The following is a 576716-nucleotide window of genomic DNA, read 5'->3' as shown; positions in this document are numbered from 1 at the left end:
GTGCGCGGGCAAGAGGCGCGAAATATAATGAAAGGTTCAAAAAGCGTAAAATGTTTCATGTTTGGGGAATGTTTAAGCCGTTATATATAATTATTAGGCGGGCAAGGGCAGACACAAAAACAACAGCAAATTGTAACAGGACTGATGTCCTTGTTTAGATCTGGATCAGCAATGAAGCTCGTGGAAGGCTAACATGGTTTCTGCCATTCATTTAATCCAAGCCCATTATTTCGAAAGCACAAACACCAGTGTTCATCAGGTGCTATAGCTAGCTGTTTAACCAGTCTAACATTATTTGTTTTAAAGTTGTTTCTGTTTTCGTATATTAACTGAAATTAAAATCTTATTTTAAATGAAAATTGAAAGAAAACTCTAGTTTAAATTACCTGAAAGGTGGCAACCTTTTTCTTGTAGTGTTGGGTCGTATCTTCCAACGGTAAGACGAAATATTCTACACCGAGAAAGTTAAACGTCTAGCAGCTGCTCTTTAGTCTTAATTTTGTGGATGTTAACAGTTTATGTTTTGTTTTAAATAATTATGAATTCAAATTGTCAGCTAAGGGTCTTAATTTTTTTTTTTTTTATTTTTTTTTTTTTTTTATTTTTTTAATGAATTTGCCAACCCTACTTACAACACTGAGGCTAAATACAGTTCATTACAACACACTACTTATAATACAAATGTTATACAACACAGCTACTTGCACTATGCACTACAATACAGTCACCTTACTTAAATTACAATACTAAAATCGCTACTTACATCATTTACAACACGACTACAATTACATCTACAATCACTTCCACTTCTATACGATTTCGTTTTGTGCTGCTGATAATAATACAATTAACACAGGATTACATAACTTACAATAACCATTACTTACAATTTATATGGCTTAATTTATATACTAAATTAAAGAATACTATTTGGCTACAAAGGAGTTACCCACTAAGAAATCTATAAACTCTCGGTATATTTTTTCCATTTAAGATTAACATTTTGGCTGTCTTCCTGATTTTGTGATTTCATTGCATATAATTCCAGTTGGTATGTATAGTTAACAATTTTAATGAATACTCGAAGAGATGGACGGTTGTTGTTCTTCCGGCATTCATAAATGTGATATTTAGCTAGAATTAAAAGATGATTAAGTAGTAAGAAATCTTCTTTTCTTTTCCAAACTCCAAAGAGCTTATCTATATCAGAAAGTTCCTCCAAAACAATGTTTGTATTTCTGCACCAGTCAATGAAGTCTAGCCAAAAATCACTGGTAAATGAACATGTGATAAGTAAATGCTCGAGGGACTCGCTCTCTAATCCACAAAAAGTACATAATGGTGAGGCAATCAAACCAATTTTGTGAAGAAATGAGTTGGTTGTTAAGTATCTGTTTAAGATTTTATACTGAAATTCTCTCGACTTTGTGTCTATGAGTACCTTAGAGGATAGACTGTAAATTTCTCGCCATTCTAAGCACGCACTAGAATACTGCTCCGAATATTTCATTTGCGCAGTTGGAGGGGTTTCATACTTGGATCGAACTTCACGATAAACGTTTTTTGAAACAGCCTTGTTAATCAACACTTCTTGATTATTCAAACGCAATTTAATGTGATCATTTAGAACAAATGCTTTATTGCACTTGTGCCCACAGGCGGTTAAGGAATTTCGCCATTGTATTGGCAGCGCATCAATGACTTGCATCAGAGAAAACACTTCTACCGGTGTAAAAATTGAGCTACGAGGATTCTTAATGATTAAATCATTGTTGTCATTTATAAGATTTTCAAGCGTAATTATTCCTTTCTCAAACAATGTGTGACGGAAAATTGATTTATCATCGACACAAATATGTTTATTGTTCCATATGATTATATCCGCCCTAGAAATGTTATTCAAGCATTGAACGTTTACTGCAGTCGCTACAGAATGCTCAGAAAAAATTTGAAAACATTCCTCATAAAATTTTGGCAATTTTATCGGAAGTTTCTTTATATCAAATCCACATCCTAAAACAAGTTTACCCCCAACTGGTTTTAAATAGTGTAAGAGCAATATTTTCCAACTACTTTGTTGCGAATCAACAAATTTCTTGCAACACATGATTCGCTGTGTCTTTATGGCTGATTCTAAGTGCGGTGCCCTCAGGCCTCCATTTTCGACGTCACTTACAAGAGAAGATCGTTTTACTTTATCCTTTCCTTTCCAAATAAAATTAAATAAAATCTTGTTTGTTTCTTTGATGATGTCCTTATGCATGCATACTAAGCCAGCTCTGTACATAAAGATTGGAACCACAAAAGTTTTGACAATTTGAATTCGCCCTAAAATCGTTAAGTTCCTCCAATTCCAAAAGTGAAGCTTCTCGCTAATAGATTTTAAAACCTCATCGAAGTTTAACTTTTTCCAAAGGATTTGATTATAGGTAAAGTGAATCCCTAAAATTTTAACCACCTTCTTGACTGTTATATTTCTATCAGAGCAGCTTGCTAGCGTAGGCGGGTTTGGGTTGTGATTCCCCAACCACATTGCTTCAGTCTTTTCGTAATTGACCTTCAGGCCAGAACATGACGAAAAACAGTCGATGGTTTCAAATAGAGCGTTAAGTGAAGTACGGTCTCTTAGGAAAGATGTTAAGTCGTCTGCAAAAATCTCTAGTTTTATCTCTTCTTTATCTACTATAATGCCTTTGATGTTTTCATTTAGGCGTACATTAATAGCTAAAATTTCCAAGCAAATGATAAATAAATATGGCGATAATGGATCACCTTGTCTTACCCCTCTAAGAACTTGAAAGGGAGTGGTTGTGTAACCATTGTTCATAACTGTACTTGAGATGTTTTTATAAAATGTTTGTACCCAATGAATAAGAGAAGGACCAAAATTAAAGGCAGAAAGTGCCTCAACCATGAAATTCCGATTTACCGAATCAAACGCCTTTTGGAAGTCTATTCCTACTAACAATCCATTAATCTTTTTCCTTTCTGTGTACTCTAAGATGTCATCTATGGTTCTCACGGCGTCTAGTATAGTTCTGCCTTTTACGTAGGCATTTTGGTTAAAATGAATTATCTCAGCTAGAACTTTTTGAAGTCTTAGAGCAATGGCTTTTGAACCGATTTTTGCGTCGACATTAATCAAGGAGATAGGTCTCCAGTTGCCTATATTTCGTTTGTCTTTACCTTTCTTTTCTATTAATGTGATAATAGCTTGCTTTTGAGTATTAGATAATTCACCACATTCGTAAGAAGAATTAAGACAATCGACTACTAAATTTCCAATAGAATTCCAAAATGTTTTGTAAAATTCCACCGTGAGGCCATCGTTTCCAGGTGACTTGTTATTTTGGAATGACTGAAGGCAATCGAAGCACTCCTTGAGCGACAACCTTCCTTCACAAATTCTTCTCATTTCATCGGACAGTTTTGGAATTTCTGCTCTTTGCAGGAATGGATGATTTCTATTCACTGATTCATCATTTGATGCATACAAATCAGAGTAAAACTTTTCAATTTCCTTCATAATTTTCGTAGGGTTTGTGGTAAGTCTGCCGTCGCTACTAAAGAGTCTTCTAATACAGCTCTTGGTTCCCCTATGGGATTCTAATCCTAAAAAATATTTATTGCTTTTCTCGCCTTTTTCATACCAAGTTGCTCTTGAGCGGATTATTGCACCTTTGGCTAAATAATCAAAAAGCGAGTCGTATTTCATTTTAAGGTCTGCCAACTTCTCATGATTTGTTTCTGATGGATCAGTTGCTAGCATCTCCTCCGCTTGTTTTAAGGATGCTTCAACCTGTAATAGTTCTTGCCTTCTTTTTCTTGCTTTTTCTTTTGTATATTTAATTGTAAATTGTCGCACGCGATACTTAATTAAGTCCCACAGTACTCTTTTGTCCAGCACTTCATTAAACTCCTCTAGCCATTCAGGTATTTTCTCATTAATCATTTGGACATAGTAGTTGTCGTCAACTAGACTTGAATTAAATTTCCAGTATGAAGGGCCTCGTGCCTGTTCATCTAAGCTATTGAAAGAAATAGTTATTGCCGAATGGTCTGTTCTAATTGCCGTCTTAATGTTAGTTTCCTCCACCTCATCTTGACAAATATCGCTTATCAACCAAAAGTCCAGTCTTCTTTGGACGAGTGGCTTTTTTTGCTTCCAGGTAAAGAGCTTGCAATCTGGGTTCCGTGTTCTCCAAATGTCAATTAAATCATAATTTGAACAAATACTATGAAGAATTTTAGTCGATTCTTTCTCTTTAGGCGTACCTCCGCAGCAGTCAAGGTCCAGATCATTGACAACATTAAAATCTCCCCCAATTATAATTTTGTAATTTTCATCATCAACAATTAAACTGTCTAATTTTTCCTGTAGTTTTTCGAAAAAAGAACACTGTTCACGTACCTTATTCGGCGCGTAAATATTACCCATAATATAATTACAGCCTTGCACCGTGGCATTCAGCAAAATATATCGTCCACTTTCATCAGCTATTTTCCTTTTTAAATCAAATTCCAAACTTTCTTTCACAAGTATTAACACCCCACAACTACGATTGGAGCCGTGTGCGAAAAAAATGGGTCCTTTCCATTGACATTTCCATGCGTTTTCTATGTCTTTCGTACTATACGTCTCTTGGAGAAAGATAATATCTGCATTTTGCTTTTGAAGCCAAATAAACAATGCTTTTCTTTTCTCTAGAGAGCGAATACCTCGGACATTTAAAGAGAGCATTTTGAAATTAACACTTACAACATCCTCGAATTTCTATAGCTTGGTTGAGTCTATTGTCTCCTGTAATAGCGCACATAATTAAATGCCATGAAAAATTTAAAGTAATGAAACTAAAAAATAGGAAATATTTTACAGATACCCTTAATAATAATCTACCACTGCTAACATAGCACTTTAGAACTAGCATACAAACACATAAACATAAAAGTTTTAAGAGGCCGCTAGAATATTTCCTAAATACGGCCATAGTCCCTCGGGGCCTAGGGACTACTGTTTTGAAAACAGAATACGATATGCAAACTATGGCAAGTAAATTATGCGTAAATTTTAACTTTTAGCGGAGTTGTTTTAAAGAAGCATGACGAAGCTAACCGGGAGACAAAAAAAAAAAAAAACCATATTTCTAATCATTACGCGAAATCCTAAAGAGTAAGAGATACCATTAATTAGTTCAAAGAGTAATAAGTTTTGAGATAAGTCTGCATGTTGGCTAATATTTTTTCTTAGGTAGGAGATACTCCGGTAGGTTGTCCGCTGAATAAACAGAACTATTGACTGTCAGATTTTTACCTTTTATAAATACTCTTCCGACGTTTAATTCCTTAGCTTTCTTGTAAGCGGCGCGGAGCTTTCCACGTTCTTTTGCTGATTCAGGGGAAAGATCTTTGTCAATAAATACCGAAGAGAAGGAAGAACTGTTCATTAGTTTCTTCCTGCTTTGCCAAATCCAATCGCAATCCATTCTTGAGACGAAGCGGACTAAAATTGGTCGTGGGCGCAGAGGACGTGAAGCGTCTTCCCTTGACTCCGTCGAATCTTCGTTGTTCGCAACTCTGTTCGAAGAAGCTGTGGTGTTTGGATTCCCTGTTCGATGTATTGCATGAAGCATTATGTTATCTGGTTCGGCACCGAGTTCTTTTAGAACGTCCATTACTTTACGCGAACACTCCGCATTGCTCTCTCCAGGATTTTCGGGAATGTTGTAGAAACGAAGATTCTCGCGCCTAGAGTAATCTTCCAGCTTAATTAGACGATTTTTAAGAGTGCTGATCTCCTGGTTTAATTTGCTGTTCTCTCTCTCGGCGCTGTCACACTGATCTTGTAAATTTTTGTTTCTCTTTTTAAGAGACTGCACCTCCTCCCACACGGCGGTTAACGATTTCGTTACCTCGCTCAGCTCTGATTTCACTGCCCCAATTTCACCTTTAAGTTCCTCCTTAAGTGCTTTTATGTCCTCGTGGATACTGGACAGTTTTTCTAGGATCATTGCGTCCGATACGTCTTCTTCCTCGCCAGTCGAACTGGTCGAACTTGACTCCCGTGCACGTTTCTTTTCTTTTGTTTTTGACATTCGGTGGTCTGAAACTTAAATCATTGTCTTTCGGGTTTAACAAGTCAACAAGATATAATTAACACTCCACATTCACGAAATTGCCATAGTTTGTCGGACCGTTAAATACACCAACCGGCCGCCATGACAGCTCGCCCCTGGCCGCTAAGGGTCTTAATGGGGGTACCTCGATAACACCTAACACTTACCTTTTTGGCTCCGTAACATGAAACAGTTACATTTTAGGTATTTTGACACTAACAATAAAAAATTCACTGTAACACTGGCAGTGAATTTTATCCAGAAATGAAACAAAAACGGCTCCAAAAAGGCCACTATTATTTTTTTAGTATATCAAGAAGTATTCGGTCATTTTCCGACGATTCCCGACCATTTTGTAAGATTTCGGAAGACTACCAAAGATTCCAGAAGACTACTGAATATTTCCGAAGACTACAAAAAATGTACGAAGACTACCGAATATTTCTGAGGAGAAATCCGAAAATTTTCGACCATATTTTCGCCGTTATATTTACATGCGAAAGATATATGTTTACAGTGTAAAGACTATGTATTTTTTACGAAATACCCTCTAAACACTTAACGACATTTTTTTCCAGAAACAGTGAGCATTAAAAAATTGGCCAATCTAACAGCAAACACTAAAAAATTATGTGCAAATAACACTAAACATTAAACAACATTCAGACCCTCGTTCATGTCTGGTCTATGGCGTTTTGTTGGCTAAAAGAACAATGAAAGATTAAATTCACCTCAGCCAGCAGATGCTTTCCTCAGAAAAAAAAAACGTTGATCTTTCCTAGTCAATTCTGAAATATTGCATGGCAAAGTTTAAAATGATTACTTTTGGACTGAATTGTCGTTCATAACATAGGGCGTGAAATTCATTCAGTAGATCGTTTTTGCGTACTAATAGTACTAATATACAAAACTAAAGAGTCCATAACGTGTTTATCCACATCAGACATAAGAGGTATTTAAATTATGTCTGTTTGAAACTTTTTAGCTCAATAGCGGCCTTCGTTCGAAAACCGGCGCATTTCAATTTCTGAATTACGGCGGTGCGCGACATAAGCTTACGATCATGTTTGTCATAAAATATATGTTTATCTTGTGGTTTTAAGACATTAGAGAAGTTGACCATGTTAATGTTTGTTTGTCTATTACAGATAATCAGTGGCCTAAAGAAGCCAATGTAAGTTCCAGATGTTTACGCTATTTTCGGATATGGCAGCTCCATACTGGGCTCTGTAAATTTGTTCAAAACATTTCGACGATTAACTGAAGTGTGCGATAACGCACGGACCTAATATTTGGAGAAATGTTTTCTTTATTAATCTCCTATAATATCCCGTTTTCTTGACTTCATTCACTGATTGGTTTTTCGATTTGTATTTGCGTGACAGTGAAACGATCTATACAATGCTCTTAAAAATTCAAAACTTTTTCTAAATTATTTCTTACGACGAAAAGCACGCTTGTTATAAAATATTGATTGGTGTGTACCTTACTGCGTTAACTATTCATAAAGGGTATATCATTAACGTTGATCTCTCTAGTTAAGTTTTGAGATATTGCACGAGAGAGTTTAAAATAATTACTTTTGGGCTGTTTTTGTTTGTTTGTTTGTTTTTTTTCTTGTCGTTATAACATATGGGGTAAAATTCATTCATTCCACAAAAATGCACGCCGCCGCGGTGCATGAAAGTCCCATTTGACCAACAGAAAAATGATTAAAAAGGTGGTATCGGCTATTGATGAGAGCTTGAAGGTTTATTTTTTCTGACCTTTTTATTTTGGGTTAAAAGTATCGAAGCTACAGTGGCTTGTACGCTTCGATTTAAGTTTTTTCTCATATATTTACAATGCATTTCAAAGGTAAACAAGCCACTATTTACGATACCTAGCCTCTTCTCGCACAAAACGGAAAATTCCCAGTGAATCTTAAAATTACTTTCTTTCTTACGTCCGAAATGATTTCCTCGCTTTTTTTAGCTTTCTGATCTAAATTGAAATGGAAGTATGGCCGATAGAACAACCGCCGTGTAAGAACACATGCAGTAATTCTAAAGTTACTGCTTGCTGATTGGGCAGAATTATAGAAAGGGAATACAAAGGACTTTTTCTGCCCAATTAGAAGGCAGCATTCAGAGAGCTGTTTGGAACTCACCTGTTTAGACTCTTTCCCCAGGGGCACTTTTCTATTGCTCCAACTTTTCTTCGCCGATTTGTTTTTCTCGCAGTTTCGCCTTTTCTTCGCCCACACTAACTGCCCCCCTGGGACTCCGAGGACGAGACATGCCCAGCAAAATTCTCTGAGACCATTAACATTTTCTTTTGGCTGTGCTGGCACATTTCCATAAGGGATTGACAAATCATACATTGATGAAGTTAGTTATTGCCGAGTTGTGTTCGGTTTCAGTTTAAAACAGTGATAGGGGCAATGTTTCTGTAACATTATACCAGGCTAAGAATATTGTTTGATTTTTATTTCACGAATATTAGAAAATAAATATCAAAGGTGGAAATGATTGAAAATAAAAACGTTACTCTGGTTTAAAAATGTTGAAAATGTTCTTAAAATGTCGTAAAGTGGCATGCATTAGCCGCACGAGTCAGTTTTCAAATTTAGCCTTAAGGGAAAAACATAATTAGCTCCGATTTTACATAGTATAAAAGCGTGCTTTTTACAAATTCCTTGTCACTTTCCCCCTGATGAAGACTAAAGTTTTAGCCGAAGCGTTGGGACTTTTACGAAATTTTATGAACATTTTCAACATTTTTAAACCAGAGTAACGTTTTCATTTTCAATCCTGAATCAGCCACCTGGTTACAGGACCATTTTTTTTTAAGAAAAGGTGGAGATGTTTTTCAGAGTGACATTATTCATGATCTAACTATTCAAATTTAAAGTTTTGACAAGCTCGCAGGTTTTAATTTTAATCTCCTAGATCTGTTTATAGTCTTCCCTTCACTTTATACTTTTATACACGGGAAATAAATAAAAAAAGGGAAATAAATTTCGCTCCATGAACTTTCATTTTCCAAAAGTACTAACTTCACAGTTATATAAAAGACTACTTTAAGAAAAACAGTTTAAACTTTAACAGTTACTAAGATAATCATGCTAAACGCTTTTAAAAGTCGACATTCATTGCAAAACTCACCGCTTGTCTAATGGTCTTAAGCAGTTTCTTCTGACTCACGATTTGCCACCTTCAATCTCATAGAAACAAAAGTTCAGTACTTCGGTAAAAAACGAGAGGACTGGTTCTTCCTTTGTGTTATATTGCGGTAAATCATTATCAGCAATTTCCTTTCGACTTTAAGACATTTGCGTGGAACTGGCGAAACATCTATTCTCCATTGAATGTTTATCTGCACTTTAAGTCAGAGTTTAACTTCTTTGAGTTTGGATAAAATTATTGCACTGGTACTGTGCGCGGGCAAGAGGCGCGAAATATAATGAAAGCTTTAAAAAGCGTAAAATGTTTCATGTTTGGGGAAAGTTTAAGCTTTCACAAAGCGGGCAAGGGCCAGTAACAAAAACAACAGCATATTGTTACCCAGATCACCCTTGTATAGAATAGGATGAGCGATAAAGCGCATGGAAAGCTGATATGTTTATTGCCATTTATTTTATTCTAGCCCATTATTTCGAAAGCACCGCAAACACCAGTGTTCATCAGGTGCTAGGTGTTTAACCAGTCTTGCATTTGTTTTAACGTTGTTTCTGTTTTCGTATATAAACTGAAATTACAATCTTGTTTTAAATGACAATTTAAAGAAAACTATAGTATAAATTACCTGAAAGGTGGCAACCTTTTTCTTGTAGTGTTGGGTCGTATCTTCCAGTGGAAAGACGAAATATTCTACACCGAGAAAGTGTAACGCCTAGCAGCTGCTCTTCAATCTAAATTTTGTGGATGTTAACAGTTTATGCTTTGTTTTACATAATTATGAATTCAAATTGTCAGCTAATGCCTTGAACGTTTATAAGGGGCTAAATGGGGTACCTCTATAACACTTAACACTTACCTTTTTGGCACCGTAGCGTGAAACAGTTATCTTATTAGACAGTTAGATTTATACTTGAAAAACAGTTTCAAATTCTATAGTTTAAATTACCTGCAAGGTGGCAACCGTTTTCTCGTAGTGTTGGGCCGTATCTTCCAGTGGAAAGACGAAATATTCTACACCGAGACAGTGTAACGTGTAGCAGCTGCTCTTCATTCTAAATTTTGTGGATGTTAACAGTTTATGTTTTGTTTCACATAATTATGAATTCAAATTGTCAGCTAATGCCTTGGACGTTTATAAGGGGCTAAATGGGGGTACCTCTATAACAGTTAACACTTACCTTTTTGGCACCGTAGCGTGAAACAGTTAGATTTATACTTGAAAAACAGTTTCAAATTCTATAGTTTAAATTACCTGAAAGGTGGCAAACTTTTTCTTTTATTGTTGGGTCGTATCTTCCAGCGGAAATACGAAGTATTCTACACCGAGAAAGTGCAACGTCTAGCAGCTGTTCTTCCTTTTACATTTTGTGGACGATAACAGTTTTTGTTTTGTTTATCATAGTAATGAATTCAAATTATCAGCTAATGCCTTCGACGTTCATGAGGGTCTGGATGGGTGTACCTCGATAACACTTAGCACTTACGTTTTTGGCTCTGTAACATGACATAGTTAAATTTTTGGTATTTTAAGACTGACAATAAAAAATTCACTGTAACAGTGAATTCTATCCAGAAATGAAACAAAAACGGCTCCAAAAAGGCCAATATTATTTTGTTTAGTATATCAAGAAGTTTTCGGCCATTTTCCGACAATTCCCGATCATTTCGGAACATTTCCGAAGACTTCCAACTACCTACTACCTACCTACTACCTACTTTCAGAGCTCCAGGGCTCTGAAAATTTGTGCAAAGCATTTCGACGATTAACTGAAGTGTGGGATAACGCACGGACCTAATATTTGGAGAAATGTCTTCTTTATTAATCTCCTATAATATCCCGTTTTCTTGACTTCATTCACTGATTGGTTTTTCGATTTGTATTTGCGTGACAGTGAAAACGATCAATATAATGCTTCTAAAAATTCATAACTTTTTCTAAATTATTTCTTACGACGAAAAGCACGCTCGTTATAAAATATTGATTGGTGTGTACCTTACTGCGTTAACAATTGATAAAGGGTATATCATTAACGTTGATCTCTCTAGTTAAGTTTTGAAATATTGCAGGAGAGTTTTTTAAATAATTACTTTTGCGCTGTTTTTTATTTGTTTGTTTTTTTCTTGTCGTTCATAACATATGGCGTAAAATTCATTCAATATAGTGCTCTTAAAAATTCATTACTGTTTCCTAAATTATATCTTACGACGAAACGCACGCTAGCGCTCGTTATTAATATTCAGTTTAATGCACCTTACTGGGTTAAAATTTCATAAATGTTACTTTGTTATTTGTATATATTTTTAACGCCATAATTTATGCCCAGAAAATGGGACTCTCCAAAAGTGTGTCAAACTTTACAGAATTTTAAAGAACGCGACTCAGTGAAAGTACTTGCTTCAACATAAAAAAACCACTTTCATGGTCCATTCAAGAGCATTGTTTGGTTAGAATCGACAAAGAAAACGCATCAGGAGTTGCTTCGAGGAAAAATATAAATATCTCTGGCTTCACCGTTTTATCTCGAGAATAAGAAGACAAACGAAAAATAACATCCTTGACCCATAGACAGTAAACGCACTGAAAAAAAGGACGAATTGAGAGCTTAGTATTTATTCCTACTTTTGTGCATTTCCCTCGGCTAGAAAACGCGAATTCCCACTTTAAGCAATATTAGGGTTTCAAAACAATAAAAACAACGTAAAATTAGGGTAAGAGAAACGTTAAGTTCGCCGAAAGGTCGCCAAAATATTTCACAGGTAAACAAGCCACTATTTACGATACCTGTTCTCGCTCAAAACGAAAATTAGAAAATATATATCAAATGTGAAAATGATTGAAAATAAAAACGTTACTCTGGTTTAGAAATATTGAAAATATTCTTAAAATGTCGTAAAAGTGGCATGCATCTGCCGCACGAGTTTTTAAATTAAGCCTTGAGGGACAGAACGAATTAGCTCCGATTTGCATAGTATAAAAGCGTGCTTTTTACAAATTGCTTATCACTTTCCCCCTGATGAAGGCTGAAGTTTTAGCCAAAACGTTGGTCAAACGTTGAACATTTTTAACATTTTTAAACTAGAGTAACGTTTTCATTTTCAATCCTGAATCAACCACCTGGTTACAGGACCAATTTTTCTAAAAGGTTGAAATGTTTCTACAGAGTAACGTTATACATGAACTAATTATTCAAATTTAAAGCTTGAAAAGAATGCACGTTTTAATTTTAATCTCCTAGACTTGTTTCTAGTCCTTACTTTTATTTCACTTTTATACACGAAAGGAAATAAATTTCGCTACTTAAACTTTTATTTTCTAAAAGTAAGAACTTCACAATTATATAACAGACTACTTTAAGAAGAACAGTTTGAACTTTAACAGTTACTTAGATAATGCTAAACGCTTTTAAGAATCGAAAGAATGCCGACATTCATTACAAAACGCACCGCTTGTATAACAGTCTTGAGCATTTTTTTTCTTTGCCACCTTCAATCTAACAGAAACAAAAGTTTAGTTCTTCGGTAAAAACGAGAATACTGGTTCTTCCTTTGTGTTATATTGTGGTAAGTCATGATCAGCAATTTCGTATTTACTTAAAGACATCTGCGTGGAGCTGACGAAACATCTATTCTCAATTGAATGTTTATCTGCACTTTTAGTCAGAGTTTAACTTCTTTGAGTGTGGATAAAATTATTGCACTGGTACTGTGCGCGGGCAAGAGGCGCGAAATGTAATGAAAGGTTCAAAAAGCGTAAAATGTTTCATGTTTGGGGAAAGTTCAAGCCGTTATATATAATTATTAGGCGGGAAAGGGCAGAGACAAAAACAACAGCGAATTGTAACAGGATCGATGTCCTTGTTTAGATCTGGATCAGCAATGAAGCTCATGGAAGGCTAACATGGTTTCTGACATTCATTTAATCCAAGCCCATTATTTCGAAAGCACAAACGCCAGTTCCCATCAGGTGCTATAGCTAGCTGTTTAACCAGTCTTACATTATTTGTTTTAAAGTTGTTTCTGTTTTCGTATATTAACTGAAATTAAAATCTTATTTTTAATGAAAATTGAAAGAAAACTCTAGTTTAAATTACCTGAAAGGTGGCAACCTTTTTCTTGTAGTGTTGGGTCGTATCTTCCAACGGTTAGACGAAATATTCTACACCGAGAAAGTTAAACGTCTAGCAGCTGCTCTTTATTCTTAATTTTGTGGATGTTAACTGTTTATGTTTTGTTTTACATAATTATGAATTCAAATTGTCAGCTAAGGGTCTGAATGGGGGTACCTCGATAACACCTAACACTTACCTTTTTGGCTCCGTAGCTTGAAACAGTTATAATTTAGGTATTTTGACACTAACAATAAAAAATTCACGGTAACACTGGCAGTGAATTTTATCCAGAAATAAAACAAAAACGGCTCCAAAAAGGCCACTATTATTTTTTTTGGTATATCAAGAAGTATTCGGTTATTTTCTGACGATTCCCGATCATTTCGGAAGATTTCCGAAGACTACCAAAGATTCCAGAAGAATACCGAATATTTCCGAAGACTACAAAAGATGTCCGAAGACTACCGAATATTTCTGAGGAGAAATCCGAAAATTTTCCCCCATATTTTCGTCGTTATATATTTACATGCGAAAGATATATGTTTACAGTGTAAAGACTATGGATTTTTTACGAAATATCCTCTAAACACTTAACGGCATTTTCTCCGGAAACAGTAAGCATTAAAAAATTGGCCAATTTAACATCAAACACTAAAAATTATGGGCAAATAACACTAAACACTAAATCCCATTCAGACTCTCGTTCATGTCTGGTTTATGGCGTTTTGTTGGCTAAAACAACAATGAAAGATTAGAGTCACATCAGCCAGCAGATGCTTTTCTCAGAAAAAAAAAACGTTTATCTATCTAGCCAATTCTGAAATATTGCATGGTAAAGTTAAAAATGATTACTTTTGGACTGAATTGTCGTTCATAACATAGGGCGTGAAATTGATTCAATAGATCGTTTTTCCGTACTAATAGTACTAATATACAAAACTAAAGAGTCCCTAACGTGTTTATCCACATCAGGCATAAGAGGTATTAAAATGATGTCTGTTTGAAACTTTTCAGCTCAATAGCGGCCTTCGTTCGAAAACCGGCGCATTTTCAATTTCAGAATTATGGCGGTGCGCGACATAAGATCACAATCATGTTTGTCATAAAATATATGTTTATCTTGTGGTGTTAAGACATTAGAGAAGATGACCATGTTAATGTTTGTTTGTCCATTACAGATAATCAGTGGCCTAAATAAGCCAATGTAAGTTCCAGATGTTCACGCTATTTTCGGATATGGCAGCTCCATACTGGGCTCTGTAAATTTGTGCAAAACATTTCGACGATTAACTGAAGTGTGGGATAACGCACGGACCTAATATTTGGAATAATGTTTTCTTTATTAATCCCCTATAATATCCCGTTTTCTTGACTTCATTCACTGATTGGTTTTTCGATTTGCATTTGCGTGACAGTGAAAACGATTTATATAATGCTCTTAAAAATTCAAAACTTTTTCTAAATTATGTCTTACGACGAAAAGCACGCTCGTTATAAAATATTGATTGGTGTGTACCTTACTGCGTTAACCATTCATAAAGGGTATATCATTAACGTTGATCTCTCTAGTTAAGTTTTGAAATATTGCACGAGAGAGTTTAAAATAATTACTTTTGGGCTGTTTTTTGTTTGTTTGTTTGTTTGTTTTTTCTTGTCGTTATAACATATGGCGTAAAATTCATTCAATTCATACAACAAGTTTCCTTCAGACAAGCGAACATACACACGCTTTGAACATAACATTTCGATCAGTTTCCCTTAGAAAGCTAGCACACGCTTTGAACTTGAAACGATAAACATTTTACTATCGGAATAATATGTTCCATGTTTTGCTTTCAAAACCTGTTTTGACATCAATACAAACTTGGACTCGAACCTCGATTTCAGAGCCCGCTTTGAGACTCCAAAGACTACTCCTGATTGGACGCGAGAGGTTCTGAATATTAAATACCCGACCTGACTCGGGTCCTCTGAATTACACATTTTCATCGCCGCGATCATTTTTAACGCCATAATTTATGCCTAGAAAATGGGACTCTCCAAAAGTGTGTCAAACTTTACAGAATTTTAAAGAACACGACTCAGCGAAAATACTTGCGTCAACTGTCATGGTCCATTCAAGAGCAGCAGGAGGGCATTTTGCGGGCGCATGCGTGCAACCGCTGTACAAAGACCGCGTGATCTTGGGGATAAAAATGGCGCGGAAGATTCAAACTTTGTTTTTTGTACTGTTTATCGTCACATAATTTAATATAGACGTAAATTTCGCTAAGAAAAAGTGTTTTGTGTCTGGCAAGGCTCTTATAAAGCAGATTTTCTGGCCTGCTTCGGGATCGTTGTTGCAAATAATGGGAAAATATGTGGGACAGGTAGGAAAGCCTACACCGACAAAAATCAAACAGGCCGTAAAAAGAGGAAAACATTTATTCGTATGCTGGAGTGTGATATATTAGGATCAAAACTTCACATCAAATCAATTGCTGTAATACAGGCAGAGTGCGAGCAACATTATAGCTTGTCGGAAGATTTTTTGCCTAAAGGGACGGCCACCAAAGAAAAGGGTTTTCCCTGAGGGGAAAGACATGTTTGGGTGTTCTGCACATGATAATGCAGCTCACTGATGACTCTAAAGCAAAGCCAACTTGCCCTCGACTGGCAAACAGGGTTTCCTGGAACAAGAACTACAGTTCTTTAAATCACATTTAGGCGACACAGAAGTAAAACAGTCGTTATAACAGAACGAACATCAATCTTAAAGAAATAAACGTTGAATGAAAATTTGAAAATAACATTGTTTATAGTTAAAAATTATTTCTTAAGACATTTTATGCAGCAGTTATTAGAACGTTTCTGAAAAATATATATATCGCTTGTTCGTTTTATGCTATTTTTTGACTGGTGATCAAGGCTAGATTTTGATAAAGGAGCCAAAAATGTACTAATTAACATAGTAAAATGTAAACAAATAGTCTACCAGCAAAGAATTACCATAACACTTTAAAATTAAGACCGATCTCAGTAATTCTTTTCTTGTTCAACGGAATAATTGTGGTACATCGAAATGTGAAGTTATTTTGACCAATGCTTAAGTTTAAGGAAATAATCACAAACGATAGTTTCTCTGTTAGAATAAACCAGCGAGAACGTACGTTAAAGAAAGCTAAAAATTACCACAATAGACCATTTTTTAACGCTACCTTCGCAGCATTAGACGATAGTTCAAGTACTTCAGGCTCCATATATCATCGGTAGACGCTGGAGATCAAGGTTAGATTTTGAGATTTTTGCATCGTGAGAACGATGAAATTGCAGTTTTATAAAAAGTCTGAACAAAATCATGACCATTCGCTCAGACCCGGGATACTTGATTATAACATCGTATAGTTAAAACTGCTGTTTTATATTTTAGTACTAAGTAGCCGTAGCGCTTTGTCCGTTTAGATCTCCCAGCTATTAAAAACATGGGCAAGGTATTTAGGTTCTCGACATTCGGTCGCCATTTTGTCCACGCGCAATGTTTAATGCACATAGCCAAAGTCGATCAGATAAACGGCACGCCGACACCAAAGTATGCTTGTTGTTGTCAGAAGATAAAGCAAGGACTCTTGGTATCGTATACAGCAAATAAAACTTAAAACACCTTTTATTTTGAGCGGAAAATTAGGCCATAAATTGCGAAAAATATGTAAACAATCGATAGCAGAACTTCTCTGTCGTGCGCACTAGCCCATATCGACGCATGCGCACGCAAAATGCCCTCCTGCTTTCAAGAGCATCGCTTCCGAAGAATAGGCGAAGAAGACGCACCAGGAGTTGCACCGAGGAAAAATATAAATATCTATGGCTTCACCGTTTTATCTCAAGAATAAAAAGATAAACGAAAAATGACATCCATGACCCATAGTCAGTAAACGTACTGAAAAAAGGACGAATTGAGAGCTTAGTATTTACTCCTACGTTTGCGCATTTCCCTCGACTAGAAAACGCTAGTTTCCATTTTAAGCAATATTAGGGTTTCAAAACACTAAAAATACCCTAAAATTAAGGTAAGAGAAACGTTAATCTAAAAATCCTAAAATTAAACCTAGGTTTCCTTTACACCTGCGATGCATTGGCAGCCGTTCGGCATATTTTTCTGCCCCGTGCACCACAAAAATGCACGCCGCCGCGGTGCATGAAAGTCCCATTTGACCAACAGAAAAATGATTAAAAAGGTGGTATCGGCTATTGATGAGAGCTTGAAGGTTTTAATTTTCTGACCTTTTTATTTTGGGTTAAAAGTATCGAAGCTACAGTGGCTTGTACGCTTCGATTTAAGTTTTTTCTCATATATTTACAATGCATTTCAAAGGTAAACAAGCCACTATTTACGATACCTAGCCTCTTCTCGCACAAAACGGAAAATTCCCAGTGAATCTTAAAATTACTTTCTTTCTGACGTCCGAAATGATTTCCTCGCTTTTTTTAGCTTTCTGATCTAAATTGAAATGAAAGTATGGCCGATAGAACAACCGCCGTGTAAGAACACATGCAGTAATTCTAAAGTTACTGCTTGCCGATTGGGCAGAATTATAGAAAGGGAATACAAAGGACTTTTTCTGCCCAATTAGAAGGCAGCATTGAGAGAGCTGTTTGGAACTCACCTGGTAAGACTCTTTCCCCAGGGGCACCTTTCTATCGCTTCAACTTTTCTTCGCCGATTTGTTTTTCTCGCAGTTTCGCCTTTTCTTCGCCCACACTAACTTCCCCCCTGGGTCTCCGAGGACGAGACATGCCCAGCAAAATTCTCTGAGACCATTAACATTTTCTTTTGGCTGTGCTGGCACATTTCCATAAGGGATTGACAAATCATACATTGCCGAAGTTAGTTATTGCCGAGTTGTGTTCGGTTTCAGTTTAAAACAGTGATAGGGGCAATGTTTCTGTAACATTATACCAGGCTAAGGATATTGTTATATTTTTATTTCACGAATATTAGAAAATAAATATCAAAGGTGGAAATGATTGAAAATAAAAACGTTACTCTGGTTTAAAAATGTTGAAAATGTTCTTAAAATGTCGTAAAGTGGCATGCATTAGCCGCACGAGTCAGTTTTCAAATTTAGCCTTGAGGGAAAAACATGATTAGCTCCGATTTTACATAGTATAAAAGCGTGCTTTTTACAAATTCCTTGTCACTTTCCCCCTGATGAAGACTAAAGTTTTAGCCGAAACGTTCGGACTTTTACGAAATTTTATGAACATTTTCAACATTTTTAAACCAGAGTAACGTTTTCATTTTCAATCCTGAATCAGCCACCTGGTTACAGGACCATTGTTTTTTTTTTAAGAAAAGGTGGAGATGTTTTTCTGAGTGACGTTATTCATGATCTAACTATTCAAATTTAAAGTATTGACTAGCTCGCAGGTTTTAATTTTAATCTCCTAGATCTGTTTATAGTCTTCCCTTCACTTTATACTTTTATACACGGGAAATAAATAAAAAAAGGGAGATAAATTTCGCTCCCTAAACTTTCATTTTCCAAAAGTACCAACTTCACAATTATATAATAGACTACTTTAAGAAGAACAGTTAAAACTTAAACAGTTACTAAGATAATCATGCTAAACGCTTTTAAAAGTCGACATTCATTGCAAAACTGACCGCTTGTCTAACGGTCTTAAGCAGTTTTTTTCTGACTCATGATTTGCTACCTTCAATCTCACAGAAACAAAAGTTCAGTACTTCGGTAAAAAACGAGTGGACTGGTTCTTCCGTTGTGTTAGATTGCGTTAAATCATTATCAGCAATTTCCTTTCGACTTTAAGACATTTGCTTGGAACTGGCGAAACATCTATTCTCCATTGAATGTTTATCTGCACTTTTAGTCAGAGTTTAACTTCTCTGAGTGTGGATAAAATTGCTGTACTGGTACTGTGCGCGGGCAAGAGGCGCGAAATATAATGAAAGGTTTAAAAAGCGTAACATGTTTCATGCTTGGGGAAAGTTTAAGCTTTCACAAAGCAGGCAAGGGCCAGTAACAAAAACAACAGCATATTGTTACCCAGTTCGCCCTTGTATAGAATAGGATGAGCGATAAAGCGCATGGAAAGCTGATATGTTTTTTGCCATTTAATTAATTCCAGCCCATTATTTCGAAAGCACCGCAAACACCAGTGTTCATCAGGTGCTAGGTGTTTAACCAGTCAAGTTGCATTTGTTTTAACGTTGTTTCTGTTTGCGTATATAAACTGAAATTACAATCTTGTTTTAAATGACAATTTAAAGAAAACTCTAGTTTAAATTACCTGAAAGGTGGCAACCTTTTTCTTGTAGTGTTGGGCGGTATCTTCCAGTGGAAAGACGAAATATTCTACACCGAGAAGGTGTAACGCCTAGCAGCTGCTCCTCATTCTAAATTTTGTGGATGTTAACAGTTTATGTTTTGTTTTACATAATTATGAATTCAAATTGTCAGCTAATGCCTTGGACGTTCATAAGGGGCTGAATGGGGGTACCTCTATAACACTTAACACTTACCTTTTTGGCACCGTAGCGTGAAACAGTTAGATTTATACTTGAAAAACAGGTTTAAATTCTATAGATTAAATTACCTGAAAGGTGGCAAACTTTTTCTTTTATTGTTGGGTCGTATCTTCCAGCGGAAATACGAAATATTCTACACCAAGAAAGTGCAACGTCTAGCAGCTGTTCTTCCTTTTACATTTTGTGGACGATAACAGTTTTTGTTTTGTTTATCATAGTAATGAATTCAAATTATCAGCTAATGCCTTCGACGTTCATGAGGGTCTGGATGGGTGTACCTCGATAACACTTAGCACTTACCTTTTTGGCTTTGTAACATGACATAGTTAAATTTTAGGTATTTTAAGACTGACAATAAAAAATTCACTGTAACAGTGAATTTTATCCAGAAATGAAACAAAAACGGCTCCAAAAAGGCCAATATTATTTTGTTTAGTATATCAAGAAGTTTTCGGCCATTTTCCGACAATTCCCGATCATTTCAGAAGATTTCCGAAGACTTCCAACTACCTACTACCTACCTACTACCTACTTTCAGAGCTCCAGGGCTCTGAAAATTAGTGCAAAAGATTTCGACGATTAACTGAAGTGTGGGATAACGCACGCACCTAATATTTGGAGAAATGTCTTCTTTATTAATTTCCTATAATATCCCGTTTTCTTGACTTCATTCACTGATTGGTTTTTCGATTTGTATTTGCGTGACAGTGAAAACGATCAATATAATGCTTCTAAAAATTCATAACTTTTTCTAAATTATGTCTTACGACGAAAAGCACGCTCGTTATAAAATATTGATTGGTGTGTACTTTACTGCGTTAACTATTCATAAAGGGTATATCATTAACGTTGATCTCTCTAGTTAAGTTTTGAAATATTGCACGAGAGAGTTTAAAATAATGACTTTTGGGCTTTTTTTTTGTTTGTTTGTTTTTTTCTTGTCGTTCACAACATATGGCGTAAAATTCATTCAATATAGTGCTCTTAAAAATTCAAAACTGTGTCCTGAGTTATATCTTACGACGAAACGCACGCTAGCGCTCGTTAATTATATTGAGTTTAATATACCTTACTGGGTTAAAATTTAATAAATGTTACTTCGTTATTTTTATACGTTTTTAACGCCGTAATTTATGTCCAGAAAATGGGACTCTCCAAAAGTGTGTCAAACTTTACAGAATTTGAAAGAACACGAGTCAGCAAAATTACTTGCGTCAACAAAAACCACTGTCATGGTCCATTCAAGAGCATTGTTTCCCTAGAATCGGCGAAGAAGACGCACCAGGGGTTGCTGCGAGGAAAAATATAAATATCTATGGCTTCACCGTTTTATCTCGATAATATCCTTGACCCATAGACAGTAAACGTACTGAAGAAAAGGGCAAATTGAGAGCTAAGTGTTTTTTTCTACGTTTGCGCATTTCCCTCGGCTAGAAAACTCCGAGTTTCCATTTTAAGCAATATTAGTGTTTCAAAACACTAAAAATACTCTAAAATTAGGTTAAGAGAAACGTTACTCTAAAAATCTTAAAATTAAACCTTGGTTTTCTTTACACCTGCGATGCATTTACAGCCGTTCGGCATATTTGTCTGCCCCGTGCACCATAAAAATGCACTCGGTGCATGAAAGTCCCAGTTGACCAAGGGGAAAATGATAAAAAGGTGATATCGGCGATTGATGAGAGCTTGAAGTTTTCAATTTTTTGACATTTTTTTTTGTACGCTTCGATTTAATTTTTTTCTAATATATTTGCACGGGACAAACAAGCCTGCCGAAAGGTCGCCAATGCATTTCACAGGTAAACAAGCTACTATTTACGATACCTCTTCTCGCTTAAAAACGAAAATTTCCGGGTGAATCTTAAAATTACTTTCTTTCTGATGTCCCAAATGATTTACTCGCTATTTTTAGCTTTCTGACCTAAATCAAAATGAAAGTATGGCCGATAGAACAACCGCTGTGAAAGAACATATGCAGTAATTCTAAAGTTACTGCTTGCCGATTGGGGAGAATTATACAAAGGGAATATAAAGGACTTTTTCTGCCCAATTAGAAAGCAGCATTCAGAGAGTTGTTTGGAACTCGCCTGGCAAGACTCTTTCCCCAGGGGCACCTTTCTATCGCTCCAGGTTTTTTCGCCGATCTGTTTTTCTTGCAGTTTCGCCTTTCTCTCACCCACACTAACTGTTCATGTCCACCGAAATTCTCCAAGCCCGAGCTCGAGGTCTCACACATTCCAATTATTGGGGACAACTGGTTTGAGAATTTTCTGGTTTTTACATTTTGTGCCGAAGAGAAAATTGAAAAAGTCCGTATTTTTGAGGAAACTATATATTTTTTAAAGACATCTGCACTCGTAGTCACTTTATCAATAAACAGAATGTTGATATTCATAGCAATTGGAATTCGAGGGCCACAGGTTTGTCAGTCGAAAGACTGTTATTTGCAACCCTCGTAAAACAAAGTTGATTTTATGTTTACTAAACCAATAATGTTTGGAAGCAACTAGAATAAATTCTGGCTGTCACTATAAACAAGAAATGTCTTCGAACCCCTGCATTTTTTTTTTTCCGGCTTGCGCCATTTCCTCCCCTAGAACGACTTCCTTTATTGTCGAGTCTTCTCTGAATATAAAGATTATAAATTTAGTACTATCAGCAGTCAAAGGCTGCTGTGAGTAAACTGGTTTATAAATCGTGAGAAAACAAGTAAAAATGACAGCAACACAGGAAACAACCTCGTTCCCAGGGCTTTTCCCTTGGGAACGAGGTTGCACAGGAAAGGCTTTTCCCTTTGCCTTGACAGTTGTACGGTTAACGTGCAAGACAAGCGCTTTATTAGCGACGAGGCTGATTAGTTAAAAAATATGTTCGAACAAGAAAGGTGTCCGAAGAAAAACGAAGTCCGAACACTGAACGTTTTGGAGTATGCATATTAAGGTAATTATATTACGGCAAAACATCCCGCTAGCGGACGCCCTGGAGAAAAAAGGTATATATCAACTGGTGCTCCATTAAAATAATAATAAAGATATAAAACTATGCGCATGTACTACAAACAGTTTCTTGAGTTTAGATCATGTTGGAACTTTTTAAAATGATATTTTAATTATAGTTAGATTTTGTGAAGGTGTAGGTGTTGTTGTTTCTATTGGTGTCAATTTCTCGAGTTTCATTTTAGCTCATTCTATTGTGCGACAGTAATGAACTTGGTGAGCTGGAGATCAATTTTTTTGTATATATATCTGGTGATTAGAATGTATTTTTTTAATGACCGAGGAATTTCGTGGGTGTCCTTTCGGGAACAAAAAAATTGAGATACTATAAACTACGTAACAATCAGCCATCTAATACGAGACGATTTTCTTCTTTTTACTCTTTTGCGAAGGCTCCGTTTCTTGTTTCACTGCAGGTTTCGCAAGCAAAAAGTATTGTTTGAATTTATATTTCGCACACACCTGAAAATACAAATAAGAGGTGGAAATGTTAAATTTGTAAGAATGACTTTATTCGTGATTTACTTATATAATTGACTAGCTCGCGGTTTAAAAATTTTCCACATCTGTTTCTTGTGCTCCCTTTTATTTCCACTTTACTCGAAGGTCTCCCTTTTGCTTAATGTTATTTTCCAAAAGTACCGTTTTAACTTTTTCTGTTCTATCAAAGCCTGTCTTGAGTAAACCATTTTAAATTTTAACAGTTACTTGGCTAATGCTAAACGCATTTTAGAATCGACAGAATGTTGATATTCATAGCAAAACCGGCAGACCGCTAATCTAACGGTCCTAAGCATTATTTTTAACTCATAATTTGCCACCTTCAATTTAACCGAGACAAATTTTTAATTCAATTTTAATTTTAAAGATTTTATTTTTTTCCTTTGTGTTGACTGGTGGATATAATTGCTGCGTCGGTTTTGTGCGAGGTAAATAAAACACTTAAAACGTGTTAAATATTGCATGTTTGGTTTAAGTGTTTAGACTTTTGCTAGGCAGGCAAGGGCTAACTGAACAAACAGCAGTAAATTGTAGCCAGATCATTGTGAAGTGCAGGGTCAACAAAGAAACTTTTTTCATGCAAGCCTTATACGTTTTTCGCGACCCTTAAATTCCATCCCGTTATTTCCAAAAGATAACTGAGTCCAATCTTCATTAGGGCTAGGTGTTTAACCAGCCTTAAAATTGTTTTTAAAGGTTTTGTCTGTTTAGTTTTCGTATATAAACTGAAATTAAAATCTTAGTTAAAATAAAAAAATAAATAAAAAATATATACAGTTTAAATTACCTGGAAGATGGCGCGCAACTTTTTCTTAAGCTTGCCTTGTAATATTGGGTAGTAACTACTATAAGAGGAAACACGAAATACTCCACACTGCTCTTCATTCTAATTTTTAGGAAGTTTACTGTTTATGTTTTGTTTAACATCATTATGAATTCAACTTGTCAACTAATGCCTTGCAGTTGACGTTCATGCATGTCTGGTTCCTGACGTTTTGTTGGCACAACGAAGAACAAGGAAATATTAAAGTCACCTCAGCGGAAAGCTTTTTTGGCCAAAAACTGACGTTGATCTACACATAAATTTTTGTTTGAAAATATCGAGGGAGTGTAAAATAAATTATTGTGGACCTGTCATTAATAACATATGGCATAAAATTCAGTCGATATAATGCTCTTAAAATCAATAACCGATTCCTAAATATATTTGTTACGTCGAAAAGCATGCTCGTTATATATGTCGAGATCAATATACCATACTGCGTTTACCTTTAATAAAAATTGTAACATTTTCGGCAAGTTCTAATTCCAAGCTAACCATAATATAATTTAATAATCAGCTGCCCTGACTGCTTGCTGTCAAAAATACCGTGCATATTACAAAAATATTCATAAAAATAAAATAGTGAAAAAGTTGTTCACATGATGAATCCTTGCAAGCCTTCCTTAACCTTCGCAAGTGTCCGACTATGTTTGGCATCCCTCGGGTGTTCTTCTTTTATCTTCAGACGGTAATGTTCGGCAGTTCGAGTGTTCTACGGGGATCTTCGGGTGACTTCTGCAATCGTCGGATAATCTTCGGACGATCTTCGGAGATAGCTTAGATATATTTTAATTTGACCTCCCCTTTCCAAATTTTGCGGGACCCATGCCTTAATTCACTTGAGTTTAAAATGATTACTTTTGAACTGGATTTTTTTTTGTCGTTCATAACATATGGCGTGAAATTTATTCTATATAATGCACTAAAATTTTCTTAATCGTTTCCTAAATTATTCCTTGCGACGGAAAGCACGCTCGTTATAAATATTGATTTTTGTGTAGGCTTACTGCGTTAAAATTTCATAAAGGGTATAGCATTATTGTTTTTAGTTCTAATTCCAAGCTACACAAATTAATCAGACTACGAGTGGTATCTTATATAAGACACGAACGGAAAGCGAAGCGACGGAAAAATTGAAAGGCAGAGGAGAAGCACGAGCCACAGAAACGTTTTCTTTACTCATTTCTATCGGCTATTTTGCTTGTTTACAAGTAAAATGGTAAAGATATTGGGGGAAGCTTGTCACTCTTGGACCAAATTCCGCACATTTTTGTTAAAGTCTCAAGGGACTGCTTTAATTTCTCAAGGGATTTGTCTGTGGGTGTTCTAAGCGTCACTCGGTAGTAGTGCGTCAACCGCGTGCGATGTCGAAGAAAAATCGTGACTTGTCAATTTTATAAACGTTATGTATTAACAATTTTGAAACGCGAGTAGCCCAATTGCTACATTACATAACCAATTGAGAATGAGAGTGGTTCAGCGCACGAAGGCAACGAAGTTTAAAATGGATTAAAAACGCAAATTTGTACTGGTACAGGTCTCTCACGCACTAATGCGACGAGGATATATAACCTAAAACGATTAAGAACGCAAATTTGTACTGGTGCAAGTCTTTTACACACTAAAACAGATTAAGAACGCAAATTTGTACTGGTACAAGATCGTACAAGTCTTCTACACACCAAAGCAGCGCTAATATTTAACCTAAGGCGTTTAATTTCGTTACAATTGGTTGCGTTACTGGCGCTAAACACGAGTAAATAATCATTTTTTCGCGTTTTTTTTTTTTTTTTTTTTTTTGGGGGGGGGGGGGGACAATTGCGCTTATTCGTGAATTTTCTGTCGTGTGTAATTCTCTTTACTTGTCGGGCAATGCATTGGATCATTTGTTACGGAGAGGGGCCTTGGAGTTTTAAAGAAGCTTATTAATCCATTATTACCAGAAACTCATTAGGAGTTTCTATTATTACGTTATTTGAACATACAAGGTCATTGAAAACACGCGAGGTCCTAGTGTATGTTGAATTTGCTGAATTTATGCGCGAGTGAAGAATAAAAAGAACTTCATATTCGGTTTTCTACTGTCTATTTTATGTGAAGGAGGCATAAACTCAGACCTGCTACATTTTGACAGAGTTCAATTAAGTAATACATTAATATTTCTCCTTATCGAAATAGTATGTGTCTTTCTCTCCAAATAAAGTTAAATTAAGGGAGCTTGCCTTCTTTTTTCCCCCCACTCTTGGCAAATAGGAAACTATTTCCACAGAATAAAACACAGCCAAGTTGCTTCTTTTGTCAGTGTAACAGCCTTGATAATTACGATTTGCATTTTTGGCGATGCTGTGGAGTTTCGATCAGATCGCCATGGCTTTGAGTAATGCAAAGAATATTTTTATTGTTAATTTCATCTCAGAAAACTCATCCAGCAGTCGCGGTAGTTAATCTTGAGCTTTACATCAAGGAGATAAATGTTGTTCGACATGACAGTTGCACAGCTTGCTATACGAAACTGTCCATAAGAAATTTGATGTTTTAACAGAACTTGACTGTCTTCTTTTTCGTTCCGAACTTTTCGTGCCGACTCGAATGTTTTCGCAATTCACGTGACACTGATCACGCAACTCCGGATACGTCCACGAGAGAACCCACGCAATTTTGCGTGTACTCGCGCGGCTTGTGACGTCGAAGATGCCGTCAATTTTCCTATACACATTTATACATTAATCTGTTACATGAGGTGAAAAAACTTTGTAACTCTACTGCATATATGCCCTTCTCTTCAATCAACTTGCCCGTTTTCGGGGCACGCTAGCCCTTCCGTGCGAGCAAACACGGCGGATATGCCATGTCATCACGCTTTTGTTTGCGTTGCAAACACTCTGATTGGTGGAAGTTTTCTTCCGTTTCAGAATATAGCTAGAATGTTTACTTTACAATTAAACGCTAAAAGAGCTTACTCTATTTTTTTTCCAATACATCGCTTTAATCAAACCTAAAACCATTGCAGTCGTCAGATATTTGTATTAGTAAGGAATCTCAATATTTTTTGGTCATGCTGATTATTACCTTTCCGATGTTTGAAGAACATGCTTTTACGAAATTAATTGCCTTCGGCCAAACTTATTTACTTTTTGGTTGCGAGCGTTCTCCTGATTGGATAGTAGCCTCCACTGTGTAAATAGTTCACCTCGAATCCAAAATAATACCGTATCGTTTCTGAGGAAACGAAACAAAAACGAGCCCTGTGAACCCCATTTTTTATTATTGAATAATGATCAGCATGTTCAGACAAAACTATTTGCAGTTAAAATAAAAAAAAAATTCCCTCCAAGTGGTTTCAGAGCCACCTTGGCTTCAATTTTCGACATTATTATATTAGCAGCAACTTATAATTATTCGAAGCAGCCAAGAACTATTTTTTTTATCCCCTACCACATTTTCCAGATCCGCAAGCGGTAAAAATTACAATTATTGTGCCATTATTTATTAACTTAGGCTTACGTCTTACCTTCTCCAGCACTTTTTTTTCGTTTCAGTTCCGTCTTTTTCTTTGCCTTTCTGTTTCTTTGTTATTTCCTAATCCTTTGTTTCATTAGTTGGTCCGTCTTTCGCTTTTTTCTCCTTGCTCTTCGCTTCTTCTCTGCCTCTTTTGCCGGCCCTTTTCTCTTTCTATTTCTCGCTATTGTTCGCTGTTTCTTTGCATGTTTAACCGAGTCGCCAGGCGCATAGGAGGGGGGGTTCGAGGGGTTCGAACGAACCCCCTTTGGAGGTCAATAATGGAGGACTGAAAAGACAAACTGATGATTTTCAGCTTTTAGCAAATAGTGGGGAAATGGAAAATAAACTTTGAGTGTTGCAGCTTTTAAATTACCGTGCAAGAAAACGCTAAAAGTAACGGGAAAGTATGAAATTGTTAGGAGAATAGGCTCTCCCCACTGGCTCTCAAGTATGATATGCCTGTCGATCTGGACGAAATTGTCAATCTATTTCAAGGCCTCCACCCGAGGATGATGCAGTTGTCGAGTTTGCTTTACGAATATTCCTGTAGTGAATTAGTAAGTAAGTGGCCTCAATACATCCTAGTGACCTAGTATTATATGTAGTCAAAATAATCTCATCGTTGAAAAATATTTCCTTAACAGGCGTTCGGGATTTGATAAATGGGGTATCAATAGACGAAAGGCAGGGAATACAATTTCGGGGGACCCAGGTGATACGTGTATTTAGTGCATATTGACGCTGCTTTTAGTACATTGTCGGTGGAGCCGGGGGGCGGGGGGCTTAAGCTTTTGCCCTGAGATGCCTTTGCAGCATACGTCAAGCTTTTGTAAAACGTTTAGTGTACTGAGCCAGTAGGTATGTATGAATGTATCAATGTATCAATTCAACAAAACGCCGGAAATATTGTTGTTATGACTAAAAATACCTGTTATTTAACACTCCGTCGAGTTTGAAATGTTGACGTGCACAATGCTCAAAATGGCATTTCAGGGCTTCTAGATTTCATAATATTCTGGGGGGACATGTCCCGAGACCCCCCTAGAGGCTCGCGCCTTCGGCGCTCGTATTTAATAACCCCATAATAAATATTCCTGTCAATACGAACACCCTTCCAAAAACCTCAGCTACGCGCCTGGGACAGTCCTCTCTCGTTTTATTCTCGTTGCTCTTCGTTGCTCTTCTGCCCGTTTTATTGGCCCCTTTCTTGCTCTTTTTGCAGTTTTTGTCGCTGCTCTTTGCTACTCTTTCGCATATTTTCTCTTGATCTTTCTCGCTCTCTATCCCTTCGTAGATCTCTTGAGCCTTGTATCCTCGAAGTTGAATTTGCTATACTCTCGTTTGTCGACATTGACATAACAACAGCCCTGAATAAATTTTTTCTCTTCGCCTTTTACAGTCGTTTTGAAATTTCTTTGTCGGCAATGCGATTTCCCGCCAAAAACGCGGGTTGCCACAGGCGTCCTCTTCGTCCCCAGGCCTTTTTGCCTTTTGTCGCTTCGGAAGCATTACATGGTCTTACATTTGAGGATCTGTAAATGATCAGTTATCGACAAAACTCGAGTTCCGTAGGAATTTCAAACCGCGGTATAGAAATCGCCAACGAAAGAATGAAATAAACTTCATTGGCTAAGCCGTGTGTGACCGTTGTAGAACTGGGAACGAATCTTTGCGCTTCGACCAGAATGCATTGCGACTTTAAAAATTAAGATGGCTGCCGAACTGGAACGTTGTGTATTGTACGTGTGAGTAAATGGTAAGTTTCTTTAAAATAACAAGGACTAAAACTAGATCACAAGCACGTCACTTCGCTCCTAAGATGGCGTAGAGAGAACCTGAGCCGCAAGAAGGTTTTCTCAAGCATGTAGGTAACATGTTAAGAGCAAAGATCCACTGATACCGCGCGAAAACAAAAATAAGTGGCACAAAAGTTGAACATCAGAATTCTTGATATGCCACCCAAAGAAAGCCTATGGTAGACCTAGAAGCGTGGTGGGATTTTTTTCTTCAAATATTTCTTCAACCGGTCAAAAACTTACAAAACCGTTATGAACCCCAGTGTCTTCTAAAACACACAAAATAAACATGACTAATACCGTGTCGTAAACTTCGCACTGGCTCATTCGCATTAGATGAAACCCCGTTTTTGAGCCTAGAAATGTACTATTAAAGTGTTTATAAGTCATTTGAGTCCAATCTTTCTTCTGTAAGTTAATTGCGAAGGTCACAGCAAGCCGCTGAAAGTCACTAAAATTCGGTTATTCGAAATTCTTAATTTGGCGCTCTTTTTCGAGAGAGAATTTCTCTACCCGGTAAAACTCTAAATAACTTGAATTTCAGATATTTTGAAAGGGGAAATGCCATTCTAAAACCTAGTGTAAAAATTTATTTCGGGCTCTCTATACGCGCTGAGTGCGAACGCTCTCAAAATACTTATAATTACAAAATTATCTGTGACTGAAACGTAAACAATACCCACATTCTTCCGGCCTGAGAGTCCAAAACGTCTTCTTCTGAGTCTTTCCTCCGTTTTCTACTAGTATTTAGATGTAATCTACAGCAGAAGCTACCTGTTAAGATCATCCTGGACACCATATCTTCCAAATATCGAGGGTAAAGCGAACCATCTTTAATATCGATCAGTCTTCAAGCGTGCTGTCGACAACTTCAGTACATCTCCGTGTTGACATTCAACATTCGACCACTTCCAGGTCTGCCATGATATATTCCCATCTCTTGTTAAACAGTCGTCGAATAAATATACCCTTCTTGTTTCAATCCTTTGATTTCTCGACCGAAATGCCGGTCCGTTCAGTTCTTCATGGTCGGAAACAAACCAGACAAACTGTTGTTCTCCGATGACATGTTGACTAATTTGAAACTTGCGTGTCACGCAATCGCTTTCGTACTAGTCACTCGGTAGTTTTTTGTTCACGATTTCCAGAAATGAAATAAAAAACTCGATGGTTTGAAAGATCAGGGGAAGTGGATGGAAAGGGTCGAAATGAATTTCAACTTGAAAAACTCTGCCGGAATTTTTCAAGTTCTCGCTAAAGTTCTCGCATTTTTGTTTCCGAAACCGATCATGATTGTTCTTTTAAAAAATAACCCAGCCGAGTTGTTGAAAAAGACAATCATGATCCTTTTCGGAAAAAAATGTGAGAACTTTAGTGAGAACTTGACAAAATCCGGCAGAGTTTTTCAAGTTGAAATTCTTTTCGACCCTTTCCATCTAGTAGGGGGATTATGGCACAGTTTCGACGAAAAACAATCAAAATACTTCCCTTTTAACGCTGTGCCAACACGAATTCACGCAAAAAGGAGACTTACGATCGTAAACTTATTTCAAGGCTACAGCGCTTAGCCTGCGAATACAGCCGCCTCGCATCCTAATCGCTCTCGTGATTACGTACGGACTACTCGTTTCGCACGTATCAGCGGGAGCGATGAGAGGCGGCTGTTTTCCCAGACTGTATACAGCGCTTGGTTTAATACCGTTATTGACTATCCATAGAAGCATCTACAGCAGTTGTTTTACAATATGCAAACAACCAAAGGTTAAATTAATGGCAAATCATTTCTGAGCCTCAACGTCTTGTCCAAAATAATATTGTTATCGTAAGTGCTGAACCCACTCCATCACCCCTCCCCCTCTCCGCTACACCTCACCGAAGGCACTCAACCCCCCAGGGGGGGGGGGTACTCGGGATTTAAAGTTACGGGGATGATCGAAGAAAATTTGGCAAGTATTTTATTGGGTGGCTTGATTTAACTAGGGATTTTTTGGGGTATTACAAACAATCTCAAAATTCGTGGTAATGCCTTGACCACATAGTTCTGCAAATAAAGTACAAACAATCAACGTGTTTCTAATGTTGTTTTTTTGTGTGTGTACCATTCCCCCTTTCTGATTTATTTCGCGGCTTAGAAATTTGACATGGGATTTTTTGGGGGTTGGTTTTTGGTCCAGGGACTTTTTTGGGTTTAGTTGGAAGCCCCAGGGATTTTTTTGGGTCTTGATTTTCGCTCCCATTCGATCATACCCGTCATTTGAAATCCCGAGTACCCCCCATGAGCTCAACCCAAGGTCCAGATCCTTACTATCCTTGCTCTTTTATATCCTTTTGAAGACAAAATAAAACTTCCTTTTCGCTACCTGACGAAATAAAAACTTGTATAAACCTTCAATAAAATCGAGGATGTTGCCCCTTTTACATAGCTTCAGAAGTGACACGCATTTCTACTTGAATTAAATTTTCACTTTCGACAGGGGTCCATTCGGCTTCAAATAAAAAAAAAAACAATTTCGAATATTTAGATAGATCGACTGTCCGGTGTTTGGTGGATTAAAAGAAAAGTAATATAAGGGATAATTCCTTACCCCTTTCGACATTTCATAAAGGGCAATTGGTAGAGTAAAACAGACTATTTCGTTTTTGCCTCTTGTTACTTTTTCTGTCAAAGTGTTATATAAGAGTAGAGATATGGACGGCGTCTCGGGCTCGAGGCCTCGGGTATAAGTACTTTTCCCCGTACGCAAGGTACGCGCTGGTCGTAAAAGATCTAAAAGTTACTTCCTTTCTTCATGGTTTTTTCAAAAGCTGTTGGAGCCTAACGGCCCGTCAGGCCGGAGCTTCTTCTGTAATCGTATTGACCTATTTTTTTTAGCAATGTCTTTGACCAATCACCACTTACCCAACCACAGGAGGCTCCGCCCCTAAGTGAAGATCCTTATTTTTTTCTGTATTTTGTTACAGAATAAGTAGCAAAGACCTTGTTAAAAATGAATAAATGTCGTTCTGGATATCTCAATACAATAGTTAACAGGGCAAGGTATTTGTTTGCTGTGATACCTGATTTCACAAAAGGACGTATGATCTGGACCTCAGGCGGAGTACCGCTCGTCGCCGTGTAGGCAGGGGTTAGTGGGTTAGTGGTGATGGTGTGGGCCCAGCCATCTGATGAAAATATCATTTGGCCAAGATTCTGTTTCTTGCAAATAATGGTTTACCATATATTGTTTCAACCTTTGGTTGATTGAGTATAGTGAAACAATGAGCGCTGTACTACCTTTAAAAATCCAACAAGCTGTATCACTCTCCTCTTTTGAAAATCTTGTCAAAGCCCACTTTATTCATAGCACCTAATTTACGAGTTTTATCTTTTTTATATACCAGTTCATGCTTGTAATTCGCTTTAGTTTTTAAACTCTTTTATATAACTATTTCAATTACTAAACATTAGCTTTTAACTCTATTTTTATAACTATTTAAACAATTAGATATTTTATATTTTTAGAAATTGTATTTAGCAGGGCCCCTCTGGAGACCAGCCACTGTGCTGAATGGGCCACCCTGCATAAATAAAGTTTTACCTACCTACCTACCTACCTACCTACCTACCTGTATTAAACCTTTAGGACTAGTTTTCGAATTTAATTTAGACGTCCTGATCTCCCGGCCTGATCTTCGAATTATCGGGTGTTTTTTTATTTATGGATATCGTGTAACAAAAAACCAACCGAGTGACTAAGGGAAGGGATTGCGTGACACGCAAGTTTAGTCAACATGTAATCGGAGAACAACAGTTTGCCTGGTTCCAGTGCGTTGTTCTTGACCATGAAGAAATGAACGGACCGGTATTTCGGTCGAGAAATCAAAAGGTTGATACAAGAAGGGTATATTTATTCGACGGCTGTTTAACAAGAGATGGGAATATATCATGGCAGACCTGAGAGTGGTCGAATGTTAAATGTCAACACAGAGATGTACTGAAGTTGTCGACAGCACGCTTGAAGACTGATCGATATTAAAGATGGCGATAGGATTCGAAATTCGCTTTACCCTCGATATTTGGAAGATATGGTGTTCAGGATGATCTTAACAGGTAGCTTCTGCTGTAGATTACATCTAAATACTTAGTAGAAAACGGAGGAAAGACTCAGAAGAAGACGTTTTGGACTCTCAGGCCGGAAGAATGTGGGTATTGTTTACGTTTCAGTGACAGATAATTTTGTAATTATAAGTGTTTTGAGAGCGTTCGCACTCAGCACGTATAGAGAGCCCGAAAAAAATTTTTACACTAGGTTTTAGAATGGCATTTCCCCTTTCAAAATATCTGAAATTCAAGTTATTTAGAGTTTTACCGGGTAGAGAAATTCTCTCTCGAAAAAGAGCGCCAAATTAAGAATTTCGAGCAACCGAATTTTAGTGATTTTCAGCGGCTCGCCGTGACCTTCGCAATTAACTTACAGAAAAAAAGATTGGACTCAAATGACTTATAAACACTTCAATAGTACATTTCTAGGCTCAAAAACAGGGTCTCCTCTAATGCGAATGAGCCAGTGCGAAGTTTACGACACGGTATTAGTCATGTTTATTTTGTGTGTTTTAGAAGACACTGGGGTTCATAACGGTTTTGTAAGTTTTTGACCGGTTGAAGAAATATTTGAAGAAAAAAATCCCACCACGTTTCTAGGCCTACCATAGGCTTTCTTTGGGCGGCATATCAAAAATTCTGATGTTCAACTTTTGTGCCACTACCCGCTCGGTCTGAGTCGAAATTTCCTCTTAATCATCATAGCTTAGTTCCGAAGTGTGACCTCGTGTTATAGTACGTACTTCAGGTACCTTTGAGAGTCCACAATTTGAGTATTTTTTTATGTACCGCTAATTTCTTATTTTTGCCGATCCAGAATACTGTATGTCTGTTGGGATACAGTAGTTATTAAGCGTTTTATAATGTTGTTGATTAGATTCACATGTACAATAACTTGCCTAATCTCTGCATATGCATACCAGTAAGCTATTTTTTTTAATTAAAAAACGCGAACAGCTCCTCTAGCGGCACTTAAAATTTACAAAACTCACGAAAATTTTACACAACCTTTCGCAAAAATCGGACTTTTACAATACTTAAACCTTTCACCATTCTATTTCTAGTACAAAAATTCCCCCAAACAGTGAATTTCTATGTCAAACTTTCAGTCTAAAAAAGCATGATTTGATTTTTTAATCAGGGTTTGTGCACTTCAAATAGGCTTTTGTATTCCAAAAAATACAACACAAGCAAGAAAATCCTAGACAAAAACATCGTGATGAATTAGAACATTTATTTCATTCAAAAAAGAGAGGAAAATTAATGGAAACTTTGCACAACTCTTACCGCGCTGTTCACCCGCACGGAAAACGTGACTGTAGAAAACAGTGGGACAGTTTGAGTCTATACGGCTTTGATCTTGGCATCAGAGGTTCGAAGAGTTCTTCAATAACTCGAGCCATTTACCATTGACAAATTGTGAAAATAATTCCTTCCATGATTCGATTTTCTAAACAGGGTTTGTGCACTTCAAATAGGCTTTTGTATTCCAAAAAATACAACACAAGCAAGAAAATCCTAGACAAAAACATCGTGATGAATTAGAACATTTATTTCATTCAAAGAAGAGAGGAAAATTAATGGAAACTTTGCACAACTCTTACCACTCTGTTCAACCGCACGGAAAACGTGACTGTAGAAAACGGTGGGACAGTTTGAGTCCATACGGCTTTGATCTTGGCATCAGAGGTTCGAAGAGTTCTTCAAATGGGCTATTGCATAAAATTTTTGTTCCCGGCCTGTTGAGGAACGGTGGAATTCTTCAGGGGCAAGGGCAAAAATCTGTGGATTTCCTCAGGGGTAAGATAAAAATATAAGGGAATTCTTCAGGGGGAATGGGTGAAAAGTTATGGAATTCTTAGGGGTAAGAATGCATTTCTAATGGAATTCTTGAGGGTTTAGTGCATTTTCAAAGAATTTCATTGGGGGTTAAGGCATTTTCAGTAGTTTTCTTTAGAGGTGTAGACGTTTTAACGGATTTCTTTAGGGGTAAGAATGAAATACCTGTCCTCAACAGGGGGGTGCGGATATTAAATGCAATAGCCCAATTAACTCGAGCCATTTACCATTGACAAGTTGTGAAAATAATTCCTTCCAAGTTTGAAAACTGGCCTCAAAATTCTAACTCTTAGAAAGAGCATCTTCTTAGTCAGTCAAAATATGGTGGAAAATATAGATTTGCGCGCCTTGTGAACACTTCATGTTTTTATGGAGTTCTGTTTCTTCACTTCACGATTCAAGGATGCCATTTTGAAGTCTGACCATGTGGTTTCAATTTAAAATATATTAGATCCCCCTCTAGGAGACTAGTTACTAGGTCTCTGATCTCAAATCTTAAGCGGTCAAATTCCCAGAAAAGCGGTTTAGTATGTTCCAGTGGGAAAACAGAATCCCGGTTTTCCGGTTTAGTGTGATGAAAGGGTTAAAAAGGTCAAACATTGATTTCATAAAAAGAATTTCTGACAACTTCAACAATTATAGCTCTTGAGTTGGCTTGAATAAGTTTTTACTTGGAGTCAAATGCGAGTCTTAAAAAGGCTTCCTCATGAATTGTCCGCAGCTAGTTGCCATTTGTGTGGGACCCACACACTGTCTTATACATTTTGCTCTTCATACATGATTCTTCAATCCACGCACGCTGTGATTGAAATAATTTAATTTATTAAAACAATGTCAAAGAAGCTGCATTGTGTGTATAAAGTGCAAATCAGCGTACATGTCCTGTACCAGTAGAGTCTTATATGGAAGTCTGTGGACTCTCGTAGAATTTTGATGTAAACGCTCATTTCAGTCAAGTCAATTCTATTTTGTATAATAATAAAGCTACAAAAATTTTTTTTCACAAATATTCACCTGCCTTTTAGTTTTGTAAAAGTCAATCTTTGAACAGAGGTTGTGTGACATTTCTGTGAGTTCTGTGAGATGGGTTGTTCACATAGCATGCAGAGACTAGGCAATTTTGTCTGTCAGTCAAATCAACAGTGCTCAAAAGAATCACAGGATGCATCTTAACAGACATATAATGACTACATAGGAAACCTACTAAAATGATGGACTCCTGTATGAATAGCAAATTGAAGTCAGCACTGTACAGGTGCCGTACAAATAGCCACTGTATCCAGAATAAGGTCAAAGCTGCCTTTTACTATGCTTTCAGGTAGCTGAAAGGTATACCATGATAATAAAAATGTTTTGAATAAGACCTTGTGGAAGATATCGGTCTATGTTATATTAAGGTTAAACAAGCTTGTTGAAAAGAATTTAATTTATGTTGCATCAGAACAGAGTATACACTTGAATAATTGGCTTTGCAATAAGGCTTGCATAAAACAAACATTAGGTCAGCTTGTTACAGCTTGTTGTATCCTTTATTTTCATCATTTTCTTAATAACAAGCAAAATTCTGTTCAAGATTACCGGTACTTTGAAGCGTCCTTACTTTTAGCAGGTTGCAACTTTCAGGAAATTATTGATATAATCATAACAGTGTTGAAATTTCATTACTTTTGGAGGATCATTGCTTTCAGAACCTTACGGTAGTTAGGCAATCAAGCCAGTTCAAGTAGTGCAGGGACATGAAGCATTGCTTGTAAAATGCCATTGCAAGGGGTGACCCTATTCAGTTGAATAGAATGGCCGATTGATGGAATGGCACTAACTTTCACTCTGGGTTACTTGCAGTTAGCTTCAGTTCACCCGGGTTTGCTTGCGGTTAGCTTTTATTTCTTGGTTAGGGCAACATATACTAGTATTGCCCTAATCAACAAATAAAAGCTACCTGCAAGTAAACCAGGGTGAAGCTAACCTCTAGCAAACTAATGCCATTCTGTCATATAACTATTCTGCCTTACAGGTTCACCCACAACAAACTGGGCCCTCTCCATATACATGTGTATAGTAAAATAAAACAAACCAAACCAAACGAAAAACAAAACAAAAATAAAAACAAGTCAAAGAACAACAATAAAACAAAAACATAACAAACATGCTAGTAATATCATGTTATGATTTAAATCTGACTTATTCTTTGATTTTGTTTTCAATTTCATGTTAGATTTATTTTTACCTTTAATAGGTTTTAGTTGTTTTATATATATGCAAACATTTTATTGTTTTTAATTAAATTCTTGTAAAGCGCTTTTGATCAGTACATGTAAAAAGCGCTATATAAATTATTAAATTATTATTATTATTATTAATTATTAGACTGACAAGGATTAGAAACAATCTTTGTTCCGTTTATTTGGAAATGGGCAACAAACAGAGTGGTAGAAGACGGGAAAGTCAAATGGTACGTCCACAGTTTGCATCATCAATCAATCCTTTACTTCCACCAGAAGCTGTTGCCAGACTCACTGACTGCTTAAACAGACTACCTATTGCCCTCGATAAAGGTGTTCGGGATGAAGTGATACGTCGTGTAGAACTGAAAGGTACAGAGGATACCCCAGAAATTCTACTTAGCAAAGGCCAAGAGGCATCTGGAATTCATGTGCTGGTGTCAGGGAATGTAACTGTTTTCAGTGAAAACCAAAAGTTTGTCTTGAGGGAAATTCAAGCAGGCGATTGCTTTGGGGAAGTTTCTGTGCTGTTTAATATGAAGTGCACTGCTGATGTGTGGTCATCTAACAGGTACATACATGTGCATGTCAGTTCCAATGTTTAGCAGGGTGTCGCAGCTATTGAACAAATTGAACGATTTATTAAGTGTGATATTGTAAAGGTCAAAGCATCGCGGGAAGCATATTGCATCGTGAACTGTTTCAGTCGTGTTTGGACTGCCAACATTAAAGTAGCTGCCCACAAGCTGAATCTTTAGCATTTGGAAGAGGGGGGCAAAGGGTTTATGCGTGACACGTGAAAAGGGCAAAAACTAGTCCGTGACGCGTGAAAATAGGGCAAAAATTAGACCGTGACGCGTGAAAAATAGTTAGAAAAGAAACGTGATCCGTGAATTTTGCTGTTTCAAGTATACGTGATACGTGAATTTGGTTAAAACTTGTGCGTGAAACGGGATCACGAACCCCCCTTTGGTACCCTCTTGGAATCGCTTTAATTTCCCTTCAACTGGTCGTTTTGTCCCGTCCCATGATAGAATAAAACATTGATTTATTTAAAATAGATTCATTGCACTAGTATAGTAATAATATTTTAATTTAATAAAACTGCAGTTGTAAAAAATGTCTTAAATTGACTTCAGCTTTAGTGACTTCTCAATGTCATGCTCGTGATACTGGCAATAGTGCCCATGTTATGACCTTACAACACATTTAATAATATAATTGTATTTTAACAAGGTGTGTGATATTACTTCTGAAGACCTCTGATGCTCGACAGCTGCTCACGTTTCCCAGTGAGATAACTCTACTGCAGTGGTTTCAACAGAGGTTGGTGGAAATACTACATCTGTTCAGTACATACTAAATTTCTCTGCAGCAATTACATGTAAGAGGTTTCATTCTGAGTTATAAAATTTTCTCCTTTAATGCTTGCTCTAAAAATGTATGTAGCCAAATTAGATTACCGGTAATTTGTTTATAATATACAGGTATATATTTTTTAAGTAAAGATAAAGATAAAGGACTAGCATTTTACTGACAGACATTCACATTAAATAAATTTCATTAAGCTCCATGGTCAACACTAAAGATTCTGCTTGCAGCATTTATGAAGACAGTTTCAATCTTTTTGATTATCAATTTCTTTATTAGATGGGCCCCCAGAGGGGGTACTTGGGACTTCAAATGACGGGGATGATCAAATGGGGGCAAAAATCAAGACCCAAAAAAAACCCAAGGGCTTCAAACTTAACCCAAAAAATACTTAGATACAAAATTGACCCCTCAAAAATCATCAACAAAATATGTTTCTTTGTACTTTCACAAAAGTACACAGCTAATGCACTATCATGAATCTTCAGATTATTTTTAATACCCAAAAACATCCCTACTTAAATGAAAAAAAAAAATAGCTGCCAAATTTTCCAACCCAAAAAAATCCTTCGATCATCCCCGTCACTTGAAATCCCGAGTATCCCCCCTGGGGATGGGCCCAGGCTGCTATCGGCCTACGCACGCCCGTCTCTTGCGTTCGGTAAGTTTCTTTTGTAGGAAGGGTATTGAAGGTCACACATTCTGATTGGCTTAGACTGGTCATCTTTCATCAGCCACTTAAAATAATTTGCCAGGGTGGAGGAAGAGGCATGGGACAGAGGGATTGTAATTACTTGTTTTCCTACGTCACTTATTCTGTTTGGCTAACTACATCTCATCTCTCATCGGCCACTTGAAATTGCTTATTGGGATGAGGGATTTTATAAATTACCATGCATAATATGCATTTTGTATAAAGTGTTTCACTCAATAAGAAATTCTGCTTAGACCACAAAGCAAAACAGAACTAGAGAGTTAGAAAGGACTCAGATACAAGATATATGAACAAAAGAGACAAGTTATATTTCATGAGTTTTAGTGTAAGAAAGAAAACAGACGTAAAAGCGGTGTAAACAATTCATGATCAAAGCAGTCGTTTGACCTTACCCACTCTGGCGGTGAAGTATCGTATTATTGTTATCGCTTGACGTGCTTCAATATAACGAAAAAAGAAAAAAAAAACGTTACTATGCCGGTCTATAAAGCCACAGGGCTTCTTGTTCCACTTAATTTACTGGATGAGATGCTAGTATACTATTTCTTTGGTAGTTGAAGTGACACTGACAATAAATTAAATAATTGCTCTGTAGTAGATTTTATACTATAATATTGTAGTTTGATATTTCCTCGCTTAATGTTAATTGTTAATAATAATATTAATTAATCGTTAATTCAACGTTAATTGTAGGAGATACCTTGACACCAGTAAACTGTTTGACAACCAACAGCTGTCAAAGGAGATTGCTATAGATGTGTTACAAAAGGTTGGTAGACACACATCATAACTACACTGTGTTTGCCTTAGTTACTATTGATTTCCCAGATGTCTGAGCTGAAATGGCACAATTATAATAACGATATAAATAATTTTACAGTCGAAGCTCTCTTAACGGACACTCTCGTAAGTGGACAGCTCTACTTACAGCCGCCTTGTTGTAAACCCTGTTTCAACTCTCATACAAACACTGTATTTTTACAATCTTGTAAGCGGACATTCCTGTAAGCGCCGCGGACACTTTCAGAGATTACGACTTAGACTTTTTCTTTGTTTTTAAGCTCCTGAAAGTGGACAACCCAAAGAAAATCATATTTACAACCTCTTCATCTTATTTTTATCAATCAACTTCACATCGCTGTTCATCACAATGATTTCACAGTAATTACAGTACCCTATTTCAGTGCTTGTTTCGTCGTCATCCACGTCCCTCCGGTTATTGTTAGCTGGGCAAGCTCCCTTAAGCGGCCCTTTATCCCCCACACCTCTAGTGGCCCCTTTTGAGAACCATTATCGTAAGCGGCCAGCTCCTGTTACGGACACTTTTTTGCGTCCCTAGTGTTCCGCTTACGAGAGCTTTGACTGTATTATTGTTTTCTTCTTCTTAGTCCCCAGTGGTACACAGCTGGAGAAAAGAGTCTTTGGCATCAGTGGTCACCACCATAAAGCCAGGTCAGTTAATTTAAAATTATGTTTTTAAAAAAATATAGATATAATGCAGTAGGTATTCTTAGCTTTCTCTGGTGAATGGATAAGCAAGTTTTTAATGTAATGTCATTATTTATTTCACACCTTTCTAGTCAAATACTACCGTATTCATTCAATTAAGCGCCCAACCTTGAATAAGCACCCTCTTTGACTAAGCACCCACCCTGAAGGTTGGAAAAGTTAATACATGTAAGTGCCCAGCCTGGAATAAGTTATCTACTCTGCTGGGATATCAATATCCTCTGATTCTTTACTAAATAATCATGGTAAAATTGGCCAACTACTTCGTAGTAAAGCTGCACGCCTACTGTTACTTCAAAACTTTCTGAACCCCAAACTACATGTAATAATTCAGGAAAAAAGAATTTACCAGACAGTTTCACTTAGAAATGCCATGAGGGAAAACTAATTCCTTTACTTTTATTTACTTTTTAATTTTTTGCAGCAATTATTGTACTGTATCCTACTGACAGCATAATTTTCAAAGAAGGATGGAAAGGACAAGAAATGTTTGTTCTAGTTCATGGACAGTAAGTTAAATTATACAATAAACAGTTGATAAATGTAAGTTTGAGAATGAACTCGTAAAAGTACACACAAATACATTATTTTGTGCTAAGCCTTATTACCAACATTGGTTGGAGGTGCGCAAAATTATCCACCATGGGATGTTCCCCGGGTCATATACAGGAAAAAATCCAGTGGTCATAATCAGTGTTGTACTTTCATTGGTAGGCTTAACTTCAAATCCCATATTTCTTCAATTAAACACCCAACGGGGCTAGAAAAGGGTCCATTAATATTGTCAACCTCCGCTCTCTAACCCACTCCTGCCATAAAATCATGTTCTTTTGTTTGTTTGTTTTCTTTTTTTTTTAATCCACCCCTCTCCTTAATTAGCAGTCAGTATTAATGTATGAATTGATCAATAATCAAGTTAATTGCTCTGTATGCAGGGTGAAGTTCTCAACTGGAAATCAGGAGCTTGCTACATTTGATGCTGGAGACAGAGGGTTCTCGTTTGGAGAGGAAGGTACCAGTGACAATTAATAGAATGTAGAAATTATTGATATAAAAATATAACATGCACCTTTTATTTGCTGTTTAAGCCTTTCAAAAAATGTCCAAGTTTGTGAAAAGGTGCCTTTAACTAGCTTAACACCCTCAGCAGGCTTTTTCTTTTTATAGTCAATGATATTATTAACAATGATTATAATTATTATTTATTACATTTGAAGCTGGAACATTAGATGCATAATTTATATATGTTTCAGACTGCCATTATAATCAGCCATTATGCCATGCCCACCTTCTTACGATATTATTTTTGCTCTGCAGGTTTCTTCACTGGAACTGAGAGGAGATCCACCGTCAGGTTAGGACAGATGCAAACATACAGCATGAAAGAGCATGTTTTTGATGGTGATACATGTATCTCTAATTATAAATGGTGATTGAAGGATTAACAATCTTTCCCAGTTTCAGCGATAAATTACTTGGTGATCTCGAGTGAATGTTACAGTTAGTATTGCACATGACAGTGTTCAATATACAGTACAGACTTTTACTCTTCTATTATATTTTGATGTTTTTTTTTTTACAGATTCTACCCTGAAAACCTTATCATACATCAACATGTATCTGTGTGTTGTTTGCACCCTACCATATCTTGTTCCATGATGGTACCTGCCCCTCCTAACCCATTCAGTTTCTCTCAAGGCTCCATAAACACTCTGACCTGTAAGCATTTTAGTGGGGAGGGGGGGGGGGGGGTCTGAATACTTAAACCAGATGTGATCATTGGATCCATATTATCGTTGTGACTGTAATTGGATTCTTCTTCAAGCTCTATTTTAGAATAGGTATCTAATGCACACTCGATTTAAATACCGAGGAGATTTACCTCCCCTCACATCACCCACCCAGCCCCCACCCTCCCTAAACATGTAAACAGTAAAGTTAAACCATTAATAAATGAGTACATGCCTATTAGAAAAGCCGCCTGCTTTGCTAATTAATAAACAATAAGGATCACCTGCCAATGTTTTCTATAGACTTTGAAAGCAGACTTTGGGTTTCACCACTTTCAACTTCTATCTGATAAAACCTAGAGCTTGAAGTACAATAATAGTTATGTATTATGTACATGTACTTCACAGGGCGGCTGGGCCATGCCAGGTTATTATGCTTCGAGAGGAAAACTTTCATGATGCTGCTAGTCAGGTTCTTATATAATTTTCATATATTAAACACTTTGCACTTCATGTAATTATACACATTTATCTTTAGGGATAGTAAGTTCTAGACACAGATCTACAATCATGTAAAAACAATTTTATACAATTTTGTAATCCTGCAGCGTTTTTGCTAAAGATTTTGATTTTATTTTTATGCATGGATCTTTTTGTATCACTGAAAACATTGTTATGCAAAAATAAGTTTAATTCTTTATAATTACAGTAACTTGGCATCGTTTAAATCAAGAAATATAGAAATTGGACCGAAAGGTATAATTCTGGGAAACAATGCACGAATTATGGGAAGAGCACGATCACTGAGTTGTATGATCAGTCAAATATGATAATGTTAAACTGGGTCACTAACATGATCATGTGCCAATTCCTTGACAAAAAATAGTTTTAATAGGTTTGCAGTAGAACCAAGCATAAACAAGAAATTTTTATTGCTATGATTAACACTTAAAGATTAAGTTGCTTGAGATCATCATCAACTACAACACAACAACACATGCTTTTTACAAATTTCATTGCACAGTTCACAACAGAGGCAACATTGCTTCAAGAGTTAAGTGTCAAGTGGAAACAACAGGTAAATCAGAGAGATGGCAGACTGTACTCAAAGTATGGAGGAGCCTTGGATTTGGAGGTTTGACCCTGTTTGTTATCTTGTGGATATTGAACTTTAAGTGCAAGCACATAAGTCCATGAAAACAGTCAGACCAGATCGATGATTAAAAATGTTGAACACATTCCTGCATTTTTACTTATCTAAGTTAAAGTGGACACTAGGCCAAGTGGGTCATGCTACCAGCAATTTGGAGGAGGACTATTTCTCCCCCCCCCCCCCTCCCCTCCCCTCCTCCCTGATGCTAGTCTGTCACAGAATTGCCAATTCTGGTACCTATATACAGCTGGGTGAAGAGAGGCACTGTGAAAGTAAAGTAATTTTGCCCCAGTCTAAAACGCAATGACCCTAGCCAGGGCTCAAACCCAGACTACACAATCTAAAGTCCAGGCCCCGGTTGTTTGAAAGCTGGATAAAGCTATCCACCGGATAAATCGCTATCCAGCAGGTAAGTGTTAGTGAAACATACTAACACTAGCGATCCACCCGATAGTGATTTGTTCGGTGGATAGCATTATCCAGCTTTCGAACAACCGTGCCAGCATGCTATGAACAAGCATTAGGTCACTGCAATCACCCTCAGAGATGGATGATCAAAAATAACAGAAAACGTTTAGCATACTCATGCATGCATTTTAACTCATTTCCCCATGCAGAATGCTTCTTTTCAATAAAGCAGTATATGTCATATTATAATGTTCCTTCTTTCATTATCTTTTTTCCTTTTCAGATCTTGAGGATGACTTTGAAGCAGGTGAGTAATAGCATAAGAAATGTCAAGTAGAAACTGTATGAAAGAAAGATCAGTGTTAATCAGCCTGTGGCACCCTCATCCCTAATCGTTCATCCCATATCCCACATCCTTCATCCCACAGATCCCTCATTCTGCATCCCTCATTCCTTATCCCACATCCCTCATCCTTTATACCACATCTCAGTATCCCTCATACCACATCCCTCATCTTTTATCCCTCATCCCACACCCCCCCCCCCCCCCCCCCCTCATTTCATATCCCTCATTCCACATATCCTTCATGCCACATCCTGTCTCCCTTCATCCCACATCCCTCATCCTTTATCCCTCATTCCACACCCAACATGCCTTACCTTCTAATCCTCTGTCGATCTAGACTGTCCACAGCCTCTCGATTTTTCAACGCAAAAAATGCAAACGAAGCGAGCGTGAAGCGCAAGCGCGCGGGGGGAGGGGGGAGGGGGCGCCAAGCCAGCGAAAGAAAAAATCTATTTTTTTCGCCCCCCGCCCCTGCCCCCTTGCTTCTTCCGTTTTGCGCTGGCGTCCAGTTCTCTCGCCGTTCTAACTGCTAGCTCATCGATCGAAAAAACAAGAAAAAGTAGAGGGCTGTGGACAGTCTACTGTCGATCATCTTCCATGCTTTATCCTTCTTCACTTCTTTCTTTTTCCTTTTAATTGAACCTTGCAATTGTATGACAGTCTTTGCTTACAACTGTAAAAAAAATGCTTGAGAACTTCGCTTGACTTTTCCTGTTGCGACGAACGTTAAAGGAGCAATGTCACGCGGATATTTTGTCATTTTTCTGATTACTTCCAAATTGAAGGAAACCTCTTAATAATAGTTTTCTAACAAAGAAAAACAACAAAGGAGTAATGAAAACGCGAAAATAACCAAGGATGGTTTCGACTGACGAAGATTATGACAGATACTGATCCCAGATTTTGAAGGACAAACTTGAAAAAACTTGCCAATTTTTTTCAAGATGTGATGTCCGTGGCGTAGCTCCTTTAACAATCATTTTTTTTTTTTCAATAAGTGCATGCAGTATCATAATCATCACTCAAGTCATGCGATTTTCTTGACAGACAGAAGAATTCAAAGCTTGTCCACCAGGACTCTTGTACATTCTCGCTCTGTCCATGGTTATCAAGGAAGTGCAAGCTGATGATGTCATGTTGTCAACCAGACAGTACCAAGAAGGTTGGTCTACTTTTTTCTTATTATTGTTGTTCTGTGAGTGGTTCACTTGTTTTGGAATGGCAGATGCAATGCGAGCAGCATTAAACAAAAGAATATCTCTCAACCTCGTTTCAAGGGTCTGTACACCCCGTCCCCTAAGAAGCAAAACCCTGTGAAATACAGCTCATGGACTGAAAATATTTGGTTGTGTTTTGTTTGCAAATTCAACAACACCTTTCACTTTCAGTCTTAATCCCCATCTGATTGACAGGAATTTATGCTGTATGTATGTATGCTGAATCGTGTCCGATATAATTAAATAAATGATAAGGTTGTAAGCGACGTCATAAAATCCTCATTATAAGCAACTCAACACAAGTAAACATCTTAGACATTGGCACAAGTTTTCAGGGGCAGATCGAGGCCTGGGAGGTTGCCCCTCCCCCCCTCCCCCCTGAGATGACCTGCGACTTTCAAATACAACTGGTATTCTGCAAAGAAATAATATGTGGTTTATTGGTTCACGCCCTACTAAGAAAAATCTTGGATACCCCTGTGCCCAGTTGCATAAAGCAACTTAATATAAAGTGGGATTTTCTGCAACTGCTCCTTGCGTTCCGTTGAATGTTTTTTGCATCGTCGTGGGTTTTCCTTTACTCTTTAGTCCGTCTTTGCCTGATTCATCTATAATAGCACGGGCCGCGAAAATCCTCTGGAACACAGGGAATGGTTGCAGAAAATCCCACTTAATCTTAAGTTGCTTTATGCAACCGGGCCCTGGTTCTTTACTGATACATGTATTTTGCTTTCGGTCTCAAGGCGGTACCCTGTTTGTAGTCCTACAAGGAAGTGCAGAAGTCATGGAAGATAATACGCCCACATCTCTCATAGTGGATCTTAAACAAGTATTTTGTAAGTAACTTACATTAAGAAACAAGCAATGATACATTTAATCAACCGGGGCAAAATGCCTGAAAAAAATTTCAGGGCTTTGAACACCGGGTTCAAATCCGTGACCTCCACGATACCGGTGCGATGCTCCACCAACTTTTACTATGAAGCAACTGGTAGCCAAGTTATTTTTGTGGGTTCTATTTTTCCCATGAAGGAATAGATGACAGAATAAATGAAATGATGCCGCCGTGCTAAACAATTTCATCAATTCTGTCTTACTTACATTCGCCATAAGAGAACGTTTCGCTAGAAATCTTCAAATGATTAACCGATAATACCATACTTCTTTTAAAATCCGAGGAAAATAATACTAGAATTCTTAAATCCAGTTATATAGATATGTAGCTCTGTAGGTAGGTTGAGGATGACTTTGAAGCAGGTGAGTAATAGCATAAGAAATGTCAAGTAGAAACTGTATGAAGAAAGATCAGTGTTAATCAGCCTGTGGCACCCTCATCCGGAATCGTTCATACCACATCCCTCATCCTTTATCCCTCATGAATCCCTCACCCCTCATTTCATATCCCTCATCCCACATATCCTTCATGCCACATCCTGTATCCCTTCATCCCACATCCCCCATCCTTTATCCCTCATTCACTTATTCAAAGTTCTTTTCACCCCCTGTAGGGAAGAATGATAGCATGCCTGACCGGGGCTGGGTGAAGGCAACAGAATTGTGCGTGGCGGCCTTTTTCCCTGAGGAGGCAGTGAGAGAAGCAGAGAACACATTCCCGGATGTTGTGTTGCTAAGACCCTAAGCGAATACGCCTTTGTTTCAACCGATATCGACAGCGTTCTTCATCGCCCGACTGCCCGGCTCCTGGTGGTGTGGAACATAGGCCCGGCTTTCCATCGCGCTCGAAGTCCACCAGTGTCGGTGACAGCCACCGAATCGAAATCCAAGAAGATCAGATTTAATAGTGAGTGGGTTTTCAACCCCCCTACTCACCCCAGTCCTGTAGGACCCGTTGAGCTGTCCTTACGAGTACCGTCTTCGTGTCCGTAGCCTTCCAGTTGTAAAGAACAGGAAGATGCGGTTCTACATGTATATCACTCGTATATCGGTTCAGTGCTGTTTCTATTGTGGTTCCACGTCTCCTTTACGTTATGCAATTCTGAGTGCCCGGCGGAAAAGTAAACCTTAGTGTTGTAGCTTAAACGATGCAAGCCAGAAACATAAGAACCTGTCTGCCGAGAAGCCTTGTCTCTTCTTCGTTGCTGTTTCCTTGAGGACCAAGAACATTAAAGTACAACTGAAGCTGCGCTTTGTGTTCCACTTTTCTAAAGAACTCGAACTGGAACATTTCATGCAGTTTACAAATTTCTTTTCTTATTGTATTACTGTTTTGGTAAAAACAAATGTTATTGTTGTTAAATAAAGTGTGTAATGGGTTGTCGTCGTTGTCATTCTTGTTGGAAAATAAGCCGAGAAGCAGAATAAGAGCAAAAAAAGACATAAGTTAAGAACAAATTTACGTTTGAGGCATGTAGCTGTGGTCGAAATCTCGGTGCAGTTACGGTGCCCAATGTTTACCTGTGAAAGCCTAAAAAGCCCTCTTGTTTTCCTCACTCGTCGTTCTTTGCGCGGCCCCAGCTAACCGTGGCTGGGCCACAGTGTCTTTTAGGCATTCAAATGCAAGATGGCGGACACACTATTGCGATTTTAGCGCCTGAAAGACCCTAAGGGCTGGGTCCGTGAAAGAAAAACAAATTTAAATGAATCGCGCACCAAGAACCCCTCATCCTCTCTTGGCGCACTTATGAACGCGACTGTGCGCGCTAGAATCAATTAGGCGTAACAGTTACCCATTTATACTCGTGAGTGGAGAGGCACTATGTGTTAGTCTTGGCCAATTCAAGACTAACACATGATCTTAAATGGTACCGGAAAACGCTTGTTGCCGCACCGCTTTGCTCGATTTGGAGTCCAACGTGATAAGCATTAAGCCGGCGAGCCACCTTTTCCCGTTTTTCCCCATTGGTGGCCATTGATTGACTCGATCAACAAATTGCCGCTCAATCTACCCAATGTGCTTTGGATCTTGGCGAGTCTTGTAATTGATTGACTATCCTTTTAAAAACGTTATTCATCGTTAACATAAACAAAGGTCTTCTAGAAAAATGTACTGCAGGAGGCAGTCAAATTGCCGGCAGAACTTGCTTTTCAATTTTAAGTTTTCCATATCTGAGTGGTCGCTTATCAGAGCGTCAACTGGAAATTAAAACATCTGGATAATTATTTCGGAGAACCCGCAGCGTAATTCAAGAAAATATTGCCATGTTTTTAGCATTTATAATAGCCGTTAAATTTGCCGTGTTTTTAGCATTTATAATAGCCATTAAAAAGCGCTGCGTCACTAACACAGTTCTAAACACAGTCACATTTCTCAAAGTCGATGTAATTCATGGCATAACTACAGAACATTATCATTCAGTTGATTATTTCCTTTATTCCCATTACGAGTCGCTTGGCAGTCTTTTGCTATCGTAAAGAGAAATTTAAAGTTGATCGGTAAACGTGACATTTACAGAAAACTTTTTACCCTCTTGTACTGCGTGATTAGAAATTCGATATCTTAAAAGAATGCGGTAAACTAGATGTTTCGTTTTTCAATTGTAGTGCTCATAAAAAAAACTACTTTTCCTGATTGTATTCACTAAATTTACACTAGTAATGATTTCGCTGTTCAATCGTTTATTCATTACGAAAATCTTCATCCGTTCTAAATGAGATTCATGCCGTGAGCTAAATTAAGTCATCTTAGTCAGCGATGTTGTCAATTATTAATGATGTGTTTAAACAGTTATCTTATCCATTTTTGTGCTTATATCATTCATTGATACAACTTTAACCTTGTGGAATCGTCTTCATTTACAAATTCATTTTGCCTTTTTTGCGGAATTTTCGAAAAAGCGTTTTTTGCAAGTCTATTTTGTCAGAACGTGAGTCGCACTAATTAACTTTCGTGTTTACATCAAGAAACTTTAACACCATGTTTATTGATAACAAACCAGATGCTTTGAACCTATGAATAGACTTTATTTTATTTCTGCTAGAAAGCCAGAAACCATACGGAGCTCGTAACAGCAAGACACATCGAAAAAGATTGTTGAAGGAAGCCATACATGAGCTATGTTTGAGATGATGAGATTGGCCGTTCGTTAGCTGATTGGCACGTGGTAGTTGACCAATAGCGATCCGCGACTAACAGGCTTTGCGCATTTCTCCGCTGTCTGATGTTTTGCTGGATACCGTGGAAACTCAGAGAAACTCGGCGTGTGTATATTTAAGCTCGGACTATCAATACGTACATAATTATATTTTTTTTCTGCAAAAACCTGTCAGAATCGAAGTCGGCTTCAAGTCTGGTCGCCGGTATTAAATCCCAACCAGCGAAGAAAGGTTCAAGTTCGGAAGAATCGCTTGAAATCGATAGTTCCTTGGATTAAAGGTATGGAATGTAATCGTGTTTAGGATATTTACGAGATAATGCATAATTTCGATGGAATATCTGCTTAGCTCGTAAATGAGTTTTTTCTCTGTTTTTCTTGTATAATTTAAGCAACTTTGTCGGAGCAACATTTTGCAGGCTTACTAAAAAATCTCGCCGATTTTATCTCGATAGATTGTGGATCATATCTTCCGATAGGTTTTGCGGTATTACATTCGGCAAACAAAGCTATTGGTTTACACCACAGTTGATTTAAAGCGGTTGATGCCGGCCAATGTGGTTTATATTCGGTCCTGAGAGCAATAACTGACTTATTGAATCCGTGTCTTTAGACGTAAAAATGCTTTTGGATATGTCGAGACCAAAAGCGTTAAACTATAAAGCATATTAATTTCCTTTTTTTAATGGTGATATTACTAAATCGTAAACGAAAAGCTACTATATAATGACTAGGAACTCATCTATAGTTGAAATATAAATTGGAATGTCGCTAGCTCCTGCAGTTTTTACCTCTATAATGTTCTTTATGATCAAGAAAACATGCGCTCTGTCCCTTGTTATACGAGTTACTTTTCTCACTTCATAAATCCTGTCTTCCTTTTTGCAAAGGCGATAAAAACGCAGAAAAAATAAGAAAAAACAGCTTTTAACGTTTTGCTCGACAACAAGATACGTACATTTTACTTTAAAATGAGAGAAATACTGCTTTTTGTAGTGTGTCTTCTAAACACCCAATTCTGCAATTCTGCTGTACGCTGGCTTTACCAAAGCCAAAAATTTGTTTGCCGGTGTTTGTAATTCTGTCAATACACACGCTTTTAGCTCGGAGAATATATATTAGCAAAATTTACGATTAAATTAGTAGCAAAAAGTACGGTTAAAAAGAAAGATTTCCAGCATGTTTCCGAGCCAAAAGTGTGTGCATGTTGACCGAATTACAAACACGCAAATTCGTTGAAAACTGACTACGGAAAAAGAAAAGAAATTCCACCAGTTTTTAGGTTTCAACGAATTGTTTTGATACAACTAAGCTACTGCATAACAAATCGACGGAAACAAGTTTGTTTGATATCATAGAACTTAGAAATAAAGTTGGCGCAGCAGGAAATTCTCAAAAGGTACGACAAAGGCTAATTCGATTTTCCCTGAGGGGATCATTTAATTTCTATTTCAAGCTCAAAAATATCGGTTATGCAGTTAAAAAATCGTCGACACTCGCTTGCACCTAAATGCGTACTTCTGTTATGTTTTGTGGAAAGCCACCATTTAACTAGCAATTCACTCATTCTGTGGTTTTCGATAGACCACATTTGTATAGTATAGTTATAAACAAACTTTTGCCGAACGCTACTCAGTACTAGTTTGGTTAAATTCAGGTTGAATTTCACCATTTGTACCTTCGTAGACTTTCAATAGCGAAGTAAATAGCACCTTTTCGTTATTCAACTTTACCTAGTTTATTTTCATAGGCCTTGCAACTGATATTTGTTTATTTTTATGATGAAAGTAATTTTTCCGGCAGGATTTTAATGTTTATATTTCGGACGCAATTGTGGGAAAATTAAGTCACATTTAAATAAAAGCGAAACTTAATTGACATTATGGTGAAAGTTCATCAAAGTGCAGTCAATTAAACAAAAGAGTATCGTACATTATTAAAGAAAACCAGCTTTCAGGAAATCAATGTTCTTAAAATGCTCCAAAACATACAACAGTACTTTTTCATATGCTAGTCTTCCCTACAGTAAAAATGTATTCCAATTTGGCACGCCTTGATTAACAAAATTTCCACGAGTGTTTTTAATTTCAATAAAATTTATTCCAAAAAAGGGTGATCTTCGTCGCATTGAGCGAGCAACGAATATCGAAAATTGCTTTTATTTAAAATAACCTACGGCAAAACCTGTGCATGTGTAATGATGTACCATACAACACAGAACAGAACGAGCATGTAACGAAAAACAAAACTACTGAAAAAAATCATTTTCTAGCTTTCTTAAATCGGATTTAATTTCCTTGCTTATAATATCCCTAGTACAGTAAAAACCCGCGTATATGAACAAGTGGATTAAGAACACCCAGGCCTGATTTTAGGAAATAAAGTACCATTTATATAAGAACACATTCAGCCTGAAAAATGAAAGTTGTTCTTATATGGAAAAAATATCAAAGATCAACACTACTTTTCATTGCACACATAATAGTTCCACCCCAATTACAGTACAGTATTGCCTTGATTTATCAATTTTATTAAAATTAAAATACAATTGTGTGCATATATATTGATTTCATCTATTGTTAGCCTAGTATGTTCCTTATTTTAAGAAACTTTTTTTAAGAACACTTAAGAACGGCTTACAGGCTGATTTTGCAGATTATAACCCTTTATATAAGTACCAAATCAGCCTGAACCACCAAAATAGGTGTTTTTATACGCGGGTTTTTACTGTATCTATTAGTATACATTGTGCGTTTATGGGACAAAAAACATTATCAACCCTAACCTAACAAATTACAGACAGAATGTTGCATAACCCTAGCAACGCAGAGAGTTGAAATTAGACATCTGCTATTTTTCCACCCTTCTCAGGAATTGTAGTATTTGGCTAGCGATTACTTTCTTGCTAAAGGTGAATAATCCTGCAAAAAAAAAAAAAATACCAGGAGCAAAGAAAAAGTGATCACTCAAAAAAAAATATTATATTTTCGAAAGCGTTATGTGGCACGCGCACATTTTCAGTTGATTATTTTCGTCAGAAATGTCTGTAACAATTAGTGTGATAAAGCGCGCGCACGTTTAGTTAACGTTCCTTAACTTCCCACGATTGCTACAACTGTCTCCTAATATAGGGTGCAAGTTTAGAGCTTGTTTTAGAAAAAATATATAATCTGTATGATTGTCCTCTATTCACCTATTTTACAGGACCGTGAATGCAGCCAATAGTAATCGAGTCTCGAGTGACAATAAGATGCCATAAAGAAGAAGTGTAGAAGATGAACAATAATTCAAAGGCGAGAATTCTCTTTCTAAAACAGACAGTAGAGTGAATAATGCTGACTCAAGCTCATCTTGCTCCTCTCACAGAAGAGAATCTTAAGAAGCATCAAAAGGAAACGACGGTCAAGCACATTCTTTTGAAAAAGACTACAGGACGAAGATCAAAAAGCGGAAAGAGCCTTCGTTCCGCGGGCGACGGAGAGAGTATTGAGTTTGTGAGTGACGAAACGTTAAAAGCATCACTCGATGAACAGAGAGGTGATGAAAAGGAAACATTTCCACCGGTGGAATTACTTAACGACTCAACGACGACTGTTGCGTTACAAAATATGAATGAACGTACAGAAACAAATCCCCTACCGGACTCTACCACCACGCGGGCAGAAACGAATTCGAGAGCCGGTAGCAAACCACTTTCTAATGAAAAGGGAGAATTATCAGAAGAAGAAAAAGCCACTGAACCTTCTAATCAGGAGCAGGGCGGGGGAGGCTACGAAAGTGAAAACAATAACGAATCGGAAAAAGAACGTAGTGGAATCGAGGAAGATTCGGATGGATCCTCCTCGAGCTCGCTTGAAAGCGACAGCGACGTTGTCGTTTCAACTAAAGCAAATAGGAGCGATAGAGAAGAGACTGTAGATCATTACGATACAGCTGCCCCGACTTTGCCGAAGAACCAGCCCAAGCGAGCCGCGAGAAGCGCGGCCGCGAAACGAAGGATTTTTTTTTTACTGTCTCGCCCAATTCCCTTTTCGTTTCTTACCCTCATCTGTATATTTCAGGAACAAAAACCGACTGCTCGCAGTCTACTAAGTTTTCGATGTTTGTATATTTTTCATAATTCGTCAAAAAAAATCCCGCAGATAAAAATACGTACCGGTTTCTTTTTTCGCAAAAATTTATTCCATAGTGGAAATATCAGTTCACATCACCATCATCTTCCCATGTGCATCAAAAATTATGTTGGCGCCTATGAAAACGTCTCTTTTCGACTTTATTTTAGAATATCGTTGGACTAAAAGCGAACATGCTTGCGATAACTCGGGGATAATGTATCAAACTGAACAGAAGTTTATCATAATATCCATTGACAGAGCAGTCAGCCACTCTAAAACAAGACGTCAGACGTTACTGTAACAGATCAACACTTACGGAGTTTGGCTTGAATTGTGACTGTTATTCAAATAAAAACGTAAATGTTGAAATTTTAATATTGAAATAGAGTTTCAATGCTGTTTGGGCGGTCAGTAGTCATAATAAAAATTAAAAATATGGTTGTATCTGACCTTTGAAATGTAAAAATTAAATTTTCCGCAACCTTTCTGTTGCCTTCCTCAGCAGAAAATGACTAAAAGAATAAATTTAAAAGTTTTAAAAATTGTGATGGTCCCTAAGGGATACAATTAGTGGCAAATACGCTTTAGGGAAAGGCTGGCATTCATTATTACCGCTTCGGTGTTCACATGCAGTGGAATCCAGGATTTCCAAAAAAGCGTTTGTTTCGGCCACCCACGCCACGTTCCAGTATTTCCACATAGTAAGGATGAATGTCATGTCCAGTGGTCTCCACGTGTTGTTTTATTGCAGACTCATTATTGCCTCGAGTGCCAGGTTTGTGCTCTGCCCCTCGAGAGTTCCAGGATCGTTAACTTCCACCAGTGTACACAAAAGGACACGATTTGCATTCCACTTTGTATACGATGCCAGTAACTTGGTTTTCGTGAGGCCGCTCCTTAGGTTTTCTGAACACTTCACCGAGTGTTTTGACCGGTACACGACAGTTCAGTAAACTCTGTTGGTTGGACCAAGGTGAGGTTACCCTCAAAAATTTCAAGTTCTCAAGATTTATATTGTACTGGGACCCCTTTGGCGGTTGATCAAAAGGATGTTTAAATTGTAACCCGTAGGATCAAAGATGAAAAGTCAAAAACCGGAGCGGCAAGAATTGTTTACTTCTAGTGTAACCGTTTATAGAACGAGCGAATGAGTCCCCAAGAAATTCTCGAAACAGTTAATGGGCAAGCTCTTGTGTCACCTTATTTAAACCCCCCTTGTGTAAATTCCGTTCGAATCCGCTTATTCTGCCGTCACGAAATGTACCGCGTTTAACACAAAACGTGTTTATTTGCACAGTGAGTAATGCGAGGATACAAGCGTGTTTATCGTTAGTTTATCACAAATGACAATAGCAGACAACGTGTTTTTAATTGTTTTGGAGCAAAGCGCTTTTAAATTAAAGAAATCGCGAGCCATATATCACAAGAGAACACTCAACGAAAAGCACGATAAATAGACAAAGCTTCAAATACTCCAGAGGAGTCTCTCATGTTCAATTTAGCTTAATAGCTAAGGTCTTAAAGCGGATAAACCATTGTAAAGACCTGTAAACGGCTAAAACAAGCAAAATGGGAACTTTGACTTCTGTCTAATGCTTCGGGAGAAAGCCGTCTGCTTAATAACTCTCCAGTCGATGTGTTCAAATATTATTCTTCCTCTTAGTTAAATATTAGAGATGGAATATTTTGCTGCCCTGTGAGCTTTACGAGAACGATAAATATACGAATACCGAGGGTCTTGGCGTGACTGCAAAGAAAAAAACATGTTCTCGCCTAAGGGTCATTTTTTCACAAAAAAAAATAGTTGGTATAAAAAACTCTAACCTTTATCCGTAGAAGGGTGTTACTATTTTTATAAAGAGATATATACATCTGCAGCCAAAAAAGAACATTTTGTCTAAATGTTGTGGAATTTGCAGAGCGGGAATTTCTCTCACAACATGTATCGGAGAATTGTTAAAATTCTTGAATGGGGCGAAGCTGAGAAAATTGTCCTTGAATGTGGGATAACAAAAATAGATGGAGGTTTCTCGACTTTTTTTCACCAATCACACACTGTTAACGAATACAAATGATCCAAATTGACGCAAATCCGGCAAATACTGCCTGCCCGTCTAAAAAAATATTTTTCTATAAAAGGTACACTTTTACTAATGTTAAAATAATTCTATTTTTCCCTAAAATAAAATGCATTTGAGTTCATGTTTGCACATGGTGGCAGAAAGATATACGCTTAGGTATATGCCTCAAATAGTTGCGGAAGTAGTACTTACTCAGCTAAGAATTTTTCTGATCCCAGCTGACATTATCTCGGATAACAATGTTTTCATCACGGTTTCTTTCAAAGCAAATGAATGAATAAAGTGTATACGTAATTTCTGTCGTTTGAACGGATTATCTCTTTTGGAGTGACCCATGTTCTGTTTGCTCAACTACATGGAGCGCAGTGAACTTTGAAGTTGTAGATATAATTAACAAAAGAATGAGATCAAATCGTGCGCAAGAGCAATAAATGGTTTTAATAATTGATTTCTTGAGCTATATCCGTATTGAATGCATTGTATACTGTTCTCTTAATATACCAGTATTTTTTACCCGTGTTATCATGTACGACTCTGATATTTGGCAGCCAGTTTTTTTTTTTACAGATTGGCACCTTGAAGTTTCCTTTTTTCCTCAATTGTGATTCTGACAAACTCCAAGAAATAGGGTTGCTGAGCTGAAGTTTGTTCCAGCGTCCATCTCGAGTCTTTTCTTAAAATTCCAGAGTGTTCAATTTTGAAGGACCCTTGTCGGAAAAACAGCTTCACATGAAACGCCCTTCTGATGACTAATGAACGATGAACTTGTAAGAAAAAAACGTTTACTTGAAAATAAACTCACACGATTCAAGAGAAAGATTTCTTCTCGAAAAATCTTGCATAAAATTCTCATAAAATTACCATATGAAACATCTCTGGTATTTTGTTCCGAGAATAGCGATGTCGCAGGCCAAACAAACCTATTTATGTGTTAATTGACGTCTATTTTTCCTAGTTTATAAACATAATAAAATATGACTGTAATAACAGCGAAGTTCACTTAAATAGCGATGATCAAACAAGTGGGCTTATCTCTGTGTTGTTAAATATTGTTCTTTCCCCTGATGACCTCCTAATTTCCTATCTACTTAAAATTCAACATATTCTACTCTAAGGAACTTTGGAATTAACAGAATCGATTTACGTAGATACACTAACGGACGGGACTTAGTTTTTTTCTTTTCAGGAAATTACCTGTTAATAAAAAGAAGGAGAAAAAAATTTCAACTACAGCAGTTTCTAGCTGCTTCAATCTTTACAAACCACAGGAAACCCACGCACAACTGTCAGCAATAATTTACGTATACGGTACCTCAAAATCCAACAGTTTTTATGAGTATTCACCCTGCGAGCGAAGCTTCTTTTAACTTCCCTACAGAAAGGTTCTGCTAGCAAATTGAACGTGTTATGAGTCCGAGACAAGAAGTTAAAACTGTGCAGGCAGACCAACAAGCAAAACTACGAACCCTGTTTATACAGTTACGTCATGTTTTAATTTATTTGCATTCCTCTCGTTGCGTCAACTTTCTACAATCTAACCGCAGGCATTAATCCCAATAACCACTTGCACGCGAGCGTGGCCCTCGCTTCCCGTGCAGTGCTCACTTATTTCCTGCCCTCGGCGTAGTTAAGTCATCCTGCACCGCAATTAGAACCCGGAAATACTTTGTGGCCGTCAAAATATACATAAAATTTCAGGCTGCTAATGTCATGTATTTGTGTACAAGCTTTTGACATATGTTATGTTACGGAGGGATTACTTCTTTCCGCTGGTCGCAAAAAGAAAAACAGCAAAGTGTTATTTTTAGCAGCCACGGTCTTCCGCAAATAAACCCGCCCTCTGCCGGTGGAAATATCGATCACGAACATACAAACTCTGAAAATTGACCAAATTGGCCACAAAACTCGTTAATAAAAGTATTTAATTTCTAAATGTCTAAATTGTACCAATTCGTTGGCGCTAAAACTACCATACAACTATAGCTATGAAGCACCTGGTGATTTCGGGAAAAACGACCCCACTTACATATCTGTTAAGGGTAAAGCCTAATTTAACATTCCTACTGGGATATGCCTTCCCGAAAATATAGCCCCCCAAATATAACAACACAGGTTTGCTCCTAAAGAAAGATAAACCTTCTTCCGATTATATGAGCCCCCTTTTTATAACTTTTTGCAATTTTTATTTTTTTGATCATCATTAAAGGACTCTAGGATTTGTTCAGTGCCTCAAATCGTTTAATTGTTTAGAGTTTGTTCGGCATTTTACTGTAATGTTCATAATAGTTAGTCCCCTATGGCCTCTACCAAGAGTGCATCTACTAACTATGTGCTCATTAAAGACTGTAGAACTTGTTTTGTTTTGAGTGTTATGCTTAGAGAGATTTACTATGCGGTATTCCTGAAAGCACCTAAAATGTTTCACAGGCATCTTCCCTTTTCAACAGTATCGTTAAACGGAAGCACTTTTTGAATCGCAAAATTCCTTCCAATAATCTCACCCCCCCCCCCCCCCCCCCCCTTCCGCGAATGGAAGCCCACGCTACTACAAAGTAAAGATCTGACAGTTTCGCCTACTCTAGCCTCGGCGTTGCACTGAGACGAACAAAACTCCGATATCTAGCTATTTTTAAAAACAAGTTCGGAAAATTGAATCTATCGGACTATTTTACTAATAAAAGTAATTGCTTTGAGCTCTGTAGCGAATAGATTATATCCTAAATATTAGGTAGGGGTATTTTTAAAAGCATTTTCAAAGTATTGTGGGCTTATCCTTTTTAAAGTATTTTTGGCTTTTAGTACTTAAATGTATTGTAGGTTTATTTGAACTCTTGTTTTGTGTCCACAGTATAGCTGGAAAACATGGAGGAAATGCATCAGAACACTAAGCAGCTAGGTGCGAACCAACAGCGAACATGTCTCGTCTGACTCGAGCCACATGGCCACTGCGTCAACTCGAGGCTTCAGTTGGTCATCAATTTTCAGTCATTTTTATCAAACGATTATCAGTCATTTTAGCAACCACAACGAACACTCGACTGATAATCTTACAGTTACGAAACTTCAAGTTTATTATACAGTAATACAGTGAACATGATGGTTAAGACTAAAATTGCCTTATTTCCACTAAGCAAAGAAAATTTAACGAGGTTTCTTGTGACGTGTTCTACAGTTTTAACCACACAAGAAAAGTTTGTCACCATGTGTCCGTTAAGTAAAGGAGGTCTGTCTGTTCACATACGCAGCCGGACGGACACAGCTAACGTATCAACTGCCGGAAAAAGAAGTTTTTGAAACGAGATTTGGGATAGTCCAAAGTTGTGGTTGACCACAAAAGGAACTTGATCGTTGTGTGTTGCGATAAAGGTCTTGCAATTGCATGGGTAGATTTAGCGGCCTTTTGGCAAAGTATTTCCAGACTCTTTTGTCCAATATTTGTCTAATGATTAAAATCTGTAACAACGGTTGTCTCCCGTTCTGACTTACATAGGTCAATACAGGTTTTAAGGGACTATGTCATGTCTCGTCTTGGTTCAACACACAGATCTTTCTTCCGCAATTGAAGGAAACGTTAAAATGACAGTTTTCTAAGGCAGGAAAAACAAAAAAAGAAATCGTAACAAATCAAAAAGTATCAACAATAGGAACTCAAACCTAGGTTGATTAAAAGGATTTTTAAGCCGTGGCGCGTTTAAAATCAATAAAAACCCTTAACGTTTTAAATAACTTGAACGTTTAACTCGACCGTTTAATTAACTTGAACACAAGCTGTTGCATGATAATCTGTTTATGCTCGTCCACTTATTTTTAGAGCTTCACAGATTTGGCATGCCAACTCAAAACCCTTCGTCCACTTTCTTCCTAATTTACAGCTAGTCAAATCAGTGTCGCTAACGAAGCTTTTAAAAAGTTTTAGCACGAACTATGGAACTTACGATTCAACATTTTCAAACATTTTCGTAGCCGTTTTACCAGAAGAGATCAAATCATCAAGTAATAATAAAACGTGACCGTGGTTACTCAAACGTTTCATGGCAAACAAAGCCAAATAACAAATATTTTCCTTCTTCAGTGTTAAATTGGATCACTGTGAATTATCAGGTTTTAGGTACCACAACCAGAGGTTCGTAACAACAAAGAACAAATAAAACTTCCTACTTTCTAGGGGGGGGGGGGGGGGGCCCCCCCCCCCCCCCGTTAGCCGATGTGTGCGAAATTGGATTAACTTTGAAGTTAAAGTAAGGCCATCCGCACGAGTGAATTTGCGCACGTTTTTTAGTTAGTGTTTTGTTCTCTTTTCTATTTAATCAATAAAGCGAACAATTTGCGAGCCCCAGAGTACGAGTTTACACTCACAATCAACATTTTTAGCATGGTATTATAGCGGGCAGTGAAGGTTAGAATAAAAGCTGAAGAGATGGGCCATCTTTTCGTGACCATGTGTCACTCTTCCTAATCTTTTCATTCAGGTAAAATTGGTTTTCCGTTAATTACGAGTTTGTAAGCCATTGCTGGGGTGTATGAAGGCTCGGGGTGTAGCATTGTGGCACGACAAGAGCTGTCATAAACAGACAACAAACATCAAAGCGTCGATAGCATCTTTAATATTTCCCGCCTAATGATAACTCTACCACTGGTAGACTATCAGTCTAATTAAACTAAACGATTCTAAAGGACTCCGTGGGTGGCTCCACTTATTTAGACCGCAATTTACCTTGCCTGGTTGAAAAAAAAATTAAAAAGCCTTTATCATGCAGGGTAAGGGTCAAGGAAAAGGAAAAAGGCCTTAAACCTAGAGGCCATCAATGCCTAATGTCGGATTATGCGGCGCTGCTAGGAAAGATTACTTACTACGGTCATTTTTACGTAGGCTTAGATCAAGATCCCTACGAGTAGAAGCACTTAAAAGCATACAGACGATGTTAGAATTCATGACACGGAACGGGATTAGGGCGTGACCTGTCTGGCTCTTTGGATAATCTTTCTTTCTTTGTAGAACGCTTATACCTGTAAAACTAAACAAGATTTCGCCAAGGTTGCAGAAATAGATACATTTTAGGGGTAATCTAAAATGTGAAGCCGTTCCTGTCTTCTCTCCAAGTGATCAAAGCGGAAAAGCGCCAAACAATCGCTACCTTCTTGCTTCAACCGCACGCAAATTTTGATCAACGAATTTACGCAAATAAAATGGAGGTCATTAACAGCTTTTTTAAGTTATGAAAAGTGCTTAAAATTCCTTCTAGTTGTATCTCAATAAATACTAGATAGCAAGCAGTTCACAGGATGGCAACGAGCGTTGTCAGTTTTTTTTTATTATTATAATTCGAACTTCACAGCCCGCAGGAAGTAATAACGAGATTGCCTTCACCCAGTACTGTATATTGAAAAATTCTAATACAACTTATAGAGATAAAAAGCATACACAAGTCACGTCCTACACTTGCCACAGGTCGACCTCTCGAGTTTATTTGAAATTAATAGTCACGTCCCAGTAAAAATGAAAAAAAAAAAAAAAATGAAAATACCCAAGTACAAGGAACGATAAAAATTCTTCGCAGGGAAGCCAGGATTGTCCAACTTGAAGTTATTTGGGAGGATGATGGCTTTCAGTCGTAATCCCCAAAATTTAACACGACTGCGCGCTGTTGCATGGGTTACGCGAAGTCAAAAGAAAGCTTTACTAAAACAGTTTGAAAAAGAGATCCACAAAGAAAGGGAAGACAGAGCGTTGCCATAAGAGAAAGAAAGAAGAAGATGAAATAGTTATATTGGTCTTTGTCTACGTGATATTTTCTATAATAAGCTACTTGGTCTTAAACGGGCCACAATAGTTGTATGCATTGTCATAAATGATTGAAATAAAGCTTAACTGATAATTTAGTAAAGCTATTCTGCTCAAGAGACGTTAATCTTCGTGCGAAATTTCATGTCGACAGGATTCCTGTAGGTCCTCACTTTTGTAATACCACAGTTGACGTTACATCCCCCCGTCCACCTTAAAGTCGGTATTGCACAAGCTTTGTAAAAAAAATTTCTCGTCTTAGCCAACAAGTCGATGAAAATAATAATACAAACACTATTGGGGATTATAGAGATCTATCTATTACGATATTTTAAGTTGCAATCTTTGGACTTGTACATTTACACATGCGCTTAACTCATGTTCATGATCAGGGACAATAAATGAACGGTATCTCTTCGGATTTTGTAAAGCTGCATTCCGCGTTACATGCATGGCCCGCTGAGCCAATCCAAGGCTTCAGTCAGTTTTCAGCCATTTTTAGTGAACGAACACTCGAGTTCAGCTTACATTTACGAAACTTAATTCGAGTTTATTGTGCAGTTATACGGTGAATATGCCGATTAAGCATGAAGATACACTGAACAAATTAAATTCAACAAAGTGTCCTAGGACGTATTTATAAATTTAACCACACAAGAAAAGTCTGGTAACCTAGTCCCTGCAGTGAAGGGAAGCTGTCTGTGCACGCACATAGCCGGACAGCTAACGTATTATCTATTGGAAAAAGAAGTTTAGGAAACGAGAGATTTGGGATAGTCCAAAGTTGTGGTTGACCGCAAAAGGATCTTGATCGTTGTGTATTGCGATAAACGTCCTGCAATTGCGTGCGTAGATTGAGCGGCCTTTTGGCAAAGTATTTCTAACCTCTTTTGCCCAATATTTGTCTAATTTTGGTTAAAATCTGCGACAACGGTTGTCTCTCGTTCTCCCCAGAAAAAAAAAAATAACCCAATTATTTTTAAGGTTAAATTCGGCACTAACTCGGAACCCTTCCAACTTTGTTCTTAATTTACAGCGATTCAAATCAGTGTCCCTGATGGACATAAGATCTGCAAAGCGCGAACTATGGAATTCACGAGAGATATTTTCAAACAAAACTACAATAACTGATCACAGCAGTTCATAAGAAGAGATCAAATAATCGAGCAGTAAAAATATCTTTTCCTTCTTGGATTGGATTCCTAATTGTGAATTATCAGTTTCTGTACTACGACCAGAACTTCGCAACAACAAAGGACAAATAAAACACTTTCTCTGTTAGCCGATAGATGTGTGCAAAACTGGATTAACTATGAAGTTAAAGTAAGGCCATCCGCGCTATTGAATTGGCGCATGTTTCTTAGTTTTTAGTCCTCTTTTACTACTTATCAACACAGCGAAAGATTTCTAAGCTCCAGTGTGTGAGTTAACAGAGGCGATCAACATTTCTGCAGGGTATTACAGCGGGCTGCTCAGGTCAGCATCAAAGCTGAAGAGTTTTCCATCTATACGTGACAGAATTATACCGGTCTTTTCCTTCAGGTAAAATTGGCTTTCCGTAATTTTTGTGGAGTGGGGTGAAGGATTGTGGTGGCGAGAACTGAGTTAAGACACCGGACAAAGAGGTGTCTCAAACCGACCACTTAAAAGACATCAAAGCCATCTCGTCAGCGTAATATTGCGCAATGATAACACTCTTACTAGAAGACAATTAGTCTACACTGAACGATTCGATCTAACCTGCGATCAGGCGTTTTTTCCCTTGCAAAGATGAGAGAGGGAAAAAGTAGGAAAAAGTAGGGAGGGAGGGCATGATCTCAGGTTAGATTCGATCTTAAGTTTTCTACAGAACTCGGTGGTTGGTCTCACGATAGACCGCAAGTTACTTTGCGTGAAGATTAAGAAAAAAAGAAAGAAAACACAACAAAGAGGACAAAAACTTTCAGGAAACCTTTTCCAGGGTTAAGAGTCAAGAGTACTGAAAAAGGCGCTAAAAATGCTTAATGGCGGATTATTCTGCTTTGCTAGGAAATATTATTTAGCGTGGTTACTTAAATACAGGCTGAGATCAAGAGGTCTACAAGACGGAACACTTGTGAGCGTACGGACGATGTTAGTTAGAATTCACGACACGGAATGGGATTAGGGCGTGACCTGTCTGGCTCTTTGGATAATCTGTTTTTCTTTGAAGCACGTTTAATATCTGTATAACTAGACACGATCCTGCCAAAGTTGCAGAAATAGATACATTTTAGGGGATAATCTAGAATGCAAAACGCGGTCCCTGCCTTCTCTCCAAGGGACAAAGCCGAGAAGCGCCAAACAATCCCTACCTTCTTCGCTTTTCTACAACCACGCAAATCTTGATCGACGAATTCTACGCATCTAAAACGACAGTTATAGATAGGCTATGAAAAACGCTAGAAAACTCCACTGGTTGTTTTTCAATAATTACTTCAGTACAAGCAATGCATAAGGTGTCACCAAGTGGTGTTGGCTATTTTTATTTTTCGTTCTTCACAGCTCTCAGGAAGTTATAACGAGATTGCCTTCAAGGCCCGGTATATTGTAAAGGAACTTCTAGTGCAGCTTAAGATAGAGGGGCATACTCAAGTCACGTCCCGAAAATATCCGAATAATCCTACAGGATACGATATAAATCCTTCGTTAAGAAGCCAAGATTGTGCAGCTTGAGTTCATTTGGCAGGATAATGGATAAAGTATACATCTGGGTACGAGATTAGGATTTACACTAATTCGTAAACTCCAAAATTAAACACTACCGCTGTTGCCTGGGTTACGCGATGTCGATCACCCACACAAAAGATTAAGTTAAAGCAACTGAACTTGAAAAAGATCTACGCGAATAGAGGGAAGAATCAGTGTCGTCAGGAAAATACGGAAGTAGAATAAGATATAGACATATCGGCCCTTTTTTGTCTTCTTAAAATTTTCTATAAAAAGCAACTCGGTCTATATATAAAAAGGCCATGTTAAAAATATACAATAATCGCTTGAAAAATAAACTTCTAAAAAAGTATCACAGTATCGGCAATGTCACAAATGACTTAAATAAAGCTAAACCGATTTTTACGTAAAGCTGTTCTTTTTAACACGTTCTTGATTCCGACAAGGTTAATCTTCGTGCGACGATTCACGTCTGCAGAATATTGCTCTTACTTCTTGTTTTAGCTGGTTCTCTTCTTTTTGTAACAAGTTCTCAATCCCAATTAAAGTCGGTATAATATTTGCATAAGTCAGGTAAAATTCTCTCTCGTCTCAGCTCGGTCTCAGCAAAAATGTCGCAAGAATAATACTGAACTAGATAATAAAAAAACCATTGAAGATTATAGACACATATACATGTTTGTTACGATATTTTAGGCTCCAACCTTTGGACTAAAGCTAGTAACTTTAGACATGAGCTTAGCACAGTGACAACTGAATGAGCCGTAAGCTCTCACGGCATGTCTGCAGGGTTTTTTATGTTGCAATCCACGTCCCTATTAGAGATACAGTACTTCCACTTCCCCCTCATTTTTTTAAAAAAGTCAAAATGGCATCAGAAGTCGGTTGCTACCGCCATAAAAAAAATTATATTTCTATGGCAACATTGAGACAGATAGAGGGCACGCATGATTGAACAGCTGAAGTTGAACTTCGGCTCAAGTGTTCTAACAAATTATGATGTGGATTGTAGCAGTTTAGCGTTGCTCGCGCGAGCGGAGCCCTAAACCTAAGAAATATTGGTAAAAACCCATCAAACTGAAAAATTTTGGTTCTGACGTAAGCGCACGCCCTCCCTGCCTCCCTTCCCCCGGCCGCATAGGCTCTTGGGGAAGGGGAGGGCAGTCCCAAGACAAAATTTGTTGCGTGGGGATAACGCGAGGAAAAGCCAGCGAGACAGAATTTTCTTCCGAAATATTCTTTGCATAATCTCCCGCCGAAGTGCTCTGTATTCCGTAGAATTTTGACAAGCGAAAAAGGTTTATGGGAAGATTCGAAATAATGGCGTTTTGAAAGCCCGCGGTCTCATCAATTATTAACTCATAGAATTTTGGAGCTCATATTCTAATTGTTAAATAGTACTAACTTTCATTATTTCCTCAATTGCGACTTCTAACCAACATTAGCTGATGCCCCATCTACACACTTGGGTTTTTACTTGGCCAAAATCGGTGAATGGACTGATGCCACGATTTTAATTTCGACAAACGTTGCTAAGTAACACTGAAGTCGGTCACAGGTGTTCGCATAATCTCGGTAAGAGTCGTAAGGTCTTCGGGTGCTGTTTACACGTACTCTTATATATCCCAAAGATTTTTGACATCAGTACAGATGGTGTCTCTTGTAGACATGTTGTAAGAAATACCTGTATGGTGGAATAATTTGTGAAAACGCTAAACTCACACTATACAAATCAGCAATTCTCCCTGATTTCTTGTAGACATGTTGTAAGAAATACCTGTATGGTGGAATAATTTGCGAAACGGCTAAGCTCACACTACACGAATAAGCAATTCTCCATGATCTCACGTATTACCATTTATACCATGCCATAGAAAATACAGCCAATCATAATACAGAAAAGCCGTTGTATATTCGACGGTATTCAACCCAACCTTCCCATCGTGCGCTGCGATCTTACTCTCGATGAAATTTAGTAAGGGAATTTTTTATGGCATGGTATAAAATAGTTACACAACACTTTCTCGTGGTATACTATGGAATATCCCACTTTTCACTTGTGTTTTCTTGGTATACACACTCGCCTAAAGGTTCGTGTGCATACCGAGAAAATACAAGTGACTCGTGGGATATTCCATATTATTATTCAACACATGCGCGCGCTGCCCATATATGGTCAAAATGTTAACATTATCTGTCATCCGTACATAACAAATATCCTGCGATATATGTAGGTTGCGAAGATTCGTCCGAAATCTTGTAAAGCGCTGTATAATTACAGTTTTTCTTCCTGCAAAATGTGTTTCGTTGACAATTTATTGAATAATAAAACAATTATCCTGCTCAATCTTGCGGAATATCGTCTGATTTTAGCCGACTCGGCCTACGGCCTCGTCGGCTAAGTATCAGGCGATATTCCGCGCGATTTCGCAGAATAATTGTTAAGTATACCACTCGAAAGCGTTGCATAACTAGTATTTACACTACGAATAGAAAGGGTACAAGAGGGGGCTCTCTGCGCGCAGTTTCCAATAAGGAGAAAGTAAAGCATAAAAAAAAAATGATTAAGATAAGATATTTTTATTTAAACACCGTTTAAAATCCCGTTCAGCATACAGTATAAAAATAAACAGCATGAAGATCTATCTACCTAACTAAACTAACTTATAATTACAGAATTACATCTAATTACACACTAAGCTGCTTTTCAAGGATGCCGTGTACAGAACTCATTCGAAGTTGCAGTGACGTAGTTTACGTTTAAAATCTTGTAAAGTCACCACAGATCGTAGATCATGGGATAGGCTGTTCTACAACTCAGCTCCTCTTTTTAAGAGAAGCTTTTCTTTAAATAATTGGTACGGGGCTGTGGAATAGCATGGCACGACATGACTACCAAGGTTAGCGAAAAGACGTTTACAAGACATACACAGACACACTTCATCTTCATTATTTATTACCGAGCTTAAAATTTACCATCTTTATTATTATTTATTACAAACTTGATGATTTACTGTTCCAGGATTATTCAAAGGGGGGGGGGGGGAGGCTGTTTACAAAAAGTTTGTTTACTATGGGGGAGTGGATGTTATCAAAAAGTTTAAGTTTGTCTGAGCTAACAATATCAACAATGTTTACACCCTGTTTATTTTAATTTTTCTTGTGGATCAAGTGGGTTGCCTAGGCACCCAACCCCCCCCCCCCCCCCCACCCCCACCCCTGGATCCGCCCTGTCATGTTTGTATTTGTGTACTCCTCGCCTTAGAAACAGAAGGCTGATACTCTCACAGAGAGACAGGGATAACTTATAATCCACCTATTGCAAATCCTCTCCGATCGTACACGTCACTATCCAAAACCTTTAGCAAGAACTCTGCAACATCCGGGCGTGTCATCATAAACTTGGTACCAGTGTTACATTGTCCTTCCTCGACTTTATAATTTCCTGTCCGTTCACCTACAAAGAAGGGTTGGTCCACTGGTGAGACCGAGTCCCAGTAATTTGACCCGACACTCAATAAGCAATGTTTGGCCACTTTTGGGCTTAATTATTAAGACATTTTGTTGCTAAACAAAATAAAACAATTGCAACAAGTTGTTGCAATTGAATAGTTTAAAAACTATTCCATGCGTTGTTTTAAATGTTGGAACATGTTGTACGAAAGTTCGACTTAGAAGCAAACTTTTGCTAAACATCTTTCAACAGCAGTCCAAAAGGGTAGGTAATGAAACGGTTCCAAAATGTTCCCTCCGCGATGTTGGATTGGAATGTTGGAACCATTTGAACCATAACTTCGCCTTACTCCATACAAATTTAACATCATGATGGAGCTTGTTTTGATTTTTATATTAATAGATTGATACATAATTGTGTTAAACCACTTTGAATGTTCATTGAACTCCTTCGCTGTTCCATGTCCTAAATATGTTTAGAGAGTTTGACCAAGTGGTATCCTTTTATGGGCCACCCATCACCATTGTCATTGTTGCTTCAAACATCACCACCACCAGAAAAAGGCTTCACAAAAAGCATTTTAAATACAAATTAAGCCAGAGGCTTGGTTTTGGAATTTTACCCATAAGTTGAAGCGCGATCGACTTACCATTGATTAATCCACAAGGTCTAACTATGGTGTAGCTCAACACTTGAGGATCAGTACTCTCGAGCATCTTCTCCATGATAGCCATATCTTTAATCATACCATTGAGAAACAGCGGGTTAATAATCCAATCCACCAGCCATGAATTGTTTGGGCCTGGCTGCGTGCACCATGCTGTCATAGTAACAAGTCTTTTCACACCACACCTGTAAATTTGTTAATTTATTTAAGACTAAATGTTCAGCACTTAAACAGTAAAGGCCAAAAAAGCGGTTTAAACTTCCAGGATTCCAGGCCCAAAATAGCAATGCTCCATGCATGCTGAGCTCTGCCCCCCCCCCCCCCCCACCTCCAAAAAAAAAAAAAAATGGTTCACCACTAAATTTTCCCGATTTTGGTTTTCATGTGCAGAGAGACCTTATCAGCCCATAGTTCCCATCTGAGAAACAAACCCGGATAAATAGTACTTGTCTGTAAAAATTTAAGAGTATAATTAGCCTGCGTTTGCGTAGATTCGCTATGGATGAGGGCCGATAGAGGTTCATTGTTCTTTCAGCCTCGTTCCTATTCCCTGGGACGCATTTTCTTCTCTCTCCCCAATACGAATCCAAGATTGTGCTCGCCGGATCAAAAAGCATTGGCTCAGCCTATCTCTGAACTATCTGTCTGATAGTTGCCCCTTGGAAATTTGATGTTCTTAAAACTTGCATAACGTATTAGCCCTGGAAGCTCTGCTATCAGGGGAAACACTCTATTGACTCTATTCACTCTTAGTAATATTCCTCGAAAGAAACACTCTTAGCACTATTGTTTAAACAGGTTCCAGACTCAAGCAAGCAGCAAAAAGCAGCAAAAAAGTTGGGGCTCTAGGCTCCAAGGGTTCCAACTTTAAGGGTTCTGAGGCTCTCTGAAAGGTGTCACTAGCCACTAGGCTAGTTAGCAAAAAAGTTAGTCTCGAGCCCTGGCCTGAAGTTGGGGCAGTCTCAGGGTTTATTCAGGGGTTTCAGTAAATTTACAGCTCTCCCGTGAAGGTCAAGCCATTTCGCTCGCATTGTCCTTCGAGCAAGTTTTGCCTTTTCGCCGTTTTTTTTTTCCCACCCACCCTTTCCATGGGTAAGTACCAGTAAGTATTTAGTTTTGCTTTCCAGTGTGATGGTGCCTGGTAGTTGCCGCTCCCAGGGTTGTCATGGTTACCATTCGCGGTTGCTGGCGGCTCTCACATAGTCTCAGGCACCATCCCCACAAGTCATCTATTGGCGATGAGTTTAATTGTACATTTAAGACATTTGGCCTTAAGCATAAAAGTCAATGATCAAATTTTTGGACTGTAGTTACATTACAACTTCATCCTGTGGCACACAAAGGTGTTAGTGAACTCTTGCTGATTTTAATGATGCAGGGGCAAAAGAAAAAAAAAAAGAAATGCTACTGACATTTTATTTTTCTGGACATCAAGTTTTTTCAAAACAAAGCCAACTGAAACAGCTTAAAGATAAATGAGGAAAAACACATCTTATTCTAGATTTCCCTTGTGGCCATGCAGTCATTACAAGCACATACTGAAAAAAAATGCTTGCTTGCTAATAAGTGCTCTATAGCCTTTAGCAATTTTCTTATTATTCTTAGTCTTGCGTCATATTATTAGAAATGCAAGGACAAACCTCTATTATCCGGATCACAAGGAACTCACAAAAACCGTTTGGATCATCAAGCGTGGATAATTGAAAATGAATTTAAATGTGAATGAGTTCTGCAATTCAGGCCCACAGAACAAAAATGTAGATAAAATTCAAATTGTATATGCTTATAAATTACCTTTTCATTCCTTCCAGTATAGCAAACATAGACTCAGAGTAGAAAGTTGTAGGATTAAAAATACTTGCGGCAACTCCTAAACAAGAAATTACGGCATCCTTTCCCTTTAAAGCAGCAATGAAACTCTCCACATCACAAGCATCACCTTTAACCAATTCTAAATTGGGATGCTTAAAAGAAAACAAATAAGTGCGATAGAATTTACTCGAACCACTGTTATCAAATTCTATTTTTTAGAGCACAGGTATCTGAAGCTTGCACAATGAGCAGTGTTTAGAGCAATTTTCAATTTTCAATGGATGGTCTGTGGAAATGAACCATGTGAAACACAATCTAACAAGTTTTCATTAAGCATACCAGTTCTGATCTTGTTATTGTTGTGTTTATCAAACCTAAGCCAAATAAAGTTGAAATACGGAGGTCACGGGTTCGAATCCCGTTGAAGCCCTGAATTTTTTTTCAGGCTTCTTTATTCCAATTGCTTAAATTGGAAATTCACTACGACAATCATTCATCACTCTCTTATCTTATACTACTTCGTAAGGGGTAAAACCAGATGAAAAAAAAAAAATGTGTCACATTGTATTATGAACTATGGTAGTAACGAAAACGAAGACCCCGAAAACGAAGACCTAAGACCTGAGACCCATACGAAAACTAAGACCCGTACGAAAACTAAGACCCATACGAAAACTAAGACCCATACGAAAACTAAGACCCATACGAAAACTAAGACCCGTACGAAAACTAAGACCCATACGAAAACTAAGACCCGTACGAAATCTAAGACACATACGAAAACGAAGACCCGTACGAAAACTAAGACCCGTACGAAAACGAAGACCCGTACGAAAACGAAGACCCGGCCAAAACCAACGTTACCCAGAGTTGCGTGACATTAATAATAATGACAGCCGATAATATTGAAGCAGACTGAGCGTACTGAGAACGTACTACTGAAATCGAAAATCAACGGTGATCAGAGAATCACATATTATGTGACTGTTTCACTATACAGAACGACAACAAATACGCCAAGTTTTCAATATGTAGAATATTTAACTTAATATAGAGCTATCTAATCGCCGATGTTCAGCGGCGAGGTAGTCCTGTCTGTATAATAAGGAAAAAACTCGCCGATGATCATCGGCGAGGTAGTCCTGTCTGTATAGTAAGGAAATTTAAGAGGCTGTATCTGTAATAGTGGTCTGCCTGATCTGGCTTGTTAAATAGATTTCGCTCTTTTCTAGTGTGTTGCAAGACTTTCATGTACTTATACTAAAAACACAATTCACTTGACCGGATCATTAATTTTTTTCGAGTTTTTAAGGATTTTCGGTTCACCCGAACGAGCACTTGTAACAACCACTGTCAAGGCTTAAATTTACCACAACTTTGAAAATTAATTAAAAAAGAACTAACAACTTCTGTACCAAACAAACACTACAGCCTGTTAAATTATGTCTTTTTAATTTATCACACCAACTTTCACGAACATTGAGCTCGAATCAAGCTAGCAGCAAAACATTAACGACACCCCTATCACACACCTTGATGAAACCCTTGAAAACGGCTCAGATTCAAACTTTATTTTTGAAAAAGTGAGGCGGTCTACTTCAATCAAACCAACGCAGCCGAAAAGTAGATGTAATAGAAAATGTTCCTATCGAAAAAAACCTTTTGGTATCGTCTTAATGAAATATTTACAGCTGTGTAAACTTGCCCAATTTCGAAGATCTTCATGTTTGCAGCCATTTTGAGGGACTCGTCAGGACGAGGAGTTTCATCAACTGGCCTCGCAGACATACCTCACACCTTCAGAAATAAACAAAGATTAGATATAAATGCAGTGCAGTTCAACTGAAAAAGAATAAATCGTGTTTAAAAATGGAAGCTCGACTTACATTTCAACGATTTCTACGGGCGTAAGGTCATTCTTGTTCGAATTTCGCTTGATGATTCCACAACAAATAACAATATTTGACACGCAGACTTTGACTGAATGTAGCGTTTGAATCAGTTAAAGGTAGTAACCTCGTGCTTTCCCTTCTTTACCGGCGTACAGCGAAGTTGTTTTCACGACAAAACAGCAAGCATCAGGTAAAGAAGACCAAACTGACATGTTTATCGATTGGTCGGTTATATACTTCATGTATGGAGTACCGTTGTGTACCGTATGTGTACCGTATAGTGCCTCATACATGAAGTAGTGACCGACAGGCCGTTTCTTCAGCTGTTTCTTCGACGTTCAAACGTTTTGCGATGGAAAATCTTTGCTGTACGCCAGTAAGGAAGGAAAAGCACAAAGTTACTGCCTTGAGCTGATTCATAGGTTACATTAAGTCGAAGTTTGTATGTCAAATATTGTTATTTCTAGTGGAATCATCGAGCGAAATTCCAATAGTAACAACCGTACGTCCGTAGACGTCCGTAACAGTCAAAATGTAAGTCGAGCTTCCATTTTTAAACACGATTTATTCTCTTTCAGTTGAACTGCACTGCATTTATATCTAATCTTTGTTTATTTCTGAAGGTGTGAGGTATGTCTGCGAGGCCAGTTGATGAAACTCCTCGTCCTGACGAGTCCCTCAAAATGGCTGCAAACATGAAGATCTTCGAAATTGGGCAAGTTTACACAGCTGTAAATATTTCATTAAGACGATACCAAAAGGTTTTTTTCGATAGGAACATTTTCTATTACATCTACTTTTCGGCTGCGTTGGTTTGATTGAAGTAGACCGCCTCACTTTTTCAAAAATAAAGTTTGAATCTGAGCCGTTTTCAAGTGTTTCATCAAGGTGTGTGATAGGGGTGTCATTAATGTTTTGCTGCTAGCTTAATTCGAGCTCAATGTTCGTGAAAGTTGGTGTGATAAACTAAAAAGACATAATTTAACAGGCTGTAGTGTTTGTTTGGTACAGAAGTTGTTAGTTCTTTTTTAATTAATTTTCAAAGTTGTGGTAAATTTAAGCCTTGACAGTGGTCGTTACAAGTGCTCGTTCGGGTGAACCGAAAATCCTTAAAAACTCGAAAAAAATTAATGATCCGGTCAAGTGAATTGTGTTTTTAGTATAAGTACATGAAAGTCTTGCAACACACTAGAAAAGAGCGAAATCTATTTAACAAGCCAGATCGGGCAGACCACTATTACAGATACAGCCTCTTAAAACTCGCCGATGATCATCGGCGAGGTAGTCCTGTCTGTATAATAAGGAAATTTAAAACTCGCCGATGATTATCGGCGAGGTAGTCCAGTCTATATACTAAAGAAATTCAAAACTCGCCGATGATCATCGGCGAGGCAGTCCTGTCTGTATATAAGTAAAAAATTCAAAACTCGCCGATGATCAGCGGCGAAGAAGTCCTGGCTATATATTAAAAAAAAATCCAAAACTCGCCGATGATCATCGGCGAGGTAGTCCTGTCTGTATAATAAGGAAATTTGAAACTCGCCGTTGATCATCGGCGAGGTAGTCCTGTCTGTATAATAAAGAAATTCAAAACTCGCCGATGATCAGCGGCGAAGAAGTCCTGGCTATATATTAAAAAAAAATCTAAAACTCGCCGATGATCATCGGCGAGGTAGCCTGTCTGTATAATAAAGAAATTCAAAACTCGCCGATGATCAGCGGCGAAGAAGTCCTGGCTATATATTAAAGAAAATCCAAAACTCGCCGATGATCATCGGCGAGGTTGTCCTGTATGTATAAGAAAGATATTGAAAACTCGCCAATGATCAGCGGCGAGGTAGTCTCAAGATATTTTTCACCGTGTATAAATTAAAGTAAGGAAAGTATCTTTATTTCAGTGTCAAATTCGTCTAGCGCCGTAAAGGCGCTAATTGGGGACACTCTAATAATGGAAAAAAGTGAATAGAAAAGATAAATAGATAAAAGTTACAGACAGAAGATAGATAAAAGTTACACTTGGAGTTGGTTTTCACTCACATATATGAAGTGGTGTCATTTACCTGGATGGACAAAATCCTTGTGATTGCAAGGGCATCTTCTTCATCGTGGTGTTGATACTTTCGAAGCCACGTATCAACCTCCCTGGCACAACCGCGGAGACAATCAGCATAGCTGGAGAACATCTTTCCAAGCTAATATAAAAATTTCCTAAAGCTATGTACCTCTACGTACGAACGATATCACGCGCTGAAGAATACGGCGGAAACCACGTGCGAGAATTGAATATTTGTTTTGTTAATGTAACAAACTACCCTTTAAAACACCTTCGTGATACGAGGGGTTGCCACTTCGTAGATGACAAAGCCAATGGATTTAAAGACGATGCTCGAAAGCCCGAAAATTTTCGGGCCGATTTCAGCACGATCATTGTCATAATTCATACAATATCTTATAAACGGAGATGTTCCATGAAACTTTGCTAGAAGTTTAATATTCAATATCTTACAGATATGTTAAAGCTCTTCGGATCGATTCTGGGCGAGATAATTGTCATAATTCACACAATATCTTGTATTATAAAATATCTCAGATACTACGCGCGCTCTTATTGGTCAAAAACCTATGTACTATTGTACCGGTAAAGTCCCGCTTCTGTCCCGACATGGCCGCACTACGCTCGATTACGCATAAGGACGAAGAATTGAACTTAGTTTAATGTATTCTTTTGGTCTATCTGATGGTTAAAACGGAGGATATATGATTCTCGTAAATGATCATGAAAATTAACTGAGGGCGGATAACAAAATTGAATTTTCCCGCCCACCACGAAGGAACTAGAGAAAAAACGAAAACGGAGAGACAAACATATGAGAAGGAACACAATAAACAGGTACGCTTTCACTGGACTGGAAAAATATTAAAAACATGGATATGGTTCCATTCAACATAAACTCGGAAACTTTATATGAAAGGAATTAAAACTGATCAAATTGGTCGCGATGAACATGAATTATTTTGATGGCAGAACCTCACGCTGAGTTCTTGTACGCGCTTGAATTATATTTTCAGTTTTACGTGCTTTCAGTGCTTTCTCCCAAGTCTGTTATTCGGCGTAAACGAAAGAATATGGAACAAATAAATTCATAACAAATTTCTAAAGCACTGTTTGTGGAACTAACCTTTATTCTCAATACCTTCGTCAGTCTGTGAAGTTTGTAAACTTCCAAAGTTTTCGTGTTTCTTTTACCCACTTTTACTTTCGCGATGAATGACTCCGGCCATAATTTGCTAGATTTCCACGTCAAAGAACTTTTAAATCGTTGAATACATTTTATACCGTGACAGTTTGTCTTTTTCCTTTCCTTTCTTATGACTTTCATAGCTTTAAGAGAACTTGTAAACGTTTTTGTCGCGTCGATTTGTGGATTTTGTGTGTGGAGCTAAACCTGTGTTTTATTCTTTCGGCCGCTGTGATTGGTTTGCCGCGTCATCCGATCAACTTGTTGAGAATAAGACATTTGATCACAGATTCCCATTTCTTTGAAGAACGTTTTCTATAGTTATTTCATAAAAGCAATAGACCACACTTTCTAGGGCTTTACTGGCGTAATAAAACCACGCGGGATGTTGGAAGAACACGAGAAAAGCTTGTAAATCCCTCGCCTCCGGCTCGAGATTTACAAGCTTTTCTCGTGTTCTCCCAACATCCCGCGTGGTTTTATTACGCCAGTAAAGCCCTAGAAAGTGTGGTCTATTGCTTAAAACAAAGACGTTCCATGAAACTTTGCCACCATGGGCCAGTTTGGGCGGAACAGATTTGGAGAACATCACCTCGTCACTGGTCATGGGCTAGTCTTAGAGTTCTTCTTACTGGAGACAGGACTCGCCTTGTTAATACGGACTGAAGACTATCTCGCCGCTGATCATCGGCGAGTTTTAAATTTCCTTATTATATAGACAGGACTACCTCGCCGCTGATCATCGGCGAGTTTTAAATTTCCTTATTATATACACAGGACTACCTCGCCGATAATCATCGGCGAGTTTTAAATTTCCTTATTATATAGACAGGACTACCTCGCCGCTGATCATCGGCGAGTTTTAAATTTCCTTATTATATAGACAGGACTACCTCGCCGCTGATCATCGGCGAGTTTTAAATTTCCTTATTATATAGACAGGACTACCTGGCCGCTGATCATCGGCGGGTTTTAAGTTTCCTTACTATACAGACAGGACTACCTCGCCGATGATCATCGGCGAGTGTTCCGTTCTGTATATCAGTGAAATGTAGTAATCACAGATTATTACATTCACATAAAATCAAATTTCTCTATAGATATAAACATTCACATAATATGTGAATGTATGTACACCCGAAAATCAATGAGTGCTTTCCATTTACATGAAATTTTCGGTGAGAATTTTTCGACAAATGGAACGTTACAGTTATTTCAACACGTAAACGGAATGAAAAGATGCTGTTCCTTTTGAAAATTCCATTCTGATAGCACTGCGAGAGCCTAGGTCACACATGACTTGCCAAGGTTTTTAATCTTTTGGTCGGGGAAATGAGACAAGTACAAATATCGCGTGACATTTGTACTCGTTTTGCGCGATGTTTGTACTATACGAATCAGTGTTGGATAAGAATAATATTGAAGCAGACGAGTAATGAGAACGTATCGATCAAGTTTCATTGAAATCCTACAAATATTTGTCTTTAATTTTGAAGTGAGTACACCTCGCTACGCGCTACATGAGTAAAATTAAAACAGTCTTGGCCAGTACGCCTGTTGCCCCGCTAAATGAATGAAAGGTCATTATTGATATGACTACACATAAGAAGCACCAACAAAACCTTTATTTACTAAATTTAGAAAAATCTATCATTCATTATCATTGAAACTGAAACAAACAACTCTAAGTAAAACTAGATAACCTCGCAAACTGACAAGGGACACAATGTAGCCCTGTTTGCGACACTACACTGTCGCAAACTGCGAAGAAAATGAAATGTACTCGTTCAATGTCAAATCATATACATAACAGTTCGAGACATTTCGAAACGAATAACGATGGCACACGTTCATGTAAACAACAATATCGACAATGTAAAGGACACTACAGATGACGCGCTTCTAGTTTCAAATAAAAGAAAACACCATCTGATAAATCGGTTACGCGTGGAAACGATTTAAAAGGTACTAGTCTTGAATACCTCTCATTTATACTTAGCAAAGAAACAAAAACAAAGCACCAGATTTGAGATTCGAGGATATCGAACATAAACGTTGGAACAACCACCAGAATTAACTGGATAAGGGAGATTCATTCCCAAAATTAATGGGATATAGGATACTCAGTCACCCCTAATGTCATGGCCTCTAAAGGCATCATTGGAGAGCATCCCAGCACAATCCCCCCCCCCCCCCCCCTTCTCCGCACCCTTCTACGCGGATGTAAAGCGAGAAATAATAATCGGGTAGCGAAGTTTATTGAAGCAAGTATTGTGCGCGAGAAGATTTCAATACGGTGCATTACTGCTGGGAGACTTTGGCTGTCTCTTCTGTGACGCAGAAGCAACTGTTTTCGATCAGGTTTTAGTTTTCGATCAAGTCTAGATTTTTGATCAGTAGTACGTTCTCAGTACGCTCAGTCTGCTTCAATATTATTCTGTCATTATTATTAATGTCACGCAACTCTGGGTAACGCTGGTTTTGGCCGGGTCTTCGTTTTCGTCCCGGTTTTCGTATATACGGGTCTTCGTTTTCGTACGGGTCTTTGTTTTCGTATATACGGGTCTTCGTTTTCGTATGGGTCTTAGTTTTCGTATGGGTCTTCGTTTTCGTACAAGTCTTAGTTTTCGTACGGGTCTTAGTTTTCGTACGGGTCTTCGTTTTCGTACGGGTCTTAGTTTTCGTATGGGTCTTAGTTTTCGTATGGGTCTTAGTTTTCGTACGGGTCTTAGTTTTCGTATGGGTCTTAGTTTTCGTATGGGTCTTAGGTCTTAGTTTTCGTACGGGTCTTAGTTTTCGTATGGGTCTTAGGTCTTAGGTCTTCGTTTTCGGGGTCTTCGTTTTCGTTACTACCTATGAACTATAGCAGCATGTTTGATCGAAATTATTTTTTATTAACTGGTTTTGAATTTAGCTTTAAAATCTCATCATTAATCAATTGCATTTCAAATATATTATGAATGATGCACTAGGAGAGGGGGGCTTATCTCTGGGGGGGGGGGGGGGGCATATCATTAAAGATATTTTTTAAGCGTATGATTGGTCTAAACAATTCATGTGATGTAGCCAAAACTGGGAAATATCAGTTGATATAAGACGTAAACTAAAATTCATATGCAGAGTCTGGGCTACCTATGAACTTATATTACCGGAAAACAATGTTAACCTTCTATTAAGCCTCTTTTTTTCCCGGCGTATCCAATCGAACAATATCGAAACAAAAATAAATCGAAAACAATTGAACACCAATCGTTTGATTGGGTTCGGTAATCGATTCCAATAATCGAACCAAATCGAACGATTGGTGTTCGATTGGGTTCAAGAACCGAACGTCCGATTGGACCGGATACGCCGGGTTTTTTGGATGGGGGTGGGGGTGAGGGGGGGGGGGGCGGTGGGGATTATAACATGTTATTATTCATGATAGGGGGGGAGTGTTGATCATTCAGAGAGGGCCTTATGAGAGGGGGGGGGGGGGGTACAGCAATCAGTTCAATATTTGCAGTCTGAACGACCAATGTAAAACTTGTACTTAAAAACGTACCGTTTTTCGACTCTCTCCGGTGTTCTCACCACGGCTGTTACAAGGTAGCCTTGCTCTAGTGCTTGTGTTACTACCTCCTTTCCCGTCCCCCCGGTGCCCCCAAATACAACCAGTTTTAACGCTCTCGAATCTGCACTTTCGGCCGCCATTTTGCTTTAAAATTATGCGAAAGGCCTGGGTTTGAATTATATAAAACCCTTACCCAGGCCCACTCCTTAGCAAATGGACCTATTGAGTTCTCTGTCTGCCTGTTTGTTTGTTTGTTTGTTTGTTTGTTTGATTGTTCTGTTGTTTGTTGTTTACTACTTACCATTATGCTCTGTGTTCGTCCATACGACGAACCAGGCGTAAAAATATGGATCCACCCCATGGTGGACCATCTCCTGGACCCTGACCATAGACCACCTCGTGGAAAAATTACCTTACAACTTTTCTTAATTCCAGGCATAACTAATCGATGACATCAATGACATCAATGAAATCAATGAGTAATCGATGGGTAATCAGTTGATAAGTCATTGATTATTGCCGATGATCAATGAGTAATCGATGACTAATCGATAGGCCACAAAATTTTTGGTCATCGATTGCATCGATTAGTCATCGATTGAATTGATTACTCATCGATATAGTCTCGTGGTTGTAAACCGGAACTTGTAAAAGTACGTATAACTTGTATAACACGCTATAACAATCTAACAATATCATGGTAACACGTGAAAAAAGTACAGAAAGTAAAAGTGCTTGCAGCTGTTCCGGTACGTAATGTAAGTGCTTATGAGGGCTGTCTCCCTAAGCCGAAGCAGTTTTACTTTGCTGACAAACATCCACCGACCAAAATCTCTAACCACGTAGTCGATTCTTGTCTTCGTACTTGTTAATTTCATTTGCAGACCCGGGGGGGGGGGGGGGGTACTCCCTATAATGGCCTATACGGGGAGGCTCCGCCCGAAAGGGTTACCTTTTTCAGGCTTCAGGTATATAAAAGGGTAGGGATTTCACGAGTTTAAGTATATGAAAGGGTATGGAAATCTGTCATTTGGCTATTTACAAGGGCCTTTAATTAAAATATTTCGAACAGAAGCAATTTATGGCTGTTTTATTATAATTTATTAATCGCTACCTAAAAATGACAAGAATACGTCCTATTTTAAGTCCACGCCATTCTCTTAGGTATATGAAAGGGGTACCTTTTTTCAGTTAAAGGTATACGAAATGGGTACAATTTCTGTCACAAATGGTATATAAAAGGGTAAGGGGTTAGAACTTGGGGCGGAGCCTCCCCGTATAAAATTTTTTTGAGTACACCCCTCCCCCGGGTTTCCAGACTGGTTGGTTTTCCTGTTCAATTGTTTTGTTATTAAATAAAGAGTTGGGTAAAGTGAAATATTGAAATATCATCTGTATTTGTGCTTAGCCCTTCACGTCTTGATATGCCGAATGGTTATTTGACCTTTTGTGAGGGTGTAATTTCGTCAACAAGAATGCCAGTTATAAAGCAAAATGTGACCAACATAGAGAAAAAAATCACAAAAAATGGTACAAGAAAGCAAGGAATACAAATGATGATGATGATGATTATTATTATTATTATTATTATTATTATTATTATTATTTTGTGTGCAGTATGATAGTTGATGAGTAATCGATGGGTCATCGATGAGTAATCAATAACATCAATAGGTAATCAATTACATCAATGAGTAATCGATGTCATCGATGAGTAATCGATAGGCCACAAAATTTTTGGGCTTCGATTACTCATCGATTACTTATTGATCATCGCCAATAATCAATGACTAATCAACTGATTACCCATCGATTACTCATTGATTACCAATTGATGTCATTGTTCATCGATTAGTTATGCCTGGTTAATTTCACTGTAGTGCTTAACAAAATCTGAAATTGTGGGACAACCTTAATAGCATATTCCGAGTATGCATGGCACATTTTCAGAAAATTGTATACGTACATCGGCAATTGCTCGCTTAATTACTCTCTCTTACACTTTTTTTTGGTATTTGTTCGAATATCAATCAATCAATCAATCAATCAATCAATCAATCAATCAAAACCTTTATTTAGAAACGATGGGGTAAAAAAAGCTACATAGATTGTGGGGTCGTGTGTAAATAAAACATTAATACTATTAGATAAAGACATTAAACTATATTAAGGTAAAAACGCTAAACTTATCGCTAAAAATGATTTAAATTACTAAATTGTTACAACGACAAAAAGATAAAAAACACTAAGAACTCTTACAATAGGGATTGTTAAAATGGGTATTTTAAATTATGTTCCGTGTTGATCATTTTCATAAAACTCCTAAGGGATATTGCTTCGTGGCACTCGCGGTAAAAAGTTCCAGAGCACTGCCCTTCTGTAAGAAGTTGAAAGTTTCATGGAATTGTCATTAAATGATGAAGGAATTAGTAGATGTTTTTTTTTTCAGAATCGAAAGTTTGTATGTATTTCTTAAAGTGACCCATTTAGCGCGGTCAAGGACTTTAGTAGATGGCATGTCTTTTGGTAGGTTAAAAATGATCCTTGCCGCTCTGCAGTGCAACCTTTCAAGTGCATCAAAGTCGTCTTGACGACTCATGTCCCACCAGACGGTTATACCATACGTGACTAACGGGATTACAATTATGTCGTATAACTTTTAAAAAAGAACTTGCTTAGATAAAAACCTACCATTCTTAATGAGGTTTGGCACATCTGCAAAGTTCTTCTTAAGGTTATTGACCTGTGGAGACCAACTCAAGTTTGTGATCTATCAACGCCCACGAGTCGGCTATGTTAAACCCAATTGAGGCAGTTTTCTATTAGCAGTATCGGAGGAAGGGGGCCAGTGATAGATCCTTTGCAGATAAGCATACAGTGCACCAGGCGTATAATTCTTTAAGTGATTGATTAAGGGCATCTGAGACTTCCTCTATACTGTTTCCAACACAGTAAAGGGTAGTGTACTAAGCGTACATATACACGGTGGCTGACTGTACAGACTCCACGAGGTCGCTTGTATACAGGACGAACAACGTGGAACCAAGACCACTGCATTGTGGAACGCCGGATGCCTCAAGGCTGTAGCTAGATCTCTGCCCGTTCAGGACCGTATACTGTGACCTGGACGTTAGGGGGCCGCGTATACCATATTTGCACTGGAGAACTAAACGAATCCAATCATTCGATTTCAGTTCAATTAAGCCGATTAGATTATCGCGTGAGAACGCTAACGTGACTTTCCTTTTAGAATTCTATAGAAACTGCCTCGTCCCCAGGCGTCCTTCTCCAGGCCAGGCAACCCAGGGAGACCTATTGTGTCGGTATGCAACTGCCCCACTGAACTCTTGGCAACTTACCTCGATCAAATCACTTCTCCCTTAGTTCGCAGTTTGCCCAGCTATGTCAAGGACACCAACCACATGCTCGACATCGCGCAGACTTTTAGCTATCCGACGACCAGCGCTAATCGTTTTGTGTTCACAATGGACATCAAGTCTTTGTACACAGTAATACCAAACAACGATGGCCTTTTAGCGTTAACACATTTCTTAGACAAACGGCCAGTGCTGGAACCACCTACGCATACTTTAGTACGCCTTGCAGAGTTGGTCCTCACACTTAACAGCTTCAGTTTCAATGGAGGTTTCTACCAACAAACGGGTGGCGTGGCAATGGGAAGTAGACTTGGGCCCAACTACGCCTGTCTGTTCGTCGGCCACGTCGAAGAACAGATTTTCCAACAGTATCCTGGGAGGAAGCCTGACCTCTACAAGCGTTATATTGATGACATTGTAGGGGCAGCTGCTTGTAGCAAGAGCGAACTTGACGACTTTGCCACGTTCGTTAACAACTTCCATCCAAGCCTTCAGTTCACCTGGGCCATCAGTGACAAACAGCTTCCTTTCCTAGACCTCTTCCTGAAGCCAACACCTCAAGGACTGGCGACAACCATTCACTACAAGGAAACCGACTCACACTCGTATCTCACGTACACTTCGGCACATCCTGTCCAGTGTAAGAACTCCGTCCCTTATAGCCAGTTTCTACGCCTCAAACGAATATGCAGTGACGAAAATGACTATAACACCAAAAGCAAAGAAATGTCATCTTTCTTTCTGCACCGTGAGTATCCTCCAGCAGTTGTAGAGCGAGCCCTCCAACGCGTCAACAGCATCTCCCGCGAAACTGCCTTGCGACCATCTAACGACGGGCAATCCAACGAGCAAGTTATCCCCTTGGTATTAACTTACAACCCAATCAACCGCCACGTGAAGAACATTCTTTCAAAGAACTTCTCTCTGCTCAAATCAGATCCTGAAACAAAGGAACTCTTTGACAACTCGCGCGTACTCGGTGCTTACCGCCGGGACACCAATTTAAGAGATTCCTTGGTTCGCAGCAGTCTTCAATCCGGCGCTAACACAGGGGATGAACCCCATGGAACCTTTCCGTGCCACCGCCCACGATGCAGGACCTGCGCCCATGCCAATCCAGCCTCCCAGATCAACACCCCTGGTGGACCGCTGACAATACGACAGAGGTTCTCGTGCACGACCAGTAACATCGTTTATATTATCACTTGTCGTGCATGCACCATGTCGTACATTGGCGAAACAGGACGTAGGCTCGGTGATAGGTTCTGCGAACATTTAAGATCTGTCGAGAGGAAAGCTGACCTGCCCGTAGCAAAACACTTCTCCTCGCCTGGTCACACAACAGATGACATGATGGTGTCTGTTGTGCGATCAGGCCTTACGAACATCAGAGAAAGACGCAGCGCGGAAGGCCGCCTGATCTTCAAATGCCGCACTCTACAGCCGCGCGGCATAAACATTGACTTTGCTTTTATTTAAATGGACTCAGTTAGCGCGCGCGCACGCAATGTTGCCACATTCAAAGAAAATGACGCGCGCTGACTTTAACGGCTATTTTCCACTGATGAAGGGACAGAAGTCCCGAAACGTCTGGATTTATTTACAAAAATTAGCGCATAAACGAAACTCTAACTTTATTATGTGATCAACAGACTGCGCTACACAGTTTTGAACAATATTTTGACAATATTGTGATCTTATTGTCCTTCTCCTTGGTCGTGCACGGGGGCAACCATTGACCCCCGCGCTTCCTGTTTTCCCGCCTTACCGCGTTAACCGACCGGCCGACCGGCACCTGGAGACGAAGCAGCTACAGAAAACTTTGACAAATCTTCGGTGTTTATATAGACAGTAGTTCGACAGCGAAATAATTAACTGATAAGGATAAAAAAGCCAGACAAAACGTGTGTTGCACGTGTTGTTTCGACCGTCTTCCATCATCCCGTTTCCCGCCCGAAAAAAAAAAAAAAAAAAAAAAAAACAACAACAACAACAACAACATTGAAAACAATTATTCCCGCGTCCCGTCATGAATAACCAACTTCCTGCTTCTCGCCGACCCCTTACAATCCCGCATTTCTCCTCAAAAGTTACTTTCATCCGGTATCCCGGCAGCGAAAATTAAGACCAATAAAGTTGATAGATATTAAAAAAGTCTCATCCCGCATCCCGCTAACCCTATGTTAGACCCTCGATAAAATTCTCAACCGCGGATATTGCATTTCTAGCTTTCTGATTGGTTTGCTGAATCCCGGTTATCAGCTCGTATACCTATGTTTGACCTTATATGGGAAATGAGTGCGGCAAGTGCCGCTTAGCGTAAATTTTTTTTTGCGGGAAGCGACAGCATCAAATAAAGGTTTTAAACAGCAAATTTGGCGAGCTTTATGAACAAGAAATAATTAGCGGCGCCTACAAAGACCACAGAAATGCCATAGTAAATTTAATTACGCAAAACAAAAAGAATAGATGCGAAAAGTTTATAATTAATAATACTTTTAAACGCACAACAACAGCGTTTGAATAAAGTAGAAAAGCAGCAAATAATTTACGAAACTAGAGAACGGCAAACTGACACAGTTTCATTCAGTGTACGTACGTCATAAAACTAGGCTCAGCACTTCAGTAAAGTTTGTTACCTTTCAATCTTGGTTTTGTCCTTTTTAACTTTAATAAACCTGTTCCTCTTTGAGCTAAGTTTCGCTTCCAATAATATAGCAGTCGTGATGACAGCCGTGGAGCCGTAAAGAAGTACAATGTAAACACTTGCTTCGTTTGACTTGCACAAGACTTGTAGTTTTCAGAAAAGCTTTTGCTTCGGATCTTCTCGTAAATCTTAACTGTTGTCACAGTTTCCAGGATATTTAGACGACTTTAGAGGGGATTGTTCGCTCGCTTTCCTCGTATGTTTCATTCAACACAAGAAGTGAATACCGCGCCAGAAATTTTCGCGCCTTCTCATACCATCACTTCGTTTACATCAAAATGAAATGTCCAGTCGATTTAAACTTGAGAATAATTTAATAAAACAATTATTCCATTCGCCCTTGTTGGATACGAGTCGATATAGCCAAATCGGCGGTTCGCGCCTCGTTGGCTATTTACCACCTCGTATCCAACGCGGGCTCATGGAATAATTGGAGGCTACTAGATCAAACCGGGACCTTTTCTTAGGTTAGGCATGGCGCTATTCAAGCTAACCGGAATACCAGTCAGCCAGACTGCAGTCTGTATTTGTTGCACACCGGTAGATACCTAGTGTCCGATAGCACAATTAATGAAACAGATTTTTTAAAGTGAAATTTATTTCATACATGCACCTGTTTTTATAATTATCCCCTTTCAGTGAATAAATTGAAAATATATATTTTTCTGCAAATGTTTAAAAATATCCCAAATTCACTTTAGTAATAAAAGTTTTATTAACTCAGCCTAATAGCTAAGCAGTCACAAAGTTTTGTCCTGCCGTCTTGTGATACTATGCTGTAACTAACTACGATTTGGAAATGTCCATATTGAAATAACAAAATATAACTAACTGAGCTTGTTGAAGCACCAAACAACAATAGAAAAGGAAACTGGACTTTGACTTTTTGTAAGATCTTAAGATAATCATTATTTTTACTCGTCATATAGCCTGCGTAGCAGGCGTCTGTTTACGTTTTTTAGCGCATTTAAAAGAGTGGGCGATCGTGAGAAGGCTGCGAAAGGGCATATGACACTGCCTTTATATTAAGTATATTTTATATTTGGTTTAAAATTTTTCAAACCAGTTTGATTTTTATTTTTCATTGTCTATGTTTATTTTCATAAAATCAAACTCGCTGGTTTGAAAAATTTTAAACCAAAGATAACTGAAATTAAACCACAACATATATTTTATCAGAAGCATATCACCTAGGTGATATGCTTCTGATTTTACATATATTATCTACTGGATAGTAAGTGTTTCATTTTAACCAGCTGGACTGTGTTTCAATGTTTTGTATAAAAATAATCATTGACTAGCATCAAAGGCACTGATGCTGAAGTTATACATGTAAAGAGCTGTGTACAGCTGTTATTTTTATGGATTGCACGCCTTTCATGCTAGCCAATAATATTTCCGTTATTGTCTTCCCATAGCAATCTACAAAATATATCAAATCTAAAATTAGTTATTAACCTAAATGGATCAGTAATCAAATACTCTAAATCCTATCTTGATATTTTTTTTTCTACAAACATAAAGTTCTGTAGTTTTTTTTCTTGGACATTTTCACAATCCAGCAATTGCAATTCCTTTTCTGTCATACTCATTACTTTCTAGAGTCTTCAGCATACATTCTGCCACATCTGCACATGTGATCTTGTTTGTTGTTCCAGTGTTACATTGCCCTTCTTCAACCTTATAGTTTCCGGTCTGTTCACCTGAAAAAGTTGCAAGTCATGTTAGTCTCTTAAGAAGCCCAATTTCTCTATACAGTCAAAGCTTTCTATTTGTTGTGGTTTACAGCAATATGTGACTCCTGAAGTTCAAAATTCAACTAATGATTGCGTTTTCCCTGCAGCCAACTGAATCATAATTATGACGACAGCAAACAAGCTATGAAAAACAGAAACAAACAAAATGGATCAAAATCTACCAATCACATTATTGAAGGACGTGACCTTTTGACCCAGTTGAAGTAAACTTCTGTTTCCCGGGAGGTCCGCTAAGATGATTGATGGCAGCAAAAAGTGTACACCATTTGTTGAGGGTTGAATTTTTAGAGTTTGCATACCACTGAAATGGCAATAAAATCAATTAAGTTGCAATAAAAAGGCTAATCACAGGTTCGCAGCTTTTTTGAAATAATTGCTGCTGTCCTTGTGCAGCACCTGTCAAAGAGCAATACAAGAAGCTGGAAACATCTCATTGCAGGTGCAGGGTCTAATTGAAAGCACTGACAGCAGCATTTTTGTCCCCAGAGCTGATTGTCCCTCTTAGCTGGCCATGGCTGAGCCTGGGGCACAAAAAAACAAGTGGCTCTTGGGACACATGACTTTGATTTGCTGGAATTGAACAAAGGGAATTTCAAGCCTAGCCTATCAAAACAACCCTTTTAATAGCCTACGTGGCCCACGTTCAAAGGGAAAGGAGAAGGGGAGTTCGGGCGCGAAGTGCGAGGAGAGAGCGCGAAGCGCGATTGGCGAAGGGGGGAAGGGGAACGCCTGCCCTGACGCTATTGTTTTTTTCATACTGCCCCTAAAGTGTTCCCCTTCCCCCCTTCCCCGATCGCACTTCGCGCTCTCTCCTCGCATCTCGCGCTTCGCGCTCGAACTCCCCTTCTCCTTCCCCTTTGAACGCCGGCTACGCAGGCTACTGTTTTAAACTATCGTATAACAAAGGGATTTTACATTGTTTTATTTGATTGGTTGTTCCTTGTATTTATTTCATTTCATTCACCCACCAGAGAGCAATAGAAGAAGCTGGTACTGGGTCTTATTGAAAGCACTGACAGCAGCATTTTTGTCCCCAGAGCCGCTTGTCCCTCTTAGCCAGCTGAGCCTGGGGCACAAAAAACCAAGTGGCTGTGGGGCCACATGATTTGATTTGTCATGTGTCCCCAAATCCTTGAGCCCGTTGTTTCTCGTGCTCCAGGCTCAGCCGGCTAAGAGAGACAAGAAGCTCTGGGGATTAGAATGTGACAGCAGGTCTACATACCCACTAGTAGCCGACATGGTCTAACAATAGTGTAATTCAATGCCTGTGAGTCACTGCTTTCCAGCATTTTTTCCATGGTTGCCATATCCTTGATCACTCCATTAAGAAACAGTGGCTTTATAACCCATTCTAGAAACCAGTAATTGTTTGGCCCTGGCTGAGTACACCATGATGTTACAGTCACTAGCCGAGTGATTTTGTGCCTAAATGAGGAAGTAATAAAATAATAAAATAATAATAATGAGTGAAGTATTCTTTTTTTAATTGCAGAACATAGAGTCACAGCACAAATAAGAAAACTGTGAACACTTTGATTTTACTTGGACATGAAACTTTTTTGTACAAAACCATCAAATGACCTGACAGCTCAATCTGCAGGGCACAGTTACAAAACAAATTGACTGCGATGGAGCCAAAATATCTTCCAATGGAAGTATAACAAATGTGTTTATGGTTTTCAGATTGGCACAGCAACCCTAAAATTTTCAACAGAGTTAAAAAATAACTCCAGTTTTAGCAGAGCAATGTCGCCAATGGTGGTCCAAGAAAAGAATGCTTGGACACTAGAGACAAATTCACGACTGATTTTAACATTTGTTTAACTTTAGCACATGCTTTTAGCCAGGATTTGTAAATGGTGGCACTCAAACTCTTACTGTCATGTGGGGATCAAGACCCCAGGGGGGGGGGGGGTACTCCCTATAATGGCCTATACGGGGAGGCTCCGCCCGAAAGGGGTACCTTTTTCAGGCTTCAGGTATATAAAAGGGTAGGGATTTCACAAGTTTAAGTATATGAAAGGGTATGGAAATCTGTCATTTGGCTATTTAAAAGGGCCTGTGTTCGTCCACACGACGAACCAGGCGTAAAAATATGGATCCATCCCATGGTGGACCATCTCCTGGACCCTGACCTCGTGGAAAAATTACCTTACAACTTTTCTTAATTCCAGGCATAACTAATCGATGACATCAATGAAATCAATGAGTAATCAATGAGTAATCGATGGGTAATCAGTTGATTAGTCATTGATTATTGCCGATGATCAATGAGTAATCCATGACTAATCGATAGGCCACAAAATGTTTGGTCATCGATTGCATCGATTAGTCATTGCATTGATTGAATTGATTACTCATCGATATAGTCTCGTGGTTGTAAACCGGAACTTGTAAAAGTACGTATAACTTGTATAACACGCTATAACAATCTAACAATATCATGGTAACACGTGAAAAAAGTACAGAAAGTAAAAGTGCTTGCAGCTGTTCCGGTACGTAATGTAAGTGCTTATGATGGCTGTCTCCCTAAGCCGAAGCAGTTTTACTTTGCTGACAAACATCCACCGACCAAAATCTATAACCACGTAGTCGATTCTTGTCTTCGTACTTGTTAGTTTCATTTCCAGACCCGGGGGGGGGGGGGGGTACTCCCTATAATGGCCTATACGGGGAGGCTCCGCCTGAAAGGGGTACCTTTTTCAGGCTTCAGGTATATAAAAGGGTAGGGATTTCACAAGTTTAAGTATATGAAAGGGTATGGAAATCTGTCATTTGGCTATTTAAAAGGGCCTTTAATTAAAATATTTCGAACAGACGCATTTTTTGGCTGTATTATTTTAATTTATTAAGCGCTACATAAAAATGACAGGAAAACGTCCTATTTTAAGTCCCCGCCATGTCTCTTAGGTATATGAAAGGGGTATCTTTTTTCAGTTGAAGGTATACGAAAGGGGTACAATTTCTGCCAAAAATGGTATATAAAAGGGTAAGGGGTTAGAACTTGGGGCGGAGCCTCCCCGTATAAAACTTTTTTGAGTACCCCCCGGGATCAAGACACCACCCTCCTTACATGGTCTGGGGCATGCTCCCTTAAAAAAAATGCAAAATTTAAGTATCTTTGTTGTATTTTCAGCAGTTTCCATTTGCATATTAATTTTTTTTTAAAAGTTTTCAATTCTACTTACCGTATTTACTCCAATAAGTGCCACGGCGCTTATTAAATCTTTCGCGCCTCAAGTGCGGTGCTTATTCGAAGGCGGCGCTTATTTGAGGGTGGCAATTATTTAAAATTTGGACGCTACAAAGAATCTTATCTTTTACAGTTATTGAAAAGAGCGTCTCTTGATCGTCAGTATTTGTCTCTTGCTGAGACAGAAGTGGCGCTAGCTGTCGTGGCAAAGTTTGTGGCCTTCACAACATCTACAGAACTACGTATTGTAAGAGTGTTGAATAGAAAAACTAATGGGATGGGCGAGCGATAAAACAATGACTCATAACTGCAAAACATCGCTTTTGATGCAAAGAGACGTTCAAGCTTGTTTTAGAGTTGCTTTGTAGTGTCGTTTTGAGTAAAACGAAATTCTTTAAATAAGCGCCGCATCAGGACTGCGGCGCTTATTCGGGGGCAGCGCTTATTAACTTTTTTGTCCCAAATGCGGCGCTTATTAGAGGGCGGCGGTTATTCGGGGGCAGCGCTTATTCGAGTAAATACGGTACTTAATAATAATTCGACAATCAAGATGTGAAGTAGTACTTGTAATAATGTTCTTCAAAAATTAGGCATCTGTAGACACAGGATACTCAATGAGCCATTGGGCTGAAAACCAGGTTTAACACATTGCTCACCTACTCATTGCCTCTGTGATGGCATTCATGGACTCCGAGTAGAAAGTGGTTGGGTTAAAAATGTTTGCATAAACTTCTAAACTGGACAACACAGCATCTTTTCCATCAAGGGCAGCAGCAACACTCTCCATGTCACAAGCATCTCCCTTCACTAACACTAAATTTTCACGTCTGTTGAAATGAGAATGTTGAAATAAGAATAAGAGTGAATGTCTGCCATTCACTGTTGTTCATTCACTGTTGTTCATATTCTTGTAACACAGAATGAAATAAAATACTGGTATCCAAGAAATGTTAAAGAGAACTTTATGAACACTAACATAAGTTCTACAAACAGTAACAGCAAAATATCCAGCTTTTTACAAGTGAGGTAAGGCCATCCCAATAAAATGCTTCGTTTCCCATCGCCTGACCGACCCATTTTTCCAAAAGTAAAAAAAAAAATTCCAGATTCACTAGTCAAAGAAGCAAGTACTTCAATTTACAAGCACACGATCGTTTTAATAACAACAATTGTATGATGTGAAGTAATAATGAACGAAAAGACCACGTTTTCGAGTTGACTTTGTAATCAGCCTTTCTTACTTAGCAGCCTGGCCTTTTCTGGGACCCAGAACCCTTCACTGAGTGTCCATTCTTTTTTGTATTGTTTTTGCCGACCGACAGACCCACCATCACAAGAGACGGGGTGATGGGAAACGAAACATTTTAATATTGGGATGGCCTAACTTCAATTTAAACTGAGCGAGGAATTAATTTTAAGCTTAGGCCATCCCAATAAAATGTTTCGTTTCCCATCACCCCGTCTTTTGTGATGATGGGTCGGTCGGTCGGGCAAAAAAAGAAAAAAAAGAAAAAACACTTGGGTTCCAGAGAAGGCCGGGCTGCTAAGTAAGAAAGCCTGATTACAAAGTCAACTCGAAAACGTGGTCTTTTTGTTCGTTATTCCTTGTTGTCAAATGTCTAAACAGTCTTTAAATAACGTAGTATCGATGTTTATTAAAGACAAAGACATCATATACCAATCGTTGTTGATAAAACAAGATCGTGTGTGCTTGTAAATTGAAGTACTTGCTTTTTTAACTAGTGAATCTGGAATTTTTTTTTTTTTTTACTTTTCGAAAAAAATGGTTCGGTCGGGCGATGGGAAACGAAACATTTTATTGGGATGGCCTTACAGAAAAAAAAATTAAAAAAATAAAAGCAATATATTTATTTTAAAAAAATAAAAATAGTTTTGGATAGGAGGGTCTATTTAATACAAAGACAGGGTAAATTTGTTTTTCCTAATTAAAATGGCGACCAACTTTTTGGAATTGGCTACTGCTTTAAAATATTTAGGAGTAAGTGGCTACTTGAAAAAAAGTTATTTTACACCCTTGATGAGACAAGCTTGACTGGTTACAGTCGCTTTCTTTTGGAGACATTGAACCGAACTTATTTATAATTTGACTTGAACACACTCAAGTTTAGCTGTACCCTAGCATGCAAAGGCATTTCCAGGTTTCAGGAGACGAAAAAAGCAAATGCTCTTGCAGGCCACTAGCTCTGTAGCTACGCGATGTCCCCAAAAAAAAAAACACCCCCCCGCGTTTATTTAATTTTATTAAGAAAAAAAAAATGTTGGTTTTTTTTTTTTTGGGGGGGGAAAAAAAAAAAAAAAAAAAAATTTTTTTTTTTTGGGGGAAAAAAAAAAAAATTTTTTTTGGGGGGGGGGGTATGTGGTCTTTTTTTTTTTTTTTTTTTTGGGGGTAAAATTTTTATTTACCCCGTAAAAGGGGGGTGTGGATATAAAATGGAATGGCCCTGTTTATTAAAATTAAATGATCACTCACTGAGTACTCAGTTTCTCAGGCGTTCTCACTACAGCCGTCACATGATGTCCTTTTTCCAGTGCTTGTTTTACCACCTCGTTTCCTGTACGACCTGTAGCTCCAAAAACAACAAGTTTGAGCTTTTTGAAAGGACTGCTGTCTCCCGGTGCCGCCGCCATGTTGGATATGAAATAGTCGAGGCGGGACTGGGTCAGAGAACTGTCACATGTCGGGAAAGGCTGGGCACCAAAGAGAAACTGCCCGTCAATCGTCAGTAATTTAGTGATTTTCTTTTTCACGCCATTTGGTTGATGAAACAAAACTGTTCCAAAACAGACGTTCGAAAGAAACGTTTGTCGCTTGACTTAATGGCTATTCGTGACCGTATTCATACCACCTGCCATTCCGATAATCTTTTTTACTGCGTTTTCTGCCGGCAATTCCCACTTCTTGGTTAAAGATGATTTCCAGTCCGTACTGCGCAATCTCCGCCTGCAATGTTTATGAGTCTCACAAACAGAAGAATGTTTTACTAGCAAAAATAAAAATTCCGGGACAAAACTTACCTTTTTCTTCATTATTAACGCCAGATATCCTTGCAAAACAATTATAACGAGTAAAAGAAGCTAGACGGTATTTCAAACGGACGTTCTAGCTCATCGTGAATTCTTGAACGAAACGATCCGTAATGGCGAACTAAAAACTTCATGTACGCTATCACCGAAGGGTAACGTTTCAACGAATTCAAAACAAAAACGAAAACAAACCCTGAGTCTGCGCAGTACGGACTGGAAATCATCTTTAAACAGAACGAAGACTTATTTAGGAGTCGTTTTAGCGAACATTCTGTTTGCGAGGTGTACGCAACAACACCCCTGGGTCTCCTGTGGTCCATTTCAAATCCACGGGTCGCAGTATTTCTGATGTCCAGGTACAAGATTTAGAACAAAAATCTAACGTAAGCAGCTCCCCGGGGGGGGGGGGGGGTACTTGAAATAGTTATCCGCTCTTTGAACAACCGGGCCCTGATGTCCAGGTACGAGATTTAGAACAAACATCTAACGAAAGTAGCTCCCGGGGGGGGGGGGGGTGAGTTACTAAAAACGTTTTATACGGGGAGGCTCTGCCCGGACGTCCAACCCTTTACCCTTTTATATATTAAAAAACCCCTTCCTAAAACCTTTTATTTAAAAAAGGTACCACTTTCACACATGACATATGCCTTAAACGGGAAGTTTCCTTGGCATTTTTATGCGTTATGCAGCGCTTTATAAATTAAGATGATACAACCAAAAGTTGTGTCTGCTTGAAATATTTAATGTAAAAGCCTTTTTAAAATTAATAAATATCATTATGGCAGATTTCCCTATCCTTTCATATACCTAAACTTGTGAACTTCCTACACTTTTTTAGACCTGAAGCCTGAAAAAGGTACCCCTTTCGGGCGGAGCCTCCCCGTATAGGACATTATATAGAGTACCCCCCCCCCCCATTATTTTCCAGGTAGGAACTGTTTAGCCAACATGACTGAATATCATCTTCAGCTTCATTTCAACTGTGAGTTGCATGTATGCGCGCGCTATTCTATACACACGCACGCGCTTCTATTTGTCGTCCTAAATATCAATTGCGTCAGTTTAACCGTTCACTCTCTAACACTGAAGAAGAGTTATTCACCCGAAACGTATGTTTTTACAACCATTTATGACACTTTTTTATATTGTTTTACAATTCCTGCTTTTCATGCTAAATTTTCGTTGTCATTAGGTGAAAGATAAACTAAAAATATACATTTTTGCAAATTTCCAGGCCCCAGTTGTTCGAAGGGTGGATAGCGCTATCCACTGGATAACGCATTATCCGGTGGATAGCGTAGTATCCACCGTTTGTTAAGTCACTTATCCACTGGATAGCGGTTTATCCGGTGGATAGTGTTATCCACCCTTTGAAAAACTGGGCCCAGATCGATAGTGTCATTCGTTTTTAAAACAGAGCATTTTGAATATTTGAGTTCTCCGTCGTATGTGACATCAAGCCGGAGTGCCGTGACAAAGCTGTTTTGTTTGAAAAAAGGCCTTTCCTTTCCATTTTGTGCAGATTGAACATTTCAGATATAATAAGTGGTGTTTATGTGAAAGTGTACTAGCTCTTAAGCCAAGGATGGCCGCTGTTGTAAACAGAATTAAGTCCCAGATGAGCCTCCCCGTATTAAAACAAAACATGTTTGAGTATCCCACTCCCCGGGGATCTTGAAACTTGTGGTAAACTACACTGATTGAAAACGTCATTGGTTGAAACGTACTATAGCGACTGACTTAATAATAAATAAACGTGGCAATCGCTAAGTTTTATCGCGTCTTTATAAAAATCACAATCTCAAAGAAAAGTACTTGGGACACCATTTAAAACGCGACAATTCGTCACGAATGCTAGGAAATAGAGATCCCCCTCCCACCCATCCCCTTTTACAATGGTACAACATCATTAGAAGTGGGGAAAGGGGGGATTACTAGATATTTTGTATTTCAGACGGCAAAAACAACAACAACAACAACAGCAAGTGTCCTTCTCCCATCGCCAATCTGAATTGCTTTTTGCTCCGTCTGGCGTCCCAAGCTTTCGTGCGTTTCTCATATTCTCGAAAAAAAAAAAACGAGTGCAACCCAGGTGATAGTGAAACCTCCTACGTAATACTACTTTTTGGGGGTTCGCCGCAAGATTTGTGTGTGAAAGGCCCCGTGTCAAGTACAAAATGGCGTGCTATTAACTTATCACGCACAGTACAAAGTAATGGAAATGGAGAATTTGGTCCTGAAAAAGAAATGAAACATACTTCGAGACAAAAATGAATGTGACCAATCTGTCAGTGGGAGTTATAAAGAGAGAAGCAGAGACACCAGTAAAGGTCAAAAGGAAGGCTTTATTAAAGGCTTATGTTTCCTTCTCCAGCAAAACATGACCCACTTTACGGCTAATCATGCTTCAACTTCTTGTTGTGTTTTCTAAACAACACGTAATGTTCTACCCCATAACATAAAACCTTGCTCATAATTAAAAGCCTTTCCGACGACAAACATGCTTGGTTAATCAGAAGTGCTGTGATATTAATAGTAAGGCGGCTCTCCGCTGTTCAAGAAAATTTATTATCCAACACCGTTCCATGGCGTACAAATCACGCGTGATGCAAATACGTATTTTGCACGTTATACTCAGCCAAGATTACCTTTTTGGTTGGCTGGATACCCAGTGGTTGCCAGCTCGTATTCCAAAAGCTCTCTTCGTATTCTGTCTTTCGAAGAATTTTCAATTAGAACCAGGAAGATCACACATTGCCTTTGCTAAGAGCAGTGTATTCCGATTGGTTTGTGTAATCGAACGAGTGTTTACGGGAGACGCCTTTTTAAACTTTGAGAACATCGGTTTTAGTCGGTATTGGAAACTATCAAATTCAAACCGGGCTTTTTTTCGTAGAATGGAAGCGCTCTTCCGTTGTTTTGACCAAATGCGCGGCGGTGCTTTATACTTTCTTAGTCGTGACCTGGAGATTCTTACAGAAGATGCCCCAAATCGTAAAGCATAAAGATCATGTTCCCTCCGTCAAACAATGTTTGCGTAATAACGCACAATTAACTTTGAAACAAATCATTTTATGAAAAATTCCTGCAAATGTTCCACAAAACTGAATGAACCTGCACTGAAAAAAAAAAACCAATTTCTGCAACAATTGTCTGAAGAATCTAAACCGACACAGGCGATTTTACTGAGAAAGTTTAAACAATTCTGATGCAAGAAAGCGGATGGATAATAAATTGGTTCAATGCAAAGCCAGCGTTGCCGTACATTTTTCTCTATTTTTGTTTTTTGACTCGCCAAACAGAATTGTAATGATTTGCCGCGTTAAGACTTGATTGAACTTCACAGCAGGGCAAGCATGTCTGTCGAGGAAATTGAATGAACGTCACTTATCCTACAAAAAAAAACTATCCAAGGACGCAAAATACAACAATGCGCCACAGTTAAAAAACATTACCAAATTCCTTATCACAAGTGACTTCATAAGACCTTTGTATTTTCTTGTTTAAAGACTAAAAACACTACCAAATTCTTGGTTATAAATGACATGAAAAACCTTAGTATATCTTGTTAAAGGCTAAAAACACTTCTAATTTCCTGATTACAAATGGCATCAAAAACCTTAGTTTTTCTTGTTTAAAGACTAAAAACACTTCTAAATTCCTGATTACAAATGGCATCAAAACCTTGGTTTACACTACCAAATTCTTGATTATAAGCGACCTCGTAGACCTGACTGTATTTTTTTGTTTAGTGACTTAAAACACAATAAAATTCATGATTATAAATTTATCACAAGACCTTAAATTATCATGTTTAGTGACCAAAAACTTTACAAAATTCGTGACTATAAAAGACTGTTTATAAATATTAGTATTGTCTTGTTTAGAGACCTAAAACGCTACCAAATTTCTGATTAAAAATGACACCATAAGCTTGTAGTAATTACTTGTTCAGTGACTAAAACACTACCAAACTCCTGATTATGTATGACACAATAGACCTCAGTTATTTTTGTTGAGTCTTACAAATATGCGAGGCAGCGAGGCGTGCGAGGCAAGGCAGCTAGCGAGGCCTGCGAGACAAGGCAGCGAGGCATGCGAGGCAGAAAACCCTACTCCAAGTACAAAGGCTAACCGTAAGGTACCAAAGCTAACTGTAGGCTAACCGGAGTGCTATTGAGGCTAACCGGAGTGTCATTATGCTAACTTTGTGACGACCCTTTTTGTGTTGTGACTGATGGCACCGATAGATACCCCGCAGTATTTTCTTGTTTAGAGAATAAAAACACCACCAAACTCGGTATTATAAATGATAAGACCTTTCTGGCAAGTTGAAATTACTAGTACAGTATATCATTTGTTTGATTTTCTCAGTCATTCGGCTTAAAACTATCCATCTTTGTTGATTGCTAGGATTTGATGTAAATCTTCAATTTCTGAGATTTTAACGTACAAATGTCAAGTGACATCATCAATATCAAGTGATTGTGAGATCCACCGTCCCGATTATCTTGTAACTGGCTGTGAGTGAACTTTAACAGTTTGCTAGCTTGTTTGAGGTCATTAAAAAAAACTAACCGTGGCATATGAAAATTATTCGCATTTAATTAAAAAAGTAGGCCTCAAAAAACCGCTCATTCTGTCAGGCTCTAATAAATTCTAACAAATTGATTAATATTTTCCTATTTAAACACGTGTTTTTTGAAAGGGACCTGTCAGACCGATCAAAACCCGCGGGCCACCTTAGGATAAAAATTCACGTGTAAGAGCTTTATGATTTCAAATTTTGAAGACTAAAAGCACAAGCCGAAAGGTCTTAAAAGTAACATCAAAGTATAGTCAGTAGCAAACCACAAAAAAACTATGCTATCTTCTGACAATAATTACACTACACTTAAAGCCAAGCCCTACTATTATTTTCTGACTACGCAAAAGTAATAGGAAGAGCTTTTGATTTCACTAACAGCTCTTTTTTTTATCATGGGGTCTTTCAAAACAACTGCCATCCATTTGACACCTACTTGTCAGAGTAAGGCCATCTCAATACAGCTCAAACAGCAGTCTCTTTTGGCGGTTTATGAATAGTGATGTCTGTGATGGATACGTCACTCACACTGTAAACGGCGCATGGTTTCAGCTTGGATCTTTTCTTCGCCTCACTGCTGGTATTGGCTTCTGTGCCACAAGTCTCTGTTTCCTTCACGTTAGCTTCGTCGATTTCCTCAAGGCTAAATTCCATAGCTCCGGTGTCTTTTAAAGTGCTTGAAATCGACGGCATGTTTATTTTTCCCGTTTGCAGTTGTTGCTTAAGAGCATTCCTGCCAACCAATCCACGTAATTCGCCCTGTAACTCATTCAGAGGCAGCAGCATGGCCAAACAACACGACAAGGACCATTGTGGATTTTTGCGCCACTCTTTTATGTGACGGTAAACTAGTAGAAGGTACTGGACTGCAAAGAAAAAGAAGCTCCGGATTAGTAATCAACTAATAATGAGGACACGATAATAATAATAATAATAATAATAATAATAATAATAATAATAATAATAATAATAATAATAATAATAATAATAATAATAATAATAATTAAAACATGTTTATACAGGATGACCATTTCATTTTTAAAAACTGCTATCCATATGGGTCCTGTGTAAACGATAAATTGTATTCGTAAACTGTCTGGATTGCTTTAGAGTGCTCCAGTATAGATAATTGGACCGCTTTCTGGGACTGGCTTGTTCATATAGCGAATCTTCCGTGGGCCGATGACCGTCATTGAAAATGACCGATGATTGATGCATTTTCAAACTTTTACCCACAAGGTATATTTGGCTACAAACCATCAGCAGTACATTGGCATAGAGTAAATACCCCCCCCCCCCCCCCCGCCCATCCACAAAAGAGGTATTTGCCTTTGTAGGTTAAAATTTTAAACATGTCAAAACCGCGACACTTACCCACCAAAAGTCCAATCACCAAAGAGTTAGCTCCGATGACTAATACCGTAAACACGGTGCTGTCCACGTATGAGTCTATTGAGGCGGGTATGTTTTCTTTGGGAATCTTGCTAACAGTTCCAATGCCGAGGTTGACGAAGGTAACCGCGAGGGATGTCAGCATTAACCTGTTCTCGAATTTATCCAATATGGGGTGGACATATGCAAAGAGCATTCCATAGAGACCTGACATGACACACGCAAGTCCAACATAGGCCCTGCTTTCTCCTCCCACAAGTATCAAACCGGATGTCAATACAACCTTCCGAACCATCTCGACAAACTCCCAATACCACGAATGAGAATTATAATTCTCGAATAGGAATCGCAATCCCCTGAAAACTTCGGTGCTTTGTTCCTGTGTGTGAGATGTTTCGTTGTCAGCTTCGCTTTCACCAATCACCTTTCGTTGTTTCCAAAGAACTGTCATCGATACGGCTGGCAGAAGGAGTATGTAGAAAACCGCACAGTATGCAACGATGACCAAACGATTGTACTCTGGACCATGGCATATTATGTTGTAATCGGCTTTGAGGAACTTTGGACATTCCTTTTCGTTTTCGTTGTCACAAAGTTCCCGACAAGCCAAGGGGAGCACGTTTGCTGCTTTAGAGCATGTACTCAGGTACGTCACGTAAAGAACAAAAAACAAGTTTCTGTAGATTAGTTCTTTCGCTTGTGAAGTTTTCACCACTAGATCCCTTTCATCTAAACTGCTCCGCATCAGAAAGAGCTTTCTCAGTCCGTAGATAACGAGAGACATCGTGATGGCGGTAGCATTTAAAGCGAGAATGGCAAACAAGCTTCCAAATGCATCGACTTTCAAACCTGGTAGTATGCAGTGAATAGGTGCCATCTGGAGTACGTTCAGCTGTAACAGTTCTGAATATTTCCCAATAAGCGCGAGTGATTCTGGCCACTTTATGTAGGCAAATGCTTCCAGGACACCAAACGTTACTTGGTAAAAGCCTATTACGATCTTCAGTCTTCCAAGAATCATATCCACTGTAGAGCGTCCAGTACTCTTGTTGCATTTCTTTTTGCTTGTCCACACCACGAGTGCAATGATTATCGCAATCACAGCTGCTGCAATTGAGAGCTGGCCAGCCATCCAGGTCTTTGTTGGACATGTTTTGCATGTTTGCATTTGCTTATAGTACCCAGCACTGCACACCTCACATAATGGACCTTCATAGCCATCATCACATTTAGAATCTAGATCTCCCCTGCACGATTCCTTTCTTGGGCATCTATGTGTCTTAGGCAGGACGTAAGGGTACTCTATGAGGGAACCGTTACGCGAAGAATTGCGTGAAGAATTTCCTACAACAGGAGTGATGTTCACGAGATTCATGGTGTACTTTTCATACAATAGTTTGTGTGTATTGTTCCCCCATTTCCACCAGTAGCCAGACTCAAGAGTAGCATAGTCATCCACACATTTTAGCCCAGCTTGATCACACTGTTTACAACCTTCAAAAAGATGTATTCGGAAAAATCCATCCAAGCATTTGCAGGCTCTGAATCCTGCAAAAATGCTTGTATTTGTTCCTGAAATAAAAGTGAAAACTACAAATTAATAATTATATAATTTATTATATACTATAAAAACACCAGTCGGACGCTTAACCAATGGCTAGAGTAGACTCGTGAGCGCTATCTCACCATCTATTTAACTTGGTTTAAATTAATGGGGCAAACATCCTGCATACCGCTAGGATTGATTAGATTTTTCCACACGTGGGATAATTGTTGAAAGAAATGATGGTAAATATCAAGCTTTGCACAACACAGTTAAAGAGATATTCGTTATTTAGCGCCACTCGCTACTCGAAAACGATTCTCGATCTTAATTTTCTAATGACTTTTTAGAATTGTTAAAACAATTCTAAACTGCAATTACGATTCTTTAGCTAGATCTATGATCGCAAATTTGTAATTAAAATTGGCGAGAGAATAAGAAAGCCATCAATACTCTCAAGACAGTCAGCAGGTAAACGAAATCAATATTTTTAAATTAAGGTACACTACTTAAAGAAACATGTGGGGCCAAGACTATAAGAACTTCCAAGCGTCATTATACATTCCTGTAAAACACAATCTATGATCCAAGGCACAATATTTATCCCCACTTTAATTGAGAGTGCAATTTCCAGGATCGCTATTTCATTTCATCCTCAAGGCTAATTTATACATCAATATAAATTCAAGGCAATGTCATAACCATAGACCTGCTTACCGTAATGATTCGATTTAGCGCCCTCCTTCCAATAAGCGCCCCCTTCCGAATAAGCGCCCCCCTTCGAATGTGTTTTTGTTAATAAGCGCCCCTATTCCAATAAGCGCCCCCATTCTAATAAGCGCTCCCATTCTTATACGCGCCCCTATTCTAAAAAGCGCTCCTATTGTGGTTAACTGCCCCTACTGAACTCGTCGACGTCGAAAAGATAAACTCATGAACATTTACCGTATCGTACATGTATATATTTACTGCTAAAATGAACAATTCTTGTTAGTTACATTTGGTTGTTTCGCAAAAAAATAAATAAGCGCCCTGTCCCGAATAAGCGCCCTGTCTCCAATAAGCGCCCGCCCTTAAGGTGGTAAAAGTAAATAAGCGCCCCGGGCGCTAAATCGAATCATTACGGTAAGTACTCCTTCTAGCGAGAGAATCTACCAGTTCACTTCCTGTCATGGATCACTTCCTGCACGTGATCCTCTAACGTCGAATGATCTCACTCTGACAGTCATGTGCTTGCTGTCATGTACAGTGCCGACCGATCTAGCTGAATTGCGTTGAAATGTTCCCAGAAAGCTGTTCCACAAAAAGATTTCTCCGATTATTGAATTTCAGCCTGGTTAAAAGGCTGTGGCTTTAAAATGGTATAAAAAGAAACATAACGATCTTTGAGAAATCGGAGAGACGCTTTCAAAGTGTTATGTGTTAACCTCTTACTAACCGAGCGCGAGGGCCGTACTGGGGAATATTGGCCCGAGGTCGTGGCAGTACGGACCGAGCGCAGCGAGGTCCGTACAAAAACGACCGAGGGCCATTATTCCCCAGTACGGCTCGAGCAAGCTAGGTTAGTAAGTAGTTTATTATATGGCACTCGAGCCGTGCTTGTTTATTTTTCTGTTAAAAAGCACTTCCGGTAACTTGCATTCAAAGGGCTTCCTCCGTAACGTGCTCATGATGACGCGAGCAACTCAGAAAGAACAAGCTACCACGAGTTTGAACACAACTTTATTGATCGTGACAAAGAAGACGAATATTCACCAAGCGGATTTTATTATTCTAAAGATCGGGACAGTTCTGATGTAGAAACTGGAATAAGCACCACGGAAAGCCAGGAGGCCGCTCAGCTAACCAAACTGAGGTTTCTTGGCCATCATTCTGCTGTTGAAGTTGGACTTCTCCGCAGCGTAACTTTCGGCATTCGTCTCCGGCTCGTCAACAGAAGTGTAAGGATAAATTTAAAAAAAAAAAAAAAAAAAAAAAAAACACCAGACAGTTCTATGAATTACCTATTGGATTGGAATCGCTTGATTTTCCCGCTTCATAAAGATCATTTTTGACTTCGTCGTCTTCATCAATCGCCCGGAGCGGCTTTTTACCTTCGCTGTAAGCCTTACTTGTGAACAAGTGACTGGCACTTCGCAGCTATAGTACTCTTCTCGATTTTTCAAACTCAGTGTCGTTGATGATGTTGAATGGATATTTCTTCTCAGACCTGTATCGCTGTATGCTTCGCTAAAAACGGGAAATTGCTGCTGGCTCGTACTCTTGTCCTCTTTTAGCTAGCTCCGTGTGTTTATAAAAAATTCGCTGCGCGTGTGAAAAATTTGGACTCATTTGGACGGAAAATTGCTCAAGCTCAGAAGCAGGTAGGCTATCAATTCTTACTAATTCACTCAGTTTGTCATACTATTAGCTTCACGTACCTTCAATTGAGCGGAGAAGAGCTTTCATTTCAGTAGCTGTCTTCTATTTGTGTTTATACTTTTCCGTTCGTTTATAAAATCGTCTAAGGCCTCCTGGCTTTCGGCAATGCCTTTTTCAGTTTCCACATCAGAAGTTTCCCGATCTTAAGATAATTCGGTTGAAATTCGCTTGGTGAATATTCGTTTTCTTCGTTCACGTTTTAAGCTCTGTAAAATATCAATCTGTTTGGTAGTTTCTTTGCGAAAAATGAGAGTATGTACACGTTTTCTTCTCGCAGGTTTAGTTGCAAATTTGAATTTGCCAGCTTTCGAAAAAAATACTCGGCTTAGACCGTTTTCATGGAAACGGTCCGTATGGCAAAATCCCGACCAAGAAAGAACCAATCAGAACGCTCGGATTTTCCTAAGACTGGCTTTGCCATATAATAAAACAAATTATTTTCAATGTTAAACGGGTTACGGTGGTGTAAAGGCATGTCAACAAACTTGATAAAGCGAAATGGTAAATATCCTAATAATTAGCTTAGGCTGGCAGAGCAACATTTCATTCGGTTTTCAATGGCATAACAAAAAGCTTCCCTCCCTCCTCTCCGTTGGTTTTAATAAGGTATATGTAGTGACCTAGTGCCCTTCGTTCCCTTACCCCTTCTTGCTTCTATAGTAAGGGTTACAGATTGGAAACATAGAGCCTACTAATATATCTTGTGTTAACGATCAAGAATCTGCTCTTTATTTATGTGCTCACCTTGTGGACAAGCAATGCAATCTTGTGCCCTTTTTCCAGGCGCTTTATTGTAGGGAACAAAAGTGCCATCGGGACATTTCAGGCAGCTGTCGTTAACATATGCTTTAGTGTCCGAGTAAAAACCACCTATAAAAATGTTTGAAAAGGAAAACAAACATTGCTCTTAACAGTGATGAACAACTTATTGTTATGGTTTACATTAGAGCATCCATGTTTCCTAATGGGATGATCATGAATGGCTTTTGTGTGTGATGCCCACAAATTGAAGCAAGGGTCCTCTTTACTGAAACGCTTTCTATTCAAAATGTGATCTAAAAACAGCAACTACTGCTACATTGTCGTCCCTATTATCGTCATCATTATCATCAACAGCAGAATAAGCAACAACAAAAGTTACAAGGAACAAGTATTCGCAAACAAATACTAATACATCTACAAATTATAGCAAATAAAAAAAAAGAAATTACGAAAATAGAGTGAAATTCAAAATGCACTAGGATTGAGAAGATTGCCGTACATACTGATTGACTCGGCCACATCTATTACGGTTTGAAAAGTAACGAGTTATTTTTACTAGTAAAAGGTAATTTATAGGTTTTCTCTCAAGTTGGATGAAATATTATTCTAGATTACTCGTCCAGTAACGGTAAAAAACAGTTTTCATTTTTTCCAAAATGATTAGTTATTTCCACTATTTGCAGACCTATTGTTGTAAACATGGACCTCATTTTAATTTCATATCATCAGTTGTGAATTAAACGTATCGGTTGATATCTCATCACCCTCAATTTTGGGCTCCTTTGAATACATATTAAGAACGTTCAAATAAGATGAACCAGTCACCATACTTACCCGCAGGACATTCCAAGCACTGAAACTCATCAGGATCGCTGACAGAGGCATTGACAAACGTTCCCGTGGGACATGGAGCAACTTCGTATTTACTATTGCTGCTACTTGCAAATCCAGCCCGGTGAAAGGCCTCTAGTAACGCGTCTGGCCAGCTGGGAATGGTTATGTACTCCGAGCTACCTAGACCACTAAAATGTAAATTAAAAAAAAAAAGCTTTAGTAAGTAAATCAAAAGTCCGGTAATAAAAAAAGAAAGTCTGTGCAATATGGACAATCGCTGACGCAGCCTAAAAGTATCCTCTTTGCATAGCATGAAGCGGCTAACAGACGCCACTTTTCCAACACCAAAATCTGACAAGTTGTGAAATGTCAGCTGGACATTTGGGGCAAAATTTCCCACACTTTTGACGGTTCAAGTATAAAAACCGCGATCTTACGAGCTGCGCACGCGCCCAGGTCTTCGAGCTGATTTTCCATCCAATTCACCAGTCAATTTTCAAGGTTATTGTATAAAAAATTGACCACATGTTTTCATGGGCTACGCTGTTGTAGACCATAGAAATGACGCCATAAAATGTCCAAAACTTTGCAGTGAAACCACTCCTGTTACGGCTCGTGGATTCCCTTGAGTTTTAAACATTTTACAACGTCATGTCTATCGTTCATTTACCTACTAGAAGATGGTTTTCCATGTTCTATAAGAAAATAATGCATGCTTGAGGTCTAGAAAAGCTGCTAGTGGATGCCCGAGCCGTAAGGCGAGGGCATTCAGCTGCTTTTCTAGACCTCAAAAGTGCATTATTTTCTTATAGGATATACGAAAACCATCTTCTAGTGGATTTAGAATATAGCATTAAAAAGAACACAGAACTTACAAGACTCGCGGCCGCTTACGGCATTTACAGCGCACGCAGCATCGGTAAAGTAAAAGTTTAGTTCATTCTTTTCTTTGGCGGCTTCTTTATAAATAAATCAAGATACCATTTCATTCGTATTTCCTATTTATACTCCTTTCTTCGACTACCAAAAGATTCTCACAAAGCCGACAAATCTAGTTGAAATATTTACGCATTCAAGTTTGGTTAAGCCTACTTCAATTTCATTCAAATGAAAAATTTTCATGCGTTCGTTTCGCAGCAAGTTTTTCAAATTCGCCTCTAATTTCGATTTAAAAAGAACAAACGTGGAGTGTTCTGTCTTCAGATTGTGGCTAAAAAAAGGTTTCTTACCTCAAAGCGTTTCTAGAGTCCGGCTTGTTTTGCTAAATAATTTCCAATCAATTTCGGGCAGTTCACGGCAAAATAGTGGCGTACACAACTCCAAAGAAAAACAACAAATTTCAACGATTCTTTCTTCATCTGTCGCTTCCTTTGGCAGTCTTACTTCCATTTAAGCAAGTAAACCGTTTCTGATAAAAACTTGCTGCTTTAAAACATCATTTAAACAACAAAACAAGAGAATAGAGGCGAAGCCGTTCAGCGAAATTCGACAAACAATTCGCACATCCGGGGGACCGGGCTTCTATAGTTTTCAGCTATGTTCTATAAAAAATAATGCCCGCTAGAATTCCATCGCGCGTATACAGCGGCTATATTCTAAAAGAGTGTAGACCATTGAAAATGTTGTCGATTTCTTATTTTACAATAACTGAGCGAATTCCCGCGGGCTGATTGGCTAATGTTTATTGTCAAGAAGTGAACAGACGAATGAAAGCGAAAACTTTTTCAAACTTTTCAGTACTGATTCAACGCTGCATTCTTGATAAGGCAAGAATCATACCAAGAAGAAACTAATGCAACCTTTGAGTGAAAACTGATGAGGGTGTTTATAGACGCTTCAGACCAGCTGAATATCGGCGGTGAGCGGGAAATTTGCGCTGTCGATGAAATGAAGAAGCTGAACAGCGTTTTAGCTAGTGGATAACTTTGTGAATTCGCTGATAATTTTGTGAACAGTTTTCACTGGATTTATGGTTAGTTGAGCAATTCGAATTTTACCTTGTATTCCTAGCCGTATTCTTACTAAACGTTACTAAACAGTGACCCATGCCAAGGCTAAAACTCGAAACCTCTCAATGATTGGTCCAGTTGACTAACCACTGCACCTCTCACCCCGTATAAAGAATAAAAGAAAGGAATACTTTGGAAATCAAATGTATCATAAATGTATGCAAATTGTTACGGCAAGTTACATACAGCTGTACAATACAACGTTCTTCCTGATTAGGGCCCATAATTTTCACGGTGCCGATTTGTCCATCTTCCATGCTTCTACAGGACACAAAAGATATTATGTCAAAGCTTGTTAAAACAACTGTAATGCTGTTTGCCCAGTAATTGTCAAGACTGGCAAGATTGGGATGGTTTCCCTTTGCTATAAGCCCAAGCTCTACTAGTTGGTTATCATGTCCGTCTATTTGCTGTCCATTCATAAAAAAAAAAAATATTATACAGAGAAACGTTTTGCTTGTAGACTATTAAATTCAACGCAAAAGAACGCGTAAGAAACAATACAAAATTACCTTGGTTTCAACTTTCTTGCTTCATTTTTCAATTTTTACTTTTTCTATTTCTAAGTGCAGTGGATAAACCGAATTGCGTCATACTTACATGTCTGCTGTCAGATTAGAAAAGTCCTCAGTGAAAGATCGAAGACTCACTGATTTTAGGTCCGTCCGTATCATATATCTAATGAAAGTAAAATCACTAAGTAAGCAACCGTACATTTCGAAAAGCTGTAACAACAGTAACACGCGTACGTCTGAGTATTCAGGAGTATTGTGGTCTATCAGTTGTACGTAAACATTTGTTTGCAAATCGCTGACCAGTGCATAAAGTGAAACATTTTAAACTTGACGGTGATGGAAATGAAATGTTAGTAGACTTCAAGCTTTACGAATATTTTCCCAATGAGCCTGGGTTTTCTTCTAACAACCCGTTACTTTTGAGACCTTGATGCTTCCAGTTTTGTACTGCAAGGAAACTCATGGGAGCACCGTTCGAGCCCTCTTGATCTCGCGCACTGAGTTTGATATGGAGGGCGAATATTTGTATTAAGCCGAATGCAAATGGAACTCTAAATCATTGCCAGTGGGCATGTATGGTTAGTTTCAATTAAGAACTGACTAATCAGGTTTTTTATTCGCCCCACGGATAAAAACAAGTTCACGGTCTTTCTAGGTCAGTCATAGAACCAAGCTAGCTGTTGCCCTGTAGGTTTTTCATCACTAATTTACTAATTTGTGGAAGCAGAGCTGAATTTCGAGCGATATTAAACAAAGTGAGGTTCAAAACTGCACACGCGAAATGGCACAATTGGTTTTTAATCTTCGAATTTAAACCAAATGAAGGTCACGCTGAACTACCCTAGAATAGTAACACTTAATGACTAGTTCCGAGGGAAACAGTCAATTTTGTTTCTCGGAGCCGAGGCGGAGCGGCGGGAAACATTGAGATTCGAGGTAAACAAAGTTAACCTGGTTTTCCCAGGGAACAGTAATTAAGTGATTTGTTGTATGGTCACAGCAAAGACTTAAGAAAAACGGCGGTGGTCAGTCAACATTCGCAAGCAACAGTGCACTGTTACCGCTGACGTCATAGATTTTGCAATGTGTCCTCTCAGATACTTATGGCGGGAAACAGTTTTATTGTTAGATTTCATGTGACCTGAAGTAGCCATGAGAGCGCGCGCTGTTGGGGAAAAGATTCCAGCTATATAACAATAATTTCATTCACCTGTTGAATTCAGGCGCAAGATGGCAGACAATTCACGCTTCGCTTGCTTGCTTGCAAGTGCAAATGCAAGAGCAATTCAAATACAAAAAAAATGACAAGTCTCCATTCCTTGGGCTTGCATTTCCGCTTGTGTTATGCTAGTTCACGCTTGTTTTTCCTTGCATTTGCGTTTGCATTTGCATCTCTCGTGTCAACCAGCCCTGAAGGTGGCTTGGTAATGGTTTATAGCACTTGAAATTTAATTGTGCAAGAACATATACATAAGCTTTAAACCGTTGCCAGTCATCTTTAAGATGTCTAAACATCTAGGAAAAAATACGGTCACAACTTATTGCAAGCAGGTGAACTTGTTGCAAACAGTTAAGAGCAATACTTACATAGAAAGCTTCCCGCTATTTGGAATCGTGAAGGCTCCAGACGATATTGACTTGATAGGATTGTCTGAAAGCATTCTACGAAAAATATAACATCTGAATAACAGCATATGAAAGAGAAGTACTTATTCAATCACACAAATGTTATCCTTACGACTTGCGCTTAAAATACAAATAATTTTGGAAATCTCTCTTTTTTTTGCTTTGTTTGCGCTATCTCTTAAGTACATCCTCGAAGGCAAAAGTATTCATACGAAAAAATGGTCAACAGTTCTTAAATTTTTCTAACCTAACCCATCTCTGTATTTTCCAATTAATTTAAAATATACTTTTTCCTTTATTGGTTTATTGTTACATCATTGCTGTTTTTTTTTTACCTAATTCAGAAATGTTAAAGTTAAGATTTCCTTCGATTAGAAAGTGACGACCGGACACAATGACCTGACATGTCTTGACATAGACAACCCAAGGATGTACAAGATAAGATACTTGCTCATCCTATTGTGATGAATAAACAGTGCAGTAGCTATAGCCACTGGCCTATTGCCAATAATTGTAGACAAAAGGGAGTCCCTCGTTTTTCTCAGGGTCAGTCAAGTGGACGAGCATGCGAGTTCGTGGAAAATCATTTCGTACGAGGAGGATGCGCTCGCGTGTCGTATCTTCTCAAGCGAAGAAATTTTCTGACAGGCTACCATGCTCGCCTCTCGCAAGCTTGCAGTATTCTTGTAAGATGGCTGGTAATTAGTTTTAAGCACTTCCATGCTCTTATACTTTGATGAATCAATATTACCACTGTTTACTACTTGGCGCTAGGCCCACCCCGATTATGCTAGCAAAACTGGTATTTTATGCTCCCAGTTTCACAGCGGTCAAACGAAAAAGTTGACGTCACATCCGGTCTTCGCCGCCTCGAACTTTCGACTCGAAAGTGGGTAAACTTTTGTAAGAAATCGTTAAAGAAATAGTACGGTGAAAGAACATTTCAAGCTGGAACACTCAGTGGAGATGAATTATCTAATTTTCAATCCATAAGCGGCGTATAAACCTTAACTTTCCAGAGATAGATGTTGTCGAACGAGTCTTTTTCTAAAACTTTTCCTGGATGTTCTCTACCAAGCGCTTTTTCGAAAAATACAATAAAAAGATAGGTCACCACGCTTGCAAAAAGAGATACGATGGGTCAATCTTACCCCATTTACGCTCCATTTATTTATCACGTGCGTTATGATCGGTCGACATTGTAATGTAATGTAATGTAATGTAATGCTTAAACAAACGTAATTGCTAGAAAGGCGCCACCATAACGAACAGTGTAACATATAATGAACTTACAGAAACTTATAGAAACCATTGGGAAACCGTTGTCAGCCATAAAAAATAACCTTCCAGCTGTATTTTGTATTGTATGTCCGCCTGGGTGCGGAGCCCTTTTAATCGGTCATCTCACACTATATCTCAAAAGGGTTGGATAAGGGAATTATATACAGTTAAAGTAATTTCTAAGATATAGATGTTTTCGAACGAGTCTTTTTCTGAAACTTTTCCTAAATCTTCTCTACCAAGCGCTTTTCCGAAAAATACAATAAAAAAGATAGAGTAGTTCACCATGCTCGCAAAAAGAGATATGGGTCAATCCTACCCCATTTACGCCCCATTTATTTATCACGTGCGTCATGATCGGTCCACATTACATTTTGCGGTGGCAAAACTTAATTGCTAGAAAGGCCCTAGCATAACGAACAATGTAACATATAATAAACTTATAGAAAAAAACCACACAAATCGAAACGACAACAACTCAAAACGTTCCTCCAGTCCTTGTCATTGTGTTCAAGGATATTCATTGCGTCGACGAGTAAAGGAACGTGAACGCTTTTAACTATATCGTGTTTCCTTCAGAAAAAAATCCTAACTTCAGTAACTCAAAGAGGACAATCTGTATGCCAACATTATGCAATAAAAATATAGGTAATCATATTCGTTTTCAAGAAAACGAAGATTTAATTCCCTGGCCGCCGTTTTGCTCATGTGCGCACGCAAATTACGCGTAAAATTATGCGCGGTAAGGATGTGCAAGGCGATACTGAGCAATCATTTCAACATAATAGGGACTTTAAGCAAAGAAAACGCGGTATGCACGGACGATGACCGAGAAGCCAGAGGCTAAGGAAAAGGCCACAAAATCAAATGCGCATGACAGGCGAAAAAAATTCACGTTCTGCGTTTGGCCCCGCATACTAGAAGCTACTAGACGAGCTGTAGAAGGTTGAACAAGAATGACGTAAATAATCAGTGAACCAAGCGTCTCCGTGTAGGATGCAAAACTTTCAATTTGAATTTAAAAAAGATTTCAACAGCTCGAGGTCGACTAATCACAGAAGCACGCGAGAGAATATATTCGCACAAGGAGACATGACGAGCGCGGGCGTCCCTTTTTGTACGAAGTGATTTTCTCGGCAGCTTGCGTAGTCGACTACTCGACTGCACCCTTAGGAAAATGAGAGACTTCCCGTTGTCTACTTTAAATAAACATGATAACATGACATAACACTTCTGAAAATATAAAAAAAATCACTGGCTTTACACGCTACGACTCTATCGTGCAGTGCCGACGCAATAGCTGTTATTACAGTTCTTAGCGGTTTGACATAGAAAAACGAGAAAATGGCTCTTTCTGCATTCTGTTTATCTATAGACCATTATGATTTCGCCTCATTCGCATATCGTCTTAACGACGATTATTTTTCACAGGGGCCCAAATGTAATTACGTACAGCGGTCGCATCATTCACTTGTCTTGTCATCATTGCTATTAGACTTAATAAACCTTATGATGGATCGTGCTTTGAAAGTTCTTTTTATTGACGAAACATATTCTGGCGGTATTGAAGATAATACCAACAGAATGGATAGGAAATTTCAGTAATATTTTAACTCGATCGGAGCTGCCAATATCATTGTTTAACAAAATTTGCACTTTCCCCTTTTCACTGTTGTATTTAAGTTACTTGTTCAGCTTTCCTAAAATATTGGTAACTCGAGCACTTAGCTCGTTATATATTAACCCTCGGATGTACAAGGAGGGCGGGGGGAGTGGATGCTACCCACACCCCCTCCCCCCCCCCGTAAGATTTTTTTTATAATGCTGAAACTCTCAATAGCTGTTAGTTCTTCCCTTACAAAAATTTTAAGATGTCAACCACGTGTCCATTATTTTTGACGTTGCCATGGTAACGCCATAATTACAAGCATACCTGGCCAACGATCGCCAATTTTGACATTTTTCTTTATTTTTTCCAGTTTTTTACAACAAAATTGTAAGATTTGCGTAGTTTTATATTCCACAAGCATTTTGACTTAATTTTGTATCAATTTCCATTACTTTGTGACTTTCTAAAAAATTGGTCAAATCCAAGTTGGCGAATCTAGTGACGTCATATGACGTCACAGCTAAGCTAAAGGCTTTCTACGCGGTGAAAAGTTATTTCGCTACGCCTTAATAGAAGAAATCCTTAGGGGGTTTCATATACCCTCTTCCCCTCCACCTTGTATCACGTTGGGGACTTGGGATATGAATTTATACGTCCAAATATACGTCCTTGGTAGGCAAGGGGTTAAAATCATCGTTATTTGTCGTAACAAGGTCAATGGTGTCGAACTTCCATACTTACAGATATTTAAGGTGTGTGTGGCTGCTAAACGCCTTACTTGGTAAATGGATTATCTTGTTATTTTGTAAAAATCTAAAAAAAAAAAAAATCACCAAAAGATATATCAATCCGAAAAAATGATCTAACGGATTGTATGGATCGTGCATGTAATGCCATTTATGGGTTGTATTAGATCAAGTGAGTAGAATGGACACCCCTCAAGGGCAGATACTAAAAATAACAAATACACATTTTTCTGACACTTATCATCGTAGTTCATTCTATGTAACATTCTTTGAAGTTTACTTGCAGTAAATTTATTATAAACATTTCCACGCAGGTGACTTAGTCCGATTAGTAGTAGTAGCAGCTGCAGCAGCAGCTTAACAATTCTATCCTCTAGTGAATAGGTACTTACAGATATCGAAGGTACTTCAGATTGGAAAAATGCCCATCTTCGATGCTCTTGATTTTATTGTCTGCCACATTTCTAAGGGATAAATATTTCAAGTTCCGTGCATCAAGAAAGCAAACTAGTCAACACCAGTCTTACAAACTATCATCAAGAAATTAGTTATAGCCGAAATGAACTGAAAGTCTCCCAAACTTTTAATTTTTTTTTTTATAAGAGGTAGCTTTAAAATCACGTGCCTCTCATTATTTAGGTAAGGCCTTCCACAATAGGCCTTATCACGGTTTTCTTGACGAGTAGGTAGAAACTGCAGTGTTTGTTTGGGAATCTGCCGGAAAATATATTTTGCAAAAATTTGGACAACTCATGAATCGTAAAGTTAGATATTAAGCAAAAGATTTTATTCGCCGAAATTGAAATATGAAGCTGGGATAGAAAGCGTTCAGTCACGTTTTTAATTTCCCTTACATTTGTCTATAATTTTTCCCGCGAACCGCGTCAATCATGCGGAAAAAAGTACAGACAAATGTATGGAAAAGTTAAAAACTTAACTGAACGCTTTCTAGCCCAGCAACATCCTTCAAACTCGGCAAATAAAAACTTTAGCCTAGTATCTTAACTTTACAATTCATAAGCTGTCCAAAATTCAATTTTTGTAAAAGATATTTGCCATCAGATTCCCATACAAACACTTAAATTTCTACCCGCTTTGCCTACTCGTCAAGATGACGTCGAAAATCGTGATAAGGTCTATTGAGGTCCCGAGTAAGTGATGTCGTGGACACGCTAATATTCGAGACCATTTATGTCCTTAGGAATATTAGCTGGTACGTAGCTGTTTAATAGGGGTGCACTGTAACCGCGAACATTTATGTATACCGTTAATACTTGTCAATTTGTTGCTATTGGTAGTTCATTAGCATCCCTAGTGACGTCATTGACGTTATATAAAGCTTATCGAATTATTTTGAATTGCCAGTTGTTGCGTACGTTGGCCATGAAAAGGCGAGGCGTGGTCCTTCAGCATACCGCCCCTGACCAGCGTTGACTTTCGACAGGAAGCCTGAATTATTGCCGTTTCACAGCTGTGTTCACTGACACAAGCTCCAGTTTCCAACCTTATTTCGGTTTCGGGCTCTTGAACGGTTCCGGTTTCTTCTTCCGCTTCCATGCTACCCACTACTGTTACGGCTCCGTCTTCAGCGTCGCAGCCGCCGACGCTTACAACCACTTCGAACTCAGCTTAAACGTCGTCAAAGAAACCCATGGGCCTCCAGGGAAAAAGAGTTTAGAGGTAACATTTCTTCGGCAAGTTTTTCTCTTTTAGCGCCGGTATAGGTTTTACTTGTTGGGCATTGGCACGCTCTATCGTTTGTATTTTTTCCCATCCATGTGGCTTTTTTTCAGTCAAGTATGATTCCCTAGTGCCACTCGTAAGGTTTTGTTTTAGAATTTTCAAGTGTATGAGCAATTTGAAGATTTTATTACCCAGTCCTTTCTACAGTGTTAATCTACCGGTACGGTACATGATGTGGATAAGCTGTTTCCTTCGGTTTGGCTTCTTTTTCCCTAACAGTTAAGCCTTACAAGACTATGTAATGCGTCAATGCAAGATTCTACAACCTCTGGATGAAAAATACACCATTTGTTCCTGGTGACTCTTGTTTTAGTCCCTTGTTTCGCCTACCAGAACTGCCATTTTTCTAAAATAGACGACAAATCAGGATATGATCATATTTTAATTCCTACTGATTCAAAACAGTTTTTTGGTATGGAATGGAAGGGCTAGTACTTGGTGTCAACCACCTTTCTTTTTGGCTGGAAAAACTCTCCTTTCGTCTATCGGACGGTGAGCTTGGGCTCCACTAACTATTTTAGGAATTAGGGGATTACGGGAACCATGTACATTGATGACAGGCCAGTAAATGAGATTTTCACCCGAGGGGGTATTTCGTCTCGACCTATGGAATTGAGGAGCCCTGGATTCACCCGCCAGTCAGCATTAGCAGCTCTGTTTGTAGTCTGCAAAGTATTAATCAACTTGGGTTACTTTCTGGGATTGAATAAATGTGTTTTGTCAGCCTCGATGCGGTTAACTTTCCTAGGAATGGTCATTGATGCGAGAAGTCTCGCGTTTGTGATGCTGGAAGAAAAGAGAGTCCAGTTTGCTGAGCTTCGCGAGTCCATTCTGTCCAGAGAGTCTACCATTCCTCTCACGTCGATCCAGAAATTAATAGGGAAGTGCGTATTTTTTTGTTTGGCATTCCCTGGCGCAAAATTTTATATCAGGGAAGCGAGTGTCAGCTGTGGGGTAGTGAAATAATCCTAACACCTTCCTTAAGAAATGAAATAGGGTTTTGGCGTTTTCTTGACGACTGGCAATACCGGCCATTCTTTGGATCCAGGAACGTCATTTTTCCGTATCTTTGTCAAGTGATGCCTCTGCTTTTCGTTGGACATCGGTACGTAGTCTTCCACCAACATCCAGCTGATCGCAGTCTGGACGACTACTGGGACGACAGTCTGGTGAACGAACACAGTAACGTAAAAGTTGGAGTCTTTTTCATCCAGTGTCAGGGACTGAACAATGGACACGCAAGTCGATAATCAAGCAACTCTGAATGCTTGGCATGGTCGCGGGCCCAGGTCCTTAAAACTCAATGAAGTAGCTCGCAGCATCTTTCATGATGTTACAGGCAAGAACCTGGCTTTCTCAATGTTTTACGTTGGTTTTAACCAAGCCGATGAATCTTCCCGCTGTTTGTCTGATGTTGCCACGTTAAAGGTCAAATGAACAGAAATTTCAAAATGCCATTTTAACCAATTGCAACCAAACACTAAAACTATCCATTATTAAGTGAATTAAAGAAAAAATGTTGCTTTCTGAGCCTCAAAGCACAAATTACAGCAAAAAATACGAAGATTTTCAAAGGCTTCACGAAAACGTTTTTGAATGACTGCGCACTGAAATGGAAGGAATGGAAAGAGTTTTTGACGTCATAATTAGTGTTTTTGAAGACGACCGCAGACCGATTCCGCAGACGGCACTGCTTGTCAAAGTTCAAGACAATAGAGAGCTCAAGCAACCACGACAGCAACGTCAACGACAACGTCTGGTGGAAAATGAATTTATATTTTTCCTGAGAATCTTGCAACTTTCCAGACATATTCTGCTTATTTATCCCTTTTAAGAACTAACTCCCGCTGAATATTTAAAGAGAGCGTTCAACCCCAAATAGAAAAACCAAAAAGTAGTCTTAGTGGCTGACGTTGTCAAAAATACGCAGAATTTCGTCATTTCACGTTGTTGTTCGACAGAGAACGGCTTTGACATGTACCGAGATTGAAAATGCACGTGCAGAGTTACGCACGTGCAGATAATTCTGCTCATTAACGTTAAATGCTAATGAGAAAGGACAATAGAGATTCCTGATTTGTTTTCATACCAGCGTGCATTCTACCTTTTGTCTCACATGATATGCAAAACGACAGCAAACAAAACTTTAAGCTATTTTTTGAGCTTCAGCTATTTTATTTAAAGAAATGCACGTCTCTGAACAACAACCAACAAACAATCAACTGAAAAACGGCCAAACAGAACAAAATAACTGCTTGAAATGTCACCAAACACATTTATTTAATATATAAGGTGCGGTCTGCGGAATCGGTCTGCGGTGGTCTTCAAAAACACCAATTATAACGTCACAAGTTTTTATTTCCGAAAATTTTCCGACAATTTTTCCGAGCAGTCTACGATTATGAAGACCTAAAAAAAAGCATTTTTCAACTTGCAATATCTCTGCAATGCAATGTCCGATTACTTTGAAGCTTCGATATATGTTTATTTGGCTCTTAATAAACACATGGGCAAAACATAAAAAAAAAATCGAAATTTCTGTTCATTTGACCTTTAATTCCACGTTGCTGGGACATTGTATGTGATCAATTTATTTTCGGTGGATTGACCGGGCATACTTAAGATCTTATGGCATTGAACTCGAATGCCCAGCACGACCTCGCAGGTGCTTGTTCAACCCACTTTTCACCTTTTCCCACCCCAAAATCGGCTGGTGTAAACGTTTTTAACCAGGATTGGTCGTCATGTGATGGTGTTATCATAAACGCCTACGTTTTCCCGCCATAAACATCAATTGGTCCTTTTTGTGTTTTACAGCTAATTCCAGAAACGTTGTCGGAAAAAAGCACAGAAGTGCACGCCACAAGACCGAAAGTTGGTCTGTGTATTCACTTGAATTTTTCTTATTGGCCTAGAAGAAATAGACAAGTTTGTATTTTTGCACGTGAAGATTTTGTTTTTTCTCTCAGGAGGCCTTTTTCTGTAGCTTTACTTTTACAGTCGCATGTCATTGAGTTTTGATAATTCTTCTAAAATTCAGTGCGACTTAAGTACTTTGTTTTCATATGTCTGAAGAGCTAGAAAACATGCAAATTCGCGTTTGGCCCGTCTGTCTTCTTATACCAAACAACTCCCTGGGACTTTAAGCAACCGGCGGATGACTCTGCATAGCATACGCAGTGGCTACGCTAATTCTCTTCTTCTCGCTGTTATACCATTAGAATCGATTATGGCCCATGTTGGCTGGGGGACCTCGGCAACGGTTAAACAGTACACGAGTTAGACAAAGTGATGACGCCGGGTGGTATCAGAGATATTTTAGCTTGCCTTGCTTTGCACCTAAGCGCAGTTTACCAAGAACAAAACTCTTCAATACACTTCACTCAGGCGTTCTCGCTTCAGTATTTGTGACGAGCCAAAATGTAATTTGGTAATCTTCATTTATGTCTTTCTGTGAAATGTAGAGGCTGTGGTTAGGCTAAGCAAAATAAAAGATGTTTCAGCATTGTGGCAGAGTGTTTTGGTTGGGGATGAGGTATGGGCAGAAACCCATAAGGGTTGAAACGTATAACTCCCTATGATTCGCATTTTACAAGCGTTTGCATATTCGTTTCCAGTAAGTACTATATTTAGAAAATCGCGAGAAAACATTAACCAATCAAAATTGCAATATTTGGATTAAATTCACAGCTCGCACTATCTCATGCTCAATGACGTAATCTTGTTTTTGAACAAGCTTCGTTGAGTAAAGTTAAATTTGGTTAAATTCTCCTGTTTCATCGTCGTTAAAAGTAGTCTGGAGAACTTTACTTTGCTACACTTAATGAATTTCTTTAGTTTCTAAAAGAAAGTTACGGCGCTAAGATCGGATTCTAGTAACTTAATATACGCAAAACCGAAAATTTTGTTGCGTGTGTCATTACGTGTATAAAGTATTCACGAACAAACTCTTCGTGTTTCCAAATATGGTACTTGGCAAAGCTGAATATTCAAACGCTGTGAACGCGCGTTACACGTTTCAATCTCTGGTATGGGTACGAGTATGAAATAAGGTATGGGAGATAGATATGTGGATAAAGGGATGATCCATTAAGGTAACGCCGTATCGAGGATCATTAAAACAACAAAAAATGAGAATGGAGGCGAAGTCGTTCAGCGATACTCAACAATCAATGCGCACATCTGGGGTACCGGGAATCTATAGTTTTTACCTACCGTAATGATTCGATTTAGCGCCCGGGGCCCTTATTTACTTTTGGCACATAAAGAGAGGGCGCTTATTCGAGATAGGGCACTTATTCCGGACAGGGCGCTTTTTTAACTTTTTGAGAAACAACCAAATGTTTAAAACAAAACTGTAACAGTAACAATTTGTTGAAAGTTCAGTTACTTTTAAAAGAATTGTTAATTTTAGCAGTAAATATATTCATGTGCGGTATGGTGAATGTTCATGAGTTAATCTATTCGTCGTCGATGAATTCAGAAGGGGCAGTTCTCCACTAGGGCTTTTCACAAGTTGCTCGGCAACTTTTTGGCAGTTTTTCATATTTCGAGCAACTTTTTCCTCTTCGAGCAACTTTTTTCCTCTCGAGCAACTTGTTGCATTTTGAGCAATTTCCAGACAGAAGATATCCAAAGATTATCCAAGTGTCGTTCAAAGACTATACGAACGTTTCCGAAGATTTATACGAGGTTTGCCGAAGATTTTCGAGGAACATCTGAAGACGTTACAACTTTTGGCTCATTCTGCATTAAAACATTACAAAACTCGTCATCAAACATGACGTCATCCATATCTCACGATTTTTCTCAGTTAAAGAAATCCTTGTTATTTGCTGTAATATTGCATAAAAATGCTAAGAAATGTTACGTTACCGTAACCCTCAAAAGAAAATTAGCATATATTTATAGAATTTTTTATTAGAAGCGGCGTTTTGGATTTTTTTGGGGCAACTTTTGATCAACTTATATCAATCAGAAGCAACTTTTTTGGATTTTTGGAGCAACTTTTGAGCAACTTTTTGAGAAATTTAGAGCAACTTTTTCGGAAATCTTGAGCAACTTGTGGAAAGCCCTATTCTCCACAATAGGGGGCGCTTATTAGAATATGGGCGCCTATAAGAATGGGGGCGCTTATTGGAATAGGGGCGCTTATTGACAAAAATACATTCGAAGGGGGCGCTTACTGGAAGGAGGGCGCTAAATCAAATCATTACGGTATGTTCTGTTTAAACAATAGAGTGTTTCTGTCGAGGAACTATCGGCTGATAGTTGCCCCGCGGAAAGTTAATAACCTTAAAACAAATATTAGCCCGAGAAGGGAAGATTTAAGGGCTAATATGCTAGTTTTTTGTAACAACCCCTCCAAAGTAGGACATAAAAACGCTGTTTAATCCAAAAGTTACTGTTGTGGCTTTTCGTGATTTGCTTTCATTTATTTGTTCGTATTTGTTATAATTTCGCCACTTTCGTAGTTGGCATCCTTCCGTTTACGAGAGACGATGGTGTAGCGTCCAGTTTGTTTTATCTGCACCTACGCGAGTGGCTAAGCAGGCCAATTCGCGAGTGACAGTCTCTGCTGCGCCACTTTACCAAATTGTAATATTTGCTTTATATAATTTGTATGTTTATTCTGCATGCCTATATTTTTCGCCGGCCGTATACTAATTTACTCTTTATATTCGTGCGGCCTTTTTCTCTCTCACTTCGTGTCAAGTTTCCAGTCAGTTCCCCCGACCTTGTTTCCTTCCAGCAATTGGTAAGCCATGTTTCGCTGTATTACTTGTTTTTCTTTATTTTTGTCGCCCCTCACTGTGTGTTGTTTTGTTTTAATTCATTTGTAATCATCGTTACAAATGTAATTACCGTTTTATTTATGTTGTGGACCAACATCACAACATTAGCAAGTGTCGTTACTTACGAAACAATACGGTAGTCTGCCGTAAAAATAACCTTTCTAGCCCTAATTCCGCAATATCTGTAATCTCTGGTTGCGACACCTTTTGATAGGTTACCCCGTGCACACTATGTAAAAGTTATCAAGTAAGGGCCGCCCAAGGTTGGTATAATGTTATAATCGGGAGCAGTAACTGTAAATTTTGGAGTAGTGCCCAAAAGAATAAAAACAGGAAAAGCGCTAAACTACGTACAAGATTGGAGAATCACTCTCCATTAAGAAATTTAAGATTAAGGGGAACATAAATAACCTGCCACTTGCAAGGGAAAGTATCCATCGATAACAAATTTACTGTGACAGTTTTTAGATGTAGTTCTGAAGACATTTTTCCTTGAATCTTCAACTTGAAATACTTGCCACATGTATGTACTTACAAATAATCTAGCCATTGGAAGCTTTGGAATATTCCTTCTGGCAGCACTTCTATTTTATTGTGGCTAACATCCCTGTAAAAACCAAAGTAAAGTAATTATTAAGAAAAAAAAACGAGTTTCATATCTATCACAACTAGGGCTTTCCACAAGTTGCTCGAGATTTCCCAAAAAGTTGCCCGTAATTTCTCAAAAAGTTGCTCAAAAGTTGCTTCAAAAATCCATAAAAGTTGCTTCTGAAAATAATAGTTGCTCGAAAGTTGCTCCAAAAAATCCAAAACGCTGCTTCTAATCAAGAGAGTTTCTCTAAATATATGCTAATTTCCCTTCGAGGGTAAGATTTCTAAGCAGTTAAATGCAATTTTACAGCAAAACAAGTATCTAGATAACATATTAAGGGGCAAATTTGTTAAATAACAAGGATTTCTTTAACTGAGAAAAATTGTGAAGATATCGATGACGTCATGTTTGCTGACGAGTTTTGTAACGCTTTAATGCAGAATGAACCGAAAGTTGAAACGCCTTCAGATGTTCCTCGAAAGTCTTCGGCAAACTTCGTAAATCTTCGGAAACGTTCGTATTACCTTTAAACAACACTCGGAACACCTTCGGAGATCTTCGGTCTGGAAATTGCTCAAAATGCAACAAGTTGCTCGAGAGGAAAAAAGTTGTTCTAAGGGGAAAAAGTTGCTCGAATCATGAAAAGTTGCCAAAAAGTTGCCGAGCAACTTGTGGAAAGCCCTAATCACAACCACCAGATTATTAAAGAAATGTAACATAATGTGTTCATGTTCTTCACCAAATGTAAACTTATTTTCCTTTTACTACAGCGATGGCGTCAGCGTGCAAAGAAGCCAAGAAAATAGTCGGATCCCCACGACATTCCCTTAAAGAATTAAAATGTAAAGAAAGAATGGTAACGAACTTACAAAACTTCTAGTTTCCTCAGATTGGAGAATAATCCGGAGGTTAGTGTTGCGGACAGTCACGTTTTTATTTTTGTTATGTAACACAAGTCACGTTTGCGGTTTTGTTTGTACAGACACAACTTGATTGATGCCTGTGGATTGACAACCTGATTTTCCGGTTTTAAAATTGTTTTGTATATTAAGTTTCTGAAGATTCAATTTCAGTTGGAATAAATGGTTTAATCGAGCAACAAGCGTGAATTCAGTGCGTCTTCAAAACATGGCGCCCAACGTGGGGCACTGATTCACGACATTGGGGAAAACATGACATCGACAGAAGGGGATCAAACTGAGCCGAATGAAGATCAACTTCCAAAGGAGGATCCACTTCCAAGACTGCGAGCGACGCGTGCGGGTAACAAGGGAGTTGTTACAAAGCTCATCGGAAAAGCCGACACTATATTACATGGTGAAAATCCACTCGATCAACAGGCAAGGAATCAATTGGCGCGAATCGAAAGGATTCTAAAGGAAAAATTAGAATTAATTCATCAATTCGACGAGAAAATCATTGCGGTATGCAAGGTAGAGGATATCGAAGAGGAAATCGAATACGCTGAAGATTTAAAAATGCGCGTAATGGATGCGATCGAAGCTATTTCACAAGGAACAACGCCCATTAACCCGCTTAGTTCAAGTGAACCCTCTAACCTCGCTCAAGGATCTCAAGGATCTCAAGGAACGGACGATGTTTACATTCCTCCTCCACCACCTGGATCGTATTCAGCAAGTCCACCACTACAGCAGCAAAACTCGGGAACTGGAACAGAAACTCCAAAAGTGGCTCGAACAAAATTGCCAAAACTGACACTTCGTAGGTTTAAAGGAGATGTTACACAATTCCGCACCTTCTGGGACACGTTCGAAAGTGCAGTTCATTCTAATCCTGGGTTGACAAACGTCGTCAAGTTTAGTTATCTTGTTTCGTTATTAGAAGGTAGTGCATCACGCGCGATTGAAGGTTTGCCAGTAACAGAGGAAAACTACGAGTCAGCAGTGGACATCTTGAAAAAGAGATTCGGCAAACCGCAACAGCTTATTTCCGCTCATATGGAAGAGCTTCTTAAACTGAACATCTGTACGGTGGATAAACCAGGCCAACTTCGTTTTCTGTACGACAAAATAAGCGTAAACATCAGGGGACTTGAAGCTCTGGGAGTCAAGTCGGATCAGTATGGCAGCTTACTTATTCCAATCATTATGGCGAAACTTCCTGCCGAAATTCGCGTACAAGTGGCGAGAAATACGTCTCAAGACGTTTGGGAAATCGAGTCCTTGCTTGATCTTATACAAAGTGAAATTGAAGCGAGAGAGATTAGCGAGAAGATAAAGTCCGCGACCGAGCAAGTTAAGCGTCCACCGCCCCCCAAACCTCCGTTGCCGATAGCTGGAGCCTTTTTTGGTGCCACTTCAAAGCCAGAATCGACTGTTCCCAAATGTGTTTACTGCACTGAAAGACATTTCTCAGCTTCTTGCAACAAGGTAACAGATATCAACGCCAGAAGAGACATTCTTAGACGCTACAAAAGGTGTTTTATGTGTTTGAAGAAGGGACATTTAGTTGATCAGTGCGACAAGAGTTGTAGAAATTGCAAGCGAAGGCATCATCAATCGATTTGTCAAGCACAATCACCCGGTGAACCACTGAATTCTCAGCCACCAACTCCCAAGGAAAATTCGCCTCAAAGCGAACCGGAGACACAAGTTCAAAATTATGGCAACGCCACACGAGTCAACACGGCTAATGCAGAAACCCCAACAACTCAGTTAACAACTTCGACGTCCAGTAACAAGGGAAGTGTTTTGTTGCAAACGGCCACTGCGATCGCCACAAACGACGAGGGAACAAAATCGACCACAATCCGTGTATTATTCGACAATGGCAGCCAGCGGTCGTACATTACAGATAATCTGCGATCAAGGTTACAACTGAAGCCTCTACAAAAGGAAAAGCTCAACCTTAACACATTTGGAGAAGCAAGGTACAAGAAGCAGAATTGCGATGTGGTGAATTTACAAATACGAAAGTCTTCAGGAAGCGATGATGCCATTAACATTTCTGCTCTGACATTCCCCGTTATTTGTTCGCCTCTACCTGGAAAGGTCTCAGTAAACTACCCGCATTTGGATGGATTGGAGCTAGCGGATGAGCCGTATGATGCCGAAGGTTCGATTGATATGCTGATCGGCTGCGATTATTACTGGGATTTTGTAACGGGGGAGACAAGACGAGGAGACGAAGGTCCTATTGCTGTAAAAAGCAAACTCGGTTGGCTGCTGTCCGGTCCAGTCAATGGAACACTCGATCGAAGTTATGTTTCGCATTCAAATTTAATAATCGAAGGCCATGACGCTCTATTTGCCCGAAACGAAGACGACGTTCTCACGAACACTCTAAAGGACTTTTGGGAGACTGAAGCAATTGGCATTAAGGATTTGGCTCAACCCGAAACCGAAACCGACGAATCATTCAAAATCGATGTTGCATGGAGCGGAGACCGATACGAAGTCAAATTACCGTGGAAAGAAGATTGTTTGCCGCTATCCTCCGACAACTATCTGTTGTGCGAATCTCGACTAAGATCTTTACATCACAAGCTGCGCAAAGACCCGGAGTTATTAGCAGAATATGACAAAATCATTCAAGACCAGTTGTCCAAGGGGATAATCGAGAAAGTGCCGAACGAAGATTCAAACGAGAAAAACGCTGCGCAAAGTCATTATTTGCCTCATCATGCAGTCGTAAGAAAGGATCGTGAAACTACGAAGGTTCGAATTGTGTACGATGGATCTGCGAAATCTGGTAAACAAGAGAAGTCACTCAACGATTGCCTTGAAACTGGGCCAAATCACATTCCACATGTTTTCAATATGCTAGCGAACTTTCGGAAAAACCCTGTCGGTATCACAGCTGACATTGAAAAGGCCTTCCTTATGGTGGGAATTCAAGAGGATCATCGAGACTTTCTTCGATTTTTATGGTTTGGAAACCCAACTTCCGATAAGTCGCAGATTGTACAATACAAGTTCACACGGCTGGTGTTTGGGTTACGCCCCTCGCCTGCTATTTTGGGTGCGACAATCTTGCATCACTTGCAGCTCAACAAACAAAGTGACCCCGAAATTGCTGAATTATTGGAACAATCTCTGTACGTGGACGACCTGTTAACGGGGGAGTCAGACGAGGAAAGAGGTCTCGCTGTTTACAAGAGATGCAAGAAAGTTATGTCAAGTGGAGGATTCAATCTCAGAAAGTGGCGATCCAATTCGAGAAAATTACAAATGGAAATTGCGAAATTTGAAAGTTCACCAGGATCAACAAACACACAACAGGAAGTCATGAATGTCAACAAAGAAGATTACGAATCATTCGCTAAATCGAGTGTTGGTTGTGACTCAGCGACTCCTGACAACGAGGATACAGTGATTAAAATTCTAGGAATGAACTGGAACACTCTCACTGACGAAATGTTCTTCAGTTTTTCCGACCTTTGCTCATTTGCGAGTTGACTTCCTCTCACCAAGCGATCTGTTCTCAAGGTTACGGCCAAGATCTTCGACCCCATGGGCTTTTTGACGCCTCTAACAATAGAGATGAAGATCTTGTTTCAAGAACTTTGTATCAACAAAACAAATTGGGACGACGAATTACAAGGAACTTTGCTTAACCGATGGAAATCGTTTCTCCAAGATCTGAAGTTCATTGACAGCTATCGTATTCCTCGATGCTATTTCTCGCGACAACCAGTAACCATTCAGATACATGGCTTCAGTGATGCTTCAGAACGCGCCTACGCCGCGGTGGTTTACATTCGAAACACGTACAGCGATGGTCGAGTCGAAGTTAAATTGGTCGCTTCAAAATCGAGAGTTTCTCCTATCAAAAGGCAGACAATTCCTCGATTGGAGTTACTAGGAGCATTAATTTTGGCCCGTCTTGTTAACAAGTTAAAGTCTGTTGGAGCTGAATACCCTACCGTTCTCTGGAGTGATTCTACAACCGCTCTTTGCTGGATCAAAAATGAAAGAGTATAGAAGCAGTACATCGCTCAAAGAGTAGAAGAAATTCGACGTTTAACTCCCAAAGATTTATGGAGGCACTTATTAGAATATGGGCGCCTATAAGAATGGAGGCGCTTATTAGAATGGGGGCGCTTATTGGAATAGGGGCGCTTATTGACAAAAATACATTCGAAGGGGGCGCTTACTGGAAGGAGGGCGCTAAATCAAATCATTACGGTATGTTCTGTTTAAACAATAGAGTGTTTCTGTCGAGGAACTATCGGCTGATAGTTGCCCCGCGGAAAGTTAATAACCTTAAAACAAATATTAGCCCGAGAAGGGAAGATTTAAGGGCTAATATGCTAGTTTTTTGTAACAACCCCTCCAAAGTAGGACATAAAAACGCTGTTTAATCCAAAAGTTACTGTTGTGGCTTTTCGTGATTTGCTTTCATTTATTTGTTCGTATTTGTTATAATTTCGTCACTTTCGTAGTTGGCATCCTTCCGTTTACGAGAGACGATGGTGTAGCGTCCAGTTTGTTTTATCTGCACCTACGCGAGTGGCTAAGCAGGCCAATTCGCGAGTGACAGTCTCTGCTGCGCCACTTTACCAAATTGTAATATTTGCTTTATATAATTTGTATGTTTATTCTGCATGCCTATATTTTTCGCCGGCCGTATACTAATTTGCTCTTTATATTCGTGCGGCCTTTTTCTCTCTCACTTCGTGTCAAGTTTCCAGTCAGTTCCCCCGACCTTGTTTCCTTCCAGCAATTGGTAAGCCATGTTTCGCTGTATTACTTGTTTTTCTTTATTTTTGTCGCCCCTCACTGTGTGTTGTTTTGTTTTAATTCATTTGTAATCATCGTTACAAATGTAATTACCGTTTTATTTATGTTGTGGACCAACATCACAACATTAGCAAGTGTCGTTACTTACGAAACAATACGGTAGTCTGCCGTAAAAATAACCTTTCTAGCCCTAATTCCGCAATATCTGTAATCTCTGGTTGCGACACCTTTTGATAGGTTACCCCGTGCACACTATGTAAAAGTTATCAAGTAAGGGCCGCCCAAGGTTGGTATAATGTTATAATCGGGAGCAGTAACTGTAAATTTTGGAGTAGTGCCCAAAAGAATAAAAACAGGAAAAGCGCTAAACTACGTACAAGATTGGAGAATCACTCTCCATTAAGAAATTTAAGATTAAGGGGAACATAAATAACCTGCCACTTGCAAGGGAAAGTATCCATCGATAACAAATTTACTGTGACAATTTTTAGATGTAGTTCTGAAGACATTTTTCCTTGAATCTTCAACTTGAAATACTTGCCACATGTATGTACTTACAAATATTCTAGCTGTTGCAAGCTTTGGAATATTCCTTCTGGCAGCACTTCTATTTTATTGTGGCTAACATCCCTGTAAAAACCAAAGTAAAGTAATTATTAAGAAAAAAAAACGAGTTTCATATCTATCACAACTAGGGCTTTCCACAAGTTGCTCGAGATTTCCCAAAAAGTTGCCCGTAATTTCTCAAAAAGTTGCTCAAAAGTTGCTTCAAAAATCCATAAAAGTTGCTTCTGAAAATAATAGTTGCTCGAAAGTTGCTCCAAAAAATCCAAAACGCTGCTTCTAATCAAGAGAGTTTCTCTAAATACATGCTAATTTCCCTTCGAGGGTAAGATTTCTAAGCAGTTTAATGCAATTTTACAGCAAAACAAGTATCTAGATAACATATTAAGTGTCATGGTCAGAAAAAATCAAAGAAATCAAAGAAATTTTGGCCACAGTGCAAAAACTCATACTTTGTCAATTTGTAGGCCTAGGTATGTAACTGAAAGATATGAAGTTAGTTTTTCGAAATATTCAAATTTACGGCAGAAAACCACGAATAACGGTAATCGTACCGGAAGCTCAAATTTCACTTCTCGACAATCCGAAATTTCACGCTCTTCAGCTTCTTGCTACCCAGACGTTTCAACCGCTGTAAATCTTTCCTTACCTTAGTTGCATAGATTGACTCTTCCTTTATTGAAATATAGTGAGTATTTTTATCTCTGATTATTTCTGAGCCAGCTGAGCCTCGATTAAGTAGACACATTTTTCTCATTTAGGAAAAAGGCTAACATAATCCAAATTCAGTGAGGAAAAAAGCTGACCGGTAGTGCTTCAAATCTTCTGATATCTTAGCCAAAGAGAGTCCAGTCGTTGAATTTTAGGTTTATGGTTTCAAAAGTGTAGGATCTAGTAGCAGTTTTTAACAAAGGTCGATCAAAGGTCGACAAAATTACAATTCCGCGGCTTTGAAAAGAACAACTGAAACACGTGACACGAAACATGCAATAGAGTAATTTGTATATTTTTTAGGCAAAGACAACACGGTAAAATTAGCTTTGAAGTTTTATACGTTTGAGACTTTAGAAAAATAGTATTTATCCTAAAGATTGCCTACAATAGAAGAAATACCAAAAATAACAGCACTTGAACTCTCCCTGATGTTCGTCACGCACGAGCGACTTGGAGCGGCGAATGACAAAAATATTTTTCATTGATTCAAAGTAAGCCATATTCTGTAAAAAGAAAAATCTATTTTCTTTAAACTTTGCCCACAAATCTGTCTTAACTAAAAAACGAAACAGCTTTCATATTTGCAAGTATCGTAAGATATATGTTTTAATATTTTATTCATTTAGACCACAACCGGCCTATTTTTGAGTTATTTTTTCAAAAATAGCTCTTAGTCGGCATGATGTTCCCGTGTAATCATTCAGTCAGTCAGTGGGTCAGTGAAGTATGTTTGTTTGTCACACCAATCAGATTTCAGGTACTATCAGAACCAATCAAATTGTAGTTTATAAGGGGGAAGCAATCTGACACAGTTGTAGTGAGCGATTTCGTTCGAAGATTTTAGATTTGTAGGAGGCGGAATTGGTGAGTTGTGAATTAACCCTGGATTAAAAACGTTTTTCGTAACGCTCCCCTACTTACAACGCACACGCCGTGAGCAAAAGGCCCAACACTAACTTTTTATTCTTCTTATTCGAGCGTACGTTTGGAGAGGCTAGCTTTCCTGACCGTAGTAAAAATTACATATAACATTTGCACAATGTAGATTTGAAGAATAATGTTGTCGTTACTTTTGTCGTCCGCTTTGCGAAGTTCGTTGGGAAATTAAGTTTGTTACGAAGTTGCCAAATAGGTTGCGAGTTCGCGAATCAAATTGTGAGCTTCGATACAAAGTTCCCAACTTCGGCCCGAATTTATTAAAACCTTCTGTAATTATGTTATCAAAAAGGGCTTTGCTACGCTAAACTGTTGGAAACAAATGTCATAAAAATCAAAAACGTTTATGTTCCGCGAGTGGTAAACATGTCTCGAACAAATTAGTCTTCCCTGTCGCGTCGCGTCGGCTTCGATTAAAATCAATTTTATATATGGGTAAACCATCCAGTTTCATCCGGTTTACAAAAGCAGAAGACTTGAAATTGAAGACAGTGAAGATTATGCCTTACAGAAATCGTTAAATATGTGTTTTCATACAGAAAAGTTAAAATTTGACCAAATTTCTACATGCATAAAATTTATTTATCGGCAAATCACTTGTGTGATCGCTGATGCGAAACGTTGTCTTGCACTTCAAGCTACTTGAACCTTCCTTGACCAGTTCTAAAATCATCTAGTTCAGAAATCGCTGACTTTCGAGCAACATGTCTTGTTTCTCCTCTACCAAACTTGAAAAGTTCAGTCGGGCCGAAGTTAGGAACTTTGTATCGAAGTTCGCAATTATATTCGCAAAACTCGCAACGTAATTGACAACTTCATAACAAAGTTTACAATTTCCCAACAAACTTCGCAAAGCGGGCGGCAAAAGTAAACTATAAAAATCAACTGTAAAACATCTCGTTCAAACATTTAATGAACCGGTACAAGTATTAACTTTGCTGTTAAAAGCAACTACGATCGATAGCAAAAACAGACTAAGAGCGTGCCATTCCGTGACAATTTGATAACTCAATTAGTTCTTGTTTGTTGAATAGAATTTACGTTGTGAATGAACGAAAATCTTTGTTGAACAGTTCTGACAGGAAACAATTACTCCAGGTGTAGTGCGCTTTAAAGAACTTTCCCGAAGAAAATGGTTTTTGATTTGATTCGTTTATTACTTCGTTTATTATAGTACTTTTCGTTCAATGTCTATATGGAGACGTGGCTTTTTTCTAGAAAAACAAGGGTATCGTGTTACGTTCGTTTTAAAAAAACAAAGGTGTCATGTTACAAAAGTGAGAAAAACAACAATATCATGTTACAGTGTTTGGCAAAAAGCCAAAAGTATTCCGTAACAAACAAAAGAAAGGAAATGGTTACTAGAAAGCTAGCAACAAAATAACCGCTTTAAACAGAATAAGAACGTGCCGTTTTGTGACATTTTGATAATTGAATTAGTTTTTGTTTTTTCAATTAAATGATGAAAATTTACGTATTGAATGAAACAGTTCTGATGTATCAAAATGCACGTGAAAATTATTTTGTTTGCAAGCAAATTTTGTGCAAAAAGTGACTCCGTGGGCTGCCATACACAAATAGCTCAACTCTTGGCATAAACCATCCCAACAGGACAATCACCCAGTTTCACCCCAAGCCACCCCATAAATTGAAAAAATAACTCCTGCACGCTTAGCGTGCCTATGTTTAGCAATGGCGACAAGTGAAAATCGAGTCACCGCTTCAAAAATTTATGCTCTAACTTTAGAAATTGTCTTAACTCTCCTGGAATAAATTGGACCTTTATCTGTATAAAGCACACAATTTTGATTCGTTTAAAAGAAACTATTAATACGAAATATTTTTGATTTGAAGTCTACTTGGCCATTGACGCGAACGGCTCAAAAAAATGGCACATTTTCAACGGATCATTGCGCAAAAGTCCAACTACTTCCGCATTACATTTGTTTCCATACCAACTAAGAAGAAGTCAAAGAGTATGGAAATGGAAAAATATGTTGTGGTTTAAGCGAGCTTTTAGTGCAACCAGGCGGCAACTTGGCTTATGTTGCGAACATGTTTTGTTTACATTGCAACAGTGGGCAGTTGCTCAAGCGAAAAGAATTTAGCATAAACAACACAATATTTCGTAAACATTGTAACCTTACAAAACTTTATATCAGCTCACACAATAAAACATCATTTAAAACTCGAAAACCTTAGCAGCTAGCGAGTCAGCAAAAAAAAAATACTGTCGCCTACCTGCAAGCCGGTGAGACAACAAAATTCATTGTCAGGTCCGCCATGGCCATGTTATTGGATTCCACATTTCTTTCTGGTTTTCGTCAACCATAGCATCCGCAGAAAGTTTCAAACGGTAAACATAACACACATAACATAACATTGAACATACCACATGATTGTGATAACTTAAACAAATGAAAGAAAGTTGCCGGCAACACATCCCAAGAAATCAAGCGATCACAACAGATCGGCTTGAACAGTTGATTGAAAGTTGCGTCACGCAATCTAACCTGAATCCAACTGCCTTATGGGCGAACTGAATAATTATTGTCCAAGAATCGGACTGTCCAAAATATGGGCTGTAAATATTTTTGACCGACGTATTTGTTTGATTTCTTGTTTTCGACCACTTCCTGTACATCTACATCTGGATGCTTCCAAATTTGAAATTTTAGGCTCGCTTTTCAAATACAAAAAAACGCGCTTTTTCAAAATAATAAATTGTTCTAGTAAACGATAAAGGTAAGTAAGAAAGAAATAAAAAGTGGAACAAAAATAAGTCTTTACAATCCACGCCGCCACGCACTTGTCATTCATACTTTGTTGTTGTTCTCGCGAAGCATTATCAACTTACAAAACAAATGGAGGAGTTGCGCTTTTTGTTTCACACTTCAAAGTATAGAGGAAGTTGCGGCAATCGAAGGGGATAACCGAGCTCGTTCGTCTTGGAGACTTCAATGATCTTATAGCAAACCATTTAATTTCGTGGCATTTCTGTTAGAGCACGAACTAGTTTTTGCAAGAGCAGGTGTATTTGGGTTGTCTTCATCAAAGAAAGGCGAAATTATATAAGTCCCAAGCATCGCCATTCTAGTTTTTCATAGGAAATATTCAAAACAGCACGGGCCTTTCTAATATCCCACTCACCGTGGTGATAAAAAAGCCATTAGAAGCAGAGATGTGCTAAATGTGCACATGGCCGACAAGATCAGGTTTGTAAACGTATCTCACATTACGGTAGTATAAGCTTATAGATTTCCTTTAATGGCTGAGTGGAAAATTTTTCTAGGCAAAAATGTCTTGTTCACTTTTTCGTTGGCTATATTTTTAGTGTGGCCAGAAAATGTGCAGGATTTTTCTATCCTTCTGATAATTTCCACCCTACTTCTGTCTCCGTAAGAAGGAATAGATGATGAGGTCAATTGAGCTCTATTACACCCCCCCCCCCCCCCTAACGAACCCGCCCAACCGGGGAATGAAAAAACCCGTCCGCGAATAGGACTGTTTGAGTTTTCTTTTAGCTAAATACGTTTTCAGCTTAATACGTAAGCTTCGTTTCTAATAAACATACCAAAATGGTGCACACGAGGACATATACATCTGTTAAAAATATTTAGAGCCGATGTTTTGGACAGTCCGATTCTTGGACAATAATTATTCAGTTCGCCCATAAGGCAGTTGGATTCAGGTTAGATTGCGTGACGCAACTTTCAATCAACTGTTCAAGCCGATCTGTTGTGATCGATTGATTTCTTGGGATGTGTTGCCCGCAACTTTCTTTCATTTGTTTCAGTTATCACAATCAAGTGGTATGTTCAATGTTATGTTATGTGTGTTATGTTTACCGTTTGAAACTTTCTGCGGATACTATGGTTGACGAAAACCAGAAAGAAATGTGGAATCCAATAACATGGCCATGGCGGACCTGACAATGAATTTTGTTGTCTCACCGGCTTGCAGGTAGGCGACAGTATTTTTTTTGCTGACTCGCTAGCTGCTAAGGTTTTCGAGTTTTAAATGATGTTTTATTGTGTGAGCGGATATAAAGTTTTGTAAGGTTACAATGTTTACGAAATATTGTGTTGTTTATGCTAAATTGGTTTCGCGTTAGCAACTGCCCGCTGTTGCAATGTAAACAAAACATGTTCGCAACATAAGCCAAGTTGCCGCCTGGTTGCACTAAAAGCTCGCTTAAACCACAACATATTTTTCCATTTCCATACTCTTTGACTTCTTTTTAGTTGGTATGGAAACAAATGTAATGCGGAAGTAGTTGGACTTTTGCGCAATGACCCGTTGAATATGTGCAATTTTTTTGAGCCGTTGGCGTCAGATGGCCAAGTACACTTTAAATCAAAAATATTCCGTATTGTTTGTTTCTTTTTAACGAACCAAAATTGCGTGCTTTATACAGATAAAGGTCCAATTTATTCCAGGAGAGTTAAGACAATTCCTAAAATTGGAGCATAAATTTTCGAAGCGGTGACTCGACGTTTTTTCCTATTTTCAGTTGTCGCCATTGCTAAAAATAGGCCGGTCGTGGTCCAATTGAATGTAATTCTTAAAAAAATATTTCTTGCGATATTTGCAAATATGAAAGCTGTTTCGTTTTTTAGTTAAGACAGATTGGTGGGCAAAGTTTAAAGAAAATAGATTTTTCTTATTTCAGAATATGACTTACTTTGAATCAATGAAAAATATTTTTGTCATTCGCCGCTCCAAGTCGCTCGTGCGTGACGAACATCAGGGAGAGTTCAAGTGCTGTTATTTTTGGTATTTCTTCTATTGTAGGCAATCTTTAGGATAAATACTATTTTTCTAAAGTCTCAAACGTATAAAACTTCAAAGCTAATTTTACCGTGTTGTCTTTGCCTAAAAAATATACAAATTACTCTATTGCATGTTTCGTGTCACGTGTTTCAGTTGTTCTTTTCAAAGCCGCGGAATTGTAATTTTGTCGACCTTTGATCGACCTTTGTTAAAAACTGCTACTAGATCCTACACTTTTGAAACCATAAACCTAAAATTCAACGACTGGACTCTCTTTGGCTAAGATATCAGAAGATTTGAAGCACTACCGGTCAGCTTTTTTTCCTCACTGAATTTGGATTATTTTAGCCTTTTTCCTAAATGAGAAAAATGTGTCTACTTAATCGAGGCTCAGCTGGCTCAGAAATAATCAGAGATAAAAATACTAACTATATTTCAATAAAGGAAGAGTCAATCTATGCAACTAAGGTAAGGAAAGATTTACAGCGGTTGAAACGTCTGGGTAGCAAGAAGCTGAAAAGCGTGAAATTTCGGATTGTCGAGAAGTGAAATTTGAGCTTCCGGTACGATTACCGTTATTCGTGGTTTTCTGCCGTAAATTTGAATATTTCGAAAAACTAACTTCATATCTTTCAGTTACATACCTAGGCCCTCAAACTGACAAAGTATGAGTTTTGGCTGTGGCCAAAATTTCTTTGATTTTTTCTGACCATGACACTTAAGGGGCAAATTTGTTAAATAACAAGGATTTCTTTAACTGAGAAAAATTGTGAAGATATCGATGACGTCATGTTTGCTGACGAGTTTTGTAACGCTTTAAGGCAGAATGAGCCGAAAGTTGAAACGCCTTCAGATGTTCCTCGAAAGTCTTCGGCAAACTTCGTAAATCTTCGGAAACGTTCGTATTACCTTTAAACAACACTCGGAACACCTTCGGAGATCTTCGGTCTGGAAATTGCTCAAAATGCAACAAGTTGCTCGAGAGGAAAAAAGTTGTTCTAAGGGGAAAAAGTTGCTCGAATCATGAAAAGTTGCCAAAAAGTTGCCGAGCAACTTGTGGAAAGCCCTAATCACAACCACCAGATTATTAAAGAAATGTAACATAATGTGTTCATGTTCTTCACCAAATGTAAACTTATTTTCCTTTTACTACAGCGATGGCGTCAGCGTGCAAAGAAGCCAAGAAAATAGTCGGATCCCCACGACATTCCCTTAAAGAATTAAAATGTAAAGAAAGAATGGTAACGAACTTACAAAACTTCTAGTTTCCTCAGATTGGAGAATAATCCGGAGGTTAGTGTTGCGGACAGTCACGTTTTTATTTTTGTTATGTAACACAAGTCACGTTTGCGGTTTTGTTTGTACAGACACAACTTGATTGATGCCTGTGGATTGACAACCTGATTTTCCGGTTTTAAAATTGTTTTGTATATTAAGTTTCTGAAGATTCAATTTCAGTTGGAATAAATGGTTTAATCGAGCAACAAGCGTGAATTCAGTGCGTCTTCAAAACAGTTAGATTGCTAAGTTGATTCCATTGCAGGTACCTGGAAAGAACAAATGCAAGACATTGTAATTTAGCGTAACTAAGAAATCTAAAACTCTTCCCTTCTTGAAGATAAGCAATACGTTTCTGACTTGCGCAAAAACTTAACAAACTTCATAGAAAAGTACCGAGACGTTGAAGACTTAGGCCTAAAATGGGATCTTGTCAAAATGGAAATTAGAGGTTTTACTGTCAAATTTTCAAAAATCAAAGCAAGAAGAAGACGAGATGAAGAAGTTTTCCTCCAAAAGAAAATCAACGAATTATTTACAAAAGCCGAAAAGAATAGAAACAACGGGCCAATAATTTGTGAACTTAATTCTACTCGAGCTCGTCTAGAAAAAATAATGGCACTTAAAACTCGCGGCACCATCATCAGGAGTCGCGCAAGATGGCATGAACAAGGAGAACGCAACAACAAATATTTTTTAAACCTTGAAAAAAGAAACCACTCCAGAAAGTTAGTCTCTAAACTGAAGCTACCGAACGATTCTGTCATAACTAACCAGTTTGACATTTTAGAAGAACAAAGTAAATTTTATAAATCGCTATATACCTCGCAACACGCGGAAAATGTTAAGAAACCGGAAGAGGGCGTTTTCTTTAATCCCAGCAACATCTCAGCTTTATCGGACCATGAACAGGCTCTATGTGAAGGTTTGATTACAGAAAATGAGGCTTTCAAAGCACTCAAAGAATTTGCAGCAGCCAAAACTCCGGGTACCGATGGTCTGTCGACTGAATTTTTAAAATTTTTCTGGCCTGAGCTTAAATCTCTAATTGTTGAAAGTTTTAATTATGCTTTTCTTAACGGTTCCTTGTCGATATCCCAACGACGAGGTATAATTTCGCTTATTCCCAAAAAAAATAAAGACAAAACCATCCTTGAGAACCTAAGACCAATATCTCTTTTAAACGTTGATTACAAAATTCTCACTAAAGTTTTGGCTAATCGTTTAGAAAAGGTATTACCTAAAATAATAAATCCCGACCAAACCGGTTATGTGAAAGGGCGATACATTGGAGAAAATATCAGATTGATCCAAGATTTGATGTTCCATTTGGATAAAGAAAATTCGCCTGGCATCGCCGTTTTTGTCGATTTCCGGAAAGCCTTCGACACAATTGAGTGGAACTACCTGGAGAAGGCTCTCACACTCTTTAACTTTGGGCCCGATTTCCTACAATGGTTCAAGACTGTATATTCAAATATTTCTAGCTGTATTCTCAACAATGGTCACGCTTCTCACTTCTTTTCTTTAACTCGTGGAGTGAGACAAGGCTGTCCAATATCAGGCCTTCTTTTTGTTATTGGTCTTGATCTTCTCGCAAGAGCCATCAAAAATCACGATCTTATTAAAGGAATTACAATAAGAAACCATGAAATAAAAACCACCATGTATGCAGATGACACCACAGTCTTTCTTAGCGATACAGAATCTGTTCCCCATTTACTCGAACTGCTAAACCAATTTAAGGTTGTCTCCGGCCTAGAAGTCAATTCCACCAAAACCGAAGCTATGTGGCTCGGCAAATGGAAAAATAGATGTGATACACCTTTCAATTTCAAATGGCCCGTCGACCCGATCTGCGCTTTAGGCGTCTTCTTTTCCTACGACACCACAAAAGCGGATAAGCTTAACTTCGACGTAAAGTTGCGAAGTATGGAAAAAGTTTTGAATATTTGGAAAAATAGGAAACTGACTTTAATTGGCAGAATAAATATCGTTAAAACTCTAGCCTTATCCAAATTAATTTTCAACAGCTCTAACCTCAGTTTACCAAAGGACTTGCCTGACACGATCAACAACATGATTTTTAATTTTATTTGGGAAGGTAAACCTCCCAAAATAAAGAAAACTACAGTCATAGGACAAAAAAACAAAGGCGGCCTAAAAATGATTGACTTTAAGGTAATGGAAACCGCTTTAAAAATCTCATGGATTAACAGGATACACCAAAACTCTTCCTCCTCCTGGAAAATTCTCATTGAACATTTCTTTAGGCAACATGGCGGCCTTTCTTTCCTATTAAACTGCAGATACAATTCAAGGCAACTTGATCTAAACAATGCACCACCCTTTTACCAAGTGATATTAAAGCATTGGCAGGAAAACAAACATATTATCTCAGAAGACAATATTAAACGGCAAAATGAAATTATATGGAATAATAAAAACATCTTAATAAACAAACACATGATCTATTTAAAACAATGGCACCAAAGCGGCATTACCTTTATTAGTGACTTGCTTGATGATGATTTTGGTTTCTTATCGCATACCACATTTCAACAAACTTTTCAGCTGAAAATCCCGTTCACAACTTATTATGGTCTAATAAACGCAATTCCACCAAGCTGGAGATGCGAAATCAAAGCAGCAAAAGACCAATTTGAAAACGAAAATGCGTCGCAAGAATCCCCTTTACGCAATATTATTAACACCCGTTCTGTTTATGCAGCTATTACGGATCATTACTTCCAACCTCCAACTGCTGAACAAAGACTTCTACGGTATGGTTTCTCCCAAGAAAGCCTAAAAAATGTTTACAACTTCCCTTTTGCAATTACGATCGAAACAAAGCTTCAAATCTTTCAATATAAAATCATCCATAATATACTTCCTACCAGGTATTCGCTTTTTCGTATGAATTTATGCGACTCTGAAACTTGTCATTTATGTAAAACGCAGCCGCAAACATTGCCTCATCTACTCTACCGATGTCCTAAAATTTCTAATTTCTGGACTGCATTTCAAAAGTGGTGGTCCGAAAAACAACAAAATACAATTACTCTTTCAGAACGCGATATCCTTTACGGCTGGCATGACAACGCCATACAAACAAAAGATATTTTAAATTACATATCACTTGTAGCTAAGTATTATATCTTTTGTACGACCCAAGACTGCGATGATGTACCTTTTGACGGCTTTCCTCCTTTTCTAAAAAACAGATTGGATACTCTACAACATATTGCAGTTAGAAATAAAACTATTAACAATTTCGAATTAAAGTGGAAAGACTTTATGTAAGCTTATTTCCTTGTTTATTTATTTTTTCTTTATTTATTTATATTTTTTTCATTTACTTTATTTTCCTATGTACCTGTACCTTTATTTTCATATGTAAATTGTAACAGTTTATAAACTACGTAACTTAATTGTAACTTACGTCTGTTCTTTTTTTTCTTACACTGTAACATTTGTACAATGTTAAAATGGCAATAAAGATATTAAAAAAAAAAAAAGAAATCTAAACAAGAAAATACGTTTCCTTGACGTAATACTGCTAATTAAATATCACTGTACGTGTATGTAAAGCCTGGTCAAATGGCGGCAAGTAGCCGCAAGCTTTTAACTTTAGTCCACTTGCGTCTCCGTTTGGCCAGGCCTTGGGTTCGTGAACTTGCGTTGACTTGCGATAAATTGCGTTCACTTTGGTCGAGACCAAATTTGCACGAAAGTCAACGCAAGTTTTCACCCGTTTTGCCACCCAACGCAAATTATTGCGAGTCTTGCTGTTAACTTTAAGTACGACTTGCGTTTACTGGCGAGTAAACTTGCGGGTGCGTTTGGCCCGCCAACACAAGTCTGTACGCAAGTTTAACTTGCGGCTACTTGCGATCACTTGCATTACCGTTTAACAAGGGCTTAAGTGAAGAAGAGGGATGAGTAGGTAGTGAGAGGACTTTGTTGCTAAAAGTAGTAGAAGTAGGAGTAGCAGTAGCAGTAGCAAACGCAGTAGCAGTAGCAGTAGGATATATTTAACAATTATTCTATGAGCCCGCGTTGGATACGATGTGGTAAATAGCCAACGAGGCGCGAAGCGCCGAGTTGGCTATAACGACTCGTATCCAACAAGGGGGAATGGAATAATTGTTTTATTAAATTCTTCTTTAACTTTAAATCGACTGGACATTTTATTTTGATGTAAACAAAGTGATAGTATGAGGATCGAGGCGGGAAAATTTGTGGCGCGGTGTTCACTTCTTGAGTTGAATGAAACACACGAGGAAAGCGAGCGACAGAGTTTCTTCCCAAGATTTTCTTCGAACAATCTCCTCTAAAGTCGTCTATATATCCTGGAAATTGTGACAACAGTTAAGATTTGTGGGATGATCCGAAGAAAAAGCTTTTCTGGAAACTACACGTCTTGTGCAAGTCGAACGAAGCAGGAGTTACATTGCACTTGTTTACGGCTCCACGGCTGCCGTCAAGACTGCCATATTATTTAAAGCGAAATTGAGCTGAAAGTGGAACAGGTTTATTGAAGTATGAAAGGACAAGACCAAGTTTGAAAGGTAACAAACTTTAAAGAAGTGCTGAGCCTAATTTTATGATGTCACTGAAAGAAACTGTGTCAGTTTGCCGTTCCGTTTTCGTAAATTATTTGCTTGCTGCTTTTCTACTTTATTTACTCGCTCTTGTTGTGCGTTTACAAGTATTTTTAATTAAACTTTTTGCATTAATCCTTTTGTTTTGCGTAGTTAATTTTACCATGGCATTTCTGTGGTTTTTGTAGCCACCGCTGATTATTTCTTGTTCATAAAGCTCGCCAAATTTGTTGTTTTCATCCATTTTTCTGATGGAACTGTCGATTCCTGCAGAAAAGTTTTACGCTGAGCGGCACTTGCCGCACTTATTTTCTATATAAGGTCAAACATAGGTATATGAGCTGATACCGGGATTCAGTAAACCAATCAGAAAGCTAGAAATGCAATATCCGAGGTTGAGAATTTAATAATGTTGGATATGAGATAGTTATAACCAACTTCGCGCTAGTCGCCTCGTTGGCTATCTACCGTCTCATATCAAACGCGCGCTCATGGAATAATTGTTTAATATTGTCGCTGTTTGAGGCGTCGCTGTGTATTTCTTTATTTTTTGGTTGCAAAACGTTCGGTAAGTCGATAAGATTATTGTGACTTTTAGTGTTCGGTTTGCATCAATTTATCGAATCCGTCTTATATTTTTCGTGCTTGTAAGCCTGAAATATGTAGGTTTCAGTAAAGTTGGTTTATTAAAGTGAAAAAAGATCTTTTATAAAAAAACAAGTACTTTTTCAAGCTTTCTGTTTTTTGGTAATTACAAATTAAAACTTAATTCACTGTTACTATTTTCTTTATTTATTTCGTGATTTGACTTTGGAACCTTTTTCAGTTAGATATGCTGCAACTTAACCCACTGTTATTTTGTTTATAGGCGTAGCTTTATTCCTAGGTCTTTGGGTTTTTAAGTCAGACCATCTATGCTTATCTGAGACATCCTTTGACTTTACGTCATACTGCAAAGTACCGAAGGTAACGATCTCCTAAAAGTTACGACCATCCATAGAGTATCGCTAAACTTTCACCATTAGTAGCGATCCCAAGTGTTATTAGACTTTCTGGGAAATGAAAGTTGTAATAACAGGTACCAAGAACGATATTATCATGTTCTCAAGTTAAGATGGTTTCCACCCAACATTCGAGCAATACAGGCCAAAATAAAGTTACCAAAGAGATCTCTAAGCGGCAACAGCTTAAGACAGCTAACAAAAACCTGCTAAAACTTTAGCATTCAAGCTGACCCCGCGAGAGAAAAATGGATTTGAAATTATCTATATTTCAGTTAAAAAAGACGTTTCATGTCAGTTCAAAATACATATTATCATCACGAGCTGCAGATAACCAATTTTTCGCCCACGACAGTATTTTATCCACGTGAATACCAAGACATTTCACGAATGCGAAATAAAACAAAACTGGTTTGAAAACTGATTATTTATTTACTTTCTGTGAGGCTGAACCAGAACCTTTGTATCATTTTTTTACCAGTGTTCCCACGTCAGACAATTTTGGAATTATTTTGAATCTTGCTGGTACCTCTTATGAAATCAAGTAGCTCGTCTTACTTTTCAAAATTTTGTATTTGGAATAATATCAAAGCAGTGCCCTTCTTTGGATTTAATAAACTACTTTATTATTATAGTAAAATGGTTTCTGTGGGACTGCAGAAGAAACCGGATATACATTCAAAGTTTTTAGAAAAAAATGATGATTAAATATGAAATTGAGAAGAAAATAAAAAAAAAGAAACGAGAATTTAAGCTCATGAAAAATGTTAAGGTGATGATCAAAAACAATAAGTTTCGTATTTATTAGAACCACCAAAATGTTAAGCAAAATACACATTATGTTTTCATGTTCGTAACGCTTTTTTATAAGTTTTTTTCTCTTTTAAAAGAGAAAGAGTCAGCTTGCAACGGGAGGGTTGTCCAATACTGTACGTGGACTAGATTCATCCGAAAAAGATTTAGTACGAATCGAGTTGGGATAGGCAAGACCGATAGATAGACAGACAGACAGAACTGACCTGAATTAAACTGAAACTTTATTCAAACTCCGAATTCCATAAATTGACACTAATTGGCTTTTATTAAAGTCGAGTGAAATTAATGCTAAGTAAATATATAATACAGAGTAATTATTTACTCTAATAAATATCTCGATAGTCAACTCAATTGGACAAACTATTATAAAGAATTACGTAAATAGCAAAAATCGAAATCCTAGAATCGTTCTTTTGAAGATAGGTCGAAGATTAGCTTTCCATAATTAATTAGGCAAGCATTTCATAATTTAGGTACCCACAAAAGTGATGGGGTTGAGAACAGGCCAATTATCGTGACTTTTATTCTCTTAGAGATATTAGCTGACAGGTAGCTGTTTAATATGCCGTCGGCCTACCCGCGAACGTTTATGTATACCGTTAACTTTAGTTGATATTGTCCTTGTTTGCTATCAAGTTAATTATGTCGTTGTTATTTTGTAGTACCATTCTGTAATTCAATAAATTTCAGACGGACAGACAGACAAACGGTGCGGGTTGACAAGAACAACTACCAGTAAATGTAGCGTTTCCATGAACGACGCAAAAACCTCTCAGTTAATCATTTTTAATAATAGTGCTTCAAACAAGATTGGTACATTTCAAGTCAGTTTTCAGTACATTTTAAGTCGTTTTATTGTATCGTACTTTTTTATAATGGCAAATGTGCCTGTAAAAAAATGAAATGAAAATTTGCGTTTATTGAATACACAGCAACTCATTGGGGGTCTCAAGGTCTTTATTCCAATGACCAATGCGGAAATTTCAAAAGCAAATACACTTGCTAACTACGCTCTTCTGTTGTTGTTCGCTCATTAGCTAACGAAATATGCCAGTTAATTGCGGTCACCTCGCTACATGTATCTGTTGGGCTTGTCTAGCATTTCTGCTTATTGTATTTAATTACGATAAACATGTCTTTTATACCCAAAATACACAACAACTCATTTGGGGTCTCCGGGTCTTTAATGCAATGACCAACGCGTGAATTCCCCAAATTTCCCCCTAGGAGTTGTTGGGATCATGAGTGAGTGATAGCCTCCCTCATCATATATGCTTAAAGCAGCTAATTTATATTGAAGAGAACGTTAACAGTCTAAATAGCGTTCATACCCGTTTGAGCGCCAATCGCCTGGGAGTTAAATGTAATGCCCAGAGACACCGCAACTTTGGGCATACCTCGCTAAACCCCGTCAAAAGGAGTGCCTAGAGCATTTAGTAATGTCAAAAACGCATAGTTGAATGAAAGTTAAGCTTATTAGTGAAAACCGAGTATGTTAGTGGTGTTAGGGCGCCATTCTTTTTATAAGTAAACGCAGGGCCCAAATCGTGTTTAAAGGGTTGAAGCACTCACTTTGGCAGCTTGAATGCGTGCACAAGTACGGACATTGGGCAGAGGTTAGAATGCTCAACTATGGGAACTGGGTCTGAGAATTGTACGGTTACGATATTGAATAGTTGTGGACCAGCAAACAAAAAGCACGCTGTCCCAACTGAAGAGGTGTATGCCACGTCGTCGTAGATGTTTTTGTGGATCGAATCCTGCTGCGGTCTGTACGAGAAGGTTTGATTTAAAAAAAAGGAGAAAAAGGCCACCAAACACGCAGCCCAGAAGGTTGTGTTCAGCGATATAGTAAGGTTAAGTTGTTCGAAAATTCTGGTGAGGATGGCTGGTTGGATAGGTAGCTTTTGAAAAACTACTTTGCTGTTTATGCGCATTATGCCACTTAAAAGTAAAGTTTTTTTTGTACTTGGATGATTGCGTTTAAAGCCGGGTTTGGAAACCCATGCTGCAGATGCAGTATCGTACTATTTTGAGGTAGCACGGAATGCTTAAAGTTGACAAAGTTCTTGCGAGGAAGACCACATAGCGCAAGAGGTGATGGCCCTGCAGTGCACTGGTTGGTAGCACAAATAAAGGCCGAAACGGAGTTATGCGTGCAGCTGCGACCGGTATGTCGCTACTGTGGACGGTTCAAACGCTTCTCTTCTGTAACACTGTAGTTCAGCGTCGAGACTTTGTTTCTGAGCATTTAAGAGTGTGCCCGTGAGAGAACAGGGCAGAACCAGGTAACAGGTGATACAGCTCATATCACCGATTTCGCCCAAACTTAGCATAAATGTTGGGTATGGTGAGCTATTTACTGTGACAAAACATCAGCTTAAAATATTTTATTCCCTTCAAGTTATGGCACCTTTTGCAAAAATGGCCATTTTTCACTAATTTATGCATATTTAATTAGATGACTTTGATTGACCAGTTCCACAAGAAAAAAAGACTTCTGAAAATAAAATTCACTGCATTATATTCTGTGGTTATTAGGCTTTAAGTACAATAATTCACTTCAACCGTCTGATTTGATTTCTTCTCCTCAAACGGTCTTTTGGAAGGTACACATTTCGTACTGTTGGAAATAGCCTTTAACTAGTGCCCAATATCTCCCATGAGCAACAACTTATATACATTATTCTTACATGGGTAATGAAATCCATCTCTAAACTTCACAAAAATGCCACAAAATGTCTGGGGACTTCAATATTTTATTAGTATTGAGGAACTAAACACACGTGACGTAACGATTTCTTGCTATTTCATCAAAATTCACCGAAACACAGAAGCCATTTATTTGCCTCAATTTGGCATAAAATCGGTACGAAATAGCTAATCAAGCATAAATCTATAGATAACAGTCAAAATATTGGCGAACAAAAGGCGGTTAGGACATTTTTCGGAGCGTTTTTAGAGCCGATATAATTCAGCAATGTTGTGATAGCAAATGTAAAAATAGCAGCGAAAGATTTTCTTCAAAAGCTCGCTCAATTCAACATTTAGGCACATCAAAGTTAAGAAACAAGAAAGTAATACTACATACATGCCACTTATCGACACACAGATGCTTTCTTTTGAAGAATTTGTTCTTCCTCGCTGCACTTCGATCCTTCGATCGATCTCAATTGACATGTACTGTTGCTTTGAGGCGCGATGAACTTAGCCAATACATCGTGGTTCATTCTGCGTGAAAGGTGTCAACAGGTTGTCAATAAAGTCATTCAAAGAGCAGTTCAAAGTTCACGGAAGGACACTTCTCTCAGCCAGTTTGAATGAAATAAATTTAACTGGAAAATAAACAGCCGCCATGTTGAATTTCTACCTTTGAGCCTGCGGTTTCAGTCAGCGGTACGGTCGTTAACTGGGCATCACGCGTCCATCACGCGTGACCACACGCGCGATCATTTGCTTTTCCCCTGCGAGTGTTCGTTGGATGCGTTTGTGATGAAAATGAGAATATTTTCAAATTGTCGTAGGGAAAACTATTTCCTCCGCTACAGCTTGACGTGTTTACCGCAATGTGATGCTGAACAAACTCTAGGGTGCTTACCATTTGTTGGAGAGAACCGGTTGGAATTGAACGGTTTCTTTCCAAAATTAGCAAACTAACCGAAATAGATGTCGCTTACCATTTGTAGCTCAGTTTCCTGTTATTTCTTTCCGAAGGATGGGAGACTAAAACTGGGAAACCTTACAAATGGTAAGAAAATTTCTGACGTTCCGTCAATTTCCGAAGAGATTTTCCAGAAAAAATTCTGTTCCATTTGGCTTTCACCGAAACAGAGTTCTTGATTTTTATGTTCAACGGTCGGCATGCACGGCAACCAAACCAAAATAATTGTTAATGTTCCAAAATGACGCTAAATGGCGGTATAAAACTGCTCCGACGTCTCGGCAATACTGCCTTTTTTGGGGTGGCACCCTGAAGAAGGCAGTATTGCCGAAACGTCGGAGCAGTTTTATACCGCCATTTAGCGTCATTTTGGAACATAAACAATTATTTTTAGCATAAAAGACGCTACACAGTTAAACAAATCAAAATGTCAACGTCTCCCAGTTACTTACCAGACATTTGTATTTTTTATTGCTTGCTCAAATTCTCCTCCCCTGGCGGAAATAGTGATTAGTACCGCGCATAACGATTACATTTTTTGACCAAATTCCCCTACCCCCGGGGCATAAATGGGAAAAAATGAATAACTCAGCAAAATTGGAGAATAACGTTTACGACGGGATAAATCACTATCCGGTGGATAGCGAGGTAGGTTTTGTAATCGTAGCAGGTGGTCTTTCTTGCGCAAGTGCTTTAGTTGGGGGAGCGTCTGTGCTGAACTGAACAAAGTATTCACGTACGAAATGCCTTTAGCAACGCAGTCTATATGGCGCAGCAAATATATACATATATCTATAAAGGTGTGAATGTAGAGAGAGAAAACAACAAAAAATAAAACGGGTTTCCCTCGCGTTGACCTCGAAGAAGACAGAAGACTACCTGTGCTGGTTGAAACATTAGCTAATAAGTTTTGCCGTCTTGCGTAGTCTTAGTCTTGCAATAAATTGGTTTAGTTTTAATGCGGGGTTTAAGCTCTTTACAAAAGTCTGCATTCGCGTCTTTGTAACTCACATAGCCACTTAAATTGAGTCGGTGATGAAGAAAATTATCATTTGAAGCCGCAATTCGTCACTTGCAATGTGGGCATTCAGGAGGAAAAATTTGTCCCCATAAATGCCCTTTTCTAAAACAAAACTGCAGTAATGACGTTTATCGGTAAATGGACAGATGGAGAACTTTGTGGGATCCCGAAAAAGAGAGTGGGGACAAATTCAGTCTCCTAGCTGCCAAAGTGTAATATAATATAGACGATTTGAACAGAAGGAATAGATGTACACAGGCCAGGCTGACAACCTGACCGCCATTTCTTCGAATGTCCATATTCACCCCCTCCCCCACCTCCCAAAAAGACAGAAACAACAAAAAAACAATAAACATACTAGTTTTAACCTGATATAAGATGGAAAAAACTTGCTCTGATCATTTAATGGTTTCCAACATTTCAGAGCTCAATTTCAGAGCATCAAAACCGATTGCATCGCATACATTACACTGCATCCAGTGTATTTCTCATCAACTATTTATCAAAAAAATTCAATGGAGAAGTTGAAAAAAATTCTCACTTTTACAAGAAACGCACACTACTTATAAGGCTAAGATCAAGCCCCGGTTGTTCAGAGGGTAGATAACGCCATCCGCTACTTATTCCAACGAAAACAAACATTTACGGAGGAAAAGCAAATGAACACGCGTGTGTATAGCTGTGTATAGCTGTGTTAAGCTATGTATAGGTGTGTATAGCTGTGTAGGGCTAGGCTATGTCTCCCCTCTATGAATATCCCTATATAGGATTTAGTCAAACAACTATATGATGACTACACTACGCCCGGGGTATCCAATCGAACTTTCGGTAATCGAACTCAATCGAACACCAATCGTTCGATTGGGTTCGGTAATCGAACATAATCGAACTCACAATAAAATTTGGTCAATCGAACTCAATCGAACGTTCGATTACCGAACAATGGACAATCGAACTCAATCGAACGTTCGATTACCGAACAACCAACAATCGAACTCAATCGAACGTTCGATTACCGAACTCCTGTTTGTTTATACTGCGTACATATTGTACGGTGCACCGTTTCCTCTAATCCTTTTTGGCGATTTACCATACCCCGGGATAGGACGATTGTCTGCACAATAGCCACGGGCACACCAGCGACGCGACGTTAATTCTGCATCGATTGATTTCAAGAGCTACGGCTGGGGCAGTCGAACAACGTACTCGTCCGAAACTAAAGTCAATTTTGCATGCAAGTTTTTTGCTTATTGTGATGGTTTTGATGTTAAGAAAAAAAATTGTTTTACTTGTTTACTTGTTATTTTTGTCATTCATTTTAATAGTAAGCATTTCCTCCAATGTAATTGTTGTCATGCTGGAAATTGCTTTTCTCCTGTCAACGTCGCTTTTGGCCGCCCTTGAGGGCTTGGACAGACTGATGGCGGCAGCGTTTTGGCTACTAATAATTAATGATTCTTCACATATTGAACACAACTGCCTGTGTTGCAGTAAATAAAATGATGCAACTTCTGTCTGAGTGTAACGGTGAAAAGCAGGGCAGAAACCATATCGTTCCTTTTAATATAGAAATGTAAACAATAGTGCATTCCAGTTATTTTACCGTCGTTTTGTTCTCTTCTACCAAATATATTTTACCAAACATTGACATTCAGTTCGATATTTGGACGTTTTTATATTTATTCCATTCAATAAAAGTTGATTTTGATTAGTCCTGCGTGATTTACTTATCAAGAGAAAGATTCCGAACAAAATCGAACCCGATTGAGTTCGATTATGTTCAATTGTGTTCGATTATGTTCGATTGGTTCGATTGGTTCGAAAATCGAACTCACAGCAAAATAGATGTTCGATTTTGTTCGATTACCGAACCCAATCGAACGATTGGTGTTCGATTGGGTTCGATTGATTTTTGGTTCGATTTTGTTCGATTGGATACCCCGGGACTACGTACTTGCCCCAGTGAACGGCCGTACCGCTGACTGAAACGGCAGGCTCAAAGGTAGAAATACAACATGGCGGCTGTTTATTTTCCAGTTAAATTTATTTCATTCAAACTGGCTGAGAGAAGTGTCCTTCCGTGAACTTTGAACAGCTCTTTGAATGACTTTATTGACAACCTGTTTACACTTTTCACGAAGAATGAACCACGATGTATTGGCTAAGTTCATCGCGCCTCAAAGCAACAGTACATGTCAATTGAGATCGATCGAAGGATCGAAGTGCAGCGAGGAAGAACAAATCCTTCAAAAGAAAGCATCTGTGTGTCGATAAGTGGCATGTATGTAGTATTACTTTCTTGTTTCTTAACTTTGATGTGCCTTAATGTTGAATTGAGCAAGCTTTTGAAGAAAATCTTTCGCTGCTATTTTTACATTTGCTATCACAACATTGCCGAATTATATCGGCTCTGAAAACGCTCCGAAAAATGTCCTAACTGCCTTTTGTTCGCCAATATTTTGATTGTTATCTATAGATTTATGCTTGATTAGCTATTTCGTACCGATTTTATGCCAAATTGAGGCAAATAAATGGCTTCTGTATTTCGGTGAATTTTGATGAAATAGCAAGAAATCGTTAAGTCACGTGTGTTTAGTTCCTCAATACTAATATAATATTGAAGTCCCCAGACATTTTGTGGCATTTTTGTGAAGTTTAGAGATGGATTTCATTACCCATGTAAGAATAATGTATATAAGTTGTTGCTCATGGGAGATATTGGGCACTAGTTAAAGGCTATTTCCAACAGTACGAAATGTGTACCTTCCAAAAGACCGTTTGAGGAGAAGAAATCAAATCAGACGGTTGAAGTGAATTATTGTACTTAAAGCCTAATAACCACAGAATATAATGCAGTGAATTTTATTTTCAGAAGTCTTTTTTTCTTGTGGAACTGGTCAATTAAAGTCAGCTAATTAAATATGCATAAATTAGTGTAAAATGGCCATTTTTGCAAAAGGTGCCATAACTTGAAGGGAATAAAATATTTTAAGCTGATGTTTTGTCACAGTAAATAGCTCACCATACCCAGCATTTATGCTTAGTTTGGGCGAAATCGGTGATATGAGCTGTATCACCTGTTGCCTGGTCCTCTTATGGACACACTCTTAATGTACCTGCCGAGGTAAAGAGGCAAAAAAAAAATCGAGGGAAAATAAAGTTGAAGTGATGTGAAGTCATGTCATGTCCTGTCATGTCATAAAATCATAACATAAAATCTTATCACATCACATCAACTTTATTTTCTCTGCCTCTTTTTTTTTTTTGCCTCTTTACCTCTTTGTACTACGGTAAAAACCAAAATATTTCGCGAAGCCAAACGCATTGTTTGCGTGTTGCGTTAAGTTTCTTTACTGATATTGCTGACAGTTGCAGTGTTATCGGTGCGTACAGTTAACCATTTGCCGCTAAGGTCCTGGTCCAGCCTCTAAGTGCGAGCAGGATAGTATATGTCTCTTGTAGATTAATATGCGCTAGAGAGGGAGCTAAAGAGGAACAGCAGTCAGCTGCCCAATTTAAGTAGAGCCGGTCGCCATGAAGAAATCCTCCTGAACCGAGCGGGCACGCGACTGTGAAGAATTCATCCGAATCAATCGGCTCAGATTCGACGAACAAAAACTGTTCCGTTAAAGACGATTAAAAATTCAGCCCACCATGTTAAAAAAGATTTGAGTGCCGCGGTGGGGAGGATATGGTGATGCAGACGTCGCAAGCTACGAACAGTGTCAATTACTCGCCGGAGAAAAGTTCGCCCGCTAAATACCACTCGTGCTGCAAAATTTAATTTTGCAGCACGATTCTCTCTTTGTGATTGATTGCTTCGCCATTGAGACGCTTGGTAATTCTTTATTCACTGTGTCAATTTCAAATCCCAGAAAGGTAAGTCGCTGAGTGGGAGGGATAGCTTTATCTGAAGCTCAAGTTGGCCTAAGAGTCTAATTACTGATTAACTCATTGTAAACTATTTCGCTCTCGCTTTCCCTGTCCCCTATGATGAGAAAGTCATCACGATATGCTTATATGGTTTGAAAACCTCGCCTTGTCCTGATTCAGGTGATCGTGGGCCTGTGAAATATTCAGGGTGATTTGTGAGATGCCAAAAGCCCGAGGTTGGGGGAGGACTCCCACATGAAAGCGGCGGGGATGCTCGTCGGAATTAAAAAAAATAAAAACCTAAAAGAGAACAATCTGGGTGTGGCTCAAGCTTTTAATGACCTCGAAAAGATATCACAATACTGAAAATAGAATTTATATTTGTCTATTTCTTTTTTCTTTGGCTGAAAAAGATGGCATTTTGTCCGGAACACCCTAAGCGAGACTAAAATCCTAAGCAAGACGACGAGTATTCTCTCCCCTTTAGTAAAGGATTCCCCCCGGGGGGGGGGGGGGGGAGGGGGGGAGGGGCAAAAGATAATTTCAAGTCATACATGTCGGTAGTGTGGTTCTCTCCGCTGAATTGCAAATCGAGTCCTGTAGCTTTGTAATTAGATGGGTGGATGGGTACGTGTCGTTAAGCACTTTTGAGATCAATTTTCACAAGAAACGTGTCAAGCTTGATAAGCGAGATCGCTTTGTCAAGTGTCACGTAAGAGAAATGTTGGGTGGTTGTATACGAGTTTATGTTGCTATGTTCTGGGCGGGTGCAGTCGTGTATGAGTCGAATATTGTCACTGTTTGGTTTAGGAATGGCCCAAAGAGCACCCACAATGGAAGGTTTTGTTCTGGTTATTACAGAATTTCACATTTGATTTTCATCGCGAATTTGTTTTTCACCTTGTCACACACGTCCGTCGAAGTCATAAATCTGTCATTCGTTTAGTACTTCCACCGGTGTTGAAACTGAATCAGGAGAAACGAGGCAAAGCCATTTGTGATGCCATCAGAAATGAAGACCGTATCGCTGTTATCACGTAAGTAAGCTCACCAGGCATCTAAGTTAAGCGGTGAGCAGTGCAGAGTGAAAGAAAGTCATATGCCAGTGTGCGGATTTGGATGTTCGTGTGGTGGGTGAGGCTGGCTACGATTTGAAATGATAAACATTGTCCTATGTCCATTGATATACGGTCGAGAAATTAAATTGCCTGCAAACAGGTGTGAGAGCCCTCCTTGGTTGGAGCATGTTGTTGACGATTTCGCACTACAGGTTTTTGCGGAGGCGCCAAAGCGGAACTGGGAGGGCGACTTTTGACGAGGAGCGAGTGTGCAAATGCTGGAAGTCACTTCAGCGCTTGAAGCCATATTTTCGATGCAACTTGCAATATTCGTTATCATAAAGAAGAGCGAATAAGAACGTGTTGGTTACCAAAAGTTCCGCCAGCGATGCTGGGTGTGTCTAACAGTTTCCCTGTGGTCAATAACTTGTGCATTATTCGCGCGTTTGCGGCCTATTGACATTGACAACATAATGTTTTCTGCTGTCCACATTAACAGCGTAACGCTTTCTAACTTCGGCTTTGTTTTGTGTGCTCTTATCACGATGCTTCCCCCACCTAATTAAGTTACTAATCTCTTGTCCTTAGTCGTTGCTTGCTAGATTATTAGATTGTGAGTGTAATTAGACGAAGAACAAGAGATTAGTTACGAAGGTGGGGCAAGCATCGTGATAAGAGCAAACAAAGCAAAAGTGAAGCATAGAAAGCGTTACGGCCCATGCTTGACGAGCATTTATCCATTTAAAAACCAAGGCACTTAACAGAGTAAGCTATTATTATATTACATGTATTGTAGCTGCTTAATCTCAAGTGCATAGTCAAAGTTGACAACTTTACAATCATAACCAATATAAATTTAGTTTTGTGGCGTTTAAAACTAATGTATTTGATGTGAGCCACTTTTAAATGTTATCTCAATCATAGTAAAAAATAAAGATGCTAGTAAATGGCCCAGCTCACAACAGTCTCTCGTAGCTCAGTTGGTTAGAGCGCCCAACCGGTATCTGAGAGGCCATGGGTACGATTCCCGTTGGGGACTCAGAATTTTTTCTTTGTCCCATGCTCATGTCATGTTAAACACTTCATCTTTATTATTTATTACAGAGCTTAAAATTTACCATCTCTATTATTAACTAAAAACTTGATGATTTCGACATTGCTGAACCTAGACGTATGCAGGACGCGTGTCATATATCAAACAGACAGACAGACAGACAGACAGACAGACAGACACACACACACACACACACACACACACACACAAGCAGGCAGATAAGGTGGACCTTTAGACAAATAAAGTTAATAAGTACGTCGATTTAAATAGTAGGCATTGGTCAGGAGAGCGTTCAAACTCAACAGTCAGTTTTTGTCTGCCCCTAAGATTTTTCCTTTTTTTTTTTCATCATGTTACTCTTACACTTTGAGTAGCCACCACAAGAAAATGAAAACAGGAAAAACGCTCAACTACAAAATCACTCTTAAAGAAATGTAATATAGTCAAGACTGACTTGAATTAAACTGAAACTCAAATAACATCAACTTATATTTGCTTTTATGGAAGTGGAATAAAATTAATACTAAGTAAATATCTAATACGGAGTAAATTTTTACTCTAATGTATATCTCGATAGTTACAGTTTAAAACTCATCGTGTCAAACTAACATAAAGAGTACACGAAGAGCGAAAATCGAAATCTTAAAATCGAAAACTTGTTTTCGTGTTTTTTTTTTTTTTGCCTGATGGCTTTATCCGGCAGATTGTATGCCCCAGGCGTGAAGCGTGGCTTTCACTCCTCCCTGACTGAGTGAATTCTGTCACGGGCGTGGTATTGTTCGAATTGTCTATTGAGAAATGCGCGGCGTTTAGGTATTAGCGTTTTTGAGCATGGAGGTCGGCACACGCAACGTGAGCTCGAAACATTGCCGTTTTAGTAGTATAACGTGTTGAAAAAAATAGAACTTTCTCGGTGCCTAGTAATGGAATGATTATTGATATATTACAGTTAAAAAGAAATGTAGTGAATGTGGCCTAATTCAAAAGCTACAACTAATTTACGGAGGCCTGCCTGAGTGAAGCAATGGGTGAGATTTTGCAACCTTTCGGCAAAAAAATTGTTCCAAAACTGTTCTTTCGAGGACCGAGTTCTCTGACGAAGGCGAAACGAGGAAGTATGTTTTCTCGATTACATTCTAGAGGCGGTACCCGATTCTTTGATGTCGAATTTGCCGCCTTGTGTATACAGTCAACTCTCTCTAAGAAGGACACCTTCGGGACCGGCCGCAGCTGTCCGTCTTAGAGAGGTGTCCGTTCTGTAGAGAGTCGAAGTAACACAACACCAGTAATTCTGAGATAATAAACTTAAGCTAAACCTTTGCATAATCAAACAAACCTTTGCTAACTGCAACAAGACTAAAATAATAAAAGACCGTATTTGCTTGTTGAAGCAAAAATTGAGAGCTTCTACGCAAACTGTAAAACTGTAAGTAGAAAACGACCTCTTTAGGTCCCATACACGTAAGCAGAAAAGTAATGTTTTTGGTTAGTAAGCTTGGTATACACGTATTCTTAGGGCGCTGACTAACTTTGCGTTAGGTCAATACGAAGTTTGGAAGTATTTTCACTAATAAAACGTGATAAAAAACACTTCTCAAGTGTCCGTTAATGATTTCAAAGTGTCCGTTGTCCGTCTTAGAGAGGTGACCGTCTTATAGGGAGTTTGGTTACAGTAAAATGACTGAAAAACGGCAGGGACCGTCACCAGGTGTCCGTCTTATAGAGGTGTCCGTCTTACAGAGGTGTTCGTTAAGAGAGAGTTGACTGTATACTAGGTTATGCAACGCTTACGAGCGAGTCACTTGTATTTTCTCGGTATACACACGAGCCTTTAAGCAAGTGTGTATACCAAAAAATACAAGTGGCAAGTGGGATATTCCATATTTATATATACTACTAGTAATACGTGACTCGCAGGGCCTCGCGAAGCTCTGGGTTATTGTTGCCTAGTAACGGACAAAATACAGCAGACAGAATAGAAACGGAAACTGAACAACAACGAACTGCACGATTACAGAGACCTCGACAAAATACAACAGACAGAATACAAACAGAAACTGAACAACAACGAATTACAGAGACCTCGAAAAAATACAGCAGACATAATACAAACAGAAACTGAACAACAACGAATTACAGAGACCTCGACAAAATACAGCAGACAGAATGCAAACAGAAACTGAACAACAACGAACTGCATGATTACAGAGACTTCGACAAAACACAGCAGACAGAATACAAACAGAAACTGAACAACAACGAACTGCACGATTACAGAGACTTCGACAAAATACAGCAGACAGAATACAAACAGAAACTGAACAACAACGAACTGCACGATTACAGACCCAGCAGTTTATAGCCTGAATAGGCGTTGAGGGAGTATTATGTGGACATCAGTGTTATTTTAATCCCAAAAAAAAACGATAAAAATGAAAGGCTCAGGATTCGAACCCACAAAAAAAAAATAATAGTAAAAAAAAAAAAAAAAAAAAAACCCTAGCCGGATTCGAACCCCCGCCCTCAGTCCCGAAGATCTGATTTCAAGTTCGACGCCTTACACAATTAGGCCACCAGCGCGCGGCCGTGTGACGTCATTTCCGTCAGACACCAAGCTCACAAATATATATATATGACCGTAAACTCCACACGAGATTTCATCCCACCTGAGCCCTTTGAGGGACAAAATTATACACCCCGCTACGCTCGGCCTTCGGCCTCGCTTCGCGAGGAAAAACAGTGGATAGCGTTTTTGGCGCGCGCTGATTGGCTACTCAAACTCTGAATATCCTTTACTAGTCACCTCCGAGCAACGCGCGCGTGAAAATTGTAATCTATGAAGGGAATAAACTAGTCAAAATCATTCTTTCGGGTTATATCATTTCACTGTTTTAGTATACACCTGATTAAAAAATGGTGGGCCCATGAAAAGCATAAACCATGAACGATGCGACGCAAATGTTTACTGGAAAATTGGAAAAAAATAATCGTCATACGTGACGAAGTAAATATGTTTATAGAGGGGCAGCATACATCATACTTTTATAGCTCTCAAAGAAAGAAAATACCTTGATCATCAACAAAGAAACATTACTAAGCTTACCAAGGCTGTCTACCCAGAATACCATTGGGTCATATCGTTCAAGGTTTATGCTTTTTACAGGGTCAACGTTTTTTCAATTAGGTGTATAATAAAACAACTATTCCCCTGAGTGTCGGTGGCTAGTGGTGGATATTCACCTCACCGCGACATCCACTACTACCATCCACCATTTTATTACAAAACGTACAAACGTAAAAACAGATTTTAGGAAGCTTAGATATTTACAATAGCAATCAGTGAAGACATTTACTTGAATATTCATATAAGAATGCTGTGACCTCACAGACAGTGGATGGTAAGCCTGTGGTCATACTCCGCCTCTGTACTAACAGATTATTGTAATTATGCCTATGTTCATATTTTAACCTGTTGATTTGCATGTTTTCACACGTGACATGATTATTGTAAGATAGATAGAGCTATCCAAATGAGTTATATGTCCTCAAAAGTAGCGAGCATCCGGAAATAACAAAACTAAACGCTGTTAAATCTGAAAGTAACAAGAGTAGTTACTTTCAAAATTTTACGGTAGTTTGTTCATGAAATAACCATTCTAGGCCTAATTCTGTAACCTCTGTTTTCGAAGCCTTTCGTGATAGTTTATTCAGTACTATGTCACAGTAATAACGTGTAAGCTCGATAAGTAAACTATATGCAGCTATTTAGACAGGCCCGGCCAGGGGTTTTGGGTATACAGTATCTTGGATGTTTTTAACCAAGGTATTCGGTATTTTTTTTCTGAAATATAGGTAAAAAGTATCTTGTTTTCCTGAAATTTGTGGCATTCTGTATATAAGCATAATGTTTTTTTTTTCTTTTAAAGTGTCTTAAAGACTCTTATCCTCAGTGCTTGTGTGACTTTTAAAAAAATCATGGAAGATCTGCAGTTCTTGTGTGACTACGTGGTCATGAGTGGTCGGGTTTTGACTTTTTTCAAAGCTGTTAATTAGGGAAGGACCATTATTTTTTGGGAGAGGAGGGATAAAAAATCCTGATAAAAGTTGTTTGCAAGAGCAAAAAGCCTCAGATAAATTGTTTGCAGACATGAAAAGGAGAAAATAAATAGATTGACGACAATAAATAGTCAGCCATTTATACATCATGATACATCATCAACAACACTCTTTTTGATGCCCAGAATGCTGGAAATTGCATTTCCGATCTTCTAGATTTCAAAATTCTCTAAGGGAGAATGCCCCTAGACCCCCCTTGGAAAGGGAGCCTCACAGACCCATTCTGTAGTCACATTCACCTATTCTTAACCCTTAATATGCTGCGCCAGTAAATAAAGCAGAGGTAGATCGATGACACGATTCGTTACACAACTGGAACCTTTAATAAGCCTGAGCGATCACAGAACAAGTTGACACGAACGACAACACGAGGGCAGAGGAAGAAGGACGCTTCTACGCATGCCTATTACCAACGTACCGCTGACCGGTACTGGCGCAACTTCCTTTTCTTCTTCCCTCAAACTTTACAAATGTGTAGCGAGCTAACCTTAGAGCTACATGCTAATTACAAACATGAACGGGTATTAAACTTGTAACAAAAACTATAAATTGTTCTATCAGCCTCTGTTTTTTTTTGTAGTTAGTTCGAGTCCAGAACAAAGTCATTGTAACGGGCTGGAGGACGTCGCACACGTGTGGATCTGAGGGGCGGGGGACTGGTTTCAGAGTCACTGGCGGGGGAGTCTGTTACTGGATTGGGGTGGTTGTCTTCGCAGGGCTCCTGTCCACCATCAGGAAGGCTGTCATGAGGAAAATCTTGAGTTGCAGGTGTTGAGATTGCACTCGGTATGACAGGCGGAGATGGCGGGGAACGCACTGGCTGTGCTGGTGGGGCTTCATCGGAGGACGAGTCTACATCATCGTTAAGAGCGGATGGTCGGTAGTCTGCTACTTCAGATGGGACCCGGTAGCAATCTGAGGTTTTCACCCGGTAAGATGTGCTTCGTAGCTGAGAGCCGACAAACTTTCTGATGTTGCAGAAAGATCCGGTTACTTCTACAACCAAATAGCGATCGCGCGCTCTTGTCTTGTTGCGGTCTGAGTACAGGTAGACCAAGTCACCGACGGTGATGTGCTCAGCTGGACGGTTCTTTGCGATGGGGGCCTTAGCCTTCTCGCTGTGATGGTGGTTGGCAATACGTTGTTCGTGTTGCTGAACGATGAGGTTTTGGTCGTGCAGTGGTATCTGCTGTTACGAAGTCTGTCACAGGGGACACAGGACCGCCTAGCGGGTCATGTCGGAGTAACTCATTTTCAACCTCTTGAACGGCCCTCTCGGCGACAGGGTTCTTGTTACGATTCTTGGCATTTCCAATCTCTATGGTGATTCTGTGGTGTTTCAGCAGTAGGTCTTCTGTTAGTGCCTTGAACCCTGATGCGGGGTCAGTGCGTATGACGGCTGACGGGCCGTCTAGCGGACGCATTTGGACACAAAGGCGGATTAGGGCATCACGTAGTGTGTTGTGTCGCTCATCCTATAGCAGAGTCGTGGCTGTGAAGGAGGTCACACACTCACGTAACACTAGTATGAGCTGTCTTGAGCGCTTGATAACATCTGCAGCGAACGATACGCCAACGGCGTCAGGCGGAGGGGAAGATGACTGCTCCTCTCGCATTTTCGGAGTTTGGCGCAAGGCAGCACATTGGTGGCAGGCTTGAGTCACACGGTCAATGGCCTTGTCTATGTCCGGGGCATACAGGTAGCGCTTTGTTACAGCTTTGAGTTGATGACTGGATGGGTGACCGAGTTGGATGTGTAAAGCGGTTAGGAGTCCCTCTAGTACTTGTCGGGGGACAATAATGCATTCGCGGGTTGGTGCGAGAGGCTCGTTGCGCTTAACAACAAGCAAGCCATCCTTCGCGATGGTTGCTACGTTGAGGTACCTCTTAACATCCCTCAAGTTCGTTAGCTTTTCCGAAGGACGTGTTCCCTGTTGTAGGTGTGCACGAGTGCGTCGTAAATCAGGGCATTCGGCCTGCGTAGTCAACCAGGCGGTGCGGCTGGTGAATGGGAGGTGCTTGGTGCCACGAAGTATGTCTTGAGTAGATGTGTGTCTGACAACTGATTCTTGGGTGAGTTTCGTAAATGCGCAGACCTGGCAGGCTTCATCTTCACACGGGGCAGCATTACGGCTGGAGAAATCTGACGGCAGTATTGCAGAGCCGGATACGTGTCTTACAGAGGCCTGATATCGGCTCACAGTAGACAGGAAGGTAGACACACGGGGGCTTGCTGAGAACTCTCCTCGGCAAAGTTTTTCATATGCCTGTACACATGGTTTGCTGTCGGTCAGTATGCAGGCCTTATGATGAGACTGTATCAGGTAAGGGCTGAAGTGTTTAGTGGCAACGGCGATAGCTAACGCTTCCACCTCACATGGTAGCCACGCTGTCTGGGAGCCGCGTAGTTTGGCGCTGAAAAATCCTGCCACGCGTAGCTTGCCATCACGGGAGACATATAGGGTGGCGCCTATTCCAGGTTTCCGAACGGCTCCGTCTGTCACTATCCAGAGTTGGTCTGCAGGTCTGGGGAGGGAGATGGTGCGGGTATTGGATAGGGCTGTCTGGGCGTTGTGGAATGATGTAGTGAGGTCATCTGTCCACTGGATCGTTTCGTTAGATTCACGGCCAGCAACAGTGTCGTCAAGTTTTGCAAGGAGTGTAGAGCATCCAGGAATGACACGGGAGAGCACCTTGAAAGCTCCAATGAAGGACCGCATTCGGGCTACGGTGTCGGGTGCAGGGCATGAAGCAAGGGCGGCGATGCGGTGTGGGCTGGCACTTAAGGTGCCACAGTTCCAAATCCAGCCTAGTATTGTTGTGGATTGTGGGTTGATGACGGTCTTTGATGCGGAAAGGCGGAGATCGCATTTCTCGAGGGCTTGTAAGACTTTTGTCCAGTTCTGCAGGAGTTCTTCTGGGGAGTTGCCGCCACAATACAGATCGTCAGCGATTTTAGCAACGATGCCTTCCTGCAACAGGTCATCGAGCACTCGGCTCATGAGCTCTTCGAGGGCGGTCCCTGAACCTGGCATGCCCATGGCAGACCGGGCATACACACTCACACCTCGGAATGGTGTGGCGACGCCGCAATATTTCATAGAGTCACGTGAGAGTGGAATCTGGTAGAATGCGCTGGTCAGGTCTGTCGCGACAATGTGTTTCCACTGGGCAATAAGGCGTAAGGTGGAGTCGACATCGGGCATAAGAGAGGGCTGAGGCTTTCTGTAGCGACCAACGTCAGCAAATGCAGTGACTAGGCGGTAACCACCATTGGCTTTCTTGATGAGGAAAGACGGGTTTAGGTACTCAACTGCAACGTTGATGTCTTCGGGGCGTCTAAAGACACCCAATGTTTCTAGTTCGTCAAACTTCTGTTGCAGCTCCAGTAGCTGGTGACGGGCATACTGTGGCAGACGGCCTTTCCGTTGGGGGGGTTCCACAGGGCCCATGTTTACCCTGGCTTCGAACGGACCTGCTGAGCCATTGTAACCTTTTATGTTTGGGTCAAAGACGTGGTCGTACTCGTCCAGGAGTGAGGTAAATTTGGCTCTGATATCGCGAGGAAGTAAGTTCTCTGGATCGAGACACACGTTTGAAGAGAGTTTCGTGCTGGTCTGAAGGATAGGTGGCCTGGGTTGCGGAGTTGCTTGCAGCTGTGCGTTGTCGTCGCGGGCTTCCGGTGCGTACACAGCGCGCACCTGGCAGAAGTGTTCATTTCTCTTGAGGAAATGTGGCTCGGGAGAAAGGTTGGGGATGCGTATCTTTCCGGCGACGCTGGAGATGATGGCCGGGCTTGGCCACAGTTGGGAAGCTGTTAGCTTTCTTGCGCTCGGCGCATCGGTCCGCGGTTCCAGTACATACACAGAGTCGCGAGGTGCATCACTCGGTAGATCAACTTCAATGAATTCTCCGGGCCAGATAGTTGTGGACGAGGAAGGGGAACGTAGCACTATGGCACGACGTGCGGCGGAGCTGACTACTGCAGGTTGGTGCGACCCATAGTGGTGGATGGACCCGTCCCCGAGGATTACTTGGCGCTTGGCTGGGCGTACTGCAATATCGTTAGTTTCCATGAAGGGGGTCCCTGCTAGTACATCTACATCGAGATCTTCAACGACAAGGCCTTCGAATGTAAACGTCCGATCTTCCCGGGTGAACGATAAGCGTGTTTCACCGACCACGTGTAGGGGAGATGAGCCATCTGCTTGGTGGACGGATTGAGAACTGGGCGTCACGCGGCAGCCAAGACGTTGGACGACGGTGTGACGAATCATGTTTCCCGTGGCGCCACTGTCAATGGTTATGCGCACTGGGTGGTGTGCATGAAACATATCAAGGTACGGTGACTGGCGAGTCTGTATGCGGAAGACATGAGTGTTGGGACTAGGACCAGGGTCGTCAGTGTCGCTGTCTGGTTCGTCTGCATAGGGTCTGGTATCAGGATCAGCGGGGTCATCGAAGATGTCAGCGATTTGTCTGGCCTTAGCTATGTACCTGCGATCCTGTTCCGGAAGGAAACTGCACTCGCTAAGGAAATGGCCACTCTCTGGACGGTTAGCTTGTTTACATAGTGGGCAAGACTTGGATGGACGGTTGGGTCGTGTGCTCACCTTGTACTGAGATCGGTTGCCACTGGGTTTGCGATAACTACTAACCGCGGTGCGCATGATCTTAGCGTCGTTGGCGGTGCGTATCTCATCGAGTAGGGAAGTGAGGGCCTGAGATATTTCTGGCTTTATGGATGCTAGAGTTCGTGATCGTAATTCGGTGCCATATCTTTGTTTCACTAACTTAGGCAACTCAGGGTGGATTAGTCTGAGCCAGGTCAGTACGATGAAATTTTCCAGTGTAGGAGTTAGTTCTTCATCCTCAGTGGTTACATCACCGTGGTGGGAAAGGCTGTTAGCGTGGAGTAAAGTGTCCTCCACGGAGGCCATTAGTCTCTGGAAGAGGTCTTCAGGCCGTTCGTCAGCTTTCAGATGAAGGTTTGCAAAATCGAGGAAGTGAGCTCCAGTGATTTGGAAGCCAAAATGCTCGCGAATCATGTTCCAAACAGACTGAATGGAGGTCGAATTCTTTAATAAGGTGCTCCTCGATATAACGGGGCAATAGTTGGCTATCTGCCCGAGCATTAGTTCCAAAAAATTAACTTTCTGGCGAGCTGTTTTACGTCTGGAAAGCGGTACTGTTTCTCCGTCATCGGTAAAACCGCGTAGGGGCTGGGCCCTAGTCTTCTTTGCCCAAGTGGCGCCGTCGGGGAGAAATGGAGCGAAGTTAGTGTCGAGTGACAGAGTATAAACCAGATTTTGCCTCCAATTCTCGAAGCTGTTGATCGTCTCGTTCTTCGAGAGGCTCCACTGTTTCGGAGCCCGTGTAGTGGTTCCCATGGTTGTGTACTGGCTGTACGATGGAATCGTGCTTGGACGACGAGAATGTTCGAAGTATCGACGTACCTGAGTGAAACGAGTAGCTTTGCCTTGAAATTATCGTTTAATGCGCCGATTTTTTTGGCGTAAGTTCGAGGACGCTACCACCACGCCAGTAAATAAAGCAGAGGTAGATCGATGACACGATTCGTTACACAACTGGAACCTTTAATAAGCCTGAGCGATCACAGAACAAGTTGACACGAACGACAACACGAGGGCAGAGGAAGAAGGACGCTTCTACGCATGCCTATTACTAACGTACCGCTGACCGGTACTGGCGCTGAAATTACTCCAAAAAACGCGTTTTTTAACCGTTAATCGATTTTCTTGGCTCTACCGTTTTAAATTTCTCTAAACTTTGCTAGAAATGCACTTTCTGACACTGCAGTAAGGTTTTGATGAAATTTCCATGTAAAAATGTACAACATTTTACTTTGGCGCATGCGCATAAGCCAAAATTTGGACTTTTTTGCTGAACCGTTCCGATTTTTTTCCTTGCTCCTTTCCTTTTCGTGTTTCTCTGCTTTCTTATTCTCTCTATTTTTTACTCTGTGCACGCCTTCTACTGGCCTGAAAAGTTTTGATCTAAATCAATGGAAAACCCTGGAAAGGAGACCATGAACAAGTGCCGGTTTATTGGCCTGTTTTAGCACCAATTTTACACCAAAAACTGATCACGTTTTTTTTATTAGCTCTGTCGGAATGCAGTCAATGTTCAAGATGGACACTCCTGTAGAAAGATCTATCCAAACTCTACAAGTTGCACACCACAAAAATCTTCTGACGTGTAAATTGGTGACGTCAGAAGTGGTTGAATTGAATTCCTCCAAATCCCGGAATAATCCGGACTTAGCATATTAAGGGTTAATCAGAAGCTGCTTATAAGAATGTCATTGAAAACCCTGAATTACTTGTTTGTATAACTGTAAAACTTCCTGATCAAAATGAGGTGTGCGCTTGTCACATAAAACACGTAGGAGAAAAATAAATAGTTTAACTAAAGTAGTTATCGCAGATGCTGCTCACTGCAAAAATTACAAAAAATCGCCCTCTTCAAAAATTCAATTAGTATAATTGTATGATAGTTTTTGTGAATATTGCCAAAGAAGAAAAGGACATGTTTTTTAAAGTTCTATTAATAAATAACCAAACAAGGCTACTATCTGGACACCAAAAAAAAATTGTCTGCAGGAAGTCACAGCCCGAAAACATTGTTTACATGCACGGACAACGACACATTGTTTGTCTTGAAGAAAATTTGATCCCTCCGGCTCCAAACAAACAATAGTCCGTCCCTTAGTTACACCAGCCTTTGTTATCAGACATGGTTTTTAGGTAATAATTCTAGGTATTTGGTATCAACGTTGTTGCATTTTTTAGGTATATTGGTATCTCGGGGGAAAAAATGGGGTATATTGGCCGGGTCTGATTAGAGAAAGGTTGCCAGAATAAGCACAAAAGTGCACTCGACAAGAAGACTGAAAGGTGGATTAAGTATTCACTTGAATTTTGCATACCGTAAAATTCCGGTTATAAGCCCCCCGCCCCCGGTTATAGACCTATCTACCTTTAAACAAAAGCTAACAAAAACAAATCCAATTATACCCCCCCCCCCCCGGATAAAAGCCCCCCTCAGCCGGATGACAGTACAAAACAGGGCTAACGAAATCTTGTTTTATTTATGCGGTTTTAACTTAAGAAAGCGTATTTTGATCAACACTCCCGTGGCTCGTTTCCAATTTTTTTTATTTCGCTTATAAGCCCTTCCTGATATAAGCCCTCCGCTAATAAGCCCAAAAAAAAAGACTTAAGAAGTTGTATAAGACCAGGGCTTTTAAATGAATTTTACGGTATAAGCCAAGAGTAAATGTACAAGTTTTTAGTTTTGCACGTGAAGATTTTCTCTCAGGAGGCCTTTTTATGTAGCTTTACTTTTACTGTCGCATGTATTTGAGTTTTGAAAATTCTTCTAGACTTCAGCGTGGCTAATAGTACCTTGTTTCTACATGTACGAAGAGAAGAGAAGAGAAAGAAAACGTGCAAATTCGCGTTTGTCATGTCATGTCGCTCTGTTCTGTTATTAGTATTCAACACGTGCTGTCGCTTTCTACTTCCACCCTACTTTCGGTCTTGCTGCGTGCACTTTTGTGCTTTATTCCGACAACCTTTCTTGAATTAGCTGTATATAGCGATGACCATGCGTTTATTGAACATATTGTCATATTTGCTTCAAACCACCAACCGCGGATGACTACTTTTTCTCCCAGGACAGTCTTTATCCAAGTGAATACCAAGCACATTTGATAGAGTATACTTTTTAGTATTTGCAACTGCTTAATCTCAAGAGAATACCCAAGACTGACAACGTTTAATCAAGACTTATAAACGTAAGTTTAGTTTTTATAGCGTTAAAAATTAATGTATTTGATATGAGCTACTTTTAAATGTTCTCTCAATCATAGCAAACACACACACACACACACACACAAATTAAACAGACAAACGGCAGACAGGCACACAGACAGACAGACAGACAGACAAACAGACATACAGACAGACAGATGGCCAGAAGGGCACTTAGACCGATCGACCGACAGATACAGGTCAGGTTGACAAGAACAACGTAAAGAATCAGTGAACGTAGCGTCTCAGTCAGGTATTGACTGTCCGGATCCGTAATGATTTCATTCTTCTTAGCATCATGTTACTGTAGCTCTTTCCCTTGGAGTAACGACCGCAAGAAGTGGAAACAGGACGCTAAACAACAAAAGCTAGATCGATCTTCTTAACGAAATGTAAGATTTAAGCAATTTAAGTAACCTGTAACTTCTAAGGGAAAATAAACATCAACAAACCATTTGCAGCGAAAGTTTATGATTTGCTCTTCAATCGATGTATTTCTGAAGACATTTTTCTTTAAAAAATTTAAATTTAAATATTTGCCAGATTCATGTACTTCCAAAGTGCACAGACTTGATAAATTTTGAAATATTATTTCAGGCAGCGCTTCTATTTTATTGTCACTTAGGTCCCTGTAACAAATGATACCAGAATTTAACAGATAATCAGACGGAGAGACCGACAGACCGACCGACAGACAAAGGACGGGTGGACAAGAACATCGTAAGTGAACGTAGCGTCTCAGTGAGGTATTGTCTGTCCTTAATAATTTGTTTTCTTCTTGACATCATGTTACTATAGCTCTTACACTTGGAGTAACGACCACGGGAAATGAAAACAGTAAAAACACTAAACTACAAATATCAAAATCAAAATGTAAAATGACGAAACGTAAACGAAATGTAAAATTTATGCAATTTAAATACCTTGCAGCTTCCAAGGGAAAGTAAACATCAATAAAAAAAAAACATCTGCTGCGAAAATTTATGATTTGCTCTTCGATGTAGTTCTAAGACATTTTTCCTGAAATCTTTAAATTTATATACTGAACAGGTGCATGTACTTACAAAAACCATGGCTTCGGTAAGTTTTGGAATATTCCTTCAGGCAGTGCTTCTATTTTATTGTGGCTAAGGCCCCTGTAAAAAAAATGAAACGAGAATTTAAGTTTATGAAATATGTTTAGGTGACGATCAAAACAATAAGTTTCATATTTATTAGAACCGTCAAAATGTTAAGCAAAATACACATTATGTTTTCATGTTCTTAACACTGTATATAAGTTTTTTTTCTCTTTTAAAAGCTACAGAGTCAGCTTGCAACGGGAGGGTTGATTAATACTGAGGACTAGATTCCATCCGAAAAAAGATATAGTGCGAATCGAGTAGGGATAGGCGAGACCGATAGATAGATAGATAGACAGAACTGACCTGAATTAAACTGAAACTTTATTTAAACTCCGAATTCCATATTTGACACTGATTGGCTTTTATTAAAGTCGAGTAAAATTAATGCTAAGTAAATATATAATACAGAGTAGTTATTTACTCTAATAAATATCTCGATAGTCAACTCAATTGGGCAAACTATTAAAAATAAATACGTAAAATAGCAAGAATCGAAATCCTAAAATCGTTATTTTTCTTTTAAAGATAGGTCGAAAATCAGCTATATATAATTGATTAGGCAAGCATTTCATAATTTACGTACCCACAAAATAGATGGGGTTGAGAACAGGCCAATTACCGTGACTTTTATTCTCTTGGGGATATTAGCTTACAGGTAGTGTTTAATATGTCGTCGGTCTACCCGCGAACGTTTATGTATACCGTTTACTTTAGTCGATATTGCCCTTGTTTGCTATCAAGTTAATTATGTCGTTGTTATTTTGTAGTACCATTCTGTAATTCCAAAAAATTTAGACGGACAGACAGACAAACGGTACGGGTTAACAAAAACAATTATAACCAGTAAATGTAGCGTTTCCATGAACGACGCAAAAACCCCTCAGTAAATCATTTTTAATAATAGTGCTTTAAACAAGATTGGTACATTTCAAGTCAGTACGTTTTATTGTAGCGTACTTTTTTATTGTGGCAAATGGGCCTGTAAAAAAAATGAAATGAAGATTTGCGTTTATTGAATACACATAGCGACTCATTGGGGTCTCAGGTTCTTTATTCTAATGACCAATGCGTGAATTCCAAAAGAAATACACTTGCTAACTACGCTCTTGCTGTTGTTGCTCGCTCATTAGCTATCACAATATGCCAGTTAATTGCGGTCACCTCGCTACATGTATCTGTACTGTTGGGCTTGACTAGCATTTTCGCCATTTGTATTTAATCACGATAAACATGTCTTTCATACCCCAAATACACAACAACTCATTTGTGTCTCCGGGTCTTTAAGACCTTTAATGCAATGACAAACGCGTGAATTCCCCAAATTTCCCCCAAGGAGTGGTTGGCATCATGAGTGAGTGATAGCCTCCCTCATCATTATATGCTTACAGCAGCTAATTTATATTGAAGAGAACGTTAACAGTCTAAATAGCGTTCATACCCGTTTGAGCACCAATCGCCTGGGAGTTAAATGTAATGCCCAGAGACACCGCAACTTTGGGCATACCTCGCTACTCCCCGTCAAAAGGAGTGCCCAGAGTATTTAGTACTGTCAATACCGGATCATTTGAGTGGAAGCTTAATCTTATTAGTGAACACCGAGTATGTTAGTGGTGTTAGGGCGCCATTCTTTTTATAAGTAAACGCAGGGCCCAAATCGCATTTAGTGGATTGAAGCACTCACTTTGGCAGCTTGAATGCGTGCACAAGTACGGACATTGGGCTGAGGTTAGAATGCTCAACTTTGGGAACTGGGTCTGAGAATTGTACGGTTACGATATTGAATAGTTATGGACCAGCAAACAAAAAGCACGATGCCCCAATTAAAGAGGTGTATGTCACGTCGTCGTAGATGTTTTTGTGGATCGAATACTGCTGCGGTCTGTAAAAGAAGGTTTGATTTACGAAAAAAAAGGAGGAAAAGGCCACCAAACACGCAGCCCAGAAGGTTGCATTCAGCGATAAAGTAAGGTCAAGTTGTTCGAAAATTCTGGTGAGGATGGCTGGTGCGATAGGTAGCTTTTGAAAAACTGCCACTTAAAAGTAAAGTTTTTTTGTACTTGAATGATGGCGCTTAAAGTCGGGTTTGGAAACCCATGCTGCAGATGAGGCATCGTACTATTTTGAGGTAGCACGGAATGCTTAAAGTTGACAAAGTTCTTGCGAGGAAGACCACATAGCGCAAGAGGTGATGGCCCTTGCAGTGCACTGGTTGGTAGCACAAATAGAGGCAGAAACGGAGTTATGCGCTCAACTGCGACCGGTATGTCGCTACTGTCGACGGTTCAAACGCTTCTCTTCTGTAACACTGTAGTTCAGCGTCGAGACTTTGTTTCTGAGCATGTAATGTACCTGCCGAGGTAAAGAGGCAAAAAAAATCGAGAGAAAATAAAGTTGATGCGATGTGATGTGATGTGATTTTATGCCATGTCATGTCATGTCATAAAATCATAACATAAAATCTTAACACATCACATCAACTTTATTTTCTCTGCCTCTTTTTTTCTGCCTCTTTTCCTCTTTGTACAACGGCAAAAACCAAAATAATCCGCGAAGCCAAACGCATTGTTTGCGTGTTGCGTTAGGTTCCTTTACTGACATTGCTGACAGTTGTAGTGTTATCGGTGCGTACCGTTGACCATTTGCCGCTAAGCTCCTGGTCCAGCCTCTAAGTGCGAGCAGGATAGTGTACGTCTCTTGTAGATTAATATGCGCTAGAGAGGGAGCTAGAGAGGGACAGGTGTCAGCTGCCCAATTTAAGTAGAGTGAGTCTGTGAAGAATTCATCCGAATCAATCGGCTCAGATTCGACGAACAAATACTGTTCCGTTTAAGACGATTAAAAATTCAGCCCACCATGTTGAAAAAGCTTTGAGTGCCGCGTTGGGGAGGATATGGTGATGCGGGCGTCGCAAGCTACGAACAGTGTCAATTACTCGCCGGAGAAACGTTCGCCCGCTAAATACCACTCGTGCTGCAAAATTTAATTTTGCAGCACGATTCTCTCTTTGTAATTGATTGCTTCGCCATTGAGACGCTTGGTAATTCTTTATTCACTGTGTCAATTACAACTCCCAGAAAGGTAAGTCGCTGAGTGGGAGGGATAGCTTTATCTGAAGCTCAAGTTGGCCTAAGAGTCTAATTACTGATTAACTCATTGTAAACTATTTCGCTCTCGCTTTCCCTGTCGCCTATGATGAGAAAGTCATCACGATACGCTTATATGGTTTGAAAACCTCGCCTTTTCCTGATTCAGGTGATCACTTGCGTGGGCCTGTGAAATATTCAGGGTGATTTGTGAGATGCCAAAACCCCGCGGTTGGGGGAGGACTCCCACATGAAAGCGGCGGGGATGCTCGTCGGAATTAAAAAAAATAAAAACCTAAAAGAGAACAATCTGGGTGTGGCTCAAGCTTTTTATGACCCCGAAAAGATATCACAATACTTAAAAATAGAATTTATATTTGTCTATTTCTTTTTTCTTTGGCTGCAAAAGATTATTTTAAGTCATGTTTAGTTTTTGTTGTAAAGATCAGATCTTTACAAGTGTATTGAAACCTTAATTTTGGGAATTGTTAAAAGTGTTGGAATGATAGTTATGTAATATTTTGTGAAACCAAAATATTGGTTAAAAATGGAAACTCGCGTTTTTTTTGCCTCGATTAATTCTCTCATTTCGAGATAAAACGGTAAAGCCATAGATGTTTGTATTTTTCTCGGAGCAATTCTTGGTGCTTCTGCTTCGCCGATTCTTCGTAAACAATGTTCTTGAATGGACCATAACAGTGTTTTTTCCGTTGACGTAAGCATCCTCGCCGAGTCATGTCCTTATAAAATTGAGACTATAAACAAAAGCCTATTTCAATCTTAGACAATAGTTTAGTGAGCTCACTAAGAAAATTATTCTCGGCACAAATTGATAAGAAAAATATGCTAGTCAGCACTCAGAAAGTCTGTCATTCTCGTCAGGGGCACAGTGACAGACCCGTTAGAGAGTTCAAAAGTTTAAACTACGAGCGCGTGCGAACGTTGGGTATAAGCGCGCGCGGGACGACGTTACATTGATCTTTTTATCCGCTGTGTAACAAACTGTTCAACGAAAAACCAACCCAGGGTGAATCTCTCTAACAACACGTTTCAAACTGCGGTACCACAGCTGGCCCTACGTGCCTGAGCCGACAATATTTAACTATCAATCTATGCAGACTAACTGTCTTTAAAATATTTGCAAGCAGCAAAAGTCCAGTGTCCGACGTGAAAAAGTAAAAGTTCGTTATTAGGGCTTAAAGTTTCGAGGATGAAATTTTACAAATTACATGAGCGAAAAGTGTCTCTGACCCGACAAGCGTTCACAATTAAGTTGTACGCACTTTTACAAGGCTTACTTTTCTACAACAAATCAATATACAGCAAAAATAACAAACTTACCAACGAAAGGATAAGAGCCAGGCGCGGAACAACCTCATTTGGTCGTTTTTATTTGAAGGCTCGCGACAGTTGCATGTACGCGCGTACCTAAATTAAACAGTTTCATGTGAGCGCGCGCACGCAGCCCGGAACGCGTTACGCAACAAACAAACTGTGATAATCATAAACTTTCAGAGTATTTCAATACACAGAAAAGGCTTTCGGGCCATGATTTCCTTCCCAGATCCACCCACGCTGGTTTATACAAGTGATAACAAAGTGCCATTAACCACAAAGTATCACCGTGGTACTGGTGCAATGCTTTTAGTGTTTAGTTTTTGTTGTAAAGATCAGATCTTTACAAGTGTATTGAAACCTTAATTTTCGGAATTGTTAAAAGTGTTGGAATGATAGCTATGTAATATTTTGTGAAACCAAAATATTGGTTAAAAATGGAAACTCGCGTTTTTTTTGCCTCGATAATTCTCTCATTTCGAGATAAAACGGTAAAGCCATAGATTTTTGTATTTTTCTCGGAGCAATTCTTGGTGCTTCTGCTTCGCCGATTCTTCGTAAACAATGTTCTTGAATGGACCATAACAGTGATTTTTCCGTTGATGCAAGCATCCTCGCCGAGTCATGTTCTTTTAAAATTGTGTCAAGTTTGACACACCCTCCGGAAAGTCCCATTTTCCGGGAACAAACCAAGCCGTTTAAAATGTATAAAAATAACAAAGTAACATATACAGTACTATGGATACAAATTTCACGTAAGGAGTTTATGAAGACTATAAACAAAAGCCTATTACAAATTTCACGTAAGGAGTTTACGAAGACTATAAACAAAAGCCTATTAAAATCTTAGACAATAGTTTAGTGAGCTCACTAAGAAAATTATTCTCGGCACAGATTGATAAGAAAAATATGCTAGTCAGCACTCAGAAAGTCTGTCATTCTCGTCAGGGGCACAGTGACAGACCCGTTAGAGTGTTCTAAAGTTTAAACTACGAGCGCGTGCGAACGTTGGGTATAAGCGCGCGCGGGACGACGTTACATTGATCTTTTTATCCGCTGTGTAACAAACTGTTCAACGAAAAACCAACCCAGGGTGAATCTCTCTAACAACACGTTTCAAACTGCGGTACCACAGCTGGCCCTACGTGCCTGAGCCGACAATATTTAACTATCAATCTATGCAGACTAACTGTCTTTAAAATATTTGCAAGCAGCAAAAGTCCAGTGTCCGACGTGAAAAAGTAAAAGTTCGTTATTAGGGCTTAAAGTTTCGAGGATGAAATAAGACAAATTACATGAGCGAAAAGTATACTATTCTGTACTGCAACAATTATCGCATCGCATTAAGTTTGGATTAAGATTGGGGATAAAATTCGGCAACGCGACAAGAGTCGCAGCGCAAGCTAAGTACATTACGGGTGGGTGGGTGGGTAATGTTGTACCAGCCATAACACCCTCAAGCGGAATGAACACCTTAACAGACTCCCAACAACATTCTACAAACAACTAGCTGGTTACTTATCGCACTTGGTATATTTCCTTCGCCGTTGCACTTGAGGAATGTCAATTTATTCATAATCTGTGCCACTTATATGCTATATCGATAATTTATGCAGTACGAATAGTATACTATTCTGTACTGCAACAATTATCGCATCGCATTAAGTTTGGATTAAGATTGGGGATAAAATTCGGCCCTCACCTAGAATCGCCTATGCTTCACTGATCAAGGAACCATCAATGGGCTCTTTATCCCCTAATACTCAAATCCACACAAAGAGACCATTGATGGTCTCCTTTTGAGGCCTAGTTATATAACACACAACAATGCGCCTGCATTGCCACAAATGCCATCATTGTCAACCCTTATCAATCCCAAACGTCAATGGGCTCTTTTACCCCAAAACTCATATCCAAACAAAGAGACCATTGATGGGCACCTACGGAGGCCAACTAATCCTGCAACACTCAGTCCCAAACCTTACTCCCAAACCTCAAACAGAGGCCTCACTTCGGAAGTCTACATTTTACAGTATAACGCCGTTATAAACCCTTGCGAACAATCAGTGGACATACAACCATCTCCCGTAAAACATGGCACAACATGACAGATTACAACCATTTATTCACTGGGAAATCGCTTAAGAATACATATTAACTCCATCCACATTGAGAGCAATTTAAGTAATTTAAAACTACGTTACAAGTTGGCTCTTAGAAGCCTTATGCCAGAAGACTCAAAAGTCTACGAACTATGTCCAGCTGATTGAATGCCACCAATCAGCATCTTCCATCACTCTATGCTCCGTGTTAAAAACTTTGAAAGCTTTTCCGCTCGAACGATCACCCATGAGTCGTTCTCATCGCCATGCGAAGTTGTAGTTCCTCAACGAAGTGATTGTCACCCCCCATACTGGCCTTTGAAGGGTTTCCCCTCCAGTAAATGGACACGTTGAAGTAGAAAAGGAGGAGACTTAGCATGGGTAAAGCTTCTTATTAAAATAGTAGCAGCAATTAAGTATCACGAGGGAAAACCCCAAGGCCAGCAGGAGGTGACAATTGTGACCCAGAATGACTAGGAGGGTTGGTTAAAGGTACCCCGTTTTCGCAATTGTCACTTACTGCAGTCCCCAGGGTGGAGAAAAGGTTGTAGAAAACAACAGTCAGAAATTAACCATTAGTATTGTAAGCATTTATTCTTTAACTAACACCGCTGAAAGAATATTTCAAGTACTATTTCAAAAACGAGTGCGAGTGTTTCATCACGATTTCCAAACACGAGAAAACAGATGAAAGCACGAGGCCGCTTCGGCCGAGTGCTTTCATCTGTTTTCGAGTGTTTGGAAATCGTGATGAAACACGATGCACGAGTTTTTGAAATGACTTCTCTAAAGAAACAATACAAAATTATGCAGTGTCGTATTTTTTCCCATTTTTCTTTAAAATGCCTTGTATGTGTGATTTGTTGTATTCAGTCGGCATTCATTGTATTTGTGAGCTTTTGTTTTTAATTATCCAATAGTTTCGCGTTGCACCAAATTTGTATTCTAAAAGCGTTGTGAACTTGAAGGGATTTACATATTGTTTTTGCCATGGCCGAAGGAAGGTTTCGCTCCCCGAAAACAATCGAGGAAGAAGAACTTTGCGTAGAGAGAGCAGTACCGAAGTCTACCAGATATAAAAATAAGTGGGCAATAGGGATTTTTGAGGATTGGCAACGAGTGCGAAGTGTCAATGTTCCAATACTCGAGGTTGGTGGAGTTTTTAAAGAGTATGAATTGCACAAAGTTCAGCCGCTTACACTAGGCTAGCTAGTAAGTGCGACAATTAGTGTCGATTCCAGCAGTGAGTCCGTGTCACGGAAGGTAGAAAAAGTTTCTCAGAATGTGGATATGGATACTATGCCAGTCTGTTTTGGCGAATTTAAGAAATGTACTGTAAACTTTAATTTCAAATGACTTAGGCTTGTCAGTTTGTAATTTGAAATGTTTTTCCTGGTCATTGTTTATTAAAAATTAATGATTCATGTAAAGCTGTGTTTGAGTAATATATGAATATGCAGATTAAGAACAATTTTTTCACTAGTGATGAAAACGTGATGAAACACTAGTGATGAAAACGTGATGAAACACTAGTGATTTTCAACTGGTGTTTCATTGAGTTTCCAACTCATCCACCTGACCCGAATGGGGCGCTCTGGTTGGCTTATAACGTCATGAATTATTAATGAGTTTGAGAAACATTTGACCAGTTCCTCAAATGTTTGCCTTACTAGTGCGGAAGCGTAACACCCAGATCTCCCTTCCATTTACAACAGGTTGACATAATAACAAAGAGATATATCGGCGACTGGAATCATATTGTGCAATGGTTGTTAAAAACTTCGTTCTTGACACGTCGAGGTCATGCTTCTCGGCCATTGTCACAATGCAATATCCAAGTTCTTAATTTGATCTTTGTCTCTTAACGGATCGAGCCAAGTGGTGCGGAACTGTGCGAAAGAAGAACCATAGAACTTTCCGCGCTCAGAACTATCATAACAGTAAACACTCATCAGCAATCATCTTACGATCGTTTGCGGAAGAATCATGTCACCAAGAAAACAACAAGCATAACGGTGAACACTCATCAGTGACAATAGAGAACAATCAAACTCTGAGCTCCAAACAATCATAACAGTAAACACTCATTAGTGATCATCTTACGGTCCCTTGCCGAAAGAATCATTTCACCATGAGAACAATCAAATTCTGAGCTCCAAACAATCATATCAATAAACACTCATTAGTGATCATCTTACGGTCCCTTGCCGAAAGAATCATTTCACCATGAGAACAATCAAATTCTGAGCTCCAAACAATCATATCAATAAACACTCATTAGTGATCATCTTACGGTCCCTTGCCGAAAGAATCATTTCACCATGACAACAATCAAATTCTGAGCTCCAAGCAATCATATCAATAAACACTCATCAGTGATCATCTTACGGTCCCTTGCCATAAGAATCATTTCACCATGAAAACAATCAAATTCTGAGCTCCAAACAATCATATCAATAAACACTCAACAGTGATCATCTTACGGTCCCTTGCCATAAGAATCATTTCACCATGAGAACAATCAAATTCTGGGCTCCAAACAAACATATCAATAAACACTCATTAGTGATCATCTTACGGTCCCTTGCCATAAGAATCATTTCACCATGAGAACAATCAAATTCTGAGCTCCAAACAATCGTATCAATAAACACTCATCAGTGATCATCTTACGGTCCCTTGCCATAAGAATCATTTCACCATGAGAACAATCAAATTCTGAGCTCCAAACAATCATATGAATAAACACTCATTAGTGATCATCTTACGGTCCCTTGCCATAAGAATCATTTCACCATGAGAACAATCAAATTCTGAGCTCCAAACAATCGTATCAATAAACACTCATCAGTGATCATCTTACGGTCCCTTGCCATAAGAATCATTTCACCATGAGAACAATCAAATTCTGAGCTCCAAACAATCATATGAATAAACACTCATTAGTGATCATCTTACGGTCCCTTGCCGAAAGAATCATTTCACCATGAGAACAATCAAATTCTGAGCTCCAAACAATCGTATCAATAAACACTCATCAGTGATCATCTTACGGTCCCTTGCCATAAGAATAATTTCACCATGAGAACAATCAAATTCTGAGCTCCAAACAATCATATGAATAAACACTCATTAGTGATCATCTTACGGTCCCTTGCCATAAGAATCATTTCACCATGAGAACAATCAAATTCTGAGCTCCAAACAATCGTATCAATAAACACTCATCAGTGATCATCTTATGGTCCCTTGCCGAAAGAATCATTTCACCAAGAGAACAATCAAATTCTGAGCTCCAAACAATCGTAAAAATAAACACTCATAGAATAACTTAACAGTGGAGCCCAACCACGTTGAAAAATTACAATAGTAAAGACACACCTTCTTTGGCACATGCAACACCTTCGGTCAGGCGCACTAGACGCCCCACAAACTAGTACTGATTCGCACGGCCATGTGAAAATAACAGAAAGATTCGACTCCTTTAAAATAATGCCCAAAAACTAACATGAATGTACCAATATAAACGAAAACGCCGTCTAGCCGACCTAGCACAGTCAATTCTTTTACAATCCCCTGAACAAAAATATTACCTTAAAGCATACAACGTTGAGCTGTTGACGTCCCATGTGCTTAAAGAAGACCTGCCGGGACTTGTGGCATCTGAAATGCCCCACTAAGGCATTGCTAAAACCTTCTTCCCTGAAAATACGTATCCAGCACCAAAAGCGTTCCACTTTTCCCTTGGAGCCGATGTAATCTACATTTGAGGTCCTCGCGCGAACGTTCTCGTCGAGCAATTCCGTCCATAAAATTCAACACTGGAGGACGAAAGCTCACACGTTTACAATTAAACCGGGAAAAGCAATGGTATACACATTTGTAGTTACAATTAATCTAAGGAGCTCAAGTCTGCAGTCAAGACTGAAGATAGTGTTGAAGTTCCCGATGAAAACTCGACGAAAGACACAGGCATGTTCCCGGAGCCGATGCACTTGAGCAATGTCAATTTATTCATAATCTGTGCCACTTATATGCTATATCGATAATTTATGCAGTACGAATAGTGTCTCTGACCCGACAAGCGTTCACAATTAAGTTGTACGCACTTTTACAAGGCTTACTTTTCTACAACAAATCAACATACAGCAAAAATAACAAACTTACCAACGAAAGGATTAGAGCCAGGCGCGGAACAACCTCATTTGGTCGTTTTTATTTGAAGGCTCGCGACAGTTGCATGTACGCGCGTACCTAATTTAAACAGTTTCATGTGAGCGCGCGCACGCAGCTTGGAACGCATTACGCAACAAACAAACTGTGATAATCATAAACTTTCAGAGTATTTCAATACACAGAAAAGGCTTTCGGGCCATGATTTCCTTCCCAGATCCACCCACGCTGGTTTATACAAGTGATAACAAAGTGCCATCAACCACAAAGTATCACCGGGGTACTGGTGCAATGATTTTCTACAGACTAGGGTAAAGGAATTAGACACACAACGACCCCAGGGATGGTAGTCTGACAAAGCTGACCCGCAGGTGGCAGGATCTTAGGTTGGACATGGTCCGCCATATGATGAGACGAAAAGTCTGGGCATATGGATTCATAGTAGTGTTTAGTTTTTGTTGTAAAGATCAGATCTTTACAAGTGTATTGAAACCTTAATTTTCGGAATTGTTAAAAGTGTTGGAATGATAGCTATGTAATATTTTGTGAAACCAAAATATTGGTTAAAAATGGAAACTCGCGTTTTTTTTGTCTCGATAATTCTCTCATTTCGAGATAAAACGGTAAAGCCATAGATTTTTGTATTTTTGTCGGAGCAATTCTTGGTGCTTCTGCTTCGCCGATTCTTCGTAAACAATGTTCTTGAATGGACCATAACAGTGATTTTTCCGTTGATGCAAGCATCCTCGCCGAGTCATGTTCTTTTAAAATTGTGTCAAGTTTGACACACCCTCCGGAAAGTCCCATTTTCCGGGAACAAACCAAGCCGTTTAAAATGTATAAAAATAAAAAAGTAACATATACAGTTCTATGGATACAAATTTCACGTAAGGAGTTTATGAAGACTATAAACAAAAGCCTATTACAAATTTCACGTAAGGAGTTACGAAGACTATAAACAAAAGCCTATTAAAATCTTAGACAATAGTTTAGTGAGCTCACTAAGAAAATTATTCTCGGCACAAATTGATAAGAAAAATATGCTAGTCAGCACTCAGAAAGTCTGTCATTCTCGTCAGGGGCACAGTGACAGACCCGTTAGAGAGTTCAAAAGTTTAAACAACGAGCGCGTGCGAACGTTGGGTATAAGCGCGAGACACTTTTCGCTCATGTAATTTGTAAAATTTCATCCTCGAAACTTTAAGCCCTAATAACGAACTTTTACTTTTTCACGTCGGACACTGGACTTTTGCTGCTTGCAAATATTTTAAAGACAGTTAGTCTGCATAGATTGATAGTTAAATATTGTCGGCTCAGGCACGTAGGGCCAGCTGTGGTACCGCAGTTTGAAACGTGTTGTTAGAGAGATTCACCCTGGGTTGGTTTTTCGTTGAACAGTATGTTACACAGCGTATAAAAAGATCAATGTAACGTCGTCCCGCGCGCGCTTATACCCAACGTTCGCACGCGCTCGTAGTTTAAACTTTTGAATTCTCTAACGGGTCTGTCACTGTGCCCCTGACGAGAATGACAGACTTTCTGAGTGCTGACTAGCATATTTTTCTTATCAATTTGTGCCGAGAATAATTTTCTTAGTGAGCTCACTAAACTATTGTCTAAGATTGTAATAGGCTTTTGTTTATAGTCTTCGTAAACTCTTTACGCGAAATTTGTAATAGGCTTTTGTTTATAGTCTTCATAAACTCCTTACGTGAAATTTGTATCCATAGAACTGTATATGTTATTTTGTTATTTTTATACATTTTAAACGGCTTGGTTTGTTCCCAGAAAATGGGACTTTCCGGAGGGTGTGTCAAACTTGACACAATTTTAAAAGGACATGACTCGGCGAGGATGCTTTTGTCAACGGAAAAATCACTGTTATGGTCCATTCAAGAACATTGTTTACGAAGAATCGGCGAAGCAGAAGCACCAAGAATTGCTCCGAGAAAAATACAAACATCTATGGCTTTACCGAGAAAAATACAAACATCTATGTCTTTACCGTTTTATCTCGAAATGAGAGAATTATCGAGGTAAAAAAAAAACGCGAGTTTCTATTTTTAACCAATATTTTGGTTTCACAAAATATTACATAACTATCATTCCAACACTTTTAACAATTCCCAAAATTAAGGTTTCAATACACTTGTAAAGATCTGATCTTTACAACAAAAACTAAACACTACTATGGCTTTACCGTTTTATCTCGAAATGAGAGAATTATCGAGGCAAAAAAACGCGAGTTTCCATTTTTAACCAATATTTTGGTTTCACAAAATATTACATAACTATCATTCCAACACTTTTAACAATTCCCAAAATTAAGGTTTCAATACACTTGTAAAGATCTGATCTTTACAACAAAAACTAAACACTAGAAACGTGTCAGGCTTCATAAGCGAGACCGCTTTGTCAAGTGTCACGTAAGAGAAATGTTGGGTGGTTGTATTCGAGTTTATATTGCTATGTTATGGGCGGCTGCAGTCGTGTATGAGTCGAATATTGTCACTGTTTGGTTTAGGAATGGCCCAAAGAGCACCCACAATGGAAGGTTTTGTTCTAGTTATTACATAATTTCACATTTGATTTTCATTGCGAATTTGTTTTACACCTTGTCACACACGTCCGTCGAAGTAATAAATCTGTCATTCGATTGGTGCTTCCACCGGTGTTGAAATTGAATCAGGAGAAACGAGGCAAAGCCATTTGTGATGCCATCAGAAATGAAGACCTTATCGCTGTTATCGCGTAAGTAAGCTCACCAGGGGCCGGTTTGTCGAAAGCCCCGAAAACTTTTCGGGCCCGTAAAGCCATTTTAAATTATCTGTATTTTAAAAACAGAGAAGTGTAGAGGCCTGAAACTTTGTACGAAAGAAACCACTGTTCAAATGAAAAATATCATGGAATTAAACAGCTCTGTAATTATAAGGTTTGAGGTTTTTCTATGGCTTTTCGGGTGCGAAAACGTTTCGGAACCTTCGAGAAACGGGCCCCAGACCTCGAACTTTATCCGTGTTACTTTATATGAAGTACACAAAGGCTATATATTTGTTTCTGAAAACCAAATGTTCTCCTTGTGGTATGCATTCTTCCAGGCGTAGACCCAAGCACACGGAATTTTGTGCTGAACGCATGCGCATATATGAAGTACACAAAGACGATATATTTTCACCAAATCTTACTGAGAACTGGTTAAAATTCAACACAATTTGGGGTTTGATTTATCGCCGAGTATTTCCGAAAAAAAATTAGATGGTACTAGAAAAGAGTTCAATTTGAATGAAATATTCATCTATAAGCCGAGCGGTCATCAACAAACGAAAATTAACAAGCATTTGTATTTATTCATTACCTTTTATTTTAGTGGCGGCTCCTTAAAAGCCATTTGGTTTAATAAAGCAACGTTAGGAATGAAGTTTTTATTCGTCTTTTCTTCGCTATTTAGGCTGGAACTCGTCCTCCATCAGCTCGCACTGGAATATTATTTGTTTTGTTTGCGTATGAGATCGTCTTTTGAACTGACGAGGGAATTCGAAATCCCGCATGTCGTAAACAATGTCCTCGCAATCTCTTCTACAATAATTATTTCTGCCTGAGACTGTTTCTGTTCCTTTCCTTCTGTTCCTTTCTTTAAGTTTAGTTAATTTGCAGAGTCACTGCTAACGTGACTTTTCAAGAGAAGAAGGGTCAAGAAGGAATCGACCTATTTGACTAGTTGTCGCGACATCAGAAACTGGCCAATCAGAAGCGGTCGTTCTCACGCGCTTGGTAAACATTGTAACACGATCTGACAGAAATTGGCTGCATGTGATATTTTTGTTCAAAAGCGAAAACTTAAAAATACCACGACTTCTCTGCTAAAAGTGACCACTTCAAAAGAGTTTGATTGAATTGAGGATACTCGACAAATACTGGTAACAGCACTTGTTTCGTTTTGGTGACATTTAAAGTTCACCTGCTTGACCTGCTTGATCTTTTCGCTGGCGAATTGCGACGAACTGAAGATTCACTGAATCATCAGGAATCATCCCGTATTCTCTGGCAATTTTGCAGTTGTTCTGAACTGTTTCTACCTCGGCAACAACTTTCAACTTGAACGTTTCGTTGTTATAAAACCAGTAGCTTTTGGCATGATGATCGATAACTGCTTAAGAGGGCGTCTTTCTTAGAAACACCCACACAATTTCGCGTAAAAATAATTTTGCCTGAAACTCTGTCAACTGAAAGACTTTACCGAGGTAAGAACTAAAACAGATTTGGTTTGATTTGAAATGATGTTCTGGCCGCGTTAGAAGCCATAAAATATTTTCCCTTGTCAGCCCCCGTCACAACGTCTCGAAAATTGAAAAATAGGCACTTTTCGTAACACTGTAAAATATTTCTTTCACATCATCTAGCCGCAAATTTTATATCAACTTGCTCATAAACCTTTCTAGTTTTCCAAGAAAGTCACAATTTGCCTCTCAATTCTCCTGAAAAGGCAAAATGGAGCGTAATATGACCACTACTAATCGCCTTCGAGCGAAGACTGTAAATTGGCTTCGATTTAGAGGCTATTTTTTAAATTTTGGGACCAACCTAATACTTCTAGCCTATACAGCCAACTAGAGTAGTCGTTAATCTGCAAATATGTGCAATATCCCATGTACGTTTTCAATATTTCAAAAGTTGTGACCGTTTTTATCAGCACATGTACCAGCATTTTCGATTTTTTCGCCTATATTGAAATCGAACTCTCTCGAGCAGATTTTGACACACATGCAGCCTACCTGCTTCTCATCTCGGTTTATGTCCAACGTTAGACGGTTAACAATCCCCAGATTGCTAAATCCCATAATAACTCCAGCAAATTGGTAGGTATTGCTTTCAAAACTTAAGCACCACGGCATCTATCGAGTCCTTTGTTGGCGAGCGAAAGCCTGAATCCAAGGCTACATTTCGCACTAAATAGCCCATTGAACACCGTTTCAGAGCCGTTTTTCTTCAAGAATCAGTCAAAAGTCACTCCGAGACTGGTATTCAGAGAACATAGCCGCGATTTGAGGTCTGAATTCCGCAGAAACATCACCATTTACAGCGTACATCTCGACAATATCGATACTGTGCGATGCTGCTTCCGCAGAGGTCCGCATAAATGGGGAGACCGCTGATCGCTTGTGCCAACAAGGCAATGTCACTATAATTTTTTTTAAATCAAATTTGGAAAGCATGCGCAATTTCGAGTTTTAAATAAATCAAACAGGATGGGCCCTAAGCAAACCGAGGAGCAAATTTAGAATTTCGCATAAGGTTAAAGAATACCTTACGGCACGGTTTACACTAGGAGAAAGAACTTGGCGAAAGGCGGACTCTTACCCATAGACGTACAGGCCGGGGGGGGGGGGGGGGGGGACAGGGGGGGGCTGCAGCCGCCTCAAATTTTGGGCAACTCAGATTTTTTAGGCAGCAAGAGAAATTTGGGCAAAGCCAGTTTTTAAAGAAGTTTTTTTTTTTTCGAAGAGATAGATATTTTCTATTTTAAGGGGATCATTTGTTGATATACATATTTGTAATTTTTTTACTGTTGGGCACTGTACTGCAAATATCTGTCACAGTTGAACACCTGATATAGAAAGCTTCTCTGCGTTACTAAATTTTATAAAATCGACGGAGACATTCTGGAAGCCGAGCAGAAAATGTGCGCGAGTTTTCGTCGTGTGCGCGGATTAGGCTACATGTCTGTTTCAGAAATGCAAGAGAATGATCTATTTGATAAGTTTTCAGAGTTTCCTTACGTTCTTCATATCCGTGAGTGATACCTGCTACATCGTGTTCTGCAGAACGATCATTCAGTGCGTTGCGCAGATTGAAAACTTACCTCCGCAGCATGTGATGGGGCGATAACGTATCAGTATGGCCAATTAAAAAACAAAAACAAAACAAGTGTTTCTCGTCCCCGCCCGCTTCATTTTTTGGGGCCGCCTCTCTTTTTTATTTTTTGGAAAAGTTAAAACGAAAAAAAACCAACAATGTTTACTTTCACCTTGTACGGAGTAAGACATGGCTTTTGTCTGCGTTTAATACAAACTAACGCCCAAAACTTTAAATCCTTGTTACACTAGGTCCGTACTGGATAGGTCAATTACTTTGCAGGATTTATTTTGGAAGTTTGCTTCTGGCCTGGAGAATTTGACGATGGAGGAAAAAACATTAGTGTCACCAATAGGTGTTTAAAGCGCTAGAGCGATTGACACTTAAATCAAGTTTACTACTTCTACATCAATATTCACATGTTCGAACAACACAGGTATGCAATGCAACAAAATAATAAATAATTAAAAAATAAAAAAAATGCGCCCAGCCGCTCTCTTTTTTTATAGAAATCGAGACGAGAAACATTTGTTTTGTTTTTTACTTGGCCTAAATTATTACTTGCCATCGCACTTATTAGCATTTAATGGGCATGTTCCAACTCTGTAGTCAACAATGACATGGATTGTATGGTTGATATCTTCGGCCGTCGAAATGGTAGAGACAGCTATTTCTTTTAACGTGTTGTATGAGCTCATATGATAGATTCTTATATAAGAATTTTTCACTTTATTTGAAAGCCTATGTTAGTGCTTCGTATGAACCTCGTTTCTTCTCGACTGTTTCGTAAAAATTTGGGCATGCAACTTGCGAGCATTTTTTTGGGCAAATGTCTCACCGCCCCCCCCCCCCCCCCCCCCCCCCCCCCCCCCTTGGCAAAAATTGCCCGTACGCCTATGCCCTTCCCAAGTTGCAGTAGACATGCGAAATGTCAAAAATGAAGACAATGAACGTATGTTTACAAGAACAGAGTGGCTGACGAAGAGCCAAATCCAGCGCTTTTTCTCCCGACTAGCAGCAAAACGTCGCAAGGATTAGGGTGTGGTCGGAATGTCACCCGATGACGAGGAAGATGTCCAATGCCTCCAGGAAAATTCCGACAGACAAGTTCTGGTAGACGAGGTTAATAGAGAAATCTACGTCTCGCATCCCATCTGCTACGACACGTATGACCTCTGTGAGCGTTACCACAGTAACACGCTTCAAAAATTCAATGTGGTCATGCTGAAAGCCATCTGTAGCCACTTTGAGATTCATGTAAAATCAAAAGAAAAAAAGCAACTTCTGATAGACAAGGGGACGGATATGATTCGTGAATGTACATGTGTTTCTGACTAAACCATGTTAAACATCCCGTAAGAGTAACAGACAGTCGTTGAGTAGTCTTGGCTCTATGCCTTGACATAGCTGTGCTTTTATTAGGTTAAGTCCTCTCATCCCTCTCATCAAAAGGCAGGCAGGCTAAGAATACTACATCCTATAAGTGGTTTTCACTGTCACGCCGCCAAAAATAAAACCAAAACTATTAAGTAAAAAAAAAATATTACAGGTTGTAGAAAACTGCTGTATAAACTACCGTTACTTGTCCAAGTCTCAGATCTATACATTATTCTGTACTCAAGTTATCCGTCAAATTGTTTCACGTAAATTTGAAGAGCACAGACATGTGATCTGGCATTAAATTCTGCTACAAATCCGATCACCCTCACGAAAAAGTAAACATTCAAATAAACACTTCCCGCAAAACCTCAACGCTCAAGTGTTCAGAGTATTAAAAATGGCAAGATGAGGATTTTTTTTAAGAAAACGTGACAGCCTTCTGGCGGCCATCTTAGGTCTTGTGTGGCGTGAACTCCGAAATTCAAAATGCTATATCTTACAGTCGGCCGGACTCCAGATCGAACTGTCCGCGGTTCGATCCCTGGCCAGGGTTGCTGTATTGTTTTCTTAAGCAAGTCAATTTTCTCTCATAGCGCCTCTACCCACCCGGGTGTATAAATGGTTACCGGCGAAATAATTCTGGGGGGGGGGGGGGGGGGGGGGGGAACTACGATGGACTAGCATTCCATCTAGGAGGGAGTAGAAAAATTCTTAGCCGCTTAATGCTATCGAAACCGGGATAAGCTGTGACAGTATGGGCCGTTTGGCTCGAGGCTTCGCTTTTAAAAATATATTTATTTATAGGATTGATTTCTTTAAAACTCGAAATTGCGCATGCTTTCCAAATTTCGATTTAAAAAAATTATAGTGACATTGCCTTGTTGGCACAAGCGATCAGCGGTCTCCCCATTTATGCGGACCTCTGCGGAAGCAGCATCACACGGTATCGATATTGTCGAGATGTACGCTGTAAATGGTGATGTTTCTTCGGAATTCAGACCTCAAATCGCGGCTATGTTCTCTGAATACCAGTCTCGGAGTGTCTTTTGACTGATTCTTGAAGAAAAACGGCTCTGAAACGGTGTTCAAGGGGCTATTTAGTGCGAAATGTAGCCTTGGATTCAGGCTTTCGCTCGCCAACAAGGGACTCGATAGATGCCGTGGTGCTTAAGTTTTGAAGGCAATACCTACCAATTTGCTGGAGTTATTATGGGATTTAGCAATCTGGGGATTGTTAACCGTCTAACGTTGGACATAAACCGAGATGAGAAGCAGGTAGGCTGCATGTGTGTCAAAATCTGCTCGAGAGAGTTCGATTTCAATATAGGCGAAAAAATCGAAAATGCTGGTACATGTGCTGATAAAAACGGTCACAACTTTTGAAATATTAAAAACGTACATGGGATATTGCACATATTTGCAGATTAACGACTACTCTAGTCGGCTGTATAGGCTAGAAGTATTAGGTTGGTCCCAAAATTTAAAAAAATAGCCTCTAAATCGAAGCCAATTTACAGTCTTCGCTCGAAGGCGATTAGTAGTGGTCATATTACGCTCCATTTTGTCTTTTCAGGAAAATTGAGAGGCAAATTGTGACTTTCTTGGAAAACTAGAAAGGTTTATGAGCAAGTTGATATAAAATTTGCGGCTAGATGATGCGAAAGAAATATTTTACAGTGTTACCAAAAGTGCCTATTTTTCAATTTTCGAGACGTTGTGACGGGGGCTGACAAGGGAAAATATTTTATGGCTTTTAACGCGGCCAGAATATCATTTCAAATCAAACCAAGTCTGTTTTAGTTCTTACCTCGGTAACGTCTTTCAGTTGACAGAGTTTCAGGCAAAATTATTTTTTACGCGAAATTGTGTGGGTGTTTCTAAGAAAGACGCCCTCTTAATTCTTCTGAAGAATGCGTGATTGTTTGAGATGGGATTCTGAACTCAGGTGAATGTTTTGTCACGCTTGTGTACGGTTCTATTCAGTAAATTCATTCTTTGTCAGTGATTTGTTGTTTTTCAATTACATAGTTGTAATTTAACGATATGTTGATTCGCTGCATGTGGACTGTTTTATAGCTTGAAGGAAAAATTGGGTTTATTTTTTGTCAGTTTAACTGGTTCCAAAAACTAAAAGTCTAGGGTTTCGGCTAATAGCCGAATAAATACGGTACATGCATGCTTAACTACCAGCCGAAATATTGTATTAATGTCAGTTTTCTTGAAATAGACCAAAATTTAATTTTTGTAATGATATTATTATTTTGCCTAACCTTCAAAAACAAAAAGGAAAAATAAAAAGAAAGAACACAATTTGCAACCGATGGGAACTCTATCACTTGCCCTTTCGGCCTGCTCTCGATAAGCAGCTAGATGACAATGAAACTAAGTGAAGTGAACTGAATTGTGGAAAGTTAAACATCATTTGTTTTAGCAAATCTCTATTTGTCAGTTTGTTGTTTTCGATTCTTGTTTCATAATAAATTTTCCGAGTTTAGTGGCTCGTAGCCACTTTGAATAGTTATTTATACACGGTTTGTGTTTAAAGCTAGAAGCTTGTGGGGCCGTGTATATGAAACAGATGCTGAACAAATATAATATATTAAATAAACATAACATGGTTAAAAATCCCAACTGGCAGGAGGCAGACCAGTTGGCTATTTACAAGCATGACCGAGGATATGAACTCGGGACTACCGAGAACAAATCCAGATAGTGGTCAGAACGGGACTTGAACCCGGGACCTCCAGATTTCAAGTCCGGCGCTCTACCCATTCGGCCACGCTGCCTCCATGGATGTTCGTGTGGTGGGTGAGGCTGGCTACAATTTGAAATGATAAACATTGTCCTATGTCCATTGATATACGGTCGAGAAATTAAATTGCCTGCAAACAGGTGTGAGAGCCCTCCTTGGTGGGAGCATGTTGTTGACGATTTCGCACTACAGGTTTTCGCGGAGGCGCCAGAGCGGAACTGGGAGGGCGGCTTTTGACGAGGAAGCGAGTGTGCAAATGCTGGAAGTAAATTCCCCGCTTGAAACCATATTTTTGCTGCAACTTGCAATATTTGTTATCATAAAGAAGAGCGAATAAGAACGTGTTGGTTACCAAAAGCTCCGCCAGCGATGCTGGGTGTGTCTGACAGTTTCCCTGTGGTCAATAACTTGTGCATTATTCGCGCGTTTGCGGCCTATTGACATTGGCAACAAAATGTTTGCTGTTGTCCACATTGACAGCGTAACGCTTTCTAACTTCGGCTTTTTTTTTGTGTTGTCTTATCACGATGCTTGCCTCACCTAAGTTACTAATCTCTTGTCCTTAGTCGTTGCTTGCTAGATTATTAGATTGTGAGTGTAATTAGACGAAGAACAAGAGATTAGTAACGAAGGTGGGGCAAGCATCGTGATAAGAGCAAACAAAGCAAAAGTGAAGCATAGAAAGCGTTACGGCCCATGACAGTCATTTATCCATTTAAAAACCAAGGCATTTAACAGAGTAAGCTATTATTATATAATTGTAGCTGCTTAATCTCAAGAGCATAGTCAAAGTTGACAACTTTACAATCGTAACCAATATAAATTTAGTTTTGTGGCGTTTAAAACTAATCTATTTGATGTGAGCCACTTTTAAATGTTATCTCAATCATAGTAAAAAATAAAGATGCTAGTAAATGGCCCAGCTCACAACAGTCTCTCGTAGCTCAGTTGGTTAGAGCGCCCAACCGGTATCTGAGAGGCCATGGGTGCGATTCCCGTTGGGGACTCAGAATTTTTTCTTTGTCCCATGCTCGTGTCATGTTGAACACTTCATCTTCATTATTTATTACAGAGCTTAAAATTTACCATCTCTATTATTAACTAAAAACTTGATGATTTCGACATTGCTGAACCTAGACGTATGCAGGACGCGTGTCATATATCAAACAGACAGACAGACAGACAGACAGACAGAAAGACAGACAGACAGACAGGCAGATAAGGTGGACCTTTAGACAAATAAAGTTAATAAGTACGTCGATTTAAATAGTAGGCATTGGTCAGGAGAGCGTTCAAACTCAACAGTCAGCTATTGTCTGCCCCTAAGATTTTTCCTTTTTTTTTCATCATGTTACTCTTATACTTTAAGTAGCCGCCACAAGAAAATGAAAACAGGAAAAACGCTCAACTACAAAATCACTCTTAAAGAAATGTAATATAGTCAAGACTGACTTGAATTAAACTGAAACTCAAATAACATCAACTTATATTTGCTTTTATGGAAGTGGAATAAAATTAATACTAAGTAAATATCTAATACGGAGTAAATTTTTACTCTAATGTATATCTCGATAGTTACAGTTTAAAACTCATCGTGTCAAACTAACATAAAGAGTACACGAAGAGCGAAAATCGAAATCTTAAAATCGAAAACTTGTTTTCGTGTTTTTTTTTTTTTGCCTGATGGCTTTATCCGGCAGATTGTATACCCCAGGCGTGAAGCGTGGCTTTCACTCCTCCCTGACTGAGTGAATTCTGTCACGGGCGTGGTATTGTTCGAATTGTCCATTGAGAAATGCGCGGCGTTTAGGTATTAGCGTTTTTGAGCATGGAGGTCGGCACACGCAACGTGAGCTCGAAACATTGCCGGTTTAGTAGTATTCTCGGTGCCTAGTAATGGGATGATTATTGATATATTACAGTTAAAAAGAAATGTAGTGAATGTGGCCTAATTCAAAAGCTACAACTAATTTACGGAGGCCTGCCTGAGTGAAGCAATGGGTGAGACTTTGCAACCTTTCGGCAAAAAAATTGTTCCAAAATTGTTCTTTCGAGGACCGAGTTCTCTGATGAAGGCGAAACGAGGAAGTATGTTTTCTCGATTACATTCTAGAGGCGGTACCCGATTCTTTGATGTCGAATTTGCCGCCTTGTGTATACAGTCAACTCTCTCTAAGAAGGACACCTTCGGGACCGGCCGCAGCTGTCCGTCTTAGAGAGGTGTCCGCTCTGTAGAGAGTCGAAGTAACACGACACCAGTAATTCTGAGATAATAAACTTAAGCTAAACCTTTGCACAATGCAACAAACCTTTGCTAACTGCAACAAGACTAAAATAATAAAAGACCGTATTTGCTTGTTGAAGCAAAAATTGAGAGCTTCTATGCAAACTGTAAAACTGTAAGTAGAAAACGACCTCTTTAGGTCCCATACACGTAAGCAGAAAAGTAATGTTTTTGGTTAGTAAGCTTGGTATACACGTATTCTTAGGGCGCTGACTAACTTTGCGTTAGGTCAATACGAAGTTTGGAAGTATTTTCACTAATAAAACGTGATAAAAAACACTTCTCAAGTGTCCGTTAATGATTTCAAAGTGTCCGTTGTCCGTCTTAGAGAGGTGACCGTCTTATAGGGAGTTTGGTTACAGTAAAATGACTGAAAAACGACAGGGACCGTCACCAGGTGTCCGTCTTATAGAGGTGTCCGTCTTACAGAGGAGTTGACTGTATACTAGGTTATGCAACGCTTTCGAGCGAGTTACTTGTATTTTCTCGGTATACACACGAGCCTTTAAGCAAGTGTGTATACCAAAAAATACAAGTGGCAAGTGGGATATTCCATATTTATATATACTAAAACAGTGGATAGCGTTTTTGGCGCGCGCTGATTGGCTACTCAAACTCCGAATATCCTTTGCTAGTCACCTCCGAGCAACGCGCGCGTGAAAATTGTAATCTATGAAGGGAATAAACTAGTCAAAATCATTCTTTCGGGTTATATCATTTCACTGTTTTAGTATACACCTGATTAAAAAATGGTTGGCCCATGAAAAGCATAAACCATGAACGATGCGACGCAAATGTTTACTGGAAAATCGGAAAAAAATAATCGTCGTACGTGACGAAGTAAATATGTTTATAGAGGGGCAGCATACATCATGCTTTTATAGCTCTCAAATAAAGAAAATACCTTGATCATCAACAAAGAAACATTACTAAGCTTACCAAGGCTGTCTACCCAGAATACCATTGGGTCATATCGTTCAAGGTTTATGCTTTTTACAGGGTCAACGTTTTTTCAATTAGGTGTATAATAAAACAACTATTCCCCTGAGTGTCGGTGGCTAGTGGTGGATATTCACCTCACCGCGACATCCACTACTACCATTCACCATTTTATTACAAAACGTACAAACGTAAAAACAGATTTTAGGAAGCTTAGATATTTACAATAGTAATCAGTGAAGACATTTACTTGAATATTCATATAAACATGCTGTGACCTCACAGACAGTGGATGGTAAGCCTGTGGTCATACTCCGTCTCTGTACTAACAAATTATTGTAATTATGCTTATGTTCATATTTTAACCTGTTGATTTGCATGTTTTCACACGTGACACGATTATCGTAAGATAGAGCTATCCAAATGAGTTATATGTCCTCAAAAGTAGCGAGCATCCGGAAATAACAAAACTAAACTCTGTTAAATCTGAAAGTAACAAGAGTAGTTACTTTCAAAATTTTACGGTAGTTTGTTCATGAAATAATCATTCTAGGCCTAATTCTGTAACCTCTGTTTTCGAAGCCTTTCGTGATAGTTTATTCAGTACCATGTCACAGTAATAACGTGTAAGCTCGATAAGTAAACTATATGCAGCTAATTAGACATGATTAGAGAAAGGTTGCCAGAATAAGCACAAAAGTGCACTCGACAAGAAGACTGAAAGGTGGATTGGGTATTCACTTGAATTTTGCATACCGTAAAATTCCGGTTATAAGCCCCCCGCCCCCGGTAATAGACCCATCTACCTTTAAACAAAAAAAAAATCCAATTATACCCCCCCCCCCCCCCCCGGATATAAACCCCCCTCAGCCGGATGACAGTACAAAACAGGGCTAACGAAATCTTGTTTTATTTATGCGGGTTTAACTTAAGAAAACGTATTTTGATCAACACTCCCGTGGCTCGTTTCCAATTTTTTTTTATTTCGCTTATAAGCCCTCCCTGATATAAGCCCTCCGCTAATAAGCCCACAAAAAAGGCCTTAAGAAGTTGTATAAGACCAGGGCTTTTAACTGAATTTCACGGTATAAGCCAAGAGTAAATGTACAAGTTTATAGTTTTGCACGTGAAGATTTTCTTTTGCTCTCAGGAGGCCTTTTTCTGTAGCTTTACTTTTACTGTCGCATGTATTTGAGTTTTGAAAATTCTTCTAGACTTCTGAGTGGCTAACAGTACCTTGTTTCTACATGTCCGAAGAGAAGAGAAGAGAAAGAAAACGTGCAAATTCGCGTTTGTCATGTCATGTCGCCCTGTTGTTAGTATTCAACACGTGCTGTCGCTTTCTACTTCCACCCATACTACCTTTCGGTCTTGCTGCGTGCACTTTTGTGCTTTATTCCGACAACCTTTCTTGAATTAGCTGTATATAGCAATGATCATGCATTTATTGAACATATTGTCATATTTGCCTCAAACCACCAACCGCGGATGACTACTTTTTCTCCCAAGACAGTATTTATCCAAGTGAATACCAAGCACATTTGATAGAGTATACTTTTTAGTATTTGCAACTGCTTAATCTCAAGAGAATACCCAAGACTGACAACGTTTTAATCAAGACTTATAAACGTAATTTTAGTTTTTATATCGTTTAAAATCAATGTATTTGATATGAGCTACTTTTAAATGTTCTCTCAATCATAGCAAACACACACACACACACACACAAATTAAACAGACAAACGACAGACAGGCAGACAGGCAGACAGACAGACAGACAGACAGACAGACAGACAGACAGACAGACAGACAGACAGACAGACAGATGGCCAGAAGGACACTTAGACCAACCGACCGACAGATACAGGTCGGGTTGACAAGAACAACGTAAAGAATCAGTGAACGTAGCGATATTATTCATGAGGGATCATTATATAAAGCCCGTTTCCAGCAGGACAAAAGCTGTCTAATTAGAGGTATTTCGGCTCCGACCGTAAACAACATAGTCTTCTTTTTGTTGTATTGTTGCCATTGTGCGGCTTTCTCAGAATGTCCTGATCGTGCAATTTTCACGGTTTCGCGACTCACTGTGACTTGTTAAGCTTATTTGAATAACACAAGACTGTTTTGATGTTTTGATGATTTGTTTTTCTGTGTGATGTTCGCAACAAGCGGGTTAGTGTGTTTTGTACAGCGTCCATAACGTACGAAGAAAAACCTCCAGAGAAACGGCAAGGACATTTTACCAAGAGTTTAACCAACGACAGGAACATGGTCACTGTGACCCAAGCTTCTCAGCGGAACCGAATTCCAGATAAGTTGTTAGAAACGTTTAGGAATGCCATGTTTTCAAGAATGAGACGCGCGTTGCTGTATTCAAACAGAATAATCAAGCAGAAGAAATTTTTACCGTTGGCACTATGCAGCGACAAATTCAACTGAGGTCATCAAATCGGTTATGTCGATTCTGTTTTTTCTTGAATTTGATATTTCCAAAATGAATTTAGAAACAGAAGAAGGCGTTTCAATTTCAAACCTAAGAAATGTTTGTGCTGCCTATATGGCTTAGATTGTTTGTATTTGGCTGCTTTAAAAACTGTATTGTTGGAAATGTAAATGGGCTTGATTTGGTCAGGAAAGGATAAGTCGTAGCCTAAAATATTTTATGAGAGGTTTAACAAATTATACAGAAACATCCCACGTTTGAGGTATTTATTTGTATAAATCCCTGAAAGGAGGGATTTATACAGATAAATCCCTGAAAGGAGGGATTTATACAGATAAATCCCTGAAAGGAGGGATTTATACAGATAAATCCCTCATTAATAATCATAAATTCAATTCATAAGCCCCGCTCTTCCCTGCTACATTATCAAGCCCTCCCCGGACTTTCAGTTAGTTAATATTCAACAGGGTTGTAAGTTAAATAAAGGTTGTTGAATAACAAAGGAAAATGTGTCAATCATGAAATAAGCAATATAAATAACCTGTAACTTCTAAGGGAAAATAAACATCAATAAACCATTTGCAGCGAAAGTTTATGATTTTCTCTTTAATCGATGTAGTTCTGAAGACATTTTTCTTTAAAAAATTTAAAGTTAAATATTTGCCAGATTCATGTACTTCCAAAGTGCACAGACTTGATAAATTTTGGCCGGAATATTCTTTCAGGCAGCGCTTCTATTTTATTGTCACTAAGGTCCCTGTAACAAATGAAACCAGAATTTAACAGATAATCAGACGGAGAGACCGACAGACCGAACGACAAACAAAGGACGGGTGGACAAGAACAGCGTAAATGAACGCAGCGTCTCAGTGAGGTATTGTCTGTCCTTAATTATTTGTTTTCTTCTTGACATCATGTTACTATAGCTCTTACACTTGGAGTAACGACCACGAGAAATGAAAACAGGAAAAACACTAAACTACAAAATATCAAAATCAATCTTCTTAACGAAATGTAAAATTTATGCAATAAAAATTAATGCTAAGTAAATATATAATACAGAGTAGTTATTTAATTACTCTAATAAATATCTCGATAGTCAACTCAATTGGACAAACTATTATAAAGAGTTACGTAAAAGAGAAAAATCGAAATCCTAGAATCGTTCTTTTGAAGATAGGTCGAAGATCAGCTATCTATAATTAATTAGGCAAGCATTTCATAATTTAGGTACCCACAAAAGTGATGGGTTGTGAACAGGCCAATTATCGTGACTTTTATTCTCTTAGGGATATTAGCTGACAGGTAGCTGTTTAATATGTTGTCGGTCTACCCGCGAACTTTTATGCATTTTACCGTTAACTTTAGTTGATATTGCCCTTGTTTGCAATCAAGTTAATTATGTCGTTGTTATTTTGTAGTACCATTCTGTAATTTATTAAAATTCAGACGGACAGACAGACAAACGGTACGGGATGACAAGAACAATAATAACCAGTATAATTATGTAGCGTTTCCATGAACGACGAAAAAACCCCTCAGTTAATCATTTTAAGTAATAGTGCTTCAAACAAGATTGGTACATTTCAAGTCAATACGTTTTATTGTATCGTACTTTTTTATAATGGCAAATGTGCCTGTAAAAAAAAAATGAAATGAAGATTTGCGTTTATTGAATACACATAGCAACTCATTGGGGGTCTCAGGTTCTTTATTCCAATGACCAATGCGTAAATTCCAAAAGAAATACACTTGCTAACTACGCTCTTGCTGTTGTTGCTCGGTCATTAGCTAACACAATATGCCAGTTAATTGCGGTCACCTCGCTACATATATCTGTATACTGTTGGGCTTGATTAGCATTTTCGCCATTTGTATTTAATCACGATAAACATGTCTTTCATACCCTAAATACACAACAACTCATTTGGTGTCTCCGGGTCTTTAATGCAATGACCAACGCGTGAATTCCCCAAGTTTCCCCCAAGGCGTTGTTGGCTTCATGAGTGAGTAATAGCCACCCTCATCATATATGCTTAAAGCAGCTAATTTATATTGAAGAGAACGGTCTAAATTGTGTTCATACCCGTTTAAGCACCAATCGCCTAGGAGTTAAATGTAATGCCCAGAGACGCCGCAACTTTGGGTATACCTCGCTACTTCCCGTCAAAAGGAGTGCCCAGAGTATTTAGAACTGTCAATACCGCATCATTTGAGTGAAAGCTTAATCTTATTAGTGAACACCGAGTATGTTAGTGATGTTAGGGCGCCATTCTTTCTATATGTAAACGCAGGGCCCAAATCGTGTTTAGTGGCTTGAAGCACTTTGGCAGCTTCAATGCGTGCACAAGTACGGACATTGGGCAGAGGTTAGAATGATCAACTTTGGGAACTGGGTCTGAGAATTGTACGGTTACGATATTGAATAGTTATGGACCAGCAAACAAAAAGCACGATGCCCCAATTAAAGAGGTGTATGTCACGTCGTCGTAGATGTTTTTGTGGACCAAAAACTGCTGCGGTCTGTAAAAGAAGGTTTGATTTACGAACTGAGAAAGGAGAAAAAGGCCACCAAACGCGCAGCCCAGAAGGTTGCGTTTAACAATATAGTAAGGTCAAGTTGTTCGAAAATTCTGGTGAGGATGATATGTCTGGTGCGATAGGTAGCTTTTGAAAAACTGCTTTGCTGATTATGCGTATTGTGGCAGGTATAAAGTAAGTCAAGTTTTTTTTACTTGAATGATGGCGCTTAAAGCCGGGTTTGGAAACCCATGCTGCAGATGCAGTATCGTACTATTTTGAGGTAGCACGGAATGCTTAAAGTTGACAAAGTTATTGCGAGGAAGACCACATAGCGCAAGAGGTGATGGCCCTTGCAGTGCACTGGTTGGTAGCACAAATAGAGGCAGAAACGGAGGTATGCGCACAACTGCGACCGGTATGTCGCTACTGTCGACGGTTCAAACGCTTGTCTTCTGTAACACTGTAGTTCAGCGTCGAGACTTGTTTCTGAGAATGTACTGTGCAGAGGCAAAGAGGCATATGAGTCCATGGAAATGTGGGAATCTCGAGAAACACACGTAGCAACGCTGTTGCTTTCATAAGTATGAGACAAAGCAAATTGCAGCGAGATGGTTCGTGGAGGCGCGATAAGGCGTCTGCTACTGTGTTGTCACGCGGGCTGATTTATCGTGCGGTTCGACGAAAATTGTACAACGCTGATAACAAAAATATTTCGCGAAGCCAAACGCATGGTTCGCGTGTTGCGTGAGGCTGCTTTATAAAGCTGACAGTTGTAGTGTTATCGGTGCGTACAGTTAACCATTTGCCGCTAAGCTCCTGTTCCAGCCTCTAAGTGCAACCAGGATAGAGTATGTCTCTTGTGAATTAATATGCGCCCCAGCTAAAGAGCGACAGCAGTCGGGTGCCCATTTTAAGTAGAACCAATCGCCATGAAGAAATCCCCCTGAACCGAGCGGGCACGCGACTGTGGAGAATCCATCCGAATCAATCGGTCCAGATTCGACAAAAAAACTTGTTGCGAAAAGGACGCTTTAATACTCAGCCCACCATGTTAAATCAGCCTTGAGTGCCGCGGTGGGATGAATGTGTTGATGCTGGCGTCGCAAGCTATTAACAGTGTCAATCATTCGCCAGAGGAACGTTCGCCCGCCAAATACCACTCGTGCTGCAAAATTCTATTTGCCAACGAGAGTTTATAATTCGTTATTTGTGATTGATCGCTTCGCCATTGAGACGCTTGGTTATTCTCGCAATTAGCTCAGTTTAGTATCGTAGCCAGGTAGCTTAACGCAAAATAAAGGCTTGATCGTGACAAGAGTGATAAAAGCGTGAAATTTGGCATACAACTTGCTTACACACTACGAAATAAATTAGAAGGGGTGCCCAAGTAAATCTTCCCACGATTTCGTTTTAAGGGGATATTTAGTCAAAACCGGCAAAATGACTGGCGCCCAGGCTTTGCTCGTCCATCAAAGATGGCGGCGCTCTTGCCATTCTGCTGTCTTTGTAAGTATCCGAAATTTACACATACAAAACAGGAACTACACTTAAACAACATCTTTGAAAGAGGTTGTTTAACTGCACCCTAAAGCCTTTACGTTCTTGAGAATTGTCTCCCCACTCGAGTTCGCTCCATAAGAAAAAATTAAAAAAAAAAATGAGCTTAAGTTTGGTTAAATAATTGCGGCAAGTTCTTGGCAAGGATCTTCTGCTTAAAGTTTAATTTCTTGGTAAACTCCTCCAAAATTCCTGCCAATTTAAAAATTTTTCGTGTGATATTGGGTTTGTTTCTGAGGTGGCGGAGCAAACCAACAAGCTAGCGGGTGTGAATCGGCTTCATTACTGATAATTAACTTTGTGCTGACATCAATGGACGGTATTTAACAATTATACTGCGAAATCGCGCGGAATATCGCCTGATACTCAGCCGAAGAGGCCGTAGGCCGAGTTGGCTAAAATCATACGATTTTCCGCAAGATTGATCAAAAAAAAATTTATGATTTGCTCTTCGATGTAGTTCAGAAGACATTTTTCCTGAAATCTTTAATTTAAACACTGAACAGGTGCATGTACTTACAAGTCCCATAGCAGTGGTGAGCTTTGGAATATTCCTTCAGGCAGTGCTTCTATTTTATTGTGGCTAAGGTCCCTGTAACAAATAAAACGAGAATTTATGTTCATGAAAAATGTTCAGGTGATGATTAAAAACAATAAGTTCATATTTATTAGAACCACCGAAATGTTAAGCAAAATACACATGTTTTCATGTTCTTAACGCTGTATATAATTTTTTTTTCTTTTAAAAGAGATTGAGTCAGCTTGCAACGGAAGGGTTGTACAATACTGTGGACTAGATTCCATCCAAAAAAGATATAGTACGAATCGAGTAGGGATAGGCAAGACCGATAGATAGACAGACGGACAGAACTGACATGAATTAAACTAAAACTTGATTTAAACTCCGAATTCCATAAATTGACACTAATTGGCTTTTATTAAAGTCGAGTAAAATTAATGCTAAGTAAATATATAATACAGAGTAATTATTTACTCTAATAAATATCACGATAGTCAACTCAATTGGACAAACTATTATAAAGAATTACGTAAAATAGCAAAAATTGAAATCCTAGAATCGTTCTTTTGAAGATAGGTCGAAGATCAGCTATCTATAATTAATTAGGCAAGCATTTCATAATTTAGGTACCCACAAAAGTGATGGGTTGTGAATAGGCCAATTATCGTGACTTTTATTCTCTTAGGGATATTAGCTGAAAGGTAGCTGTTTAATATGTTGTCGGTCTACCCGCGAACTTTTATGCATTATACCGTTAACTTTAGTTGATATTGCCCTTGTTTGCTATCAAGTTAATTATGTCGTTGTTATTTTGTAGTACCATTCTGTAATTTATTAAAATTCAGACGGACAGACAGACAAACGGTACGGGATGACAAGAACAATAATAACCAGTATATGTAGCGTTTCCATGAACGACGAAAAAACCCCTCAGTTAATCATTTTAAGTAATAGTGCTTCAAACAAGATTGGTACATTTCAAGTCAATACGTTTTATTGTATCGTACTTTTTTATAATGGCAAATGTGCCTGTAAAAAAAAAATGAAATGAAGATTTGCGTTTATTGAATACACATAGCAACTCATTGGGGGTCTCAGGTTCTTTATTCCAATGACCAATGCGTAAATTCCAAAAGAAATACACTTGCTAACTACGCTCTTGCTGTTGTTGCTCGGTCATTAGCTAACACAATATGCCAGTTAATTGCGGTCACCTCGCTACATATATCTGTATACTGTTGGGCTTGATTAGCATTTTCGCCATTTGTATTTAATCACGATAAACATGTCTTTCATACCCTAAATACACAACAACTCATTTGGTGTCTCCGGGTCTTTAATGCAATGACCAACGCGTGAATTCCCCAAGTTTCCCCCAAGGCGTTGTTGGCTTCATGAGTGAGTAATAGCCACCCTCATCATATATGCTTAAAGCAGCTAATTTATATTGAAGAGAACGGTCTAAATTGTGTTCATACCCGTTTAAGCACCAATCGCCTAGGAGTTAAATGTAATGCCCAGAGACGCCGCAACTTTGGGTATACCTCGCTACTTCCCGTCAAAAGGAGTGCCCAGAGTATTTAGAACTGTCAATACCGCATCATTTGAGTGAAAGCTTAATCTTATTAGTGAACACCGAGTATGTTAGTGATGTTAGGGCGCCATTCTTTCTATATGTAAACGCAGGGCCCAAATCGTGTTTAGTGGCTTGAAGCACTTTGGCAGCTTCAATGCGTGCACAAGTACGGACATTGGGCAGAGGTTAGAATGATCAACTTTGGGAACTGGGTCTGAGAATTGTACAGTTACGATATTGAATAGTTATGGACCAGCAAACAAAAAGCACGATGCCCCAATTAAAGAGGTGTATGTCACGTCGTCGTAGATGTTTTTGTGGACCAAAAACTGCTGCGGTCTGTAAAAGAAGGTTTGATTTACGAACTGAGAAAGGAGAAAAAGGCCACCAAACGCGCAGCCCAGAAGGTTGCGTTTAACAATATAGTAAGGTCAAGTTGTTCGAAAATTCTGGTGAGGATGATATGGCTGGTGCGATAGGTAGCTTTTGAAAAACTGCTTTGCTGATTATGCGTATTGTGGCAGGTATAAAGTAAGTCAAGTTTTTTTTACTTGAATGATGGCGCTTAAAGCCGGGTTTGGAAACCCATGCTGCAGATGCAGTATCGTACTATTTTGAGGTAGCACGGAATGCTTAAAGTTGACAAAGTTATTGCGAGGAAGACCACATAGCGCAAGAGGTGATGGCCCTTGCAGTGCACTGGTTGGTAGCACAAATAGAGGCAGAAACGGAGGTATGCGCACAACTGCGACCGGTATGTCGCTACTGTCGACGGTTCAAACGCTTGTCTTCTGTAACACTGTAGTTCAGCGTCGAGACTTGTTTCTGAGAATGTACTGTGCAGAGGCAAAGAGGCATATGAGTCCATGGAAATGTGGGAATCTCGAGAAACACACGTAGCAACGCTGTTGCTTTCATAAGTATGAGACAAAGCAAATTGCAGCGAGATGGTTCGTGGAGGCGCGATAAGGCGTCTGCTACTGTGTTGTCACGCGGGCTGATTTATCGTGCGGTTCGACGAAAATTGTACAACGCTGATAACAAAAATATTTCGCGAAGCCAAACGCATGGTTCGCGTGTTGCGTGAGGCTGCTTTATAAAGCTGACAGTTGTAGTGTTATCGGTGCGTACAGTTAACCATTTGCCGCTAAGCTCCTGTTCCAGCCTCTAAGTGCAACCAGGATAGAGCATGTCTCTTGTGAATTAATATGCGCCCCAGCTAAAGAGCGACAGCAGTCGGGTGCCCATTTTAAGTAGAACCAATCGCCATGAAGAAATCCCCCTGAACCGAGCGGGCACGCGACTGTGGAGAATCCATCCGAATCAATCGGTCCAGATTCGACAAAAAAACTTGTTGCGAAAAGGACGCTTTAATAATACTCAGCCCACCATGTTAAATCAGCCTTGAGTGCCGCGGTGGGATGAATGTGTTGATGCTGGCGTCGCAAGCTATTAACAGTGTCAATCATTCGCCAGAGGAACGTTCGCCCGCCAAATACCACTCGTGCTGCAAAATTCTATTTGCCAACGAGAGTTTATAATTCGTTATTTGTGATTGATCGCTTCGCCATTGAGACGCTTGGTTATTCTCGCAATTAGCTCAGTTTAGTATCGTAGCCAGGTAGCTTAACGCAAAATAAAGGCTTGATCGTGACAAGAGTGATAAAAGCGTGAAATTTGGCATACAACTTGCTTACACACTACGAAATAAATTAGAAGGGGTGCCCAAGTAAATCTACCCACGATTTCGTTTTAAGGGGATATTTAGTTTAATGTTCCCAACCCATGAAGTCAAAACAAGACAACAAGTTCAGTGGGAGAAAAGGGGTAAGGGATGAAGTGCTCGAGTTGCCAATCAGAATCATCAATAGGAATCATGCAGGGTACATGTATCACAGGATAGTTGGTTGGCAACGAGAGACTGGAATCCTCTCCTTCCTTTCAGGACTGGAAGCCCTAGTTCCCAAGAACCTGGGGTCCTAATCTCTAGGACCCTTGGGAACAAACACAACCACATGCCCTGGTTCCCAAGAACCTGGGGTCCTAATCTCTAGGACCCTTGGGAACGTTCCCAAGAACCTGGGGCCCTAATCTCTAGGACCCTTGGGAACAAACACAACCACATGCCCTGGTTCCCAAGAACCTGGGTTCCTAATCTCTAGGACCCTTGGGAACAATCACAACAACCAACAACAGCAACACTGGGGGGTCCCCACTATAAGGGGAAAGCTGACCCTGTGAGGCTATGGGGCAAAAGGGCGAATGGTACAGAGCACTTCATCCCCTCCCGTGGTTTATTAACAATAAGGAAAGACAATGCTTAATTAAGATGGTCTAAGGCTATTGAAGAAGTTCAGAAGAGACAGTAATCGAATAACAGAATGGTCGAGTTAGTGTATGCCAGCTCGACACTTAAGCTAACGGTTACATGTATATCAATATCTCAAAAGCAGACACATTGCTCAAGTCTAACAGCTCTAAGCCTGAGCTAGCATACAAAATGGTAACAATATAAAAAAAACAATTCTGTAAGCAGGCATTCTGCTTAAGTCCATCAGCTCTAAACGTAAGTTAGCATACAAAATGGAAATAATAATTATAACAATGTCTACAAATACGGGCTTGCTTCTTTAGTCCATTAGCTATGGCTTACGTTTGTAAATAATAATAATAGTAAAATAAACACCCTCAACATAGCCAGATATGTGCGTAGAACTAGAACATTGCCTACATTTTTACAAATACTAAGCTAAAAGAGAACCAAAGAGGGTTGGGTGGGTGGGATTATTGTGAAAACTCTTCTAGGGAGCTCAGAGAATTTGAAGTAAAACTACTCAAGTCTAGATAAAACCGCATGGCCTTGATTGACATAATACAAAAGGGGGCGATGTGATTGGCCAGCCCAAATAGCGCATCACACTCTAGAAGTGAATTTGACCTTTGAATGTAACGCAAGAGTGATAGTTTTGCAGCATATTACGTGACAGATCTGCATATTTGAATAGAGTGATCTTATGACTTCTCTGAACTCCTTTCATGGTTGTCACATTAACTTTAATTTATATTACATGTAAATTGGCATTTATATTACATATAAATTTGCTCAAAACCGGCAAAATGACTGGCGCCCAGGCTTTGCTCGTCCATCAAAGATGGCGGCGCTCTTGCCATTCTGCTGTCTTTGTAAGTATCCGAAATTTACACATACAAAACAGGAACTACACTTAAACAACATCTTTGAAAGAGGTTGTTTAACTGCACCCTAAAGCCTTTACGTTCTTGAGAATTGTCTCCCCACTCGAGTTCGCTACATAACAAAGAAAAAATTAAAAAAAAATGAGCTTAAGTTTGCTTAAATAATTGCGGCAAGTTCTTGGCAAGGATCTTCTGCTTAAAGTTTAATTTCTTGGTAAACTCCTCCAAAATTCCTGCCAATTTAAAAATTTTTCGTGTGATATTGGGTTTGTTTCTGAGGTGGTGGAGCAAACCAACAAGCCAGCGGGTGTGAATCGGCTTCATTACTGATAATTAACTTTGTGCTGACATCAATGGACGGTATTTAACAATTATACTGCGAAATCGCGCGGAATATCGCCTGATACTCAGCCGAAGAGGCCGTAGGCCGAGTTGGCTAAAATCATACGATTTTCCGCAAGATTGATCAATAAAACAAATTGCTGCGAAAATTTATGATTTGCTCTTCGATGTAGTTCAGAAGACATTTTTCCTGAAATCTTTAAATTTAAACACTGAACAGGTGCATGTACTTACAAGTCCCATAGCTGTGATGAGCTTTGGAATATTCCTTCAGGCAGTGCTTCTATTTTATTGTGGCTAAGGTCCCTGTAACAAATGAAACGAGAATTTATGTTCATGAAAAATGTTCAGGTGATGATTAAAAACAATAAGTTCATATTTATTAGAACCACCGAAATGTTAAGCAAAATACACATGTTTTCATGTTCTTAACGCTGTATATAATTTTTTTTTCTTTTAAAAGAGATTGAGTCAGCTTGCAACGGAAGGGTTGTACAATACTGTGGACTAGATTCCATCCAAAAAAGATATAGTACGAATCGAGTAGGGATAGGCAAGACCGATAGATAGACAGACGGACAGAACTGACATGAATTAAACTAAAACTTGATTTAAACTCCGAATTCCATAAATTGACACTAATTGGCTTTTATTAAAGTCGAGTAAAATTAATGCTAAGTAAATATATAATACAGAGTAATTATTTACTCTAATAAATATCACGATAGTCAACTCAATTGGACAAACTATTATAAAGAATTACGTAAAATAGCAAAAATTGAAATCCTAGAATCGTTCTTTTGAAGATAGGTCGAAGATCAGCTATCTATAATTAATTAGGCAAGCATTTCATAATTTAGGTACTGTACAGGCCCGAAAAAGTGATGAGGTTATGAACAGGCCAATTTTCGTGACTTTTATTCTCTTAGGGATATTAGCTGACAGGTAGCTGTTTAATATAATGTCGGTCTACCCGCGAACTTTTATGCATTTTACCGTTAACTTTAGTTGATATTGCCCTTGTTTGCAATCAAGTTAATTATGTCGTTGTTATTTTGTAGTACCATTCTGTAATTTATTAAAATTCAGACGGACAGACAGACAAACGGTACGGGATGACAAGAACAATAATAACCAGTATATGTAGCGTTTCCATGAAAGACGAAAAAACCCCTCAGTTAATCATTTTAAGTAATAGTGCTTCAAACAAGATTGGTACATTTCAAGACAATACGTTTTATTGTATCGTACTTTTTTATAATGGCAAATGTGCCTGTAAAAAAAAAAATGAAATGAAGATTTGCGTTTATTGAATACACATAGCAACTCATTGGGGGTCTCAGGTTCTTTATTCCAATGACCAATGCGTAAATTCCAAAAGAAATACACTTGCTAACTACGCTCTTGCTGTTGTTGCTCGGTCATTAGCTAACACAATATGCCAGTTAATTGCGGTCACCTCGCTACATATATCTGTATACTGTTGGGCTTGATTAGCATTTTCGCCATTTGTATTTAATCACGATAAACATGTCTTTCATACCCTAAATACACAACAACTCATTTGGTGTCTCCGGGTCTTTAATGCAATGACCAACGCGTGAATTCCCCAAGTTTCCTCCAAGGCGTTGTTGGCTTCATGAGTGAGTAATAGCCACCCTCATCATATATGCTTAAAGCAGCTAATTTATATTGAAGAGAACGGTCTAAATTGTGTTCATACCCGTTTAAGCACCAATCGCCTAGGAGTTAAATGTAATGCCCAGAGACGCCGCAACTTTGGGTATACCTCGCTACTTCCCGTCAAAAGGAGTGTCCAGAGTATTTAGAACTGTCAATACCGCATCATTTGAGTGAAAGCTTAATCTTATTAGTGAACACCGAGTATGTTAGTGATGTTAGGGCGCCATTCTTTCTATATGTAAACGCAGGGCCCAAATCGTGTTTAGTGGCTTGAAGTCCTTTGGCAGCTTCAATGCGTGCACAAGTACGGACATTGGGCAGAGGTTAGAATGATCAACTTTGGGAACTGGGTCTGAGAATTGTACGGTTACGATATTGAATAGTTATGGACCAGCAAACAAAAAGCACGATGCCCCAATTAAAGAGGTGTATGTCACGTCGTCGTAGATGTTTTTGTGGACCAAAAACTGCTGCGGTCTGTAAAAGAAGGTTTGATTTACGAAAAGAAAGGAGAAAAAGGCCACCAAACGCGCAGCCCAGAAGGTTGCGTTTAACAATATAGTAAGGTCAAGTTGTTCGAAAATTCTGGTGAGGATGGCTGGTGCGATAGGTAGCTTTTGAAAAACTGCTTTGCTGATTATGCGTATTGTGGCAGGTATAAAGTAAGTCAAGTTTTTTTTTACTTGAATGATGGCGCTTAAAGCCGGGTTTGGAAACCCATGCTGCAGATGCAGTATCGTACTATTTTGAGGTAGCACGGAATGCTTAAAGTTGACAAAGTTATTGCGAGGAAGACCACATAGCGCAAGAGGTGATGGCCCTTGCAGTGCACTGGTTGGTAGCACAAATAGAGGCAGAAACGGAGGTATGCGCACAACTGCGACCGGTATGTCGCTACTGTCGACGGTTCAAACGCTTGTCTTCTGTAACACTGTAGTTCAGCGTCGAGACTTGTTTCTGAGAATGTACTGTGCAGAGGCAAAGAGGCATATGCGTTCATGGAAATGTGGGAATCTCGAGAAACACACGTAGCAACGCTGTTGCTTTGATAAGTATGAGACAAAAACCAATTGCAGCGAGAGGGTTCGTGGAGGCGCGATAAGGCGTCTGCTACTGTGTTGTCACGCGGGCTGATTTATCGTGCGGTTCGACGAAAATTGTACAACGCTGATAACAAAAATATTTCGCGAAGCCAAACGCATGGTTCGCGTGTTGCGTGAGGCTGCTTTATAAAGCTGACAGTTGTAGTGTTATCGGTGCGTACAGTTAACCATTTGCCGCTAAGCTCCTGTTCCAGCCTCTAAGTGCAACCAGGATAGAGTATGTCTCTTGTGAATTAATATGCGCCCCAGCTAAAGAGCGACAGCAGTCGGGTGCCCATTTTAAGTAGAGCCAATCGCCATGAAGAAATCCCCCTGAACCGAGCGGGCACGCGACTGTGGAGAATCCATCCGAATCAATCGGTCCAGATTCGACAAAGAAACTTGTTCCGTAAAGGACGCTTTAATACTCAGCCCACCATGTTAAATCAGCCTTGAGTGCCGCGGTGGGATGAATGTGTTGATGCTTGCGTCGCAAGCTATTAACAGTGTCAATCATTCGCCAGAGAAACGTTCGCCCGCCAAATACCACTCGTGCTGCAAAATTCTATTTGCCAACGAGAGTTTGTAACTCGTTCTTTGTGATTGATCGCTTCGCCATTGAGACGCTTGGTTATTCTCGCAATTAGCTCAGTTTAGTATCGTAGCCAGGTAGCTTAACGCAAAATAAAGGCTTGATCGTGACAAGAGTGATAAAAGCGTGAAATTTGGCATACAGCTTGCTTACACACTACGAAATAAATTAGAAGGGGTGCCCAAGTAAATCTTCCCACGATTTCGTTTTAAGGGGATATTTAGTCAAAACTGGCAAAATGACTGGCGTCCAGGCTTTGCTGGTCCATCGAAGATGGCGGAGCCCTTGCCATTCTGCTGTCTTTGTAAGTATCCGAAATTTACACATACAAAACAGGAACTACACTTAACAACATCTTTGAAAAAGGTTGTTTAACTGCACCCTCAAGCCTTTACGTTCTCGAGAATTGTCTCTCCACTAGAGTTCGCTCCATAACAAAGAAAAAAATTAAAAAAATTGAGCTTAAGTTTGCTTAAATAATTGCGGCAAGATCTTGGCAAGGATCTTCTGCTTCCAGTTTAATTTCTTGGTAAACTCCTCCAAAATTCCTGCCAATTTAAAATTTTTTCGTGTGATATTGGGTTTGTTTCTGAGGTGGCGGAGCAAACCAACAAGCAGGCGGGTGTGAATCGGCTTCATTACTGATAATTAACTTTGTGCTGACATCAATGGACGGTATTTAAGAATTATCCTGCGAAATCGCGCGGAATATCGCTTGATACTTAGCCGACGAGGCCGTAGGCCGAGTGGGCTAAAACCTGACGATTTTCCGCAAGATTGATCAATAAAAAAAGAATGCTGCGAAAATTTATGATTTGCTCTTCGATGTAGTTCAGAAGACATTTTTCCTGAAATCTTTAAATTTAAACACTGAAAAGGTGCATGTACTTACAAACTCCCTAGCGTTGGTGAGCTTTGGAATATTCCTTCAGGCAGTGCTTCTATTTTATTGTGGCTAAGATACCTGTAACAAAGTTTATGAAAAATGTTAAGGTGATGATTAAAAACAATAAGCTTCATATTTATTAGAACCACCAAAATGTTAAGCAAAATACACATTGTGTTTGCATGTTTTTAACGCTGTATAATTTATAAGTTTCTTTTCTCTTTTAAAAGAGACAGAGTCACCTTGCAACGGGAGGGTTGTCCAATGCTGTGGACTAGATTCCATCCGAAAAAGATGTAGTGCGAATCGAGTAGGGATAGGGAAGAGTGATAGATAGACAGACGGACAGAACTGACATGAATTAAACTGAAACTTTATTTAAACTCCGAATTCCATAAATTGACACTAATTGGCGTTTATTAAAGTCGAGTAAATTTAATGCTAAGTAAATATATAATACAGAGTAATTATTTATTCTAATAAATATCTCGATAGTCAACTCAATTGGAGAAACTATTATAAAGAATTACGTAAAATAGCAAAAATCGAAATCCTAGAATCGTTCTTATTGAAAATAGGTCGAAGATCAGCTATCTATAATTAATTAGGCAAGCATTTCATAATTTAGGTACCCACAAAAGTGATGGGGTTGAGAACAGGCCAATTATCGTGACTTTTATTCTCTTAGGGATATTAGCTGACAGGTAGCTGTTTAATATGTTGTCGGTCTACCTGCGAACTTTTATGCATTATACCGTTAACTTTAGTTGATATTGTCCTTGTTTGCTATGAAGTTAATTATGTCGTTGTTATTTTGTAGTACCATTCTGTAATTTAATAAAATTTAGACGGACAGACAGACAAACGGTACGGGTTGAAAAGAACAATAATAACCAGTAAATGTAGCGTTTCCATGAACGACGAAAAACCCCTCAGTTAATCATTTTTTTTATAATAGTGCTTAAGCTTTAAACAGGATCGGTACATTTCAAGTCAGTACGTTTTATTGTATCGTACTTTTTTATTGTGGCAAATGGGCCTGTAAAAAAAATGAAATGATGATTTGCGTTTATTGAATACACATAGCGACTCATTGGGGTCTCAGGTTCTTTATTCCAATGACCAATGCGTGAATTCCAAAAGAAATACACTTGCTAACTACGCTCTTGCTGTTGTTGCTCGCTCATTAGCTATCACAATATGCCAGTTAATTGCGGTCACCTCGCTACATGTATCTGTACTGTTGGGCTTGACTAGCATTTTCGCCATTTGTATTTAATCACGATAAACGTGTCTTTCATACCTCAAATACACAACAACTCATTTGTGTCTCCGGGTCTTTAAGACCTTTAATGCAATGACAAACGCGTGAAATCCCCAAATTTCCCCCAAGGAGTTGTTGGCATCATGAGTGAGTGATAGCCTCCCTCATCATTATATGTTTACAGCAGCTAATTTATATTGAAGAGAACGTTAACAGTCTAAATATCGTTTATACCCGTTTGAGCACCAATCGCCTGGGAGTTAATTGTAATGCCCAGAGACACCGCAACTTTAGGCATACCTCGCTACTTCCCAACAAAAGGAGTACCCAGAGTATGTTAGTGGTGTTAGGGCGCCATTCTTTTTATAAGTAAACGCAGGGCCCAAATCGTATTTAGTGGATTGAAGCACTCACTTTGGAAGCTTGAATGCGTGCACAAGTACGGACATTGGGCTGAGGTTAGAATGCTCAACTTTGGGAACTGGGTCTGAGAATTGTACGGTTACGATATTGAATAGTTATGGACCAGCAAACAAAAAGCACGATGCTCCAATTAAAGAGGTGTATGCCACGTCGTCGTAGATTTTTTTGTGGATCGAATACTGCTGCGGTCTGTAAAAGAAGGTTTGATTTACGAAAAAAAAAGGAGAAAAAGGCCACCAAACACGCAGCCCAGAAGGTTGCGTTTAGTGATATAGTAAGGTCAAGTTGTTCGAAAATTCTGGTGAGGATGGCTGGTGCGATAGGTAGCTTTTGAAAAACTGCTTTGCTGTTTATGCACAATATGCCAAGTGTAAGTTAAGTTTTTTTGTACTTGAATGGTGGCGCTTAAAGTCGGGTTTGGAAACCCATGCTGCAGATGCAGTATCGTACTATTTTGAGGTAGCACGGAATGCTTAAAGTTGACAAAGTTATTGCGAGGAAGACCACATAGCGCAAGAGGCGATGGCCCTTGCAGTGCACTGGTTGGTAGCACAAATAGGGGCAGAAACGGAGGTATGCGCGCAACTGCGACCGGAACGTCGCTACTGTCGACGGTTCAAACGCTTGTCTTCTGTAACGCTGTAGTTCAGCGTCGAGACTTGTTTCTGAGCAGGTACTGTGCAGAGGCAAAGAGGCATATGCGTTCATGGAAATGTGGGACTCTCGAGGACCACACGTAGCAACGCTGTTGCTTTGATAAGTATGAGACAAAAACCAATTGCAGCGAGAGGGTTCGTGGAGGCGCGATAAGGCGTCTGCTACTGTGTTGTCACGCGGGCTGATTTATCGTGCGGTTCGACGAAAATTGTACAACGCTGATAACAAAAATATTTCGCGAAGCCAAACGCATGGTTCGCGTGTTGCGTGAGGCTGCTTTATAAAGCTGACAGTTGTAGTGTTATCGGTGCGTACAGTTAACCATTTGCCGCTTAGCTCCTGTTCCAGCCTCTAAGTGCAACTAGGATAGTGTATGTCTCTTGTGAATTAATATGCGCCCCAGCTAAAGAGCGACAGCAGTCGGGTGCCCATTTTAAGTAGAGCCAATCGCCATGAAGAAATACCCCTGAACCGAGCGGGCACGCGACTGTGGAGAATCCATCCGAATCAATCGGTCCAGATTCGACAAAAAAACTTGTTCCGTAAAGGACGCTTTAATACTCAGCCCACCATGTTAAATCAGCCTTGAGTGCCGCGGTAGGATGAATGTGTTGATGCTGGCGTCGCAAGCTATTAACAGTGTCAATCATTCGCCAGAGAAACGTTCGCCCGCCAAATACCACTCGTGCTGCAAAATTCTATTTGCCAACGAGAGTTTGTAATTCGTTCTTTGTGATTGATCGCTTCGCCATTGAGACGCTTGGTTATTCTCGCAATTAGCTCAGTTTAGTATCGTAGCCAGGTAGCTTAACGCAAAATAAAGGCTTGATCGTGACAAGAGTGATAAAAGCGTGAAATTTGGCATACAGCTTGCTTACACCCTACGAAATAAAATTAGAAGGGGTGCCCAAGTAAATCTGCTATTTTAAGGGGATATTTAGTCAAAACCGGCAAAATGACTGGCGTCCAGGCTTTGCTGGTCCATCGAAGATGGCGGAGCCCTTGCCATTCTGCTGTCTTTGTAAGTATCCGAAATTGACACATACAAAACAGGAACTACACTTAACAACATCTTTGAAAAAGGTTGTTTAACTGCACCCTCAAGCCTTTACGTTCTCGAGAATTGTCTCTCCACTAGAGTTCGCTCCATAACAAAGAAAAAAATTAAAAAAATTGAGCTTAAGTTTGCTTAAATAATTGCGGCAAGATCTTGGCAAGGATCTTCTGCTTCCAGTTTAATTTCTTGGTAAACTCCTCCAAAATTCCTGCCAATTTAAAATTTTTTCGTGTGATATTGGGTTTGTTTCTGAGGTGGCGGAGCAAACCAACAAGCAGGCGGGTGTGAATCGGCTTCATTACTGATAATTAACTTTGTGCTGACATCAATGGACGGTATTTAAGTGTTACTGCCAGTAAAAATCAAAGATGATAGTCAAAAACTCGGACACAGACCCCACATATGATTTCGCCCATACTTTGTATATTGGTAGACCCAAGTCCGATACATATGCTAAGGATATTTATTTACTCCAATATTCACTTGTTTAAGAGAAAAAAAATTAAAACAATTTGCAGTATTTTCTTTAAAGAATTTTTGCAAATTGACACAATTCGTGGCATTGTCGAGTCAGCCAGGCGACAGTTTGAAATGATTTTCACACACGTCCAGTTCGATTGATGCTTCTGTAATTGAATGACCGTAAAAGCGGCCCATTATCTCTGCTCACAAATTTAATATAATTTTTTTAACAAATGTACCTAAATCCTCTCTGAAGAGTGTTCGTTGGGATTTCAAACAAACACTCCAAAAATGCATGTGGTACGCAATGAAAAACCTCCTGAGGCAAGTTTAAGGATGGCTTTAACTTTTTACCGTTTAATTTTTTTGGGATCTTTTATAACAGTACAGTAGAGCATCCCCGAAGTTAGCGAAATTACACTATCCGCCATTATCCAATATGCAAATTAGGTCAACACTCCAAAGATTGCCGCCTTCGCATCCGCAAAGAATTTGGCAATACAAATACCCTTTCGCATTTACTGAGCGACGTAAAACAAGCAGAATGAAGCAAATAATGTCTGAGCGAAATTTAGAGATAAACTGAATAAAAACCAGTCGAGCATTCGTAAACATTTTGAAATTTGCTTTAATTTCACTCACCTCAAAAAGTCATGACCTCATTCAACAATCGTTCGTGATGTTTGGCTGCGTTTTGTTCGTTGCGTGGTAAGTTTTGCTATATCCTTAATACAAGTGAAGCTTGGTATTGCAATAAATCCACCTCATCCAGCAATGTTTCCTTTAAAGCACTGTTCGGTGCTGGCCATAAAACAAATACAGTTCGAAAATGTTGACATGTCGGCAGTTTTCACGGTCCAGTGGTGTCTGTCACGTAATACGAATACAAACTGTGACTGAACTATGTCAACTATTTCTTTTCTTTTTTCTTACCAGACTCCCTCTAGTAACAAACTGTTTCTAGTAACAAACTGTTTCGTTAAGTAGTTCTTTTGTTCCGGCGACAAAAAAAGTCCCCTTGACTCTAAATTTGACTTACAGAAAGGATATCCCTATTTCTTTTTTTTTTTTTTTTTTTTTTTGGGGGGGGGGGGGGGATGGGGGTACGATGCACCATCACATTAAAATACGAGCTGTTTGGAGCCTCTGCAGCTTTTCGGAAATACCGATGCCGCAGTTATCCCAATCAACGTTACAGTCAGGCGTTACAGTAATCAAAATGTGGTTGATTTTAGCTTTTATATAAATTCATTAATAGATTAAAAGGTATTTAGATTCCGTATTCTTTAAGTTGCACCCACAACAGAAGCAACTGGCTGCCTTGCGAATTATTTGAAGTTGAGAATGGCATGTGCCTTTTTTTTCGGTCGAAGATAAACCAGATTCAAAACGGAGGATCCTACCTTGTGAGGTAACCCAAGGACTTAGCGAGGGGTGGGGTCCTGGGGTGACCGTGACGCCCCCTTTATGAGGTATATATTTTTTAACAATATTCAAATCTCTAAAGTTCACTGTTGAAAATGCGCGAATCCAAATTTCCTTGTTTCGGGTGACAATCTTAGACCATACGTGAAAATTTTATAATAAATAAGAGTACTTTCGTCACTAGAAACACGCTTGTGAAAAATATTTCAGCGTGCACCCAAGTGCACGACAGTAAACGCGATGAAGGTTGCTGACCTAACGCCTTATTTTTATTTTATTTATTTTTTTTTTTTACAAAACGCAATATAAGCCTTAGTTGTAGTTTAGTCAATTAGGTCTAAAACCTATCTGAACGTAACCGCATTTGCCCCTAAAGCACTATTTTTGTCTGTTCATTTTGCGTGACTCCCAGAATCGCGTTTGGAATGCATTACAATTTAAGTAAACTGGTAAATGGAACAAGAAATCAGAAATGAATTTTTAAATAAAAGGCAATCAAAAATTATCGCAGGATAAACGAAAGTAAATTGAAAATTCAAAATGATCCTTATCTTTGGCCAATATTAGCGTATATCGATTTTTCTTCTTTTTGAAATTGCCACACTATTGAGCTGTCAATTTTCCTGATATGTTTCCAAAGGTATCGTACTTTTAACATTGCGTCATAAACAACAATAAACATATGGTTGCTTTGCGAATTCTTTGAAGTTTAGAATGGCATGTACCTTTTCTCTTTTGGTCAGTGGAGAATGCGGACCCGATTCGAGATCAAGGCTCGGATCTTGTCAGGTTGTGCCTCTTGTATCCTGCAAAAAGGACATAAGAAGCCATAAAAAGTTGTTGAAGTTTAGTGGGTGCGATACCGAAGTCCAGCTTATTCTAGCGAGGAGTGCCTGTTTTCGAACGCCAGAAAATATACAGGAAATGACTATCTGTCCTCTTCACCGCGAACGCTTGGGCATTGGCTGGCGAAGGTCGATCAGACTATGCAGAGTACCAGAGCAAGTGGCAGACGGTCACAGTGAAAAATCTACGAAGATGCAGAGCGGGGATGTAACTTGTCCCAGGCAAAACTTATTTTGGAAGCCACTGGGGAATTTGTACCGGTTGGTTCAGGTAATTACATAGTTTGTGTTAGTAAGAGTCATACAACGAAGGCATGCAGTTCTTAACATTTTAACCGATCAGGTAATAAAATGCTTGTGAAATAGTTTTGCGTCGTGATCGGTGAACTTGATCGGTAAAGTTCTCCCGAAAAAGTTGTTTTATCATCTAATTTAATTACGTTTGCGCTTTAGACAGAATTTAATTATAGTCCCCGAGGCCATGGCCTCGGTGGGTAATTTTCTTAAAAAATATTGACGGCAAAAATCCATGTTTTCATCTCGTGATTGTCATTTTCGTTAAGAAACGGAGGTATTGATGTTTTCGTGTAAAACCTTCAAGTTTGATCAAAAACAACCCGCGACTTTTTGTCGCGCCGACATGTGAAATCAACATCTTTTATATTTCTGTCTTTTCCAGAAGTTTTGCTTTCGAAAAAACTTAACTGAAGTTATTGGTGAACTAGCAAGCGAATTTTGTTTTCAATTCACCGAAAAAAATCCTCAATTTTTTTAAAAAAAATGGAGGTTATTTTCGTCCGAGAACCTTTTATTCGCAAAGCAGAAGTAATGTTTACTAATGCAATTGCAAGCGAGATGATTGTTAAGCCGAAGGTTTTCTTGCAGCATTGGCAAGCATTTATGAGTGCGGTCTGTTTCAGAAATGATAACAACGGGTTTTTGTACAGTCTGCTAAGCTATCATTATTTATTTTATTTTTAAGTTCTCTAAATTATTTTTATCGTCCCCAGCGCTACGCCGCATTGTAGACTTTTTCAAAGCCGTTCGTTTGTTGTTGCCGGCGCGTGACACGCAAAACGGTAGCATTTTAGAATCAACCAAGCAGCAAGTTACTTTAGTCCCAGGGACTTCATCGACCTTCCCAAACAAAACAAAAAGTATCACATGCATCAAAGCGTTTGCGCTTTTCAGATTCTCCGGGAATATGCCACACGCACATTCTCGCCAATTCAAACTACTCGGCATGACAATGTAAAGAAACAAGGAATAATAACAGCAATGACTTACCCCAATCCGCCGCCACCTTTTGAGATTGACGAAAGTCAGCACCAGTCTCTCATTTAGAGCTCAGTTTGGTAAGGTGTCCTATTATGCCTTTCAAGTTTTTCTTTCTTTCTTTCTTTCTTTCTTTCTTTCTTTCTTTCTTTCTTTCTTTCTTTCTTTCTTTCTTTCTTTCTTTCTTTCTTTCTTTCTATTGTTATCATTTGTTTATTTGTTTCTTCGTTCAATTGTTTAGCCATTTGTGTGAAGTGCCGAAAGACCCTTCAAAGTAGTGGCCCTGTAGAAAGCAGTGTGACTGACAAAGATTTTGAGGACATTACAGAACATCTCGGTGCGCTTAATTTGGTACGTGTATTTTCATAATAATAATAATTAAAAAAAATAATAGTAATAATAATGATAATGACGATGGCGACGACGACGATGATGATGATGATGATGAAGATGATGTTGATGATTGTAATAATGATTACAAAAGTAATAATTAAAATGACTTCCTACAGAGATTCCAATTGAGAGCAATAAGATTAAGTCCTATTTTTACTTTCCAGGAGAAAACCGAGGAACCTGAGAACTCTGACATTGAAGTAACACCAATTCTTCATTCTGATAAAAGAAGAGAAAGCATTTTCATTCCAGACGTGGAAGAATCACCAGCGACTCCCGAACAGAGTAATCAAATGACATCGCCGCAAAAACCTGACCAGTCGTTGGTGAAGTTGAACGACTTCTTAGTCAACCGTGACGTCAGTCCTGTTCGATATACATTATGTGTTCCTTGGGATAACGCCCACGAACGTACAAATCGTAGGTATACCCGTAAAGCAAGACAAAGCGTTCACGAAGTTCTCGAAGTCATTGCTCCAGGTCAGAGCGAAAAGTTATTGGCAGCAGTAGGGGGCAGCGTACCGCCTGGGCGCACCCAAGCAGAAGAGGAACTGTTGCAAGCTTTAGCTGAAAGTTACTTTAACGCAACCCATTGGAGCACAAGAAGACAAGTTTTGTCAATATGGCGGACAAGTTGCCACTGAAGGAACTTCAGCAATTGATTCCTGGTCTAACCGCCTACAGGTTTAACATTGCAAGGCAACATAAGCTTTTGCATGGAAGGGGAACAGTTGTCCCGGTTGACACCGCTAGACGTATGAAAGTTGACTATGCCCAGGTGGATCATTTCCTCAGCTTCATTACAAGTCCCCACGTTGTTCAAGACTTGCCATTTGGGGAAAAAATGTTGAAATTATCAACCGGGGAGGTAATTAAGACACCTAACGTTGTTCGAATGTTGATACCAGAGCGTATCACGCAGCAGTATATTCAGCTGTGCACCGAGACCGGGTTTACTCCAATGAGCAAGCGCACTCAACTCCGAGTGCTAGACGCATGTTCTGCATCGGTACGCAAATCTCTTCGGGATCTAGATAACTTTTCGGCTCAGGGTAGCAACGCCTTTGATTACCTCTGTGAAACAGTAGATAGAATTGCAGAACAAGTGAAGTCACAAGCATGGGCTAAAGAAACGAAACAATCACTTCGGGATGCTAAACAATATTTGAGAGCTGATTACAAGGTAAGCAAATATAAATGACTATCATTATTGTATAGACGAGAGTGTTTTACTGAAAACAAAACCACTGAAAAAATTTATACGAAATTACATCCCGGACCGTTGTGGCATATTTTCCATATCCTCTCTAGTGATGATATCCATGACATCATTTCGCGCCATTACACGGCTGCCAAACTTTACCAAAGGCCGTTTGAAAGATGGCGAGTGATAGAGAAGTTAATTGAGTCCAGAAGCCGACTTTATATCGTCCACTAAGACGTAGGGAAGTACGAACAGAAAGAACAAAACTTGTCAAGACTTGCACAATTTTCTGGAGTTTTTAGCAAGTAGACCAATAAAGAAGTTCTGTAGTTATTGTCTATATAATAAAAAGAACATTTCTTGGTGGCAAAAGATATTAATTTTATGCTCTCATGGCAAAAACATCATCTCACTCGTGAGATATTGCTTTTGTCACTCGAATATAAAATCATACTCTTTGCCAATGTGCAATATTCTTTATATCATAACAATTGAGCACGAGTAGGTGAAGGTTTTCTTTTTAAGCCACTGTTCGAGTGCACGGGTGAATGTCCGCGCAAACTTCGCCCTGGGTTCCAGCCCTCCACCCAACCACTATTTGGACTTGTTCGATGCCGTAGTTTCTAGATCAACTCCTCGATTACACTGAAGCCGGTCTGCATCCTACCAATTAAGGCTTTAACCATGTTATCATCATCATCATCATCATTATTTTTGTCATCATCGTTTTTTTAATGTACGCTAAGTTTTTTTTTAAATTCCACATTTTTTCTCGTTACAAGGTGCACGTGGCCATGGAATCAAACGTACCTGACCACTGTCAGTCGTTTGCTTTGAGTGATCCTGGTAATGGCCAATTCCAGAGGAAATGCAACCATGATCATGCTGAGATCTGCTGTGAATGCTATAAGTTAAACGAGGTTTTGGCTGACATAGAAATTGCCTGTACCGAAGTTGTATCTGAGGAAGAAAGAGAGGACACTATGTGTATGTTCCAGCAAGGAAAGGAAGATATTATGGCTTGGAAAGCTCATCAGCTGAGATCAGTTAACCAAGATCAAGCAAAATTTGACGTGCTTGATATCCTCAACCGCTCGACAGCATGACTGGTCATGGACTGGGGAATGAAGTACTTACCCCGCAAATTCCGGGAATCCCAATGCGACTGGTTCGCAAAACGAGGCATACCCTGGCACATCACTGTTGCTCTCATGCGGTCAAATGAAAGTGGTCCCCTGGGGAAGCAAACCTTGGTGCACGTCTTCCAAAACTGTCCTCAAGACAATGTGGCAGTAACAGCTATCCTGCAAGATGTTTTGGTTACACTTAAAGAGCAGTGTCCAGAACTAGAAAAAGTTTATTGTAAGCAAGACAACGCTGGATGTTATCATTGTGGTGCGACTATCGTTGGAGGCTCATCAACTTTCCAAGAATCGTGTGTGCAAGTAGAAAGGTTTGACTGTTCCGATCCTCAAGGCGGAAAAGGAGAAGCGGACCGCCAGGCAGCTACGATTAAAGGTCACATCAACATTTATTTAAATGAAGGCCATGATGTGAACAGCGCTGTGCAGATGAAAGAAGCAATTGAATCAAATGGTGGGATCCCTGGTGTAATCGTCAAGTATGTGAAAATGTCGGAATCGTCTCCCAACAAGGTAACGATCAAGTGGGATAGTATAAACACTCTCGACAATTTCCAGTTTGAGTCAAGTGGTATACGGGTCTGGAAGGCTTTCAAGATTGGGCCTGGAAAACTTGTTCCTTGGGAGAACATACAGAGTAATGTGGGTTCTAGTAAGTTAGACGTTTTGGAATCCCCAGTAAGGACCGAGGAGTCATGTTTTAGGGTCGTACAAACCCGACAAGATCATGCGTCTTCCAGATCTTAGTTCCTCTCCCCAAAACACAGAAGCCATCCAAGATGAAGAAGAGTTGGCAGAGGAGAACGAGTTATTCACATGCCCAGAAGAGGGTTGTATCAAGACATACCAGCGGTCTTCAGCTTTGCAGGCGCATTTAGATGCGGGAAGGCATAAATACGCATTGCAAAAAGAGACATTGTTTGAAAAGGCCAAAAGAGGGTATGCGGCGAAAATAGCTGGAGAAAGAGCGCAAGTTCCAACAGTAGGATTCCATGCTGTAGCTTCAGAAGGTGCAGTCGGGGACTTCAATTTCCCGCCACACATGGGATGGGCACTTAAAAAAGCTAAGAAGAAAACTAAGTTCTCAGCCGAACAAAACAAATATTTGACGGAACAATTTCTCATTGGAGAGGAAAGTGGTAAAAAGGCTGATCCAAAAGAGGTTTCGCTGGACATGCGAAAAGTTAGGAGTGAATCGGGAGCTCGACTCTTTCTTGGGAAAGATGTTCTTTTGCCGCAACAAATAGCTGGCTTCTTTTCTCGCCTAGCGGCAAAAATTCGCAAAGCTTCACCGACCCGGGATAAGGAATCTGACAGTGACGACCTAGACGAAGAACAAGAGAATGCAGCTATTGCTGAATCTTTGCACTCACAGCTTCACGCAGTCGTCGAAAACGAGGTTGCTTTGCAGCACCCTATCGTTTCCCTTTCTCGCAACATTTGTAATCTGATGCATGCGAACAAATTATCAACCTTAACTGTAGCAATGCTGAGGGAGATTTGCGAGGATCTCGGGTTAAACGTGGATGACATTACACAAAAGAAGAAAAAGCCACTGATAGAACGAATAACCAAGGTTGTCATGGAGTGTTCGTGTGCAAGAAAGTGACTACAGTCAAGATTAAATAACACAACGTTGTTGATTCGTTTGAAGACAGCTGGGCTGCATAGTGCGGATTTCTACCGTGGCTGGTAATGGTGTCCAGCAATTTCTAACACTTGTGATGGATGAATTGGAGCTACCGTAATGGAATCAAAGAAATGACTGGCAACTGAACAAGTCACAGTCATTTTCGTGATAAAACAGGTTACCATAGCAACAATATAAACCACCCTCAATTTTTGCTTTAAGACGACTTTTAGCTTTAAAACGACTTTGCCTATTTATTACTTTGTATCTGAATATTCCAGAATCAACTTTCCGAAAACTCGCGAGAGCTCTTTTAATTTTAACAAGTTACATTTTGCTTAGGCATTCTTTTGTGACTAGGAGAAGACCATCACTTTTTCACCAACGATAGCACAGTAAGGACTGAGTCGCCTAGGATTTATCCATCCAAGTTTATGGCCTGGCAAGTGCTTGAAACAATTATCAGCCACCAGCTCAAAAGAGTTTCAGGATTTTTATCTATGTTGCTTTTATAGTGGCGGGTTTTTGAGGTGATTGTCTTTATATCCGCTAAATGGTTAACTCAAACAAACATGTTTTTAATATTTTTTTAAACACTGTATCCCTGATCTAGTTTAGAGCAATCAAAGCTGCACATTTTGAGTTACTTAATTATTTCGGGATTGGAATTAGTTATCTAAAGAAGAGGTAAAGTATGTTAGAAATGGAATATTCAAATAACGGAGAAGATTCTCGCAAGCTAATTGTTCTAGAACTGTAACTAGGCGAGTGTAATCCAAGCCATAAGCCGGAGCGTTAGGAGCCAAGCTAAGGCAAAAAACTTGAGAAGTCGTCAAAAAAGGGACAAAATCGTGGAAGCAATTGAGACATTTAGGGCGAGATTTTGAACGATCCCCCCAAACAGAAAATCATCTTAAAGCTTTCATGCGCGCAACTTTTCACCTACTTTCCCTAGAAGATAATTGACCAGTAAATTGTCGTCTTTTTTGGTAAAAAAAATCGACAACAATAAAAGACGATTGGGAACTGTGATTGATTTGTAAAATAGCGTGATGTCTTTACTCTGGCGTTAAACCATGAGATTTAATGACCCTTTGTTTGTAAAGGGCAAGTATATATAAATTATACGTAAAGGGCGTTGTGGGCCAAACTTTAGCAGTTTATAAGAAAGAACAAACTTCACACTTTGTGTACGCTTTTATTTAATATGTTAATAAAATGTCCGGCCTATTTCAGCGTTAAATTCTCCTAACCTAGTCACGGCTATCGTATTGCGTGACATTTAGCAACTGGACCGTGAAAACTGCCAATATTGTCAGGATATTTACAGCGAGATGTTGTTCTGCCAGGCAACAGCGAACAGTGCTCTGATAGGAAACATTGTCGGATGAGGTGGATTTCTTGCAGTATTACTTGTGTTAAGGATATGGCAAAAATTACCGCGCAACGAACAAACGCAGCTAAACATCACGAAGGATTGTTGAATGTGGTCATGAGGTGAGTAAAAGCAAATTTTAAAATGTTTACAAATGCTCGACGAATTTTTTACCAGTTTAATTCTACATTTCGCTCAGACATATATTTGCTTCATTCTGCTTGTTTTACGTCGCTCAGTAAATGCGAAGGGGGATTTGTATCACCAAATTCTTTGCGGATGCGAAGGCGGCAATCTTTGGAGTGTTGACCTAATTTGCATATTGGATAATGGCGGATAGTGTAATTTCGCTAACTTCGGGAATGCTCTTCTGTACTGCTATAAAAGATCCCAAAAAAATTAAACGGTAAAAAGTTAAAGCCATCCTTAAACATGCCTCAGAAGGTTTTTCTTTTGAGATTCATTGCGTACCACATGCAGTTTTGGCGTGTTTGTTTGAAGTCCCAACAAACACTTTTCAGAGAGGATTTAGGTACACTTATTAAAAAAATTATATTAAATTTGTGAGCAGAGCTAATGGGCCGCTTTTACGGTCATTCAATTATAGAAGCATCAATCGAACTGGACGTGTGTGAAAATCATTTCAAACTGTCGCCTGGCTGACTCGACAATGTCACGAATTGTGTCAATTTGCGAAATTTTTTTGAAGAAAATATTGCAAATTGTTTTAATTTTTTTTCTCTCAAACAAGTCAATGTTTCGGTAAATAAATATCCTTGGCATATGTATGGGACTTGGGCCTATCAATATACAAAGTATGGGCGAAATCCAATTTGGGCCTGTGACCGCCATTTCTTTGACTCTTACTGTCAGTAACACTTAAGAATTATCCTGCGAAATCGCGCGGAATATCGCTTGATACTTAGCCGACGAGGCCGTAGGCCGAGTGGGCTAAAACCTGACGATTTTCCGCAAGATTGATCAATAAAAAAGAATGCTGCGAAAATTTATGATTTGCTCTTCGATGTAGTTCAGAAGACATTTTTCCTGAAATCTTTAAATTTAAACACTGAAAAGCTGCATGTACTTACAAACTCTCTAGCGTTGGTGAGCTTTGGAATATTCCTTCAGGCAGTGCTTCTATTTTATTGTGGCTAAGATACCTGTAACAAAGTTTATGAAAAATGTTAAGGTGATGATTAAAAACAATAAGCTTCATATTTATTAGAACCACCAAAATGTTAAGCAAAATACGCATTGTGTTTGCATGTTTTTAACGCTGTATAATTTATAAGTTTCTTTTCTCTTTTAAAAGAGTTAGAGTCACCTTGCAACGGGAGGGTTGTCCAATGCTGTGGACTAGATTCCATCCGAAAAAGATACAGTGCGAATCGAGTAGGGATAGGGAAGAGCGATAGATAGACAGACGGACAGAACTGACATGAATTAAACTGAAACTTTATTTAAACTCCGAATTCCATAAATTGACACTAATTGGCGTTTATTAAAGTCGAGTAAATTTAATGCTAAGTAAATATATAATACAGAGTAATTATTTATTCTAATAAATATCTCGATAGTCAACTCAATTGGAGAAACTATTATAAAGAATTACGTAAAATAGCAAAAATCGAAATCCTAGAATCGTCCCTATTGAAAATAGGTCGAAGATCAGCTATCTATAATTAATTAGGCAAGCATTTTATAATTTAGGTACCCACAAAAGTGATGGGGTTGAGAACAGGCCAATTATCGTGACTTTTATTCTCTTAGGGATATTACCTGACAGGTAGCTGTTTAATATGTTGTCGGTCTACCTGCGAACTTTTATGCATTATACCGTTAACTTTAGTTGATATTGTCCTTGTTTGCTATGAAGTTAATTATGTCGTTGTTATTTTGTAGTACCATTCTGTAATTTAATAAAATATAGACGGACAGACAGACAAACGGTACGGGTTGACAAGAACAATAATAACTAGTACATGTAGCGTTTCAATGAACGACGAAAAAACCCCTCAGTTAATCTTTTTTTTTTTTTCTAATGGTGCTTCAAACAAGATTGGTACATTTCAAGTCAGTACGTTTTATTGTATCGTACTTGTTTTATTGTGGCAAATGTGCCTGTAAAAAAAATGAAATGAAGATTTGCGTTTATTAAATACATAGCAACTCATTGGGGGTCTCAGGGTCTTTATTCCAATGACCAATGCGTGAATTCCAAAAGCAAATACACTTGCTAACTACGCTCTTGTTGCTCGCTCATTAGCTAACACAATATGCCAGTTAATTGCGGTCACCTCGCTACATGTATCTGTACTGTTGGGCTTGACTAGCATTTTCGCCTATTGTATTTAATCACGATAAACATGTCTTTCATATATACCCTAAATACACAACAACTCATTTGGTGTATCCGGGTCTTTAATGCAATGAACAACGCGTGAATTCCCCAAATTTCCCCCAAGGAGTTGTTGGAATCATAAGTGAGTGATAGCCTCCCTCATCATATATGCTTACAGCAGCTAATTTATATTGAAAAGAACGTTAACAGTCTAAATAGCGTTCATACCCGTTCGAGCGCCAATCGCCTGGGAGTTAAATGTAATGCCCAGAGAGGCCGCATCTTTGGGCATACCTCGCTACTTCCCGACAAAAGGAGTGCCCAGAGTATTTAGTAATGTCAAAAACGCATGAGTTGAGTGAAAGCTTAATCTTATTAGTGAACACCGAGTATGTTAGTGATGTTAGGGCGCCATTCTTTCTATATGTAAACCCAGGGCCCAAATCGTATTTAGTAGCTTGAAGCACTTTGGCAGCTTCAATGCGTGCACAAGTACGGACATTGGGCAGAGGTTAGAATGCTCAACTTTGGAAACTGGGTCTGAGAATTGTACGGTTAAGATATTGAATAGTTATGGACCAGTAAACAAAAAGCACGATTCCCCAATTAAAGAGTTGTATGCCACGTCGTCCTAGATGTTTTTGTGGATCAAATGCTGCTGCGGTCTGTAAAAGAAGGTTTGATTTACAAAAAAAAGGAGAAAAAGGCCACCAAACACGCAGCCCAGAAGGTTGCGTTAAGCGATATAGTAAGGTCAAGTTGTTCGAAAATTCTAGTGAGGATAGCTGGTGCGATAGGTAGCTTTTGAAAAACTGCTTTGCTGTTTATGCGCATTATGCCACGTATAAGTAAAGTTTTTTTTTGTACTTGGATGATGGCGCTTAAAGCCGGGTTTGGAAACCCATGCTGCAGATGCGGTATCGTACTATTTTGAGGTAGCACAGAATGCTTAAAGTTGTCAAAATCACGGTTTTTGCGAGGAAGACCACATAGCGCAAGAAATGATGACTCTGCACTGCACTGGTTGGTAGCACAAATAGAGGCAGAAACATAGTTATGCGCGAAACTGCGACCGGTATGTCGCTACTTTATTCACTCGCTCTTTTTGTGCGTTTACAATTATTATTAATTAAACGTTTCGCATTAATCCTTTTGTTTTGGGTAGTTAATTTTACTATGACATTTCTGTGGTTTTTGGTAGGCACCACTGATTATTTCTTGTTCATAAAGCTCGCCAAATTTTGCTGTTTCTGATGGAACTGTCGCTTCCCGCAGAAAAATTTTACGCTGAGCGGCACTTGCCGCACTTATTTCCCATATAAGGTCAAACATAAGTATATGAGCTGATAACCGGGATTCAGTGAACCAATCAGAAAGCTAGAAATGCAATATCCGAGGTTGAGAATTTAATAATGTTGGATATGAGATAGTTATAACCAACTCGGCGCTAGTCGCCTCATTGGCTATCTACCGTCTCATATCCAACGCGCGCTCATGGAATAATTGTTTAATATTGTCGCTGTTTGAGGCGTCGCTGTGCATTTCTTTATTTTTTGGTTGCAAAACGTTCGGTAAGTCGATAAGATTATTGTGACTATTAGTGTTCGGTTTGCATCTATTTATCGAATCCGTCTTATATTTTTCGTGCTTGTAAACCTGAAATATGTAGGTTTTAGTAAAGTTGGTTTATAAAAGCGAAAAAAAGATGTTTTATAAAAAACAAGTACTTTTTCAAGCTTTCTGTTTTTTGGTAATTACAAATTAAAACTTAATTCACTGTTACTAATTTTTATTGATTTCGTGCCTTGACTTTGGAACCTTTTTCAGTTAGATAGGCTGCAACTTAACCCGCTGTTATTTTGTTTATAGGTGTAGTTTTATTCCTAGGTCTTTGGGTTTTTAAGTCAGACCATCAATGCTTTACGTCATACTTAAATTAATAATTCATAAAGAAAATACAAAAGAAATTAATGTTTAATGAGTGTCTTTATATCTGATTAAGACACGGCTAACATTTACGTCCAATTTTCTAGGCCAAAATAACCCCAAATCTAAATATTAGTGCAACAATGAGTTGATCTACATCAGAAGATTTTTAAGCCGTTCAATAAATTCGCAGTTCGTGTTATATCAAGTCTAAAACACTCGGCTGCGCCTCGTGTTTTAAACTTGATAAAACACTGCTGCTCATTTTTTAAACATTACTGTAAAGTTCCGAAAGTAACGATCCCCTAAAAGTTACGACCATCTATAGAGTATCGCTAAACTTTCACCATTAGTAGCAATCTCAGGTGTTATTAGACTCTCTGTGAAATCAAAGTTTAAATAACAGGTACCAAGAACGATAGGCAATTATCCTTCTCTCATGTTAAGATGGTTTCCACCCAACATTCGAGCAATACTGGCCAAAATAAAGTTACCAAAGAGATCTCTTAGCATGGCAACAGCTTAAGTACAGCTAAAAAAAACCTATTAAAAGTGTAAAATAGCGTTCTCTGGTTTAAAAAGTTAAAAAATATGAGCTTTCGGCTATTTTACTATAGCCTTTGACGAATGTAAAAAAGATATAAAGCGCGTGGTTGGAAATATATACAAGGGAGGGTGTGAAAATAATTAAGAACTAAAATACAATAGAAGTGTAAAAAGCTAAAAAAAGGACAAAAACAGACAAATTAAGAGTTACAATAAGATAGAATATTGTCTTGGTAACGGTTTGGAGTTATTGTCTGCGCCGACAGTTTTGGCAGTGTGCCAAGATTCTAGAGTTCTTCGAATGCGGTAATTGCCTTTGTCTATCACGGTAGCGCCATCAAAGTCAATTGAGTGATTATTTTGCCAAGCATGGTTAGCAACGTTCGAGCCTCTCGTATAATTTTTAAGATTTCGTTGATGTTCCTTTCTTCGGGTTTTAAAACATCTGCCCGTTTCTCCTACGTAATTTAAAAAAACCTGCTAAAACTTTAGCACTCAAGCTAACCCCGCGAGAGAAAAATGGATTTGAAATTATCTATATTTCGGTTAAAACGGACGTTTCATGTCAGTTCAAAACATATTATCATCACGAGCTGTAGATAACAAATTTTTTGCCCACGACAGTATTTTATCCACGTGAATACCAAGACATTTCACGAATGCGAAGTAAAACAAAACTGGTTTCAAAAGTGATTTTTTTTTACTTTCTGTGAGGCTGAACCAGAAACTTTGTATCCTTTTTTACCAGTGTCCCCACGTCAGACAGTTTTGAAATTATTTTGAATCTTGCTGGCACCTCTTATGAAATCAAGTAGCTCGTCTTACTTTTCAAAATTTTGTATTTGGAATAACATCAAAGCAGTGCCCTTCTTTGGATTTACTAAACTACTTTATTATTATTGTAAAATTGTTTCTGTGGGACTGCAGAAGAAACCGGACATAAATTCAAAGCTTTTAGAACAAAATGATTATTAAATATGAAACTGAGGGAAAATAAATAGATTATTCAAACTTTTAAAGGGAAGTGGCATATAAAGTACGGATTTATGTAATTTAGTTTGATTTGCCTTTTTTCGTGTTTTTTTTTTTATTTCTGATGTTGTTTGTTGAAGAAATTTTTCCTGAAATCTTTAAATTTAAATATTTGCCAGATTCATGTACTTCCCAAGTCCACAGACTTGATGAATTTTGGAATATTCTTTCAGGCAGCGCTTCTAATTTATTGTCGCTAATGTCCCTGTAACAAATGAAACGAGAATTTAACAGATAATCAGACGGAGAGACCGACAGACCGACAGAGAGACAAAGGACGGATGGACAAGAACAGCGTAAGTGAACGTATCGTCTCAGTGAGGTATTGTCTGTCCTTAATGATTTCTTTCTTCTTAACATCATGTTACTATAACCCTTACACTTGGACTAACGACCACGAGAAATGAAAACAGGAAAAACACTAAACTACAAAGTATCAAACTCGAATTATTTAAACTCCGAATTCCATAAATTGACACTAATTGGCTTTTATTAAAGTCGAGTAAAATTAATGCTAAGTAAATATATAATACAGAGTAATTATTTACTCTAATAAATATCACGATAGTCAACTCTATTTGACAAACTATTATAAAGAATTACGTAAAATAGCAAATATCGAAATCCTAGAATCGTTCTTTTTAAGGATAGGTCGAAGATCAGCTATCTTTAATTAATTAGGCAAGCATTTCATAATTTAGGTACTGTACAGGCCCGCAAAAGTCACTGGAAAAACTGAACCCTTTACAGACTTGGCTAAATTTCTGTAAATTTTAATTCTACAGACTTTCTATAAAAAGAAATTTTAAGGTCTTCTTTCACCGTCATAATAGAATGTTTGTAAATTATGGTTTTACATACATTTTGCATACTTTTTGTATTTTGTAATAAGACAAAATATTTATAAAATGTCTGTCAATTCTTAGTGCTCAGAGTATGAAGCATTGACCATAATTTACAGACTTGACAAAATCCCTTTATTAAGTCTGTAAATCTACGTTTTACAGAGGATTTGAGTGTTTGCATAATAGCTTCAAATTTTATATAATGTCTGTAAAAGCGCATAAGCAGGGCTCTGTAAAATGTATGTAAAAGCGCATAAGCAGGGCTATGTAAAATGTATGTAAAAGCGCATAAGCAGGGCTATGTAAAATGTATGTAAAAGCGCATAAGCAGGGCTATGTAAAATGCATGTAAAAGCGCATAAGCAGGGCTATGTAAAATGTATGTAAAAGCGCATAAGCAGGGCTATGTAAAATGTATGTAAAAGCGCATAAGCAGGGCTATGTAAAATGTATGTAAAAGCGCATAAGCAGGGCTCTGCAAAATGCATGTTAGGCCCGGTTCATACGTCGCATATCTGCCGTGTCGAATTCAATTAAACGAATTAGATTCGGAAGAAGTTCAACGTCTGAATCGGCTGTCGAATTTCTGCCGCACGTTCGACTAGTCTTGTCGCATTATCCGACAGAAATGCGACACCGACTCAAACTTCGAACTTGGCAAAAGTGTAGAAGACCAATGCAAGTCAACACAATTTGCGTACTTACCTTGAAAGCATAGCTTCAACAGAGCGAGAAATATAACCGGATTTTGGCTGAATTTGGTTACGGTAAATACCTAATCGTACCGCTCGTTTGGTCCCGACATGGGCATTTTGGTCGAGTATGTCTCGCCAAAATACGAACCATGGCTCTGCCAAACTCGCCTGATATGCTACCGAAGATTACCAAAAAGGTACGAGTAGGTATAATAAGCAGGGCTCTGTATAATATCTGAAAAACTGCACGTCAGGACTCTGTACTCTGTGAAAGTACACAAGTCGAAATCTGTGTTATTTATTCATTTATTTATTTGTCTGCTTATTTATTTTTCAATTAATTATATGTTCGATAAGCTTTAGTGACACATCGCTTTTAGAGGTACCAATATATCGAGAGTTCGCTATATCGAAAACCTCGATGTAACGAATATCGGGGTACATTTTACGTTTGGATCTTCGGATTGTGTTCGTTAAAACGAGGATTTTGTAATATCGCGGATTGTTATATCGTGGTTCTGTTCCATATATTTTATTGTAACTTTGGCCGGCCAGAAGAATATCATTATAATATATATATATATCATAATATCTATTTATTTATTTATTGTATGCGGAAAGAACATCGCGTCCTATTGTCATGTATTATCTTTCTGTCTGCTTCGGCCGAGAAGAACTGGTTCCGAAGACCGAACCGATCATGCGCAAGGTGAATAAATCCCGGCGTCCTCCCTGGCTCTGACTTTTGGCGGTTGATTCGTAACGGGTCGAAGCGGTCGAAGCAGGGTCGAAGTGTGTGTACAAATCCATGTTTAAGAAGCTTTTTACTCGCTAGAATGATAATTTCGTTCGCCTAAAGACAGCTTATCTTCTCGTGTAGCTCCATGGAGTCTTCTTTAACTGGATCTCCGATCGTTGCGCCTGTTGTGGGCAAGGGTCTTTCCAAGGTAAGGTTTTGCACAATAGTTATACGAGTTTCCATCAGAGGGTTTCCATGAGGCTTTATTAAGCTTAATATTTTCTAGGTAAGCTTTACCCGGTTTATTTTATTTATTTTATTGTTTGTTTCTTTCTGCTCGTACACTTGTCGTACGAATTCGACGATTCATAAACATGTCAGACATGTGTACAGTGTATGTTTGGCATTTTGTTATTATTTTTTTTGCCAATATCTGTTTATCATTTATTGTGGAAATTAAAACACCGAACTCCTCAACATGTCTGTCTTATTGTATTATTTCCAGATACAGATGTTTAGGGTTGATTGCAACATATAGCATCTATGACCATGTAAGTACAAGACTTTACTTTACTGTACTAATTTCAACATGTAAAGTACATTGTGAGCATTGGTACATTTATTTCAATCTCTCTGAAACTCTACATGTATGTAACCAGAGAGAAAAGTCATCTTATTTTCGTTCTTGACTGTTCTTTGTGATTTTGTTCCGCCCATATAGATATTCCCCTGCCCCCACTTACTGCCCCTGGGTCTCTGAGGATGGTGATCCCCAAATAAAAACCACTGTATTAATGATCAATTCTAATGCCTTGAGACCTTCCTTTGAACTTTTTTCGGCCCAAATACCATGGTAGTCAATTAGCAAAAGATCCATAACTTGGAGGAGTTTTATTTAAATGAAGAAAACTTCATTGATCAAAAGGGGCCATGTTTACTTGCCTGGATGTCATCCCCACCTTTTTTCAGGGTCTGGATTATGGGGGGCCCTTTCTTATATAAACAGGGCTCAAAATAACAGCCGTTCAATGGACAATGTCCGGCAAAGATGACAATTTGTCCGGACAAAGTTTCAGTTTGCCGGTCATTTTCACCGGTCACATACATGGCTTTGAGAATGATAACTGATGACCAGAAGGGCAATAGAAAGCGATCTATTCATAAAAGCTGCAGCTAAAACAGTGAAGAAATAGCAAACAAACTATCTAACGAACAGCAGAAATGAGTGGTAGTTTAAAAAGTGCTATTTTCAATATTTTGACTGTTCAGAAATGACACATGACCGAGCTAGAATCTGTCTGGCTGGACAACATGATCGGCAACTGTCCGAAAATTATTTTGAGCCCTGTATGAAGGTCTGGGTCTGCCACTTTGTGGCAGACAAACTTATGCACTGTATTGTCTTGTATTGTCCACACTATGACTCACCATAATAGAGAAAAATATTAACAAGCCAAGTACACATCTGTAGCCCAGACATCCAGATCCTAGATGGCTATCCCCAGCATTATTCACTGGCCCTACCTAATGTACCAGTATGAGAGTGAAGCAACTTACCAAAGAACCCAACAGACTTATCCTTGTTAGTGCTGAAACAAGGACTGCATGGTACATGTGAGTGCACTAGCAGTCCAGTGCATTTACATGGACCATTAGGCCACCCCTTCTCCCAATAAATCATAATAATATCAGCATAAACATTAACACAAGAAGGAGCATGTTTTCCCCTAATTTGAGTACAGTAAAAGCCTGCGATTAAGAACCTATTATTTTTCCAGTTACAGGTTCTTACATAAAGGGGTCAAATTTTAGCCTAACTGGTTCTTAAATGTTTAAGGTTCTTACTCGCAGGTTTTTTCTGTACGCTTATAAATGCTAGAATCTCGTTGATTTTGTTGTGACTTTGGATATTTGCTTCTTCTTATTTTGCTTGTGTTTATTTTTATGCTATGATTCTTCTGTCACCATTATTGACTAAGCTGCACTGTACATGTGTGCCATTACTTATGCTTATTCTTGTCATACCGTATTTGCCATTGGAAACCAGCTGTAAAGGCCAATTTACATAGTATGATTTTATTGCATGTGACATGGTTGTGAAATGCTAACAACAGGTTTATGACACAAATAATTATTGTGTTGTGAAAATCCAACCTACAGCGTACAACTAGCTTATGAGTGTCATAGGTGTGCCGTAAGCTTGTCACATGTGACAAAATCGTACCGTGCAAAGTACAGTGTTCCTAAAAGATTTCAGTCATAATCAGTTTGGTGATGGTCCATCAAACCCTGTAACAGATTTAGATACATGTACAATTATTGTACACTGTATATGACTGACTGACTGACTGACTCAGGGACCGCGCAGGAAGAATTTGAGTGGGGGGGGGGGGGGGGGGCTGAAAGTCGAACCCTGAACTGAGTAAACTTTGGGGGGGTCCGTGGGAGTACAGGACATGCTCCCCCGTGAAATTTTGGATTTCAAATTCACTTAAATACCGGAAAATGCATTTGAAATGAGATGTTACCAGAAGAAATGAAAACAGAAAAGGCAATTTCACTTTATGTTACAAAATCAATTACATGTACCATTAGAGTGGGCTTGAAAACAAACCGTATCGTCTTATAAACTTAACCCATTTGGTGGGATTGAAATGACCAATGATGAAACAGGCCTTAGCTTTTAAGTCCCCTTAAAAACCAAGTTTTTGGTAAAGGGCATAATCCTGTAGTAGCCTAACCTCGACTACCCGTAACCATTTTCAAATAATAACCGAAAACCTTAAAGACAACTGTCCGCATTTCCTTTTTTTATGTATCTACGTTGAAGGCGAGTTTATTTTGGCTATAGTAACTGCTGTTACTTTCGTCCTTTACAAACTAAATCAATAATATGGCTTCCAGAATCGAAATATTTTAAGTAATTTGTCGTTTGTTTTTTCATTCATTATTTTCTTTCCCTTGTTACTGTAAAAAAGTGGGGGGGCTAAAGCCCCCCTAGCCCCTTCCTCTGAGCGGTCCCTGTAGACTGACAATAAGAGTATATCTTTATTGTGCCTTACACTCCAAAATGAAGGTATTGGTTGAGTTACAGTAAAGGTTGTATAGCAACTACCGGTATGGTAACAAATTACTGAACTATAACATGCAATGAAATTACAATGCAAACTACAGTCGAATCCCGATAACTCGAACCTTCAAGGGAAATCGAAAAAGGTTCAAGATATCGGGAGTTCGAGTTATCAAGGGTAAAATTAGTAAGAAAATGACCTGAAGGGGAATCGAAAAAGGTTCGAGTTAGCGGGAGTTCGAGTTACTGAGGGTTCGAGTTATCGAGATTCAACCGTATGCCTGACTGATTGACTCACATTTTGTTGTTATTGTAAAATGTTTTTGCTAGTCAATTTGTAACAAAATGCTCTCCCTTATTCAATTTCAGATCCCACATTCAATTGCTGAATTATCTTATGAACTGCAAGGGGAGTTGATGGCCTTTCAATCAATGTTAGTCTCCACCCAAGAGAAAAGAACCTTTTAAGGACATATGAGTCCTGTTCATGAAAATGAGCAGGGCTCATATGTCCTTATTAATAAAGCCTGGTTTACACTAGCAACGCAAGCGCAAGCACAAGCATGATCACGCAAAAAGGACAAATTTTGATCCTTGTGTTTGTGCTTGCTGTCAAAATGAAATACGCTTGTGCTTTTGCTTGAGTCGAAGCCATTTTCACGGAGAAATACAGTGTAAGAGCTGTTATCCTTGCACTTGTGAAAACCAGGCTTAACAGTTGGTCATTGGACATTGGCCGATCAAAATTTGTTCATGTCTGATGAAACGCCAAGTGTGGTCGGACATGATGTCCGGACAATTCATTGCAAATCATTGTCTGACCAAGATGGTGTCTTACTTGGACATATGTCCTTTCCAAATTAGAACAAATTATTTGCAGCCCTACATGAGGGAAGTTGAAAGAATTAGATTAGTTCAAGCTTAAAACAAAATGCATTGTATGATACTGCTAAAAGTAGTTTGTATAGTGTGATCGTCCGGGTGAGAGCAGTTCTGAGAAGAACTGTTGTTGGTTACTGACGTTTCGACAACCTGAGTAGAAGTCATCTTCAGAGTCAAGTGAAAAGTTGTTGTCAGTCGATGATGTTATAAGTCTGGTTCGTTGATGTTGATTGGTCAGTTAAGCCGTGATGTTATTGGCTGTAAGACTCGTGTTAAGTTTGTCAACAGTAATTGGTCAGTTTCGATCCGTCTATTGTCAGTCAAATTAAGTTGTTCTGTTCCGTTTTTTGTTAGTCAAATGAAGTAGTTCTGTCAGCGTTTCATTTGTCGGTAGTGTTTACGTTGTGAATAAGTCGTTTGTAAGGTGCCGGTAGTTGTTGACATCTGTTAATAGGCGTCTGTTCTAAGTTTGTGTACCAGCTTTCCAGAGTCAGTCATTGAAAATAGTTAGTACTGTAGGTTAGGCATTCAGCAGAGTCTCAGTCGATTTGGTGGTTAGTAAGCGACTATTCCCTACATCAAGGGCACTTCTGAAACTATTGCGCAGATCTTACAACCCTACAATATCCGTGTAGCTCACAAACCTATAACTACGCTACGACGTTTACTGACCAACATTAGAGACAGAGACCAACCCCTAACGACAGACAGGGAGCGATTTATAAGATCAAATGCTCTAACTGCCAGGCCTCCTACATCGGAGAGACCGGTAGAAACCTCAACACGAGACTGACTGAACACAAACGGGCGACAAGAAATGGTGATGTCAACAATCACATTTCTGAACACCATCGACCAACAGAACTACTTAATTTGACTAACAATAGACGGAACAGAACAACTTAGTTTGACTGACAATAGATGGATCAAAACTGTCCAATTACTGTTGACAAATTTAATACGAGTCTTACAGCCAAAACATCACGGCTAAACTGACCAATCAACATTAACGAAACTGACTTATAACATCATCGACTGACAACAACTTTTCACTTGACTTTGAAGATGACTTCCGCTCAGGTTGTTGAAATGTCAGTCACCAACAACAGTTCTTCTCAGAACTACTCTCGCCCGGACGATCACACTATACGAACTACTGATAGTCCTGGGTTCAAACCATTTACTGTACTGCTAAAAGTGTTTAGACTAAATCTATCAAGCAGCTTACGTTAAGGTATACATGTATATAAATACATCGATGCTCACATGGAAGTATGAATGTACCGGTACATGTAGCATCATACTCACATTCACATATTTTATCCGTTGAAGAAAGCTTATAGGTTTAAAACATGCTACATGTAATAGATATTTCAAATTGTTATAAAAGCATGTTTGCAACAAGTGGATTTTGATGATTATGTTTATGTATTATTAAGCAGATTAAACTACATGTATTGACAGTACATCTATATTAGAATGTAGGTTGAGACTGATTTACAATTAAATAACATGATAGATTATTTAAATTGTTAATTATTAGAGGGGATATTAATTTGTGTGTTTATGTAATGTCTCTAATAAGACTATAATTAACTATGTTGGAAAACGAGAGGGGTGAAATACATGTTTTGTGAAATCATACTTTATTTTTTTTAAATAATATATTGTAATGATACATGCAGAGCAGGTTGTTTTGAAATAAAGGTTTTATGGCTTGCAGTTTTCAGACTACCTTTTTTTATCACGGTCGACTTCCGAATGAAATGCAACGCATGTTGTCATTTCATGTAAGGGTAAATCACATTTACAGTGTGCTACAGCCATTTAAATATATGTTCATTAATTTTACTAATTTGTAGAGAGATTTTATAAAACTGCAAAATCTCTTTAAAAAAAGACATTTTGCAGCCCTTTGAATTGATCTATGGAGTACAGATATTTTACATAGATTTTATTGTTCTGCTTGAAATCTATGTAAAATAAGTACAGAGATTTAACAGAGATTTTATTACATTCTTCTTAAATTTGAAAATTATTTGCATAATTTACAAAGAAAATACCAACATTTTATAGACATTATATAGACATTTTACAGATATTATGCAGAGAATCCGTTAAATTCACAGAGATTTTACAGATGTAACAAAATCTCTGTAAGTGTGCACATTTACAGACTTTGGAATTTACAGTATAAATATATACATTTTATAAACATTTTACATAATTCAGAAAATCTCTGTAAAACTTTTACAGAGATTTTACAGACATGTAATAAAATCTCTGTAAAATAGTTAACAAATTTACAAGAAAAATACCAAGTTTTTACAGATATTATGTCTACAAAATTAGACAAAATTTACATACTTTCTATGAGATTTACAAAATGTCTGTAAGTGTGCACGTTTACAGACATTGAAATTTACAAGTAAAGTACAAAGATTTTATAAAATTTACAAAGATTTTAATAACATTTTGTAAGTCTGTAAATGGTTCAGTTTTTCCAGTGAGTGATGGGGTTGTGAACAGGCCAATTTTCGTGACTTTTATTCTCTTAGGGATATTAGCTGACAGGTAGCTGTTTAATATGTTGTCGGTCTACCCGCGAACTTTTATGCATTATACCGTTAACTTTAGTTGATATTGCCCCTGTTTGCTATCAAGTTAATTATATATGTCGTTGTTATTTTGTAGTATCATTCTGTAATTTAATAAAATTCAGACGGACAGACAGACAAACGGTACGGGATGACAAGAACAATAATAACCAGTAAATGTAGCGTTTCCGTGAACGACGAAAAAACCCCTCAGTTAATAATTTTTAATAATAGTGCTTCAAACAAGATTGGTACATTTCAATTCAATACGTTTTATTGTATCGTACTTTTTTATAATGGCAAATGTGCCTGTAAAAAAAAAAATGAAATGAAAATTTGCGTTTATTGAATACACAGCAACTCATTGGGGGTCTCAAGGTCTTTATTCCAATGACCAATGCGTGAATTCCAAAAGCAATTAATACACTTGCTAACTACGCTCTTCTGTTGTTGTTCGCTCATTAGCTAACAAAATATGCCAGTTAATTGCGGTCACCTAGCTACATGTATCTGTTGGGCTTGGCTAGCATTTCCGCTTATTGTATTTAATTACGATAAACATGTCTTTCACACCCAAAATACACAACAACTCATTTGGGGTCTCCGGGTCTTTAATGCAATGACCAACGCGTAAATTCCCCAAATTTCCCCCAAGGAGTTGTTGGCATCATGAGTGAGTGATAGCCTCTCTCATCATATATGCTTAAAGCAGCTTATTTATATTGAAGAGAACGTTAACAGTCTAAATAGCGTTTATACCCGTTTGAGCGCCAATCGCCTGGGAGTTAAATGTAATGCCCAGAGACGCCGCAACTTTGGGCATACCTCGCTACTCCCCGTCAAAAGGAGTGCCTAGAGCATTTAGTAATGTAAAAAACGCATCAGTTGAGTGAACGCTTAAGCTTAATAGTGAAAACCGAGTATGTTAGTGGTGTTAGGACGGCATTCTTTTTATAAGTAAACGCCGGGCCCAAATCGTATTTAGTGGGTTGAAGCACTCACTTTGGCAGCTTGAATTCGTGCACAAGAACGGACATTGGGCAGAGGTTAGAATGCTCAACTTTGGGAACTGGGTATGAGAAATGTACGGTTACGATATTGAATAGTTATGGACCAGCAAACAAAAAGCACGATGCCCCAATTAAAGAGGTGTATGTCACGTCGTCGTAGATGTTTTGTGGATCGAATGTTGCTGCGTTCTGTACGAGAAGGTTTGATTTATGAAAAAAAAGGAGAAAAAGGCCACCAAACACGCAGCCCAGAAGGTTGCGTTTAGCGATATAGTAAGGTCAAGTTGTTCGAAAATTCTGGTGAGGATGGCTGGTGCGATAGGTAGCTTTTGAAAAACTGCTTTGCTGTTTATGCGCATTATGCCACGTATAAGTAAAGTTTTTTTTTTACTTGAATGATGGCGCTTAAAGCCGGGTTTAGAAACCCATGCTGCAGATGCAGTATCGTACTATTTTGAGGTAGCACGGAATGCTTAAAGTTGAAAAAGTCACGGTTCTTGCGAGGAAGACCGCATAGCGCAAGAGGCGATGGCCCTTGCAGTGCACTGGTTGGTAGCACAAATAGAGGCAGAAACGGAGGTATGCGCGCAACTGCGACCGATATGTCGCTACTGTCGACGGTTCAAACGCTTGTCTTCTGTAACGCTGTAGTTCAGCGTCGAGACTTGTTTCTGAGCATGTACTGTAGCTGCCGAGGTAAAGAGGCAAAAAAATCGAGAGAAAATAAAGCTGATGTGATGTGATGTGATTTTATATTATGTCATGTCATGTCATGTTATGTCATGCCATGCCATGCCATGTCATATCATGTTATTTTATTTCATGTTACGTCATGTTATGTTATGTTATGTTATATTATGTTATGTTATGTTATGTTATGTTATGTTATGTTATGTTATGTTATGTTATGTTATGTTATGTTATGTTATGTTATGTTATGTTAAGTTGTTATGTTATGTTATATTATGTCATGTCATGTCATGTCATGTCATGTTATGTTATGTTATGTTATGTTTATTATGTTATGTTATGTTATGTTATGTTATGTTATGTTATGTTATGTTATGTTATGTTATGTTATGTTATGTTATGTCATGCTATGTTATGTCATGTTACGTCATGTCATGTTATGTTATGTTATGTTATGTTATGTCATGCTATGTTATGTCATGTTACGTCATGTCATGTCATGTCATGTTATGTTATGTTATGTTATGTTATGTTATGATATGTTATGTTATGTTATGTCATGTTATGTTATGTTATGTTACGTCATGTCATGTTATGTTATGTTATGTCATGTTATGTTATGCTATGTTATGTTATGCTATGCTATGCTATGTTATGTTATGTTATGTTATGTTATGTTATGTTATGCTATGCTATGCTATGTTATGTTATGTTATGTTATGCTGTGTTATGCTATATTATGTTATGTTATGCTATGTTATGTTATGTTATGCTGTGTTATGCTATGTTATGTTGTGTTATGTTATGTTATGTTATGATATGTTATGTGATGTGATGTGATGTGATGTGATGTGATGTGATGTGATGTGATGTTATGTTATGTTATGTTATGTTATGCTATGCTATGCTATGTTATGTTATGTTATGATATGTTATGTTATGTTATGTTATGCTATGCTATGCTATGCTATGCTATGTTATGTTATGTTATGCTATGCTATGCTATGCTATGCTATGCTATGCTATGTTATGTTATGTTATGTTATGTTATGTTATGTTATGTTATGCTGTGTTATACTATATGTTATGTTATGTTATGCTATGTTATGTTATGTTATGTTATGTTCTGCTGTGTTATGCTATGTTATGTTGTGTTATATATGTTATGTTATGTTATGTTATGATATGTTATGTTATGTTATGTTATGTTATGTTATGTTATGTTATGTCATGTCATGTCATGTTATGTCATGTCATGTCATGTCATGTCATGTCATGTCATGTCATGTCATGTCATGTCTTGTCATGTTATGGTTTCGTAAAGGGGCAATAAGGCGTCTGCTACTGTGTTGTCACGCGTGCTCATTTGGCGTGCGGTTTGACAAAAATTGTACAACGCTGATAGCCAAAATATTTCGCGAAGCCAAACGCATGGTTTGCGTGTTGCGCGAAGTTCCTTTACTGATGACACTGACAGCTTGAGTATTATCGGTGCGTAAAGTTATCCATTTGCCGCTACGTTTCTCGTCCAGCCTCTAGGTACGAGCATGATAGTGTATGTCTCTTGTTGATTATTATGCGCCCCAGCTAGAGAGGGACAGCAGTCGGCTGCCCACTGATTTAAGTAGAGCCAGTCGCCACGAAGAAATCCTCCTGAACCGAGCTGGCACAGTGCCCGCGCTGACTTTGAGCGCTTATAACTTTTTTAAGATTCAACCAAACGCTGCCAAACTTTGCGAGTTTATTTAAACTTTATCTGTGAATAATTTGGTAGGATAGGTTGTTGTGTCCGGAACTTGACGTCACCATGGCAACGGCATTTTGACAGGCATGTTTTCCCAAATTTGTAATTTTAGTGTTTCTATTTTCTATTAATGAAAAATAACTTTTATGCAATTATTTTCACCTTTTTACGCTTTTTAAGCACGTTTTTATTGATTTTAAGTACTTTGCAGTAATTTTGGGCTGTTTTCTGACGTTTTGGAAAAATTTCGAAATCCAAAATGGCGGTTCCAAGATGGCGGCTGTTTTGACATTATGATGTAATTGTCACGTGATGCGTCGTCATCATCCCACGTGACATATCCCAAAAGATAGATATTTGGACATACTATATATCCTCTAAGTTTCATTCTGATTGCTTTAATATTCTGGATGTTACGGAGATCCAAAAAAAGTCCGGTCTGAATAGGGTTAAGTACAGCTTAAAAAACCTGCTAAAACTTTAGCACTCAAGCTGACCCCGCGAGAGAAAAATGGATTTGAAATCATCTATATTTCAGTTAAAACGGACGTCTCATGTCAGTTTAAAACATATTGTCATCACGAGCTGCAGATAACCAATTTTTCGCCCACGACAGTATTTTATCCACGTGCATACCAAGACATCTCACGAATGTGAAATAAAACAAAACTGGTTTCAAAACTGATTATTTATTAACTTTCTGTGAGGCTGAACCAGAAACTTTGTATCATTTTTTTTTACCAGTGTCCCCACGTTAGACAATTCTGGAATGATTTTGAATCTTGCTGGTATCTCTTATGAAATCAAGTAGCTCGTCTTACTTTGCAAAATTTTGTATTTGGAATAAAATCAAAGCAGTGCCCTTCTTTGGATTTACTAAACTACTTTACTATTATTGTAAAATTGTTTCTGTTGGACTGCAGAAGAAACCGGACATAAATTCAAAGTTTTTAGAACAAAATGATTATTAAATATGAAACTGAGAAGAAAATAAATAGATTATTCAAAATTTTAAAGGGAAGTGGCATGTAAACTAAGGAGTTATGTAATTTAGTTTGATTTGCCTTTTTTATTTATTTTTTTTTTTTTATTTCTGATGTTGTTTCTTAAAGAAATTTTTCCTGAAATCTTTAAATTTAAATATTTGCCAGATTCATGTACTTCCAAAGTCCACAGACTTGATAAATTTTGCAATATTGCTCCAGGCAGCGCTTCTATTTTATTGTCGCTAAGGTCCCTGTAACAAATGAAACCAGAATTTAACAGATAATCGGACGGAGAGACAGACAGACCGACCGACTGGCAAAGGACGGATGGACAAGAACAGCGTAAATAAACGTAGCGTCTCAGTGAGGTATTGTCTGTCCTTAATGATTTCTTTCTTCTTAACATCACGTTGTTATAGCTCTTACACTTGGAGTAACGACCACAACAACAAAAAAAATAAATTATTTGCCATGCGAATAGGAATTTTATGTCTTTCTTCCCAGTGAATTTAAATTATTTTAATAGTGCAACACTGTAGGCACGTGTGTAAGCTTATTATGCAACAGATATTGTTATGTAACAGATTAGGACACGTGCAGGGCCTGGACTAGGGGGTATGGTTTTTCAATGTATTGAGCCCCCAGCTTGTATGTTTTGACTTGTGGCCTGGTTACAAAGCAGTCATTCATTCATTCACTCTTGCTTTTCCTTCGCTGGATGACACGTTCGTTTTTCAACGTCTAAAGTTCAACAGTCCCCATAAGGACTTTTACCGGTGGGATGGCGTTCACCTTAATTCAACGGGGCAGTATTTACTTTACCGGAGTTATCGTGGCGCCATTTTGACGGCTGTTGGTCTGCTTGGGGACGATTGATTCTTGCTTCGTGATGCAACAATACGCTTGTTTTCTGTTGTGTAAGCCATTTGTTTTCTTAGTTCTTTTAGTCGTTTTGTTATGTTGGGTTATTTTTGACTAGTGTAATACACTAATCCCAGCTGTCAGATATATATTTATGCTGATCATACGTGGTTTGGCTAGCCCTTAGTTTGGCCAGTTTACATAATTTTATTTTGCTAGTCATATGTAGTTATGACTAGTTAACTTGGCAGCTAAGCATATGTAGTTATGCTACCTTGTCAATTATTTGCTGGTGATATGTAGTTATCCTAGCGTTATTTTTCTGGGAGGTTGCACTCTCATCTTTGTTTATAATTGGTTGCTTGTCATATGTAGTTATGCTGGCACCGTTTTTCTGTTTTATTTCTGGCGTTTATAGGCCAGCCAACTCGTCGACTTTTTGTCTTGACATGGTTGCGCCTGCCAGGTTTTATTTATTTATAGGTCTCTCTTTGTTTTTTTTAATTTAGTTGCTTGTCATATGTAGTTATGCAGGCACCTTTTCCATTTCATTTACCGGCGTTGAAAGGCCAGCCCACCCTTCTCTGTTCATAATTTGGGTGCTAGTCATATGTAGTTATGCTCGTACCTTTTTTCATGTTATTTTATGGCATTGATGGGCAGCCAATTCAACAACTCTTTGCCTTGTCTTGGTTTGGCCTGCCAGGTTATCTTATTTTTTGGTACTTGATCATGTGTTAGCTTAAGTTGGATTTGGTGTTTCTGTTCCTGCCAAATTTTTCTTCTTTTGAGTTGCAGATTCTCATCATGCCTAAAGTCCAGTCTCGTGGTCGTGCTTCTAAGGCTTCGGCTGGTGGTTCGAAACGTGCAAGCCCTCGGGCGAGTGTGCGTGCCAGCAGTGTTGCGGCACAGAGTGTTCCTGCCTCATCTCGTAGGAGAAGCCAAGCTCGTTCATCCGTGCTGGCTCCAGATGGCGTAGTTGTTTCTCCTCAAGAGCCAACCAGCATGCCACAGCCACAACAACAGTCTCAACATGAGGCCCTGTTGTCCCCTGCATTTATTGAGACGCCGATTACCAAAGTGGCAGACGAGGTGTCACGTCGCCTTTCTCCAGCGGAGAATCCCCGAAGTCAGCCTCCCACAGCACCATCCCATCTTCAGGAGGTACGAGGGAATTCAACTGGCAGTGTGCCTCCCACAGCACCATCCAATCTTCACGAGGTTCCAGTGGATTTAACTGGCGGTCCAGCTTCCCAGGTGCCTACTGACCTCATTGCCTCCAGGGTGGTTCAAGGCAGTTTGGCTACTGTTTCGAATGCAGTGACAGGTCTGGTGCCCTCCACATCTGGCACCACCATTACCAGGTCAGTGCTTCCAATCTGTTGGCTTACCTGTGGATGCCCGAGTCTCAGAAAAAATGCGGGAGAAAATCTGGAAAGACGAATTTATTGACTTTGGCTCGCTTTTAGCGAATCCGGTTTTAGCAAACCGATTCCAGTTAACTGTTCAGAATGCAGAGAGTGGTCCACTTCCATCTCTCTGCATTGAGCCAATATCTAAGACTAAAAAGATAACATCTATTGAGAATTGGCTCAGTAGTTTTCATATATTTGTGGGAGTTTACACAAAGCGATTTCCTCATGAGGCCCCCGCCCTCATGAAGTATTGCGAGACAATTCAGAACTTGGCTGGTCGGGGTCATAACTGGAAATTTTATGATGAGAACTTCCGTTTTTTGAGGCAGGCCCATCGTACAGCCCTTCCCTGGGATCGGATTCACGATGAGCTGTGGCTTAAGTCACACCAGGTTACTCCACCCCGATCTTTACAACCAGCTTTTACGGGGCGGTTTACGGGTAAGGTTGATACCACCCCTAAAGGTTATTGCTTTCGGTTCCACAAGGGGCGTAAATGTCCCCCTGGCTGTGCGTACAAAACCCTGTGCTATAAGTGCGAGGGGTCTCATCCTGTTTCTAAATGTAATTTTCGTGGCCCAGCCAAAACATCCAGTTTTCAGCCCCAACCTGCCAAGTCCCAGTCCTCCCATCCTGCCAACTCCAGTAAGAGTTGAGAGATTGGGATTTTTGCTTGATGGGTATACCCATTCCACTGCTGCATTTCTAATATCGGGTTTTACTCATGGTTTTCCAATTCACTTTCAAGGTGAGCGCCAATCGCGCAAAGCTAATAATTTGTTGTCAGCCTTAGAAAACCCCTTGGCAGTTGACGCGAAACTCAAAAAAGAACTTGATGCTGAACGGCTGGCAGGGCCTTTTCAGTCTCCTCCACTGTCCCCATTCTGGGTTTCCCCTTTGGGGGTTGTACCAAAGAAAGTACCAGGTGAATTTCGCTTAATTAACCATTTGTCTTTTCCAAAGGGATCATCAGTGAATGATGGAATACCCCCTGAGCATACCAGTGTTCATTATGCTACAATTGATGGGGCCATCAAACTCATCAGGAGTGCTGGTCCTGGCTGTTTTTTGGCAAAGACAGATATTAAAAATGCTTTTCGCATTATTCCCATTCATCCAAATGATTACAATCTCCTTGGTATGCAGTGGAGGGGGCTTTATTACTATGATCGGTGCATGCCTATGGGCTGTTCTTCATCTTGTTTAACGTTTGAGACTTTTAGCACAGCAGTGGAGTGGGTTGCTCGTAATAAGTTAAAAATTGATTTTATTTTGCATCTTCTTGATGATTTTCTGTTAGTTGCTCCTTCTGCGCAACTCTGTAAACAGCAGTTAGATTTGTTTTTGTCGCTTTGTGCATACCTGGGTATTCCCATTGCACCAGAGAAGACTTGTGGTCCAGCTACCTCTTTGTCTTTTGCCGGTATCGAATTAGACTCGATTCTTTTGGAGGCTAGCTTGCCCCTTGATAAAATTGAGAAATGTGTGTCCCTCATCTCTGAGTTTTGTCGTCGCAAAAAAGTCACTCTCAAAGAAATTCAATCTCTCGTTGGCCTCTTAAATTTTGCATGTTCAGTTAGAATGCCGGGTCGAGCCTTTTTGCGTCGACTTATTGATTTTGACTTATTGATTTGACGGTCGGAGTTCGCATGCCCCATCATTGTATAAGACTAAACAAAGAGGTCAAGGAGGATTTGAATTTATGGTTATCTTTCTTGTCTAATTTCAATGGGAAGTCGTTCTTCCTTGATATACCTGGCTTAATTCCACCAAGTTAAATCTTTTCACTGATTCTTCGGGTGCCTTGGGTTTTGGGGCTATATTTGGGTCTCACTGGTGCTATGGGAAATGCCCTTCCAGTTGGCAATACCAAAATATTGCCATTCTCGAGTTATATCCCATTGTTTTAAGCTTGTACCTCTGGGGTGTAGATATGAGCAATCAGTGTATTTTGTTTTTTACTGACAATGAAGCTTTGGTTCATGTCATTAACAAACAAACTTGTAAGGATAAGGTTCTGATGGCTTTTGTTCGGAAGTTAGTGTCTATTTGTTTACATCACAACATTCTTTTCAAAGCCAAGCACATAGCGGGAGTTCGCAACCAGCTAGCTGATGCTCTATCTCGCTTGCAGGTCCAGACTTTCAGGCAACTTGCACCACCTCACATGGACTCCTCGCCCACAGAGATTCCCCAGTATCTGCAGCCTCAGAATTGGGTTCTATAGTAGCCATGCTTGCTAAGTCCAGCCTCCAGCCTTCATCTATCCCCACTTACCGGCGGGCTTGGAGTTTGTTTTACCAATTTCTCGATACGGTTTTCCATTCCGTTAGCAAGGCATTTCCCATTGTGCCCCATACATTGGCCCTTTTTATTGCTTATATGTATGGCAAACAATATGCTCCGTCTACCGTGCGTTCTTATGTTTCTGCATTGGGCTATTCTCACAAATTTTTAGGCCTTCCCGATCCTACTAAAGCCTTTTTTTATTATTCAGATTTTAAAGGGATACGGTAAGATTGGGTCCCGCTTAGATAGTCGTTTACCTATCACACTTCCAGTACTACATAGAATCATTGAGTCTTATACCCGGCTAGCTATTACTCAGTATCAGAGTTGTCAATTTAGGGATATGTGCTCAACAGCCTTTTTTGCCTTTCTTCGAATTGAGGAGATTACCTATACTTCGCCTAAAGGTGCAAATGTCCCCTTGCAGGTTCACCAGTTGGCAAAATTAGTCGATACCTCCAATCGTGTGGTGGCTCTGAAACTCACTTTTGGCAATTTTAAACATAGCTACAATCAGCATCCATTTTCTATAATTTTGCATCGTCATCATTCTTGTTGTCCAGTACAATTGCTATTGGATTATTTATCACTACGGGGAAATCGACCAGGCCCACTTTTTCTTAATTCAGATAACAGTCCAGTTTCAAGAACCATTTTTGCGGACCTACTTTCTCTTTCATTGAAGGCCTGCGGGCTTGACTCCACATATTACAAGGGCCATAGTTTTCGCATCATCGCTGCTTCTTTCGCTGCAGAACGGGGCATGTCTGATGCTCAGATCAGAGCTTTGGGTCGTTGGAAGTCCAATGCATTCCTTAAGTATATTAGAATACCTTCACTTATTTCTTAGCTTATAAGTACACACATGGCTTGCGGGGGAAGCCATGTGCGGGTCACTGGAGGGTGATGAGATTGATTAGCAAGGGCAGCAGTCTTGTCACCCTTTGGTTGCCGAACCTTTTAGGGAGCTAGGGGTTCTGATTAGCAGGGGCAGCAGATCCCCATGCTCCATGTTACAGTTTCTTCATTTCATACGGTTTGCTCATTGAGTTTGAAGTCAGGGTTGAGGGAACAGATTGGCAAGGGCAGCTGTTCTCTTTCTCTGTTCTGACGGGCATTCCTTATCGTGTTTTAGGCAATTTCAGTTTATTTCATATGTTAACTGTTGGGGAATCCCCCTCTGCCATTGAATTCTGAACTGTTTAGCACGGGCTACAGTCCAGGTGAATTTTCTCTTGTAGACAGGGTAGGGGGAACAGTTTGGCAAGGGCGGCTGTTCACCCTGCCCTTTGATAACTGGTCAGTATTTGTTTTAGTTTCTGACCTTTGTTACTTTGTATTCTGTGGAATAATGGAGGGAATCCCCCTTCCGTGATAAATTGTATACTCTGTGGGCTGCATTTCCCTTGGGTGGGGCGGCAGCATGATGTTATCATTCTGCTGTGGCGTTTTTGTGCCCTCACCTTTACTGGGCTCAACACAATTAATAGAACCAATTGTTTTTGTAATTTTTTCAAGAATGTTTTAATCATTAAATCGGCTTTGGGTCTTTGCCCTTAGCCATTTTACTCCATCTGAAATTGTCTGTCTTTATTTGAAGTGCCCAGTAAACGAGCGCGGGTATGCAGCCCACTTGTTTGTGGATCCCTAGCCTGGGGAGGGGAGAAAGGCATAAAACACTAAACCACAAAATATCAAAATGGAACTTCTTAACGAAATGTAAAATTTATGCAATTTAAATACCTTGCAACTTCCAAGGGAAAGTAGACATCAATGAAAAACATTTGCTGCGAAAATTTATGATGTGCTCTGCGATGTAGTTCTAAAGACATTTTTCCTGAAATCTTTAAATTTAAATACTGAACAGGTGCATGTACTTACAAAAACTCTAGCTCTTGAGAGCTTTGAAATATTCCTTCAGGCAGCGCTTCTATTTTATTGTGTTGAAGGTCCCTATAAAAAAAAAATGAAACGAGAATTTACGTTCATGCATTGAACAATGTTAAGGTGATGATCAATAAAAATGAGGTTTTAAAATTATTAGTACCACAAAAAATTAATGTTAACCAAAATACACATTATGTTTTCATGCTCTTAACGCTAGGCATACGTTTCTATTCCCTTTAAGAGAACAGGTCAAATTTCATGTAATTGCAATTTATGGAGCAAAAGCAACCTGAATCGAGCAAAATTTGACATGATTTAGGGTTTTAGGTATTTTAGTTCAAAAGCGACGGCGTCAGCTTGCAACGGAAGGGTTGTCCAATACTGTGGACTAGATTCCATCCGAAAAAGATATAGTGCGAATCGAGTAGGGATAGGCAAGACCGATAGATAGACAGACGGACAGAACTGACTTGAATTACACTGAAACTTATTTAAACTCCGAATTCCATAAATTGACACTAATTGGCTTTTATTAAAGTCGAGTAAAGTTAATGCTAAGTAAATATATAATACAGAGTAATTATTTACTCTAAAAAATATCTCGATAGTCAACTCAATTTGACAAACTATTATAAAGAAATACGTAAAATAGCAAAAATCGAAATCCTAAAATCGTTCTTTTTCTTTTGAAGATAGGTCGAAAATCAGCTATCTACCCACAAAATTGATGGGGTTGCGAACAGGCCAATTTTCGTGACTTTTATTCTCTTAGGGATATTAGCTGACAGGTAGCTGTTTAATATGTCGTCGGTCTACCCGGGAACGTTTATGTATACCGTTTCCTTTAGTCGATATTGCCCTTGTTTGCTATCAGGTTAATTATGTCGTTGTTATTTTGAAGTGCCATTCTGTAATTCAATAAAATTCAGACGGACAGACAAAAAAACGGTACGGGGTGAAAAGAACAATAATAACCAGTAAATGTAGTGTTCCCATGAACGACGCAAAAACCCATCAGTTAATCATTGTTAATAATAGTGCTTCAAACATTTCAAGTCAATACGTTTTATTGTATCGTACTTTTTTATTGTGGCAAATGTGCCTGTAAAAAAATGAAATGAAGATTTTCGTTTATTGAATATATAGCAAGTCACTGGGGGGTCTCAGGGTCTTTATTCCAATGGCCAAAGCGTGAATTCCAAAAGCAAATACACTTGCTAACTACGCTCTTGCTGTTGTTGTTCGCTCATTAGCTAACACAATATGCCAGTTAATTGCGGTCACCTCGCTACATGTATCTGTACTGTTGGGCTTGACTAGCATTTCCGCCTATTGTATTAATCACGATAAACATGTCTTTTATACCTTAAATACACAACAACTGATTTGGGGTCTCTGGATCTTTAATGCAATGACCAACGCGTGAATTCCCCAAATTTCCCCCAAGTAGTTGTTGGCATCATGAGTGAGTGATAGCCTCCCTCATCATATATGCTTACATCAGCTAATTTATATTGAAGAGAACGTTAACAGTCTAAATAGCGTTCATACCCGTTTGAGCGCCAAACGCCTGGGAATTAAATGTAATGCCCAGTGACACCGCAACTTTGAGCATACCTCGCTACTTCCCGTCAAAAGGAGTGCCCAGAGTATTAAGTACTGTCAATACCGCATCACTTGAGTAAAGCTTAAGCTTTTTAGTGAACACCGAGTATGTTAGTGGTGTTAAGACGCCATTCTTTCTATATGTAAACGCAAGGCCCAAATCGTGAATGGTGGGCTAAAGCACTTCGGCAGCTTGTATGCGTGCACAAGTACGGACTTCGGGCAGAGGTTAGAATGCTCAACTTTGGGAACTGGGTCTGAGAATTGTACGGTTACGATATTGAATAGTTATGGAGCAGCTAACGAAAAGCACGATGCCCCAATTAAAGAGTTGTATATCACGTCGTTGTAGATGTTTTTTTGATCGAATGCTGCTGCGGTCGGTACGAGAAGGTTTGATTTACAAAAAAACGGAGAAAAAGGCCACCAAACACGCAGCCCAGAAGGTTGCGTTTAGCGATATAGTAAGGTCAAGTTGTTCGAAAATTCTGGTGAGGATAGCTGGTGCGATAGGTAGCTTTTGAAAAACTGCTTTGCTGTTTATGCGCATTATGACACGTATAAGTAAAGTTTTTTTTTTACTTGAACGATGGCGCTTAAAGCCGGGTTTAGAAACCCATGCTGCAGATGCAGTATCGTACTATTTTGAGGTAGCACGGAATGCATAAAGTTGACAAAATTTTGCGAGGAAGAACACATAGCGCAAGAGGTGATGACCCTTGCAGTGTATTGGTTGGTAACACAAATAGAGGCCGATACGGAGTTATGCAGGCAACTGCGACCTGTATGTCGCTACTGTCGACGGTTCAAGCCCTTGTCTTCTGTAACGCTGTAGTTTAGCGTCGAGACTTTGTTTCTGAGCATGTACTGTACCTGCCGAGGTAAAGAGGCAAAACAAAAATGGAGAAAAAAAATTGATCTGATGTGATGTGATTTTATGTCATGTCATGTCATGTCATGGGTTCGTAAATTGGCGATAAGGCGTCTGTTACTGTGTTGTCACGGGTGCTAATTAATCGTGTGGTAAGACCAAAATTGTACAACGCTGATAACTAAAATATTTCGCGAAGCCAAAACATGGTTTGCGTGTTGCGTGCGGTTCCTTTACTGTTAACACTGACAGCTGTAGTGTTATCGGTGCGTACAGTTTGTCGCTAAGCTCATGGTCCAGCCTCTAAGTGAGAGCAGGATAGTGTATGTCTCTTGTAGATTAATATGCGCCCCAGCTAGGGAGGGACAGCAATCGGCTGCTTAATTTAAGTAGAGCCAGTCGCCATGAAGAAATCCTCCTGAACAGAGCAGACACGCGACTGTGAAGGATTCATCCGAATCAGTCGGCTTAGATTCGAAAAACAAAAAAACTGTTCCGTTAAAGACACTTAAAAATTCAGCCCACCATGTTAAGCTTTGAGTGCCGCGGTGGGGAGGATATGGTGATGCGGGCCTTGGAAGCTACAAACAGTGTCAATCACTCGCCGGCCAAAAGTTCGCCCGCCAAAAACCACACGTGCTGCAAAATTCAATTTGCCGCACGATTCTCTCTTTGTGATTGATTGCTTCGCCATTGAGACGCTTGGTAATTCTTTATTCATTGTGTCAATTTCAACTCCCGGAAAGGCAAGTCGCTGAGTGGGAGGGATAGCTTTTATCTGAAGCTCAAGTTGGCCTAAGAGTCTAATTACTGATTAACTCATTGTAAACTATTTCGCTCTCGCTTTCACTGTCACCTATGATGAGAAAGTCATCACGATACGCTTATATGGTTCGAAAACCTCGCCTTGTCCTGATTCAGGTGATCGCTTACGTGGGCCTGTGAAATATCAGAGATTATTGGTGATCATGAGTTGCCAAAAGGCCCGAGGTTGGGGGAGGACTCCTATATGAAAGCGACGGGATGCTCGCTGGAATTAAAAAAAAATAAAAATAAAAGTAAATAAAAGAGAACAATCTGGGCGTGGCTCAAGCTTTTTATGACCCCCAAAAGATATCGCAATACTGTATATTGTATATTTCTTTTTTTGGCTGAAAAAGATGGCATTTTGTCCGTAACACTCTAAACAAGACTAAAATCCTAAGCGAGACGACGAGTATCCTCTTCCCTTTAGTAAAGGATCCCCCCGGAGATCAAAAGTTAATTCAAAGTCATACATGTCGGTAGTGTGGTTCTCTCCGCTGAATTGCAAATCCAGTCCTGTAGCTTTGTAATTAGATGGGTGGATGGGTACGTGTCGTTAAGCACTTTTGAGATCAATTTTTACAAGCAAGATACGTGTCAAGCTTAATAAGCGAGAGCGCTTTATCAAGTGTTACGTAAGAGAAATGTTGGGTGGTTGTATACGAGTTTATATTGCTATGTTCTGGGCGGCTCGTGTATGAGTCGCATATTGTCACTGTTTGATTGATAGGAATGGCCCAAAGAGCACCCTCAATGGAAGGCTTTCTTCTAGTTATTACATAATTTCACATTTGATTTTAATCGCTAATTTGTTTTCCAGTTCCAGTTCAATCAGGAGAAACGAGGTAAAGCCATTTGTGATGCCATCAGAAATTAAGACCGTATCGCTGTTATCACGTAAGTAAGCTCACCAGGCCTCTAAGTTTAGCGGTGAGCAGTGCAGAGTGAAAGGAAGTCATATGCCAGTGTACGGATTTGGATGTTGGTATGGTGGGTGAGGCTGGCTACAATTTGAAATGATACACATTGTCCTATGTCCATTGATAACCGGTCGAAAACTTAGATTGCTTGCATTGTAAACAGGTATGAGAGCCCTTGGTGGGAGCATATTATTGACGATTTCGTACTACAGGTTTTTGCGGAGGCGCCAGAGCGGAACTGGGAGGGCGGCTTTTGACGAGGAAGCGAGTGTGCAAATGCTGGAAGTCACTCCCCCGCTTGAAGCCATATTTTTGCTGTGACTTGCATATTTGTTATTATAAAGAAGAGCGGATAAGAACGTGTTGCTTTCCAAAAGTTCCGCCAGCGATGCTGAGTGTTCCTGACAGTTTCCCTGTGGCCAATAACTCGTGCATTATTAGCGCGTTTGCGGCTACTGATATTGACAACATAATGTTTGCTGCTGTCCACATTGACAGCGTAACGCTTTCTAACTTCGGCTTTGTTTTGTGTGCTGTTATCGCGATGCTTTCCCCACCTAAGTTACTAATCTCCTGTTCTTAGTCGTTTCTTTCTAGATTATTAGGTTGTTAGTGTTAATAGACGAAGAACAAGAGATTAATAACTTAGGTGGGGCAAGCATCGTGATAAGAGCAAACAAAGCAAAACTGAAGTTAGAAATCGTTTCGGCCCAAGACAGCCATTTATCCATGTAAAAACCAAAGCATTTGACAGAGTAAGCTATTATTATATAATTGTAGCTGTTTAATCTCAAGAGCATAGTCAAGGTTGACAACTTTACAATCGTTACCGATATAAATTTAGTTTTGTGGCGTTTAAAACTAATGTATTTGATGTGAGCCACTTTTAAATGGCTCAATAATGGTTAGTACACCGCGTCCTTTAATTCAATAAAATTCAGACAGACAGACACCCAGAAAAACAAACAGACAGACAGACAGACAGACAGACAGACAAACAGACAGAGAGACAGTCAGAAAGACAGACAGATAGACAGAAAACGTAGACAACTAGGCAAACAGACAAAAATACAAATAGACAGACAGGCAGATAAGGCGGACCTTTAGACAAATAAAGTCAATAAGTACGTCGATTTAAATAGTAGGCATTGGTCAGGAGAGAGGTCAAACTTAACAGACAGCTACTGTCTGCCCCTAAGATTTTTCCTTTTTCTTTGCATCATGTTACTCTTACACTTTGAGTAGCCGCCACCAGAAATGAAAATAGGAAAAACGCTCAACTACAAAATCACTGTTCTTAAAGAAATGTATTATAGGCAAGACTGACTTGAATTTAACTGAAACTTTTATTATACTCAAATAACATCAATTGATATTTGTTTTTATGGAAGTGGAATAAAATTAATACTTAGGAAATATCTAATACAGAGTAAATTTTTACTCTAATGTATATCTCGATAGTTACAGTTGAAAACTCATCGGGTCAAACTAACATAAAGAGTACATGAAGAGCGAAAATCGAAATCTTAAAATCGAAAACTTATTTTCGTTTTTTTTTTTGCCTGATGGCTTTATCCGGCAGATTGTATGTCCCAGGCGTGAAGCGTGGCTTTCACTCCTCACTGACTGAGTAAATTTTGTTCGAATTGTCCAATGAGCTATGCGCGGTGTTTAGGTATAAGCGTTTTTGAGCATGGAGGTGGGCACACGCAACGTGATATTGGCAAGAAGCTCGAAACATTGCCGTTTTAGTAGTATAACGTGTTTAAAAAAAAGAATAGAACTTTCTCGGTGCCTAGTAATGGGATGATTATTGATATATTATAGTTTAAAAGAAATGGATGTGGAGATTATTTCAAAAGCTACAACTAATTTACGGAGGCCTGCCAGTGAAGCAATGGGTGGAAGCAACCTTTCGGCAAAAAAATAGTTTGAAAACTGTTCTTTCGAGGACCGAGTTCTCTGATGAGAGGGGGTACCCGATTCTTTGATGTCGATTTTGCATGCCTTGTACACATACCAGTTACGCAACGCTTTCGAGTAGTATGACTTAGACCCTTTCGCTCCCAGTGGAGCATAGGTCCACGGAAACCATTGCTCGCCATCGTGTTCTGTTTTGGGCTATCCTTTCAAGCTGCCACCAGGTGTAGCCTGCTTTGCTCGCCTCGTCATCTACCGTCCTCCTCCAGCTGTTTCTGGGACGGCCTCGGTTCCTCTTCCCCTGTGGGTTCCATCTCAGTGCCTGCTTGGTGACATTGCAGTTTGTTTTCCTGAGGGTGTGCCCAATCCAACCCCACTTTCGCCTTCTTATCTGGATGTTGATCTTTTCCTGCTCAGTTGTTGTCCAAAGCTCTTCATTTGTTATGACCTCTGGCCAGTGGATGCCCATGATGGATCTCAGGCATTTGTTGATAAAGGTCTGCAGTTTGGCGGAGTTTGCTTTTGTTACTATCCACGTTTCAGAGCCGTAAAGGAGGACTGACTTCGAGCGGTATACTTAACAATTATTCTATGAGCCCGCGTTGGATACGAGGTGACAAATAGCCAACGAGGCGCAAAGTGCCGAGTTGGCCATAACGACTCGTATCCAACAAGGGCGAATAGAATAATTGTTTAATTAAATTCTTCTTTAAATTTAAATCGACTGAACATTTCAGTTTGATGTAAACGAAGCCGTGATAGTATGAGGAGGCGGGAAAATTTGTGGCGTGGTGTTCACTTCTTGAGTTGAATGAAACACACGATGAAAGCGAGCGAGAAAGTTTTCTTCCCAAGATTTTCATCCAATAATCTCCTCTAAAGTCGCCTATATATCATGGAAATTGTGACAACAGTTAAGATTTACGGGATGATCCGAAGCAAAAGCTCTTCTGGAAACTACACGTCTTGTGCAAGTAGAACGAAGCAAGTGTTTACATTGTACTTGTAATTTACGGCTCCACGGCTGTCATCAAGACTGCTATATTATTTGAAGTGAAATTGAGCTCAAAGTGGAACAGGTTTATTGAAGTATAAAAGGACAAGACCAAGATTAAAAGGTAACAAACTTTACAGAAGTGCGGAGCCTAATTTTATGACGTACAATGAATGAAACTGTGTCAGTTTGCCGTTCTTTCGTAAATTTTTTGCTGCTTTTCTACTTTATTTACTCGCTCTTGTCATTGTGCGTTTACAAGTATTATTAATAAAAATTTTCGCATCAATCCTTTTGTTCTGCGTAGTTAATTTTACTATGGCATTTCTGTGGTTTTTGTAGGCACCGCTGATCGATTATTTCTTGTTCATAAAGCTCGCCAAATTTGCTGTTTTCAATCATTTTTCTGATGGAACTGACGCTTCCCGCAGAAAAATTTTACGCTGAGCGGCACTTGCCGCACTCATTTCTCATATAAGGTCAAACACAGGTATACGAGCTGATAACCGGGATTCAGTGAACCAATCAGAAAGCTAGAAATGCAATTTTCGAGGTTGAGAATTTAATAATATGGAATAATATACCACAAGTCACCTGTATTTTCTTGGTATACACACGAGCCTTTAAGCGAGTGTGTATACCAAGAAAATACAAGTGACAAGTAGGATATTCCATATTATTATATACTTAAACAGTGGATAGCGTTTTTGGCGCGCAAATTGGCCACTCAAACTCCAAATATCTTTTGCTAGTCACCTCCGAGCAACGCGCACAAGAAAGTTGTAATCTTTGAAGGGAATAAACTAGTCAAAATCATTCTTTCGGGTTATATTATCTCACTGTTTTAGTGTATACTAAAACAACTGTTCCCTTGAGTGTCGGTGGCTAGTTAACAATTATTCCACCAACGCGAGTTGGATATGAGATGGTAGATAGAGAACGAGGCGCATTGAGCCGAGGTGGCTATAACGATCTCATATCCAACAAGCGCGAGTGGAAATATATTTTTTTAAAAAAACGCCCAAATTAAACAATTGCAATATTTAAGCTCCCCAGGTAATTTTGTTGACGCGTATCGGCTACTATATTTGTGATGAATGGTGTATGAGCTTATATACCATTGCCAGTTAACCAATCAAAACGCAGGAATTGCAACATACTAGTTTTTAATAATAAGCAATTATTACATGAGGCTGAGTATGATATGAAGAATTATGCAGATCGAGGAGCGTACGTGTTATCCGCCTCAGCCGACCCTCCAGGATCTGCATAATTCTTCATATCATACGAAAGCCGAATTCAATAATTGTTTTATTATTCATTTAAAATATTTCCAGAGCTTCAAATGCAGAAAATGAATTTAATATGGTTTTGAAAGTACGCAAAGTACACAAATACACAACAACATTCGCTTTAAAATTTGATTTAAATTCAAAATTCGGTTACCTAGATTAAAATTTCCTGTCTTTTATAAGGTCGATATTCAGCAGTTGCTCGAAGTGTCTAGTGAAGCCAAATCTGATGACACAAAGCGACTTTTTCAAGTACAGGTTTCCATCGTTCTTGCTGACTTCGACGTAGAATTTTCGTAAAACTGTCCTCCGCTGTGGCTGGTTCAGAAATTGTTTTTCCTGAAGATACGCTTTTAAAATCGTTTGACTCGACTTCGATGCTTTTTACCCCTTGTCTTCTAATAAGTTGGCGATTTTCTGCTTGTCGAACTGCACAAATCTCGCCATTTTCCCAGTCATTCTGCATCAGAGCAGTTGTCGTGTGACGTGAGAACGAGGTTGTGGTCAGTAACAGTAACAGTAACAGTAAATCTTTATTGTGCCTTACACTCCAAAGGGAGGTATTGGTCTAGTTACAATAAAGGTGTTATAGCAACTATGCTAACAAATTACTTAATAACAAACAATGAAATTACAATGCAAACGTTTACGGTAATTATTGGACTATTAATTATACAACTATTTATTGATATAACTTTCAATTTAAAATTTCTTTTCTTTTTTGAAACATTAGGAAGATATATTTAGCTATGATTCTAGAGGTAGCATAATTATCTAGTTTAAGAAGGTACTTTTTATTTTTTCATGATCAGTTAAATCTACAAAGCGAGGATCAGTTTGTGACACGATGGAATGAAGCTCTTTTCTAATATCATTATACCCTTTGCAATACATTAAAAAATGCTGTTCGTCCTCTATGTGGTTTTCCTTACATACCAAGCACTTTCGTTCTTCAACTGGTATGGATGCTCCTGCATTTTCATATTTTCCAGTCTGTATGCGTAGGGAATGTACCCCTGATCGTAGTTTTGTTATTTTTATTCGATGCGCTGGATTTTTAACTGTAGTGAGATACTCTTCTAATTGGTAATCCTTTTTAACTACTTTGTGAGTGAATTTTTCTCTAGAGCTAACTGACGCGCAATTTCGGACCTTCGACCAATTTTGGAAATATTTTTTTCTTAACCTATGTTTAATTTTAGAGCAAGAATTCGCTGAAAGTTGTGGGGCTGATGTGTCATTATCGGAGAGAATTCCTAATGCTTCATCATCAGGTTGCGATCGGTTAGTTCTTGATATTGAACAATCGGTTAGTTCTTGATATTGAACAATTGACGTCATTTTACTGACGTCAGTCGTCGAATATTTGGAGCTTCTTCCAAATTTGGTCGGCGCAAGCCGGTTAGCTGGAATTAACCGGGGATTGAAAGCCAATCAGAAACGGAGAAATATTTTGACTGAATAATAATGGTGGATATTCACCTCGCCGCTTCGCGGCTCGGTAAATATCCACATCTACCATCCACCATTTTATTACAAGTGCACAAACGTCACAGTAATAAAGTGTAAGCTGGATAAGTAAACTATATGCAGCTAATTAGAGAAAGGTTTTCGGAATAAGCACAAAAGTGCACTCAACAAGAGCGAAAGGTGGATTGGGTATTCACTTGAATGTTGCATGCCGTAAATTCCTGTTATAAGCCCCAATTTAACCCCCTCCCCCCGGATATGAGCCCCCCTCAGCCGGATGGCAGTATAGTACCGGGGGGGGGGGGGGTTGGGCCGGAGCAATTCGAAAAGTGGTGGCTCAAAAATTTGTGACCCACCCCTTCCTCCTGGCTCAAAATTGACTGACCCACCCCTGATAGTGGGTTAGCAATTACATGACCCACTCCTTAACTAAAAAAACAACAACAAGGAACCAATCATTTCTTTATCATCTGTTAGGGGTTGCAGGTTTTTGATTTGACATCAGTTTTTTAAGTGAAATTCCCTACATATACCTCCCTAATTATTTCTGATGGACATTGCAGTTCCATGTACGTCTTTTCCTGTTTCTTCATAGCAAAGAAGAATGAATTTATCACTTCTAATACTAGTCTTTTTTAAGTTTCCACATATTTGTGTGTAAAGTCCATGAGATAATTTAGAGACAAACATATGCGAAAACTGAAACAGTACGTAATATTAATTCATAAACAACTATTGAAGAGTTCATATTTCTATAGAGAAATAGATAACATGAACTACAACCACTGTCCATCATTCATATTTGCAAAGTGTTTGAGTTTACTGGTATTAAAAGGCTAAAAGCCCAGTGTGAATCTATGCAGGTTGTAGAGAGACAGGCAAACCTGAAGTTATGACCAAGCCATTAGTCAAAAGGGGAGTCAGGGGGCATGCTCCCCCAGAAAAAAAAATATTTTGGCCTTCTGAAACTGCTAGACATTCATTAAAAAATGCTAACATGGAGAACTATTACAGTTTAAAGTACGTGAATAAATGAGATGACCCACCCCCTACGTGTAGATCAAAATAACATTACCGACCCCTTTTCGAGGGCTCAGAAACTGTGATCCACCCCCTTTCTGCTCCTCCCCCACTATACTTTTTGACCAGTCCTTTAGCTGTGTATAGCCATGACCATGCTTTTATTGAACATATTGTCATATTTGCCTCAAACCACCAACCGCGGATGACTATTTTTTCGCTCAAAATAGTCTTTATTCAAGTGAATACCAAGCACATTTGATAGAGTATACTTTTTAGTATTTGCAACTGCTTAATCTCAAGAGAATACCCAAGATTGACAATGTTTTAATCAAGAGCTGCAAAAGTAATTTTAGTTTTATGGCATTTAACATTAATTTATTTGATATGAGCCACTTTAAATGTTCTCTCAATCATAGTTAGTACCATTCTGTAATTCAATAAAAATCAGACAGACACACACACGCACACACAAATTAAACAGACAAACAGGCAAAACAGACAAACGACAGAAGACAGACAGACGGACGGACGGACAGACAGATGGCCAGAAGGACACTTAGACCGATCGACCGACAGATACAGGACGGGTTGACAAGAAAAACGTAAAGAATCAGTGAACGCAGCGTCTTAGTCAGGTATTGACTGTCCGTAATGATTTCATTCTTCTTAGCATCATGGTACTGTAGCTCTTTCCCTTGGAGTAACGTCCGCAAGAAGTAGAAACAGGACGCTAAACAACAAAAGCTAGATCGATCTTCTTAACGAAATGTAAGATTTAAGCAATATAAATAACCTGTAACTTCTGAGGGAAAATAAACATCAATAAACCATTTGCAGCGAAAGTTAATGATTTTCTCTTCAATCGATGTAGCTCTGAAGACATTTTTCTTTAAAAAAATTTAAATTTAAATATTTGCCAGATTCATGTACTTCCAAAGTGGACAGACTTGATAAATTTTGGAATATACTTTCAGGAAGCGCTTCTATTTTATTGTCACTAAGGTCCCTGTAACAAATGAAACCAGAATTTAACAGATAATCAGACGGAGAGACCGACAGACCGACGGACAAACAAAGGACGGGTGGACAAGAACAGCGTAAATGAACGTAGCGTCTCAGTGAGGTATTGTCTGTCCTTAATATTTGTCTTCTTCTTAACAGCATGTTACTATAGCTCTTACACTTGGAGTAACGACCACGGGAGATGAAAACAGCCAAAAAAAAAAAACACTAAACTACAAAATATCAAAACCGAACTTCTTAACGAAATGTAAAATTTATGCAATTGAAATACCTTGCATCTACCAAGGGAAAGTAAACATCATTAAAAACATTTGCTGCGAAAATTTATGATTTGCTCTTCGATGTAGTTCTGAAGACATTTTTCCTGAAATCTTTAAATTAATATACTGAACAAGTGTATGTACTTACAAATAATATAGCTTTGGTGAGCTTTGGAATATTCCTTCAGGCAGCGCTTCTATTTTATTGTGGCTAAGGTCCCTGTAACAAATGAAACGAGAATTTATGCTCATGAAAAATGTTAAGGTGATGATCAAAAATAACAAGTTTCATATTTATTAGAACCACCAAAATGTTAAGCAAAATACACATAATGTTTTCATGTTCGTAACGCAGTATATAAGGTTTTTTTCTCTTTTAAAAGAGACAGAGTCAGCTTGCAATGGGAGGGTTGTCCAATACTGTGGACTAGATTCCATCCGAAAAAGATATAGTGCGAACCGAGTATTTAGTTCGATAATTAGACAGACGGACAGAACTGACTTGTATTAAACTGAACTTTTATTAAAACTCCGAATTCCATAAATTGACACTAATTGGATTTTATTAAAGTCAAGTAAAATTAAGGCTAAGTAAATATATAATACAGAGTAATTATTTACTCTAATAAATATCTCGATAGTCAACTCAATTAGACAAACTATTTTAAAGAATTACGTAAAATAGCAAAAATCGAAATCTTAGAAACTTTCTTTTGAAGATAGGTCGAAGATCAGCTATCTATGATTAATTATGCAAGCATTTCATAATTTAGGTACCCACAAAAGTGATGGGGTTGTGAACGAGCCAATTATCGTGACTTTTATTCTCTTAGGGATATTAGCTGACAGGTAGCTGTTTAATATGCCGTCGGTTTACCCGCAAACGTTTATGTATACCGTTAACTTTAGTTGATATTGCCGTTGTTTGCTATCAAGTTAATTATGTCGTTGTTATTTTGTAATACCATTCTGTAATTTAATAAAATTCAGACGGACAGACAGACCAACGGTACGGGTTGACAAGCTAAGAACAATAATAACCAGTAAATGTACCGTTTCAATGAACGACGAAAAAAACCCTCAGTTAATCATTTTTAATAACAGTGCTTCAAACAAGATTGGTACATTTCAAGTCAGTACGTTTTATTGTATCGTACTTTTTAGGCGGTGACGCCTATATGTTGTCGCCCGTGGACGGGCAATGTTACGATTACTCCAACCGAGTAGCACTGGGAACTAGGCACTTTGCTGTTTACTCAGTTTCGGTACGCCATCTTTGATTGTCATGAGTACTGAATCAACTTTAAGAGCATCCATCGGCAAAACGCGTTTGATTTCTAACGTACAGTTAAACAGAGTTTTGGATTCAGGGGAGAATGATGTACTGGATAATTGTGAGCTCGCTTAAAGAACTTTTCTACCGTTGTACGTGTATTCGAAGTCGGCATACGTGATGGCAGACTAAGTTGACTGATGTTGAATTTGACGAGTGAAGGCCGGTTAGTGTCATAACTTTTGAAACCTTTCCATAAGGGAGACCGATGGCAGCAGTATCTTGATTAGATTGCAAAGGTGAGCTATCTGAAATCTTTGTTTGCTTTGACGTGCATTGTTGTCGATAACATTTAAGTTTAAGTTAATTTTCTTTTCTTTTCCCTTCGCGACTCGCCATCTTCATTTTACTGCTTTGATAATATTTATTCGGGTATTTATCTCAAGCCATTAAAAACAAAGCAGTGACGGTATCCGTATTCCTATTTGTACGAGCAGCCAGAATTCAGAAAGAACTTCTACCCTATTGCTGATTTAGCTGATCTAAAATGTTTTGTTTGATAAGTTGCATAAATGCATGGAAGTGATTCTAGAAAGCGGTGTTGACTTCATTACATTTCAGACCGGAAATGTCACACAATCTTCAGTATCGACTAGGTGTGGAAACCAATCCTGGGCCTTTCTGTTGCTAAATGACGAAGTTCATAATGATTTAATGTATTTATCTTATCATACTGTAGGTTTGACATGTATTGGAGGTTCGTTTTGTAGTCAAGGCAAATAAAAATTAAAATGAATAAGAAAAATGCAATTTCTGGGATCATTGTAAAGCGTCATCGCCTGTGCATGCATGTATGCGTGCCGGTTATTTATAATGGCAAATGTGCCTGTAAAAAAATGAAATGAAAATTTGCGTTTATTGAATACACAGCAACTCATTGGGGGTCTCAGGGTCTTTATTCCAATGACCAATGCGGAAATTCCAAAAGCAAATACACTTGCTAACTACGCTCTTCTGTTGTTCGCTCATTAGTTAACAAAATATGCCAGTTAATTGCGGTCACCTCGCTATCTATAGCTACATGTATCTGTTGGGCTTGGCTAGCATTTCCGCTAATTGTATTTAATTACGATATACATGTCTTTCATACCCTAAATACACAACAACTCATTTGGTGCCTCCGGTTCTTTAATGCAATGACCAACGCGTGAATTCCCCAAATTTCACCCTAGGAGTTGTTGGGATCATGAGTGAGTGATAGCCTCCCTCATCATATATGCTTACAGCAGCTAATTTATATTGAAAAGAACGTTAACAGTCTAAATAGCGTTCATACCCGTTTGAGCGCCAATCGCCTGGGAGTTAAATGTAATGCCCAGAGACGCCGCATCTTTGGGCATACCTCGCTACTTCCCGACAAAAGGAGTGCCCAGAGTATTTAGAACTGTCAATACCGCAACATTTGAGTGAAAGCTTAATCTTATTAGTGAACACCGAGTATGTTAGTGATGTTAGGGCGCCATTCTTTCTATATGTAAACGCAGGGCCCAAATCGTGTTTAGTGACTTGAAGCACTTTGGCAGCTTCAATGCGTGCACAAGTGCGGACATTGGGCAGAGGTTAGAATGATCAACTTTGGGAACTGGGTCTGAGAATTGTACGGTTACGATATTGAATAGTTATGGACCAGCAAATAAAAAGACCGATGCCCCAATTAAAGAGGTGTATGTCACGTCGTCGTAGATGTTTTTTTGGATCAAAAACTGCTGCGGTCTGTAAAAGAAGGTTTGATTTACGAAAAAAAAGGAGAAAAAGGCCACCAAACGCGGAGCCCAGAAGGTTGCGTTTAACGATATAGTAAGGTCAAGTTGTTCGAAAATTCTGGTGAGGATGGCGGGTGCGATAGGTAGCTTTTGAAAAACTGCTTTGCTGTTTATGCGCATTATGACACGTATAAGTAAAGTTTTTTTACTTGAATGATGGCGCTTAAAGCCGGGTTTGGAAACCCATGCTGCAGATGCAGTATTTCAGTGCACTGGTTGGTAGCACAAATAGAGGCAGAAAGGGAGGTATGCGCGCAACTGCGACCAGTATGTCGCTACTGTCGACGGTTCAAACGCTTGTCTTCTGTAACGCCGTAGTTCAGCGTCGAGACTTGTTTCTGAGCATGTACTGCACCTGCCGAGGTAAAGAGGCAAAAAAATCGAGAGAAAATAAAGCTGATGTGTTGTGATGTGATTTTATTTGATGTCATGTCATGTCATGTCATAAAATCCGAACATAAGACCTTATCACATCACATCAACTTTATTATCTGCCTCTTTTTTTGCCTCTTTACCTCTTTGTACAACGGTAAAAACCAAAATATTTCGCGAAGCCGAACGCATTGTTTGCGTGTTGCGTGAGGTTCCTTTACTGATACCGCTGACAGTTGTAGTGTTACGGGTGCGTACAGTTAACCATTTGCCGCTAAGCTCCTGGTCGAACCTCTAAGTGCGAGCAGGATAGTGTATGTCTCTTGTAAATTAATATGCGCCCCAGCTAGAGAGGGATATCAGTCGGCTGCCCAATTTAAGTAGAGCCAGTCGCCATGAAGAAATCCTTCTGAACCGAGCGGGCACGCGACTGTGAAGAATTCATCCGAATCAATCGGCTCAGATTCGGCGAACAAAAACTGATCCGTTAAAGACGATTAAAAATTCAGCCCACCATGTTAAATAAGTTTTGAGTGCCGCGGTGGGGAGGATATGGTGATGCAGGCGTCGAAAAGCTACGAACAGTGTCAATCACTCGCCGGAGAAAAGTTCGCCCGCCAAAAACCACACGTGCTGCAAAATTCAATTTGCCGCACGATTCTTTTTTTGTGATTGATTGCCTCGCCATTGAGACGCTTGGTAATTCTCTATTCACTGTGTCAATTTCAACTCCGAGAAAGGTAAGTCGCTGATTGGGATGAATAGCTTTATCTGAAGCTCAAGTTGGCCTAAGAGACTAATGACTGATTTTAATCTAGAATGAGTTAAAACTCATTCTAAACTATTTTGCTTTCGCATTCACTGTCGGCTATGATGAGAAAGTCATCACGATACGCTTATACAGTTAGAAAACCTCGCCTTGTCCTGATTCAGGTGATCGTTTGCGTGGGCCTGTGAAATATTCAGGGTGATTATGAGGTGCCAAAAAGCCCGCGGTTAGGGGAGGACTCCTATATGAAAGCGGCTGAGATGCTCGCCGGAATTTAAAAAAAAACCTAAAAGAGAGCAGTCTGGGCATGGCTCTAGCTTTTTATGGCCCGTAAAAGATATCACAATACTGAAAATAGAATTTATATTTGCATATTTCTTTTTTGTTGGTCTAAAAAGATGGAATTTTGCCCGGAACACCCTAAGCGAGACTAAAAATGCGAAAGTTTCTCCCCTAAGCGAGACGACGAGTATCCTCTTCCCTTTAGTATAGGATCCCCCCCCGGGGGGGGGGGGGGTGCCAAAAGGTTATTTAAAGTCATACATGACGGTAGTGTGGTTCTCTCCGCTAAATTGCAAATCCAGTCCTGTACCTTTGTAAGTACGATAAGCACCATAAGCACTTTTGAGATCAATTTTTACAAGATACGCGTCAGGCTTGATAAGCGAGACCGCTTCGTCAAGTGTCACGTAAGAGAAATGTTGCGTGGATGCATACGGGTTTATGTTGTTATGTTCTGGGAGGCTGCAGTCGTGTACGAGTCGAATATTGTCAGTGTTTGGTTTAGGAATGGCCCCAAGGGCACTGACAATAGAACGTTTTGTTCTAAATATTACATAATAATTCCAAATTTGAATTTCTTCGCAAATTCGATTTTCCATCTTGTCACATACGTCCAAACCTGGCACTGAATCTAACGAGAACCAACAAGCTACGAACTTCTGAGGGTGTCTGCGGTTGACTTGAAAAGTGCTTTTAACAGTGTTACAGTTCCCTGTGGCAAGAGTTCCTGCTGGATCCACTCGAAAGATTCCACGATCCGTGGCAGTGGAATATCCTAGCAAACAACGACCTGTTTTAACAACAACAAAATCTGCCACAATCTTTGTTTTACCAACAGAGTCTTCTGACTGAAACTAACCTTCGATATCAAGCGCACGACTCACATAAGCATACAACTTTCTTGTGCAGAGTTGCGCCTGAAGTTACTGATGTTTTAACTCCTTAACAGTGTCCATGCTTATACGATTGCTCCCAGGTCCAGAGTCAACCAACACATCCCTGTTTACTGCCCCAATGCTTACACAAAGCACTGGCTCAGCAGAAGCGGCCAAATTGCATGTCTGTTCTTCTACGGTAAAGGCAAATGAATCATTCTCACCTGGAGGGTTCCAAAGATCCCTCTACAAGATTGGCCTGCTTTTTCTCAACTCTGATGTCTTCCGGCCTCCCCGTCGTTAAGTGGTATTTGTTTTTCCAAACTTTTGGATCCTTTCCCCCCTTGCAACAGCTAGAATAGTGTCCTACACTTCCGTCCACGAGCTGGACAATTGCCGTCTTTAGCCAAGTAACCTTCTTTTCTACAGTTAAAACAAACCCTTTTACCTTTCGATCCACGCCCAGACCTTTGTTCGACAGCATTAGTCCCTGCTCCAACACTTGCTCCAGGTTCTTGTCGGTCTTGACTTGGCGTAACCGGCATTTGACTCACTTGCTCACGCGAAGCTTCCCACTTTCGGACCTTATCCATCGCAGCCCCTAGCGTAATATTATTCACCTCGAGTAATTTCTTCTTCAGTTCAACATCGGGGAGCTTTTCGATCAGATGATCTGACAAATTTTTCACCAAAGCTGCGCCAAAATTACAGTGACAAGCTTGTTTCCGTAAACGAACGATAAATTTATCAGCGGTCTCCCCCTTGGTCAACGCAAGTTGTCGAAAAACCACAGGTCGCCCAGACGTTGTATTCGATTTAGGTGATTATAAGACAATGTATGAGAATACTTTTAAAATTGCTCGAAATAAAACTTGTATTGAAGATTTGAATAAAAATGTATTACCTTATGTTTATCATGCGTTATTTTGACATTTCTGTGCTTCTGGAGTGGGTTTAAAGCCGTTTAGACAAGTTTTTCTTTCCGACGTTGCTTCCCCTAAAGAGAAACGAAAGGCAGGTGACCTATAGCTAGTTCGCCAACGGTTCGCACTCGAAGCCTCTTAAATACCACAAAAAGTGTCGAATCTCACCAAAATTGCTTCAATACAGCCGTCGATAATTCTTCTTTCGATTTCCTTCGCTTAAGGTTCCAAAGTTTATTTTAACCGCCCGAGAAACGCTCGTGTTCGAGCGCTGGGTTTCCACTTTTGCTTTGTCTGAATGCGTGAAAAGTTATCTTGGGCACAAGATTCAAAAATTTAGCTAAGCGACCGCGCCATGGCGACAACGTCGGAAAGAAAAACTCGTCTAAACGGCTTTAAACCCACTCCAGAGGCACAGAAATGTCAAAATAACGCATGATAAACATAAGGTAAGAAATTTTTATTCAAATCTTTCATACAAGTACTATTTCGAGCAATTTTCAAAGTATTCTCATACATTGTCTTATAATCACCTAAATCGAATACAACGTCTGGGCGGCTGTGGAAAAAACATGGACTTCGTCCACGGCGCGAAAGTGAGCATCAAGAAGGTCTGGATGGGGTTAACGGACAACTGACAAATGGCCAAAATTTTAACTGACAACTGACAAATCGCCTAAAATCTAACTGTCAACTGACATTTGTAGTGGCTTTTACTGACAACTGACAACTGACCAAACTGTCCTAAATAACCCACATGAGCATCGTTAATCCTAAAAAACCCGTTGTAAATAACACTCTTTGACTCTTTTCGTCAAACAAATGTACGTTTTATACGAATCTCAGCAGCGGGACGCTAGGGTTTCATATTTCGTTAATGATTCACTGTATGACCCATGTACATCAGGGTCATATTACCAGCTACGATCTCAAAGTTACGCTGAACACGCGCCAGTTTATGCAATGGCCGCCAATGCTGGCGTTGTAAAAGCTATTGCAAGCTTTTACAGAGTTGACTCGAACTCGGCTTTCGATCGATTTAGAAGCCGTATTCCGATAAATGATATAAATACAGTTCATGCGCTCAAAAAGCACCTTGTGGCATTCCTTGGCCTCAAAGATTTAACTAGAAAATGCGGCCTTGGTGACTTCGACATCAAGCTTTTCCGAATGGCACCGAATGAGAGTGGGAAAAGCGACAACTTCGCCATCACCACAGACGACCAGTGGAAGCTCGAACTACCAAGCTTACTGGATGGCACAGGAAGCGAAATGAACAGTATGTATTATAAGTGCATTTGTATCTTGTATTGATATAAATATGAATTATGCCTGTTAGTCCAGAAATCCTACCAGGTACGACTACGTGTTTCTTGTTCCCATTTTTGTTGCAATGTACGATGTGTTTGATACTTAATTATTTCTCTTGGCGTTATATATGTTATAATTACTGTGGCACTGTGTATATAAAACTAAATTTTGAAACGTTGCGGCAATGTGAACCACCGAGCGCGTTTGTTTCAGGTAGAAAACTGGTTATAATGCATGTACATGTCACATTTCAGTCGTATCAGTTGACCATTATGTAATTCAAGGGTTAAAACAGTGGCTAAAAATAGCGGTAATTCACAGCTAAAAACAAAATGTTACTGAAAACACTTCGCACTGCAAATGTAATACCAATCCATTAGAAATACCAATTCACTAATGATTATCATAACTCTCAGGGTCAATTCCTTGGATTTTCGACACTTTTTCATGCTGACTCAAATATCATCGTCCCTGCTGCATGTCCCCTCAGTGTGAACAACACATGATTTTGTCGCTGCTTCATATTGCTGCAACATGTCCCTGCGTCTTGACCCCACGTGTGCGGAGACCTTTATACATTATTTTTGAGTATAATGCACATTTTTTATTACAGACAAGTACAGGTTTTCATACTTCCACCGTGGAAACTCGGCTTTATTAGAAGCCAGCTTTTTCAATCGAGAAAATATGATACTCGCCGTTTTACTCAAATTCTCAAGATATTTTATTTTGCTCCGTAAACTCTTCTTGATATTTATTAAGGTCTATTAAGTATAAAGTGTTGAAGATAAATAGGTAGATTTAGACTGATATAGGTGATCATTGGTAGGCAAGTTAACGCTTAAATTTTTATCTCAGGTTGTAATGCAATTGCAATGGTTTTAACTCCAAATCTGAGAAAAAATAGTTCTCTAAGTAAGAATCTTGAATTAACGATACACTTTACGTTATATGTGCCAATCGAGCTAGCTTTTGGGTCAGAAATAAATAATTTAGTTACACGGTTAATTATTAACAGTCAAGTAACTGACAACTGACAATTCGCCTAAAATTTAACTGACAACTGACAAATCGCATAAAATTTAACTGACAACTGACATTTGTACCCCCCCCCCCCCCCCCCATCCAGCCCCTCCATCAAGCGTACGAAGACACACTACATACTCGTTACCCTCCTCTGCATTGATCGGTCCTGAATCCGGAAGGACTTCGAAAATATCTTGGACTTCCATGCCCGCAAAATGAAGTAATTGAGCTTTCTTTCGAGAGGCGTTCGTAATTCCTTTGCCATCGATGTAATATTGGTAAAATCGCTTCCACTGTCGCCACCGTTTGGCGACCTGAAAGGAAGAACCGGTTAAATCTTAGGGCGACAACGCTCGTTCCACTGAGTGCGACATCCTCTTCGCCAATTTGTAGTGTTCAAAGGCCACAAAGGCTTACAGCTGCTTTTAAAGCAGAACACACGCCCGTACATACAGTACATGCTTTCGCGCTCACTACACACTCTTCGCATCCCGGATGTACTCTTATGAGTAACCGTTGGGCTACATGTAATACACTACTACAGCCTCCCACTGCCACCCACTCCAAATGACCCCTTTTTCGCGAAATTTAGGGTATTCCTCGACAGTCTTTTATCATCCATGCAAATACCGAGAGATTGGGAAGCAGAGACATGTTCGTAACGCCTAACTTAAAGTCACGAGAATAGCCAAAGTTGGCAACGTTATAATCAGAAGCAGTACTTTCAAATTTAGTTTTTGAGGCGATTAAAACTAATTTATTTGATATGAGCTAGTTTTAAATATTCTCATTATAACAATTTTTACCATTTTGTAATTTAAAAAAAATTCGGCCAGCCAGAGAAACAGACAAGATGGGTTAACAAGAACAACGTAAAATACCAGTAAACGAAGCATAAACCTTCAGTTAATCAGTTTAGTTTATGGAACGAGAATTGGTACGTTCAAGTCAAAAAGTCAGTCGGTTTTATATTCGGCATAAACATTAGAGTTCAAGCTCAATAAGTAAGTAAGTAAGTAAGTAATTTGCCTTTATTTAAAAACACGATTTGGATAAAAGCTTACAGCTTGTGGGGTCGTGTAAATTAAAAGTATTAAAAGTTAAAAATATTTACAATTAATTAGGCTATTTACATTTGTATTTGATTTTAAAATTCATTTATAGTCTGCCCTTTTAGTTTTGCAAAAAGTTGTATTTTAATATTTTGATCATTATCCAGTTTGTAGCAGTTCTAAACAGGTTAAACTGTTGTTACCAATGATTGGGCATTTGTTTGGTACCATTATTGTAGGAGCAACTGTAAAAGGTTTACAGTACTGATCCATCAAAGTATAAGAGATGGAAAGTGCTGGAAACCGTTAATAGCCTCCTTAATTAAATACTTGTCAGATGCATGTACTTACAAATAACGTAGAATTGATAGGTTTTCAAATATTCCTTCAGGCAGCACTTCTATTTTATTGTGCCTAAGGTCCCTGCAAAAAACAAAATCACATATTGTAGGATTACAGTAAGACAGATCGACCCTTATATGCCACACCTTTAAGATGATTAAAAGTATCGACCCCTCGAACGAAGCTACCCACCAGAAGTAATGAAAGGAAAACACTGTTAAATGTGACAGTAACAATGGTTGTTACTTTCAAAACTTTACGGTCGTTTGCCCTTAAATTAATCCGTATTTTATCACAGTAATCGAGCGTAAGCTGGATAAGCAAATTATATACAGTGATATATTGTCCTATTTGCATCAAGCCAACAATGATAATAATTGTCACCAATTGTAATCATTATGTGGTCCACGACAGTTAAAACTTAAATTATTTGTTATGAGCCACTTTTAAGAAGTTTTCTGCAATTCAGCAACATTTTGACTGACAGACACACACACACACAGACAGTCGGACAAACAGGCAGACAGACAGACAGGCAGGCAAGCAGGCAGGCATGCATGCATCAGGCAGGGAGTTGGACAGAAAAACAGGCAGGCTGACATACAGAGTGATATACATGTACCTCCAGTCTGACAAAGGCATCCCCTTTTCCCCAAGAGTAAGTGTTGTTATTTTCGCTGGGATGCCTTTGTACCCAGTCTCTCTTGCGAAGGAAACACGAGTGAGGAAAGGACTCCTATCTTTGAACATTTTTGTATTGTTTAGGGTTAAAGTGAATCGTGCTGTTAAATCTGTTGTATATTAACTGCATGGAAGCTGAAATATGGTTCGAACTGTCAAAAATCTGATGTATATGAAAATTTCCTTGTATAGTTACTGATTGCGTGTTTTAGCAAAATACCGTCAAAATGAAGTTGGGATCATCACCGTACTCGACCTGTTTGCTGTACCTGAAAAGTTTCTACCGTTATAAGCGTTGGTCTTTTTGGATTTTGCTCCTTTGCGATGCAAAATGTGCGGATACTGAGAAACTGCTTATCCGTTAAATTTGGTTAAATTTGGTACCAGTTTGAGGTAAATGGCTCGGGGTAAAGATGCTGGTTTGCGCCCGACTCTTAAAGAATAATCCGTATACTGCCGTCGCAGTTACTGTGCCACTAGTATCACCGAAGGCATGAAAACAAAAAAAAAATGGACCGCCTTTGGCTGTAGCTAGACTGCAAGAAATTCTAACTTTATTTTACCTTTTTTTGAGAATAAAATGATTTTGGACACTCCAGTTCCGTTTTTTCACTTCCGCCCATTCATCAAAACTCGGTTGCTATGGCAACCTATTGTGACGTAATCCCTTATTATATATGCAACAAAAAGCGATGTTTTAGGCTAACGTGTACATCGTGTCAAGTTTTCTCAGAATCGCCGACCAAAATTCCTAGAAATGCAAACGATTTTTGTGATTCGTAGGGTCACGCCATGTCACGTGATCTGATGGGTCAGTCACTCGCTCCCAGTAATACCGAGAAAGGGGGTACCCCCATCCCCCTTCATCACATGGTTCTTTTTTTTAAATAGCTTTACGTTTTCTCAGAATCGCCGTCAAAAAGTCTAAGAAAAAAGCAATGTAGACTTATCTGCGCATACGTTTAGTGCAAAGTTTTCAGTTCCAGATACCACAAGGAAAGCATAGCGCTTCGTGTACAATAGATATAGAGGTAACGCTCGTCGCCAGGGCGCGTGACCACGAAGGTCCCGCTTGTAAACAGGTTTCGTAACGTCATGTGTCACGCTTGTACCCAGGGCGCGCGCGGCCACTCAGGCCTGCGCACACGTCTAGTACCCAGGGCGCGTGTCTAAGGGTCAGGCTCACGCTCACCCTCCCCGATAGTGACACGCATTCCATTCTGTGACGTCACAGAATATGCAAATTAGACACGTGACCACCTGCCTGACCCCTGATTGGTCCATTCAAATACTCCCTGCAATCTGATTGGCTACTGCCGATACCCTTTCCTCGCATTTTATGCAATTTGGCTACTTCCAGTTTTCTCACTTCCGGTCCATCTCGGTTGCTATGGCAACCTCATTTGATGAGTACTTCGTCTAATTATGATGACGTCATCCCTCATTATATATGCAACATGAAAGCGAGGTTTTAGGATCTAAGTTAACGCAAAAGACGGTTTTATATTCGGCATAAACATTAGAGTTCAAGCTCAATAAGTAAGTAAGTAAGTAAGTAATTTGCCTTTATTTAAAAACACGATTTGGATAAAAGCTTACAGCTTGTGGGGTCGTGTAAATTAAAAGTATTAAAAGTTAAAAATATTTACAATTAATTAGGCTATTTACATTTGTATTTGATTTTAAAATTCATTTATAGTCTGCCCTTTTAGTTTTGCAAAAAGTTGTATTTTAATATTTTGATCATTATCCAGTTTGTAGCAGTTCTAAACAGGTTAAACTGTTGTTACCAATGATTGGGCATTTGTTTGGTACCATTATTGTAGGAGCAACTGTAAAAGGTTTGCAGTACTGATCCATCAAAGTATAAGAGATGGAAAGTGCTGGAAACCGTTAATAGCCTCCTTAATTAAATACTTGTCAGATGCATGTACTTACAACCAATGTAGACTTGATAGGTTTTCAAATATTCCTTCAGGCAGCACTTCTATTTTATTGTGGCTAAGGTCCCTGCAAAAAACAAAATCACATATTGTACGATTACAGTAAGACAGATCGACCCTTATATGCCACACCTTTAAGATGATCAAAAGTATCGACCCCTCGAACGAAGCTACCCACCAGAAGTAATGAAAGGAAAACACTGTTAAATGTGACAGTAACAATGGTTGTTACTTTCAAAACTTTACGGTCGTTTGCCCTTAAATTAATCCGTATTTTATCACAGTAATCGAGCGTAAGCTGGATAAGCAAATTATATACAGTGATATATTGTCCTATTTGCATCAAGCCAACAATGATAATAATTGTCACCAATTGTAATCATTATGTGGCCCACGACAGTTAAAACTTAAATTATTTGACAGACACACACACACACAGACAGTCGGACAAACAGGCAGACAGACAGACAGGCAGGCAAGCAGGCAGGCATGCATGCATCAGGCAGGGAGTTGGACAGAAAAACAGGCAGGCTGACATACAGAGTGATATACATGTACCTCCAGTCTGACAAAGGCATCCCCTTTTCCCCAAGAGTAAGTGTTGTTATTTTCGCTGGGATGCCTTTGTACCCAGTCTCTCTTGCGAAGGAAACACGAGTGAGGAAAGGACTCCTATCTTTGAACATTTTTGTATTGTTTAGGGTTAAAGTGAATCGTGCTGTTAAATCTGTTGTATATTAACTGCATGGAAGCTGAAATATGGTTCGAACTGTCAAAAATCTGATGTATATGAAAATTTCCTTGTATAGTTACTGATTGCGTGTTTTAGCAAAATACCGTCAAAATGAAGTTGGGATCATCACCGTACTCGACCTGTTTGCTGTACCTGAAAAATTTCTACCGTTATAAGCGTTGGTCTTTTTGGATTTTGCTCCTTTGCGATGCAAAATGTGCGGATACTGAGAAACTGCTTATCCGTTAAATTTGGTTAAATTTGGTACCAGTTTGAGGTAAATGGTTCGGGGTAAAGATGCTGGTTTGCGCCCGACTCTTAAAGAATAATCCGTATACTGCCGTCGCAGTTACTGTGCCACTAGTATCACCGAAGGCATGAAAACAAAACAAAAATGGACCGCCTTTGGCTGTAGCTAGACTGCAGGAAATTCTAACTTAATTCCTCGCGAGACGAGGCCTAAGGCCGAGCGTAGCGGGGTGTATAATTTTGTCCCTCAAAGGGATCAGGCGGGATGAAATCTCGTGTGGAGTTTACGGTCATATATACTTCTATATATATATATATTTGTGAGCTTGGTGTGTGGCGGAAATGACGTCACACGGCCGCCGCGCGCTGGTGGCCTAATGGTAAGGCGTCGAACTTGAAATCAGATCTTCGGAACTGAGGTCGGGGGTTCAAATCCGGCTAGGGTTTTTTTTTTTTTTTTTTTTGGGTTCGAATCCTGAGCCTTTCATTTTTATCGTTTTTCTTTTCGGATTAAAATAACACTGATTTCCACATAATACTCCCTCAAGAGGGTACCAAAGGGGGGTTCGTGATCCCGTTTCACGCACAAGTTTTAACCAAATTCACGTGTCACGTATACTTGAAACAGCAGAATTCACGGATCACTTTTCTTTTCTAACTATTTTTCACGCGTCACGGTCTAATTTTTGCCCTATTTTCACACGTCACGGACTAATTTTTGCCCTTTTCACGTGTCACGCATAAACCCTTTGCCCCCTTCCCTCAACGCCTATTCAGGCTACCGTAGAATTCCGGTTATAAGCCCTGGGCTTATACAACTTCGTAAGGGGTTTAGGGTGGGCTTATAAGCGGAGGGGCTTATATCTGGGAGGGCTTATAAGCGGAATGAAAAAAACGTTTCAAAACAAGCCACGGGAGTGTTGATCGAAATACGTTTTTTAGTTAAAAACGCATAATAAAGCAACATTTAGCCCTACTCATAACAGTCATCTGGAAGAGGGGGGCTTATATCCGGGGGGGCTTATAATTGGATGTTTTTTTTTTGTTTCCAGGATGATGGGCTTATAACCGGAGGGGCTTATAAGCGGGGGGGCTTATAACCGGAAGTTTACTGTATATTAAAACCTTTCATCGCCATCAGGGGCGCGCGGGCGGAGGCTTCGAATCCTCCTGCAGTTCGTTCTTCTTTTTTTTAATGCCATCAAATAAATGTCCAAAATGCGACTATCCAATTATTTGTCGATGATTTTGAAAATAGCCTGCGCTTCCCAACGCTTTATACCTCTTTACGAACCAGAAAAAGCCACCATCTTCAAAGCCGAGTAGACCCTGGGAACGAAAGTGTCGCGGCCATTCCCGTTACTAGGCAACAATAACGTTGTCAAAAATAAAACTTTTTTTAAGGAGTATAAATCTCAACTGAAATTTCCAGGGGTGTGGGGGAGTTCAAACTGAACTGGGCAGTATGGATATTTTCTGGAACCACACAAATTATATCGATTCCAATTACGGATTCAGAGGTACACAAAGATAGGGGCAAAAGAGACTGTTAAGTTACAAATCGGCCTTCCCTTGTTGTAATGGGGAGGGATAACATAAAACTTACAGTTCCTCAAATAAGAAAGGGGGTACTTTTTGGCAAACAAGGGGGAAACCTGCCAAAGAGAAATATTGGTACTTTTCTCCAGCGATTTTAACTCATTGTATCAACCACCCCATCACTCCCCTATCAACTACCTATCCAATGCTACCCCTCCTAAAAATATTTTGAAATTTCTAACAAATATATCTTCCTGCCTACTGTGGAAAATTGAATATGTACAATTCAATTAAAGGTCAACTTCAAATAATCCACCCCTTATTTATAACACCCCCACCCCTCCCCCCCCCCCTCGCCAGCCCAGAGCTTCGCGAGGCCCTGCGAGTCACGTATTACTAGTAGATTAGGTATTCCTTGAACTTGCAACAATGTTTTACCAGTTTCTCTATTTCTAGCACTGAATCCCATGGTAGGTGTTGCTGCGAGTCGATTTGTAGTATAGATCGTCTTACCCAGGCTGTGGGACTTGCCATTTCTAAGAAGCAAAGGCCCCACTGCCCCCTTACTCAGACTGTGGGACTTGCCACTCCAAGAGGGTCAAATACTATTCCCTAACTAGTCAGAATTTCTCTCTTACTAGTTTCCACAGAACCTTTGGTAAAGATCACCACCATGGTATCTTTCTGCTTGCTCCAAGAAAGTCTCGAAAAATTTGCTTCTTTGGCTTTCATGCACAAATTTTCCTTGTCATATATTTTCCCTTCGTCTCTCAATTCAGCGTTAGCCACCACCACTTAATAGTGGCATGTATGTAGTTTAAGCTCCGCTTCTCAATATACTAAGACTGTAACCTTTTCAAATTATAAATTGTGCCCCTGGGCAGTGGTAATTCTTCCACTAACGATCCTCAAAATCTTCGTGATATTTGGCTTTCAAGTTTTCTAGCCGTTGCTTTAGAGTTCCACCAAGAAGAAACAGTGGCTGTGTTGAACCAAACAACCGACAAGTAAATATCAAAGCCTAAAACCTGTGTGTACCTGCAAGACTGACTGCTAAAAATCGCCACAAAGCGCAACAGCTAGCTTTGAAACGGTTTTGAACTAGCACAATCCAGAGTATGTTTTGGGGTGGAGGCCCAGTTTCCAATCTACAATCGTTTAAGGAGGAACTACTCTGATATTCCTTAGCTGATGCGTCGAAGGTGATTTGTATATTTGTGCTTTCTGCTTTTTCTCTTCTGCTGCTTCGTAGAGGGTCTTACATTGGCGGTCTTTGGCACGGTTCACGGGTAAAAAAATAAAAATAAATAGCGGATCACGGATATTAAAATTTCATTTTTCCGAATGACAAAAATAAGCAAGTAGCGTACTACTTTTTTATCTTGCTGTTATCCAAAGAAATTCGCATTTACGTTTCACGGAAAATCAAATCTGCTAATCAAGCATCACAAAAATATCCCTGTATAACCCTAAAGAAGGTCAAGACTCCCTTTCTCCCTGAGGCTAATCATTAACTTTCTCCACGATTCCTTCCTCCAGTTGGTCTTGGATTTCATTAATTAATAATTTGTCGCCAATGTTAAGCTCAGTGCTATTGGCTTACTTTGCCTATATCCATTCATCTTTTATTCTTTAGTTTTCTTTTTCTTGACATGACTTTTTGCCAATCTCTGAGGGAGCAACATATTACGACATTAACCAAGACTACGTTGAAATTCTAAAAAGAAACCTGAATGACTAGAACGCATTTTTCTAGACGTTTTGCATTCCATCCGACATTGAAACTCCCTAAACGAACATTTACAGAAAATTCTATTTTACATGATTCTATTTTGTGCCGCAGGTTTGCAGATGCTTGCTTTATTCTCTCGCTCCTAAACATTTACATTTACAAATGTTTAGTTACCTTTGTCTGCATCTTTGGAGACTAGCAGCAAATAAGACCCGATTATGCATGCAGTGACACTGTTTCAAACTACGTCTGACGAAAGCAAGAGAACGTTTGCCAAATATTTAGTTTCTTAAAAGTGTTTATAAGATCATTTTACATTTTTAGATCAGTTTTAAAAAGTTTTTAACCTAACATGATAAACACTGATCGCCCAAATAACAAAATCTGACATGTTTTCTGGAAAAAGACGCAATATAAATTTCTTAAGAGAAAAACAACAAGGATTAGCTCCAAATTTAATTCCTTGAAAAATCTTCCTGCCAGAAGATTTTGCGTTTTTTTAATGCCAAGAACCTACAAGAAGCGCGCGTAAAAAAGCGGCCTACAATCATTGACAAAAGTCGTTGGCCCACCAACCCCCTCCCCCTGTTTCAATGTTGGACAGTACAATGTGCCTAGACTCCCCGTGCAGTGTGTTTCATGAGCAAAAGTAAGCAGCAATTGCAGGCATTATTGTTTTGCATGCTACGCAACATTGCAAAGGGGGGAGGGGAAATTACTTAACTTTTATGATACAAGTAAGAAAAACAGCAACTGCGCCAACATTTACTTGAGTCGACGGCTTTTCTTAAGGGAACTGTGTCATGAACTTAAGCCAAATTTAAACATGAAAAGATGGCCATAGAATTAAGTGAAACGTAAAATAAACCATTTAACGGATGGCGGTATGGTTCTTTGCCAAAATTTTAAGTTTCATAGCGGGTATTTGGCAAAACTTAACCAAGCCGTGACACTGGTCCTTTTAATTTATATTACAATAAAATCGACAAAAAGAACGAAAATTGCTGACAAACGTACAACTCTGTCAAGCTCGTTTGCTTCGTGAATAACCCTGTGGGTAGATATGGAATTATATTGGATGACAAGTCCCTGAAATAAAAGGAGAAAAATTATCGTCAGTACAGGGCGATAAAAAAATTAAAAGAGACATGTTTTTACAAAGCAGCACTTCGTTTGCAACAATACGAAAGAAGATTAACTGTACATGTTAATGAGAGCGCTGCTGTTCTGCTTTCTAGCAATGGTACTTTTATAAAATCTGCTGTAATTGAACAACACTCTTTCAATAATAACCATCCCAAGTTTTGTGCGAAAAATGCATCTTGGTGTGTTGGACGTCAAATGAGTCAAAATTACCAAATACTATCATTAAGTAAAAAATCTGGGCAAATGAGGCTTGCGCTGGCAAAGACGAAAGTTCGCCGCTGATGTCAAATTTGCAAAATATTAATTCAGTTAAATGTTGAATATCTAAACGATCGAGTTACTTGATTAATCAAGTTAAAAAGAACAAGTAAAATACGGCCTAAATGTTTTCCAAGACAGACTTGCATGTATTTTGCAATGCGACACGCACGAGGGTGGTAAAAGTGGTTGGTAAAAGGGGTGATCTAAATCACGTTTCACCCAAAACATAAATATAAACATTATATTTCACGTTTTAGTATGCATAAAAACTAAAAAAATTGTTCTCACTGACTAAAACTGTAAAAAATATCTGGCTTTTCGGTTAAAAATGCTATAACTTTCTTCAGCACAAATTGAAAAGGTCGTCCAGATGTAAATATTTTTTTTTTTTATAAAAAGGCGATAACTCACTAGTGATTCAGAACAGGATTCTGTAGATGTCGGGAGTGTTCATGTGTTTGTTGTAGTCAAATTCGGTTTCGAATAGAATGCCACGCTTTTGGAAACAGTCTGATCACAAGAACAACGGCTATAATCTTAACGTCGTCGAAATCGAATTCTCGATTATTTTGCATGCAACAGAGAGTTCTTGCACCAATAGAGATCTCTAGCTTGTCAACAGTAAAAACATCTCTTTTGTGCTCTCTTGTTCTAGATCTTACAGCAAGGAGCCCAAAAGTGTGACCACTTTTAATTTATTCACATTCTTCCGTGCAGATTTAATCCAATCAGGAGTCAACAGGAACCTGTTCTTGGCTTCTGATTGGATGGTTGTTGCACGAAAGAATGTGAATTAATTAAATGTGGTCACACTTTTGTGCGCCTTGCTGTAACGCTCGTGATGTTTGTCTTATATAAACTCTCTCACAGTCTCTGCAGTTAGTTTTATAAACTGCTCCCGTCGATAGATCTTGAGCACACTTTTTAAAGAGCTACGTCACGAGAATTTTGCAGATTTTTGAACTAAACTGTTCCGAAATTAATTAGTGATAGCGACCTAACCCATGAAAAACATTTTTTGAACATCGATCTAATGGGAGATACAGCCTTAACTTGTAGATAATCATAATCAAACTTCGGCACAAATATCGATCTTTTACGACACCCGAAACTGAAAACTTTGAAAAGTTTAGCCTTACTGGATTTTTCAATTGCAATCCATTTCCATCCTAGCCATCCGCAGCCAAAAATGCTTGTTAAATTCGTTGCTTTAATATAGCAATTTTTAATGAAAACGGACCATTGTGGAACTTTTTGTGTGTGTGCGAGTTCGATTTTGTTCGATTGTCGAACTCAATCGAACTCAATCCAAGGTATAAGTTCGATAAAGTTCGATTAAAATTCATGCCAGGCGATCAGTCCCTAGTCACGTATTTTACCACACGTAGTCTTGTTTTCAAACGTTTACTGGAGAATCTTCTGGAAGGAAAAAAAAACACGATTTACAGTCACATTTAACGAGAAATAACAACGGTCATTTCGTAATTCTCATAGAAAGTCGTTTCACAGTTCACAACAGTGTAACCAAATCACGTTTAACGAGAAAAAAACATTACACAATTTACGTAAAAAAGGCCTTTCATCGGTCATAATAAAACCCTTTACCACTCTCATACATGTGTGAGTAATATTTTTGACAGACCTTTCCGCGAAAAATGAGGATTCCCAGTTATAACTGAGCAAACGAACTGTTCATGTTGACCCATGTTGAACATGAAGAAAGCTACTTCTAAATCAAAGTTGTCAAAAACATATTGACGTGATGCTGGTCACGTAACAGCGAGTATATAGTCCGCCCTGCCTCGTCCCCAGGCGCTGATCGGCCGGATGGTTAAGGTAAGGCGGGAAAGCAGGGAGCGCGAGGGTTGATGGCTAGGTTGTGTCCTTTTTCCCGTCCGCATTAGTCCCACAACGCCAAGCGAACCGTGCACAAAGGAGAGGGACGCCTGGGGACGAGGCAGTAGGCCGCCTGAGTTTGGGCTCGGTTTATACGTCGAATTTCGCGTTTGCCGAATCCAATTCAGGAATTAAATGTTTGCAAATTTCGACGTTTCAATCGATTAAATACGACTTCTGTTGCATCGTCGACTGGGCAAGTCGAATATTTCGAGGTTCGACAGTCGCTTTATACGACGAACTTGACATGTGCCGAATCGAATGCATAAATTAATCAAAATGATTTAAATTATGTTTAACTCACAATTCTTCATTTTTTCCTAAATGCTATGAGCGGATCGGCAGAAACAAAATGGCGGAATCGGGTGCGATGTGCAGCTCTTGTTTTTCTCCTACCAAATACACATGTTTAAAACGCGCTTTTCCATTCTGCATCTAGTGCTTGGGTTTTGGAAAAAAAAACGAGACTCCAGGATGGAGAAAGTAATAACAGGTAGAACGCTATTAGTTTGGGAGAATATTCTCCGAAATTCTTCATGTCTTCCATTTCGAAAACACGGCTGTTCAAGACTTGTTTTTAAACAGCCAATCAAAAATTTTGAAACTGTTTGAATTCCCTTGTCTTCAGAGCCCTTTTTCTCGTGCCAAGACCCACCGGCTAAGAGACGCGAAAAGGACTATGGTAACAAGAATGAAACTCGCTCATGAATTAACTGCGACTCTTCAAATTCGGGTATTAAATTCGGCAGATGTGAAATGCGACGTTTATACTGGGCCATTAACTTGTCACTGAGATTTAACGGTGCTTGCATATATTTCTTTTCCGTTTTATACATAATATTAAAAGCACAAAATCACAATTGACTAACAACATATTAAGGACGTTCGCGCTAATTGTATCTGTACATCCGACATACCAAGATACATTGTAAGCTCCTGAAGGTACTCAATTTTAGCATTTTCACTTAAAGCTTGGGATGGCAATTAAACGTTATCATCTCAGGCTTTTTAACAAATTACCGTGCAAATCATTACACCTTGATCCGTTTTAGTTTAATCAATGTGCAATAATTCGAGGAGGAAATTTACAGGAAACGAAAATCATTTATTTGAAATTGGCTGGCTTCTACGTTCAAAACGGTTTTTTGATGTACTTACAGCAGTCGCAAGGCCACGAGAAAAGAGAAAATGTCGGCTCCTAAATTCTGAATATGATTGTCTTTTACGTATCTAGGAGAAAAACAGACAAACAAACAAACAAAAAACATCCAGATGTTATTTCTGTTTACTTTCCACGTTTACTTACTGATCCCTGCCCAATCCTAGTCCTAATAAATAAGAAAGTGAAAGAAAACTGAGTTATCAAAATTGGCTGACTTCTTTGAAGTTGGCTTGCTTCTTTGTTAAAAGCGATTGTTAATTTTGACGTACTTACAGCGCTTGCAAGGCCAGGAGAGGTGAGAAAATATCTGCTGTTAAATTCTGAATACGGTTGCTTTGTAAGTTTCTATGAGAAAAAAAAAATACGAACAACAAAATCATCCAGATGTTTTTCTTTTTGTTAATTTTCCACGTTCACTTATATTAATAACACCTGCCTTATCCAGACCTAATAATAAGAAAGTGAAAGAAAACTGAGTTATTTAAAATTACTTAATACTCTTGGTCATTCCAGGAAAAGCAACCTTTGTTCCTGTTTTATCGTATTTGTTTTATTGTGATACTTTGGATTCCTTCACGAATCAGGGAGTAAGGATGTAGTTAAATAAGGCGTACAAATTTCTTGATTTTGTTGTATCTAAATGGCAAATGCAACCACGTACTTAGCATAATTTGCTTGGGGGACAAAACTTAAAGCGTTTATGGAGGCTAAACTTTAAGCGTTAATCTTGGTGAAAGGCGACATTAGGGACTTGCGATTGATGTAGTTACATTTATAAATTAACATACAGCGTATTAAGTCCCTTCACGTCAGCAAAGGCGTCTAAAGATATACTACTGATTTCATTCAGCTGTAGATCTCTGTTAAAAAATAGAGAAAAAAAACAATGAATAAATCGGAATGAGTAGCAGCAAAAACACATCTTCTAAAATAAACTTATTGTAGCGGATGCCTTAAATTCGGTTGTTTTTTTATGTCACTAAAGATTCGGATTCAGGACTAATTAAATCATGAACGTTATAGTTAATTAAGTTAAATTAATTTTTGCGCAGTATTTCCATTATTGCAAGTATTTCGAATAGCGTAAGTATGGCGTAAGTAGTAGTATTTAGAATAATGCAAGCCTAAAAGCGAAGCACCACACTTAATTATATTTTTATTATTGTAGAATTTACAATAGTGTTAACTTTCCATTCTGGTTTTTAAGCGACATAAAAATTATGGTATTGTCTTACAGCACAACAAAATTTGCTCACGGGACAATTATCTTAAAGCAGAACAAAATTGATTTACGGCAAAAGAAAACAACTCGCAAAAAAATTTAAATCGGTACAGATTTAATCAAGCCTAAAATCGGAGCTTCCCAGTTATTCATTATTTACAGGAATTTACAATAATATATTTACTGTGGTAACTAAGCGTACAAAATATTTAAAGTACGGTGGCCCATAGAATAAATTGAATATCGACTAACGGAAAAAAAGGTATTCAATTCATGGTAAAAGAATATTAACTCACCGCAAAAGAAAATCAATCACGGCAAAAGAAAATAAACTTATATATAAAAACTCACGCCAAAAAATCAGCTCATGAACCGAGCAAAAGACAATAAACCCGCTCCAAAAAGAAATAAAATTTCGGCAAAAGAAAATTTACTCAACGCAAAAGAGAATCAATTTACGGCAAATGAAGAAAATCAACTCATGACGAAAGAAAATCATCTCAGGGTAAAACCAACTCAGCTTAAAGTAAGAGAAAATCAACTCACGGCAAAAGAGAATTACTCACTGTAAGAAAAGCAAATCAACTCACGGCAAAAGAAAATCACCTCACAACATACGAAAACTAATGCACAGCAAAGGCAACTCAACGCACGGCAATATAAAATCACTGATTGACGACAAAGGAAAATCTCGTTATTGCAAAAGAGAATATCTGCGTTATGGCAAATTAACTCAAAGGCAAAAGAAAATCAACTTAAGGCAAAAAAAAAATCAACTAATCGGTTTGCCTCCTCTCCCCATGTCCGTTATTTCTAACGCGTTTCGTCTGATCATGATCGAAACTACCTCGTGTTGTTGTTTAATCATGCTCAGAATTAACATGTTTCGATCATGATTCGCGCAATGCGCAGTCTGATGCGAACACTTTTCATAGCGAAACATGTTTTCATCGCGATCACACTACTCTTTTTTCGGCCTAGTGTGAACACAGCATTAGTCAGTCTTCAAAATTAACCTAACCTCTGTTTCACTAGTTTGATAGGAAATCAAACATATATAATTTTTATTGGTCCAACCTTTGCCTGTGACGTCACTTAATACGTTTTTGAAATGGGGTAAGGTTATGCCGCAAAAATTTAAACAAATATTGTTTAACTGTCGAACTGCATAATAGCACTGTATGTCTGCCTTGTAAGCTGCCACTTGTTTTCTTTTTATTTTGCATTAGAAGGTATTAAATTATTTATTATGACACGCGACCTATTCGTTTACTTAAGCGATTCTCATTCAACGAGTACATGAATACAATTATATTTCTTGAAGAACTCTTAGAAACTAAGAGAACTACACACAGAAATGATCAATTGAACTTTACTTTCTGTACCCTATGTCCGAAGTCCCCAACCGGTAACATTCGTTTCTGAGTCACGTGACGTAAATAAAAAGTAAACGTAAAGTTCTTCATGTCAAGAATATTGATAAGATTGTATCGTCCAAAAATTCGATAAGATCAAACAACGACTTCGGTAATGTTTGCGTCTCAGTACATGGTTTCTTAAATGCAGACAACGGTACAAAAATGGTATATTCGTAGCGAAACAAAAAGAAAAAGAAAGAGAGAAGAGGACAAAAAAAAATGAAGGAGAAAAAAAGTTTCCCGATAACGATTCGAACCCACAACTTCCCTTTCTATTTTGAATTACAAGTCCAGAAGCTCATCCATCACACTACATCGCGACAACATAATTGTTTGGTGGTAATCAGTTATGAACAGCACCATAGCAGGCTCAAGTGAGTTATGCCAGTACCGGAGTCGTGGCAAACTTTTGCAGGAGTGTTAAAGTGATTTGATTTCGGGTTAAATTAAGTTAATGACAGTTTAAATATATTAGGCTGGTAGTCGAAGTTTACCTCGAATGCAAAAGTGTGGAAAATAAGCTGGAGCTCCCGATGGTTACAAAAGTTGATGTTATACGTATCAGTACAAAGATAGTTTTTAAGATACCGGGATTGAACTTATCGGTTCAAAACTTGACTTGTTCTAGGCAAACTTTATGTTTCAAAGTTCTCGGTTTTATATTCTCGTTTCATAGTCACTTTCAGAGTTCAGCGGCTCATAGCCACTTTGATTCGTTTATAATACAACTTTATCTTTTGGCTGAACTTTGAGGCATTGTCCTGCTGTAAAAGCAGTAGAACAATATCCCAGGGTATTGTTCTGGCAGCTTTTGCACGAAAGAGTTAAAATTGTAATAATTTAGTTTTACCCGCCCTCCCTCCATTGGTGAAGGGCAATGACATTTAGTTATACATCATTAACTTTGTAAGCTCCTTGTGGTTCGGTTAAGTCTGCGTAGCGGCTTTTGTGTCGGGCTTGCTGCCATCTCATGATATACTTTTGCCTTAATCTTGTCCGATCCAGCCAGTAAGGAAAAATCTGACAATATTCTTATTTTACTCCAACATTATTGGGGGGAATAAGTGAGGTATTTTTCGTGCATTACTTAAAATCTTGCTTAACCTGCCACATTGCTGCCCCCCCCCCCCCCCCTTATCAAGCCACATTGTTGTTCGCGTGCTTTGTTCTTGTCACAACTTCAACTCAGCTTTAACTTTATTTATTAGTTTAAAATACAACTACAAAATACATACAATCAAGATAACGTTGGGTTTGAGTACCTCCCACTTACCCTGTCACGATTTCAGTTGTGTTATATTCTCGTAAAGTGTTCACATTTTCTTTGTAAAATCAACATGTAAAAACAAAAATGTGCAGAAATCATAGCTCATAAATTCAAATAACCTCTACAAAAAGCGAAAAAAATAAGTGCTTAAAGTACATAACTATTGTGCATGCTTTTTAAAGCATAAAACATGCACAATAGTTATGTTACAAAGAAAATGTGAACACTTTACATATGGGTTATTGACCAAGCGTGAGGTCAAGATGGCAGGATATTGGCCAAGTTCTTTTTTTTGCGTGTTTATGGACCAAGACGAAGTCGAGGTCCATAAACACGCAAAAAAAGAACAAGGCCAATATCCTGCCATCTTGACCGACCAAGCTTGGTCAATAAAGGATTTATTATTTGACTTTTTTCGAGTACTGAAAAGGAAGCCAGTTGCATGCACAATGGCGCACGCCAAAATCATTTCATTGGTTTAAAAGTTTAACGAGTGACTGTCAAATTCTTGATTGAATCGAGTTGAAGTAAAACGACGCGACATAACGAAATTCAACTCTTTTTCACCGTCAAAATGATAAAATTGCGAATCAACGTTGAATTTGAAGCCTTAAAACAAGAATGTCCATTCCATCTGGCCGCCAGCTTTTGATTATTGGACGTTTTGCAGAGTATTTGCTCCCTTATGGCGCTTTTGTGGTGCAAACCTGCCCTGACACGAGCTGAATATTGAAATTGTGATTGTTGAAAGCGCAGAGATTCCAACCCTTTTTGAAGGAAAATAGGGAGTATTTTTAGCGCTGAAGGTGTGCGCCTCTAGGGGGGTCTGGAAGCATGTTCCACCGGGAAATTTTGCAAATTTAGGTTCTCTCAAGTGCCATTTCCGGCATTTTGACATCATTTCTGAGTTATTCTATAAGGTCTTTATTCTTTTCACAAACATTTTTGGTACTTTTCTTTACTTTTGCTACACTCAGATCGCAAAAAGTACTAAAAATTAGCAATTTTTCTCTTGTTTTCAGAATTTCATGATAAATCGGGAGAATCTGATATAAATCGGGAGAGCGGGAGGCAACGCATCAAATCGGGAGACTCCCGATCAAATCGGGAGGGTTGGAATCTCTGAAAGCGTTTGAGACTTACCACTTCACGGGAATAGCTTGAACTTTCCTACATCGTTGATATAAATGTTCGAGCCGACCTTATTCGATGTGATCGTTAGAGGCTTCGGTGAAAAGATGTTTTAAAAGCTTTCAGTGCCTGGTTCGCCGTGCCGTCCGCTTTCTTCCATTTTGAAGATTTTACACAAACGACTAGTTTGCCGAAGTCTTTATTCTTCAGGTATGTCACTGACTTCTCTCCCTTTTCCGCCGAAAAAAACCGATAACATGTCTTCAAGTCGCTTTGCGTTTTAATTTTTGTATTAGGTGGTTGTTGTGGCAAATAAAGTTCACGAAACTCGTTAGCATTTGTTGATTAATTTGTTTGTTCTCATTATTTCACTTCAATACCTATTTCTTTGTTATCGGACTCCATTTCGCTAGAAACAGACAGAAAATACTTGTGTTGTTTCGGAAAATACTTTCATTGCTCACATTTACGACTGAAAAGCTTTTTGAAGTAGCGACGACGGAACTGAAAAGTTTTTTCGCTTGCGGGAACACAGCGGGCGATCCCGAGCGGTCAAGATGGCTCCATCTTGACCGCTCGGGGACCCAATCAGAACACGGGATTCGTTTCATCTTGACCGCTCACGGAGCTAGTAAAATAATTAGATGATTTATTGCAATAAATTGTAGACATTTTGCAGGCATATTCAGATACTTGGTATTCTTTGTGACATTTTGGTTAGTTAATTTGTGTAGATTTCACTGATATTTTAAGTTCCCTCGTTCATTTTTAGTTCTTCGGAACTTACAACACATCTGCAGGCTTTCAAAGGATATTCGAGCACCATGGTAAGATAAATTGCATATTTTAATGTTTCTGAATTAGGTCGTAATGGCTCCTTGACCTTGTGCTATCATAGTTTTGTTCAAAAGTAGTCGCCAGCGTATTTATTTGATTTCCTTTGTTGCGAAGTTTCCTTGTTATGCATCAGTGTGTTTATTTAAATAAATCTTCTATTTTTTTCTGTTAAGTTTCGATTTTTAGCCGTTTTACAATGTTATGTAAAGAAAATCAATGTGCATTTTGCAGCTTTGTTTTGTTCGCGCTGCCTTGTATGACTGATTATAAATTGAAATATCGCTTAAGGTGGTAGAATGGAGTTTGGCTCGAAAATTAAACATATCAAAACATTCAATGTTACTACAGCTTCTTGATACAGCTCCACAGTAGTAAGGTCAGCGGAGGTCACCAATTCGCCTTGGTGACCGCCTATGTTGCTAAGTAGCCGCGCCTTTCTTGCTAGTCGCCATGTTTTCGTATCACAAGTGTGATTCGTGTAGTTGAAGTTAAATCCGTGTAATCCTCGAGCTATCCGCCTTGGTTAGGCGTACTAAGTTGTTATCTCGGGAATAAAGTGGTTCCTGCGAATAACAACGGTGTTTATTTTTGTTTGTCGAAACTCCTCTTGGACGAATCAAGTGCGACGTTCGAGGGGCAGCCACATTCAAAGATTTGAAAGATAACATAGATTTATTTACAATCCCAAGAGATAAGCGCTCCATTCTGGCTATGTGTGGAATAATTAAAGCTTAAAGTCGGTCGCTAGGCCGGTACTTTGCGCCGCCATATCGAATTTATTGTGTGACACATACCAAAAGTTGATTTGAGTCTGGTTGTGCCGTTGAAAAGCTTTGCTACAACTTGGAAGACGCAAGTTCAGGTCTGCTGTACCTTTCCTGTGAAAGAGTCTGCAATATATTCTACAAAAGAAGCTAAATGACGATGATTATATCGCACGAACGTGATTTACCAAGCGGCATTGTGTTACACTATCGATCGTTGTGAAATATCAACTATAAGCCGAAATCAGTCGTTCAAAGCAATTTACGCGTCTTGAATTAAAAGTTGATGGCAGAAATAAACTTAACTTATGTCCTTTGTGTGGTTCCTTGGTGTTTTGGCTCCATTTATAACTATATCGTGGTTTATTTCGTTTCTGGGACTCGTGACATAACATTTATACAACACCGCAAGAATTTGCCGCACAGCATGAGATTCCTATCTTCCGCTGTGCTTATTAGCCGAGGTCTCAATTTCACATCGTTGCTATGCATTACGTAGTTGTTTACGTCGCTATGTTAAACTTCGTCAAGGGACAAAGAAGATCGTAGATGTTCGGCATTCTTCGCGCTATAATCGGTCATGTGTTGCCACAAACACTTCGAACAGCGGTTTTCTAAGAAGATTTCAAAATGGCGCCCGATAAATACGATCTTGTGATGCGATATCGGCGAGAAACTACCACAATTTAAGGATCTACACCGACCGCACTAAAAGGTATTTTCAGAATAAAGATGTACATTTATCGTATCTGGATGAAATTTGCGTGGTTTGTTGTTGTGGTGTAAAATAAACTTTTCACGGGAGCCCGGGGCCGGCGAAAGGAGTTTTCTTCGAGATGTGAGCGCCACGTAAATCTTTAGCACGTGTTTTTTTTTTCTTTTTAACTCGATATCTGAAGAAAGAAGCAGCATTCCGCTCCGGGCTCCCGTACGTTTTTTTTCTTTTTCTATAGGGAAATAGACTCCTGCATTTCTTTTTGACTTTCTTATAATTGCGAAGCCGTAAAACGAATAAAAACTTTTTTATGAGCCCCAAATTCAGGTGAGGTGTCAAAATTGTCACCTCGGACATCAATTTTTCTGAAGCTTAACTTTTATTGACTTAGCCTGAAATATTTTTACTTTAGCCAGGTTTCTTGATTTGGAGAAATTTCCATCCAAAATGGACCTGTTAAACTCCAGTCTACCACCTTAAAGATTTACAATGGTTTATTTCTAGTTATGTATGATTAAAATAAGTTAATTTCATTCCCTCGCTGCAAAAATTCGTCACTCGTTCGCTGCGCGTTTTCCATACGTCGCTCTTTATATGACTTAATCTATATAAACTTACAGAACTTTTAGCGCAGCCATATGACGAAATGCGCCCGTGGGAAGGTTTCTGATCTTATTCCTTTGTAAGGACCTGTTTCCATTTGAAAATGAGCATAAGAGAGATATAATTTAGTATCCTACGTTAAGTTCACATTTACAATCCTACACCATTTTAACCGTATTGCCATTAATAATCGACCGTTCTTTAAAATTCATTTCCCCCTTTGAGTCATATAATGGCCCCCTTCTTTTCAGAAACCTTAGTGTAAGTTCGTATAAATTTCTAATAAAAGACGATGCCTAAATACCGAGCCAGAACTCGAGCTCAGGACTCGAGCTCAGGTCTCGAGCTCGGGACTCAAACTTACTCTCCGGTTTGCTTGCGGTTAGCTTTCACTCCGGTTTTCTTGCGGTTAGTTTTCACCAAATATGTGCTAACGCAATATTTGCCACATTTTATGTGACGAGTCGTCTACCCTGAGCAATTTTTCGTATGTGACTGCTTTTATTTGTCACATAAAAGCTAACACGCCAGCTTCTCAGCAAATATATTTGTCACATAAAAATTGGCCAACTTTCCTCGTCTACACGAGCAAATAATTTTGTCACATAAAAATTGCTCGTATAAACTGGCTTTAAAAGAAGTTTTTGTAGGCAGAAACAAACAGAGACAAACAGACAGACACCGAAACAGAGGAAAACATATTATAAAGAATAGCAAAATCTTACAACTTTGTCGCTGTTGTCGGAAGGCAATTGAATAGGTCAATCGTTGAGCCGATATTCGTGCAACTAAAGTCATTGTTAACTTGGTCTTTTTCATCAACGCTGCCATCGCCAGAGCAAGCATTCTCGCAACCTGAAAAACATCCATATATAACGGCGCTAGCATTCGGATTAAAGTGGATCCACTGCTTAAAAATAATGAGGGTTACTATCGCCTAAAAAAACAAGGCAATGTTAAAATGATATTGAGCCTGTGTAACAAAAATATATCAGTTTGTTTCAGTCGCGTGCATTACAACATTATAGCCATTGTGCACACTTGGCATATTTTTAAATTCCTTCATAGAAACTACCGCACACCACACCACACTGCGTTACAACACGCTAAACCACAAACGGCCGAGCCGAACCATATTGAACGACATCGCACCCAACCCCACACGCACACACTCACCACACTGCACCGTACCGCGGCAAACAATTCCACACCGCACCACACTCCACTACGCCTTTACCTGCCGCACCTCACCACGCCCGTTGCGCCGCACAGTACACCACACCACAACACACCTCACCACACCACACTGCGCCACAAGGTTCCGCAGCACACCAAACCACAACAACCATAGCACACCATTCCACATGCACGACACTCACCGTACCGCACCGCACCACAACTCATGACACACCGCACCGCAACGCACCGCACCATCCCGCAACACAAAAAACCATACCACATCACATCACACCACACCGAAGCACACCACACCACACCGAGCCACACTACCCCAAACTGCACCACACCACACCACACCGTACCGCATCTCACCGCACACGTGCAGCACTCTACAGCACACCGCATCACACCGATCAACACACTACACTGCATCACACTAACCGCACCCTACCGTACAGTGCACAATAGCACACTATTTATAAATTTGTATCATCAAAGGAAGGAGCTCACGTCTGTAAATTTTAGGTATGACTTCTAAGCAAAGGGAGAGACTCACCCACAAATGTTACTGGGAACTCTTTAGAGTCAGTGCCAGCCTCATTCCTAGCAAAACAGGTGTAGTTGTCTTCCTTGTCTGCTTTTTTCATTACCCTTCCAATCCCATTAGCCAAGGATGTAGAGTTCCGAAGCAACGTCATGTTAATGGGTGGAAACCCCTCAGCAGAACACCACACGAAATGACCTGGTACTGTCCTCACAACTGGCGATGGAACAATTATTTTTGGTATTTCTGCAAGTAAATCGTGACATATGAAAGAAACGAAGGACCATTAAACAGATATCAAAGGTATAGGAATGTAGCCCTCCTTCCCTCGCGGAGAAACATTTATAATCTTGTACCGAGAGCTCAGGCGGGATATTTATTTGTTAAATATGGCGATGGTTTTCTTTTTAACCTTAAGCTTTTTTAGATCGTACATAATCGTTTTTCAACAATCAGATCCAAAGACGGTAGCGCGGAGAGTTCACAAGCTTGGTAGATATTTATGCTTGTGCCTTGGGCTTGACTCGCATAGGTTAATTTTTCCCTCAGTTTTATTTTTTTCTTTTTACAAATCGAATGACTTTTTAGTGATCCATTTTTATAGTATTCGTGTAATTTTATGAGAAGTTTCAGATTTCATAGTTTTTATTTTTTATTGTAAATATTGTAAATAATAATCTTTTATATATTTTAATAACTCTTTGTAAATTTAGTTTATTTGGAAGACGAAGAGCCACTCTGTGGAAGCTCTTCCAATAAAGCCGTTATTATTATTATTATTATTATTATTATTATTATTATTATTATTATTATTATTAAAGCTCCTCCACAAAGGTCGCAATTTTGTGGAGGCTCCGTTCCTCAGCTTTACTAATCATCAGTCGCTTTTCCAGGTCGGTTCCCTCTCTACTGCAGTGTGTAATTTCCAAATAGGTGAAGCATTTAGTCATCGCAAGGTGCAACTGTCCAATCTTGATTGGCAATGGTGCTGTGATGTTCACAAGCAAACCTTCTGTCTTGCCAGGGCTGATTTTAAACCCTACCTGCAGAGCAAATCTATCAAGCCGGTCTGATTTTTTTAGTTCGACTCAATTCACCGCTCAATTCGATTCGGTCCGCTTTCCAGAACGCTGTTACATACGGGCGGTAATTAAGGTGGCTCGATCGGATATTTGAGTGACGATACCTTGCAACTTTGAGCAACTTGAACGCCACCGTAAACAATCCGACTAAAAATCGATCAGTACAGCTGTACTAAAGAAACATGAAAGTTTCGAATGAGATAAGTTTCATCGAAATCGGAGTAACCATAGCAACATAATGACGTCATCACCCATTTTACACGAGACCGATTTTCTTGTAATAAAGCGATAATTTTGAAAAATGGCTCCTAGATCTTGGACTTGTCAGAGTTTTCTCAAGGTCTGCGAAATTTGAAGAATTTCTATGAGAGCGTTTTCGATAAAATTTTGCATGAAGTTTTCAGGTGCTAAAATACAACAAAAACAAAGCAATCTTAAAACATTATTGAGAAAACGTTCACAAGGCCCGATCAAGTAACATTTTGGCGTTTAGTGAATCTTGTACTATCTAATTACCTTGGGAGAAAATCTCAGAGAAATCGTTTCATTTGATTTCTTGAAACATCGGCTTGAATATGAACTGGTGTGAAATGTTATTTCGCTCTTTTATCGAAAATGGGCCTTCGCTTACTAAAATGATCGCAAAATAAAAAGCGCTCGATAGAATTTTCTTAAACTTGGCACTCAAAAGAAGAATAAGTATGCAATGAAACGTCCAATTTTCAAAATGATTGAAACATTCTAAGGCAGTTATTTTAAAGCCTTAACTCAGGTAAACATCGCGCTGTTTTTCACCCTGCATTGGATCGCTGCCTCATTATAAGTCTCTATTGTGTCGAGCCCCGTGCATTTGTAAATTTCAGCACATCTTGAATATGTATAACAGCCGCTTTTTATCGAAAAATATACAGAAATAAGCTAATTTAACAAACCAAAATACAATAACAACGAGGAAAAGGCTAGTAAAGCACTTGTATTCTCTTCAGTGTCCTAACAGTTTCAAGGCCATGGCAGAATTGTCACAAAAATATCCAGTAATAAATAATTAGTGATTCATGATCTACTGGAATTTACAAATGCACGCGCCTTGAGACAATGGAGACAGATAATGAGGCAGCGATCCGATGTAGGGTGAAAAACAGCGCAATGTTTACCTGAATTAAGGCTTTAAATTACCTGCCTCAAAATGTTTCAATTATTTTGAAAATCGGACATTTCATTAAATACTTATTCTTCTTTTTGAGTGCCAAGTTAAAAAAAATTCTATCGAGCGCTTTTTATTTTGCGATCATTTTAGTAAGCAAAGGCCCATTTTCGATAAAAGAGCGAAATAACACTTCATACCAGTTCATATTCAAGCCCATGTTTCAAGAAATCAAATGAAACGATTTCTCTGAGATTTTCTCCCAAGGTAATTAGATAGTACAAGATTCACTTAACGCCAAAATGTTACTTGATCGGGCCTTGTGAACGTTTTCTCAATAATGTTTTAAGATTGCTTTGTTTTTGTTGTATTTTAGCACCTGAAAACTTCATGCAAAATTTTATCGAAAACGCTCTCATAGAAATTCTTCAAATTTCGCAGACCTTGAGAAAACTCTGACAAGTCCAAGATCTAGGAGCCATTTTTCAAAATTATCGCTTTATTACAAGAAAATCGGTCTCGTGTAAAATGCGTTGTGACGTCATTAAGTTGCTATGGTTACTCCGATTTCGATGAAACTTATCTCATTCGAAACTTTCATGTTTCTTTAGTACAGCTGTACTGATCGATTTTCAGTCGGATTGTTTACGGTGGCGTACAAGTTGCTCAAAGTTGCAAGGTATCGTCACTCAAAAATCCGATCGAGCCACCTTAAGTGTCAGTCCGGCTTAAAGCGGTCCTCTTGACTTCGCGCCAAAAAAAGGTGCCTTTTATTTTTTGCCTGTGAAAAGGCTTTGGTCCATACATACAAAAAGGCAATAAATTATTTTCTAGTTCTTTATCTTCGCTTTGCTACAGACCAAAATTGAATTTTGGCCGACCAGAGGCCGCCGACGGTAGTCGAAGGGCTAAATTTCGACCATTTTGTAAAGCGCGCTATGTCCACAAAACTGCACTTGACGGAATATCCTTTGGCAGCACAAATTCTAAGACATCTTTATTTAGTTCACTGACGGAATGAGGAAAAATTTCCGAAAATTCTAAGCATGCCAGCGCTTCTAAAAGATACCATACTCTGAGGTCTTTATTCACACGTTAAAATTTAGGTAAATACAAGAGAATAAAACTCAAAAGTTTCAACATAAATTGGAGTAAAAAAACACATCAATTAATGCAATCTTCTTACCTCAGTGAACCGTTTTCTACTTTCAAACCGGTGGGTATCTCCTTGGATTGCACGCGAGAACAAATTAAAATCTGCCATAATCAGTGTGTTTACATAATTGTCGCTCGTGCCGAAGCTGATTCGCATAACCTTGCACTCGATGAGAAAACTCTCTCAACCGTCCAAACTCGATTAAATACCTTTAGAATATAAGGAAATTGCTTCTTTTAATATTACTATACCATACAGATCCAGCGCTGAGAAAGAAATTGTGTTGAAGATGACCAGAAAACTCGCGGCGTGAGAGACTCCACAAAGGATATTTATTTTTTAAAAATAAATGGTTTTATGTAGCTTGTTTCGTAAGTATTTACCAGCTTCCGGTTAAATTCCCTCCTACTATCGCTTCCGGTTACATTTTCGCGGGGTTTTAGGTCATGAAGGCGCGGTTACATCGCCTTTACGCTTATGGCGTCCACGAGTGAAGAAAAGTTTCTTGGTCGCTTGGTCGAGCAATCAACTTTATTCGCTTGTATTCTACAATCAGAGATCCAACCATTGCAGCCTGTCGAAGTAACGACTAACAAGGATGCTCAATTTACAAGTTAAGTATCTGATTTTTGGTTGGATTGCTAGAAAGATGGCATATGATTTTACGACAGTTTCAGTGGCAACTGTCAGCTTTCATGCTTTACTTTCTACTAGTCATTTATAGCGAACAAGCGAAATAGCTCTCTTTCACGTCTACAGTGAATTGCTTGGTGTTTTTGTCGCCTAGGACACGTGTGCCTGCCAAACGGCATTCTTTTGGTGATGTACTTTAAATTTACACCTTTGTAATCCATCTTGCTTGCAGCATACGATATCGGCAAATCTTTAATAATTTCTTTTTGGCTTCGTTTGTTTGTTGTCCTGCAGCTATAATTTTCACTATTTTATTGAGGTTTGGTTTTTATTGTCTTTTTGCTTTGCCTTGCTCGATTCAATTTTTGCCCATTGTCTACATTTCTATATTTATAACTTTCATAATATTCCTACGGGAATTTATTTTTCTACGGGGATTCATTTATCTCTTCTTCGATGTTTAGTTGGGGATATTTGTGCCTCGTTGTATCATGCTGATACTCTTGGAGTTTATATGTTCCCCATGGTTTTTCCTTACTTACAATTTGGGAATGTCTTGTTCATACTTTACGTGTATCATATTGCGTGCCATTTTGCCTGGTTATTTTAATTCGTTTCTAGTGTAATACTTATGTTTGGGTGTTTTTCCGACTACACTACTTTTATGCTACCGACATGGTGCTTACATATTGGAGTAGACAAAACCTTGATTTTACCATGTTTACATGTCATAGTTGCATGTTATTATATAACAGGGTTATTAATAGCCCATTTTCTCATGCTTCTATGTTTGGGCTATTTATGCCCTGCCAGCATGTTGTTTTTATATTTAGGTTATTCATACCTCAGTCTGTCATGTTCCGTGTTTGGTTATTTATACCGTCACGACATGTACTTATTTATTGGGGCGATTATTTATATCTCCCATTTCATCATGCTTTGTGTTTGGGCTATTTATGCCCTGCCAGCATGTTGTTTATAAATTGGAGTTATTTATACTCCATTTTTTGTCAGGTTTTTCAAGTCTAGGTTAATTATACCTGGCTTGTGCCCGTTTATCTATTCACGGTGTAGCATGATCTTATCGGCCAGGCATTGTGTTTGCATTGTCATGTGCCATTCATGTGTTACGCACCGTTGTGTGAATAATTGTGATCACACACACTTAATTATTATTGTTAGAATTATTATTATATCATTATTATTATTACTGTGTGAATGATTGTGATCACACACACTTATTATTATTATTATTATTATTATTATTATTATTTTTATTATTATTAGTAGTATTAATTAAAACTCCTAAAGGACTGGGTCTTATCCATTATTCTAGAGAACTTTAATGCATAACTTTCTCCAGTTTTCGGGCCTTTTCTAATGTGGTTATTTTGATTGACATCACTCCCACTACCTGTACCACCACCACCTTCTTTATGGTCAGAGGCCTTGCTAGTCAGGTAGGGTATTGGAACAAATTCTTGATGCATTTGTCTTTTCAATAAATGGGGTTTTTGTTCCCAATTGGTGTCGTTAGGTTAATCTAAGTTTTTATGTATTACACAAGTTTCTTTTCATTACATTAACAAGGTTTTAAGAATACGGCTCTGTGCCCTCCATTTAGAGTTTATTAGAATTTCAATGTAAGAATTCCAATACACCTAACTTTATATTTCAATAATTGCAAAGGGAAATTCTTGCAATATCAACTTTATAATACATCTAATAATAGCCTCAAATGTTCATCAGCTTATTTGCTACATATTTAAGACATTGTATCTTCATCTGTTAATATTAGGCTATTCAAAAATGCAAAGCACGTCATTAGCATTTTCTTTCCCTGCTTGTCGGCTCATTAATTTGAAGAGTTAGTCAACTACCTAATAATTTCTGTAAGTGATGTACAACATGTATGTTGACCTTTCGGAAAGTGCAGGTACAATAACTTTTATACAATTATGCAGTTCTCAATGTTGAGAATATCAGTATAAAAGGATGCTTAAATCTTGTCTTAAACATCATTTGAGCAGCATATCAGGCACAATCTGATGGATTTAGTTATATTAAGTATACCTCAGCTTCTGTTTGTGATACCCTGTCCTTAAATCCCCCAAAGTTTTTTCCTTTCATTTGATATCTTTGTATGATAAATATGAGGGTAGGTTCTATATTGCCTTTTAAACCAATGTTATAAAGTCAAAAAAAAAAAAAACATCTGTGCAGTTGGTTGGATATTTCTTGCCTTATAACACCAAAATATTGTACTTATTTTGGTTCATCCAAGGTGTCAAAATTAAATTACCATTATGTTAACTGGTAAACTTAATTCTTGAGATATATGTACTGTTAGGCTAAAAAACTGTTCTCATGGCGTACATATATACTGACATTTTAGGACCTTTGATGACATTTAATGGTCTCATTTGGTTGTTTCCCTTGTGATATTTAGCTATTATTTTAGGCCAACTACCCATTTTGGAGGTTTCTATTATTAAAGGTTTACAGGTTTTCTTCAGCTCTGGTCAGTGTACCTCAAATTATTCATTTTCTAAATGGACAGTTCTTCCTGCTGAGCTGCATTTTTTTGCCTTGCACCTGGGTTATATATACCCTTTACTGCACGTACCTATTTATTGGAGTGATTACTTTTATACCCCATTTTCTCATGCTTTTATGTTTGGGCTATTTTTGCTCTGCCAACATGTTGCTTTTAAATTTGAGGTTATTTGTGCCTCAGTTTGTCACGTTCCGTATTCGGGCTTTCTATACCCTCACGGCGTGTACTTATTTGTTGGTGATTGTAACTGGTAAACTTCATTCATGAGATACTTTACTGTTAGGGTAAAACCTGTTTTCGTGGAGTACACATATGAAAGATATTTTAGAACCTGTGATGACATTTAATTGTCTCATTTGGTTGTTTCGCTTGTGATGTTTAGCTATTATTTTAGGCCTACTACCCACTTGGAGGTATTTATTTATTAGCTTTACAGGTTTCTTCAGCTCCAGACAGATGGACAGTCCCTCTTGCTGACCTGTATTTATTTGTCTTGTACCTGATGTTCCTCAAAAGTCACTCAAGAGCCTGTCGACACTGATGCACCGACCATCGCCTCTCCGAGACGAGGATGCCGATGATGATGATTGACGATGTTCCTCAGCCCTTCAGGAAGTTATGTACATTGATTTTCCTGCTACAGCCAGTGCAGCATTTAACGGTTTCTCCTAAGGAGTCCAGCCATAGATCATAAAGGTCCTCACTAGTTTATCAAACCATGTGCGCAGGGGCCACTTGGCGTTAAACTAGTGAACATTTTTTTTTTTCAGTTTTTGTAATATAGTAGGCCTGAACTGTCACACAATGGCCATCAGTCTGAGTTAGATTTGTTCTGTTTGGTTATATAATTTACTAGGTTGGAAGCACTTGCGCAGGGGCCAATTGTTTCCTATTCTTGAGAATAACTTTAAATATTAGCAAACTTTGACAGTTCATGTAGGTCATAATTAGTTTATCAAACCATGTGCGCAGGGGCCACCTGGTTAAACATGGAAACAATGTTTAGTTTTTGTGATATAGTAGGGTTGAACTGTCATGCAATGGCCAACATTCTGAGATATACTTGTTGTGTGGCTATATAGTTTACTACGTTGGAGCCCTTTATGCAGGGGTGAATTGTTTTCTATTCTTGAGAATTACTTTTAATATCAGGAGAATTTGTCAGATCATAAAGTTCATAATACCGTATTTACTCGAATAAGCGCCGCCCCCGAATAAGCGCCGCCCTCGAATAAGCGCCGCATTTGTGACAAAAAAGTTAATAAGCGCCGCCCCCGAATAAGCGCCGCAGTCCCGATGCGGCGCTTATTCCAGGAATTCCGTTTAACTAAAATCAGTCTAAAAACAGCTCTACAAAGCAAGTCTAAAACAAACTTGGGACATTTCTTTTTTATCAAAAGCGATGTTTTGCCGCTCAAAGTGATTGTTTTACCGCTCGCCCATTTGTTCTTCTATCGAACAGTCTTACAACACGTAGTTCTGTAAATGTTGCGAAGGCTGCAAACTTTGCCAGGACAGCTAGCGCCACTTCTTTCTTGACAATCAAAAGACGCTATTTTCAATTACTGTAAAAGGTTACATTCTTTGTGGCGCCCAAATTTTAATTAAGCGCCGCCCTCAAATAAGCGCCGCCCTCGAATAAGCGCCGCACTTGAGGGGCGAAAAATTTAATAAGCGCCGCGGCGCTTATTCGAGTAAATACGGTAATTTAGTTTATCAAACTACTGTCAGTAGGGGCCACTTGGTTACACCCATAACAATTTTCAGTGGTTGCAATATTGCAGTGGTGAACTGTCGTGTAAGGGCCAACAGTCTGAGCTACATATTTTGTGTTTGGTTACAGAAGTTACTGTAAGGTGGAAGCATTTGCGCAGGGGCCAATTGTTTCCTCTCCTTATGAATAACTTTTAATTTTAGCAAATTTTGACAAAATAATAATTCTGTGGATCTCACCATGTAAACAAGGGCCACTCAGTTAAACATGTCATCAGGTTTTAAGGGGTTGAGTGATAACTAGAGAGAAAGAATTAGTTATAGGAAGGACAAATGTTTCCTAACCTCGAGAGTAACTTTTCTTTGGAGCTGCTTGATTCTTGTCTAACCAATTAATTTGTGGATCAAATTGTGCGAGCAAAGGCCACAGAGATGTAGTTAGTCCCAAGTTGACGTGCATGGGCTGTAAGTCCTGGATTCATGGTTAACCATTTACTTGTAGTAAAGAGATTGGTAGAATTCGGGCAGGGGCTAATTGCTTTCTGACCTTAAGAATAACTCAAATATTTGAGGCTACATTCAATAACTTATCAAAATTTATGTTCAACCTGAATTTAAGTTAAGACCTGTCAAACATTACTTGATACTTATGATTAATCATTTGTTCATATAAGTGGGACAGCACAATTGAGCAGGGGCTAAATGGTGGTGGACCACTTATATTTTTATAACTTAAGCAAATTCCCTAGTTGGCATTACTCTATCCTTGACTCATATTGCGATAATTCCAGTCCTCCTTCCCCCTTTTTTGGGTGGGCGAGCACACTTGTACTGGTATAAAGTAATTAATATTTATTACAATTTAGAATAAGTTAATGCCCTGTAGGATGGGCTAGAGCTTGAGCCTTGGTCCCTACCCAGATTTCCTGACCAATTTTTCCCTACGGGGTTTTTTGTGGCAGGTTTTTTCTGGCCTCCGTTTACTTACTAGTTATCTAGTTTGTATTTGCTCAGCTCTACTGGGGTCAATCTTCAAAGTACAGGTGTAAAAAGGGCTTAGTTGACAACCAATTATATTATAATGGTATATCACACTTGCGCAGGGGCCAAGTGTCATGGACAGACTCTCTTGTTACAATTTACAAAACTACCTATCGGTGCAACTGGCCATGTGTACAGTGCACTTGGGCCGCTTCACAGTCATGGTTGTCTTAAGAGTGTGCTTTCAGGTTCATGTACCTTAGTTAGATACATGTTCGTTATTTAGCGTACTAGGTATGCTTTATATGTACAGCAAATGACAAGCCAAAACTAATTAGTGTTCAAACAGATGGTTTAAAAAAAAAATAGCACCTCTATACTTATAATTTACTTAGTATGGATTACAGTCCCACCTAAACTTCCCACCTGTTGTAACCTACCATTGCCATTCAGGTTGCTTATAGGTCTAAACTCTAAGTTGTGCTTGTTGTGGTATTGGGTTAATTTGTCCTAAATGCTACAGTGCTCATGAGAATTTCTAGTGGCCATATTCTTTACTGTTATATGCTAGTGAGAATTATGTTCTCTTCTTTACTTTCACATTGTCAGTGGGTTGTGTCTGTTGCTTTGGCTTCGGGTGGGGTGCCCGCTCACTCGTACCTCATGGCGGGCTGTGGCGGGTTCTCCCTCACCTTTGCTGGGATAATACTTTAAGGTTTCCATATTTTAAGCTTTCAATCATTGATATAAAAAATAAACGGCCACACCCGTGGCCAAAATCTGCCAAATGGTAGTCTTGTCTTTTATTATCCCAGCAAACAGAGCTTTGCCAAAGCAACACATACATACTTGTTTATATGCATGACATCTAATCTAGGAGGAACAGGATACATAAAGGATATTTATTTTGCAAAAATAAATGGTTTTATGTAGCTTGTTTCGTAAGTATTTACCAGCTTCCGGTTAAATTCCCTCCTACTATCGCTTCCGGTTACATTTTCGCGGGCTTTTAGGTCATGAAGGCGCGGTTACATCGCCTTTACGCTTATGGCGTCCACGAGTGAAGAAAAGTTCTCAAAAGCCCCCCCCCCCCCCCCCCCTCTTCCCATATTTCAGCGCCGAAGGTATCGCTAGCACATCATAAAATACACGATAGGCGGTGTATGACTTTAAAAGAAACTCCTTTTCCCGAAAACGCTACAAGGAGAGGTCTGCAATCTGCGAAAGTTGTATTTTACAGAGCCTGTGGCATCGACGACTTCAGAGCGTGCATCTCATGTCTCTTATGCCTTCCGACTTCTAAAGAATTCCCTCAAAAAGCACCATGAAGCAGAATCGTCTGAACTGCCTAGTTATGTATTGTCACAAGTAATTACAGACACACCGGACACTGTAAAAGAAATTTTGGGAAACTTGAGTAGGGGAATGCTGCCCCCCCCCCCCTCCCGACACACACACACACACGGACGGGGGAAGGAATGTCATTGTGCTTGGCTTGGAGTACGATGAGTCCCCCTCTCCCTCACGTTTCAAAGCTAAAACACCATGTTTGGCCACTAATGTATACCTGCTCGAGAGAAGAAGATAACAATCAACTAGTTCATCCCTCGCAAGTGTGTCTTGGTGCTCAGAAACACGGTGATGGTAGACTTTTTTTTGACGGGAGGGGGGTGGGGGGGGGGGAGGAGGGAGGGGTTACCCAGCCCTTTTCTCGTGTAGTAGAAATTCCCCATATTTTCTGAAGAATACATAAGTAAAGTAATAAAAAATACAATGATGGCATGGTTCCATTATATTATCCCTGCTGAGGCGCTACTAATAAAACCACCTCCAAGTACAAAAGAGTTGAACAACCATTATGGGTTTCTCGTAGAAATAAATCAGTTCCTTTTTCATTTGCCTCAGTCCTATCTAGTTGGAAAAAATATTTGACAGGTCATACAATTTTTCTCACAGTTGAGATAAAGTGCCCATATCAAACTGAATACTTACAAATGCAACTTCAGGTCGCATTTTTCAGTTCCTTTCAATATTGAAAACAGTTTATCGAAGATTAGCACACTCTGTCTCTTTTTCGGAACACTTTTCATTTGTTTTATTTTCTGTTCTGTCATTTGGCGATTTAATCCCAAATGCCCGACCACAAAGGTAAATTACTCTGTTCTTTTTTTCTTTTCTCAAAAAACAACTCACCTCACACCACACAGCTAATAAGAGTACGTTACAATTTGCGTGACATTGCAAATTACTGTGACGCAACCGCACTACAAAAGTTTCTGTTTAACGGATCTCGAAGCACATAACTTGCATTGTGGCTCCAAATGAACGTTTGTGGAATGAAACACATCAAGTATGAATTGAAATTAATGCCTTTTTGTCACATAAAACAGTTCTATTGAAGCTTGTTGGTTGTATCTGGCGACTACGCTTCTTCAGGAAGTAACCTGGTCCAACCTGTAAGTGATGTTTTTGGACGTAAAGTTATAAGTTGTCTTTGCATGATCGATTCGCGTTGTCAGGATTCAATTTGTCGTTTTAACACGTTTTATATTTATTAAATGGCTAATTTCGACTCTTCTTCTTCCCCTAGACATACTACGGTAGCGAATTGAATTTACAATAATGTTGGACAAGTGCGACCAGTGAAACCGTGAATATTTACTTTGTGGGGTCTCGCACACCGCGAGTATTCTGGTTATCTTTAACACAATTTCTTTCTCAGCGCTGGATCTGTATGGTATAGTAATATTAAAAGAAGCAATTTCCTTATATTCTAAAGGTATTTAATCGAGTTTGGACGGTTGAGAGAGTTTTCTCATCGAGTGCAAGGTTATGCGAATCAGCTTCGGCACGAGCGACAATTATGTAAACACACTGATTATGGCAGATTTTAATTTGTTCTCGCGTGCAATCCAAGGAGATACCCACCGGTTTGAAAGTAGAAAACGGTTCATTGCGGTAAGAAGATTGCATTGATGTGCTTTTTTACTCCAATTTATGTTGAAACTTTTGAGTTTTATTCTCTTGTATTTACCTAAATTTTAACGTGTGAATAAAGACCTCAGACTATGGTGTCTTTCAGAAGCGCTGGCATGCTTAAAAATTTCGGAAAATTTTCTTCATTTCGTCAGTGAACTGAATAAAGGTGTCTTAGAGTTTGTGTCAAAGGATATTCCGTCAAGTGCATTTTTGTGGACATAGCGCGCTTCACAAAATGGTCGAAATTTAGCCCTTCGACTACCGTCGGCGGCCCCTGGTCGGCCAAAATTCAATTTTGGTCTGTAGCAAAGCGAAGATAAAGAACTAGAATATAATTTATTGCCTTTTTGTTTTTATGGACCAAAGCCTTTTCACAGGCAAAAAATAAAAGGCAACTTTTTTTGGCGCGAAGTCAAGAGGACCGCTTTAAGCCGGACTGACACTTAATATCTGCCTCTGTGCGCATTTAGGAAAGTTTTGTGAGTTCAGATATAAACTGGCTTTTTTAACACCTCTCTTAAACCATCCGTACTCCAGTACATCGTCTTTTTGATTGTATCCTAGATAGACAGTTTCTGTTCTACTGGTTTCAATATTGTAGATATCTCGGAACCGGCCTTCTCCTTCTTCTACCCAGAAGGAAAGGTGTCGCTCGACTTCCTCTGCCGTTTAAAGCTAATAATGTTTAACGTTTAATATTACAAAATATTTGTATGGGATCGTAACAACAAACATGTTATCTCTGAGTATTTTTTCTTCGTCCTTCCTATACCAACAGCGTCTACGCGAATCGAGTCCTGAATGAGGCCGAAACATTCTCCGTTCGGGTAGTGCCAGACAGGACGAAAAACCCATATGGTTACTGCTCTCTCCATGATCGACAACGGATCGTCAAATGTTTCTGGGCTCGTTTCGTCATACAACAGAAAGGCATGTCCCACCTTCGAACGGGTTGCAGCGTTGGGGACAAAACGGATCCTTTTTCGTGCTTTTCTTAGTTCGTTTTCTTCCACTTCTCTAAACACTCTTGGTGCACCGGCTTCCAGAATCAGGATAACGGGAAGCAATGACGAGAACCAACAACAAACTCAACACACATATGACGCCGCGTCTCAGTGGGAATCGAACCCAGGAGATATCGGTGGGAGGCGAGCATTCTCGCCACTGCGCCACCACTGCTTCATGTCCCTTACCGCGTCGTCCCTTCTTTGTTACTGGTTTTGTTTGTTTGTTTGTTTTTTTTTTTAATTTCAATCTTCTGTTATTTTTCTTCTTCAGAGACGTTGACATTAGCACTTCTTCCACATCTTTTATTTTCAGTCCACATCTTTTATTTTCAGCAGACCTCATTTTTATGTTTTTCTCTTTTTTTTGGTCACCTTTTTTCTATTTTTTTTTTATTTGACCTATTTTCAAAAAGTTTGAACATTTGTGATTCGAACGCGCAAAGACGACAAAACATTATTTTTGGTTCAACATTTTATTCTTGTCTTTCTTGATTGACATTCTGGTTTTTCTCGACTTTTAGCATTTTATGTTTTCGATCAACATTTTTTAATTATTTTTCCACACAAGACAACTTTGTACAACACTTTGTTTTATCAACGGTTTTTTTCCTCCGCTTTGAGCGCGTTTCGAACCTCAAATTTATTATTGCTCCGCGAACTCTTCAAGCATCTCTGTTCTGTCTTGGTGGATTAACGAATCATTTACCCCCAAAAAGGATAAAAAAAATAAAAAGAATTATCCTGCAAAAGGAAAGATGGAGGAAGAAGATCAAGGAAGTGATGCAAGCGAAGAAAGAAAAATGAGAAAAATCTGACCAGAAGAAAACGACCTGAGAAAGATATAGACAGAAAAAAAATCACCTATTAAAAAGATTTACCTCTTTTTTGGTGAGTACTACACATGTTACTTTAAATTCAAAAATTCAGAATTCAGAATCCAATTCAAAGTTCAATTCTGAATTGAGAGAGTAACTTTTGCCCGCGCAGTTGTAATACAGAGAAACTGCAGTAAAGCGCATAAAATTGTGCTACAAAAAAAGGTAAACGCCACAGCGTGAACTATCAAGATTTGTTATACCCCCAACTGAAATGCAGTTTTCTACTGCATGGACGAGAGCATATCACGTGACGCGCGTCAAAACTGTATAACTCCCTAGGGCGAAGAAAACTCACTAACTCCCTAGGGCGACAACAGGTTGAACCTTTGGACTTGCATGTGATCAGGAAACCACGGTATCAAGTCCTGGAATCAACGCAAAGCCATTCAAAGTTGTGGATAAATGGTAAACTTTTAGTCATCGTGTTTTTTCGTACTCGGGAGTCAACAGTTAAGATATAAATGTTTTGTACATACAAAAATTTCATTTGGCTCAAAGAAGAAAACATCTCAATGCAAATTGGAAAGCTTGAAGTATCGCGCAGTGTTAACAATTTCAGTGAATAAATTTATGTAGTTTTCACCGAAGGAAAATTTAGTGATGAACAAATGAAGACAACAAAGCGTTTAATTTCAGTTAGGGGGTATAACAAAACATTTAATGACTGTCCCGCGGGAAACAGTGAGTTTCTTTCCCTTCGATGTTCCCCTTGATGGGAAACAAACTGGATGCACTTGGGAGGTTTGTCAAACACTTAACAATATAGAGTCGCCTCGAGCGACTCTTAGTTCTTTCTTGCCTAGCAACCTCCCGCGTTCATCCTTAACTCAATAATGCACGATGTGACGTTAACGATTTGTTAAATTGTATGTGGCACAGGATGTTTAACTTTCGTAAAGAAAATAAAAGATTTTCATTTTCCACTGAAAACTGACTGGTCCGATCTTACACAGCCAGCTTCTTAATTATAAAAGTCTGTTTCGTATATTATTTAACAATTAGATGAGCTCGAGATTTCTATGAGGTGATGTATAGTTGAGGCCGATGGCCGAATCAGCTATCGCCTCTTATAGTTCACCACTGAAATTTTCTCCGATTCAGATTGGTTTAAATTGATCACGTGACGCGATAGTGTTCGTTCACCGGAGGGCACTATCAGCCCTTATAATTCACCACTAAATTTTCTCCGATTTTGATTGGTTTTAACTGATCACGTGACGCGATAGTGTTCGTCCGCCGGAGGGCACTTTCAGCCCTTATAGTTCACCACTAAATTTTCTCCGATTCTGATTGGTTTAAATTGATCACGTGACGCGATAGTGCCCGTCCGCCGGAGGGCACTATCAGCCCATAGTGCCCCGCCGAAGAAAAATGCCCGGATCGATAGTGCCCGCCCGTGCCTTTTTTTTTGTAAACAAGCGTGCCTGCAGACAAAAAACCCAACCAAATTCACTGCATTTAGTGGGTTTCTTGTCTGGTTTTGTTTCGTTTGTTAAATTTCGGCTTTCAATTGAGTTTTTTATCCTGAAAAGTAAAAATAATTTACGATGCTCGTTTTTGTATGTGTGCGCGGAAGAAAATTTAGTGGTGAACAATAAAGACAATAGAGTGTTTCTGTCTCGGAACTATCGGTCCGATAGTTGCCCCTTGGAAATTTGATGTTCTTAAAACTAGCATATTTGCCCTCGTAGCTTCCCTTCTCGGGCTAATATTTGTTTTAAGAACATCAACAATAGTGTTAAGAACATCAACAATAGTGTTTCCTCGACAGAAACACTATTGTTAAAATGGTGCCCGCAGAAGAAAAATGCCCGGATCGATAGTGCCCGCTCGTGACTTTTTTTTGTAAACAAGCGAGCCTGCAGACAAAAAAACCTAACCAAATTCACTGCATTTAGTGGGTTTCTTGTCTGGTTTTGATTCGTGTGTTAAATTTCGGCTTTCAATTGAGATTTTTATCCTAAAAAGTAAAAACTCATTCACGATGCTCGTTTTTGTGTGGGCGCTCGGAAGAAAAGTTAGTGGTAAACAATAAAGACAATAGAGTGTTTCTGTCTCGGAACTATCGGTCTGATAGTTGCCCCTTGGAAATTTGATGTTCTTAAAACTAGCATATTAGCCCTCGAAGCTACGCTTCTCGGGCTAATATTTGTTTTAAGAACATCAATTTTCTGCGGGGCAACTATCAGCCGACAGTTCCTCGACAGATACACTCTATTGTTTAAATAGAATCAAGAGAAAATAATCTTATTGTTTCTAACTCATTTCCCTCTAGATAACAATTTCTAATGACACATGCAGTTATTTTTCACATTTGAAGTAACATTGAACTTCGCGCTTTATGAAATCGTTCGCGGACTGAATTGTGGTTTGAAACTAATCCGTTCCTTCGGTAAATTTTGACGTTTTGACTGTAAATTTCCTTCTTTTAGTCTTTTCCAATTATATTTCTAGGCGTTCTATCAAAACTTACGAGAAACAAGAAAATTTCGCCATTCTCTTGACGACTTTCAGCCACTGCAAACCAATGGCTGATAGTACAGGGGCGGATCCAGGATTTTTCGAAGGGGGTGGCTGTTTACAAATATTTTGTTGATTATTTTATTTTAGCCCCAGGCTTGTTATGGAAGGAGTGGATGTTAGCAAATATTTTAACCTTGTCTGAGCTAACAATATCAACAATTTTACACGTTACTAAGTGTCATTATCCTTACTTCCTTTTCATTGTATTTATTTTAGTTTTTGCTGGATCGAGAATGGCTAGCCACACAACACACTCCCCCCTGGATCCGCCCCTGTACTGTACAGTAGCCGAGCCAATCAGATTACAGCATTTGCATTAGTATACTAGCAGAATTTTACTAAGAAGCCGATGATTTCAATGAAGATAACAGGAAATAAATCAAGTTAAAAGTAACAAAAAATAATTTATTCTCCCTCCCTATCACATAAAACTATCCAAATTGTCTGCAACTTTACCTCAGTTATTCTTAGAAATTTCCGTCTCTTCTACCGATCCTTGTGCAAAGCGTTTTTTAAAGGATAAAAAAGCAACTGTGTAAAATATAAGGTTCGTCAACTAAAGCTTCTCTCAAAGATGTTCAAACGTCCGTCTGACGGTTAAATTGATAAGTGTAGGAATGTAACAGTTTCAACCTCTGAAATAAACCCTCTGTACGACGATAAACACTGCTTACCTTTTGTTGCGCTGTAATTGTAAGAGGCTTTGAAGATAGTGCGAGACCAGCCATCCCTTTTCAACTGGATCATCATAAAACGGCCACTTGACTGCACTGCGAATGATTGCTTTGTTCCGGTAAAATTCCCCAATAACGTATTTAGGTGTGATGAATTACCATCATATACGTAAAGCCAGTCTTGTGTCAAATAACCGTAAATGTCATAATAGTTCGCCAGATTGAAAATCACAAATTTTAACCGGATATGATGTTCCGGTAAGGCCGTGATAACACAGCTGCAATACGGTCTTCTTGCACAGAACCACCGATCCTTCCCCAATGAATCGAAGTGAATGGTCCTTCTGGCGTCATCTAAGTCAAAGTCGCATTGTGTGCAATACACAACTGTTAAATAGAATGCGATAATGTCAGATATGTCGTTATAATTAAAAAAAGAAATAGCAACACTTGTAAGATAAAAGAAATCAAACTGTTATGAGAAACGTGATATTGTTTAGGCTGTTGCAAAAGGCAAATAACTCGAAAACAAAAATAACGAACAGTTTGTTAAGAAGTAGAAGTTTAATTGTTCCAGATTACTCCTTGTACATGTGATGTTTTTTTTATGTTTTGTAAGCAAGGTCGTTGGTCCAATCAAAATTGCAATGTTTTTATGTTTTTTTTTTTTCGCAGCGGAAAAAAAATCCAAACTCGGCGCCAAGTAGACAATTTCTCTTACTGCTAGACATATGAAAGCCCTATCTAATTTATAAAACCGACTTTTAAATGTTTAATCCGTCAATGTCGGTTATACCCGTCCTATTCCGATTATTAGTCCCCCAGGATATAATCTCCCTTCCATTCAAAATGTCCATGTCAACCCAGTAACGTCCGCATAGAACATTGCAGTTCAATGGACAATAAACAAGTTTGCAAACAAAGTACACGTCAATTATATACATCTTTTCATCTGAGTGGCTTTTGCAATACATCGCTCATGAGATACTTTAAAACGCTGCATGTTAGCGAAACGGTTTTTATATGACGTTACTGATAAGCCCGCTCAGAAATAAACTCAACTGTAAACAGCCAAGCCAAAACCCCTGACAAAATTCTAAGCCCAGAAAGGTATAACCGGCATTTTACGACGTTCGTCCGATTTTTACCTACTGTATCTACCTTTTACTGTAAACAAAATATTTCCATGTTTATACATGTCATGACAATTATAAGTATTTCATGCCGCAGGAATGTTTTCGTCTCAAATGATTTTATCATCTAACATCTTACCTTTTAATTTCCACACTGATAAGAGAATCGCTAGCAGCGATAAATAGATCCACTTGCACATCGTTAACAAGTTCTTTTCAAACTTTGCTAAAAGAAAGAAACGACATTTTTTTTTAATTTATGTGCCAGGTAAAAATTCAACTTAAGGGTAGGGTGGGGTGCTGGATATTAGTTATCAGTTAAGATCTCAGCCATTTCTTAAGTATCGTATAACATCTTACCTATTTCTCAGCTTTCGGTTCAAATTTTGACAGAAAGTAGTTAGTTTTACCTCACCTTAATTTTACATTTTTTTTGTTAGTGTGGACTATCTTTCGATCTCGCGCGATTGTTTACGAAGAGCATTCGAGTGCTTCGGATCTCTTACAGGAAATCTGGAACATTCTAAAGAACATTATACAGCGACCATACGACTACCACTGCCAAATCTGGAAGAGGTCCGTAAAGGTCGAAAGCACGTCCAAGCGCATACGTATAAGATGTGCATAAAGAAAGTCAGTTATAAGCGATAGAGTCAATAGAGGAAGGGTTACAAGAGACCAGTTATATAAAATAACCTAAAGAAGTAGAACTTTACACCTAAGAAAATGCGCCACTATGTTGCCCAGTGAAAGAACGTCTGAGTGGTTTCTTGTTAACGGTACCTAAATAATGCAAGGCCCACTTGTACAAATTAAACAGAAGCAAAGTGAAGCCGGATATTGGCGTAGATCAGGGTCAGCAATATAGAGTAAAACGATAAACAACTGCAAGGCTGTTCGGACAATCAGCCTTTCATTTAGTTTATCGGTTTCTTGTTGGTTTCCATGTGTTTTAGAATTTTCAGGTGTGGTTTTTGGCCAGGGCTCGTCTGTTTTTCTCAAACATTTCATTTGGAATTGAAAAGGTTTTGTGGTCGAAAACGTATCAGAGTATTTCCGAGGACCTTACGACTCTTTTGACTTCCGATTCTTTTGATTACTTACGACTCTTTTGATTACTTGCTTGTAATCCGTTTCCGTTTTTTAATGCTCCCGTAATCAGGGTCACAAATGGCCCCGAAAGGCTTCTTTCTAAGATATCTCGATTTAAGTCAGTGCCGCAAATGGTTTTTATCGCGATTGTTTTAATTTGTTTTTTGTTTTGTTTTTTTCTTATCGAAAACGTCAATAAGCGGAATACACCCTATTCAGACCGGGGGGGAAAGCTTTTGATGGCCGCCCTGACTTCAAACGCTTATAACTTTTACACACATATACGGTGGGGGTTCTGTGACAACTGGTTTAAAATCGATTTTTCCCTCTAAACTTGTTTTAGAGCAAACATAACAAATATCGCGAGCGCGTGACTTATAAACCACAACAGAGTAAAGAAAATATAAAATGACATCATTAAGCTATTCTTAATGGCAACGAGTCATAATTGTTATCACGTGCATTAAATCAAAAGAACAATAGTTATGCACGTGTAAAACAATAGATTTTGCATTCCAGAGTGCTTAGAACTCAGATTTTAGCACACAGGAATGAAAACAACTTACAAACGTCTAAAAATATCATTCGGGTAATCCCCCGACTTTGTACACCCACGCACACACAAAAAAAATTTGCATGTCGCGTTCAGACACGTACTTGACAGTGGGAGTCACGTCACGCAATTTCACGCTTTATGCTACAACTTTATTTTATTTTTCTGAACACTCAGATTAAATCCAGTGTTTATTTTTTTAAATCTGATTTCGACTCTGCTGATAGTCTTATTTTTAACCTATCCAATTCTTCTTGTCGAATTTCCTGTCTCAGTTTCTCAATGTCCGGCTGTGGGGATGACTTTTTTTGGCTTAAATTTTTTGTAAGGTGCCTGCGAACGGTTTCTTTGAGAGCCATGTAACGAGAATATTCATCCAATATAATTTGGAACTCCTTATCATCAACTTTATTGTCAATGAGAGCGGCAGAAACAAGCCTATTGACAGTTTCACGTTTGGCAACAGCAAGCGAAGTAATTTCATTATTTTTCATAATTTTTGGTTCAAGTTTTTTGCTCGCTCCAGTGAAAGCGGCAGACAAAAAGGCCTGTAATTGCAGCACATGCTGCGAGAGGAACGCTTACCGGCAAACCAACGACTGTTACCGCGGTGCCAAGGCTGGAAGCAGAGAGAACACTGGACAAACCACCCATTGAAATTGCGGAATAATGGAAAAAAGACTTCACCTTGTTATACTTTTTCAAAACAGCTCGGTATTTTGCAACTTCTTTGTCAAATTCTGAACAAATTTGATTGATTTTTGTTAACCTAAAGTTTTCTGGTTGATTTGGCAAAGCGGGATACAGTGTTTGTTTTACGCTGTCTTCTTCGTGAACACCATAAGCAGGGGCACTCGGTAGCACATTAGCAGATGACATGGTCGTATACATAAAAGTTATTTTTGTATTTAATTTAATTCAATTCCAGCTCATATGTAAGATTTGAGCCGTTGAAATCGAATGGATTTCCATTCTCATCTCTAATCGAAAGAGTCGGAGATGATACATTTTCTTCAGCAGAAACGTCGCGCAAGACGTTAAGATGTGTATTTTGGTTATAAACTTTTTCATACGGTTTTCCACGTATGTCAAAAAACGCTAAAAGGCTTGATGGCTTACCATTTAGCAAGCTTTGTTGCTTGTCGATAAGGTCACAGTCGATAAAGTAATTTTTAGGATTTGAAACATTATTTATCTCAAATGTTTCAAAATATTCCTTTTCAATACTTGCGTAATTCTCAAACCCAGGCAAATTAAAGAACTTAATAAGACTTCCATTCAGTCCAATAGTTTTTTAAATTGGGCTCTTTTGCTTTTATTCTCAATGAACGACCTGTAATGCCTTTGTTACAGAAAACATGTTTTTCTCTGGAAATCCTTTTTCAAAAATACTCTCAATGTCATCGAGTGAGTAGTTTCCTTGCCGTATATAACGCGCCTTCTCTTCCTTGTTCACTTGTTTATAAAAAACTATTCCATCCTTTCCCAAGCTATTCCAGCTGTTGTAAAGAGAACAACTTAAAAGCCGGATATAGCTTGGTTTTGGAATAGGCTGGTCAAAATAAACAGTGTTCGGATTATCTTTTGTGGTGAAAGTCAGCACAACCATTTTTATATTAAATAAAAATAAAAACTGTTTAATATAAAAGAGGACCATGGATGCGAAAACAAGAGATTTTATGAAGTGGATGAAAACCCCAGAAGCAACTAAAATTTCTGAAGCAGAAAAAGACAAGGCATGGAAACCTTTTCTTGCAAAATATCCGAATGCAGACCGAACAAAATTTGAAGCACAGGTTGAATTTACTGACAACCATACTGCAACGGCAGACATTTATTACAAGGCAGGGCAAGGCCATTTGATAAATGTTTTAGGCTCTGACAGCAAATATTGAAGCCAGGATATGAAAAATGCACTAGGTGTTGCGCAAAGCGCTGGAGGTTTTCCACAACAGCTGTCACCAAGCGGCGCAAAAGGCTCATCTTTGCCAATTCCCGCGGTTGGATTTCACGAAGCCGCACCGAGTTTGAAAAAAATATTTGACAGCAAAATTAACATCTACGTCACACCAGACCAATATTTCACAACGAAATTAAGAGAGATTTTTCAAAAAACAAAACTGAAGCATTCATCAGGAAAAGAGTCAAAAAGGTGGCTTGCTAGCCCTAATATGGGCTACTGGCCTCAACAACTTAACTTTGGTGTCTGGTGCGCGACAACAGGCAGTGGGATAAGTCAAGAGATTTTCGATGAAGGTCATTCAGCTCTCAGCTTGCCGCCGGTTGTGCGTAATTTTTACCTTTTTCACGTTTATTTTACAATAAGGCGAATATTGTTTCAGATGGGTGGAATTCAGAGCGTAAGCGCCTTGCCTGGCGACCCAACGTTTAGCGAGTTTGACAACAAGTACGACGTGGCTTCGTATACAAAAGAATATGCGCTGAGTTCGGTGTCGACCCGTCAAACGATTTTCGTTTCACAAGAGGCGCGAACCACGGACTGGGTGATGCCTATATCTGGATCACAAATATTGGTCCAAAAAATTCTGGAGCAAAATACCCCGATTACGATAAATTTTCGGATGAAGGGGGAGCTGCAAGCAAAGGTAACTTGATTCAATACATCGAGCCGGATGACTCTGCATATGCACAGGCAGACTGGTTTTGTCCAAACGCCGCGGAAGGGCTGACTCAGGCAGGTTTGTCGAGAGTAAACCAGTCGATAGAGGCGTTTGTTTACTGTATTCTCGGTTCGCAGGTGAACGTTCGAAGTAGCATACTTGGCACAGGCGGCCGTGCAAAGGAAGCGCAAAGTGAGTTCCTCGTGTTGGTTGAAGACGCTATAAGGCAACCAGATCTGGCAAAGTCAGTTCAAAGATACCAACTCGCCATTGATGAGGCCAAGGTTTGGCTTAACCTCGCCGTCTGTCCAGGTGCCTGGCTTATGCCAGCCAGGATGGTAATAAATACAGAAAGCGTTGTTGGTTACAACAACCAGCTTAAGCAGGCGGTAGGAGGAATGAAAGTAGGAGTGAATGATGATGTTAATAAATCGACAAAAAAAGTGGGCGCAACAAGTATGAGCGGGGGGCCATCAAAAGTTAATAGACCAACAAGTCATCCGTCAAACCCGATTCACAAAGCCGCAAAAAAAGAGTCGGCGCCACAAACGTCTTCAACGACTGTTGGTACTGTGTCAAAAACAGACGAAACGCAGAAGCCAGACACTGAAAATACAGCGCACGAAAGAAACAGGGCCTACCTTATTGCTGGTGCCGTTATTTTTGCGTTTGCAGTCAGCCGCTTCGTTTTGTAACTCGTTCGATAAGAAAGATAGCAACACCGACAATCAAAAGCCAAGCATTCTTGCCGAGAAAGCTGATCACCTGGCCGGCCGTTCGAAACACAAAACTGACAATCGCGCCAAGGAGGCCCGGCAGAATACCTGCATTTTTTTTTTCCAAGTGTCTGAAGACCGTTACCAACACCTCTTGCTACATCTTTTAAACCGTTTGAAAGATAGTGAACAATAACACCAATAGTGGTCCCGACTGCAAGCAAAACAGTTGTGACTGTGAAGCCATATTTTTTGAAAATCTCTTTAACCTTTTCTCTTAATTTGTCTGTTAAAGACAATCTTTCGATCTCTTCTTCTCTTTCATTTTCTATTTCATTAATTTCTTGATTCAAGGCATCAGTTCTTTCGCGAGCTTGTTGTCTTTCTGCAGCTGGCCTATTTTCGTCTTTTGCAATAACTTCTTCTTGCTCTATTTGTAGTTGTATTTGTTGTTGTCTTTCTTGCCTTTCTGTTTCGTGTTGTTGGAATTCTTGTAAAGTAGGTGCTTCTGGTATTCTTGTTTCTTGTTCGAGTGTCTGGTTTTTAGCATCATTTATTTTATTATAAAGTTTCCGTATGTCTTCTTTTGCCTTTTTGATGTTTCGCTCCGCCAAAGCTCTTTCTGAACTGTCTTTAGAGGTATTTTCAGAAATTTTTTGTTGATCGGAAATATATTTTTCCCAATATTCTATTTCTTTGTTCAGTTGGTGAAAGAAGTTTTCTCTTGTCAAGCCAAGGTTTTTTCCAATTCTATTTATGAAATCAGAAAGAAGTGTTTTTCCGTCTGCTTTAAAAATTTCAATGTCTCCACCTTTAGGCCCTTTTGCAACGATTTTGCCACGACTGTTTATAGTCAAATCAAGGTTTTCTTTATATTCTGGGTAATAGTATTTGATCGTTTTATGAGCCTCTTGTATCTGAAATTCCCTTGTCAGATTACCACGGCCCTCGATAAAAGAGGTTTCTGCAGTGTGTGAGCCGCGCTCAGGCGGCCTATTCATCGTGGTAGTTCTCATTGGTATTTGTTCGCTTGGTCCGGGCGTTGATGCATCTCCAGGCTCGAATCTGCCTGTTGCATTGCCGTCATCGTCGTTACCGGCATTACGGTCGTCTGTATGTTCCAAAAGAAGAACTGTGTCACCAAAGCCATCGCTTGCTGCCATGTTATATTAAATAAATATATTTTTTAATTTAAATATACAATGGCTGCCGTGAGCGAAAGACACAGACCAACGTTCGAAGAGAAAACACCAAACGCGCTCAAGGCAGACAGAGTGCGACATCGCGTTACATTTAACCCGAATAAAGCGTCTCCAGAAGAAATTCTGAGAGTTGCTGTGACAAAGCTTGAAGAGGGCGTCGTTATCGTGCCAGGCTCCCTAGCTCTTGTGTTCAACTTGACGGTGAGCGGCCATGCCAACAACTTTCTCGTAAACAACGTCACCCGGGCGCTTGTCTCAAGGATGGTTGTCAGGTTTGCTGTAGAAACGCTGCAGGATACGAACGCTTACGACGTCTACAAACTTTTCGAGGACCTTTTTCTGCCAGAAGAAAAGCGCAGCAACATGTTTCTTGAAGGTATCCAGTCCGAGGATTTATGCAAAATCCGTTCAAACGCTGGTGACAAAAAAACCTCAGGAGTTGACGCGGAAAAGAAGCTGGCAGAAGTTTATGGAAACAAGTATCGTATCCCGCTGGATCACGAGATTTTGAGAGACCATGGCGTGTTCTATCCGCGCGCACTCGCAGACGAGCTTGTCTTCGAGATAAAACTGAACAGTCCAAATGTTGTTGTAAGGGGATCAGATCCATCAAAACTTGGGTATGAGCTAACTGGCATCCAACTCGAATACGAGGCTATTTATAACAAAGAACTTGCAAGAGAAGTAGAAAGCACTTACATTAACGGCAAAAGTTTCTTTTACGAGCATGTGCATAATTACAAAACGATCACAGTAAAAAAAAGCTACTGACACGATCATAAACGAAAGCATTAACGTCCCAAAGCGCTCCTTGAAGGGACTTCTACTTCTTTTTGCTGAACCCCACAATGCAGGCGCAAGAGACCCGGAATCTTTTTTTAACCCTGACATAACAAATGTAAAAATCATCGTGAACGGCGTTCCTAATAAAGTGTACAGTCAGGGCGTTGAAGGAAGAGACATGTGGGAGGAAGTTCTCAGGTTCTTTGGCAAACACGCAGACCAAAAAATCTTTAATAACGCCACAAAGTTTTACGCAGAAAAAAAATTCGGGCTTTTCATTGACCTTCGCTCCATGAGCGACAACAACATGCACGGCAGTGGGCTCCGCTTGGCAAACACAAAGGATGGCGTTAATTTAGAGATACAGAGAACAGCCTCAGGATCAGGCAATGACAAGGTCAATTGCTACATTTTCGCTATCGCTGATGCTCAATTTTCAATTGTAAATAAAGAATTACAAAGTGTTGAGTATTGATATAGCTTTCGCAAAGCGAAGCATGGATCCTGCTAACATTCCCTTCAACGCTCTCATTGTGGGACCAACGAACTCAGGAAAATCAAGGTACGTGGTCAATCAGCTTTGTGGCCCTTTCCGCGGCAAGTTTGACTATATCGTGCTCATTTGCCCGACTTTCGCGCACAACAAGACTTATTATCGCTTTGCTGAGGAAGATCCCCGCTTTTATGTTTTCATGTGCGAGCAGCACGAGGTTGAATCTTGGTTAAGGTTTTCAAGATTTCTTTTTGAGGGTACGAACACGCTTATCATCCTCGACGACTGTGCTGCTTCGAAAGATGTAAAGGGAAGAACAGGGGAGTTGGTGAATCTTGCTTTCTCTGCTCGCCACGCAGGCTTGAGCATATGGGTGCTGACTCAAAAAATGACAAGCATAACCGCCTCATTCCGCGAAAATGTAGCGCAAATCGTTTTCTTTTACACCCCCTCTGCCAAGACCACGAAGGCAATCTTTGAGGATTACGCTGGCGAACTTACCAATGAGGATTACAAAGAACTCATTTCAAGGTTGAAAAAAAATAAGTTTTCGCATCTTGTCATTTCTCATCGCCACCCTTACGGCACAGAATTTTTTTATTGAACATTATTTTTTAAAGTAATAAATGGCTGACCCGTTAGCAACTTCCCATTCCGAGAGCGTGAACCACGCTGCAAGTGAACAAGAATTTGCTTCCGTAATGGAACTGCTAGGAGCTGAACGAGAAAGTACAGAAAGCGCTATGAAAGCAACCATTCAAGGACCTGACATTCCTGCTTTGCGTGAACAGCTTGCTATCCTTGTTTCAACAGGAAAAGCCAAAGAAGCAATCGGTGTGCAGCTGACATACGAGCAGGTGAAGCGCTTGACAGATAAAGAAGTCGAAAAGTACTTAAAGAGATATGAGGCATACGTTGGATCCAAAACAACCGACAGCTTGATTGACAGCTTTATTTTTCTTGTTACCAAAGTCGTTGGTATGGCCGTAAATATCAAGGACGTCAATGATTATCAAAAGGAACTCAAAAACGACTACATCATCAGCAAAGAGCTGTCCACTTTGGCAGGCGGTCTGGCTTTGAAATGCGGCCGCTTTCTTGCCGTTGCAAATGCTGCGCTCATCACAACAAAGCACATTGATTTAAACGAAGCCGCGCCTGGCGCGGGGACCCAAGGGGTCCCGACAAAGTCGCACACCAAAGGTGCTTTCAAAGATGCGGAAACACACACTACTGAAGATTTTTCTGAGCAATGCTAAGAAAATGCTAAGTAATTACTGAGCAATGCTTAGAAATTGCTTAGCAAAAAATCTTGCTGAGCAAATTTCTATTTAAATATTAATTTTTTTCTCATTATATAATGGCCGAGCTCGAACAACGTGAATCGCAAGCTCCGGTTGCTCAAGAAGAAGTACAGAACAGCCAAAATGGCTTGAGCCCTTCGCGTTCACAAGATACTTCAACAACTCCTGCAACAAAGCCTGCCAAAAATCCAAATCGAGTACGTGCTGGCAAGATTTCAGCTGAAAAAACAAAACAGGCTCGTGAAGCACAGAAAAAAGCGAAGCTGCAAGAGATGAAAACACAGTAAGAGCGAGCTCCAAAAGCGCTTTCAGCGCGCCTGCGCCATCGAGAATCCCGCAACCAAAAAGAGGAATCTGGCCGATGGATTAAAAAATTTTCATTTAAAGATTTTTTTTCTTATTTTATACTGAACTGTCATGTCCGACAACAAGCTCGTGAAAACACTCATGGATGCCGCCACCATTACAGGTCTCGCCGCCGGAATCGGCTGGGCTGCCAAAAAAGTTGTGAAAGAAAACTTCACATCCGACCCAAGCAGCAGTTTTATGAACTATGTAAAGTTCACAGCCGTCATGACAGGCAGCGTTGCACTTAAACAGTATCTCGAGGACCAGAAAATCCTCCCCACCAATTAAAAAAAATTCGCATAATATAATAACAAAGTTCTACTATGGCAAGCATCGCGATTATGGCTGGCGGAGCTATCTTGAACGCTGCTGCTTTCATTGGCGGCAATTACCTTGCTCGAGCTTTGGGTGGCGGAGATGACGCCGCTTTGAAAGAAAAAGAAAGACACGACAAAGCTCTTGAGGCTTACCAGGCAGCTTACGCGAAATACTCTCGAGACCGCACGAAGCTTCTCGACTGGATCGAAACCAACAATGAGATCAAACAGCAAGCGAAACAAAACTTCACGAACACTGACTACGCTTTCAAACTCTACAACCAGGCACATCCTGACAAGCAAATGATTCTTCCGAAAGAACCAAAGTTCTCTGATTTTTATCAGCCAAGTGAGCAGCAGAAACAAGGTGAACTGATGTTTGTTGGCGCTGGCGCGCTTGCACTTGGGTACGCTGCCTTTCGGTTTCTTTAAACTTTTCTTTTTTTTCTTGTATACGCATGGACGCAAAGATCTCGAAAGTCTACTATAGCCCCCAGGGCTACTGGAAGGGAATTGCAGCGATAAAAAAATTAGCCGAGGCGGCCAAGGTTTCCGAAGATGCTGCTAAAAAGTGGCTCGTTAAGCAGGCCCTTTGGCAGATCTACCTTCCGGCACCCCGATACGTTCCTCGCCCAAAATTCGATGTTTCTACTCCAAACGCGGTCCACCAGGCGGACCTTCTTTTTCTGCCACACGACAAACTTTCGCGAGGGCGAAAAGTTTACAAATACGCTCTGACTGTTGTTGACGTTGCCAGCCGTTTCAAAGAAGCCGAGCCTTTGACCTCCAAAGATTCAACTGAGGTTGCAAAAGGTTTTCAGACAATTTACAGGCGAAGTGCACTAAAATGGCCACAGATGCTTCAAGTTGACCCCGGTCGCGAATTCATGGGAGCTGTTACCAAAGAAATGGAAAATCACAAAACCTATATTAGGCGCGGGCGTGTTAACCCCCGGACGTACAAGCAAACTCACACCCCCCACCATCGTACAAGGGGGAGGGGGGTGGATGGAACCCCTCCCCGGAGTTTTCGTTATATTAAGGCGAATCGAGATTATTTTACACTGATAAGAAAGCCCTTAGCTTACTCTACAAGATGACATAATTTTAATTGGCTGTGACGTCATATGACGTCACGTGACGTCATTTGAGCCGCCATCTTGGATCCGCCATCTTGGATTTCAACATTTTCTTAGAAAGTCACAAAATAACGGAAATTGATGCAAAATCAAGCCAGAATGCTTATGGAATGTAAAAATAAACAAATCTTGCACTTCTGTTTCAAAAAACTAGAAAACATTAAGAAAAATGTTAAAAATGACGATTTTTGGCAAGACCTGCCTGTATTTATGACGTTGCCATGGCAACGTCAAATATCATGGACACATGGTTAACATATCAAAATTTCCGTAAAGGATGAATGAACAGCTACTGAACGTTTCAGCATTGTAGATTAAATCCTCTTTTCAAAATTTGGAAAAAACCTTATGGGGGGGGGGGTGGCATCCACCCCCCCCCCCCCCCTTGTACATCCGAGGGTTAACATTCACAGAGATCAAGCCATTGTTGAACGTTTTAATCAAACACTGGCAGAGCGCCTGTTTGGTTATCAGTACGGTGTCGAGATGAACCTGCCGTCTGGCCAGCGGTCGACAGCGTGGGTAAAAAGGCTCCCAGAAGTTGTTGCCGCCCTTAACAACGAAGTTACCAGTCTTACTGGAAAAAAACCTGCTGCTGCAATCAAAGAAAAAGCTGTTTCGTCCAAGCCGTCCTCAAAATATACAAGACCTGTTGGCTCGAAAGAAAAAAAACTCCCCTCTCTCGTTAATGTGCGCTATCTCTACCAACCTGGTGAGCTGGAAGGCGGCGTAAAAAGGGCCACAGATCCGATTTGGTCATTAAAAGTCTACAGCATTGAAAGGACTGTTACTAAACCTGATCAGCCAGTTCTTTACTACTTGCACGATGGCCCCAAGCGCGGCTTCGTGCGTGAAGAATTGCTTGTTATTCCTCCAAATACACAGTTACCGCCCGAAAAGCTCTAAACGTTATGTTTATGTAGGCTTATACCCGTAAGCATTTGTATGTATCCCGTCGCCAGCAATCCATCGCTTTGAGTCAAAAGGCGAGATGAATTCCGTAAATCTCATGACCCTCACCTCTAAGCATGTTCATTCCATGCCATAACTGTTTTGTTTCAAAAAGCGTTTTTTTGTACTGTTCGTGGATTATTTGCTTTTTGACAACATTTTTTTTTACCCCTTTTGCTTTTTTTATTTTTTTTTTCGTCCACCTTTATTGATGGCTTTTTCTGTCCCGTACAAAAGCAATCTGATATTAAGGTTTCGGTAAATTTGTCGTTTATTTTGTCCAAAAACTTTTTTTCACTTTTTACATCAGTCATTATCGAGTATATTTTTTGTCCCGTACAATCACACTCTGATATGTATGTTTCGGGAAATTTGTCGTTTATTTTGTTCAAAACCTTTTCACTTTCTACATCAGTCATTATCGAGTACATTTTGGATCTCAAACAAACACACTCTGCTATTGGCGTTCCATTGCATTCATCTTTCATTTTGCCCAAAACCTTTTTGTTTTCTTCGCTGTGAAGGAAATGTTCTTTGGGATAGTCGCTTGTGTCGTATTTTTCTTTGTTCCAACACATGTCTTCGTAAACGTCTTCTGTTTCTATTTCCAGCAAAAGGCTGTCTGTATCTGTATACAAGAGCTCGCAACGCGGGCCGTACAACTTTTTCAGATGGTTGTAAAAGAAGTCGTACATCAGTGTCTTGCTGTTGTCAAGAATAGTCATCCCTGTATAGACAGGCTTATTAAGAAACAGTTTGCTTTTGCGCATGTCAATCCCGACCAGGTCGTTTGAAAACATTACATGCCTTGAGTACAATGGGCTGGCAACCATTTTTCTTATTTTGTTTGTTTCATTGCTTCGTACTATTTTTATGTCAACACGGTTACGCAGGTTTTCCATTTTTTTTCCGAAAACTGAGTTATTCATTAGCTTGTAAAAGTTCTTTTCAAAGTCGTTTTTCGCTTTTTTCCTAAATTCTGTGTTCATCCGGATGTACGGCTCCATCCAGCATTCTTGTTCAAACTCCAACACTTTGTGCACACGCTTCAGTTTCATTCCCTGTTTAAGATAAAACTGTAAGTTTCGATAATGCACAACATAATTTTTTTTGTCCTCAAGAGTCAAAACAAGCTTTTCAGTGTCCGGCGGATCAAATTTAAGCTCTGTTATTAATTTATTTTGGTAAGGCGAAAATAGGTCCTTATTTATTTTCTTTTTCTCTGGTGCCAACGGGTAGCTATTATGCTCTTCATGCAGTTCAGCAGGGTATTCAAGGTCTACCTCCAATATCCAGCCAGTTTTTGCTAACTCCTTTTTTCTCATTATTTCTTTTTCTGGCAGTGGCTTGCTCATTGCCTACCCATAAAGGTTGTTTGCATCGTAGTACATTATATATTTTTTTGGCAATCTTGGATGGAAGCCTTCAACATAAGGATTGTTTGCTATTGCGTATCTCTTGCTCACCATCGAAATTCCTCCACGTAGTCCTCTTTCGATAAAAAGGTGCATTTCAAATTCTGTCAGCAGCTCCAGCTCGACTCTTGTCTTTTTTAATAGTGCGTCCCAGGAAAGGCCAGGCGACGTGTAATAATTCGCAGGATCCAACCCGTACTGCTCAAGGCAGATTTTTCGGAAGTTTTCGAAAACGTCTGCCAACAGGGCCACGTCTGTTTGAACGTACAAATCGTGGTAGTCGCCAAGATTTTCGCATTTAAAAGTTTTCCAAACATTGTTCGCATGCTTGTATTGATAATGTGTTATGTTCTCGTCGTTGAGTTTGCTGTAAAACTTTTCTTTGACAGGCAAACTTGTTTCGCTAAATCTCTCCCATGAGTCCATGTACTCGTAAGGATAGATACCCTTTTTGTAAAAAAGTTCTGCATTTTTTTCTATTTCTTTTTCTTGCTCTTTTTTTGATTTTTTTACAAATTCTGTATTTTTTTCACAGTTTCTTTTTGATATGGTTTTTGTTATTTTTAATGACTCCTTTGGTGCCGCACTTACAAGTGAATCAAGGCTTCCTTGAAGAAAGTTTAAGCTGTCAATAAAACGCAGACCACCTAATGAAAATGTAATGTATTTCTCCATGTTGTTGGCAACACATTTCACCTCTTTTTGCGTTGCTTGCGACAGTTTTGACATCGCCTGCATTAAATGGTGTGCATCATAGCCCCTCAGGTTGTGAAATACAACTGGTATTTGGTCCGTGTTTTGTTTTATTCGCATTTTCAGGTTGCATGCGTTGTGCGCGGCTCCGCGGTACTTGCCTGTTATGTGGCAATGATCTTTGACAGAGTCTTTAAAGTTTTGCTTCATCAAAGGTTCTGCGCAAAACAAACATTTTTCCTGATTGTTTGCAATCCATTGGTCTATTTTGTCTTTTTCTTTTCTTTCTCTTTTTGGCCCAACAAAATTTATTTTTTTGAGTGCCGCGTAATAACAACATTTGTGGCTTTGGCCGCAATAACGGCCTGTGTCATGGTCCCAAACAGGTAATGATTCAAAAAAAGAGATCTTTTATCAAACTTTTGGTGCAAATGTGGCATTCAGTTGCGTTTTTGTGTTTTTCCCAATCTTTTGCCGTCATAACAAGTGGCTTGGGTGTTGCCAAACTCTTTCGTATCAAATTTTCTTCATTTAAAAGTTGCTTCAAAAACACTTCAACAGCGTTTTTGCCTCTGTAAACCACTGGCCGTTTATTCCTACCGTCACTCCTTACAACTGTGTAAGCATAACCACATGCCTCGTGCTGTTCTGTCTTCTCGGTGTAGCTTTTTTGCTTGCTCTCTGGCCCAAGCTCGCAGCCTGAAATCTTTCTGACCAAAGCCTCAAAGTCTGCATATATCACGTATGGTACCTTCATCTGTTTGTGATGATTTTGGAAAGAAATGGTGTTTTTCCCCTTTTCCGGCATCTCGATCCTTGTCGGCCTGCCGTTCATACCATTGCAATATTTTTCGTGGTTCTCGAGCAAGTCAGATCTTGTAAAACCGGTCAAGCACATCATGCAAAAGTGTTTTGCAGTACGATGTTTGCTCTGATCAAAAAGCAGAGCGCTTACTCTTTTTACAAAACAGTAGTGCTGAATTAATCCTGACACAATTAACATCAAGTTTATCCGAGGCACAACTGCTTCTTTTTTGCTTATTCTGTGCACAATCACACGATTGTCTTCCCAGCCGAACACATTTATTGCGAGGTTGCTGTTTTGAGCCTCGAGCTTGTCAATCTGTTTTACTGGCGTAGGAAAGTCAATTCCAGTTTATATCGTCATTGGCCGGATAGCTGCTCGGTCTATTTGGGTTCTTACCTTTCGTTACAGGAAATAAAGCAGCTCTTAGAGCCCACTTCAAGCATTCGTTGTCCCTGTTTCGTACGTTTATGATTGCTTTCTTGTTTGCCAAATTGGCTGGGAGAGGTAAGTAAGTTCCTCCACGTAGCGGCTGATAGCGTGCAACATTCAAGTACGCTTCGATTATTCTTTCAATAACCCAGCCTGAGCCGCGCTCTGACCAAGCCTCAATTTGGCCCTTTGCTCTTTCAATAAATCTATCAAACTCTTGTTTTATCTGTTGTTTATTATGTTCGTTAAAAACGTGGGGCTCTTTTTCTTTAAAATAATGCTCCATCTCTTGTATTACGCCAGTCTTTAAATGTTCTTTTGTAAACTTTATTTTCATCTCAAAACTCACTTTTATGTCTTTCAAATCTATTATTTCATTCTCTACCAAATCAACGAACTTTCCTTTTGTTTTCTTTTGAAAAACAAAAAGGTCTTTGCTGATTCGGCTTCCTTCTGGTATGGTCATTTTCCACACGCGTAGCCATTCATTGAAATCGGATTGGGCCAATAAAAAATTGTTGTTCCATTGTGGATTTTCTTTAAAGTCACGAATTTCCTTCAAGAGTGCTTGCAAAACTTCTTTCGAATAACTTGCAGCAGACATGTTGGCGTTATACCAATGAGAAAGATTTGTTCAATAGGAATTAATTCTGTGACAAAATCGCGAGAATCGCGTGTCTTCACTGTCTTATGTTACATTGAGCAATGTTAATTGCCTGAACGAGGCAAAATAAAAGGTTACAGCGCACTTAAAGTGACTTTCAGCCGAGTCAAAAGGATTAAATCTGAGTGTGCAAAAAATACAATTAAGTTGAAGCGAACAGCGAGAAATTGCGTGACCCACAGCGGCATGCAATTTTTTTTTTTGTGTGTGTGTGCGTGGGTGTACAAAGTCGGGGGATTACCCGAATGATATTTTTAGACGTTTGTAAGTTGTTTTCATTCCTGTGTGCTAAAATCTGAGTTCTAAGCACTCTGGAATGCAAAATCTATTGTTTTACACGTGCACAACTATTGTTCTTTTGATTTAATGCACGTGATAACAATTATGACTCGTTGCCATTAAGAATAGCTTAATGATGTCATTTTATATTTTCTTTACTCTGTTATGGTTTATAAGTCACGCGCTCGCGATATTTGTTATGTTTGCTCTAAAACGAGTTTAGAGGGAAAAATCGATTTTAAACCAGTTGTCACAGAACCCCCACCGTATATGTGTGTCTTTTTTACGATTCAACCATACCCTGCCAAACTTTGTAAGTTTATCTAAAATTTATCTGGAATTAATTTGGTAGCATAGAATGTTGTGTCAGGAACTTGACATCACCATGGCAACGGCATTGTGATAAGCATGTTTTCCCAACTTTGTTATTTTCGTGTTTCAGAGTCTCGTGCCAGTTTCTCGCGGCTCAGATAAATATCACGCTTGGTTGACTTACGCCTGTTAGGAGCAGGGCAAGACAGCTAAGTCCGGCTAAAGTTCACCTAAGTCATTGATCTCTTACCGCCAAAGTGCACCCAAAGACTAGTGATGACAGCTTTTCTTTAATTGTGAATAAAAACTTAACAACAGAGCGACATATAAAATGTTATGCATCCGGAACGTCGTGGCACGTCACCATTCCCGAATCTTCCAACCTTTCCCTTTTTAGTGAAGCTAATGGAAATAAAAACAAAATGTTCACACGAATCCTTAAAAGCCTTCCCTAATCTTTACAAGTGTCCGACCATCTTCGGCATCCATCGGATGTACTTCTTTCACCTTCAGGTTCGAGTGTTCTTCGAGGATCTTCGGGTTTGCTTTCTGCAATCGTCGAACAACCATGACTCGGAGTATATTCGAAGCTCGGACAATTTTCGAGAAATCTTCGGAATATCTTCGGAGTGCATTCGGAGTATCTTCAGAGGCTGATCAATCACTTCGAATAAAAAAAGCTTGAGTAGGCTCTTCGTTTAAAAGACGCATCATACTTTAGATTGGCTAAATTCTTTTGATTTACAAGAATTAAAAAACATGGTCGTGATCGACCTGCCGGTAATTTAGTGTTTTTGAGATCTTGTTCGGCTGCCGGTCATTATGCAACAGTGTAAGTTTACTGAGTTCAAGGAGGTTTACCGTATGCGTTCCAATTATAAATTAACTTGTCAGTCAATGCCTTGGACGTTCATGTCTGATTCCTGATGTTTTGTTGGCATGTTTGTTTTGTTTCTGCCGTTATACATGGCATACGTACAAGAATTGGACCACAAAGAGAAAGAATTATAAACACCTAGGACGGTGTCTTAAAACACCTTGATCTGCATGTCTTGTAGGATTTTGAAAATGTTTAAAGAGTTTAAAAAATGACTGCTTTTGTACTGGACGTTTTGTATAATTGTCCATAGCAGATGGCATGAATTTCAGTCATTGCAGTATAATTCGGTTGAAAGTTCATGACGGACTCCTTAACACGAAAAGCGCCCTCGCTATTTTGAAAGATTGTGTTACACTATAGCCCTTTTACTTCTAATTCTAAACTGGACATATTAATCAGAATACGAAAAGTATATTTCATGTGGCGCTTAGAAAGCGAAGTGGGGGAAAATTGAGAGAAAAGCGGCGAAACGTGATCCTCGAGAACTTCCTCTGTCTTCTTTATCCGTTCAGTTGCTCAGAGTCGTGCACAGGAGTCTGAAGTAAAAAGCTGACAACTTCATTTTGCGATTTTGAAGAGCGCTATTTCCCGACACCAGAAGTACATAATCTAGAAGTCTACATCTAGCATTGGGGCGCGTGCTATCAGATTCGCGTGGAGGCTATTTTTAGAACATCCTTGGCGCGAGAAAGTGCTGTGTGAACTTGCCACTCAGAAAACAATTAAAACTTAAAAACTAAGTCAAAAATACTCCGAAATAAAGGCAAATCAACGACCTAATTTTATGAGGTCTGTGATGGAAAAACATCCGACTATAAGTTGGAAAAAAGTTGCTTTCAGTTAACATTGATAAACTCCCTAAATTTAATATTACATAGGCAATTTATGCGTGCTCGAAGGGCGAACAAAAAAACATATATTGAAAAAGGAACCTTTGGTAGAATAAAATATTTATTTTTGGTTAAAGAAAGTATGTTTCGCTTTGCTGAACGTCTTTACATCAACAAAATTATAGTGTCCTGCTCCTGAGCTACAAAAATAACCACGACTTGAAGATTGTTTGAAGTTAACTCGTTTTCTGAATTTCGATAAATTGCTAACTGAAAATTGTTTGGGAATATTTTTGGAAAGTGAGCGATACAACAATTGAAAACACATCATTTTCATTGGCCATTCTTTTTAACTCTAACGTTTTGACAGTCGTAGAAGTCTTAAATAGTGATTTCAACCGTCGGTTGAAATTTAAAGTTTGTAGGCAAGTGAAAAGGCAACCCCTTCGCCGCTTTCCATAGACGAGCTCGCAAGACAAACATGAGGAACTTTCGTATTTTAACGAGAGAGTTTTGAACATAAGTACCTTAAAGGTTCATATGGAAAGTATGTCCTTATTAAGTTTCATCGTATTTGATTACAGAACAACAAATATAAAATTTATAATTTATTTATTTGCGGCGCCGGCAGCAAGACAAGAAATAAACTAGCTGCACACTTTGAAGTATATCCTAAAAGCATGAATGAAATCATGATTGTTCAGTGAATTTAACTCGTATTTTCATTTATATATAAACAAGTACATTACCTTAAAGTTCTGAGATTTGCTTCTCGAAAAAAAGTTCCAATTTCCAAATCCGAAAAGCAGGGCATTCGGTTGGCATTTCTAAAATGCGGTACTCGAACTTCCCTTGCAATTGTTTGAGTTCAGGTCTAGAAATTATGCTTTCACTACCCTGCACGCATAAGGTCTATAAAGACACCCTTTAGAACCACAGGAATAGTCACTAAAGTCTTTTTTTTCTTGTCTAGCCGTCCTGTCCTTATACTTCGAAAAAGGGCTTGATCGTGAAGCAGAAAGTTGTTGTCACATCAATCAATTAAACTGGTGTACCTTGTATATAGTCGTCGCGCTCGATTTAAACCGCTCTTGGGACAGTTGGAATTTGTCCACAATAGCAATAAACCTGTGGCAAGATGTAAAAAGACATCTTCAATATGTAATAGCTGTTTCTATCTCTTGAGTTCCAATCATCTAAAGTGTCTTTACTTTTTGAATTTGAGTCGAAGCAGTCAGGTTCTTTTTTGCTCGCTGCCATCTCTCATCTGAACTGACTCCAAAACACAACACTTTCTACTGGATGCTCCGATTTTTTTAGCGACTTCAATGCTGACATCATCGACAAAAGAGGAGCCCAGTGATTCCAATCCGGTAGGTTTAAATCCTCACTAAATGCACGTTTTGATTAACGACAACTTGAACAGCAAGAAATTTTGTGGTGCCGTTCGCTTGTTTTCAGCAATTCGGCTTTTCTTGCTCAACTTCAAAAATCTGTTTAACCAATCAAAGGCGCGCTGTAAAAAATACTTTTACGCTATTGGTTACTAGTTCGCGGCAAAAGCCGTCTACGTTATTTTTCTCGCGCGAGGCTTGTTCTAAAAATAGCCTACACGCGAATCTGATAGCACATAACCCGTTACTAGAGATGTAGACTTCTGGATTATATACTTCTGCCGACACATAATTTCACGCTTTTTGTCATTTTTCGACATATGTCGTGAATTTGAATATATATTTTTTAAATTTGTTCAATTAAATAAGCGACCTTTCGAATTATTCGCTACGTTTTTCGCTATTTTAAGAATTAAAAGGCGCGAAAATTTCATGTTGACCTGTAATCATTATATAAAATACATTGTTTTTCTTTTACAATTATTGGAAGCAACGGGTTTGAGAATTTTTTGGTTTTTACATTTTGTGCCGAAAAGAAAGTAGAAAAATCTTCGTATTTTTGAGGAAAATATATTTTTTAAGACATCCGTAGTCAAAGTCTCTTTGTCAATAAATACTAATATTTACTAAACCCACATTTCGCTAGACCAATAATGTTTGGGAACAACTAGCATAAATTCTGGCTGTCACTATAACTATTTTCCGGCTTGCGCCTATTTCCTCCCCTAGAAGGACTTTTTTTTTTTGAATAGTCAACACAGCTTTATTGACAGCAAAAGTCCTTTTACAACACAACAGAATGCCTAAAACTAACTAACTAACTTAAACTATCTTAATTTAACATAATACTTAACAGAAAAAAAAACTATATACATTTACAATCGTAGTTAACGACACTACTGTTATGAATTTTTTTTCTTTTTTTTTTTTTTTTCTAATCTTAAATTTTAATACTTAACTAAAATACGATAGGCCCAGATCTCACTAAGAGAGATTACAGCGTTTCATCATATTCAATTCGTTAGGTAAAACGCATTACTTGAGGAGAAAACAACAAGATTGTTTTTTTATAGTTTACAATACTACCTTTTAACAGACTTTTCAATTTCAAGCTTCCACTTAAGTTTTTTGATGAACTCGTTGAAAATACATGGCTTAGCGAATGTCTTTTGATAGTACAAGTAATACTTGGCAAATAAAAGACAATAATTCAATTCCAGATTGTTGTTGTCGTTACAGCCAACTGACTCTATGCCAAATTTTTTCTCTATGTGTGTTGGAGACAGCATACAATTATAAGTCTGGTTAAACCATTCCACAACTTTGTTCATAAAAGATAAAGAATAGCGGAATTCAAGGAAGGTGTGCAAAATCGAGTCCGATTCATCGCAGTAAAAGCATATGTTGTTATTTTCTATTCCGTACATGTGCAGCTCCTTTTTGGTTACAAGTGTTCTATGTATGAGTTTATAATTAAATTCCCTCAATTTGTTTTCTTGACTGACTTAGTCCTATAAGAGCAAATTTGGACTTCCAGTCTATATTTTCAGGGCCGAGTTCCCGCCCCCACTTTTTTGGACCGGAGGCTTCGGTTGTAGAGCTATTGATATACAACCAGTAGTAGTCCTTACATTTCATCTTAAGTAAATTAATTGCTAGTGTGGGGCTCAGCTGGAAATTGGTGTCATTTGCCATTGTGTCCTCCTCATTGAAGGTGATATATAGATCTTGCTTTTTGAAGCAGGCGTTTTGGGATGGCCGAAGTTACCTGCAAGTAGCTTAGAAAATTTGATTTGATATTGAATTTACTTTGGAAATCTTGAAAAGATAGCAATTTTCCATTGTCGTCTAAGATGTCTAAGACTGAAATGACTCCCTTGTCCCTCCATTCTTGTCGATAAAAGCAGTTGCCACCAATCCGAATGTCTTTGTTATTAAAAAGGATAAGTTCTAGGGCGTCTTCCTCTTGCTTATACAGAGACTTTATTTCAAGAAAGTTGGCTAGTATCTGCTTATAAAAAGTCGGAATTTCAGATTCTTCTAGAAACTTTAGATCATAGTTACACCGAAGGAGGAAGTTTAGTCCGCCATATTTCTTGAAGAAATATAATGGAATTGATTTCCAAGTTTCTGTCGGAGTTTGGTCCGAAGTTAAAAGTCTTGAAATCCAGGCTAGACGTAGGGATTTAAATAAGATTGTTGGATTTGGGACACGTAGTCCACCCCGTCCGTAGTCTTGGCATAAAACATCCCGTTTAATTTTGTCCCGCTTTTTGTTCCAGATAAAGCCAAAGACGGAGTTCTTGATTTTTGAAATATCGTCTGAATTTACATCAAGCACCGAAGCCGAGTAGACTAATTGTGAAAGGCCCATACTCTTTACAATAAGGCACTTACCGAAAAGGGAGAGTTTGCGGCCCCTCCAGATGTCAAGCTTTGTATTTAACTTGTCGATTTTCGCTGCAACGTTTTTTTGGTAGTTTTTCTTATCGTCATATGAAATAAAGATTCCGAGGGCTTTTTCCGGTTCACTTGTCCAATTTAGTTCCAGAGGTTTTTTTCTGTTAAACCTCCAAGGTCCGAGCCAGATTGCTTTAGTTTTCTTTATATTTAGCCGAAGACCAGATATATCACCGAATTGTCCGATTGTTTCGATTGTACTTTGCACTGATGCTATGTTTTTTAGAAACATTGACGTATCATCTGCGAATTGGCTTATTTTGTGTTCTGTTCCGAATATTTCGATTCCTTCAATTTTTTCGTCTTGCCTTATTCGGGCAGCTAAAATTTCTGCTCCAAGTATAAAGAGATAGGGAGACAGAGGACAGCCCTGCCTAACTCCTCTCCTGATTCTTCTCTGAATGCAGTTACCACCAGTTAATGGATGCAGTGAGTAACCTGGTTTTGAACTCGTAGACAAACAAGGAAAAATGACAGGGCAGGGGGGGGGGGGGGGGGGATAGAAACGACGTCTGGGACCGAGTATCGATGCTTTCACAACTTGCAACGCGATCAATTCACGATGTACTCAGCGGTTTTTGGACGATGATGCAACAGGCAATCTTTTCCCGCGAAATGGAAGCTATGGCAATCACGACTACCATGCCGTGAAATCACTTATTATAAAGGGATTCTATTCTTTTAACTAAAAATCTAAAAGCAGTGTGTTTATCCGAAAATTTCGTCATCGTCGTGTAGTTATAAGAACCCAGAATTTTGTGATGCCGTGCTACTTTTTAGTGCTGAAATGCAAATGATTGCACCACGATTTTCAACTGGCCCACATGGGGATTGTAAATGAGGTAAAACAAAGAACGACCAAGTCAGCAAACAACCTCGAAACAATACAGCAAGAACAATAGCTCCGACCATGAGCTATAGGATAAGTCGAGTTTTTTTCTTAATTAAAAGCCAATATCTTACCGCTAAAGTCTTTTCTTTACTACTCTGTTTACTACTTTGGTTGTTCGATCGCAACACATGGTTAACCAAGCTTTTATTCAACCGAGAAGACCTGGATGCTAAACTAATTGGCATTTGGTGTTACGGCGAATAATAAAAACACTGGGTAGGAAAAACTTTTGCTGTTGCTAGGAGATTTTGGTTTTTGGCCAATCACTAAACCGAACAAACAATGGGTATTGTTTTTCAATAGCCCAATTTCGATATTTTAAAATTCAGCCTAAAACAATAGACATCACAACGAGGTTCCGGGGAATAAACCCCACAAACTCTATAGTTTAGTCAACGGAGCCTCGTCCTGAGGTCTATTGTTTTAGGATGAATTTTAATATATCGAAATTGGGCTATTTCGTGTTGAGCTCGTAAGATCAACGAGCACTCTCAATCCCCTAGTGAGGAATGAAAAAGACGACAAACTTGAGGCTTTCCCCACATGGACGAAAAAAAGGTTTGGCAACCGGAAATGAATTTTGGTTTATTTTGGAGGTGTTCGCAACTCAACGGTGGAAAAAAAATGTAAATTTCGGATAGTTTTGTGGTCGTTGTCGTTATTTTTCAAGGCTTTCGCTATGGAGTAAGCTGGGGTTGTCTTAAATTGCCTAAAAAACCAACGAGTGACTTTTTACCGGTGCAGCATGAACGGGAAAACACAGGCGTTGAACTCCATGCGTGTGTTTGTGTGGTCACAACTTATAAATATGAATATTCAAATCTATTCACTTATTTTGTTGTGAATATTTAAGCTTCGAAAAATCGGCTTTTATGACTGAGTTTTTGAAATAAAATAAATAAGAAAAATTTCCGCATAGGGTATGTTAGTTTTTATGCAGGTTTTTTGACGAATTTAAGCTTGTAAGAGCGCTTCTTTGTTTAATGTTTTCGACTCGTATATATAATACAATTATTTACATGCGGCGTGCAATTTATTGTCGTCGGAGAATCCACTACTGTTTCTGGAATGTAGCCGATAAAACTTTATTTTCTCCACTCACTACTTCTCTCGACATTAGAACGTCAGATTATGACAGTAAAATAAAGAAAAGTAGTAAGAGCGGGCGAGCCTGTATTATTTCAATTTACTTCAAAGGTGATGTTAATAGTTCTTAACTCCAATTCATAGTCGCAAAATTCAACCATTTAATTAGGCAAGACTCCAACGACTTCGGGTAAACCCATGTTCACCTCATCCCACTCCCTGTGTGAATGAATGGTTTCCTTTTTATAACCCCCAGGTGGGCCACCTTTACATTCCTTATAAGGAAAATGGACACCTTTGGATCTTACGAGCTTCACACGAAAGAAGGGATTATCTTCCTACCCATGGTATTATACACATAGCCCCAAATGCAAATTAGCTTAGTGGGCCACATGTAGGAATACCTACCCCCAAAGGCATGAAATGGTGCTTTTTTTTCGGGGAGTGGCCAGGGGCACTCCAAATGCAAATTAGTTTAGCATCCAGGTCTTCTCGGTTGAATAAAAGCCTGGTTACCCATGTATTGTGATCGAACAACGAAAGAAGTAAACAGAGTGATAAAAAAAGACTTTAGTGGTAAAATATTAGCTTTTAACTTAGAAAAACTCGACTTATCCTATAGCTCATGCTCCGACCGGCGCGGGAATATTCGATCACCACGTTTTCATTACCATTTCCGTGATGGTTTTATTTCATAACAAACACCACACATTGACACCAAGAACCTTTCCGGAGAAATTTTCGCTGATTTAAAGACAAAACTTAGAAAACCTTTTTTTTTTACTACAATAAAAAAAAAATATCGAACTCTCCCACTGGTCCCATGTTGTTATTGTTTTGGCAAGTTCACAAAGAAAGGATCTGCTCATGCGCCTTAGAGACATCCGCTGATTACCGCCCCGATGATTGCTTTGCAAGTTGTGAGAGCATCGCTCAGATTTCATATAGGAGTAGTATGGGAAGTTGCCCCCACACCCCCACCCCCCCCCCCAACCCCCCCGTGACAGGGACAGCAGATAAAAAGACTTTCTCTTTATCTGTACCAGCTGTACGATTTACCGTAGAGTGCGTGCACGACATGCGTTTTATTAGTGATTTGAATGAATAAATGTTCGGACGGTTAAACTTTCGGGAAAAAAAATGTTCAGCGATGACATGTAATCCATCCTTTGTGTTCCTGCTTTTCTAATTCTCTGAGACCATTAACATTTCTGTTGGTTGGACTGTCACATTTCCATAAGGGATTGACAAATCATACATTGATGAAGTTAGTTATTGCCGAGTTGTGTTCGGTTTCAGTTTAAAACAGTGATAGGGACAATGTTTATGTAACATTATACCAGGCTAAGGATATTGTTTGAAATTTTATTTCGCAAACATAAGAATATATATATATCAAAGGTGGAAATGATTGAAAATAAAAACGTTACTCTGGTTTAATAATGTTGAAAATGTTCTTAAAATGTCGTTAAAGTGGCATGCACGAGTTTTTAAATTTAGCCTTGAGGGACAGAACATAATTAGCTCCGATTTGCATAGTATGAAAAACGTGCTTTTTACAAATTCCTTGTCACTTTCCCCCTGATGAAAGCTGAAGTTTTAGCCGAAACGTTGGGACTTTTACGAAATTTTATGAGCATTTTTAACATTTTTAAACAAGGGTAACGTTTTTGTTTCACAATCATTGAGGACCATTTTAAAAAAGGTGGAAATGTTTGTCAGAGTGACGTTATTCATGATCTATTTATTTAAATATAAAGCGTTGAAAAGAACGCACGTTTTAATTTTCATCTCCTAGACCTGTTTCTAGTCTTTCCTTTTATTCCACTTTTATACACGAAAGGAAGTAAATTTCGCCACCTAAACTTTTATTTTCCAAAAGTAAGAACTTCACAATTATATAATAGATTACTTTAAGAAGAACAGCTTGAACTTTAACGATTACAAAGATAATGCTAAAAATCGACATTCATTGCAAAACTCACCGCTTGTCTAAGGGTCTTAAGCATTTTTTTCTGACTCATGATTTGCCACCTTCAATCTCACAGAAACAAAAGTTTAGTACTTCGGTAAAAACGAGGGGACTGGTTCTTCCTTTGTGTTATATTGTGGTAAGTCATCGTCAGCAATTTATTTTTGACTTAAAGACATCTGCATGGAGCTGACGAAACATCTATTCTCAACTGACTGTTTATCTTCACTTTAAGTCAGAGTTTAAATTCTTTGAGTGTGGATAAAATTGCTGCACCGGTACTGTGCGCGGGCAAAAGGCGCGAAATATAATGAAATGTTCAAAAAGCGTAAAATGTTCCATGTTTGGGGAAATTTTAAGCCTTCAAAAGGCTGGCAAGGGCCAGTTACTAAAACAGCAGCATATTGTAACCAGATCGCCCTTGTATAGAACAGGATAAGCGATAAAGCGCATGGAAAGCTATGTTTTTTGCCATTTATTTAATTCCAGCCCATTATTTCGAAAGCACTGGAAACACCAGTGTCCATCAGGTGCTAGCTGTTTAACCAGTCTTGCATTTGTTTTAAAGTTGTTTCTGTTTTCGTATATCAACTGAAATTAAAATCTTATTTTAAATGAAAATTGAAAGAAAACTCTAGTTTAAATTACCTGAAAGCTAGTGGCAACCTTTTTCTTGTAGTGTTGGGTCGTATCTTCCAACGGTTAGACGAAATATTCTACAACGAGAAAGTTAAACGTCTAGCAGCTGCTCTTTATTCTTAATTTTGTGGATGTTAACAGTTTATGTTTTTTTTTTTAACATAATTATGAATTCAAATTGTCAGCTAAGGGTCTGAGTGGGGGTACCTCGATAACACCTAACACTTACCTTTTCGGCTCCGTAACATGAAACAGTTACATTTTAGGTATTTTGACACTAACAATAAAAAATTCACTGTAACACTGGCAGTGAATTTTGTCCAGAAATTAAACAAAAACGGCTCCAAAAAGGCCACTATTATTTTTTTAGTAAATCAAGAAGTATTCGGTCATTTTCCGACGATTCCCGATCATTTGGGAAGATTTCCGAAGACTACTAAAGATTCCAGAAGACTACCGAGTATTTCCGAAGACTACAAAAGACGTCCGAAGACTACCGAATATTTCCAAGGAGAAATACGAAAATTTTCCACCATATTTTCGTCGTTATATTCACATGCGAAAGATATATGTTTGCATGCTAGTGTAAAGACTATGGATTTTTTACGAAATACCCTCTAAACACTTAACAGGATTTTCTCCTGAAACAGTAAGCATTAAAAAATTGGCCAATTTAACAGCAAACACTAAAAATTATGGGCAAATAACACTAAACACTAAATCCCATTCAGACCCTCGTTCATGTCTGGTTTATGGCGTTTTGTTGGCTAAAAGAACAATGAAAGATTAAATTCACCTCAGCCAGCAGATGCTTTCCTCGGCAAAAAAAACGTTGATCTATCTAGTCAATTCTGAAATATTGCATGGCAGAGTTTAACATGATTACTTTTGGACCGAATTGTCGTTCATAAATAGGGCTTGAAATTCATTCAATAGATCGTTTTTACGTGACGTCGTCAAGTAGTAAAATCCAAAACTAAGGAGTCCCTAACGGGTTTATCAGCATCAGGCATAAGAGGTATTAAACTTATGTCTGATTGAAACATTTCAGCACAATTGCGGCCTTCGTTCAAACACCAGCACATTTTCAATTTCAGAATTATGGCGGTGCGCGACATAAGGTTACGATCATGTTTTTCAAACATTATATGTTTATCTTGTGATTTTTAGCCATTTGAGAGATTGATCATGTAAATGTTTGTTTTTCCAGTACAGATAATCAGTGGCCTAAATAAGCCAATGTAAGGTACAGATGTTTACGCTATTTTCGGATATGGCGGCTCCTTTCTGGGCTCTGTAAATTTGTGCAAAACATTTCGACGATTAACTGGAATGTGGGATATCGCACGGACCTAATATTTGGAGGAATGACTATTTAGTAATTTCCTATAATATCCCGTTTTCTAATGACTTCATTCAGTAATTGGTTTTTCGATTTGTAATTGCGTGACAGTGAAAATGAGCTCTTAAAAATTCATAACTTTTTCTTAATTATTTCTTACGACGAAAAGCACGCTCGTTATAAAAAAATTGATTTGTGTGTACCTTACTGCGTTAACTATTGATAAAGGGTATATCATTAACGTTGCTCTCTCTAGTTAAGTTTTGAAATATTGCACGAGAGAGTTTAAAATGATTACTTTTGCGCTGTTTTTCTTTTGTTTTTCATAACCTATGGCGTAAAATTCATTCAGTATAGTGCTCTTAAAAATTCATAACTCTTTCCTGAATTATATCTTACGACAAAACGCACGCTAGCGCTCGTTAATTATATTGAGTTTAATATACCTTACTGGGTTAAAACTTAATAAATGTTACTTCGTTATTTGTATACGTTTTTAACGCCATAATTTATGCCCAGAAAATGGGACTCTCCAAAAGTGTGTCAAACTTTACAGAATTTGAAAGAACACGAGCCAGCGAAAGTACTTGCTTCAACAAAAAAAAAAAAAACACTGTCATGGTCCATTCAAGAGCATTGTTTGGGTAGAATCGGCAAAGAAGACGCATTAGGAGTTGCTTTGAGGAAACATATAAATATCTATGACTTCACCGTTTTATCTCGAGAATAAGAAGACAAACGGAAAATAACATCCTTGACCCATAGACAGTAAACGTACTGAAAAAGGACGAATTGAGAGCTTAGTGTTTATTCCTACGTTTGCGCATTTCCCTCGGCTAGAAAACGCGAATTCCCATTTTAAGCAATATTAGGGTTTCAAAACAATAAAAACAGCGTAAAATTAGGGTAAGAGAAACGTTAAGTTCGCCGAAAGGTCGCCAAAATATTTCACAGGTAAACAAGCCACTATTTACGATACCTGTTCTCGCTCAAAACGAAAATTAGAAAATATATATCAAATGTGAAAACGATTGAAAATGAAAACGTTACTCTGGTTTAGAAATGTTGATAATATTGTTAAAATGTCGTAAAAGTGGCATGCATCTGCCGCACGAGTTTTAAAATTAAGCCTTGAGGGACAGAACGATTTAGCTCCGATTTGCATGGCATAAAAGCGTCCTTTTTACAAATTCCTTATCACTTTCCCACTGATGAAGGCTGAAGTTTTGGCCGAAACGTTGGGACAAACGTTGAACATTTTCAACATTTTTAAACCAGAGTAACGTTTTCATTTACAATCCTGAATCAACCACCTGGTTACCGGGCCATTTTTTAAAAAAGGTTGAAATGTTTTTACAGAGTAACGTTATTCATCTAATTATTCAAATTTAAAGCTTTGAAAAGCACGTACGTTTCAATATTAATCTCCTAGACCTGTTTCTAGTCCGTCCTTTTATTTCACTTTTATACACGAAAGGAAATAAATTTCGCTACCTAAATTTTTTATTTTCCAAAAGTAAGAACTTCACAATTATATAGTAGACTACTTTAAGAAGAACAGTTTGAACTTTAACAATTACCTAGATAATGCTAAATTAACGCTTTTAAGAATCGAAAGAATGCCGACATTCATTACAAAACGCACCGCTTGTATAACAGTCTTAAGCATTTTTTTCTTTGCCACCTTCAATCTTACAGCTAGAAACAAAAGTTTAGTTCTTCGGTAAAAACGAGAATACTGGTTCTTCCTTTGTGTTATATTGTGGTAAGTCATGATCAGCAATTTCGTTTTTACTTAAAGACATCTGCGTGGAGCTGACGAAACATCTATTCTCAATTGAATGTTTATCTGCACTTTTAGTCAGAGTTTAACTTCTTTGAGTGTGGATAAAATTATTGCACTGGTACTGTGCGCGGACAAGAGGCGCGAAATATAATGAAAGGTTCAAAAAGCGTAAAATGTTTCATGTTTGGGGAATGTTTAAGCCGTTATATATAATTATTAGCCGGGCAAGGGCAGACACAAAAACAACAGCAAATTGTAACAGGACTGATGTCCTTGTTTAGATCTGGATCAGCAATGAAGCTCGTGGAAGGCTAACATGGTTTCTGACATTCATTTAATCCAAGCCCATTATTTGGAAAGCACAAACACCATTTCCCATCAGGTGCTATAGCTAGCTGTTTAACCAGTCTTACATTATTTGTTTTAAAGTTGTTTCTGTTTTCGTATATTAACTGAAATTAAAATCTTATTTTAAATGAAAATTGAAAGAAAACTCTAGTTTAAATTACCTGAAAGGTGGCAACCTTTTTCTTGTAGTGTTGCGTCGTATCTTCCAACGGTTAGACGAAATATTCTACACCGAGAAAGTTAAACGTCTAGCAGCTGCTCTTTATTCTTAATTTTGTGGATGTTAACTGTTTATGTTTTGTTTTACATAATTATGAATTCAAATTGTTAGCTTAGGGTCTGAATGGGGGTACCTCGATAACACCTAACACTTACCTTTTTGGCTCCGTAACATGAAACAGGTACATTTTAGGTATTTTGACACTAACAATAAAAAATTCACTGTAACACTGGCAGTGAATTTTATCCAGAAATGAAACAAAAACGGCTCCAAAAAGGCCACTATTTTTTTTTGGTATATCAAGAAGTATTCGGTCCTTTTTCGACGATTCCCGATCATTTCGGAAGATTTCCGAAGACTACCGAATATTTCTGAGGAGAAATCCGAAAATTTTCGACCATATTTTCGTCGTTATATTTACATGCGAAAGATATATGTTTACAGTGTAAAGACTATGGATTTTTTACGAAATACCCTCTAAACACTTAACTGCATTTTCTCCAGAAACAGAAAGCATTAAAGAATTGGCCAATTTAACAGCAAACACTAAAAATTATGGGCAAATAACACTAAACACTAAATCTCATTCAGACCCTCGTTCATGTCTGGTTTATGGCGTTTTGTTGGCTAAAAGAACAATGAAAAATTAAATTCACCGCAGCCAGCAGATGCTTTCCTCAGAAAAAAAAAACGTTGATCTTTCCTAGTCAATTCTAAATATTGCATGGCAGAGTTTAAAATGATTACTTTTGGACTGAATTGTCGTTCATAACATAGGGCGTGAAATTCATTCGATAGATCGTTTTTGCGTACTAATAGTACTAATATACAAACCTAAAGAGTCCCTAACGTGTTTATCCACATCAGGCATAAGAGGTATTAAAATTATGTCTGTTTGAAACTTTTCAGCTCAATAGCGGCCTTCGTTCGAAAACCGGCGCATTTTCAATTTCAGAATTATGGCGGTGCGCGACATAAGATCACAATCATGTTTGTCAGAAATATATGTTTATCTTGTGGTGTTAAGACATTAGAGAAGATGACCATGTTAATGTTTGTTTGTCCATTACAGATAATCAGTGGCCTAAATAAGCCAATGTAAGTTCCAGATGTTCATTCTATTTTCGGATATGGCAGCTCAATACTGGGCTCTGTAAATTTGTGCAAAACATTTCGACGATTAACTGAAGTGTAAGATAACGCACGGACCTAATATTTGGAATAATGTTTTCTTTATTAATCTCCTATAATATCCCGTTTTCTTGACTTCATTCACTGATTGGTTTTTCGATTTGCATTTGCGTGACAGTGAAAACGATTTATATAATGCTCTTAAAAATTCAAAACTTTTTCTAAATTATACGGTGTACGATGAGTATCATGCGTTAAAATCTTGAAAAAATACATAAAATCTTGAAAAGTTACATGAAATCTTGAAAAAATACATAAAATCTTGAAAAGTGACATGAAATCTTGAAAAACACGAAAAAATCTTGAAAAAAAGTAAAGAATCTTGAAAAACGCGAAAAAATCTTGAAAAACGCGAAAAAATCTTGAAAACGCGAAAAAAATCTTGAAAAACGCGAAAAATCTTGAAAAACACGAAAAATCTTGAAAACGCGAAAAAATCTTGAAAAACGCGAAAAAATCTTGAAAACGCGAAAAAAATCTTGAAAAACGCGAAAAATCTTGAAAAACACGAAAAATCTTGAAAACGCGAAAAAATCTTGAAAAACGCGAAAAATCTTGAAAAACACGAAAAATCTTGAAAACGCGAAAAAATCTTGAAAACGCGAAAAAATCTTGAAAAACGCGAGAAAACTTGAAAAACGCCAAACAATCTTGAAAATCATTGAAAATCACGCGAAAATCTTGATATAAACGCTGAAAGCTTGAAAATTATCATGAAAAGGTCAACTGAGATCTTGATCTCACGTGACACGACGTGGTCTGTTAGGCCAAACGCGACTCCCGTTGGCCGCTTAAAGTTAACCTTCAGTCTGTTTAATTATGGATTTTACGTTCTCTAGATCCCTAGAGCTGTTTCAGTAAAAATATTAATGCCATTTTGTTTGCTTGTTCTGTGGCATGTTTAGTTAAAAGTCGTTTATCATTCCTTTAAAAGAATATTGTTGTCTCACTGTCTGGAACGTGTATCGGATCAGTAGACCTCTTGAACATAGCCTGCAGAACAGGCGGTTTATTTTGCGGGTCGAGGCGCGAAGTGCTAGGTTTTTATTTAGCGGGTCACGCGAGGGCGAGCGCGAAGCGCGAATGAAAAATATAAAAACCGCCTGTTCTGCAGGCTATCTCGAACAATGATTTTGTTTATCATAAGCGTGCGGTCAGCTCGCAGGATTATGTCTTTTCAACGGATGCGAAGATCTAAGATCCGAGTCCTTTCAAGGGTAATGCAGTCTCAAAGCATTGTGAGTTATTTCAGTTTTCAAGCTCCCCTTAGCTTGGGTGTTGAGATTTGCACAAAAACGGCAAATCGAATGATTTCAAATAATTGGACGAGACTTTAGGAGCAACTGATGAGTTCCACTGAAGAACCGAAACTCGAGTCTTGCTTAAGAATAAAAAAATTGCCAGAAGAGATCATCGTTACCGCATCCTGGAGACTTCAAATGCAGTAATCAAACTGTAATAGAATTTATTTGTTGGATGCAAGTAACGAGACAAAACGAATAAAAAAATGGAGGCAGTTAGTTGAGTTCCAAAACGCAAATCTCAACCAATACTTTCACCGAAACAGCTCAAAGGGAGTAGTGTTTGGCCTAACAGACATGTATTCAACATGCAAGCACGTCGTCTCACGTGAGATCAATATCTCATTTGACCTTTATTAATCTTCAAGCTTTTTCGCGTTTTCAAGATTTTTTTCGCGTTTTCAAGATTTTTTACCGTTTTTCAAGATTTTTCGTGTTTTTCAAGATTTTTTTCGCGTTTTCAAGATTTTTTTCGCGTTTTCAAGATTTTTTCGCGTTTTTCAAGATTTTTTACCGTTTTTCAAGATTTTTCGTGTTTTTCAAGATTTTTTTCGCGTTTTCAAGATTTTTTCGCGTTTTTCAAGATTTTTTCGCGTTTTTCAAGATTTTTTACCGTTTTTCAAGATTTTTCGTGTTTTTCAAGATTTTTTTCGCGTTTTTCAAGATTTTTTACCGTTTTTCAAGATTTTTCGTGTTTTTCAAGATTTTTTTCGCGTTTTCAAGATTTTTTCGCGTTTTTCAAGATTTTTCACTTTGTTTTCAAGATTTTTTCGAGTTTTTCAAGATTTCATGTCACTTTTCAAGATTTTATGTATTTTTTCAAGATTTCATGTAACTTTTCAAGATTTTCACGCATGATACTCATCGTACACCGTAAAATTATGTCTTACGACGAAAAGCACGCTCGTTATAAAATATTGATTGATGTGTACCTTACTGCGTTAACCATTCATAAAGGGTATATCATTGACGTTAAGTTTTGAAATATTGCACGAGAGAGTTTGAAATAATTACTTTTGGGCTGTTTTTTTGTTTGTTTGTTTTTTTTTCTTGTTGTTATAAAATATGGGATAAAATTCATTCAATATAGTGCTGTTAAAAATTCTTAACTGTTTTCTAAATTATATGTTACGACGAAACGCACGCTAGCGCTCGTTATTAATATTGAGTTTAATATACCTTACTGGATTAAAATTACTTCGTTATTTGTACATGAAAACTTCAACAAGTTTCCTTCAGACAAGCGAACATACACACGATTTGAACATAAACATTTCGATCAGTTTCCCTTAGAAAGCGAGCACACGCTTTGAACTTGAACCGATAAACATTTTACTATCGGACTAATATGTTCAATGTTTTGCTTTCAAAACCTGTTTTGACATCAATACAAACTTGGACTGGAACCTCGTTTTCAGAGCCCGCTTTGAGACTCCCAATACGACTCCTAATTGGACGCGAGAGGTTCTGAATATTAAATACCCGACCTAACTCGGGTCCTCTGAATTACACATTTTCATCGCCGCGATCATTTTTAACACCATAATTTATGCCCAGAAAATGGGACTCTCCAAAAGTGTGTCAAACTTTACAGAATTTTAAAGAACACGACTCAGCGAAATTACTTGCGTCAACTGTCTTGGTCCATTCAAGAGCATTGTTTCCGAAGAATCGGCGAAGAAGACGTACCAGGAGTTGCACCAAGGACAAATATAAATATCTATGGCTTCAAGAATAATAAGAAGACAAACGAAAAATGACATCCTTGACCACTGATGTGAATTAAGGAATGGTTCCTGTTTTCATGCGACATTTTGGTCATTTCTTTGTGATTTGTTCTTTTTCTCTTTTTCTCAAAAACTTTGCTTCTTTTTGTTTGTTTATATTGGAAATAAAACTTTCCAATGATTGGCTCAGTCCTAAGCGGTCACGTGACAGACCACTCCCTTAAATGTAAAAACTATGAGCATTTAAGTTTACGGGATGTAAACCTACAAGAAAACTCTCGTTTTTTCTCTCAAAACCTTTACCTCACTTGGCCAAACGTCCTGCTAAACGGGGATTCTGAAAAATGTTTATTATTTCTTCATTATTTCCTATTTTTGCCTAGTCCCAGTCCCTCTCCAAAAGAAAGAAGTTGCAATTGAAGCAAAAGAAATAAATTTGTAAATCCCCGATTAATTCTCTATACTTGGTAGTTACAGCCATTCGCAGAAATGACAATTAGCCAAACATTACATCTGCAAGTTCTCGTAAATGTGGATTGAAATATATATCAACAATTGGGCGTGGTTTGTCACGTGATCAAGCAGGAATGTCCTTTTAACCAAAAACTGAAACATTTCGTACAAATACTTCCACATATGCAAATTTATAAGGCAAAGCTTGAATACCTTTTAGATTGGACCACCCCCTCCAAAATTTAGCCTGACCCATTCCTTAATTCACTTGAGCAATGGACAGTTAGCGTACCAAAAAAGGACGAATTGAGAGCTTAGTATTTACTCCTACGTTTGCGCATTTCCCTCGACTAGAAAACGCTAGTTTCCATTTTAAGCAATATTAGGGTTTCAAAACACTAAAAATACCCTAAAATTAAGGTAAGAGAAACGTTAATCTAAAAATCCTCAAATTAAACCTAGGTTTACTTTACACCTGCGATGCATTGGCAGCCGTTCGGCATATTTTTCTGCCCCGTGCACCACAAAAATGCACGCCGCCGCGGTGCATGAAAGTCCCATTTGACCAACAGAAAAATGATTAAAAAGGTGGTATCGGCTATTGATGAGAGCTTGAAGGTTTTAATTTTCTGACCTTTTTATTTTGGGTTAAAAGTATCGAAGCTACAGTGGCTTGTACGCTTCGATTTAAGTTTTTTCTCATATATTTACAATGCATTTCACAGGTAAACAAGCCACTATTTACGATACCAAGCCTCTTCTCGCACAAAACGAAAATTTCCCAGTGAATCTTAAAATTACTTTCTTTCTGACGTCCGAAATGATTTTCTCGCTTTTTTTTAGCTTTTGATCTAAATTGAAATGAAAGTATGGCCGATAGAGCAACCGCCGTGTAAGAACACATATTTTGTGTAATTCTAAAGTTACTGCTTGCCGATTGGGCAGAATTATAGAAAGGGAATACAAAGGACTTTTTCTGCCCAATTAGAAGGCAGCATTCAGAGAGCTGTTTGGAACTCACCTGGTAAGACTCTTTCCCCAGGGGCACCTTTCTATCGCTCCAACTTTTCTTCGCCGATTTGTTTTTCTCGCAGTTTCGCCTTTCCCTCGCACACACTAACTGCCCCCCTGGGACTCCGAGGACGAGACATGTCCAGCGAAATTCTTCAAGCCCGAGCTCGAGGTCTCTCACATTCCACGAGGCTTAGCGTGCCAAACATACGTAACACCTAGTCACGCTTGCTAAATATAATGCTTACTCAATGCCACGCTTACTTATTGTCATTGTTAAAAATTTTTAACACAGCCATAAAATTCGATACCATTGTTTCTACTTTCTACTGTTATGCGAAGGTTTTGTTTCTTGTTTAACTGAGACGATTTCAGTGGTTGTCAAAATAAAATGCGAAGCGGGACAAACATATAGCACAAAACTGCTATATACTAAACACTGACTTATTTAATACGCGTGTAGGTATTTTTATCACAGTGATGAAGATCTGAAGAATCCGGGACTTTTGCCATGCCGCTGTCTTTATTTATATAAGCTAGGAATCGCGCGCAGTTACCAGAAGCGATGACATGTTAACCATCATTTTTGTTTCTGCTTTTCTAATTCTCTGAACCCATTAACATTTCTGTTGGCTGCGCTGGCACATTTCCATAAGTGACTGCCAACGCATACATTGATGAAGTTTTTTATTGCCGAGTTGTATTCGGTTTCAGTTTCAAACAGTGATAGGGGCAATGTTTCTGTAACATTATACCAGGCTAAGGATATTGTTTGATTTTTATTTCACGAATATTAGAAAATAAATATCAAAGGTGGAAATGATTGAAAATAAAAACGTTACTCTGGTTTAAAAATGTTGAAAATGTTCTTAAAATGTCGTAAAGTGGCATGCATTAGCCGCACGAGTTTTCAAATTTAGCCTTGAGGGAAAAACATAATTAGCTCCGATTTTACATAGTATAAAAGCGTGCTTTTTACAAACTCCTTGTCACTTTCCACCTGATGAAGATTAAAGTTTTAGCCGAAACGTTGGGACTTTTACGAAATTTTATGAACATTTTCAACATTTTTAAACCAGAGTAACGTTTTCATTTTCAATCCTGAATCAGCCACCTGGTTACAGGACCATTGTTTTTTTTTAAGAAAAGGTGGAGATGTTTTTCAGAGTGACATTATTCATGATCTAACTAGTCAAATTTTAAGTTTTGACAAGCTCGCAGGTTTTAATTTTAATCTCCTAGATCTGTTTATAGTCTTCCCTTCACTTTATACTTTTGTACACGGGAAATGAATAAAAAAAGGGAAATAAATTTCGCTCCCTGAACTTTCATTTTCCAAAAGTACCAACTTCACAATTATATAATAGACTTCTTTAAGAAGAACAGTTAAAACTTAAACAGTTACTTAGATAATCATGCTAAAGCTTTTAAAAGTCGACATTGATTGCAAAACTCACCGCTTGTCTAACGGTCTTAAGCAGTTTTTTCTGACTCATGATTTGCCACCTTCAATCTCACAGAAACAAAAGTTCAGTACTTCGGTAAAAAACGAGAGGACTGGTTCTTCCTTTGTGTTATATTGCGGTAAATCATTATCAGCAATTTCCTTTCGACTTTACGACATTTGCGTGGAACTGGCGACACATCTATTCTCCATTGAATGTTTATCTGCACTTTAAGTCAGAGTTTAACTTCTCTGAGTGTGGATAAAATTGCTGTACTGGTACTGTGCGCGGGCAAGAGGCGCGAAATATAATGAAAGGTTTAAAAAGCGTAAAATGTTTCATGCTTGGGGAAAGTTTAAGCTTTCACAAAGCGGGCATGGGCCAGTAACAAAAACAACAGCATATTGTTACCCAGATCACCCTTGTATAGAATAGGAGGAGCGATAAAGCGCATGGAAAGCTGATATGCTTTTTGCCATTTATTTAATTCCAGCCCATTATTTCGAAAGCACTGCAAACACCAGTGTTCATCAGGTGCTAGCTGTTTAACCAGTCTTGCATTTGTTTTAACGTTGTTTCTGTTTTCGTATATAAACTGAAATTACAATCTTGTTTTAAATGACAATTTAAAGAAAACTATATTTTAAATTACCTGAAAGGTGGCAACCTTTTTCTTGTAGTGTTGGGCGGTATCCTCCAGTGGAAAGACGAAATATTCTACACCGAGAAGGTGTAACGCCTAGCAGCTGCTCCTCATTCTAAATTTTGTGGATGTTCACAGTTTATGTTTTGTTTCACATAATTATGAATTCAAATTGTCAGCTAATGCCTTGGACGTTCATAAGGGGCTGAATGGGGGTACCTCTATAACACTTAACACTTACCTTTTTGGCACCGTAGCGTTAAACAGTTAGATTTATACTTGAAAAACAGTTTTAAATTCTACAGTTTAAATTACCTGAAAGGTGGCAAACTTTTTCTTTTATTGTTGGGTCGTATCTTCCAGTGGAAATACGAAATCTTCTACACCGAGAAAGTGCAACGTCTAGCAGCTGTTCTTTCTTTTAAATTTTGTGGACGATAACAGTTTTTGTTTTGTTTATCATAGAAATGAATTCAAATTATCAGCTAATGCCTTCGACGTTCATGAGGGTCTGGATGGGTGTACCTCGATAACACTTATAGCACTTACCTTTTTGGCTCTGTAACATGACATAGTTAAATTTTAGGTATTTTAAGACTGACAATAAAAAATTCACTGTAACAGTGAATTTTATCCAGAAATGAAACAAAAACGGCTCCAAAAAGGCCAATATTATTTTGTTTAGTATATCTAGAAGTTTTCGGCCATTTTCCGACAATTCCCGATCATTTCGGAATATTTCCGAAGACTTCCAACTCCCTACTACCTACCTACTACCTACTTTCAGAGCTCCAGGGCTCTGAAAATTTGTGCAAAACATTTCGACGATTAACTGAAGTGTGGGATAACGCACGGACCTAATATTTGGAGAAACGTCTTCTTTATTAATCTCCTATAATATCCCGTTTTCTTGACTTCATTCACTGATTGGTTTTTCGATTTGTATTTGCGTGACAGTGAAAACGATCAATATAATGCTTCTAAAAATTCATAACTTTTTCTAAATTATTTCTTACGACAAAAAGCACGCTCGTTATAAAATATTGATTGGTGTGTACCTTACTGCGTTAACTACAGTATTTACCCGCTTATAAGAACCTGCAATTTAAGAACCTGTTAGCCTAAAAATATCAATTTAGACCCCATTTACATAGGAACCTATTTAGCCCAAAATTTGAAACAGGTTCTTATAGAAAGGTTCTTATAGAAATTAACCTAAAAAAACAGGGTTCAATTTGTTTTCGGTCTCCCAAATTGTTTTCGGACTCCAAATTTTCTTGTTATTAAACAAGTAAGGCGTCTTTTTGGCTTAATAAACATGTTGACTAGTGAAAGTTGCTCATTAAACAAAAAAGACCCTGTTTTGGCATTAAATTAATATACATGCCACCTTTCTACCATTCACTGGTGTATAATATATTTCTCATTAAATAAGAACCTATTTAGGAACCTGCGTAGCCTAAAATTCCACTAAGCACCATTTACATAAGAACCCGTTTAGGCAAAATTTGAAAAAATAGGTTCTTATAAGCGGGTAAGTACTGTATTCATAAAGGGTATATCATTAACGTTGATCTCTCTAGTTAAGTTTTGCTCGATTAGCCTTAGCTATTTCTAAGTGACTGTGCTCTTTTTTTTTATTGTTAATTTTTCTCTTGCATGTTTTTACCTATTGTAAAACTCTTCTGGGCACGAAATGAAATATTGTTCTTGTTGTTGTTGTTTGTGAAATGTTGCACGGGAGAGTTTAAAATAATTACTTTTGGGCTGTTTTTTTGTTTGTTTGTTTTTTCTTGTCGTTCATAACATATGGCGTAAAATTTATTCAATATAGTGCTCTTAAAAATTCATAACTGTTTCCTGAATTATATCTTACGACGAAACGCACGCTAGCGCTCGTTAATTATATTGAGTTTAATATACCTTACTGGGTTGAAATTTAATAAATTTTACTTCGTTATTTGTATACGTTTTTAACGCCATAATTTATGCCCAGAAAATGGGACTCTCCAAAAGTGTGTAAAACTTTACAGAATTTTAAAGAACACGACTCAGGGAAAGTACTTGCCTTAACAAAAAAAAAAAACCTTGTCGTCCATTCAAGAGTATCGCTTCCGAAGAATAGGCGAAGAAAACGCACCAGGAGTTTCTTCGAGGAAAAATATAAATATCTATGGCTTCACCGTTTTATCTCAAGAATAAAAATCGGTCCGCGATGCGTACGTGTGGGGGCTTGATAATTTCAAATTTGATTCTTCTTTTTGTGAATTCATTTAGTACATTCAATTACCTTAAGGCTGCTATTTATTGCGGCAAATAATCTTTGCGATTTTTTGCAAATTCATTCCTTGAAAATTTATGAGCAGCAGGTGATTCAAACATTTCTTTGATGCGGCATGATAACAGATAAACAGCGGAATGTCTATTACATTGATATACGATATTTTCGCTTTGCGTTAATAAGTTGTCAGAGTAGCACAGTCGGGTAGGCATCTGACTGGGGAACGAGAGGTCGCGAGAGGTCCCGAGTTCGAATCCCAGAGAGGACAATTTTTTTCTTTTTTCCTTTTTTTTTTCTTTTTTAACCAGTAGCACTAAAATGGTTTGTTTATTATATCGGTCCGTAGGTATGCATTGCAGAATAATTTACATATATCAGAACATATAGCCATATAGACTGATTCAAGTACAAATGTATTAAATTGTGCTGTTTCTGCGGCTCTCAATATTGGCTTGCGTAAGCGTAAAAGCTCCTCTTGAATTGATGTGCAACCTGCACAGACTTCCAGCCAAACGAAATGTTGGCTAGTATGACTTCGTGAGCTGCTGTAATTACGAGCAACTACAGGAACAGCTGAAATCAAAGAAACCACACGAAACAACACGCCAAAATCCAATATGGCCTACTCGAAAAGGATGGGCCGATACTCGATACCAAATATTCGATACATCGATATTTTGACAATTTTGAAAAGTATCGATACTTTCGAAAAATATCGCACTTTCGATACGCTTTCGATACTGTACACTTGAACTGAGCCTGCTGTCTTCTGGTCAGCACCTGCGGTTGAAAAATACAATTTTGCTCAAAGAAATATTGATGTTCTTGTCAATAATTGAATTTTTCTTGCCTTGACTTTATGTCCACACATTGCTGATGCAACAGTGAAACAAAAAGACGAAAATCAGCATTCTTGGCTAACATTTATAATGCCAGGTCTGTTCTTTGTATGGTCACGTGACAAACCAATGACATCAGGACGGAAATGACGTCATAATATCGATATCGATATCGATATCGAGAAAAAAGGCAAATATCGTATCGATATCGTATCGTTTTGTTAAACCAGTATCGGCCCATCCTTACTACTCGACAAGACCGCTGACTCATCCCCAGGATCTCTCGCAGAAGACCACGTGACACAAGAAAACCCACACACAAATAAATAAATAAATAAATCCCTCAGTCGATAACAATGTGCGGGCTCTGTCCCCACAAAAAGATAAACGAAAAATGACATCCATGACCCATGGACAGTAAACGTACTGAAGAAAAGGGCGAATTGCGAGCTTAGTGTTTATTTCTACGTTTGCGCATTTCCTTCGGCAAGAAAACGCTAGTTTCCATTTTAAGCAATATTAGTGTTTCAAAACACTAAAAATACCCTAAGATTAGGTTAAGAGAAACGTTACTCTAAAAATCCTAAAATTAAACCTTGGTTTTCTTTACACCTGCGATGCATTTGCAGCCGTTCGGCATATTTGTCTGCCCCCGTGCACCATAAAAATGCACTCGGTGCATGAAAGTCCCAGTTGACCAAGGGGAAAATGATAACAAAAGTGATATCGGCGATTGATGAGAGCTTGAAGTTTTCAATTTTTTGACCTTTTTATTTTGTACGCTTCGATTTAATTTTTTTTCTAATATATTTGCACGGGACAAACAAGTCTGCCGAAAGGTCGCCAATGCATTTCACAGGTAAACAAGCTATTATTTACGATACCTCTTCTCGCTAAAAACGAAAATTTCCGGGTGAATCTCAAAATTACTTTCTTTCTGACGTCCCAAATGATTTACTCGCTATTTTTAGCTTTCTGATCTAAATCAAAATGAAAGTATGGCCGATAGAACAACCGCTGTGAAAGAACACATGCAGTAATTCTAAAGTTACTGCTTGCCGATTGGGGAGAATTATACAAAGGGAACATAAGGGACTTCATCTGCCCAATTAGAAGGCAGCATTCAGAGAGTTGTTTGGAACTCGCCTGGCAAGACTCTTTCCCCCTCTTTCCCCAGGGGCACCTTTCTATCTCTCCAGCTTTTTTCGCCGATCTGTTTTTCTTGCAGTTTCGCCTTTCCCTCACCCACACTAACTGTTCATATCCACCGAAATTCTTGAAGCCCGAGCTCGATGTCTTATACATTCCAATTATTTCGGACAACCTGTTTGCGAATTTTCTGGTTTTTACATTTTGTGCCAAAGAGAAAATTGAAAAAGTCCGTATTTTTGAGGAAACTATATATTTTTTAAAGACATCTGTACTCGTAGTCACTTTATGAATAAACACTGATGTTTATTAAACTCACCGTGACATTTTGCTAGACCAATAATGTTCGGAAGCAACTAGAATAAATTCTGGCTGTCACTATAAACAAGAAATGTCTTCGAACCCCTGAAATTTTTTTTCCGGCTTGCGCCTATTTCCTCCCCTAGAACGACTTCCTTTATTGTCGAGTCTTCTCTGAATATAAAGGTTATAAATTTAGTACTTTCAGCAGTCAAAGGCTGCTGTGAGTAAACTGGTTTATAAATCGTGAGAAAACAAGTAAAAATGACAGCAACACAGGAAAGGCTTTTCCCTTTGCCTGTGACAGTTGTACGGTTAACGTGCAATACAAGCGCTTTATTAGCGACGAGGCTGAGTAGTTAAAAAATATGTTCGAACAAAAAAGGTGTCCGAAGAAAAGCGAAGTCCGAACACTGAACGTTTTGGAGTATGCATATTAAGGTAATTATATTACGGCAAAACATCCCGCTAGCGGACGCCCTGGAGAAAAAAGGTATATATCAACTGGTGCTTCATTAAAAGAATAATAAAAATAATATATAGATTTAGACAAGCCTAAAAGCGGAGCTCCCCATTTATTTAATTTTCACTGGAGCTTACAATGTTTTCATTCTAGTGAATAAGCGGCCAAAGTACTAATGCTTATGGCGGTTTATAGGTGCGACACAAATTTAAATAGCTCACGGTTATACCGGGCGGTTATACTGAATGTCAGCAGTACGACAAAAATAATAATCTTAAAGCGGGGCAAAATCATTACTCATGGCACGAAAAATTACTTTAGAGTACAGTAAATTATCTGTTTTCTAGCAATAGAAAATAGTTTCGCGATCCTGTTATAGTTTCGCAGCAGTTTAGTAGACTCCACAATATCTATTACATTGATATAGGATATATTCAACGTGCATTACAGAGTCTGTCGGATTAGCTCAAGTCTGCGGATCCGGAGGTCGTGAGTTCAGATCCCAGAGGGTCAAGTTTTTTATTTCTTTTTTCCTTTTTTTTTTTTTTTTTTTTTTTTTTTACCCCGTAGCAATAAAATGGTTTGTTTATTCTATCAACCCGATTTAGCTTTCGAATGCTCCTTCATGTACGATGCTGGCTTTACAGATAGACACGAAAGTCATCGATCGATTATGGCTCTCAATGTCCACTTTTTTGGCGGTCGATTACTTTCTACACGTAATTTTCAGCCACATTTTGTTTCATTGCTTCTTGTTTTTCTTTTCAAACCTCTTTAAATTTTAAAGGCCGCCTTTATACGGCCGCCTTTATACGGCCTTCTTGCTTCACTATGGCCGCCATGTTGCGCGACTCCGTACGGACGCCGTACGTACGCGCCCGCGAACCATGCCGCTATCCATGTTGACCATGAAAACTCATTTCGATAGTGTTCCTTCTTTCATGCGTATGGGGCTCTGCTCTGCGGCCCTGCGGGCCGCTGTAGAGCTCCGCTATAAAACTATGCGCATGTACTACACACAGTTTCTTGAGTTTAGATCATGTTGGAACCTTTTAAAATTATACTTTAATTATAGTTAGATTTTGTGAAGGTGTAGGTGTTGTTGTTTCTATTGGTATCAATTTCTCGAGTTCCATTTTAGCTCATTTTATTGTTTCTATTGTTCGCTGTTTCTTTGCATGTTTACCGAGTCCTCTCTCGTTTTATTCTCGTTGCTCTTCGTTGCTCTTCTGTCCGTTTTATTGACCCCTTTCTTGCTCTTTTTGCAGTTTTTGTCGCTGCTCGTCGCTACTTTTTCGCATATTTTCTCTTGATCTTTCTCGCTCTCTATCCCTTCGTAGATCTCTTGAGGCTTGTATCCTCGAAGTTGAATTTACTATACTCTCGTTTGTCAGAATAAATTTTTTCCCTTCGCGTTTTACAGTCGTTTTGAAATTTCTTTGTCTCAACAGACCGTGGCAATGCGATTTCCCGCCAAAAACGCGGGTTTCTACAGGCGTCCTCCTCGTCCCCAGGCCTAATCCGTGCGCCTTTTGTCGCTTTGGAAGCATTTACATGGTCTTACATTTGAGGATCTGTAAATGACCAGTATCGACAAAACTCGAGTTCCGTAGGAATTTCAATCCGCGGTATAGAAATCGCCAACGAAAGAATGAAATAAACTTCATTGCCCTTATTCCACCCGATTCGCGCTTAATCAACCGCATATAAGCGACTCGAATTATCATCAAATTACCGCATGCAAACGGTTAAAGTAGGCCCTATTCACCTATCGAGAATTGAGATTTGAGAATTTGAAGAGGCCAGGTTTCTAAGTCGACTATTTCTCCACAAGAAATTTTTCCTTTCCGGACATTTATGCCTCCTCGACGTGATTTTCGAGCTAAAAAGAAGGTAACTGTTTCCATTGTAAAGGAGGTAAAGCAGGAAAAAGGACAATGGTAAGTGTTCCTTTTCGTTATGCTGCGCCTCTTCAACAGCAGGCTTCGCTGTCAACCTCTTCTGTGACATCTAGTTTAGATGATGTTGCCAGTATTGCAGATGAGAATTTTGTCGACGACGAAACGTGGTCTGATTTACAAGAAGATTCTACCAAGAGGAAACGGAAGTTTCGGAGAGTTCGTCTAAGATCAATTAAAGCTCAAGGCCTACCGCGACAGAAAGGCAAGACTTGCTGCTTCTTGGCTTTATGTCAGGCAAGAACTTGTTTCAGCCCTTTTTGGAAGGATGCTTCCAGGAGATGCCTGTGGCCCTGGGCAGTTTATGTGAAGAACACAGAAACTGTTCATGCTGGAGGATCCCTACACCATCCAGTAATTTGGAAGGTTTGTGCTTTGTACCCTTCCACTGCATAATTAAAATAGGCCTATAACATTTTTGCTTTAAGCCAGGTTCATTACTTGTTAAAAAAATAACAAGTGCCAAGCATAATACATGAAATAGCTTAGTTTCAGTCTTCACTATTTTGATAAAAAACCCTAAATTACATTTTCTCATTGGCAAATATAACGGAGAAGAACATCTAAACACTACATTTATGGTCAGTCTTGTCTAAATCACTACAAAAATTAAGAAAGTTTAGTTTTAAAAGTTTTCAGACTACTGCAGTTTCGATAGTCCTTTGGGAAGTCATTCCATTCCTTTGGCAGCAGCGTACATGAATGTGGACTGGCCCATAGAGTTTTAGTTCAGGGAGATGAAGTTCTCTGTTATCTCTCAATACCTTGCTTCGGAGGTCGGATCTTAATACAAAGTAGCCTTGCAGTTGCCTGGGACTACAAGGCTACTTGTACTGCTCTTGAACATAGTGTGATTTATTCATTTTTCCTGTTTTTGTTCAGGATGGCAGATACCGTCCTTACACATTTAATGATTGTGTCTGGTGGACATCCCACAATGCTGATCATGGATATATCTGTGAAATTACAGCAATAGGTGTTACTGGTAAGGAAAAAATAGTTAATACAGTAAACTACTTGGTAACCTGTTCTTACATTGTTACATCATAGCTAAAAACTGATCAGCTCTTGTGCTTTTATAACAAAAGGGCCTGCCATTAGAGACTTGCCCACATAGGAGTGGGCCCTTAAAACAATAGTAGCGCCACTACTGTATAGACTTTACTTTAAACTATTTTAATGGCCTTTTTTAGTCTTGATTTGATTTGGTTTTCAAAGGAGGGTCTATTATACTCTGGCAATCTGGCGGTTTTAGCCTATTTTGAGCGTCAGTCTGCAGGCGCATTCTTTATTTTCTGGCAGTCTACAGTCAAGAAATTTATGGCGTTTTCGTTCTGAGCAGAAAATAAAAGAAATTGGCAGTCTATGAAGAAAAAAACATTGCAGTCTGCGGACTGATGACCCCCTATAATATACCCTCTCAATGCCGGAGTATGATTTGATTTCCCATAATATACTTAGTGTGCGATATATTGCTTTCTATGGAAATGGTCTGAAGTGATTACATTTTATTATTATTATTATTATTATTATTATTATTATTATTATTATTATTATTATTATTATTGATTATTGAGGCACTATTTTCTGCATTAATGCCTATAACAACGTCTTAAACACTTCCCTTTTGCAGGACAGTGTGTTATTTGATAGTCAAGTGTTACAACCATGCATTAGCCAGAAGCTGTCACCCTGGTTAGAAATGGCTTCTGGCCATCCTCTCCCAAGCAGCCTCAAGTTGCCTTTGATCGAGGTTTGATGAGTGCTTCCTTTTTCTCTTTCTGGAGTGCAAGGTATCACAATATATTTATGACGCACTCTGGTGGCTGGCACCATCACTTTCTAAAGCTTATGTAAGTCAGTAATGCAATATTTTTAACATTTTTTATGTGTTTTCAAGTACCGGTATTATAATGATATAATGATGATATACCTTTAGAAAAAATCTTTATTTGTGCTGCAATGGTCAATTGTTTTTTGTTGTTGTATGTAAGATCCACTTCAATTGATGCTCTATTGTTTGCAGGTCAAAGATGTATATTTGTATGTATATAAAATATGTATATTTTCATTGATGCCTTGTTTGGATGTGTAAGGAAATGTAGTGCTGGCACCAGTCATCGTCATCATCATCATAACCTTTATTCAAACACAATAGGGGTTTAAAGCACAATGCATCTGGGGTTGTGTATGAAACTAAATATTACTAATGTATTACTAAGTATTACCAGTGCAAAGTACCCAATCATGGAGAAACAATGTTTATTTAGCAAGGCAAAATCGACTCATTTTTTATTTCTTATAACAAAAAGTCATCTTCTAAAGCACTGGTCAGTAGTTTTACTTTTATGTTTCAAAATCATACTGCAATATAGTCCATGGGGCTGTTGGAGTACAAATGGTAGTGATAAATTTTACATTATTTTATTGGTTACATTTACTTATACATTGTAATTTTTTGTTTGTAAGTTAATTATTCTTATGTCATCTCAAGTGGACTAATTTTACAGTTAACTCCGCCAAGAGTTTTGTTGTTTAGCGTGTGCATACTCTTGCCGGTCCCAAGCCCGGGTAATTAAAGGAGGAGGGGCTGTAATTCATTTAATTATTGTGTAAAGTACTATAGATTAATATGTATTTTTATGAAGTGCATGAATATCATTCAGACTATCTTGAAATAGTTTTTCTTTCTACAAGGTTGCACAACTATCACCATGCCTTAGTCTTTAATTGTCATCATTTATCAATGTTTATTTCTCATTATTTAGTGAATATTTATTTTTTTCAGAATGTGTTGTTCCAGAAAATGGCCATACATACAATAGGGATTGCAAATTATATAATATTAAAATGAATATTAATTTGTTTCTATGAGTTTCCTCTACAGGTGATTATTTTATGGAAAGGGACTTCTTTTATTATTTCTTCTTATTTTGTAGAGTACAATCAGTTCCAAGCTACGGTCAAAAATTAAGTCCAAAAAATTGGATGAGACTGCCCCTGTTGGTGCTGGCTGCAGACATGAAGTTCATCTTAAATTTTTACTTATTTTTATTTAATTTTTTATTTATTTTCCTTGTTCTTTTGTTACTTCTTTCTTTTTTGCTTTCTTCCTTGCTTTTGGTAGGTCAGCTATAGTGGTAAAAGGCTGGAGGCCTTTGGTGGTCTTAGTGATGGTGAAGTAATGGAACGGCTGTGGTCATATTTTAGGCCAATAGGAAAAATGACTAAGTAGATGACTGCAGCCAATCGAGTAGATACCTTAATAGACTTTCTCATGCATTATGCAAAGAAGTCTATTTCAAATATTGATATGCTTATTATTGCCATCTGTCTACCTTTTGTGACATGGACAGTTTATTAGTAGCAGTCGAATGTGTTTTAAGGTTCCTTTTAAAAACGGTTATTTATCAACCTTTTTTCAGGAGAACGTCTATGTGACCACTTGAAGGAAGCAAAGGAAACAAAAACAGAAACAGAGGCTCAACTGAACTTGCTTCTTCAAAAGCTAGCTGGAACAGGTTGTTACTAGTTTATTGAGATTAATGACAATAACCTTTTGATTGCCAGTGTTAACATTAGTTCAGTGTAATAATGTCAGTGCCTTATATTTAACCAACTTTATTCAAGCCATAAACAACAAGTTTCAGATATCAAAATTGTTATTTTTTTTAGGGTTATTTCTTTATACCAAATGAATCATCAATCATTTGATTCATTCATTTTATATCACGTTCTTTGCCTGTTTATTTTCTGAAGGGTTATTTTCTTGTTAATGATACAAGTGTCGTTTGCTTTTTTTCCTTTAGAAGACCATGTTCTGGCCAAAAGGCTTTCCAAACAAATTTCGCAATGCACAAAGGCTCTCAGAACTGCTGTGGACGAGTACAACAGGCTTGAGTGCAGCCCTCATTGACCATGGCCTCGCTTCATCTATGGTAGACGCCAACTGAAAAGTATTCCCACTAAGACGAGAGGGAGAAACGTTTTATTAAAATGAAGTTACTGTTTTTAGAGTCTCACCTAATAGAGTTGGGAAATTTGTTCCAGTCCCACATTCATGATGTTACTCTTCCAAACTTTTTATTTGATAGAGAAGATCTCCCATTAATCAGCGACTTGGAAACAGAAGAGGACAGTGCTGTCCTCCTTAGTCTTTCGGAAATAAGTGAACTCGTGAGAAAGCTCCTCGTGATATCTTTTGGGCTACATCTGGCGTAGCCGTTAATAAAGAAAGAAACTTGATTTTTTTTTTATTTTACAGTCTTGAATCTGTAACCTTTTACAATGCGTTACCCTCCACACGGTTATATCATGCCTCGCTCACTAGCGTCGCGAATACTTCGCCGGATATCCTAATAAGCAAAACAAAGTTTGAAAAAGTTAACATTCGAGTTATGGCCCCTACCGTGTTGCTGCCTCCGACTATGGTGGCGATTTGTCTAGTTCGCTTGTCGTGCCTTGTTAAGTATTGTGATTGGAAACATTCGTTTCCATTTCATCCAGATTAGGTGCCAAACCTTACTATGACCGAAACTTTCCAAGATAGAGACTTCAGTGACTTAACTAGCTCCCCACCACCTTATTTTTAGGCCAAACAAAGGCCCCAAGGTCCGAGAAAAAATATTTTAGAGATTTGCGGCCCCCCTTCTTATTCTAGGTTCTCGATGATCGGACCACCCACTTAACTGAAGGTCTAGATCCGCCACTGGACTTGAATCGATGATGCGAGTTAGGTGCCAAATTTCACCAACTTTGGACCAAACTGCAATGATGTTACGGAAAAGGGCCGAAACGGAAGACTATTTATTTTCCCATACAGTGAGAAATGAAGTTAAAGAGAAGATGCGGGTTAAGCACAATGGGTAGTGAGTGAGTGAGTGGACAAAGGGGAGTGAAAAATTAAATAAGATGCCGCTTAGGTCCCAAACTTCACTTCATTTCAATTCTACCAAACTAAAGTGATTTCAGGGTTAATCAAAACTATAACAAAATTCTCGAACGTGATTGGTTATCAACAGCCCGATTTGAGCACTAATAGGACAGCGTAGGCGTCATGCTTGTAATTGGAATGTGTAATAGGACAGTTTACGTGTCAGGAGGGAGGACGGGAGGCAAGCGTGGCCTAGTGGGTTGGGGCGCTGGTTTTGTAATCTGTAGGTCCCCGGTTCAAGACCTTCCCTGGCCACTAGCTGGATTTGTTTCTCGGTTGTCCCGAGTTCAAATCCTCGACCACGCTTTGTATATAGCCAACTGGTCTGCCTCTTGCCAGTTGGGATTTTTAACCTTGTTATTTTCATTTAAATATTTGTTTCCTCTGTTTCAGTGGCATGCCTGTAAACTAGCTATCTCGTATAGATTTGAAGCTAAGTGCATGACCACTATAAACACCATTTATATATTATATTATGCGTCATCAGTTGCGCGCGCTGTTGGTGTGAATTTTTGTTGAGAAAAGTGTTATGTTTTGGCAATATTCACAAAGATGTTTAGCCATTTTACCTTGTTTGTTTCTCAAATTTTGTCATAGTTTTGATTCGGGAGTCCGATTAGTTTAATCATTCGTATGATTACAGACCGAATTGTACGACACAAAGTCCTATTACCATTATAAATGAACAAAACTGCGGACTATTTCCCACACAGGGGATAAAGGTAATTCAACTTACCTTATTATAGGAAATTAACGATACATGTTATTAACGCGAATTCAAAAATTCGCTTTAATTTTATTGATGTTAATTAATATAAACACGTTTACTATAAGCATTTAACCAGAAATTTTCTTAAATTCGCGTTAATTTTATCACGCGTATATTTTGTTTGCGTTGTTAAAATGCTTCGTTATATTCCTATAATAAGGTAGGTCCCAAATTTCACTATTAAAGGGTCTACTAAACTAAAGTGATTTTACGGCAAATAAACGAAAAGGCGAACTAGCTTGTATTAGTTTACTTTAAAGATAGGTAAGAATTTAAGTCAGCATGTGTGCCTCGGTGACCCACTAGCCCAGAGATTTTCCCGGTTTCTGTAGCATAAAATGGCTGTAGTATTCCTACTTCCCCCTAGATGAGATGCTTATCTGATGCCGTCGTACCCCAACATATTGCGGGGTGAATGAAGGCACCAAGTTAAAACAAGTTCTCAATAAATAAGTAGTAAGTGCTTTTAAGAAGGTAGGGAATGATGCTGGACTTCGTTATATAAGAAAGTACGTGGAAAGTTGTTCAAGTTTTGTTGGGGAAGCGCGCACACTAACATCAAACATAGAATATGCACATGGCATTACTACTACTAAATATCACGCAGGTATGTATGATTTATTGGAGCTCTGGAGGCACAGGTGTACCTATAGTGGGTGTGATCATGATTCCGGGCCACGAGTCACCATCGTAAATTTTGACAAAGGTCCACCACTGTCGTGCCAAAGGGAATGATAGATAAAATTATATCAGCAAGTGTACATATACTGATGTGGGATGGATGCCTCGAATATTTTTCTAAACTTCGTATTTTGATGTTATACACGTTATAGAAGGCACGTTATAACTTGGGTTTAGATACGGTTGATAAGCCAAATACTGATCTCGGTCGTAGTTCTTTTGTACATTGTCATTTTGTTCCATCCTTATTGAGCTAAAGTGTTAACCTATAAGTATTTGAGAGTTGTGGCTTGACCATTACCCGTCTAAAAAAAATGGTCGATATACCCATGTTTCACACCTATTACTGTTAGATGGCAATGGATTTCACTGCGTATACTGTCTCTCGTGAACGCAGCCATATGAAATATATAATGCCCGTAACAAGCCTGTCTTGAAAGTGTTTTAGGCGATACATCTATTGCTGACATCCATAAATTAGTGAATATGCCCCACATAATTTCCCGTTCCTTTTATGCATGAAATCAGGTTAAAGGTATCAAAATATGTCCATCGTGAGGCCATAACGAAATTGACACACACGTAACGAAATTAGCACATGCCAAAATTACTGCAGAAAAGTTATAATTGTAATTATTTCAGACCTGATTTAACGGATTAAATTGGTGAAACTGTAAAAAAACAGTCATTGCTTCTATGAAAAAGTGTCCTGCTTATTGCGCTGAAGTTTAACGCGGTTATTGAATTGCTGACTCTCAATCTTCGCTATATTCGTTAGGTTTTGTTGTCGTACATGCATCACGTAGCAAATCAACCACAAGTCACACAGCGTCCATCGTCGCCATCCCCGCACGATGATACTTAACTATTTCTTAAAATATTATTGTTCTAGTTCATTCATGGTTTTTACCGACTAGTTTCTTCTTAAAATTGTGCAAAAAGGTCTTTTTTCTGTCCTTTTCCAGACGTCGGTCTAGTAGTCAGGTTTAGCACACGACTTCGTTATAGCAATAAATTACCATATTCCTCATCAGTGTTTACAATTGTGTGTAAGGGCATACAGTTTTAAAGGTTATTTTTGAAGGCGAATTGATGTTCCTGCTGCCAAAAGATATAATAATAGCTATTTACCGTGTGTTAGCTAACCATGTGAAGTCTTTCTAAACATTTATAACGAAATTAGCACAAAAAGTGCTGGTGTCCTCGAGTCATCACAAAGTGAAAGGTCTCCACTACATCGTGGACTAGCAATTTTTTTCAGTCGATTTAAGTACCAAATGTAGAAGAAACATTTTTCCCAGGTAGTGTTGGGGAAGGGGGACGAAAGGTCACAATGAGTGGGAGGGGGGAGTAGGAGGAGGCGAGGAAAAGCAGGGGCATTCCTAGGCAATTTTTAGTAGTACGCACAAAGTCAGTAAGAGATGAGGTTTCATCTCTAAGGGATCATACGAGTTCTGTATACACAAGCTTTTAGGGAGGTTTTGTTTTGTTCTTTTTTTGCATTCTGAACTGAAAAGGGTTTGACAAATCAAGATATAAACTCTAGATTTTACCTTCACTTGGCTCAACCAGAAAACCAAACTTGTCAATATATTATTTGATAGCATTATTACATTGGAGCATGTTAACGTGTTTTTAATTAGAAAATGTCCGTTTATTTCTTTACTTTCATAGGCATCGCATTCGGTAAATATTTTCCGTAAGCAATAACTATGTGTAGACCTCATGCGAAATTTCGATAAAAACAATTTAGAAGCTAACCTTGTGTTCTTTTTTTTAGCGCAAAACGCCCGTATTGCAATGTCAGAGTCCATCAGATTATCGCTTTAAGCACCAGAGCAAAGTGCCGCTCAGTTCTCAAAGTTGAGCGCATCTTGACTCTAGATCTTCTCATAAAGATAAATGGCCGCTCTAGTGGACACTGGCAAAGTAACAAGGCTTGTTCGCATTGGTTATATTGAAATTCGGCCAGTCAGAATTACTTCTTGACGCAGATAGATATGCCGTATCAGTGCTATTCAACTGATCATGTACAAACCAAAAAAGAATAGGAAAAAGAAAACGTTGACAGATAAAAGATTTTAGATAGACAAAATAACATTTTCGTGACAACTTGTTGTAAGTTTAATTCAAACTTATTTTGAGTTACTCGTTACCATATTTAAATTCTTCTGGAAGTTTACATACATTTGAGGTTGAATGAAATGAGTTTTGAAAATGAGTCGAACAAAACTTTGCTTTCTCGACAAACGTTCACGTTTTAGGTGCAGAAAAAGTTCAAGAGAAAAACATCAGTACGCGTAAAGACAGTACACGACTTTTCTTCTCTATTATAAGGTCTGTTAAATGCAAAAATAATCTGGGAAATTCTGGTACGCAATTGCGTACTTTGCGTAACGGCAGGTACGGCCCTGGAAAGAGACGTGACGGTGACGCACTGGGAACCCGCGATTCACTTTTCTTTTTTAGTTCATTGCAACTGAAATAAAAAAAAAACAGCACGTAGTGTGCGTAGCATATCTGCAAACTTCATTTCTTAATTGAAAGATTCGGATCAGGAGCTGGGGAATGCTAGCTCTCTTAGTGTTTTTGACAAGGAGCGGGTATCAGAAATTAAACGCTTTATCTCTGAACACGAATTTTCTGCCTCCTGGGGTCAACTCAATAAAACATTTGCAAGTGCAACAACAACAACAACAAAAATAACAACAAAAGTTATGATGACGCTGACGATTACGGTGACGATGACTATGATCATGATTGCTTTACACATATGATATCGTGCACGCATTCGTGCTCGTACTACCTCGCGACTAGGTCCCGGAACACGGGTAAAATTCTGGTTCGGCACGGGTGAGGCAAAGTCGTTTACACGACAAAATTTATCCGTGCCGAACCATTTTTTGGGGACGCGTACCATTTTTACCCTAGCCGTGCCAAAAATTTTCTGTCGTGTAAATGGGGTTTAAATGGGGCCTTAAGTTAGTTAGATTTGGGCTTGAACTCACATTTCAAGTCCAGCGATGAAAAAACAGTAGATTCGGTATGTTATAAATTCCTCCCTTTAAAAAAGCGCTGACCTCTACATTAACGGCCTTCGAGTAGTCTAGCATAGTTAACTTTTCACAACATGCCGCGTATTTAAATTAAAAAAAAAAAAAACAGAAAAACAAACGACCTAAATCTAGCTCGCCAATAAAATGAAAAAAGAAACGACAATAAACCCCAAATGACAGATCGTTTAATAAACTGTCAACTAAAATACAAACATCAATTGTACTTCCATATCATAATTCTTAGGCAGTGTACTCGACTTTCGGCTACATATTATTTCCATTCGGTGAAAGGTGTGTGTTCATAAGATATGTTTCATTTCAGGGTCAAAGACAATAACAGCAATACAATGTCACACTGTTTCGTTTTATTCAAAAACACTTGTTCAGCACTAAGAAAGACGCAACCTCGTTCCCAGGGTCCTCGCTAATATTATTTGAGCATTTTTTAAGTACCAGGCCACTTTATAAAATTATATATCTCTGGACGCTTTTCCGAACGAAGTATATATAGTTGGCTTGTGGAAGATGCGGATGAACCGTCACTGGACGTGGATGACTGGCTGAAGATGGACCGTGAGAGAGCAAACTTTCGCCGTTGCGCACTTCCATACAAGTGTGGCTTTCTTGGATCTATCCCAAATTCTTTTTCCAAAGTGTTGGGAAAATCTTTGAACACAATTCCCATCTGCCCTGCTCTTACATAGGGCATTTTCTGGCCTGCTTTTCCCACAAGGTCACCTACAATGAAACCAAAAAAGGTGATTTAGTTATAATTGCATCCATTGTTTTGACAAGTTTTCTTTCCATTTAGGTTACACTATACCTATTGTATGTCATACAGCAATACACCTGTTTATTAATAAATTTAAATTATGCATAAATTATTACTATAAATGTATTAACTATTATTATTACTATTAAAACTATACAATAACTCTATCACACAAAACATACTCAATGTAATAATTTTGTGTGTTCAAGAGTCTATTGACAATAGTTTTTATTCTGATTCTTTGGTTTCTTAGGCAATAAGGATGCATTTTGAAATGAAAATTATATTTCCTGTATTCACAAGGCAGTTTAGCAGTTATTCATTTTAAATATAACCTAAATAACTATTGTGCTATGATCTTAAAGCAAGTATAGAATAATACAAGGAAGGGCATAAAAATGATACAGAATTGTTTATAATTCAAAACTGAGTTCTTGAAAACCTTATCAGGGTGGGGGATTTCCTGAATTGTCGACAATTTCAAGTTAGGTTTATGATGACCTTAATATATACCATATATACCATGTTGTATTGTTTTCTGAATCAAAGAATAATACAAAGCTTTTCATACTGCATTTTCTGTTAAAAACTTCCTGCAATACTTTAACAGACACTTTTCCTTTTTCCCTTTGCTTTACTATCAAAAAAGAGAGAATCAAATAAAAAAAAAATATGTTAAAAAAGGACATTAATACAATATAAACAAAGTACCCCTAATGACTATCTGAAAGCAACAGATATTTAGCAAGAATGCACGGCACTGATATAAGAATAATAGTTAGTAATAAACACAATGATAATATTGTCTAGCCCAAAAAATGTCCACACCTGGATGATCACCAAAAACACAATGGTGTTTACCAATTAACTAGGCAGGATGATCGAAAACAAGCAAAGAATATGATAATTTCACCTCTCACATGACATCTCTTGGAAAAAATTGTACCCTCGGCTTATTGCTTTCTATGGAGCATCTTGATACTAGAAGTCTGTTGTTTTCTAGAACCGCTAATTCTTGAACTATTATTATTATTATTATTAACTATGATTTTTTATCCAAATTCTGCAAATTAATTATATTCTAAATTAATTTCAAAATGTGTAGTTCCAAAAATTATCCATATCTCCCCCACAAAAGGGATTTTTCCTAAGGCCCCCCCATCCTCTGGTAATTCCAATAAGGTTCATACATTTCCTTATAATTATAACCTTTTTGGCCTTTGAGACCCCTTCTATGCTCTGCGACCAGCTGCTTTTTGGGAAAATGGGCCTGTGACCAAGGAAGGCAGAAATCAGAACTTTACCCCTCCCACCCCCAGGAATTTTTTAATCCCTCCTGTGGGGGGGGGGGGGGAGTATGGAACCAAACAATGCAGCTTGAATAGAAATAATTATTAATTGTACTGCATTTTAATATTAAGCAAAGGAGAGTTTAGCATGCTAACCATCAAGCCACAGCTGTGCCTCACACTTTGTGACAGTAATAAATGCAATGTTGCTGCTGGTTCAATGATAATTTTAATTATTTATGTAAAAATATAAAGCATACATACAATGCTTGTGAGATATAAAGTAACTAGCTAGGATTTTATATCTACTAACGCAATACGGTAAGTCAAATTATTACGTGGGAAATAGAATGGAGAATTTAAATTTTAAATAAGGGGTTTAAATTAAAGGGACACTGTCACAGGGATTTTAATGCTTTTCGCTAAAAAGTACTTAAATTGGTGAATAGGTCTTCTCGTAGATGGAGTGTACCAAGTACATCAAGTTGACGATAGAAAATAAATTGTTGTTCAAGGAGAAAGGGAGCCATAATAATTTTTAGGTGTTTCTCCAGTCCACAAGGGCAAAACTTGAAAACATCAGCCTGGTTTTTTCAAGTGGAGATCTAATGTTCCTGATGACATCACAACAATTAATCACTTGATATTATGTTTATCGTCTCAGTACACTTGCATGGTGATTTTTAACAAAATTGGACCACTATTCGTAGTTCCCAACCCTCCAAATTTATTTTTTCCTTGGTGGCCATTTGGCCACCAACTGCTCAAGTTTGGTCACCAGCTCACACTTTCAATCCTTCTTTTCCATTTTAGTCGCCAGGCTGGCGAGTTCGGTTTCAATATAGTTGCCAGCTCCAAAATTTTAGTCGCCATGGTGACTAAAATGGTCTTAACTTGGAGGGTTGTTTCCATGTCTTTAGGCACTTGAGGTTTTGAATATAAACTGGTGACAGTGTCCCTTTAAACCCTTAAGTCTTAAGGTTTAAGAACCAGGTATTATTTCATTCATTCAGTAAAGTCAGTACATTTATTCATTCCGAAAAGTCAATACCCTAATTATAACCTGCCTTCATAGTATTGTTGGTTTGTTGTTGTTTAATGATCATAAGGGAAAATATAATACACCTGTATTAATAGGTCTACTTATGTCAAATAAATAACCTAGCTTGATATATTTCTCAAACCCTGTACAGCCGTAATATATTAAAGCAATAATTTAAAATGCAAAATGTAAATGTAAAATGCACCGATGAAAGAAAAATATTTCCATACATTTCGGGGCTACTGCCCCTTCTTCAGTGTAAATTGTAACGCCAGAAAACAGCACGTGCACGTGATCAGTTTGAAAAGTGACAAATTAAAACGTACAGTACGAGCGGGCACGCTTGTTAGAGTGAACACTAATTATATGCGCTACACAGTCACACGGAATTTCAGTTCGAGATTTCTGTGTTACTACAGCCATAATAAACTTATCAAATTCCAAGTGACTCATCATATTTTCGTATCTGCAGGTGAGTAGACTCAAGTTCACTGAGGATGACCACTATCAGGCCTAAAACATGTTTTAACATTCTAGTTATCAAGATATGAGCTGCTAAAGCATGTATAGCTTTAGTTCTGTATTTATTTACTCAGAGAAATTATTATTTTTATTACAAATCAGATTAGTAAACAAGAATTTGCTATATACATTTTTATTGAACACTAATAATATTTAAAAAATAATAAATTTATTGAGCTACCGTAATGATTTGATTTAGCGCCCTCTATATTTTATTTTTAATTTATCTTATGGTGGTTTTAATTGAATAGGGCATTGGGCTCTATGTTGTAAGTTTATAAAGGCTGCTTTCTATGGATAATTTCGCCAGTACAATTAAATTTGGCAAGATTTCCGCACAGCCCCCCATTAATTATGCATACAATATTCTGACTGATTCGTTCTTTTCATGATTGCTGTTTATGTATAGTGATAGTATGAAATAATTGCATACATAATTAATGTAGGGGGCTGTGCGGAAATCTTTCCTTAAATTTTAATACAGTTAGACATTTAGTTGAAATTCAGTTATTCGAAACTCCGTTATTTCGAGCTAAAATGCTTTCATCGAGTGCTGCCTCGATGATAACCTACAGAACTAGTTCAGGTTATCATCGAGGCAGCACTCGATGGCCGATATCAGCTAGCTTTTAACACTTTAATGCATGAGTTGTAGTGAAGGAAAGTAATTTATTTTTGCTTATAAGCGTACGACATAGGAACTGAATTATTCATAAATCATAAGCTTATATTCAATTGTTGGAAGCTTACCTTTACTTGCTCCTCAGGCAGCACATTCCCTAATTATGCTTCCCATTTCCCGTCTTGTAGAATTCATCCCCTTTTCATGGTACTTTTTTAAAACATTTTTTTGTTCCTCTGAAATCAAGCGTGTGGTTCTTTCTTTCCAAAGCTGGCAGCTATGAAAAAAACTCTAAACCAAGCAATCGGTAGCCCATTCTCGTCCCCATAGCCCTTTCGTTTCTCTTAGCCGGCTGAGCCTTGGCACGAGAAAACGAAGGGCTCTGGGGACAGAGAATTTCCAGTCCTAGATTCTAGGACTTCCGGTCTTCATGTATGCAGTCATGACGTTTCAAAAGAATGTATGAGAGAGTCGTTATGTTTTTGACTTCCGTTTAGGAATTTTTTGTTCCAAACAGCCAATCAAAAAAATTCGAATTAATTCAAAAATCCTATGTCCCCAGAGCCCTCCGTTTTCTCGTGCCAAGCCGGCTAAGAGAAACGAAAGGGCTATGGGGACGAGAATGTCGGTAGCCATGTTTCCCACGTTAGTCGCATGCGACAGCGACGGTGCCTTCCGACTCACATATTTTACCTGATACGTCACAATTCTCGATAGGTGAATAGGGCCTACTTTATCCGTTTGCATGCGGTAATTTGATGATAATTCGAGTCGCTTATATGCGGTCGATTTCGGGCGAATCGGGTGCTTATTCTGCCGGCTAAGCCGTGTGTGACCGTTGTATAACTGGGAACGAACCTTTGCGCTTCGACCAGAATGCATTGCGACTTTAACAAATTAAGATGGCTGCCGAACTGGAACCTTGTGAATTGTGTGGGTAAATTACTAAATTAAAATGGTAAGTTTCTTTAAAATAACAAGGACTAAAACTAGATCATAAGCACGTCATTTCGCTCATAAGATGGCGTAGAGAGAACCCGAGCCGCATAAAGGTTCTCTCAAGCATGTAGGTAACATGTTATAAATCATCATAGCTTACAGTCTCTTGCCCAGTTTCCGGCCACTTTAGTTTGTAATCGCTATAACTTCTCATTTATACACGGAAAGTTACTTATTTTTTGTTCAAAGACAGTTCATCTACTTACCTTTAAAATGTACAAAAATTGGCTGTGCACGACAAGTATTAAAGAAATTATGCAATTTTTCGCAGAACTAGTAAGTTGCCCAGTTTCCGGCCAGGTGGTCCAGTTTCCGGCCGTCGAACTCCGGTCGAACTAAAACACATTTTTCCCCACAACCGCTCGACTTAAACCGACTTGTAAGTCCCTTGGCAAACGAAAAGTAAGTTTCAATATCAGTTTATTCGAATTTGCTTTCTCGCCTGCCGTTTTATGGAATATTTCCTCGTCAATGACCCGTTACCTTTTCTTTCGCTTATTAGGATGCATTGGCATTATATACATATAAATGTTGTAGTTTATCACGCTATGCTTACTTTAGCCGCTATTGTACTCTTTGCTAGATTTTTATTTCATAAAATTAATTTCTTGAGCAGGAGATACTAGAATTTAGTTATTTCACTTAATAAAAATGCTTTTGAACAATGTGCTACTCGGTGGCCGGAAACTGGCACAGCGAGTCCAAATCTTAGTTAAAACTCTGACTTCTGAAATTCAGAAACAGCTGAATTCTGGCTTGTGATGACAGAACCCCTAGTCACTTTCATCTTAAATCTAAATTCTGGCAAAAAATTACGAAGCCTCTCGAAAAGTTTCCTACAAAACGAGCTCTTTGTTTATGTACGGTAGCTTTGATGTGCAGTGAAAAGCGCAAAAATTAGTCGCCTAACGTTTACTCGCGTAAACAAAGCTCGACCTTACTCGTCCGTTTCTTGACCAAAAAGCCTGCCAGAACCATCAATTTGTAGCGGAAATGTTCCTTTTTCTGTAGGAAAGCTTCGGTGGACGAAAATAAAAGATCACTACGAAAATAACCGACGAATGCATTTTTTGGCCAGAAACTGGTACCGGCCGGAAACTGGGCAACAGACTGTAGTTCCGAAGTGTGACCCTCGTTTTATAGTACGTACTTCAGGTACCTTCGGGAGTCCTGTAAAATGCCGAATAGAGCACCGTGCTGAGAAGAGTGCGACGCATAAATTATGAAATATTATGCAACTTGTTATGCAATTAGCAGACATAAATGTTATCATCTGTTATCATTTCATGCTGAGCATGATTGGATTACGGTTTCGCGTCACTGGTTTTGCGTGCAAATACAAAAAACGCACATTGCTTATTCATCATGCGCGTATATTATTTCTTGTGGTAACACGAGTGTGTTTTGAACAATCTCTGCCCTGGTAAAATTCGATTGCTTAAATATAAAATAACACGAACGCGCGCAGTTCAGTCACTGCTTGTCGAATATATAAATTGACAAAATAATGCAAACTTAAGCTTGATATTTATTAAAAAATTACCATTACCGCGTGCCGACTAGAGTACGAGTCAAAATAACTCAAAATAACTGCGTGCCGAACTAGAGCACGAGGTGACTTGTGATGATAAAACAAATCAACCTTAACCTTGATATTCATTACAAAATACAATTTTAAATACTGCGTGCCGAATAAAGCACGAGACTTGTATCGATAAAACAACTCAAACTTAACCTTGATATTCATTACAAAATACAATTTTAAAAAAAATACTGCGTGCCGAATAAAGCACGAGACTTGTATTGATAAAACAAATCAAACTTAACCTTGATATTCATTACAAAAAACATTTTTTACTGCGTGCCGAATAAAGCACGAGACTTTTATTGATAAAACAACTCAAACTTAACCTTGATATTCATTACAAAATACATTTTTTACCGCGTGCCGAATAAAGCACGAGACTTGTATTGATAAAACAAATCAAACTTAACCTTGATATTCATTACAAAAAACATTTTTTACTGCGTGCCGAATAAAGCACGAGACTTTTATTGATAAAACAACTCAAACTTAACCTTGATATTCATTACAAAAAACATTTTTTACTGCGTGCCGAATAAAGCACGAGACTTTAATTGATAAAACAACTCAAACTTAACCTTGATATTCATTACAAAATACATTTTTTACCGCGTGCCGAATAAAGCACGAGACTTGTATCGATAAAACAACTCAAACTTAACCTTGATATTCATAGTTTAAGGTCGCATGTAAAAGTGTAGTAACTATTTCTTTTTTAGTGAAGTTGAAATTTCATACAATTGAATGTCTGTTAACTAAACTGCACTCTTTTTACTTTCTTTTTGTAAACCCTATCTTGCACTATCCAAACACCTGGATATTTCCTTTGCGATGTCAAGAACACCCACGACAATCTTTTCCCTATCTTCTGTGCTAAATTTACCCGAATACTGGGTGAAAAACTTGTCCGGGTGCCAAAAGAGGGCAAGTTCCTTCAATCTCTTTCTTTTGGCAAGCTCATCTTTTTCTGTACCCGACAGCATGACTGCTACCATATCCTCTGCCAAGCCATCCGCACAGGGCCATGGTATATCGCTGAAGCTGATTATCTCAGGTGTGGCGTTTTTAAACTGTACCACCTTGGCATCATATGCTTTCCTCGCCTCTCCATCGAGTTCTGAGGGACGTTTCTCTTTAGGCATACGCAGGGGTTTCTCCCAGTGGTCATGGTACAGGGTGTTCAGCGGTGCAGGGTGGCCTATTGCTAGGCCTGTCGCCATCTGGTAATCACACCCTTCCAGCTCCATGATTACTGATGTTACGGCTTCCTCGGCAAGTACATTTTGGATATAGCTGTGAAAGAGAGGGTGATTAGGGCTTCTTTTGTGCTTGTCCGCTTCTTGTTTAAATTGTGTATCTGTGTGCTCCTTAGGTATGTGTACGAAAATCGCTTTCTGTTTTTGCTCGAATGTCAACATACCGCTACACTTAGACAATTATTTATTATTCGATACTTACTAAAATCCCTCCATCCCTGAAGGGTCTATATCTTGAGGCAAATTGATAAACTGTCTTGGAGGCAGGAACAAATTGCTGCATTTTAAAAAAAAGATATACATATGTAAATATATAATTGTCTTACTATTATTATTATTATTATTATTATTATTATTATTATTATTATTATTATTATTATTATTATTATTATTATTATTATTATTAGACATTTCTTTCAATATAAATTTTACAACATAAATTAAAATCGTGAAAATAAAAATGTGTTTGTATCTTAGAAAATTACCCCGGCTTATTCGGAGTGCGCTCTGTAAACATCCAGTAGAGGACTTGATTCACTTCCTTTATAAACTGGGAAATGAAAAGAATAAATGAATGAAAAGAAAAGAAACAACGAACCATCAGTTGTTTTTTTTTTTTTTTTATAAAAAATATGTTGTGAATAAAAAATATTTAAAATTTTATAACATGCCTGCGCAGAGAATGTCAAAGAAATGTTAACCTACAAAAAAGATGCTGCCAAAGAGAATCCAACCAAATATCTGTATCCTTTTTATTCACAAAGTGGAACGAAGTAGAACCACTGGCCCCTGACTGAACTTAAAGAAGTTAAATGTTGCTACAGCAACATTTCCGTTACCTCACAATAGTAGTCGACGCCGAAGTATTTCAACCCAAATTCAACCATTTGGTATTTTCTGAAGTTTTTCATGGCAATGTTGAGGTAAGCCTGATGCCTCTGGTATCTCTCTTCTGGCCTCTCTTTCGATCTGAAGATAAAACACATCATTTGAGAAGGGTTTTCAGCTACACACGCGAGAGCAACTTGCATCACGCGTCACCCGAATAGCCTCGTACCAGCTGTTTTATTTATCTAGATGTTGTCTGTACGATTCGTTTTACTAGTTTTCAATCTTTTATTATGTCCATCACGTTACTGAAAGAAGGAAACTCTTTCGAACCTAATTGGAATTAAAATAATTGGAGTAGGGAATTGACTGCAAAACGATTGGTCAGACTTTGATATTGGCCCTTTCAACAAGCTCCCTCATTTTACTCTTGTGTAACAAAAGAACGTAGTTCGTGTTGACAGAATTAATGGGGTTTAGGTCATGCACTTTTCAGCGAAATGTCTCTCTGTTCCCTTGCACATACCTTGGAGTTTTTGTAATTTCCAAAAGCAATGGTCGCATTGACTTTACCTGCATTGGAAATCATGCACAGGAGTTAGAAAGATTGGCAAGCAAAGGACAGAAAGGGAAATGATAGTGTTTAGCGCCATACTTTTTCTAGTAGTGACTCTATCGTTTCAGCAGGTTTCTTTGCGGCGTCTTCTTCGTCCATCTTTTTCGTCACTTTCTCCATCCATTCGTTAAATCGCTTTCTGTGAAAATAAAAAGTACAAGAGACAGAGATGCTGAAAAATGTTTTGATGCAACTCTCCTTTGATTTGCTTTTAGACTACTCACTTCAGTCTTTCCTTCTCAGTCATTTTCCGTTGCCTTTTTGGAGTCTTTTTGACTCTCTTCTTTCCTTTACCCTCGACTGTTTCGTCTCTTGATCTATCAACCTGCTGAAATAGTTAAGGCACCGTTGCGTTTATATAGTAAAGAAAGTCTTTAGAACGTATTAACCATTTATACGTGATTATTTACGTACCTCTGTAGCTTTACGTGCATCACTTTTACTAGGGCGTGCTTTCGAATTGTTAACTGATTCGCCATCTTTTTCTTTCTGGATATAATTTATATCCATCTGGATGATTTCCTGTTGTGACAGGGCCTCTCCCTGCACTGTTCGATGTGTTTCGATCACTTCCTCCTCCGAGTAACTTTCGTTCACAGACCTATAAACCGCATGGAATATAATTAAGTCTACAACGTATTGGCCAAACCTAAATAAAACGACCAGATTTTTATAGCTTTTTATAATCATTCACTCCAAATTATGAATACATGAAAACCCGAGCAGCAACATAAAACTCAGGCTTCTTTCCTACCTGTTGGACATGGAGTCGTCCTCGTTAAGAATACTCCCCGCAATCCATATCCGTATTTCAGGCATGTCATCCTAAACAAAAATGGCTACTGTGATTACACTTACATACTCTATTGCTAATGCAATTCTGAAAAAAATGGGAATACCAAAAACACTACACTCACCACTGTGAAGTCAAATTTCAAGTTCTGAACTTTGTAAATGGCATACTGCGACAAAAAAAAGACATCAGATCAAAACATTAGCAGCTCGTCGCTTGTTAGTATTAATCCTTTTTTGGCGACACTGTTTGGGAAAATTTGTCGTCGAAATCCACGTTTATAACTGACATTTTTTTCCTGACAGAAACAGACACTTGACTGATGTGCAGTAAGTAATGGGCGTAGCGCATAACGGCAAAACAAAAACAAAACTCCCAATAAGACGAACAACTCTCTTATAAGGAAAGTTGGAGTTGGTCCCGAAGGTGTCGGTCTTAGAAAGAGTTAACTGTGTACTGATACCCTAAGAGACAATAACAGTAATGCACGCTACCATGACGGCGAAGACTCCACAGTCATTTCCGTGTGTTTGCCTGGGAACGTCCTATAAAAAAAAAAATGTCCTTATGTTAGGCAACGAGTCTGCTGAGAGAGGCAGCGTGGCGAGTTGTAAGGCACCGATCTTGAAATTCGAAGGTCCCATAACAAGTCAGTGGAGTTGCTTTTAGTCGACTCCTCGTGTGTGCTTGAAACGGTTAACTCGCCTGCCTCTAACCCTTAGTTTTACAAACTGTTAATCGGACGCGATCTTGTCACGTTTTACAACTTGGCAGCTCACCTCATGGTTTTCATTTACACTTTCTACCTTCCATGTGCGTGGGTCAGTGCTGTTTTGCTTGGTTTCCTTTGCCAACATCCAAAAGATGTGTCTAGTGAACAAAATGAACAAGTTCAACAATATGGCATTGTGCAAATACCTTTTCTAGTTAGATATAAAATGGAGATTCTAACGTAAAGGATATTGTTCTTGCTTAGAGAAAGGACCTAAGAAGGCTAGCAAATGGCGGGCTAACAATGCAAGAACAATCTTACTTTATAGCTGCTATATCCTCGGTTTCCTGATCGCTATAAATGCTGGTCAGAGAGTCATACCAGTAAATGGTTCCTTCTGTTATGTGAACCACCTTTTCATGTAAAAGAAACAACACATAAATCGGGTGTTAGTTGTTATTCATTTTAAAGTCGGGTAATACGGAAATGTAGATACTGAACTCACCGCTACTCTCCAGTGTCCTGGGGCATAAACTGGGATAATTACCCATTCCTTTTCAAAGGGATTTACCTGCGAATGGCAAAGTTGTCGATCACGTTAATGGGATAACTTTAGTAGGCATATAAGGTGTAATTAATTTTTCATTTTATTACATTTTTATGACCAGTCTATGTTGTCACGGAGTTATGAATTGCTAACAATTAACTGAAGTTTGCTTTTAACTTCTTACTGAGCTCTGTTAAAACTTCTTACTTTAGTGAACCAGCGGCCCATGTTGCCTCCCTTGTATCCCCTCCGTCTGAACTTTGGCAGGAATTGCGTCGAATAACACACCACACTTCCGCCCTAAAAATTAACAATCACCCTGAACTGAGAAATTAATGTCACTTCTCGCAACCAATGGTTATTGCAAGAAAAAGTTAATTATATAATTAACTTACTGTTACATATTTTGTTTTTGTCGTAATGCATAACAACTTAAATTCTTAATACGTAGATCTTACGCTGTTTCTGTGTTGTTATCATTTTCTATCGTTTTGTCTTAATGTGTACATGAAACCACAAGCGTGATTTCCCATCGTGTGCAAATAAAGGTTTAATGTACGCGCGTACGTGCGTAGGTAGTAAGGTATTTAGGTTGGTAGGTACTAACCTCTTCTGCAATCTCCCGTTGAAAGTTTTCGAATACCCAATTTATAATCTAACATAACGAAAGAAAGTTTAGTGATTACACATATACACATATGGTTTTTGCGTGGTACGGGGAGATAACAAACTCACTAAAATCAGGTGACTATTTTTCTCACGCGGCAGTCACTTCTATCCTGTTACTTTCGTGCAATAACCCCCCCCCCCCCCCCCATGAAGATAATGGCTTTGACTCCTGTTGGGAGCTGAGTTATGTAATGTTCTGAATAGTTCCATTGTGAGAAAGCTTCCTTATTAATTTCGCATTTTGGTTAAAATACTGTTTTTCCTTGATTAATCGCAATTCTGTGGTTTCAATTATACAGCTGTTATAATAGTTTTTTTGGCAGAACGTTAGGAGTAAATGCCAGAGGTTTTGTCTGCATAAGCTTACAATACAAACCTTGTCATTCACGTCCTCTCCAGGTATAATTGACTTGATGTCGGAAGAAAAAAATCCTGCACAAAGATTTCCAGTGCTATTGCTTTCCTTTGCTGCTTCTTGGAACAACTCTTCAACCTAACATTATTAGCACAAATAGTCACCAGCTATGAAATCAAATAAAGACAGTTTCTTTATGCATTTTCTCCACAAATTTAGGTTCGTACCTTTTTTTCCACGCCTCTTCCGTATCTTCTCCACAGCGGCAACGTTTCCTCGCACCCTTAAAAAGAAAAAAGATTAAACAGGCTGGTATTTGCTTAGATTTTTCCTTAATTGTCTTTCGACTGCAGCTACATCAAAAATGTTGCGGTAGAAAATTTTTGTTACCCCTTGACAATTGCTAGCCGATAGCACCAAGTGAAATTCTTGACACATCAAAATTAATTGTCATGCTAAAATGGTTTGGAAGTCAATCATCGCCTGGGTTTAACTTTTTTTATACTTATTCTGCAAAAATGAATGGGTTTATGTAGCTTGTTACGTAAGTCTTTCCCAGTTTACGGATAGTTTGTCTCCCAACAAACAGAGCTTTGCCAAACCAATCTTAAAGATATGCGGCGTTGTATTTAATCGAGAAGAGACAGAATACATAAAAACTTCCCTGAGAAAGTTTTTATTCTTGTTGCATGTTTTAAAACAAACAACGTAATCATTTCTGAACTTGGGTATGTAGGGTTTAGTATCACCTTACATTTTGAAAAATAACGAAAAACGTACCACTCAATCCTTTCTGCAAATTTTTTTTTTTTTTATTAAGTGCCCCAAGGGGTGGAAAGGTTCAGGGAAAAGTGCATGTTACACATATTGCAGTTGTCATTGCGAGGAAATTTTGCATTACGATAAATTTGAGTTTTCCATTGGAAATACTTACACAAATTTGCGTCGTAACGATTATCGTATCAGTAAATTGATAGAAAACCAAAGACGGCCTCGCGAGCCGCCCTGACACATTACTGACAAACAAGCGTAAACTCAAGCTCCTCATTATTAGTATATTAAGTTTCATAATTCCCCTTTTAAGGTAAATTTACACAATGCCAGACATAAAAGCTTTCCTACCTGTACAAAAGGAACACTGGAAGTGCTCATTATTCTGCTCATTTAAACCAACACAGAGAGGGTGATACTTTACGCGGCATCCATCATACTGTGATTGACATTCAATTGTTGCCATGTCGGAGCTACCATGCACGGACGAAACGCGAAAGTCAGTAGTGTATGTAAAAAGCATAGGACGAGTACAAATGTCACAACAACAGGTTGAAAGAAATACATTGCACGCAGAACATTGCACGCAGTTTTTATCTGGAAAGAGAAACCTTGAGAGAAATTCACATCGTTCGAGTCCGGCAACCTTTCGCCAGTTTGTTGAATTGACTCGCCCTCAGGGCTCACTGAAAAAATACTTTACCCTTTTAAAACATTACAATATTCAATTTACAAGGAAAAATTTCTTGTAAGGCTTTAAGTCACAGAGTAGAAAATGTTCTCACCTGTTCGCTGATTCTTGGTCACATATGCATATCCTTTGATCGTCTTTCCTTTTGCCGTCTGATTCCTAAGACAAATTAATAGGTAGGTAGTAACGGGAACGTAATAAAGTCTTTCATCCCTTTAAAATAATAAGGCATAACTCAAGAATATTATCAGAAGATAACCAGAGAGTAAAACAGAACAAGTCTCAAAACAATAGCATACTCTTACAGTTACTTCACGAGCGCGCGTTGAATATGAGTTTTGCTGTTACGATCTCATATCCAACACGCACGAATGAAATAATGTTTTTTTAAAAACACCCAAAGAAGTGTAACATTTGACCTCCCCAACTGTTTTCGTTGACGTGTATCTGCTACCATATTTGTGGTCAATGGTACTGATGAGCTCATATACCATTGCCTATTAACCAATCAAAACTCAGGAATTGCAATATACCATTGCTAGTTTTAAATGATTTCACCGAAAGAGTTATGTGTCTCCCATAAATGAAAAGAAAAAAAAAAGAAAAAATTTTTACTCCTTCAAGTGATTACAAAAATAAGTGGATCACACTTACCTTTGTTAACACATCTTGCTTATCCCTTCTAGGTCTTTTTCTAGGCCTGTCGTCGAGAATGTAAACGCTTGGGCTGTATACTTTCTGCGCGATAAGAAAAGCCAACGTTTTCACATAGTTCAATATCTTAATATTTAAAGTCAATCGATCAATCCATTTATTTAAGTATCGATCCAATTAGCACTGCTGTACAAGTTAAGCACGCAGCAACGAAATAGAAAAAAAATATGATACATCTAACAGGACTTGACTTGATAAGAGGCTGCCCCGCTTACAGTTTAAGAGGCCAGCAGAGATAGAGTTAAGAAGCACCAAACACATATCCTTTGAAGTAGCAGGGGAAAAGATTTGCACCCCTGGATCTCCGGATTGCAAGTCCAGGACCCTAAAGCACTAGGGCACTCTGCCTGCCTTAACAAATGAATCCATTTCTACCTTGATTTGATAAAAGGTGGCTATCGGGCTGTTAAGGAATGTATGGGGTTTCATTTTTTTGTTTTTGTTTTTTTTTTGTTTGAGGATACGGAGAATTGTTCGGCTTTCTTCCAATGAAATGTCGCCCTGTCTAATGTAGTGAATGCAATCTTACTTTTTTTTCTCCCTCCCTGTCTCCCCCCCCCCCCCTCCGTCTCCCTCCCCCTAGAATTACTTGTGGTTAGTCTAGCCCAGTCTCTAACTCCAACCCCTCTCTTTCATTTTTTGAATTCTAGTTGCGCGCGCTAACTAGTTGAACAGTTGTGATCTATAGCTTTCCATTCTGCTGTCTAAAGGAAGTTTGCCGGAGGACATCATTAAGTCCCGTGAAGGTAAAAGTCTCACGATTTGCAAGTTGTGCGTCGGCTGTTATCGTACCTCAAACCGAGCTTTAGGCGGTTAAACACAGATAACCGGTCGGCTCGTTTTGCCAGGTACAGATAATGTTGAGCTTGCTTTAGACAGCAAAGGTCTTAAGCCACATCAATTAGGACTCGGAACTAGACTATACGGGCTGATTTGAAGGCGGTCATAACGATATTTGGCTTGAACTTTACCGTGGCTAAAGACTTAGTTTTTTACTGTTGAAGTTTGGGAAGCGGGCGTTACGCGCTCGACCACATTCAAATACATCCGGGACATTGTCGGTTATTTCTAAAAGAAACATGTCGGATTGGATAGCCAAGGAATCGCTTCAAGCGCTGATGTGAGTACATAGTTTTCTTTTTTCCCTCAATTTTAGGCGTTCTCCGCCTAGCTAACACTCATAGTTCATAGTTCTCTGTGATTCGCTAGTGGGAGGCGATACGATCGTGTGCATTTCCGGCCGCGACAATGGAGTTGACAATTGAGATAACACATGCCCGCTTCCTCAGATATTTCGCCTGATTTGCTTAAAGTTGAATCGAATCAGTCGATGTAAAATGCTTTAGTTCAGTTTATTTGAGACGTGCATGCTTTAAGAACGCTACAGTTCAGCTCTCCGCCGAGTGTTTTCTTATGTCTATCTTGGTATTAATTTTGACTCACATTTTAAGTTGTAAACACTCTTAATTAAATTGATAGAATTCTTGATTTAAACAAAATGCCGTATATGCAGTCTTTTTGGTTAAAAAACACATAAACTAGAGTACCTTACGTTAAACTTGAGCTAAAATTAGCCCTCATTCAGCGTTCGTTACAGAAATAGGGCTTCAGAACTACGGTGTCATGTCAAATTTCGGGAGACACCTTTTATCAAATCAAGTTAGATTTATAAGACTACATTGAATGTATTAAGAATACGAGGCAATTGAAGATAATACTGACCTTAAGACGAGACCTCCTACGCAAGTCGAATTTCCTTCCCTCTGCTTCAGCTGGTTTCTTGTTTCCACATTATGGCAGAGAAAGTATAAAACTTATTATGGAAGAATAATATTGTTATTTTTTGAAATTCAACAAGGTGCAACGAAAAGTTTAACGACCATGTCACTGAAAAGATATGAGGATCTAGTTAAACTTTGACATAAATTATCCCACAAGAGGGTTCCATCCCTTTTATGTCTCCTCTTTTTCATACTACTTACCCATGAGATTCAGGGAGTGAGTAATCAAATGATATATAGTTTTTCTGAGAAAAAATAAAAAATTCGTAGGTAAATGGCTGTTTTTGCCAAAGCATAAACTGGAGTTAATGTTTAGCTCAATTAAACCTTGCTCTCCCCGTGGATGTGTTTTTCCGGCAATCTGTACCCCGCTCTTTGAACCGTAAACATGTACTTGTATCTCCCTCTATTTATACTGGCCAATGAATGATAAGCTTGCACGCGTTCACAGATTGTCGGCCAATCAGATCCACACAGCCTTCCCCTGTTTACTCTTGCGATCACAGACAATCTTCACTTGCAATTCAGCTAAGCTGCTGGACTCTAGCGTTTATTTCTCTCGCGTTTATTTCGCCCTTTCAAGAGCTAATCGCTATTTACTTTCTGCCAAGTAATCATGACCGACTACACAAAACTCACGTCGGAAGTTCTTCGACTTTTGTGCCAACAAAGCAGTCTTTCAATCCAAGGCAATCGTCAAACTCTTATCGCGCGCCTCCAGGCGCAACAACAACCAGCCAAACGGACCGGTAGCCGTGCGCCCGCTGGACGTCCCAAACGTAAAAAAACCTCTTCAACGCGTGTTCGCACTACTGAAGTCACTCCTGACGCCGAGTCCATAGAGGAACCTGACGATCAGGCCGCAAATCCAACGCCAGATGGCAACACCACTGGCGGAGAACCACGCAACGAAGCACATGCACAGTCTCCGATCACCGTGGATCAGATAACATCAATCGTCTCGGCGATCGTCGAAAGCAAATTTGCCACCCTCACTAACGCGCCAGGACAAGCAAGTGCATCAACAGTGGACCCAGCCGTTAACTTGGGCGATCCAAACTCCGTACAACAGCTCCTATCCAGTACTCCAGCTTCAAACTCCGGTGACCTCGCGGCGCACGTCGACGAAAAAACTCGGAAAGCTATTGTAAAGGGTGAGTACGTTGATTTTGTGTCGCTGTTACCCGAGAATTCTACCGCTTTCTCGACCATTTCCGATCTTGTTACCCTTACTGTCAACGGTGAATCTTTACCTATTTCTTTTCCGAGCCAGCGGAGAGCTAAGAAAGTCCCCATCGATTCCTTCGATCGATGGCTGTCGGCTTTCTCCGTTTTTGCCACCGTTCTCTTGTCTGCATTTCCACACCGGGCCGTGGAGATGTTTGCTTACCTTAGTATTATCCAGTCTGCTCACAAAAAATTCTTAGGTCTCTCCTGGCTCGCTTATGATATCGACTTCAGAAGAAGGGCTGCCCAAGACCCGACCCTTACTTGGTCCAAAATCCACCCCCAGTTGTATCTGGAAAAATTTACCGGCATGTCGCGTTCAGCATGCTTCACTTGCGGTGGGGCCGACCATATGTCTCATTCCTGCCCTCTCTCTTCCCATAGGGACAACCCAACCTCAGGTGGTGACCCCTGCCGAAATTTCAACCGGGGAGCCGCCTGCATCAGGACACCTTCCCCCTACCCCCACCGCTGTTCAGTCTACAACTGCAACGAAGCTCACCCTGCCACCGCCCACCCCAGTAAACGCTCTTGTACAGCTTCAAAGTCAAGTGATCACAAGCGTCGATGATTTTCTTTCTACAATTAAACCGTGTACCCCAGTTAATGTTGATCTTCTCGAATCCTACCTCGAAGGCCATCCGGACCCTCATTTTGTTACTTCGCTTTGTTTGGGCTTACGGGAGGGCTTTCGTATTGGGTATTCTGGTCCCCGGACACACTCTTTTTACCCCAACCTACGCTCCGCCAACCTCCACCCAGATATCCTGGAACAAAACCTTTTGACTGAGGTCCTTAACGGCCACACTGCCGGCCCTTTCCCTGTCCCCCCTTTTGAAAATTTTCGTATCTCCCCTTTGGGTCTAGTTCCCAAAAAACACTCAGACAAATGGCGTACTATTTTTCACCTCTCATACCCTAAAACCTCCTCCACTAGTATCAACGCCAATATTCCCATTGAGGATTACACCCTCCAGTACATCACTGTGGACAATGCCATCCATCTCCTCCTCTCCCTCGGGAAGGGTGCATTTATGTCCAAGACAGACATTCAGTCTGCCTTCCGCATAATCCCTATCCACCCCCAAGACTGGGAACTGTTAGGCATGCAGTGGAAAGGGCTTTACTTCTTTGATACCGTACTCCCCTTTGGGCTCCGGAGCGCCCCCTTCCTATTTAATATGCTATCAGATGCTTTGGAATGGATAATTCGCCACAAACTCAACATTACTGGAGTCATGCACATCCTGGATGATTTCTTTATTGCCCTCCCCCGCCTCGGTCCCAATGCTCCACAGCACTGTGTAACCTCCTGACTGTATTTACTGACCTGGATATCCCCCTTGCCCCAGGCAAGACTTTCCCCCCCTCTACACAACTAGAATTCATGGGAATCCTACTGGACTCCTCCCGCATGGAAGCCAGACTCCCAGACGACAAACTGAACAGGCTTCGTTCACTTGTCTCTGCCTGGCAGTCTAAAACCAACTGTCGCCTACGCGACCTACAATCACTCATTGGGTCACTACATTTTGCATGCAAAGTCGTGGCCCCTGGTCGTCCCTTTCTTCGACGCATGATATCACTAACCCGGGGCTTGTCCAATCCCAGCTCTTTTATCCGGCTAAGCAAGGAATTCCAAAAAGACCTGGACATGTGGGCACTCTTCCTGGCCTCCTGGAATGGGGTTAATCTTTTCCTCCCTCCTTTTTCCCCCTGTTCTGATTTTGTCTCCCTAGTCACCGATGCCTCTGGGTCACTTGGCTATGGGGCCTTTTTCTCCCCTCACTGGTTCAATGGCAAATGGCATCCCCACCAGCAACTAGGGTCCTCCCCCGACATAAGCATTGCCTGGCAGGAACTTTTTCCCATCTACTTAGCTTGCGCCGTATGGGGGCCCTCCTGGCGTAATATGCATGTCCGTTTCTCTTGCGATAACCAAGCAGTGGTGTCCATTATCAACACAAAAAGCTCCAAAATCCCCCGCATCATGGATCTCCTTAGGCCCATTACCCTTTTCACCCTGCAGCACAACTTTACCCTAACAGCAGTTCATCTAGCAGGCCTCCAGAATGGCATTGCTGACTCCCTTTCTCGTTTCCAGATGGAACGTTTCAGGGAGCTGGCACCAGAAGCCTCGCCTACTGGCTACCCCATCCCGGAATATCTGACTCGTATTTAACCAGTAAAGTCTCCAGCTACCTATGGGGCTCCCTGGCACCTTCCACTAGAAGAACTTATGCATCTGGAGAAAAACAATTTATCCTGTTCTGTTTGAAGTTTGGTCTCGTAACACCTGCCACCCCTCTCCTCCCCGCTAAGGAGGTCACTTTAATTTATTTTGTTTCCCACTTAGCTGAATATGTTAGATTTCACACCATTAAAGTTTACCTAGCAGCGATACAAAATTTACATGTAGAGTTCAACTGCAACCTCAACTTTGCCGACATGCCTCGCCTCCAAAACACCCTCCGTGGGATCAAACGTACCCTAGGGCTATCCAGACGAAACCGTCTGCCCATTACCCTTTTTATCCTCGAAAGCATTTTCACACTCCTCTCCCCCAATCACTCCCTCGATATCGACACGGTTATGCTCTGGGCCGCTTTTTCTTTAGCATTCTTCGGCTTTTTGAGGTGCAGTGAACTCACATGTAACGATCAGTTTGACCGCAACGTGCACCTCACCCGTGAGGACATTGCATTCTTCCCGAATATCACCAGTCCGCAACACATGACAGTCTGCATCAAAAAGTCCAAGACAGACCCTTTCAGGCAATCTTCAACTATCACCATCGCCAGTTCACAATCTAACGTCTGCGCAGTGGCTGCCACAAGAGACTTCCTTCTACAAACACCTGGCTCCTCCCCGCAGAGCCCCATGTTCCAGTTTAAGGATGGCACTCCTCTCTCACGACGTATCTTGGCCTCTAACCTACACACTCTACTTGATTTGTGCGGCCTCCAATCCAATAACTACAACACCCACAGTTTCAGAATTGGGGCAGCCACGACCGCGGCTGCTGCCGGCCTTCCTTCATGGCTCATCAAGATGCTTGGCCGCTGGCGCTCCGACTCCTATGAAAGGTACATTCACCTCCCCCAAGCTACTATACTGCAAGTACCATCTACTATGGCTGCCTACCACCGGAACCACACTGGAAATGAGAACTTAACCACATTTGACCCATGGATATGATAACTTTACAAACACTGCAGTTTTTTGCACCTTTATTGAACAGAACTTGGACCATACTGGTCCGCCTATTTGCACGGACAGTAGTCTAAAACTGATACCTTAATTTTTGTTAATTATGATAGTTTTTCTTTGGTTAACATATCTACTAGTTTTGAGAGTGGCAACTACGCACTAGGAATCCTGTCTGAGGCTTCTAACAGTATGCTACTCCCGCACCATCCTGGGTGGGGCAACCGTTCGCTTCCCTAAATATACAGCTCTCTTAGCAGCCTCAGTGTGGGAGGATTCTGTTTCCAGAATTATGGGGATAAGTGTTGCTGGCGACAACCCTTCAGTCCCACACTGAAGCTATGCCTGGGTTGCCTTAGCTTGGGTGAGAAACGGTGGACACATCCACTTCCCCTCGCTACCATCCCTCCAGGAGCTTGGCATAGGTACACGCCACCCTGCCTCTGTGCCCCGTGACACCCATCTCACGGTCTTATATGCCACTCGCTGACACTAGCCCCGAGTACTGGCCTCGCCCATGGCAGGCAGCTCTCGGGTCCAGGACAACACTTATTCCCCCTACCTTTCTCCCACATAAACGGTGTCCTTTTGATTGTGCGTGACATTAATGGCTGTTTTTGCCAAAGCATAAACTGGAGTTAATGTTTAGCTCAATTAAACCTTGCTCTCCCCGTGGATGTGTTTTTCCGGCAATCTGTACCCCGCTCTTTGAACCGTAAACATGTACTTGTATCTCCCTCTATTTATACTGGCCAATGAATGATAAGCTTGCACGCGTTCACAGATTGTCGGCCAATCAGATCCACACAGCCTTCCCCTGTTTACTCTTGCGATCACAGACAATCTTCACTTGCAATTCAGCTAAGCTGCTGGACTCTAGCGTTTATTTCCCCACCCACCCTCCGCATTTATCTCATAGCCCTACTGTTGCCACTCAGACAAAGCATTTCTCGTAGTCTACTAGTTTACATCTGTTTCATTTGTGATGTTATATCCAGTTTATCTATAGTTTATATATATATAAAAAAAAAAGCGATTTTTGTAATACCATTTTATTTGTTGTTGTTCTTTAATAAACGGTTTGGGGGATAAGTGTTGCTGGCGACAACCCTTCAGTCCCACACTGAAGCTATGCCTGGGTTGCCTTAGCTTGGGTGAGAAACGGTGGACACATCCACTTCCCCTCGCTACCATCCCTCCAGGAGCTTGGCATAGGTACACGCCACCCTGCCTCTGTGCCCCGTGACACCCATCTCACGGTCTTATATGCCACTCGCTGACACTAGCCCCGAGTACTGGCCTCGCCCATGGCAGGCAGCTCTCGGGTCCAGGACAACACTTATTCCCCCTACCTTTCTCCCACATAAACGGTGTCCTTTTGATTGTGCGTGACATTAAACAATTTTAAAATTAAATGTCGTCATTTCCTATCAGCCTATGTAAAAAGAAATGATAAAACTTGGGATGTGGCATTTTAATAAACAGCTACCTGGCTTTTGGGGGACTTTTTCGTTGAATTGCCATCTTGGTTTCTCTTGATGTTGCTGGTGCTTTTGCAATCAATGTAGTTGTTGTCGCTCTCTTTGGCTAAAGGAGATAAGAAAGTACAATCGCTATGCGTGTATAACAAGTATAATTTGTTATTTGTAATTTTCGTAATGTCACGGGCAAACGGAAACTTGAAAGAAAGATCTTTCCGCTGCGCAGTAAGCGCAAACTTCAGATGGAAATTAGTATAACCTTAAAATGGCCGGATTATCTCACCTTGCATCGATATAAATTGATGATTTGGCTCCAAGCTCACGTAGTGGTTATCGCTTACGTAACCAAGTAACAGAGGATCAGCTCTTGGATTTCCTGACTCGATGACGATATGGTCTCCATTTCCTTGAGAGCTGGAGACTATCCAGATATTTCTTCTAAGTGCGTGGGCAAGAGCGATAATCGCCAAATGATCACCCCATGTCCCATCCATGCTCATTTTCCTTAAGTAGTTTGGAAGATCATTGTCATCAACATACATAGATAGATCGTGTTGGGATATCTGCAAGTCATCGAGAGTGACATCTTCTGATGTTAACATGTCATACCTTCATAATTGATGACTAAGGAAAGCAACTCACAGGCGAGACCCAAATTCTAGTCACTTATGACAAATACATATGTCTTTGGTTTATAATGTAGGCACATGACAGTTTCACTGCACACATCGTACCAGAACCAAAACTATTGCTTTTATGAAAGTAGCACTCTAACCCATCTTTACGCCAAAAATAGTCACGTGGACTAAATAACATTTCTAAAATAAGTGCTTATATCTTACCCCTAGTGATGCGGGGAATTCAAGTTTTTCTACAGCCAGAGCCCTAAGCTCATAGTGGGTACTTTGTTCTTGTTGTAGGCGTGATAGTTGATCACTAATGGCGTGGAAGAGGCAATTCCCGTCGGACGGAATGTTGACTGCTCGCACTTGTAGTCCTGAATCGGTAATATTTTGTAGCAACCTTTCTTCTTGCCGCAAGATGTCCCTCCGTTCAGAAATAGAAAGCCGTATGGCTGAGGCTATGTCAGTTTCCAAGTATTCTTGCGTAGAATTTGTTTCTGGTACTTAAGAGGAAAAAAACAAAGCACGTGAAATTTTTCTATAGTGTAAGAACGGTTAGTAAATTCCATTTAAATAATTGCGTGATAATGCGAAAGTTACCTTCTTTTGCGGGTGGGGTATTGTGTTCTGTTAAGCCGGGTTGGGAAAGGGACTGTGAAGGACTATCAGATGCGTCTCCTTCTTGCTTACAAGAAATGTTTGTCGGTGATGGCACTGGAAGAGATAATACAATTACTTAGGACTGACCGTGCTGAATCGTAAGCAAAAGTTACTTAGAAACTGGATGTTTTCTGTAAGAAAGACGTATAACAACTTTATTAAACATTTTTAAATCGTACTTACCAGGTTCTGCTGTTGCGTAATCATCTCCGTCGTCATTATTATCTCTGTCCCAGGCTGGAACTATATTGAAGATGTCAATAAATATAAGTTTTTTTTTTAATCTAAACACGCCGATACAGTAGCAAAGGGGTTTATACTCAACTCACCTTGCTTGGCAGGTGACATGTGTCCATGCAGAAGGGGATCAATTGTGTCCTCCATTTGCTCTGTTCTAGTGTAACTGAAGATGGACGGCTTGCTTGTATTTGAAGTCGACTGATTTGCTGATTCTTTGCCGTCAGTAGTGTCAGAAACACTGGCCGCGTCATCTTCATGAATCAATTTTAAACGTTGACCGACCGCAAAAAACCATTCATGACAGCAAGGGTGATTGCAAACTTCGGCAGCCAGACAAGTACCACATCTCCCTTCGTGCAGACGATTATTTGATGGCAGTTCTTCATCTTGAAGCGTCTCAAAAAGTTGTTCGGGACTCCGTGTTCGTTCCTTTTCCCACAAAACTGACCCAATCAAAAAGAAGTTAAAATGTTTTCTCGCCAGGCTATCAATTTTTTTTTCGTACTCATCCTGATGCCGTCTGGCCTCCTCACAATCCCCTCCTTCGCCTGATATAATGTTGGAAACCACTCCCTCATCCAGCGCTGACCACAGTTCCTCCAAGTCTTTCTCGACGTCTTCCAACAGAAATACTTTTTTTGGCTTCCTGGTGGTTTTATGATTCAGTCGAAACAGGTATGCGAAATTTGACACCTCGTCTGCAATGTCACGATGGGTAAGGGGAGTTTTAGAGGCTGATACCTCCTGAAAACTGTTGAGTTCTCTGCACTTGCTTAACATTCCAGCATAAAGCGTTGATACCTGGCTTTGTCCATTTTTCTCCCACTCCACCCGATAAAAATTTAGAGCCTTTCGTTCCTTCACAGTTCCCATCACATTTCGTGGCTTGAAAGGATCTTTAGCTTTCTTTTTCTCTTTAGCTGGTGCACTATCAGGATCCTTGAAAATAACCGTATCTCCAACAGTGAATCGCTGGACTCGCTCTTCCGATACGCGAAATTTGTGCCGGGTATTGTTGGCTATCATTCGTTCCGTAGCTTCAAGAACATTCAAGCGCGTCTCCTCTCGGATTCGGGCGAGGCTGCATCCCATATTCAGGCGGTCTGCGAATGATTGCTCCGGTTCTGGTGAAACGGTTGTGCCTTCTTCGTATTCATATGCATCTTCAACAAGTGTTTCAAGACCTGTCTGCGGCTCGGATGGGTTGTCCGACTCCGATAAAACTTCGTCATCCACTAACTTTTCAGCCTGATCCTCATGAAAGTCTTGATCATTTGGATATTGAAAATATACCGACGAGCGACCTTTAAGAACCTTAAAGGGGACATCTTGGATTGTGTGGTGCCATGTGGTGTTAATTTCTCTTGCAACCAGAGGAAGAACATACGGCCATAGTTTAGCCTGTTCATCAGCTGGTCTGTGGCAAACAAGTTTCTTAATCCGCTTCTTAACGCGCTTATTCAGATTTTCAACTTGCCCTTGACTTTCTGGGTGGTATGGTCTACCATGAATTATTTTAATGCCCAGCGACTCGCATAGGTTTTTGATGACTTCAGCGATAAATTCCGTGCCGTTGTCCGTCTGTAAATATTTTGGGGCGCCTTCGTCAAAGTAAAAAAAATTGTGCAGAATGGAATGAATTTCATTTGCAGATTTAGTTTTAGTTGGAAAAAGCCAGCAATACTTCGAAAAGCAGTCTTTGATAACCAAGATGTAGCGATAATGGCCCCTGTTATTGGTCATAAACGACCGCTTTTTCCCTGGAGCCATGTCAATTAAATCCGCTTGCAATCTCTCAAAAGGGCCATAACTGCGAATTGGACGAAGTGGGGGTGGAACAGTGGGAAATGGAGTGTCCAATTGGCATTCCGGACATGTCTTTAAGAAGTCTTTTGTCAGCTTCTTAATGCCATTGCATGAGAATTCAAGAGAAAACTGGCTAACCAGATTATTCAAACCGACTACTTTGCAACCCCCTTCAGATGAACCGCGATGAATTTCACGAAGGATCTCCAACGCCTTTTCCCTAGAAACCAACATCAAACCTCGAGTTGGAATAAGGTCACCATTGCTGGTATATTCCAAATGAAAAATAGTTTGCTCTTCATTTTCTTGGCTCACTCTGTATCTAGGTTTCTGGGAGTTGCCCTTCCAAAAAATACGGTCACGATGTTTGGAGAAAAACATTTTCCACACCTGCCATTTTGTTGCACTAACAGAGTCGGGTCTTACAGCCTTACGATCGCGCAACTTGGGCAAAAACTTGATGACATTGTAAAGAATATCCCAGCACACAGAGCACATTGGTCCAACAAATGGAGAAGGGCCACAGTTCTTGCAATATTCTTTAAAACAAGCAACGCGCATGTTACAGTCGTGCTAACGGAAAGAAGGTGTAAACAATAAAACACATGCTTCAGTGATGTGTTCGACGGATAACCCTTAAAGTATTGCTTAAACATGATAGCATGAAGTTATATCCGTGGGGTTTGGTGTGTAGGTTAGACTCGTACTAGCTCGCACTCTATTCGGCACGCAGTATAACACATACTTTCAACTCTGTTTTGTCTGATATCCGTGGGGTTTGGTGAGTAGGTTTGACTCGTACCAGCTCGCACTCTATTCGGCACGCAATATAACACATACTTTCAACTCTATTTTGTCTGATATCCGTGGGGTTTGGTGTGTAGGTTAGACTCGTACTAGCTCGCACTCTATTCGGCACGCAGTATAACACATACTTTAACTCTAATTTGTCTGATATCCGTGGGGTTTGGTGAGTAGGTTAGACTCGTACCAGCTCGCACTCTATTCGGCACGCAGTATAACACATACTTTAAACTCTATTTTGTCTGATATCCGTGGAGTTTGGTGTGTAGGTTAGACTCGTACTAGCTCGCACTCTATTCGGCACGCAGTATAACACATACTTTCAACTCTATTTTGTCTGATATCTGTGGGGTTTGGTGTGTAGGTTAGACTCGTACTAGCTCGCACTCTTTTCGGCACGCAGCATAACACATACTTTAAACTCTATTTTGTCTGATATCCGTGGGGTTTAGTGAGTAGGTTAGACTCGTACTAGCTCGCACTCTATTCGGCACGCAGTATAACACATACTTTCAACTCTATTTTGTCTGATATCCGTGGGGTTTGGTGTGTAGGTTAGACTCGTACTAGCTCGCACTCTATTCGGCACGCAGTATAACACATACTTTAAACTCTATTTTGTCTGATATCTGTGGGATTTGGTGTTTAGGTTAGACTCGTACTAGCTCGCACTCTATTCGGCACGCAGCATAACACATATTTCAACTCTATTTTGTCTGATATCTGTGGGGTTTGGTGAGTAGGTTAGACTCGTGCTAGCTCGCACTCTTTTCGGCACGCAGCATAACACATACTTTGAACTCTATTTTGTCTGATATCCGTGTGGTTTAGTGAGTAGGTTAGACTCGTACTAGCTCGCACTCTATTCGGCACGCAGCATAACACATACTTTCAACTCTATTTTGTCTGATATCCGTGGGGTTTGGTATGTAGGTTAGACTCGTACTAGCTCGCACTCTTTTCGGCACGCAGTATAACACATACTTTCAACTCTATTTTGTCTGATATCCGTGGGGTTTGGGGGGTAGGTTAGACTCGTACCAGCTCGCACTCTATTCGGCACGCAGTATAACACACACTTTCAACTCTATTTTGTCTGATATCCGTGGGGTTAGGTGTGTAGGTTAGACTCGTACTAGCTCGCACTCTATTCGGCACGCAGCATAACACATACTTTCAACTCTATTTTGTCTGATATCCCTGGGGTTTGGTGTGTAGGTTAGACTCGTACTAGCTCGCACTCTATTCGGCACGCAGCATAACACATACTTTTAACTCTATTTTGTCTGATATCCGTGGGGTTTGGTGTGTAGGTTAGACTCGTACTAGCTCGCACTCTATTCGGCACGCAGTATAACACATACTTTCAACTCTATTTTGTCTGATATCTGTGGGGTTTGGTGTGTAGGTTAGACTCGTACTAGCTCGCACTCTTTTCGGCACGCAGCATAACACATACTTTAAACTCTATTTTGTCTGATATCCGTGGGGTTTAGTGAGTAGGTTAGACTCGTACTAGCTCGCACTCTATTCGGCACGCAGTATAACACATACTTTCAACTCTATTTTGTCTGATATCCGTGGGGTTTGGTGTGTAGGTTAGACTCGTACTAGCTCGCACTCTATTCGGCACGCAGTATAACACATACTTTAAACTCTATTTTGTCTGATATCTGTGGGATTTGGTGTTTAGGTTAGACTCGTACTAGCTCGCACTCTATTCGGCACGCAGCATAACACATATTTCAACTCTATTTTGTCTGATATCTGTGGGGTTTGGTGAGTAGGTTAGACTCGTACTAGCTCGCACTCTTTTCGGGACGCAGTATAACACATACTTTCAACTCTATTTTGTCTGATATCCGTGGGGTTTGGTGTGTAGGTTAGACTCGTACCAGCTCGCACTCTATTCGGCACGCAGTATAACACATACTTTCAACTCTATTTTGTCTGATATCCGTGGGGTTAGGTGTGTAGGTTAGACTCGTACTAGCTCGCACTCTATTCGGCACGCAGCATAACACATACTTTCAACTCTATTTTGTCTGATATCCGTGGGGTTTGGTGTGTAGGTTAGACTCGTACTAGCTCGCACTCTATTCGGCACGCAGCATAACACATACTTTTAACTCTATTTTGTCTGATATCCGTTGGGGTTTGGTGTGTAGGTTAGACTCGTACTAGCTCGCACTCTATTCGGCACGCAGTATAACACATACTTTCAACTCTATTTTGTCTGATATCTGTGGGGTTTGGTGAGTAGGTTAGACTCGTACTAGCTCGCACTCTTTTCGGCACGCAGCATAACACATACTTTAAACTCTATTTTGTCTGATATCCGTGGGGTTTAGTGAGTAGGTTAGACTCGTACTAGCTCGCACTCTATTCGGCACGCAGTATAACACATACTTTTAACTCTATTTTGTCTGATATCTGTTGGATTTGGTGTGTAGGTTAGACTCGTACTAGCTCGCACTCTATTCGGCACGCAGCATAACACATACTTTCAACTCTATTTTGTCTAATATCTGTGGGGTTTGGTGAGTAGGTTAGACTCGTGCTAGCTCGCACTCTTTTCGGCACGCAGCATAACACATACTTTAAACTCTATTTAGTCTGATATCCGTGGGGTTTAGTGAGTAGGTTAGACTCGTACTAGCTCGCACTCTATTCGGCACGCAGTATAACACATACTTTCAACTCTATTTTGTCTGATATCCGTGGGGTTAGGTGTGTAGGTTAGACTCGTACTAGCTCGCACTCTTTTCGGGACGCAGTATAACACATACTTTCAACTCTATTTTGTCTGATATCCGTGGGGTTTGGTGTGTAGGTTAGACTCGTACCAGCTCGCACTCTATTCGGCACGCAGTATAACACATACTTTCAACTCTATTTTGTCTGATATCCGTGGGGTTAGGTGTGTAGGTTAGACTCGTACTAGCTCGCACTCTATTCGGCACGCAGCATAACACATACTTTCAACTCTATTTTGTCTGATATCCGTGGGGTTTGGTGTGTAGGTTAGACTCGTACTAGCTCGCACTCTATTCGGCACGCAGCATAACACATACTTTTAACTCTATTTTGTCTGATATCCGTTGGGGTTTGGTGTGTAGGTTAGACTCGTACTAGCTCGCACTCTATTCGGCACGCAGTATAACACATACTTTCAACTCTATTTTGTCTGATATCTGTGGGGTTTGGTGAGTAGGTTAGACTCGTACTAGCTCGCACTCTTTTCGGCACGCAGCATAACACATACTTTAAACTCTATTTTGTCTGATATCCGTGGGGTTTAGTGAGTAGGTTAGACTCGTACTAGCTCGCACTCTATTCGGCACGCAGTATAACACATACTTTTAACTCTATTTTGTCTGATATCTGTTGGATTTGGTGTGTAGGTTAGACTCGTACTAGCTCGCACTCTATTCGGCACGCAGCATAACACATACTTTCAACTCTATTTTGTCTAATATCTGTGGGGTTTGGTGAGTAGGTTAGACTCGTGCTAGCTCGCACTCTTTTCGGCACGCAGCATAACACATACTTTAAACTCTATTTAGTCTGATATCCGTGGGGTTTAGTGAGTAGGTTAGACTCGTACTAGCTCGCACTCTATTCGGCACGCAGCATAACACATACTTTCAACTCTATTTTGTCTGACATCCGTGGGGTTTGGTGTGTAGGTTAGACTCGTACTAGCTCGCACTTTTTTCGGCACGCAGTATAACACATACTTTCAACTCTATTTTGTCTGATATCCGTGGGGTTTGGTGTGTAGGTTAGACTCGTACCAGCTCGCACTCTATTCGGCACGCAGTATAACACATACTTTCACTCTATTTTGTCTGTTATGGGGTTTGGTGTGTGTTTGGTGTGCTTGTTTCTGTTTTCGTTACAGTACTTGTGTTCAGTCCCGGGGTATTAAGGTTATTTAAATGGTTAATAACTAACCTGGTGGTGCTGTTTCCGGTGCAGACGCAGTTGTTTTTGTGTCACCCATATTGTGAACTTGAAAGACGCTAATATACACTTGTAGTTTTGTTCCCAGGATTTCAAGCTTTTAAACGGTGTGTCGATTCGGGGATATTTGCACATTTTATATAGAGATTTAGGCTAGGGTTTTGCAACATCCGTGAACGTAAAAGGAAACTGTATTTCGAAACTACATACGCAATGATTTCACAAATTGGCTTATCCCAACTGCATTTGACGTGTTTTAGATAACATGCAGGTTTTATCAGTTGATTTTATTTCCTCGCGAGCAAATACAGTAACACTGGCTATCGCAACTCGTAATATGTATGCCTTTTATTACATTGTGCGGGTGCAGCGCTTTCATTGTTTTATCGTTATCTTTTTTCCTTTTAATGCGAAACAGGTCTAAAGATAGCTTGACATGAATAAGGTTGAAACCTAAGTCCTACTGTTCGTGACACTAGAATGAACTGATGACATGTAGGTGTCGACTGTTGCATAATATTTCATAATTTATGCGTCGCACTCTTCTCAGCACGGTGCTCTATTCGGCATTTTACAAGTCCACAATTTGAGTATTTTTTTTTTTATGTACCGCTAATTGTTTATTTTTTGCCGATCCAGAATACTGCGTGTCTGTTGGGATGCAGTAATTATTAAGCGTTAATGTTGTTGATTAGATTCACAATAATTTGCCTAATCTCTGCAAAAAACGCGAACAGCTCCTCTAGCGGCACTTAAAATTTACAAAACTCACGAAAATGTTACACAACCTCTCGTATAAAATCGGTCTTTTAATTACAAGACTTAAAAAGGACGAACATTCATAAAAAGAATTTCTGATTTTTACAACTTCAACAATTGTAGCTATTGAGTTGGCTTGAATATAAGTTTTTACTTGGAGTCAAATGCGAGTCTAGGCTTCCTCATGAATTGTCCACAGCTAGTCGCCACTTGTGTGGGACCCACACACTGTCTTATACATTTTGCTCTTCATACATGATTCTTCAATCCAAGCACGCTGTGATTGAAATAATTTAATTTATTAAAACAATGTCAAAGAAGCTGCATTATGTGTATAAAGTGCAAATCAGCGTACATGTCCTGTACCAGTAGCGTCTTATATGGAAGTCTGTGGACTTTCGTAGAATTTCGACGTAAACGCCCATTTCAGTCAAGTCAATTCAATTTTGTATCATAATAAAGCTACAAAAATTTTTTTTCACAAATATTCACCTGCCTTTTAGTTTTGTAAAAGTCAATCTTTGAACAGAGGTTGTGTGACATTTCTGTGAGTTCTGTGAGATGGGTTGTTCACATAGCATGCAGAGACTAGGCAATTTTGTCTGTCAGTCAAATCAACAGTGCTCAAAAGAATCACAGGATGCATCTTAACAGACATATAATGACTACATAGGAAACCTACTAAAATGATGGACTCCTGTATGAATAGCAAATTGAAGTCAGCACTGTACAGGTGCCGTACAAATAGCCACTGTATCCAGGATAAGGTCAAAGCTGCCTTTTACTATGCTTTCAGGTAGCTGAAAGGTATACCATGATCATAAAAATGTTTTGAATAAGACCTTGTGGAAGATATCAGTCTATGTTTTATGCTTATATAATTATAAAATATTTTTAGAGATGAAAAGGTTAAACAAGCTTGTTGAAAAGAATTTAATATATGTTGCATCAGAACAGAGTATATACTTGAATAATTGGCTTTGCAATAAGGCTTGCATAAAACAAACATTAGGTCAGCTTGTTACAGCTTGTTGTATCCTTTATTTTCATCATTTTCTTAATAACAAGCAAAATTCTGTTCAAGATTACCGGTACTTTGAAGCGTCCTTACTTTTAGCAGGTTGCAACTTTCAGGAAATTATTGATATAATCATAACAGTGTTGAAATTTCATTACTTTTGGAGGATCATTGCTTTCAGAACCTACGGTAGTTAGACAATCAAGCCAGTTCAAGTAGTGCAGGGACGTGAAGCATTGCTTGTAAAATGCCATTGCAAGGGGTGACCCTATTTAGTTGAATAGAATGGCCGATTGATGGAATGGCACTAATTTTCACTCTGGTTTACTTGCAGTTAGCTTCAGTTCACCCGGGTTTGCTTGCGGTTAGCTTTTATTTCTTGGTTAGGGCAGCATATACTAGTATTGCCCTAATCAACAAATAAAAGCTACCTGCAAGTAAACCAGGGTGAAGCTAACCTCTAGCAAACTAATGCCATTCTGTCATATAACTATTCTGCCTTACAGGTTCACCCACAACAAACTGGGCCCTCTCCATATACATGTGTATAGTAAAATAAAACAAACCAAACCAAACGAAAAACAAAACAAAAATAAAAACAAGTCAAAGAACAACAATAAAACAAAAACATAACAAACATGCTAGTAATATCATGTTATGATTTAAATCTGACTTATTCTTTGATTTTGTTTTCAATTTCATGTTAGATTTATTTTTACCTTTAATAGGTTTTAGTTGTTTTATATATATGTAAACTTTTTATTGTTTTTAATTAAATTCTTGTAAAGCGCTTTTGATCAGTACATGTAAAAAGCGCTATATAAATTATTAAATTATTATTATTATTATTAATTATTAGACTGACAAGGATTAGAAACAATCTTTGTTCCGTTTATTTGGAAATGGGCAACAAACAGAGTGGTAGAAGACGGGAAAGTCAAATGGTACGTCCACAGTTTGCATCATCAATCAATCCTTTACTTCCACCAGAAGCTGTTGCCAGACTCACTGACTGCTTAAACAGACTACCTATTGCCCTTGATAAAGGTGTTCGGGATGAAGTGATACGTCGTGTAGAACTGAAAGAGACAGAGGATACCCCAGAAATTCTACTTAGCAAAGGCCAAGAGGCATCTGGAATTCATGTGCTGGTGTCAGGGAATGTAACTGTTTTCAGTGAAAACCAAAAGTTTGTCTTGAGGGAAATTCAAGCAGGCGATTGCTTTGGGGAAGTTTCTGTGCTGTTTAATATGAAGTGCACTGCTGATGTGTGGTCATCTAACAGGTACATACATGTGCATGTCAGTTCCAATGTTTAGCAGGGTGTCGCAACTATTGAACAAATTGAACGATTTATTAAGTGTGATGTTGTAAAGGTCAAAGCATCGCGGGAAGCATATTGCATCGTGAACTGTTTCAGTCGTGTTTGGACTGCTAACATTAAAGTAGCTGCCCACAAGCTGAATCTTTAGCATTTGGAATCGCTTTAATTTCCCTTCAACTGGTCGTTTTGTCCCGTCCCATGATAGAATAAAACATTGATTTATTTAAAATAGATTCATTGCACTAGTATAGTAATAATATTTTAATTTAATAAAACTGCAGTTGTAAAAAATGTCTTAAATTGACTTCAGCTTTAGTGACTTCTCAATGTCATGCTCGTGATACTGGCAATAGTGCCCATGTTATGACCTTACAACACATTTAATAATATAATTGTATTTTAACAAGGTGTGTGATATTACTTCTGAAGACCTCTGATGCTCGACAGCTGCTCACGTTTCCCAGTGAGATAACTCTACTGCAGTGGTTTCAACAGAGGTTGGTGGAAATACTACATCTGTTCAGTACATACTAAATTTCTCTGCAGCAATTACATGTAAGAGGTTTCATTCTGAGTTATAAAATTTTCTCCTTTAATGCTTGCTCTAAAAATGTATGTAGCCAAATTAGATTACCGGTAATTTGTTTATAATATATATATATTTTTAAGTAAAGATAAAGATAAAGGATTAGCATTTTACTGACAGACATTCACATTAAATAAATTTCATTAAGCTCCATGGTCAACACTAAAGATTCTGCTTGCAGCATTTATGAAGACAGTTTCAATCTTTTTGATTATCAATTTCTTTATTAGATGGGCCCCCAGAGGGGGTACTTGGGACTTCAAATGACGGGGATGATCAAATGGGGGCAAAAATCAAGACCCAAAAAAAACCCAAGGGCTTCAAACTTAACCCAAAAAATACTTAGATACAAAATTGACCCCTCAAAAATCATCAACAAAATATGTTTCTTTGTACTTTCACAAAAGTACACAGCTAATGCACTATCATGAATCTTCAGATTATTTTTAATACCCAAAAACATCCCTACTTAAATGAAAAAAAAAAAATAGCTGCCAAATTTTCCAACCCAAAAAAATCCTTCGATCATCCCCGTCACTTGAAATCCCGAGTATCCCCCCCTGGGGATGGGCCCAGGCTGCTATCGGCCTACGCGCGCCCGTCTCTTGCGTTCGGTAAGTTTCTTTTGTAGGAAGGGTATTGAAGGTCACACATTCTGATTGGCTTAGACTGGTCATCTTTCATCAGCCACTTAAAATAATTTGCCAGGGTGGAGGAAGAGGCATGGGACAGAGGGATTGTACTTACTTGTTTTCCTACGTCACTTATTCTGTTTGGCTAACTACATCTCATCTCTCATCGGCCACTTGAAATTGCTTATTGGGATGAGGGATTTTATAAATTACCATGCATAATATGCATTTTGTATAAAGTGTTTCACTCAATAAGAAATTCTGCTTAGACCACAAAGCAAAACAGAACTAGACAGTTAGAAAGGACTCAGATACAAGATATATGAACAAAAGAGACAAGTTATATTTCATGAGTTTTAGTGTAAGAAAGAAAACAGACGTAAAAGCGGTGTAAACAATTCATGATCAAAGCAGTCGTTTGACCTTACCCACTCTGGCGGCGAAGTATTGTATTATTGTTATCGCTTGACGTGCTTCAATATAACGAAAAAAGAAAAAAAAAACGTTACTACGCCAGTCTATAAAGCCACAGGGCTTCTTGTTCCACTTAATTTACTGGATGAGATGCTAGTATACTATTTCTTTGGTAGTTGAAGTGACACTAACATTAAATAAAATAATTGCTCTGTAGCAGATTTTATACTATAATATTGTAGTTTGATATTTCCTCGCTTAATGTTAATTGTTAATAATAATAATTAATTGTTAATTCAACGTTAATTGTAGGAGATACCTTGACACCAGTAAACTGTTTGACAATCAACAGTTGTCAAAGGAGATTGCTATAGATGTGTTACAAAAGGTTGGTAGACACACATCGTAACTACACTGTGTTTGCCATAGTTACTATTGATTTCCCAGATGTCTGAGCTGAAATGGCACAATTATAATAACGATATAAATAATTTTACAGTCGAAGCTCTCTTAACGGACACTCTCGTAAGTGGACAGCTCTACTTACGGCCGCCTTGTTGTAAACCCTGTTTCAACTCTCATACAAACACTGTATTTTTACAATCTTGTAAGCGGACATTCCTGTAAGCACTGCGGACACTTTGAGAGATTAAGACTTAGACTTTTTCTTTGTTTTTAAGCTCCTGAAAGTGGACAACCCAAAGAAAATCATATTTACAACCTCTTCATCTTATTTTTATCAATCAACTTCACATCGCTGTTCATCACAATGATTTCACAGTAATTACAGTACCCTATTTCAGTGCTTGTTTCGTTGTCATCCACGTCCCTCCGGTTATTGTTAGCTGGGCAAGCTCCCTTAAGCGGCCCTTTATCCCCCACACCTCTAGTGGCCCCTTTTGAGAACCATTATTGTAAGCGGCCAGCTCCTGTTACGGACACTTTTTTGCGTCCCTAGGGGTCCGCTTACGAGAGCTTTGACTGTATTATTGTTTTCTTCTTCTTAGTCCCCAGTGGTACACAGCTGGAGAAAAGAGTCTTTGGCATCTGTGGTCACCACCATAAAGCCAGGTCAGTTAATTTAAAATTATGTTTTTAAAAAAATATAGATATAATGCAGTAGGTATTCTTAGCTTTCTCTGGTGAATGGAGAAGCAAGTTTTTAATTTAATGTCATTATTTATTTCACACCTTTTTAGTCAAATACTACCGTATTCATTCAATTAAGCTCCCAACCTTGAATAAGCACCCTCTTTGACTAAGCACCCACCCTGAAGGTTGGAAAAGTTAATACATGTAAGTGCCCAGCCTGGAATAAGCCATCTACTCTGCTGGGATATCAATATCCTCTGATTCTTTGCTAAATAATCATGGTAAAATTGGCCAACTACTTCGTAGTAAAGCTGCATGCCTACTGTTACTTCAAAACTTTCTGAACCCCAAACTACATGTAATAATTTAGGAAAAAAGAATTTACCAGACAGTTTCACTTAGAAATGCCATGAGGGAAAACTAATTCCTTTACTTTTATTTACTTTTTAATTTTTTGCAGCAATTATTGTACTGTATCCTACTGACAGCATAATTTTCAAAGAAGGATGGAAAGGACAAGAAATGTTTGTTCTAGTTCATGGACAGTAAGTTAAATTATACAATAAACAGTTGATAAATGTAAGTTTGAGAATGAACTCGTAAAAGTACAAACAAATACACTATTTTGTGCTAAGCCTTATTACCAACATTGGTTGGAGGTGCGCAAAATTATCCACCATGGGATGTTCCCCGGGTCATATACAGGAAAAAATCCAGTGGTCATAATCAGTGTTGTACTTTCATTGGTAGGCTTAACTTCAAATCCCATATTTCTTCAATTAAACACCCAACAGGGCTAGAAAAGGGTCCATTAATATTGTCAACCTCCGCTCTCTAACCCACTCCTGCCATAAAATCATGTTCTTTTGTTTGTTTGTTTTCTTTTTTTTTTTAATCCACCCCTCTCCTTAATTAGCAGTCAGTATTAATGTATGAATTGATCAATAATCAAGTTAATTGTTCTGTATGCAGGGTGAAGTTCTCAACTGGAAATCAGGAGCTTGCTACATTTGATGCTGGAGACAGAGGGTTCTCGTTTGGAGAGGAAGGTACCAGTGACAATTAATAGAATGTAGAAATTATTGATATAAAAATATAACATGCACCTTTTATTTGCTGTTTAAGCCTTTCAAAAAAGGTCCTAGTTTGTGAAAAGGTGCCTTTAACTAGCTTAACACCCTCAGCAGGCTTTTTCTTTTTATAGTCAATGATATTATTAACAATAATTATAATTATTATTTATTACATTTGAAGCTGGAACATTAGATGCATAATTTATATATGTTTCAGACTGCCATTATAATCAGCCATTATGCCATGCCCACCTTCTTATGATATTATTTTTGCTCTGCAGGTTTCTTCACTGGAACTGAGAGGAGATCCACCGTCAGGTTAGGACAGATGCACAGCATGAAAGAGCATTATTTTGATGGTGATATAATTTATGTATCTCTATGTTTATAATTGGTGCTTGAAAGATTAACAATCGTTCCCAGTTACAGCAATAATCTACTTGGTGATCTTAAGTGAATGTTACAGTTAGTCTTGTGACAGTGTGTCTGAATACTTAAACTAAATGTGATCATTGGATCCATATTATTGTTGTGACTGTAATTGGATTCTTCTTCAAGCTCTATTTTAGATCAGGTATCTTGCACACTCTATTTAAATACCGTGGAGATTCACCTCACCTCACGTCACCTACCCACCCCCCACCCTCCCAAAACATGTAAATGGTAAAGTAACCATTAATAAATGAGTACATGCCTATTAGAAAAGCCGCCTGCTAACACAATAAAGATCACCTGCCATTGTTTTCTGTAGACTTTGACAGCAGACTCTGGGTTTCACCACTTTCAACTACCATCTGATAAAAACCTAGAGCTTGTAGTACAATTATAGGTATATAATGTACATACATGTGTACTCCACAGGGCGGCTGGGCCATGCCAGGTTATTATGCTACGAGAAGAAAACTTCCATGATGCTGTTAGTCAGGTGTGTATAATTTATTATTTTCATATATTAAACACTTTGCACTTCATGCAATTATACACAGTGTTATCTTAAGGCCAGCACACACTAGGGGACTAGTCGCAGGGACTTGTCACAGGGACTTGCTTCGGGGACCAGTCCCATTGTGTGTACTTGTATTTTGTATCGAAAGTCTAGTCCCAGGGACCACATTTTTGGTCCCTGCGGCTAGTCCCATGAATTAAGCTGGTTTGATTTCTGGGACTAGTTGCAGGGACCAATAGTCCCACAAATCGGTCAATTTTCTAGTGTGTACACACCAAGGGATAAGTCCCTGCGACTAGTCCCCTAGTGTGTGCCTAGCTTTAAGGGAGAGTAAGTGCTAGACACAGATCTACAAGCACGTTCAAATTGTTTTATACAAAATTGTAATCTTGCAGCTTTTATGCTAAAGATTTTGATTTTATGAGCGGAAAAATACATGGATCTTTTTGTCTCACTGAAAACATTGTTATGCAATAATAAGTTTAATTTTTTTAAGTACAGTAACTTGGCATTGTTTAAATCAGTAATTATATAAATTGGATTGAGTGGAGTACAGTTCAGGGAAAAATTGCACAATTTATATGATGAGCACAAATCACTTGACTTCTGAGTTGTTTGATCAGCCAAATAATTTATGATGATGTTAAAATTGGGCATTCGCATGATCATTGTGTCAATTCCTTGACAAAAAAAATAATAGGTTTGCAGAGAACCAATTGATCATAAACAAGATTTTTTTTATTGCATTATTAACACTTACAGATTAAGTTGCTAGAGATCATCAACTACAACAACAACAATAGCAACAACACATTCTTATTACAAGTTTCATTGCACAGTTCACAACAGAGGCAACATTGCTCCAAGAGCTAAGTGTCAAGTGGAAACAACAGGTCAATCAGAGAGATGGCAGGCTGTACTCAAAGTATGGAGGAGCCTTGGATTTGGAGGTTTGACCCTGTTTTTTATCTGTGGATATTGAATAATAATCTGTAAAGCCTGCATTTTGCTAATGATGCAAGTTCACTGAACTTTAAGTGCAAGCACATGAGTCCATGAAAACAGTCAGACCAGGTCGATGATTAAAAATGTTGAACACATTCCTGCATTTTACTTATTTCCTCTAAGATAAAGTGGACACTAGGCCAAGTGGGTCATGCTTCCAGCAATTTGGAGGAGGAGTATGTCTACACCACCCCCCCCCCTCCCCTTCCCCTCCTCCCTGATGCTAGTCTGTCACAGAATTTGCTGGTACCTATATACAGCTGGGTGAAGAGAGGCACTGTGAAAGTTAAGTAATTTTACCCCAGTCTAAAACACAATGACTCTAGCCAGGGCTCAAACCCAGACTACACAATCTAAAGTCCAGGCCCCAGTTGTTCGAAAGCTGGATAAAGCTATCCACCGGATAAATTGCTATCCAGCAGATAAGTGTTAGTGAAACATACTACGCTATCCACCTGATAGTGATTTATTCGGTGGATAGTATTATCCAGCTTTCGAACAACCGGGGCCAGCATGCTATGAACAAGCATTAGGTCACTGCAATCAACCTCAGAGATGGATGATCAAAAATAACAGAAAACGTTTAGCATACTCATGCATGCATTTTAACTCATTTCCCCATGCAGAATGCTTCTTTTCAATAAAGCAGAAAATGTCATGTTCCTTCTTTCATTATCTTTTTTCCTTTTCAGATCTTGAGGATGACTTTGAAGCAGGTGAGTAATAGCATAAGAAATGTCAAGTAGAAACTGTATGAAGAAAGATCAGTGTTAATCAGCCTGTGGCACCCTCATCCCGAATCGTTCATGCCATATCCTTCATCCCACAGATCCCTCATTCCACATCCCTCATCCTACATCTTGGTATCCCACATCCCTCATCCCTCACCCAACATGCCTCACCTTATATCCCTTTTCCCTCATTTCTCATCCTTCACCCCTCATCCTCATCCTTTATCCCTCACTCCACACCCAACGTAGCTCCTTTAACAATCAATGTTTTTTTTTTCAATAAGTGCGTACAGTATCATAATCATCACTCAAGTCATGCGATTTTCTTGACAGACAGAAGAATTCAAAGCTTGTCCACCAGGATTCTTGTACATTCTTGCTCTGTCCATGGTTATCAAGGAAGTGCAAGCTGATGGTGTCATGTTGTCAACCAGACAGTACCAAGAAGGTTAGTCTACTTTATCTTATTATTGGTGTTCTGTGAGTGGTTCACTTGTTTTGGAATCGCAGATGCAATGCAAGCAGCATTAAACAAGAGAACAGCTCTCGACATCGCTCCCAGGATCTCTACACCCTGTCCCCTAAGAAGAGACCCTGGGAACTACAGCTCGCGGATTGAAAACATTTGGTTGTGTTTTTTTTTTCAGTTTGCAAATTCAACAACACCTTTCATTTCCAGTCTTAATCCCCATCTGATTGACAGGAATTTATGCTGTATGAATGTATGCTGAATCGTGTCCGATATAATTAAATAAATGATAAGGTTGTAAGCGACGTCATAAAATCCTCATTTTAAGCAACTCAACACAAGTAAACATCTTAGACATTGGCAAGTTCTCAGGGGCGGATCGAGGCCCGGGAGGTTGCCCCTCCCCCTTCCCCCTGAGATGACATGCGACTTTCAAATACAACTGGTATTCTGCAAAGAAATAATATGTGGTTTATTGGTTCACGCCCTACTAAGAAAAATCTTGGATACCCCTGTGCCCAGTTGCATAAAGCAACTTAATATAAAGTGGGATTTTCTGCAACTGCTCCTTGCATTCCGCTGAATGTTTTTTGCATCGTCATGGGTTTTCCTTTACTCTTTAGTCCGTCTTTGCCCGATTCATCCATAATAGCACGGGCCACGAAAATCCTCTGGAACACAGGGAATGGTTGCAGAAAATCTCACTTAATCTTAAGTTGCTTTATGCAACCGGGTCCTGGTTCTTTACTGGTACATGTATTTTGCTTTCGGTCTCAAGGCGGTACCCTGTTTGTAGTCCTACAAGGAAGTGCAGAAGTCATGGAAGAGAATACGCCCACATCCCTCATAGTGGATCTTAAACAAGTATTTTGTAAGTAACTTACATTAAGAAGCAAGCAATGATACATTTAATCAACCGTGGGGAAATGCCTGAAAAAAGTTTCGAGGGCTTTGAACACCGGGTTCAAATCCGTGACCTCCACGATACCGGTGCGATGCTCCACCAACTTTCACTATGAAGCAACTGGGAGCCAAGTGATTTTTGTGGGTTCTATTTTTCCCATGAAGGAATAGATGACAGAATAAATGAAATGATGCCGCCGTGCTAAACAGTTTCATCAATTCTGTCTTACTTACATTCGCCATAAGAGAACGTTTCGCTAGAAATCTTCAAATGATTAACCGATAATACCATACTTCTGTTAAAATCCGAGGAAAATAATACTAGAATTCCTAAATCCAGCTATATATTCCTCTGTAGGTAGGTTGAGGAATTTTTTCGACTCCTTAAATGATGGTCAGTTGTTCATAATCCTTTTCATCCCCTGTAGGGAAGAATGATAGCATGCCTGACCGGGGCTGGGTGAAGGCAACAGAATTGTGCGTGGCGGCCTTTTTCCCTGAGGAGGCAGTGAGAGAAGCAGAGAACACATTCCCGGATGTTGTGTTGCCAAGACCCTGAGCGAACACGCCTTTGTTTCAACCGATAGCGACAGCGTTCTCCATCGTCAGACCGCCCGGCTCCTGGCGGTGTGGAACATAGGACGAACTCCACCAGTGTCGGTGACTGCCACCGATTCGAAATCCAAGAAGATCGGATTTTATAGTGGGTGGGTTATCACCCCCCCTGCTCACCCCAGTCCTGTAGGACCCGTTGAGCTGTCCTTACGAGTACCGTCTTCGTGTCCGTAGCCTTCCAGTTGCAAAGAACAGGAAGATGCGGTTCTACATGTATATCACTGATAACTCGGTTCAGTGCTGTTTCTATCGTGGTTCCACGTCTCCTCTGCGTTATGCAATTCTGAGTCAGTGCCCGGCGGGAATCAAACCTTAGTGTTGTAGCTTGAACGATATATGATAAAAATGGATTTTGAGGAACAAGAACATTAAAGTACAACTGCAGCTGCGCTTTGTGTTCCACTTTTCTAAAGAACTCAAACTGAAACATTTTACGCAGTTTTAAATTTCTTTTCTTATTGCACGACTGTTTCGGTAAAAACAAATGTTATTGTTGTAAAATAAAGTGTGTAATGGGTTGTCGTCGTCGTTGTCGTTTTTGTTGAAAATAAGCCGAAAGCCGAGATATAGAATAAGGCTATATACATGTTATAATGACGGGTTCAACGGGAATTTCGTATCAAATGGCAAGTCTGTACGCAAGTTGAACTTGCGATTGTTTGCGTCCACTTGCGTTATCGTTTGGCCAGGGCTTAGCGCGAGCCTCCTTTTTCCCGTTTTTTCCCCAGTGGTGGTCATTGATTGACTCGATCAACAAATTGTCCGCCTTTATCTACCCAATGTGCTTTGGATCTTGGCGAGTCTTGTAATTGATTGACTATCCTTTTAAAAACGTTATTCATCGTTAACATAAACAAAAGTCTTCTAGAAAAAGGTACAGCAGGCGGTAGTCAAATTGCTGGCAGAACTTGCTTTTCCATATCTGAGTGGTCGCTTATCAGAGCGTCAACTGGAAATTAAAACATCTGGATAATTATCTCTGTGAAAACCTGCAGCGTAATTCAAGAAAAAATTGCCATGTTTTTAGCATTTATAATAGCCGTTAAATTTGCCATGTTTTTAGCATTTATAATAGCCATTAAAAAGCGCTGCGTCACTGACACAGTTCTAAACACAGTCACATTTCTCAAGGTCGATGTAATTCATGGCATAACTACAGAACATCATTCAGTTGATTATTTCCTTTATTCCCATCACGAGTCGCTTGGCAGTCTTTTGCTATCGTAAAGAGAAATTTAAAGTTGATCGGTAAACGTGACATTCACAGAAACCTTTTTACCCTCTTGTACTGCGTGATTAGAAATTCGATATCTTGAAAGAATGCGGTAAACTAGATGTTTCGTTTTTCAATTGTAATGCTCATAAAAAAAAAAAAACTACTTTTCCTGATTGTACTCACTAAATTTACACTAGTAATGATTTCGCTGTTCAATCGTTTATTCATTACGAAAATCTTCATCCGTTCTAAATGAGATTCATGCCGTGCGCTAAATTAAGTCATCTTAGTCAGCAATGTTGTCAATTATTAATAATGTGTTTAAACAGTTGTCTTATCCATTTTTGAGCTTATATCATTCATTGATACGACTTCAACCTTGTGGAATCGTCTTCATTTACAAATTCGTTTTGCCTTTTTTGCGGAATTTTCGAAAAAGCCTTTTTTGCCAGTCTATTTTGTCAGAACGTGAGTCGCACTAATTAACTTTCGTGTTTACATCAAGAAACTTTAACACCATGTTTATTGATAACGAACCAGATGCTTTGAACCTATGAATAGACTTTATTTTATTTCTGCTAGAAAGCCAGAAACCATACAGAGCTTGTAACAGCAAGACACATCGAAAAAGATTGTTGAAGGAAGCCATACATAAGCTATGTTTGAGATGATGAGATTGGCCGTTCGTTAGCTGATTGACACGTGGTAGTTGACCAATAGCGATCCGCGACTAACAGGCTTTGCGCATTTCTTCGCTGTCTGATGTTTTGTTGGATACCGTGGAAACTCAGAGAAACTCGGCGTGTGCATATTTAAGCTCGGACTATCAATACGTACATAATTATATTTTTTTTCTGCAAAAACCTCGAAGTCGGCTTCAAGTCTGGTCGCCGGTATTAAATCCCAAACAGCGAAGAAAGGTTCAAGTTCGGAAGAATCGCTTGAAATCGATAGTTCCTTGGATTAAAGGTATGGAATGTAATCGTGTTTAGGATATTTACGAGATAATGCATAATTTCGATGGAATATCTGCTTAGCTCGTAAATGAGTTTTTTCTCTGTTTTTCTTGTATAATTTAAGCAACTTTGTCGGAGCAACATTTTGCAGGCTTACTAAAAAATCTCGCCGATTTTATCTCGATAGATTGTGGATCATATCTTCCGATAGGTTTTGCGGTATTACATTCGGCAAACAAAGCTATTGGTTTACACCACAGTTGATTTAAAGCGGTTGATGCCGGCCAATGTGGTTTATATTCGGTCCTGAGAGCAATAACTGACTTATTGAATCCGTGTCTTTAGACGTAAAAATGCTTTTGGATATGTCGAGACCAAAAGCGTTAAACTATAAAGCATATTAATTTCCTTTTTCTAATGGTGATATTACTAAATCGTAAACGAAAAGATACTACATAATGACTAGGAACTCATCTATAGTTGAAATATAAATTGGAATGTCGCTAGCTCCTGCAGTTTTTACTCTTATAATGTTCTTTATTATCAAGAAAACATGCGCTCTGTCCCTTGTTATACGAGTTATTTTTCTCACTTCATAAATTCTATGTCTGCCTTTTTGCAAAGGCGATAATAACGCAGAAAAAAAAAAAAATAAGAAAAAACAGCTTTTAACATTTTGCTCGACAACAAGATAGATACGAGCGAAATACTGCTTTTTGAAGACATAGTGTTTCTTCTAAACACCCAATTCTGCAATTCTGCAGTACGCTGGTTTTGGCTTTGCTAAAGCCAAAACTTTGTTTGCCGGTGTTTGCAATTCGGTCAATACACACGCTTTTAGCGGAGAATATATATTAGCAAAAGTTACGGTTAAATAGTAGCAAAAAGTACGGTTAAAAAGAACGATTTCCAGCATGTTTCCGAGCCAAAAGTGTGTGCATGTTGACCGAATTACAAACGCGCAAATTCGTTGAAAACTGACTACGGAAAAAGAAAAGAAATTCCACCAGTTTTTAGGTTTCAACGAATTGTTTTGATACAACTAAGCTACTGCATAACAAATCGACGGAAACAAGTTTGTTTGATATCATAGAACTTAGAAATAAAGTTGGCGCAGCAGGAAATTCTCAAAAGGTACGACAAAGGCTAATTCGATTTTCCCTGAGGGGATCATTTAATTTCTATTTCAAGCTCAAAAATATCGGTTATGCAGTTAAAAAATCGTCGACACTCGCTTGCACCTAAATGCGTACTTCTGTTATGTTTTGTGGAAAGCCACCATTTAACTAGCAATTCACTCATTCTGTGGTTTTCGATAGACCACATTTGTATAGTATAGTTATAAACAAACTTTTGCCGAACGCTACTCAGTACTAGTTTGGTTAAATTCAGGTTGAATTTCACCATTTGTACCTTCGTAGACTTTCAATAGCGAAGTTTATAACACCTTTTCGTTATTCAACTTTACCTAGTTTATTTTCATAGGCCTTGCGACTGATATTTGTTTATTTTTATGATGAAAGAAATTTTTCCGGCAGGATTTAAATGTTTATATTTCGGATGCAATTGTGGGAAATAAAAGCGAAACTTAATTGACATTATGGTGAAAGTTCATCAAAGTGCAGTCAAACAAAAGAGTATCGTACATTATTAAAGAAAAACAGCTTTCAGGAAATCGATGTTCTTTAAATGTTCCAAGACATACTTCAGTACTTTTTCGTATGCTAGTCTTCCCTACAGTAAAAATCTATCCCAATTTGGCATGCCTTGATTAGCAAAATTTCCACGAGTGTTTTTAATTTCAATAAAATTTGTTCCAAAAAAGGTGATCTTCGTCGCACTGAGCGAGCAAAGAATATCAAAATTACTTTTATTTAAAATAACCAACGGCAAAACTTGTGCATGTGTAATCATGCACCATACAACACAGAACAGAACGAGCATGTAACGAAAAACAAACTATTGAAAAACTTCATTTTCTAGCTTACTTAAATTGAATTTAATTGAATTAATTTCCTTGCTTATAACATCCCTAGTATCTATTAGTATACACTGTGCGTTTATGGGACAAAAAAGATTATCAACCCTAACCTAACAAATTATCTACAGAATATTGCATAACCCTAGCAACGTAGTGAGTTGAAATTAGTCATCTGCTATTTTTCCACGCTTCTCGGGAATAGCAGTATTTGCCTAGCGATTACTTTCTTGCTAAAAGTCAATAACCCTGCAAAATAAATAACAGAAGCAAAGAAAAAGTGCATCACTAAAAAAATATATTTTCGAAAGCGTTATGTGGCACGTGCACATTTTCAGTTGATTATTTTTGTCAGCAACGTCTGTAACAATTAGTGTGATAAAGCGCGCGCACGTTTAGTTAACGTTCTTTAACTTCTCACGATTGCTACAACTGTCTCCTAATGTGGGGTGCAAGTTTAGAGCTTGTTTTAGAAAAAATATATAATCTGTATGATTGTCCTCTATTTACCTATTTTACAGGACCGTGAATGCAGCCAATAGTAATCGAGTCTCTTATGGAAGTGACAATAAGATGCCATAAAGAAGAAGTGTAGAAGATGAACAACAATTCAAAGGCGAGAATTATCTTTCTAAAACAGACAGTAGGGTGAATAATGCTGACTGAAGCTCATCTTGCTCCTCTTACAGAAGAGAATCTTAAGAACCATCAAAAGGAAACGATTGTCAAGCACATTCTTTTGAAAAAGACTACAGGACGAAGATCAAAAAGCGGAAAGAGCCTTCGTTCCGCGGGCGACGGAGAGAGTATTGAGTTTGTGAGTGACGAAACGTTAAAAGCATCCCTCGATGAACAGAGAGGTGATGAAAAGAAAACATTTCCACCGGTGGAATTACCAAACGACTCAACGACGACTGTTGCGTTACAAAATATGAATGAACGTACAGAAACAAATCCCCTACCGGACTCTACCACCACGCGGGCAGAAACGAATTCGAGAGCCGGTAGCAAACCACTTTCTAATGAAAAGGGAGAATTATCAGAAGAAGAGAAAGCCACTGAACCTTTTAAACAGGAGAAGGGCGAGGGAGGCTACGAAAGTGAAAACAATAACGAATCCGAAAAAGAACGTAGTGGAATCGAGGAAGATTCGGATGGATCCTCCTCGAGCTCGCTTGAAAGCGACAGCGACGTTGTCGTTTCAACTAAAGCAAATAGGAGCGATAGAGAAGAGACTGTAGATCATTACGATACAGCTGCCCCGACTTTGCCGAAGAACCAGCCCAAGCGAGCCGCGAGAAGCGCGGCCGCGAAACGAAGGATTTTTTTTTTTTTTACTGTCTCGCCCAATTCCCTCTTCGTTTCTTACCCTCATCTGTATATTTCAGGAACAAAAACCAACTGCTCGCAGTCTACTAAGTTTTCGATGTTTGCATATTTTTCATAATTCGCCCAAAAAAAAATCCCGCCAATAGAAATAACCGGTTTCTTTTTCGAAAACATTTATTCCATAGTGGAAATATCAGTTCACATCACCATCATCTTCCCATGTGTATCAAAAATTATGTTGGCGCCTATAAAAACGTCTCTTTTCGACTTTATTTTAGAATATCGTTGGGCTAAAAGCGAACATGCTTGCGATAACTCGGGGGATAATGTATAAAACTGAACAGAAGTTTATCATAATATCCATTGACAGAGCAGTCAGCCACTCTAAAACAAGACGTCAGACATTACTGTAACAGATCAACACTTACGGAGTTTGGATTGAATTGTGACTGTTATTCCAATAAAAACGAAAATGTTGAAACTTTAATATTGAAATGGACTTTCAATGCTGTTTGGGCGGTCAGTAGTCATAATAAAAATAAAAAATGTGGTTGTATCTGACCTTTGAAATGTAAAAATTAAATTTTTGGCAACCTTTCTGTTGCCTTGCTCAGCAGAACATGACTAAAAGAATAAATGTAAAAGTTTTAAAAATTGTGATGGTCCCTAAGCGATACAATTAGTGGCAAATACGCTTTAGGGAAAGGCTGGCGTTAATTAACCGCTTTGGTGTTCACAGTGGAATGCAGAGATTCCAAAAATAAGCGTTTGTTTCGGCTACCCACGCCACGTTCCAGTATTTCCACATAGTAAGGATGAATGTCATGTCCAGTGGTCTCCGCGTGTTGTTTTATTGCAGACTCATTATTGCCTCGAGTCCCAGGTTAGTGCTCTGCCCCTCAAGAGATAAAAAGTCAGAAACCGCAGCGGCAAGAATTGTTTACGTCTAGTGTAACCGTACCCTGGGTTCCAGAGGGTTTTTTTTCTTTTTTGCAGGAAAGACACTCTACGATCGCGGCTTCGCCGCTCTTTGTCGCCGCAAAAAAAAAAAAACCCTCTGGCACCCAGGGTAGTGTAACCGTTTATAGCACGAGCGAATGAGTCCCTGAGAAATTCTCGAAACAGTTAATGGGCAAGCTCTTGTGCCACTTAAAGCAGTTTATTTAACCCCCCCCCCCCCCTTGGGTAAATTCCGTTCGAATCCGCTTATTCTGCCGTGTTTATTTGCACAGCGAGTAATGCGAGGATACAAGCGTGTTTATCATTAGTTTATCACAAATGACAATAGCAGACAACGTGTTTTTAATTGTTTTAAAGCCAAGCGCTTTTAAATTAAAGAAATCGCGAGCCATATATCACAAGAGAGCACTCGACGAAAAGCACGATAAATAGACAAAGCTTCAAATACTCCAGAGGAGTCTCTCATGTTCAATTTAGCTAAATAGCTAAGGTCTTAAAGCGGATAAACCTTTGTAAACGGCTAAAACAAAGAAAAACTAAACTAAAACTTCTGTCTAATGCTTCGGGAGAAAGCCGTCTGCTTAATAACTCTCTAGTCGATGTGTTCAAATATTATTCTTCCTTTTAGTTAAATATAAAAGAAGCAATATTTTGCTGCCCTGTAAGCTTTACGAGAACGATTAATACACGAATACCGAGGGTCTTGGCGTGACTGCAAAGAAAAACATGTTCTCGCCTAAGGGTTTTTTCTTTCACCCCAAAATAGTTGGTATAAAAACTCTAACCTTTATCCGTAGAAGGGTGTTACTATTTTTATTAAGAGATATATACATCTGCAGCCGAAAAAAAACATTTTGTCAAAATGTTGTAGAATTTGCAGAGCGGGAAGGAATTTCTCTCACAACATGCATCGGAGAATTGTTAAAATTCTTGAATGGGGCGAAGCTGAGAAAATTGTCCTTGAATGTGGGGTAACAAAAATAGATGGAGGTTTCTCGACTTTTTTTCACCAATCACACACTGTTAACGAATACAAATGATCCATAAATTGACGCAAATCCGGCAAATACTGCCTGTCCATCTTAGAAAAAAAAATTTTCTATAAAAGGTACACTTTTACTAATGTTAAAATAATTCTATTTTTTCCTAAAATAAAATGCATTTGAGTTCATGTTTGCACATTGTGGCAGAGAGATATACGCTTAGGTATATGCCTCAAATAGTTGTGGAAGTAGTACTTACTCAGCTAAGAATTTTTCTGATCCCAGCTGACATTATCTCGGATAACAATGTTTTCATCGCGGTCTCTTTCAAAGCAAATGAATGAATAAAGTGTATAGGTAATTTTTGTTTTTGAACGGATGATCTCTTTTGGGGTGACCCAAGTGCTGATTGATCGACTACATGGAGCGCAGTGAACTTTGATGTTGTAGTTGGGCCATCCCAATAAAATGTTTCATTTCCCATCGCCCCGTCTCTTGTGATGGTGGGTGGGTCGGTCGGTTGAGGGGCCTGGGTTCATTTAAGAAGCCAGGAGTTGCAGAACCGAAAGATTTTGTTTCAGCCGATCTCGTTGAGAATGTTGGAACAATCGTTAATGTCCTTAGCACGAAACAGCCTTTGAAAAACTTAGTATCCATGTTAATTAAAGACAAGGACATCACATCATACCAATTGTTGTTAATAAAACAAGATCGTGTGCTTGTAAATTAAAGTACTTGCCTCTTTGACTAGTGAATCTGGATTTTTTTTTACATTTCGAAAAAAAAATGGGTCGGTCGGGCGATGGGAAACGAAACATTTTATTGCGATGGCCTTAACAAAAAAAATGAGATCAAATCGTGCGCAAGAGCAATGAATGGTTTTAATAATTGATTTCTTGAGCTATATCCGTAGTGAATGCATTGTATACTGTTCTTTTAATATCTCTTAATATATTTTTTACCCGTGTTATCATGTACGACTCTGATATTTGACAGCCAGTTTTTTATAGATTGGCACCTTGAAGTTTCCGGCCTTTGTTCCTCAATTGTGATTCTGACAAACTCCAAGAATAGGGTTGCTGAACTCTGAGTTTGTTCCAGCGTCTATCTCGAGTCGTTTCTGAAAATTCCAGAGTGTTCAATTTTGAAGGACCCTTGTCGAAAAAACAGCCTCACATGAAACGCCCTTCTGATGACTAATGAACGATGAAATGGTAAGAAAAAAAGTTTACTTGAAAATAAACTCACACGATTCAAGAAAAAGATTTCTTCTCGAAAAATCTTGCATAAAATTCTCATAAAATTACCATATGAAACATCTCTGGTATTTTGTTCCGAGAATAGCGATGTCGCAGGCCAAACAAACCTATTTATGTGTTAATTGACGTCTATTTTTCCTAGTTTATAAAGATAATAAAATATGACTGTAATAACAGCAAAGTTCACTTAAATAGCGATGATCAAACAAGCGGGCTTATCTGCGTCTTGTTAAATATTGTTCTTTCCCCTGACCTCCTCCTCATTTCCTACCTACTTAAAATTCAAGATATTCTACTCTAAGGAACTTTGAAATTAACTGAATCGATTCACGTAGATACAATAACGGACAGGACTTAGTTTTTTTCTTGTCAGGAAATTACCTGTTAATAAAAAGAAGGAGAAAAAAATTTCAACTACAGCAGCTTCTAGCTGCTTCAATCTTTACAAACCACAGGAAGCCCACGCACAACTGTCAGCAATTTATAATTTACGTATACGGTACCTCAAAATCCAACAGTTTTTATGAGTATTCACCCTGCGAGCGAAGCTTCTTTTAACTTCCCTACAGAAAGGTTATGCTAGCAAATTGAACGTGTTATGAGTCAGAGACAAGAAGATAAAACTGTGCAGGCAGACCAACAAGCAAAACTACGAGCCCTGTTTTATAATATACAGCTACGTCATGTTTTAATTTATTTGCATTCCTCTCGTTGCGTCTACTTTCTACAATCTAACCACAGGCATTAATCCCTTATTTCCTGCCCTCGGCGTAGTAAAGTCATCCTGCACCGCAATTAGAACCCGGAAAATACTTTGTGGCCGTCAAAATATACATAAAATTTCAGGCTGCCAATGTCATGTATTTGTGTACAAGCTTTTGACATATGTTATGTTACGGAGGGATTACTTCTTTCCGCTGGTCGCAAAAAGAAAAACAGCAAAGTGTTATTTTTAGCAGCCACGGTCTTCCGCAAATAAACCCGCCCTCTGCCGGTGGAAATATCGATCACGAACATACAAACGCTGTAAATTGACCAAATTGGCCACAAAACTCGTTAATAAAAGTATTTAATTTCTAAATTGTCTAAATTGTACCAATTTGTTGACGCTAAAACTACCGTACAACTATAGTTATGAAGCACCCGGTGTTTTCGGGAAAAACGACCCCACTTACATGTCTGTTAAGGGTAAAGCCTAATTTAACATTTTTACTGGGATAAGCCTTCCCGAAAATATAGCCCCCAAAAATAACCGCAACACAGGTTTGCTCCTAAAGAAAGATATACCTTCTTCCGATTATATGGGTCCCCTTTTTTACAACTTTTTGCAATTTTTATTTTTTTGATCATCATTAAAGGACTCTAGGGTTTGTTCAGTGCCTCAAATCGTTTAATTGTTTAGAGATTTTGCTGTAATGTTCATAATAGTTAGTCCCCTATGGCCTCTACCAAGAGTGCATCTACTAACTAAGTATGTGCTCATTAAGACTGTAGAACTTGTTTTGTTTTGTAGTGTTATGCTTAGAGAGTTTTAGTTACCATGCTGTATTCCTGAAAGCACCTAAAATGTTTCACAGGCATCGTCCCTTTCAACAGTAACGTTAAACGGAAACATTTTTTGAATCGCAAAATTCCTTCCAATAATCCCCCCCCCCCCCCCCTTCCGCGATAGTAAGCCCACGCTACTACAAAGTTAAGATCTGACAATTTCATCTACTCTAGCCTACGTTGCAGACAAACAGAACCCCGGTATCTAGCTATTTTTAGAAACAAATTCGGAAAATTGAATCTATCGGACTATTTTACTAATAAAAGTAATTGCTTTGAGCTCTGTAGCGAATAGATTATATCGTAAACATTAGTTAAGGTTCTTTTTAAAAGTATTTTCAAAGTATTGTGGGCTTATCCTTTTTAAAGTATTTTTGGCTTTTAGTTCTTTAACGTATTGTAGGTTTATTTCCAGTGAGCCCAAATAAAATTTAACGAGGTTTCTTGTGACGTGTTCACTGATTTAACCACACAAGAAAAGTTTGTCCCCCTTGTCCCTTAAGTAAAGGAGGTCTGTCTGTTCACATATGCAGCCGGACAGACATAGCTAACGTATCATCTGCCGGAAAAATAAGTTTTTGAAATGAGATTTGGGATAGTCCAAAGTTGTGGTTGACCACAAAAGGATCTTGATCGTTGTGTGTTGCGATAAAGGTCTTGCAATTGCATGGGTAGATTTAGCGGCCATTTGGCAAAGTATTTCCAAACCCTTTTGTCCAATATTTGTCTAATGATTAAAATCTGTAACAACGGTTGTCTCCCGTTCTGACTTACATAGGTCAATACAGGTTTTAAGGGACTATGTCATGCTCGTCTTGATTCGACGCACAGAAGTTTCTTTCAATAGAAGGAAACGTCAAAAAGACAGTTTTCTAAGGCAGGAAAAACGGCAAAGAGATCGTAGCAAATCAAAAAGTATCAACAGTAGGAACTCAAGCCTAGGTTGATTAAGAGGATTTTTAAGCCGTGGCGAGTTTAAAATCAATAAAAACCCTAAACGTTTTAAATAACTTGAAAATTTAACTCGACCATTTAATTAACTTGAACACAAGCTGTTGCAGAATAATCTGTTTATGCTCGTCCACTTTTTTTAGAGCTTCACAGATTTAGCCGTTTTACCAGAAGAGATCAAATCATCACGTGATAATAAAACGTGACCGTGGTTACTCTAACGTTTCATGGCAAACGAAGCCAAATGACAAATCTTTTCCATCTTGTTAAATTGGATAACCGTGAGTTATCAGTTTCTAGGTACGTTACTACGACCAGAACTTCGTAACAACAAAGAACAAATAAAACTTCCTACTTTCTCGGTTAGCCAATGTGTGTGAAATTGGATTAACTATGAAGTTAAAGTAAGGCCGTCCGCACAAGTGAATTAGCGCACGTTTTTCAGTTAGTGTTTTGTTCTCTTTTCTATTTTATCAATAAAGCGAACAATTTGCGAGCCTCAGAGTACGAGTTTACACTCACAACCAACATTTTTAGCATGGTATTGTAGCGGGCAGTGAAGGTTAGAATAAAAGCTGAAGAGATGGGCCATCTTTTCGTGACCGAAATGTGTCACTCTTTCTACTCTTTTTCTTCAGGTAAAATTGGTTTTCCGTTAATTACGAGTTTGTACGCCATTGCTGGGGTGTATGAAGGCTCGGGGTGTAGCATTGTGACACGACAAGAGCTGTCATAAACAGACAACAAACATCAAAGCGTCGATAGCATCTTTAATATTTCCCGCCTAATGATAACTCTAGCACTGGTAGACTATCAGTCTAATTAAACTAAACGATTCTAAAGGACTCCGTAGGTGGCTTCACTTATATTAAGACCGCAATTTACTTTGCCTGGCTAAAAAAATAAATAAAAAGCCTTTACCATGCCAAGTAAGGGTCAAGGGAAAGGAAAAAGGCCTTAAACCGAGTAGCCATCAATGCTTAATGACGGATTATGCGGCGCTGCTAGGAAAGATTACTTACAACGGTCATTTTTACGTAGGCTTAGATCAAGATCCCTACGAGTAGAAGCACTTAAAAGCATACGATGTTAGAATTCATGACACGGAACGGGATTAGGGCGTGACCTGTCTGGCTCTTTGGATAATCTTTCTTTCTTTGTAGAATGCTTATACCTGTAAAACTAAACAAGATTTTGCCAAGGTTGCAGAAATAGATACATTGTAGGGGTAATCTAAAATGTGAAGCCGTTCCTGTCTTCTCTCCAAGTGATCAAAGCGGAAAAGCGCCAAACAATCGCTACCTTCTTGCTTCAACCGCACGCAAATTTTGATCAACGAATTTACGCAAATAAAATGGAGGTCATTAACAGCTTTTTTAAGTTATGAAAAGTGCTTAAAATCCCTTCTAGTTGTATCTCAATAAATACTAGCTAGCAAGCAGTTCACAGGATGGCAACGAGCGTTGTCAGCTTTTTTTATTATTATAATTCGAACTTCACAGCCCTTTAGGAAGTAATAACGAGATTGCCTTCACTCAGTACTGTATATTGAAAAATTCTAATACAGCTTATAGAGATAAAAAGCATACACAAGTCACGTCCTAGACTTGCCACAGGTCGACCTCTCGACTTTATTTGAAATTACTAGTCACGTCCCAGTAAAAATGAAAAAAAAAAAAAAAATGAAAATACCCAAGTACAAGGAACGATAAAAATTCTTCGCAGGGAAGCCAGGATTGTCCAACTTGAAGTTATTTGGGAGGATGATGGCTTTCAGTCGTAATCCCCAAAATTTAACACGACTGCGCGCTGTTGCATGGGTTACGCGAAGTCAAAAGAAAGCTTTACTAAAACAGTTTGAAAAAGGGATCCACAAAGAAAGGGAAGACAGAGCGTTGCCATAAGAGAAAGAAAGAAGAAGATGAAATAGTTATATTGGTCTTTGTCTACGTGAAATTTTCTATAATAAGCTACTTGGTCTTAAACGGGCCACAATAGTTGTATGCATTGTCATAAATGATTGAAATAAAGCTTAACTGATAATTTAGTAAAGCTATTCTGCTCAAGAGACGTTAATCTTCGTGCGAAATTTCATGTCGACAGGATTCCTGTAGGTCCTCACTTTTGTAATACCACAGTTGACGTTACATCCCCCCGTCCACCCTTAAAGTCGGTATTGCACAAGCTTTGTAAAAAAAATTTCTCGTCTTAGCCAACAAGTCGATGAAAATAATAATACAAACACTATTGGGGATTATAGAGATCTATCTATTACGATATTTTAAGTTGCAATCTTTGGACTTGTACATTTACACATGCGCTTAACTCATGTTCATGATCAGGGACAATTAAATGAACGGTATCTCTTCGGATTTTGTAAAGCTGCATTCCGCGTTACATGCATGGCCCGCTGAGCCAATCCAAGGCTTCAGTCAGTTTTCAGCCATTTTTAGTGAACGAACACTCGAGTTCAGCTTACATTTACGAAACTTAATTCGAGTTTATTGTGCAGTTATACGGTGAATATGCCGATTAAGCATGAAGATACACTGAACAAATTAAATTCAACAAAGTGTCCAAGGACGTATTTATAAATTTAACCACACAAGAAAAGTCTGGTAACCTAGTCCCTGCAGTGAAGGGAAGCTGTCTGTGCACGCACATAGCCGGACAGCTAACGTATTATCTATTGGAAAAAGAAGTTTAGGAAACGAGAGATTTGGGATAGTCCAAAGTTGTGGTTGACCGCAAAAGGATCTTGATCGTTGTGTATTGCGATAAACGTCCTGCAATTGCGTGCGTAGATTGAGCGGCCTTTTGGCAAAGTATTTCTAACCTCTTTTGCCCAATATTTGTCTAATTTTGGTTAAAATCTGCGACAACGGTTGTCTCTCGTTCTTAATTTACAGCGATTCAAATCAGTGTCCCTGATGGACATAAGATCTGCAAAGCGCGAACTATGGAATTCACGAGAGATATTTTCAAACAAAACTACAATAACTGATCACAGCAGTTCATAAGAAGAGATTAAATAATCGAGCAGTAAAAATATCTTTTCCTTCTTGGATTGGATTCCTAATTGTGAATTATCAGTTTCTGTACTACGACCAGAACTTCGCAACAACAAAGGACAAATAAAACACTTTCTCGGTTAGCCGATAGATGTGTGCAAAACTGGATTAACTATGAAGTTAAAGTAAGGCCATCCGCGCTATTGAATTGGCGCATGTTTCTTAGTTTTTAGTCCTCTTTTACTACTTATCAACACAGCGAAAGATTTCTAAGCTCCAGTGTGTGAGTTAACAGAGGCGATCAACATTTCTGCAGGGTATTACAGCGGGCTGCTCAGGTCAGCATCAAAGCTGAAGAGTTTTCCATCTATACGTGACAGAATTATACCGGTCTTTTCCTTCAGGTAAAATTGGCTTTCCGTAATTTTTGTGGAGTGGGGTGAAGGATTGTGGTGGCGAGAACTGAGTTAAGACACCGGACAAAGAGGTGTCTCAAACCGACCACTTAAAAGACATCAAAGCCATCTCGTCAGCGTCATATTGCGCAATGATAACACTCTTACTAGAAGACAATTAGTCTACACTGAACGATTCGATCTAACCTGCGATCAGGCGTTTTTTCCCTTGCAAAGATGAGAGAGGGAAAAAGTAGGAAAAAGTAGGGAGGGAGGGCATGATCTCAGGTTAGATTCGATCTTAAGTTTTCTACAGAACTCGGTGGGTGGTCTCACGATAGACCGCAAGTTACTTTGCGTGAAGATTAAGAAAAAAAGAAAGAAAACACAACAAAGAGGACAAAAACTTTCAGGAAACCTTTTCCAGGGTTAAGAGTCAAGAGTACTGAAAAAGGCGCTAAAAATGCTTAATGGCGGATTATTCTGCTTTGCTAGGAAATATTATTTAGTGTGGTTACTTAAATACAGGCTGAGATCAAGAGGTCTACAAGACGGAACACTTGTGAGCGTACGGACGATGTTAGTTAGAATTCACGACACGGAATGGGATTAGGGCGTGACCTGTCTGGCTCTTTGGATAATCTGTTTTTCTTTGAAGCACGTTTAATATCTGTATAACTAGACACGATCCTGCCAAAGTTGCAGAAATAGATACATTTTAGGGGATAATCTAGAATGCAAAACGCGGTCCCTGCCTTCTCTCCAAGGGACAAAGCCGAGAAGCGCCAAACAATCCCTACCTTCTTCGCTTTTCTACAACCACGCAAATCTTGATCGACGAATTCTACGCATCTAAAACGACAGTTATAGATAGGCTATGAAAAACGCTAGAAAACTCCACTGGTTGTTTTTCAATAATTACTTCAGTACAAGCAATGCATAAGGTGTCACCAAGTGGTGTTGGCTATTTTTGTTTTTCGTTCTTCACAGCTCTCAGGAAGTTATAACGAGATTGCCTTCAAGGCCCGGTATATTGTAAAGGAACTTCTAGTGCAGCTTAAGATAGAGGGGCATACTCAAGTCACGTCCCGAAAATATCCGAATAATCCTACAGGATACGATATAAATCCTTCGTTAAGAAGCCAAGATTGTGCAGCTTGAGTTCATTTGGCAGGATAATGGATAAAGTATACATCTGGGTACGAGATTAGGATTTACACTAATTCGTAAACTCCAAAATTAAACACGACCGCTGTTGCCTGGGTTACGCGATGTCGATCACCCACACAAAAGATTAAGTTAAAGCAACTGAACTTGAAAAAGATCTACGCGAATAGAAGGAAGAATCAGTGTCGTCAGGAAAATACGGAAGTAGAATAAGATATAGTCATATCGGCCCTTTTTTGTCTTCTTAAAATTTTCTATAAAAAGCAACTCGGTCTATATATAAAAAGGCCATGTTAAAAATATACAATAATCGCTTGAAAAATAAACTTCTAAAAAAGTATCACAGTATCGGCAATGTCACAAATGACTTAAATAAAGCTAAACCGATTTTTACGTAAAGCTGTTCTTTTTAACACGTTCTTGATTCCGACAAGGTTAATCTTCGTGCGACGATTCACGTCTGCAGAATATTGCTCTTACTTCTTGTTTTAGCTGGTTCTCTTCTTTTTGTAACAAGTTCTCAATCCCAATTAAAGTCGGTATAATATTTGCATAAGTCAGGTAAAATTCTCTCTCGTCTCAGCTCGGTCTCAGCAAAAATGTCGCAAGAATAATACTGAACTAGATAATAAAAAAACCATTGAAGATTATAGACACATATACATGTTTGTTACGATATTTTAGGCTCCAACCTTTGGACTAAAGCTAGTAACTTTAGACATGAGCTTAGCACAGTGACAACTGAATGAGCCGTAAGCTCTCACGGCATGTCTGCAGGGTTTTTTATGTTGCAATCCACGTCCCTATTAGAGATACAGTACTTCCACTTCCCCCTCATTTTTTTAAAAAGTCAAAATGGCATCAGAAGTCGGTTGCTACCGCCATAAAAAAAATTATATTTCTATGGCAACATTGAGACAGATAGAGGGCACGCATGATTGAACTGCTGAAGTTGAACTTCGGCTCAAGTGTTCTAACAAATTATGATGTGGATTGTAGCAGTTTAGCGTTGCTCGCGCGAGCGGAGCCCTAAACCTAAGAAATATTGGTAAAAACCCATCAAACTGAAAAATTTTGGTTCTGACGTAAGCGCACGCCCTCCCTGCCTCCCTTCCCCCGGCCGCATAGGCTCTTGGGGAAGGGGGGGGGGGGGGGGGGAGTCCCAAGACAAAATTTGTTGCGTGGGGATAACGCGAGGAAAAGCCAGCGAGACAGAATTTTCTTCCGAAGTATTCTTTGCATAATCTCCCGCCGAAGTGCTCTGTATTCCGTAGAATTTTGACAAGCGAAAAAGGTTTATGGGAAGATTCGAAATAATGGCGTTTTGAAAGCCCGCGGTCTCATCAATTATTAACTCATAGAATTTTCGAGCTCATATTCTAATTGTTAAATAGTACTAACTTTCATTATTTCCTCAATTGCGACTTCTAACCAACATTAGCTGATGCCCCATCTACACACTTGGGTTTTTACTTGGCCAAAATCGGTGAATGGACTGATGCCACGATTTTAATTTCGACAAACGTTGCTAAGTAACACTGAAGTCGGTCACAGGTGTTCGCATAATCTCGGTAAGAGTCGTAAGGTCTTCGGGTGCTGTTTACACGTACTCTTTTATATCCCAAAGATTTTTGACATCAGTACAGATGGTGTCTCTTGTAGACATGTTGTAAGAAATACCTGTATGGTGGAATAATTTGTGAAAACGCTAAACTCACACTATACAAATCAGCAATTCTCCCTGATTTCTTGTAGACATGTTGTAAGAAATACCTGTATGGTGGAATAATTTGCGAAACGGCTAAGCTCACACTAAACGAATAAGCAATTCTCCATGATCTCACGTATTACCATTTATACCATGCCATAGAAAATACAGCCAATCATAATACAGAAAAGCCGTTGTATATTCGACGGTATTCAACCCAACCTTCCCATCGTGCGCTGCGATCTTACTCTCGATGAAATTTAGTAAGGGAATTTTTTATGGCATGGTATAAAATAGTTACACAACACTTTCTCGTGGTATACTATGGAATATCCCACTTTTCACTTGTGTTTTCTTGGTATACACACTCGCCTAAAGGTTCGTGTGCATACCGAGAAAATACAAGTGACTCGTGGGATAATTGTTAATTATTATTCAACACATGCGCGCGCTGCCCATATATGGTCAAAATGTTAACATTATCTGTCATCCGTACATAACAAATATCCTGCGATATATGTAGGTTGCGAAGATTCGTCCGAAATCTTGTAAAGCGCTGTATAATTACAGTTTTTCTTCCTGCAAAATGTGTTTCGTTGACAATTTATTGAATAATAAAACAATTATCCTGCTCAATCTTGCGGAATATCGTCTGATTTTAGCCGACTCGGCCTACGGCCTCGTCGGCTAAGTATCAGGCGATATTCCGCGCGATTTCGCAGAATAATTGTTAAGTATACCACTCGAAAGCGTTGCATAACTAGTATTTACACTACGAATAGAAAGGGTACAAGAGGGGACTCTCTGCGCGCAGTTTCCAATAAGGAGAAAGTAAAGCATAAAAAAAATGATTAAGATAAGATATTTTTATTTAAACACCGTTTAAAATCCCGTTCAGCATACAGTATAAAAATAAACAACATGAAGATCTATCTACCTAACTAAACTAACTTATAATTACAGAATTACATCTAATTACACACTAAGCTGCTTTTCAAGGATGCCGTGTACAGAACTCATTCGAAGTTGCAGTGACGTAGTTTACGTTTAAAATCTTGTAAAGTCACCACAGATCGTAGATCATGGGATAGGCTGTTCTACAACTCAGCTCCTCTTTTTAAGAGAAGCTTTTCTTTAAATAATTGGTACGGGGCTGTGGAATAGCATGGCACGACATGACTACCAAGGTTAGCGAAAAGACGTTTACAAGACATACACAGACACACTTCATCTTCATTATTTATTACCGAGCTTAAAATTTACCATCTTTATTATTATTTATTACAAACTTGATGATTTACTGTTCCAGGATTATTCAAAGGGGGGGGGGGGGGGCTGTTTACAAAAAGTTTGTTTACTATGGGGGAGTGGATGTTATCAAAAAGTTTAACTTTGTCTGAGCTAACAATATCAACAATGTTTACACCCTGTTTATTTTAATTTTTCTTGTGGATCAAGTGGGTTGCCTAGGCACCCAACCCCCCCCCCCCCCCCCCCACCCCCACCCCTGGATCCGCCCTGTCATGTTTGTATTTGTGTACTCCTCGCCTTAGAAACAGAAGGCTGATACTCTCACAGAGAGACAGGGATAACTTATAATCCACCTATTGCAAATCCTCTCCGATCGTACACGTCACTATCCAAAACCTTTAGCAAGAACTCTGCAACATCCGGGCGTGTCATCATAAACTTGGTACCAGTGTTACATTGTCCTTCCTCGACTTTATAGTTTCCTGTCCGTTCACCTACAAAGAAGGGTTGGTCCACTGGTGAGACCGAGTCCCAGTAATTTGACCCGACACTCAATAAGCAATGTTTGGCCACTTTTGGGCTTAATTATTAAGACATTTTGTTGCTAAACAAAATAAAACAATTGCAACAAGTTGTTGCAATTGAATAGTTTAAAAACTATTCCATGCGTTGTTTTAAATGTTGGAACATGTTGTACGAAAGTTCGACTTAGAAGCAAACTTTTGCTAAACATCTTTCAACAGCAGTCCAAAAGGGTAGGTAATGAAACGGTTCCAAAATGTTCCCTCCGCGATGTTGGATTGGAATGTTGGAACCATTTGAACCATAACTTCGCCTTACTCCATACAAATTTAACATCATGATGGAGCTTGTTTTGATTTTTATATTAATAGACTGATACATAATTGTGTTAAACCACTTTGAATGTTCATTGAACTCCTTCGCTGTTCCATGTCCTAAATATGTTTAGAGAGTTTGACCAAGTGGTATCCTTTTATGGGCCACCCATCACCATTGTCATTGTTGCTTCAAACATCACCACCACCAGAAAAAGGCTTCACAAAAAGCATTTTAAATACAAATTAAGCCAGAGGCTTGGTTTTGGAATTTTACCCATAAGTTGAAGCGCGATCGACTTACCATTGATTAATCCACAAGGTCTAACTATGGTGTAGCTCAACACTTGAGGATCAGTACTCTCGAGCATCTTCTCCATGATAGCCATATCTTTAATCATACCATTGAGAAACAGCGGGTTAATAATCCAATCCACCAGCCATGAATTGTTTGGGCCTGGCTGCGTGCACCATGCTGTCATAGTAACAAGTCTTTTCACACCACACCTGTAAATTTGTTAATTTATTTAAGACTAAATGTTCAGCACTTAAACAGTAAAGGCCAAAAAAGCGGTTTAAACTTCCAGGATTCCAGGCCCAAAATAGCAATGCTCCATGCATGCTGAGCTCTGCCCCCCCCCCCCCCCCCCCCCACCTCCAAAAAAGAAAAAAATGGTTCACCACTAAATTTTCCCGATTTTGGTTTTCATGTGCAGAGAGACCTTATCAGCCCATAGTTCCCATCTGAGAAACAAACCCGGATAAATAGGAATGAAAAGGTAATTTATAAGCATATACAATTTGAATTTTATCTACATTTTTGTTCTGTGGGCCTGAATTGCAGAACTCATTCACATTTAAATTCATTTTCAATTATCCACGCTTGATGATCCAAACGGTTTTTGTGAGTTCCTTGTGATCCGGATAATAGAGGTTTGTCCTTGCATTTCTAATAATATGACGCAAGACTAAGAATAATAAGAAAATTGCTAAAGGCTATAGAGCACTTATTAGCAAGCAAGCATTTTTTTTCAGTATGTGCTTGTAATGACTGCATGGCCACAAGGGAAATCTAGAATAAGATGTGTTTTTCCTCATTTATCTTTAAGCTGTTTCAGTTGGCTTTGTTTTGAAAAAACTTGATGTCCAGAAAAATAAAATGTCAGTAGCATTTTTTTTTTTTTTTTTCTTTTGCCCCTGCATCATTAAAATCAGCAAGAGTTCACTAACACCTTTGTGTGCCACAGGATGAAGTTGTAATGTAACTACAGTCCAAAAATTTGATCATTGACTTTTATGCTTAAGGCCAAATGTCTTAAATGTACAATTAAACTCATCGCCAATAGATGACTTGTGGGGATGGTGCCTGAGACTATGTGAGAGCCGCCAGCAACCGCGAATGGTAACCATGACAACCCTGGGAGCGGCAACTACCAGGCACCATCACACTGGAAAGCAAAACTAAATACTTACTGGTACTTACCCATGGAAAGGGTGGGTGGGAAAAAAAAAACGGCGAAAAGGCAAAACTTGCTCGAAGGACAATGCGAGCGAAATGGCTTGACCTTCACGGGAGAGCTGTAAATTTACTGAAACCCCTGAATAAACCCTGAGACTGCCCCAACTTCAGGCCAGGGCTCGAGACTAACTTTTTTGCTAACTAGTCTAGTGGCTAGTGACACCTTTCAGAGAGCCTCGGAACCCTTAAAGTTGGAACCCTTGGAGCCTAGAGCCCCAACTTTTTTGCTGCTTTTTGCTGCTTGCTTGAGTCTGGAACCTGTTTAAACAATAGTGCTAAGAGTGTTTCTTTCGAGGAATATTACTAAGAGTGAATAGAGTCAATAGAGTGTTTCCCCTGATAGCACGAAAACGAAGACCCATACGAAAACTAAGACCCGTACGAAAACGAAGACCCATACGAAAACGATGACCCGTACGAAAACTAAGACCCGTACGAAAACGAAGACCCGTACGAAAACGAAGAACCGTATATACGAAAACGAAGACCCGGCCAAAACCAACGTTACCCAGAGTTGCGTGACATTAATAATAATGACAGCCGATAATATTGAAGCAGACTGAGCGTACTGAGAACGTACTACTGAAATCGAAAATCAACGGTGATCAGAGAATCACATATTATGTGACTGTTTCACTATACAGAACGACAACAAATACGCCAAGTTTTCAATATGTAGAATATTTAACTTAATATAGAGCTATCTAATCGCCGATGTTCAGCGGCGAGGTAGTCCTGTCTGTATAATAAGGAAAAAACTCGCCGATGATCATCGGCGAGGTAGTCCTGTCTGTATAGTAAGGAAATTTAAAACTCGCCGATGATCATCGGCGAGGTAGTCCTGTCTGTATAATAAGGAAATTTAAAACTCGCCGATGATTATCGGCGAGGTAGTCCAGTCTATATACTAAAGAAATTCAAAACTCGCCGATGATCATCGGCGAGGTAGTCCTGTCTGTATATAAGTAAAAAATTCAAAACTCGCCGATGATCAGCGGCGAAGAAGTCCTGGCTATATATTAAAAAAAAATCCAAAACTCGCCGATGATCATCGGCGAGGTAGTCCTGTCTGTATAATAAGGAAATTTGAAACTCGCCGTTGATCATCGGCGAGGTAGTCCTGTCTGTATAATAAAGAAATTCAAAACTCGCCGATGATCAGCGGCGAAGAAGTCCTGGCTATATATTAAAAAAAATCTAAAACTCGCCGATGATCATCGGCGAGGTAGTCCTGTCTGTATAATAAAGAAATTCAAAACTCGCCGATGATCAGCGGCGAAGAAGTCCTGGCTATATATTAAAGAAAATCCAAAACTCGCCGATGATCATCGGCGAGGTTGTCCTGTATGTATAAGAAAGATATTGAAAACTCGCCAATGATCAGCGGCGAGGTAGTCTCAAGATATTTTTCACCGTGTATAAATTAAAGTAAGGAAAGTATCTTTATTTCAGTGTCAAATTCGTCTAGCGCCGTAAAGGCGCTAATTGGGGACACTCTAATAATGGAAAAAAGTGAATAGAAAAGATAAATAGATAAAAGTTACAGACAGAAGATAGATAAAAGTTACACTTGGAGTTGGTTTTCACTCACATATATGAAGTGGTGTCATTTACCTGGATGGACAAAATCCTTGTGATTGCAAGGGCATCTTCTTCATCGTGGTGTTGATACTTTCGAAGCCACGTATCAACCTCCCTGGCACAACCGCGGAGACAATCAGCATAGCTGGAGAACATCTTTCCAAGCTAATATAAAAATTTCCTAAAGCTATGTACCTCTACGTACGAACGATATCACGCGCTGAAGAATACGGCGGAAACCACGTGCGAGAATTGAATATTTGTTTTGTTAATGTAACAAACTACCCTTTAAAACACCTTCGTGATACGAGGGGTTGCCACTTCGTAGACAAAGCCAATGGATTTAAAGACGATGCTCGAAAGCCCGAAAATTTTCGGGCCGATTTCAGCACGATCATTGTCATAATTCATACAATATCTTATAAACGGAGATGTTCCATGAAACTTTGCTAGAAGTTTAATATTCAATATCTTACAGATATGTTAAAGCTCTTCGGATCGATTCTGGGCGAGATAATTGTCATAATTCACACAATATCTTGTATTATAAAATATCTCAGATACTACGCGCGCTCTTATTGGTCAAAAACCTATGTACTATTGTACCGGTAAAGTCCCGCTTCTGTCCCGACATGGCCGCACTACGCTCGATTACGCATAAGGACGAAGAATTAAACTTAGTTTAATGTATTCTTTTGGTCTATCTGATGGTTAAAACGGAGGATATATGATTCTCGTAAATGATCATGAAAATTAACTGAGGGCGGATAACAAAATTGAATTTTCCCGCCCACCACGAAGGAACTAGAGAAAAAACGAAAACGGAGAGACAAACATATGAGAAGGAACACAATAAACAGGTACGCTTTCACTGGACTGGAAAAATATTAAAAACATGGATATGGTTCCATTCAACATAAACTCGGAAACTTTATATGAAAGGAATTAAAACTGATCAAATTGGTCGCGATGAACATGAATTATTTTGATGGCAGAACCTCACGCTGAGTTCTTGTACGCGCTTGAATTATATTTTCAGTTTTACGTGCTTTCAGTGCTTTCTCCCAAGTCTGTTATTCGGCGTAAACGAAAGAATATGGAACAAATAAATTCATAACAAATTTCTAAAGCACTGTTTGTGGAACTAACCTTTATTCTCAATACCTTCGTCAGTCTGTGAAGTTTGTAAACTTCCAAAGTTTTCGTGTTTCTTTTACCCACTTTTACTTTCGCGATGAATGACTCCGGCCATAATTTGCTAGATTTCCACGTCAAAGAACTTTTAAATCGTTGAATACATTTTATACCGTGACAGTTTGTCTTTTTCCTTTCCTTTCTTATGACTTTCATAGCTTTAAGAGAACTTGTAAACGTTTTTGTCGCGTCGATTTGTGGATTTTGTGTGAGGAGCTAAACCTGTGTTTTATTCTTTCGGCCGCTGTGATTGGTTTGCCGCGTCATCCGATCAACTTGTTGAGAATAAGACATTTGATCACAGATTCCCATTTCTTTGAAGAACGTTTTCTATAGTTATTTCATAAAAGCAATAGACCACACTTTCTAGGGCTTTACTGGCGTAATAAAACCACGCGGGATGTTGGAAGAACACGAGAAAAGCTTGTAAATCCCTCGCCTCCGGCTCGAGATTTACAAGCTTTTCTCGTGTTCTCCCAACATCCCGCGTGGTTTTATTACGCCAGTAAAGCCCTAGAAAGTGTGGTCTATTGCTTAAAACAAAGACGTTCCATGAAACTTTGCCACCATGGGCCAGTTTGGGCGGAACAGATTTGGAGAACATCACCTCGTCACTGGTCATGGGCTAGTCTTAGAGTTCTTCTTACTGGAGACAGGACTCGCCTTGTTAATACGGACTGAAGACTATCTCGCCGCTGATCATCGGCGAGTTTTAAATTTCCTTATTATATAGACAGGACTACCTCGCCGCTGATCATCGGCGAGTTTTAAATTTCCTTATTATATACACAGGACTACCTCGCCGATAATCATCGGCGAGTTTTAAATTTCCTTATTATATAGACAGGACTACCTCGCCGCTGATCATCGGCGAGTTTTAAATTTCCTTATTATATAGACAGGACTACCTCGCCGCTGATCATCGGCGAGTTTTAAATTTCCTTATTATATAGACAGGACTACCTGGCCGCTGATCATCGGCGGGTTTTAAGTTTCCTTACTATACAGACAGGACTACCTCGCCGATGATCATCGGCGAGTGTTCCGTTCTGTATATCAGTGAAATGTAGTAATCACAGATTATTACATTCACATAAAATCAAATTTCTCTATAGATATAAACATTCACATAATATGTGAATGTATGTACACCCGAAAATCAATGAGTGCTTTCCATTTACATGAAATTTTCGGTGAGAATTTTTCGACAAATGGAACGTTACAGTTATTTCAACACGTAAACGGAATGAAAAGATGCTGTTCCTTTTGAAAATTCCATTCTGATAGCACTGCGAGAGCCTAGGTCACACATGACTTGCCAAGGTTTTTAATCTTTTGGTCGGGGAAATGAGACAAGTACAAATATCGCGTGACATTTGTACTCGTTTTGCGCGATGTTTGTACTATACGAATCAGTGTTGGATAAGAATAATATTGAAGCAGACGAGTAATGAGAACGTATCGATCAAGTTTCATTGAAATCCTACAAATATTTGTCTTTAATTTTGAAGTGAGTACGCCTCGCTACGCGCTACATGAGTAAAATTAAAACAGTCTTGGCCAGTACGCCTGTTGCCCCGCTAAATGAATGAAAGGTCATTATTGATATGACTACACATAAGAAGCACCAACAAAACCTTTATTTACTAAATTTAGAAAAATCTATCATTCATTATCATTGAAACTGAAACAAACAACTCTAAGTAAAACTAGATAACCTCGCAAACTGACAAGGGACACAATGTAGCCCTGTTTGCGACACTACACTGTCGCAAACTGCGAAGAAAATGAAATGTACTCGTTCAATGTCAAATCATATACATAACAGTTCGAGACATTTCGAAACGAATAACGATGGCACACGTTCATGTAAACAACAATATCGACAATGTAAAGGACACTACAGATGACGCGCTTCTAGTTTCAAATAAAAGAAAACACCATCTGATAAATCGGTTACGCGTGGAAACGATTTAAAAGGTACTAGTCTTGAATACCTCTCATTTATACTTAGCAAAGAAACAAAAACAAAGCACCAGATTTGAGATTCGAGGATATCGAACATAAACGTTGGAACAACCACCAGAATTAACTGGATAAGGGAGATTCATTCCCAAAATTAATGGGATATAGGATACTCAGTCCCCCCTAATGTCATGGCCTCTAAAGGCATCATTGGAGAGCATCCCAGCACAATCCCCCCCCCCCCCCCCCTTCTCCGCACCCTTCTACGCGGATGTAAAGCGAGAAATAATAATCGGGTAGCGAAGTTTATTGAAGCAAGTATTGTGCGCGAGAAGATTTCAATACGGTGCATTACTGCTGGGAGACTTTGGCTGTCTCTTCTGTGACGCAGAAGCAACTGTTTTCGATCAGGTTTTAGTTTTCGATCAAGTCTAGATTTTTGATCAGTAGTACGTTCTCAGTACGCTCAGTCTGCTTCAATATTATTCTGTCATTATTATTAATGTCACGCAACTCTGGGTAACGCTGGTTTTGGCCGGGTCTTCGTTTTCGTCCCGGTTTTCGTATATACGGGTCTTCGTTTTCGTACGGGTCTTTGTTTTCGTATATACGGGTCTTCGTTTTCGTATGGGTCTTAGTTTTCGTATGGGTCTTCGTTTTCGTACAAGTCTTAGTTTTCGTACGGGTCTTAGTTTTCGTACGGGTCTTCGTTTTCGTACGGGTCTTAGTTTTCGTATGGGTCTTAGTTTTCGTATGGGTCTTAGTTTTCGTACGGGTCTTAGTTTTCGTATGGGTCTTAGTTTTCGTATGGGTCTTAGGTCTTAGTTTTCGTACGGGTCTTAGTTTTCGTATGGGTCTTCGTTTTCGTACGGGTCTTAGTTTTCGTATGGGTCTTAGTTTTCGTATGGGTCTTAGTTTTCGTACGGGTCTTAGTTTTCGTATGGGTCTTAGTTTTCGTATGGGTCTTAGGTCTTAGTTTTCGTACGGGTCTTAGTTTTCGTATGGGTCTTAGGTCTTAGGTCTTCGTTTTCGGGGTCTTCGTTTTCGTTACTACCTATGAACTATAGCAGCATGTTTGATCGAAATTATTTTTTATTAACTGGTTTTGAATTTAGCTTTAAAATCTCATCATTAATCAATTGCATTTCAAATATATTATGAATGATGCACTAGGAGAGGGGGGCTTATCTCTGGGGGGGGGGGGGGCATATCATTAAAGATATTTTTTAAGCGTATGATTGGTCTAAACAATTCATGTGATGTAGCCAAAACTGGGAAATATCAGTTGATATAAGACGTAAACTAAAATTCATATGCAGAGTCTGGGCTACCTATGAACTTATATTACCGGAAAACAATGTTAACCTTCTATTAAGCCTCTTTTTATCCCGGCGTATCCAATCGAACAATATCGAACCCATTCTCGAACCAAAAAAAAATCGAAAACAATTGAACACCAATCGTTTGATTGGGTTCGGTAATCGATTCCAATAATCGAACCAAATCGAACGATTGGTGTTCGATTGGGTTCAAGAACCGAACGTCCGATTGGACCGGATACGCCGGGTTTTTTGGATGGGGGTGGGGTGAGGGGGGGGGGGGGCGGTGGGGATTATAACATGTTATTATTCATGATAGGGGGGGAGTGTTGATCATTCAGAGAGGGCCTTATGAGAGGGGGGGGGGGGTACAGCAATCAGTTCAATATTTGCAGTCTGAACGACCAATGTAAAACTTGTACTTAAAAACGTACCGTTTTTCGACTCTCTCCGGTGTTCTCACCACGGCTGTTACAAGGTAGCCTTGCTCTAGTGCTTGTGTTACTACCTCCTTTCCCGTCCCCCCGGTGCCCCCAAATACAACCAGTTTTAACGCTCTCGAATCTGCACTTTCGGCCGCCATTTTGCTTTAAAATTATGCGAAAGGCCTGGGTTTGAATTATATAAAACCCTTACCCAGGCCCACTCCTTAGCAAATGGACCTATTGAGTTCTCTGTCTGCCTGTTTGTTTGTTTGTTTGTTTGTTTGTTTGATTGTTCTGTTGTTTGTTGTTTACTACTTACCATTATGCTCTGTGTTCGTCCATACGACGAACCAGGCGTAAAAATATGGATCCATCCCATGGTGGACCATCTCCTGGACCCTGACCATAGACCACCTCGTGGAAAAATTACCTTACAACTTTTCTTAATTCCAGGCATAACTAATCGATGACATCAATGACATCAATGAAATCAATGAGTAATCGATGGGTAATCAGTTGATTAGTCATTGATTATTGCCGATGATCAATGAGTAATCGATGACTAATCGATAGGCCACAAAATTTTTGGTCATCGATTGCATCGATTAGTCATCGATTGAATTGATTACTCATCGATATAGTCTCGTGGTTGTAAACCGGAACTTGTAAAAATACGTATAACTTGTATAACACGCTATAACAATCTAACAATATCATGGTAACACGTGAAAAAAGTACAGAAAGTAAAAGTGCTTGCAGCTGTTCCGGTACGTAATGTAAGTGCTTATGAGGGCTGTCTCCCTAAGCCGAAGCAGTTTTACTTTGCTGACAAACATCCACCGACCAAAATCTCTAACCACGTAGTCGATTCTTGTCTTCGTACTTGTTAATTTCATTTCCAGACCCGGGGGGGGGGGGGGGGGTACTCCCTATAATGGCCTATACGGGGAGGCTCCGCCCGAAAGGGTTACCTTTTTCAGGCTTCAGGTATATAAAAGGGTAGGGATTTCACGAGTTTAAGTATATGAAAGGGTATGGAAATCTGTCATTTGGCTATTTACAAGGGCCTTTAATTAAAATATTTCGAACAGAAGCAATTTATGGCTGTTTTATTATAATTTATTAATCGCTACCTAAAAATGACAAGAATACGTCCTATTTTAAGTCCACGCCATACTCTTAGGTATATGAAAGGGGTACCTTTTTTCAGTTAAAGGTATACGAAATGGGTACAATTTCTGTCACAAATGGTATATAAAAGGGTAAGGGGTTAGAACTTGGGGTGGAGCCTCCCCGTATAAAATTTTTTTGAGTACACCCCTCCCCCGGGTTTCCAGACTGGTTGGTTTTCCTGTTCAATTGTTTTGTTATTAAATAAAGAGTTGGGTAAAGTGAAATATTGAAATATCATCTGTATTTGTGCTTAGCCCTTCACGTCTTGATATGCCGAATGGTTATTTGACCTTTTGTGAGGGTGTAATTTCGTCAACAAGAATGCCAGTTATAAAGCAAAATGTGACCAACATAGAGAAAAAAATCACAAAAAATGGTACAAGAAAGCAAGGAATACAAATGATGATGATGATGATTATTATTATTATTATTATTATTATTATTATTATTATTATTTTGTGTGCAGTATGATAGTTGATGAGTAATCGATGGGTCATCGATGAGTAATCAATAACATCAATAGGTAATCAATTACATCAATGAGTAATCGATGTCATCGATGAGTAATCGATAGGCCACAAAATTTTTGGGCTTCGATTACTCATCGATTACTTATTGATCATCGCCAATAATCAATGACTAATCAACTGATTACCCATCGATTACTCATTGATTACCAATTGATGTCATTGTTCATCGATTAGTTATGCCTGGTTAATTTCACTGTAGTGCTTAACAAAATCTGAAATTGTGGGACAACCTTAATAGCATATTCCGAGTATGCATGGCACATTTTCAGAAAATTGTATACGTACATCGGCAATTGCTCGCTTAATTACTCTCTCTTACACTTTTTTTTGGTCTTTGTTCGAATATCAATCAATCAATCAATCAATCAATCAATCAATCAAAACCTTTATTTAGAAACGATGGGGTAAAAAAAGCTACATAGATTGTGGGGTCGTGTGTAAATAAAACATTAATACTATTAGATAAAGACATTAAACTATATTAAGGTAAAAACGCTAAACTTATCGCTAAAAATGATTTAAATTACTAAATTGTTACAACGACAAAAAGATAAAAAACGCTAAGAACTCTTACAATAGGGATTGTTAAAATGGGTATTTTAAATTATGTTCCGTGTTGATCATTTTCATAAAACTCCTAAGGGATATTGCTTCGTGGCACTCGCGGTAAAAAGTTCCAGAGCACTGCCCTTCTGTAAGAAGTTGAAAGTTTCATGGAATTGTCATTAAATGATGAAGGAATTAGTAGATGTTTTTTTTTTCAGAATCGAAAGTTTGTATGTATTTCTTAAAGTGACCCATTTAGCGCGGTCAAGGACTTTAGTAGATGGCATGTCTTTTGGTAGGTTAAAAATGATCCTTGCCGCTCTGCAGTGCAACCTTTCAAGTGCATCAAAGTCGTCTTGACGACTCATGTCCCACCAGACGGTTATACCATACGTGACTAACGGGAATACAATTATGTCGTATAACTTTTAAAAAAGAACTTGCTTAGGTAAAAACCTACCATTCTTAATGAGGTTTGGCACATCTGCAAAGTTCTTCTTAAGGTTATTGACCTGTGGAGACCAACTCAAGTTTGTGATCTATCAACGCCCACGAGTCGGCTATGTTAAACCCAATTAAGGCAGTTTTCTATTAGCAGTATCGGAGGAAGGGGGCCAGTGATAGATCCTTTGCAGATAAGCATACAGTGCACCAGGCGTATAATTCTTTAAGTGATTGATTAAGGGCATCTGAGACTTCCTCTATACTGTTTCCAACACAGTAAAGAGTAGTGTACTAAGCGTACATATACACGGTGGCTGACTGTACAGACTCCACGAGGTCGCTTGTATACAGGACGAACAACGTGGACCCCAGAACACTGCCTTGTGGAACGCCGGATGCCTCAAGGCTGTAGCTAGATCTCTGCCCGTTCAGGACCGTATACTGTGACCTGGACGTTAGGGGGCCGCGTATACCATATTTGCACTGGAGAACTAAACGAATCCAATCATTCGATTTCAGTTCAATTAAGCCGATTAGATTATCGCGTGAGAACGCTAACGTGACTTTCCTTTTAGAATTCTATAGAAACTGCCTCGTCCCCAGGCGTCCTTCTCCAGGCCAGGCAACCCAGGGAGACCTATTGTGTCGGCATGCAACTGCCCCACTGAACTCTTGGCAACTTACCTCGATCAAATCACTTCTCCCTTAGTTCGCAGTTTGCCCAGCTATGTCAAGGACACCAACCACATGCTCGACATCGCGCAGACTTTTAGCTATCCGACGACCAGCGCTAATCGTTTTGTGTTCACAATGGACATCAAGTCTTTGTACACAGTAATACCAAACAACGATGGCCTTTTAGCGTTAACACATTTCTTAGACAAACGGCCAGTGCTGGAACCACCTACGCATACTTTAGTACGCCTTGCAGAGTTGGTCCTCACACTTAACAGCTTCAGTTTCAATGGAGGTTTCTACCAACAAACGGGTGGCGTGGCAATGGGAAGTAGACTTGGGCCCAACTACGCCTGTCTGTTCGTCGGCCACGTCGAAGAACAGATTTTCCAACAGTATCCTGGGAGGAAGCCTGACCTCTACAAGCGTTATATTGATGACATTGTAGGGGCAGCTGCTTGTAGCAAGAGCGAACTTGACGACTTTGCCACGTTCGTTAACAACTTCCATCCAAGCCTTCAGTTCACCTGGGCCATCAGTGACAAACAGCTTCCTTTCCTAGACCTCTTCCTGAAGCCAACACCTCAAGGACTGGCGACAACCATTCACTACAAGGAAACCGACTCACACTCGTATCTCACGTACACTTCGGCACATCCTGTCCAGTGTAAGAACTCCGTCCCTTATAGCCAGTTTCTACGCCTCAAACGAATATGCAGTGACGAAAATGACTATAACACCAAAAGCAAAGAAATGTCATCTTTCTTTCTGCACCGTGAGTATCCTCCAGCAGTTGTAGAGCGAGCCCTCCAACGCGTCAACAGCATCTCCCGCGAAACTGCCTTGCGACCATCTAACGACGGGCAATCCAACGAGCAAGTTATCCCCTTGGTATTAACTTACAACCCAATCAACCGCCACGTGAAGAACATTCTTTCAAAGAACTTCTCTCTGCTCAAATCAGATCCTGAAACAAAGGAACTCTTTGACAACTCGCGCGTACTCGGTGCTTACCGCCGGGACACCAATTTAAGAGATTCCTTGGTTCGCAGCAGTCTTCAATCCGGCGCTAACACAGGGGATGAACCCCATGGAACCTTTCCGTGCCACCGCCCACGATGCAGGACCTGCGCCCATGCCAATCCAGCCTCCCAGATCAACACCCCTGGTGGACCGCTGACAATACGACAGAGGTTCTCGTGCACGACCAGTAACATCGTTTATATTATCACTTGTCGTGCATGCACCATGTCGTACATTGGCGAAACAGGACGTAGGCTCGGTGATAGGTTCTGCGAACATTTAAGATCTGTCGAGAGGAAAGCTGACCTGCCCGTAGCAAAACACTTCTCCTCGCCTGGTCACACAACAGATGACATGATGGTGTCTGTTGTGCGATCAGGCCTTACGAACATCAGAGAAAGACGCAGCGCGGAAGGCCGCCTGATCTTCAAATGCCGCACTCTACAGCCGCGCGGCATAAACATTGACTTTGCTTTTATTTAAATGGACTCAGTTAGCGCGCGCGCACGCAATGTTGCCACATTCAAAGAAAATGACGCGCGCTGACTTTAACGGCTATTTTCCACTGATGAAGGGACAGAAGTCCCAAAACGTCTGGATTTATTTACAAAAATTAGCGCATAAACGAAACTCTAACTTTATTATGTGATCAACAGACTGCGCTACACAGTTTTTAACAATATTTTGACAATATTGTGATCTTATTGTCCTTCTCCTTGGTCGTGCACGGGGGCAACCATTGACCCCCGCGCTTCCTGTTTTCCCGCCTTACCGCGTTAACCGACCGGCCGACCGGCACCTGGAGACGAAGCAGCTACAGAAAACTTTGACAAATCTTCGGTGTTTATATAGACAGTAGTTCGACAGCGAAATAATTAACTGATAAGGATAAAAAAGCCAGACAAAACGTGTGTTGCACGTGTTGTTTCGACCGTCTTCCATCATCCCGTTTCCCGCCCGAAAAAAAAAAAAAAAAAAAAAAAAAAAAACAACAACAACAACAACATTGAAAACAATTATTCCCGCGTCCCGTCATGAATAACCAACTTCCTGCTTCTCGCCGACCCCTTACAATCCCGCATTTCGCCTCAAAAGTTACTTTCATCCGGTATCCCGGCAGCGAAAATTAAGACCAATAAAGTTGATAGATATTAAAAAAGTCTCATCCCGCATCCCGCTAACCCTATGTTAGACCCTCGATAAAATTCTCAACCGCGGATATTGCATTTCTAGCTTTCTGATTGGTTTGCTGAATCCCGGTTATCAGCTCGTATACCTATGTTTGACCTTATATGGGAAATGAGTGCGGCAAGTGCCGCTTAGCGTAAATTTTTTTTTGCGGGAAGCGACAGCATCAAATAAAGGTTTTAAACAGCAAATTTGGCGAGCTTTATGAACAAGAAATAATTAGCGGCGCCTACAAAAACCACAGAAATGCCATAGTAAATTTAATTACGCAAAACAAAAAGAATAGATGCGAAAAGTTTATAATTAATAATACTTTTAAACGCACAACAACAGCGTTTGAATAAAGTAGAAAAGCAGCAAATAATTTACGAAACTAGAGAACGGCAAACTGACACAGTTTCATTCAGTGTACGTCATAAAACTAGGCTCAGCACTTCAGTAAAGTTTGTTACCTTTCAATCTTGGTTTTGTCCTTTTTAACTTTAATAATCCTGTTCCTCTTTGAGCTAAGTTTCGCTTCCAATAATATAGCAGTCGTGATGACAGCCGTGGAGCCGTAAAGAAGTACAATGTAAACACTTGCTTCGTTTGACTTGCACAAGACTTGTAGTTTTCAGAAAAGCTTTTGCTTCGGATCTTCTCGTAAATCTTAACTGTTGTCACAGTTTCCAGGATATTTAGACGACTTTAGAGGGGATTGTTCGCTCGCTTTCCTCGTATGTTTCATTCAACACAAGAAGTGAATACCGCGCCAGAAATTTTCGCGCCTTCTCATACCATCACTTCGTTTACATCAAAATGAAATGTCCAGTCGATTTAAACTTGAGAATAATTTAATAAAACAATTATTCCATTCGCCCTTGTTGGATACGAGTCGATATAGCCAAATCGGCGGTTCGCGCCTCGTTGGCTATTTACCACCTCGTATCCAACGCGGGCTCATGGAATAATTGGAGGCTACTAGATCAAACCGGGACCTTTTCTTAGGTTAGGCGTGGCGCTATTCAAGCTAACCGGAATACCAGTCAGCCAGACTGCAGTCTGTATTTGTTGCACACCGGTAGATACCTAGTGTCCGATAGCACAATTAATGAAACAGATTTTTTAAAGTGAAATTTATTTCATACATGCACCTGTTTTTATAATTATCCCCTTTCAGTGAATAAATTGAAAATATATATTTTTCTGCAAATGTTTAAAAATATCCCAAATTCACTTTAGTAATAAAAGTTTTATTAACTCAGCCTAATAGCTAAGCAGTCACAAAGTTTTGTCCTGCCGTCTTGTGATACTATGCTGTAACTAACTACGATTTGGAAATGTCCATATTGAAATAACAAAATATAACTAACTGAGCTTGTTGAAGCACCAAACAACAATAGAAAAGGAAACTGGACTTTGACTTTTTGTAAGATCTTAAGATAATCATTATTTTTACTCGTCATATAGCCTGCGTAGCAGGCGTCTGTTTACGTTTTTTAGCGCATTTAAAAGAGTGGGCGATCGTGAGAAGGCTGCGAAAGGGCATATGACACTGCCTTTATATTAAGTATATTTTATATTTGGTTTAAAATTTTTCAAACCAGTTTGATTTTTATTTTTCATTGTCTATGTTTATTTTCATAAAATCAAACTCGCTGGTTTGAAAAATTTTAAACCAAAGATAACTGAAATTAAACCACAACATATATTTTATCAGAAGCATATCACCTAGGTGATATGCTTCTGATTTTACATATATTATCTACTGGATAGTAAGTGTTTCATTTTAACCAGCTGGACTGTGTTTCAATGTTTTGTATAAAAATAATCATTGACTAGCATCAAAGGCACTGATGCTGAAGTTATACATGTAAAGAGCTGTGTACAGCTGTTATTTTTATGGATTGCACGCCTTTCATGCTAGCCAATAATATTTCCGTTATTGTCTTCCCATAGCAATCTACAAAATATATCAAATCTAAAATTAGTTATTAACCTAAATGGATCAGTAATCAAATACTCTAAATCCTATCTTGATATTTTTTTTTTCTACAAACATAAAGTTCTGTAGTTTTTTTTCTTGGACATTTTCACAATCCAGCAATTGCAATTCCTTTTCTGTCATACTCATTACTTTCTAGAGTCTTCAGCATACATTCTGCCACATCTGCACATGTGATCTTGTTTGTTGTTCCAGTGTTACATTGCCCTTCTTCAACCTTATAGTTTCCGGTCTGTTCACCTGAAAAAGTTGCAAGTCATGTCAGTCTCTTAAGAAGCCCAATTTCTCTATACAGTCAAAGCTTTCTATTTGTTGTGGTTTACAGCAATATGTGACTCCTGAAGTTCAAAATTCAACTAATGATTGCGTTTTCCCTGCAGCCAACTGAATCATAATTATGACGACAGCAAACAAGCTATGAAAAACAGAAACAAACAAAATGGATCAAAATCTACCAATCACATTATTGAAGGACGTGACCTTTTGACCCAGTTGAAGTAAACTTCTGTTTCCCGGGAGGTCCGCTAAGATGATTGATGGCAGCAAAAAGTGTACACCATTTGTTGAGGGTTGAATTTTTAGAGTTTGCATACCACTGAAATGGCAATAAAATCAATTAAGTTGCAATAAAAAGGCTAATCACAGGTTCGCAGCTTTTTTGAAATAATTGCTGCTGTCCTTGTGCAGCACCTGTCAAAGAGCAATACAAGAAGCTGGAAACATCTCATTGCAGGTGCAGGGTCTAATTGAAAGCACTGACAGCAGCATTTTTGTCCCCAGAGCTGATTGTCCCTCTTAGCTGGCCATGGCTGAGGCTGGGGCACAAGGAACAAGTGGCTCTTGGGACACATGACTTTGATTTGCTGGAATTGAACAAAGGGAATTTCAAGCCTAGCCTATCAAAACAACCCTTTTAATAGCCTACGTGGCCCGCGTTCAAAGGGAAAGGAGAAGGGGAGTTCGGGCGCGAAGTGCGAGGAGAGAGCGCGAAGCGCGATTGGCGAAGGGGGGAAGGGGAACGCCTGCCCTGACGCTATTGTTTTTTTCATACTGCCCCTAAAGTGTTCCCCTTCCCCCCTTCCCCGATCGCACTTCGCGCTCTCTCCTCGCATCTCGCGCTTCGCGCTCGAACTCCCTTTCTCCTTCCCCTTTGAACGCCGGCTACGCAGGCTACTGTTTTAAACTATCGTATAACAAAGGGATTTTACATTGTTTTATTTGATTGGTTGTTCCTTGTATTTATTTCATTTCATTCACCCACCAGAGAGCAATAGAAGAAGCTGGTACTGGGTCTTATTGAAAGCACTGACAGCAGCATTTTTGTCCCCAGAGCCGCTTGTCCCTCTTAGCCAGCTGAGCCTGGGGCACAAAAAACCAAGTGGCTGTGGGGCCACATGATTTGATTTGTCATGTGTCCAAAGATCCTAGAGCCACTTGTTTCTCGTGCTCCAGGCTCAGCCGGCTAAGAGAGACACGAAGCTCTGGGGATTAGAATGTGACAGCGGGTCTACATACCCACTAGTAGCCGACATGGTCTAACAATTGTGTAATTCAATGCCTGTGGGTCACTGCTTTCCAGCATTTTTTCCATGGTTGCCATATCCTTGATCACTCCATTAAGAAACAGTGGCTTTATAACCCATTCTAGAAACCAGTAATTGTTTGGTCCTGGCTGAGTACACCATGATGTTACAGTCACTAGCCGAGTGATTTTGTGCCTAAGTAAGGAAATAATAAAATAATAAAATACTGAGTGAGGTATTTTTTTTTTTACTTTCAGAACATAGAGTTACAGACAGCACAAATAAGAAAACTGTGAACACTTTGATTTAACTTGGACATGAAACGTTTTTTGTACAAAACCATCAAATGACCTGACAGCTCAATCTGCGGGAAACAGTTATAAAGAAATTGACTGTGATGGAGCCAAAATATCTTCCAATGAAAGTATAACAAAAGTGTTTATGGTTTTCAGATTGGCACAGCAACCCTAAAATTTTCAACAGAGTTAAAAAATAACTCCAGTTTTAGCAGAGCAATGTCGCCAATGGTGGTCCAAGAAAAGAATGCTTGGACACTAGAGACAAATTCACAACTGATTTTAACATTTGCTTAACTTTAGCACATGCTTTTAGCCAGGATTTGTAGATGGTGGCACTCAAACTCTTACTGTCATGTGGGGATCAAGACCCCGGGGGGGGGGGGGGGTACTCCCTATAATGGCCTATACGGGGAGGCTCCGCCCGAAAGGGGTACCTTTTTCAGGCTTCAGGTATATAAAAGAGTAGGGATTTCACAAGTTTAAGTATATGAAAGGGTATGGAAATCTGTCATTTGGCTATTTAAAAGGGCCTTTGATTAAAATATTTCGAACAGACGCATTTTTTGGCTGTATTATTTTAATTTATTAAGCGCTACATAAAAATGACAGGAAAACGTCCTATTTTAAGTCCCCGCCATGTCTCTTAGGTATATGAAAAAGGTATCTTTTTTCAGTTAAAGGTATACGAAAGGGGTACAATTTCTGCCAAAAATGGTATATAAAAGGGTAAGGGGTTAGAACTTGGGGCGGAGCCTCCCCGTATAAAACTTTTTTGAGTACCCCCCCGGGATCAAGACACCACCCTCCTTACATGGTCTGGGGCATGCTCCCTTAAAAAAAAAATGCAAAATTTAAGTATCTTTGTTGTATTTTCAGCAGTTTCCATTTGCATATTAATTTTTTTTTAAAAGTTTTCAATTCTACTTACCGTATTTACTCCAATAAGTGCCACGGCGCTTATTAAATTTTTCGCGCCTCAAGTGTGGTGCTTATTCGAAGGCGGCGCTTATTTGAGGGTGGCAATTATTTACAATTTGGACGCTACAAAGAATCTTATCTTTTACACTTATTGAAAAGAGCGTCTCTTGATCGTCAGTATTTGTCTCTTGCTGAGACAGAAGTGGTGCTAGCTGTCGTGGCAAAGTTTGTGGCCTTCACAACATCTACAGAACTACGTATTGTAAGAGTGTTGAATAGAAAAACTAATGGGATGGGCGAGCGATAAAACAATCACTCATAACTGCAAAACATCGCTTTTGATGCAAAGAGACGTTCAAGCTTGTTTTAGAGTTGCTTTGTAGTGTCGTTTTAAGTTAAACGAAATTCTTTAAATAAGCGCCGCATCGGGACTGCGGCGCTTATTCGGGGGCAGCGCTTATTAACTTTTTTGTCCCAAATGCGGCGTTTATTAGAGGGCGGCGGTTATTCGGGAGCGGCGCTTATTCGAGTAAATACGGTACTTAATAATAATTCAACAATCAAGATGTGAAGTAGTACTTGTAATAATGTTCTTCAAAAATTAGGCATCTACACCACAGGGGGCCCATACAAGCGGCGTGACTGTTTGTATGTTCGAAATATTCATAAAGAAATGTATGGGGATTTTGAACGGGTCTTATGATCGAAAAATAAATTCTAGTAATGTCTATGTTTAAGGTCAAAATAAACGTTAACTTACCTCAGCTGTTGTCTGTTGTCGTTATTGAGCCTCAGAATGCCGAATTTGGACGATTTGAAGGGTTTTGCGTTGACTGTTGCTTCACGTAATAAGAAGCAACAATCAACGCAAAACCCTTCAAATCGCCCAAATTCGGCATTCTGAGGCTCAATAACGACAACAGACAACAGCCGAGGTAAGTTAACGTTTATTTTGACCTTAAACATAGACATTACTAGAATTTATTTTTCGATCATAAGACCCTTTCAAAATCCCCATACATTTCTTTATATTTCGAACATACAAACAGTCACGCCGCTTGTATGGGCCACCTGTGTCTACACAGGATACTCAATGAGCCATTGGGCTGAAAACCAGGTTTAACACATTGCTCACCTACTCATTGCCTCTGTGATGGCATTCATGGACTCCGAGTAGAAAGTGGTTGGGTTAAAAATGTTTGCATAAACTCCTAAACTGGACAGCACAGCATCTTTTCCATCAAGAGCAGCAGCAAAACTCTCCACATCACAAGCATCTCCCTTCACTAACACTAAATTTTCATGTCTGTTGAAATGAGAATGTTGAAATAAGAACAAGAGTGAATGTCTGCCATTCACTGTTGTTCATATTCTTGTAACACAGAATGAAATAAAATACTGGTATCCAAGAAATGTTAAAGAGAACTTTATGAACACTAACATAAGTTCTACAAACAGTAACAGCAAAATATCCAGCTTTTTACAAGTGAGGTAAGGCCATCCCAATAAAATGTTTCGTTTCCCATCGCCTGACCGACCCATTTTTCCAAAAGTAAAAAAAAAATAATTCCAGATTCACTTAGCCTGCGAATACAGCCGCCTCTCATTCGCGTCCTGCAACGAAGAGCGAAACACTTCGCTCTTCGTTGCGGGACGCGAATGAGAGGCGGCTGTATTCGCAGGCTAAGATTCACTAGTCAAAGAAGCAAGTACTTCAATTTACAAGCACACGATCGTTTTAATAACAACAATTGTATGATGTGAAGTAATAATGAACGAAAATACCACGTTTTCGAGTTGACTTTGTAATCAGCCTTTCTTACTTAGCAGCCTGGCCTTTACTGAAACCCAGAACCCTTCAAGTGTCCATTCTTTTTTGTTTTGTTTTTGCCGACCGAACGATCCACCATCACAAGAGACGGGGTGATGGGAAACGAAACATTTTATTGGGATGGCCTAACTTCAATTTAAACTGAGTGAGGAATTAATTTTAAGCTTAGGCCATCCCAATAAAATGTTTCGTTTCCCATCGCCCCGTCTTTTCGTCTTTTTGTTCCAGAGAAGGCCGGGCTGCTAAGTAAGAAAGCCTGATTACAAAGTCAACTCGAAAACGTGGTCTTTTCGTTCGTTATTCCTTATCAAATGTCTAAACAGTCTTTAAATAACGTAGTATCGATGTTTATTAAAGACAAAGACATCATATACCAATCGTTGTTGATAAAACAAGATCATTTGCTTGTAAATTGAAGTACTTGCTTCTTTAACTAGTGAATCTGGAATTTTTTTTTTTTTTTTTTTACTTTTCGAAAAAAATGGGTCGGTCGGGCGATGGGAAACGAAACATTTTATTGGGATGGCCTTACAGAAAAAAAAAATATTTATTTAAAAAAAAATAAAAATAGTTTTGGATAGGAGGGTCTATTGAATACAAAAACAGGGTAAATTTGTTTTTCCTAATTAAAATGACGACCAACTTTTTGGAATTGCTCCGTAAAAACTAAAATCTTAAACTAAGATGATTAGCGTCTTACATAAGATAACCACCATCTAAAAAGAAGACTGAAGTGATCTTAGTTTAAGATAATACATCTTAACTTAAGACAAGTAAAGACTTATGTATTTGTAAGATTCAAATCCATCTTAATATAAGTTTTTGAATGCGTCTTAAAATAAGACTGGTCCGTTTTATAATAAGATTGTGTCCTCTCATCTAAGATTGCTACTTCTTACTTTAAGATTGCAGACTCTTAACTTTCTCATTTCAAGAGAAAGAACATCTTAAATTAAGAAGGTCTTTCGACTTAAATAAATTTTAAGATGATTTCAAGATCGGTAAGATGGTGTCATCTTAACTAAGTCACGTTACGTCTTAAATTAAGAAAGTGGGCATCTGCAATATTTTGAAGTCAATGTGGAGGATATAACCGTCTGTACAATGCAGTCATGTGTGCAAAGGATTTTATGGCATGTAAGGTCGAAATGTAAAAATTTTGGTGCCGTAAATTTATCACGGCCAAGAACCAGAATTCAAGTGATATCATACCGACAAAGCCGAAACTTCCAAAAGAAACGGTATGAACATTTGCGACTTTCCGTTTCAACCTTTTTAGGAGGACAACTTCAGCATTTTTCGAAATTATCTAATTTCCGGAAAGTTGATGCTTCTTATCAAAATAATTAAGCGGGATTTTCCGTCGCATGAAGGAGAACGTTTTACTGACCGCCATTGCTCTTTTACGTAAGGAGGACCTCTCGGGAAACAGTACAATTTTCTGATTGGTTACTTTCGATCCAAAATGGCGTCAGTTGTAATTGAGCAATGTTTTGATTGGCTAATTTCGATCCGAAATGGCGTCAGATTGCACCAAAGTTCTTCGTTTCAGTTCGTGAGTTTCAGGCACTATTTGCTGTGAATAACAAGGGCGCTAAAAACTGTTAGAGAAAACAGTATTCTGTTTCCACTTGGCAAAGATATAATCTTTAAAGCTGAGGGAACTCTCGGAGCTGGAAGAAGATTTAAAATTTGGTCTAAATGTTTGAAGGTAAACTGAAGCAGATGTGAACACAGTTTCAACACAGGTGACCAAAGCGTACTGTAAGAGTTTATATGGATTTAAAATTGAGCGTAGCATGAGCATTTGTATGGATTTGAAAATAAGTAAAATATATCCTTTTTTGAAAAGCTACAATAAAGCTTGAAACCTTACCTGGTGTCCTTATTTTGTCTTTCTAGTGCTTCGGAAAGCCATACGCGCGATACTCGTTTCAACGGTCTTCCACACCGCGTTGAAACGAAAATCGCGCGTACGGCTTTGCGAAGCACTAGAAAGACAAAATAAGGACACCAGGTAAGGTTTCAAGCTTTATTGTAGCTTTTCAAAGGAAAATAAAATATTTTTCAACTCAATTTCAAATCCATACAAACGCTCATAGTACGCTCAATTTTAAATCCATATAAACTCTTACAGTACGCTTTGGTCCCTTGTGATTTCAACACTCTTAACACCCGATTTCTGTTTTACCGTCGATTTAAAACAGCTATAAGGCCTGTATGTTCGTTTTATCTTTTTCTTTGTGTATATTTTTGTCTGGATTTATAAGCATAATAAAGTCATTCTATTGATGTTTGTAGTGTTTTCATTTATTTATGTAGAACAAGCCAATTATGAACGCAAATTTTCCATATATATGCCATTTTTAGTACTAACAATTGACCGTTATTTTTGAAATCACCCCTTGGACCTTAAATCTTAAATTAAGACAAGAAACATCTTACGAGCAATTGAGATATATTTGAATCTTAAAATAAGACGAAAAAGCAGCTTACCTGGGCACCACGTATATAAGATGTTAGGCATCTTAATTGAATGTCAACACAATCTTATTTTGAGAGGATTTCAAATCTTAAGTTAAGATGATACTTCTTAGATTAAGAAAAAGTTTCCGTCTTACCTCGGCACCAATCTTAAGATGAAAAAACGTCTTACTTTAAGATTTTAGTTTTTACGGAGTGGCTTCTGCTTTAAAATATTTAGGAGTAAGTGGCTTCTTGAAAAAAAGTTATTTTACACCCTTGATAAGACAAGCTTGACTGGTTACAGTCGCTTTCTTTTGGAGACATTGAACCGAACTTATTTATAATTTGACTTGAACACACTCAAGTTTAGCTGTACGCTAGCATGCAAAGGCATTTTCAGGTTTCAGGAGACGAAAAAAGGCTCCTTCTTCGTGTAGAAGCACAGAACACGTCACAATAGAATACTGCATCGCAAACCTTTTGTTTTTATTATATTCCTCGTTCTTTTGTCCTTTTGTTCTCTATTGTTATGGGTGAACTGTGTCTTCTACACGAAGTAAGAGCCGAAAAAAAGCAAATGCTCTTGCAGGCCACTAGCTCGGTAGCTGCGCGATGTTTATTAAAATTAAATGATCACTCACTGAGTAGTCAGTTTCTCAGGCGTTCTCACTACAGCCGTCACATGATGTCCTTTTTCCAGTGCTTGTTTTACCACCTCGTTTCCTGTACGACCTGTAGCTCCAAAAACAACAAGAGCTCTTAGAGCTTACAACTGCGCTGGTCTCGTGAGCACTTAAGGGAAGCCATGTGGGGGGAACAAAAAATTCCCCCCCCCCCTCCCCTTTACCTGCGTCGAACAATGTTGCGAGTGACAAACAAGATGGTAAGAAAACACCTTGCGTGACATTTCATGGTTGAGTGGTTCCATCCGAAATTAAACATTTTTCTTATATGCTAATGGTGGCCAAATTTAATTCCCACGATCCTGATCTGTGAAACAAAAAAGTCTTTTAAATCAGCATACAGTGTTGTCTTGAATTACCGTTCAAAGATTGAATAAACAGCTCCGAAAATGTAATATTGGAGCAAATAATTAAATCAAATTTGAGAAGAACACTAGACCTGTGTTTTGCTGAATGGGTATTCCCCGGGGAATTAATTTAGCAATGACGTAACCCATGCAAGTCAGGGTTAGTCTCAGTGGTTTTCCATCAGATTTCAGAAATCCTCTAGATGACACAGCTCCAAAAAAAAAATAACGCTAAGGATTTGTTTAGTTTCCGTTTGTGGCAGATTGAAACCTTTCAGAGCATTGCGTGATTCTTGCCGATCAGTGCCTTGTGAAAGTAAAAATTTGCTAACGCCAGCACATTTCAGGACACAAACGTAATGTAAATAAATGTAAATTCTTGCCCGCTAAAGCGTATTTGTTTAAAGCGTGAAATTTTAGTATTTTCTTCGATTCAAACTTTTCAAAATACTTCACACTGAATTTTGTAAGGAAAGATTAATGGCTTCGCAAAGATTTGAAAGGAAGCTGATAATAGCTTTGAAAAATTACGTGACTCGAGGTCTAGCCGATCGAAAGTGAAACTTGTCATGTCAGCACATTCTTTTACACCAACGTAATGGTATTTATTCACAGATTCTGGCCCTCTGAAATATATTTTTCTTTTGACGCATGAAAATTTAGAAATTTCTTTGAGTAAAACGCTTCAAAATCGGACATTTCATTTTAAACATGCTTATTAAGACCAAAGCATTTGAAAATTTCCCATTGGTAAGTTTTTTCTAGCTTTTAAACCTTGCGTGACCCGAGCCCGGCCGAGCGGGGCATCAGTCTGGTCACTGAGAAAAAAAAAAACCGCTTGCAGAGCAAGAACTGCACAGCGCAGTTAACAAGTTTGAGCTTTTTGAAAGGACTGCTGTCTCCCGGTGCCGCCGCCATGTTGGATATGAAATAGTCGAGGCGGGACTGGGTCAGAGAACTGTCACATGTCGGGAAAGGCTGGGCACCAAAGAGAAACTGGGGATACCTACAGCATGAATAAATTCATGAGGCGAAATTTTGCTTGATCTGCATCTTTTAAAACGCTTATTTCTCGGCTGATATGGGTGTGATTAAGCTCAAATTTTACAGAGACATGAAGAAATGATGAACAATTGTGAAAGTCATATTTTATTTGGTAGATTGTACTTAACGGCGATGTAATAGCCACGTTAGTGCCAACTTGGTAAAAACATGATTTTGTGGCAGAGTTTGCGGAACGAGTAGGAGACAGCACACTGTGATCTTGTCAAAAACTAATCAGTCAATATCTCTAGAGTGTCATAACAGAAGCGGATTTTTTTATTTAAAATTTGCCAGCAAGTTAGGGCTGTTTACCGTATTTTCTCAATTAAACGCCCCCGGCGTTTATTTCAAACTTGGCTCCGTGGATCCGGCGTTTATTTGAATGGTGCAGTTTATTGGTGCAAAATGTTTATTAAACAAGGGTTTTAAATCATTATTTGTGACATAAACGTAATTTGCCATCATACCTAAACCATATTATACCTCAAATAAATGCCTGGAAGGCTTACTTACAACTCTGGCTCGGGGACCCGGCGTTTATTCGGGGCCCGGCGTTTAATTGAGAAAATACGGTAAATGCGCAAATTTTAATTTACTGCCTTCTACCTTTTTCTAAAAGCGCTCTTTTAAAATTCCGCCTCTGTTATGACACACTACAATATCCATAGTTTACCTATCTGCAGTGGCAAGTCATGAAGGTCTGTATCCGCGCTGTATTCTCTGCCACAAAATTGTCGGAAAAGTCCAAACTTTGAAATTCCCGAAGGTGTCCCGACCAAAACACGATCAGTTTCCAAAGGAGAGATGTAATTATGGTAATTATATTCCACGCTTTTATGGTGAGAACAATGCTTTTTTATGAAGGACACGATTGTTTATGCCGAACATGAGTGCAGAATGGCAAAAACAAATTGAATAAAAATTAGCTCAAAGACTTTCTACGTACAATCTATATAAACGTATAACGCCAAGTGTTGTTTTAAATTGGTTAAATTATCAAAGAAACAGGAATTTGATTTTTTTTTTAATCACGCGCACGCAACCTGTTTACCATATTTTTGTCCAGTCATAAATAAATGAGCCTAAGGTGTCCCCCGCGACCTTAAGGTCGCGGGGAACACCTTAGGCTCATCATCATGCATTTATTTAAAGCGTATGCACGAAGTACAACGACTGACATCGTCAACTTTACGACGAAATATTTGCACAAAAATATGAGCACGCGCGTGTGATTTGATGTGTTTGCGTGTGGAATTGTTAATGTATTTTTTGAAAACGCATTGTTCTCACCATAAAAGCGTGGGATATAATTACCATTTGGAAACCGTGCTTTGATCGGGACACCTTCGGAAATGTACGTAAGGGGTGCATCGGATCGAGTGGGCCGTGTACTCAAGAAATTCCGCGTTCGGACGGCATTCAAGCCTGTAAGAACATTAGGCCACGTATTCAGAAAGCCGAAGGATAGGCCAGCGATTAACCGAATGGCAGGAATTGTTTACAAAGTGAAGTGCCACGACTGCTCTTTTACGTTCATCGGGGAAAGCAAGCGCTCGTGGTCCTCGCGCGGAGCCGAACATGATCCAGGCCGCGCGAGCAATAGCGAATCAGCAATTAAACAGCATGCTGAGTCAACGGAACATAACATCCATCCTAAGGACGCCCAGATCCTCGAGCGTGGTGTAGTCAGTTACAGCAAGAGGCTTTTCTTGGAGTCGTGGCACTCCACTTTGGACAGCGACGCTATCAACGAACGCAAAGCTTTTCCTCGCGCTTATGTGCCGTTAATTCGAAATTAAAATGTCGCACTAACGCACGGATTCAGTAGCGCGAGCTCCAACAAACTTTCACTAACTCTGATGAAGGTGAACAGATGTCACCGAAAATTTAGAAAAGAAAAACAGATCGGCTTAAAAAATCTTCTTTAAATGTCTTCTACCGATCGCACAACTGGTTCCAGTATTTTCAGTAATATCATTCTGCAAGTTACTTTATGTTTATGCGCGCAGGCATGGTGATACGTGTTTGCGTCAGCTGTCGCACGCTCAGTTCGTCAACGAAAAATGCAACAAAATGATTTGGAGAAAGACTTGTTGCGATCTGTCGAAAAATTCGCGCTATATGTTATTTGTTATAAGAACATTGCAATACAGCTGCTAACAAAGATGGCCGTGCGTTAAAATCTCTTTCAATCGCCCCAAGAAAACATTGACGTCAACTCTCCTTTTTAACGTTCATCTTTTTGTTTCGTAAGAGAGCGCACAGTCATTCTTGCAGGGTTTCCTTAGTCGAGAACAGTGCTTCAGGAAGGAGAATGTAATTAGGGAAATAACTCACAGGAAAATGAGAACTTCAGTATTTCTCGTCTTATGCGTTTTGAGTTGCTTTTGTTTAAAGTTTGTTATCTATGATGTCGTTGGACAAAAAAGGTGAGATTCGTAAAAAATGGCGTAACTTCGTGCGCTTAAAGAATAAACCGTTATTGAGCTTTACTACCATGGATAGTATCCATGTTTCTACTGTGGCAGTGCTGTGTAGAATCAACATAGCATAGTCTTTACTTTATTTTAGATTACTTTTTTCTGCAACTAGAGTTACATTCTTTTTGAGAACCCGGTCGGGGACGGGGCTCTTCTTCAGTTGGACTATACTGGGGGGCTCCGGGGAAGTACCTTTTCGCTGGAATTTTATAAAAGGGGTGACAAAACTGTAAGCGAAACTGTAGCTATAGGCGAAAGTGGAAAATTACGAAAAGAAATACAGTATCGATCCTCTCTTTAGGTATCTAAAAGGGGTGCCATTTTCTATCGAAGGTATACGGAAGGCTTACCTTTTCTGTCAAAAATGGTATATGAAAGAGTAAGGGGTTTCGATGTCGGAACTGAGCCTCCCCGTATTAAAACAAAACATGTTTGAGTATCCCCCTCACCGAGGATCTTGAAACTTGTAGTAAACTACACTGATTGAAAACGTCGTTGGTTGAAACGTACTATAGCGACTGACTAAATAATAAATACACGTGGCAATCGCTAATTTTTATCGCGTCTTTATGAAAATCACAATCTCAAAGAAAAGTACTTGGGACACCAATTAGAACGCGACAATTCGTCACGAATGCTAGGAAATAGAGATCCCCCTCCCACCCACCCCCTTTACAATGTTACAACATTGGAAGTGGAAAGAGGGGGAATTACTAGATATTTTATGTTTCAGACGGCAGAAACAACAACAACAACAACAACAACAACAACAACAACAACAACAGCAAGTGTCCTTCTCCCATCGCCAATCTGAATTACTTTTTGCTCCGTCTGGCGTACCAAGCTTTCGTGCGCTTTTCATCTTCTCGAAAAAAAAACGAGTGCAACCCAGGTGATAGTGAAATCTCCTACGTAATACTACTTTTTAAGGGTTCGCCGCAAGATTTGTGTGTGAAAGGCCCCGTGTCAAGTACAAAATGACTTGCTATTAACTTATCACGCACAGTAAAAAGTAATGAAAATGGAGAATTTGGTCCTGAAAAAGAAATGAAACATACTTCGAGACAAAAATGAATGTGACCAATCTGTCAGTGGGGGTTATAAAGAGAGAAGCAGAGACACCAGTAAAGGTCAAAAGGAAGGCTTTATTAAAGGCTTATGTTTCCTTCTCCAGCAAAACATGACCCACTTTACAGTGTTTTCTAAACAACACGTAATGTTCTACCCTATTACATAAAACCTTGCTCATAATTAAAAGCCTTTCCGACGACAAACATGCTTGGTTAATCAGAACTGCTATGATTTTAATAGTAAGGTGGCTCTCCGCTGTTCAAGAAAATTTATTATCCAACACCGTTCCATGAAGTACAAATCACGCGCGATGCAAATACGTATTTTGCACGTTATACTCAGCCAAGATTACCTTTTTGGTTAGCTGGACACCCAGTGGTCACCAGCTCGTATTCCAAAAGCTCTCTTCGTATTCTGTCTTTCGAGGAATTTTCAATTAGAACCAGGAAACGAAGATCACACATTGCCTTTGCCAAGAGCAGTGTATTCCGATTGGTTTGTGTAATCGAACGAGTGTTTACGGGAGACGCCTTTTTAAACTTTGAGAGCATCGGTTTTATTCGGCATTGGAAACTATCAAATTTAAACCGGACTTTTTTTTGTAGAATGGAAACACTCTTCCGTTGTTTTGATCAGATGCACGGCGGTGCTTTATACTTTCTTAGTCGTGAACTGGAGATTCTTACAGAAGATGCCCCAAATCGTAAAGCATAAAGATCATGTTCCCTCCGTCAGACAATGTTTGCGTAATAACGCACAATTAACTTTGAAACAAATCATTTTATGAAAAATTCCTGCAAATGTTCCACAAAACTGAATGAACCTGCACTGAAAAAAAAAACAATTTCTGCAACAATTGTCTGAAGAATCTTAATCGACACAGGCGATTTTACTGAGAAAGTTTAAACAATTCTGATGCAAGAAAGCGGATGGATAATAAATTGGTTCAATGCGAAGCCAGCGTTGCGTACATTTTTCTCTATTTTTGTTTTTTGACTCGCCAAAAAGAATTGTAATGATTTGCCGTTAAGACTTGATTGAACTTCACAGCAGGGCAAGCATGTCTGTCGATAAAATTGAATGAACGTCACTTATCCTACAATAAAACTATCTGAGGACACAAAATACAACAATGCGCCACAGTCAAAAACACTACCAAATTCCTAATCACAAGTGACTTCATAAGACCTTGTATTTTCTTGTTTTGGACTAAAAACACTAACATATTCTTGATTATAAATAACATAATAAACTTTAGTATTTCTTGTTTAAAGACTGAAAACACTACCAAATTCTTGTATATCTTGTTTAGAGACTAAACACTACCAAATTCCTGATTATACATGAAATAAAAAACCTCACAAACTTCTTGTTTAGAGAGCAAGGGTAAGCATGTCTGTCGAGAAAATTGAATGAACGTCACTTATCCTACAATAAAACTATCTGAGGACGCAAAATACAACAATGCGCCACAGTCAAAAACACTACCAAATTCCTAATCACAAGTGACTTCATAAGACCTTGTATTTTCTTGTTTTGGACTAAAAACACTAACATATTCTTGATTATAAATAACATAATAAACTTTAGTATTTCTTGTTTAAAGACTGAAAACACTACCAAATTCTTGTATATCTTGTTTAGAGACTAAACACTACCAAATTCCTGATTATACATGAAATAAAAAACCTCACAAACTTCTTGTTTAGAGAGCAAGGGTAAGCATGTCTGTCGAGAAAATTGAATGAACGTCACTTATCCTACAATAAAACTATCTGAGGACGCAAAATACAACAATGCGCCACAGTCAAAAACACTACCAAATTCCTAATCACAAGTGACTTCATAAGACCTTTGCATTTTCTTGTTCAGAGACTAAAACACTACCAAATCCTTGATTATAAATGGAATAAGAAAACCTTAGTATACCTTGTTTAGAGACTAAAAACGCTACCAAATTCTTGATTATAAATGAAATAAAAAACCTCACAATCTTCTTGTTTAGAGACTAAAACATTACTTAATTCTTGATCATAAATAAAATCACGACCTTAGTATTTTTTGTTTGGTGGCTATAACCACTACAAAAAACCTTATTATAACTGTTGTTATGAAGTGAAATATTATTTTTAGTGCTCCGTAATTTTAGTTCATGATTTATTGTTTATAACTTTGTAAAACATGAGAATCTTGTGATTTAAGACCTTAGACCTTGGCATTTTCTTGATAGGAGACTAAAAAACGTTACCAAATTCCTAATTATAAATTTCATTATTATACCTTAGTATTTTGTTGCCAAGACACTAAAAACACTACCAAATTGCTACTTATAAATGGCAGTACCAAATTTCTTACTATTAATAACTTTATTAATCCTGAGTACGTATTTTTTGTTAGTGTCTGAGAACGCTACCAAATTCCTAATTACAAATTACATCAGCTAACATCATTCGACTAGTATCTTCTTTTTAAGTGAAGAATAACAATATATAACAATAGAGTTGATGTTCGCGGGCGTAAATATGTTTTTGGCCCGACTCAGGCTCATTTTAAAAAATGAGCTCTGAGAAGGGCCAAAAACATATTTACGCCCAAGAACATCAACTCTATTACTATTATGATCATTTCAGAGGGCATTAAGTTAAGGAACCAAAAAAAGTAAGCGATATCTTAAAAACTGCCGACTTGCGAGTCGGCGTTTATTTCAGATTGAAAACTAGGTTTAAAAGTTTAAAAAACTTGGCAGACAACCGCAAAATTACTCAAAACAATCTTTGCTTGAAAAGGAAATTACAGAATTCTATCGGCAGCAAAGAAATAGTCGTCATTTAGAAGTGTTAAAATTAATTGTACTGTTTGGAATATGCCTGAAATTCAACTGAGCGAGTTTTGCTCGACGATGACAAACTTACATTCTTTTCGCCGCCTGGATTCTTCTTTGAGTTTCTGTAATTCCTCTTCATCTAGCTGAGAAGACTGAAAATTTGCTTTCCCGTTCAGTCCTTCAAAAATTTTGTCGTTATAAAGCTCAAAAACAGTTTTGAAGCTTCTCGACTCAAATTAAACGAAGCTTGAAAATATGCCAGCTTGTGCCAGCCAGCAAGAAAACGGCGCGAACAGAATGGTTTTCAGTTCTGATCGTTAATAACGTTAACTTTTTTCAGTCTAATTGGTCCACCGCAGCGGGCTAAAATATATTTTAGCCCGCTGAATTCTCCATTTTAGCCCGCAAAATACGCCACAATGCCCGATGAAATGATTATAATAAAGGTTTACGCCCCCCCCTCTTACAAACAGATTTATGGCGTCTTTAAAAGCAATGATATCCATGTGATACCTTGCAACATTTTAACACTGCTCAAAAGGAGGTCTCGTATGTTTCGTTTGGTGGCTCATGAATGTCCGCAATGACTACGTCACTTTCAGGATAAATCGTGCTAGGTTTGGGTTTTTTTATTTTAGTCACCTCACTTCTGGTATCGGCTTTCTTGTCACCATTCTGAGTTTCCTTCACGTTAGTTTCGTCGATTTCCTTAAGGGTAAATTCCATAGCTCCGGTGTCTTTTAAAGTGCTTGAAATCGACGGCATGTTTATCTTTCCCGTTTGGAGTTGTTGCTTAAGAGCATTCCTGCCAACCAATCCACGTAATTCGCCCTGTAACTCATTCAGAGGCAGCAGCATGGCCAAACAACACGAAAAGGACCATTGTGGATTTTTGCGCCACTCTTTTATGTGGCGGTAAACTAGTAGAAGGTACTGGCCTGCAAAGAAAAAGAAGCTACGGATTAGTAATTAATCAATTAATAATGAGGACTCGATAATAATAATAATAATAATAATAATAATAATAATAATAATAATTAAAACATATTTATACAGGATGACCATTTTATTTATAAAAACTGCTATCCTTATGGGTCCTGTGTAAACGATAAATTGTATTCGTAAACTGTCTGAATTGCTTTAGAGTGCTCCAGTATAGATAATTGGACCGCTTTCTGGGACTGGCTTGTTCATATAGCGAATCTTCCGTGGGCCGATGACCGTCATTGAAAATGACCGATGATTGATGCATTTTCAAACTTTTACCCACAAGGTATATTTGGCTACAAACCATCCGCAGTACATTGGCATAGAGTAAATAACCCCCCCCCCCCCCCTCCACAAAAGAGGTATTTGCCTTTGCAGGTTAAAATTTTAAACATGTCAAAACCGCGATACTTACCCACCAAAAGTCCAATCACCAAAGAGTTAGCTCCGATGACTAATACTGTAAACACAGTGCTGTCCACGTATGAGTCTATTGAGGCGGGTATGTTTTCTTTGGGAATCTTGCTAACAGTTCCAATGCCGAGGTTGACGAAGGTAACCGCAAGGGATGTCAGCATTAACCTGTTCTCGAATTTATCCAATATGGGGTGGACATATGCAAAGAGCATTCCATAGAGACCTGACATGACACACGCAAGTCCAACATAGGCCCTGCTTTCTCCTCCCACAAGTATCAAACCGGATGTCAATACAACCTTCCGAACCATCTCGACAAACTCCCAATACCACGAATGAGAATTATAATTCTCGAATAGGAATCGCAATCCCCTGGAAACTTCTGTGCTTGGTTCCTGTGTGTGAGATGTTTCGTTGTCAGCTTCGCTTTCACCAATCACCTTTCGTTGTTTCCAAAGAACTGTCATCGATACGGCTGGCAGAAGGAGTATGTAGAAAACCGCACAGTATGCAACGATGACCAAACGATTGTACTCTGGACCATGGCATATTATGTTGTAATCGGCTTTGAGGAACTTTGGACATTCCTTTTCGTTTTCGTCGTCACAAAGTTCCCGACAAGCCAAGGGGAGCACGTTTGCTGCTTTAGAGCATGTACTCAGGTACGTCACGTAAAGAACAAAAAACAAGTTTCTGTAGATTAGTTCTTTCGCTTGTGAAGTTTTCACTACTAGATCCCTTTCATCTAAACTGCTCCGCATCAGAAAGAGCTTTCTCAGTCCGTAGATAACGAGAGACATCGTGATGGCGGTAGCATTTAAAGCGAGAATGGCAAACAAGCTTCCAAATGCATCGACTTTCAAACCTGGTAGTATGCAGTGAATAGGTGCCATCTGGAGTACGTTCAGCTGTAACAGTTCTGAATATTTCCCAATAAGCGCGAGTGATTCTGGCCACTTTATGTAGGCAAACGCTTCCAGGACACCAAACGTTACTTGGTAAAATCCTATTACGATCTTCAGTCTTCCAAGAATCATATCCACTGTAGAGCGTCCAGTACTCTTCTTGCATTTCTTTTTGCTTGTCCACACCACGAGTGCAACAATAATCGCAATCACAGCTGCTGCAATTGACAGCTGGCCAGCCATCCAGGTCTTTGTTGGACATGTTTTGCATGTTTGCATTTGCTTATAGTACCCAGCACTGCACACCTCACATAATGGACCTTCATAACCATCGTCACATTTAGAATCTAGATCTCCCCTGCACGATTCCTTTCTTGGACATCTATGTGTCTTAGGCAGAACGTAAGGGTACTCTAAGAGGGAACCGTTACGCGAAGAATTGCGTGAAGAATTTCCTACAACAGGAGTGATGTTCACGAGATTCATGGTGTACTTTTCATACAATAGTTTGTGTGTATTGTTTCCCCATTTCCACCAGTAGCCAGACTCAAGAGTAGCATAGTCATTCACGCATTTCAGTCCAGGCTGATCACACTGTTTACAACCTTCAAAAAGATGACCCCGGAAAAATCCATCCAAGCATTTGCAGGCTCTGAATCCTGCAAAAATGCTTGTATTTGTTCCTGCAATAAAAGTGGAAACTATATATTAGAAATTATATAATTAATTACATGAGCTACAGTAGACTCGTGAGCGCCATCTCACTGTCTATTTAACTTGGTTTAAATGGGGCAAGCATCCTGCATACCGCTAGGATTTATTAGATTTGTCGAAACGTGGGATCATTTCCCCAAAGTGCAGTCTGCGAAGTTGTGATCTTCGAATTATATCAATTAACAACTTTTTACAAAAGAGAGCATGCTCTTTTGTTTTTGATTGTTTTAATGGAACTGTGTGTTCTCCGTTTAAAAATTACTTTGAACGATTACATCATAACGCCAACACTAGAAACAACGGGAAAACAGCAAAACTGCCCAAAGTCAAACTTGATTTTGCGCGCCGTAGTTTTTATTTTATAGGTGCCTCGATTTTTAATTCTTTACCTTTGAATTTAAGAAACATTAATTCTAGACTTTTATTTAGGAAAGCGTTTTTAACTTAGTGCATGATCCGCTTTTTACACAATTTTCATTATATATTATATATAACTAGTAATTTTTAATTAGCAGGACCCCGTTGATAACAGTACGCATGTACTGAAGGGCTATCCTGGATAAACATTCGATTATTATTATTATTATTATTTATTATAAGTGTTGAAAGAAATGATGGTAAATATCAAGCTTTGCACAACACAGTTAAAGAGATATTCGTTATTCAGTGCCACTCGCTACTCGCTCACTTCACTTCACTTCACTTCACTTCACTTCACTCGAAAACGATTCTCGATGTTAATTTTTCGATGACTTTATGGTAGGTAAAACTTTATTTATACACGGAATCCATTCATGTTTCATGCTCTTCCATCCAGCCGTGTCTAAATAAATCAATTAACTAATTAAAATATCCAACTACATTACTTAAGTCTACATTACCTAGTCTACAATTCTAAACTGCAATTACGATTCTTTAGCTGGATCTTTGATTTTCTACGATTTTCTGCCTGACGTCAATATTGCTCGCGCGGGCTAAAATTGCGCTAGGAACTCTAAACAAAACGGAAAAGAAAAAGAGTTCCATTTCTTTTACCGCGCTTGAACAAATTTTTATACAAGAGAAAACTTCAAAATACTTTCACATAGGTCTTAAAATCTGGGAGGAGAAACAATACGACAATAAGAAGTAGATAAACAACCGACAGAGGAGTTTTAATTCTTTCTTTCATTATCGCTCGCGACGCATGACGTCATATTAGTGCGCTCTCGCACACGCAATTCAATTCTCTTCGGAGGTCGTAAAAGCCAGATTTTGATACAGATTTTCTCGAAAACCTACCGTACAACCCATTATGAAACTTTCACAATTAATTTTAAGGGGTGAACCACGTCCACAGCCAAAAAAAAAAATCTGTAAGACAGATTTTGAGCTATTTTTAAAATCGGCAAAATATCACATATTTTGTTTTTGCGAAAAATCTGTCTAATGTCTAATCTCTGAAATTTTGAGGTAGGGTCATACGGGTAGATTTTGAGAAAAACGCCGTTTTAGCTACTAGTGCCTTCCCCTCTTAAGCACTCGGCCGTTCATTTTAGCTTTTAATTGGCATTTTTATTTTCCAAATGTCACATATGATGGTTTTAGGATGTAACAAACAGTTAAAAGAGAAAGATAAAATTTTTCTGGAGATTCTTCAAGAGAGTTAAAAGTTGGACTGATTTTCCCTCTCAAAACTGTATCAGGCCACCTTAAAGAAACATGTGGGGAAACAACTATAAGAGTATACATTCCTGTAAATCACAATCTAAGATCCAAGGTACAATCTTTATTCCCACATTAATCGAGAGTAATAATAATAACAAGTTATGAATTTATATTGCGCTTTTTAACATGTAAATGAGCAAAAGCGCATTACAATATTAAAACTTAAAAATATTAAAATATACTAACTATGTACATTACAATATTAAAACATAAAATTATTAAAATAAACTAACTATATACACATTATTGACCAGATCTAAAAGTTAAAAAAAAGCTAATTTAAAAAGATATGTTTTAAGACGAGATTTAAAACTAAAAATAGAACTAATATTACGAAGGCTAGCTGGAAGCGCATTCCAAAGTGTAGGCGCACTGACACTGAAAGATCTGTCACCAAAAGACTTTTTCATTTTCCCTTCTGGGTGCACTAAAAGCGTACCTGAATTTATAGAGCGCAGTGAATAGCGTGCGTGCTTCCTTACCTTAATTAAGTTACTAATATAAGTTGGAGCCATGCCATTAAGAGCCTTAAAAGTTAAAAGTAAAATTTTTAAAAGAATTCTATATCTAACAGGTAACCAGTGTAGTTCTTGTAAAACAGGTGTGATGTGGTCATATTTACAACTCGAAGTAAGCAGCCTAGCCGCGGCGTTCTGCACTCTCTGCAATTTAGCAATCTCGCAGTCCGGTAGCCCATAAAGAAGTCCATTGCAATAATCAATTCTACTAGTAACAAACGCGTGCAAAACCATTTCTAATTTATCCCTTGCTAGAAATTTACTTATTCGCTTAATATTGTGTAGCCAAAAAAATGACGCACTGCAAGACTTTGAAATATGAGTCGACATAGAGAAATTAGAGTCGAACCAGGAGCCAAGATTGCGAATTTTTGACACAGGCTTAATATCTGTTGTGCCAACACGGATTGTACAATCATTAATTTTCAACAGTTGCTGTCTAGATCCGATAATAAGAAATTCAGTCTTATCATCATTTATCTTTAATTTATCTTGGTACATCCATTTCCTTAAGTCATTGATACATCTCTCCATGGTACACACGGCCTCCGCTTGGTCTGTTGGACTATTGGGATTGAATGACAGGTAGAGCTGAGTGTCATCAGCGAAACAGTGGGCGTCGGGCAGGTGGGCTTGTACTATTGTACTAGAGTGCAATTTCCAGGATCGCTATTTATTTTATCCTCAAGGCTAATTTATACATCAATATAAATTCAAGGCAATGTCATAACCATAGACCTGCTTAAGTACTCCTTCTAGCGAGAGAATCTACCAGTTCACTTCCTGTCATGGATCACTCCCTGCACGTGATCCTCTAACGTCGAATGATCTCACTCTGACAATCATGTGCTGGCTGTCATGCACAGTGTCGACCGATCTAGCTGAATTGTGTTAAAATGATCCCAGATAGCTGTTCCACAAAAGAATTTCTCCGAATTTCAGCCTGGTTAGAAGCTGTGGCTTTAAAATGGTATAAAAAGGAACAAAACGATTTCGAGAAATCGGAGAAACACTTTCAAAGTGCTATATGTAACGAATTATTTGCGATGTTAAACGCGCTACGGCGATGTCAGAGGCGTGTTAACAAACTTGATAAAGCGAAATGGTTAATATTCTAATAATTAGCTAAGCCTGGCAGAGCAACATTTCATTCGGTTTTCAATCGCATAACAAAAAGCCTCCCTTCCTCATCTCCGTTGGATTTGCTAAGGTATACCTTAGTGACCTAGTGTCCTTCGTTCCCTTACCCCCTCTCCCAGAAATAATTCTGTTTTTATTGCTTGCCTCTATAGTAAGCGTTACAGTTTGGCAGGTTAGGTGTCCACAATTAGTAGAGGGGACTTTTCCCCTCAGCTACTACAGTTTGACACGATAATAAAGTTATTATTATTATTATTATTATTATTATTATTATTATTATTATCATTATTTTTATTATTATTATTATTATTATTATTACAGATTGGAAACATGAAACAAACTAATATATCTTGTTTTATCGATTAAGATCTGCTCTTTATTTATGTGCTTACCTTGTGGACAAGCAATGCAATCTTGTGCCCTTTTTCCAGGCGCTTTGTTGTGGGGGACAAAAGTTCCATCGGGACATTTCAGGCAGCTGTCGTTAACATACGCTTTAGTGTCCGAGTAAAAACCACCTATGTAAAAAAATGTAAATGTAATTTATTCGAAAAGGAAAACAAACACAGTGATGGACAATTTATTGTTATGGTTTACAATAGAACATCCATGTTTCTTAATGCGATGATCATGAATGGTTTTTGTGTGTGATGCCCACAAATTGAAGCAAGGGTCCTCTTTACTAAACGCTTTCTTTTCAAAATGTGATCTAAAAACAGCAAATACTGCTACATTGTCGTCCCCATTATAATCATCATTATCATCAACAGCAGAATAACCAACAACGAAAGCTACAAGGAACAAGCATTCGCAAACAAATACTAATAAATCTACAAATTATAGCAAATAAAAAAAAGAAATTACGAAAATAGAGTGAAATTCAAAATGCACTAGGAGTGAGAAGATTGCCGTACATACTGATTGACTCGGCCATATCTATTACGGTTTGAAAAGTAACGAGTTATTTTTACTAGTAAAAGGTAATTTATAGGTTTTCTCTCAAGTTGGATGAAATATTATTCTAGATTACTCGTCCAGTAACGGTAAAAAAACAGTTTTTATTTTTTCCAAAATGATTAGTTATTTCCACGAACTGCAGACCTATTGTAGTAAACATGGACCTTATTTTAATTCCATATCATCAGTTGTGAATTTAAACATATCGGTTGATATCTCATCACTCTCAATTTTCGGCTCCTTTGAATACATATTAAGAACGTTCATATACGGATGAACCAGTCACCAGACTTACCCGCAGGACATTCCAAGCACTGAAACCCATCAGGATCGCTGACAGAGGCATTGACAAACGTTCCCGTGGGACATGGAGCAACTTTGTATTTACTGTTGCTGCTACTTGCAAATCCAGCCCGGTGAAAGGCCTCTAGTAACGCGACTGGCAACCTGGGAATGGTTATGTACTCCGAGCTACCTAGACCACTAAAATGTAAATTAAAAAAAAAAGCTTTAGTAAGGAAATCAAAAGTCCGGTAATAAAAAAAGAAAGTCTGTGCAATATGGACAATCGCTGACGCAGCCTAAGAGTATCCGCTTTGCATAGCATGAAGCGGCTAACAGACGCAACTTTTCCAACACCAAAATCTGACAAGTTGTGAAATGTCAGCTGGACGTTTGGGGCAATATCTCCCACACTTTTGACGGTTTCAAGTGTAAAAACCGCGATATTACGAGCTGCGCACGCGCCCAGGTCTTCGAGCTGATTTTCCATCTAATTCACCTGTAAATTTTCAAGGTTATTGTATGAAAAGCTGACCACATGTTTTCATGGTCTACGCTGTTGTAGACTATAGAAAAAATGTCCAAAACTTTGCAGTGAAACCACTCCCCTTCCGGCTCGTGGATTCCCTTTAGTTTTAAACATTTTACGACGTCATGCCTATCGTTCATAAGAGTGTAGACCATGGAAAAATGTTGTCGATTTCTTATTTTACAATAACTGAGCGAATTCCTGCGGGCTGATTGGCTAATTTTTATTGTCAAGAAGTGAACAGACGAATGAAAGCGAAAGTTTTGTCAAACTTTTCAGTACTGATTCAGCGCTGCATTCTTGATAAGGCAAGAATCATACCACAAATCTAGTAGTCTTCAATGAGGAAATCATCTAAAATTTATGGTTTAAAACTTATGAAACCAATGCAACCTTTGAGTGAAAACTGACGAGGGTGTTTATTGACGCTTCAGACCAGCTGAACATCGGCGGTGAGCGGGAAATTTGCGCTGTCGATGAAATTAAGAAGCTGAACGGCGTTTTAGTGGATAATTTTGTGAATTAGCTGATAATTTTGTGAACAGTTTTCACTGGATTTATGGTTAGTTGAGCAATTCGAATTTTACCTTGTATTCCTGGTCGTATTCTTACTACACGTTACTAAACAGTGACCCATGCCAAGGCTAAAACTCGAAACCTCTCAATCATTAGTCCAGTTGACTAACCACTGCACCTCTTACCCCGTATAAAGAATAAAAGAAAGGAATACTCTGGAAATCAAATGTATCATAAATGTATACAAATTGTTACGGCAAGTTACATACAGCTGTACAATACAACGTTCCTTCTGATTAGGGCCCACAATTTTCACGGTGCCGATTTGTCCATCTTCCATGCTTCTACAGGACACAAAGTATATTATGTCAAAGCTTGTTAATAACTGTAATGCTGTTTGCCCAGTAATTGTCACGATTGGCTCGCAATGGTTTCCCTTTGCTATTAGCCCTGGCTCTACTAGTTGGTTATTATGTCCGTCTATTTGCTGTCCATTCATAAAATATATTATACAGAGAAACGTTTTGTTTGTAGACTATTAAATTCAGCGCAAAAGAACGCGTGAGAAACAATACAAAATAACCTTGGTTTCAACTTTCTTGCTTCATTTTTCAATTTTTACTTTTTCTATTTCTAAGTGCAGTGGATAAACCGAATTGCGTCATACTTACATGTCTGCTGTCAGATTAGAAAAGTCCTCAGTGAAAGATCGAAGACTCACTGATTTTAGGTCCGTCCGTATCATATATCTAATGAAAGTAAAATCACTAAGTAAGCAACCGTACATTTCGAAAAGCTGTAACAACAGTAACACGTCTGAGTATTCAGGAGTATTGTGGTCTATCAGTTGCACGTAAACATTTGTTTGCAAATCGCTGACCAGTGCATAAAGTGAAACATTTTAAACTTGACAGTGATGGAAATGAAATGTTAGTAGACTTCAAGCTTTACGAATATTTTCCCAATGAGTCTGGGTTTTCTTCTAACAACCCGTTACTTTTGAGACCTTGATGCTTCCAGTTTTGTACTGCAAGGAAACTCATGGGAGCACCGTTCGAGCCCTCTTGATCTCGCGCACTGAGTTTGATATGGAGGGCGAATATTTGTATTAAGCCGAATGCAAATGGAACTCTAAATCATTGCCAGTGGGCATGTATGGTTAGTTTCAATTAAGAACTGACTAATCAGGTTTTTTTATTCGCCCCACGGATAAAAACAAGTTCACGGTCTTTCTAGGTCAGTCATAGAACCAAGCTAGCTGTTGCCCTGTAGGTTTTTCATCACTAATTTACTAATTTGTGGAAGCAGAGCTGAATTTCGAGCGATATTAAACAAAGTGAGGTTCAAAACTGCGCACGCGAAATGGCACAATTGGTTTTTAATCTTCGAATTTAAACCAAATGAAGGTCACGCTGAACTACCCTCGAATAGTAACACTTAATGACTAGTTCCGAGGGAAACAGTCAATTTTGTTTCTCGGAGCCGAGGCGGAGCGGCGGGAAACATTGAGATTCGAGGTAAACAAAGTTAACCTGGTTTTCCCAGGGAACAGTAATTAAGTGATTTGTTGTATGGTCACAGCAAAGACTTAAGAAAAACGGCGGTGGTCAGTCAACATTCGCAAGCAACAGTGCACTGTTACCGCTGACGTCATAGATTTTGCAATGTGTCCTCTCAGATACTTATGGCGGGAAACAGTTTTATTGTTAGATTTCATGTGACCTGAAGTAGCCATGAGAGCGCGCGCTGTTGGGGAAAAGATTCCAGCTATATAACAATAATTTCATTCACCTGTTGAATTCAGGCGCAAGATGGCAGACAATTCACGCTTCGCTTGCTTGCTTGCAAGTGCAAATGCAAGAGCAATTCAAATACAAAAAAATGACAAGTCTCCCTTCCTTGAGCTTGGATTTCCGCTTGTGTTATGCTAGTTCACACTTGTTTTTCCTTGCATTTGCGTTTGCATTTGCATCTCTCGTGTTAACCAGCCCTGAAGGTGGCTTGGCAATGGTTTATAACACTAGCATTTTTAATGTGCAAAAACATATACATGAGCTTTAAACCGTTGCCAGTCATCTTTAAGATGTCTAAACATCTAGGAAAAAATACGGCCACAACTTATTGCAAGCAGGTGAACTTGTTGCAAACAGTTAAGAGCAATACTTACATAGAAAGCTTCCCGCTATTTGGAATCGTGAAGGCTTCATACGAAATTGACTTGATAGGATTGTCTGAAAGCATTCTACGAAAAATATAACAGCATATGAAAGAGAAGTACTTATTCAATCACACAAATGTTATCCTTACGACTTGCACTTTAAATTCAAATAATTTTGGAAATCTCTCTTTTTTTGTTTTGTTTGCGCTATCGCTTAAGTACATCCTCGAAGGCAAAAGTATTCATACAAAAAAATGGCAAACAGTTCTTAAATTTTTCTAACCTAACCCATCTCTGTATTTTCCAATTAATTTAAAATATACTTTTTCCTTTATTGGTTTATTATTACATCATTGCTGTTTTTTTACCTAATTCAGAAATGTTAAAGTTAAGATTTCCTTCGATTAGAAAGTGACGACCGGACACAATGACCTGACATGTCTTGACATAGACAACCCAAGGATGTACAAGATAAGATACTTGCTCATCCTATTGTGATGAATAAATAGTGCAGTAGCTATAGCCACTGGCCTATTGCCAATAATTGTAGACAAAAGGGAGTCCCTCGTTTTTCTCAGGGTCAGTCAAGTGGACGAGCATGCGAGTTCGTGGAAAATCATTTCGTACGAGGAGGATGCGCTCGCGTGTCGTATCTTCTCAAGCGAAGAAATTTTCTGACAGGCTACCATGCTCGCCTCTCGCAAGCTTGCGGTCTTCTCGTAAGGTGGCTGGTAATTAGTTTTAAGCACTTTCAAGCTCTAATACTTTGATGAATCAATATTACCACTGTTTACTACTTGGAGCTAGGCCCTACCCGATTATGCTAGCAAAACTGGTATTTTATGCTCCCAGTTTCACAGCGGTCAAACGCAACAGTTGCCGTTACATCCAGTCTTCGCCGCCTCGAACTTTCGACTTGAAAGTGGGTAAAATTTTGTAAGAAATCGTTAAAGAAATAGTACGGTGAAAGCACATTTCAAGCTGGAACACTTAGTGGAGATGAATTATCAAATTTTCAATCCATAAGCGGCGTATAAACCTTAACTTTCCTGAGATAGATGTTGTCGAACGAGTCTTTTTTTAAAACCTTTCCTGAATGTTCTCTACCAAGCGCTTTTTCGAAAAATAAAATAAAAAGATAGGTCACCATGCTCGCAAAAAGAGATACGATGGGTCAATCTCACCCCATTTACGCTCCATTTATCTATTTATCACGTGCGTTATGATCGGTCCACATTACATTTTGCGGTGGCTGGAAGCACAGTTTATTAATGTAATGCTTAAACAAACTTAATTGCTAGAAAGACGCCACCATAACGAACAGTGTAACATATAATGAACTTACAGAAACTTATAGAAACCATTGGGAAACCGTTGTCAGCCATAAAAAATAACCTTCCAGCTCTATTTTGTATTCTATGTCCGCTGGGTGCGGAGCCCTTTTAATCGGTTATCTCACACTATATCTCAACAGGGTTGGATAAGGGAATTGTATACAGTTAAAGTACTTTCTCAGATATAGATGTTGTCGAACGAGTCTTTTTCTGAAACTTTTCCTGAATGTTCTCTACCAAGCGCTTTTCCGAAAAATACAATAAAAAAGATACAGTAGGTCACCATGCTCGCTAAAAGAGATATGATGGGTCAATCTTACCCCATGTACGCCCCATTTATTTATCACGTGCGTTATGATCGGTCCACATTACATTTTGCGGTGGCAAAACTTAATTGCTAGAAAGTCCCTAGCATAACGAACACTGTAACATATAATAAACTTATAGGAAAACTCACACAAATCGAAACGACAACAACTCAAAATATTCCTCCAGTCCTTGTCATTGTGTTCAAGGATTTTCATTGCGTCGACGAGTAAAGGAACGTGAACGCTTTTAACTATACCGTTTTTCCTTCCGAAAAAAATCCTAACTTTCTAACTCAGGGAGGACAATCTGTATGCCAAAATTATGCAATAAAAATATAGGTAACTATATTCGTTTACAAGAAAACGAAGATTTATTTCCCTGGCCGCCGTTTTGCTTATGTGCGCGCGCAAATTACGCGTAAAATTATGCGCGGTAAGGATGTGCAAGGCGGTACTGAGGAATCACTTCAACATAATAGGGACTTCAAGCAAAGAAAACGCGGTATGCACGGACGATGACCGAGAAGCCAGAGGCTAAGGAAAAGGTCACAAAATCAACTGCGCATGACAGGCGAAAAAAATTCACGTTCTTGTTTGGCCCCGATTTGAGACGAGTCGTTTTTGCGTTGTCTGAAAGCGAACGTGTTATTCGCTTTCTCTGCTCTTTTAACTCTAATAACCCAGCGATAGAATTCAAAATAACTTTAATCGCTTGTTTTCTTTTATCGTGCAAGATTGTTTATTGTTGTGATGCTATTTTTTTTTTCTCAGAAACGCCGTTCCGCTGTTACGTTAGGTAAAATTGAAAATAAACTCAGCATACATTGATTGCAATCGAAAGTTTGAGTTCAGAATCGCTTAAACTGTTTAGTAAGACGAAATGTTTAACTAAGTAAGGCGGGCAGAGAGCTTGGTAATTTTTGTTTCAAATTAAAGAAGTCCAGGATAACGATTCTCTTTGATCTTTGTCAGCCGGCACATTTGCCGCGCTAAATGATAACATCTACCGAGAGCATACTAGAAGCTACTAGACGGGCTGTAGAAGGTTGAACAAGAACGACGTAAATAATCAGTGAACCAAGCGTCTCTGTGTAGGATGCAAAACTTTCAACTAATCATTTAGTATTTTAAACAAAATTTCAACAGCTCGAGGTCGACTAATCACGGAAGCACGCGAGAGAATATATTCGCACAAGGAGACGTGACGAGCGCGGGCGTCCCTTTTTGTACGAAGTGATTTTCTCGGCAGCTTGCGTAGTCGACTACTCGACTGCATCCTGAGAAAAATTAGAGAATTCCCGTTGTCTACTTTAAATAAACATGATAACATGACACAACACTTCTGAAGATATAAAAAAATCACTGGCTTTACATGCTACGACTCTATCGTGCAGTGCCGACGCAATAGCTGTTATTACAATTATTAGAGGTTTGACATAGGAAAACGAGAAAATGGCTCTTTCTGCATTTTGTTTACCTATATATAGACCATTATGATTTCGCCTCATTCGCATATCGTCTTAACGACGATTATTTTTCACAGGGGCCCAAATGTAATTACAGCGGTCGCATCATTCACTTGTCTTGCCATGATTGCTATTAGACTTAGTAAACCTTATGATGGATCGTGCGTTGAAAGTTCTTTTTATTGACGAAACATATTCTGGTGGTATTGAAGCTAATACCAACAGAATGGATAGGAAATTTCGTAATATTTCAACTCGATCGGAGCTGCCGATATCATTGTTTAACAAAATTTGCACTTTCCCCTTTTCACTGTTGTATTTAAGTTACTTGTTCAGCATTTTTAAAATATTGGTAACTCGAGCACTTAGCTCGTTATATATTAACCCTCGGATGTACAAAGAGGGCGGGGGGAGTGGATGCTACCACCCACCCCCCCCCCCCCCCCGTAAGATTTTTTTATAATGCTGAAACTCTCAATAGCTGTTAGTTCTTCCCTTACAAAAATTTTAAGACGTCAACCACCTGTCCATTATTTTTGACGTTGCCATGGCAACGTCATAATTACAAGCATGTCTGGCCAACGATCGCCAATTTTGACATTTTTCTTTATTTTTTCCAGCTTTTTTACAACAAAATTGTAAGATTTGCGTAGTTTTATATTCCACAAGCATTTTGATTTAATTTTGTATCAATTTCCGTTATTTTGTGACTTTCTAAAAAATTGGTCAAATCCAAGTTGGCGAATCTATTTTCTACGCGGTGAAAAGTTATTTCGCTTCGCCTTAATAGAACGAAATCTTTAGGGGGTTTCATAAACCTTCTTTCCCTCCACCTTGTATCACGCTGGTGACTTGGTGTATGAATTTGGTACGTCCGATGGTTAAAATCATCGTTATTTGTCGTAACAAGGTCAATGGTGTCGCTTCCATACTTACACATATTCAAGGTTTGTGTGGCTGCTAAACGCCTTACTTGGTATATGGCTTATCTTGTTATTTTGTAAAAATCTAGTAAAAAAAAATAAATTAATCACCAAAAGATATATCAATACAAAAAAAATGAGCTAACGGATTGTATGGATCGTGCATGTAATGCCATTCATGGGTTGTATTAGCTCAAGTGAGTAGAATGGACACCCCTCAAGGGCAGATACTAAAAATAACAAATACACATTTTTCTGACACTTATCATTGTAGTTCATTCTATGTAACATTCTTTGAAGTTTACTTGCAGTAAATTTATTATAAACATTTCCACGCAGGTGACTTAGTCCGATAAGAAGTAGTAGCAGCTGCAGCAGCAGCTTAACAATTCTATCTTCTAGCGAATAGGTACTTACAGATATACAAGGTCCTTCAGATTGGAAAAATGCCCATCTTCGATGCTCTTGATTTTATTGTCTGCCACATTTCTAAGGGATAAATATTTCAAGTTCAGTGCATCAAAGAAGCAAACTAGTCAACTCCAGTCTTACAAACTATCATCAAGAAATTAGTTATAGCCGAAATGAAAGTCTCCCAAACTTTTTACTTTTTTCTAAAAGGAAGCTTTAAAATCAATTTTTCTCTCATTATTTAGGTAAAGCCTTCCAAAATAGGCCTTATCACGGTTTTCGATGCCATCTTGACGAGTAGGTAGAAACTGCAGTGTTTGTTTGGGAATCTGCCGGAAAATATCTTTTGCAAAAATTTGGACAACTCATGAATCGTAAAGTTAGATACTAAGCAAAAGATTTTATTCGCCGAAATTGAAATATGTAGCTGGGATAGAAAGCGTTCAGTCACGTTTTTAATTTCCCTTACATTTGTCTATAATTTTTCCTGCAAACCGCGTCAATCATGCGTAAAAAATACAGACAAATGTATGGAAAATTTAAAACTTAACTGAACGCTTTCTAGCCCAGCTACATCCTTCAAACTCCACAAATAAAAACTTTAGCCAAGTATCTTAACTTTACAATTCAGAAGCTATCCAGAATTCAATTTCCATGTCCTTAGGGATATTAGCTGGTACGTAGCTGTTTAATATGGGTGCACTTTAACCGCGAAAATTTATGTATACCTTTAATATTTGTCAATTTGTTGCTATTGGTAGTTCATTAGCATCCCTAGTGACGTCATTGACGTTATATAAAGCTTATCGAATTATTTAGAATTGTCAGTTGTTGCGTACGTTGGCCATGAAAAGGCGAGGCGTGGTCCTTCAACATACCGCCCCTGACCAGCGTTGACTCTCGACAGGCAGCCTGAATTGTTACAGTTTTACAGCTGTGTTCACCGACACAAGCTCCAGTTTCCAACCTTATTTCGGTTTCGGGCACTTGAACGGTTCCGGTTTCTTCCTCCGCTTCCATGCTGCCCACTACTGTTACGGCTAAGTCTTCAGCGTCGCAGCCGACCACGCTTACTACCACTTCGAACTCAGGTTAAACGTCGTCAAAGAAACCCATGGGCCTCCAGGGAAAAAGAGTTTAGAGGTAACATTTATTCTTCTAGTTTTTCTCTTTTAGCGCCGGTGTAGGTTTTACTTGTTGGGCATTGGCACGCTCTATCGTTTGTATTTTTTCCCAGCCATGTGGCTTTTTTCAGTCAAGTATGATTCCCTAGTGCAACTCGTAAGGTTTTGTTTTAGAATTTTCAAGTGTATGAGCAATTTGAAGATTTTATTACCCAGTCCTTGCTACAGTGTTAATCTACCGGTACGGTACATGATGTGGATAAGCTGTTTCCTTCGGTTTGGCTTCTTTTTCCCTAACAGTTAAGCCTTACAAGCCTATGTAATGCGTCAATGCAAGATTCTACAACCTCTGGATGAAAAATACACCATTTGTTCCTGGTGACTCTTGTTTTAGTCCCTTGTTTCGCCTACCAGAACTGCCAATAGACGATAAATCAGGATATGATCATATTTTAATTCCTACTGATTCAAAACAGTTTTTTGGTGTGGAATGGAAGGGCTAGTACTTGGTGTCAACCACCTTTCCTTTTGGCTGGAAAAACTCTCCTTTCGTCTATCGGACGGTGAGCTTGGGCTCCACTAAATATTTTAGGAATTAGGGGACTACGGGAACCCTGTTCATTGACGACAGGCCAGTAAATGAGATTTTCGTCTGAGGGGGTATTTGGTCTCGACCTATGGAATGGAGGAGCCCTGGATTCACCCGCCAGTCAGCCTTAGAAGCTCTGTTTGTAGTCTACAAAGTATTAATCAACTTGGGTTACTTTCTGGTTTTGAATAAATGTGTTTTGTCAGCCTCGATGCGGTTAACTTTCCTAGGAATGGTCATTGATTCGAGAAGTCTCGCGTTTGGGATTCTGGAAGAAAATATAGAGTCAAGTTTGCTGAGCTACGCAAGTCCATTCTATCCAGAGAGTCCACCATTCCCCTCAAGTCGATCCAGAAATTAATAGATAAGTGCGTATCTTTTTCTTTGGCATTCCCTGGCGCAAAATTTTATATCAGGGAAGCGAGTGTCAGCTGTGGGGTAGTGAAATAATCCTAACACCTTCCTTAAGAAATGAAATAGGGTTTTGGCGTTTTCTTGACGACTGGCAATACCGGCCATTCTTTGGATCCAGGAACGTCGTTTTTCCGTATCTTTGTCAACTGATGCTTCTGCTTTTCGTTGGACAGCAGTACGAAGCTTTCCACCAACATCCAGATGATCGCAGTGCGGACGACTTCTGGGACGACATTCCTTTGAACGAACACATTTACGTAAAAGTTTGAGTCTTTTTCATCCAGTGTCAGGGACTGAAGAATGGACACGCAATTCGATAATCAAGAAACTCTGAATGCTTGGCATGGTCGCGGGCCCAGGTCCTTGAAACTCAATGAAGTAGCTCACAGCATCTTTCATGACGTTACCAGGAAGAACCTGGCTTTCTCAATGTTTTACGTTCCTCCTGGTTTTAACCAAGCCGATGAATCTTTCCGCTGTTTGTCTTTATTTTCGGTGGATTGACCGGGCATACTAAAGATCTTATGGCATTGAACTCCAATGCCCAGCACGACCTCGCAGGTGCTTTTCACCTTTTCCCACCCCAAAATCGGCTGGTGTAAACGTTTTTAACCAGGATTTGTCCCCATGTGATGGTGTTATCATAAACGCCTACGTTTTCCCGCCATAAGCACAAATTTATTGTGGCTTAAAGTACTTTGTTTTCATATGTCTGAAGAGAAAGAAAACATGAAAATTCGCGTTTGTCATGTCACTGCCTTATTAGTATTCAGCACCTGTAGTAGCCCTCTTTTTCTATCCATACTACCTTTCGGTCTTGTCGCGTGCACTTTTGTGCTTTTTTCCGACAACTTTTCTCGAATTAGCTGTATATGCTCTCAGCATGCGACGGTCACTCTGGTTGTTCCAGAACCTTCTTTTTTACCTCCCTTGTGCTCGGTGATAAATGCTATGGCCAAACGGCGCAAACTCATTGCTTCCAAAGATTGTTCGGATGCGGTCCTTTTTCCGACCAAGTCTGGTTTGAGGCCAAAAGCAAGTAGCTCTCTTCGCTGGGCTTTCCAGGTGTGAGAGCAATGACTACTAGATTCTGACTGTTTTTTCGTTACCACTTTTTGCGGTCCCTTCCGTTAGTGCTAACGATCTTCATGACTTCTGTATCATGTCCGTCCTGTTCTTATACAAATGACAATGACTTTCGATTTTTCCAACGTTGCGGTTATAAACGTCAGCATCAAATACTCCTTAGAGAATCTAGGGAGTTCTCTGACCCTCCAGTTAATATCAACGCATTAAAAGAAGGCGTCAAGCTTTGTTGGAGAAAGCAGAAATGACTCCCTATTCGAAACAAAGATCGCCTTTAGAAAAAGAACTATCGTGTTTTGTTGCACAAACTACCCGCCCTTCTTAACGGCTATGCGAGATGAGCAATTGCAGACCGGAATAGTTCCCTCACAAACTGAGCCTTTGTTTAATTAACAGATTTGGCAGAGATCTTCTAGTTTGTCGAATGATCCCAATACGTCTGCAATTCAGCCTTACGTACTCTGCGCTCGAAACCAGCTTTCTTCAAGACCCAGGTTTTTTTTTTTGCGGGAGACAGGGAGGGAGGCTTAAGTTGGAAAAAAAAGAGTACACTATTTTCCTGGGAAAGAAGGTATCCTGTTCAATCACACGCTAACAAAGTCTTTACAGGATGGCACGTGTAATATGTTCGCCCTAAAAAGAAAATTACTAATAAAACTGTGTGATTTAGTCTGTGTTCCTATTAGAAAAGGTTTTCTCTTTAAAGCGGCGAATAAAGCGGGCGACGTTACTGATAAGTTTTTTGACTCCGTGGCGGATCAGGTCCGTCTATTTTCTTATACCAAACAACTCCCTGGGACTTTAAGCAACCGGCGGTTGACTCTGCATGGCATTCGCAGGGGCTACGCTATTTCTCTTCTTCTCGCTGTTATACCATTGGAATCTGTTATGCCAATGTTGGCTGGGGGACCTCGGCAACGGCTAAACATTACACAAGTTAGACCAATTGATGACGTTGGATGGTAACAGAGATATTTTAGCTTGCCTTGCTTTGGACCGAAGAGCAAGTTACCAAGGACAAAACTCTTCAATACAATTCACTCAGGCGTTCTCGCTTCAGTATTTGTGACGAGCCAAAATATAACTTGGTAATCTTCATTTTTCTCTTTCTGTGAGATTTAGAGGCTGTAGTTAGGTTTAGGGGAGTATGGGAAGAAACCCATAAGGGTTGAAATGAGTAACTCCCTATGATTCGCATTTTACAAAGCGTTCGCATATTCGTTTCTAGTATGTACTTTATTTAGAAAATCGCGAGAAAACATTAACCAATCAAAATTGCAATATTTGGATTAAATTCACAGCGAGCACTATCTCACGTTCAATGGCGCAATCTTGTTTTTGAACAAGCTTCGTTGAGTAAAGTTGAATTTGGTTAAATTCTCCTGTTTCATCGTCATTAAAACTTTGATACACTTAATGAATTTCTTAAGTTTCTAAAAGAAAGTTACGGCGCTTAGATTGGAATTCAAGTAACTTTATAAACCGCAAAACCGAAAATGTTGTTGCGTGTGTCATTACGTGTATAAAGTATTCACGTACAAACTCTTCGTGTTCCCAAATATGGTACCTGGGAAAGCTGAATATTCAAACACTGTGAACGCGCGTTACACGTTTAAATCTCTGGTATAGGTACGAGTATGAAATAAGGTATGGGAGATAGATATGTGGATAAAGGGATGACCCATTAAGGTAACGCCGTATCGAGGATCATTAAAACAACTGAAACAACAAAACATGAGAATGGAGGCGAAGTCGTTCAGCGATACTCAACAATCAATGCACACATCTGGGGTTCCGGGCATCTATAGTTTTTACCTATGTTCTGTTTAAACAATGGAGTGTTTCTGTCGAGGAACTATCGGCTGATAGTTGCCCCGCGGAAGGTTAACGTCCTTAAAACAAATATTAGCCAGAGAAGAGAAGATTTAAGGTTTAATATGCTAGTTTTAAGTAACGACCCCTCCAAAGTAGGACATAAAAACGCTGTTTAATCCAAGATTACTGTTGCGGCTTTTCGTGATTTGCTTTCATTTATTTATTCGTATTTGTTATAATTTCGTCACTTTCGTAGTTGGCATCCTTCCGTCTACGAGAGACGATGGTGTAGCGTCCAGTTTGTTTTATCTGCACCTACGCGAGTGGCTAAGCAGGCCAATTCGCGAGTGACAGTCTCTGCTGCGTCACTTTACCAAATTGTAATTTTTGCTTTGTGTGTTTATTCTGCCTGCCTATATTTTTCGCCGGCCGTATGCTAATTTACTTTTTATATTCGTTCGGCCTTTTCCTCTCTCACTTCGTGTCAAGTTTCCAGTCGGTTCCCCGGACCTTGTTTCCTTCCAGCAATTGGTAAGCCATGTTTCGCTGTATTACTTGTTTTTTTTTTTTATTTTTGTCGCGCCTCATTGTGTGTTGTTTTGTTTTAATTCATTTGTAATCATCGTTAGGAATTAACAAAAAAAATTCGCCGTTTAATACAGTTGTTGGACCGTCTGTGCGGGCGTATTTATGTCGTGGACCAACATCTCAACATTAGCAAGCGTCGTTACGTTACGGTAGTCTGCCGTAAAAATAACCTTTCTAGCCCTAATTCCGCAACATCTGTAATCTCTGGTTGCGACACCTTTTGATAGGTTACCCCATGCACACTATGTAAAAGTTATCAAGTACGGGCCGCCCAAGGTTGGCAACGTTATAATCGGGAGCAGTAACTGTAAATTTTGGAGTAGTGCACAAAAGAATGAAAACAGGAAAAGCGCCAAACTACGTACAAGATTAAAGAATCACTCTCCTTTAAGAAATTTAAGATTTAGGGGAACGTAAACAACCTGCGACTTGCAAGGGAAAGTATCCATCGATTAAAAATTTACTGTGACGATTTTTAGACAGTGTAGTTCTGAAGACATTTTTTTTGAATCTTCAACTTGGAATACTCGCCACATGTATGTACTTACAAATAGACTAGCCATTGTAAGTTTTGGAATATTCCTTCTGGCAGCACTTCTATTTTATTGTGGCTAACATCCCTGTAAAAACCAAAGTAAAGTAGTTATTAAGAAAAAACGAGTTTCATTTCTATCACAACCACTAGAATTAATGTTAAAGAAATGTAACATAATGTGTTCATGTTCTTCACCCTATGTAAACTTATTTTCCTTTTACTACAACGATGGCGTCAGCGTGCAAAGAAGCCAAGAAAATAGTCGGATCCCCACGACATTCCCTTAAAGAATTAAAATGTAAAGAGAGAATGGTAACGAACTTACAAAGTCGACAGTTCGCTCAGATTGGAGAATAATCCGGAGGTTAGATTGCTAAGTTGATTCCATTGCAGGTACCTGGAAAGAACAAATGCAAGACATTGTCATTTAGCGTAACTATATAAGAAATCTAAACAAGATAAATAGTTAAAATATGTTTCCTTGAAGTACATGTAATACTGCTAATGAAATATCACTGTACGTGTATGTAAAGCCTGGCCAAACAGAGATGCAAGTAGCCGGAAGCTTTGAACTTAAGTCCACTTGCGTCTCGGTTTGGCCAGGACTTGGGTTCGTGAACTTGCGTTTACTTGCGATAAATTGCGTTTACTTTGGTCGAGACCAAATTTGCACGCAGGTCAACGCAAGTTTTCACCCGTTTTGCCACCCAACGCAAATCATTGCGAGTCTTGCTGTTTACTTCAAGTACAACTTGCGTTCACTGGCGAGTAACTTGCGGGTGCGTTTGGCCCGCCAACACAAGTCTGTACGCAAGTCTGTACGCAAGTTCAACTCAGTAGCAGTAGTTTAACAAGGGCTTAAGTGAAGAACAGGGATGAGTAGGTAGTGAGAGGACTTAGTTACTAAAAGTAGTAGCAGTAGCAGTAGCAGTAGCAGTAGCAATAGCAGTAGCAGTAGCAGTAGCAGTAGCAGTAGCAGTAGCAGTAGCAGTAGCAGTAGCAGTAGCAGTAGCAGTAGCAGTAGCAATAGCAGTAGCAGTAGCAGTAGCAGTAGCAGTAGCAGTAGCAGTAGCAGTAGCAGTAGAAGTAGCAGTAGCAGTAGCAGTAGCAGTAGCAGTAGCAGTAGCAGTAGCAGTAGCAGTAGCAGTAGCAGTAGCAGTAGCAGTAGCAATAGCAATAGCAGTATCAGTATCAGTAGCAGTAGCAGTAGCAGTAGCAGTAGCAGTAGCAGTATCAGTATCGGTAGCAGTAGTAGTAGCAGTAGAAGTAGCAGTATCAGTATCAGTAGCAGTATCGGTATCGGTGGCGGTGGCAGTGGCAGTGGTAGTAGCAGTGGCAGTGGCAGTGGCAGTGGCAGTGGTAGTGGCGGTGGCAGTGGCAATGGCAGTATCAGTGGCAGTGGCAGTGGCAGTGGCAGTGGCGGTGGCAGTGGCAGTGGCGGTGGCGGTGGTAGTGGCGGTGGCAGTGGCAATGGCAGTGTCGGTGGCGGTGGCAGTGGCAGTGGCAGTGGTGGCGGTGGCAGTGGCGGTGGCGGTGGCAATAGCAGTATCGGTATCGGTGGCAGTGGCGGTGGCGGTGGCAGTGGCGGTGGCGGTGGCAGTGGCGGTGGCAGTGGCGGTGGCGGTGGCAGTGGCAGTGGCAGTGGCGGTGGCAGTGGCGGTGGCAGTGGCGGTGGCAGTGGCAATGGCAGTGTCGGTATCGGTGGCAGTGGCAGTGGCGGTAGTAGTAGTGGTAGCGGTGGCAGTGGCAGTGGCAGTGGCAATAGCAGTATCGGTAGCAGTGGCAGTGGCAGTGGCAGTAGCAGTGGCAATAGCAATGGCAGTATCAGTAGCAGTGGCAGTAGCAGTATCGGTAGTAGTAGCAGTAGTAGTAGCAGTATCAGTAGTAGTAGCAGTAGTAGTAGCAGTAGCAGTAGCAGTAGCAGTAGCAGTATCAGTAGCAGTAGCAGTAGCAATAGCAGTATCAGTGGCAGTAGCAGTGGCAGTAGCAGTGGCAGTAGCAGTAGCAGTAGTAGTAGCAGTAGCAGTAGCAATAGCAGTATCAGTAGCAGTAGCAGTAGCAGTAGCAGTAGTAGCAGTAGCAGTAGCAGTGGCAGTAGCAGTAGCAGTAGCAATAGCAGTATCAGTATCGGTATCAGTATCAGTAGCAGTAGCAGTAGCAGTAGAAGTAGCAGTAGCAGTAGCAGTAGAAGTAGCAGTAGCAGTAGCAGTAGCAGTAGCAGTAGCAGTAGCAGTAGCAGTAGCAGTAGCAGTAGCAGTAGCAGTAGCAGTAGCAGTAGCAGTAGCAGTAGCAGTAGCAATAGCAGTATCAGTATCAGTAGCAGTAGCAGTAGCAGTAGTAGTAGTAGTAGCAGTAGCAGTAGCAGTAGCAATAGCAGTATCAGTAGCAGTAGCAGTAGCAGTTGCCGTAGCAGTAGGATATATTCAACAATTATTCTATGAGCCCGCGTTGGATACGAGGTGGTAAATAGCCAAGGAGGCGCGAAGCGCCCAGTTGGCTATAACGACTCGTATCCAACAAGGGCGAATGGAATCATTGTTTTATTAAATTCTTCTTTAAGTTTAAATCGACTGGACATTTTATTTTGATGTAAACAAAGTGATAGTATGAGGATCGAGGCGGGAAAATTTGTGGCGCGGTGTTCACTTCTTGAGTTGAATGAAACACACGAGGAAAGTGAGCGACAGAGTTTTCTTCCCAAGATTTTCTTCGAACAATCTCCTCTAAAGTCATCTATATATCCTGGAAATTGTGACAACAGTTAAGATTTACGGGATGATCCGAAGCAAAAGCTTTTCTGGAAACTAAACGCCTTGTGCAAGTCGAACGAAGCAGGAGTTACATTGTACTTGTTTTCGGCTCCACGGCTGTCATCAAGACTGCTATATTATTTGAAGCGAAATTAAGCTCAAAGTGGAACAGGTTTATTGAAGTATGAAAGGACAAGTCCAAGTTTGAACAGTTCAGTTGAATGTCCACTTTTGGAAATGTTTTGATCCGGAGATCAAAACAAACAGTTATCCAATCACTGCTTGAATTTGGAGTCACATGACGCGAGGTCTGTTGACTTCATGCTGAATTTGTCGATCGAAATCTAGAACAGCGAAGTGTACAGAACTCGAATTTGAATGAAACAAGCGTCGTTCTATTAACTAAAAGGAAATTCGCAGCTTTAAGAAAGAAAAAAATATGCCATTGACCTCTCTTGGCCAGGAATAAGTAAAGCGAAGACCAGCGCTTGTATTTTAAATCCTTTTCTCTCGCGCTCTATGCAAATAAACACCTTTTTTTTTTACTTTATTAATAATACACAACAAAACCTACAGAACAGTATTTACGTAGATTTACGGGATAATGCTTACAGTATATTATTTACATTACTTTCAATACACTACAATATGTTATTACATCACTTACAAAATACGCTACATTTAATTACAGCAGTTTGACAGAACATTGTCTTTTCCCTATATGTACTTACTAAATCATAGTCGCCACATACACAACGTTATTATTACTCACAAAATACTTCGCTACTTACTTACAAGTATAACTTAAACGCGTTTTAAAGTACATGCATTTATTTCCAGAAGGCCAAAATTTCCTTACAGTCATAACTATTCGGTTATTGTGTTTGTTTTGTTGTTGGTTTTGATATATATACAATTCTAAATGCTATAACAGATGTTTAAACGGTTATTTATGTTTACACTATATTTATAATTTCAAGATTTACAAAATAAAGGCCCATGTCAGATGAAAATTTTCTAATGATTTTTTTTGCAATTGCGATCTCTCTAAGTATTTGCAATTTGTCTTTTACCCGTAGTAGAAAACTCTGGAAACAAAGTTCATCTTGTTGACCATTTGTGCAGAAAATGTAATATTTCGCTAGTAGAATTAGGTAAATAAACACTAAGCACTTGGTTTTAAGTAAATTAAAAAAACTGAGCTATGAACTCCGCTTTTAAAATAAGATACTCTCGCAGTTTACGCCACATCAATCAAAGAGTTAAGCATCCTGGGCCTTACTTTATTCACAGTTTGCAGAAAGAAAAAAAAATGTGCCGTTGGTCTCTCTTGGCCGAGGGTAAGTAAAGCGGATACGAGCGTTTTCTGTCGTGCGCTATGTACATACCAGCGAAATACATGTAACACTAAGCACTTGGTTTAGGTAAATTAAAAGAAGCTATGAACTCCGTTTTTAAAATAAGATACTCTCATAATTTACGCCACATCGATCAAGGAACTTAGCATCCCGGGCATTACCTTAGCGACGTCTAGAATTCAAAAATTAAATGCGATCTCGCAAACTGACATGAAAACATTTACATTTGGTATCGTGCCAGAACTGACCGGTCTAGTCGAAGGTTAGCTTAGGCGTTTGCGTTAAACTTATAACTTGTTTTCTATTAATTTAAAGGAGAAGTTCACTCCAGGATGGCCATTTATTTTCTCAAAGAGCTCAGCCTGAAGTTTGGCGGAAAAATTTTAATAGTCTGAACTCCTTGTTTTTTGTAGTTCTTGGAGCTCTGTTTGAGCAGAATGGAGCTGCACAAACAGGCATGTTGACAAACAAAAGCCACTACGAAGAAACAAGGAGTTTCGAGTATTTTAATTTTCCCGCCAAACTTCAGGCTGAGCTCTTTGACGTCACGCATACATTACCAGCTCCAAGATGGCGGCGTTCAGTTGTCGAGTTTTGGAAAAGATTTCGTAGGGTTATAGCGCACGTTGGAGGCTGAAATTTTGGTGAATAACATATCTTTGTATTAACTTTTTATTGGCGTGAAGAATATAAATGGCTATTCTGGAGTGAACTTCTCCTTTAACGAAAAAATAAAAAGCTTCGTAGAAGCCACATAAATATTTGGCGCAATTGAGTCAAGAAATTAGAACACGCGTCGAAGGAAGCGACACATTTACAGTGACATTACATTGCTGTAAATCAGCCTGGCTTGGTAACACAATAAAAAATATAAGAAACGGCAGCTCATAATCTGCTGGTCTTGCAGTGAAAAAATAAAGTGGGCTGTACTGAGTTTTATCTTGCAATAAAAAATGAGTCACAACAAACATTTCTAACATATATTTCATCAACAAATTGGCGTACAAAGGTGTCAAACTCTGCATCACAAAATAGCTGGCCAGGAAAACAAACAGACCGATGACCTCAAGTCGAAGGCTAGCTCAATCAATTGAAAACATCATGGCATTTGGAGCTCCTTATAACATATCAAAAAGACCGTCAGAACTTCTAGCTAGTTAGAATTAAGTTGATTACACTGAAATGCACAAATATCATATTTGAAGTCTCCTTCGCCTTCCCTGGCATGGCGCAATCACAATGTAACAGCTCGCCAGGATTCTCATTCCTTCCATGTTGTTTCTGTTTCTCTAACTTCAGGTTATCAAGAAATTGAAGCAAATCGAGAAAATAATTTCCTTAAATTCGCTTCAGGCGAGTCCATGCTTGGTTGCTTTCGCCAGATAGCCTTCCTTTTAATACATTCCAATGTGCCTTTGCGCGTCAATGTGCTTTTGCGCGTTTCAGCGCGTCGACCTCCGGTCCACTGAAACCAGAAAGAAAACAAGTCTCGCATCCTGTAGTCCTTGTTATATCTTAAAACACGTCCAGTAGATAATCTTTGGCGATCCTGGATGTATTTAAGATGTTCTTTGAGGTCAGTTATCCATCAAGTCATCGACTGGAGCGAACAAAAAGAAGCCCAAACAGATGAGTTATAAGCAGTCTCATTTTGCGTAGACGATGGCTTCCAGCAAAAATCGCGGCCCATCCACCCAAATTGCGGCCCATCGCTCAGATTTCTCACAAAGCAACTAGAATAACTGTAGAACGTCTCTGAATTTTTTCAAGGCTCAAAAAAATTTTTCACAAGAGATACACTGTATTAAAGCTGAAGAAACGACCCAAAAGACAACCAAAACAAACATACGCATCGAAAGTAAATCCTCACCTCCGCGCACAATCCGCCGTGATTTTACACAATTGTCACGCATAACACTTCTTCCATGCTTTCTTTGTGTTGTGTTACCAACTGGCAGGAAATGCACCCCAGGAATACTTGAAAAAAGGTATATATAGAATTCAAGTGGAGTCCACTCGGGAAGACTTGAAAACCGCCATGTTGTTACGTCACGCTATTGTTTTCCGCGTTTCCAAAAGTGGACATTCAACTGAACTGTTGAAAGGTAACAAACTTTGAAGAAGTGCTGAGCCTAATTTTATGATGTACACTGAATGAAACTGTGTCAGTTTGCCGTTCCGCTTTCGTAAACTATTTGTTGGTTTTCTACTTTATTCACTCGCTCTTGTTGTGCGTTTACAAGTATTATTTATTAAACTTTTCGCATCAATCCTTTTGTTTTGCGTAGTTAATTTTACTATGACATTTCTGTGGTTTTTGTAGGCACCGCTGTTTATTTCTTGTTCATAAAGCTCGCCAAATTTGCTGTTTTCAACCATTTTTCTGATGGAACTGTCGCTTCCCGCAGAAAAACGTTACGCAGAGCGGCACTTGCCGCACTTATTTCCCATATAAGGTCAAACATAGGTATATGAGCTGATAACCGGGATTCAGTAAACCAATCAGAAAGCTAGAAATGCAATATCCGAGGTTGCGAATTTAATAATGTTGGATATGAGATAGTTATAACCAACACGGCGCTATAGTCGCCTCGTTGGCTATCAACCGTCCCATATCCAACGCGCGCTCATGGAATAATTGTTTAATATTGTCGCTGTTTGAGGCGTCGCTGTGTATTTCTTTTTGGTTGCAAAACATTCGGTAAGTCGATAAGATTATTGTGACTTTTAGTGTTCGGGTTGCATCTATTTTTCGAATCTGTATTATATTTTTCGTGCTTGTAAACCTGAAATATGTAGGTTTTAGTAAAGTTGGTTTATAAAAGGGAAAAAGATGTTTTATAAAAAACAAGTACTTTTTCAAGCTTTCTGTTTTTTGGTAATTACAAATTAAAACTTAATTCACTGTTACTATGTTTTTATCGATTTCGTGCCTCGACTTTGAAACCTTTTTCAGTTAGATAGGCTGCAACTTAAACCGCGGTTATTTTGTTTATAGGTGTAGCTTTATTCCTAGGTCTTTGGGTTTTTAAGTCAGACCATCTATATGCTTTCTGAGACATCCTTTGACTTTACGTCATACTTTACGTCAGTGTAAAGTTCCAAAGATAACGATCCTTAAAAAGTTACGACCATCCATAGAGTATCGCTAAACTTTCACCATTAGTAGCGATCCCAAGTGTTATTAGACTTTCTGGGAAATAAAAGTTGAAATATCAGGCACCAAGAACGATAGGCAATTATCCTGTCCTCAAGTTAAGATGGTTTCCACTCAACATTCGAGCAATACAGGCCAAAATAAAGGTACCAAAGAAATCTCTTACCATGGCAACAGCTTAAGTACAGCTAACCAAAACCTGCTGAAACTTTAGCACTCAAGCTGACCCCGCGAGAGAAAAATGAATTTGAAATTATCTATATTTCAGTTAAAACGGACGTTTCATGTCAGTTCAAAACATATTATCATCACGAGCTGTAGATAACCAATTTTTCGCTCGCGACAGTATTTTATCCACGTGAATACCAAGACATTTCACGAATGCGAAATAAAACAAAACTGGTTTCAAAACTGATTATTTATTTACTTTCTGTGAGGCTGAACCAGAAACTTTGTGTCATTTTTTACCAGTGTCCCCACGTCAGACAGTTTTGAAATTATTTTGAATCTTGCTGGTACCTCTTATGAAATCAAGTAGCTCGTCTTACTTTGCAAAATGTTTTATTTCGAATAACATCAAAGCAGTGCCCTTCTTTGGATTTACTAAACTTCTTTATTATTATTGTAAAATTGTTTCTGTGGGACTGCAGAAGAAACCGGACATAAATACAAAGTTTTTAGAACAAAATGATTATTAAATATGAAACTGTGAAGAAAATAAATAGATTATTCAAAATTTTAAAGGGAAGTGGCATATAAAGTAAGAAATTATGTAATTTAGTTTGATTTGCCTTTTTTCGTGTTTTTTTATTTTATTTTATTTCTGATGTTGTTCGTTGAAGAAATATTTCCTGAAATCTTTAAATTTAAATATTTGCCAGATTCATGTACTTCCAAAGTCTACAGACTTGATAAATTTTGGAATATTACTCCAGACGGTGCTTCTATTTTATTGACGCTAAGGTCCCTGTAACAAATGAAACCAGAATTTAACAGATAATCAGACGGAGAGACAGACAGACCGACCGACAGTCAAAGGACGGATGGACAAGAACAGCGTAAGTGAACGTAGCGTCTCAGTGAGGTATTATTGTCTGCCCTTAATGATTTCTTTCTTCTTAACATCGCGTTACTATAGCTCTTACACTTGGAGTAACGACTACGATAAAATGAAAACAGCAAAAAAAACAACACTAAACTCAAAAATATCAAAATCGATCTTCTTAACGAAATGTAATTAAATTTATGCAATTTAAATACCTTGCAACTTCCAAGGAAAAGTAAACATCAATAAAAAACATTTGCTGCGAAAATTTATGATTTGCTCTTCGATGTAGTTCTGAAGACATTTTTCCTGAAATCTTTAAATTAAAATACTGAACAGGTGCATGTACTTACAAACTCCATAGCTCTGGTAAGTTTTGGAATATTCCTTCAGGCAGTGCTTCTATTTTATTGTGGCTAAGGTACCTGTAACAAATGAAACAAGAATTTAAGCTTATGAAAAATGTTAAGGTGATGATTAAAAACAATAAGTTCACATTTATTAGAACCACCAACATGTTAGGCAAAATACATATTATGTTTTCATGTTCTTCACCCTGTATATAAGTTTTTTTCTCTTTTACAAGAGACAGAGTAAGCTTGCAACGGGAGGGTTGTTCAATACTGTGGACTAGATTTCATCCAAAAAAGATATAGTGCGAATCGAGTAGGGATAGGCAAGACCGATAGATCATGTAGACAGAGGGACAGAACTGACATGAATTAAACTGAAACTTTATTTAACCTCCGAATACCATAAATTGTCACTGATTGGCTTGTATTAAAGTCGAGAAAAATTAATGCTAAGTAAATATATAATACAGAGTAGTTTTTTACTCTAATAAATATCTCGATAGTCAACTCAATTGGACAAACTATTATAAAGAATTGCGTAAAAGAGTAAGAATCAAAATCATCTATCTATAATTAATTAGGCAAGCATTTTATAATTAAGGTACCCACAAAAGTGATGGGGTTGTGAACAGGCCAATTATCGTGACTTTTATTCTCTTAGGGATATTAGCTGACAAGTACCTGTTTAATATGTCGTCGGCCTACCCGCGAACGTTTATGCATACCGTTAACTTTAGTTGATATTGTCCTTGTTTGCTATGAAGTTAATTATGTCGTTGTTATTTTGTAGTACCATTCTGTAATTTAATAAAATTCAGACGGACAGACAGACAAACGGTACGGGTTGACAAGAACAATAATAATCAGTAAATGTAGCGTTTCAATGAACGAGAAAAAAACACTCAGTTAATCATTTTTAATAATAGTGATTCAAACAAGATTGGTACATTTCAAGACAGTACGTTTTATTGTGTCGTACTTGTTTACATGTGTAATTATGACAGCGAGAATGTTATGGCCCGAGAAGCGTAGAATTCGTTTTTGAGCGGTTTCTAATTTTCAAATTTCTCAAAACTATAGTCGCAACTACAGTGATAATGACGATAATTCCCCGTCTCATTACTTTTCTAATAACGCCTTATACCAGGTTTAGATTTGAAAGGTTTTTCCTTGGTTCAGGGGTTGCTTGGAGTAGCAGTTGTGAAAGAGTATCTAAACATGCATCGGTAGGGCTACAAATACTCTTGTCCGATCCAGCACGTGCTGTTTTGCAGTCAGCTTGTAGTGCTGGGGAGATAATTGAGGTTCTTCTGTCACACAATCTCCGGAAGTCGCACAGTCTCACTGAACACAAGGCAGTGCTCCCTCATTAACGTCAACTTGGGTCATTGTTTGTTTTAATTAGTAGTTTGTGGGATAAGCAAACAACAAGTCACGGTTATATTATTCTGAAAGGAACAGTTACATTAAGGACCCATTAGATCCACAGCTACTTCTTCCCACGGTTGGCTCGGTAGCGATGTTGGTTTCACTGGTGGGTGCGGGACGTTCTTAGTAACCAGCTGGCATCCGTAACACTCTGAAAATCTTCTTTTTGCATCACGATCCATTCCAGGCCACCAGGCTTTCGTTCTAAGTCTCTCCTATGTCTTCACGACTTCTTGGTGCCCCTTGTCAGCCAAACTGACAACTCTCTTGCGAAGAGCTTGGGGTACAACAATTCTCGTTCCCAGTAGAATTACCTGACCGATAAAGGTCAAATCATTACGCACTGGCAAGTATGACTTAGGAGCAATGTCTCATTTTTCTTCGATGAGGCAATTTATGATTTATTGCAACACTGGATCTTGTGCTGAAATACGTTCAATCTCTTTGATTATCAACGCAGCGGAGACAGCATACAGAGCTACCATACGTATGTATCCATCGTTCTCCGGGGACTGATCTGAGGCAGGTATATTTGTCCGTCGGGAAAGGGCATCTGCAATACCGTATAATTCTGGTTATAAGCCTGGGGTTATACAAGTTCGTAAGGGGTTTTGGGTGGGCTTATAAACGGAGGAGCTTATAAGCGGGAGGGCTTATTACCGGAATTTTACGGCATTCTATCTCGATGACACCTAACAGACAGATAGTTTTACGGTTGTATACGCAGACCTCAGCGCTCTTTCCGGGCTGAAGGTTTGGACTTCCTTGAATAGATTACTTTGAGTGCTTCATAGTCTGTTACGAGGTCAAACTGTGGCAGCCCATACAAGTAGAAGTGGAAGCGTTCACATGCCCAAACTAGGGCTAGTGCTTCTTTCTCGGTTTGACCATAACGGCCCTTCACTTGGCTCAAACTACGACTGGCGTAACAGACAGCACGACTGTCTCCATTCTTCTATTGGACCAGCACTGCTCCAAGCCCCACCGGACTGGCATCTTCAAAAACACGAGTAGGTAAAAGTTAAAGCCTGCTGTCGAGCCAAGTGGTTCATCAGGCCGGCGCTTATCCCGGTTTCTGTAGCATTAAGCGGCTAGGAGTATTTCTACTCCCCCCTGGATGGGATGCTAGTCCATCGCAGGGTTACCCCCCAGCAGTAAATTCGCCGGTACCCATTTATACACCTGGGTGGAGAGAGGCACTATGAGAGTAAAGTGTCTTGCCTAAGAACACAACGCAGTGCTCCGGCCAGGTCTCGAACCCGAACTGCTCGATCCGGAGACCGGCGCACTAACCATTAGGCCACCGCGCCTCCCTAAAAACACGAGTAGGTGCGTCCTTATCAAAGTACGCTAAGACTGGTGCACTTGCAACTTGACTCTTCAATTTCTGAAATGAGTTCTCTTGCTCCTCGCCCCACATAAACAGTGTTCCTTTTCTTGCAAGTCTTCTCAGGGGATCAGCAGTTGTTGTAAAATCGGGTATAAACCTGACACTGAATCCAACGAGACCCAACAAGCTACGAACCTCTGAAGGTGTCTGCGGTTGACTTGAAAAGTGCTTTTAACAGTGTTACTGTTCCTTGTGGCAAGAGTTCCTGCTGGATTTCAAGATCTGTGGCAGTCGAATATCCTAAAAAACAACGACCTGTTTTGACAACAACGAAATCTGCCACAATCTTCGTTTTACCAACACAGTCTTCTGACTGAAACTGACCTTCGATCTCAAGCGCACGACTCACATAAGCATACAACTTTCTTGTGAGTTACGCCTGAATGTTAAGTAACTGATGTTTTAACTCCTTAACAGTGTCCATGCTTATACGATTGCTCCCAGGTCCAGAGTCAACCAACACATCCCTGTTTACTGCCCCAATGCTGACACAAATCACTGGCTCAGTAGAAGCGGCCAAATTGCATGTCTGCTCTTCTACGGTAAAGACAAATGAATCATTCTCACCTTAGCGTTCCAACGATCCCTCTACAAGATTGGCCTGACCTGCTTTTCCTGGACTCTGATGTCTTCCTCCCCGTCGTTAAGTGGTATTTGCTTTTTCCAAACTTTGGGATCCTTCCCTCCTTGCAACAGCTAGCATAGTGTCCGCACTTTCCAGAATTACTACACTTCCGTCCACGAGCTGGACAACTGCCGTCTTTAGCCACTTTCTTTTCCACAGTTGAAACAAACCCTTTTACCTCTCGATCCACGCCCAGACCTTTCTTCGACAGCATCAGTCCTTGCTCCAACACTTGCTCCAGGTTCTTGTCGGTCTTGACTTGGCGTAACGATTTGACTCACTTGCTCACGCGAAGCTTGCCACTTTCGGACCTTATACATCGCAGCCTCTAGCGTAATATTATTCACCTCGAGTTATTTCTTCTTCAGTTCAACATCGGGGAGCTTTTCGATCTGATGATCTCACACATTTTCCACCAAAGCTGCGCCAAAATTGCAGTGACGAGCTTGTTTCCGTAAACGAACCATAAATTTAACAGCGGTCTTCCCCTTAGTCAACGCAAGTTGTCGAAAAACCACAGGTCGCCCAGACGTTGTATTCGATTTAGGTGATTATAAGACAATGCATGAGAATACTTTGAAAATTGCTCTAAATAAAACTTGAATTGAAGATTTGAATAAAAATGTATTACATTATGTTTATCATGCGTTATTTTGACATTTCTGTGCTTCTGGGGTGGGTTTAAAGCCGTTTAGACAAGTTTTTCTTTCCGACGTTGCTTCCCTTAAAGAGAAACGAAAGGCAGGTGACCTAAATCGCCAACGGTTCGCACTCGAAGCTCCTTAAATACCACAAAAAGTGTCGAATCTCACCAAAATTGCTTCAATACAGCCGTCGATAATTCTTCTTTCGATTTCCTTCGCTTAAGGTTCCAAAGTTTATTTTAACCGCCCGAGAAACGCTCGTGTTCGAGCGCTGGGTTTCCACTTTTGCTTTGTCTGAATGCGTGAAAAGCTATCTTGGGCACAAGATTCAAAATTTTAGCTAAGCGACCGCGCCATGGCGACAACGTCGGAAATAAAAACTCGTCTAAACGGCTTTAAACCCACTCCAGAGGCACAGAAAGGTTAAAATAACGCATGATAAACATAAGGTAAGAAATTTTTATTCAAATCTTTCATACAAGTACAATTTCGAGCAATTTTCAAAGTATTCTCATACATTGTCTTATAATCACCTAAAACGAATACAACGTCTGGGCGGCTGTGGAAAAAACATGGACTTTGTCCACGGCGCGAAAATGAGCATCAAGCTTACGAAGACACACTACATACTCGTTACCCTCCTCGGCATTGATCGGTCCTGAATCCGGAAGGACTTCGAAAATATCTTGGACTTCCATGCCCGCTAAATGAAGTAGATGAGCTTTCTTTCGAGAGGCGTTCGTAATTCCTTTGCCATCGATGTAATATTGGTAAAATCGCTTCCACTGTCGCCACCGTTTGGCGACCTGAAAGGAAGAACCGGTTAAATCTTAGGGCGGCAACACTCGTTCCGCTGAGTGCGACATCCTCGTCGCCAATTTGTAGTGTTCAAAGGCCACAAAGGCAAGTCACAAGGGCTAACACCTGTTTTTAAAGCAGAATGCACGACCGTACACACAGTACTCACTACACACTCTTCGCATCCCGGATGTACTCTTATGAGTAACCGCTGGGCTACTGACATGTAATACACTACAGCCTCCCACTGCCATCCACTGCAAATGACCCCTTTTTCGCCAAATTTAGGGTATCCTTTTGACAGTCTTTTATCATCCATGCAAATATGGAGAGATTATGCAGCGTAGACTTGTTCGTAACTCCTAACTTAAAGTCACGAGAATAGCCAAAGTTGCCAACGTTATAATCAGAAGCAGTACTTTTAAATTTAGTTTTTCAGGCGATTAAACCTAATTTATTTGATATGAGCTAGTTTTAAATATTCTCATTATAACAATTTTTACCATTTTGTAATTCAAAAAAATTCAGCCAGCCAGAGAAACAGACAAGACGGGTTAACAAGAACAACATAAAATACCAGTAAACAAAGCATAAACCTTCAGTTAATCAGTTTAGTTTATGGAACGAGGTTTGGTACGTTCAAGTCAAAAAGTCAGTCGGTTTTATATTCGGCATAAACGTTAGAGTTCAAGCTTAATATTCAGTTATAGTCTGCCCTTTTAGTTTTGCAAAAAGTTGTATTTTAATATTTTGATCATTATCCAGTTTGTAGCAGTTCTTAACCAGGACCGGCGGACTAGTGACTTGAAGTGTGTGTGTGTGTGTGTGTGTGTGGTGGGGGGGGGGGGGGGGGGGGGGGCTTAAGGCATTTGTTTGGTACCATTATTGTAGGAGCAACTGTAAAAGGTTTGCAGTCCTGATCCATCAAAGTATATAAGAGATGGATAGTGCTGGAAACCGTTGATAGCCTCCTAAATTAAATACTTGTCAGATGCATGTACTTACAACCAAACTAGACTTGATAGGTTCTCAAATATTCCTTCAGGCAGCACTTCTATTTTATTGTGCCTAAGGTCCCTGCAAAAAAACAAAATCACATATTGTACGATTACAGTAAGACAGATCGACGCTTATATGCCACACCTTTAAGATGATTAAAAGTATCGACCCCTCGAACGAAGCTACCCACCAGAAGTAATGAAAGGAAAACACTGCTAAATGTGACAGTAACAATGGTTGTTACTTTCACAATTTTACGGTCGTTTGTCCTTAAATTAATCCGTATTTTATCACAGTAATCGAGCGTAAGCTGGATAAGCAAATTATATACAGTGATATATTGTCCTATTTGCATCAAGCCACCAATTGCAATAATAATGTGGCCCACGACAGTTAAAACTTAAATTATTTGATATGAGCCACTTAAGGAGTTTTCTGAAATTCAGCATCATTTTGACTGACAGACAGACAGACAGACAGACAGACAGACAGACAGATAGACAGACAGAAAAGCTAGACAGACAGACAGACAGACAGACAGACAGGCAGGCAGACAGGCAGGCAGGCAAACAGGCATGCAGCAGGCAGGGAGTTGGACAGAAAAACAGGCAAGAAGACATACAGAGTGATATACCTCCAGTCTGACAAAGGCATCCCCTTTTCGTAATAACCTCCTGTATAGTAATCCCCACCCACATCCCCAAGAGTAAGTGCTGTTATTTTCGCTGGGAGGCCTGTGTACCCAGTCCCTCTTGCGTCAGAAACAAGAGTGATGAAAGGACTCCTTAGGCTATCTTTGAACTTCTTTGTATTGTTTAGGGTTAAAGTGAATCGTGCTGTTAAGTCTGTTGTATATTAACTGCATCGAAGCTCAAATATGGTTCGAACTGTCAAAAATCTGATGTTCATGAAAATTTCCTTGTATAGTTACTGATTGCGTGTTTTGGCAAAATACCGTCAAAGTGAAGTTGGGATCATCACATTACTCGACCTGTTTGCTGTACCTGTAAAATTTCTACCGTTATAAGCGTTGATCATATTAGACTGTGCACTGACCTTTGCGATGCAAAGTTTGCGGATACTGATGAACTGCTGATCCGTTAAATTTGGTACCAGTTCGAGGTGAATTGCTCGGGTTAAAGATCCTGGTTTGCGCACGACTCTTAAAGAATACTGAATCCTTATACTGTAGTCGCAGATATTGTGCCAATAGTATCACCGAAGGCATGTGAACAAAAAAAGGAATGGTTCTTTGGCTGTAGCTAGACTGCAGGAAATTCTTACTTTATTAATTAGGTATTCCTTGAACTTGCAACACTGTTTTACCAGTTTCCCTATTTCTAGCACTGAATCCCATGGTAGGTATTGCTCGCAAACCTCTCTGCAAGTCGATTTGTGTCGATTTCGATTTGTGGTATAGATCGTCTTACCCAGCTGTGGAACTTGCCATTTCTAAGACGCAAAGGCCCCACAGCCCCCTTACTCAGGCTGTAAGGCTTGCCACTCCAAGAGGGTCAATTACTTATGCCTAACTAGTCAGAATTTCTCTCTAACTAGTTTCCACAGAACCTTTAGTAAAGATCACGACCATGGTATCTTTCTGCTTGCTCCAAGAAAGTCTCGGTAACTTTGCTTCTTTGGCTTTCATGCACAAATTTTTCTTGTCATATATTTTCCCTTCGTCTCTCAATTCAGCGTTAGCCACCACCACATAATAGTGGCATGTATGTAGTTTAAACTCCGCTTCTCAATATACTAAGACTGTAACCTTTTCAAATTATAAATTGTGCCCCTGGGCAGTGGTAATTCGTCCACTAACGATCCTCAAAATCTTCGTGATATTTGGCTTTCAAGTTTTCTAGCTGTTGCTTTAGAGTTCCACCAAGAAGAAACAGTGGCTGTGTTGAAGGAATAACAAAGCCTAAACCTGTGCGTACCTGCAAGACTGACTGCTAAAAATCGCCAGAAAGTGCAACAGCCAACTTTAAAACGGTTGAACCAGCACAATCCAGTGTATGATTTTAGAGTGCAGTTCCAGTCTCCAATCTACAATCGTTTAAGGACGAACTAGTCTAATATTCCTTAGCTGATATGTCGAAGATGGTTCGTATATTTGTGCTTTCTACTTGTTTTTCTTCTGCTGCTTCGTAGGGGGTCTTACAGGGGCGGTCTCTGGCACGGTTCACGGGCAGAAAAAATAAAAATAAATAACGGATCACGGATATTAAAATTTCATTTTTCCGAATGACGAAAATAAGCAAGTAACGTACTACTTTTCTATCTCGCTGTTACCCAAAGAAATTCACATTTACGTTTCACGGCAAATCAAATCTGCTAATCACGCATCCCAAAAGTATCCCCGAACCACCCTCGTGTAAAGAAGGTCAAAACTTCCTTTCTTTCTAAGGCTAATCATTAACTCTCTCCACGGTTCCTTCCTCCAGTCGGTCTTGGATTTCATTAATTAGTAATTTGTCGGCAATGTGCTGTTCTGCTATTGGCTTGCTATGCCTATATCCATTCATCTTTTTCTTCAGTTTTCTTTCTCATGACATCATTTTTGGCCAATCTCTGAGGAAGCAACAGATTACGATATTCACCTAGACTACATTGAAATTCTAGAAAGAAACCTGAATAGACTAGAACGCCTTTTTCTGGTCGTTTTGCATTCCATGCCATGCATCCACGACCGAAACTCCGTAAACGAACATTTGCAGAATGGAAGCATGTTTATTAGTTAAATGGACTCACTCACATGATTGTATTTTGTGCCTCAGGGTTGCAGGTGCTTACCGTATTCTTTCGCTCCTGAACATTTACATTTCCCACAAGTTTAGTTACCTTTGTCTGCATCTTTTGAGACTAGCAGAAAATAAGACCAGATTATGCATGGAGTGCCACTGTTTCAAACTATACGTCTACGAAGGCGACAGAACGTTTGCGAATATTTAGTTTCTTAAAAGTGTTTATAAGATTATTTTACATTTTTAAATCAGTTTTAATAAAGTTTTTAGGTAACCATGATAAACACTGATCGCTTAAATAACAAAATGTAACATGTTTTTTGGGAAAGACGCCTTATATGAATATCATATATAAGACAAATATAAAAGTAAAAAAAATGTCGACGATCGTATAATAGGATTAGCTCCAAATTTAATTCCTTGGAAAATTTTCCTCCCTGAAGATTTTGTGTGTTTTTTTTTTAATGCCAAGAACCTACAGGAAGTTCGAAAACGCAGCGCTCGAAAACGAGCGTTTCTCTAGCGGTTAAAATAAACTTTGTAACCTTAGGCGAAGTAAATCCAAAGAAGAATTATCGACGGCTGTATTGAAGAAATTTTGGCGAGATTCGACAATTTTTGTGGTATTTATGGAGCTTCGAGTGCGGACCGTTGGCGAACTACAGGTCGCCTGCCTTTCGTTTCTCTTTAGGGGAAGCACAACGTCGGAAAGAAAAACTCGTCTAAACGGCTTTAAAACTACTCCAGAGGCACAGAAATGTCAAAATAATGCAAGACAAACATAAGGTAAGACATTTTTATTCAAATCTTTCATACAAGTACTATTTCGAGCAATTTCCAAAGTATTCTCATACATTGTCTTATAATCACCTAAATCGAATACAACGTCTGGGCGGCTGTAGAGAAACATGGCTTTCGTATGGCACATTGTCCACGGCGCGAAAATGAGCATCAAGCTTACGAAGACACACTACATACTCGTTACCCTCCTCGGCATTGTTCGGTCCTGAATCCGGAAGGACTTCGAAAATATCTTGGACTTCCATTCCCGCAAAATGAAGTAATTAAGCTTTCTTTCGAGAGGCGTTCGTAATTCCTTTGCCATTGATGTAATATTGGTAAGATCGCTTCCATTGTCGCCACCGTTTGGCGACCTGAAAGGAAGAACCGGTTAAATCTTAGGGCGGCAACGCTCGTTCCACTGAGTGCGACATCCTCTTCGTCAATTTGTAGTGTTCAAAGGCCACAAAGGCAAGTCACAAGGGCTAACAGCTGTTTTTAAAGCAGAAAACACGACCGTACACACAGTACATGCTTTCCTGTTCACTACACACTCTTCGCATCCCGGATGTACTCTTATGAATAACCACTGGGCTACATGTAATGCACTACAGCCTCCCACTGCCACCCACTGCAAATGACCCCTTTTACGCCAAATTTAGGGTATCCCTCGACAGTCTTTTATCATCCATGCAAATACCGAGAGATTGGGCAGCGTAGACTTGTTCGTAACTCCTAACTTAAAGTCACGAGAATAGCCAAAGTTGGCAACGTTATAATCAGAAGCAGTACTTTTAAATTTAGTTTTTGAAGTGATTAAAACTAATTTATTTAATATTAGCTAGTTTTAAATATTCTCATTATAACAATTTTTACCATTTTGTAATTCAAAAAAAAAATCAGCCAGCCAGAAATAAAATGAGTCTGAAATTGGCCTAGCTGCACATTCACAGCGAAATTACTAACTTATTGCTAACCCGAGGTGGCCTCCCCCATAAGCCTTGTGGTTTCTTGGAGGTCTCCTCGCCTTATCTTTTTAAGTTATTTTAATTTGTATGTTTAATTCTGAAGTGGCAAATAAATGATGATGATGATGATGATGATGATGATGATGATGAGAAACAGACAAGACGGGTTAACAAGAACAACGTAAAATACCAGTAAACGAAGCATAAACCTTCAGTTAATCACTTTAGTTTATGGAACGAGATTTGGTACGTTCAAGTCAAAACGTCAGTCGGTTTTATATTCGGCATTAAGTTTAGAGTTCAAGCTCAATATTCATTTATAGCCTGCCCTTTTTGTTTTGCAAAAAGTTGCATTTTAATATTTTGATCATTATCCAGTTTGTAGCAGTTCTTAACAGGTTAAACTATTGTTACCAATGATTGGGCATTTGTTTGGTACCATTATTGTAGGAGCAACTGCAATCCGTATTTTATCACAGTAATCGAGTGTAAGCTGGATAAGCAAATTATATACAGTGATATATTGTCCCATTTGCATCAAGCCACCAATAATAATTATTGTCACCAATTGTAATTATTATGTGGCCCACGACAGTTAAAACTTAAATTATTTGTTATGAGCCACTTTTAAGAAGTTTTCTGTAATTCAGCAATATTTTGACTGACAGACACACACAGAGACAGTCGGACAAACAGGCAGACAGACAGTCAGACAGACTAGACAGACAGACAGACAGGCAGGCATGCAGCAGGCAAGGAGTTGGACAGAAAAAAAAGGCAAGCAGACATACAGGGTGATAAACCTCCAGTCTGACAAAGGCATCCCCTTTTCGTATTAACCTCCTGTATAGTAATCCCCACCCGCATCACCAAGAGTAAGTTTTGTTATTTTCTCCTGTGTACCCAGTCCCTCTTGCGTCAGAAACACGAGTGATGAAAGGACTCCTATCTTTGAACTTTTTTGTATTCATTTTAGGGTTAAAGTGAATCGTGCTGTTAAGTCTGCATCGAACCTGAAATATGGTTCGAACTGTCAAAAATCTGATGTATATGAACATTTCCTTGTATAGTTACTGATTACGTGTTTTGGTAAAATACTGTCAAAGTGAAGTTGGGATCATCACCTTACTCGACCTGTTTGCTGTACCTGTTATAAGCGTTGTACCGTTATAAGCGTTGATCATTTTAGACTTTGCTCCTTTGTGATGCAAAATGTGCGGATACTGATGAACTGCTTATCCGTTAAATTTGGTACCAGTTCGAGGTGAATTACTCGGGTTAAAGATCCTGGTTTGCGCACGACTCTTAAAGAATAATCCTAATACTGTAGTCGCAGATATTGTGCCAATAGTATCACCGAAGGCATGTGAACAAAAAAAGGAATGGTTCTTTGGCTGTAGCTAGACTGCAGGAAATTCTTACTTTATTAATTAGGTATTCCTTGAACTTGCAACACTGTTTTACCAGTTTCCCTATTTCTAGCACTGAATCCCATGGTAGGTATTGCTCGCAAACCTCTCTGCAAGTCGATTTGTGTCGATTTCGATTTGTGGTATAGATCGTCTTACCCAGCTGTGGAACTTGCCATTTCTAAGACGCAAAGGCCCCACAGCCCCCTTACTCAGGCTGTAAGGCTTGCCACTCCAAGAGGGTCAATTACTTATGCCTAACTAGTCAGAATTTCTCTCTAACTAGTTTCCACAGAACCTTTAGTAAAGATCACGACCATGGTATCTTTCTGCTTGCTCCAAGAAAGTCTCGGTAACTTTGCTTCTTTGGCTTTCATGCACAAATTTTTCTTGTCATATATTTTCCCTTCGTCTCTCAATTCAGCGTTAGCCACCACCACATAATAGTGGCATGTATGTAGTTTAAACTCCGCTTCTCAATATACTAAGACTGTAACCTTTTCAAATTATAAATTGTGCCCCTGGGCAGTGGTAATTCGTCCACTAACGATCCTCAAAATCTTCGTGATATTTGGCTTTCAAGTTTTCTAGCTGTTGCTTTAGAGTTCCACCAAGAAGAAACAGTGGCTGTGTTGAAGGAATAACAAAGCCTAAACCTGTGCGTACCTGCAAGACTGACTGCTAAAAATCGCCAGAAAGCGCAACAGCCAACTTTGAAACGGTTTTGAACCAGCACAATCCAGTGTATGGTTTTAGAGTGGAGTTCCAGTCTCCAATCGAAAATCGTTTAAGGACGAACCAGTCTAATATTCCTTAGCTGATGTGTCGAAGATGGTTCGTATATTTGTGCTTTCTACTTTTTTTTTCTTCTGCTGCTTCGTAGGGGGTCTTACAGGGGCGGTCTCTGGCACGGTTCACGGGCAGAAAAAATAAAAATAAATAACGGATCACGGATATTAAAATTTCATTTTTCCGAATGACGAAAATAAGCAAGTAACGTACTACTTTTCTATCTCGCTGTTACCCAAAGAAATTCACATTTACGTTTCACGGCAAATCAAATCTGCTAATCACGCATCCCAAAAGTATCCCCACTTTGTAAAGAAGGTCAAAACTTCCTTTCTTTCTAAGGCTAATCATTAACTCTCTACACGGTCCCCTTCTCCAGTTGGTCTTGGATTTCATTAATTAATAATTTGTCGCCAATTTTTAGCTCTGTGCTATTGGCTTGCTATGTCTATATCCATTCATCTTTTTCTTCAGTTTTCTTTCTCTTGAAATCATTTTTGGCCAATCTCCGAGGGAGCAACAGATTACGACATTCACCTGAACTACGTTGAAATTCTAGAAAGAAACCTGAATAGACTAGAACGCTTTTTTCTGGACGTTTTGCATTCCATCCAGGACCGAAACTCCGTAAACGAACATTTACAGAATAGAATCATGTTTATAAGTTAAATGGACTCACTCACATGATTCTATTTTGTGCCTCAGGGTTGCAAGTGCTTACTTTATTCTCTCGCTCCTGAACATTTACATTTCCCACAAGTTTAGTTACCTTTGTTTGCATCTTTGGAGACTAGCAGCAAATAAGACCCGATTATGCATGCAGTGACACTGTTTCAAACTATATTTCTGACGAAGGCGACAGAACGTTTGCGAATATTTAGTTTCTTAAAAGTATTTATAAGATCATTTTACACTTTTAGATCAGTTTCAAAAATGTTTTTAAGTTGACATAATAAACACTGATCGCCCAAATAACAAACTGTGACATAGTAAATAATAAATATGGTATTTTCTTTTTCAAACTGTGACATGTTTTCTGGAAAAGACGCTTAATATGAATATCATAAGACAACAACAAAAAGGGGCCTACCTTCTGTATAAGTCAACTGATTTTCTTAAAGGAACTGTGTCATGAATTTAAGCCAAATGTAAACAAGAAAAATGGCCGCAGGATTAAGTGAAACATAAAATTAACCACTTACAATGACGAAGAAACATATCAATAACGCAGCAAATTCAAAAGAAAATGTGGATGGACAAATATTGAGAAGAGTAAACGGATTGCGGTATGGTTCTTTGCAAAATCTTAAATGCGATGCGATGATAAATTATCAACATCGCATATAAATACTACAAATCATGAATAAATTGACATTGTTTTAGTGCGACAGCTGAGGGAACATACCAAGTGCGATTAGTAACCAGCTGGTAGTTTTGGTGAATATTGTTGGGAGTCCGTTTTGGGTGTTCATATCGTTTGAGGGTATTGATGTACACTTATGAGTAACCGCTGGCCAACATGTAATACATTACATCCATCTCGTCCTTCGCTTAAATACTTTACGTCAAATAACAGAAAAGTTCCTTTAAACACGCGTTTTGAGTTCATTTCTTGTTTTTACACTCGAACCAAACTCACTACTCATAAACATGGTCCCTGCGGTTAAAGGGACTATGTCACTGCCAAGTTAATCTTATGTTATTAAATTTTGCCAAATATTCGCAATGAAACTAAATGTTTGCAAAGAAATTAATTCTTTGATACTAAATGACAAAATCATAACTTCCTTGCAGCTAAATGTGTCTCCAGGGCGTCATAAATTAAAGTAACAAGCAGACAAGATTAACTTTGAAAACTGTTCCGCCGGACCATATTTCAAAAGCCCACATCGCAATCCGTTTCAATCTTCGACACTTTTGGCCATCCGTACCTTCTTTTGCATTTGGTGTGTTCTTTAAATATTCCTTCACTGTTGTAAGAGGTAATTTTATACATTTAAACGAATTTGATGGTCATTTCCCATGCCTAAGTTTGGCTTAAATCCGTGACACGGTCCCTTTAAATTCATATATAAATGTTCAAATGTTACTTTTGAAACACAGCAATGAATATGACAGTAAAAAAATCCCTAAGTTTAGTGCAGAACATTATCGTTCAGTGCTTTCGGATGAGTACTAATTCTGTCAGATCTTCTAACTGGCTGCTCAGCTGTAGGTATAGCAGCAGGTAGGTCAGGTGGTGAATCTGTCGTTGGTACTGGATTCTCTTTCATGGGTGATATCTCGGCCGTCTTCGGTTCCGTCGGTGGTTCAGCATCCTGTAGTGGAGCTCCCTGTTCTTTCTGATCTGGCATGTTAAAGGGCTTGGTTCTAATTGCACATTTAGTTAGGCTTGTAAACGTTTCCATTGTTACATTTTGTCATCTAACCACCTTATTGTGTTGATATGCAGAAGGTCTCGCTTGTACTGAACTCCCTGTGATGATCTCAGTAGCACCTGGTCTCCACAACGAGACATCACCTGATATGGTTCATTCTCATAGCAAGACGACAGCTTGTTTTCATTCTTCTTCTCTAGCGAAACAGTGTCTCTTTCTCTCACATTTCGGTCTCTAGCATGAAACCTCTTGTCGGCGTAGTCCTTACGCGACTGCTTTCTCTGTGTGTCCTGATCACGGATTCCTTGGTCACTGACTTCTTTTTTCTCCTCTTCCAAATCGACCAGCTCAGGCATTTTGGTTTTAAGCTTACTTCTAAACAACAATTCAGCAGGACTCTTCCCTGTAGTCGAATGTGGCGTTGACCTGTATGCCAACAGGAACCTGTTTAGCTCCTCCCTCCAATTCTTTCCTTTTGCGTGAGCTGCTCTAACAGATTTCAGAAGCGTCTTATTCTGCCTTTCCACTTGGCCATTTGCCCGTGGCCACAGAGGTGCCGTGTCATGGTGCTCAATCTCCGATTCTTTCAAATACCCTTCTACTTCCTTGGACACCAGGTTTGAACCATTGTCGCTGCGCAGGCCTCTGGGCAATCCATGTCTTGCGAATTGGGCATCTAGGCAATGAATGATGGTTTTACTGGAAGTTGATCGGCTGACATCGACTTCCATCTCCCCTAACCGTATTTCGGTAGTACAGCACCCGAAAGAAGTTTCTTTCAATCTGCAAAAGGAAGTAGCTCTTGGAAGGGTAGCGGATCCCTACCACTCCCCGCCCCTGCACAAGTTTCCGTGTCGTCCGGTGGCCGTGGTTCCCAAAAAACATTCAACTGCCTGGCGCACTATCTACAACCTCTGCTACCCCCAGGGCGATAACATTAATGAGCACATTCCAAAGGACCCCTTATTCTCTTAGATTTTGTGCGGGTAGACGATGCCATCCGTATTCTCCAGCCCCTAGGAAGGGGAACCTTTATGGCCAATACTGATCTTAAATCAGCCTTCCGCCTGATACCAAGTCATCTGGACGACTGGAGCTTGCTGGCTAGTCACTGTAGCTGGCTATCCCAATACTATGTAGACATGTACTTACCCTTTGGGCTTCGAAGTGCCCCGTTCCTTTTCAATCAGCTGTCGAACGGGCTTGAATGGATCCTTAAAAGTAACTATGGCCTCCAGCTTGTTATTCACATCGTGGACGGACGACTTTGTCATTGCCGAACCGTCTAAATTGGCATTTTTAACTAGCTTTAGCACTCTGCTACGGGTATTTATGTCCCTTGAGGTCCCTGTCGTAGCGTCCAAGACAATAAGCCCCTCCCAGGAGATTGAGTTCATGGGCATTGCTTTAGACAGCGTCCGCATGGAGGCCCGCTTACCACAGGATAAACTCTCCAGGATCAATGAACTGTTGAACGCTTTCAAAATACGTCGCTCAGTACGCCTGGTAGAGTTACAATCACTCATTGGGACTCTTCAGTTTGCATGCAAGGTGGTGGTGCCCAGGAGAACCTTCCTTCAGCGGGCGATTAATTTGACCAGGAGGGGATCCCAAGCCGTTTCCACCGCATGCGGCTTAATAAGGAATTCTTTAAGGATCTTGAAATGTGGAAAGTTTTTCTCTTGAACTGGAACGGGCGTTTCCAGCTCAGAATCTAGAACTCTACACCGATGCCGCGGGCTCTTTAGGCTTCGGGGGCTATTTCCAGTGAAGGTGGTTCCAGGGTGGCTGGCCTCCCCACATGCTTTTGAACCAAAAACGGGAAATAGGTATCGAATTGCAAGAACTCTTTCCCATCGTTGTTGCTTGCGTCATGTGGCACCCCTTTCTTGCCGGGAGACGCCTCCAATTCTGGTGTGACAATATATTGGTCGTGTCTAATATAAATTCTAGGCGTTACAAAGTACCACGCATAATGGAGTTGGTCAGGCGGCTCGTCCTCCTTTCTATGCAGCACAACTTTGTAGTCCGGGCTTGCCATGTCCCCGGGGTTTCAAATGAGATCGCCGATGCAATCTCCCGCTTTCAGATGCACGCGGTGCTTCCTGGTCCTCGCTCCCGACGCCGACCAGCACTATTCATGGCTAAGATTATACACGTGTAATGCCAAGCTGTGCTGAAGTACAGTTCTTTCTACTGGCATTCCCAGCAGACAACCCTTTAGCTATAAAAGCCCAAACAAACTGTTCACAGTTCACTTTGGTGTTCTGTTGTACAGCTAGCGCAGTTAGCACTTGTTATACTATTGTTTGTCTTCACGACTCCTTGATGCCCCTCGTGAGCCAAACTGACAACTCTTTTGCAAAGAGCTTGCGGTACAACAATTCTCATTCCCAGTAGAATTGCATGACCGATAAAGGTCAATTCATTGCGCACTGGCAAGTATGACTTGAGAACAATGTCCCATTTTTCTTCGATGAGGCAAATTATGACTGATTGCAACTCTGGATTTTGTGCTACAATCCGTTCAATCTCTTTGATTATCAACGCAGCGGAGACAGCATACAGAGCTACCATGCGTATGTATCCATCGTCCTCCGGGGACTGATCTGAGGCAGGTATATTTGTCAGTCGGGAAAGGGCATCTGCAATATTCTTTCTCGATGACACCTAACAGACTTGATAGTTGTACGGTTGTATATGCAGAACTCAGCGCTCTTTCCGGGCTGAAGGTTTGGACTTCCTTGGAATAGATTATTTTGAGTGCTTCATGGTCTGTTACGAGGTCAAACTGTGGCAGCCCATACAATTAGAAGTGGAAACGTTGACATGCCCAAACTAGGGCTAGTGCTTCTTTCTCGGTTTGACTATAACGGCCCTCCACTTGGCTCAAACTACGACTTGTGTAACAGACAGCACGACTATCTCCATTCTTCTATTGGACCAGCACTGTTCCAAGCTCCACTGGACTGGCATCTGCAATAACACGAGTAGGTGCGTTCTTATCAAAGACTGGTGCACTTGCAACTTGACTTTTCAATTTCTGAAAAGTCAAGTCGCCCCACATAAACAGTTTTCCTTTTCTGGCAAGTCTTCTTAAGGGATCAGCAGTTGTTGTAAAATCGGGTATAAACCTGGCACTGAATCCAACGAGACCCAACAAGCTACGAACTTCTGAGGGTGTCTGCGGTTGACTTGAAAAGCCCTGTGGCAAGAGTTCCTGCTGGATCCACTCGAAAGATTCCAAGATGCAGGGCAGTCGAATATCCTAGCAAACAACGACCTGTTTTGACAACAACGAAATCTGCCACAATCTTCGTTTTACCAACAGAGTCTTCTGACTGAAACTGACCTTCGATTTCAAGCGCACGACCCACATAAGCATACAACTTTCTTGTGCAGAGTTGCGCCTGAAGCTACTGATGTTTTAACTCCTTAACAGTGTCCATGCTTAAAAGATTGCTCCCAGGTCCAGAGTCAACCAACACATCCCTGTTTACTGTCCCAATGCTTACACAAAGCACTGGCTCAGCAGAAGCGGCCAAATTGCATGTCTGCTCTTCTACGGTAAAGGCAAATGAATCATTCTCACCTGGAGGGTTCCAACGATCCCTCTACAAGATTGGCCTGCTTTTTCTCAACTCTGATGTCTTCCGGCCTCCCCGTCGTTAAGTAATATTTGTTTTTCCAAACTTTTGGATCCTTCCCCCCTTGCAACAGCTAGCATAGTGTCCTGCACTTCCGTCCACGAGCTGGACAATTGCCGTCTTTAGCCAAGTAACCTTCTTTTCTACAGTTAAAACAAACCCTTTTACCTTTCGATCCACGCCCAGACCTTTGTTCGACAGCATTAGTCCCTGCTCCAACACTTGCTCCAGGTTCTTGTCGGTCTTGACTTGGCGTAACCGGCATTTGACTCACTTGCTTACGCGAAGCTTCCCACTTTCGGACCTTATCCATCGCAGCCTCTAGCGTAATATTATTCACCTCGAGTAATTTCTTCTTCAGTTCAACATCGGGGAGCTTTTCGATCAGATGATCTGACAAATTTTTCACCAAAGCTGCGCCAAAATTACAGTGACAAGCTTGTTTCCGTAAACGAACGATAAATTTATCAGCGGTCTCCCCCTTGGTCAACGCAAGTTGTCGAAAAACCACAGGTCGCCCAGACGTTGTATTCGATTTAGGTGATTATAAGACAATGTATGAGAATACTTTGAAAATTGCTCGAAATAGAACTTGTATTGAAGATTTGAATAAAAATGTATTACCTTATGTTTATCATGCGTTATTTTCACATTTCTGTGCTTCTGGAGTGGGTTTAAAGCCGTTTAGACAAGTTTTTCTTTCCGACGTTGCTTCCCCTAAAGAGAAACGAAAGGCAGGTGACCTATAGCTAGTTCGCCAACGGTTCGCACTCGAAGCTCCTTAAATACCACAAAAAGTGTCGAATCTCACCAAAATTGCTTCAATACAGCCGTCGATAATTCTTCTTTCGATTTCCTTCGCTTAAGGTTCCAAAGTTTATTTTAACCGCCCGAGAAACGCTCGTGTTCGAGCGCTGGGTTTCCACTTTTGCTTTGTCTGAATGCGTGAAAAGTTATCTCGGGCACAAGATTCAAAAATTTAGCTAAGCGACCGCGCCATGGCGACAACGTCGGAAAGAAAAACTCGTCTAAACGGCTTTAAACCCACTCCAGAGGCACAGAAATGTCAAAATAACGCATGATAAACATAAGGTAAGAAATTTTTATTCAAATCTTTCATACAAGTACAATTTCGAGCAATTTTCAAAGTATTCTCATACATTGTCTTATAATCATCTAAATCGAATACAACGTCTGGGCGGCTGTGGAAAAAACATGGACTTCGTCCACGGCGCGAAAATGAGCATCAAGAGGGTCTGGATGGGGTTAACTGACAACTGACAAATGGCCAAAATTTTAACTGACAACTGACAAATCGCCTAAAATCTAACTGACAACTGACATTTGTAGTGGCTTTTACTGACAACTGACAACTGACCAAACTGTCCTAAATAACCCACATGAGCATCGTTAATCCTAAAAAACCCGTTGTAAATAACACTCTTTGACTCTTTTCGTCAAACAAATGTACGTTTTATACGAATCTCAGCAGCGGGACGCTAGGGTTTCATATTTCGTTAATGATTCACTGTATGACCCTTGTACATCAGGGTCATATTACCAGCTACGATCTCAAAGTTACGCTGAACACGCGCCAGTTTATGCAATGGCCGCCAATGCTGGCGTTGTAAAAGCTATTGTAAGCTTTTACAGAGTTGACTCGAACTCGGCTTTCGATCGATTTAGAAGCCGTATTCCGATAAATGATATAAATACAGTTCATGCGCTCAAAAAGCACCTTGTGGCATTCCTTGGCCTCAAAGATTTAACTAGAAAATGCGGCCTTGGTGACTTTGACATCAAGCTTTTCCGAATGGCACCGAATGAGAGTGGGAAAAGCGACAACTTCGCCATCACCACAGACGACCAGTGGAAGCTCGAACTACCAAGCTTACTGGATGGCACAGGAAGCGAAATGAACAGTATGTATTATAAGTGCATTTGTATTTTGTATTGATATAAATATGAATTATGCCAGTTAGTCCAGAAATCCTACCAGGTACGACTACGTGTTTCTTGTTCCCATTTTTGTTGCAATGTACGATGTGTTTGATACTTAATTATTTCTCTTGGCGTTATATATGTTATAATTACTGTGGCACTGTGTATATAAAACTAAATTTTGAAACGTTGCGGCAATGTGAACCACCGAGCGCGTTTGTTTCAGGTAGAAATCTGGTTATAATGCATGTACATGTCACATTTCAGTCGTATCAGTTGACCATTATGTAATTCAAGGGTTAAAACAGTGGCTAAAAATAGCGGTAATTCACAGCTAAAAACAAAATGTTACTGAAAACACTTCGCACTGCAAATGTAATACCAATCCATTAGAAATACCAATTCACTAATGATTATCATAACTCTCAGGGTCAATTCCTTGGATTTTCGACACTTTTTCATGCTGACTCAAATATCATCGTCCCTGCTGCATGTCCCCTCAGTGTGAACAACACATGATTTTGTCGCTGCTTCATATTGCTGCAACATGTCCCTGCGTCTTGACCCCACGTGTGCGGAGACCTTTATACATTACTTTTGAGTATAATGCAAATTTTTTATTACAGACCAGTACAGGTTTTCATACTTCCACCGTGGAAACTCGGCTTTATTAGAAGCCAGCTTTTTCAATCGAGAAAATACGATACTCGCGGTTTTACTCAAATTCTCAAGATATTTTATTTTGCTCCGTAAACTCTTCTTGATATTTATTAAGGTCTATTAAGTATAAAGTGTTGAAGATAAATAGGTAGATTTAGACTGATATAGGTGATCATTGGTAGGCAAGTTAACGCTTAAATTTTTATCTCAGGTTGTAATGCAATTGCAATGGTTTTAACTCCAAATCTGAGAAACAATAGTTCTTTAAGTAAGAATCTTGAATTAACGATATACTTTACGTTATATGTGCCAATCGAGCTAGCTTTTGGGTCAGAAGTAAATAATTTAGTTACACGGTTAATTATTAACAGTCAAGTAACAGACAACTGACAAATGGCCTAAAATTTAACTGACAACTGACATTTGTACCCCCCCATCCAGTCCCTCCATCAAGCGTACGAAGACACACTACATACTCGTTACCCTCCTCGGCATTGATCGGTCCTGAATCCGGAACGACTTCGAAAATATCTTGGACTTCCATGCCCGCTAAATGAAGTAATTGAGCTTTCTTTCGAGAGGCGTTCGTAATTCCTTTGCCATCGATGTAATATTGGTAAAATCGCTTCCACTGTCGCCACCGTTTGGCGACCTGAAAGGAAGAACCGGTTAAATCTTAGGGCGACAACGCTCGTTCCACTGAGTGCGACATCCTCGTCGCCAATTTTTAGTGTTCAAAGGCCACAAAGGCTTACAGCTGCTTTTAAAGCAGAACACACGCCCGTACACACAGTACATGCTTTCCCGCTCACTACACACTCTTCGCATCCCGGATGTACTCTTATGAGTAACCGCTGGGCTACATGTAATACACTACTACAGCCTCCCACTGCCACCCACTCCAAATGACCCTTTTTCGCCAAATTTAGGGTATTCCTTGACAGTCTTTTATCATCCATGCAAATACCGAGAGATTGGGAAGCAGAGACATGTTCGTAACGCCTAACTTAAAGTCACGAGAATAGCCAAAGTTGGCAACGTTATAATCAGAAGCAGTACTTTCAAATTTAGTTTTTGAGGCGATTAAAACTAATTTATTTGATATGAGCTAGTTTTAAATATTCTCATTATAACAATTTTTACCATTTTGTAATTTAAAAAAAATTCGGCCAGCCAGAGAAACAGACAAGACGGGTTAACAAGAACAACGTAAAATACCAGTAAACGAAGCATTAACCTTCAGTTAATCAGTTTAGTTTATGGAACGAGAATTGGTACGTTCAAAGTCAAAAAGTCAGTCGGTTTTATATTCGGCATAAACATTAGAGTTCAAGCTCAATAAGTAAGTAAGTAAGTAATTTGCCTTTATTTAAAAACACGATTTGGATAAAAGCTTACAGCTTGTGGGGTCTTGTAAATTAAAAGTATTAAAAGTTAAAAATATTTACAATTAATTAGGCTATTTACATTTGTATTTGATTTTAAAATTCATTTATAGTCTGCCCTTTTAGTTTTGCAAAAAGTTGTATTTTAATATTTTGATCATTATCCAGTTTGTAGCAGTTCTAAACAGGTTAAACTGTTGTTACCAATGATTGGGCATTTGTTTGGTACCATTATTGTAGGAGCAACTGTAAAAGGTTTGCAGTACTGATCCATCAAAGTATAAGAGATGGAAAGTGCTGGAAACCGTTAATAGCCTCCTTAATTAAATACTTGTCAGATGCATGTACTTACAAAACAACTAGACTTGATAGGTTCTCAAATATTCCTTCAGGCAGCACTTCTATTTTATTGTGGCTAAGGTACCTGCGAAAAACAAAATCACATATTGTACGATTACAGTAAGACAGATCGACCCTTATATGCCACACCTTTAAGATGATTAAAAGTATCGACCCCTCGAACGAAGCTACCCACCAGAAGTAATGAAAGGAAAACACTGTTAAATGTGACAGTAACAATGGTTGTTACTTTCAAAACTTTACGGCCGTTTGCCCTTAAATTAATCCGTAATCAGTAATCGAGCGAAAGCTGGATAAGCAAATTATATACAGTGATATATTGTCCTATTTGCATCAAGCCACCAATAATAATTATTGTCACCAATTGTAATTATTATGTGGCCCACGACAGTTAAAACTTAAATTATTTGTTATGAGCCACTTTTAAGAAGTTTTCTGTAATTCAGCAACATTTTGACTGACGGACACACACACACAGACAGTCGGACAAACAGGCAGACAGACAGTCAGACAGACTAGACAGACAGACAGACAGGCAGGCAGGCATGCAGCAGCCAGGGAGTTGGACAGAAAAAAAGACAGGCAAGCAGACATACAGGGTGATATACCTCCAGTCTGACAAAGGCATCCCCTTTTCGTAATAGCCTCCTGTATAGTAATCCCCACCCACATCACCAAGAGTAAGTGTAGTTATTTTCGCTGAGATGCCTGTGTACCCAGTCCCTCTTGCGTCAGGAACACGAGTGATGAAAGGACTCCTTAGGCTATCTTTGAACTTCTTTGTATTGTTTAGGGTTAAAGTGAATCGTGCTGTTAAGTCTGTTGTATATTAACTGCATCGAAGCTGAAATATGGTTAGAACTGTCAAAAATCTGATATATATGAACATTTCCTTGTATAGTAACTGATTGCGTGTTTTGTCAAAAAACTGTCAAAGTGAAGTTGGGATCACCACCTTACTCGACCTGTTTGCTGTACCTGTAAAATTGCTACCGTTATAAGCGTTGATCATATTGGACTTTGCTCCTTTGCGATGCAAAATGTGCGGATACTGATGAACTGCTTATCCGTTAAATTTGGTACCAGTTCGAGGTGAATGGCTCGGGTTAAAGATCTTGGTTTGCGCCCGACTCTTAAAGAATAATCCGTACACTGCCGTCGCAGTTACTGTGCCAACAGTATCACCGAAGACATGTAAACAAAAAATGGACTGCCTTTGGCTGTAGCTAGCCTGCAGGAAATTCTTACTTTATAAATTAGGTATTCCTTGAACTTGCAACACTGTTTTACCAGTTTCTCTATTTCTCTGCGAGTCGATTTGTAGTATAGATCGTCTTACCCAAGCTGTTGGACTTGCCACTTCAAAGAAGCAAAAGCCCTACAGCCTCATTACTCAGGCTGTGGGCTAGAAAGCTTGCCACTCCAAGAGGGTCAATTACTTATGCCTAACTACTCAGAGTTTCTCTCTAACTAGTTTCCACAGAGCCTTTAGTAAAGATCACGACCATGGTATCTTTCTGCTTGCTCCAAAAATAGTCTCGGTAACTTTGCTTTTTTGGCTTTCACGCACAAATTTTCCTTGTCATATATTTTCCCTTCGTCTCTCAATTGAGCGTTAGCCACCACCACATAAGAGTGGCATGTATGTAGTTTAAACTCCGCTTCTCAATATTCTAAGACTGTAACCTTTTCAAATTATAAATTGCGCCCTGGGCAGTGGTAATTCTTCCACTAACGATCCTCAAAATCTTCGTGATATTTGGCTTTCAAGTTTTCTAGCCGTTGCTTTAGAGTTCCACCAAGAAGAAACAGTGGCTGTGTTAAACCTAACAACGGACAAGTAAATATCAAAGCCTAAAACATGTGTGTACCTGCAAGACTAACTGCTAAAAATCGCCACAAAGCGCAACAGCTAGCTTTGAAACGGTTTTGAACCAGCACAATCCAGAGTATGTTTTAGAGTGGAGGCTCAGTCTCCAATCTACAATCGTTTAAGGAGGAACTAGTTTGATATTCCTTAGCTGATGCGTCGAAGATGATTCGTATATTTGTGCTTTCTGCTTTTTTCTCTTGTGCTGCTTCGTAGCGAGTCTTACAAGGGCGGTCTCTGGCACGGTTCACGGGTAAAAAAATAAAAATAAATAACGGAACATGGATATTAAAAATTCATTTTTCAGAATGACGAAAATAAGCAAGTAACGTACAATGTCGCCAATGTTAAGCTCTGTGCTATTGGCGTGCTATGTCTATAAATTTTCATTTTTTTATTCTTTAGTTTTCTTTTTCTTGACATCACTTTTGGCCAATCTCTGAGGGAGCAACAGATTTCGACATTGACCAAGACTACGTTGACATTCTAGAAAGAAACCTGAACAGACTAGAACGCCTTTTTCTGGACGTTTTGCATAAACGAACATTTACAGAATGATTCTATTTTGCATAATTCTATTTTGTGCCGCAGGTTTGCAAGTGCTTACTTTATTCTTTCGCTCCTAAACATTTACATTTCCCACAAGTTTAGTTACCTTTGTCTGCATCTTTGGAGACTAATAAGACCCGATTGTACATGCAGTGAAACTGTTTCAAACTACGTCTGACGAAGGCAACAGAACGTTTGCCAAATATTTAGTTTCTGAAAAGTGTTTATAAGATCATTTTTACATTTTTAGATCAGTTTTAAAAAGTTTTTTAGCTAACTTGATAAACACTGATCGCCCAAATAACAAACTCTGACATGTTTTCTGGAAAAGACGCCTAATATTAATTTCATAAGACAAAAACAACAAGGATTAGCTCCAAATTTAATTCCTTGAAAAATCTTCCTGCCGGAAGATTTTTTTAATGCCAAGAACCAAGAGAGTATAAGACAGCGCGCGTACAAAAGCGGCCTACCTTCTGTATGAGTTGACGGCTTTTCTTAAACTTAAGGAACTTGTCATGAATTTAAGCCAAATTTAAAAATGAAAAAAATGGCCACAGAATTAAGTGAAACATAAAATAAACCACTTAACGGATTGCGGTATGGTTCTTTGTCGACATTTTCATAGCGAGTAATTGGCAAAACTTAACCAAGCCGTGACACTAGTCCTTTTAACTTATATTATAATAAGATTGACGAAAAGAACGAAAAATGCTGACAAACGTACAACTCTGCCAAGCTCGTTTGCTTCGTCAATAACCCTGTGGGTAGATATGGAATTTTATTGGATGACAAGTCCCTGAAATAAAAGGAGACAAATTATCGTCAGCACAGGGCAATAAAAATTTTTTTAAAAGAGACATGTTGTTACAAAGCAGCGCTTCGTTTGCAACAATATGAAAGAAGATTAACTGTACATGTTAATGAGAGCGCTGCTGTTCTGCTTTCTAGCAATGGTACTTTTAAAAATCTGGTGTAATTGAACAACACTCTTTCAATAATTACCATCCCAAGTTTTGTGCGAAAATGCAAAACTTTGGTAAATTCAGAGGCTAAAAATGCATCTTGGTGTGTTGGACGTCAAGTCAAAATGACCAGATACTATCAAAATATTAAGTAAAAAAATTTGGCAAATGAGGCTTGCGCTGGCAAAGACGAAAGTTCGTCGCTGTTGTCAAATTGGCAAAATATTAATTTTAAATGGTGAATATCCAAACGATCGATTTACTTGATTGAACAAGGTAAAAAGAACAAGTAAAATACGGCCTAAATGTTTTCCAAAAAAAATTGGCTATTTCACGTTTTATGCATAAAAACTAAAAAAATTGTTCTCACTGACTAAAACTGTAAAGAATATCTGGCTTTTCAGTTAAAAATGCTATAACCTTCTTAACACAAATTGAAAAGGGCGTCCAGATGTAAATATTTTTTCTTTTTTTAAAGAAGGCGATAACCCACTAGTGATTCAGAACAGGATTTTGTACATGTCGGGAGTGTACATGTGTTTGTTAGTCGAATTCGGTTTCGAATAGAATGTAACGCTTTTGAAAACAGTCTGATCACAAGAACAACGGCTATAATCTTTACGTCGTCGAAATCGAATTCTCGATTGTTTTGCATGCAACAGAGAGTTCTTGCACCAATAGAAAGTTCTAGCTTGTCAACCGTAAAAACAGCTCTTTTTTGCTCTCTTGTTCTAGATCTTAACGCTCGTGATGTTTGTCTTATATAAACTCTCTCACAGTCTCTGCAGTTAGTTTTATAAACTGCTCCCGTCGATAGATCTTGAGCACACTTTTTAAAGGAGCTACGTCACGAGAATTTTGCAGATTTTTGAACTAAACTGTTCCGAAATTAGTGGTAGCGACTTAACCCATGAAAAGCATTTTTTGAACATCGATCTAATGGGAGATACAGCCTTAATTTGTAGATAATCATAATCAAACTTCGGCACAAATATCGATCTTTTACGACACGCGAAACTGAAAACTTTGAAAAGTTTAGCCTTACTGAATTTTTCAATTGCAATCCATTTCCATCCTAGCCATCCGCAGCCAAAAAATGCTTGTTAAATTCGTTGCTTTAATATAGCAATTTTTAATGAAAATGGACCATTGTGCAACTTTTTGTGTGTGTGCGTGTTCGATTTTGTTCGATTGTCGAACTCAATCGAACTCAATCCAAGGTATAAGTTCGATAAAGTTCGATTAAAATTCATGCCGGGCGATCAGTCCTAGTCACGCATTTTACCACACGTAGTTTTGTTTTTAAACGTTTACTGGAGAGTCTTCTGGAAGAAAAAAAACGATTTTAAGTTTTTTTAGTCTTGTTTTCAAACGTTTACTGGATAATCTTCTGGAAGAAAAAAAAAACGATTTACAGTCACATTTAACGAAAAATAACAACAGTCATTTCGCAATTCTCATAGAAAAGTCGTTTCACAGTTCACAACAGTGTAACCAAATCTCATTTAACGAGAAAAAAAAACATTACACAATTTATTTTACGGAAAAAGGGTCTTTCATCGATCATAATAAAACCCTTAACCACTCTCATACATGTGTGAGTAATATTTTTGACAGACCTGTCCGCGATAAATGAGGATTCTCAGTTACAACTGAGCAAACGAACTGTTCATGTTGACCCATGTTGAATATGAAGAAAGCTAATTCTAAATCAAAGTTGTCAAAAACATATTGACGCGATGCTGGTCACGTAACAGCGAGTATATAGACCGCCCTACCTCGTCCCCAGGCGCTGATCAGCCGGATGGTTAAGGTCAGGCGGGAAAGCAGGGAGCGCCAGGGTTAATGGCTAGGTTGTGTCCTTTTTCCCGTCTGCATTAGTCCCACAACGCCAAGCGAACCGTGCACATCAGTCCCACAACGCCCAGTGAACCGTGCACGAGCAAGGAGAAGGACGCCTGGGGACGAGGCAGTAGTCCGCCTGAGTTTAGGCTCGGTTTATACGTCGAATTTCGCGTTTGCCGAATCTTATTCAGGAATTAAATGTTTGCAAATTTCGACGTTTCAATCGATTAAATGCAACTTCTGTCGCATCGTCGACTGGGCAAGTCGAATATTTGACAGAGGTTCGACAGTCGCTTTATACGACGAACTTGACATGTGCCGAATCGAATGCATAAATTAACCAAAATGATTTAAATTATGTTTAACTCACAATTCTTCATTTTTTCCTAAATGCTATGAGCGGATCGGCAGAAACAAAATGGCGGAATCGGGTGCGATGTGCAGCTCTTGTTTTTCTCAAATACACATGTTTAAAACGCGCTTTTCCATTCTGCATCAAGGGCTTGGGTTTTGAAAAAAAAAACGAGACTCCAGGATGGAGAAAGTAATAACAGGTTGAACGCTATTAGTTTGGGAGAATATTCTCCGAAATTCTTCATGTCTTCCATTTCGAAAATACGGCTGTTTATGATTTCGCGTACGCAATGGGCGCGAACATTTTGACTTCTGTTCAAGACTTGTTTTTAAACAGCCAATCAAAAACTTTGAAACTATTTGAATTCCCTTTGTCTTCAGAGCCCTTCGTTTCTCGTGCCAAGAGACGCGAAAAGGACTATGGTAACGAGAATGAAACTCGCTCATAAATTAACTGCGACTCTTCAAATTCGGGTATTAAATTCGGCAGATGTGAAATGCGACATTTATACTGGGTCATTAACTTGTCACTGATATTTAACGGTGCGTGCATCTTTTTCCTTTCCGTTTTATACATAACATTAAAAGCACAAAATCACAATTGACTAACAACATATTAAGGATGTTCGCGCTTATTGTATCTGTGCATCCGACATACCAAGATACATTGTAAGCTTCTGAAGATACTCAATTTTAGCATTTTCACGTAAAGCTTTGGATGGCAATTAAACGTTATCATCTCAGGCTTTTTCACAAATTACCGTTCATTACACCTTGATCAGATTTATTTTAATCAATGTGCAATAATTCGAGGAGGAACCATTAAACTTTTTATTTACAGGAAAAGAAAATCATTAATTTGAAATTGGCTGGCTTCTACGTTCAAAACGATTTTTGATGTACTTACAGCACTCGCAAAGCCATGAGAGAAGAGAAAATTTCGGCTGTTAAATTCTGAATTTGATTGTCTTTTACGTTTCTAGGAGAAAACAAACATTCAAACAATCAGAAACCATCCAGATGTTATTTCTGTTTACTTTCCACGTTTACTTACTGATCCCTGCCTAATCCTAGTCCTAATAAATAAGAAAGTGAAAGAAAACTGAGTTATCAAAATTGGCTGACTTCTTTGAAGTTGGCTGGCTTCTTCGTTAAAAGCGATTGTTAATTTTGACGTACTTACAGCGTTTGCAAGGCCAGGAGAGGTGAGAAAATATCTGCTGTTAAATTCTGAATACGGTTGTTTTGTAAGTTTCTAGGAGAAAAAACAAAATACGAACAATAAAATCATCCAGATGTTATTCTTTTTGTTAATTTTCCACGTTCAATAACCCCTGCCTTATCCAGACCTAATAACTGAAGAAAGTGAAAGAAAACTGAGTTATTTAAAATTACTTAATACTCTTGGTCATTCCAGGAAAAGCAACCTTTGTTCCTGTTTTACCGTATTTGTTTTATTGTGATACTTTGGATTCCTTCACGAATCAGGGAGTAAGGATGTAGTTAAATAAGGCGTACAAATTTCTTGATTTTGTTGTATCTAAATGGCAAATGCAACCGCGTACTTTGCATAATTTGCCTGGGGGACAAAACTTAAAGCGTTTATGGAGGCTAAACTTTAAGCGTTAATCTTGGTGAAAGGCGACATTAGGGACTTGCGATTGATGTTGTTACATTTATAAATTAACATACAGCGTATGAAGTCCCTTCAAGTCAGCAAAGGCGTCTAAAGATATACTACTGATTTCATTCAGCTGTAGATCTCTGTTAAAAAATAGAGAAAAAAACAATGAATAAATCGGAATGAGTCGCAGCAAAAACAAATCTTCTAAAATAAACTCATTGTAGCGGATGCCTTAAATTTGGTTGTTTTTTATGTTACTAAAGTACATAAGATTCGGATTCAGGACTAATTAAATCATGAACGTTATAGTTAATTAAGTTAAATTTATTTTTGCGCAGTATTTCCATTATTGGTAGTATATCGAATAGCGTAAGTATGGCGTAAGAAGTAGTATTTAGAATAATGCAAGCCTAAAAGCGAATTGAAGCACCCCACTTAATTATAGTTTTATTATTGTAGAATTTACAATAGTGTTAACTTTCCCTTCTGGTTTTAAAGGGACAAAAAAATTATGGTACTATCTTACGGCACAGCAAAATTTGCTCACGGGACAGTTATCTTAAAGCAGAACAAAATTGATTTACGGAAAAAGAAAAAAAACTCGCAAAAAAATCACGGCAAGAGTAATTCGACTCTGATCAGTACAGATTTAATCAAGCCTAAAACCGGAGCTCCCCAGTTATTCATTATTTACAGGACTTTACAATAATATAAATAATGTACGTGTGGTAACTAAGCGTACAAAATATTTAAAGTACGGTGGCCCATAGAATAAATTGAATACCGACTAACGGAAAACAGGTATTCAACTCTTGGTAAAAGAAAATTAACTCACCGCAAAAGAAAATCAATCACGGCAAAAGAAAATAAACTTATATATAAAACTCACGCCAAAAAATCAGCTCATGAAGCGAGCAAAAGACAATAAACCCGCTTCAAAAAGAAATAAAATTTCGGCAAAAGAAAATTTACCCCATGCAAAAGAGAATCAATTTACGGCAAATAAAGAAGATCAAGTTATGACGAAAGAAAATCATCTCAGGGTAAAACAAACTCAGCTTACAGTAAGAGAAAATCAACTCACGGCAAAAGAGAATTACTCTCTGTGAGACAAGCAAATCAACTCACGGCAAAAGAAAATCGCCTCACAACAAACGAAAAGTAATTCACAGCAAAGGAAACTCAACGCACGGTAATATATAATCACTGATTGACGACAAAGGAAAATCTGCGTTATGGCAAATTAACTCAAAGGCAAAAGAAAATCAACTTAAGGCAAAAAAAATTAACTAATCGGTTTGCCTCCTCTCCGCATGTCCGTCATTTCTAACGTGTTTCGTCTGATCATGATTGAAACTACCTCGTGAGGTTGTTTCAATCATGCTCAGAATTAACATGTTTCGATAATGATTTGCGCAATGCGCAGTCTGATGTGAACACTTTTCATAGCGAAACATGTTTTCATCGCGATCAGACTACTCTTTCTTCGGCCTAGTGTGAACACAGCATTAGTCAGTCTTAAAAATTAACCTGACCTCTGTTTCACTAGTTTAATAGGATACAAACATATGTAATTTTTTATTGGTCCAACCTTTGTCTGTGACGTCACTTAATACGTTTTTGAAATAGGGTAAGGTTATGCAGCAAAAATTTAAACAAATATTGTTTAACTGTCGAACTGCATAATAGCACTGTATGTCTGCTTTGTAAGCTGCCACTTGTTTTTTTTTTTGCATTAGAAGGAAATAAATTATTTATTATGAGATTGACACGTATGTACTGTCGTGAATTGTAATAAACGTCGTGAATTGTAATACCTGTCGTAAATTGTAATAACAGTTGTCGTGAATTGTAATAGCTTTCGTAAATTGTAATAAAAGTTGTCGTGATTTGTAATAACGCACCTATCGCAAATTGTAATAACACATTGCGGTATTTTGTAATACTCCGAGCTGTCGTAAATTGTAATAACACATTGTCGTGTTTTGTTATAATCCTTTAAAATGAGAATTAGCAATTATGCAGAAATCTGGTTTTCGTTTTCTATAAAGAAGAACAGTTAAAGATGCCGTGGTGTAAATTTATTTTCCTGCTTGGTATCGTCATAAGAGTTATTCAACAATATTAACCAATTACTCACCGGAACGCCGACAAATTTGCAGCAAAGCACGTTGTAAGTAAACATGAAGTTGCATTATTTTGTTATTCCTCTAGTCGGTTTGTAACAAGTCATTGGTCTTTATTTTTGTGAGGGAAAAACGGTATAAACATGTTTGCATGATATTTAGCTTGTCTTTGAAGTGTTGAGCCACTCCACCTTTTATCTCCGTTTGGTGTCAACGAGTGTAAGTAAACGAGAACAATGCGCCGAATAGAAGAAATATGTTGTATTTGATTCGAGAACTACACACAGAAATGATCAATTGAACTTTACTTTCTGTACCCTATGTCCGACGTCCCCAACCGGTAACATTCGTTTCTGAGTCACGTGACGTAAATAAAAAGTAAACGTAAAGTTCTTCATGTCAAGAATATTGATAAGATTGTATCGTCCAAAATTCGAAAAGATCAAACAACGACTTCGGTAATGCTTGCGTCTCAGAAAATGGTTTCTAAAATGCAGACAAAGGTACAATAAATGGTATATTCGTAGCGAAACAAAAAGAAAAGAAAGAGAGAAGAGGACAAAAAAAGAGGTCTATGACCTACTCGTGAATGCGTTAGATATATTTGAATCGTTTCTTTGAACAGTATAGTATCGATGGAAAATATTCATTATAGGGATTAATAATAATAATCAACTTTATTTAAAGAGGGTGAACATATAACAGGTCGCCTAGGTATAAGAATTACTTTTTTCCTCTCTTTAATTGCTTTGCAAACCGATGCCTCAGTGGTACAGCTCTGCGTTCTTTAGCGTGTTACCCGGGATCGACTCTCATACCCCGTGGCCGGCTAAGATTCTGTTTTCTTCTTATTTTTTTTTCCACGGATATTACATACATATCTGTCTTGTATAGAGTTTCATTACTCTTTTACTGATTATCCTTTAATAAATCGTGCCGTGATTTAACCTTCCCAGTCTTTTCATAACACATACATAAAGTCACTGCTCATCGTTAGGAGAAAAAAAGTTTCCCGATAACGATTCGAACCCACAACTTCCCTCTCTATTTTGAATTACAAGTCCAGAAGCTCATCCATCACACTGCATCGCGACAACATAATTGTTTGGTGGTAATCAGTTATGAACAGCACCATAGCAGGCTCAAGTGAGTTCTGCCAGTACCGAAGTCGTGTCAAACTTTCGCAGGAGTGTTAAAGTGATTTGATTTCGGGTTGAATTAAGTTAATGACAGTTTAAACATATTAGGCTGGTAGTCGAAGTTTACCTCGAATTCAAAAGTGTGGAGAATATGATGGAGCTTCCGATGGTTACAAAAGTTGATGTTATACGTATCAGTACAAAGATAGTTTTTAAGATACCGGGATTGAACTTACCGGTTCAAAACTTGACTTGTTCTAGGCAAACTTTATGTTTCAAAGTTCTCGGTTTTATAATCTCGTTTCATAGTCACTTTCAGAGTAACCTGAGTATCAGGCCTTCCTAAGGGGAGGGGGGAGGGTAGGGAAGGAAAGAGGAGAGGAAGGCCTGACACAAACGCTTTGATTGGGTCATGTCGAACATCCAGATTCTGGATGTGGCGCTGATTGGGTAATTCACAATGGGCCCTGACCACCGGAAATAAAAATTTCATAACGGCGTCTTCTATGAACTGATATCCACGCGAACAAACAGTGAACGAAAACTTCGCTCGACGTTATTCAGCATTATTTCAGTGTATTTATGGAAGGCGACGACTTCAAAACGGCTCGTGAAGGCGCTCTACAGTTTTTCCTGGAATTAGACGTAATAGAGGACAGAAGTTATGCCTCGAAAGCTGCTTGTGAAACGGAAAGACGTCCTCGGAGTTTTAGCAAAATAAAGGTGACGGGCCTACGTTTGTGACATTTGTACCCTTGCCGTTCTGTGTTTAATTCGGTTTTTCGACATAATTTGCTTCTCACTTCTTTCTGAGGGGCACTGTTTTATTTAGAGGCATTATGTATTAAATAGAGCCGTAAGATTGGGGCCAAGGAAATGTCAAGAGGTCAAGCATTAGTCTGCGCTGCATGGTTTCCTGTTTGTTTCACACTTCTTTGCCACATGTTTTGCTAGTTTGTTTTTGCTCAATTCTATTTGTAAGATATGCTTTTAACTCTCGAAATTTTCGCCGTGTAAGGACAAGATATATGTTCTGTGAAAACGTTGATTACTTGCATTTTATTGATGCCGGGATCGGCATTTATAAATATTGTTGCAAGATGTATTTTGTCTTATCAGTTATATCTTGGTCCGGCTTCGCAAGTGACAACCGGAAATGAATTTGATTGGTTGACGCTTATCACGCCGTGAGGGGTGGAAAACTGGAATGAAAGCGTCTGTGTCAGGCTTTTCTTTCCGTTCGCGCTTCTACCCTTTCTCCCTTCCCCTTTAGAAAAGCCTGATACTCAGGCTACTTTCAGAGTTCAGCGGCTCATAGCCACTTTGATTCGTTTATAATACAACTGTATCTTTTGGTTGAACTTTGAGGCATTGTCCTGCTGTAAAAGCAGCAGAACAATATCTCAGGGTATTTTTCTGGCAGCTTTTGCACGAAAGAGGTAAAATTGTAATAATTTAGTTTTACCCACCCTACCTCCATTGGTGAAGGGCAATGACATTTAGTTATACATCATTAACTTTGTAAGCTCCCTTGCCTAAATCTTGTCCGATCCAGCCAGTAAGTAAAACTCTGACAATATTCTTATTTTACTCCAACACTATTGGGAGGAATAAGTGAGGTATTTCAGTGCGTGCATTACTTAAAATCTTGCTACACCTACCACATTGCTGCCTCCTCCCCCTCCCCTTATCAAGCCACATTGTTGTTAGCGTGCTTTGTTCTTGTCACAACTTCAACTCAGCTTTAACTTTATGTATTAGTTTAAGGTGGCTCGACCCAGTTTTTTTCTAGCGATACCTATCAACTTTGAAACCCTCATACTTAAAGGGATTAATGTCAATGACATATCCCCTATATCACATGGAAATAGACTCCTGCATTTCTTTTTGACTTTCTTATAATTCCGAAGCCGTAAAACGAAAAAAAAAAGCCTGATCACCAATTCAGGTGAGGTGTGAAAATTGTCACCTCGAACATCAATTTTTCTGAAGCTTAACTTTTATTGACTTAGCCTGAAATATTTTTACTTTAGCCAGGTTTCTGGATTTGGAGAGGTTTCCATCCAAAATGGACCTACCACCTTAAAGATTTACAATGGTTTATTTATTGTTTTGTATAATTAAAATAAGTTAATTTCATTCCTTTGCTGCAAAAATTCGTCACTCGTTCGCTGCTCGTTTTCCATACGTCGCTCTTTCTATGACTTAATCTATATAAACTTACAGAACTTTCAGCGCAGCCATATGACGAAATGCACCCGTGGGAAGGTTGCTGATCTTATTCCTTTGTAAAGACCTGTTTCCATTTGAAAATGAGCACGAGAAAGATATAATTTAGTATCCTACGTTTAATTCACATTTACAATCCTACACCATTTTAACCATATTTCCAATAATAATTCACCGTTCTTTAAAATTCATTTCGCCTTTGAGTCATATAATGGCCCCCTTATTTCAGAAACCTTAGTGTAAGTTCGTATAAATTTCTAATAAAAGAGGATGCCTAAATACCAAGCCAGGACTCGAGCTCAGGACTCGAGCTCAGGTCTCAAACTCGGGACCCAAACTTACTCTCCGGTTTGCTTGCGGTTAGCTTTCACTCCGGTTTGCTAGCGATTAGCTCTCATTTCGGTTTGCTGGCGGTTAGCTTTCACTCCGGTTTGCTAGCGATTAGTTCTCATTCCGGTTAGTTTGCGGTTAGCTTTCACTCCGGTTTGCTTGCGGTTAGTTTTCACCAAATATGTGCTAACGCAATATTTGCCACATTTTATGTGACGAGTCGTCTACCCCGAGCAATTTTTCGTATGTGACTGCTTTTATTTGTCACATAAAAGCAAACACGCCAGCTTCTCAGCAAATATATTTGTCACATAAAAATTGGCCAACTTTCCTCGTCTACATGAGCAAATAATTTTGTCACATAAAAATTGCTCGTATAAACTGGCATTAGACAGAAACAAAGAGAGACAAACAGACAGACACCGAAACAAAGGAAAACATATTATAAAGAATAGCAAAATCTTACAACTTTGTCGCTGTTGTCGGAAGGCAATTGAATAGGTCAATCGTTGAGCCGATATTCGTGCAACTAAACTCATTGTTAACCTTGTCTTTTTTATCAACGCTGCCATCGCCAGAGCAAGCATTCTCGCAACCTGAAAAAATCCATATATAACAGCGCTAGCATTCGGATTAAAGTGGATTCTCTACTTAAAAATGATGATGGTTACTATCACCTAAAAAACAAGGCAATGCTAAAACAGATGATATCGAGCCTGTGTAACAAAAATATATCAGTTTGTTTCAGTTGCGTGCATTACAACATTATAAGCCATTGTGCACACTTGGCATATTTTTAAATTCCTTCATAGAAATTACCGCACACCACACCACACCCCACCACACTCAACTACGCCTTTACCTGCCGCACCTCACCACACCCGTTGCGACGCACAGTACACCACACCACACCACAATACACCTCACCACACCACACTGCGCCACAAAGTTCCGCAGCACACCAAACCATAGCACACACCATAGCACACCATTCCACATGCACGACACTCACCGTACCGCACCGCACCACAACTCATGGCACACCGCACCGCAACGCACCGCACCACCCCGCAACACAAAAACCATACCACATCACATCACACCACACCGAATCACACCACACCACACCAAGCCACACCACACCAAGCCACACTACCCCAAACTGCACCACACCACACCACACCGTACTGCACCGCACCGCACACGTGCAGCACTCTACAGCACACCACACCGATCAACACACTACACTGCATCACACTAACCGCACCCTACCGTACAGTGCACAATAGCACCCTATTTATAAATTTGTATCATCAAGGAAGGAGCTCACTTCTGTAAATTTTAGGTATGACTTCTAAAAAAAGGGAGAGACTCACCCACAAATGTTACTGGGAACTCTTTAGAGTCAGTGCCAGCCTCATTCCTAGCAAAACAGGTGTAGTTGTCTTCCTTGTCTGCTTTTTTCATTACCCTTCCAATCCCATTAGCTAAGGATGTAGAGTTCCGAAGCAACGTCATGTTAATGGGTGGAAACCCCTCAGCAGAACACCACAGGAAATGACCTGGTACTGTCCTCACAACTGGCGATGGAACAATTATTTTTGGTCTTTCTGCAAGTAAATCGTAACATATGAAATAAACGAGGGACCATTAAACAGATATCAAAGGTATAGGAATGTAGCCCTCCTTCCCTCGCGGAGAAACATTTATAATCTTGTCCCGAGAGCTCAGGCGGGCTAAAGCTTCGTTTACAATTTACGTTCATATTTATTTGTTTAATATGTCGATGGTTTTCTTTTTAACCTTTAGCTTTTTTAGATCGTACATAATCGTTTTTCAACAATCAGATCCAAAGACGGTAGCGCGGAGAGTTCACAAGCTTGGTAGATCTTTATGCTTGTGCCTTGGGCTTGACTTAAAGCTCCTCCACAAAGGTCGCAATTTTGTGGAGGCTCCTCAGCTTTACTAATCATCAGTCGGTTTTCCAGGTCGGTTCCCTCTCTACTGCAGTGTGTAATTTCCAAATAGGTGAAGTATTTAGTCATCGCAAGGTGCAACTGTCCAATCTTGATTGGCAATGGTGCTGTGATGTTCACAAGCAAACCTTCTGTCTTGCTAGGGCTGATTTTAAACCCTACCTGCAGAGCAAATCTATCAAGCCGGTCTGATTTTTTTAGTTCGACTCAGTTCACCGCTCAATTCGATTCGGTCCGCTTTCCAGAACGCTGTTACATACGGGCGGTAATTAATATCTGCCTCTGTGCGCATTTAGGAAAGTTTTGTGAGTTCAGATATAAATGGCTTTTTTAACACCTCTCTTAAACCATCCGTACTCCAGTACATCGTCTTTTTGATAGTATCCTAGATAGACAGTTTCTGTTCCACTGGTTTTAATATTGTAGATATCTCGGAACCGGTATTCTCCTTCTTCTACCCAGAAGGAAAGGTGTCGCTCGACTTCCTTTGCCGTTTAAAGCATAATAATGTTTAACGTTTAATATTGCAAAATATTTGTATGGGATCGTTACAACAAACATGTTATCTCTGAGTATTTTTTCTTCGTCCTTCCTATACCAACGGCGTCTACGCGATCCGCGTCCTAAATGAGGCTGAAACATTCTCCGTTCGGGTATTGCCAGACAGGACGAGAAACCCATATGGTTACTGCTCTCTCCATGATCTACAACGGATCGTCAAATGTTTCTGGGCTCGTTTCGTCATACAACAGAAAGGCATGTTCTGTTCTACTGGTTTCAATATTGTAGATATCTCGGAACCGGCCTTCTTCTTCTTCTACCCAGAAGGAAAGGTGTCGCTCGACTTCCTCTGCCGTTTAAAGCTAATAATGTTTAACGTTTAATATTACAAAATATTTGTATGGGATCGTAACAACAAACATGTTATCTCTGAGTATTTTTTCTTCGTCCTTCCTATACCAACAGCGTCTACGCGAATCGAGTCCTGGATGAGGCCAAAACATTCTCCGTTCGGGTAGTGCCAGACAGGACGAAAAACCCATATGGTTACTGCTCTCTCCATGATCGACAACGGATCGTCAAATGTTTCTGGGCTCGTTTCGTCATACAACAGAAAGGCATGTCCCACCTTCGAACGGGTTGCAGCGTTGGGGACAAAACGGATCCTTTTTCGTGCTTTTCTTAGTTCGTTTTCTTCCACTTCTCTAAACACTCTTGGTGCACCGGCTTCCAGAATCAGGATAACGGGAAGCAATGACGAGAACCAACAACAAACTCAACACACATATGACGCCGCGTCTGGGAATCGAACCCAGGAGATATCGGTGGGAGGCGAGCATTCTCGCCACTGCGCCACCACTGCTTCATGTCCCTTACCGCGTCGTCCCTTCTTTGTTACTGGTTTTGTTTGTTTGTTTGTTTTTTTTCATTTCAATCTTCTGTTATTTTTCTTCTTCAGAGACGTTGACATTAGCACTTCTTCCACATCTTTTATTTTCAGTCCACATCTTTTATTTTCAGCAGACCTCATTTTTATGTTTTACTTTTTTTTTGGTCACCTTTTTTCTATTTTTTTTTTATTTGACCTATTTTCAAAAAGTTTGAAGATTTGTGATTCGAACGCGCAAAGACGACAAAACATTATTTTTGGTTCAACATTTTATTCTTGTCTTTCTTGATTGACATTCTGGTTTTTCTCGACTTTTAGCATTTTATGTTTTCGATCAACATTTTTTAATTATTTTTCCACACAAGACAACTTTGTACAACACTTTGTTTTATCAACGGTTTTTTACCTCCGCTTTGAGCGCGTTTCGAACCTCAAATTTATTATTGCTCCGCGAACTCTTCAAGCATCTCTGTTCTGTCTTGGTGGATTAACGAATCATTTACCCCCAAAAAGGATACAAAAAATAAAAAGAATTATCCTGCAAAAGGAAAGATCGAGGAAGAAGATCAAGGAAGTGATGCAAGCGAAGAAAGAAAATGAGAAAAATCTGACCAGAAGAAAACGACCTTAGAAAGATATAGACAGAAAAAAAAAATCACCTATTAAAAAGATTTACCTCTTTTTTGGTGAGACTACACATGTTACTTTAAATTCAAAAAGTCAGAATTCAGAATCCAATTCAAAGTTCAATTCTGAATTGAGAGAGTAACTTTTGCCCGCGCAGTTTTAATACAGAGAAACTGCAGTAAAGCGCATAAAATTGTGCTACAAAAAAAGGTAAACGCCACAGCGTGAACTATCAAGATTTGTTATACCCCCAACTGAAATGCAGTTTTCTACTGCATGGACGAGAGCATATCACGTGACGCGCGTCAAAACTGTATAACTCCCTAGGGCGAAGAAAACTCACTAACTCCCTAGGGCGACAACAGGTTGAACCTTTGGACTTGCATTTGATCAGGAAACCACGGTATCAAGTCCTGGAATCAACGCAAAGCCATTCAAAGTTGTGGATAAATGGTAAACTTTTAGTCATCGTGTTTTTTCGTACTCGGGAGTCAACAGTTAAGGTCATTGCCCTGTATTGCATTGCGCATCCTTACTGCGCAGAATTTTACGCGTAATTAGCGCGCGCACATAAACAAAATGGCGGCTTTTTTTCTATGCGGCTTAGTCCGCGAGAGAAGTAAATTGTCGCTTTCTCGTAAACGAGTCTGGTGACCTATCAATTTTTTCTCATATTTTGGGTGAAGCGATCAAATTCTTTCTGTAAAATGAAAACAGATCAATTCTTGTGTTTGAAAAATAAATTATGGCTTAAAACGTGTACTTTGCTAGTACTCGCAGAGGAATTTTAAAGGAATTATATGGAATATACAAGGTCTTCCCGCTCCTAAACGAATCTGGTGACCCCCCTTTTTTATTTCAAAATTTAAGTTCCCTTAAAGTAATAAACCAGTAAGCGAAGTTTGGTTAAAAATCTATGTTCAGTTCTATTTCAGGGTAATGACCTTAAGATATAAATGTTTTGTACATACAAAAATTTCATTTGGCTCAAAGAAGAAAACATCTCAATGCAAATTGGAAAGCTTGAAGTATCGCGCAGTGTTAACAATTTCAGTGAATAAATTTATGTAGTTTTCACCGAAGGAAAATTTAGTGATGAATAAATGAAGACAACAAAGCGTTTAATTTCAGTTAGGGGGTATAACAAAACATTTAATGACTGTCCCGCGGGAAACAGTGAGTTTGTTTCCCTTCGATGTTCCCCTTGATGGGAAACAAACTGGATGCACTTGGGAGGTTTGTCAAACACTTAACAATATAGAGTCGCCTCGAGCGACTCTTAGTTCTTTCTTGCCTAGCAACCTCCCGCGTTCATCCTTAACTCAATAATGCACGATGTGACGTTAACGATTTGTTAAATTGTGTGTGGCACGGGATGTTTAACTTTCGTAAAGAAAATAAAAGATTTTCATTTTCCGCTAAAAATTGACTGGTCCGATCTTACACAGCCAGCTTCTTAATTATAAAAGTCTGTTTCGTATATTATTTAACAATTAGATGAGCTCGAGATTTCTATGAGGTGATGTATAGTTGAGGCCGATGGCCGAATCAGCTATCACCTCTTATAGTTCACCACTGAAATTTTCTCCGATTCAGATTGGTTTAAATTGATCACGTGACGCGATAGTGTTCGTCCACCGGAGGGCACTATCAGCCCTTATAATTCACCACTAAATTTTCTCCGATTTTGATTGGTTTTAATTGATCACGTGACGCGATAGTGTTCGTCCGCCGGAGGGCACTTTCAGCCCTTATAGTTCACCACTAAATTTTCTCCGATTCTGATTGGTTTAAATTGATCACGTGACGCGATAGTGCCCGTCCGCCGGAGGGCACTATCAGCCCATAGTGCCCCGCCGAAGAAAAATGCCCGGATCGATAGTGCCCGCCCGTGCCTTTTTTTTTTGTAAACAAGCGTGCCTGCAGACAAAAAACCCAACCAAATTCACTGCATTTAGTGGGTTTCTTGTCTGGTTTTGTTTCGTTTGTTAAATTTCGGCTTTCAATTGAGTTTTTTATCGGTCCTGAAAAGTAAAAATAATTTACGATGCTCGTTTTTGTATGTGTGCGCGGAAGAAAATTTAGTGGTGAACAATAAAGACAATAGAGTGTTTCTGTCTCGGAACTATCGGTCTGATAGTTGCCCCTTGGAAATTTGATGTTCTTAAAACTAGCATATTTGCCCTCGTAGCTTCCCTTCTCGGGCTAATATTTGTTTTAAGAACATCAACAATAGTGTTAAGAACATCAACAATAGTGTTTCCTCGACAGAAACACTATTGTTAAAATGGTGCCCGCAGAAGAAAAATGCCCGGATCGATAGTGCCCGCTCGTGACTTTTTTTTGTAAACAAGCGAGCCTGCAGACAAAAAAACCCAACCAAATTCACTACATTTAGTGGGTTTCTTGTCTGGTTTTGTTTCGTGTGTTAAATTTCGGCTTTCAATTGAGATTTTTATCCTAAAAAGTAAAAACTAATTCACGATGCTCGTTTTTGTATGGGCGCTCGGAAGAAAAGTTAGTGGTAAACAATAAAGACAATAGAGTGTTTCTGTCTCGGAACTATCGGTCTGATAGTTGCCCCTTGGAAATTTGATGTTCTTAAAACTAGCATATTAGCCCTCGAAGCTACGCTTCTCGGGCTAATATTTGTTTAAAGAACATCAATTTTCTGCGGGGCAACTGTCAGCCGACAGTTCCTCGACAGATACACTCTATTGTTTAAATAGAATCAAGAGAAAATAATCTTATTGTTTCTAACTCATTTCCCTCTAGATAACAATTTCTAATGACACATGCAGTTATTTTTCACATTTGAAGTAACATTGAACTTCGCGCTTTATGAAATCGTTCGCGGACTGAATTGTGGTTTGAAACTAATCCGTTCCTTCGGTAAATTTTGACGTTTTGACTGTAAATTTCCTTCTTTTAGTCTTTTCCAATTATATTTCTAGGCGTTCTATCAAAACTTACGAGAAACAAGAAAATTTCGCCATTCTCTTGACGACTTTCAGCCACTGCAAACCAATGGCTGATAGTACAGGGGCGGATCCAGGATTTTTCGAAGGGGGTGGCTGTTTACAAATATTTTGTTGATTATTTTATTTTAGCCCCAGGCTTGTTATGGAAGGAGTGGATGTTAGCAAATATTTTAACCTTGTCTGAGCTAACAATATCAACAATTTTACACGTTACTAAGTGTCATTATCCTTACTTCCTTTTCATTGTATTTATTTTAGTTTTTGCTGGATCGAGAATGGCTAGCCACACAATACACTCCCCCTGGATCCGCCCCTGTACTGTACAGTAGCCGAGCCAATCAGATTACAGCATTTGCATTAGTATACTAGCAGAATTTTACTAAGAAGCCGATGACTTCAATGAAGATAACAGGAAATAAATCAAGTTAAAAGTAACAAAAAATAATTTATTCTCCCTCCCTATCACATAAAACTATCCAAATTGTCTGCAACTTTACCTCACTTATTCTTAGAAATTTCCGTCTCTTCTACCGATCCTTGTGCAAAGCGTTTTTTAAAGGATAAAAAAGCAACTGTGTAAAATATAAGGTTCGTCAACTAAAGCTTCTCTCAAAGATGTTCAAACGTCCGTCTGACGGTTAAATTGATAAGTGTAGGAATGTAACAGTTTCAACCTCTGAAATAAACCCTCTGTACGACGATAAACACTGCTTACCTTTTGTTGTGCTGTAATTGTAAGAGGCTTTGAAGATAGTGCGAGACCAGCCATCCCTTTTCAACTGGATCATCATAAAACGGCCACTTGACTGCACTGCGAATGATTGCTTTGTTCCGGTAAAACTCCCCAATAACGTATTCAGGTGTGATGAATTACCATCATATACGTAAAGCCAGTCTTGTGTCAAATCACTGTAAATGTAATAATAGTTCGCCAGATTGAAAATCACAAATTTTAACCGGATATGATGTTCCGGTAAGGCCGTGATAACACAGCTGCAATACGGTCTTCTTGCACAGAACCACCGATCCTTCCCCAATGAATCGAAGTTAATGGTCCTTCTGGCGTCATCTAAGTCAAAGTCGCATTGTGTGCAATACACAACTGTTAAATAGAATGCGATAATGTCAGATATGTCGTTATAATTAAAAAAAGAAATAGCAACACTTGTAAGATAAAAGAAATCAAACTGTTATGAGAAACGTGATATTGTTTAGGCTGTTGCAAAAGGCAAATAACTCGAAAACAAAAATAACGAACAGTTTGTTAAGAAGTAGAAGTTTAATTGTTCCAGATTACTCCTTGTACATGTGATGTTTTTTATGTTTTGTAAGCAAGGTCGTTGGTCCAATCAAAATTGCAATGTTTTTATGTTTTTTTTTTTTTTCGCAGCGGAAAAAAAATCCAAACTCGGCGCCAAGTAGACAATTTCTCTTACTGCTAGACATATGAAAGCCCTATCTAATTTATAAAACCGACTTTTAAATGTTTAATCCGTCAATGTCGGTTATACCCGTCCTATTCCGATTATTAGTCCCCCTGGATATAATCTCCCTTCCATTCAAAATGTCCATGTCAACCCAGTAACGTCCTCATAGAACATTGCAGTTCAATGTAAAATGGACAATAAACAAGTTTGCAAACAAAGTGCACATCAATTACATCTTTTCATCCTAGTGGCTTTTGCAATACATCGCTCTTGAGATACTTTAAAACGCTGCATGTTAGCGAAACGGTTTTTATATGACGTTACTGAAAACCCCTTTTTGAAATAAACTCAACTGTAAACAGCCAAGCCAAAACCCCTGACGAAATTCTAAGCCCAGAGAGGTATAACCAGCGTTTTACGATGTTTGTCCGATTTCTACTTACTGTATCTACCTTTTACTGTAAACAAAATATTCCCATGTTTATACATGTCATGACAATTATATGTTTTTCATGCCACAGAAATGTTTTCGTCTCAAATGATTTTATCATCCAACATTTTACCTTTAAGATTCCACACGACAATCACGAGCAGAGATAAATGTATCCACTTGCACATCGTTAACAAGTTCTTTTCAAACTTTGCTAAAAGAAAGAAACGACATTTTATTAATTTATGTGCCAGGTAAAAATTCAACTTAAGGGTAGGATGGGGTGCTGGATATTGGCTATCAGTTAAGATTTGAGCCATTTCTTATCATCGATTAACATCTTACCTATTTCTCAGCTGTCGGTTCTAATTTTGGCAGAAAGCAGTTAGTTTTACCTCACCTTAATTTTACAGATTTTTTTTGTTAGTGTGGACTATCTTTCGGTCTCGCGCGATTATTTACGAAGAGCATTCGAGTGCTTCGGATCTCTTACAGGAAATCTGGAACATTCTAAAGAACATTATACAGCGACCATACGACTACCACTGCCAAATCTTGAAGAGGTCCGAAAAGGTCGAAAGCACGTCCAAGCGCATACGTATAAGACGTGCATAAAGAAAGTCAGTTATAAGCAATAAATTCAATAAAGGAAGGGTTACAAGAGACCAGTTATATAAAATAACCTAAAGAAGTAGAACTTTACACCTAAGAAAATGCGCCACTATGTTTCCCAGTGAAAGAACGTCTGAGTGGTTTCTTGTTAACGGTACCAAAATAATGCAAGGCCCACTTGTATAAATTAAACAGAAGCAAAGTGAAGCCGGATCTTGGCGTAGATCAGGATCAGCAATATAGAGTAAAACGATAAACAACTGCAAGGCTGTTCGGACAATCAGCCTTTCATTTGGTTTATCGGTTTCTTGTTGGTTTCCATGTGTTTTAGAATCTTTAGGTGCGGTTTTGGCCAGGGGTCGTCTGTTTTTCTCAAACATTTCATTTGCGATTGAAAACGTTTTGTGGTCGAAAACGTATCAGAGTATTTCCGAGGACTTTGCGACTCTTTTGACATCTACATCTACATATACATTCAATTAGGTCGGTAAAATCTAGAGATATCACACCAAACCGGAAACACATGACTTCCGACTCTTTTGATTACTTACGACTCTTTTGATTACTTGCTTGTAATCCGTTTCAGTTTTTAAACTCTCTTTTATATAACTATTTCAAGTATTAGACAAGTTTTAACTCTATTTTAATAACTATTTTTAAATTTTAGATATATTATATTTTTAGAAATTGTATTTAGCAGGGCCCCTCTGGATACCAGCCACTGTGCTGAATGGGCCACCCTGCATAAATAAAGTTTACCTTTACCTTTACATATGATCTTACTAAAGATCAAAAACGCTTCATTATCAGCAAATGCGCAACATGTGAATTAGGAGGGACTTTTATTGGCATTGACCAGACAGCGGGTAATGCTCGCGTAATCAGGGTCACAAATGGCCCCGAAAGGCTTTTTTATAAGGTATCTCGATTTAAGTCAGTGCCGCAAATGGTTTTTATCGCAATTGTTTTAATTTGTTTTCTTTATCTAAAATGTCAATAAGCGGAATACACCCTATTCAGACCGGGGGGGGGGGGGGGGGGCTTTTGAGGCCCGCCCTGACTTTAAACGCTTATAACTTTTTCACGATTCAACCAAACCCTGCCAAACTTTGTGAGTTTATCTAAAATTTATCTGGAATTAATTTGGTAGCATAGAATGTTGTGTCAGGAACTTGACATTACCATGGCAAGGGAGAAGCGCGAGCCACAGTCACTTCTACCTTTACTAGTAAAGGTAGAAGTGACTGTGGCTCGCGCTTGGATATTTGCAGCCCAAAACGTGAAATATGTTAAAAAAGCAATTTTATACAAATTTAAAACAGGGACAATGAAGGGAAGAGAATTTTGGATTACTGTCCATGACAAAGATAATAGTTGCTCTGCATTTGTCCTTAATTTGTCCTGACAAATATTATCTTTAACGCATTTGTCTGTGTTTTGAGCAGGACAAATCATGATATTTAACTTAGATTTACACCACATTTGTCCACATTTACACCCAGAAGCAAATGCACAATTATCCTATTTATCTTTGGGACAAATGTCATATTTGTCTTCAAATCAAATACCGACAAATGTGACAAATATCATATTTGAACCACATTTGGACTGCATTTGTCTGATGTCAAATCTGTTTTTTCATCCAGTGACTGCTTTTTAAGTAATGAAATACGTCATGACGGCATCGCTAAATGTCATCAGGCGAGTGGACTGGGCCTTTTAGGAAATTTCGCGCATCTTTGTTACAGCCTTACTTGCAACCCCACGGCACGAGGTCACAATTTCAAAAACAGTACAGTGGAACCCCGTTAATACGGACACCAAGGGGACAAGCCAAATTGTCCGTATTATCGGGGTGTCCGTATTAAGCGGGGTTTCAGAAAAAAGTCACAAATACATGTTTTATCGACACAAAGACGAAGGCAAAAGTTTCTGCGGCAACAAAACGTTGTTTAATTGTACTTTAACTGTGACACATGCAAACTGTGAACGAAAATCTTACGATCTAGTCAGACACTCGAACTAAACTTTAATAAACTCCGCAACAGTGGAATTATTTAAAAATGTCGCAACTTTACTATATACGTACAAGAAATAAAACGCATTTCAACAGCAACAGAAAGTTTTCTATAAAGTTTCCTTTGTATTGAAACTTTGACCATAAACGTTCTTAAACTCTACAACTGAACTCATTTGAAAAAGTCGATAACTTTACTTTGCACGGAAGCTTTTAGATTGCGGCCCAAGCAGGCAGACGGAAGACTCGACAAAACCTTTGCAAGCCACTGACGCTATTAAGCTACTCTTTGTTATAAATTAAAATCGTTTTAACGAATTCTTTCATTATTTTACCAGGGTGAAGTTAGCAAATGATTGTGACAATGAACATTGACCGTGCACAGATAAACAGTGTCCGTAAAGTGGGGTTGACAATGTATAAGAGTTTGTCACTGGGGACACGGAAAAGTGTCCGTTGTCCGTATACACGAGTGTCCGTATAAAGTGGGTTTATTTTAGAGAAAATGTATGAGGTTTTCGTCGGGACCAACGAAACTGTCCGTAATACCGGGGTGTCCGTAAAGCGGGGTTCCACTGTAGTGCTTATCTAAATGGCCCCATACGCAAACATTTTATACTTGTTTCTTCCAGTCAATATTATTTTAGACCGCAAAATGCCCCAAATCTTTTCGATTTTCAAACGTTTTCCTTAAGCGACAGAATCAAAGTCAAAACAAACGCTCGCAAAGCGTGCCGTTCGACCATATAACACCAGATCTTAAGGAGTTAGGCTGGCTCCCCGTGAGTAGTTAATTATCTGACGTTTACGGTAGGTATTCTTGGGTTTAAATGTGTCAAGGGACTAGCGCCCAATTATTTGTGTGATCGCTTTGTAACACGTTCTGTTGTGCATGACTGTAACACGAGAAAGAAGAACAGTTTCAATATCCCAGGTTATAAATCGGCCTCTGAACAACGCACGATATAGCGCTATTACCCTTTGGAATTCCTTACCACGTGCGGTTAGACTACGAGCAGTCCAGAAAATGGGACGATGCGGGGCGAGGCGAGAACATTCTCGTCCCCATAGCCCTTTCGTTTCTCTTAGCCGGTTTGGCACGAGAAAACGAAGGGCTCTGGGGACATAGTATTCTTGAATTAATTCGCATTTTTTTGATTGGCTGTTTTGGAACAAAGAATTCCTTAACGAAAGTCGAAAACGTAACTACTCTCTCATACATTCTTTTGAAACGTCATGACTGCATACATGAAGACCGGAAGTCCTAGAATCTAGGACTGGAAATCCTGTGTCCCCCAGAGCCCTTCGTTTTCTCTTGCCAAGGCCCAGCCGGCTAAGAGAAACGAAAGGGCTATGGGGACGAGAATGAGGCGAGAAGCGAAAAAAAAAATGGGACTACCGGCAAAGCCACAGCGTTTGAATTAAGCGTTGCTCTCAAAACGCAAAAATATGATTGGCCTACGCTTGGAGCGTTGACAGCAAGATGTCAACACGTTGTCAACACTTGCGTGTCAAATTGCGAAGCGATGGGAGCGGAAGCTTTTGAGTTCTTGGGCTCCCGAAATCCGTTCTCGAGGCTTCTTTTGTCGCTATAATATTGCATCTCTGAAGAAAATTTTTGAAAACAAAGGGCGGCGAAGGCCTTATATAAAAAGGACAACAGTAAAGGATGTGAGAGAGAAAGACGTCTGGCAGAATTCGGCTGTTTAATTGACAAATTTCAAAACAAACTCCGACGCTCCGGGAAGAACTTTCACTTCGCGAAGAGAACACAGCGCGGTTTAAAAAAGTACTCGATGGTCGACTTTTTCCGCCTGAAATTGTTTACAGAAGCTTTCAAAATTAATTCAGTGTATGTGCAGCAAGTTTGCCAAAATACTGAGCGAAAATGTTAGAGACGAATTCAACCAAATTAATTTTATTCTTTATTTGCCCAAATCAACCGAAGATTCCCAAGGAAGAATCAAAGACTACTGAGGACTACTGAGGACTGCCGATGATGACCCGAAAAAAATAGAACTAAGGCATTGTGAAGATTTTGTTTGTTAAGTGATCACGAGTGATCGACGGGCTAATGCTTGCAATGTTCACCTCCCTGACTGCTCCATACAGTGAGCACTGTTCCTCTTACCTTTCCGAGACTCGTGCCAGTTTCTCGCGGCTCAGATAAATATCACGCTTGGTTGACTTACGCCTGTTAGGAGCAGGGCGAGACAGCTAAGTCCAGCTAAACTTCACCTAAGACAATCGGATCTCTTACTGCCAAAGTGCACCCAAAGACTAGTGATGACTGCTTTTCTTTAATTGTGAATAAAAACTTAACAACGGAGTGACATAAAAAAATGTTATGCATCCGAAACTTCGAATTCATGGCACGTCACCATTCCCGAATCCTCCAACCCTTCCTTTTTAGTGAAGCTAAAGGGAATAATGTTCCCACGAACAAAAGGTTCAGACAAATCCTTGAAAGCCTTCCCTAATCTTCTCAAATGTCCAGCCTTCTTCGGCATCCCTCGGGTGTTCTTCTTTCACCTTCAGGTTCGAGAGTTCTTCGGGGATCTTCGTATTGTCTTTCTGCAATCGTCGGAGAACCATCACTCAGAGTATATTCGGAGTTCGGACAATTTTCGAAAAATCTCCGGAATATCTTCGGAGTGCATTCGGAGTATCTTCGGAGGATGATCAATCACTTCGAATAAAAAAAAGCTAGAGTAGGCTCTTCGTTTGAATCGACGTATCATACTTTAGATTGGCAAAATTCGTTTGATTTACAAGAATTAAAAAACATCGTCGTGATCGTACTGCCGGTAATTTAGTGTTTTTGAGATCTTGTTCGGCTGCCGGTCATTATGCAACAGTGTACGTTTACTGAGTTCAAGGAAGTTTACCGTATGCGTTCCATTTAACATATAAATTAACTTGTCAGTCAATGCCTTGGACGTTCATGTCTGATTTATGATGTTTTGTTGGCATGTTTGTTTTGTTCGTGAAGTTATACATGGCATACGTACAAGAATTGGGCCACAGAGAGAAAGAATTATAAGCACCTCGGACGATGTCTTTAAAAAGAACCTTGATCTGCATGTCTTGTAGGATTTTGAAAATGTTTGGAGAGTTTAAAAAATGATTGCTTTTGTACCGGACGTTTTGTAAAATTGTCCATTAGAGATGGATTGAATTTCAGCCATTGCAATATAATGACGTTGAAAATTCACGACAAACTACTTCACGGGAAAAGCGCCCACGCTATTGTTTAAGATTGCATTAGATTATAGCCTTTTAAACTTCTAATTCCAAGCTACGAACAGTATATTTCATGTGGTGCAAGAAAGCAAAGCGGCGACAAATTGATAGCAAGGCGGTGAAACGCAAACCTCAAGAACTTCCTCTTTCTTTCTCAACCGTTGATTTGCTCGTGCGAAGGATCTGAGGAAAAAGCTGACAACTTAATTTTGCGATTTTCACAACACGTAATTTCCGCACTTTTTTGTCATCTTGTACGTTAAATGTCGTGGATTTGGAGATTTTTTTTAACATATGTTTAAATAAATAAGCGACCTACTCGAGTTAATCGCGACATTTTTTCGCGCCTGAATTCTTTATACAAAATGCATTGCTTTTCTTTTACAATAATTCGATAATTCTATATTTCATTTGGAGCCAAAAATAAAATTGAAAAAGTCCGAATTCTTGAGAAAACTTATTGGTTTTTATTGTTTGTTTTTTTTGTTTGTTTTTTTCGGCCGGTGCCATCATTGTAAATTAGCATCCATAAAGTTTTAGACATCTGTTGTCGCAGTCTCTTTGTCAGTAAACACTTAAGTTTTTTTAACCCACATTTTGCTAGACCAATAATGTTAGGGAACATGCAACTAGCATAAATTCTGGCTGTCACTATAATCAACACATGCCTTCGAACCGCAAATTATACTCCGCCTTGCGTCTATTTCCTTTCCGGCCTAGAACGACTTCCTTAATTGTCGAGTCTTTTCTGAATGCAATGTTTCAGTATAAATTCAGAACTATCCGCAGTTAATAGCTGCTGTAAGTAGCCTGGTTTGGAAATCGTTACAAGAAAACAAGAAAGAAAACACTTTCCCTTTGCCTGTACCAGCTGTACAGCTATGGGAGAGTGCGATGAGGCTGAATACTTAAAAAAATATGTTCGGACAAAAAAAGGTGTAGTCTGTGCTACAAACAGTTTCTCGAGTTAAGATTATGCTGTTGGAATGAACCTTAGAAAATTATAAGTAGATTTCGTGAAAGAGCAGGTACCGGTTTTGTTGTTTCTATCGGTGTTAATTTCTTGAGTTTCATTTTAGCTCATTTTATTTCGTGGCAGTCATGAGCCTGGCAAGCTGGTGATTATTTTTTTTGTTTTCGCATATCTAAGGAATGGTTTTTAAAAATTACCGAGGACTTTCGTTGGTGTCCTTTTCGGAGCAAAAATTTGAACGTGCGCCTTTAAGATACTGTTAACTATGGAGCAATCAGCCATCTAATTCGAGACGATTTTCTTCTTTTTACTCTTTGGCGAAGGTCAGTGTTTCTTGTTTTACTGCAGGCTTCGCAAGCATAAAGCATTGTTTGAATTTATATTTCGCAAATACCGGAAGGTGCATTTTATAGGTGAAAATACTTAATTTGTCAGAATGACCTTATTCGCGATCTTATTATTCAAATTTAAAGTGTTGACTAGCTCGCTCTAGGTTTTAAAATTTCAACATCTGTTTCTTGTGTTCCCTTTAATTAGCCCTTTACTCGAAAGTCTTCCTTTTGTTTAATTTTATTTTCCAAAAGTACCATTTTCACATTTTGTTCCGTTATATCACAGGTTGTTTTGAGCAAAACCATGTTGAATTTTAACAGGTACTAAACTAATGCTAAACGCTGTTATGAATCGACAGAATGCCCACATTCATTGTATAACTAGCTCACCGCTTGTCTAACAGTGAAGCATTTTTACAGACTCATAACTTGCCACCTTCAATCTCGCAAAAACAAAATTTGAATGCTTTAAAGGGCGAAAGGAGTGGTTCTTCCTTTGTGTATTGAGGTATGTCATGATCAGCCATTTCGACTTAAAAGGGGCGAATGTGTTGAACTGGCAAACCTCAGTTCTTTCTCCTTTTGAATTTTTATTTGCTCGTTTTCAAAGTTTCTCTTGATTGAGTGTGGAAAAAATTCGGTTGCGACGGTATTGTGCGCGGTAGATAAATTAAAAATGTTGAAAATGCGTTATCTATTGAATGTTTGGATAAAGTTTACACTCCTGCTATGCAACGAAGGGCTAATTGAACAAACAGCATCACTGAAATTGTTGCCGGAATCCTTGCAAAGATTAGGATTAAAAATGAAACTTCAAAAGAAATTATGTAAGGCTGATACCTTATTCGCAACCCCTTTATTCCATCTGATTATTTCGATAAGACAACTGACTCCAATCTAGCTTCATCAGGGCTAGCTGTTTGACCAGCCTTGCATTTGTTTTAAACGGTTTTGTCGGTCTAGTTTTCCTATATAAATTGAAATTAAACTCTTATTCAAAAAAAGAGAACTATAGTTGAATTTACCTGAAGATGGCAACTTTTCCTTGTCTTGTAATGTTGGAACGTAACCACTTAACTGGGAGGAAATACGAAATATTCCACACAGAGAAGTCCAGTTGCAATGCCTTACAGCTGCTCTTCATTCTAATTTTTAGGGAAAATTCTTGTTTGTTTTGTTTTACATCATTACGAATTCCATTTGTCAAGTAATGTCTTGAAGTTGACGTTAATGTCTGGTTCCTGACGTTTTGTTTGCAAAACGAAAAACAAGGATATATTAAAGGCGCCACAGCGAATACTTTTTTGGGCAAAAAAGATAAAAAAAGTTGATCTATCTAGTCAAGATTAGTTAACTTACTGCGTTTAAATTTCATAAAGAGTTCAACATTTTTGTTCTAACTACAACGTGAACATAATGATTTTAAAATCAGCTGCCCAGCCAATTGAAACAACCCGCGATTAGCGGTTATTCCACGGTGGCGATTAAATTTCTTATTCCTGTACCCTCGATTAACTATCCTTCGATTACACCTTCGTCAGATCTTACTGATGTGCCATTTCACTGACAGCAGTTAGTGAGCTACGGTTTCTACTTTTCTAGCTTTTTCTCCACTGCCGGTTTTTTTTTTTTTTTTTTTTTTTTTTTTTTGGGGGGGGGGGGGGGGGTGAAACATAATTCCTCCGTTTCGCGCTTGCGAACAGCGGCTAGGCATGAATAGATTGTGCTAATAAATTCAGGAAAAGTTGCTTCACAATATACCCAAAAGTTGCTCTAAGTTGCTCAAATATCAAAAAAGTTGCCACCAAAATTTAGAAAAGTTGCTTGCTCTCTAGAGTGAATTTTGCGATTTTTAGAAAATTGAAGCACTTGCAGGTTTACTAAGAGTTGCCACAGCGTCTATGGCAACCTCAATGTGGTCAATGTCTACTGAAATTATGTCCATTTTCCTCGTCTGAAATTTCATCTGATTGCGATGCCATAAGTGACTCGCACTTCAGTTAATACCAAAATGGTCCAAGATGGCCGGCGGCAGGCATAGGCGTACGAGGCGGGGGGGCGAGGGGGGCTGCAGCCCCCCCAGTGCCGAAATTTTTCGGGCAAAATGCTCAGAATTCGGGCAATAAGCCAGAGAAAAAATTGAAAATAAGCCGACAAATCTCAAAGTTATGTTCAAAACTAATTACATCATCAGAAAAGTATTGGAAATATACCAAACTTTGTGGTTCAGAAGTCTAAATTTCTCATACCGCATACCATATCTTGTCTGCTTTCGTTTCCTCTCGCAAATTGCGATAATGATGTTCGAATTTTCTCGAAAATTCTGCCTGACCCCTCAGTTTGATTCAGTTGTAATCATTTTGAAGTGGGTGGGAAATTGGCGAGGGCGACCAGAAAATAAGGATTTTCCATAGCTTGAGAGTTTGCGCATGGTGGATCCAGTGTAAGACTTTGAAACAAAGCTGTTACAGATGTGATGAAGCTAATGCTCTGATAATGCTTTTGACCCAAACGTTTAGTTAGTTCTAATGGCTAGCCTAAAATTTTCAACGAAATGTTTTAACCCATTTACGCCTGAATGTTTCAACCACTTTTCTATAACTTTCAAGTGGGCGAAAACAATGTAAATTGGCTCCCCAAAAATACTTTAATTTTTTTCTGAACTAAAGTGAATAAAATATTTCCGAAGAAAAAGGATTCAGTGCATTGGGGGTGGGAAGATGAGAGACGCTGGGAACGAGGTTGTGCATTGACATCTACGGACAACGCCAGGAAATTAATTAGAGAACTTTAAGAAGGCAAGGTGCACAACTATTTCAATGCACGTTTTGTTGTCCAGACAATCGATCGAATAACAGAATGGTCGAGTTGATACATGCCAGCTCGACACTAAAGCTAACGGTTACATGTATATCAATATCTCAAAAGCAGACACATTGCTCAAGTCCAACAGCTCTAAGCCTGAGCTAGCATACAAAATGATAACAATATAAAAAACAATGTTTCTGTAAGCAGGCATGCTGCTTAAGTCCATCAGCTCTAACCGTAAGTAAGCATACAAAATGGAAATAATAATTATTAGAATAATGTCTATAAATGCGGGCTTGCTTCTTTAGTCCATCAGCTATGGCTAACGTTTAAAAATAATAATAGTAATATAATAAACACCCTTAACATAGCCGGATATGTGCGTAGAACTAAAACATTGCCTACATTTTTACAAATACTAAGCTAAAAGAGAACCAAAGAGGGTTGGGTGGGTGGGAATTATTGTGAAAACTCTTTTAGGGAGCTCAGAGAATTTGAAGTAAAACTACTCAAGTCTAGATAAAACCGCATGGCCTTGATTGACATAATAGAAAAGGGGCGATGTGATTGGCCAGCAATAGCGCATCACACTCAGAAGTGAGTTTGACCTTTGAATGTAACGCAAGAATGATAGTCTTGCAGCATATTGCGTGACAGATCTGTGTATTTGAATAGAGTGATCTTATGACTTCTCTGAACTCCTTTCATGGTTGTCACATTAACTTTAATTTATATTACATGTAAATTGGCATTTATATTACATATAAATTTGCTATAAAATGCATAGTTTTTCTTTTACAATTATTGGGAACAACTGGTTTGGGAATTTTTTTGGTTTTTTGTGGACGATCATGTCTGGTTTCAAAAGTTCCAATAAAAAAGGCACCTCAGCCGATGCTTTCCTAGCAAAAAAACCTTGATCTATCTAGTCAATTTTCGAAATATGGCACGAGAGAGTTTAAAATGATTACTTTTAGACTGGATTTTTTTTGTCGTTCATAACATATGGCCTGAAATTCATTCAATATAATGCTCTTAAAAATTCGGTTTCCAGTATTATATCTGATCTTTCGACCAAACGCAGGCTAGCGCTCGTTATTTTAAAATATTGAGTTTAATGCACCTTTCTGCGTTTAGTTTAAATCTTATAAGAGTAAACCATTATTGTTTTTCGTTCTTATTCCAAGCTGAACATGTTTATCAGAGTACGATCGAAGTGACGGAAAAATCGAAAGGCAAGGGAGAAGCGCGAGCAACAGTAACTTCTATCTTTACTGCTTTTTAAGTTATGAAGTACGTCATGACGGCATCGCTAAATGTCATCAGGCGAGTGGACTGGGCCTTTTTAGGAAATTTCGCGCATCTTTGTTACAGCCTTACTTGCAACCCCACGGCACGAGGTCACAATTTCAAAAACAGTAGTGCTTATCTAAATGGCCCCATACGCAAACATTTTATACTTGTTTCTTCCAGTCAATATTATTTTAGACCGCAAAATGCCCCAAATCTTTTCGATTTTCAAACGTTTTCCTTTAGCGACAGAATGAAAGTCAAAACAAACGCTCGCAAAGCATGCCGTTCGACCATATAATACCAGATCTCAAGGAGTTAAGCTGGCTCCCCGTGAGTAGTTAATTATCTGACGTTTACGGTAGGTATTCTTGGGTTTAAATGTGTCAAGGGACTAGCGCCCAATTATTTGTGTGATCGCTTTGTAACACGTCCTGTTGTGCATGTCCGTAACACGAGAAAGAAGAACAGTTTCAAAATCCCAGGTTATAAATCGGCCTCTGGACAACGCACGATATAGCGCTATTACCCTTTGGAATTCCTTACCACGTGCGGTTAGACTACGAGCAGTGCAGAAAATGAATGACCGCTCGAAAAAGGGGACGATGCGGAGCGAGGCGATAACATTCTTGTCCCCATAGCCATTTCGTTTCTCTTAGCCGGCTTAGCACGAGAAAACGAAGAGCTCTGGGGACATAGGATTTTCGAATTAATTCGCGTTTTTTTGATTGGCTGTTTGGAACAAAGAATTCCTAAACGGAGGTCGAAAACGTAACGACTCTCTGATACATTTTTCTGAAACGTCATGGCTGCATACACGAAAACCGGAAGTCTTAGAATCAAGGACTGGAAATCCTGTGTCCCCAGAGCCCTTCCTTTTCTCGTGCCAAGGCCCAGCCGGCTAAGAGACACAAAAGGGCTATGGGGACGAGAATGAGGCGAGTAGCGAAAAAAATTGGGACTACCGGCAAAGCCACAGCGTTTGAATTAAGCGTTGCTCTCAAAACGCAAAAATATGATCGGCTTACGCTTGAAGCGTTGACAGCAAGATGTCAACACGTTGTCAACACTTGCGTGTCAAATTGCGAAGCGATGGGAGCGGGAGCTTTTGAGTTCTTGGGCTCCCGAAATCCATTCTCGAGGCTTCTTTTGTCGCTATAATATTGCATCTCTGAAGAACATTTTTGAAAACAAAGGGCGGCGAAGGCCTTATATAAAAAGGACAACAGTAAAGGATGTGAGAGAGAAAGACGTCTGGCAGAATTCGGCTGTTTAATTGACAAATTTCAAAACAAACTCCGACGCTCCGGAAAGAACTTTCACTTCGCGAAGAGAATTAAGCGCGGTTTAAAAAGGTACTTGATGGTCTACTTTTTCCGCCTGAAATTGTTTACAGAAGCTTCCAAAATTAATTCGGTGTATGTGCAGCAAGTTTGCCAAAATACTGAGCGAAAATATTAGAGACGAATTCAACCAAATTAATTTTATTCTTTATTTGCCCAAATCAACCGAAGATTCCCAAGGAAGAATCAAAGACTATTGAGAACTACTGAGGACTGCCGATGATGACCCGAAAAAAATAGAACTAAGGCATTGTGAAGATTTTGTTTTTTAAGTGATCACGAGTGATCGACGGGCTAATGCTTGCAATGTTCACCTCCCTGACTTCTCCAAACAGTCAGCACTGTTCCTCTTACCTTTCCTAGACTCGTAACAGTTTCTCGCGGCTCAGATAAATACCACGCTTGGTTGACTTACGCATGTTAGGAGCAGGGCGAGACAGCTAAGTCCGGCTAAAGTTCACCTAAGTCAATCGGATCTCTTACTGCCAAAGAGCACCCAAAGACTAGTGATGACTGCTTTTCTTTCATTGTGAATAAAAACTTAACAACGGAACGCCATAAAAAAAATGTTATGCATCCGAAACTTCGAATTCATGGCACGTCACCATTCCCGAATCCTCCAACCCTTCCTTTTTAGTGAAGCTAAAGGAAATAATGTTCCCACGAACAAAATGTTCAGACGAATCCTTGAAAGCCTTCGCTAATCTTCTCAAGTGCCCGACTTTCTTCGGCATCCCTCGGGTGTTCTTCTTTCACCTTCAGGTTCGAGTGTTCTTCGGGGATCTTTGGATTTTCTTTCTGCAATCGTCGGAGAACCATCACTCAGAGTATATTCGGAGTTCGGACAATTTTCGAAAAATCTTCGGAATATCTTCGGAGTGCATTCGGAGTATCTTCGGAGGATGATAAATCACTTCGAATAAAAAGAAGCTAGAGTAGGCTCTTCGTTTGAATCGACATACTTTAGATTGGCTAAATTCTTTTGATTTACAAGAATTAAAAAACATCGTCGTGATCGTACTGCCGGTAATTTAGTGTTTTTGAGATCTTGTTCGGCTGCCGGTCATTATGCAATAGTGTAAGTTTAGTAAGTTTAGGGAAGTTTACCATATGCGTTCCATTTTACATATAAATTAACTTGTCAGTCAATGCCTTGGACGTTCATGTCTGATTTATGATGTTTTGTTGGCATGTTTGTTTTGTTTGTGACGTTATACATGGCATACGTACAAGAATTGGGCCACAGAGAGAAAGAATTATAAGCACCTCGGACGATGTCTTTTAAAAAAAACCTTGATCTGCATGTCTTGTAGGATTTTGAAAATGTTTGGAGAGTTTAAAAAATGATTGCTTTTGTACCGGACGTTTTGTAAAATTGTCCATTAGAGATGGATTGAATTTCAGCCATTGCAATATAATGACGTTGAAAATTCACGACAAACTACTTCACGGGAAAAGCGCCCACGCTTTTGTTGAAGATTGCATTAGATTACAGCCTTTTAACTTCTAATTCCAAGCTACGAACAGTATATTTCATGTGGTGCAAGAAAGCAAAGCGGCGACAAATTGATAGCAAGGCGGTGAAACGCAAACCTCAAGAACTTCCTCTTTCTTTCTCAACCGTTGATTTGCTCGTGCGTAGGATCTGAGGAAAAAGCTGACAACTTAATTTTGCGATTTTCACAACACGTAATTTCCACACTTTTTTTGTCATCTTTTACGACAAATGTTGTGAATTTGGAGAATTTGTTTAACATCTGTTTAAATAAACAAGCGACCTACTCGAGTTAATCGCGAGATTTTTTCGCGCCTGCAGTCTTTATACAAAATGCATTGTTTTTCTTTTACAATAATTCGATAATTCAATATTTCATTTGGAGCCAAAAATAAAATTGAAAAAAGTCCGAATTCTTGAGAAAACTTATTGGTTTTTTATTGTTTTTTTTTTTTTTTTTTGTTTTGTTTTTTCGGCCACCCCCCGCCGGTGCGATCATTGTTTTGTGGGGTAAATTAGCATCCATTAAGTGTTAGACATCTGTTGTCGCAGTCTCTTTGTCAATAAACACTTATGTTTTAAACCCACATTTTGCTAGACCAATAATGTTAGGGAACATGCAACTAGCATAAATTCTGGCTGTCACTATAAACAACACATGCCTTCCAACCGCAAATTATACTCCGTTTTGCGTCTATTTCCTTTCCGGCCTAGAACGACTTTCTTAATTGTCGAGTCTTTTCTGAATGCAATGATTATAAATTCAGAACTATCCGCAGTTAATAGCTGCTGTAAGTAGCCTGGTTTGCAAATCGTTAAAAGAAAGCAAGAAAGAAACACTTTCCCTTTGCCTGTACCAGCTGTACGGCTTTGAGAGAGTGCGATGAGGCTGAATACTTAAAAAAATATGTTCGGACAAAGAAAAGATGTAGTCTGTGCTACAAACAGTTTCTCGAGTTAAGATTAAGCTGTTGGAATGAACCTTAGAAAATATATTTAGTTTTTGTGAAAGAGCAGGTACCGGTGTTGTTGTTTCTATCGGTGTTAATTTCTTGAGTTTCATTTTAGCTCATTTTATTGTGTCGCAGTCATGAGCCTGGCCAGCTAGTGATTAATTTTTTGTTTTCGCATATCTAAGGAATGGTTTTAAAAAATTACCGAGGACTTTCGTTGGTGTCCTTTTCGGAACAAAAATTTAAATGTGCGCCTTTTCGATTTTCTTCTTCCTACTCTTTGGCGAAGGTCAGTGTTTCTTGTTTTACTGCAGGCTTTGCAAGCATAAAGCATTGTTTGAATTTATATTTCGCAAATACCGGAAGGTGCATATGAGAGGTGAAAATGCTTAATTTGTCAGAATGACCTTATTCGCGATCTTATTATTCAAATTTAAAGTATTGACTAGCTCGCTCTAGGTTTTAAAATTTCAACATCTGTTTCTTGTGTTCCCTTTAATTAGCCCTTTACTCGAAAGTCTTCCTTTTGTTTAATTTTATTTTCCAAAAGTACCATTTTCACATTTTGTTCCGTTATATCACAGCTTGTTTTGAGCAAAACCATGTTGAATTTTAACAGGTACTAAACTAATGCTAAACGCTGTTATGAATCGACAGAATGCCCACATTCATTGTATAACTAGCTCACCGCTTGTCTAACAGTGAAGCATTTTTACAGACTCATAACTTGCCACCTTCAATCTCGCAAAAACAAAATTTGAATGCTTTAAAGGGCGAAAGGAGTGGTTCTTCCTTTGTGTATTGAGGTATGTCATGATCAGCCATTTCGACTTAAAAGGGGCGAATGTGTTGAACTGGCAAACCTCAGTTCTTTCTCCTTTTGAATTTTTATTTGCTCGTTTTCAAAGTTTCTCTTGATTGAGTGTGGAAAAAATTCGGTTGCGACGGTATTGTGCGCGGTAGATAAATTAAAAATGTTGAAAATGCGTTATATATTGAATGTTTGGATAAAGTTTACACTTCTGCTATGCAACGAAGGGCTAATTGAACAAACAGCATCAAATAGTTGCCGGAATCCTTGCAAAGATTAGGATTAAAATGAAACTTCAAAAGAAATTATGTAAGGCTGATACCTTATTCGCAACCCCTTTATTCCATCTGATTATTTCGATAAGACAACTGACTCCAATCTAGCTTCATCAGGGCTAGCTGTTTGACCAGCCTTGCATTTGTTTTAAACGGTTTTGTCGGTCTAGTTTTCCTATATAAATTGAAATTAAACTCTTATTCAAAAAAAGAGAACTGTAGTTGAAATTACCTGAAGATGGCAACTTTTACTTGTCTTGTAATGTTGGAACGTAACCACTTAACTGGGAGGAAATACGAAATATTCCACACAGAGAAGTCCAGTTGCAATGCCTTACAGCTGCTCTTCATTCTAATTTTTAGGGAAAATTACTGTTTGTTTTGTTTTACATCATTACGAATTCCATTTGTCAAGTAATGTCTTGAAGTTGACGTTAATGTCTGGTTCCTGACGTTCTGTTTGCAAAACGAAAAACAAGGATATATTAAAGGCACCACAGCGAATACTTTTTTGGGAAAAAAAGATAAAAAAAGTTGATCTATCTAGTCAAGATTAGTTAACTTACTGCGTTTAAATTTCATAAAGAGTTCAACATTTTTGTTCTAACTACAACGTGAACATAATGATTTTAAAATCAGCTGCCCAGCCAATTGAAACAACCAGCGATTAGCGGTTATTCCACGGTGGCGATTAAATTTCTTATTCCTGTACCCTAGATTAACTATCCTTCGATTACACCTTCGTCAGATCTTACTGATGTGTCCTTTCACTGACAGCAGTTAGTGAGCTACGGTTTCTACTTTTCTAGCTTTTTCTCCACTGCCGGTTTTTTTTTTTTGTTTTTTTTGGGAGGGGGGGGGGGGGGGGGTGAAACATAACTCCTCCGTTTCGCGCTTGCGAACAGCGGCTAATAAATTCAGGAAAAGTTGCTTCACAATATACCCAAAAGTTGCTCTTAAGTTGCTCAAATATCAAAAAAGTTGCCACCAAAATTTAGAAAAGGTGCTTGCTCTCTAGAGTGAATTTTGCGATTTTTAGAAAATTGAAGCACTTGCAGGTTTACTAAGAGTTGCCACAGCGTCTATGGCAACCTCAATGTGGTCAATGTCTAAATTATGTCCATTTTCCTCGTCTGAAATTTCATCTGATTGCGATGCCATAAGTGACTCGCACTTCAGTTAATACCAAAATGGTCCAAGATGGCCGGCGGCAGGCTCTATGTTGCAGCGAATAACCGCTGGGTTTAAGCGCCCGTTAGATAGATAGCCGCTGTCTAGATTTCGTGGTCGTAAAGCAAGTGTTATTTCATTGTCATTTTATTGTATTTCCTATTGGATCGGTTTTATATCCGAATTTGTTGCTGAAAGTATGCCAAGGAAGGCAAAAGTTGCCCTAGGTTGCTGGTACTACAAAAAGTTGCTCAAAACGCCAAATGTTGCTCAAAAGTTGCCTAGCACAATCTATTTATGCCTAACTGCGGCCCATCAAGCAAGCAAGCATACTTATCACTCCGGGGAAGGAGGGCACGATACATTTACTTGTCGGATCGTATGTAAAAAAACCGGATTCTGGTTTTTCTTCTGATTGGTCCAGAAACAATACTTAATGAAGCGGTGTGGACTGATTGGCTGTCGTATTTCAACGAGACTTCCGGTCAGAAGCTGGTGGTAACGGCTTAGAAGCGGCGTGTTTACTGCGAGGACGAGTTCTCTTCTACGTTAGCTGAAGCCCTGACAAATTTCAAGTGTAATTCTCTGAAGGCAGAACAGATAGACTGTGCGACAATGCGTAATTTGGTTTCGAGAAGATGTTTTGGCAGTTCTTCCAATGCGTTTCGGGAAAAGTTTAATTTACCAAACAGTACAGTATGGGGCCCAGTTCTCGGCCGGGTCCAGTTCTCGGCCACTTTGTGTTCAACGCGTTTTTTCACGCCACAGTTGAATTAAAAGAAAAAGTTATTTCTTCAAACGATAGACTGATTTTTGTGCTCTAAGTATCTTGAGTTTGATCTTTCAATTCGCTATAGAACGCTCACACGTCGAGTTTATGCGAAGGTAGGTTAATTTGTTTTTTTCGAAAACTTGTTTGTTTACGGCTCCTTAAAATTCACGGATGTAGTTAAATTCGTATTTTGTCCGTGAGCCCCTACCAAAGGAGCTAATTTTTGGCATGTGGAACGTAGATTAATTCAGCTTTCTGCTTAAGTTAACTTTTTGTTGAACCGTTGTATATTTTGGTCTTAATTCACTTCGGGTCCGGGTGGCTTAGAACTGGGCCCACAAACGGAGCTTTTATTTTTATTATTGCTAGGGCAAATTAATTATTGACCGGTCGATAGCTTTACACAAAAATGCTGAATGATGAAGCTAGCTCTGGAAGAAATTTTAAGTTTCGTTGGTTATTCTGAGGAAAGAAATACAAGTTTGTATCTCAAGTGGCCGAGAACTGGGCCCCATACTGTACTCCAGAGGTGTTGGAATCGGTTTACAAACGCGACACGATCCTACTGTATCTGTCGTGAAACAGCTCTTGTCGGTCAATTCCTTGGGTTTTTTTTGTGAGCTGAAATAAAGGGACGGCATCTACAGCTGATAAATATATGTTCGCTGCTACTTAAAGCATTTTTATTTCAGCACAGCGAAGTTTTAAGGGCCTGATTACATGAGCCAGGCTGGCCCGGTTAGCCGGGCTGGCTCGGTTTGCCGAATTGACTTTCAGCCCGGTATTTCATGAGCCCGGTTAGCCGGGCTGGCCCGGTTTGCCGATATGACTTTCAGCCCGGTTATAGCATGAATGATCAGAGCACGAATGATCTTAGGGCCTCTTCATATGATCCCGGTTGACCGGGCTGGCCCAGTTACCGAGATCTCGGCTCACTCCTATTTTCTTGTAAAATTTTGGATGTGTTCATATGAGAAGGTGGGCCAGCCCGGTTACCGATATCTCGGTTTCTGCAACCGAGATCTCGACAACCGGGAAGAATATTTTCCCATATGAACGCTCCAGCCCGGTCGCCGGGACGCAACTTTTTTTGAGAAAATAGCTTCCCTTTCGTAATTGGGTGGTCCAAATGGTTTAATTTTGCCTTGTATCTATTTTCACTTCAGAAATATGCGAATTAGCTTTATTAATAAAGTTACAAGGGTCAATAAAGCTGCGATAGTCGCGAAAGATGCAACTTTATGTGTCACCATTTTGCCTTCGTTTCTTGAATTTTATCCCCGTCAACCGGGCTAAAATTTTCCATATGAACAGAGGTCAAAATCCGTCCTGGTAACTGAGACAGCTCGTAAATCGGGCTCATGTGAAGAGGCCCTTAATCACCTTTTTCCGGCAATTTGGTGGTTAATTTTTTGCACTTATGCAGCTGGATGGGTTACGTTACCTCTAGGAGTAGCATTGATTTTTTCGTCGGATATTGTGCTCGGAAGAGAAAATTAATGCTGGCCCGCTTAGCCGGGCTGGCCCGGTTAACGCGATTACATGGAAAATTTTCAGCCCGGCTAGCCGAGATCCCGGCATCGCGATACCGAGATCTCGGCTAACCGGGCTGGCCCGGTTGTCATGTAATCGCGAAGTTAATTTTTGTTGCGTTTAACAGACGTGCCGAGATCTCGGCAAACCGAGCCAGCCCGGCTAGCCGGGCCAGCTCGGCTCATGTAATCAGGCCCTAAATGTACAATTATTTAGCCTGCGAGCAGGCTCTCTATTTGGGGGCAACGTGAATATTGAACTGCTGGAACGCCGAAGGCGCGAGTTGGCGAGCGAAGCGAGCCGCTGGGCGAGCGAAGCGAGCCAGCGGTTTTATTCTGCAGACAATTTTCACGCCTGGTACATGGTAGTGGTAGAAATCGCAGGTTATTTATACGGCGCAACAGGGGACTGGGTGCAATCCTTAAACTGACCAGAATGCAACGCGCCTTAAAAAGAGATGGCTGCTGAACTCAGTAGAGTGGGTACGTGAACGGTTACAAGTCACGGTCTCCTTCGCATCCGTAGTTTGGTCTCGTCACGAAGTAGACTGGGTTAGGTTCCAAAAACCAAGAAACTGAGAGCTCTACTCAAGTACCTTAAGTTAGCTCTTATTGCGGAGCTGAACATCTCTATGTGTTTACTTGCCTGCGGAGATGTTTCAGCAAACCCAGGCCCGCCAACTACGATTACGGAAAATGTGGACACGTTTAAACTTCCCGCTAAAGGCCTTCGTTTTGGACAATGGAATGTCAACTACCTAACAAAGACCAAGTTCGAAGAGATCAAAATGCGCCTGCTAAGCCCGGAAAATCGGAAAAACCTTGACATTTTGGTGATTACCGAAACGTTTTTTTCAAGTAATACACCAGAGCAACTATATAATATTCCTGGCTTCGATTTACATCGAAAGGACCGACAAACTGGCAAGGGCGGTGGTATCGCAATTTATACAAACACCGATCTTAACATCAAGCATCGTACCGACCTGGAGGAGCCTGATCTAGAAGTCCTTTGGCTGGAAGTCTTTCCGTTTAAATCCAAAAAACCTCTTCTCATGGCCGGGGTTTATCGTCCCCCGAGCGTCAAGGCTGACTATGACCGTAAACTCGCCGATAACATCGAGCGTGCTTATCTGTTGAATATGGAAACAATCTTGACAGGAGACTTTAATTTGGATCATTCCAAAAAAGATTTTAATAGACATCGCCTGGCCAAGGATTTGAAAGATTCTAAATTTGTCCAAGTTGTGTCTTTTGTTACACGCCCCATCAGTAATTCTTGTCTGGATCACATATGGAGCAATAAACCTGAACGGATTGTAAACATCAAATGTTCTGAAATTTGCATTTCAGATCACCTTCCAGTTCTGGCTGTTCGCTTGTACAAACATTGTTCTCCAGACAATACAAAGGAACACAAGTATATCACCTATCGAAATCTCAAATCACTGGACCATGCAAAGTTTATTAAAACACTCGAGGAGACCCCATGGGATATTGCCTTTCTCTTTGATGAAATTGATGACATTGTAAACGCTTGGTATTGTCTCTTCAACGAAGCAGTAAATGCAAACGTGCCGCTGAAACAAAAACGTGTCAGGTACGATACAAAGCCAAAATGGTTATCACCCGGAATTCTAAAATTGATGAAAGAACGCGACCGTCTACTCAAAAAAGCCAAACGCTCTAACTCCCACGATGATTGGTTAGCTTTGAAGCGCACAAAAAACAAAGTCACGGAGGCTATTAGAACAGGCAAGAAAAACTTCTTCTATGAATCTTTCAGAGAAAACCGTGGAGACTCAAAAAAGATCTGGTCCGTGCTCAAGGATCTATCTGGCCAGAAAAACCCTGGGGGTGTGCCTTATTTAGAGGAGAACGGGTCCATTCAAATACGTGATGAAACTGAAATAGCCGAGGTATTAAATAAGCACTTCAAGAGTTTAGCGGAGAAACTCGCTGACAAAACTGTGGGGCAGTTTGCTCCAACAATGCTGCGAGCTTTTGTCAATGATCGCAAAGTTCCTGTTTCTAAGTTAGCATTTCCTCCTACAACCCCAAGTCAGACCCTCCGGTTGATAGAGGCTATTCCGTCAGGTAAAGCAACTGGCGTGGACGGTGTGAGTGCTCGGTTACTGAAGATTGCAGCGCCTGCAATAGCACCATCACTTGCCAAACTTATAAACACTTGCATTGCTAGTGGAACATTTCCAACTGCTTGGAAAGAGGCCAAGGTGATGCCCTTACATAAAGGAAATAGTAAGACTGACAAGAATAACTACAGACCGATTTCGGTTCTTCCCGTCCTCTCAAAAATCTTTGAAAGGCACTTGCACAACTCTCTGTATGCCTTTCTCAGGGAAAACAACCTTCTATATCAACTGCAATCCGCCTTCAGGAAACACCACTCAACGGAGACAGCTCTAATCAACATCATCGACCGTATGCTGTTCAATCTCGATGACAACCGCATTAACGGCTTGGTTCTGGCTGACTTTCAAAAGGCTTTCGATCTTGTTAACCACGACATCCTGTTTGAAAAGCTGCGTATCTATGGTCTGGATGAATGCAGCCTTGCCCTTATGCGCTCGTTCCTTCAAAATCGCAGGCAGCGCACGGTCATCCGCGGTAGTGCACAGTAATCAGTCTTCGTCCCAGGCTCTCACACATGGTGTACCACAGGGATCCGTACTCTCTCCACTACTCTTCCTGGTATTCATAAACGATCTTTCCGAGGGAGTGTCACAACCAACCACAGTCGACATCTTTGCGGATGATACAACTATGAGCTCATCCTCGCCATACACTGATACTTCTGGTCTATGCTCCAGGCTCTGTGAGAGCACCCGTGAGCTTGAGGACTGGACTAGAAATAACCGTTTCAAACTAAATATCGAGAAGACGAAGTCTATGTTTGTAACTGGGAGTAGGCTACGCACTAAGATCGGTAGTACCGGTGTCGACGAGATGAAAGTCTGTACCAGCAGCGGGGAAGCCTTAGACAATACCACAAGCCACAAGCTTCTTGGAGTCCATGTTGATCAAGACCTAAGTTTCAATGAACATGTCGATCACTTATGTAAGAAACTAGCAAAGCGTTTAGGTGTTCTTAGGTCAATCAGACATTATCTTCCTCTAAACGAGCGCATACTCTTCTACAATGCAACTATTAAGCCTATATTTCTGTACGGCGGAGCAGTCTGGAGTTCAACATCTAAAAGTAACATAAGAAGAATTTTTCGTCTCCAGAAAAGGGCTGCCCGTGTTATCCTAGGCGTTAAAACAAGAGATGAACGTACTGTAAGTTTATTTAAGAGACTAGACTGGTTGCCCTTTTATGATGAAATCACTGTTAATAAGCTATGCTTAATTTACAAATGCCTAAATGGACAATGCCCAGAGTATTTAAGGAACAGACTTGTAAGTGTCAATGACATGTCCACCAGAACCTCGCGCTATGGTGATATTACTTTACGCTGTCCTCGGTATAACCGTGAAACGGAAGGTGGAAGAACTTTTCTTGTTTCAGCCACTAAATGTTGGAACTCTTTGCCTATATATATTAGAACTAGCACTAGCATTAAGGCTTTTAAACATAATTATAGTAATTTTATTAAGGAAGGTTATGCCGACTTAGATAGCTTTCCCATGTCATAATTTTTAATTTTTATACTGTCACACCCAAATTACTGTTTGTATTTTTATCTAGTTTTTATCTATTTTATCTGTTTTCATTTTTTATTGATATTATATTTGTAGTAGTATTAACTTTTATTCTAGGGGAGGGCCACAGGTTTTTCAGTTTTTAACTGTAATGTGTAACCCTCATTAAATAAAGTTGTTATTATTATTATTATTATTATAGGCGTACATCTTTATAATGTTGGAGTGAGGTAAGCTTATTACTCCGTTTCTATGATTTACACTCGTCAGTCTGATCACAGGGAGGGTTCTGTCAGCCATCAAACAAGTAAGCTTATTAAGGACGTTCTAATTCGCGCCAAAATTTTCTACTCGATTGATTTTTTTTTATTTTTACTGCAGCCAGATAAAGAGTTACTTGTGTCAGAAATGCAAAAAAAAAAAGTTGGAATCACCACCTTCGTTTCAGATCTTTCAGAGATATAGCGTGTGAGAAACTACCCTGATTTTTGAATTGGCGCACGTAATTCAGCAGTGTTTACAAGGCTTGTAGTTAAACATATCATAGTTCTACTAACTATGAAAATAGACCCTTCCACGGTTTCTGCCGCCATCTTGGTTGGGGGGCAAACACGGCAGAATTTACAGTAAATGTATGGGAAAAGCGAGGAGTTCGATGACCAATAACATAAAGAAAATTAACATTCTGCAATTCCTATGAATTTCCAGGTAAAGATACCTAGCAAAAGATTTTATTGATGAGATTTGAAGGACACAGCTACGCTGGGAAGCGAGATATTGCATTTTTAGTTTTTTCATACAAATGCTTATATTTTTCCGCACAAATGGCGACTCAGATTTCAGACAAATGTATGTAAAAATGAAAAAAAATATTTGCGGCTTTCCTTGCGAGACTACATTCCCCAAATTTGATCAATAGACAAATTTTCCTGTGTTTGCCTCCCAACCAAGATGGCAGCAGAAACCGTGGAAGGGTCTATATCGAAAATGAATAAACGGAGGCAAACGATCTTAGTCGCATTTTGTAGAAGGGCATCTGTTACGTTAATCATACCTTGTGTTGATATCGTTTTTGTGAGACTTTACTCTGAAAAAAAGGCATTTAAAACTGTCGTACGGCAAAATGAAAATCTCAAAACGCGAAATTCAAACGTCAGTGCGACAATAAAAACAAACTCCCACTCCAAAGTTTTTTTTTTTCATTTTTTTCGCAAAACGTAGATCTATATTAATTAACAAAAGTAATCTGTTAAGAAAAAAGTAGGGCTCACCCACCATTTAAGAAAGCAAACTGCAAGCGAAGTTAGCGGAACAGCCACCCACTCTATGTGCTTAGAAAGTTTTTTCAGCACGTGGGCTCAATGTATGGCATGACATGATGTTGCAACATGAATTACTTGCACATGTAGTGAGGATGTGCATGCATAAACAATTAGAGCGAACGTCCTTAAGATAACATACATATTGGTAGCCTAGTTTTAAGTTCCGAAAGTACTGGAAAGTAGCAACCCTCACTCAGGGACCCTCGTCAGAATCAGGTCTCTTTACACGACCCTAAGCTGGCAACTAGCCCGGGTCTGCTTGGCAAGTTAAGTGTAAAAAAAAATGTTTACATGAACTCGAGTTGCCTGGTTGTATCAAAGTTCTGTTCTGTACCACAATGCTGACCCAAGTCAGCTTGTTGTCACCAAAAACTGGAAATGGTAGCTATAAAGAAAAAAAAAATACCACTTTTTTAACAAATCTTTGTCTCACTGAACGGTAGTGGTTTATAAAGAAAGGAGAAAGCAAACAAATGTGGCTATTTTGTCAAAATGTCACCCTGGGCTGGCTTTTCGTGGACTATTTACATGGTTGACTAGACTGGTCAACACACATCGCAAAAAGGGTTACTTGGCAATGCAATTACTTTTTTAATTACTTCAAATAATAATATAGTCAAATTAATTAATTAATTGTATATAATTATTAATTGAAATAAGGCTTGTATAAAGCAAACATTAGGGCAGCTTGTATGTTAAAGTTTGTTGTACTGGTTAATCGATTATTTCCAATTGTTTCTGTAAGTAAAGTTCTGTTTAAGATCGTTTTGGAACGTTAAAGTACACATGATCTTCAGGAGCTTCACAGTGGTGAAATTTCATACAGTAGTTAGGCAATCAAGCCAGTTCAAGTAGGCAGCGACATGAAGCATTGCTTGTAAAATGTCATTGCAAAGGAATCAGTGACCATAATCAGTGGAATGGCGGATTGATGGAATGGCACTAATTTTCACACTGGTTTTCTTGCGGTTAGCTTCACCTCACTTTGCTTGTACGTGGTTAGCTTTTATTTCTTGGTTAGGGCAACATTTACATGTAGTATTGTCCTAATCAACAAAAAAAAAAGAAAGCAAGCCATGGGGGTGAAGCTAACTGCAAGCAAACCAGGGTGAAGCTAAACACAAGCAACAGGGGTGAAGCTAGCCACTGGCAAACTAATGCCATTCTGTCATAACTACCATTCCGCAGAACAGGTTCACCTATTACAAGGGCCTTATCCATATACATCTCTATTGTAAAAAAAAAAAAAAGAATCAAAGGCAAACTAAAAACAAAAATAGAACAAAAACAAACTACAGTCAACTCTCTCTTAACGGACACCTCTATAAGACGGACACCTCTTTAAGATGGACACCTGGTGTTGGCCCCGTCCCTGTCGTTTTTCAGTCATTTTACTGCAACTAAACTCCCTATAAGACGGACACCTCTCTAACACGGACAGTTGGAGCCGTTCCCGACGGTGTCCGTTTTAGAGAGAGTTGCCTGTAAACATCTTTATTATTATGTCTTGATTTATCCTATTCTTTGATTTTGTTTCCAATTTCATGTTAGACTGAACAGGATTAGAAACACTCCTGACTCCATTTACTCAGAAATGGGTAACAAACAGAGTGGTAGAAGACGGGAAAGTCAATTGGTACGTCCACAATTTGCATCATCCATCAATCCTTTACTTCCACCAGAAGCTATTGTCAGACTCACTGACTGCTTGAACAGACTACCTATTGCTCTTGACAAAAGTGTTCGGGATGAAGTGATACGTCGTGTAGAACTGAAAGAGACAGAGGATGCCCCAGAAATTCTACTTAGGAAAGGCCAAGAGGCATCTGGAATTCATGTGCTGGTGTCAGGGAATGTAACTGTTTTCAGTGAAAACCAGAAGTTTGTCTTGAGGGAAATTCAAGTGGGTGATTGCTTTGGGGAGGTTTCTGTGCTGTATAATATGAAGTGCACAGCTGATGTGTGGTCATCTAACAGGTACATAATTATGTGCATGTCGGTTCTAGTCGTAGGCTCATTGGTCTCTAGGTTTAATCCTTCTGGCAGCATTTCATCAGGTTTCCCTAACTGAGGTGAAGTTACTTATTTGTTGAAGGTTGTGAAAATTGTTATCCGTCCTACCCAATTTTCCAGGATAAATGAGCAAAGTTTGAAAAGTCTGCCTGACATTTTATATTAAGAACAAAACCTTGTGCATGTGTATAACCCTGAAAACTTTCCTCTTCAACAGATTAATTGCACTAAGTCTGTGTCCGAGCCAAGTGGCCCATACAGCCAGAGCTTTTCCCGGTTTCTCTAGCATTAAGCGACTAGGAGTATTGCTACCCCCCCCCCCCCCCCCCCCCCCCGATGGGTTGCTAGTCCATCGCAGCCCTGGTTACCCCCCAGCAGTAAATTCGCCGGTACCCATTCATACTCCTGGGTAGAAAAAGGCACTATTAAAAGAGTAAAGTTTCTTGCCCAAGAACATAGCGCAGCGCCCCAGCCAGGCCTCATACCTCGACTCAGAGTCGAGCGCGCTATCCATTAGACCACCATGCCTCCCATGGATACATTGCGCTAGTACAGTAATTTTAATAAAACTACAATTGTATAAAATAAATATGCCTTAATTTGGCAAGTCACTTTTCAATGTCATGCATGACAATGGCAATAGTAACAAATTTTAAAATATTTTTAAAATGTGTTGTACAATTACCGGTATTATATTTTAACAAGGTGTGTGATATTACTTCTGAAGACCTCTGATGCTCGCCAGCTGCTCACGTTTCCCAGTGAGATAACTCTACTGCAGTGGTTTCAACAAAGGTTGGTGAAAATACTGTGTTAACTTCATACAGAATTGTTCTGCAGCAATTTCAAGTTACCTTATTTATTGTTACTTATTTTTGTGGGAACTTAATTTCGTGAAAATGGAACAGGCATATTTCGTAGGACTTTAATTAAGTGATTTGGCCAAAAAATACATTAAATATAAAACTAAATTTCGCGAAAAATTGTCAAAATTTACTTGTCTGCATTAACAAACAGTAAGTCTTCTTTTCCACAGCAATAGTTTCCAATGACACTGAACAAAACCATAAAACATTTAATGAAACTTAAAAAATTTGGACGCTGTTCCTTTGTAACAAAGTAGAGCGAGTTTGAAGACTGAACCAAGATAATCATGTACTAGGAAACTCACTATAACGTTTAATCAATAATAATATAGAACGGTATTAAACTTTGCGTCGTTATTTTCGCGATCGAACGTTTTTGTCACGGGTCTTTAATTTTGCTTTTTTTTTTCGAGAATCACTAAAATTAAGTTCCGCGAAAATAAGTAACAATAAGGAATTGTCATTTCTTCTTTCTTTTTTAACATGTTTTGTATTACCCCATCTAAGTTGTGTGGAGACTGAAGCCACAGTGACCTTATGGTTAGTGTCCTGGACCCTGGATTGAGCAGTCGGTTCAAGTCCTGCCTGGGGTCACTGCATTGTGTTCTTGGGAAAGACACTTCACTATAATTATAGTGCCTCTCACCACCCAGGTCAGGGTTAGTACGGGTCATGGAAAACCAGGAAAGTCATGGAATTTTAAAATTTCATTTTCCAGGCCTGGAAAGTCATGGAATTTAAGTGTGGATCATGGAAAGTCATGGAAAATTGTATTGATTGTACAAAAAAACACTTATTAATAATTAAATTTGTGAAGAAAAGGGTAAGAAGGTTCCAGAAATCAAGATAATTTTTGAAAATCCAGGAAAAATGGTAAAATTTAGGTCATAAAAAACTTTGAAAGTCATGGAAAAGGTCATGGGAAGTCATGGAATTTCAAAAGCTCAAAAGAGTATGAACCCCGCAGGTGTACATGTATATGTTGTGGTTTAATTTTTTCTTTGGTTTAAAATTTTTCAAACCAGTTTGATTTTTATTTTTCATTGTCTTATGTTCATTAACATAATCTGAAACAAAGGGAAATAAAAATCAAACTGGTTTGAAAAATTTTAAACCAAAGAAAAAATTAAACCACAACATATACATGTAAATGGGTACCAGCAAACTGTCTAAGTAATGCTTGGCATAACTCGTATCTGTGATGGACTAGCATCCCATCTAAGGGGAAGAAGAAATACTCACTCAGTGCTACAGAAACCAAAATAAGCTCTGGCCTGATGTGCCTCCACTGGCTCAAAATCAGACTTAAACTTACCTATCTGAATTCAGGGTTAGTATGTGAAATATTTTATTTCTTGTTAACACTGCCAGAAATTTGATGTGGCCAAATTCAAAATATTATTTTTCATAGCTTCTGTTCCCAGGCTAATAAGTACTGATAAAGCACTTGAATTATGTTGACAGACATTCAATCAAAGTTTATGCTCCATGGTCTGAAACATTTAAGATTCTGTAATTTGCAGCATTAATTCAGGGCACTTTCTTCTTCTTCTTGATTATCATTTTCTTTAGTCTGCTCAATTAATCACGCACTTGTCATTTGCTGGATGGGATGCTTAAGTTTGTTTACTGTATGGTTAACTATAGCTTCAGTGTCAGTGACTGCAATAAAGAAAAGTTGTTCTGTCAGTAGCAGATGTTATAAATGATATTTCCTCCAATGTTTTCAATGTCAATTGAAGGAGATACCTTGACACCAGTAAACTGTTTGACAATCAACAGTTGTCAAAGGAGATTGCTATAGATGTGTTTCAAAAGGTTGGTAGACACACATCGTAACTACACTGTGTTTGCCATAGTTACTCAGGGACGGCGGGGCTGGGGGGGGGGGGGGGGGGGGCTTTAGCCCCCCAGAATTTCCGAAAAAATAAAGACTTACTAAGAGAAGAGTCTTTTTAGCCCCCCCCCCCCCACTTCAAGTCACTAGTCAGCCCCCCCACTTGGAAAAATGCTCCGCCGTCCCTGTTACTATTGATCCCAGATGTCTGAGTTGAAATGACACGATTATAATAATTATAAAATTTACTGTTTTCGTTTTCTTAGTCCCCAGTGGTACACAGCTGGAGAAAAGAGTCTTTGGCATTTGTGGTCACCACCATAAAGCCAGGTCAGTTAATTAAAAATTATGTTTTTTAAAAATATAGAATGATATAATGCAGTCGGTATTCTTAGCTTTCTCTGGTGAATGGAGAAGCAAATTTTAATATAATGTTATTATTTATTTCACACCTTTTTAGTCATAAACTACCGTATTCATTCAATTAAGCGCCCAACCTCGAATAAGCGCCCACTAGCTTTGACTAAGCGCCCACCCTGAAGGTAGGAAAAGTTAATACATGTAAGTGCCCAGCCTCGAATAAGCCATCTACTCTGCTGGGATATCCTCTGATTCTTTACTAAATGATGGTAAAATTGGCCAACTACTTTGATAATAAAGCTGTATGCCTACTGTTACAATTGTACTTCAAAACTTTCTGAACACCAAACTACATGTAATAATTCAGTTTTTCCATAGAAATGCCATGTCAGGGAAAACTATTATCTTTACTTTTAATTAATTGTAATTTTTTGCAGCAATTATTGTACTGTATCCTACTGACAGCATTATTTTCAAAGAAGGATGGAAGGGACAAGAAATGAATTGTTTGTTCTAGTTCATGGACAGTAAGTTATATTTAAATTATACAATAAACAATTGATAAATGTAAGTTTGAGAACTAACTTGTATGTACACACAAATAGCTAGCCTTACCAACATTGGTTAGAGGTGCACAAAATTATCTACCAGGGGATGTTCCCCCGGGTCATATGCAGGAAAAATCCAGGTCATATATAATCAGTGTTTTACTTTGGTAGGATTAACTTCAAATCCCATATTTCTTCAAATAAGCACTCAACAGGGTAAGAGAAGGGCCCATTGTCAAATGCACACCACCCCCCCCCCTCCCCAACCCACTCCTCCCTTTTTTAAATCCACCCCTCTCCTTTAATTAGCAGTCAGTATGAATGTATGAATTGCTCAATGATCAAGTTATTTGCTCTGTATGTAGGGTGAAGTTCTCAACTGGAAATCAGGAGCTTGCTACATTTGATGCTGGAGACAGAGGGTTCTCTTTTGGAGAGGAAGGTACCAGTGGAAATTATTGATATAACTAGTGGTAACCACAGGTTAGAAAGTGCGGGCCTCAACAAACTTTTGTTTTCGGATTCTAATCGTTCTTTGTGGAGGGAAAATTTTTTTAACTTCCCAGTGTTTGAACGATGCATTTTCGGATCCTTTTGCATTAACCGTTCATGGTGGAAGATTACGGATTGATAATTGACAAATCACTGGACAAAAGTTATGCGTCACGCGAGGAATGCATGATTTAATCGAGCACGCGGTGCAATTAAGATGTGATTTTCCTCTGTCGGTGAACTCGCTATGTTGTCAGTGTTGTAAGGAATTTTTCGAGATTAAATAACTGTTGTTGGAATCATTCGTTTTGCTCTGGTTTTACTTTATCTGTGATACAATCACAGCAAATCTTCTCAAAACTAACGCCTGAACAACGTCTGCAAAACGTAATGTTTCTTCCATGTGACAAAAGCCTCGATCTTATGTGACAAACTGTTGACATTGACACATTTTTCGCATTCTTATCGTCTTGATGAACAGATTTTCAACTTCCGGTGTTTCGACAAACTGTTGTGATTGACACATTTTTCGCATTGTGATCGTTCTTGGTGGAAGAACAAAATTTTCAACTTCCGCTTTGCAGCTAGTCTTCTATTAACGTGGCGCGCACGCACGCGGTCACTGTCAAGATTTTAGGGTTGCGGGCCTCTCTTGGGCCCGCAAATATATAACATGCACCTTTTATTTGCTGTGTAGCTTTTTAAGAAAGGTCCAATGTTGTGAAAAGGTGCCTTTAACTAGCTAAACACCCATCAGCAGGCTTTTTCTTTTCATAGTCAATGATATTATTAACATTATTATTTAATACATTAATTTTTGAAGCTGAAGCATTAGATGCATAATTTATATGTGTTTCAGACCACCATTGGATAATCAGCCATAATACCATGCCCACCTTATGATATTATTTTTGTTGTGCAGGTTTCTTTACTGGAACTGAGAGGAGATCCACCGTCAGGTTAGGACAGATGCAATGAAAGAGCATTATTTTAATGGTGATACATGTATCTCTAATAATTTATAATTGGTGCTTGAAGGATTAACAATCTTTCCCAGTTTCAGCGATAAACTACTTGGTGATCTCGAGTGAATGTTACAGTTAGTCTACAGTATTACTCTGCTATTGTATTTTGATATTTTTTTACATATTCTACTCTGAAAACCTTATCATACATCAACATATACCAGCGTATTTTTTGCACCCTGGCAATACTTGTTCCATGATGGTACCTGCCCCTCCTAACAAATTCAGGTTCTCTCAGGGTTAGATAAACTGACCTGTAAGCATTTTAGTGGAGGGAGAGGGGGGTCTGAATACTTAAACCAGATGTGATTATTGGATCCATATTATTATTGTGACTGTAATTGGATTCAAGCTCAAGCTCTATTTTAGATCAGGTATCTTGCACACTCTATTTAAATACCGTGGAGGTTCACCTCACCTCACGTCACCCACCCACCCCCCCCCCCCCACCCTCCCTAAACATGTAAATGGTAAAGTGACCATTAATAAATGAGTGCATGCCTATTAGTAAAGCCACCTGCGTTGCTAACACAATAAAGATCACCTGCCATTGTTTTCTGTAGACTTTGTTAGCAGACTCTGGGTTTCACCACTTTCAACTACCATCTGATAAAAACCTAGAGCTTGTAGTACAATTATAGGTATATAATGTACATACATGTACTCCACAGGGCAGCTGGGCCATGCCAGGTTATTATGCTACGAGAGGAAAACTTCCATGATGCTGTTAGTCAGGTTTGTATATTATTTTCATTTATTGAACACTTTGCACTTCATGTAATTATACACAGTGTTATCTTTAGGGAAAGTAAGTGCTAGACACAGATCTACAAACACGTACAAATTGTTTTATACAACTTTGTAATCTTGCAGCTTTTTTGCTAAAGATTTTGATTTTATGAGCAGAAAATACATGGATCTTTTTGTATCAAAACATTGTTATGTAATTCTTTTTAATTACAGTAACTTGACATTGTTTAAATCAGTAATTATATAAATTGGATTGAGTGGAGTACAGTTCAGGGAAAAATTGCACAATTTATAGTGATGAGCAAAATCACTTGACCTTTGAGTTGCATGATCATGATCATTGTGTCAATTCCTTGACAAAAAAAAAATAATAGGTTTGCAGAGAACCAATCATAAACAAGAATTTTTTTGTAAATAATAAAGATGGTAGATTTTAAGCTTGGTGATAAATAGTGAAGAAATTATTCTACATGACACGAGCGTGGAACAAAGAAAAAAATCTGAGTCCCCGACGGGAATGGAACCCATGGCCTCCCAGATACCGGTTGGGCGCTCTAACCAACTGAGCTACGCGAGACTCGCTGTGAGCTAGGCCATTTACTAGGTTGATAAGTGACACGCGTCCTGCGTACTGCTATGATCAGCAATGTCGAAATCATCAAATTTGTAGTAAATAATAAAGATGGTAGATTTTAAGCTCGGTGATAAATAGTGAAGAAATTATTCTACATGACACAAGCGTGGGACAAAGAAAAAAATCTGAGTCCCCGACGGGAAATGAACCCATGGCCTCCCAGATACCAGTTGGGCGCTCTAACCAAGAACTTTTTTATTACTATTATTAGCATGCACTTACAGATTAAGTTGCTAGAGATCATTAACTACAACAACAACAACAACAACAACAACAACACATTCTTATTACAAATTACATTGCACAGTTTACAACAGAGGCAACATTGCTCCAAGAGCTAAGTGTCAAGTGGAAACAACAGGTCAATCAGAGAGATGGAAGGCTGTACTCAAAGTATGGAGGAGCCTTGGATTTGGAGGTTTGACCGTCTTTTTATCTTGTGGATATTGAATAACAATCAATCTGTTAAACTTGTGTTTTGCTAAAGATGATGCAAGTCCACTGAATTGTAGTGCGAGCACATGAGTTCATTAAAAAAAGAAAACAGACTGGTTGGATGATCAAAAAATGTCAACATAAATGGAATTATTTTTACATTTTTACGGGTTTAAAGCACATTTTTATTTATTTTGAGTACTTTGTGGTGATTTTGGGTGGTTTTCTGGCATTTTGGAAAAATTTTGAAATCCAAGATGGCGGATCCAAGATGGCGGCTGTTTTGACATCAAGATGTAATTGTCACGTAATGTGACGTCACAATCCCACGTGACGTAAACCAAAAGAAAGAGTTTCGGACATACAATACAAGTTTCATGGTGATTGCTTAAATATTCTGGAAGTTACATAGGGGGGCTTCCGAAGCCCCCGCCCCCCGGTCTGAGAAGGTCCAAAAAAAACCCGGTCTGAATAGGGTTAAGAAATGACACCCATTAAAATGACAGGGAACGCGCATTTTAGCTTCGTAACAAAGCAGTAATTAATGTTATATAATGTTCCATTATTTTTTGTTTTCTTTATTAAGATTTTGAGGATGACCTTGAAGCAGGTGAGTAATAACATAAGAAATGTAACAAAGAATCCCTCATCCCGTATGTCCCTTATCCCTCAGCGCACATATCCCACATCCTTTATCCCTCATCCCACATCCTGTATGCCTCATCCCACATCGAAGCCCACATCATTTATCCCTCGTCCCACATCCTTTATCCCTCATCCTGAACCCCATATAGTATCTCATCCCGTATCCCTCATGCTACATCCCTCATCCCTTAGCCCACATCCCTCATCCCATATCCCTCACCCCTTATCCCTCATCCCATATATCCCATACGCCAGATCCGCCATCCCTTATCTCACATTCCTCATCCCATATCCTGTATCTTTCACCTCTCATCCATCATTTCTCATCCTTCATGCCTCATCTTATTCTCCTTAAATCCCTCATCCCCTTTTCCTCTTCCTTCACCCCGCATCCCTCCTGCAAAATCCCTCATCTCACACCCAGCACTCCTCACCTTTTAATTCTCCATTTGTTATCTTCCATGCTTCATCCTTCCTCGCTTCTTAAAACCTGTTTCCTTTTTATTTGAGCCACGTACATGTATGTCAGTTTTCTCTAAGTGCAGTATCATAATCATCACTCAAGTCATGCGATTTTCTTGATAGACAGAAGAATTCAAAGCGTGTCCACCAGGATTCCTGTACATTCTTGCTCTGTCCATGGTTATCAAGGAAGTGCAAGCTGATGATGTCATGTTGTCAACCAGACAGTACCAAGAAAGTTTGTCTACTTTTTTCTTATTATTGGTGTTCTGTGAGTGGTTCACTTGTTTTGGAATGGCAGATGCAATGCAAGCAGCATTAAACAAGAAAACAGCTCTCGACATCATTCCCAGGATCTCTACACCCCGTCCCCTAAGAGGAGGTTGTAAGCGACGTCATAAAATCCTCATTTTAAGCAACTCAACACATGGAATGGCAGATGCAATGAGAGCAGCATTAAACAAAAGAATAGCTCTCAACCTTGTTCCATGGGTCTCAGTACACCCCGTCTTCTAAGAAGCAAAACCCTGTGAAATACAGCTCATGGACTGAAAATATTTGGTTGTGTTTTGTTTGCAAATTCAACAACACCTTTTACTTCCAGTCTTAATCCCCATCTGATTGACAGGAAAATAGATTTGTTACAAATGTATGCTGAATCGTGTTCGGATATAATTAAATAAATGATCAGGTTGTAAGCGACATTATAAAATCCTCATTATAATATAAGCAGCTCAACACAAGTAAACATCTTAGACATTGGCAAGTTCTCCGGGGTGGATCTAAGGGGAGGGTGCAGGGGGTGTGCAACACCCCCCCCCCCCCCCCCAACCCCTCCCTGAGATGACTTGCAGCTTTCTAATACAACTGGTATTCTGCAAAAAAAAACTATGTGGTTTAGTGGTGCACCCCTCTTAATAAAAGAAAAATCCTGGATACGGCCCTGGTTCTTTACTGATTCATGTATTTTGCTTTCGGTCTCAAGGTGGTACCCTGTTTGTAGTCCTACAAGGAAGTGCAGAAGTCATGGAAGATAATACGCCCACATCTCTCATAGTGGATCTTAAACAAGTATTTTGTAAGTAACTTACATTAAGAAGCAAGCAATGACACATTTAATCAACCGGGGAAAAATGCCTGAAAAAAATTTCAGGGCTTTGAACACCGGGTTCAAATCCGTGACCTCCACGATACCGGTGCGATGCTCCACCAACTTTTACTATGAAGCGACTGGTAGCCAAGTGATTTTTGTGGGTTCTATTTTTCCCATGAAGGAATAGATGACAGAATAAATGAAATGATGCCGCCGTGCTAAACAATTTCATCAATTCTGTCTTACTTACATTCGCCATAAGAGAACGTTTCGCTAGAAATCTTCAAATGATTAACCGATAATACCATACTTCTGTTAAAATCCGAGGAAAATAATACTAGAATTCTTAAATCCAGTTATATAGATATGTAGCTCTGTAGGTAGGTTGAGGATGACTTTAAAGCAGGTGAGTAATAGCATAAGAAATGTCAAGTAGAAACTGTATGAAGAAAGATCAGTGTTAATCAGCCTGTGGCACCCTCATCCGGAATCGTTCATACTACATCCCTCATCCTTTATCCCTCATGAATCCCTCACCCCTCATTTCATATCCCTCATCCCACATATCCTTCATGCCACATCCTGTATCCCTTCATCCCACATCCCCCATCCTTTATCCCTCATTCACTTATTCAAAGTTCTTTTCACCCCCTGTAGGGAAGAATGATAGCATGCCTGACCGGGGCTGGGTGAAGGCAACAGAATTGTGCGTGGCAGCCTTCTTCCCTGAGGAGGCAGTGAGAGAAGCAGAGAACACATTCCCGGATGTTGTGTTGCCAAGACCCTAAGCGAATACGCCTTTGTTTCAACCGATATCGACAGCGTTCTTCATCGCCCGACTGCCCGGCTCCTGGTGGTGTGGAACATAGGCCCGGCTTTCCATCGCGCTCGGATTCCACCAGTGTTGGTGACAGCCACAGAATAGAAATCCAAGAAGATCAGATTTTATAGTGAGTGGGTTATCAACCCCCCTCCTGCTCACCCCAAACCTGTAGGACCCGTCCAGCTGTCCTTACGAGTACCGTCTTCGTGTCCGTAGCCTTCTAATTGTAAAGAACAGGAAGATGCGGTTCTACATGTATATCACTGATAACTCGGTTCAGTGCTGTTTCTATCGTGGTTCCACGTCTCCTCTACGTTATGCAATTCTGAGTGCCCGGCGGGAATCAAACCTTAGTGTTGTAGGTTAATCGATGCAAGCCAGAAACATTAGAACCTGTTTGTCGAGAAGCCTTGTCTCTTCTTCGTTGCTGTTTCCTAAATCTGCTTCGCGACAATATGGTAAAAATGGATTTTGAGGACCAAGAACATTAAAGTACAACTGCAGCTGCGCTTTGTGTTCCACTTTTCTAAAGAACTCAAACTGGAACATTTTATGCAGTTTAAAATTTCTTTTCTTATTGCACTACTGTTTTGGTAAAAACAAATGTTATTGTTGTTAAATAAAGTGTGTAATGGGTTGTCGTCGTTGTCATTCTTGTTGGAAAATAAGCCGCGAAGCCGAGAAGCAGAATAAGAGCAAAAAAAGACAAAAAGTTAAGAACAAATTTACGTTTGAGGCATGTAGCTGTGGTCGGAATCTCGGTGCAGTTACGGTGTCCAATGTTTACCTGTGAAAGCCTAAAAAGTCCTCTTGTTTCCCTCACTCATCGTTCTTTGCGCGGCCCCAGCTAACCGAACACCTGGAACTGGCATGGCTGGGCCACAGTGTCTTTTAGGCATTCAAATGCAAGATGGCGGACACACTGCGATTTTAGCGCCTGAAAGACCGTAAGGGCTGGGTCCGTGAAAGAAAAATACAAATTTAAATGAATCGCGCACTTATGAACGCGACTGTGCGTCGTTAAAATCAATTAGGCGTAACAGTTACCCATTTATACTCGTGAGCGGAGAGGCACTATGTGGTAGTCTTGGCCAATTCAAGACTAACACATGATCATGATATTAAATGGTACCGGAAAACGCTTGTTGCCGCACCGCTTTGCTCGATTCGGAGTCTAACGTGATAAGCATTAAGCCGGCGAGCCACCTTTTCCCGTTTTTCCCCATTGGTGGCCATTGATTGACTCGATCAACAAATTGCCGCTCAATCTACCCAATGTGCTTTGGATCTTGGCGAGTCTTGTAATTGATTGACTATCCTTTTAAAAACGTTATTCATCGTTAACATAAACAGAAGTCTTCTAGAAAAATGTACTGCAGGAGGCAGTCAAATTGCTGGCAGAACTTGCTTTTCAATTTTAAGTTTTCCATATCTGAGTGGTCGCTTATCAGAGCGTCAACTGGAAATTAAAACATCCGGATAATTATCTCGGTGAAAACCTGCAGCGTAATTCAAGAAAAAATTGCCATGTTTTTAGCATTTATAATAGCCATTTAAAAGCGCTGCGTCACTAACACAGTTCTAAACACAGTCACATTTCTCATGGTCGATGTAATTCATGGCATAACTAGGCTACAGAACATTATCATTCAGTTGATTATTTCCTTTATTCCCATCACGAGTCGCCTGGCAGTCTTTTGCCATCGTAAAGAGAAATTTAAAGTTGATCGGTAAACGTGACATTCACAGAAAACCTTTTACCGTCTTGTGCTGCGTGATTAGAAATTCGATATCTTGAAAGAATGCGGTAAACTAGATGTTTCGTTTTTCAATTGTAATGCTTATAAAAAAAACTACTTTTCCTGATTGTACTCACTAAATTTACACTAGTAATGATTTCGCTATTCAATCGTTTATTCATTACGAAAATCTTCATCCGTTCTAAATTAGACTTTCTGGGAGATACATAAAATTCCACTTATAAGCCCTGGGTTTATACTACTTCATAAGGGGTTTTGGATGGGCCAATAAACAGGAGGGCTTATATCTGGGGGATGAGAGCTTAAAAGCAGAATAAAAAAACATGTCACAATGTGAATGAGCTTTAGCAGCATTGATCTAAATTATTTTTCATTAACTGGTTTTGAATTTAACTTTAAAATCTCATTATTAATTAATTTCATTTCAAATATATTATGAATGATGTACTAGGAGGGGGGGACTTATCTCTGGGGGGGGGGGGGCATATCATGGGATTTATAATCCATCAAAGATTTTTAAGCGTATGAGTGGTCTAAACACTTCATGTGATGTAACCAAAACTGGGGAATATCAGATGATATAAGACGTGAATAACCGTGATACTACAAGGCGGGAGGGAGAATGACACAGGATATATAAGAAGCTATTAGACGAGTCCTTTTTTTATGGCGGAAGGCAGGGACGGGGTGGGGTAGTTGAAGCAGTCTAAATGTTTACTACTAGCAGCAAAGAAGTTTCTTTTTTCAAGTTATCAAGTAAATGTCCGCGAAATTATCAAACGCCTTTCTAACGAGTTTGAGTCACGGAAATCTTTTATAGCTTTTTATAAAAATCCGATCATCCCTCGCTGTACGCTGCCAAACTAAAATGATATTTGACACTTATCCTACTTGTGATTGAACATGGAGAAAATAGAAAGATCGTCGGTTACTAGTAGTTAAAAGGAAAATTACTGAGGGCCTGAGCTGGGTGGAGCATATTCCCAACAATATTCCCTTGTGTTAAGAATGTACCATGTTCCCTAAAAGTATTTCTTCGATTTTGGTGTTCCCTGTTCCCTAAAATACGCTTTCGTTACCCAGTTCCCAGCATTATTTTCCTTTTGTTCCCATGTTTCTAAAACGTTTATGGCCATGTTCCCTTGTTCCGTGAAACCCCCGAGGGAGCCTCATTATTTTGTCAACTATTCTGGAAAATAAATAATTTCGATCGTATTTCCGGCTGTCGTTTCTATCCGCTGAAAATGAGAAATTTAAAAGCAGAGGCCGATACAATTGCAACGTAGAATGAGTTTAGATTTTGTGTACTTTACTTCGGATAACCAAACCAGCCTTCTCCACATTGGAAGGCGTGTTTTCAATTTGCAGTATTTGCGTAACACTGGAAATACGTAAAATTACTTAGATTAAGTGTAAAATTAAAGATAAAATAAACTATAACTGAGAAATAGACAGAATCCAGATCCCCGGCGAAAGAGGTTTGACTGGAAACGACTCATACGATGCCCGGAGCGTGTCTGCTATAACAAGAGTTGACTGAAGCGAGTGTTCGTAATAGCGGGGTGCCCTTAAGGCGAGAGTTGACTGTCTGCTGTAACTACGATTGGGAAATATCCATATTGAGTTATTTTGGCCTATAAATTCAAAGGAAATATATTCATATTCATTCAAATCGCAATAAGTTTAGTACCACGTTTCAAGCATTTTGGGGACAAAAATAAAACGAAAAATTATTGCAGATCAAAATTTGCGCTGCTCATAAAGAGTTCCTCAAGGTCTTTTCTGATTCCCAGTCTAAGTCAATTTTGTGACACTGTAAACTACTCAAAGAAGCCAAAGAAATAAGAGAAATTATGTAACTAACTGAGCTTGTTGTAGTACCAAACAACAATAGAACAGGAAACTGGACTTTTTACACGATCTTAAAAGACAATCACCAAAATCTGACCTAATTTTTTTTATATTTACTTGTCATTTGACACTGCCTTTATATTAAGTGGTTTGTATTTAATATATATTATCTAGATAGTGTTTTATATTAACCGTTTGGACTCTGTTTCAATGCTCTGTATAAAAATAATAGTATTGACTAGCATCAAAGGCATGCTGAAATTATGCATGCAAAGGGCTGTGCATAGCTGTTACTTTTTTTTAGGGATTGCACGCCTTTCATGCTAGCCAATAACATTTTCATTATTGTCTGCCGATAGCAAACTGGATACAAACTGTTTACAAACATAAAGTTCTGTAGTTTTTTTTTTTCTTAGACATTTTCACAATCCAGCAATTGCAATTCCTTTCCTGTCATACTCATTACTTTCTAGAGTCTTCAGCATAAATTCTGCCACATCTGCACATGTGATCTTGTTTGTTGTTCCAGTGTTACATTGCCCTTCTTCAACCTTATAGTTCCCGGTCTGTTCACCTGAAAAAGTTGCAAGTCATGTCAGTCTCTTAAGAAGCCTTCTTTCTCTACACAGTCAAGCTTTCTATTTGTTGTGGTTTACAGCAATATGTGACTCCTGAAGTTCAAAATTCAACTAATTATTGCGTTTTCCCTGCAGCCAACTGAATCATAATTATGACGACAGCAAAAAAGCCATAAAAAACAGAAACAAACAAAATGGATCAAAATCTACCAGTCACAACTGAAGGACGTGACCTTTTAACCCAGTTGAAGTGAACTTCTGTTTCCCAAGAGGTCCGCTAAGATGATTGACAGCAGTAAAAAGTGTATACCATTTGTTGAGGATTGAATTTTTAGAGTTCGCATACCACTGAAAATGGCAATAAAACCAATTAAGTTGCAATAAATAAGGCTAATCGCAGGTTCACAGTTTATTTGAAATAGTTGCTGCTGTCCTTAATTGTGCAGCACCGGTCAAAGAGCAATATAAGAAGCTGGAAACATCTCATTGCAGGTGCTGGGTCTTATTGAAAGCACTGACAACAGCATTTTTGTCCCCAGAGCCGCTTGTCCCTCTTAGCTGGCTGAGGCTGGGGCACAAGGAACAAGTGGCTCTTGGGACACATGACTTTGATTTGCTGGAATTGAACAAATGGAATTTCAAGACTAGCCTATCAAATCAACCGTTCTAAACTCTCGTATAACAAAGGGATTTTAAAATGTTTTATTTGATTGGTTGTTCCTTGTATTTATTTCATTTCATTCACCCACCAGAGAGCAATAGAAGAAGCTGGTGCTGGGTCTTATTGAAGGCACTGACAGCAGCATTTTTGTCCCCAGAGCCGCTTGTCCCTCTTAGCCGGCTGAGGCTGGGGCACAAAAAACCAAGTGGCTCTGGGGCCACATGATTTGATTTGTCATGTGTCTCCAGATCCTAGAGCCACTTGTTTCTCGTGCTCCAGGCTCAGCCGGCTAAGAGAGACACGAAGCTCTGGGGATTAGAATGTGACAGCGGGTCTACATACCCACTAGTAGCCGACATGGTCTAACAATTGTGTAATTCAATGCCTGTGGGTCACTGTTTTTCAGCATTTTTTCCATGGTTGCCATATCCTTGATCACTCCATTAAGAAACAGTGGCTTTATAACCCATTCTAGAAACCAGTAATTGTTTGGCCCTGGCTGAGTACACCATGATGTTACAGTCACTAGCCGAGTGATTTTGTGCCTAAATGAGGAAGTAATAAAATAATAAAATAATAATAATGAGTGAAGTATTCTTTTTTTAATTGCAGAACATAGAGTTACAGCACAAATAAGAAAACTGTGAACACTTTGATTTAACTTGGACATGAAACTTTTTTGTACAAAACCATCAAATGACCTGACAGCTCAATCTGCAGGGCACAGTTACAAAACAAATTGACTGCGATGGAGCCAAAATATCTTCCAATGGAAGTATAACAAATGTGTTTATGGTTTTCAGATTTGCACAACAACCCTAAAATTTTAAACAGAGATAAAAAAATAACTCCAGTTTGAGCAGAGCAATGTCGCCAATGGTGGTCCAAGAAAAGAATGCTTGGACACTAGAGACAAATTCACAATTTTAACATTTATTTAACTTTAGCACATGCTTTTAGCCGGGATTTGTAAGTGGTGGCACTCAAACTCTTACTGTCATGTGGGGCTCAAGACACCACCCTCCTTACATGGTCTGGGGCACGCTCCCTTAAAAACATTTTGCAAATTTTAAGTATCTTTGTTGTATTTTCAGCAGTTTCCATTTGCATATTTATTTAAAAGTTTTCAATTCTACTTACCGTATTTACTCAAATAAGCGCCGCCCCCGAATAGGCGCCGCTTTCGAATAAGTGCCGCGTTTGGGACAAAAAAGTTAATAAGCGCTGCCCCCGAATAAGCACCACAGTCCCGATGCGGTGTTTATTCGAGGAATTCCGTTTAACTTAAAACAGCACTACAAAGCAACTCTAAAACAATCTTGGACGTTTCTTTCCATCAAAAACGATGTTTTGCAGTTCAAAGTGATTGTTTTGCCGCTCGCCCACTAGGTTTTCTATCCAATTCTAACAATATGTAGTTCTGTAAATGATGTGAAGGTCGCGAGCTTTGCCAGGACAGCTAGCGGTACTTCTCTCTTCAGCAAGAGACGAAAACTGTCAATCAAAAGACACTCTTTTCAATTACTGTAAAAGATTAGATTCTTTGTGGCATCCAAATTTTAAATAAGCACCTCCCTCAAATAAGCACCGCCCTCGAATAAGCGGGAAAAATTTAATAAGCACCGCGGTGCTTATTCGAGTAAATACGGTACTTAATAATAACTCTCAAGCTATGTAATTCAACAATCAAGATGTGAAGTAGTACTTGTATAATAATGTTCTTCAAAAATTAGACATCTACACAGGATACTCAATGAGCCATCTGGCTAAAAACCAAGTTAAACACATTGCTCACCTACTCATTGCCTCTGTGATGGCATTCATGGACTCCGAGTAGAAAGTGGTTGGATTAAAAATGTTTGCATAAACTCCTAAACTGGACAGCACAGCATCTTTTCCATCAAGAGCAGCAGCAAAACTCTCCACGTCACAAGCATCTCCCTTCACTAACACTAAATTCTCATGTCTGTTGAAATGAGAATGTTGAAATAAGAATAAGAGCGAATGTCTGCCATTCACTGTTGTTCATTTCTTGTAACACAGAATGAAATAAAATAGGTATCCAAGAAATGTTAAAGAGAACTTTATGAACACTTAAACATAAGTTCTACAAACGGTAACGGCAAAATATCCAGCTCTTTACAAGTGAGGTAACTTAAATTTAAACTGAGCGAGGAATTATTATTTTTTTGTTTATTTAAGCTTACAAAAAAAAATATTTAAAAAAATAAAAGCAATATATTTATTTAAAAAAAATAAAAATAGTTTTGGATAGGAGGGTCTATTTAATACAAAGACAGGGTAAATTTGTTTTTTTTTTTCTAATTAAAATGACGACCAACTTTTTGGAATTGGCTACTGCTTTAAAATACGATGTTGACAAAACCTGGATCGGATCGGACAGGATTGGATCGGATCGCGGATCGGATCGCCGATCGGATCGCGGATCGGATCACGGATCGGATCACGGACTGGATCACGAAAAATAAAAAAAAATAAATAAAAAATAAAAATAAATAGAAAATGAATTAAAACAAAATAAAAAAAATAAAATAAAATAAAAATAAAAAAAATACCGGTAAAATAAAAAAAATAAATAAATAAAATAAATAAATAAAAATAAATAAACAAATAAATGGTTGTTAGTATAGAACGGCGTAGTATATGAATTTTCTTGCCCCAATCGAGACAATGAAACGTACAAAGCCGAAGAAGTCAACGGAGCTTGTGGGAAAAAATTGAAGGGCCTGTTAAATTACTGATTTCATAAAAAAGAAAGAAAGAACATAAAAAAAGCCCACTAACTCGGGGTATTTTCAGTTGGTCACCCATCCAAGTACTAAGCCTGCCCAACAGGGCTTAACTTCAGCGATTGGACAAGAACCGTTGCTTTCCATATGGTATCAGAAAGAGCACGTAAATCAGCTAATAAAGGTTACGATCAGTTTTAGCAGGAAAGTGCCAAATTTTCCAAAAGATCTATATTAACCAGGCATTACTTTTATAACCCTCTCTTATAACCTTCTGTCTCATCTGACACTGATACCACAAGGAAAGCATTGGTTTGCGTCTGATAGCCGAAGTTAAGCCCTGTTGCGCGGGGTAAGTACTTGGATGGGTGACCAGCTGAAAATATATCTTGTTGTGGGATTTTCATTTTCTTTCTTTCTTTTTCTTACGCAATCGGTAACTTTTCAGGCCCTTCTTTTTATTTTCCAACGGCTCCGTTGAATTGTTCGGCTTTGTACGTTTCATTGTCTCGATAGGGGCAAGGATGTCCGAAGGGCAGTCACACTGTGCAGTCACGTTTATAGCTTCTCCTTGAAATCCTCAAAGCCTGGCTCCAGATTGACCTCGAAGGATTAATTATAAGAAGATTAAGAAGATGTGGGTGCCCTTTTTTGTGGGATACATTTACTGTTTGTCTGTTTGTTTCTTTGCCCAGTTCTACGTAATCAGAAGTCCAGAGATCATATAAGTCGTAAACGACATTGTGGCCTCAGTTGTGTGTGAAATAAAGAAAAAATATAATAGGTTCCAGATACCGCTGTGTGCAGGTCTAGAAAGTGATAATTTGTTATTTTAATTAAGTTCATAGCAATAAATTAATAAAGCAATTAAAAAAAGAAAAAAAAAAAAAACAGAAAAAAATCTTGTTACGCCGATTCTTGTTACGCCATTCCACGTTCATCCGATAACTAACAACCATTTATTTGTTTATTTATTTGTTTATATCTATTTATTTATTTTATTGTATTTTTTATTTTATTTTTATTATTTTTTTATTTTTCATGATCCGGTCCGTGATCCGATCTGTGATCCGATCCGTGATCCCATCCGCGATCCGATCCGATTCAGGTTTTGTCAACGCCGTTTAAAATATTTAGGAGCAGGTGGCTACTTGATAAAAAGTTATTTTACACCCTTGATAAGACAAGCTTGACTGGTTACAGTCGCTTTCTTTTGGAGGCATTGAACCGAACTTATTACTTTGACTGATTTTGAACACACTCAAGTTTAGCTGTACGCTAGCATGCAAAGGCATTTCCAGGTTTCAGGAGACGAAAAACCCAAATGCTCTTGCAGGCCGCTAGCTCACTGCGTGAGGTTTAGTGAAACTAAATGATCACTCACTGAGTTGTCAGTTTCTCAGGCGTTCTCACTACAGCCGTCACATGATGTCCTTTTTCCAGTGCTTGTTTTACCACCTCGTTTCCTGTCCGACCTGTAGCTCCAAACACAACAAGTTTGAGCTTTTTGGAAGGACTGCCGTCTCCCGGTGCCGCCGCCATGTTGGATATGAAATAGTTGAGGTGGGACTGGGTCAGAGAACTGTCACATTTCGGAAAAGGCTGGGCACCAAAGAGAAACTGCCCGTCAATCGTCAGTCATTTAGTGATTTTCTTTTTCACGCCCTTTGATTGATGAAGCAAAACTGTTCCAAAACAGACGTTCGAAACAAACCTTTGTCGCTTGACTTAATGGCCATTCGTGACCATATTCATATCACCTGCCATTCCAATAATCTTTTTTACTGCGTTTTCTATCGGCAATTCCCCACTTCTTTTTATTGGTGAAACAGAACGAAGACTTATTAGTCTTATTTAGTCCTGAGTCGTTTTAGCGAACATTCAGTTTGCGAGGTGCGCAACAACACTCCTGGGTTTCCTGTGGTCCATTTCAAATCCACGGGTCGCAGTATTTCTGATGTCCAGGTACAAGATTTAGAACAAACATCTAACGTATAAAGTAGCTCCCCCCCAGGGGGGGGGGTACTTGAAAAAGTTTTATATGGGGAGGCTCCGCCCGGAGGTCCAACCCTTTACCCTTTTATATACCATTTTGATAGAAAAAGTACCAGTTTCGTATACCTTTTATTGGAAAACAGTACCCCTTTCATATACCTACACGACATGACATATGCCTTCAACAGGAATTTTTCTTGGCATTTTTATGCAGCGCTTTATAAATTAAGACGATACAACCATAAGTTGTGTCTACTTGAAATATTTAATGTAAAAGCCTTTTTAGAATATCATAATGGCAGATTTCCCTACTCTTTCATATACCTAAACTTGTGAAATTCCTACCCTTTTTTATACCTGAAGCCTGAAAAAGGTACCCCTTTCGGGCGGAGCCTCCCTCTTATAGGACATTATATAGAGTACTCCCCATTATTTTCCAGGTAGGAACTGTTTAGCCAAACGGACTGAATATCATCTTCAGCTTCATTTCAACTGTGAGTTGCATGTATACGCGCGCTATTCTATACACACGCACGCGCTTCTATTTGTCGTCCTAAATTTCAATTGCGTCAGTTTAACCGTTCACTCTCTAACACTGAAGAAGAGTTATACACCCGAAACGTATGTTTTTACAACCATTTATGACACTTTTTTATATTTTTTTTTACAATATCATTTTGCAAGTTACTTTATGTTTATGCGCGCAGGCATGGTGATACGTGTTTGCGTCAGCTGTCGCACGCTCAGTTCGTCAACGAAAAATGCAACAAAATGATTTGGAGAAAGACTCAACAACAGCAGGTCCCTTGTCAGCGAGAAGTTCCTATTAGAGTCGTTTTGCCGTACAAGGATTAAAAAGCAGCAAACTCAGTACGCAGACAACTGAGCGATCTCAGCGGACACCGAAATCCGTCCAGTTTACACCGGCCGTAAGATCAAATAAAGACACAATTTAAGTGAAGGAACAGAAACCGGCCATCGTAAACCAACAAAGCGCTGTTTATTATTATAAGTGTGATCTGTGTGATGCAGATTACGTCGGCTATTCTTGTCGACACTTGCACCAGCGCATCGAAGAACACAAAGGATCGTCTATCGGACATCACGTGAAAGAACAACATGGAAAGGAGCCACACAACATCGAGAAGAATTTTAAGATTTTAAGGAAGTGCCAAAGCAAGCTTGACTGTTTGATTTTTGAAATGCGTTTTATTAGACTTCTGAAACCGAAACTTAACAAACAGAGTGACTCGCTCCGCGCGAAATTATTTGTTTAGACATTTTTAGGTATTTTAATGTTCTTATTCTCGTCGTCTTATTCGCTTGCTTTACGTTTTTAATTATATCTTTTACAACTATGCATGCCATTCGCACAAAGTTATTTTTTAGCCATTTTTAGCCTTTTTATTCTTATTGTCTATTGTTTGTATGTACATATTTTAGCGCTTTTACTATATTTACGCATGTAATTTTATTCTAACACCTCACTTGAAAATGACCGTCGAAGGGTCGAAACGTCGTTCTAATTTTTTAGCGTTCAATTTTATTATATAATTAAAATAAGTGTTTAAAATCGTAGAGGGACTTTATGGACTGCGTTTTATGGTACGTTCTCCTGCTTTCGTGAGCGAAGGCAAAGTACTGGGAACGGGTTGCGGTGCTACCATTTGGTGCTAAATCGAGTGGTTAGCGGTCCTTTACACGCTCAAAAGAAAAAAAAAATATGTGTTACCCCTACAAATGAATGCTAACGGTTAACAGGCTAATTAAGCGGCCTTCACACGACAAACTATTGGCCAATTCGTGTTAGAAAACTCGAGTTGATGTGTGTGTGAACTACGCAACAATGGCAAACAAGTTGGCCAACTGTTGGTGACAAAATGGAACTTGTCTCTTTTTTTCTCACCAACAGTTTGCCAACTTGTTTGCCAACTGTTGTTGTGCCGTTCACACACACCAACTTGAGTTTGCCAACTTTAGTTTGTCGTGTGAAGGCCGCTATAACAGGGTTGTTAATCAGGCTAACAAGAGTGCAAATTAGGCTAACCGAAGTGCTTATTAGGCTAAACATTTTAACCTGGTAATGAAGTTCTTTTGAGTGGCGTGAACAAGCGCTAAACAAATCGAGTGAACTTGAAAGAAAAGTCAGGGTTACGAGGCTGGTCTCCGGGAAATTTTTTCTGTTACAAGTGCGTCGACTTGTATGGAATTCACCAAACGGTTAAAGCAGAGTGTGATCCAATATCGCTTTAATTTGGCGGTAAAAACGCGGTAGACGTCGACATTTTATTAAAATGGGAAACAAAACGTTTTCACAAGGGAGGAAAAATCATAATTTTGCAATGGCGAAGTGGCATTGACAACTCAATCGTATGAGGTTGCTCACAAAGCGATAAGTTAAAAAAAAACTTCCTAGAAGGATCATTCTCTTGATTGTGAGTAATTTGCTAAACCCGCACCATGACCAAGAGTGTTTGTGCGATAGAAGACATCTGAGCTATATAGTCTACATTATTAATATACGATCTTCTTTTTTGGCTAGGCAGATCGATCGAAGCAACCGTCATTGGAACACTCTGAAAAAGACGAAACTGGAGCATGAGACTGTAATCATGCAAACTTTATTGTATTTCTTTTAATTTCCTATATTTTGTTCAAGAAAGAGCAATGAAAAATTACGTTTTTGTTTATTTAATATAAACTTGACTTTCTTTTGCAATATAATTTGTGCTGAGTTGTTACTTCCAACTAACTTTTCTTGTTGCTAAAGTACTGCAAAATTTCAAAAGCAATCCCTGGGCTTGTACTTGCTCCACATCACTTTCAGGTGGACTTATTTGTGGAGGGCTTATATACGGGGGTTATGATGTGGGGGGGGGGGG

At 39.1% G+C, this 576716-nt stretch overlaps 15 protein-coding genes, 3 long non-coding RNA genes and 4 pseudogenes across 29 annotated transcripts; 8 read left to right on the top strand and 14 right to left on the bottom strand.

The window, feature by feature from the left end:
* The first annotated feature begins 29253 nt into the window (after nucleotides 1-29253).
* LOC144640144 (uncharacterized) lies at nucleotides 29254-48384 on the top strand. Of its 5 annotated transcripts, none has more exons than XM_078499358.1 (14): nucleotides 29254-29594; nucleotides 37814-38239; nucleotides 38905-38994; nucleotides 40448-40523; nucleotides 41143-41206; nucleotides 41688-41772; nucleotides 42199-42275; nucleotides 42581-42617; nucleotides 43402-43465; nucleotides 44018-44128; nucleotides 44838-44861; nucleotides 45948-46062; nucleotides 46861-46953; nucleotides 47626-48384. In XM_078499358.1, exons 2-14 carry the CDS (start codon nucleotides 37857-37859, stop codon nucleotides 47754-47756), a joined length of 1350 nt encoding a protein of 449 aa, XP_078355484.1. In that variant the 5' UTR covers nucleotides 29254-29594; nucleotides 37814-37856; the 3' UTR covers nucleotides 47757-48384. The 5 variants fall into 5 exon arrangements, 4 of the variants coding, with proteins under 4 accessions (XP_078355484.1, XP_078355481.1, XP_078355482.1 ...); XM_078499355.1 differs by having other exon boundaries at nucleotides 42581-42692; XM_078499356.1 differs by having other exon boundaries at nucleotides 29474-29486; nucleotides 42581-42692.
* A 19677-nt stretch (nucleotides 48385-68061) lies between these two features.
* Nucleotides 68062-79592, bottom strand: LOC144640169 (flavin reductase (NADPH)-like). The gene is made up of 4 exons (XM_078499385.1): nucleotides 79440-79592; nucleotides 70751-70920; nucleotides 68939-69141; nucleotides 68062-68292 (listed from the first exon to the last, which is right to left on the bottom strand). Exons 1-4 carry the CDS (start codon nucleotides 79590-79592, stop codon nucleotides 68141-68143), a joined length of 678 nt encoding a protein of 225 aa, XP_078355511.1. The 3' UTR covers nucleotides 68062-68140.
* Nucleotides 79593-82937: 3345 nt separating this feature from the next.
* On the top strand, nucleotides 82938-84308 carry LOC144640222 (uncharacterized). The gene has a single exon (XM_078499423.1). It carries the CDS (start codon nucleotides 82938-82940, stop codon nucleotides 84306-84308), a length of 1371 nt encoding a protein of 456 aa, XP_078355549.1.
* Nucleotides 84309-86800: 2492 nt separating this feature from the next.
* LOC144640197 (flavin reductase (NADPH)-like) lies at nucleotides 86801-93136 on the bottom strand. Of its 2 annotated transcripts, XM_078499402.1 has the most exons (5): nucleotides 92978-93136; nucleotides 91143-91313; nucleotides 88516-88718; nucleotides 87132-87239; nucleotides 86801-86958 (listed from the first exon to the last, which is right to left on the bottom strand). In XM_078499402.1, the coding sequence occupies exons 1-5, from the start codon at nucleotides 93133-93135 to the stop codon at nucleotides 86861-86863; spliced, it is 738 nt and encodes a 245-aa protein (XP_078355528.1). In that variant the 5' UTR covers nucleotide 93136; the 3' UTR covers nucleotides 86801-86860. The 2 variants fall into 2 exon arrangements, with proteins under 2 accessions (XP_078355528.1, XP_078355529.1); XM_078499403.1 differs by having other exon boundaries at nucleotides 86840-87239.
* A 2726-nt stretch (nucleotides 93137-95862) lies between these two features.
* Nucleotides 95863-127310, bottom strand: LOC144640192 (uncharacterized). Its single transcript, XM_078499399.1, has 11 exons — nucleotides 127245-127310; nucleotides 113247-113318; nucleotides 112850-112921; nucleotides 109180-109254; nucleotides 107678-107755; nucleotides 107264-107338; nucleotides 105069-105256; nucleotides 104217-104342; nucleotides 99491-101080; nucleotides 97151-98982; nucleotides 95863-97085 (listed from the first exon to the last, which is right to left on the bottom strand). The coding sequence occupies exons 4-10, from the start codon at nucleotides 109251-109253 to the stop codon at nucleotides 98582-98584; spliced, it is 2532 nt and encodes an 843-aa protein (XP_078355525.1). The 5' UTR covers nucleotide 109254; nucleotides 112850-112921; nucleotides 113247-113318; nucleotides 127245-127310; the 3' UTR covers nucleotides 95863-97085; nucleotides 97151-98581.
* A 29237-nt stretch (nucleotides 127311-156547) lies between these two features.
* LOC144640186 (uncharacterized) lies at nucleotides 156548-161545 on the bottom strand (annotated as a pseudogene).
* A 65160-nt stretch (nucleotides 161546-226705) lies between these two features.
* On the top strand, nucleotides 226706-231625 carry LOC144640176 (uncharacterized). The gene is made up of 3 exons (XR_013568301.1): nucleotides 226706-226904; nucleotides 227202-227247; nucleotides 230136-231625. It is a non-coding gene; the product is annotated as an uncharacterized LOC144640176 (long non-coding RNA).
* Nucleotides 231626-240252: 8627 nt separating this feature from the next.
* LOC144640193 (uncharacterized) lies at nucleotides 240253-243727 on the top strand (annotated as a pseudogene).
* Nucleotides 243728-250377: 6650 nt separating this feature from the next.
* On the bottom strand, nucleotides 250378-250716 carry LOC144640221 (uncharacterized). The gene has a single exon (XM_078499422.1). It carries the CDS (start codon nucleotides 250714-250716, stop codon nucleotides 250378-250380), a length of 339 nt encoding a protein of 112 aa, XP_078355548.1.
* A 23445-nt stretch (nucleotides 250717-274161) lies between these two features.
* LOC144640157 (uncharacterized) lies at nucleotides 274162-535943 on the bottom strand. Its single transcript, XM_078499376.1, has 10 exons — nucleotides 535848-535943; nucleotides 305979-306065; nucleotides 304707-305093; nucleotides 287392-287625; nucleotides 286382-286511; nucleotides 285672-285743; nucleotides 278488-278559; nucleotides 277973-278044; nucleotides 277696-277767; nucleotides 274162-274323 (listed from the first exon to the last, which is right to left on the bottom strand). Exons 2-10 carry the CDS (start codon nucleotides 306037-306039, stop codon nucleotides 274206-274208), a joined length of 1218 nt encoding a protein of 405 aa, XP_078355502.1. The 5' UTR covers nucleotides 306040-306065; nucleotides 535848-535943; the 3' UTR covers nucleotides 274162-274205.
* On the top strand, nucleotides 350369-352394 carry LOC144640200 (uncharacterized). 3 transcript variants are annotated; one of them, XM_078499408.1, is made up of 4 exons: nucleotides 350369-350550; nucleotides 350625-350934; nucleotides 351451-351553; nucleotides 352202-352394. In XM_078499408.1, exons 1-4 carry the CDS (start codon nucleotides 350468-350470, stop codon nucleotides 352216-352218), a joined length of 513 nt encoding a protein of 170 aa, XP_078355534.1. In that variant the 5' UTR covers nucleotides 350369-350467; the 3' UTR covers nucleotides 352219-352394. The 3 variants fall into 3 exon arrangements, with proteins under 3 accessions (XP_078355534.1, XP_078355533.1, XP_078355532.1); XM_078499407.1 differs by lacking the exon at nucleotides 352202-352394 and having other exon boundaries at nucleotides 350625-350922; nucleotides 351451-351900; XM_078499406.1 differs by lacking the exon at nucleotides 352202-352394 and having other exon boundaries at nucleotides 351451-351900.
* Nucleotides 352788-354819, top strand: LOC144640196 (uncharacterized). Its single transcript, XR_013568305.1, has 2 exons — nucleotides 352788-354089; nucleotides 354378-354819. It is a non-coding gene; the product is annotated as an uncharacterized LOC144640196 (long non-coding RNA).
* On the bottom strand, nucleotides 360177-364561 carry LOC144640184 (uncharacterized). The gene is made up of 2 exons (XR_013568302.1): nucleotides 364383-364561; nucleotides 360177-360745 (listed from the first exon to the last, which is right to left on the bottom strand). It is a non-coding gene; the product is annotated as an uncharacterized LOC144640184 (long non-coding RNA).
* Nucleotides 365139-564876, top strand: LOC144640148 (uncharacterized). Of its 4 annotated transcripts, XR_013568293.1 has the most exons (15): nucleotides 365142-365212; nucleotides 393222-393647; nucleotides 394094-394183; nucleotides 395631-395706; nucleotides 396326-396389; nucleotides 396871-396955; nucleotides 397383-397459; nucleotides 397765-397801; nucleotides 398345-398408; nucleotides 399269-399379; nucleotides 400127-400150; nucleotides 400499-400613; nucleotides 401413-401505; nucleotides 401966-402443; nucleotides 564630-564876. XR_013568293.1 is itself a non-coding variant. In XM_078499363.1 (14 exons), the coding sequence occupies exons 2-14, from the start codon at nucleotides 393613-393615 to the stop codon at nucleotides 402094-402096; spliced, it is 1002 nt and encodes a 333-aa protein (XP_078355489.1). In that variant the 5' UTR covers nucleotides 365139-365212; nucleotides 393353-393612; the 3' UTR covers nucleotides 402097-402670. The 4 variants fall into 4 exon arrangements, 3 of the variants coding, with proteins under 3 accessions (XP_078355489.1, XP_078355487.1, XP_078355488.1); XM_078499363.1 differs by lacking the exon at nucleotides 564630-564876 and having other exon boundaries at nucleotides 365139-365212; nucleotides 393353-393647; nucleotides 401966-402670; XM_078499361.1 differs by lacking the exon at nucleotides 564630-564876 and having other exon boundaries at nucleotides 401966-402670.
* On the bottom strand, nucleotides 367151-391141 carry LOC144640202 (uncharacterized). Its single transcript, XM_078499409.1, has 9 exons — nucleotides 390577-391141; nucleotides 369953-370139; nucleotides 369763-369866; nucleotides 369578-369677; nucleotides 369449-369495; nucleotides 368934-369063; nucleotides 368580-368644; nucleotides 368297-368371; nucleotides 367151-368131 (listed from the first exon to the last, which is right to left on the bottom strand). The coding sequence occupies exons 2-9, from the start codon at nucleotides 370046-370048 to the stop codon at nucleotides 367630-367632; spliced, it is 1119 nt and encodes a 372-aa protein (XP_078355535.1). The 5' UTR covers nucleotides 370049-370139; nucleotides 390577-391141; the 3' UTR covers nucleotides 367151-367629.
* LOC144640216 (uncharacterized) lies at nucleotides 421099-429861 on the bottom strand. Its single transcript, XM_078499418.1, has 3 exons — nucleotides 429713-429861; nucleotides 422005-422207; nucleotides 421099-421358 (listed from the first exon to the last, which is right to left on the bottom strand). Exons 1-3 carry the CDS (start codon nucleotides 429859-429861, stop codon nucleotides 421207-421209), a joined length of 504 nt encoding a protein of 167 aa, XP_078355544.1. The 3' UTR covers nucleotides 421099-421206.
* On the bottom strand, nucleotides 437063-446251 carry LOC144640215 (flavin reductase (NADPH)-like). The gene is made up of 6 exons (XM_078499416.1): nucleotides 446169-446251; nucleotides 444945-445061; nucleotides 441142-441312; nucleotides 438782-438984; nucleotides 437399-437506; nucleotides 437063-437224 (listed from the first exon to the last, which is right to left on the bottom strand). The coding sequence occupies exons 1-6, from the start codon at nucleotides 446249-446251 to the stop codon at nucleotides 437127-437129; spliced, it is 780 nt and encodes a 259-aa protein (XP_078355542.1). The 3' UTR covers nucleotides 437063-437126.
* On the bottom strand, nucleotides 437212-573383 carry LOC144640164 (flavin reductase (NADPH)-like). Its single transcript, XM_078499382.1, has 5 exons — nucleotides 573224-573383; nucleotides 570885-571055; nucleotides 569432-569634; nucleotides 568251-568424; nucleotides 437212-437334 (listed from the first exon to the last, which is right to left on the bottom strand). Exons 1-4 carry the CDS (start codon nucleotides 573379-573381, stop codon nucleotides 568273-568275), a joined length of 684 nt encoding a protein of 227 aa, XP_078355508.1. The 5' UTR covers nucleotides 573382-573383; the 3' UTR covers nucleotides 437212-437334; nucleotides 568251-568272.
* On the bottom strand, nucleotides 453229-468112 carry LOC144640142 (uncharacterized). The gene is made up of 9 exons (XM_078499353.1): nucleotides 468031-468112; nucleotides 467627-467698; nucleotides 463592-463666; nucleotides 462096-462173; nucleotides 461694-461768; nucleotides 460393-460580; nucleotides 459533-459658; nucleotides 454155-455744; nucleotides 453229-453690 (listed from the first exon to the last, which is right to left on the bottom strand). The coding sequence occupies exons 3-9, from the start codon at nucleotides 463663-463665 to the stop codon at nucleotides 453287-453289; spliced, it is 2535 nt and encodes an 844-aa protein (XP_078355479.1). The 5' UTR covers nucleotide 463666; nucleotides 467627-467698; nucleotides 468031-468112; the 3' UTR covers nucleotides 453229-453286.
* LOC144640214 (uncharacterized) lies at nucleotides 500726-504750 on the bottom strand (annotated as a pseudogene).
* LOC144640213 (uncharacterized) lies at nucleotides 507515-528637 on the bottom strand. Its single transcript, XM_078499415.1, has 11 exons — nucleotides 528436-528637; nucleotides 527779-527859; nucleotides 526504-526890; nucleotides 520191-520424; nucleotides 519281-519410; nucleotides 518480-518551; nucleotides 513059-513130; nucleotides 512550-512621; nucleotides 512274-512345; nucleotides 508922-509001; nucleotides 507515-507609 (listed from the first exon to the last, which is right to left on the bottom strand). The coding sequence occupies exons 1-11, from the start codon at nucleotides 528635-528637 to the stop codon at nucleotides 507515-507517; spliced, it is 1497 nt and encodes a 498-aa protein (XP_078355541.1).
* LOC144640147 (uncharacterized) lies at nucleotides 551141-564876 on the top strand (annotated as a pseudogene). Its single transcript, XR_013568292.1, has 14 exons — nucleotides 551141-551164; nucleotides 553808-554233; nucleotides 554975-555064; nucleotides 556878-556953; nucleotides 557239-557302; nucleotides 557770-557859; nucleotides 558246-558322; nucleotides 559295-559331; nucleotides 560069-560132; nucleotides 561089-561199; nucleotides 561803-561826; nucleotides 562447-562561; nucleotides 563309-563401; nucleotides 564074-564876. The product of XR_013568292.1 is annotated as an uncharacterized LOC144640147 (transcript).
* Nucleotides 573384-576716: the final 3333 nt, after the last annotated feature.

Source organism: Oculina patagonica, unplaced genomic scaffold (assembly GCF_052425735.1).
Source record: "Oculina patagonica isolate OP01 unplaced genomic scaffold, crgOcupat unplaced2, whole genome shotgun sequence".
Taxonomy (NCBI): domain Eukaryota; kingdom Metazoa; phylum Cnidaria; class Anthozoa; order Scleractinia; family Oculinidae; genus Oculina; species Oculina patagonica.
The sequence above is the reverse complement of the archived record's forward strand: the minus strand, read 5'-3'. Positions and strand labels throughout refer to the sequence as shown.

Coding starts and splice junctions, on each gene's coding strand:
- LOC144640144 (XM_078499355.1), top strand. CDS start 37,857: ATGGGCAACAAACAGAGTGGTAGAAGACGGGAAAGTCAAATGGTACGT. Junction 42,693..43,401: donor TGTATCTCTAATTATAAATG/GTGATTGAAGGA, acceptor TGTACTTCACAG/GGCGGCTGGGCCATGCCAGG. Junction 46,954..47,625: donor GGATCTTAAACAAGTATTTT/GTAAGTAACTTA, acceptor CACCCCCTGTAG/GGAAGAATGATAGCATGCCT.
- LOC144640169 (XM_078499385.1), bottom strand. CDS start 79,592: ATGGCGGCCGAAAGTGCAGATTCGAGAGCGTTAAAACTGGTTGTATTT. Junction 70,921..79,439: donor AGAGAGTCGAAAAACGGTAC/GTTTTTAAGTAC, acceptor TTTTCTTTTAAG/CATCCCAATTTAGAATTGGT. Junction 69,142..70,750: donor ATACTGGAAGGAATGAAAAG/GTAATTTATAAG, acceptor ACAAATTTACAG/GTGTGGTGTGAAAAGACTTG.
- LOC144640222 (XM_078499423.1), top strand. CDS start 82,938: ATGGACATCAAGTCTTTGTACACAGTAATACCAAACAACGATGGCCTT.
- LOC144640197 (XM_078499402.1), bottom strand. CDS start 93,135: ATGGCGGCGGCACCGGGAGACAGCAGTCCTTTCAAAAAGCTCAAACTT. Junction 91,314..92,977: donor CCTGAGAAACTGAGTACTCA/GTGAGTGATCAT, acceptor TCATTTCAACAG/ACGTGAAAATTTAGTGTTAG. Junction 88,719..91,142: donor ATCACAGAGGCAATGAGTAG/GTGAGCAATGTG, acceptor TTCCTCATTTAG/GCACAAAATCACTCGGCTAG.
- LOC144640192 (XM_078499399.1), bottom strand. CDS start 109,253: ATGCTTTCAGACAATCCTATCAAGTCAATATCGTCTGGAGCCTTCACG. Junction 105,257..107,263: donor GAACGTTGTATTGTACAGCT/GTATGTAACTTG, acceptor TTTACATTTTAG/TGGTCTAGGTAGCTCGGAGT. Junction 101,081..104,216: donor TTGCATTGCTTGTCCACAAG/GTGAGCACATAA, acceptor CTTTTATTTCAG/GAACAAATACAAGCATTTTT.
- LOC144640221 (XM_078499422.1), bottom strand. CDS start 250,716: ATGGGCATCCACTGGCCAGAGGTCATAACAAATGAAGAGCTTTGGACA.
- LOC144640157 (XM_078499376.1), bottom strand. CDS start 306,039: ATGTGCAAGTGGATCTATTTATCGCTGCTAGCGATTCTCTTATCAGTG. Junction 278,560..285,671: donor ATGGCTGCGCTAAAAGTTCT/GTAAGTTTATAT, acceptor ATTTTTTAACAG/AGATCTACAGCTGAATGAAA. Junction 277,768..277,972: donor CTCCTGGCCTTGCAAGCGCT/GTAAGTACGTCA, acceptor TTTTTCTCCTAG/ATACGTAAAAGACAATCATA.
- LOC144640200 (XM_078499406.1), top strand. CDS start 350,468: ATGCCTCCTCGACGTGATTTTCGAGCTAAAAAGAAGGTAACTGTTTCC. Junction 350,551..350,624: donor AAGCAGGAAAAAGGACAATG/GTAAGTGTTCCT, acceptor TGTGACATCTAG/TTTAGATGATGTTGCCAGTA. Junction 350,935..351,450: donor ACCATCCAGTAATTTGGAAG/GTTTGTGCTTTG, acceptor GTTTTTGTTCAG/GATGGCAGATACCGTCCTTA.
- LOC144640202 (XM_078499409.1), bottom strand. CDS start 370,048: ATGGATATAAATTATATCCAGAAAGAAAAAGATGGCGAATCAGTTAAC. Junction 369,496..369,577: donor TAGAGTCACTACTAGAAAAA/GTATGGCGCTAA, acceptor TTTCCAATGCAG/GTAAAGTCAATGCGACCATT. Junction 368,132..368,296: donor TCAGGGATGGAGGGATTTTA/GTAAGTATCGAA, acceptor TCTCTTTCACAG/CTATATCCAAAATGTACTTG.
- LOC144640148 (XM_078499361.1), top strand. CDS start 393,265: ATGGGCAACAAACAGAGTGGTAGAAGACGGGAAAGTCAAATGGTACGT. Junction 394,184..395,630: donor CTGCAGTGGTTTCAACAGAG/GTTGGTGGAAAT, acceptor CGTTAATTGTAG/GAGATACCTTGACACCAGTA. Junction 396,956..397,382: donor TTTGTTCTAGTTCATGGACA/GTAAGTTAAATT, acceptor TTCTGTATGCAG/GGTGAAGTTCTCAACTGGAA.
- LOC144640216 (XM_078499418.1), bottom strand. CDS start 429,861: ATGGCGGCCGAAAGTGCAGATTCGAGAGCGTTAAAACTGGTTGTATTT. Junction 422,208..429,712: donor CCGGAGAGAGTCGAAAAACG/GTACGTTTTTAA, acceptor ACAAATTTACAG/GTGTGGTGTGAAAAGACTTG. Junction 421,359..422,004: donor ACCTTGTGGATTAATCAATG/GTAAGTCGATCG, acceptor CCTTCTTTGTAG/GTGAACGGACAGGAAACTAT.
- LOC144640215 (XM_078499416.1), bottom strand. CDS start 446,251: ATGGCGGCGGCACCGGGAGACAGCAGTCCTTTCAAAAAGCTCAAACTT. Junction 438,985..441,141: donor ATCACAGAGGCAATGAGTAG/GTGAGCAATGTG, acceptor TTCCTTACTTAG/GCACAAAATCACTCGGCTAG. Junction 437,225..437,398: donor TATGCTGAAGACTCTAGAAA/GTAATGAGTATG, acceptor TATATTTTGTAG/ATTGCTATGGGAAGACAATA.
- LOC144640142 (XM_078499353.1), bottom strand. CDS start 463,665: ATGCTTTCAGACAATCCTATCAAGTCAATTTCGTATGAAGCCTTCACG. Junction 461,769..462,095: donor TCTAATCTGACAGCAGACAT/GTAAGTATGACG, acceptor TGTGTCCTGTAG/AAGCATGGAAGATGGACAAA. Junction 460,581..461,693: donor GAACGTTGTATTGTACAGCT/GTATGTAACTTG, acceptor TTTACATTTTAG/TGGTCTAGGTAGCTCGGAGT.
- LOC144640213 (XM_078499415.1), bottom strand. CDS start 528,637: ATGTTTGAGAAAAACAGACGACCCCTGGCCAAAACCGCACCTAAAGAT. Junction 519,411..520,190: donor GTTCCCAGTAACATTTGTGG/GTGAGTCTCTCC, acceptor GGATTTTTTCAG/GTTGCGAGAATGCTTGCTCT. Junction 513,131..518,479: donor ATGGCTGCGCTGAAAGTTCT/GTAAGTTTATAT, acceptor ATTTTTTAACAG/AGATCTACAGCTGAATGAAA.
- LOC144640164 (XM_078499382.1), bottom strand. CDS start 573,381: ATGGCGGCGGCACCGGGAGACGGCAGTCCTTCCAAAAAGCTCAAACTT. Junction 571,056..573,223: donor CCTGAGAAACTGACAACTCA/GTGAGTGATCAT, acceptor TCATTTCAACAG/ACATGAGAATTTAGTGTTAG. Junction 568,425..569,431: donor ACCATGTCGGCTACTAGTGG/GTATGTAGACCC, acceptor CAACTTTTTCAG/GTGAACAGACCGGGAACTAT.